Source organism: Musca autumnalis, unplaced genomic scaffold (assembly GCF_047663935.1).
Source record: "Musca autumnalis isolate F117 unplaced genomic scaffold, ASM4766393v1 scaffold_3, whole genome shotgun sequence".
NCBI classification, from domain to species: domain Eukaryota; kingdom Metazoa; phylum Arthropoda; class Insecta; order Diptera; family Muscidae; genus Musca; species Musca autumnalis.
The window spans coordinates 232,207,991-232,784,706 of record NW_027411866.1 but is presented as its reverse complement, the minus strand read 5'-3'; the positions used below and the strand labels follow the sequence as shown (position 1 = coordinate 232,784,706).

Below are 576,716 nucleotides of genomic sequence, written 5' to 3'. Positions count from 1 at the left end.
CCGAAGCGTAAAAAACTAAAATGTGCAATGGAGTACGAAGTATTCTAGAGACAATTGCAAATATTAGACCCGAAAAATATGATTTTTAGAAAAATGTTCACACAAAATTTTCGCATTTGGATGCAGATTTCTATGAAGCTGTGCAGACTACATTCACAATATACGTATCAAATAACTCAGAATCGCAAGTTCTACAATCCTATATATAGTTTTTATAAAAACCTGTTTGCGGAATGACATTAGAAGGAAATTTCAAAAAACACTGTAAATCTGGCTTCAAAATGTCAGCATCATTTAATGGTAGAAGCAGTTCAAATTTTGAAAAGTAATACATTGGTGAGATGATCCTTATTTAGTTTGCTTCTGCTTTTACTTTGACAGGAAACTCGAGAGAAGTGTGGTTTGCTCACAATTCGAGATATAACAAAAAAAGACATGGTGGCTTCAACCCATTTTCACCAATTTTTTAACATAAATGTAGCCACAGCTTCCACGCAAATTATCTTTTAAGGCCAATATTTTTTGCCACGACCAAAAACATTTCATTTTATCCAAAAGTATTTAATTTGTATAATATACAATCACGAGTCGCGTTTTCTAAAAGGGAAAACCTTGGCTTCAGCTATGTTAAATTTTCAAAAATATTGGTGATATATACTTTAATAAAAATACAATGTAAATTGATATAAAACAAAAGAAAAATATATTTTGTGTTTGGAAACCTGTTTTGTTTTGTAGATATTAAAAAAAGTATGAAAAATAGCCGGTCTATAAACCACGAGCTCCACAAGCCAACCAACACCGATATGGTAAAACATATCGAGCTGCAATTATTGGGTTGGTTGGGCCATATAAACAGGATGGATAAAGATGCCACCGGCATATGAATACGAGCCATTTGACGTTATGCGACCCGAGGGAAGAACAAAACTCCAATGGAAAGATCAAGTTCGATATGATATCACAAAACATGGCATCCAAAGTTAGGGAAGCAAAGTAGAAGATCGGTAAAATAAGTATAAAAGGGACCATAAAATGGTAACTATTACAAGATAAGTTTTTTCTTTTGAAATAACATAACAGAATTAAAATTTATACTAGATTTCCCAAATAATGAGCTTGGTTCAGAGATTGACATATAATTTATCGAATATTAGAAAAACGGAACCCCCCAAGTTGAAAGAAATATCTTGCAGCCATCGGAAGAGATAAATATGATATTGCAGATTAATATAATATATAATTTTGAAAATTACATCAAAAATAAAGAAAAATAACATCTGGCGATACAAATCATCTGTGCATTGTATTCTTATTAATTCAACAAATTACATAATTGTATTGTAAATTTTATTTTTGATTGGCGAAATTCCGGATCCAAAGCATTGGTGCAAGAAGCCATGACAATGAACTGGTGCAAGAAGCCATGTCAATGAAATGGTGCAAGAAGCCATGGCAATGAACTGGTGCAAGATGCTATGACAATGAATTGGTGAATGTGTGTGTCACTCCCTAGTAAATGTCATTGGTGATTCACCTAAATTTTCACCATTTCCTTAAATTAACACCACTTCCCAACCCTGATTTCTATATCAAATTTCAATATTCTAGCTATATTCTTTCAAAATATACAATTGGTACCAAACTGTAAGTACTTTTCGTACACTTATAGATCGAATTTCCAAAAGCCCCTCTTTTTTGACTCTCCATCAGTGACCCTCATTCCAAATTTCATAATTCTAGCTCTTCTGGCCAAATATGGTTGCTGAAGACTAAAGAAATTCGCTAATAAGTGAGCAGGAACATATAGTCTAATATCAAGCAAATTTTCACGATAATAAATAACAAGTTAATTCAATAAAAATATCATCAGTTTATAAGTTCACATAAAATACCAAGTTTGCAAAACATTTCCACTTTCGTTTTCCTCTGTTTTCCTTTTCAACATGTAATAATAACCTTGTTAAATCAAAGTTTACTACAAAACAATCTTCAACAACCGACAGACATTGACGTAAAGCAACCTTAACAAGAGTATCAGGATTCGATGTTTAGTCACCCTGTAGGAAGCATGAGGTTATGTGTCGACATGTCACCACTATGTCTACCATTGCACCGTCCGACAATTTTCAAAAAATTTTGTTACACTTGAACCGGACTATATACGTTTGAAAGTATAGGCAAAATGGAGTATAATGGTATTTTTAATTTTTCTTTTTTTCATCGTTTTGACCTTTTAGATGTCAAACAAATTTCAAAGGTCAACATTTTTCAAAAAAATATTTTAAATACTTGTAATCGTCGTACGATGCTGGTATTGGTGTCATATTTAAGAGGAGAGTATAGGCTTTATATAATAATTATAAATTATTGCATTCCAGGATAAAAAGGACATCAAAAATATCCTTGAAAAATTAAGTCAAAAGTGAGCATTTTGGCAGGCGCATACCTCTTAAACCGCGAAGAATTTTAATTTGCTCATGGAGGCATAGGTATAGCTCTTGCCATGAGTACTCCTTTTTTTACCTCCTTTTTGGACCAAAATGTAGCAGGAGGTTTGTATATATTAGTGGTATGCAGAACTTGAATTCGTCTTGTGATTAGGGATATATCACCTTCGTCTATACATTGGATAACATCGGCGCCGCTAACATTGTTATGGATGTACTTCGCGATACCTATTTTGGGTGGTTGATAGCTGCTAATAGTTTATAACCGGGGATGTGACCTCTGTTATCTAATATTTGCTGGGATGATGTGTGGGTTTCCTGTATTAGGACAACGTCAATTTTTTTCATCTGTCAGTATGCGAGACAGATAGTCTGACTTATGTTTGGTTTACATTCGGCGTCTTTTCGTGATTCCGAAGGCGTTTCGAGATTTCGCGCGGAATCAAGCTAAATTTATCATGATTTCGCATACAAAAATTAAATCATCTCATTTCGTGATTTCGGCGAACTCAACATCGAAATCACAGTACACATGATATACAACCCTGTTTTTGCCTAAAAAAGTACCAAAAGTTGCAACACTTTTCACGTATCACAATAAACAAGGTAGATGGTCAATTGCTTCAACAAAAAAATTTACTATCAAAATTTGTAAACAATGTAGAAATAAATATTAAATAACTTTGTTACAATGCTATTTTTCATTGTGTTCTCGTACATTTTTAATGATAATGTTAGAAAAAAAAGCGAATTGTCAAAAATTACTTCCCCATACAAATTTCTTAAAAAATACGGGTACGAGCAAATGACGGAAATTGTAAAAACTGCAGCAGAAATGTAAAAATCAACGTATCAGCTATCTTATTTAGATCATACTGAACATGTTGCTAGTTTCTAATATGCCAAAATTGTATGACAGCAAACAGGAGAATAGGGTGTTAATCGGCGCGATTTTTGTTTAAAGAGAAGTGCAAGTCTTGCTAGATTTCGGAGTACGGGAACGCATTTTTAGCACTAAACGGGAAAACTGCTGCAAGTTCTGAACACAACTTTTATCTATCAAAATTTATTTTTATGATGTCTCAACTATAAAATCATTTTTTATATTTTCATTTGTTGGTACTATACACAATTAATACTATATATAGAAATTTTCGAAATAAAGTTGTAAAGTTCTATAGTGTCGTATATTTTTGATGACTAATTCAATTTACAACAACTTGTTTTGAAAATTCATGTTCGATCAGCAGCGCATATGCATCTACCTTGATGATTGTGATATGTTTGAAATCAACAAAAAAATAAGTGTAAACACCGGGTATTTCAGGATTTCGTGAAATTCAGTGGATTTTAGGGCGCAAGTGTAAACTTGGCATTAGCATTGCTGATGCCTTCAATGTTTAATTGGCATACTCGGACTGCTTTGTTTGATTTTACCATTTGTTCCATTGTGTGTGCTTAGGCAGTGGTTTCTTTTAATCTTCTTTATTGTTGCTTATGTATATATAATTTTCTTGGCTAGATATTAATACGGATATCAGACATATGTTCAACTGGGAATCGGACAGTTTTTTATTTTTATTTATCAATTTGTTGGGTTTTATTCGACATTTCTTATAAACTATGTGTATTTTTCTTCATAAGCCAGGAGGTTCTCTTCGGTTGATCTTGAATAAAACTTCATTCTTCGGCTTCCGATTCGCTGTAGTTCATTTACCGTTACCCAGAAAGCACCACGAGGTGGCGAACTACGTTTAGATTTCAAAATGTTTAGCCAGCCTTGAAAACATTGGCTTTATTTACTAATTTTGTGCCAAAAATCTGGTACCAATGTCTCTATTTGACTCTTTTTGAACTATTGAATCACTACCTCCAATACCTCTATTTACTCACTACTTCCAATGTCTATACTGACTCACTACCTCCAATGTCAACACAGGGTCCCTCAACAACTACTGAATTACTACTGACGTACTCAATCCCACGGCAGCGGGTTCTTTCGTACCAGATTGACCCGGAACATCATATTGTTTCCGCCAGCGGCTGCCAACCCAGCATCAAACCTTTACTTCTTCGTAGGTTTCTATGCTGCTACTACAACAACTGACGTCCTAGTTCCAATGTCACTACTGACTTCCGAATAACACGTTCTTACAAAATGTATGTAGGAAATTACATGAGTTGTCTACAGTTTGTCAGTAGTACTGTTGACAATTTCAATAGTAAGTCAGTTGAGATTCACTATTGATATTTCCTACAGGGCATCTATCCATGAACTTGATTGGAAACTTAACTGTGTGTATCTTTTTTGTAATACTATTTTATAGACAATTTTATACCTTAACATCTTACTTATTGTTTATTGCAAATTCCATTATATTCCATTATATACTGACATGATTACATTACATACAATGGAGAAACAATATGTAATTTTATAAGCTAAGGGAAAAAGATTAGAACGATAAGAAAAAAGTAGAAGAGTCAAATGTTTAACTGGTTATAATGCTGCTTTGAGAAAATATTGTTACTGGCATTGGCAGATGACATCGGCACAATACACAGTGGTTCCGCCCGTCGACAAAAATCGAAAAATTTAAGGCAACAAATTTGATTGCGATTGAAATAAATATTCTCTAAAATTTAAATATTGAAATTGTTAATATCCAGTAAAATTTTTGCCAATGTACAACAAGTTAAGTCGAAAAATTAGAAATTTGGATGTGGTGCCTTAAAAACGTAAAATACATTCGCAAAGTATTCGCAGCTTATGGGTGAAATTGTAAAAATTTAGGAGGTAAATGTACAATTTCCAGAATGAAACTTTTAGTGGAAGGCATTGACAATGTTTTTACGAAAAGTTTTCTAAATTCCTTAAAAATAAATTCTTTATAAATGAGTTTTTCTGGTATTTTTTATATCAGTACAATAAATTTATGTTGAGTTTTACTTATGTTGGGAGTATGTACATATGTATTTAGGAGACTCCATGTTTTTATACCCTGCACCACACGGTGGTAAGAGGTATTATGTCTTTGTGCATTTGTATGTAACATGCATAAGGAAACAAAGTAGACTCATACTTCCTTATGGGGATATACCTATAATAACTTTCTGATTCGATTTATTCATGTCCGTCCGTCTGTCCGTCTGTCCATGTATTTTTTTTCGCAACATACAGGTCGCATTTATTGTCCGATTCAGCTAAAAATTGGGAAATATCATTTTGTTAGCCATAGGAAAAACGCTATTGATTTTGGTGACAATCGTTTCAGATTTGGATATAGCTCCCATATATAACACGCTATATATGTCCGATTTCGATGAAATTTGGAATGTGTCACTGAATTCGGTCAAGAAATAAAGGTGCCAAATTATATCGAAATCGGTTTAGATTTATATGGAGCTCCCATACATATTTTCGCCCGGTTTTACATATTTGCTGCTCAAAAACACACTATATATCACAGATTTCAATGAAATTTGGAATGTGTGACGGAATTTGGTCCAGAAAATACCGATTATTTTGCAAACGGTTCAGATTTCAGTATAGCTCCCAATATATATTTTACATATTCATAGTTGTGTAAGGTATCATATAGTCGGCGCCGACCGACTTTAATCCTTACTGGATTTTCTTTAAATACAGGAAAAGGTCTCCAGTTTATGATTTAAAAAAATCCAGCTGCCCCCATCTGCCCCCCGGTAAGTTATTCGTCTTATACCACGTCCGTAAAATCGTCAAAATTCTGAAAATCGGGAGGTACGTTTATATGGGAGCTATACCTAAAATTGGACCTATATTCAACATTATTTGCAAGGTGGTATTTGATGTATTGAAAACTCAAAATCCAAAATTGGTGCCAAATCGGCTGAAAAAATAGTTCAAAATTGCGAAAATCGGGAGGTATGCTTGTCTATACCTAAACGTAGACCTATATTGAATTTTTTTTTTTTTTTTTTGGAAGGAGTTATTTTGTTTACTCAGAACTCAAAATGGAAAATTTCAACCAAATTGGTTGGAAAGTATGTCTAAATTCGTCAAAATACTAAAAATCGGCCGGTACATTTATATGGGGTTATACGTAAATGTGGACCTAGATCCACAAAAATTTTTTTCTATCTTTTTGCCTCGTTATAAACATATAATTAACATTTCGAGGCGGTATCTCAATTAGAACTGTTTTTGGCACTCCTTTCCATACAAGTGAGACAGACCACTGTGCAATAGGTCAATCAAAGGCACATTTGGAAAATCTTAAAAAATAGTCTCCCAAAATGGCACTGGTGATAAATGGCAAGACGCCCAGTAGAATCGGGTCAACTGTGAACATTGATGCAATTGCAAGATAACCTAATAAACCCAGCTGATGCCTTCTCCTGCTGTCAAATTATATTTTTGTATCAATAGAATATTTAACATATATTTCAGTTCAACCAAAAGTATTCTTGTACAATTTCTTAGTTTGAATTTTATGTTGTTTTGTTCTTTTGTGCATTCCTCGCTCCAAAAAACTTTTGACATCAAAAGAAGACTAAGGCCTCATCTGAACCTTACAAAACGAACATTGGCTTACCCTTTTCATTTATTATAAACTCATTAAAGTCTACAAACATATCAAGTAAACAGCAAGACACTATTTCTGCTTAAATTTATTGCGGTAATGAAACAACACGTTTAAGTTTTATTGCCCAAAACTAGGCTTTTTTTCATCACACCATGTCTCACCGAAAACCTAAAATGTTTCTGAACGAATTACATTTGTGGCACAGAACTAGTATAAATGTCAACCGAGAACAAATTATGGTTGTTGCACACTTTGCTATAGCAACGGTGAATTCACTTAAGGCGAATACACAAATGAAGGTAAACGTTGGGCAATTACAGTCTGACATATTTTCTGCTGATTAAAGTGGGAACACAAGCAGTTGTTTTGGTCTAGAAAAATAAAATTTTTGCTGCTATAATGAATGCTTTAATATTAAATAAATGTATTAAGAAGGAAGCAAATGTAATATGAATTCATTAAACATTAAATGGAAAATTTCTGTAATGTTAAAAAATATCCCAATGACTTCAAGATTAGGCTTTTTTTACAAGAAATGTAAAGACGGAAAATAATGCTGAAAATTAACAAGTAAGAGAGGGCTATAGGTTGACGGGCCCGACCATGTGATACCCTACACAACTGCCTCTACGCACTAATTTTCACGGAATTTCTTTTATATGATTGCTACATACATACATTGCCGCTCATCTGAATAGGTTTGACAATTTTTCTTTTTATATGTTAAGGGGTTATACCTACTTATCAGTTTCAAAAAATCGAAAAAATTTGTATTGGATAGACCGACCTTCGTATATTTTGGTGTGCTTATTAAAAGCTGTCTTTAAGCGAGACTGATTTTTTTTAAATTTTTTGGCCGATTTTTTGAAAAAATCTGTCCATTTTATTCGTTAAAATCTAAATTTTAAATTGTACATGTCACTATTTTTGTTAAAATAGATTTTTTAATTCTGTCTATCTTAAAGACAAGATTATAAGGTTGCTAAAACGTGCACCAAAACATATGAAGATCGGCCGATTTCGTTTTTGAGCTATTGTTCGCGCCACATAATGCTTTTACAAAAAATGGGTTTCGCAGATAGCCATTTACCCCAAAACTGTGCAACATTTTTTAAGGAAAAAGGTACTACCATTGCAAATTTTGGCCAGTTGTTTTGCTTTAATTCAGTAAAATGGAATATTCCGGTAGGCTAGGTTAGGTTAAAGGACGCTCGGCTGTCATAATAGACAGTCGTAGTGGACAGACAGAGTATATAAAGGTTAGAAATTAGGGTAGATTTAGTAAGGTATGTAGGTTTACGAAGAGTGGGTATTTGCCATGTTTCCTTTCCGTTGGAGCTATCCCAGGCCTTTGGCAAGGAAGAACAGACTTGTCGACTCGGTTTTGCTGAAGGCTGTTAGATATTGGATCATATGTTCACCCCTGGTTGGCAATCTTCTAGACATAAGCATTAGACAGGGACAAAATATGTGTTCGATTGTCTCTATCTCTTCTTCATCTTCACACAGCCTGCAATATATACGAGTATGTACATGAGTTGATATACAAGATAATATAAAAGATAATATTTCCAAGTCTATTCATTCTATTTCGAAAAGCGAATAACTCTGAGGAAAATTAAACTTCGAGACATTTTTGAATCCATTTAAATGAAGAGCATGGCTTCATTTCGCTCCTAAATACGTGCATATTTGTGTCATTTCCATGAAAAGAGTTTTCGTAACTTAACGGTATGTATTAGATTTTTAGTTTGCGATGCTGTCACAGGGTTCCGCCTTTTTTTTTTGCGGTCCATCATGGTATCGCGACATTATTTTCGTCTCCACAGAAAAAAGTCATGTATTAATAGTTTCTCTATTTTTTGTTTTGTACACGTATTCATGTAGCGTTCTTCTTTTATTTAGTGGGGTTTTTTCGGGTGACCTTTTTAGATTGGAAGTTATATCACCGCACTTAAAAAGTATCTACAAAATTCTTTTCGCAAAGATACTATAACCACCATAACTGCACTATGTGTCCTCATAAAAAGCAATAAACAACAATACTTTTATGTTTAATAAAAAAATGTTTCAGTCATGTTTACATACTATCCATGCCCAATGGCATTTTAAATAACTGCGGTTAGATTTTCAAATAGTTTCACTTTTATACTCTCTTGCATTTTATGAGGTTATTTTATGTGATCTTATTTTCTTGTCAAGAAGAAATGTCTAGACTTTAGTATTCAAAATGAATGCTGCACACAGAAGCAAATGAGTTGGAAATTCTTTTGTAAACTAATGCAAGGGAAGCACATAAAAAAGTAATATATTTTTTGAAAGCTATATTATTCTATGCTTATTTTGTGCAATAAACAGATTTTAAGCAGAATATGACTCAAACCAAAGTAAATTATAGCAATTATTATATCAAAAATTTGTTATTGCTTTCAGCGTAAATATAGAAGATTATTACATATGTTTCAAACATATAAATAACTGAAATGTGAATAATTGGATGCCATCGTTGTGGGTTTGATTCCAATGCCAAACAGCCTCACATTTTTAACGGTGGTTCGGATTTAAGGAAGGTATGGGAACCCGAGAAGCACTTTTTCCAATACAAATATTGGTCCACAAATGTGAAGACGCACAAAAATACGTATTTCTATACTTCATAGATTACGAAAAAGCTTTTGGAACAGTGTTGCACGATAAGTTGATTCACATTCTCATATCCATTGGCCTAGACCAGAAAGAAGTACAATGTATTCAAAGTTTATATTGACATCAAAATGCACAAATAGAAGTGAACGGGGAAATGACAGATAGTATTGATATATCTAAGGGAGTAAGACAAGGGTGCATATTGTCACCTTTCAGAACAAATTTTTCAAAAATCTATAAAAAAATTCCAATCGGCCTTCATATAAACGGAACATTCCTGAACATTCTGGGGCTCAATTCTGTTTCTATGCAAATATAAAATGATAACTTCTACAAAAGGAAAAAAACTCTCAAATGAAAAAAAAATATATATATATAAAGAGTAATATTTTTCATTTTAAATTTTCATAGAACAAGAATCCAGCCCCTGGTGACTAAGCTCACAACACACCGTGAAAAATGCGGTCTGAAAATTAACTGTTTCTATTTGAGATACGTCTTCCTATTATAATTTTCTCAGACTGTAATCAGAAGTACCAAATTTGATGTTTGGGTTCTTTTAATTGACTCTGGCTAAGGTTGACCAAGTGATACCCTACACCACTACCACTGTGCATAAGCTTTTGACTGGTAAAATTCAAAATATTAAAAATGGGATAGCTTAGCGCCTTTGCTCTGAATGTATTCATTAATACAGGCCAATTTTATTGAATCGCATTTAAGTACATCGTCAGTACAACTTAAATAATAAATGCAAAAGTAGGATGTACGCCAACCATCAATAGGCTTCTTTCTCTGTGAGACCCCCATCAACCCCAAAAATTGCTCGAGGATCCGATCAAAATTCCGTCCTGTATTGTGATTGCACAAAAAATTAAAAAAGGGATGCATTACCGACTATTGCGATATATCTGTTGTTTGACCACCTATGACAACCCACTTCACATCGTTGTAAAGGTGATATTTTCTAATTTGCTTGCCAGGTTTTGCTTTTGATGTACCTCTTACAGAAGAGAGATATTCGCTTTGAAATAAAACGTTGGCATTTTCTCCAAATAAGTTTTTTTTTTCAAATTCCCAACCCTGAATAATATCCTACCATTACCAAAATCAATAGGTTTTTTCCTCTGTGAGACCCCCAATAACACCCAAAATTTCGTGACGATCCAACCAAAATTGCGACGTGTAGCGTGATTACAAAACAAATAAAAAATGGGATTTATTACCAACCTGCTTTACATCATTGTAAAGGTGGGATTTTATACTTTCATAGTCAGACTTTGCTTTTGGAAGGTCCTCAACCAAAGCTGTGATATTCGTCATTATTATTAAAATCGCAAAAATGAAAAGTTGTGTTCTATTAGCGGCTATTGCGATATCTTCGTTATTTGACCACCTACGACAACATACGTTACATCGTTGCAAATGTGATATTTCTACTTTCGTCAGCAGGTTTTGTTTTTGATATACCCCTCATAGAAGCAGAGATATTCGCTTTGAAATAAAACGTTGACTTTTTCTCCAAATAACTTTTTTGCCCATTCCGACCCCTAAATATTATCCGGCCATCACCAAAATCAAAATAGACTTCTTCCTCTGTAGGACCCCCAATAACCACTAAAATTTCGTGACGATTCGATCAAAATTGCTACCTGTAGCGTGATTACAAAAAAATGGAAAAATGGGATGTATTACCGACTATTGCGATATATCCGTTATTTGCCACCTACGCCAACCTACTTTGCATCATTGTAAAGATTGTATTTTCTACTTTCATAGCCATGCTTTGCTTGTAGAAGGTCCCCAACCAAAGGTGTGATATCCGTCATTATTATTAAAATCGCAAAAATGAAAAGTTGGGTTCTATTAGCGACTATTACGATATCTTCGTTGTGTGACCACCTACGACAACCTACGTTACATCGTTTCAAAGGTGATATTTTCTACTTTCATTGCCAAGTTTTGCTTTTTGTATACCCCTTATAGACGCTGAGATATTTGTTTTGAAATAAAATGTTGACTTTTTTTCCGAATAAATTTTTTGCTCATTTCGACCCCTAAATATTATCCGACCATCACCCAAATCAATATCCCTCGATGCGTGACGATCCGATCAAAATTGCGACCTGTAACGTGATTTCCAAAAAAAATGGAAAAATGGGATGTATTACCGACTATTGCGATATCTGCGTTAGTTGGTCACCTACGCCGACATAGTTTGCATCATTGTAAAGATGGATCTTCTACATTCATAGTCAGGCTTTGCTTTTGGAAAGTCTCGAACCAAAGCTGTGTTATTTGTCATTTTATTTAAAATCGCAAAAATTAGAAGTTGGTGTTTATTTGCGACTATTGTGATATCTTCGTTGTTTGATCCCCTAAGAGAACCTACTTTACATCATTATAAAGGTGATATTTTCTACCTTCATTAACAGGTTTTGCTTTTGGTTTACCCCATATAGAAGCTGAGATTTTCGCATTGGAAACAAGTAAAAAAGTATCAGTCGGCTTGGCCGACAGAGATATACCCTCAGCCTGTGTATATTGAAACAATTTTTTCCCAAAAAAACGCATGTATTTAGGGAATTTTTGGCGTTTGAACTGACAAAAATGTTGATTAGGATTAGAGATCAAGAGTTTTGCGGAGGAGATACTAAAAAGAATGGATCTCCAGCCACTACAACTTCAGGGATGTTTGCTCAAGAAGTATGGACTTGCCCCTGAAAAAACTTTTACCGTCGCAATTTAGGCAGCGAATGCAAGTTGCTTCTACAAAAAATAAAATGATTCGAGAGCAGGTCTTAAAGTGAACTTATCCGAAATTTTGTGTGGGAGGTACCGGATGGAGTAGACAAATATAGTCCATATTTGAACCTGATCTATATCAGGAAAATATATTAGGATGTGTAAAGTATGGACCAATTCGGCCACTCCCTTCAAGAGTTATTGTACCAACAATTTTTCCGAACATTTTTGAACTTTTGTGGGGGAGGTACCTGAAGGAGTGGACCGATATGGCTTATCTTCGAACTTAAACCATGTTTGGACAAAATATTACTAAGCCTAAATGTTGGACCGAATCGGCAGATCCGTTCTAGAGTTATCTTGCGTTCCAAGCACCTCACACGGTTACATAGGGGTTTTTTGCAACTTTTATTCTATTTTCTCAGGAAGTATGGACTTGCCCCTAATGAAACTTGTACCGTCGTATTGGCGGCAGTGAATACAAGTTGCTAAAACAAAAATCAAAGCGATTCGAGAGATGGCCCTAAACTGAACTTTTCCGAAATTATGTGTGGGAGGTACCCGAAGGAGTGAACCGATTGAGTCCATATTGAAACCTTATCTAAGTCTGGTACACATTTCAGGATGTGCAAAGTATGGACCAAATCGGTTACTCCTATCAAGAGTTATCGTGCGCACAAATTTTCCGAACATTTTCGAACTTTTGTGTGGGAGGTACCGGAAGGAGTGGACCGATATAACCCGTAATTTGCATAAATTTAAAAAGAAAGTACGAATTCCCCTATCATGATTTTAATACTTTTCTATCATGTTTGCGAAATTTTGTAGCATGGAAGGTAAACGTAGTTTTTTATAAACGAACCAAAACCAAAATAAAGGAAAACACACATATATGTCACGGTGCGCCTGTTCATGGTCACATTTGTTGGAATCATTTAATTATAGAAAATTGTAATGTTAATCTAGGAATTTTTGCAATTAAAGCTGTACCAGACACATTTACCGAATTAAAATTCGAGAAATAATTACAATTCAGCCCAAAGATTGTAATTATTTCTATGTGATTTCATAGATGACCATGTCTGATGACCATTATCTGACGTAGAATGTAATAGAGAAAACAATGTCTGTTCAGTTTTTAGAATATTCTGTTGTGAACAGTTCAGTTGTTGTATACCAGGGATGGCCACCTACAACAACTTTCCTATGCCCGCGGGCATACGAAACACACGTACACTATAAACACATTCGTTTGGTTGATGCATTGTTTATGTTTTCACTCACACTAGCGCAAGTTAAAATCTGCAAATGTGTGTTTTTGGCCATCCCTGTTATATACAAAGAAGCAAACTTCTTCAAGGACAAATACATATTTTTTCATGTAAAAGCAACACCCACAATCATGTGACACTATAGATAGATGCTCATTTAGTCTGTATTGTAGTTTGTACTATTCATTACGTCTGGCTTTACAAATAATCTTTCGTTGTTCTTGAGATATAAATAATAATAACAAAGAAAATCAATACAAAAGTCACACAACAATCGAGCATTATCTATTAAAAATTTAAAGTACATTTAAATTAGTAAAGATAAATGTTGTTCTTTGACTTGAAATGTCATACACAATGAAAAATGATAACCTGATCTTTAAATTTTACTACCGAAACTATTTTCCCCATTAGAATCCGAAAAATGTCGTAGGTGTGAGCACCTACCATTTCATGTTGGTTCAAGCGCACCGTGACATATAAGGATGTTTCTTTATAGTTTTGGTTTGTTTATAAAGAACTAAGTTTACCTTCCATGCTGCAAAATTTCGCAACCATGATAGAAAGTTATTAAAATCATTATAGAGGAATCCCAAGTTTTTTTTAATAGATACAATATACGAGCCTGTACGGGGTTTTGAAGTTTTTATGGTACTTTTGATTGTAATAATCAAAATATTGATCTTTTCCATTGGTCGAATCGGATAAAGTCACCAAAAGCTATTTGTAAATACTTACTTACTTAGTTGGCCCATTACAGAACATTTGTTCCATAGACCGAACTAAGAATAGATCTCCATTCCTCTCTGTTTTTCGCATGACTTTTTGGAAATACGCGCCTTTTCATTTCTTCATCCACTTGTATGCTCCATCGAAGCTTAGGCCTGCCGATTCTGCATGCACCGCCATGTGGCATGTATTCATACGCCTTTTTAGCGGGTTCATCATCGCTCATTCTCATGATATGGCCTAGCCAACGCAATCGTTGCATCTCGATACGTTTAACTATATTCATGTCTTTGTATAGCTTATATAGCTCGTGGTTCATACGACGTCGATATTCACCGTCATCGCAAATCGGCCCGTAGATCTTTCGAAGAATTTTCCTCTCACACACAACAAGCACTGCTTTATCTGCTTGCGCAAGTACCCATGCTTCGGAGCCATACATTAGCACGGGTAGTATCAGCGTTTTGTATAGTGTTTTTTTTTTTTTTTTTTGTTTGACGAGATGTGGCTTTGTTTTTAAATTGCTTACTTAGACCATAGTAGCATCTGTTGGCCAATACAATTCTTCTTATTATTTCACAACTGATGTTTTTTGTTGTGTTTATGGCAGTGCCGAGGTAGGCGAAGTCTTTAACTACCTCAGAATTGTAGGTACCAACTTCCACAGTTGGTCCGAGCTCTATGGACGCTTTGCGCGTCGACACCATCAATTTGGTCTTTTCGCCGTTTACCGCCAGACCCACTTTCGCAGATTCTGATACTGATCGTCCCATGATGTCTATGTTATCAGCATAGGCAATTAACGTGTGGCTATTGGTGTAAATTGTGCCATTTCTTTTGACATTTGCATCTCGTATTACCTTTTCCAGCAAAATGTTGAATAGGTCACACGAAAGGCTGTCTCCCCTCTTTTGGTACAAAATTCTTCGGAGAGGTTCTTTCCAATTTTAACTGAGGACCTAGTATCAGTTAAAGTCATCTTACAAAGCCGGATGAGCTTTGCGGGGATACCAAATTCAGACATTGCGTGAAATACCTTTGATCGGAGGGGACTATCGAATGCTGCTTTATAATCGACAAAAAGGTGAAATGTGTCGATCTGCATCTCTTGGGTCTTCTCTAGGATTTGCCGCAGGGTAAATATCTGGTCAATGGTGGACTTGCCAGGTTCAAAGCCACATTGGTATGGACCAATTATTTCGTTGACCATTGGCTTTAATCGTTCGCATAATATCCCTGACACTATCTTATAGGCAATAGGGAGAAGACTTATGCCCCTATAGTTGGAGCATACAGTCTTATCTCCTTTCTTGTGGACGGGACAAAGGATGCTCAGGTTCCAATCGTCGGGTATGCGTTCTTCCTGCCAGATGGTGCTAACTAGCTGATGCATACACCTTATCAGCGCGTCGCCTCCGGTTTTAAACAGCTCGGCTGGTAAGCCATCGGCTCCTGCTGTTTTATTATTCTTCAGCCGGTTGATTGCTGTTTTACCTCATCTTGGCCTGGCGGTATACATTCTATACCATCTTCTGGGATTGGCTTTGTGGTATCATCGTTCTCGCTACTATTGGATACCAGCAGATTGGAGAAATGTTCCTTCCATATTCTGAGCACGCTATCTGTATCTGTTACCAGATTACCTTGCTGGTCTCTACAGGAGGATGTGCCTGTACCAAAGCCATCTTTTGATGTTTTACTCTTTTGTAGAATTTTCGGACTTCATTCTGGCTTCTGTACATCTCGATTTTGTCACACTCCCGCTTTTCCATTTCTCTCTTTTTCTTGCGGAAAGACGTTTCTCTTCTCTCCTTTTCTCCGGATATCTCTGTCGTGTGCTACGCGTTGCTACTGATTGTAAAGTAGCTCTATATGCCGCATTTTTTTCTTCAGTAGCAGCACGACACTGCTGGTCACACCACGAATTCCTTTGTGGTGGTCTCTGGACTCCAACAATGGATTTTGCGGCTGTTTGCATGGAGTGGACAATATGTTGCCATTGTGTTGTTATGTTATCGGGAGAAGGAGTGCTCGCGTTAAGCAATTGGGCTAGTTGAGTGGAATATGCTGTGGCTATCTGTTGTGTTTGCAGCCTATCGATGTCCGACTTCCGCGTTGTGTCTGTTCGTGCTTTATTTGCAACGTTTAGACGGGTACGTACCTTTGCAGCATCAAGGTAGTGGTCCGAATCAATGTTTGCGCCTCAGAACGATCGTACATCCAACACGCTGGATTAATGTCTTCCATCTATTACAACATGATCAATTTGATTACTTGTTCTTTGATCTGGAGACAGCCAGGTGCCCTTATGAATATCGAGATGATTAAATCTGGTACTGCTAACTACCATGTTTTTTGCAGCTGCAAAGTCTATCAGCCTCATACCATTGTCTGATGTTTTACTGTGGAGACTGAATTTCCCGACTGTTGGACCAAAGATATTCTCCTTTCCAATTTTGGCATTAAAATCGCCTAGAATGATTTTAATGGCATGGGCAGGGAAACGGTCATATATTTCTTCTAAGCGCTCGTAAAATATATCTTTGGTCTGTTCGTCCTTTTCTTCAGTGGGAGCATGAGCGCAAATAAAGCTGATGTTGAATAATTTAGCTTTTATTCGAATTGCAGCCTGTCTTTGATTCACTGGGGTGAAGCTGGATACCAGATGTTTTAGTCTCCGACTAACTACGAATCCGCTACCAAACTCATGCTTTACGTCATGGCAGCTATAATACAGTGCGTCACCTTTAGGTATTGTTGTGACGCCGTTCCCAATCCAGTATTTCCTGTATAGCAGTAATATCGGCCTTGTAGTTTTCAAGTACGTCTGCCAATGCGAAGACTGCACCTTCTCTATAAAGAGTGCGAACATTCCAGGTGCAGATTCGCAGATCATGGTCCTTAAAACGTTTGCGGGGTTCGTCAATTTTAGAGGGGTTTGTTTTTCTTTTCTTTCGTTTTTTCATAGTAGGATGTTTTTTTTTCTAGGGGAGGGTTACTAACCCGACGCCCAAACCCAAGTTTTTAACGTTCTTATGGGTGAACGCGCGGCACATGTTAGCTCACTACCTTCAACGGGTGTTAAAGGCAGTTCCCCAGGTGACACCACGGGGAGGTCAGTGTCCACTTGAGATGAAAGAGGGACCAAGATAAATCCTGGGCTTTGCCATGTTAAAGCCGGTCAAGACCGTTGCTTGGTATCATTCATCCCCTATGTCACCCATTTGTAAATATATTTGGTATTTTTTTCTTTCTTAATATGCTTAATGTTTAATTATTTTTTTAAAAATATGTATGTATATGTATCCAAAATGGTTCATCTGTTCATTACAAAATAATGAAAATAATATATAACGTGTCGCAATCATACATACATATATTCCCATAACATCCCTGAAGGAACAAGGGAGACTTCGCAATCATATAAATAAATTCCGCCGAAAACTAGTACCCAGGAGAAGTGGTATAGGGTATCACGTGGTCGGCCCAGTCCGACTATAGCCCTTTTACTTGTTGTAATTATAGCTGTATCAGACATGATGACCGAATTAAAGCAAGATCGAGAAATAATGACAATTTGTGATTTCAGATCATAGATTGCAATTATTTCTACGGGCATCAATCGATGACCATGCCGTCATTTTGTGACGTAGAGAATTATATAGAAGACAGTTTTTTTCAGTTTTAAGAAAATTCCGTTGTGAACAGTTACAAGCTTTGTTATTGTTGTATACAAAGAAGCAAACGTCTTCAAGGACAACTGCATATTTTCCTTGTAAACGCAACACCCACAATCATGTGACTCTTTTAGAATGTATTGTTGTTTGTACTGGCTTTACAAATAATCTTCTGCTGTTCTTGTGATATAAATTGAAATAATAACAAAGAAAATCAATACAAAAGCTGCGTAACAATCGAGTATTGTCTTTTACAAATTTAATGCACGTTTAAATGCCATAAACAATAAATAATGATAACGTACTCTTTACATTTTACTACCGAAACTATTTTCCCAATTAGATTTTATTTGTGGCACAGAGCTAATAACATAAATGACAGGCCAAGAACAAAATACGCTTGTTATACAATTTGCTGTTACAACAAGTATATTATTAACGGGAGGCCACTTAAGACGAATACACAATATTAAGGCTAACGTGTGACAATTGCTATCTGTTGTGTAATAATATTCCGGGAACATACATATGTACATATTTATGAATGTGAAATTTCCTATATAGAAAAGTGTTATTAACGTCGGAGGTCACGTTTTCACTTTCTTTTCCAAAACTACTAAATATTAAAACAGTTATTTAAGTTTAAGCCTTTAACGATCTCCAATGATTTGTATTAAATGAGTTCTATTCTATGCAGCGAATATGACATGCAAAACTCTCAAGGTTTCATTATACGTGCTGATGCATAATTTGACATAATAGATAATTAGTTAATTTTCTCATTTCACCATGAACAATATAAGAAAACGTCAAGGACACGATGATAATAGCATAACTAGTTTCCTTAACGTTTATTAACAAAAACAAGAAAGCAATAGAAATATACACCACAGCTTTAATTTTCCTCAAAGAAAAAAAACTTTTTGGGGAATTCAGAATTCAATAATTTATGGTATAACCTTTTCATAATTGATCACATGTTTCAATAAGAGACACAAATTAACTAGTTTGCATGCAACAGTATATCTTATTGTTATATAAAAGAGTTTAGTGATATGTGAGTGAGTGATTGACTGACAGATCATCGCCGAGTTCATAGTGAGTTAGAAAGATGTACCAAAGGGTTTTTGGAAATTCGAACTAGAGTGTTTGAGAAGTACTAAAAATTACTAAATCTGGTACCAATTGTATATTTTGAACGGATATAGCTAGAATCTTGGAATTTGGTATGGGAATCATGGTTTGAAAGTGATGTTGTTATAAGGATATGGTTTTGGAAATTTTTATCTATGTGTACAAAAAATACTAACTGGTACAAAATTTAGTACTGAAGCTGAAAAGTTGAAATTTCGACCGTGGGTTGCTGTTGGTGTGTAGGGATGAGAAAAGGCTTAGTTTTTGAAAATTCGTCCTACGAAAAGTACTAAAAGGTACTAAATATGGTACCTATTGCGTTAGGCAAACGGGAAAAGCTAGAATTCTGAAATTTGGAACGAAGGTCACTGGTGGAGATTTAGAGTGATATATCAAAGGGTGGAAATTCGAACATTTTATTTAGAGTGTTTTTAGGCCCTGAAATTTTGAATTAAGACTACTGTTGGATTGTAGGATTGAGGAAGTTTTGGAAATTCGTACTCATGAGTACAAAATTTACGAAATTTGGTACAATTTGGATTTGGTTGAACGGATGTAGCTGGACTCCTGCAATTTGAAATTAAGATTACTTTTGGAGTGTAGGATTAAGGAACTTTTAGTAATTTGTACTTATAGGCACGGAAAGTACTAAATGGTAATAAATTTAATACAATTTAAATTTAATAAAATTCTGCAATTCAGAATTAAGATAATAATTGGACTAGAGGATCTTTGACGTTTTGGGAACGGAAAGTACAAATGGTACTATATTTGTTACAATTCAGATTACTTTCGGAGTGTAGGATTGAGAAAGTTTTGGAAATTAGTACTTATGAATACGAAAAGTACAAAATGGTACTACATTTGGTACAATTTGGATTTGGGTGAACTAATAGAACGGGAATCCTAAAATTTGGAATAAAGATTACCGTCGGAGTGTAGGAGTGAGGTAGTTTTGGAAAATAGTACTTATGATCCCATACAATAATTAATGTATACTGCTAGACTTCATCAAGAAATATGGTTTACCATCGCGAAAGCTTAGTTACTTAATCTAATGACTTATAAGGATAGGAAATTCACCGCCTGTTCATGTATGTTGCACGGAAACCTGTACGAAAGGAAAGCAGTCACTCACTTCCGTCTAAAAATGTGTTCATGTATTTCGCAAACTATCGTGCGACTGCCGTTACGTATCCTATGCGAAATACTACTAATTACACCCTACACCACTATGTGGAGAGGGTATTATAAGTTGGTTTTGGCCAAAAAGTTTGTACACATCGAAATAATGGTCGCAGACCCATACTTATATATACCAAAATGAATGTCTCGACGAGCTGAGTCGATCTGGCTATGTGTGTCCGTCCGTCCGTCCGTCTGTCCGTCTGTCCATCTAAACCTTGTAATCACGCTACAGGTCGCAATTTTGATCGGATCGTCACGAAATTTTGCATGTTGATAGGGGTCCCGGAGGGGAAGAAGCCTATTGATTTTGGTGATGGTCGGATAATATTTAGGGGTCGGAAAGGGCAAAAAACTTAGGTGGATAAAATGACAACGTTTTTTTCCAAAGCGAATATCTCAGCTTCTATATGGGGCATACCAAAAGCAAAACCCGACAATGAAAGTAGAAAATATCACCTTTCTAATGATGTAAAGCAGGTGCTCGTAGGTGGTCAAACAACGAAGATATTACAATAGTAGGAAATAAAACCCCAATTTTCATTTTTGCGATTTTAATTATATTGACGAATATCACAGCTTTGGTTGGGGACTTTCCAAAAGCAAAGTCTGACTCTGAAAGTAGAAGATCCCGTCTTTACAATGATGTAAACTAGGTCGGCGTATGTAACCAAATAACGGAGATATCGCAATAGTCGGTAATACATCCCATTTTTCTATTTTTTTGGAAATCACGCTACAGGTCGCAATTTTGATCGGATCGTCACGAAAATTTGAGGGTTAATGGAGGTCTCATAGATGAAGAAGCCTATTGATTTTGATGATGGTCGGATAATTATTAGGGGTCGGACTGGGCAAACACTTATTTGGAGAAAAGTCAACATTTTATTTTAAAGCCAATATCTCTGTTTCTTTAAGAGGTACATCAAAAGCAAGGAAAGTAGAAAATATCACCTTTACAACGATGTAAAGTAGGTTGTCGTAGGTGGTCAAATAGCAGAGATATGGCAATAGTCGATAATGCATCCCATTTTCCGATTTTTTTGTAATCACGCTACAGGTCGCAATTTTGATCCGATCGTCACGAAGTTTTGGGGGTTAATGGGAGTCCCAAAGAGATAGAAGCCTATTGATTTTGATGATGGTCGGATAATATTCAGGGGTCTGAATGGGCAAACACTTATTTGGGGAAAGGTCAACGTTTTATTTCACAGCCAATATTTAATCGGATGGTCACGAAATGTTGGTTGCTTATGTGGGTCCCAGAGAGAAAGAGACATATTATTTTTGGTGGTAGTCGGATTATATTCCCTAAAAGAAATGTTTACCAGTGACAAGTTTATGCACAGGGGTAGTGGTGTAGGGTATCACATGGTCGGCCCCGTCCCGACTATAGCCTTTTCTCACTTGTTTGAATGTACATTTGTACAACTATGTTCCATAAATGAGAGCCAAATTAGAAATGAAAACAAAATCCACATATACATACAAACATTGGAATATGTGTGATCCCAGCCAGCATTTTTTGAAAATTTTAATCAAATTCGAGTCTTTTTTTGTTCCGACTGCACGATTAAAAAGCTGGAATATGAGCTCATTTTCTGATCATAAATGACTCCTTTGCCGGGAGGAAAACGTAACCTCATGCGACTCTTCTAAACAAATCACAAATGAGTCTTCCTCTGCATTAGTTTCGAGTCATTTTCTAATGGTATATAAAGTCTTTTTCGAGTCGTATTTCAATCATTTATTGGTGATTTGTTGATTAATTTGGGACTCTTTTTCGAGTCTTTTTAGAGTCATGTTTATAATCGTTTATGAGTCTTTTAGGGAGCCATTTATGAGTCTTTTTATTAGATGAAATAAATTAAAAGAATTTTCTTTTTATTCTTTTTGTTTTTTTGTTTCTTGTTTCTTTCCTTTGTTTTGTTGTCTTTTCAGCTTTGTTATTTCTTTTAGTTATCCTTTATGTCACTTGGCAAAACCTGAACATGTGTTGTGTTTGTCTATACTCTTAATATTATACGCTACATTTATATCAAAGTTTTGTAGAAAGTGTATATGAGCATTATTTACAACCAAACAAAAGTAAAACAAAACAATCAGTTTTAAGTCAAATAACTGTTCAAAATATGATCAGAAGATACATAATTATAATCACTTTTCAAACACCTGCATGCCTCTTTTTTGATTAAACATTTTCAATCTTCATGAAGATCAAAATGTGACAAAAAATAACGAAAAAGTAGTCACATTTTAAACGCCTCAATGATTTATTTGTGATTGCTACGCATTTGTTGTTGTATTTTAAATTGAACCCTTTTTAATCATTACAGTGAGTCACTTTCGAGTCCCTTTCTGATCATACAAGCGACTTAATCAGTTTTTGATCACCAAAAGGACTCTAAAAAGACTCCGCAATGTGATTTTTGAAAAAGCAATCTTCCAAATGCTAGCTGGGGATTTGTTTTGTTTGAAAAATAAAATGTGTCGGTATTTTGAATTATTTTCTTTAATTGATTTCTTAAAAATAATGAATGAAACCGCTATTAAAACGTGTCTGTAATTTTTATTTTGTTTTAAGAATGTGTTCCATAAATTTGTTTTAAGATTTTCGGTGTTATTCGCGAGTTTACGTTCTACTCGGCAGCTACAAAGCAATTGAGTGATTTTGACATTCTCTTTCTATAAAAGAAAAAGAAAAATGTCCTTTCGAAATACCCAAACCCAAATTTAATGGAAAAGTGTATGTTTACGTGTTATTTCGTATGGCTTGTCGGTCGCATAGATTTTCGTTTCGAAGGCGTTTACATGAACAGAAAATTATTTTTTTCCACTTCCGAAGCGCAAAAAACCTTTCGGTCGACATACCTGAACAGGCTGTAAGTATAATATTGAAATTACAATCACTCAAAAGTTGTGAAGATTAAAAGGCCTGTTATTCACGAGTAAAATCAGTTGACGCGTATACGCTTTTGGATACAGGGAATCAATATCTTTCAGTATTTATGAATATTTCAATGTTTCGCTCAGCGACCAAAGTGTGCCGTCAGTTGCATCACACAATGCAAAAACCTTAAAGTGGGTAAGTGATGCACATCCGATTTCAGTAGAACCCATTAAAATACGTCAATATACACTTATTTCAAATACTCGTAGATTCTTCAAGAACAACGGATGTGCCTCCACATTCTATTTTTGGTAAAACACATGTATTACACTGTGTGTAATTTTTGTGTCATGATTTCTTAACCATATTCTGACACGGCAGCGTCATAGAAGATTAAAAATAAGAAGATACGTGTCCCGGCGTTTTCCCCCATCACTTCAACTTTCGCGGTTATGGGCCCCCAAAGACCTGAGGCCTTGATGTCAAAAGGGATCATTTTGTCAAACACATATCTTCTAAACCGCTAAGAATATGGGTTTACTAGTAGAGGAAAAGTTGTAGCTCTCCTCTTAAAAAATAATAGTTGTGAACTCATAAAATCCGTTCAACCTCACCTTCAAGGTCAAAAACGTCAAGGTCAAATTTCCCTCTTAATTTTTTCTCGGATTTCAGTCTAGAGATATCAAACCGATCAAAATAGAATTTCAGCTTAAAGGACCGTTCCAAGAATCTTTGTATGTTCTAGAAAGTTGTTTATTGAAAGCTTAGGTACATTTTTGTAGGTGGCTGTATTCCTAATTTTTGGGCGGTTCGTTATCTGTGAACCGGAATTGGAGAAAAAAGTATAAAAATCGAATAATTTCAAAAGGTTTTGGCTATTTTCACATTTAAGAACCGGTCATAGACATTTCGTATGTTCCAGAAAGTTGTTTGCTGATATCTTCGCTAAATTATTGTGGTCCATTGTTTTCTTGAATTTTGAACGGGTTTGTATCTATGGAGCAGGAACTGAGAAAAGAGGATAAAAATCTCATTTGATTTGCTATTTTGACCATTAAGTACCGTTTCTACAGAGTTCGTATGTTCTAGAAAGTTGTTTACTAAGATCTAAGGTACATTTTTTAGTTGGTTGTTTGCTTCAATTTTGATCGGTTTAATATCTGTAGACTAAAATCCGAGAAAAAATTAAAAGTGAAATTTAACCTTGACGATTTTGACCTTGAAGGTGAGGTTAAATGGATTTTATGTGTTCACAATTATAAATCTTTAAGACGAGAGCTAAAACTTTTCCTCTACGAGTAAACACAAATTCTTATCGGTTTAGAAGATATGTGCCTGACAAAGTGATCCCTTTTGACATCAAGGCCTCAGGTCTTTGTGGGCTCATAACCGCGAAAGTTAAAGTAATAGGGAACAACGCCGGGACACCTATCTTCTTATTTTTGGTCTTCTATCCCGCTGCGGTGTCAGAATATCGTTAATAATTTTAGTGTCGCACAGTGTTATAATCGAGTATAAAGGATTCAATTTTTATAAAAATATTCAAGGATAATAGCAGTATAGAACTCGAATTTATAAAAATATGTTTTTGCTCAGTTTTGTATTTTTAAAGTATTCATATCCGCGGGTTTAGTGGTGAATATAGAAAATGTTAACAGTTAGCTTATATTGAAAGTGTCAAATTCGGATTCATCGATTGTAAAACTATTTTGCTGTTTACTCTACATTCTTCATCAGAATAAAATGTTGTGTTGATCTAGACATGTACGTATGTTGTACTCACCGTAGCGCCCACAATAATTGAGATAGAACTCTTCATCGAAGATTACCCAGCAAAATGTTCGATGCCAAAGATGCCATTCAATCATGGGTGCAAGTGAGCTGGCATGTCATCTTTTTAGCATCTTCATCGATGAATTTTATATGAGCGTGGACCCCAAAAGATGCTATTCATTTTTGGATCCAAGGCGTGTCATTTACACCAATGCTTTGACATGTCATTTTCACCAATGCTTTGGCATGTAATTTCCACCAATGCTCTGGCATGTCATATTCACCAATCCTTTGCAATGACGACGAGGGTTTTCACAACTTTGGTTGTGATTTCGAGCCTCCGACAACATCAAGCCTATTGTAAATAAATAATCTTATATTTAGAAAAATGTGTATAAATAAAAACACAAAATTCATCTCTATTGGATCGATGGAATGGGTTCAAATGCTGATGAAAAGATCGGATCTTTCACGACTTCCTTTGCATTGGTTCAAATGCTAATGAAAATATCAGATCTTTCACGACTTCGTTTGAACCAATGCAAAAGATGCCATGAAATCACGTCATCGCATGAAACCCCTTCCTTCAAATTTTGCTGGGTAACAATATCGTACAACGTTTTGTATAGTCTCCACATAACGGTACCTCAAGATGTTCGGTATTTTGAGAATTTAGCTATATTTTTTTATAGGTTGTTAATTTAATATTTGAGATTTCCAGTGAACACAACACTATTCCACCAAAATTTTTTAACATAGGTCCATGCTTTGTTATAGCTCTACCTTCCGATTTTCGGTATTTTAAAGATTTTAGTTAAAATATTTAACCTCTCGATTTTAGGTGTTTGAGGAGTTTAACTACATTTGTTGTCCGTACTACATATATGCAATTTGACATTTGAGGTTCCTAGTTGTCACAAAACTTCTCCACAAAAATTGTCAGCATAGATCCACACCTTGATGTAGGCCCCACATAAAGGTGATCAAAAAATATCTCCGATTGGTCGTAAAAAACCTTCTTCTAAAATTGGGAAAAAAATAATAATATTTTATGGTGGGGTAATTATATCCTCATCATCATGGCATTATGTGTAGTGGTTGGAGCGCACGATAATGCTCGAACGATTAGGTTTCCCAAATTCTTTGATCAAGTTTGTCCAAATTTTTTTTAATAGGAAATTCTGCGCGATGCATAACAATGAATTGTCCTTTGTGGCATTCCACAAGGTACAATACTTTCCCCTCATTTGTCTAATATTTTTATATCTGATTTTCCTCACAAATTTGGTGATTCGAAGGGAATATTATATGCTGATGATTCGTTACTTTATGCGCACCACGAATCTCCCATCGAAGTTCTCCGTCAGGTATCATTGGGAATTAAAGTCAATGTGGCGAAAAGTAAAGCATTATGCTCAGAAACGCATCCGGAAAATGCAAACGGTTTGTGGTTCCACAAAGCAAGAATTTGAAACTATTTCTTCAGGGGAATGAAATTCACTTTGAAAACTCATTTAAATATCTTGGAGTTAACTTAAATAAATTGTTAAAATTTAATAATCAGTATTATTCGGAAATGCATTGGGAAGACAATAATTAGGAAACAGGAGATTTTCAAATAAATATATTTATGAAAAGTTATCAGTCTTGCGCATTGCAGATTACGCCCAAAATTACACTGTACAACACAAAAAATAATTACAAGATAATTCGCTCAGATAATGAAAGAGGACCGAAAAAAAGAAGTCACATGTATCTGCGTTTAGAAAGTTTACGTCGTGAAGTATCCTAAATATGCTGGGCAATTTCCGCCCATTTCTACAGGTTTCGAAATATTCGAAATCAGATTCGTTGGAATCTTTGCATTTTAGGTATAAAGTGTCTTTGGCAATATTACTGACAATAATGCGGGTTATCTTTTTATTTAAAAAGTTAACCCTCATGCGAGTCACTTTTTGGTCCCTTTTTCAGAAACTTTTAAAAACTCCTTAAAAATGTGATCGTATCAAATTAAAATATTCTACAAAATTATTTGCCATAAAATTTTACTGTAGGTCCCCGAATACACCATAACTCTAAATCGTACCTAAACGCCAGGAATCTGCCAAAAGTAAAATCGCGTTTTAGGGTTAATGTTGTACTTTATCTGACAAAACTAAATTCTAGATAGAAGACGTCAAAGACAAAAATATTCTCATCAAATTTCAATATAAGTCGTCGAATAAATTAATACGTATTTACAATACATATCAAGAAAATATATACATCAAATTTGCCAACAAAACACCCAAATATTTATACCCTATACCACAATGTGGAAAAGGGTATTATAAGTTTGTTTTGGTAAAAATTCATGTAACACCGCGAAATATTCGTCGACGAGATAAAGCGATTTTGAGATGTGTGTCCGTCCGTCCGTCCGTCTGTCCATTATAAATTGTAAACACGCTCCAGGCCGCAATTATGGACCGATCGTCACGAAATTTTGTATGGAGGTCGGGTTCAGATCAGAATAGATCCCTATTCTTATTGGTGATGATACTGAAATATTTAGCGGGTGAAATGGACCAAAAACATAATATTTTTCCAATTTTCTAGCGGCTCTGTAGGTCTCAATAATAGTCCGATCAACGCGTAATTTTAAATGAGGTAAGAGTATATCACAGGGTGCCAGCGTGGTGCAATGGTATGCACAGCCGCCTTACACGCTGAAGGTCGTGGGTTCGATTCCCCGGCCAGTCAATATCAAACACTTTTCAACGGTGGCAAAATACCCCTCAGTAATGTTGGCGGCATTTTCTGAGTATTTCAGCCTTGTACAACTTCTCTACAAGTGGTGTCTCTTAGACACGCCGTTCGGACTCGGCGATAAACAGTAGGTCCCATATCATTGAGCTAATATGAATCGGGGTGCACTCATTGATATGAGAGAAGTCTCCCCTGTCCGCCTGGGATGTTTGTGGAACAATTACAATTACAAGAGTATATCACAAAGGAGAAGCTTGGCGATCGGATAATATTTAGAGGGTTAAATGGACCAAAACTTTTGTGTGAAAATTGTGAAAATGTTTAATGTACAGCTCATATCTTAATTCCTGGAAGTGACATTCCGGACAAGTGAGATATACTTGAAAGTAGAACGCTTGACCTATCAATTGTTGGTGTGCATGATCAGATAACAGAGTTACAGCCTAATATATTCCGTTATTTGTTTGTAGTGTAATAATAAACTCGCTAGAAGTCGCAATTATACATCAATAGTCACGAAATTTTGCACCGGGTAAGAGTATAGGTCGAAAAAGATGCCTACAATTTTGAATGATGATCTAATATTTTTAGCGGGTGAAATGGACCATTACTTTTGTATGAAAAATATAAAAATTTTGTTTTTGGTCGATATTTTAATTCCTTGAGGACATATATATTTCGCAAAGTAGCCTACATATGGAAGAAACTACTGACCTGATGTAAATTGCAATAAAGTGTTTGCTAGATAACGGGCCTACTGCCTAATATATAATGGGTTCTGTGTAGAGAACAACATTTTTATCCCATGCTACATATTGTCTCTCCAAAAGTTTATGTAACACCACGAAATATTCGTCCTAGACCCCTTGTTTGGTATGCCAAAATTCATATCTCGACGAGATAAAGCGATTTAGCTATGTGTGTCCGTCCATTAAAAATTGTAAACAAGCTTAAGGCCGCAATTATGGACCGATTGTAACGAATTTTTTAAGGAGGTTGGGTTCGGGCCAGAGTAGAAATGATTAGTTTTGGTGATGATCGTGAAATGTTCAGGGGATGAAATGGACCAAAAACAATATTTTAACCAATTTTGTAGCGGCTCTGTAGGTCAAAATAATAACCCGCAAAATTTTAAACAAACTTTGAGTTTATGATGATGAAGAAGCGTACAAACCAAAGTGAAATCAGATAATACTTAGCGGGTTAAATGGACTGAAACTTTGGTGTGAAATTGGTAAAAATTTCAATAACGTAGCGTTTAAACTACGAAAGTAGTAGTACTACATAAGTGGGTTTCATTACATATTAGATTGTGTGAACTAAATTTTCCTTTCATGCTACAAAAATGTCTTTGTCATGCTAGATAACTTTTTGGTTTTGATCATAAGTATTATACATTACATCTCTGATTTTTGATAATTGAATTTCCACAATAATTGAAGTTCCGTGGAGAGCGATTGTCCAGGGATAGTGGTATAGGGTATCCCATGGTCGGCTCCGTTCGACTATAGACTTTTCTTACTTGTTTTTGAATAAATTAGTTTTTTTTTTCTTTTTTCGAGTTGATGCATGAAAGTAACATGAAATAGTTTTAGACTAAAGGTGTTAAAAAAAGAAATATTCTACACAAAATTTCACTGTAAGTCCCAGAACAAACTTAATATCTAAGTAAAATACTTTGTTTAGAAAATGACGCTACAAAATTAGATATTATAGGAAGAAATTATTTGTTAAACTTTTAGATTCTTAATTAAAATTGATTCCATACTGTGTCAAAATCTCCTAAAATACTTCACTTTTTGGGGATTCTGTCAAAAGAAGAAATGTTTCAAATCAAGTTTCATTATGAGTGTCTGAACAAAAGACATTTGTAGCTATTATATTTAACATCTCCAGAAGCTTTCGTTTTTAATATATGATTTAGGACAATATTCTTCCGTTTTTATTCACATTTTCGTTATTTGCTGTCACAACATATATTTTATGGATATTTTTCCATATATGGATATTTTGTAAAATTACGTATTTTAGTACTATAAACATAAATAACGTCATCGGGATAAGTCATAGGTTTCTGATATTTTATGTGAAAATGAGGGGATAGTCTTTGGCTATTGTCCAGGGAATATGTCTGACATACGAGTAGCTACCATCATCATTGTATTTAGTGTAACGGGGTTTTGTCGTAGGCTGGGGTAGACTCAGTCGTGTCCAGGGTCGCCATAAGGACCCACTAAACCTTATGGAATGAAAGACGAACAATCTCCCTTTCCTGGGGGTAAGAATAGGAAATTTTATTTATGTAAAACTAATTTACAATCTACTGATGGTGTATTCGGTAAGAAGGGTTTAATTAGCATAAGTAGGACAGATCGTTGGCGCTGGGGGAATCGGCAACTTGGATTGGGTGTTGGGAGTTGAAAGCTTCGTACTTGAGAAGTGGCTGGCGATGAGATGATCGGTGCTCAACGTCCGTTGTTCGATTCGGATGTAGGCGCTTTGTCGACGGCCGGCAGCTCGACGACTTGGTAGATGCTCTGGAACTGGATGATTCGTTGTTCAACGGTAGCCGATTTAAGAATGATCGGCGCTACGGGTAGCAGCTGGATAGTAGATGATTTCACGATGATCGGGAACTGGGTTATTCGTTGTTTCGTAGAAGACGATTTGAAGATAATCGGGAACTCAAGGATTCGTGTTGTAGGTGTTCGGCCACTCGGGGATTCGGTGTTCGGCCACTCGGGGATTCGTATTGTAAGTGTTCGGCCACTCGGTGATTCGTGTTGTAGCTGTTCGGCCACTCGGGGATTCGGTGATCGGCTACTCGGGGATTCGTATTGTAAGTGTTCGGCCACTCGGTGATTCGTGTTGTAGCTGTTCGGCCACTCGGGGATTCGGTGTTCGGCTACTCGGGGATTCGTGTTGTAGGTGTTCGGCCACTCGGGGATTCGGTGTTCGGCTACTCGGGGATTCGTATTGTAAGTGTTCGGCCACTCGGTGATTCTGCACTCGGCTCGGCTGTTCGGGTTGTTGTTCGTTAGTATTAGTTCTAAGTTAGTCTCTACGGTATTCTACGAGTACTGACTAGTGGAACAACACCCGAAGGTGGAGTGGAACAACACCCGAAGGTGGAGTGGAACAACACCCGAAGGTGGAGTGGAACAACACCCGAAGGTGGAGTGGAACAACACCCGAAGGTGGAGTGGAACAACACCCGAGGGTGGAGTGGAACAACACCCGAAGGTGGAGTGGAACAACACCCGAGGGTGGAGTGGAACAACACCCGAAGGTGGAGTGGAACAACACCCGAAGGTGGAGTGGAACAACACCCGAAGGTGGAGTGGAACAACACCCGAAGGTGGAGTGGAACAACACCCGAAGGTGGAGTAGAACAACACCCGAAGGTGGAGTGGAACAACACCCGAAGGTGGAGTGGAACAACACCCGAAGGTGGAGTGGAACAACACCCGAAGGTGGAGTGGAACAACACCCGAAGGTGGAGTGAATGTATTAGCCACCGCGCAAAGGGGTAGCTCTCAAAATTTCTTCCCAACCTCTTAACACTCTTGTGTCGGTTGGCGGACTACGAACACAACAACTGTACTCAAGCCCGTATGGCTGGCTCCCTGCAGTAGCAAGCCTGTCTTTCCCCAACGAAACTGGAGTATTAGTGTGTACAGTCGCACAGAGCAATTGAGAATTACTCTGCGGTTGTTATGCTGTCGCTTGCCTGAAACTGCACTGTAACACACATATCCCACAAAAATGCAAGTGACCCCACTAGTGTATGGATTGACAGGTTGTGACGCTGTTGTTATAGTGGGCCTTGCTGTTCTTTATTGGCCGGTTGTATTGATGTTGTGGTAATGGGCGTCGCTGTTGTTGGTTTTATGTACGTGATCAATTCGTCACGTTACATTAGGACCATGCCAAAATAATGGATGTTGGGACTCGTATGTCAGACATATTCACTGGACAATAGCCGTAGACTATCCCCTCATTTTCAACAACATTAACCCTAAAACGTGATTTTACTTTTGGCAGATTTCTGGCGTACATGTACGATTTAGAGTTTTGGTGTATTCGGGGACCTACAGTACAATTTTATGGCAAATAATTTTGTAGAATATTTTGATCTGATACTTGTACTGTGTACTGTTGTACTGTGTTATACTATTAAATTTGTACAGAGTCTCCAAAATTTTGAAGGGAACGTTATACAAAATATTTTAAGTGCAGAAGAAAATTTAAGTTGGACAGGTACAAATCCATCCACTACTCCTGGTAAACAAAGAGGTTAGAAACAGAAACAACATCTGTTCTTTTAGTTTGTAGTTTGTAAGGTAAAATTTTAAATGTAGTTTTTAAAGAACACATCTGTAGACAAAACGCTCTACAAAACATGGTGGATGCCGGGAGCAAGCATAATTTAGCAAGTGTTATGATAATTAGTAATTAAAATATAACTTTTACCATAATTTCAATTTGTTAATACACCCAAATTACTAAAATTTTTTTTTTTTTTTTAATATTTTGTCCAACGGTTCACAGCTTTCATAATCACACCACCAGTGTAGTTAAGGGTTACTCCCTGTGGCCCTGTTTATAGCAATACTATATTTTTCGTGGCAAGTCCATTCTTTCTGACATAGCGGTCCAAAATCTCTCGTTTTATCGAACAGAAATGACTCTTAAAATAATGGACAATGCCGAAGCAAAATGGACTATGCCGAAGCAAAATGGACTATGCCGAAGCATTCGGTACTTCCTACGCAAAACTTTTGAGATTTTGAATGAAAGTTTCAATTCATACAGGCTGAGAGTATATCTCTGTCGTCAAAGCCGACTAGTACTTTTTTACATGTTGATACATATGTATATTGTAGCATGGGGTCGCTTCAAGCCACGTTTTTGTACAAAATATACTCATAGCGACATCATTTAAATTTCTTGAAATATTAATTTTGGTAAAGGCAAAAGACAACCCAGCAAAATGTTCGATGCCAAAGATGCTATTCAAGAATGGGTGCAAGTGAAATGGAATGTCATTTTTTCAGCATCTTCACTCATTCTTTTTACAAGAGCATGACCCCCAAAAGATGCAATTCATTTTCAGATCCTAAGCATGTCATCTTTACCAACTCGATGGAATGGCATCTTCAACAATTCTTTGGCATGGCATCTATACCAATCCTTTGGCATGCCATCTTAACCAATTCCCAAGAATAGCATTTTCACTAATCTTTGGCATGTCATTTTCACTAACCCTTTGGCATGTAATTTACACGTCTTGTTCGGAAAATGGAAAATGCTGTATTGAAAAATGATTTTCATTTTTTTTATTTTATTAATTCAAAGGAATTAATGAAATAGCTATAATTTATTTATCATCATAAAGTTTACATCTATAATTGCAGTTTGTTCTCGTTGTTGTAACAGTAGTTAATATGTTTGTATTGTCATTTTTGTGCATAATCTGACTCTGGGTCTATCAGTCGTAAGAATGTGGCTATTTCGCTATTTATATGGTTTGTAACCACAAAGCTGCAAACATAAGATTCTTAGCAGGATTGGTAGGGCAATTGAAAAGGGACAGTGTGTCGTGGGGGCCTGTGCTGTATGCTGGGCAGATGTTTTCCACGGTGTCATCAGTACTTGCCCTATACGAATTTTGACGGCTGCACCATCCCGATCGTATTGACCCAAAACTACTCTGGTTTGTCCTGACAGCTGGCGCTTCTCAGCTGCGATAGATGGTGGATGTTCTCCAAGGACCGCATTCACACGATAACTGTTTACTGCATCTGCGACTGCATTCGTGTGAATGCTATTTAAACCTGGTTGAAAGGCTTGTTGATCTAGAGGTTCTCTCTTGTAACGTTAAACTTCTCTTTCTAGATTATGAGCACGGCTTGCTCTGAGTGAGTCCTCTGCTAATATGGAGATGGCCTTCAGAGCAGTTGTTGTGCTGCTTACGGATCCTTTGCTATTGATCGGCAACTGGAAAGTTATTTCTGATGCTGGAAGAACTATAGCCACAAGGGTCCTTGCTACGGGCGACAGCTGGCCTATTTTCCAGACTTCGGGAACGATGTGTTTGGCAAGCGACAGGTTGTAAATTTAAGTAAGAAACTTAACTTCCGGCCGCCCCAGCTGCTGCAGTTTAAACACCGCCTCCGCAACAGGTTTTGATTCATCTTACAAAAGGATTTTACTTCCCATCAGTGCAGTGCAGATTTCGACATTGGCTCCAACTGCAGATTACTATTTCGTGAATTTTATTTTACAACGTTTTGGAAATGTTTGTTGTTTTGTAGGGATCTACAAATCGACTTGTTGAGCAGGGTTCTCTAGAGCAGGCAAGGAAACTTTTGTAATTGGTCTGTTCCTTTACTTTTAAAAATGGTAATTGTTGCAAAAATGGTAAAAGTAGTGAACTGCTCTCATATAAATTGTATGCTTTTAAAAGTAAGGAAACACTTTGCGGGTAAAAACTGGTAACCTCAGGCACGTAAAGGAACACGACAAATACCACAGAGTGCAGTCCGACTCTACTTTTAGCTCAATGATTGGGCCTTCCTACCATAATAAATCTTACATTGCTTTAAACGTACATATTTAGATAAATAAAAGAATATATACATGTGTAAAAATAAAAACACAAAATTCATATCTTTTGGATCGATGGAATGGGTTCAAATGCTAAGGAAAAGATCGGATCTATCACGACTTCCTTTGAATTGGTTAAAATGCTGATAAAACGATCGGATCTTTCACGATTTCCTTCGAATGGGTTCGAATGCTGATGAAGAGATCGGATCTTTCACGACTTCATTTGAACCAATGCAAAAGATCCAGTGAAATCATGGCATCTCATGGAACCACTTCCATAAAATTTTGCTGGGAAGTCATCTATTTTCCATGGTACTAAAAACAATAAATTTATATCTAGTGACGATCCTGTGACCTTATGTACATCGACGTGGTAAAAACTGGTACTTAAAAGTACCATGTTGTTTTGGTACCGTAGAGTCTATCAACATAATTCCATTGCCGGATGTTTCATTATGGAGGTTTGATTTTACGTTCAGTAAGATTTAATACATTTTCCTTTCCATTTATTAAATTTTTAGAAGGGAGACTAGTTATATGTTTGTTTTAAAAGGTTTTATGTTCGCTCATATCTGTCGGTCGGTCTTTAAATTGTTTGTATTTTACTAATATATTAAAACTTTTTTTCTTTAAGTAACACCTTGAAGTTATTACAACACAGCCACAACAACTAATAAAAAGTTTTGTTTTGTTGCAGTTGCTTAGAACTTAACCATTGTTCTATCAACAGCTTTTAACAGGAAGCATACAAGTGTTTCGAAACTTATTTAGTTTACGAAAAGAGTTCATGCTTAATGTCAACCGTGACGAAATTAAGTTTATTATATTATGTTGTTATGGCTTTAGCAACACGTGTCGAAAAACAAGTTAAACTCAGAATATCAAGGTAACCGTTAGACAATTACAATTGTCACATTAATTCTGGCACACTTAAATGTGAATAGAGGCAGGTGTTGTAAGCTTAAGAAACAAGTAGTTGGAGGAAATAATATGATGGTACATACATACATATATAGGGAAGTATACACGAACATAGAAAAAATAACATAAATTTATTAGAGGCTAATAAAATAGGATGCGACATATGTACATATGTATTTATTAAATATTAATTAAGATAAGCATGTGTCCTTGACATCTGGAATAGCTAAAATTATTCTGGTAAGCAGGTGGATTTATGTATACAAACATTTTAAGTCTTTATTAAATGTCCTTATGGTATGCTACATTGAGTTTTAGGAACATTATTACTACATATTATTCCTGTATTTTATAACTTTTTGCATTACATCATTAATATCCCTGTGAACAATTTTAATTTCTAATAAATTCACCTAAAATATGTTAAGTTTTTATTTAATTAAAAGTTAAATAATTAAATTAACGCTCACATGCATATTTTGACCCATGTAATTAGATAATTGAATTCTATGTCAAACCATCAGCATCTGCTACATAATTTCGTGGAACTTCACAGTTTAAAAAAAAATTGTGGTTTTCAAACGAACATTAAATTGCGAGTTGATTAGAACAGACGTTAAGTTGTTAATGAAAACAATTTAGAGAACTATTTTATACACAAACCACTTAAGGGGGTGTATATACAGTGTCGGCCAAAACTAAAGGACCCCTCATTGCTTTAAAATGATAATTATTTGAAGAAAACGAAGTTATAAATTTATTTTCTATTTTTCTTTTTATTTATTTATATCTTTGTTATTGGAAAATACAAACATAAGGAATTCAGAATTTAATAAAGAAAAGTTAAAATTACAAAACATTTTAGGTCGCAAATATAAGCGGACATTAGTTTTGTCCAATTGCATACCCAATTTGAGGTAAAACAAAAGCTATTGAAATCAATATTTTGTACTCGTAGGGTATCCCCTAATCTGGATGACACAAGTAAATCTTTTAGCCATCTTCTTCTTCTTCTTTATTTGCGGATCCGATATTCGGATGTAAAGCGATCATACAATATTATTGTTTACATGTTTCAACATGAATTTCAAATATAGATATCATATCATATTTTTCGGGTCTAATACTTGCAATTGCCAATGGAGTATTACTCCATTGTACATTTTAGTTTTCTATGAAGATTTCTATGGAACGTAAAAAATGGTTTTTAGAAAAATGTTAGCACAACATATCTGCATTTGGATGCAGATTTCTATGAAGCTGTGCAGACTATATTCACGATATACGTATCAAAGAACTCAGAATAGCAAGCACTACAATGTACATTATTTTCTGAAAAACCTGTTTGCGGAACGCAGCTAGACGAGTTTAGAGACATAAAAATAGCTTTCTTAACCTTTGGAAATGACATCGTTTTGACGCTCTTAATACGCGGTATTAATATTTCATACTCAAATTTTCGAAAACTATGTTTTGGAGACATTCCGCCTGAAAATCCATCTACAAAAACGCGTGTAACGAGAAATCACTTAAAATTGTTTCTGAAAATATCGCGCACAGCAATGAAAAAAACTGATACAGCATTTTCGCATTTTTTGCGGAAACAGACATTTAAAAACTTCACTGATAAAGGAGCTATATTAATGTTATTCCAAAAATAGTGTTTGATGCTATATCCACGGTTCTTGATTGATCTTCTTGAAATAGTGATCTCATTTGACTCCCCGTGAAGTTTAAATTTAAAACAAATTATTTGTAAATTTTGACGGGTAAATAGACCTATATTTTGAAAAGAAAACCGGATTACATTAAAAATTTTGTATATTTTTTTCAAAATTACGCGAATACTGAGTAACTTTTTGCAAATTTTATGCTATCTACTATCTGACTTCCTTTCGTGATAACTTTTTAGTGGCAATTGTGCTCATTAAAATAATTAGAGTTTTTATAATATTGTTTTCTTAAACGCTGAAGTAAAACCGCGATAACTTTTGTCCGCAACATCCAAAAATGTGCTCGCGAGCGGATTTGCACTGTAGGAATTTTTGCTTCACCTATGTACCAAAAATCGTTGATGTAAGGCGAAAAGAAAACCTTAAACTTTTCGGAAATGCAATATGAAAAAATTTCCAACATTTCCCATATACCGCAACCAACAAGTATACAACAACAAGTATATGGTATGTTTGCTGATTTATATTTCCTCTATATTACCATCACAAAATTCAGTTGTTAATTGAAAAGCATTGGCTTCGAAATAACTGATATTCCAGGATAGAGTAAAGCTACAGAAATGAAACACTTGTTCTCGGTGGCAAAACCACAAACTGCCCACTTCACAAAACATTAAAAATACATGCATACGAGTGCATATTCATACCAGTATGTGAATTATATTCACATTGAGCCATTATGCAGCACTTCATTTTAAGTCCTGCCAGAATACTAATAGAACAGAAGTGCAAATAACAGAATTGAATAATTTGCATTGACATACATTTTCTAATTGTCAATTTTAGAAATTTTTGCTGCATTGGGATTTTTAAAATTTATGTTAGAAAACAATTTGCATTTTATCGTATAATTGTTATCTTCTTGGAAATATTGTGGAAAATTGCCAGTCGAAGAGAAATATACCTAATTCAAACCGAATTAATCCGTCCTTATTTCAAAAAATTATAATAAATTAGTTTTGTCGACTTTATAATTTTCAAAATCAAAAGGCAAGATTTTGATAGTCTTTTTAATTGCATGTACATATGCTACGTAAAAATCAAAAATCAGATATTTTGTCTACGTGCAAATCACGAAAATATATGTTTATGTTTTAAACTCCGACAGAAAATCAACAAATGGACAAACGCATACCACAATGACGTAGTTGGGTGGGTTTTAATCATCATCGCACAGAAGGCCGCAATTTTTTTAGTATTTATATATTTTATCGAAAAAATATACATTGCAAAATTTAGATAAATGATAAATGTTAAATGTTGTTTTTAAATTTGAAAACAACAAACATGAGATTAAGCTTGACTACATACAAATAGTAAGTAAAACACACATCTCAACAAAACTGCCAAAGTGAATCTAAAAATAGACACAGAACACCGGGGACGATTGGTTGTTGTTATTTTTCGGCAACTATCAAAATAGTTATGTGCATTCTCTGCAATGTGGAGACACATGACAGTGGGAGTAGTTAATTTGGTTTACATATGCGGCTACGAGAGTTTTTAGGTGTTTTCGGTTGAATTCGCATTAAAACGAATTTATCAGTCACACTTATTCTTGAGCTCGAGTCGTCATAAAATTGGGGAAGGGTTCTTTGTTTCAATACAAAGAACTAAGAGAACTGATGAGTCCAAGTGGCGTTGGACGAAACTAGTATTCTCTGTCATCCCCAAAAGTAATCAATTTTAACTACATCCCACTTTAAACTTGTTGTTTTTAAATTTAAATGATAAATGTTTACGATGAGACAATTTAAAATGATTTTAATATCTAGTCGTAGCATTCAATTATAATAGAAACTGCTTCCAATGAAAGGTTTACGTATCATATCGTTCATTTACTCAAAGAGTGACCCATCTCAAAAATCCAGTTTCGAGAGAAACGAGTTTTAATTTCGCGATTGAAATTTGACATCCCAACTTAAAAATAAAATAAAATAACTACCATGGCCATATTTTGCAAACTGCTTGCCAGATATCAGTGCTAAATTTTGGTGCAAATTCAAGCATGATTTGAAGTGTTTTAGTGCTTGATAAAACTTTTTTGTTGAATTTTGCCATACCCGCAGTAAATGAGCTGTAACTCGATTAGTTTTAGAGATATGAGCACGAACATTTATAGCAGAAAATTTTGTTGAGCTATGTCACTCTTTGAGTAAATGGACGATATGTAATACAACGAGCTTTTAAGTCGTTTCCTACACACAACTAACTACATACATCTTATCAAACCAGCCAACCAACCGTATCAAGTATATCACCTACATACATATGAGACGCTCAGCGCCAAACGGCCTAACCCCCATGTTCAAAACAAAATCAAATTGTCTATAAAGATCTAACCGTAGTCTTACAAAATAAATACGAAAAAAACTCTATTTTACATTGTATATGACTAGGTTATCCAATTGCCAAAACAATGCAATATGGAGTTTTTTGGTATTTATTTCAAAAGGTTCCAGTTAGATCTTTACGGTCAGTTGGTTGTTTTTTGAACACGTGGGTTAGGCCGTTTTGGCGATGAGCGCCTCATATATCAAAAGAATATAATAATGATCTCATATACAAAGTACGTTTCAAAAAATCGTCTATGGAGATATGCATTTATGTATACAATACAACTAAATCCCACGTGATTTCTTCCGTGTGACCACGAGTCAATGACAGTGTGCAAAACAAGTGGTATGAATAAAATTCAAGTATGAAATGCATATGTACAGTGTACATTAGGGTTATGACAATTTTACAACCTCGTATCCTTGTTTTATATTTAGAGGAGTTTTTACTTAAGATTAGACAAAATCTTAGTTATAAGGTGATTCGATAAAAAAAGCTCACGCACAAAGTCAGTTGACCATTTTTTTCTATATAAGCTTTTTTGACAAACCTTTGAAGACACTATAAACAGATATATGTATAAATAGAAATATGCTTTGGAGCCACCCCATATAACAAAAATAACATAACCTTTTGTTTCTCACTAAATTTATCATAAAATTACATGTATCGTTTTATATCATATATAATTTTATTTTATATATCATATCACTTAAAATAATTTGTGCGCGACCTTCTTCAATATTTAAATGGAATAAAAGATATTATACTCAATAATAGGCAGAAGGTCGTTGATTTGTGCAACAGGATATATTTTTTTTTTCAAAAACCAAACAAATTAATTTCATAGTATTTTTTGATTTTTTTAATACCATAATAGAATAAACATTATTTTAGCATTTATAGGCACAGTTTCATTCATTACGGCTACAGAAAATCATTTTTAATTGCTTGAGTTGGAGTATTCCCCAAATAGCTCAACTTCATATTGGTAAAATTTTGCAACACTGTCAGTTCGTTTTGAAAAACATTACTCTCTGTAATAGAAGGTAATAAATGAAATTGAGCCATTGGGGGAATACTCCAACTCAAGCAATGAAATGAGATTGAATCTTCGACAATAAACAAAACAAACAAAAACCAGCTGAAGCACGCGCAAGGGAACTTTGTTAAAAACAAAATTCCAACAAGAACCTCACAGGCAACTTTGTTGATGTTCTTTTCAACTCACAGAATTCGATGAATTCTTAGTTGATACGTGCTGACATGCTGCAGAATATTTTGATTTTGGTGTTTCTTTGAAAAAGGCGAAACGTGAGTGTGATTCTCATTCATATGGGAATACTAGGTAGCGATCAGTAAAATTTTGCAACACTGTCAGTTCGTTTTGAAAAAAATACTCTCTGTAATAGAGGGTAATAAATGAAGTTGAGCCATTGGGGGAATAGTCCAACTCAAGCAATCAAATGAGATTGCATCTTCAACAATAAACAAAACAAACTAAAGAAAATGATTTTTGAGAAAAAAGTCAACAACTCATAACCCTAATGTACATACTCTAATTTTAGCTTTCACTTCTTTTTGTAACTTACACTACCCTTTGGTAAGGACTGTTATGTATTGTAATCAGGGTTTCGGAGTCCCAGTCGAACAATTTTGCTGGATTCGGAGTCTGAGTCGAACAAAATAACTTAACTGTGACTACGGGTAATTTTTTTCTACATTATAGAAATCTAACATTAAATTCCGGACACCAAACATTTTTCAAAAATCATTTATAATTACCAAAATGAAACAATGGAAGAGTTTCCTTGGCTTAACGAGAGCCAATTGTGTCTTTATTGTTGGTTGTATAATCAGTGATAGATAATTGGGAATCCCATCCAATTTATACATAATTTCTAGTTAGTCAGCAAGTGTCGAGGAATTCCCACTTAACATATGGTTGACATTCATTCTTACTCTATTTGACGTACATAATAGTCCTTACATACTGAGGGCCATTATTATATGTGTTCTTTTAATATCTGATGAATTTTAAAACCAAAAATAAACCAATTTGGAGGCATTACAATTATGATTTTTGCATTGAAAGTTTATGACAAGAAGCTCCTCCTTGAAATTCAATCATCACTTTTAACTTTAAGTTAACCGGAACGCTATAAATCTGTTCGGTAAATCCGAACTACAACAAAAGGAGACTTATAATAATGGGGGTGAGTCTTACAAACTAAAGAGAAGAAGAAAAGGGGAGAGTTATTCATCGCAACAGTCAAAATAAAACAGTACAATGGCACGAGAACAACAACAACAACAACGATAGCACGCTTACATTATAGACGATACGGCGTTCATATGCAGTCTCAACATAATTCATCGTTGGTGGTTTGTTATGAAAATATTCTTTTACTTATCAAATATTCCCGTTGGCATGTGTGACATTGTATTTATACTACACAGTGCTCTTGAACCAACTTTAAATGGAAGGTGCTTACACCTGGAAAGTTTTTGCGGATTCTGAACTTAAAAAAATTGTTTTTGAACTGAGAATTGGACTGTCGGATTTTTCGGCCATTGATGCTGTAGGATTCTACAGCGATCTATTTATAAAAATTAAAAAAGTGGTTTAGTCGAATTCGACCGTTATTGAGACTTACATGTTTTAGTTTTTCATGGCTGATGGACCGTTAAACCTCACCATTTAAGGAAATTTGTAAATATATCGTTTTTCTTGATCGGGAGCGCAACCACCGTTGTCTCGAAAATTAATTTGCAAGCCTGATAAGTAGCACTGATGAGTTTAGCAAATATAGCGATTACAAAATTGAGTCATTTCGGTGGGATATTGACGTTAAAAAGCACACTGGTCCCAACCTGCGACAAACATCGAAAAATCGATATCAGCAAATCTCTGCGACAATTCGGCAAATGTCTCTAAACATATCATATTTTAATACTCCAGCACTGTTTTTGTAATTTATAACGGTATTTAATAGAACAAAACAGAAGAAGTTGACATTTACGTATGATCTCTTAAATACTTTAAAAACATCAGTAAGTTTGTGACTATTTACAAGGCAAATAACGCAAAATTGAAAGGATAAATTTATTTTTTTGGTATGGAAGATTTAGTACAAGGTTTTTTAATTACATTTACATAAAAATTTTTACACATTATTCGCATAAAATGTGCTGGAAATAAAATTTTTTATAATACTTTTTTGTGGATTTTTTTTTCCAAGTCTTAAAAATTGAAGTTGAGTTTTACTAACTTCGCCATCCTTCGCCACTTCCAAATTTTTTGAAGAATGTTTGAAATAGTCTCACGCTTACAAAGAAATTGCTTTCAGCTGCATATATTTGCATTTCCGTGTGTGACATTAAAGATACTGACGATGCCTCTGGTCGTTTCAGTGAATATGCCGTATAACTGTATTCTCAGTATCTTCTTTGTTTTTTGTTTTAATTGTTTGTTTTGGGCTTTTTCTTTAACGATTTTGACATTTTTGTTTTGGGATCTACTTATGAGAGTATTTTTTAACATTTGTCTTGTGTATTTTTTATATTTGTATATTTTTAATGTATGTATTATGCTACATGTTATATGAAAAACAAGTAAAAATATCAAGTTCGGTCGCACCGAACTTTATTATATCCCCTACCATGAAATATTGTGACCCCAAATGGAATAATTTGTTTCCTTTCCTGTCCACGATACCAGTCGGAGACGTCTTTTGACCACTAAGAGCTCCAAATAGCAAATTACAACTAATTCGAACCTAAAATGTAGATAAAAGCTTCAAAATACCTGAAATCGGGTGGTACCGCTACATGGGGCCATAGGAAAAAGTAGACCCATATTGAAGATTTTTTGGCTAAAGTATGTTTTACTTATTTTAGCATATACTGAAAAAATCAGATTAATCCGACGATTATAAATATTTTTGTCGCACCTTCCCATACAAGTGGGAGCACTGTGCAACGTTTAGAATTACGAACCTATACCGGTTACGTATATTAACAATTCGGTATATTAACGCAACAACCTTCAAAATACGGAAAATCAGGAGGTACCGTTCAAGGCGTGGACCTGTATGAAGGCTTGGAGCTTTAACAACAACATTTGAGGGGAAGTTGAATACCCCAACGAACACTAAATACCAAATTTCAGCCACATCGATGGATTACTTTGGCCATAATATTCAAGATACCGAAATTCGGGAGGTACAGTTCTATGGGGGAAGTTTTATACCAATATGAAGGCCACAACCCTCAAAACACCGAAAATCGGGAGTTACTCGCCTATGGAGGCTATACACGGTGCTCTTGAATCAAATTTAAATGGAAGGTGCTTACACCTGGAACGTTTTTGCGGATTCTGAAACTACAATGTTCATAGATGAGAAAAATCAAAAAACAAAAAAAAAAATCGCCGGAGCGTTTTTAAATAAATCACGATTCAAGTTGACATTTTTAGGGGTTGTTTAGATTTTTGCGATTTTGCTTGGAAACCGTAAGTCCTATCAAAATGGCAATAAAGAAAATGTTGTAGCTAAAAAGATTCTCTACAAGATTGGCCTTAACGATATTTTCATAGGTTTTACAACTTTTGAGATATAAAAGTTGAAATTGGGACAATTCAAATTCAATTCATTCAATGTCATGACTGCAATTTCCCAACTTAAACTTTTATATCTAAAAAAATGGTACAACCTAGGAAAAATTACATAAGCCAGTCTTGTAGAGAATTTTCACAGCTATAAGATTTTCTCAGGTCCCATGCCGATAAGACTTGCCGTATTCAAGCAAAACCGCGAAACCCTGAGCTTCTCTATCTCAAAAATGGTACAGCATGAGAACAAATCATAAAGATCAGTCCTGTAGAGAATTTTCACAGCTACAACATTTTCTTTAGCTCCATTACGATTGGACTTGCGGTTTCCAAGCAAAATCGTGAAAATCTAAAAAACTCCTAAAAATGTGAATTTTATTTAAAAATACCTACAGCGATTTTTTCTTGTTTTTGGACTTTTCTCATCTATGAACATTGCTGTTTAAGAATTCACAAAAACTTCCTCTGTGTAAGCGGTTTTCATGAAAAGTAAGGCGCACCCTTTATAACATTGCTTTATAAGGGGGCGATACAGTCAGTGCATTGTCCCAATTTGAACTTCAATATCTCAAAAATGGTAAACCCTACGAAAATACCGTAACGGTCAATCTTGTAGAGAATTTTCAAAGCTACAACATTTTATTCAGTCTCATTTTAATGGCTTGCGGTTTCTAAGCAAAATCGTGAAAACCTAAACAACCCCTAAAAATGTCAACTTGAATCGCGATTTATTTAAAAAGCGCTCCGGCGATTTTTTTTGTTTTTTGATTTTTTTTTCATCTATGAACATTGTAGTTTCAGAATCCGCAAAAGCTTCACAGGTGTAAGCACCTTTCATTTAAATTAGATTCAAGACCACCGTATATATAAAGGCGTGGACCTATACCGACAAATTTCTATAGGAAGTTTTATACCACAAATGATGACCAAACACCAATTTTTCAGCCAATTCGAAGGAATACTGAGACAACAACCTTCAAAATACCGCAAATCGGGTTGTACCGTTCAATAGGGGCTATATGAAGGCGTGGACCTATACCGACAAATTTAATATGGAAAGTTTTATAACCCAAATGAAGACTAAATATCAAATATCCGCCATTTCTGTGGAAAATTGACGCCACAACCTTCAAGATACCGAAAATCGATAGGTACCGTTAAATGGAGACTATATGAAGGCGTGGATATGTACCAACAACATTTTGGGGGAAAGTTGTATACCCCAAATGAAGACTAAATACTAAATTTCAGCCATTTCCGAATATTGGAATATTGAAGCCACAACCATCAAAATACCGAAAATCGTAAGATACCGTTCTATGGGGGCTATATAAAGGTGTGGACCTATACGGACAAAATTCTGAAGGAAAGTTTTATACCTCTAGCGAAAACTTAATACTTTAACTATTTCGGAGTAATATTGAGGTCACAACCTTCAAAATAACGAAAATCGGGAGGGGTCGAACATCTTTAAAAATTGATTTTAAATATTAAATCGCGAAAATAACATAACACTTGCTATTTTTTATTTAATAGCTGATAAAACAACAAAACATACAAAAAAGATTTTTTTTTAAATTGGACCAATATTAAAGAAGTTATGAGTATTTCTTTTCATGTAGTTTTTACAGAATTTGACTTTTTCAAGGCGCGATATCTCTGGAACCGTTAGTCAATAAAATCTGAAAATATACTAAAATGTTAATGCTAATGGGCAGCATCACCACAGCAGAAAATAAAGGAAATCAAAAACTTCATCTTGAAAAAGTGTCCGATTTCACTCAGAAATCCCCATATACTTTATATGCTCTCCGATGAATATTTCGATGTGTTACAAACGGAATGACAAATTAAATTATACCCTTCATGGTATCGTGGAGGATTTAAATATATTATTTGACGATTTTTATCGATATACGTCGGTATATGCTTAAGATTTCTACAATCGGTAACATAACGTTACAGAATAGCACCCTCGTTAACTCAACCAATGTCGGTTCGTTATTAAAACAAGTAAAAAGTCGTTAAGTTCGGCCGGGCCGAACTTTTTATACCCTCCACCATAAAATAGTCTTAATTAAAGTGGAATAATTATGGTCCTTTCACAATTTTATGTAGGTGTAACAACTTTTCGACAATGGATAGACTCCTACTGCCTCCCACTATTGCTTAAATTACACTGTGAACACAAATATTGGGGCAGAGATAATTCCTTTTGGAGATGAAAGCCCTTGGTGTGTGTATATTAAAAACCCCGAAGGACATATGCGCCGTGAGTCGAACTTCCGCGTTATGACGTGATGAAGTTTTTGCAAGAGACCATGTAAGCCATTATGAATTAGCATTATATCTTTGTTTGTTGTTTTTGTAGATCACTTAAGCAACAGTGAACAAAGATATAACGCTAATTCCTGATGGCCCACAGGGTCTCTAACAAAAATTTCATCACGTCATAGCGCGGAAGTTCGACTCACGGCGGATCTGTCATTCGGGGTTCATAATATACTCACCAAGACAATTTTTCCCCAAGAGGAATTTTCCGTGCCCCAGACTTTCACCTCCATTTTGTTGCACAGTGTTATCTAATCTTATCTAAAAAAAATGTGTTCAGCTAGGTGAAAGGTACCACCTACGGGGCTATATCAAAGAGTCAACCTATCTTTAAATTTTTTGGCGGAAAAGTTTTATAGCTGCAGGGAACTTCAAGAGTCAAATTGAGGGTAGTTTCATCAACCCTCAACCCTCATAGACCCTCAATAATGGACACATGTTGACGAATTTTAGTGAAGAAATTTCGTAACCACTGAAAATTCCCGAAAATCGGGAGGTACAGTTATATGGGGGGATATACCAAAACATGGACCTATGTTGACGATGTTTCGTGGAGATGTTTCATGACCACTGAGAACCTCAAATGTCAAATTGCAGGTAGTTCGGTTAAAAATTGTGGCTAAAATTCTCAAAATACCGAAAATCGGGAAGTACCGATATATGTGGGCTATACCAAAACACGGACCTATGTTGACGATGTTTCGTGGAGATGTTTCATGACCACTGAGAACCTCAAATGGCAAATTACAGCTAGTTCGGTTAAAAATTGTAGCTAAAATTCTCAAAATACCGAAAATCCGGAGGTACCGATATATGAGGGCTATACCAAAACATGGACCATGTCCATATCCTTTGGGATATAAGTTTGTTTATCACTTGAAACCCTATGTGCCAAATTATAGCTAATTCGGTCTGCAAATGTGGCGAAGATCGTCAAAATACCTCAAATCCGGAGGTACCGTTATATGGGGGCTATACCAAAGAGTGGACCGATATAGCCCATCTTCGAACTTGACTTGCCTATGGAAAAAAAGCCCTCAGGTCAGCACTCTATCTCAATTATTGCGGACGCTAGAGTGATTACAACAGACGGACAGACGGAGAGACGGACGGACAGATGGACATGGCTAGATCGTCTTAGAATTTTATCTTGATCAAGAATATATATACTTTATAGGGTCGCAAATGATTAGTTCGATGTGTTACAAACGGAATGACAAACTTAATATACCCTCCATACTATGGTGGAGGGTATAAAAAAATACAGAATCGCACTACTGACCAGGTAATAGCTCTGGAATGCACAAAAATTGAGATATGACGCTGAAATTTAGGATAAATGTATCTTTTGTTTGCAGGCAGTTCTAGTTCGAAGATGGGATATTTCGCTCTACGTTTTGGTATAGCCCCCATATAACGGTATCTCCCGAGTTCCTGTCTTTCAGGATATTACCTAATTTTTTTCCAAACTACTTGTAATTTAATATTTGAAATTTTCAGAGGTCACAAAACTTCTACACGAAAAATTTTCCACATAGGTTCTGGTTTTGGTATAGAACCCACATAACGATTTTCTGTATTTTGAGGATTTTAGCTACCATTTTTTGAACGAACTACCTATAATTTGACATTTGAGGTTCCCAGTGGTCACAAAACATCTCCACCAAAAAATTGTCTACAATGGTCCATGTTTTGGTATGTGTCTCCTGATTTTCTCTTTTATACAATTTTTGCTCATCTGAACTTAACACTATTGCAGGTGTTTGATCTAGTAAAGCCCACATGCCCTAATTAATTTCGAGATGCTCAATTCTGTTTGTATATGTACATGACGCAGCATATCTTTATCTTTATAAATCCCGCATTTTAATTCTACGTATACAATAGAATTACTGCAGGAATCTATTCCTATCAATTTCTCACGAACTAGTGAATTTTGGTAAGTGTGTAATTTCCTCATTGAGAAATGTGAATATGTCTTCTTGTACACTATACTGTATTTCGAGTTCAAAGTAAACAACATCGAATTGTGAAACACATTAGCGGTATTGCTTTTGCACTAAAACGCTCATCTGTTGGTGTGTTTGCATTTCGTCTTCAATGCTTGCAAAGATTTTTATTCCTAGAATCAACTAAAATTTTAGTTAAGAAATTGTTAAGTATATTTTTGTTTATGAATGGATATAAAGCCCAGCCTGAATTGGTATATTCATTAGAAATATAAACAATCTTAAAGTGCTAAAATATAACGTCTTTTAATTTTGAGGAGAGTATGGATGGTTTTATAGATCAGAAGTGAGATAAAATGTGGCACCAACAGCCTTATCCACCGTACCAATACATGTCGAAGTATGTACTTGAACGCGAATTTACGTAATTTGTGGAATGAACTAAAGTTCTCATTATTTTACTTTGAAACAGGGAAGAGTGAAGCTTTCCGATCATAATATTTAATAATGGAAACTACTGTTCACATTAGTTTCCCTTTCTCTATTGCTATTTATAATGCAATTAAGTATTTGTAAATAACTACCTAAAGTTCAAGTTATAAGTAAACAATAATAAATCTTGTTTCTTTTTCCGTTTTACTACGATGTTAGCCATTTATTATACAACTATAACACATAGCAATGAATTCCTTTTAATAAATTCCACCTTAACATTCTAAAAGATTCATGATTTAAATAAAAATTAATGTCAATATTTCATTTATTCAGTGTCATATTCGCACATCGTATAAGTGATAAGTTAAGTGTTAATGGAAGCGCATTAATAATGTCACCCTCTCGATATACATATTAACGACAAGTAATAATTACCCTGCCTAAGCTAAGTGAAGCAATCAAAATCAGAATGTTGAAGTACTTTGAATGCTATTGACATTGAAACCTCATGTAACAATTGAAACAAGTTCAGCAGCCGAATAGTCCTGTCAGAAACTGTGACGTGACACTGTTGTTTAAGTAATAAAGATTAATTTACTAATAACTATTAAAACATATAAGAGAAATGCTGCTGTTGTTTTCAAACATGAATTGAGTACAAACAAGTAAACCCATTAAACTCCAAGACAATTTAATATGAGAAATTTAGAAATTCATTTATTTATTTATATTTAAGTGCAGTTAAGAAATATAGAAAAAACAAGTAAGAAAAGACTATAGTCGGACGGGGCCGACTATTTGATACCCTACGCCACTACTTTTGCATGATCTTTTGGCGGATAAGAATAAATGTTTTAAACAAGGATACTTTTTCAAGAGACTTGAAATTATATTGGAAAAACAGTGGATCCTCATAAAGGTTAAGATACATGCAACATATAAATAATTGCGTGTACTTTAAATTAAATTTCAGATGGTATGTGATTAATATATTAGTGGTAATTATGATCAATATAGGAAAATGTTGATTCTATACAATATTGACCACATTATTGACAACATTTGTATACAAGACCGACCACATACTTTACCATGTGATACCCTATACCAATATATGTGGGAACTACATCTCCGCGGAATTTATTTTTTAAGATTGCGACTTGTTGCAGCCGTCCGGTCATATTGATATACATAGCATTTTGTATGTTGTCATTACTAGAAGGTGCAATAGCTAACTTGTGCTTGTGTCTAGAACCAATTTTTCGAGGTTTGGTAAAACAAACATAATGCCCTCAACACATTGTGGTGTAGGACATGATACCTTATAAGTAGACAGCGGAATCCTATTCATATAGCCCCCATAGAACCATACCTCCCGATTTGCGATATTTTGAAAGTTGTGGCTTCAACATCACACTTAAATGGTTGACATTTTGTATAAAGTCTTCTTTGGGAGTATAAGACTTTCCACCTGAAATTTGAAATTATAAGTCCATGTCTTCATATAAACCCCGTAGAACGGTACCTCCGGATTTCTGGTATTTTGAAGGTTGTGGCCTCAATATTTATCCGAAATTGCTGAAATTTGGTATTTAGTCTTCCTTGAGGCTATAAAACTTTCCACCTGAAACGTCTTCAAATAGCCATAGAACGGTACCTCCGGATTTCTGGTATTTTGAAGGTAGTGGCCTCAATATCCCTCCGAAATGTGTGAAATTTGGTATAAATGTCTTCCTTGCAGATATAATACTTTCCACCTGAAATTTGTCGGTATAGGTCCACGTCTTTTTTTTGAAGGTGGTGGCCTCAATATCCCGACAAAATGGCTTAAATTTGGTATTAAGTCTTCCTTGTGGTAAACAACTTTCCACCTAAATTTTGTCGGTTCAGGCCTTCGTATAGCCCCCATAGAACGATACCTCCCGATTTTCGGTTTTTGAATGTTGAGGCTGTGGTTATACTTTTCTCTATTTTATTGACTTTTCTGAAAAGAATTTGGAACAAATCTAGTTTAGTAAAAACTCTCCGATTTTTTTGAAATTTTTTCCAGAGGTAGGTATTTTTACGCTGATTACGGGAATATAAAATTTTCTTGGGGGACGGACCCGGTTACCCGGTTATTCGACCCGAAAGTCCGGGTACCCGGTACCCGATAGACCCGGTTCTACTGAACCGATTCTTACAAAATGGGTATCGTTGGAAAGCTTATGAAACTACCTATCCAACAAGTGGTCATATGATGGGGTTATCTCCAGGGGTTCAGAAGTTATAACCAAAATACCTCTTTTTGGACCTGGGTTTTTCCATAAAACCCTCAAAAAGTCGAAAAAGGGCCCATTATGGGTGCTCAATTAATTCACGTAATTTTATAGCTCATACTTCAACCTTTCCAAAATGGTGCCATTTGTTATAATACCTTCACTGGTCCAGAGTTTTTCTAAATTCATCACTTTTTTTAAGTAAATTTTTTTCTAAGTAGCCGGCCTTCGGCCGGGGTTTTAAGACTTTCTCCTATGGACAGGTTCAAATCTAGGGAATGGGAACAACATTTTCTTTTAAATTATAAATTTTCTCTAAGTAGCCGGCCTTCGGCCGGGGATTTAAGACTTTCTCCTATGGACAGGTTCAAATCTAGGGAATGGGAACAACATTTTCTTTTAAAGTATAAATTTTCTCTAAGTAGCCGGCCTTCGGCCGGGGATTTAAGATTTTCACCTATGGACAGGTTCAAATCTAGGGAATGGGAACAACATTTTCTTTTAAAGTATAAATTTTCTCTAAGTAGCCGGCCTTCGGCCGGGGATTTAAGACTTTCTCCTATGGACAGGTTCAAATCTAGGGAATGGGAACAACATTTTCTTTTAAAGTATAAATTTTCTCTAAGTAGCCGGCCTTCGGCCGGGGATTTAAGACTTTCTCCTATGGACAGGTTCAAATCTAGGGAATGGGAACAACATTTTCTTCTAAATTTTAAATTTTTCTCTCATTCTAAGGTCAATATCTCGGGACCCAGTGAAGGTATTATAACAAATGGCACCATTTTGGAAAGGTTGAAGTATGAGCTATAAAATTACGTGAATTAATTGAGCACCCATAATGGGCCCTTTTTCGACTTTTTGAGGGTTTTATGGAAAAACCCGGGTCCAAAAAGAGGTATTTTGGTTATAACTTCTGAACCCCTGGAGATAACCCCATCATATGACCACTTGTTGGATAGGTATTTTCATAAGCTTTCCAACGATACCCATTTTGTAAGAATCGGTTCAGTAGAACCGGGTCTATCGGGTACCGGGTACCCGGATTTCGGGTCGAATAACCGGGTAACCGGGTCCGTCCCCCAAGAAAATTTTACATTCCCGTAATCAGCCTAAAAATATCTACCTATGGAAAAAATTTCGAAAAAATCGGAGAGTTTTTACTAAACTAGATTTAAGCCAAGAATTTTAAACAGGAAAATTATACATACAAACATTTTTGTACCTATTATTGAAATAATTGTTGCATAATTTTGCATATGTCATATGTTTCGATGGCAATTTAATCAGAAGTCAAAAATATGTCCAGTCCCAAAATTTGACATGAATCGGACCAAAAATTGGAGTTGCATAAAATTCCGCTGTCTAATAATAAAAAATGAAATTAACTTGTTTGCCAAATTCAGGACTAAGAATTTATTTTCAATTGTTTTATCCATGTGTGACAGTCGTAATCATTATAGCTTATATATCTAAATATATTTTATATACTCGAAATATTAGGATCGCTATTCTTAAGGCACCAAAATGTCGGGGTACAATATTATGTTTGAATAAAATCAAAAATTATACAGAAATTTAAATACCCTCAGCATCACCTAGATTATTCCGATCTCCTTCAATGTAAAAGCGTGGAATTTCTCTGTCGTGGATTCTCTACCATGATACCGACAATTTCTTTATAATGATATCTATATTTTGTAGCATGAAAAAAAAAAAAACAACAACAAAACTAAGGAACCCACCTATATATTGGGGAGCAGTTACGTTATTAAACCGCTGCATTATTACAAAGAGCAGAAAGTGAAATGTCAATAGTTAATGTTGTCTATATATGTAAGCTAGTTGGCAGATTTATACCTGCAGAAATTGAAATATGGACTAAAACTTAAATTTAAACATTTTTCACACAAAAATTATGACGCGCTAATCACCATTCGATCATCATCCAATGTTATTGGTATTGTCATCGACCCAAAATCTTACCGCGTGCAAAATGTTGGAAACATTGAACTATAACTATGACGATTTTGTGATTATAGTACACTTCGCACTGTGAGGTCCCTTTATACATTAGGCTATAGCTCTGTCATCTGACCATCTACGTCAACATAAAAGACATCAATGGAAAGGTCAAGAGTTCTTCTTCCAACCAAATGAACCTTCAGAGAAGAAAGATACAGGCTCTACATTAAAAATATTTACAATTTTCATACAAAAGTTTCGGTCCATTTAACCTGCTAAATATTATCTGATCATCTTCTGAGATAGCAAGCTTCTTCTTTATCATGAACTCAAACCTAATTTAAAATTTCCCGACGATTCGACTATCACAGTGTGCCTTAACCAAATTTAAATGGAAGGTGCTTACACCTGGGAAGTTTTTGCAGATTCTGAAACTACAATGCTCATAGATGAGAAATATCAAGAAACAAAAAATCGCCGGAGGGATTTTCAAATAAATCGATATTTAAGTTCACACGTTTTCACGATTTTGCTTGGAAACCGCGAGTCCTATGTAAATGGGCCTAAAGGCTAATTTTGTAGCTGTGAAAATTCGCAACAAGATTGCCCTTTATAATACTTTCGTAGGTTTTACCGTTTTTGAGATATAGAAGTTCAAATTGAGACAATGCACTGACTGTATCGCCTCCTTACAAAACAATATCATGCTCAGTGCGCCTTTACTAACTCTTGATGAAAACCGCTTACACATGGGAAGATTTCGCGGATTCTGAAACAGCAATGTTCATAGATAAGAAAAATAAAGAACACAGAAAAAATCGCCGGAGGGATTTTTAAATAAAACGCGATCAAAATTCACAATTTTAGGGTTTTTTTTAGGTTTTCACGATTTAGCTTGGAAACCGCAAGTTGTATCGAAATGAGTCTAAAGAAAATGTTGTAGCTGTGAAAATTCTCGACAAGACTAACCTTTAGGTTGTTTCGTAGGTTTTACCATTTTTGTTAAAATTTTTTTTTTCTTAAGTCTTCAAGATTTTGCTAGGAAACCGCAAGTCATATCAAAATGGGACTGACGAAAATGTTGAAGCTGTGAAAATTCGGATGATTTATTTTTTTCCTAGGTTGTACCATTTTCGAAATATACATATAAGTTTAATTTGGCAAATTGCGGTAATGACATTGTTTTATAAGGAGGCGATACAGTCAGTGCATTGTCTCAATTTGAACTTCAATAACTCAAAACCGGTGAAACCTACGACAGTATTATAAAGGACAATCTTGTGAAGAAATTTTCACAGCTATAACATTTTCTTTAGACCCATTCACATAGGACTCGCAGTTACCTAGCAAAATCGTGAAAACCTAAAGAACACCTAAAAATGTAAACTTAAATCGCGATTTAATTGAAAATCCCTCCGGCGATTTTTTTTTTGTTTCTTGATATTTCTCATCAATGAGCATTGTAGTTTCAGAATCTGCAAAAACTTCCCAGGTGTAAGCAGCTTCCATTTAAAATTAGTTAAGGCGCACCGTGCTATTATTGCAACCTACAGAACAGCTACAAAATCGGGTAACAATTTAGTTTTTGGTCCATTTCACCCGCTAAATGTTTCAAGATCATCGCCAATTAAAATAGCGATCTATCTGATGTGAAATCGACCTGCATACCAAATTTCGTGACAATCGGTCCATAATTGCGGCCTAGACGGACACACACCGTTGTATCGCTTAATCTCGTCGAGATATGAACAAGTAAAAAGTCGTTAAGTTCGGCCGGGCCGAATTTTTATACCCTCCACCATAAAATAGTCTTAATTAAAATGGAATAATTAGGGTCCTTTTAAAATTTTAGGTGGAACAACTTTTCGATAATGGTTAGACTTCTACTGCCTCCCGCTATTGCTTAAATTACACTGTGAACACAAATGTTGCGACAGAGATAATTCCTTTTGGAGATGAAAGCCCTTGGTGTGTGTATATTAAAAACGCCGAAGGACAGATGCGCCGTGATTCGAACTTCCGCGTTATGGCATGATGAAGTTTTTGCAAGAGACCCTGTAAGCCATCATGAATTAGCATTATATCTTTGTTTGTTGTTTTTGTAGAGCACTTAAGCAACAGTAAACAAAGATATAACGCTAATTCCTGATGGCCCACAGGGTCTCTAACAAAAATTTCATCACGCCATAAGGCGGAAGTTCGACTCACGGCGGATCTGTCCTTCGGGGTTCATAATATACTCACCAAGCCCTTTCTTCCCCAACAGGAATTTTCCGTGCCCCAGGCTTTCACCTCCATTTTGTTGCACAGTGTTATCTGATCTAATCTAAAAAAATGTGTTCAGCTAGGTGAAAGGTACCACCTACGGAGCTATATCAAAGAGTCAACTTATCATTAAATTTTTTGGCGGAAAAGTTTTATAGCTGCAGGGAACATCAAGAGTCAAATTGAGGGTACTTTCATCAAAACAATGTAGACCCTCAAAAATGGACCCATGTTGACGAATTTTAGTGAAGAAATTTCGTGACCACTGAAAATTCCCGAAAATCGGGAGGTACAGTTATATGGAGGGATATACCAAAACATGGACCTATATTGACGATTATTTTTGAATAGACAAAATTGTAGCTAAAATTCTCAAAATACCGATCATTACAGCTAGTTCGGTTAAAAATTGCAGCTAAAATTCTCAAAATACCGAAAATCGGGAGATACCGTTATATGGGGGCTATATCAAAACATGGACCTATGTTGACGATGTTTGGTGGAGATATTTCATGACCACTGAGAACCTTAAATGGCAAATTACAGCTAGTTCGGTTAAACATTTTAGCTAAAATTCTCAAAATACTGAAAATCGGGAGGTACCGTTATATGGGGGCTATACCAAAACATGGACCTATGTTGATGATGTTTCGTGGAGATGTTTCATGACCACTGAGTACCTCAAATGTCAAATTGCAGATAGTTCGGTTAAAAATTGTGGCTAAAATTCTCAAAATACCGAAAATCGGGAGGTACCGTTATATGGGGACTATACCAAAACATGGACCTATGCCCATATCCTTTGGGATATAAGTTTGATGATCGCTAGGAACCCTAAGTGCAAAATTATAGCTAATTCGGTCTGCAAATGTGGCGAAGAACGTCAAAATACCTCAAATCCGGAGGTACCGTTATATGGGGGCTATACCAAAAAGTGGACCGATATAGCCCATCTTCGAACTTGACCTGCCTATGGAAAAAAGACTCTCGGGTGCAAAATTTCAGCACTCTATCTCAATTATTGCGGACGCTAGAGTGATTACAACAGACGGACAGGCGGACAGACAGACGGACAGACGGACATGGCTAGATCGTCTTAGAATTTTATCCTGATCAAGAATATACATACTTTATAGGGTCGCAAATGATTAGTTCGATGTGTTACAAACAGAATGACAAACTTAATATACCCTCCATATTATGGTGGAGGGTATAAAAATGGTATACCGCATTGGGGGTCTACGACGAATATTTAGCGGTGTTATATGATTTTTAGCAAAACTAACTTATAATACGCTTCCCACATTGTGGAGTAAGTTATAAATATGGAGTCTCCCAAATACTCCCAACATTAGTAAAACTCAACATATATTTATATCAGAAAATGTCATCTACAAAGAATACATTTTTACAGTGTTTTTTGGGAAGTTAGAAAACTATTTATGAATATGCTTTTTCGTACAAAAATTATCCACGCCATCAATAATAAGTTTCATTCTGGAAATTGTTGTAAGTAATGTTTTTATATGGGTGCCACCGTGGTGCAATGATATGCACACCCGCCTTGCACACATAAGGTCGTGGGTTCGATTCCCCGGCCAGGCAACATCAAAACACTTTTCAACGGTGGCAAAATACCCCTCAGAAAAGTTGGCGACATTTCCTGAGTATTTCAGCCATGAAAAACTTCTCTACAAAAGTGGTGTCTTAGACACGCCGTTCGGACTCGGCGATAAACCGTAGGTCCCATATCATTGAGCTAATATGAATCGGGGTGCACTCATTGATATGAGAGAAGTCTCCCTTGTCCCTTATGGGATGTTTGTGGAACAATTTTTATTATAATGTTTTTATAATGTTACTCATAAGCTGTGAATGCTTTGCAGATGTATTTAACTTTTTTAAGGCACCAAATACAAATTTCAAACTATTCGACTAAACTTGACATTATACCGCTGTAAATTGGTAAAAATTGTACTGGATATTTAGAATTTGATATGTTTAGAGAATATTTATTTCAATCGCAATCAAATTTGTTGTCATATATTTTTCGATTTTTGTCCACGGCCGAAACCACAGTGATACGAGCCGAGAAGATGATTTTTTAAATACAAAAGAGGAGTTTTATTTGAGATATAAACTAGCTAAGCCTATCGCGGGCACACAAAACTTCGTTCAGTAATACCCACTTATTATGGCAGGTACAATAATTGCTAATTAATTTTCAAAATCGAAAAATTAAGCAGTTTTTAAGATGTTTAAGATAAAGACCTAAATAAAACAACAAAACAAATGTTAAAAAATATTTATTTTTTTTTTTTTGTTAACATAACAAATGATTTATACTGATATAAAGGAGAGATTGTATTGACAAATTCTAAAAAAATAAGAAAATAATAGTAATTATTCAAATTCCACTACCAAATACGACTTAAAAATTTTGTAAATAATCGAATTTTAATACAAACAAGTAAAAAGTCGTTAAGTTCGGCCGGGCCGAACTTTTTATACCCTCCACCATAAAATAGTCTTAATTAATAAAATGGAATTTTTAGGGTCCTTTCACAATTTTAGGTGTAACAACTTTTCGACAATGATAGACTCCTACTGCCTCCCACTATTGCTTAAATTACACTGTGAACACAAATGTTGGGGCAGAGATAATTCCTTTTGGAGATGAAAGCCCTTGGTGTGTGTATATTAAAAACTCCGAAGGACAGATGCGCCGTGAGTCGAACTTCCGCGTTATGGCGTGCAAGAGACCCTGTAAGCCATCATAATGAGCATTATATCTTTGTTTGTTGTTTTTGTAGAGCACTTAAGCAACAGTGAACCAAGATATAACGCTAATTCCTGATGGCCCACAGGGTCTCTAACAAAAATTTCATCACGCCATAACGCGGAAGTTCGACTCACGGATCTGTCCTTCGGGGTTCATAATATACTCACCAAGGCCTGTCTTCCCCAAGAGGAATTTTCCGTGCCCCAGACTTTCACCTCCATTTTGTTGCACAGTGTTATCTAATCTAATCTAAAAAATGTGTTCAGCTAGGTGAAAGGTACCACCTACGGTGCTATATCAAAGAGTCCACCCATCTTTAAATTTTTTGGTGGAAAAGTTTTATAGCTGCAGGGAACTTTAAGAGTCAAATTGAGGGTAGTTTCATCAAAACAATGTAGACCCTCAAAAATGGACCCATGTTGACGAATTTTAGTGAAGAAATTTCGTGACCAATGAAAATTCCCGAAATTCGGGAGGTACAGTTATATGGGGGGATATACCAAAACATGGACCTATATTGACGATTATTTTTGAATAGACAAAATTGTAGCTAAAATTCGAAAATCGGGAGATACCGTTATATGGGGGCTATACCAAAACAGGGACCTCTGTTGACGATGTTTCGTTGGAGATGTTTTATGACCACTGAGAACTTCAAATGTCAATTTACAGCTAGTTCGGTTAAAAACTGTAGCTAAAATTCTCAAAATACCGAAAATCGAGAGGTACCGTTATATGGGGGATATACCAAAACATGGACCTATGTTGACGATGTTTAGTGGAGATGTTTCATGACCACTGAAAACCTCAAATGGAAAATTACAGCTAGTTCGGTTAAAATTGTAGCTAAAATTCTCAAAATACCGAAAATCGGGAGGTACCGATATATGGGGGCTATACCAAAACATGGACCTATGTTGACGATGTTTCGTGGAGATGATTCATGACCACTGAGAACCTCAAATGTCAAATTACAGCTAGTTCGGTTAAAAATTGTAACTAAAATGCTCAAAATACCGAAAATCGGAAGGTACGGTCATAAGGGGGCCATACCAAAACATAGACCTATGTTGACGATGTTTGGTGGAGATGTTTCATGAGCACTGAGAACCTCAAATGTCAAATTGCAGATAGTTCGGTTACAAATTGTGGCTAAAATTCTCAAAATACCGAAAATCGGGAGGTACCGTTATATGGGGGCTATACCAAAACATGGACCTATGCTGACGATGTGTGGTGGAGATATTTCATGACCACTGAGAACCTCAAATGTGAAGTTGCATGTAGTTCGGTTAAAAATTGTGGCTAAAATTCTCAAAATACCGAAAATCGGGAGGTACCGTTATATGGGGACTATACCAAAACATGGACCTATGCCCATATCCTTTGGGATATAAGTTTGTTGATCACTAGAAACCGTGAGTGCCAAATTATAGCTAATTCGGTCTGCAAATATGGCGAAGAACGTCAAAATACCTCATTTCCGGAGGTACCGTTATATGGGGGCTATACCAAAGAGTGGACCGATATAGCCCATCTTCGAACTGGACCTGCCTATGGAAAAAAGACCCTCGGGTGCAAAATTTCAGCACTCTATCTCAATTATTGCGGACGCTAGAGTGATTACAACAGACGGACAGACGGACAGACGGACATGGCTAGATCGTCTTAGAATTTTATCCTGATCAAGAATATATATATTTTATAGGGTCGCAAATGATTAGTTCGATGTGTCACAAACGGAATGACAAAGTTAATATACCCTCCATACTATGGTGGAGGGTATAAAAAATGTCAAGAAAATCGAAGAATATTATCATTGATAAAAAATGATGTTAAATATTAAATCTATTTGGACAAACATTGAAGAAGCATATAGCTTTTTCAATATAGTGAAATGTTTTGCTGAGGAGCAGCATCAACACTGCAAACATGAAGAAAATCAAAAATCACTTTTTGCAAAACTGTCCGATGAAATGACTAAAACACGAATCGAAAACTGGCTCGGATTTTAATACTACGCACATTATAGGGCCTAAATACTTTAATTGACCTTATCAAAATCAAAATCTGGCCCGATGTTAATAAAATTTTGTAATATTCGTTTTTCAATTTCAATTTTTCATCGATTGAAAAATAGTTGTGTATCATCATACATTTTTGTAGAAATCGCTTTTTTTAGCCACAACAATGAACTGTTAAAGGTTTTTTACATCGATTGGATCTTAAATGCCGCCCTTAGAGCATTTTCGTGAAACCTGTGGCCCAATACAAATTACTATTGAAAGGTCGCTAAGATCGCACGGTTTAATGTTAAAAAAACAGGTGATAGGCGTTTAAAAAAATGTAATTTTTTTTGGCCGCCCTAATGTATGTGTCTGTGTTAAAAGTATGTACTAACTTTCTTATTTCCTATTCACATTACAATTGGATTTTATTATCTTCAGCATTTCTATTATGCATGGTGTTATAACAGTGAATAAACCGACAGTAATATATTTTTAGGGCCATAAAGAAGTGTTTTATGGCATCTTAGTTAAATCAAATAAGCGACTGTACATACGATGATATGGCAGTTTTATTAAAGCGATTTGACGTCATTTTTGCATTGATGCGAATTACGCATGTAAATTGCACATGAGCAAAAATAAGAATGAGTGCGTACGCTAAACCAACGATAATGTGGCATCCTGCGATGAAATCACATTTATCACTTTGGCAGATTGATGTGATTATTCAAATGTGAATAAAAACATTAAAGATTCCCTCATTCGTCTGTACACAAAAATAGACATTTATTTCAGAAAATAAAAATCAAATATCCCTGGCTGTTATGTTATACATTTTAAATGTATATTCAAAAAATTTTAATGCAAAATTATGTGCGAAGTGCAGATGTAAAACAGAGTATGCTCACGATATGTATCAAGAAATTTTGTGTGTGAGAAAATGGATATGTACAGGAGTCAACGAGAAGAGCTAGTCAACTACTGGTCATGATTGATAATTCATCATTGTGGGTGCAGCGGTAGTCATTCAATTTAAGGAACAATAATTTTAAAACCTTCCCAGGCTTTCCAGTCGATAATAATTTCGTCTTTCCAATTTCGTTACATAATTTCTTTACTGCGTTGCGGAGACTAGTACGAGTAACTTAATTAAGATAAATAGAGAGTTTTGTAACGAGGCATCTCATAGAATTATTATACCCTACACCACTATGTGGAAAGGGTATTATAAGTTTGTTTTGGGAAAAATTCATGTAACACCGCGAAATATTCGTCGGAGACCCCCAATGTGGTATACCAATCTTCATATCTCGGCGAGATAAAGCGATTTTGAGATGTGTGTCCGTCCGTTCTTCCGTCCGTCTGTCCATTATAAATTGTAATCAAACCCCAGGCAGCAATTATGGACGGATCGTCACGAAATTTTGCATGGAGGTCGGGTTCAGACCAGAATAGACACCTATTCTTATTGGTGATGATCGTGAAATATTTAGCGGTGAAATGGACCAACAACTTAATTTTTATCCGATTTTGTAGCTGCTCTGTTGGTCGCCATTATAGCCCGACCGCCTCGAAAATTCTAACAAGGTAACGGTATATGACAAAGAAGATATGACCACAACTTTTGTGTGAAAATTTTTAATATACCGGTTATATCTTTATTCCTGGAAGACGCATTCCGCCCACGTAAATAATATTTGGAAAGCCAACTCTTGCTCTTTCCATAGATGCCAATTATGTTGATTTACGCGGTCAGATAACAGCGTTACAGCCTAATATATCCAGTTTTTTGCTTGTAGTGTAATTATAAGCACACTACAGGTCGCAATTAAAGCTCAATAGTCACAAAATTTTGCATGAGGTAAGGGTTTAGGTCGAAGAATATGCCTAAAATTTTGGATGATGATCTGATAGTATTTAGCGGGTGAAATGGACCATTACTTTTGTATGAAAAATAAAAACATTATATTTTTGGTCCATATTCAAATTCCTGGAGGGCATAAACCGGCAAAGTCGGTTATATGTGGAAAAATAACTACTGACCTTTCCTCTGATGAAAATTGCAATAATATGCGTGCATGATAACGGGCCTATTGCCTAATATATAATGAGTTTTGTGACGAGAACCACATTTTCCTCGCATGCTGCAAATTGTCTCTATCATGACAGAGAAATTCCCAGTTTTTGCAAATTGCGTGGAGACCTAGCGTATTACTTGTCCAATTGTCCAAAATTTAAAGATGTAACAGAAGGGGTAAACAACGTCAAATTTCTAATTTAAGAATATTTATTAGAAATGTATAATATAATTGTTCCACAAACATCCCAGTAGGGGCAAGGGAGCCTTCTCTCATATCAATGAGTGCACCCCGATTAATATTTGCTCAATGACATGTAGACACGGAATTTTATGCAACCCCTATTCTTGTCAACCTGAACTCTTACAAACAAACACTCAAGCATCGGCAGAAATACTAGTGCCGCATATACAAAAAGCATGGTTATTAGAACAACTACCAGAAGCGTGGACAAAAGGGACCATAGTAAAACTCCCAAAGAAAAATGACCTCACGGACTGCAATAACTGGAGAGGTATAACACTTCTAAACACAATATACAAAATACTGGCTATAATAATCAATAATAGGTTGCAGTGTATTGAGCAATCACTTCAAGAAGAGCAAGCAGGCTTCAGACCACATAGAAGCTGTTTAGACCAGACCAACACTATCCGCATTGTAATCGAACAATCCATTGAATGGCGATCATCACTTTACCTCGTCTTTATTGACTTTAAAAAAGCTTTTGATTCCATAAAAAGAGGCGCTATATGGAAAGCTTTGAAAAACAAAGGAACGCCAATGAAGCTTATCCGCTTAATAAAAGCAATGTACGACAACACCGCCCTACACGTACTACATAACGGTACCATAAGTGACCCCTTTTACACCAATGTTGGGGTAAAACAGGGTTGCCCTCTTCCACCACTACTCTTCGCCGTAGTACTAGATGATATCATGTTGAAGCTGTCCCACAGGAAAAGGGGAATAATATGGGGCATACATAAACACCTAGAATACCTAGCATATGTAGATGACATTTGCTTATTATCTCACAAATTTTCTGATATGCAACAAAAATTAAACGACTTAGCTGTAATGGCAAAACAAGCAGGGCTGGATATTAATATTGGTACAACTTTTGGGTGACGTAGGGGATGGAAGATACCAAGGAACGGTCCTGACCGGTTTTAACATGGCAAAGCCCAGGATTTATCTTGGTCCCTCTTTCATCCCAAGTGGACACTGACCTCCCCGTGGTGTCACCTGGGGAACTGCCTTTAACACCCGTTAAAGGTAGTGAGCTAACATGTGCGCGCGTTCACCCATAAGAACGTTAAAAACTTGGGTTTGGGCGTCGGGTTAGTAACCCTCCCCTAGAAAAAACAGCCTACTATGAAAAAACGAAAGAAAAGAAAAACAAACCCCTCTAAAGTTGACGAACCCCGCAAACGTTTTAAGGACCATGATCTGCGAATCTGCACCTGGAATGTTCGCACTCTTTATAGAGAAGGTGCAGTCTTCGCATTGGCAGACGTACTTGAAAAGTACAAGACTGATATTACTGCCATACAGGAAATACGATGGATTGGGAAAGGCGTCACAACAACACCTAAAGGTGACGCACTGTATTATAGCTGCCATGACGTAAAGCATGAGTTTGGTTGTGGATTCGTAGTTAGTCGGAGACTAAAACATCTTGTATCCAGCTTCACTCCAGTGAATGAAAGACTTGCTGCAATTCGAATAAAAGCTAAATTCTTCAACATCAGCTTTATTTGCGCTCATGCTCCCACCGAAGAAAAGGACGAACAGACCAAAGATATATTTTACGAGCGCTTAGAAGAAACATATGACCGGTGCCCTGCCCATGACATTAAAATCATTCTAGGCGATTTTAATGCCAAAATTGGAAAGGAGAATATCTTTGGCCCAACAGTCGGGAAATTCAGTCTCCACAGTGATACATCTGACAATGGTATGAGACTGATAGACTTTGCAGCTGCAAAAAACATGGTAGTTAGCAGTACTAGATTTAATCATCTCGATATTCATAAGGGCACCTGGCTGTCTCCAGATCAGAAAACAAGAAACCAAATTGATCATGTTGTGATAGATGGAAGACATTCATCGAGCGTGTTGGATGTACGATCGTTCCGAGGCGCAAACATTGATTCGGACCACTACCTTGTTGCAGCAAAGGTACGCAACCGCTTAAACGTAGCAAACAAAGTACGAACAGACACAACACGAAAGTTAGACATCGGTAAGCTGCAATCACAACAGATAGCCACAGCATATTCCACTCAACTAGCCCAATTGCTTAATCAACGCCCTCCTCATCCCGATAACATATCAGCGCAATGGCAAAGCATTGCCCACTCCATGCAAACAGCCGCAAAATCCATACTTGGATACCAGAGACCTCCACCAAGGAATCCATGGTATGATGAGGAGTGTCGTGCTGCCACCGAAGAGAAAAATGCGGCATATAAGGCTACTTTACAATCCGTAGCAACGCGTAGCGCACGAGAGAGATACAGGGAGAAAAGGAGAGAGGAGAAACGTCTTTTCCGCAGGAAAAAGAGAGAGATGGAAAAGCGGGAGTGTGAAAAAATCGAGATGTACAGGAGCCAGAATGAAGTCCGAAAATTCTACCAAAGAGTCAAGCATCAAACTGATGGCTTTGGTACAGGCACATCCTCCTGTAGAGACCAGCAAGGTAATTTGGTAACTGATACAGATAGTGTACTCAGGATATGGAAAGAACATTTTTCAAATCTGTTGGTATCCAATAGCAGCGAAGACGACGAAGATACCACAGTCCCAATCCCAGAAGATGGTATTGAATGTATACCGCCCAGCCAAGATGAGGTAAAGACAGCAATAAATCGGCTGAAGAATAATAAGGCAGCAGGGGCCGATGGCTTACCAGCCGAGCTGTTCAAAACCGGAGGCGACACGCTGATAAGGTGTATTCATCAGCTAGTTAGCACCATCTGGCAGGAAGAACGAGTACCCGACGATTGGAACCTGAGTATCCTCTGCCCCGTCCACAAGAAGGGAGATAAGACTGTATGCTCTAACTATAGGGGCATACGTCTACTCCCTATTGCCTACAAGATCGTGTCAGGGATATTGTGCGAACGACTAAAGCCAATGGTCAACGAGATTATTGGACCATACCAATTTGGCTTTAGACCTGGCAAGTCCACCATTGACCAGATATTTACCCTTCGGCAAATCCTTTCCACCTTTTTGTCGATTATAAAGCAGACTTCGACAGTCCGCTGCGCTCAAAGGTATTCCAAGCCATGTCTGAATTTGGTATTCCCGCAAAGCTCATCCGGCTTTGTAAAATGACTTTAACTGACACGAGGTCCTCAGTTAAAGTAGGAAAGAACCTCTCCGAAGAGTTTGGTACCAAAAGAGGTTTCAGACAAGGAGACAGCCTTTCGTGTGATCTCTTCAACATCCTGCTAGAAAAGGTTATACGAGAGGCAAACGTCAAAAGAAGTGGCACAATCTACACCAATAGTCACATGTTACTTGCTTATGCTGATGATATAGACATCATGGGTCGATCAGTAAAAGAAGTAACTGATACCTTTATAAAGGTCGAAGGAGAATCTGCTAAAGTGGGTCTGGCGGTAAACGGTGAGAAGACCAAGTTGATGGTGTCGACGCGCAATGCGTCCATTGAGCTCGGACCGACTGTGGAAGTTGGTTCCTATAATATTGAGGTAGTAAAAGACTTCGTCTACCTCGGCACCTCCGTCAACACAACAAACGACATCAATTGTGAAATAAAAAGAAGAATTGTATTGGCCAACAGATGCTACTTTGGATTAAGTAAGCAGTTTAAAAACAAAGCCACATCTCGTCAAACAAAAATAACGCTCTACAAAACACTGATACTACCCGTGCTGATGTATGGCTCCGAAGCCTGGGTACTTGCGCAAGCAGACATGGCAGTGCTTGGTGTGTTTGAGAGAAAAATTCTTCGAAAGATCTACGGACCAATCTGCGTTGACGGTGAATATCGACGTCGCATGAACCACGAGCTGTATCTGCTATACAACGACATCAATATTGTTAAACGTATCGAGATGCAGCGATTGCGTTGGCTAGGCCATATCATAAGAATGAGCGATGATGAACCCGCTAAAAAGGCGTATGAATACATGCCACATGGCGGTGCACGCAGAATTGGCAGGCCAAGGAATAGATGGCGCAAAAAAGTGGATGATGAGATGAAAAGGCGCGGTATTCCAGAGTGCAAAGCAACAAATAGAGAGGAATGGAGATCTCTTCTTAGTTCGGCCTATAGAACAAATGTTCTGTAATGGGCCAGCTAAGTAAGTAAGTAAGTAAAACTTTTGCAATGCGAATAAACAACTCGTCCGACTGCAGCTTCACCATCTCCAACCATCCTATCGAGTTTGTCAAAAGTTTTTGTTATCTGGGTAGCATGATGTCGATTGACAACGGTGTTGACGACGATATTGACAACCGGCTGAAAAAAGCCAGGTCAGCATTTGGCCGTTTAAACAAAATCTGGAGAGCAACGCAAATATCCCAGAATACCAAATTAAAAATCTTCAGCTCATGCGTGAAGTCAACTCTTCTTTATGGCAGTGAAACATGGCTCATGTCAAAAACGTTAGCCCAAAAACTGCAAACATTCATAAACAAATGTCTTCGAATAATCTGTGGCATATTTTGGCCAAACACTATTTCAAATATAGATTTACATACCAGGATGAGAGAAGAATCTATTACAAAGCAAATCGCTAGACGGAAGTGGAGATGGATTGGGCACACTTTAAGAAAGCCGGTCACCAGTATTTCTCGTGCGGCTCTTGAATGGAACCCTCAAGGATCTCGACGTTCAGGACGTCCAAAAAACACATGGCGCAGAACAATCCAAAATGAATTATCACGAATTAATAAATCAATCAATGATTTAAAAACAATATGTATCGATAAAATAAGATATAATTTTCTTGTAGAAGCCCTATGCTCCCAAGAGGAACAATAAAGGAAAAAAAATTCTTGTCAAATTTTGGGACTGGGCATATTTTTGTTTCTGATTAAATTCCAATCGAAATATATCACATAAGCATTACGCATATGCAAATTTTTTTATTTAAAATATTTTCGTATGCAATAAATATTTCAAGAATATCTTCTAAAATGTTAATGTGTACATTTTTTCTGTTTAAAATTCTCTTCAGACAAATGTCGAAAATGAGGAGCTATCTGACGGCCTAAACCTATTCCGATAAATTTCTGGTGGAAAGTTAAATACCCCCAACTAAGACTTAATACCAAATTTCAGCCCTTTGGGAGGGATATGGAGACCATAACCTTAAAAATACAGAAAATCGGAAGGTACTGTTCTATGGGAGCTATATTAAGACGTGGACGTATACCGAAAAAATTCAGGTGGAAAGTTTTATACCCCCAATGAATACTTAATACAAAATGTCAGCCATTTCAGTGGGATATTGAGGCCACAACCTTCAAAATACCGGATATCGGGAGGTACTGTTCTATGGGAGCTATATGAAGACGTGGACCTATACCGATAAATTTCAGATCGAAAGTTTTATACCCCCAACGAATACTTAATACAAAATTTCAGCTAATTCGGTGGGATATTTAGACCACAAGTCTTTGCATATGGTTTTTCATTTTATGCAAATATGTGAAAATAATCAAAAAAATAGGTCCAGACTAATTCGTTCTATTATGTTATAAAACAAGTTTCTGTCTAATCACATTACCTCTACGACATTCCTAACCATATATGCATTTGCATAGGATTCCGCTGTCTAATGATATGGGACCTACTGTTTATCGCCGAGTCCGAACGGCGCACAGTGTCACGACCGTGGCCAAAACTGGTAAAAACTAAATACTTCGTTGAACAAATTTATTGATGGGGAGTGATAGAAAACATATTAATTAAGAAGAATCTGAATTTTGGTACTGATACGTGAAGTAGTTTTTGCTATATGAGGATTTAAATCCGACTATTTTAGTTAATACGTATTTTTGTGTGTTTTTTTTATTCTAAAATTAATAAATTATATTATGCGTTAATATTTAAAATTTAAAAGTAACGGTCGCTGCAAATTTGGATCCTAAGTTCTCTTGGGATGTAATAAACTTGGCTACACTTTTGTTTGCATGTAAATATTAATCATATGGTGTTTACATTTACCCAAACATGTATTACTAAGTTTATGAATTTTCTGAAGCAAATTTTAAATTGAGTGGAGTGGGAAAAATGGTATAAAAAGATATATCGATATTTTTTGCTGTATGAGTAGTAAAAAGTGAGTACATCAAATATATAAAGGTCCCAGCTGCAGAGGTTTGCAGGCGAATGTGTCATTTCTCTTTTTCAGCTACCACCTCACTGAGAGGATACCCCATTTTTTAACAAATCTTTTTGTGGTGTTGGCTATAGCGCGAAAACGAATGAACCGATCATCATATATTTTTGTGGGCATATTAAGTACCTAATAATTTTGCTTTAAAACGAGAGAATTTTAAAAATATCAATTTTTAAAAAAATTGTGAACAGCAAAAATCAAAATTCGATTTTTTACAAAAAATTGACCGTTATTGACCACTAATCGGTCAAAACAAAATTTTTAAAGGAAATTTCTCATATATAAAGACAAGAGTTTGATATATTCAATATGCTCACAAACAAATTGAAGACTGAACACCAAATTTCATTCATATCGGGTGGATATTAGGGCCACAACACTCAAAATACCGAAAATGAGGGGGCACGGTTCTATGGGGGCTATAGGAAGATGAGGACCTATACCGACATATTTCTGGTGGAAGGTTAAAAGCCCCCCAACGGAGATTTAATACCAATTTTCAGCCATTTCGGTGTGATAATCAGGCTAAAACCTCGAAAATACCGAAAATCGGGAGTTACCGTCCTATGGGGGCTATATGAAGGCGTGGACCTATGCAGACAAATTTCAAGGTGAAGGTATAATGCCCCCTACGAAAACTAAATACCAAATTTCAGCAATTTCTATGTAATAATGAGACTAAAATCTTCAAAATACCGAAAATCGGGAGGTACGGTTCTATGGGGGCTATATCAAAACGTGGACCGACCAACCCAATTTTTTGTCCTGAAGATTGTAAGTCAATAATAGGTACGTGTACCAAAATTGATGCACCTACGACAACTCCTTCTATTTTTTTCCACAGTTAATATAACATTGTGCGGCGTGTCCTAAGACACCACTTGTAGGGAAGTTTTTCATGACTGAGATGCTCAGGAAACTTCGCCAACATTACTGATAGTATTTTGCCATCGTTGAAAACTTGATACCATTGAACCACGCTGGCACCCTATTAGAAATGTAATAACCTGGAAATTTTACATATTGGGGGTTATTATGAGTGAGTTTTGTTTTTCCGCCGTTGCAACTTAAGGGAAAAAGTGAAAAAATTCACGGGGAATTGCCGAATTGCCAATTGTGATTTTTAAAGAATAGACGTCCTATACATTTAATATGATCAATACCAAATAAAAAAATCATAAAGTATCTTCGTTTCTAATATTATGCCTTAGAGTGGAGCTTTATTTCAACTTCCTCAAATTTCCATGGTGAAATTATTTATTGGTGCCACCGTGGTACAATTGTATGCACCCCCGCCTTGTACGCTGAAGGTAGGGGGTTCTATTCCAGGCCAGCCAACAAAACATCAAATTTCCAACGATGGCAAAATACCCCTCAGTAAAGTTGGCCACATTTTATGAGTAGTTCAGCCATGTAAAACTTCTCTACAGGTAGTGTCTTAAGACACGCCTTTCGGACCCGGCGATGAACTGTAGGCCCCATATCATTGATTTAATATGAATCGTGGTGCACTCCCTGTCCCTTCTGGGATGTTTGTGGAACACTTATTATATTGTTGTTTAAACTTGATGTGATAAGGTGGCAGACTCCACCGAGTTAGTTCTCACAATAATTTCATTTGTCCAAAAGGAATTTTGATTTGCTGAAGGCTAGTTCGCAGGGTAGTGTTGTAGGGTATCGTATGGTCGGCCGTGTGCGACTGTAGCCTTTGCTTACTTGTTATTTGTTATGTTTGTTTCATTATTTCACATTTATGTTATGACTAATTATTTTGCTTTTTCATTTATTAAATCATGCTTGTTTGACATTTACTTAATTGCGACAGTGTAATTGAAGATCATGTTTTATTAATTTTACTCAATAATTGGAACTGGAATAATTGGAAATTTATGTTCACTCATTACAAGAATTGTTATCAGTTAACCTTTTACCTAATTTTGTATGCTCATAAAATCTAATATAAGCATTGACACTTCTTGTAATTTGGCGATTCTATGACTTTTTGTCGAACAATAAAGATCACTTAAAATTAATAGTAACCAATGCGGTTTTATATTTGACAGCCCACGCAGCAAAATAATTAAACAAACTCTTATAAATCATATTAATCCTGTGCGTAGGCGAACTTGTGCTTTGACATTGTTCTTGCCTCGAACAAACATAAAAAATATTATATTTAGTGGACAGCTTGGACATTAAGTCTGGCTTTGACCCTAAATATTAATAATAAAACAATATTACAAGGAGTCTCATCCCTTTCAGTTTCATCCGTCATGCTTCACATTTTCATTAGTCTTACGGTTTCATTTTGTACAAAATAGCTTTCGTGTTTTACTTACGGTGACCAACCGCGCTCTATTATAAAGTACAGTACTCTATTTTAGACGTCCACACTCTTGTTTTTAACGTACTCTATTTGTTGGACGTGCTCTATGTCAACTATTTTTCACTTGTTTTACGAATATATGTGAATACATACATACGTAATCCAATGAAATCGGAGAACTTTAGGACGAAATTAAACAAAATACTGGCTTCGTTCAAATGAAATCGCTGATTTTTCTGCTGGTTTTAAAACGTTGGAAGGTAAGTTTTTATAATAGAAGCATTATTGAGCACCAAAAAGCAATTTTTCATGATTTTTGTTAAAAGAAATCTACCAAACTTTTTTAGAAGATCTTCTTTTCATCTAAAAGGTCATACGTTGAGCAACTTTCGGAATTTGGTTTTTATTGAAAAATATTACCGCCTACGAAACACTGTGTTTACCGAAGCAGTTTGCGGCGTCCATTGTAGTTCAAAAACGAATAAACCTATCAGCATAATTTTTGTGGGGTCATGAGAACCTAAAATCCTGTCTTTAAATGGTGAAGTTTCAAAACCAAAATTTCGATTTTATCAAAAATTGGATAGTGTGTCGCTATAAATCCGCCAAAAAATGAAAAAATATGTATATAATTATCCGACAAAAACATATGAAGATCGGTCATCTGCATTCGTTCTCGGATAATCAGTGAGCACTGCTTTTAAAAATGTATTTAAAAATGTTTCAGTCATAGGTAATTGGTGAAGTAAGCTGGCACTGGACTATTTTAAAGGCTAAGGAAATTCGAATGAATATTACAATACAAGACCCATAAAGAATACCAAGGATTTTCCCATCAGTTAACCACTCCTACGTATAATGAAACAGATAACCTGCAGATTTTTACCTTGGATCACTCATATATCGAACAATTTTTGTCCTATAGACTCGGAATTTTTGCAACATACCTACCTATACTTTAAAACGAGTCAACATTTTTTCGGTTTTTCATCGTTTGCAGGCTATAACCCCGTCCGCATTTTTGGCCTGCAACTTTCCAGCAATGTGCAAATGTAATCTATTTTCATCCAAAAATATTGATCACCGTAGTTATACCCTATGACTTAATGTCGATGATGCTAAGTTTGTATTACACCATTTCCATTGAATGTGTTACAGGAATATACTACTTACCTGCTTCTACATCTTATTGTTTTTACTAAAGTTGAATTACCTCCGTCTTTTGCGGCAACGTCGCGACAAATATTTCACAAACAATCAGATCAAATAACTTTCAATCAAAACTTTTAGATTACTGTCACATTGCTTTTTTTGACAAATTCCAAGCGGATAATTCAACGAACTTTCGCACAGCACTTAGTCATTTAGACAACTGAACTTTGGTCTGCAAAAATAAGAAAATGATTCTTTTTGTAAATTAATCCCTTAGGTATTTTATCAAACTAAATGAAATTCACGGTTTTATGTGAAAAATGTATTTCTCATATTTTGTAGATTGATTGCATTACACAACACTTATTTCCTTTGGAATTGAGTTTTGTTGTAAATGGCAAACGACAGTTTAAAACAAGAAAAAAAGTATCAGTCGGATTTCCTGACAGAGATATGCCCTCAGCCTATGTGAATTGAAACTTTCATATACGCACAGTTCGAATTTAGTTAGGGTCTTTTCAGAATTTTGTGGCTCTTTTTGGACATTTGAACTTGCCGACAAAAATGTGGAATACGATTATAGTTCAAAACTGTTGCGGAAGTGGTACTTGAAGAAATGGACGTTGTCCATTATGGAAGTGGATCTTATTTTGGGAGTCATATCTTTTCGATAGATATCGCGCCCACTATATATTTCAGTGGGTCATCGTTTAACTTTTCGACCAGTTGCCAGGAAGCATGGACTTGTACACGGAAAATATAATATTGCTGTGTACAGCATGGGTATGCAATTCTAAAGGACTTTCAAACTGACCCTAAACTGCACTTAGACATAAATGTTGAGCTTTTATGTGGGAGGTACTCTAAGGAATGGACCGATATGGGCCATTTTAGAATTTAAACTAAATATTAGGAGATCCAAAGTTTGGACCAAATTGGTTACCCCGTTCAAGAGATATCGTGCATACTATTCTAGTGATATTTTTTAAACACTGGGGGGAAGTACCAGAAGTTGTGGATCGGTATTGCCTATCTTCGAACTCCAGCCACTACATGTGGTGTCACAGGGGGTTTTTACACCTTTCGGGCTGTTTTCTCAAGAAGTATGGATTTGTCCCTGAAAAATATTTTACCGTCGTAATGGACGGTACCCTCGTCAGCATAAATGCTGAGGGTATAAAAATGAATAATGAGAATGTCATTTTGAGGCCATGATTGTTAATTCTACATTTGTGGATGTTGGAGTAGTTATTCAATAAAGGAACTATAATTTAAAAACCTTCGGAAACTTTCCAGTCGATAATGTGTGTTCACGTTACCGACTTCGCTATATAGTTTCTTTGCTGCCTTGCGGAGACTAATCCGAGTAACTTAATTAAGATACAAAGAGAGTTTTATCCGTCATGATTCACGCACTACGGTTTCATTTCGTAGCAAAAATGTTTTGTTATTATACCCTGTGACTTGTTATCGATGATGCCAAATTTGGACTGTACCATTTTCATTGCTTGTGATGAAGAAATATCCTACTTTTCAACATGTTATTAGAGTCGCATTACCTTCAACTTTTGCGGCAACATCGAGACAAATATTTCACAAACAATCAGATCAAATAACTTTCAATCAAAAGTTTTTAGATTACTGTCGCATTGCTTGTTTTGACAAATTCCAAAAGGAGAATTCAATGAACTTTCGCACAGTACACAGTCCCTTAGACAACTGAAATTTGTTCAACTTTTTGATTTTTTTCTACAAAAATGTGAAAATTATTCTTTTTGTAAATTAATCCCTTAGGTATTTTATCAAAGCAAATTCACGATTTTATCTGACAAATGTGTTTCTCATCTTTTGCAGATTGATTGCACTTCACATCACTTTTTTTCATTTGGAATCAAGTTTTGTTGTAATTGGCAGTATACGACTTTAAAACTGTGCAAAAATATTCCTTTTTTGTAAATGAAAAAAAAACAAAAGCTGAACAGATTATGAAAGTAAAGCGAAAAATATGAGACACGTGTATTGGAGTTTTTAAAACTTACACCGAGTTGATGCATTTCAAGAACATGTTACTGATGAAAAATGTCAAAAGCAGAAAAATTCTACACATCATTTCAGAATAATCCGTATATCTAGGTATATTATTTTTTAAGAAAATTACATTTTTAATGTATGTTGTAAAAAAATTGTTTTGCAATTTCATTGAAAAAAAAAAAATTAAAAAGATGTTTGCCAGCACATCTAGGATTTTTGGTATAGAGGTTGGTTTTGGTTTCAAATCCGTTTGCGTCCATAAAATTGGCTTATGCGCTCAAAAGTTATAACGGTTTTATCATACAAAGAAAAAAAATTCAAAAATGTTTTATTTGTTTTTTATGAGAAAAGCTATGCATAAATCTATATTACATCATGCGTGTTTATTTCAGCTGAAACCTATATTTTGTTATATTCAAATACATATTTGAATAACAACATGTTTTACAGTGGATATAAAATTGATTAGTTGTGGGCGAAGGTAAGGAAGACTATAGTTTCAGTTGTCACCAATGAACTTTATCAGTTTAAATTTACTAAAGTTATTTTTATTTTCGCGAAAAATCAAAAAGTAATAAAAAATCTTGAAGTAAATCCAAATTATACTGCCCCAGAGACCGTACAAACCTCTAAAAAATAAATTTAAAATATTTACAGAATCTACACAATGCAAAGTAAAATATGAAACCAAATTTATAGAGATTGGGTATATAAATTGCATATTATAGCAACAAAAAGGAGAAAAAAACAAGTAAGAGAGGGTTATGGTATGACAGGGCCGACCATGGCATATCCTACTCCACTACACATGGGCACTATTTTCAAAGGAATTTTTTTTATATACATACATAAGTTGATATACATGGTAACATACCAGAGATATAGAACATATATACATATATATGCCGTCATTACTGGAAACGTAATGTATTGTTTTCCGTATTTTATAATGACCAATCGGAGATTTTTCGCTACATATTATTAAAACATGTCAGCCTCGAACACAAAGTAAGTAAGTCCATGTGATACCCTACACCACAATCTCTAGGAATTAGCTATGCGCAACCACTTTGCACGCTGAATGTCCGCGTTCGATTCCCAAGCCTGGCCATATCAAATTTTCAATGGTGGCATAATACCCCTAATGAATCCATTGATAAGCCTCACTTGTCCCTACTGGTATAGTTGTGGAAAAATTATATAAATTATACATTTCCAATATGCCAAAATTGTGAATTTTCACATTGATTAGCATCTCCTGCTACATCTTTAAATTGACTTTAAATATCAGGTTCCTTTTTGAAATGCACCTAATATAAATAAATATATACACAATGCAATTTGCCATATCTCTGATATTTGTCAGTAAGAGAGACAGATGAACGGACATGACTAAATCGACTCCAGATTGTCTGAAACTAATTTCGTCCAACCATACTTGGGGTCTAAAACCATTATTTCGATGAGGTACTTCTTTGGTCGTATTTTGCATATATTCCCTTTATCCCAAAGGCTGAGGTTATAAAAGAGGTGGCGAAGCTACCCCATGCTGCAACATTTGTATAAAAATTCATTTGGACAACTGAACTGAAAATTTCTCTGTCATGATAGAGGCAATTTGTAGTATGGGAGGAAATAGTGGTTCTCTACACAAAAGCCATTATATATTAGGCAGTAGGCCCGTTATCTAGCAGACACATTATTGCAATTTGCATCAGGGGAAATGTCAGCAGTTATTTTTTCATATGTAGGCTGCTTTGCCGGTATATGCCATCAAGGAATTAAAATATGGACCAAAAATAAAATGTTTATATTTTTCATACAAAGCATCATTCAACATTTTAGGCATGTTCTTCGACCTAAACTTTTACATCGTGCAAAATTACGTGACTATTGAGCTATAATTGCGACCTCTAGCGTGCTTCCGATTATACTAAAAACAAATAACTGGATATATAAGGCTGTAACTCTGTTATCTGAGCACGTAAATCAACATAATTGTTTTGGTCCCTTTAACCCTCTAAATATTATCCGATCGCCATATTGCAAGCTGCTTCTTTGTCATATACACTTACCTTATTTAAAATTTCGCGTTGAATAGACTATTATTGCGACCTACAGATTCGCTACAAAATTGGAGAAAAAGAATGTTTGTGGTCCATTTCATTCGCTAAATATTTCACTATCATCACCAATAACAATAGGTGTCGATTCTGGTCTAAGCCCGACCTCCGTGCAAAATTTCGTGACGATCGGACCATAATTAATTAAAATTTATAATGGACAGGCGTACGGACACACATCTCAAAATCGCTTTATCTCGTCGAGATATGAAGATTGGTACACTATATTGGGGGTCCCCGATGAGTATTTCGCGGTGTTACATGATTTTTTTCCATAACAAACTTATAATACCCTTTCCACATAGTTGTGTAGGGTAATAAGTAAAGTCAATACTTATAATGTCTCTATTTATTTAAATTTTGGGCTAATTTCTCAATAAGAATGCACCTTGACCCCCAAAATGTTGTACCGTCGTAACAAAGTCCACAATGACAAAAAATGCAAAAAAAAAAAATTGAAACAATCCGAGACGAGTCCTTAAACGGCACTCTTTCAAAAATTTGTGTGGGAGCCAACCGAATATGTGTTCCGATGTAGTCCATATTTAGACGCAATCCAAATCTCTAAGAAATAATACGATGTACAAAACTAAGACCAGGAAGTATGGGCTTGCTCCAAAAAAATTGCACCGTCGTAAAAGGGCCAGCAAGGCGAACATGTTTCAAACTAATTCAGAAAGGTTCGAGAAGAGCTGTTAAACTATATGTTTCCCAAAGGAGTGGGACGATATAGTCCATATTCGAACGTGATATATGCATGGAAGTAATATTTCCACATCCTTTCTGGAACTATCGTGCGAAAAATCTTAGCCAAAAATTTTGAACTTTTGGGGAGTAATTAACGGAAAGGGTCGACCTATATGGTCCATCTTTGAACTTAAACTAACTTTGGACAAAATTTACGATACCTAAAATTTGAACCAAATAGGTTGATTCTTCGAGAGTTATCGTCCGCACGAGCCAGCAGGACAAACGGACGGACATGGATAAATCGACTCCAAATTGTCTGAAATGGATTTCGTCCAAACATACTTGGGGTATAAAACCATTACTTCGATAATCTCGTTGGCCTAAATTTTGAGGGTATAAACAAATATTAAAAAAATTTTAGAAATCTTCCTTGACCAAAATTCTTACCTCGTATAAAAATTTGTCAGTATTAAACTATAACTGCGAACTCTAGCGTGGTTATTGTTACTATACACACAATTAAAACTGTGGAATTTCTGTATATATACTAGAATGTAACTCTGTTATCTGAGCACGTACATCAACATAACTGGCATCTATGGAAAGGTCGAGAGATCGTCTTTCAAAAATAAATCACGTCGGCGGAATGTGTCTACCAGGATTAAAGATATAAGATATATATTAATTTTTTCCAATTTTCAGACAAAAGTTTTGGTCCATTTCACCCTCTAAAAACTACCTGATCATGATGTAAAATTGCAAGCTTCTTTTCTCCCATAAGCTCACACTTTATTTAAAATTTCGCGATGATCGGAATATAATTGCGACCTACACAGCAGATACAAATTCGGATAAAAATTATGTTTTTGGTCCATTTCACCCGCTAAATATTTCACGATCATCACCAATTAAAATAGCGATCTATTCTGATGTGAAACCGACCTCCATACCAAATTTCGTGACGATCGGTTCATAATTGGCATGGAGTTTGATTACAATGTATTATGGACAGACGGACACACATCGCTATATCGCTTTATCTCGTCGAGATATGAAAAATGTTATATAACATTGGGGGTCCACGACGAATATTTCGCGGTGCTACATGATTTTTTAGCAAAACAAACTTATAATACCCTTACCACATTGTGGAGTAGGGTATAAAAAAACAAATCGCCGGACAGACGGACGGACATTGCTCAATCGACTCCAAATTGTCTGAAACACATTTCGTCCAAACATACTTGAGGTGTAAAACCATTATTACGGTGAGGCACATGTTGCCCGTATGAAAGTGTATATACCCTCGTTAGCATAAATGCTGAAGGTATAAAAATCAATATATTTTATATACGGCATAATTATTGTGTTAGGTTTGGTTTTGTTGTTTCTTTCTTGTTCAGTGGCTGAGGGTATTTCTCCGTCAGCACAGCTGACTGATACGTCCTTACTTGTTTTAATTAATTTCTCTAATTTAGAAAATTTTATGACAATTTGCTTTTCTGCTATTTTTAAGATTTAATTTAAACAAGTAAAGTTTCTAAGTAATATATATACAATAACTGTTGAGGAAAAAATAATAATTTTTTTATTCAAATTTCAATACCTCATCTATTATAAACAGTGCACTTTCTGCATGTGTCATGTGAACAAACAAACTCCGGACTGGATGTCACATATTTTTTATCAGAACAAGTTTTCAAAATATATACTTCTCGTATATGTATTTATATGAAATGTAAAAGTTCCAATCACCTTCTTCAAATACTACGAAAAGAGTCAACGGCACCTAACTGTGAATGCAGTACAAAATTGTGTACAATATTAATGGAAAACGTGTAATATAAAATCTCAAAGCTATATAACAACATACAAAAAACTTCAAATTTTTTACTCAATGACTTATGATACATGCCCCCAATAAAATACATCAGCTTATTATTAATAGAGAAAATTAAAACAAAAAGGAAGCACGTGTAAATAAATGAAAATTTTTTCTATTGCAATTTAAACATTTTAATTGCTAATTAGTTTATTATTAAAAACAATCGAGGGTAACGCACAATATGACGTATGTATGTGTATTACATTACGCAACACTGAAAATGCGAACAACTTTTAGTATGAATTTTTTGAAAGTACACATTAAGACTACAAAAACCCTAGTAGAGTTTTGTCCTGTCAGACCCAGTTCGGATTTTATGGCCTCATCTAAACCGGACTAAAACTACAGTATTTGGCATTTATCGGGCCTTTATCTCTGAAACGATTAGGAATTTAGCCTTGCTGCCTTTGGCAATATTGTAGCCATATACTAGTAGAACTTATCTTTTGAACAGACCACATGAGAAAAACTTCATCTAGGACATGAAAATCGATAAAATATAGAAAATTGCACATAATTGCTGAAATTCTGGTCAGTATCGGCTAAACTATTGGGAGTTGAACCAAGTGACCTTTTGCAAAAATCTTCCAAATAAAGTTTTCAACAATTCTTCAGAACATTCCGAAACTCTAAAATGCTTACTTCATGTTGTTTCAGCGGTATTTTTCATCATATCTTTTACAACACGTATTTCAAACACAGTTCACACTAACAGTTTATTCTCGCATTTCGGATTTCGTTGAGAAATTTACTGAAAACAACGTGCTAGAGGCATTTTACAATAATGGCATGTTCTGAAGAGTTGTGTATTACATTCCAGCGAATATTTTGCGGTCTTCTTTTTTTACGTGCCGCAAAGTTTGTTGACATTCGCTCAAAAAACACAACATCAAGTACAAAGTGGTATCACAATAGATTCATTTGTGGTTGTTGCATCCACACTGATGATAGTTAATGGAGAGCTGCTCGCAATAGAAATATATCTTTAAATCTTTTTCAAAAATTTTGGCAAAATTTTTTTTTTTTTTCACTGGAAAGCTGATTTGGACTAACACAAGGAAAGAAAAAAGTAAACAACATCTGTGCTGTTCTTTCAAACAAGTCCTACAACACCTGTTAATCGATATTTTGGTTTATTATCGTAATCGAAAAAACATATGGTTCGAAGCATTCACTGATGAGTACTAAGCGAACGCTATTATCGACATCGCCCGACCAAGTAAACAGTACGCCGAAGAAGAATTCTCCTTATCAAAATATGAACTCCGATAAAACTAACGATGTATTTTCCTGGAGTAAATTGGGAGATCTGTTGGATGATAAGTTGAAGGATGTTGCAAAAAAAGAAGATGTTGCCGCAATCAAGCAGGAAGTGGAAGATTTAAGGGCAGAAAACCAAAAACTTAAAACTGAAGTTGAGAAGCTAACGACCCGTATTGAAGCTATTGACAGGCGAAGTAGGTCCTCAAATGTTGTGGTGAGTGGGCTAATCTGTAAAAATAATGTGGCTGCCAAGTTGAATTTTATCAACTTATGTCGAGAAGTCTTAAATGTGGAGATAATAGTAATATATACAAGAATGTTACCATCTGGAAAGTCCTATGTTTTTACCCTAGATACACCAGGTCAAGCTCAATCTGTTATTGATGCAAGGCGAAAACTTGTGGGTAAAAATATTTACATACAGAAGGATTACACTGCATTGGAACAGGCTCAACGATACAATTTAAGAAAAGTATCTAAAATTTTAGCGAATAGCAAAACCAAAATCAAAGTTCGGTTAGGAGAGTTTTGTCTATATGTAAATGATGTTAAATATGTATGGCATAATGATAAAATATTATCCAAATCTCAGAGGGACACAGACTTTCTTTCCAAATTTTAATTGAAGTTGGAAGCTCAATTGTAGTAAATTGTAAAAACTCAGTCAACACAAATATTATCAATACGAAACCTAATTCACAATAGCAGATCCATTCGTGCCATATAATATCTTATAATGTGTCAAACCTTCAAAGTTCCATGAATGTTGGCAACTTTGTTTCTTTTTTAAACGGTTTCGATATTTTCTTATTGTTTGAAACACATGTTATTGCCAATAAACAGTCAAATTTTTCATCGTATTTTCAAAATTATTATTTGCATTGGGTAGATGCCATAAAAGTAAATAGATTCGGCAGAGCTAGTGGTGGCTGTTTATATGGCTATAAAAAAGAAATAAAATCCATTTTTAAAATTGAATTTAAAACAATAAATAATTATCCTTTACTGTCAGCTAATTTTCATGGAAATATCTATTACCTAATACCAGCTTATCTAAACTGCTCCAAATGGAGGCATGATTGTGAACTTTTTAAATCTTTTTTATTGGATCTTAGCCCAGCAAACTTTTGTATAATGGGTGACCTAAATGCTAGAATGGGTAATGACCAAATTCTAGATTGTAACATACTTGGTGATTTACCTCATATATACACCCGCAGACATTCTAAGGATACAACCATAAATCCTAGAGGAAAACAATTCTTGGATCTCATAGAAAACATAGGTGGTATCATTGTCAATGGTAGAATAGATGGTGACATTGATGGTGAATATAGTTTTTGTGGTATAATGGGTAACTCTATAATAGATTATTGTATTTGTTCGACGTCTCTTTTGCATCATGTAGAGAAACTTTGTATTCCATCTAAACCATACTCCGATCATATGCCAATCTGCCTCCAACTAAAAATAATTAATCCTTCAAGAATAATTCCACGAAATAGTCTGTTTTTTAAACTGTCTGCCCTTGGTCTTTCAACAAAAATTGTGAATATACTAAAACTGTTGTATAATACAAAAACCAAAGTATGGGATGACAGTATTTTTTCGGATTATTTTACCGTAGACTCAGGAGTGAAACAAGGATGCATTCTTAGTCCAGTCCTCTTTTCCTTGTATGTAAATGATCTGCCAAATATACTTTCGGGTGGTATAAATGTTGCAAACGTTAACATCAAAGTCCTTCTGTATGCTGATGACATTGTGCTGTTGTCTGATACCCTTAATGGATTACAAGATATGATAAATATTTTACATGATTATTGCAAAAAAGTTAAAAGTTAATTTATCCAAATCAAAGGTAATGGTATTCAGGAAAAGTCCGAGAGTGTCTGCTCATTTAAATTTCCGTTACAATAACCAAGAAATTGAAATTGTCAATAGCTACAAGTATCTAGGTGTTGAGATTTCATATAATCTCTCTTTTAAAAATCACTTGAAACATAAACTTTCTGTTGCTAAACATGCGATCAATTCTAATTGGTCGAAGTACTTAACCAATCCAAAAATATCCCAAAATAACAAATTAAAGATTTTTGAGTCCTGTTCTAAATCAATAATGTTCTATGCTGCTCAAGTCTGTGGATATCAAAAATATGATGATGTTGAAAAGCTATTCCATTTTTTCATCAAAAAAATCTTATATCTGCCTAACAACACACCAAATTATATTTTACAACTAGATACTGGTCTGAACACCCTTTTCTCTTCTACCCTTAAATTACATTTTTGTTATATCAACAAAGTTCTACATCTCAATGCTAACCGTCTACCGCGAATTCTAGCAGAGAGAATATTAGAGCTTAACATATCATGGGCAAGTGAATGGTCAAAATTATGCCGAAAGTTGGATTTTCAAGCTCCCGATAATAGTCTACCTCTGTCTACATATTATCATGAAATTATTGATGTTTTAAAAACAAAAGAAAGATTAGAATTTGAATCGAGTGCCAGAAGTTCTCAGTTCCATGATCTTTATTGTCAACTAGACTATAGCATGGTTCCTGAACTTACTGCCAACTTTTCTGCACGGGCAAAAAGCCTGATTATAAAAGCTAGAGGTGGTCTCCTTAATTTGAATTAAAGGTCATTTACGAATCTTAGTGATGGTATCTGCACAATTTGCAATAGAAATGAACCTGAAAATACGTTTCATTTTATTGGTGTCTGTCCAATTTTTAAGGAATTCAGAAAAAAATAATTTCAAGAAAATTACTCTTGATTTAAATGAAGTATTAAGCATAATAAATGGCACGAATTTTTCAGCTCTATATTCATACCTAAAATGTTGTATTAATTATAGAACATTAATATTAAATGAATTTAACTTGTAATAAATGTATGTAAACAATATAAGTAATGGCAAACAGCTTTTTCGCTATGCCAGAAATAGATTGGAATTATCATTATATACACATGTATGTATATTTATATGAAACTGTACAAATTGTAAAACTATCAAACTATTAATAAATAATAATAATAATAATAATAGTTCGAAATGTATACAAATTATGGAAATCTTCTATATTTTACCAAATTTGAAGCAATAAATGTAATTTTTCGAGTTCATTATTTCTCCAAATATTTTATTCTTGTCCTTATCTACAAATTTGCTTCAGAGGTTAGATGAAGATTTACATAGGTTTCAGATATATAGCCCAGAATTTCTGTAAAAAGTCAATATTTAACCATTTTTAGTGGGGCCATAAAATCCAAGCTAGATCTGACACAACAAAACCCAACTGGGGTTTTCGTCGTTTAGGTCTGTACTTTTAACAAAACCTCAGCTCAAATTGTTTGCACAAGATTAGCTTAAAAATGTTGCACAGTGTTACTAGAGTTATTGGTCAATAAATAATATTTATACGCTCGAGAGACCGTTCATTGGCAACCCAACTGAAAGTTGACATGGTGTGATGTCAGTATGATGTTGGAAATTTTCTATTTCTCTATTGTTATTTATGTAACTTAATTGCGTTTGGATATATACATATGTAATTCATGGATTGAGCTTTTCACTTTAAGTTTCAAAACAAATTTATATTCGCGCAAATCCAATCATGGTTATTGATTTTATTAATTCTTATTTCGTATGAAATATAAAAAAAAAACAATAACAAATTAAGTTTACAAACAATCACAATTTGCATGGACTTGATGGTCAAGAGTTCATTTAACTTTTTACTTAAAATAATTTTTGTTTTTATTCAATAACAAAATTACATTATGCTTGCACTCCCAACTTATGTGAGTAGGAAAAGAAAACAAAACTATAAACAATAAAAATAGTTAAAAAAACTTTTTAAGTTAAACGGTTTTATGTTAAACATACATTGCAATGTTTAAGATAAATGTACTAAAAACCAAAAAATAATAAAATAGATACAGTCGTGGGAATTATAAACATATGCATAGACTAGACTAAAATAAAACCGTCGTAATTGAGGCAGCGAATGCAAGTTGCTTCAACAAAAATCAAAGTGATTCGAGATTGGAACCTCCTCTAAGTCTGGTAGAAATTTCACTATTAGCAAATATGGGTAAAATCGGTTACTCTCTTCAAGAGTTATCGTGCACACAAATTTTCCGAACATTGTGGAGGAGGTATTGGAAGGAGTGGACCGATATAACCCATCTTCGAACTTAAACTAAGTTTTGACAAAATATTATTTACTTACTTAGCTGGCCCATTACAGAACATTTGTTCTATAGACCGAACTAAGAAAAGATCTCCATTCCTCTCTATTTGTTGCTTCGCACTCTGGAATACCGCGCCTTTTCATCTCATCATCCACTTGTTTGCGCCCTCTATTCCTTGGCCTGCCAATTCTGCGTGCACCGCCAAGCGGGTTCATCATCGCTCATTCTTATGATATGGTCTAGCCAACGCAATCGCTGCATCTCGATACGTTTAACAATATTGATGTCGTTGTATAGCAGATACAGCTCGTGGTTCATACGACGTCGATATTCACCGTCAACGCAGATTGGTCCGTAGATCTTTCGAAGAATTTTTCTCTCAAACACACCAAGCACAGCCTTATCTGCTTGCGCAAGTCCCCAGGCTTCGGAACCACACATCAGCACGGGTACTATCAGTGTTTTGTAAAGCGTTGTTTTTGTTTGACGAGATGTGGCTTTGTTTTTAAACTGCTTACTTAAGCCAAAGTAGCATCCGTTAGCCAATACAATTCTTCTTTTTATTTCAAAACTGATGTCGTTAGTTGCGTTTACGGCGGTGCCGAGGTAGACGAAGTCTTTTACTACCTCAAAATTGTAGAAACCAACCTCAACAGTTGACCCGATCTCTATGGACGCGTCGACTTAGTCTTCCCACCGTTTACCGCCAGACCCACTTTAGCAGATTCTTCTTCGACCTTCATAAAGGTATCTGTTACTTCTTTTACTGATCGTCCCATGATGTCTATATCATCAGCATAAGCAAGTAACATGTAGCCACTTCTTTTGACGTTTGCCTCTCGAATAACCAGCCTGAAACCTCTTTTGGTACAAAATTCTTCGGAGAGGTTCTTTCCTATTTTAACTGAGGATCTCGTGTCAGTTAAAGTCATTTTACAAAGCCGAATGAGGGACACCAAATTCAGACATGGCCTGGAATACCTTTGAACGTAGTGGGCTGTCGAAGGCTGCTTTATAATCGACAAAAAGGTGGTAGGTGTCGATCTGCATCTCTTGGGTCTTCCCCAGGATTTGCCGAAGGGAAATATCTGGTCAATGGTGGACTTGCCATGTCTAAAGCCGCATTGGTATAGCCCAATTATCTCGTTGACCAATGGCTTTATTCGTTCGCACAATATCCCTGACACGATCTTGTAGGCAATCGTGAGTAGACTTATGCCCCTATAGTTAGAGCATACAGTCTTATCTCCTTTCTTATGGACGGGGCACAGGATACTCAGGTTCCAATCGTCGGGTACTCGTTCTTCCTGCCAGATGAGGCACGATGAGGCACATTTTGCCCGTACGAAAGTGTATATATACACCATATATACCCTTGTTAGCATAATTTTTGAGGGTATAAAAACAAAGAAATCGACGGATTGCTTTGCATTCTTATGTAATAATTTGTTTTTTATTTTTTGATGCTACAAATATGAAACTAATATAGAACTACCTTAATATTATCTTTTCGTAGTAACATGCGTTCATTGAAATATATATTTTAAACACATTAGCACCAAAAATCCACTGTAATGAAATTTAAGCGAATAAAATAAAACTTATAAAAAATAAAAAATTAATCGCGATCAAATTTGACATTTATAGGGTTTTTAAGTTTTCACAATTTTGCTTGGAAACCGCAAGTCATATTTAATTAGGATTAGAGCAAATGTTGTAGCTGTAAAAATTGTCTATAAGATTGACCTTTATGACTTTTTTCTAGGTTTTACCATTTTTGAGATTTAGAATTTTAAACTGGGACAATGAACTGACTGTATCACCTTCTTTCAAAACAGTGTCATGCAAAATGCGCGTTAACTAACTTTAGTGGAAGGTGCTTACACCTGGGAATTTTTTGCAAATTCTGAATCTGCAATGTTCATTGATGAGAAAAATAAAAAAGGGATTGTTTAAATAAATCGCGGTCAAAGTTGGTTCGCTCGCCCCTGATGCTAGAGAGTAACTACTTTCTATAATTGCAACATTGACATAATTTGAATCAAGTGAGAGGTCAAGAGTTGGTTTTCAAGTTTAGGTTTCGTAAGTTGTCCGAATATGCTAGCAGGATTTATACTACTGATTAAAAATTAAATTTGGATATTTTTCCCACAAAAGTTATGGTCAATTTTGCACTCTAATACTATCCGATCATTATCAACAATTATCGGTACTATCCGTAACCAGAACTATTATATCGTGCTAACATTTGTTAGTAGTGAACGATAACTGCGACCTTTAGCGTGATTAAGGTTACACTATCCAAAATTAAAACTGAGGGTTACCTGTAAATATAGGATGTGATTCTGTTTTCTGACCACATACATCAACATAATTAGCATCAATGGAAAGTCAAGCGTCCCTCTTCTAAATATATCTCAAATTGTTTTAACATAGCTTCCAGGAATAAAGATATAGTCACTTCACTAACATCTTTACCAATTTTCACACAAAAGTTCTGGTCAATTTAACCCGCTAAATATTATCTGATCATTACGTTAAATTGCATGCATGCTCTCTCGCAAAAACCTTACATAAAATTTTCGCCGATCAGACTACCATTCCAACCTACAGAGCCGCTACAAAATTGGATAAAAATTTTGTTTTTGGTCCTTTTCATCCCCCACATTTTTCACGGTCATACAAAAACTATAGGGGTCTATTCTGGTCTGAACCTGACCTCCATACAAAATTTCGCGAAGTTTGGTAGATCATTTCGGCCCGTAGCCTGCTTACAATTTTTAATTGAAGGACAGACGGACGGACATACATCTCAAAATCGCTTTATCTCGTCGGTATATGAATTTTGGTGTACCACATGGGGGGTCTATGAAGAATATTTCGCGCAGTTATATGAATTTTTCGAAAAATAAATTTAGGGTATTTCCATATAATGGTGTAGGGTACAAAAAGAACTCAAAAAGAATCCCAGAACCCAAAGATAGCTATAATGTTTATTCACAAATACATAGCTTTATGTGTATATTTGCTACAATAACATCACGTAGTGTTAACCTTTTAATTTAAAACAACCAAAAATCAGTATTCGTTTCATGTTTCTTTTAATAAAAAATAAAGGTTTCATTTCATTTAGAAAAAGTTTCATTGTAATTGGAAACGGTTTCATATCAATTGGAAAAGTTTTCATTTAATTTGGAAAAGGTTTCATTTCCGCTGGAAAAGGTTTCATTTAATTTGGACAATTTTTCATTTAATCTGGAAATGCTATATTCAGCAAAGAAACATTGTTTTCATCACCTAAAATCATGAATTCTGACTGGCAGACATATGCAAACATATGTATATACGGATTAACAAATTGTTATTCTACTGCCCTACAGCTGTATCTCAGAGTTTTAGAGTTGTTGAAGATATGGTGGTCTTATGGGGCAACGATAATGCGAGAGAACAGAAAACATAAAAAAGTCTCTTGGACAATTCGTAGTCAGGATGGATGCCATTCAACCAATGAATATACATACATATGTATGTACTTACTGTGAATGTACGTACACGTGTACGTTTTCCAACTGTACATTAAACAATAATAATGTCACTACAACAAGATTTTCAACATAAGGTTAATGATATTTGAATAAAAATATTTATTAACTTTATGTAAAATATAATAATAATCATGTCACCCACTTTCCCTCAAATATTTAGGTAAGCGGGATACCAATGACAGTCAATTAGGGTGTCCAAAAACGGGTTTTCCATTCAAACGAAAGACTAAATACCAAGTTTCAGTCAAGTTAATGGATTATAGTGGCCATAACCTTCAAAATAACGAAAATCGGGAGGTACCGTTCAATGGGGACTATATGAAGGCGTGGACCGACAAATTTCCGGGGGAAAGTTTCGTACACCCAACGAAGACTAAATACCAAATTTACCGAAAATCGGGAGGTACAGTTCTATGGGGGCTATATCAGAACGTGGACCGATATAGCCCATTTGCAATACCAAACATCCTAGGAGTAATAACAACTTCTGTACCAAATTACAAAGCTCTATCTTAAAAATTGCGAGCTGTATTTTGATTTCAACAGATGGACGGAAGGGCAGACGGACATGGTTATATCGACTTAGAATTGTACCCTGATCAAGAATATATATTCTTTATAGGGTCTACGATGTATATTTCGATGTGTTACAAACGGAATGACAAATTTAATTATACCCTCTATATTATGGTGGAGAGTATAAAAATAATGGTCTAGGAAACAATGCACGTGTAACGAAAGCTAATGAAAACAAACATAAAACTTAAAGCAAACACGCGTAGAAATAAATGAGGATTTCTTCTCTGGAAATTCAAGAATTTTAATTGATTATTTGTTTTATTTTAATTTTCTGTTAAAAAAAAAAAAAAAAAAAAAAAACAGACGACTGTAGGCGTATAGGCATTGCTCCTATAATTAAGCAGAAATAATAATTATACGCACAGGTGGTCTTTCATTTCAATATGAAAGATAAGACTGTCAGTTGGTATATTTCTTCCAAAGAGTACAACGGCATAATTAACTTGAACAAGAAATCATTGAAATTACACTTGATCGTGGTTTAATTTGTTAATGTTATTTTTTTTTTATAATAAACTAGAGGACCTCGCTGATGCTTTGGTTATTTCAGTTCAAATATATGTTCTTTGAGATTACTATCACTTAAAATGGTCCAATGCACAGCGAAAGTGTTATTTCGAGTATTTCTCAAGTCATAGTAGCCATTGTGAGTAGCAATTATATTCGGAAACTCGTTGACCGGGTACTATTTCGTTGAAATTAAGTTATGAAAACATTTCGGGAATGAAATTTATACATTTATTGTGTCAAAAGAAAAAGAATTTTATTTAAAAACATTTACCATAAGATGGAAGGTATAAACAATTTGCCACACTGGAAATATTCGTTGGAGAACATATATGTATGACATACAAAATGTCTGTTTCGGAATTGCAAGAATCTACTAACTTTTACTTTTTTTCTGTATTATGAAAGAAAATTGTTATGATAGTAAAAATGTGTAAATTCTTGCAGGTTCTGGAACCGACATATGTATATCCTTATTCAAAACAAGTAAGCAAAGGCTGTAGTCGGACGGGGCCCACCATGTGATACCCTACACCACAACCTGTAGGCATTAGCTATGTGCAACCGCCTTGCACGATGAATGTCCGGATTCGATTCCCAACAAATTGTCTACGATGGCAAAGTATCCCTTAGTAATGTTGGCGATATTTTCTGAGTATTTCAGCCATGAAAAACGTCTCTAAAATTGCCAACTTAGGACACGCCGTTCGGACTCGGCGATAAAAACTAGGTCACATATCCATAACATAATATGAATCCATAGATATAAGAGAAGCCTCCCTTGACTTTACTGGGATGTTTGTGGAAAAATATATAAATTATACATTTCTAAATAATATTCGAAAATTGGAAAATTCGCATTGATTAGCCCCTCCTGCTACATCTTTAAATTGTCTTTGAAAATCAGGTTACTTTTTAGAATACACCTAAAATAAATAAATATATATACCATGTGCACTTGTATCTCACATATGCTTCGAAAATAGTTTATTGTGGGCATATATTGTGATATCTAAAATATATTTTATACCGGTAGAAATACCTAACAATGAATAGAAATTCAAAAATTTTGCATGCAAACAAATTTATAAATCCCAAAATTATTCATATTCAATTACACTGTGCAAAATATTCAAGGTAATTGCAAACAACTCCAAATGTGGATTTTATGATAGTTCAGACCCAATCGACAAAACCCGTATTTTGGTTTTATGTTGTTAGATCGGGTTTAGATTTTATGGCCTCGTCTAAACATAGCTAAATATAGACTTTTAGAACAAATCAAGGCAATATCTCTGAAACACTTCGTTTAAACCTCTGAAGCAAACTTGTACATAACAGCGCGAAAAAAATATTTGGATAAAAATTCACCTCGAAAAACTGCATTTGTTGCCTCAAAATGGATAATATATCGAAAAAATCCTTTATTTCGTATATTTTGCAACATCTCCATCCTGTTACATTTTTCGCCAACTTTTCTTTGAAAGTTGTAAAATGCCTCTATCACGCTATTTCTAGCACATTTTTCAAAGGAAATTTGATAAATATATTGAAATTACAAATATGAAAATAAACAGCCTGTGTGAACATTGCTTGAAATATGTCTTGTAGAAGGTATGATATGAAATACAGTCTAAACAACGTGAAATAAGTATTTTAGAGTTTGAGAATGTTCTGAAGAATTGCTGAGCACATTGTTTGGAAAACTTTTGCGAAAGGTTACTTGGTTCAACTCCTAATAGTTTAGTTGCTACTGAACATAATTCCAGAAATTATGTAAACTTCGTTATATTTTATCGATTTTGATGCGCTAGATGCAGTTTTTCCTAGTTCTTCTGTCTGATACGTAAGTTCTTCTACTTTAGGGCTATAATGTTGCTGAAGACCGCGAAGTAAAATCGTTTTTAGTTTCTGAGATAAAGCTCCGATAAATGGAAAAAGTGTAGTTTTAACCAGTTTTGGATGCGGCTATAAAATCCAAACCCGATCTAACAACACAAAAGCCAATTAGGGTTTTTGTAACCTCAGTATGTACTTTCAGAAAATGTTCATTAGAAGTTGTTTGCATTTTCAGTGTTGCACAGTTTTATACAGCAAAGAAGATAGTATAAGTCAGCTGCGCTATCGGTGATATTGCTTCAGCATCTAAAAATATATTTTTTTGTAACACTAGTTTGCTTCAAAATACATCGAATCTGTAGGTATTGTAATATGGGGCTATACCAAATCAATTTTAGTAAGCTAAATTCTGAGTTTTGGAAATATTTGAGAATTATGTTTTCAGATTTGTAATTTTAGTTGGAGCCAGCAGGGTTTTTTGAACTTCTGGACTATTATCTCAGGAAGTATGACTTACCCCGGGAAAGGGGCCAGAATAGGGACCGTAAAAAGAACCTTCTTCAAAAAAAGGAAAAGAAAATAATAATCAAAGAGATCCGCTACGGGTCCTCAAACTGCACTTTTCCCAAATTTTGTTTGGGAGGTACTCGAACGACGGACCGATATAGTCCACATTACGACCTGACATATGACTGGATGAAATAAGACGATGTGTAAAGTTTCGACCAATGAGAAAATCCTCTTTAGAGTTAACTTGCGGATTTGCGTTCGAGAGTTAACGTGCGCACCAGCCAGTTAGACATTAAGAGAACCGACAGCGCTAAATAGACTCCAAATTGTCTGAAACGAATTTCGTCCAAATATACCAATATTTCGATTAGACACATCTTTGGTCGTATTTTGTTTGTATCCCCTGTTGCAATATTTGTATAAAAATCCAATATGACAACTTAACTGAAAATTTCTCTGTCATGATGAAGACAATTTGTAGCATGGGAGGAAATTGTGGTTCTCTACACAAAACACATTATATATCAGGCAGTAGGTGCGTTATCTAGCAGACACATTATTGCAATTTGCATCAGGAGAAAGGTCAGTAGTTATTAATCCATATGTAGGCTACTTTGCCTGTATATGCCCTCGCCCTCCAGGAATGAAAATATGGACCAAAAATAAAATTTGTATATTTTTCAGACAAAAGTAATGGTGTATGTCAACTGCTAAATAATATCAGATCATCATGCAAATTTTTAGGCATTTTCTTCAACCCAAACTCTTACCTCGTGCAAAATTTCGTGACTATTAAGCTATAATTGCGACCTCTAGCTTGTTTATGATTACACTACAAACAAAAGACTGGATATATTAGGCTGTAATCTAATCACGAACATCAACATAATTGACATCAATTGAAAGGTCAAGAGATCGTCTTCCAAATATAACTCACGAGTGGGGAATGTGTCTTTCAGGAACAAAGATATAAGCTGTTTATTAAAAATTTTCAAAATTTTCACACAAAAGTTGTGGTCCATTTAACCCTCTAAATATTATCTGATCGCCATCTTAAATTGCAAACTTCTTCTTTGTCATATACTCTTACATTATTTAAAATGTCGAGGCGATCGGACTATTATTGCGACCTACAGAGCAGCTGCAAAATCGGATAAAAATTATGTTTTTAGTCCATTTCACCTGCTAAATATTTCACGATCATCACCTCCATACCAAATTTCGTGACGATCGGTCCATAATTGCGGCCTGGAGTTTGATTAAAATGGACAGACGGACACACGGACGGACACACATCTCAAAATCGCTTTATCTCGCCGAGATATAAAGATTGGTATACCACATTGGGGATCCGACGAATATTTCGCGGCTTTACATGAATTTTTCCCCAAAACAAACTTATAATACCCTTTCCACATAGTAGTGTGGGGTATAATCAAACAAGTAAGCCATGGCTATAAATAAATACTCTGTCATCTTATTATATACACCAACACAATTTACATCAATAGAAAGTCAAGCGTTCCTCTTCCAAGTATAGATTACTTGCCGAAATGTCTCTTCCAGGAAAAAAAATTAGAGGTGTATTAACGGTGTATGACGTAGGGGATGGAAGATACCAAGGAACGGTCCTGACCGGTTTTAACATGGCAAAGCCCAGGATTTATCTTGGTCCCTCTTTCATCTCATGTGGACACTGACCTCCCCGTGGTGTCACCTGGGGAACTGCCTTTAACACCCGTTAAAGGTAGTGAGCTAACATGTGCCGCGCGTTCACCCATTAGAACGTTAAAAACTTGGGTTTGGGCGTCGGGTTAGTAACCCTCCCCTAGAAAAAAACAGCCTACTATGAAAAAACGAAAGAAAAGAAAAACAAACCCCTCTAAAGTTGACGAACCCAGCAAACGTTTTAAGGACCATGATCTGCGAATCTGCACCTGGAATGTTCGCACTCTTTATAGAGAAGGTGCAGTCTTCGCATTGGCAGACGTACTTGGAAAGTACAAAGCCGATATTACTGCCATACAGGAAATACGATGGACTGGGAAAGATGTCACAACAACACCTAAAGGTGACGCACTGTATTATAGCTGCCATGACACAAACCATGAGTTTGGTTGCGGTTTTATAGTTGGTCGGAGGTTAAAACATCTGGTCTCCAGCTTCACCCCAGTGAATGAAAGACTTGCTACAATTCGATTTAAAGCAAAATTCTTCAACATCAGCTTTATCTGCGCTCATGCCCCAACCGAAGACAAGGACGAACAGACCAAAGATATATTCTACGATAGCTTAGAAGAAACATATGACCGCTGTCCTGCCCATGACATTAAAATTGTTCTAGGCGATTTTAATGCCAAAATTGGAAAGGAGAATATCTTTGGACAAACAGTTGGGAAATTCAGTCTACATAGTGAAACATCAGACAATGGAATGAGGCTGATAGACTTCGCAGCGGCAAAAAACATGGTAGTTAGCAGTACCAGATTTAAGCATCTCGATATTCATAAGGGCACTTGGCTGTCTCCAGACCAAAGAACAATAAATCAAATTGATCACGTTGTGATAGATGGAAGACATTCATCGAGCGTGTTGGATGTACGATCGTTCCGAGGAGCAAACATAGATTCGGACCATTACCTCGTTGCAGCAAAGGTACGTACCCGTCTAAACGTTGCAAATAAAGCACGGACAGACACAACACGAAAGTTGGACATCGCCAAGCTGCAAACACAACAGATAGCCACAGCATATTCCACTCAACTAGCCCAATTGCTTAATCAAAGCACTCCTCATCCCGATAACATATCAGCGCAATGGCAAAGCATTGCCCACTCCATACAAACAGCCGCAAAATCCATACTTGGATACCAGAGACCTCCACCAAGGAATATATGATATGATCAGGAGTGTCGTACTGCTACCGAAGAGAAAAATTCGGCATATAGGGCTACTTTACAATCAGTAGCTACGCGTTGCGTACGACAGAGGTATCGGAAGAAAAGGAGCGAGGAGAAACGTCTTTTCCCACAGGAAAAAGAGAGAGATGGAAAAGCGGGAGTGTAAAAAATCGAGATGTACAGGAACCAGAATGAAGTCCGATAATTCTACCAAAGGGTGAAGCATCAAACTGATGGCTTTGGTACAGGCATCTCCTCCTGTAGAGACCAGCAAGGCAATTTGGTAACTGATACAGATAGTGTGCTCAGGATATGGTAAGAACATTTTTCAAACCTGTTGGTATCAAATATGAGCGAAGAAGACGAATATACCACAGATCCAATCCCAGATGATGGTATTGAATGTATACCTCCCAGCCAAGATGAGGTAAGGACATCAATAAACCGGCTGAAGAATAATAAGGCGGCAGGAGCAGATGGCCTACCAGCCGAGCTGTTCAAAACCGGAGGCGACACGCTGATAAGGTGTCTGCATCAGCTAGTCAGCACCATCTGGCAGGAAGAACGCGTACCCGACGATTGGAACGTGAGCATCCTATGTCCAGTCCACAAGAAGGGAGATAAGACTGTGTGCTCCAATTATAGGGGCATAAGTCTGCTCGCTATTGCATATAAGATAGTATCTGGCATATTGTGTGAGAGACTAAAGCCTATGGTCAATGAAATTATTGGACCATATCAGTGCGGCTTTAGACCTGGCAAATCCACCATTGACCAGATATTTACCTTGAGACAAATCCTGGAAAAGACCCAAGAAATGCAGATCGACACCTTCCATCTTTTCGTCGATTATAAAGCAGCATTCGACAGCCCTATACGTTCAAAGGTGTTCCAAGCCATGTCTGATTTTGGTATTCCTGCAAAGCTCATTCGACTTTGTAGAATGACATTAACTGAGACGAGATCCTCAGTTAAAATTGGAAAGAACCTCTCCGAAGAGTTTACTACCAAAAGAGGTTTCAGACAACGAGACGGCCTGTCGTGTGATCTATTCAACATCCTGCTGGAAAAGGTCATACGAGACGCGAAGGTCAAAAGAAATGGAACGATATACACGAACAGCCACATGTTACTGGCTTATGCCGACGACATTGACATCATGGGTCGATCGGTAAAGGAAGTAACTGACACCTTTGCAAAAGTCGAAAGAGAATCTGCTAAAGTTGGTCTGGCAGTAAACGGCGTAAAAACCAAGTTGATGGTATCGACGCGTAATATGTCCATAAACACCGCACCATCTGTGAATGTTGGTACCTATAATTTTGAGGTAGTAAAGGACTTCGTCTACCTCGGCACCGCCATAAACACAACAAATAACATCAGTTGTGAAATACGAAGAAGAATAGTGTTGGCCAACAGAGGAATAAAGCCACCTCTCGTCAAACAAAAATAACACAGTACAAAACACTGATACTACCCGTGCTAATGTATGGTTCCGAAGCATGGGTACTTGCTCAAGCAGATAAGGCAGTGCTTTGTGTGTTTGAGAGAAAAATTCTTCGAAAGATCTACGGGCCAATCTGTGTTGACGGCGAATATCGGCGTCGTATGAACATCGAGCTGTATCAACTATACAATGACATCAATATAGTTGAACGAATCGAGATACAACGATTGCGATGGCTAGGCCATGTTATAAGAATGAGTGATGATGAACCCGCTAAAAAGGCGTATAAATACGGGCCGCATGGAGGTTCTCGCAGATCTGGAAGGCCAAAGCTTCTTGGAGCGAACAAGTGAAACGAGATATCACAAAGCTACATATCCCAGATTGGGAAAATACAGCAGCAAACAGAGAGGATTGGAGATTTTTTCTTAGTTCGGCTTATGGAACAAATGTTCTGTAAAAGGCCAGCTAAGTAAGTTAGTAAGTAGGTGTATTAAAAATTTTCACAATTTTAACACAAAAGTTGTGGTCTATTTAACACTCTAAATATTATCTGATCGCTATCTCAAATTGCAAGTTTTTTATTTAAAATTTCGCGTTGATCGGACAATTATTTCGACCTACAGAGCCGCTACAAAATTGGAAAAATATTATGTATTTGGTTCATTTCACCCGCTAAATATTTCACTATCATCACCAATAAAAATAGGGATCTATTCTGGTCTAAACCCGACCTTCATACAAAAATTCGTGACGATCAGTCCATAATTGCGGCGTGGAGTTTGATTAATAATGGACAGGCGGACACACATCTCAAAATCGCTTTATCTCGTCGAGATTAGAAGGTTGGGGGTCTCTGACGAATATTTCGCGGTGTTACATGAATTTTTACCAAACAAACTTATAATAACCTTTGCACATAGTGGTGTAGGGTATAAATACAGAATACATAAAAATATTCCGATTTATGGTTTTTTTTTTCAATTTAAATAATTAATATACCCTATATACGAAATGTCTTCGTCGAATACGGTAGTTTGGTAAAATTTCTCCGAACTGCTAATGAAAATTCAGATATAATTTAATTTTTAAATACTTTTATGAAATCTGCAAGTTTTTGTGGAGACTTCGGTATTGTTTGGCACTTAAGCCTTCCCAAATGTACAAATTGGCCCCATTAGCTGAATGAAAAAAGGTCCCAAAAATGTTGTTGTTGTTTTCATATACCTGTTTGGGGCCTATTTTCATTTTCAATTCGGGGTGTTATTTCATAGGGACTTATTTCTGTATGCCCTTTACAACAACTTGTTCCATACGCCAGGCTTTTTGGATATGGAACAAAAAGGCAAGATTTTGTGGGAAACAAAGATGAAGTTTTCAAAACATATGAAATAATTGTAAAAATTCCAATCACCTACTTTAAAGAGTCAACGGCATCCAACTGTGAATGTAGAGCAAAATTGCATACAATATTCTTGGAAAACGTGAAACATAAAATCTCAAATATATTAGAACAACGTACTTCAAACAACCAATTGACAAAAAACTTCACATTTTCCAATTAAATGAATTTTAATTTCTTACATCCCCCCAATCAAAGCATGAAGGGAACACGTGTAAATAAATGAGGATTTTTCTTTTGCAATTTTTCTTGCTAATTAGTTTATTTTTCATGTCAGACACAATCGAGGGTAACGCATAATATGGCCTATGAGTATCATTTCTGTAATTAAACAACAAAAAATAATAATAGCACTATGCAACACTGAAAATGCAAACAATTTCTAGTATGAATTTTTTGAAAGTACATATTTAGACTACAAAAACCGTAGTAGGGTTTTTTGTCCTGTCAGATCCAGTTCGGATTTTATGGCCTCATCTAAACCGGGCTAAATCTACCCTTTTTTGCATTTATCAGGCCCTTATCTCAGAAACGAATAGGAATTTGGCCTTGCTGTCTTTAGCAATATTGTAGCCCTAAACTAGTAGAACTTATCTTTTGAAAAAACCACATAAGAAAACTCCATCTAGGGCATCAAAATCTATAAAATATAGAAAATTTTACATAATGGCTGAAATTCTGGTCAGTATCTGCTAATCTTTTGGAAGTTGAACCAAGTAAGCTTTTACAAAACTCTTCCAAATAAAGTTCTCAACAATTCTTTAGAACATTCTGAAACTATAAAATGCTCACTTCATGTTGTTTCAGCGGTATTTTGCATCATATCTTTTACAACACGTATTTCAAACACAGTTCACACCAACAGTTTATTCTCGCATTTCGGATTTCACTACGTTATTGACATTTTTATCAAATCGTCGTTGAAAATGTACTGAAAACAACGGCATAGAGGCATTTTACAACAATGACATGTTCTGAAGAGTTGTGTATTATATTCCAGGGAATATTTTTCTAAAAGAAAATATTCAGAAAAAATTAACGGTTTTGGAGATACGGTGCGAAATGTATAAAAATTGTGGAATTTTTGCATATATTTTCAAATGTGAGGCAATAAGTGTAGTTTTTCGAGTTCATTATTTCTCCAAATATTTTATTCTTGTCCTTTTCTACTAGTTTGCTTCAGAGGTCAGAAGAAGATTCGCATTGGTATCAGAGATATAGCCCCGAATTTCTTTAAAAACTCAATATTTAACCATGTTTAGATGGGGCCCATAAAATCCGAGCTGGATCTGACACAACAAAACCCAACTAGGGTTTCTTGTCGTTTGGGTCTGTACTTTCAAAAAATTCTCAGTTGGAATTGTTTGCACAAGATCACCTTAAAAATGTTGCACAGTGTAATACACTCAAGGGGGCGTTCACGTGCATCCCAATTGATAGTTGTCGTGGTGTTATGTAAAATGTTGAAATTCGTCTTTGTATTTCTTTACTATTTATCAACAAGTTATTCAACTTGAAATTATATTGGCATACAAGTTTTACACATTTGTGTAGCTTAATTTTGACTTTAGATATGTATGTAAGTAGTACAAAAGAAAACTTTTCACCATGGTGTAATAATATAGTGTAAGTGACAATCATACGGTTTTGAACTTTTTTTATAAACTGAATTGTCAGAATATATTATGATCTACCGCGAATATTCCAATATTTAATAAATAGACTTCCAATCTGTTATATTCAGTGCCGCATAATAAATATATGAAGTGTAGAATGTATTACTTTATGTATAGAGTAATTTCGATGCCAATTAAAATTAAATTTTAAATCTTTTCATTTATTTCCTGTAAATTTTTCTGAACTATTTTGGAAAGACCCTAGTATTCAAATGTTGCCATTGACATTTAATTCTCATAAAACCATGTTGTTATTGTAATATTGTTAGTTGTTGTAATTCATGCAAATGCCTTACTTCTTACACCATGCTTTTCACATTACGTTATAGCACGAATTTATATTCGTTCAAATCCAATTATGGTTATTGATTTTATTAATTCTTAATTCTTATGAAATATCAAAAAAAAAACAATAAATGCAAAAAAGGTTACAAACAATCACAAATCCCATGAAATTGATGGTCAAGAGTTCATTTAACTTTAAACTGAAAATAATTTTTATTTTTGATTAACAACAAAATTTCATTATGTCAATAAAAAGAAATAAATCGAATATTTGTTTGTGTTACAACAAAAACCTGTTTTAAACTTGTTATACCCTACACCACTATGTGGAAAGGGTATTATAATTTTGTTTTGGTAAAAATTCATGTGACACCGCGAAATATTCGTCGGAGACCCCCAACGTGGTATACCAATCTTCATATCTCGGCGAGGTATGGAGGTCGGTTTCACATCAGAATAGATCGCTTTTTTAATTGGTGATGATCGTGAAATATTTAGCGGGTGAAATGGACCAAAAACATAATTTTTATCCGATTTTGTAGCTGCTTTGTAGGTCGCAATAATAGTCCGATCACCTCAAAATTTTAAATGAGGTAATAGTATCCCAGCAAAAATTCGGATCCGTCATTACGTAACCCATTACAAAGTAATGTAAACAAACTTCTTTTCCCATTACAAGTAATCTGAAAAGTAATGGGATACTTCTTAAAAAAATTACAAGGCAAACCTACTTACTTTGCTCCTCACTAAGTAATGAGGACGGTGGCACAGTGAGTGTGTGTCCGACTATAAATCCTAGGGTTGTGTGTTCAACGCTCACTGTCAGCACGCGAGTTTTTTTAATTAAAAAATAACAGTTCGTGGTGCACATGTGCACTGTTCATTTAAGTTCTTAAGCAACCCTTAATGTTTGTGTGCGTGGCATAGTATGTAGTGTCTTTGGCTAGAAATCAGAGGGTTCGTGTGTTCAACTCACACAGCAAGCGAAATAAAATAAAGTAAAATAAAAGTAAGTGTAAAAAAATCTCTACATCAAATGTTCTAAAAATAGATTTTTTTCAACTTACTTTTCAACTTCTAGTGGCCACAGAATAACTAGTTATTCTAGTGGTCATAAAATAACTACAAACTGAGTGCGACATGCCCTTGTAAAAATAATGGGGAAGAAAGGGGGTTTGCGAGTAGTTACGGCTGCCAAAAATCCCTTACAAAACCCATGATTTTGGGAGGACTTTTTTTGCTGGGTATATGACAAAGAGGAAGCTTGCAATTTGAGATGGCGATCTGATAATATTTAGAGGGTTAAATGGACAACAACTTTTGTGTGAAAATTTTTAATATACAGCTTATATATTTTTTTCTGGAAGAAACATTCTTCCCTCGTGAGTTATATTTGCAAGACGATCTCTTGACCTTTGCACTGATGTCGATTACGTTGATGTACGTGATAAGATTACAGAGTTGCAGCCTAATATACCCAGTTATTTGTTTGTAGTGTCATCATTAACATGCTAGAGTTCGCAATTATAGCCCAATAATCACGAAATTTTGCACGAGGTAAAAGTTTAGGTAGAAAAAGGTCTTTACAATTTTGGATGATCATCTGATATTATTTATCGGGTGAAATGGACCATTACTTTTGTATGAAAAATACAAAAAAAAATATTTTTGGTCTATATTTTATTTCCTGGAGGGCATGTGCCGGCAGAGTAGACTACATATGGAAATAGATCTACTGATCTTCCCCTGATGCAAATTGCAGTCACGTGTCTGCTAGATAACGGGCCTACTGCTTAATATATAATGTGTTTTGTGTAGAGAACCACATTTGCCCATTCCCAGTTTTTATACCCTACACCACTATGTGGAAAGGGTATTATAAGTTTGTTTTGGTAAAAATGCATGTAACACCGCGAAATATTCATCGGAGACCCCCAATGTGGTATACCAATCTTCATATCTCGACGAGATAAAGCGATTTTGAGATGTGTGTCCGTCCGTCCGTCCGTCCGTGTGTCCGTCTGTCCATTATAAATTGTAATCAAACTCCAGGCCGCAATTATGGACCGATCGTCACGAAATTTGGTATGGAGGTCGGTTTCACATCAGAATATATCGCTATTTCAATTGGTGATGATAGTGAAATATTTAGCGGGTGAAATGGACCAAAAACATAATTTTTATCCGATTTTGTAACAGCTCTGTAGGTCGCAATAATAGTCCGATCGCCTCGAAATTTTAAATAAGGTAAGAGTATATGACAAAGACGAAGCTTACAATTTGAGGTGGTGATCAAATAATATTTAGAGGGTTAAATGGACCACAACTTTTGTGTGAAAATTGTTAATAAACAGCTTATATCTTTGTTCCTGAAAGACACATTCCCCACTCGTGAGTTATATTTGGAAGACGATCTCTTGACCTTTCAATTGATGCCAATTATGTTGATGTACGTGATCAGATAACAGAGTTATAGCCTAATATATCCAGTTTTTTGTTTGTAGTGTAATCATAAACCCGCTAGAGGTCGCAGTTATAGCTCAATAGTCACGAAATTTTGCACGGGGTAAGAGTTTAGGGTTAGGAAAATGCCGATAATTTTGCATGATGATCTGATATTATTTAGCGGTTGATATACACCATTACTTTTGTATGAAAAATATACAAATTTTATTTTTGGTCCTTATTTTCATTCCTGGAGGGCATATACCGGTAAAGTAGCCTACATATGGAATAATAACTACTGACCTTTCCCCTGATGCAAATTGCAATAATGTGTCTGCTAGATTACGCACCAACTGCCTGATATATAGTGTGTTTTTTGTAGAGAACCACAATTTCCTCCCATGCTACAAATTGTCTCTATCATGATAGATACATTTTCAGTTCAGTTATCAAATTGGATTTTTATACAAATATTGCAACATGGGGTCGCCTCGCCACCTATTTTATACCTGAGGATTTATGGTAAAGGAGATACAAACAAAATACTACCAAAGATGTGTCTCATCGAAATATTGGTTTTAGACCCCAAGTATATTTGGACGAAATTCGTTTCAGACAATTTGGAGTGTATTTAGCGCTGTCCGTTCATCTGTTTCTCTTAATGTCTAACTGGCTGGTGCGCACGATAACTCTCGAACAGATCTACCGATTAGAACCAAATTTTATATAACGTAATATTTTGCCAAAACTTTGTTAAGTTCGAATGTAGGCTACGTCGGTCCACACCTCCCCCAAAAAAGTTCAAAATTGTTTTCGAAAAATTGTGTGAACGATAACTGGCGAAGTGAGCAATCGATTTGCTCCAAACTTTCCATACATTATTATTCTTCCAGATAAAGATCGGATAAGGTCCTTAGGGTACCTCCCACACAAAATTCGGAAAAGGGAATCTCGAATCGTTTTGATTTTTTTCAGCAGATTGTACTTGCGCCGCAAATCCGCAAGTTAACTCTCAAGGGGATTTTCTGATTAGTCGAAACTTTACACATCGTATTATTTCATCCAGTCATGTGTCAGGTCGGAATATGGACTATATCGGTCCGCCCTTCGAGTACCTCCCACACAAATTTTGGGAAAAGTGCAGTTTGAGGACCCGTATCGGATCTATTTTATTATTATTATTAGTTTTTTTTGGTTGGTTCTTTTTACTGTCCCTATTCTGGTCCCTTTCCCGAGGTAAGTCATACTTCCTAAAATAATGGGCCAGAAGTTCCAAAAACCCCTGCCGGCTCCAACTAAAATTACAAATCTGAAAAAATAATTCTCAAATATTTCCAAAACTCAGAATCTAGCTTACTAAAATTGATTTGGTATAGCCCCATATTACGATACCTACAGATTCCACGTATTTTGAAGCAAACTCGTGTTACAAAATAAACATATTTATAGGGGCTGAAGGTATATCACCGTTAGCTCAGCTGACTTATACTATCTTCTTTGCTGTATAATTGAATATGATTAATTTTGGGATTTATAAATTGGTTTGCATGCAAAATGTTTGAGTTTCTATTCATTGTTAGTTATTTCTACCGGTATAAAATATATTTTTGATATCACAAGGTACATATGCCCACAATGCACTATTTTCGAAGCATATGTGAGGTACAAGTGCATAATTTTTAGATGATAGATCTTCAATAAACTCGCAATTTTCCCAATTATCAAATATACCAAATTGCATGGTATATATATTTATTTATTTTAGGTGTATTCCAAAAAGGAACCTGATATTCAAAGACAATTTGAAGATGTAGCAGGAGGGGCTAATCAATGTGAATTTTCCAATTTTCGAATATTATTTAGAAATGTATAATTTATATATTTTTCCACAAATATCCCAGTAAAGACAAGGGAGGCTTCTCTTATATCAATGGATTCATATTAAGTTATTGATATGTGACCTAGTTTTTATCGCCGAGTCCGAACGGCGTGTCCTAAGTTGCCACTTGTAGAGACGTTTTTCATGGCTGAAATACTCAGGAAATATCGCCAACATTACTAAGGGGTATTTTGCCACCGTAGACAATTTGATGGGAAGCGAACCCGGGCATTCAGCGTGCAAGGCGGTTGCACATAGCTAATTCCTACAGGTTGTGGTGTAGGGTATCACATGGTCGGCCCGTCCGACTAAAGCCTTTGCTTACTTGTTAATAGTTGTTATGGTGTGAGGTAAAATGTTGAAATTCGTTTTTGTATTTCTTTACTATTTATCAACAAGTTATTCAACTTGAAATTATATTGACATACATGTTTTATACATTTATGTAGCTTAATTTTGACCTTAGATATGTACGTATGTAGTACAAAAGAAAACGTTTCACCATGGTGTAATAATATAAGATGGACGTGACAATCAAACTTATTTTATAAACTGAATTATCAGAATATATTAGGATCTACCCCGAATATTCCAATATTTAATAAATAGACTTCCAATCTGTTATATTCAGTGCCGCATAATAACTATATGAAGTGTAGTATGTATCACTTTATGTATAGAGAAATTTCGATGCCAATTAAAATTAAATTTAAAATCTTTTCATTTATTTATTTATCATTTATTTCCTGTAAATTTTTCTGAACTTATTTGGAAAGACCCTAGTATTCAAATGTTGCCATTGACATTTAATTCCCATAACACCATGTTGTTACTGTAATATTGTTAGCTGTTGTTGCTTTTCATGCTTTTCACATTACGTTATAGCACGAATTTATATTCGTTCAAATCCAATTATGGTTATTGATTTTATTAATTCTTAATTCTTATGAAATATCAAAAAAAAACAATAAATGCAAAAAATTTTACAAACAATCACAAATCCCATGAAATTGATGGTCAAGAGTTCGTTTAACTTTAAACTGAAAATAATTTTTATTTTTGATTAACAACAAAATTTCATTATGTCAATAAAAAGAAATAAATCGAATATTTGTTTGTGTTTACAACAAAAACCTGTTTTAAACTTGTTATATCCTACACCACTATGTGGAAAGGGTATTATAATTTTGTTTTGGTAAAAATTCATGTGACACCGCGAAATATTCGTCGGAGACCCCCAATGTGGTATACCAATCTTCATATCTCGGCGAAATAAAGCGATTTTGAGATGTGTGTCCGTCTGTGCATTATAAATTGTAATCAAACTCCAGGCCGCAATTATGGACCGATCGTCACGAAATTTGGTATGGAGGTCGGTTTCACATCAGAATAGATCGCTATTTTAATTGGTAATGATCGTGAAATATTTAGCGGGTGAAATGGACCAAAAACATAATTTTTATCCGATTTTGTAGCTGCTTTGTAGGTCGCAATAATAGTCCGATCACCTCAAAATTTTTAAACAAGGTAATAGTATATGACAAAGAGGAAGCTTGCAATTTGAGATGGCGATCTGATAATATTTAGAGGTTTAAATGGACCACAACTTTTGTGTGAAAATTTTGACAATTTTTAATATACAGCTTATATATTTTTTCCTGGAAGAAACATTCTCCCTCGTGAGTTATATTTGGAAGACCATCTCTTGACCTTTGCACTGATGTCGATTACGTTGATGTACGTGATAAGATTACAGAGTTACAGCCTAATATACCCAGTTATTTGTTTGTAGTGTCATCATTAACATGCTAGAGTTCGCAATTGTAGCCCAATAATCACGAAATTTTGCACGAGGTAAAAGTTTAGGTAGAAGAAGGTCTTTACAATTTTGGATGATCATCTGATATTATTTATCGTCTGAAATGGACCATTACTTTTGTATGAAAAATACAAAAAAATATTTTTGGTCTATATTTTATTTCCTGGAGGGCATGTGCCGGCAAAGTAGACTACATATGTAAATAGATCTACTGATATTCCCCTGATGCAAATTGCAGTCACGTGTCTACTAGATAATGGGCCTACTGCTTAATATATAATGTGGTTTGTGTAGAGAATTACATTTTTCTATTCCCAGTTTTTGCACTATTACAAATTACATGGTGCCGTAACGTTTTATTTGTGCAATTGTGCATTGCTTTTTATACATACATTGCAACATGTGTCGCTTTGCCACCTTTTTGCAAAACAATTCCTTAGCCAGGCAAAATCAAATTTTCAACTGTGGCAAAATATCCTTCAGTATGGTTTGCGACATTTTCTGGTGCCTAAGGGCACGCCGTTCGAACTCGGAGATAAGCTGTGGCTCCCATATCATTGAGCGATTATGAATCGAGGTACACGCACTCATTGATATGAGAGAAGTCGCCCTTGTCCCTTCTAAAATTTTTGTGAAACAAATATTATATTATTATTTAAGCTTGGTGTGATACGGTACCAGAATCCACAATGTTATTTCTTACAATAAGTTTATTTTTTCCATAAAGAAATTTTGATTTGTGAAAAGCTAATTCCCAGTGCTAAAGGTGGTCGGCCCCGTCCGACTATAGCCTTGGCTTACTTGTTAATATTATATTCTAGTTTCTAGAAACATGTCTATGAATATATTTATAGACTGTATCATTGATCGCGACATTTCGTACGAAAACGTATACCGAAACAGAAATATTTATGGATGAATCGGCCAAAAATTTAAAAAATGACTGAAATAATAATAATTTGTATACCCTCCGCATTTATGCTAACGAGGGCATATACACTTTCATGCGGGCAAAATGTACCTCATCGATATAATGGTTTTAGACCCCAAGTATGTTTGGAAGAAATCCGTTTCAGACAATTTGGAGATGAGTTAGCCATGTCCGTCCGTCCGTCTGTCTGTCTGGTTGGAGCGCACGATAACTCTCGAACGGACCAACCGATTCGATCCAAACTGTTTATCGCCGAGTCCGAACGGCGTGCCCTAAAACACCACTTGTAGAGAAGTTTTACATGGCTGAAATACTCAGGAAATGTCGCCAACATTACTGAAGGGAATTTTGCCACCGTTGAATTTTTTTTGATGTTACCTGGCCGGGTAATCGAACCCACGACCTTCAGCGTGCAAGGCGGGTGTGCATACCACTGCACCACGAGAGATTCCTATATGGACCAAATCGGTCCACTTCTTCGGGTGCCTCCCACACAAAATTTCGGAATAGTTCAGTTTTGGGACCAGCTCTCGAAGCGCTTTGATTTGTTGTTGTAGCAACTTGTATGCACTGCCCACCATACGACGGCACAAGTCATCAGAAACAAGTCCATACTTAATGAGAAAATAGCCTGAAAGTTGCAAAAAACCCCTATGGTTTGGACCATACTTTACACATCCTAATGCTGTTCGTTGTGGTCATCTTTACACGGATTTGCATTGGTTCAAACGAAGTCGTGAAAAATCCGATCTTTTCATCAGCATTTAAACCCATTCCATCGATCCATTAGAGATGAATTTTGTCTTTCTACTTATACACATTTTACAGAGGCTTGATGTTGTCGGAGACAAAATCGATTAGTTAGAGCCGTAACTAAAATTATCTGAGCGACATTTTTGCGGAACATTTCGAAGCTAAAAAACACCATATTGTGGTACTTTTATAGCAGTTCTTAAAATAAGGGACGAAAATGACATCGAAGGAAGCGAGTTAGAAGGTCGAAATGCTCTACGAAAATAATCCTCATTCGATTTGACTCATGTCGTCTCGAACATAAGCTAAAACAACAGTGAACAAAGATATAACGCTAATTCCAGATGGCTTACAGGGTCTCTAGCAAAAACTTGATCATGCCATAACGCGGAATCTGTCCTTCGGGGTTCTTAATATACTCACCAAGGCCTTTCTTTCCCAAGAGGAATTTTCCGTGCCCCAGACTTTCACCTCCATTTTGTTGCACAGTGTAATTAAAAAAACAAGCATACAACTTAAAGTAAACACGTGTAGAAGAAAATGAAGATATCTTCTCTGGAAATTAAAAAATTTTAATTGCAAACTTTTTTATTTTAATTTTCTGTTAAAATAAGTAAAAAAGTGTCAGTCGGCTTTGCCGACAGATATATACCCTCAGCCAATGTGAAGTGAAACTTTCACCTACGGACAGATCGAATGTATTTAAGGTCTCTTCAGGATTTTGTGGCCCTTTTAGGACATTTGAACTTGCCGGTGAGGTACCCTTAGGGAGGACCGATATGGGCCATTTTAGAAGTTAAACTAAACTTTGACAGAATATAAGAAGATCCAAAATTTGGACAAAATTTGTTGCCCCATTCAAGTGATATCGTCATAGCATTTTAGTGGCATGTTTTAAATATTGAGGAGAAGTACCGGAAGTTGTGGACCGGTATTGCCCCATGAAACTAAGTTTGGATATAATACGACAAGGACCCAATGTTGGACCAAACCGGTTGAACAGTTCGAGAGTCATCGTGCTCTCCGGCCTCCACATATAGTGACATAGGGGTTTTTTAAAACCTTTCGGGCTGTATTGTCTTGCCTCTGAAAAAACTTTTAGCGTCGTAATGGAGGTAGCGAATGCAAATCGCTTCAACAAAAATCAAAGTGATTCGAGAACAGGTCTTAAAGTGAATTTATCCGAAATTTTGTGTGAGAGGTACCAGAGGGACTAGACAAATATAGTCCATATTCGAATCTGATATATTAAGATGTGCAAAGTATGGATTACATCAGTCACTCCCTTCAAGAGTTATCGTGCGAACAATTGTTCCGAACATTTTTGAACTTTTGTGGGGGACGTACCTGAAGGAGTGGACCGATATTGCTTATCTTCGAATTTAATCTAAGTTTGGACAAAATATTACGAAGGCCAAATTTTGGACCGAATCGGCAGATCCCTTCGAGAGTTATATTGCGCTCCAACCACTACACACGGTGTCATAGGGTCTTTTTGCACCTTTCAGGCTATTTTCTCAGGAAGTATGGTTTTGCCACTGATGAAACTTGTACCGCCGTATGGGGGGCCGTGAATACAAGTTGTTACAGCAAACATCAAAACGATTCGAGAGCAGGTCCTAAACTGAACTTTTCCGAAATTTTGTGTGGGAGGTACCCGAAGGCGTGGACCGATTGAGTCCATATTGAATCCTCATCTAAGTTTTGTAGAACTTTTACGATATGCAAAATATGGAACAAATCAGTTTCTCCCTTCAAGAGCTATCGTGCGCACAAATTTTCCGAACATGTTCGAACTTTTGTGGGGGAGGTACCGGAAGGAGTGGACCGATATAACCCATCTTCGAAATTAAACAAAGTTTGGACAAAATAGTGCGAAAGCCAAATTTTGGACCAAATCGGTTCATCCGTTCGAGAGTTATCGTGCGCACCAGCCAGCCAGACAGACGGACATTGCTAAATCGACTCCAAATTGTCTCAAACACATTTCTTCCAAACATACTTGGGGTCTAAAACCATTATTTCGATGAGGCACATTTTGTCCGTATGAAAGTGTATATACCCTCGTTAGCATAAATGCTGAGGGCATAAAAACAGATGATTATAGATAGGACAGCATCATGCTCTGATAATTAGAAAACAATAATAATTATACGCACGAGTGGACAGCTAATTTCAAAATGAAATATAAGACAGGCAGTTGGAATATTTCTTCCGAAAACCCTAAAGGTTCAGCGGTGTAATTCATTTGAAGAAGAAAGAATTGAACTTAGACTTAATCGTAGTTGTTGTAGCAACGTAGAAACATAGGTTTGATGCTGGGTTGGCAACCGCTGGCCGAAGACCATGGTTTCGGATCAATCTGGTACGAAAGAACCCGCTGCATTTAATGGTTCAATTTGTTTCAGTTATTTTTATAAGGTACGTACAAGGAACTCTTGATCTTTCTATTGATGCCAATTGTGTTGGTTTACATGATTAGAAAACAGAGTTACAATGTAATATATCCAGTTATTTGTTTGTAGTATATATATATATATATATATATATATATATATATATATATATATATATATATATATATATAGTTCAATAGTCACGAAATTTTGCACGAGGTAAGAGTTTATGTCGAGCAAGATGCCTGCAATTTTGTATAATGATCTGATTTTATTAAGCGAGTGAAATGGACCATTACTTTAGTATGAAAAAATATCAAAATTTTATTTTTGGTCCATATTTTAATTCCTGTAAGGCATATACCGGCAAAGTAGCCTACATATGGAAAAAGAAGTACTGACCTTTCGCCTGATGCTAATTGCAAATAATGTATCTGCTATATAACGGGCCTACTGCCTATTATATAATGGGTTTTGATGCTACAAGATTGCAATAATAATCTGATCGGCGCGAAATTTTAAGTATGGTTTGGGTTTACAACGAAGAAGAAGCTTGTTTGATGATTAGATAATATTTAGCGGGTTTAATGGACCAAATCTTTTGTGTAAAATTTGTATTAGATCTTGAACTTTAAAGTGAGTTGTATTTGGAAGACGATCTTTTATCCTTTCATTGATGTCAATTATGTTGATGTACGTGATCAGATAACAGAGTTACACCCTAGTATATATAAGTATCCCACAGTTTTAATTGTGTGTAGTGTAATTACATTCACGCTAAAGGTCGCAGTTATAGTTCAATAGTGACAAATTTATGCACGAGATAAGGGGTTTTGTCAAGGAAAATGTCAATATTTTTGGACAATGATAGGATAATATTTAGCGGGTAAAATTAACCAAAACTTTTGTGGGAAAGATATAAAAATTTAATTTTGGCTCCGAATTTTAATTTCCGGGGGACATATTCAGACAAATTACGAAAACGAAACTAGAAAACAAACTCGCGACCTCTATTTTAATGCAAATTATATCAATGTTGCGGTTAGATAACGGAAGCACTGTCTAACATGTAAATGGGTTTCTTTATAGTTTTAGTTAGCTTGTGACGAACTTCATTTAATTGCTATGCTACAAAATGTCTAGCGAAATTCTCACAATTTGAATTGATGCAAATTACAATGATATACTAGTTTTGACATTTTTGTGCTAAAGTCTTTTTATATATCTTTCTTTATACAAATGTAAATTTTGGGGAAAAACAAGTACTCAGTAAAAAGTGTCTTCAAGACAACATTGATGACTCGTGCACGACTCATGCAATTCGTTGAGGACTCTATGCAGACAGCCCTTTGAGATCGTTGACGACTTTTTCACACAAGTGTCCCAGTATTCATGCACGACAACATGGGCGACAAGGTAAGCGAAGCTGTCATCGATGACGGCTTGCAAGACAAAAATCCCCCTATTTCGTTAACGACTGTTTCACAGACACTGTCTTGCTATTTGTCATTGACGACCCAACTAAAGACAATTTCGTTTATGTTGTCGTGTGTAAATTTTTTATTAAATATATTATGTCTACAAATTTTATCTTAAAGTAATTACACCTAACCTATAGCCGTATGTTCTGCAAGCAACCACTTTCTTCCAGCTTTACTACGCCTCACTTCTTTCCCCAGCCGACTGAGGGGGCGATCTCCTTCTCATTGTGGATTCTGCAAAGATAAAGATGATAAATGACTGTTGTAACTAGCCACTAATATATTCTAAAATCTTACCATATACCGCGAGCTTCATATTGGGATTTTCAAAGTTCACCATGCCTTCAACCTAAATACACGTACATATTTAAAGAATAACTACAATTATTTTTAACGTAATTTAATCTACTTATTCTTACTTACCGTTTTTAGTTAGTGCACTTTGTATGAATAATAAATAATTGTATACATTGTGACGCGGTTTCCGACGTTTATGATTTTATAATATTAAATAGAAAACAAATGTTCATAAATATGTGTACAATTATGTCAAAGCTTACTTTTTTACCATTTTTTTTGGGTTTGCTGACAAGACACAATGCAAGACATGGTCATGCAAGTTGTCGTACATGAAAATTTCACAGATTTCATTAACGAATCGTCGACGAAAATGTCATCAACGATTCGATTTTCTATTGGCTATGTATGTATGTATGTATGTATAGATAGCCAAAACGTTATATGTTTCCATTATAAAAGAAAGAAAACAACATCTAACGTTTCCAGTAATGACTGTGTATGTATGTGCTATATCTCAGGCATGTTATCGTGTATATCAACTTATGTATGTATGTCTGGACGGCAACAATATGTCGCAATCACATAAAATTAAGTTATTATTGTCATTAGGTATTCTTTTGTGTCTTTTTCCGTGATAATTTGTAATAGTCATTACTAATATTACAAATTTTGACAGTTGTATAATGGAAAAGTAACTGAAAATATGTTTCAGCAACATTTAGTAAGTAAAAAATACACAGATATGTTTTACTCAATATTGCTGAAACACTTTTTAGCAACTTTTCCATTATACAGACAGGAATATAAAGGAGTACACAGGCATATTAATTATACCCTCAGGATTTATGCTAACGAGGGTATATACACTTTCATACGGGCAAAGTGTGCCTCATCGAAATAATGGCTTTAGACCCCAAGTACGTTTTGACGAAATGTGTTTCAGACAATTTGGAGTAGATTGAGCAATGTCCGTCCGTCTGTCTGTCTGGCTGGTGCGCACGATAACTCTCGAACGGATGAACCGATTCAGTTCAAATTTTGGCTTTCGTAATATTTTGCCCAAACTTAGTTTAAATTCGAAGATGGGCTATATCGGTCCACCCCTTCCGGTACCTCCCCCACTAAAGTCCGAAAATGTTCGGAAAATTTGTGCGCACGATAACTCTTGAAGGGAGCAACCGATTTGATCCATACTTTGCCCATCGTAAAATGTGTACCAGATATAGATAATGCTTCAGTATAGACTCAATCGGCCTAATCCTTCGGGTACCTCCCACGCAAAATTTCAGAAAAGTTCAGTTTAGGGCCATCTCTCGAATTGCTCTGATTTTTATTTTAGCAACGTGTACTCACTGCCCTCCATACGACGGTACAAGTTTCATCAGGGGCAAGTCCATACTTCCTGGGAAAATATCCTGAAAGTTGCAAAAAGCCCCTATAGCACAGTGTGTAGTGGATGGAGCGCAAGATAACTCTCGAACGGATCTGCCGATTCGGTACAAAATTTGGCCTTCGTAATATTTTGTCCAAACATAGTTTAAATTCGAAGATAAGCCATATCGTTCCACTCCTTCAGGTACCTCCCCCACATAAGTTCAAAAATGTTCGGAAAAATTGTGCGCACGATAACTCTTGAAGGGAGTGACCGATGTTATCCATACTTTGCACATCCTTATATATCTACCAGATAAAGATCAGGTTCGAATATGGACTATATTTGTCTACTCCTTCTATATTTGTCTCTCACCCACAATTTCGGATATGTTCACTTTAAGACCTGCTCTCGAATCACTTTGATTTTTGTTGATGCGATTTGCATTCGCTACCTCCATTACGACGGTCAAGGTTTTTTCTTAGGATAGCAGCCCGAAAGGTGTTAAAAATCCCTATGTCACCATATGTGGCTGTCGGAGAGCACGATAACTCTCGAACTGTTCAACCGATTTGTTCCAACAGTTGGTCTTCGTCATATTATATCCAAACTTAGTTTCATGGGGCAATACCTGTCCACAACTTCCGGTACTTCTCCCCAATATTTAAAAAATGTCACTAATATGCTAGGACGATATCACATGAATGGGGCAACCAATTTGGTCCAAACTTTGGATCTCCTAATATTTTATCAAAATTTAGTTTAACTTCTAAAATCGCCCATATCGATCTTCCCTAAGGGTACCTCCCCCCACAAAGGATCAACATTTGTGTCTTAGTGCAGTTAATTAATTAATTGTGGCCAAAAGGGCCACAGAATTCTGAAGACACCTTAAATACATTCGATCTGTCCGTAGGTGAAAGTTTCACTTCACATTGACTGAGGGTATATATCTGTCGTAAAAGCCCACTGACACTTTTTAACTTTTTTTTATCAAAAATGACTTCCTGTAGCACGAATGAACAATTTTAATATTGTAAACGGCCAGCGACAAACACTTTTAATTGATATGATATATGAAATAAAATTATATATCATATAAAATGATATATATGTCTAACAATATGATGATAAAATTAGTCAGATACTAAAGGTTATCTTATTTTTCTTATGTCGGGCCACACGAGCCCGTTTCAGTTGTATATCTACGTGCAGTGACTGCACAAAATTGTCCAAAGTGCTGATATCTGCTATAAGTAGCATAGACATCTGAATATTTTCCTATCAGTAACAAATTTGTACCTGAAAACAATCCTAACGATAAAGATGTACCTCATCGAAATAATGGTCATAGACTAATCAAATGATACGAACAAAAAACAATTTGCAGCCGATTAAGCCCAGATTCCGTCTGTCTGGCTCGAGCGCATGAAAACTCTTGAACAGATCAACAGATTTGGTCCAAGTTTTGGATTTCGTAATATTTTGTCCAAAATAATAATCATATCGGTCCACTTCTTCGGACACTTCCCCCACAAGAATTCAAAATAGTTCCCTAAAATGGTGCGCACAATAACACTCGAAGGTCCAAATAGATTTTTTCGAGACATAGATTAGGTTCGAATATGGATTATATCGGTTCACTCCTTCAAGAACCTCCCACACAAAATTTCAATCCGATTTGACCGAAACTTTGAACATCCTACAATTACCTCCAGACGTACATATATCAAGTAGCACGAGGACCTATATGGGACAAAATCTTCGGGACCTCCCTCAAAAAGGTTCAATATAAAAGCAGTTTAAGGGCTGTTCGAGGATCCATTGCACATATTGACCTATGGTACTCATTGCGGTCTTGTTTACATCGATATTGTATTTTTCTTTGGTAAGTTCCATGGTTATGTCAGGGATAGTGTAAAAGCTCTTTATCTCACAGTGACCAACTAAAATGACGCAACGCAAACAATCGTGAAGTTATATATCCCGAATATTTCTATATTCTGAAACTCCCAGACTACACAATTTTTAGGAAAACTATTTTGGTTATGTAGCCAGTATACGATCTTTATATAGATAAAAGTTTCAACTCACAAAACAAAAGTTATGAATTTTCATAAGTTTGACTTCGATGTGACGAAAGAAGTGATTAGCCTTTGGGCATAGTCCTTGAAATGTTTTTAATGTCATCGAGTCCATAAACAGTTAAGATAGAACAACAACTATTCAGGTATCAATGGTTTAAACATTTTCAGAGCTTTTTTAGAAATAATTTTCCGATCATATTTTTGCGTAGTCTCAAACAGTACTGCGGATAGGATTCGGAGTCTATGAGTCGTAGTTTGTATCGCCCGACTCCTGATAAAGGTGTTCTCTTAATGTACTTTTCTGAATTTTTAGTTGGCTTTCACGGACTGTATAACTTCTGGTAAAATAGTAAAGTTTTAGTGATTATTATTTTCTTTCAACCAATGTTGAAAAAGGAAGCCATACACATTTTTGATTGAAAATATGCGATACAAGTCTAATATGTACCCGCGGATTTGAGTTATTCTTCTTTTTGGAGGTATTTATTTCCAATTACACTGTACAACAAACTCGAACTTTTTTTTAAATTACAAGAAAACCCGCACAGACTATGAAAGAGGACCGAAAAAAAGAAGACACGTGTATCGGCGATTTGAAAGTTTACGTCGGGAAGTAACGTTATTAGGCGTGGCAAGTTCCGCCCATTTCTACAGGTTTTGAAATATTCGACATCAGATTCCTTGGAATCCTTGCATTTTAGGTATAAAGTGTCTTTGGCAATATTACTGGCAACCATGCGGGGTATCTTTTTATGAAAAAAATTAACCCTCATGCGAGTCACTAAAGGGGTCTGTTTGGTCTTTTTTTCAAAAACTTTTAAAAACTCCTTTAAAATGTGATCGAATCAGATCAAAATAACCCTCATGCGAGTCACTAAAGGGGTCTCTTTGGTCCTTTTTTCAAAAACTTTTAAAAACTCCTTTAAAATGTGATCGTATCAGATCAAAATATCCTACAAAATTATTTGTCGTAAAATTTTACTATAGGTCCCCGAAGACACCAAAACTCTAAATCGTACCTAAACGCCAGGATTCTGCAAAAAGTAAAATTACGTTTTAGAGTTAATGTTGTACTTTATCTGAGTTTATTAAGTTTTGTCCCACAAAACTTCATTCCAGATACTTCGTTCTAAATACTCTAATGAATTAACCCTAGGAACTGACATACATGTGTGTATCATGAATGATCATAACAAATTTAGTTAGAATATGGCTAGTTACTTCGATTTCAAGGGCTAATTCAGTCAATTTTATCAGAGCAGGTGTAGCTGCCATCATTATAGTATTTAGGACCATGCCAAAAACATGGATGTTAGGACTCGTATGTCAGATATATATTCACTGAGCAATAGCCGTAGACGATCCACGCATTTTCACAAACTATATCAGAAACCTATGACTTATCCTGATTACATTATTTTATTTTAAAATACGCAATTTTTCAAAGTCCGATCTGGATTATCAAAATTTACCCTATATATATTCACCATAGATATTTCAAAAACAATTTGGATTGAGCACACATAATCTTCTGAAAGAATTTATTATCAAAAAACTTCAATACAGTATATTTTGTGACCGCAGATAACGAACATGTGAATAAAAACGGTAGAATATGGTCCTAAATCATATATAAAAAGCGAAAGCTTCTGGAGATGTTAAATATTATAGCTACAAATTTCTTTTGTTTAGAGTCTCATAATGCAATTTGATTTGGAAGATTTCTTCTTTTGGCACAACCCCCAAAAAGTGAGGTATTTTAGGAGATTTTGACTCAGTATGGAATAAATTTTAATTGAGAGTCTAAAAGTTTAACAAATAATTTCTACCTATAATATCTAATTTTGTAACGTCATTTTCTTATCAAAGTATTTTACTCAGATATCTAGTTTGTTCTAGGACTTACAACGAAATTTTGTGTAGAATATTTCTTCTTTTCACACCTTTCGTCTAAAACTAAATTTCATGTTACTTTCATGCATCAACTCGAAAAAAGAACAAAAAATTTGGGTGTTTTGTTGGCAAACATAATGTATATATTTTCTTGATATATATTGCAAATACATATTTCATTTATTCGGCGACTTATATTGAAATTTGATGGAGATTATTCTTGTCTTTGACGTCTTCTATCTAGAATGAAGTTTTGTAGGACAAAACTTAATAAACTCAGATAAAGTACAACATTAACCCTAAAACGTGATTTTACTTTTTGCAGAATTCTGGGGTTTGGTACGATTTAGAGTTTTGGTGTATTCGGGGACCTATAGTAAAATTTTATGACAAATAAATTTGTAGAATAATTTGATCTGATACGATCACATTTTAAAGGAGTTTTTAAAAGTTTTTGAAAAAAAGGACCAAAAAGACCACTTTAGTGACTCAAATGAGGGTTAATTTTTTCATAGAAAGATACCTTACATTGTTGTCAACAATATGGCCAAAGACACTTTATACCTAAAATGCAAGGATTCCAAGGAATCTGATGTCGAATATTTCAACACCTGTAGAAATGGGCGGAACTTGCCACGCCTAATTAGGTTACTTCCCGACGTAAACTTTCAAAACGGCGATACACGTGTCTTCTTTTTTCGGTCCTCTTTCATAATCCTCTTTCATAATTGATTGATGTGTGATATCTGAATATATACTTTAAAAAAGAAAACGTGGATCTATTTTCACTACTTTCTGTATGGAGGTTCTTCCACCAAAAGGATTTCCAAAATCCATTTCCAACCCTTTCCAGACAATATTTTTAAAAATTATGTTAATAGCTTCGAATTACAGAAAATCTTTCTAAAGCAAAAACGTGGACGTATGTATATAAGAAATTCTCTGCTGGATTTAGAGCAAAAATGCCAAATGAGAGCTAATGTGGTTGAAAATTCTGGGATACACCAACACGTAAATCTATATGGGTAATTTTCATTTGACGGATCAATTCTGTTGGATAATTTGGTTAAAAACTTTTGGATGGGGACAATACCGAACGTGGTCTGATATCGGTCATTTTCAATTCTAAACATCCACGGACTAATAGGACTCTGTTCAAAACTCCAAACTTATGTCTGCAATATTGTGATCTCTATCAGTTTCATTTGTATAATTGGTGGCAATATTGCATATGAAATCAACAAAAAAACCTTTAGTTGAAATTAAATTTTGCGTATGTGCATTTGGGCAAAAATTTTCCAATCAAATATTTGCGACATATACAACATATCACAAACTCCATTTTCAAAAAAACATTTTTAAAGGTAAATATACATAAATACAAAACGCTTTTGAAAACAGTGCACGTGCAACGAACACTAATGGCGCAATTTCAATAAATTTCTTTACAATTGTTGGCTTTGTATTGTTGGACTGCAAAATAATACTTGTTGTGTATTTATTTCAGCTAAAGTCCATACTTTGTTGCTTCAAAATTTGAAGAAACAAAATGTTTAACAGTGGGTATTGAAATTGATTACTACGAGCGGAGGCAGAGAATACTATAGTTTCGGAAGCAGCCAAACTTCCTCATCAGTTCTCTTAACCGCTGACTCTGTATCAATAAACAGGTCAATAAGAGTGACCAGAAAATTAAACAAAACGAGAAATTTTCTGTATCCTCCTAAATCTGTTTACCGCACAATTGAGTCAGAATAATCAAAATCATATACCCACTACTGTTTTTATGCTGTCTTTGCATCGCAATTTACAATTATTATTCAAAGTTCAGTGCCTTAACCCAAAGGGCGCATTTGCTGCATTTGTTTGAAGTCAAAGCAACAGACACATTTGCGGCGGGTTATCATACATTCAATATCAAACAATTTTTAGATGATATACTACACACATATACAGTCATAGGCATTAGACCGGGGCGATTTGTGTGGAAGGAAAAAAACCTTAATAGGCCCTTCGCGTTTCTGATTCTTGGGATTGAACTGAGCAAAAAAGTCTACTGGACCATATGTCCACGATGAAAATCGAGCCTCCCGATTTTGACTTTAAGTTTTTTATCTACGTTTTTTTGACATCTTGGCATATAACAGCCAAACCATTGAGATCAAAAGAAATCCGTTGTGGAAAAAATAAGATATGCCCGTTTAAATTTGAAAATATAAGACACCCAGATTTACAATACTTTTGCCGTTATAAAAAAATAAAACGAAGTGACCCAAACAAACTAAAGGCATTTTCGTTCTCCATGGATCCCAACACGATGGAATTTTGCAACAGAACGCTTGAATATTTTTCTGGTCAACTCTTGTAGCATAGTGTCATTTATCGACATTTTTTGAAAAGTTTGCACCTTCTCAAGACTAAAACTGCCTGAAAACGCGTTCCAATGCTTTTGCGACGTATTAGAGAGTTCTTAATTGCTGTCTTGGCTACAATTTTTGTCTTTCTGTTGGCTCGAAAATCTCAATGGTTTGGCTGTTATATGCCAAATGTCAAAAAAACGTAGATAAAAAAATTAAAGTCAAAATCGGGAGGCTCGATTTTCATCGTGTACATTAGGGATATAACTTTTTGCACTTTTTTCAGATATCGAAAATACCACCACATAACCGTGTAGAGCATGAAAAACTATTATGAAATAAGGTGTAATTTTTTCTTTATCGCGAAAAAAGTTTCCGCACCAAATGCACTGATGTTCAGTAATGCATTTTTTAATTTTATCTGTTATAACAACATGTTTGCTTTTCATTAAAATTTTTATTCTTTTGTAATCTAATTTAAAATCATTATCAAAGCGTTCTGGACCAATTTGTTCTCAAATCGCGCCATTTCGGACCATATTAGGATTTTTTGACACTATTGCAGTTTTTGGTTTTTCTTTATAAACTCGCGAATTTTATGTTTATATTTTTTGTACCTATCGGACAAGAGAATACGGTGTCATTTGCAACAAATTCGCGAAAGTTACTGACCGTTTTTAATGACTTTGCCTGTGAAAAATGTATTTTTGTCTATAAATATTTATTCAAACAAAGCAAATTTAAAATTATAAGTAGACAAAATATCAAAAGGGTTTTAGTAATTGCGGTCGGTGCTGAAACTTTTTTCATCGAATCGATCTTAGAAACGCGTTTTCATTATTAGGACAAAGTTCCCCACATGGTACTGGTGTTGTATTTTTGTAGAAAACAAATACAATTCTCACAGGCAATGTCAACAAAAACAGCCTGTAACTTTCGCGAATTCGTTGCAAATGACCCCAAATTCTCTTGTCCGATAGGTACAAATAATATAAACATAAAATTCGCGAGTTTATAAAGAAAAACCAAAAATTGCAATAGTGTCAAAAAATCCTAATATGGTCCGAAATGGCGCAATTAGAGAACAAATTGGTCCAGAACGCTTTGATAATGATTTTAAATTCGATTACAAAAAAACAAAAATTTTAATGAAAAGCAAATATGTTGTTATAACAGAAAAAATTAAAAAATGCATTTCTGAACTTCCATGCATTTGGTGCGGAAACTTTTTTCGCGATATAGAAAAATTAATACCGTATTTCATAATAATTTTCCATGCTCTACACGGCTATGTGGTGGTATTTTTTTTGGTTATAGCCCTAGTGTACATATGGTCTAGTAGACTTTTTTGCTCAGTTCAATCCCAGGAATCTGAAACGCGAAGGGCCCATTAAGGTTTTCAAATCACCCCGGCCTAATGGACATAGTACCGGGTCAATGACACCCACATATGAATAGAAAACAAAAGCGTTTTCAATATTCTTGGAAAACGTGTGACTTCAAATTTCATAACAATTAGATGAACGTATTTCAAAGTCACAATTAAAAAGCTGACAAAGGAAAATGTTGTATGACTTATGATTCCTCCCATTAAACCAATAAAATACGCATGCTAATAATTAACAAAAACAAACATAAAACTTAAAGCAAACACGTGTAGAAACAAATGAAGATATCTTCTCTGGAAATTCAAGAATTGTAATTGCTAATTTGTTTTATTTTAATTTTCTGTTAAAAAACAGATGACAGTAGATAGGACAGCATCATGGCGTATAAGCATTACTCTTGCAATTAGAAAACAATAATAATTATACGCACGAGTGGACAGCTCATTCCACAATGAAAGATAAGACAGGCAGTTGGAATATTTCTTCCGAAAACCCTAAAGGTACAGCGGTGTAATTCATTTGAAGAAGAAATAATTGAACTTGGACTTAATCGTTGTTGTTGTTGTAGGAGCGTGGAAACATAGGTTTGAGTTTTTCAGACTTAAACAACTATAACCCAGTCATTTGTTAACCGATTTAAAAAGATAATAACTTGTTCGAAAGATATAATTTACCACTTTAAAAGGAAGAAGAATCAATAGAAATCCGCTGTGAAAAAAGAAGATATGCCCGTTTAAATTTGAAAATGAAAGAATCACAGATTTTCACTGCTTTTACCGTTATAAAAAAATAAAACGAAGTGACCCAAACGAACTAAAGGCATTCTCGTTCTCCGCGAATCCCAACACGATAGAACTTTGTATTAGAATGCTTGAATTTTTTTCTGGTCGACTTTTGTAGCACAGTGCCATTTATCGACATTTTCAGAAAAGTTTGCACCTTTTCAAGGCCAAAACCGTCTGAAGGAGCATTCCAATGCTTTTGCGATGTATTAGAAAGTTCTTAATTACTGTCTTGGCTACAATTGTTGTCTTTGTGTTGCACAGTGGATCCACCCATTGGCCAAAAATAAAAAAATGAATGTCAAAATTTTGGTACAACATCTGGCAACTCCGACAGCTATGACATGGACCTTTTTAAAAGTATATTAATTTTTGTTTCATTCGTACGCGATCTTCTTAAGAATAGCTTCAAAAGTCGGAACATTTGACTAATATTTTTTGTTGTGAGTACAATCTATATTTTAAGTGCATGTAAATATATTCAAAATATCGCGAAACTAATACATATAGCAAAATATTATATTGGATTTTGAAGGAGGAGGTAATAGCTTAATTTTCGATAAAAAGTAGTGTTTAGCGTGTTGTGGAATTCTAGTTAGCTGCATATTTTCTTAGAGTATTTTGTAATGCCAATTCGATCATATACTTAAATTTGACCTAAGGTTTTAGTCATGATGCCCACCAGTGCTCACCTCGGGAATAATTTTCTAAAGTAGTTCATGGGTTTAAGATTATTCAGTATTAAAATCAGCTGCCATCTAGTGCCAGACTATAAATGGTGGGCCGCAGACTAAAGCTGCCCCATAATAGGGTTTCTATGGATATGTTAGCGTGTAACTCTGTTATCTGACCACGTACATTAACATAATTGGTATCAGTGGCAAGAGGATGAAATCTTCTTGCACGTTTGTCTTAGGTTGGCGGTACGTGCCTTCCAGGAAGAACGCTATAAGACCTATATTAAAAATTTTACCAATGAAAATGTTGATTTTTTTAAACCGCTAAATTGGTTGGATTTTATGTTGTTTTGGAGATTGTTTTGTTTCTTCAAGCCTATTTTTGCATAATAAGATAATCTGGTCCTTTGTTCATGCCATTTTGTATTAACAGCATAAAACAATTCTTACCGTATACCCCCTCCAGAGGGGAAGGGGGGAGAATGTTACGCTCGTGGTTTCTTAAAATACTCTTCGCAGCAGCACAAAGCTGTAACTGGCGTATTGGCTTGATTTTTACACTCTAAATATTTTTGGCCACTTTCTCCATACAAGTGGATCCACTGTGTGTTGGTTCGAAAATCGTGTGACTTCAAATTTCATAGCAATTAGAAAAGTTTACAAAGAAAAATTTTATATGACTTGTGATTTTTTCCATTAACAATTAACAGAAAACAAACATAAAACTTAAAGCAAACACGTGTAGATATAAATGAGGATTTCATCTCTGAAAATTCGAAAATTTTAATTGCTAATTTTGTTTATTTTAATTTTCTGCTAAAAACTAACAACTGTAGATAGCATTTTGGCGTATAGGCTTTACTCCTATAATTAAACAGACATAATAATTACACTATGCAACACTGAAAATGCAAACAACTTCCAGTATGCATTTTTTGGAAGTACATATTTAGACTACAAAAATCCTAGTAGGGTTTTGTCCTGTCAGATCCAGTTCGGATTTTATGGCCTCATCTAAATCGGGCTAAATCTACACTTTTTTGCATTTATCAGGCCTTTATCTCAGAAATGAATAGGAATTTGGCCTTACTGTCTTTAGCAATATTGTGGCTCTAAACTAGTAGAACTCCGAAAAACTCCATCTAGGACATCAAAATCTATAAAATATATTAAATTTTACATAATTGCTGGAATTCTGGTCGGTATTGGCTAAACTATTGGGAGTTGAACCAAGTAACCTTTTGCAAAAATCTTCCAAATAAAGTTCTCAACAATTCTTTAGAACATTCTAAAACTCTAAAATGCCTACTTCATGTTGTTTCAGTGGTATTTTGCATCATATATTTTACAACACGTATTTCAAACACAGTTCACACCAACAGTTTATTCTCGCTTTTCGGATTTCACTACATTATTGACATTTTTATTAAATCGTCGTTGAAAAATGAAGATTTGTGTATTACATTCCAGTGAATATTTGTCCAAAAGAAAATATTCAGAAAAAGTTAACGGTTTTGGAGAATTGAATTGAATTGTTGAATTTTTGCATATATCTTGAAATTTGAGGCAATAAATGTAGTTTTTCGAGTTCATTATTTCTCCAAATATTTTTTTCTTGTCCTTATCTACAAATTTGCTTCAGAGATCAGAAGAAGATTCGCATTGGTTTCAGAGATATAGCCCCGAATTTCTTTAAAAAACTCAATATTTAACCATGTTTAGATGGGGTCATAAAACGCGAGCTGGAGCTGACACAACAAAACCCAACTAGGGTTTCTTGTCGTTTGGGTATGTACTTTCAAAAAATCCTCGGTTCGAATTGTTTGCACAAGATCACCTTAAAAATGTTGCACAGTGTTATACGCACGGGTGGACTTTCATTTCAGTGTGTCAGTCAGTTGGTAATTTCTTCCGGAAACCCCGGCATAATTAAGTTGAACAAGAAATCATTGAAATTGCACTTAATCATGGTTTAATTTATTAATGTTAATGTTATTTTGTTTGTAAATGAATAACTTCATTGAGAATGTAATATTTATTTTGTTTAAACGAACTATTTGTATTGATTTTGAAACCTATACCAAGAAACCAGAAGTTTCGTCCTACTACCACAAATCTCATTCGACTTTGTGATGAGATGACACTAATTGATATCAGGTCCATGGCAATATAGGCGAGTACTTGATACTTGGAACTGCCGATGACATTGAAATCATGTATCGCATCTGAAAAAAATCTATAGCTAACTTTCAAAAGGAAGAAAATGGATCCGCTTGGGCTTTAAGACCAAGTTAACGGTGTCCTCGCGTTAGAGGTCTAATGAATTCGGACTAACAAGCCAAATCACGTCAAACAAAAATCTCACTTTACAAAACACTGATACTATCCCTGCTAATGTATGGTTCCGAAGCATGTGTATTCACGTAGGCAAATAAGAGAGTATTGAAAGAGATACATCAGCATCAGTCAATAGAGGCAGTTCAATTACTACCAAACCACAACAAAAGGTACTATACATTAGTCCTGATTTTGTATCTGTTCATATATGTAAGTATGTACACACCGACACATTCATCTCATATATGTATGAACATACATATACATATTGGCAAACATAGCAATTTAAAACCTTGTCATTGTAAATAAATCACATTTAATTTATTTGTTTTTTTCTTCCGCACAAACAAATTGTTTCTTAAATCTATCGATAAATCATAGCATAATATATTCAATTATGTATTTGTATTGAATCAATAGATATCATAATGGATTTATTGAAAAAGTTGTTTAAGTACTTAACAAACAATTCAGGTTGAGTATGTTTCATTTTATCAGGTTGAAAAATCATATTCATTAAATAAGTAATTATTATCTTTCACACAGTTTGGAAAATTAGCTTTAGTTCGGCAATCATAACCTGTGACAATAAAATATAATGTACTAAAAATTCAGTCATTGCGGAGTCTTCTGGGTTCTTACTTAGCTGGCCCATTACAGAATATTTGTTCCATAGACCGAACTAAGAAAAGATCTCAAATTCTCTACAACCACTTGTTTGCGCCATCCATTCTTTGGCCTGCCAATTCTGCGTGCACCGCCATGCGGCCGAATTTATACGCCTTTTTAGCGGGTTCATCATCGCTCATTCTCATGATATGGTACGTTTATCTACACTGATGTCGTTGTATAGCTGATACAGTTCGTGGTTCATGCGACGTCAATATTCACCGTTAACGCAGATTGGTCCCCAGATCTTTCGAAGAATTTTTCTCTCACACACGCCAAGTACTGTTTTATCTGCTTGCGCAAGTACCCAGGCTTCGGAACCATACATCAGCAAGGGTAGTATCTGTGTTTTGTAAAGCGTTATTTTTGTTTGACGAGTTGTGGCTTTGTTTTTAAAGTGCTTACTTAAGCTAAAGTAACTTATTTTGGCCAACACAATTTTTCTTTTTATGTCACAACTGATGTCGTTTGTTGTGTTTACGGCGGTGCCGAGGTATACGAAGTCTTTTACTACCTCAAAATTATAGGAACCAACTTCAACAGTTGGTCCGATCTCAATGGAGGCATTGCGCGTCGACACCATCAACTTGGTTTTCTCTCTGTTTACCGCCAGACCTACTTTAGCAGATTCTCCTTCGACCTTCACAAAGGTATCGGTTACTTATTTTACTGATCGTCCAATGATGTCTATATCATCAGCATAAGCAATTAACATGTGGCTATTGGTGTAGATTGTGTCACTTCTTTTGACGTTTGCTTCTGGTATCACCTTTTCTAGCAGGATGTAGAAAAGATCACACAAAAGGCTGTCTCCTTGCCTGAAACCTCTTTTGGTACAAAACTCTTCGGAGAGGTTCTTTCGTATTTTAACTGAATATCTTGTGTCAGTTAGAGTCATTTTACAAAGCCGAATGAGCTTTGCGGGGATACCAGATTCAGACATGGGTTGAACGTAGTGGGCTGTCGAAGTCTGCTTTATAATCGACAAAAAGGTGGTAGGTGTCGATCTGCATCTCTTGGGTCTTCTACAGGATTTGCCGCAGGGTAAATATATGGTCGATGGTGGACTTGCCAGGTCTAAAGCCGCATTGGTAGGGTCCAATTATTTCGTTGACCATGGGCTTTAGTCGTTCGCACAATATCCCTGACACTATATTGTAGGCGATAGGGAGAAGACGTATGCCCCTATAATTGGAGCATAAAGTCTTATCTCATTTCTTATGGACGGGACACAGGATGCTCAGTTTCCAATCGTCGGGTACGCGTTCTTCCTGCAAGATGGAGCTAACTAGCTGATGCGTACACCTTATTAGCGTGTCGCCTCCGGTTGTAAACAGCTCGGCTGGTAGGCCATCAGCTCCTGCTGCCTTATTATTCTTCAGCCGGTTTATTGCTGTCTTTACCTCATCTTGGCCGGGGGGTATACATTCAATACCATTTTCTGGGATTGAATCTGTGGCATCTTCGTCGACTTCGCTACTATTGGATAACAACAGTTTGGAAAAATGCACTTGCCATATCCTTAGCACACTATCCGTATCAGTTACCGATTACCTTGCTGGTCTCTATAGGAGGATGTGCCAGTTCCAAAGCCATCAGTTTGATTTTTCACTCGTTGGTAAAATTTTCGGATTTCATTCTGTCTCCTGTACATCTCGATTTGTTCACACTCCCGCTTTTGCATCTCTCTCTTTTTCCTGCGGGAAAGACAATTCCCCTCTCTCCTTTTCTCCCGATACCTCTCTCGTGCGCTACGCGTTGCTACTGATTGTAAAGTAGCCCTATATGCCACATTTTCCTCTTCGGCAGCAGCACGACACTCCTGGTCATACCATGGATTCCTTGGTGGAGGTCTATGGTATCCAAGTACTGTTTTTGCGGCTGTTTGCATGGAATGGTCAATGTTTTGCCATTGTTCTGATATGTTATCGGGACGAGGAGTGATTTGATTAAGCAATTGGGCCAGTTGAGTAGAATATGTTGTGGTTATCTGTTGTGATTGCAGTTTACCGATGTCCATCATCCGTGTTGTGTCTGTTCGCACTTTGTTTGCAACGTTTAATATGGTACGTACCTTTGCTGCAACAAGGTAGTGGTCCGAGTCTATGTTAGCACCTCGGAACGATCGTACATCCAACACGCTTGATGCATGTCTTCCATCTATCACAACGTGATCAATTTGATTTCTTGTTCTTTGATCTGGCGACAGTCAGGTGCCCTTATGTATATCGAGATGCTTAAATCTGGTAATGCAAAATACCATGTTTTTTGCAGCTGCAAAGTCTATCAGCCTCATACCATTGTCAGATGTTTCACTGTGGAGACTGAATTTCCCGACTGTTGGGGCAAAGTTATTCCCCTTTCAAATGTTGGCATTAAAATCGCCTAGTATAATTTTAATGTCATGGGCAGGGCAACGGTCATAAATTTCTTCTAAGCGCTCGTAAAATATACCTTTAGTCTGATCGGGTCTTTCATTCACTGGGGTGAAGCTGGAGACCAGATCTTTTAACCTCCGACCAAATACAAATCCGCAACCAAACTCATGCTTTGTGTCATGGCAGCTGCAATACAGTGCGTCACCTTTAGGTGTTGTTGTGACGCCTTTCCCTTTCCATCGTATTTCCTGTATGGCAGTAATGTCGGCCTTGTACTTTTCAATTATATCTGTCAATGCGTAAACTGCACATTAGCTATAAAGAGTGCGAACATTCCAGGTGCAGATTCGCAGATCATGGTCCTTAAAACGTTTGCGGGGTTCGTCTTTTCTTTTGTTTTTTTCATAGTAGACTGTTGTTTTTAGGGGAGGGTTAATAACCCGCCTCCCAAACCCAAGTGTTTTTCTTCTGGGTGAACGCGCGGCACATGTTAGCTCACTACCTTTAACGAGTGTTGAAAGATGAAAGAGGGACCAAGATAAATCCTGGGCTTTGCCATGTTAAAGCCGGTCATGACCGTTCCTTGGTATCCTCCATCCCCTCACGTCATCCATGGTCAAAAAATTCTTCCACCTAAAATTGTGAAAGGAAACTAATTGTTCCATTTTAATTAAGACCTTTTTTTATGGTGGCGTGTATAAAAAGTTCGCCCCGGCCGAACTTAATGACTTTTTACTTGTTTTATTTATAAAAGTGTTGCGATTTTCATCATTTGTTTGATAGTTATTTCGTGTTTTCTCTTGTTTCATTTAAATTTTGAGATCTGGATCATGTTTGGTCATTTTTATTTATTCCCCTTTTAATTAAGCATAAAAATCAAAAGAATTTTCATTGAAAACATATAAACGCATTTCATTCATTCCCATACAAGAAGAGAAACATTAATGGTAACAAGAATTAATTTAATTGCCACAATATAAATTGTCCCGTACTTGAATTCTTTGAATATGTAAAATAAGTTGTATGTGACAACATTGCCAATCGAGGCACTGGGTATGTGCCATTGTTTCCATTGTAATTAATTTTGTCCCATTGTTGTCATCCATTTGTAGCACATGAACAATAGTTAAGAGCAATTTGGTCTTTGTACCTCTTACTCCATTGTTACACACACAAACAAATGTAAAGCATTCAAACATAATGTTAAACATTTTGTGTAAAAGTAATTGTTTAATGCCGAGGGACAAATTATTTAAATTAAAAATGAATGATTTTACAATGTGACTGTCAATTCGTATAATAGACATGCTAGTTTAGGAACATTTGAATATTTAATTTTCACTTTTAATGAATGGCAATTAAATGCATTGTTCCAGAGTCTTTAGAAGTGTTCATCCGAATTACAAACACCCAGGGACAATAACTAAGAGTTGGGCATAAATTAATATTCTGTCAATGTTTGAAGTTGAATACATAATTGAAATGATTCAAACACATAAAATATGTTAGGCAATATTTTGCATTACAAATTATAAAACAACAATAAATGCAAACGCTACTCGATGGTCTGTGACAGTAAATCATGTCAAAATCTACAAAATGTTTTCCACTGAGGTGTCATTCTAAAATTTTATGAGATATATTGTATATAAAAGCACTGTTCCTTTACGTTAAAGAGTCTTCAAGTTTTACTACGTTTTACTCGAAAAGCGTTCATTTACTTCAGACACAATACAATTCATATTGCTAAATTCTAAAAATGCCGAAAAACGGGAAATTTTTCTTCCGCAAATTTCCTCAAATGTCAAATTTCAGCTACCTCGATTAAAAATTGTAGCTAAAATCCTCAAAATACAGATAATGGGATGTACTGTTATATAGTTCGGTAAAAATTGTGTCGAAAATCCTGAAAATATTGAAAATCGGGAGGATATACATAAACATAGACCTACGTATGTTGACAATTTTTGGTGGAGAAGTTTCGTTCCTGCTGGGAACTTATTGCAGCACATGTGTATGGGTTTTTTAGGTTTTCAGGATTTGGCATTGAAACCACGGATTCTATCGAAATGAGATTAGGAAAAATGTTGTTGCTGTGAAAATTCTCTACAAGATTAAACTTTATGACTTTTTCCTAGGTTTTACAATGTTTGAGATATAGAAGATACATTTGGGAGAATTCACTTGTGACGACGTGTTTTCACTTTGAAGCTGGGGTCGTTCAGTGGGGCCAGGGTCGTCACAAGCATTTATTTTTGGGAATTTTAGAAAGAGAAAACACCAGTTTAAGTTTTTTTCATAAAGGTTATATTTAATTCTAAAAACACTTCACACTACATTTCATTAAACACTTCATCGAAATCTTGTTATTCAGTTTCGCTTAGACACAGTTCCAGAGGCTGCGGCAGCGCAGTTGATCAATCGCAGTTTTTAATAATAGGAAAGCTGAACATCCGACTAGTTCGCGGGTACGGGAGTGATTCTTGTTTTTCGAAGGCAGCACGGGGTAGTAACTGCTTGGCGAATCATTATCTCTGTTAACTGGCATATGCTGGTGACTTAATAACCATTCGGTAGGGCGATGACGTCGATATCACAATTTGTCGAAGGATGTTAAGAGATCGGTACGTTGATTGATCTCAGTACCCCAATTAACTCATACACAACATCAAAGAGTTAAGAGATTGGTAATTCGATTGCTCTCAAAACCCCAATTAACTCACACACAACACCAAATAGTTAATAGATTGGTACGTCGATTGTTCTCAGTACCTCAATTAACTCACTACAGAGTTAAAAGATTGGTACTTATCATACCCCAGTTAACTCCCTACTACCCCACAGAGTTAAAAGATTGTTACTGATCATACCCCAGTTAACTTACCAGCGCACAATGGGTTCAGAATGATTTTTCGTGGCCAAAAGTATTTTGTATGAAAAAAGTACATATTATTGTATGGACATATATTTGTTTTTGTGTTTTATTTTTGGATTAGATAGTTAAAAAATATATACCTTCATTCTATTCGTAGAATAGCAATATAAAACGATTTTTTATGTCATGTTATATACACTCTGCCCATCTGAATAGGTTCGACATTTTTTCGTTTTATATGTTATAGTCTCTTCAGTTGTGTTTTGATTATGGATCCATATTATATATAGTTTTTAGCGTCCTATAGTAAGTCAAAATTCACAAGAAAATATATACACTATAGTCTCGAAATCCGGGCACCACATGTTTCGGCGATGCCCGGATTATCGAATAGATAGTCACAAAAACACATAAGTTTCTAAGTAAAAATCATTAATATCGAAGGTTTACTTGATAATAACCTGACATCTAAGGTAACCGAATTCATATTAAGCAAATATCGCGGGTTGCGACCATTTTAAGCAGCTTTCCTGGCTTCCAAATTTACTTCTTAATTTTAGCGTAATTTAGGTGACATTTCCTGTGTATTTTTCAAGGATATACAATTCGTAGCGCATGTACACTTGGGTTATAACTTTTTGCACTTTTTTGCAAATATCAAAAATACCACCACATAGCCGTGTAGACCATGAAAAACTATTATGAAATAAGGTGTAGTTTTTTCTCTATCGCGAAAAAAGTTTCCGCACCAAATGCATTGAAGTTCAGTAATGCATTTTTTAATTTTATTTGTTATAATGACATATAGGCGTGTTATTAAAATTTGTATTTTTTAAACATCTAATTTAAAATCAATATCAAACCATTCTGGACCAATTTTTTATCAAATCGCGGCATTTCAGAGCATATTAGTAGACAGCGGAATTTTATGCAAGCCCTATTTTTGATCCGATTTATTTAAAACTTTAGGACTCATTTTGTGCAGATATTTAAAATATGTCAAAATATGCACGATATGCAAAATATGCAAACATTTCTGGGCCTAATTCGTTTTATTTTGTAATGAAACGAGTTTCTGTCTAATCAGATTTTGTAAACTCGTTTTTTATAAACTCGCGAATTTTATGTTTATATTTATTGTACCTATCGGACCAGAAAATATGGTGTCATTTGCAAAAAGTTCGCGAAAGTTACAGACCGTTTCTAATGACTTTGTCTGTGAGAATTGTATTTATTTTCTATAAATATTTATTCAAACAAAGCAAATTTAAAATTTTAAGTAGAAAAAATATCAAAAGGGTTTTAGTAATCGCAGTCGGTGCAGAAACTTTTTTCACCGAATCGATCTTAGAAACGCGTTTTGGTTATCAGGACTGGTGTGATATTTTTTTGGTTATAGCACTAATGTACACATATTGATTTTCAGTGTCCAGTGGATATGAGTCTCTTACGACCTGAGATATAACTTCAGAATTCAAATGCACTCATCTCATTGTGGTTAAGTGCGATTATCCAACTCATTTTTTTGTTTTATCCAAAAAATCGGTCAAATTAAATTGTTTATAATTTCGGTAATTAACGATATTTTTCAATAAGTTAGTGGTCAGAAAAGTAGTCGTTAAATTCTGCCTATAGCAAGAGTGCTGTTAACTTTTATTTAAACTTTTTATTCATAATTTTGCGTTTTAATTTTACCGATTTTTACTTTTGTTTGTATATTTTTATACCGGGCTAAATCGGTCAGGTGTGTTAATGAAGTAAATAAAACTAATTTATTTCATTTCGTACTCAACGTTTCGTTGGGTTCATTCCAACTTCATCAGGAGTCTTTATTGAAAATCCTAAGACAATAACATGTATTTTATTTCCAAATCATTTTTTGAGTTTAGTTAAGGTTATTACTTACAATTAGTTTTTGTTACATATTTCATGTAAATTCGTACTTATTATAAAAAAAAACTGGACATCACAACACAGAATTTTGTATAAATAAAAAATAATCACGAAAAATGTAAAAAATATTGCAAAAAATAAACCTTAATACTAAATCACAGAACCGTACTTTTCAAATTATTGCAACAGAATATTGATGTTTTGTATTATCTTTATCTTCTTTTGTATTTATGGATTTTTGCATCCTCTCTTGTATCCGCAAACTTTCGAGAGTGTATCTTTTGTTCTCTTTCTTCTCTTTGTCAAGTATTTTGACGTTTTTAAAATCGGCAACATGTCCCCACTGTTTTATGTGTTGGGATAAGGCTGTGTTTTCTTTGCCTTTCTTTATATCTGCTTTATGCTCATTGAGTCTAACACTCAGCATTCTCTTTGTAGTGCCAACATAAACTCTATTACACTCTTCTCCTTCTTTCCCATTGCATTTTACTTCGTACACAACATTGCACTGTTTTAATTTCTCCAACTTTTTTCTTCGAGAGAATATGTTGTTTAATGTGTTGTTGGTCTTATAGGCAATTGACGTGTTGTTGTCATTTATCACTGTTGCCAAAATGTAGCTGTCAGTCAGTTTTGGAATGTACGGTAAACTGATAAAACTTTGTTGTTTGTCCAATATTATTTCTTTAGGGTTGTTTTCCAAATCATTAGTATTTTGTTTAAGTAGTTTATTAATAATGTTTATGGGGTAGTTGTTTTTTATAAGGATTTTCTTAATTTTTCTTATATTTTGTGGAATGTATGTTGGATCGCTTATGTATAAAACTTTATTGATTAAGTTATTTGCAGTGTTTATTTTCATGTTTTTGGGCTGTGTGGAATAATAATTTAACATGCGTCCGGATGCTGTTGGTTTTGTATACCAATCGGTTTTTATCCCTTTGTTTTCTTTTATTATTTTCATGTCTAGGTAAGGAATTTGATTATTATCTTCCATTTCGACAGTGAATTTAATTTTGTTGTGATACGAATTTAATAAGTGCATTGTTATATCAACACGTTTTTTGTCCAGAATTGCAAATATCAGGAAAAATGTCTAAAATTGTCTTTTTCATTTCAAAAAAATCAAAAAAAAAATTTGATACTACATCAATGACTTTTGGTACATAGATTAAGAAAAAAATCAGCATTCCAAATCTGTTTTCGTTACTAACTTCGATCGTTGCGCGCAAAAGATATGACTGTTTTAATTATGATAATTAGAAAAAATTCTAAAAAAATCGCGGCTTAATATTGTTAGCTGTTATATCCTATTATCGTGAACTGAATTCGTAACCTTTGCGATGATGCAAAAAAATAATCGCAAAGTCTCAATGAATTCGCGAAAAATCAAATTTGTTAAATAATTTCACGTATTTACAAACATATTTTTGAAACAATAGCGTTCATATTTACGAAAAAAATATAAAAAAAATTATAACAGCATCCAGACATTTTGAGGAGTAAAATGAAACCTAAGTTGTGAAGGTTGGAGCTATAGTATTCAAGTTATTTGCAAAAATACGAAGAAAATATTACGAAAAAATTAAAATCATATTATTCTACTTTTATTTTTTTATGGTTTTCTAGGAAAAGTTGGAGAAAAAATTTTTGAGTTCTTCGGCATTTTCGTCAAAATTTCACGCAATAATGATGATATTTCGTTGTAACAAATTTTTCGCTTATAGTTTTCCTATTGGATAATATTATTAGAACCTTATATCAAATCACAAGGAATTCCAATGGTGGCATAACGTTAAAATAATGTTATATTGAATATTACAACATTTGAGATGCATATAAACCGCGCAATTATGAAAATGACATGATGCGCATCCGATTTTCCAACACAGCGAATCAATCCCTTTTATTTGATGTACAGTTTGTCAAATTCTATTTAGCGACCACGATGTAGCATCTGCTGCATATTAGGGTGCAAAATACTGTAAAATGGTCATAATTTCCGCGAAGTTCATTTACATTTTATGCGCATCCGATTTCAATAATCACCATTAAAAAATACATCATTCTATGCCGTTTCAATGCGATCCATCAAGAACCGTGGATGTAGCATCGCACTCAATTTTTAGAAAAAATCTATTATATCTCTGGATTTACGAGAGTTTTTAAATATCTGTTTTCGTGCAGTTTAAACACGCGTATCGATCTATTTATTTGAGTAGAACTGACACATCCAAAACGCGTTTTATTATGCGATATTTTCAAAATAGTTTTTTGCAAATTTTCGAAATTTGAGGGGTATCATATCCGCCGATCTAGTGGGCGGATTTTTACGCGTCGTGGCTTGTTAGATTCAGAACGCAAAAAAACTAAATTTACGCGGGTTTCCACGGAAATCGATTGACGTTTGTAAATTTTAAACCAAAAAAATAGGTTTTTGAGAAAAATTTACGCACAAAAATTTCGTGTTTGGGCGCAGATTACTGTGATCCTGTGAGGGCTACACCCTCATGTTATACATTAAAAAATGCGAAATCGCGAGTACTACAATCAAGTAATAAGCTTTTAGGGAAATCCAGCTGCGCGTCCCGATTACAGCAAAAATTCAAAAAACCCCATTTTTCTCGTTTCAAAATGTCAGCATCTGTTTGAGGTAGATACAGTGGATATATTAAAAAATCATACATTAGAAACATCAACTCTGAAGTGTACTCTTTAACTTCTCCTTTGAGCATTAAGCTCTACATTGTGTTGTAAAACCACTAATTGGAAAATAACATAATAAAACTCGTTTTTTTCAACGATTTTTTCCGATTTTTTTACATTAGTACGACCACAGCTTCCGCTCAAATTATTATTTTAAGAAACCCCTCGGTGAATCGGGCTAAAACAGTTTATTTTACCGAAATGCGGTCAAAAGTTATGGTATAGTAAAACTGATCGCGAGTTACAATGCCCCATACCTCAGTTTCAACATAAGTTAATTTTCTACAAAAAGCACATATTTGCACATAAATCTAATTTGAATTCCTTTGTTTTTGAGTTCTGCGCTTACATTGTCTAACAATGTGTCCAATACAATATCGTCGATTGTTGGCGATAGGGGATTCCCCATCGGCATACCATACGTTTGATGGTATATTTTCCCGTCAAATTTGAAGTAGTTATTGTCTATGAGACAAAATTGTAATAGTTCAAGGAATCTTCGTTTCGGAATCGTCGTCTGTTGTTTTAATGTTTCCCATTTGTCAAGAATGTTCTTAATTGCTAAATGAATAGGTATATTGGTAAACAATGATACCACGTCAAAAGAAACGAGAATGTCATCTTCATCTAAACTTATTTCATGTAGTCTTTCTTTCAATTGCATTGAATTTTTTATGTTGAAATGCGGCGAAATTATATTTCTTAATATTTTCCCAATAAATCGGGCTAAGTTGTAGCAGGGTACCTGCGTTGAAGAGGAAATTGGTCGAAGTGGTAAGTCTTTTTTGTGAGTCTTCGGTAGGCCATATAGTTCTGGTGCTTCTGCTGCGTTGCTCATTAATCTAAATTTCTCGGATTTTGAAATGTGACCGTCTTTTGATAAATTAGTTAGTATATTGTTATTCATTTTTTGAAGTTTTTCCGTTGGATCTATTCTAGTCATTTTGTAGGTTGCTTTGTCATCTAGTAATGCATTCATTTTGTTGATGTATTCATTTCTGTATAATACTACTGTTTTGCTGCCTTTGTCTGCTGTAGTTATTATTATATTTTCCCTATGCGTTTTGAGAAATTTTTTGGTTTCCTCATAGATTGCAACAATGTATTTTTCTCTTTCGCTATTGTTTATGTTTCTCTTGTAATTTGAAATTCTTCCTGCTATTTTCGATCGTATTTCGTCTTTTTCTCTGTCATCTCTTATACTTTGTATCCATTGTTCCAAATCTGCAATTAGGGGTATTGGGTCGAAGTTTTTCCTTGTTATTGGAATAGCGAATTTTCTTCCCATGGATAGGATCCATTTGCTTTCCATATTGAAAGTTATATTTGTATAATTTACGAACCAGTCATCATTGTATTGCAGTCCTAGTTTTTCAAATTTTTCCTTTCTTAACTGGCTTAGTTTAGATGAATGTGTCAATTTAGTTCTCTGTTTTATATGTTTGTACCTTTTCCATTGTTCTTTTTTGAAAACTCGTAGTTCCGTTTCGTCCAGTGTATTGCTTATTGATTTATCTATTTTTTTAATGGTTTGTTTTGCTGTATTGATATTGCTGTGAGTTTCGCTAATCTCTATGTTTATCAACTTACATTGTAATGTGTACTCTACGTTCTTTGCTGTTTCTATGGCTTTTGTTGTTGTAAAAAGTTTTAATATGTGTTGCGTTGAATGTTTGATATGTGATGGTGTGATTCCTAACCTTCTGCATTCTTGTAGAAAAGTTGAGCGCATTTTATGTTTTGCTAATTTTTCGATTGTTCGGCAATATGTCTTAAGTTGTTTTTTGGTTTCGATTTTTGTCGGTATCTCGAAATATGAGTTTGAGAATATAAAAACTAAAAAACTGCTGACGCTTTAAATGTTTTAAACACTTCTAGATAGAATATCATGGGAATACATTACACAGTTCCAAGGGACTTTCTCACTAATCGGAGGCCTAAAGAACTAATTCCTTTAGAGGAAAGGAGCACCCAACATGGATTTTGAAGGGAACTAGACTACTCAACACTAGGTTGAAAATACCGTTGCTTATCATAGTTAGACATCGATGGTTAAAGGATAGAAAAATCATTCGACAGATTCAAATAGTTAATTTCATATTGGCTGCATAACTGTGTCAACAGTGGCTAGCCAGAAAGACGAGATGTGGACCGAAAACTTCGAAAAACATAATTTTTCTTATTTATACACCAGTTGCTATTGCTAAGGACGAAAACGTCAATGAAATAAATTAGAATATAATGCTCAAGATAGGAAAAAATATTGATGTCCGGATTACCGAGTCTACAATGTAAAAAATTGTAGTGCCCGGATTACCGCGTTGTCCGGATTAACGAGTATCCGGATTATCGAGACTGTACTGTACCGACGTTTCTATATTTGCAGACAATATCCCTATTGTAATAAAAATTTTCAAAAAACTGAACCTGTTAAAGGTGTACAAGAACTTTCATATAAAAAAATAATTTTTTAATACTGCGTTAAATGACTTCTTGATATCGTAAGACCCATTATGAGCTAAAATTATCTGAGAACAAATATCAAGTCTTAGAATAATATTAAGATGAAAAACTACAAAAGTTATCGGTATTTTAGCTCAATTTTTATTATTTAACTATACTTGCAGTATACATTTGAATATGTATTACTATTTTCATAAATCCACCATAGTTGACCACTTGTATCATAAATGCTCAAAATTGTTCTGGAAAATGCCTTTTCGACGACAAATAACTAAGAAAATTGTAATTCAAATTTAACACAAAGGGGTATGATGTCACCGACTTTTTTACTGCTTAAGCCCAATAAGGTCTTGAGATTGCTTCCTTAAGCACTACTGGCTAATCAACCTGAAAATTCAAAAATCCTTTGAATTAAATTTATTTTTATAACATCAATTTCAATTCTGTAACCAAAAACGAGAGATTCGAGATCACGACTTTTGGGCGTTACACACGTCACCTGCTTATAAAACAATGTCAAGCACGGTGCGCCTGAACTATTTTTAAATGAAAATAGCTTACACCTGGAAAGTTTGTGCAGACTCTGAAAATACAATGTTCATATATGAGAAAAATCAAACAAAATGTTGAAAGGATTTTTAAATAAAACGCGGTAAAGGGTCACACTTTTTGGATTTTTAGATTTTCAGGATTTTGCATGGAAACCGCAAGCCCTATCGAAATTGGACTGAAGACAATTTTGTAAAGAATTTTCAATCCTTGCAAAATCTTGAAAACCTAAAAATCCTAAAAATGTAAAAATCCTAAACAGTAGTGAGTGCATTGTCCCAATTTCAATTTCTATATCATAAAAATGGTAAAACCTAGGAAAAAGTCATAAAAGTCAATCTTATAGACAATTTTTACGGCTACAACATTTTCCCTAATCCCATTTCGACAGGACAAGCTAAATTGTGAAAATCTATAACAACTCTAAAAATATTAAATTTTATCGCGATTTATTTAAAAATCGTTCCGGCGATTTTGTTTTGTTTTTTTGATTTGTCTCATCTATGAACATTGTAGATTGAGTATCCGCAAAACCTTCCCAAGTGCAAGCACCTTCCATTTAGAGCTGGTTCAGGCGCATCGTGAACTTCAAATGTTAAATTAATTGATAATGGTTCGGTTGAAAATTGTACCTAAAATCCACAAAATACCGAAAATCGAGACCTACCGTTATAAGGGGCCTATACCAAAACATGAGTAGATATTGCCCATTTTCGAACTTGGCCTGCCTATGAAACAAGTAAAAAAGTATCGGTCGGCTTGGCCGACAGAGATATACCCTCAGCCTGTGTATATTAAAACAATTTTTTCCCAAAAAACGTATGTATTTAGGGGGTTTTAACAAATTTGGGCGTATGAAACGACAAAAATGTTGATTAGGATTAAAGAACAAAAGTGTTGCGGAGGAAATACTTAAAGGAATGGATCGACATTGACCATTATGGAAGTGGATCTCCAGCCACTTCATATGGTCCATAGGGGGTTTTTACACCCTTCGGACTGTTTGCTCAAGAAGTTTGGATTTGCCCCTGAAAAAAAACTTTTACCTTCGTAATTGAGGCAGCGAATGCAAGTTGCTTCAATATAAATCAATGTGATTCGATAGCAGGTCTTAAAGTGAATTTATCCGAAATTTTGTTTGGGAGGTACTGGATGAAGTGGACAAATATAGTCCATATTTGAACCTGATCTATATCTGGTAGATATATAAGGATGTGTAAAGTATGGACCAATACAGCCACGCCCTTCAAAAGTTACCGTACGAACAATTTTTCCGAACATTTTTGAAATTTTGTGGGGGAGGTACCTGAAGGAGTGGACCGATATGGCTTATCTTCGAACTTAAACTATGTTTGGACAAAAGATTACTGAGACCAACTTTTGGACCCAATCGGCAAACCACCTCACACGGTGTCATAGGGGTTTTGTGCAACTTTCTGGCTATTTTCTCAGGAAATATGGACTTGATGAAACTTGTACCGTCGTATGGGGGGCAGTGAATAAAAGTTGCTTAAACAAAAATCAAAGCGATTCGAGAGCAGGTCCTAAACTGAACTTATCCGAAATTTTGTGTGGGAGGTACCCGAAGGAGTGGACCAATTGAGTCCATATTGGAACCTGATCTATGTCTGGTAGACATTTCACGAGTTGCAAATTATGGTTGCTTCCTTCAGGAGTTATCGTACGTACAAATTTTCCGAACATTTCCAAACTTTTGTGGGGGAGGTACCGGAAGGAGTGGACCGATATAATCCATCTTCGAACTTAAACTAAGTTTGGGCAAAATATTACGAAAGCCGTTCGAGAGTTATCGTGAGCTCCAGCCAGACAGACAGACGGACGGAGATTGCTCAATCGACTCCAAATTGTCTGAAACACATTTCGATCAAACATACCATTATTTCGATGAGGCACATTTTGCCCGTATGAAAGTGTATATACCCTCGTTAGCATAAATGCTGGGGGTATAAAAATATACTCGGCTGCAAAAATATAGTGCTCTATCTCATATTTTGTATACACTACAGTGATTACAACAGACGAGCGTTTCTAGTTCGACTCAAAATTTTATCCTGATCCTGAATAGTTATACTTTACAAGGTCGAAAATGATTATTTCAATGTATTACAAACGAAAAAAATTAACTTAATATACCCTCCATACTATGGTGGAGGAGCCCATTGTCTGTTCAAGTTCAAAAGTTCCATTTCAATGGTGAACCGCTAGATCTGATAATAAGTCACCATCAAAATTTCCCTGTCCTAATTTAGTACCACTTGCAAACTGTTTCAAGCATTTCTCACAGTAAATCTACGGCTATCATTCGAATTTAATACACGCTTCGTTACTACGTTAAAATGCTATTAAAATTTCAAGTATTTGTGTATTCATATTTGTTTGTTCTTCGCTTAGTCCAACATTTATGTATCATAACTAGCAAGCCATTAAATTGCCCTAGCTAATTATTATGTTGCGTTAAAGCGTGCCGCATTTTTGCTACGCATCCAACACGAATACCAAAAATAATGTGTTTCCTTGAGCTCAGTAACAGCCGCTATTCTACTCGCCATCCCAAAAGAATATTGTAGACAAATATGATTAAATTCCTTGGTGCCACCATTGTCATCACTCTCTCTCAAGGATAAAACAAAATCCTTGCTACTTTTGTTACTACTGGGGTCCTTGTTTTCTGTGTTGCTTTATTCGCTTGGGATTTGGTCAAGTGAAGTGAAAGCAAAGAGAGAAAAAATAATAAAAGAAAATTTAAAATATTCTTATGCACAAAGTTTATTTTCGTTGTAAATTATAACGTCCACTTACCATATATTTTATTGCATACTAATGGCAGGATATTTTCTTTATGGTCTCACCAATACAAAGTAGATGTGATAAATGTTGGCTCGTTACTGTACAAACTTAATGCGTTTAATAGAAATATGATAGCATCTTTGCTATTAAATAAGCATATTTTAATATTAATGTTAAGAAGTTAAGTTCATTAGTTTGCCAGACCATAGCTGTAATATAGCTTGAGACTTTAATAACATAAGCATTTGTTGTTCATGTTTAATACTATTAACTTATGTACTAAATGAACTATCATAAAGGTGTCTCAGATACTGGCAGAGTTTGTGGTATACATATACTCCGGTTCATCTGAATAGAACCAACCAATTTTTGCCTACAAATGGCGTTATATCTAACGATATGAGACGAATTGAAAAATTATATTTTTGTGCACATGTAAAGTATATAGTAGCCGATATTTTCAATATCTAACATGTTTCACATATGATTTATAACGGTACTTTTTACTCGCTTTATGAAAAAATGTCAAAATATTGACATGTTTAATGGTTCACCAGGATAGAACCACCATAAGAATTTGCACAAATCCTTTGTCAGGTGTGCAAAACTTTCACAAAAAACTACTTTTAATTAAAAAGAAAGGATGTGTGTGTATATTGCCAACAATTATTGGACAAAAAAATTTTATTTGGGTCTTGGAATATGATGAAAATCGATGTTTAGAGCTCCAAAAAATATTCTTATCAAGAAATCGATAGAAATAATTTACAAAGCCAAAATTGTATACTGAATTGGGTTCAAAATTTTCAAGACTACAACAAAAGTACAGAGTCACATTTGATAGCTTTATAAGTCCGAAACAGAAGAAATATGGTGTAGATAAGTCAAACTTCTGCCTTCCAATCCAATGATTGATATTTTATCAGAGGAAAATGAATGGAAACGTGAAACCCGTTGGCTGTGGACATCTACAAGTCCATCAAGTACAAACAGCTTAGTGATAGGGGTATCCAGAGGTTAATTTTATCGCAAGAAAAATATTTAATTTGGTGGTTTTGATGTTTACACCTCTTTTACAAATGTTTTATGTACCGAAAAACTATTTCTGATGCATTATTACACAAGTAAGAGCACCTTTGTTTCTGTGCATTTCACGTTACGCAATATCTTCTCAATCAAGACCCTTGATGTTGACATAAAGGGTTCAGCGGTGGGAGCTTTGTTTTTTTTCGGAGCTGTAGATGTCCATAGCCAACGAAACTGCGTGGCAATCGTCGATTTTCATTCATTTTCCTTAGATAAAATATCAATCATTAAATTGGAAAGGCAGAAATTTGGATTATATTTACCATATTTCTCCTGGTTCGGACTTATAAAACGATCAAATGTGACTTCTTTGTACTTCTGTTGTAGTCTTGAAAATATTGAACCCAATTCAGTATACAATTTTGACTTTGTAAATTGTTTCTATCGATTTCTTGATAAGGATATTTTTTGTAGCTTTAAGCATTGATTTGCATCATATTCCAAGACCCCTGTAACGACAAGTTCCCTCTCTATAGCTTGGGTAGCTTGCGGGGGACCAGATTCTGTCACAGAAATTTATCTTATAGTGACTGAGAGAGTAACAACACACGATTATTTGGGCTTTAATCAAACAGTTCGAGTTTATTAGGGGGTTGTTTCTAGTTTGTTTCTGACAGGGATCTGAACTTAAATGGTTACTCGGTGTCGGGCACGCTCCTTGGCCTAAAGGCGGTGTTCCAATCGGGAGATCCGGCTGGTTTGCCTCCTTTAAGATCTGATGTTGGATCCCAGTGAAATTCGAGAGAGGCCTGGCTAAGCACTCCCTATTGTCCGGTTGTTGGCAGGCGGCTGAGATAGTGCTCCGACCGAAGCTCGGAGGTGATCTGGCTAGTACTCCTTATTGTCCTGCTGCTCGTGGAGACCTGGATAAGTACTCCACTGAGTTGTGTGTATGGTGGTCAGGTACCAGGGATAATGGAAGACGTTGAACCCAAGGGACTTAATGGGGGTAGCTTCTAAGAGGGGTTAATCGTGTAGGGCTGCGAACAACTCATAGGGAAAGGCGCGGGGCCGAGATCTAGATTGGGGACCCAAGGGTTACGAACACCACAGAGGGTTAAACACTAACCGCAATACTAAACCGAGGAATCAAGGGTTACGGATACCTCAGAGGGTTATACGCGATACACAATTCTAGGCCGAGGACCCAAGGCTTACGGACACCACAGAGGGTTAGGCGAGGGTCCGAGATCTAGATTTGGGACCCAAGGGTTACGAACACCATAGAGGGTTAAACACTAACCGCAATACTAAACCGAGAACCCAAGGGTTACGGACACCTCAGAGGGTTATACGCGAGACACAATTCTAGGCGGAGGATCCCAGGGTTACGGACACCTCAGAGGGTTAGGCGCGGGACCGAGATTTAGATTGGGGACCCAAGGGTTACGAACACCATAGAGGGTTAAACACTAACCGCAATACTAAACCGAGGACCCAAGGGTTACGGACACCTCAGAGGGTTATAGGCGAGACACAATTCTAGGCCGAGGACCCAAGGGTTATGGACACCTCAGAGGGTTAGGCGCGGGACGCCATTCTGAGCTGAGGACCCAAGGGGTACGGACACTTCAGAGGGTTAGCCACGGGACGTGATTCTAAGCCGAGGATCAAGGGGTTACGGACACCTCAAAGGGTTACACGGAACGCGATTCAAAATCGAGCACCCAAGGGTTACGGACACCACAGAGGGTTAGGCGCGAGGGCAGAGTTCTAGGTGGGGAACCCAAGGGCTACGGACGCCACAGAGGGTAAGACGCTTGGGAAGAGTTCTAGGTGGGGGACCCAAGGGCTACGGACGCCACAGAGGGTTAGGCGCGAGAGCAGAGTTCTAGGTGGGAGACCCAAGGGCTACGGACGCCACAGAGGGTTAGGCGCGAGGGCAGAGTTCTACGTGGGAGACCCAAGGGCTACGGACTCCGCATAGAGTTAAGCGCGTGGGCAGAGTTCTAGGTGAGGGACCCAAGGGCTACGGACGCCACAGAGGGTAAGGCGGTAGGGCAGAGTTCTAGGTGGGGAACCCAAGGGCTACGGACGCCACAGAGGGTTAGGCGCGAGGGCAGAGTTCTAGGTGGGAGACCCAAGGGCTACGGACGCCACAGAGGGTAAGACGCGGGGGCAGAGTTCTAGGTGGGAGACCCAAGGGCTACGGACGCCACAGAGGGTAAGGCGCGAGGGCAGAGTTCTAGGTGGGGAACCCAAGGGCTACGGACGCCACAGAGGGTAAGACGCGAGGGCAGAGTTCTAGGTGGGGGACCCAAGGGCTACGGACGCCACAGAGGGTAAGGCGCGAGGGCAGAGTTCTAGGTGGGGAACCCAAGGGCTACGGACGCCACAGAGGGTAAGACGCGAGGGCAGAGTTCTAGGTGGGGGACCCAAGGGCTACGGACGCCACAGAGGGTAAGACGCGAAGGGATACTAAAGTCTAAGAGAAAACATCACTCTAAATCACCTGGGGTACTTTGTTCGCGCACTTGTTTCCGTCACTGGTTCACTTCACGACTCATCCCTCTTCAAATTCCTGCCGTCCTTTTATAGGAAAATTTGGTGATACCTATTACTCCTTAAATACTTTAATTAAATTTGTGTTCTGGTTCTTAGGGAACCTATTACCTTCTGGTGATAGGTACCACCTATTACTCCCTCGTGACCTTGGTTTTTGTCGGCCAGTGACCCCAACGTACGACAGGGGTAGACAATTACATCATGTAATCCATCTTTATTTAAGAAATGCAATCATTCGATATTAATTATGTAATAACAATTCAATGGTATAACAATAGAATGTGTGGGCGAAAACGAATGCATTGACTTTCGTCATCACACCCTAATACAACATTTTTGCCCAATATTTTTTGGCAATGGACCCCCACGGCCTTTATTATAAATTATAAGTAGTTTTTTGTAAGTTTTGCACATCTGACAAAGGATCTTTGCAAAATTCTTATGGTGGTTCTATCCTGGCGAACCATTAAAACATGCCAATATTTTGAATTTTTTTTTTTTCATAAACCGAGTAAAAAGTACCGTTATAACGCATATGTCAAACATGTTAGGTATTGAAAATATCATCTACTATATATTCTACATGTCCACAAAAATATAACTTCCAATTCCTCTCCTATCGTTAGATATAACGTAGGCAAATTTGGTAGGTTCTATTCAAATGAACCGGAGTGTATAGTATTTAAGTTGGGAAAGTTCAATATATTGTATATTAAATATGTATTTCAAAATAGCCATATTGCGGTCAACTTACTTAATGGAATTCAATTTTTAGGATGTTGAACTTTTACACACACACACAAATTGTTATCAAAAATCACTAACATTTTGCATTACAACATAATTCCAAGAAAATAAGGCCATTTTGGTAGTGAAAATACTCCAGAATGAGGGAAGTGCAAATTCCTTCAAATTCTGGCCGAAGAGAAAGATAAACACGAGCCACTGGCCACTGCCCTGGCCATAACATTTAGACTGTTGTAAGATATGTTAATGCTAAAATTTCGGGAGAAAACGTTTTTGGCCTCACAGACAAGTTCAGCCTTCATGAGTTAACATCCGAGAACGGAATGAGGCTGATGGATTTCGCAGTGTCAAAAACATAGCGGTGAGCAGTACTACGTTGCAACACCTCTATATAAACAAGGCCACGAAGACGTCCCCAGATGAAAACAAAACTGACAACAAATCGATCAAGTTATGATCGTGTTTAGATATCCGCACGATTCGAGGAACGAACATCCTTGTAGCAGCCATGGTACGCATTCGTCTGTACGTTACGATCTGACACAGGACGGGAACTGGATGTCGTAACGATGTAAACATAAATCTACTCAACGTACCCAATTACAGTTAGTCAACTAAATTATTTCAAACAATGCATTTTTAAAAATTTCCATTTTGAATTAGGATTTACTACGAGAAATTCTTTCAATAATGTTGGGTTTTTTGGTACATATCTGTTGATTTACCTGTTAATGACAAGATAAAGCCAATAAATTCAGAAATCCGTCGGAAATAACAAAAACAACGGGAAAAAGGATAGGTACCTGGTTTTTGTGGTGTCAACTAAATAATTACAAACTTAATGGATGGGCAAGAAAATCGTGGAAGACATTCATCGAGCGTGTTGGATGTACGATCGTTCCGAAGCGCAAACATTGATTCGGACCACTACCTTGTTGCAGCAAAGGTACGTACCCGTCTAAACGTTGCAAATAAAGCACGAACAGACACAACGCGGAAGTTGGACATCCATAAGCTGCAAACACAACAGATAGCCACAGCATATTCCACTCAACTAGCCCAATTGCTTAATGAGAGCACTTGTCCCGATAACATAACAACACAATGGCAAAATATTGCCCACTCCAGGCAAACAGCCGCATAATCCATACTTGGACACCAGAGACCTCCACAAAGGAATTCGTGGTATGACCAGGAGTGTCGTGCTGCTACCAAAGAAAAAATGCGGCATATAGAGTTACTTTAAAATAAGTAGCAACGCGTAGCGCACGAGAGAGATATCAGGAGGAAAGGAGAGAATAGAAACGTCTTTTCCGCAAGAAAAAGAGAGAAATGGAAAAGCGGGAGTATGAAAAAATCGAGATGTACAGGGACCAGAATGAAGTCCGAAAATTCTACCAAAGATGGCTTGGTACAGGCACATCCTCCTGTAGAGACCAGCAAGGTAATCTGGTAACAGATACATATATCGTGCTCAGGATATGGAAGGAACATTTCTCTAATCTGCTGGTATCCAATAGTAGCGATGACGATGATACCATAGATCCAATCCCAGAAGATGGGATTGTAGATGAGGTAAAAACAGCAATCAACCGGCTGAAGGATAATAAAGCAGCAGGAGCCGATGGCTTACCAGCCGAGCTGTTTAAAACCGGAGGCGACGCGCTGATATGGTGTACGCATCAGCTACTTAGCACCATCTGGCAGGAAGGCGTAACAGACGATTGGAACCTGAGAGACAAGACTGTATGCTCCAACTATAGGGGCATAAGTCTTCTCCCTATTGCCTATAAGATAGTGTCAGGGATATTGTGCGAACGACTAAAGCCAATGGTCAACGAAATAATTGGACCATACCAATGTGGCCTTAGACCCGGCAAGTCCACCATTGACCAGATATTTACCCTGCGGCAAATCCTGGAGAAGTCCCAAGAGATGCAGATCGACACATATCACATTTTTGTCGATTATATAGCAGCATTCGACAGTCCCCTCCGATCAAAGGTATTCCATGCAATGTCTGATTTTGGTATCCCCGCAAAGCTCATTCGGCTCGGAGCGTCCATAGAGCTCGGACCAACTGTGGAAGTTGGTACCTATAATTTTGAGGTAGTTAAAGACTTCGTCTACCTCGGCACTGCCATAAACACAACACCACCATTTTTAATTTAAATGCAAGCGTTATATTAGAGGGATTCCATCATGGGGAAGAATATACTTATTGAGGTTAAGCGACAAATTACTTTCTAGTTTTAAGTGCATTTATAAATAAAACACTGAAATTGAAACTATGTTAACGACAGCTGATTCATATACCGGTGATCGCCAGGATCACCAACTTAGGGCTATTATCAATGACTGGCAACGTCATTGTTGCCATAAATAAATGAATGACAGGCTGTTAATAGTGAAACTATTTTCGTTATTTCATTTTGTTAAATATTAGCAAATTATATTTGCAAATATTAAACAATAAACAATCTGCCGAAAAATATATCTTTGAACTCCAAAATACCAAAAATCAGGGGTACCGTTTTATGAGAGTTCTATCATAAAGTGGACCTATGCCCACATATTGTGTGTGCAAGTTTATTGACCACTAGGGACCTTAAATGCCAAATTGTAGCAACTTCGTTCCGAAAAATGCCTATAAAAACCCTAAAATACCTGAAATCGGGCGGTACCTTTATATAGGGGCTATATCAAAACGTGGACCTTTATATAGAAGAAAACGTTATATTTAAATTTTTAGCTAGATCGGTTGATTATTGTAGGTAAAATCCTCAAAACACATTAGATCGGGTGGTATCGTTATAAAGGGCCTATTTTCCGGCGTCGCACGTGGTCGCAATTTCTCTATTGAAGAATTGATAGTTCGAGAGCTCATCTATATTTGGGTACCATTACAACAGTGGAACCCCGTGGAACTTTTTAGTTATATCCTATTAAAAAAGAACTTATTAAAAATATACACGTAAAAATGTTCATAACAAATCAGGTTATTATACAGAACAGGAACGCAAATACATTTACTTCTAAGCACAGTATAATACGTCAGGTTTTGTATTATGGATAGCAAAAAGAACCATTAAAGAATTCCAATAACTCGTGATAATATGGTCCTCACAAAATCGGCGAATATCCTTGCTATTTTTAGTATTTGTTTTAACGAAAATAAGGTCATGTTATAGGTACCGTTACTTCAATTATAACGGGACAACCAACGAAATTTTTGTTTTTCTATCCTAGAGATGTTCCACATTCTCAATGTACCAACAACAAAATGGGTGAATTTTAAAAGTGACGTAGACAACAGCGCCCTTTGCTACAGAGCACAGTGTGTCCAAATTCAATATTTTGTGCCAAAAATGCAAAAAACAAATTGTCGAAAATTCCCAAAAATTGTATATGAAGGGATAGAAAACATGCTAGTTTCTATCCCTTCATATACAATTTTTGGGAATTTTCGACAATTTGGCACAAAATATTGAATTTGGACACACTGTACTCTGTAGCAAAGGGCGCTGTTGTCTTCTTCTTCTTTATTGCATATTCGGTATTCGAATGTTAGCGACCATATTACATTTCATGTATAATATTTTATATATCATTGACAAAATAAGAAAATAATTCTCTATTTCTTGCGACACTTATTAAATTTTCTGCATTTCGGAATTCTGTCCATTGTTGAATATTTTGGAGCCAGGACATGTCTTGCCTTCCTCTGCTACGTTTTCATTCTATACTGGCTTGTAGAATTGATTGTAGAATGCGGTATTTTGAGTTTCGCATTATATGCAGTTTTTCTCCTTTTTATATGATTGAAGAGTTCTCTTGTTCTGTTTAATCTGCGTAGAACCTCGTCATTTGACACGTGAGCTATCCATGGGATTTTAAGAATTCTCCGATATATCCACATTTCGAATGCTTCTAATCGCTTGACATCTACTGCTTTTAGAGTCCATACTTCCGTTGCGTATAACAGTACTGGCCATATGTAGGCTTTTATGAACCTTGTCTTTGTTGTGATGTTAATATCATGACTTGTCAAAACTTTTCTATATTTGTGAAAGGCGTCTCTTGACATTTCTATCCGGCATTTAATTTCTTTGGAGTTATCCCACTGATCATTTATTGAGAACCCGAGATATTTGAAGCTCGACACTCTCTCGAGTGGAGTGTTGTGAATTATTATATTCATGTTTTCGTAATTGTTTTTTCTGCTTATTATCATATATTTAGTTTTCTTGATGTTTAATTTTAATCCATACCTTTCACTACACGCAGTTAGTCTGGTGACAAGATTTTGTAAACCTGATAGGCTGTCTGCTATTAGTGTAGTATCGTCAGCGTATCTGATATTGTTTATATAAGCATTATTTATAAGGATTCCTTCTTTAGCGTTATTTATTGCTTCTTTGAATATTTTTTCCGAATAGATATTAAACAGTAGTGGGGACAGAGTGCAACCCTGTCTTACTCCTTTGGATATAGATATTTCTTCCGTCATTTCTCCGTTGATATTAACATGTGCGGTTTGGTGCCAATACAGACTTTTAATGCATCTAATTTCTTTTTCCCCTATTCCAATTGACGCCAAAATATCAATGAGCTTGTCATGTTGTACGGTATCAAATGCCTTCTCGTAGTCGATGAAGCACATAAAAACGTCTTTATGGACACTTCTACATTTTTGGACCAACACTTGCACGCAGAATAGTGCTTCTCTGGTTCCTTTTGCTTCTTTAAAACCAAATTGTGTTTCGTCCATTTCTTTTTCGCATTTTTCGTATATCCGTCTATGTATAATTTTCAGAAAAATGTTTAAGGCGTGGCTCATCAAGCTAATAAGTCGGTAGTCGTTGCATCTTTTGGGGTGAGATTTCTTTGGAATGGTTATAAATGTGGACTTCAGCCAATCCTCGGGGTATTTACCGGTGTCATAAATATCACTGTGTGTAATTTTTTGAGTCATGTTTTATTAACCATATTCTGACACCACAGTGTGATAGAACACCAAAAATGAGAAGACACGTGTCTCGCCGTTTTTCCATATCTCATCAACTTTCGCGGTTATAGGCTTCCAAAGGTTTGATGCTTTGATGTACAAAGGGTCATTTAGTCAGGAATATAACTTCCAAACCGTTGGGAAATTTGAATTTATCTCGGAGGCAAAGTAGTAGCTCTTGTCTTAAAGAACAAAAATTGTGAACACATATAATCCATCAAGCTTCATCTTCACGGTCAAAATCGACATGTTCAAATTTCTTTTAAAAAATTTCTCAAGTTTTGTTATACAGCTTTCAAACCGATCAAAATTGGAGCAAACAACCAATTAGAAAAATGTACCTTAGATCTTAGTAAACAACTTTCTAGAACATACGAACTCTGTAGAAACGGATCTTAATGGTCAAAATAGCAAAACAATTGCGATTTTTATCCTCTTTTCTAGGATTCCGCTCCATAGATATTAAACCGTTCAAAATTCAAGAAAACCATCAACCACAATAGCGTAGCAAAGGCATCAATAAACAACTTTCTGGAACATGCGAAATGTCTATGAACGGTTCTTAATGGTAAAAATAGCAAAAATCTTTTGAAAATATCCAATTTTTATACTTTTTTCTCCGACTCTGGTCCAAATATACGCAACCGCCCAAAAATTAAGGATACCGTCAACTACAAAAATGTACCTTAGATTTCAACAAACAAGTTTCTAGAACAACTGAAGATTCTAGGAACGATTCTTCAAGTTCAAAATTAAATTATTTTAGATCATTCTTTCCTGTACAGGTCTGTAAATAACAAACGTTTCAAATTTCCTTGAGTTTTTAATAGTTTGTTATTTCCAAACCTGAGCAGGGGGAATGTTAAAAAAATTTAATTGTTCGTGAATTTCAGCCCTAAGAATCATTCCTAGAATCTTCATATGTTCTAAAAAGTTGTTTATGGAAATCATAGGTACATTTTTGTGGTTGATGGTATCCTTAATTTTTGGGCGGTTGCGTATCTTTGGACCAGAGTCCGAGAAAAAATTATAAAAATTGGATATTTTCAAAAGATTTTTGCTATTTTTACCATTAAGAACCGTTCCTAGACATTTCGCATGTTCCAGAAAGTTGTTTATTGATGCCTTTGCTACGCTATTGTGGTTGATGGTTTTCTTGAATTTTGAACGGTTTAATATCTATGGAGCGGAATCCTAGAAAAGAGGATAAAAATCGCAATTGTTTTGCTATTTTGACCATTTAGATCCGTTTCTACAGAGTTCGTATGTTTTAGAAAGTTGTTTACTAAGATCTAAGGTACATTTTTCTAATTGGTTGTTTGCTCCAATTTTGATCGGTTTGAAAGCTGTATAACAAAACTTGAGAACATTTTTAAAAGAAATTTGAACATGTCGATTTTGACCGTGAAGATGAAGCTTGATGGATTATATGTGTTCACAATTTTTGTTCTTTAAGACAAGAGCTACAACTTTGCCTCCGAGATAAATTCAAATTTTCTAACGGTTTGGAAGATATAGTCCTGACTAAATGAGCCTTTATACATCAAAGCCTCAAACCTTTGGAGGCCTATAACCGCGAAAGTTGATGAGATAGGGAAAAACGGCGAGACACGTGTCTTCTCATTTTTGGTAATCTATCACACTGCGGTGTCAGAATATGGTTAATAATTTTCGTGTTGCACAGTGTATAGTTAAATGGTTTCGTTAACAGATCAAGATTGTTATCATTTATCATTTTTAGTATTTCGGCAGGTATTTCATCAGGACCCGTGGCTTTTCGTTCTCGGAGGGATTTTATTGCATCTTCAACTTCGTTGTTTGTGATTGCCTCGCCTGTCATTTGCTGTGATATCCGGTAGTCATAATCCGATCTAGTAGGATCTTTGAATAAGTTTTGAATATATTCTTTCCAGATGTTTTTCTTCTCAGCGGTTTCAAAAACTGGTTCATTATTGTTATTGTAAAGGACTGATGAATTATTATTTCTGTATATGCCGGCTGCTTCTTTCATTTTCTTGTGTAACTGAAAGTCGTCGTGCAGTGTCATCAGTCGTTCAATTTCTTGGCATTGATTGTTAAGATGGTTGTTTTTGGCTATACGCACTTCCCTTTGAATTTCCCTGTTTATTTCCCAATACATCTCGTAGTTACTATTTTTGTATTTTCTACGCTCATCCATCAGTTGAAGTATCTCTTCAGTCATCCAGCTTTTACTTTTTGGTTTTGTGTAGTTTCCAAGCGTGTTACGTGCAATTGAATTGATTGTGGTCTTCACACTGTTCCATATATTTTCAACGTCATTCCTGTCGATATTGATTACTTCTGTGTTGACTTGAGAAGAAACGTCAGACCTTATTGTAGAATTTCCGAGTTTTCCGATGTCAATTTTTCGATTTCGTGCTTTATTTGATTGACGTGCTAGTTTTATGTGGATTTTTGCCATCAGAAGATTGTGATCAGATGGTACATCTGCGCTAGGGTATGTTGTAACCTTTCTTACAGATGAGCAGTGTCGCCTGTTTATAAGTATGAAATCTATTTGATTTCTTACCACATTGCCGACTCTATCTTGGGGGGATTTCCAAGTATATAACCTTCTTGGCGGTAGGGTGAACAGGGTATTGGTAATTTTCATTTTAAATTCCTGACAGAATTCGATGAGTCTGTCACCTCTTTCATTTCTGTCTCCTAGACCATATCTTCCTTTTACTCCTGCAACTATATCGCTTCCTACCTTTGCATTGAAATCGCCTTGGATTATGGTTATTTCGTGCGGTTTTGTTATTTTAATTAGTTCTTCGACTTCAGTGTAGAAGGTTTCAATCTCGTCATTACTTTTGTCTGCTGTAGGTGCATAGACTTGAATTATATTAAAGTTGACTGGATTTGCTGATATTTTTATTATCATAGTTCTGTCAGATTTTGGAATGAATCCGATGACACTTTTAGCTATATGTTCTTTCACTATAATGCCAACTCCATTCCGATGATTTCTATCCGAGTTACCTGAAAAGTATATTTTCGCATTTTGAGATACAAAATCTCCAGAGTTTGGCCACCAAGTTTCACTCACTCCCAGTATGTCCACATTGAGTCTGTCCATTTCAGCTATAGTACTGTTTAGTTTACCTGCTTCATATAAACTTCGGATATTCCATGTACCAATATTAAGTGTCTTTTTGGTTTTACCTCCGGGGATTCTTAGCACCCTCGAGTTACCGGAGATTGAGGGCCGTGTGTTTTGTTCTGCATTCATTGTTATATGGTTTTCAAGGGATAAATACATCAGTGATTTCCCCTTATCTTCTGATGGGTTTAAAGTTTACCGTCTTCGTTTCAGCCGCTCTTCTTAGAGTACAGACGCTGTTTGCAGCCGCCCACTGTGGAAACAGACACCGCTACCTGTTGGTCCGCGAGAGGTATTTGATTTCCCCCCTACCACCCATATCTGGGAAGCATTCCCCTATCCGCCACCTGGGGACGCGTCCTCTAGAGGTTACAGGCTCCCCCGAGGACGCTGTTGTCTACGTCACTCTTAAAATTCATCCTTTTTGTTGTTGGCACATTGAGAATGTGGAGCATCTCCATGGTATACCGACCGTTTGTTATAGTGAGATTCATTCTCTAACACTGTGGTTCTCTCAAAGTCTGGGTAGTGAGTGTAGTTCGCACAGTGGCTCACAAGTGCCGTTTTTGGTTTGTCGTGTTGGCGTCGTAATTTTAAATCTGACTTACTACCAGAAATTCCCATTTTTAATTTATTTTTTGTTGTTCCTACATATAGCTGTTGGCAAGTTTCTTTGTTGTTGCCTCCATAAGGGATTTGATAGACCACATTATTTCTTTTCGTATTGTCTATTTTGCTTTTGGTGTTGGTGAACAGTTTGTTTAGTGTGTTTTTACATCGGTGTGCTATTGTAATATTATCGTTGTTATAGATGTTGGATTTTACAATTCTCTCTGATATAGATTGCACGTATACCATAGATTTGTATGTTTTATCCGTCTTTTCGCTTACGGTACTTCGTGTTTGTTTTCTTAGTATGTAATCTTTGATGAGTGTACGAGTATTTGTTATGTTTCTAGGAAAACTATTTTTATGTAAAATTATCTTGATTTGTTCTATGTTAGCTTGAAATTGACCTGGAGCTTGATTAAATCAATAATTTCTAAAATAAGTATAAAGGTCGAATAAAACCAAAAAATCATAAAACACTGAAACTTAATTTTTTAATTATCTTTTATTAGTACATAAACTTTAAAACTAAATTTCATTTAAAATCTCAAAAAAAATTATATTTACAAAAATGTAATAATTTGTTATAGTAGCTCAGCAAATTTTGTTCGACCAAACCTGCGTACGTCCCTACATTGAAGTACTAGTTATTTTTTTATACAGCCACAATTCTTTGTGTGAATACATCAGATGTTATAACTACACCAGATGCTATCCAGGGATATACGTACATATCAATTCATAACTTTTACAATCTTCATATTCATGCTTTTATTTCTTTTTCGTAAAGAATGCCTGAAAGCAATCGTATCTTTTTTTTTTGAAAATCAGCGAAGAAATTTCTTTATGAAATCTTGGCATTGATATGACTTTTATGAATCAATTCATGTGGGAATGGGGTGGATTTTTTTCTGCTTCGTGTTTTTATGTCAGACGTGAAGAAGACAAGAAGAGAAAAAAGGAATATTTCCAATCGTTTACATTCCAGTATACTTGAGATATTGGATTTTATGTATGTTTTTTGACACTTGAGGAATGCTGAGATTCTTAAATATTTTGTCAAGATTGGAATAAAAATGTGTAACACACTCCACACAATTATTAGACTAGACCATATCGCTCATTTACTCAAAGAGTGACACATTTCAAAAAATCCACTTTCAAGAAAAACACCTTTTAAGTTTGCGATTGGAATTTGACTTCCCAATTTAAAAAGATTATTACACAAAAACTAAAATTAGTAGTTGGACCATATTTTGCAAACAGCTAGCCAGATATTAGTGCTAAATTTCTGTGCAAGATCAAGCATGATTTGAATTGTTTTAGTGCTTCATAAACTCAATAAACTGTAGTGCTGAATTATGCGAAGCTCGTAGTAAATGAGCTGTAAGTCGTTTTAGAGATATCAGCATGAAAATTTGACACTGAATAAAGTAGACGTTGTAGACAAAATAAAAATTGCTAACTCAGAAAATGTATTTTGAGTTATGCCACTCTTTGAGTAAATGAGCGATATGTTTTTATTGCAAGTTTATTATCTGAAAATACGCTGAAAATTTTTCTAAATGAATCATCATAATAAAATTATAGTATTTTTTCAACATGGAAAGGAATTATTTATTACTAGCAGACGGGGTTCGCGTTTTTTGGGCCGTCCACAACATTTCATAAAAAACGGTTCGTTAGCTTTCGAGATATAACATACTTAAAAAGTGGCCATGGTCGGGACTTCGGGCACCAAGAAAGAAAAATTTGATCAGGGGGGCAACCACAGTTATCTCGAAAATTAATTTGCAAGCCGATCTTTCATAAGTTTAGCAAATATAGCGATTATAAAACAATAGACCCCCGAAACTCATCAATAAATATATAGCAATTTGGACCACGGGACATTCCTGAATATTTTCTGAAAATTTAATGAAATTAGGTTCAGTAGTTTTGTCCAGCTGTTCTCAACTGATGAAATTACCAACGAACGATTTTTCTCTTTTATTTATAAAGATATAGCATTTTAAAAAATAGGGTATAGGGAAAGTGAATCGACCCCTCCGAAATTCAATAAAATAAGTAGCCTAGTTTCACCGTTGCCATTCCTGTACATTCCTTAGGAAAATCGGTTCAGTATTTTTAAAAAACTTGAAATTGAAAAAAGTGGTAGTGGTAAAATAAAAACTTAAGTTGGGTTATGACGAACATTTCAAAAAAAGAATTATCCAAATCGGTCCAGCCGTTCTCAACTGCTACAATTACCAATTAAAGATTTTGTTATACCCTCAGCATTTATACTAACGAGGGTATATGTGCCTCATCGATGTAATGATTTTAGACCCCAAGTATATGGACGAAATCCGTTTCAGACAATTTGGAGTCGATTTAGGAATGTCCGTCTGTCTGTCTGGCTGGCTGGAGAGCACGATAGCTCTCGAACAGATTTGGTTCAAAATTTGGCTTTCGTAATATTTTGTCCAAACTTAGTTTAAGTTTGAAGATGAGCCATACCGGTGCACTCAAAAATTTTCGCAAAAATTATACGCACGATAACTCTTGAAGGGACTAAGCGATTTGTTCCACATATCCAGTTCCAATGTGGCACCATGTGTAGTGGATGGAGCGAACGATAACTCTCGACCGGATGAACTGATTCTGTCCAAAATTTGGCAGTCGTAATATTTTGCGCAAGCTTATATCAAAATCTAAGATGAGCCATCTCGGTCCACTCCTTTGGGTACCTCCCCCAAAAAGTTCAAAACTTTTCGTTTAAATATTGCGCACGATGACTCACGAAGGCAGTAATCGATTTGGTCCATACTTTGCACATCGTAATATGGAATATATACGTCAAGCTCTTCGGATACATCCAACACAAAAGTTCGGAAAAGTACAGTTTAGGACTTTTCTCGAATTGTTTGGATTTTTTTTGCAACGGGTTGCACCCAAGACCCTTTTACGATGGTACAAGTTTTTTATAGTGGCTAGTCCACTTTTCATGTTTAGTGGTTGCAGCTGCCAACGCACCCACGACAAATCTCGAACCGAATACTGCGTCGGCCCACACTTTGCATATCGTAATATTTCTTCGAATGTTAGATAAAATTCGAAGGTGATGTTTATAGGTCCACTCCTTCCGCTACCCACCCCACAAAAGTTCGAAAATATTGGCTAAAATGGTACGCCCGTTATCTTATAAGCGAAGCAACCGGTTGTCCAAACTTAGTTTGTGTTCAAAAGGGGTACCACCAACACAGATGTTCAACATTTTTTGGATCCTTCAACATTTTTTACCGAAAGTACTCCTAGTTTACATTATATGGTGACCAACTGAAATGACTGGTGGCCGCGATATCTATCGAAAGGAATGACTCCCAAAATAATACCTCCTTGAAAAACGGTAAATTCCTTCAGTTATCTCCCCGCAATACTTTTGAGCTTTAATCCAAATCCATTTTTTTTTTGTTAAGTTCATACGCCTACAAATCTGAAGACCATACATCTTTTCGGAAAAGTGTTTCAATTCACACAGGCTGAGGGTATATTTAGTTATTATCATCCAAGTTCCTAAGTGGAACATAGGGCCACTTGTGGTTTTTGTAATCATGAGGTTTAAGGTGATCAGAAATTTACCCTGCTGCACCCGGTTATGGAATGGGGCAGTCAAGAATTCTACCTGACTAGCAATGATAAATGAGCAGCTATGGAGGTCAGACGCTTGGTATACTTGCTGCCGTTTATGTGGTTCAATTAACCTTCGCCTTCCAACGATACTAAAGCATACTCCAAGGCTAATTATACCCTCCACCATATTATGTAGGGTATAAATAAATTTGCCATTCCGTTTGTAACACATGGAAATATTCATCTGTTAAAGTATATATATTCTTGATCAGGGTAAAATTCTAAGTCGATATAACCATGTACGTCTGTCCGTCCGTCTGTTGAAATCAAGATACGGCTCCCAATTTTGAAAATAGAGCTTTGTTATTTGTTATAGAAGTTTCCATTACTCCTAGGATGTTATCGAACAACGTTTTAATATAGCCCCCATAGAACGGTTCCACTGTATCCGTACGGATTTTCGGTATTTTGAATGTTTTAGTTTCATTATCACACCGAAATGTCTAAAATTTCTTACTTGGGCTTCCTTGGGGGTATAAATCTTTTCCCCTTAATTTTGTCGGTATAGGCCCACGCCTTCATACAGCCCCATAGAACGCTACCTCCAATTTACGGTATTTTGAAGGTTGTGGCTTCAGCCCAGCAAAAATTCGAATCCGTTAGCCATTATGTAACCCAAACCAAAGTAATGTAAAAAAATAACTACTTATATTACACCTTACTAAGTTATGAGTACGGTGGCACAGATCTAGTGTGTCCGACTACAAACCAGAGGGTTGTGTGTTCAACGCTCACCGCCGGCAGGGTACTTTTTGTTAAACAAAACATCGAATATTTGGTGGTTTTAACAACCCTTAATGTTCGTGTGCGTGGCCTAGTATGTAGTGTGTTCGGCTACAAAGCAGAAGTTCGTGTGTTCAAATCCAGCAAATAGCGAACTAAAATAAAAATATGAAGTGTGTTGAAATAGTGAAGTGTGTTGAAATAAATAAATAAAATATTTTTTCGCTTATAGCTTATTTTTATACCCTCAGCATTTATGCTAACGAGGGTATATGAAGAAAAGACAAAATTTTTTAGTTTTCCATAAAAAAAAAAAAATTAAAAAAATTTTTAAGCTACATAAATGATTTTTGGTGCATAGATTGGGGACAAAATCCCATTCTTAAATCTGTTCGAGATACTAATTTGGTTGTTGCGCGCAAAAGTTATGGCGGGTTCAATTCTGATAAAAAGAAAAAAATCTTTAAAAGACTCTAATCATTATATTGAGAAACTCTCTTAATTAGGGGCTCCCTACAAACTATATGGTTACTGAGGTCCCATAACTTTAGTGAAAAAGTTGTAAATTTTCGCGGAAATTAGGAAAGCATTCAAAACAATTGGTAGTTTACAACTTGTTCTAATAAAATTCAAGCTGTTTATGCATCTGAAAAATATATAAAAAATATGTACGTAATCTAAACATCGCGAAGATTCAAATGAAACCAAAACTATACAAATACCTTTAGCGGTTTGCATATTATAGCAAAAAACAAAAAATATATTGAGGAAATTTATAAAATGTTTGTAAGAGAAAATATTTATTAAAATTTATTTTGTGAGTTAGTTGAACAAAATGTAAGAAAAATAGGTCGGAGTTTTTCTTCTATTTTAGTGAAATTTCACGCAATAAATCACATTTTTTATTCTAATCACTTCTCGAAGACACGCTAACATCTAGCAGGAGATATGGATATCTTTCAAATAAATGTTGGGTTCCTTTAAATGGGGTATAATCTTGAAATAAAATTGTATCGGGTAATGTTCATTTTGAAATGCGTGTAAATCGCGAAATCCTCAAAATCACTTCATGCGCATGCGGTTTACCAATACAGCGAATTCTTCTCTTTTAATTTGTACACATTTGCCAGGATTTACTTTGGCCGCTAAGATGTAGCATCGTCCGCAGTTTAGAGTGCAACAAACTGTATAACGCTTATATTTTGCACAAAGTGCATACACTTTTTATGCGCATCCGATTTCACTATCAACCGTGAAAAAATACATCGATCGAATCCTATTTCGATCAAATCCATCAAGAACCGTGGATGTAGCATCACACACTATTTTTGGGATAAATCGGATACAGCTCACATGCCACTAAATTTTTTAAACCGCGAGTGATGTATCAGTTTTTTCATTGACAAGAAAAAGATCCACAGAAAATGCGACTAAATCCGCGATATTTTCAAAAACATTTTTCGCACATTTTTCGGTTTTTGCAGTTGCTGTTTTCGCCGTTCTAGGGGATGGATTTTCACGATCAATGATTTATATGATCCGGACCGCCGAAAAACAAAAATATCGCGGAGTACCAGCACACTCAAAAGGATATTGTAAATACTGTACCCAAAAAATAGGTTTTTTAGAAAAAATATCGCACTAAATTTTGGCCTTTGGCAGTAGATTACTCTGCTGCTGTGTGGGCTACATACTTAATATACATATCAGATTATGCGAAATCGCGAGTTCTTTAGTCCTATAATTGGTTTTTCGAAATATCCGAATGCGCGTCCCAGTTACATAAAAAATACAAAAAACGCCTGAAATCCGGCTTCAAAATGTCAGCATCCATAAAAGGTAGATGCAGTGGAAATTTTGGAAAGTGATACATTAGAAGTGTAGTCTTCATTTTGTGTTCTCCAACTTTTACTTTGGACAGATGTCCGTCATTTGATTGGTTTAATCAGAAATCGAATAGCAATCTAAAAAACCTGTTTAGATTCAACGTGTTTTTACCTATGGTTTTTCCTTTACGCGGTCGTAACTACCACGTAAATTAATTATTTTTGCTAAATTTTTGAACTTTGTACAAAAACATCTAAATTAATCCAGCAATAGTCATAGTTACTGGCAAACTACTATAGTTCGCGTATTATAATAGTGCAAACCTTGGCTTCATGGAAACTAAAAAATTTTGACTTTTCCTCATATACACTTTCATACGGGCAAAATGTGCCTCATCGAAATAATGGTTTTAGACCCCAAGTATGTTTGGACGAAATGTGTTTCAGACAATTTGGAGTTGATTTAGCCATGTCCGTCCGTCTGTCTGTCTGCCTGTCTGGCTGGCTGGAGCGCACGATAACTCTCGAACGGATCAACCGATTCGGTCAAAAATTTGGCTTTCGTAATATTTTGTCCAAACTTAGTTTAAGTTCGAAGATGGGTTATATCGGTCCACTCCTTCCGGTACCTCTCCCACAAAAGTTCGGAAATGTTCGGAAAATTTGTGCGCACGATAACTCTTAAAGGAAGTAACCGATTTGGTCCAAACATTGCACATCATGGAATTTCTACCAGACTTAGATGAGGTTCCAATATGGACTGAATTGGTCCATTACTTCGGGTACCTCCCACACAAAATTTCGGAAAAGTTCAGTTTAGGACCTGCTCTCCAATCGCTTTGATTTTTGTTTTTGAGAAAACAGTCCGAAAGTTGTAAAAAACCCCTATGACACCATATGTAAGCTCGAACCGAATACTGCATTCGTCCACACTTTGGATATTGTAATATTTCTTCGAATATTAGATTAAATTCGAAGGTGGCGCTTATAGGTCCACTCCTTCCGGTTCGAAAAAGTTCGAAAATATTCGCTTAAATGATACGCGCGATTTTTCATAGACGTAGCAACTGATTTGGTCCAAACGTTGGATCTCTAAATATTGTCGAAACTTAGTTTATGTTCAAATATGGGCCCTAGCCCTTGTTAAAATAATGGGTTAGTAGGGTTTTTTAAGTAGTTTCGGCTGCCAAAAATACCTTACAAAACCCATTATTTTGGGAGGATTTTTTTGCTGGGCAATATTTCAACCAAATATCTGAAATTTTGTCGTTTGGGGTATAAAACTTTCAATATGACATTTGTCGGTATAGTTCCATGCCTTGATATAGCCCCATTGAACGGAACCTTCCGATTTTAGGTATTTTCAAGGCCTTAGCCCCAATATTCCACCAAAATGGCTGAATTTATTTAGTCTTCGTTGTGGGTATAAATCGTTCCCACAGAAGTTTGTCGGTACAGGTCCACGCCACAAGTCCATGCTTCCCCCACTAAAGTGACTAGTGGGCGCTATATGAATCAAATATATATGACCCCCAAAATAAGATCAACTTCCATAATGGACTATGTCGGTCCATTCCTTCAAGTACCTCCTCCACAATATTTTGAACTTTAATCCTAATCCACATTTTTGTCATCAAGTTCAAATTTCCAAAAAGAGCCACAAAAAGCTTTACTTAGATGAAAGTTTTGATTTATATAGGCCGACTGATACTTTTTTACTTGTTTTCTGACATTTTAATTGTCTTACATGCATTTAATTAAGCGCGACGCGTTAAACCTAAGCAAACATAAATTATAGTTTTATATAACAATACAACATTTTAAAATATTTTGATTTAAAAACCATTATTCAACAGATTTTAAACCAAAACAGTTTGTTTCATACGCCAAATTGTTTGTAACTTGACAAAATTGGGCAATTGTTTTGTTCCAAAAGCCATCATTTTTCGTGAAGAACAATTCGTTTTTTTTGTTCCAAACGCCAAACAGTATGGATATGGAACAAAAAATCAGATTTTTTTACGTCCGAAGTGAATATGGAACATAGTGACATTTGAAAACTATAAGAGATAGAAGAAAACCGACTAGAAATTCAGAAAAAGCAGGGTAGAAACCTTGAAAGTTACCTTTAACTTAAAATATCAAAAATGGCGTATGGAACACTTAAGCATGACACCGACGAAATGAAGAATACCACCTGAATTCGCCTTTTGGATCACCTTCTTAAATTCGCCTTGGTGTCTTGTCCATCTTCAGAATTACATATAAATACATATAAATGTCTACATTATATTTATTCGTATGTTTTACGGGATTAACTACATTTTCCAATCACTTTGTCAGTATTTTAGCTTATCCTCTGTTCAGGATAGATGATAACATCATCATTTGTGGTACTACGTAGTTACATAACATTACAAAACTGAAAATGAGGATTCTTTTTTCCTCTATCAATTAAGGCTGTCCATTCCCTCCACAATGATTAATTTTCTGATTAATTGCATGTTGTTTAGCAACTAGTCAGACAAAGAAGAATTAATAGTGTTGCTGACTGGTTTTTATACGTAAATACCTTATACAATTTCTTTCTGCTTACTTAATTATTAAATAACTTGCCAACTAATGAACGTTGTTAGTATCGCCTGGCAAATTCGTATGTTTAATAAAATACCTATAATTAATTTTTAATTGTCTAACAACAGTCGAAATTTTTTGCTTGATCCACCTCCACAATTTACTAGTATTATCATCATTCGTTCAGTTCTAGTATTATCATCAGTAGCCGGAAAGTCGGTAAGTGAAACAAATAAAATGAATGAGTGGCCATTAATTTATTCCCGTTTTACTGAAATGCCCCACTCCCTCTGTTATATCCTTTACTAAAGCTACAAAAAATGGCAAATTTTGTTATTTGATTTGGTCATAGAACATTGATTACTGTTTGAATTTTCTTATACATAGAAATAATATGTGTGTTCAAACAAAATGTTGTTCACAATATTAAAGTCGAAATCAATACCACTTTGATTTCGAAGTTAGTGTTGTGAACAAAACTTTGTTTGGACACACTTACTACAAATCCGCAACCAAACTCATGCTTTATGTCTTAGCAGCTACCCAGAAATTTTTTTTCAAGAATTTTTACATATTTTCGTTCGTTCGTGATGTATACTGTACAGGTACCTCACATAAGATACACTAGCGATCATCTGAATAGGTTTGATTTTTTTCTTTTTATATGTTAAGGTATCTTCTGATGTGTTCGTATTACAGATCCATACTATTTATTTTTTGAGAGTCCTATACTATGCTAACGTTCCCAAGAAAAAACTTGACGGTGTTGCCACATTTTCGGAAAAATATCTAAATAAAAAATGTACAAACAAGTGTCCAATTTTGCGATCATCAGAATAGGTTTGAATCAAATAAAATTGAAAAATTGTTCTACCCATGCAAATATTGCGCAATTTTTTGATATAGTTTAGTAAAATGGAACATTCTGATAAATCCTACAACAAATTTGACCCGCTTTATCAATTCTCAACATGGAAAAGTTACCAAGAACTTTCAGATAAAATCAAGAAATATTCCAACAAAAACGTTTTATAAACCTGCTTTAAATTACTTTTTTTAATTCGTTAGATCTCTTCTGAGCTTCGAAAATTGTCTGAAAGCAAATACCAAGTGTTTGCCATATTATTAGGATGGATAAATTAGGAAGGTCATTGAAAATAGTTGGTATTTTAGCTCAGGTTTAATTTTTAACTATCCTTGCAGTACAAATTTAAGTATTATCATGCTCACAAATTCACCATAGTTGACCACATGTATCATTAATGTTCGAAAATTGGTCTGGATGAATGTCTCTTCGACGACAATGAAGTAGAAAATTGTAAATCAAATTTAAGTCAAAGGGACATGAAAAGTCATTTAAAGCAAGTTTATAAAACGTTTTTGTTTGAATATTTCTTGATTTTATCTGAAAGTTCTTGGTAGCTTTTCCATGTTGAGAATTGAAACCACGTTCCAAATAAAGCGGAATTTGTTGTAGGATTTATCAGAATATTCTATTTTACTAAACTAAACCAACAAATTGCGCAATATTTGCATGGGTAGTACAATTTTTCAATTTTATTTGATTCAAACCTATTTTGATGATCGCAAAAATTGGACACTTTTTTGTACATTTTTTATTATAATTGGGATATTTTCGGAAAATATGGCAACACCGTCAAGTTTTTTCTTGGGAATGTTGGCATAGTATAGGACTCTCAAAAACTAAATAGTATGGATCTACAATACGAACACATCAGAAGATACATTAACATATAAAAAGAAAAAAATTCAAACCTATTCAGATGATCGCTAGTGTACATGTGAAGTGTTTAATGTTCATCGACATTAAACCACATCATAAAATATAGTATTTTGTATTAAATAGTATAAAAATTATTAACTATTTGTAAACCATTTTATATGCATATGGAATGACATATATGCATAATTTCTTCATTCTATTTACTCAAAATTCTCATTGCCATTATCATGTGTTCGTTGACCTATTTCTTCTTTAAAATATTTTCGTCAAATTTTCCCACTGGAATAAACAACAACAAACAAACAGACCTCGCTCATAGTTATGAGAGTTAACTAACGGACCTGCTGTGATGTTGTTATTGTTAATTCTTTTTTGTCTCGATGACTTCTCCATGTCATCTGCAATGCATTGATTGAGTTAGATAACAAACAACCATCAAAGTGATCGACGCAACTAAGGCCTAGACCTAGCAACAACAAATATACCTACAGAAAATTAGAAATAAAACGACATTGAAACTTGGAGCGGAAATACAACATAAAATAAATAAAATCTTGTAAAACTAAATTTGTAAATAAAATTAAACAACAATTCATAAACTTAGAACAAAACTAGATATATGTGAATAATTAAAATAAATATGAAACAAAAACAAAAACACAATCAAAAGAAAACAAAAATCTTTTGTTTTAACTAAAAGGAAAACAAAGGGTAACAAAATAAGACATAAAAATAAAATCGAACATAATTAAAAAACTCACATCCCTAAACATTCAGTTTTTCACAACCATCCGAAAGTCCCTATTTTTTAAAAAATATATAAGATTTGCATGGTATACAAAATCACTTTCCTATTTTTCCCAACATTCCCATTATTTGCTGTCATATCTCCTTTTTTGTTGGGTATATGCTCTCAACTTTGTTTTCTTTTGTCTCATCGTCTCACCATCACATTGGCAATGAATCAACAAACCACAACACAACAACCTGACTGAAATACAACTAAACGAAAACGCTTTACGCTAAACTACCACCGTCGTAACAACTAACAAACCAAACAAATACAGTGCGGTTGGTATTATAAAGCAGCGTCAGGCGAGAGAGCGCCCACGTGCGTTCATTTAATGTTGCTCTCTCCACACACACAATTCAACCCATCGAAAAAGCATGCACTCACACAATGATACCCTGTAAAGTATGCAATAGAAAAGTATGGTGCCTGACGCTGTTATAAAGCATTATAAAAAGCAGCAACATTTGTCTCTGGTTTGGTTGGTGGTGGTTGTTAGTCAATAAAAACAAAACCACTCGCCTAAATTGTTTTTTTTAAATCTCTCAGAAGATACCAGTATTTTTTACTTACCACCTTTTCGTCGACTATAGAGCAGCCTTCGACAATCCTATACGGCAAAAGGTATTTCTTGCCATGTCTGAATTTGGTATTCCCGCATAGCTCATTCGGCTTTGTATGATGACTTTAAATGATCCTCACTTAAAATAGGAATGGAGATCTCCAAACAGTTTAGCACCAAAAGAGGTTTCATACATTTCGGTATTTTGAGGATTTTCACTAAAATATTTTAACGAACTACCGGTTACGTGAAATTTGAGGTTTCCTGTGGTCACGAAACTTCTCTATCACAATTGTTAATATAGATCCATGTTTTGGTATAGCTCCCATCTAAAGGTACTGTAACGTGACAAGTGTCACATACATACAACAACACCTCCGGTCTTCCCATACCACCATTGTAGCAATGAGTCGATTTGCACCAGAGGTCTGCAAAATGCATATAAAAGGCACACTCTATTGCCTTTTCCCAAAAGCGAATAGTGCAGTGCCTTGCACATAAAAAATATGAATGTGCAAAAAGCAGATTCACCCCAAAAAATGATTCACTGCTTTAGTGCATGCTTGCTTGCTTTTACATTTGTATTCACACGATTCGCAAATGCAGTATGCACAATACTGCATACCACCCCACAGTATCGTACCATCTTCTGTTTGAATAAATGAATACATTTGCCAAATTTAGCTTTTTCTTTGAGTTTCTTTAATAATAGGATAAACACCATTACTAGTAATTGTTTTTATTGTCTGAACATTCATTTTTTATGTTTATTAACATATAAATTTGACCGGAAATATCCACTGTTTTTTGTAATGCAACGTGCTATTTCGAAGGCAGCGTGCAAAAAAAGGCAACGAGCTCTTTTAGTGTGTTGTGTGTGTGCAATTGGCACACACTCATGAAAGTAAAGGCAAAGCAAGCAATAGCATTAAACAGAAATGGCAATAGCAAGCAATGAAAAAGGCACGAAATCGCGAATATGCATTAAAAGCGAGTGGCATTTTGCGGACCTCTGATTTGCACTCAACAGCACCTCTACGCCAGTCATGCATTGAAGTCATTTGCTTGCTGTACTAAACACACAATAATTCGCATTCACTTCATTCCAGTTTATACTTTAGTATTCCAGTTTTCGCCGTTGAAGTCAGCTTGCTACTGCTGGGGGCTTGCTATCCACCAAGGCATTCCTGGGTGGCTTGTTGCGTTGGCAAATTTTGGAAGGGACTACCATTGCGGCTGTCCCATTAATAAATTGCACACAGTGAATTGTGTTTACTGTCCCCCACAGAGACTTCGGTTTTCTGTCCCACACGAAAGCTTCGGTTTCCCGTCACACACGGAGACTTCGGTTTCCCGTCCCACACGGAGACTTCGGTTTCCCGTCCCACACAGGGACTTTGGTTCTTTGTTCCTAGATATATGCAGTAGTTTGTATGAGTTCGTAGCTGTAATTAGCGTTGTATAGTAGCCATTCCGAACAGAACAACAGATCGTCGTCAACCCGCCCGACATTAATCAACACGTTCCCGATCACTACTGAAACGGAGCAGCAACCAGCATCGTCCCTACCGATCATCGACAACTATCGTTATCAGCCAGCATCGTCATCACCGATCCCCGTCAACCATCGGCATTCCCGAACACCCCCGAAACGTCATCACCGAGCGCCGTCACCCGTCGCCGTTCCCGAACAGCTTCAGACGAGTTAACGAACATCATCGAATCGTCGTCACCGAACTTCGTCAACCGTCGTCGTTGCCGAACAACTTTAGCCGAGTTGCCGAATCGTCGTCACCGATCTTCGTCAACCATTGCACAGTGGATGCATTCCTTTAGGACAGTGCGACAAAAATATTAAATATTGGTATATCATCTTAAAACTTTAGGGACTGTGTATTTACCGCTACGCAAGAATCATCACAAGTTTTGATCATGATCGGGCATGCTTAAGTATCATTTCGATGCTAAAACCATATAAATACATATCAATTAATAGAACCACTTAATGTTGTATTAAAAACTCAATGTAAAACAAGATATACCCTTAGTCTGTGTGATTTGAAAATCTGTTTTTCACAGAAAACTATGTATTTAGATGTATTTACATGGTTTGCCGACAAAAATATGTATTTTGATTAAAGTTCACAAGGTTTCGGAGGAGGTACCCGAAGGAATGAACGGATTTACTCCATTTTGTAAGTGGGTCTTATTGTGGGAGTTATTACTGTCGATAGATTTTGCACCCTCCACTCATTTCAGTCGATCACTGTTTAATTTAGAGCCATTATACCAGGAAGCATGGACTTGCCCACGAAAAACATGATATCGCTGTAAACAGGATAACAAGGACTACCTTCGGTAAAAATTTCCAAAGGATCCTCGGACAGACATTAAACTGCACTTATACAAAAATGTTAAACTTTTGTGAGGTAGGTACCCTAAGAAGTGGATCGATATGGCCTAGTTTCGAGTTTAAACTAAGTTTGGACAAAATATTACAAGATCCAAAGTTTGGACCAAATCGGTTGCTCTGTTTATGGGATATAGCGCGTTACATTTGATTGAATATTTTTGAACTTTAAAGGGGGAGGTACCGGAGGGAGTGGACCGATATGTACCATCATTACTCTATCTAAGATTCGGAGAAATATTACGATATGCAATGTTTGGACCAAAGCAGTACCGAAAATTGTAGGGTTAGGGGTTTTTTTTACAGAATTTGATCTCTTCCAAATTCTTCATTTAGAGGTTATGTCAAAAATTGGTTACACCATGTTCATCCGCAAATTTCCGCAGCTAACTTATACATTTTTTAAATCTTGACACCTAAAACTAGAGAAAAATGCTAATGAGGCGGCGGAGATCGGTAGCGATACTAGTTAAAAGCTTATGTGAAGTTTGTAAAAAAACCAAAATAGTACATATTTTAACATATTTTGTTGGCTGTTATTATTAATACACAAGGATCACTATGCACAGATGAAATGATATAGAAAATAAGCTCATATCTTGAATAACAACTTTCACTTTAGAAATCGTTATATATATTTGGTGTTATTTATATTTTTGTTTTATTTGTAAAGCACTTTATTTTTTCCGTTTTCAACGCACTATTTTTAAGAATGAACACATATGTTTACGGTGCTCCCATCAGAATATACCGTTATAAATTGTCAAAACATTGTTAGTACAGTGAATTTTGGTATGTTTATAACACTTTAACGCTCATAAAAGTGTTATACGCAGACATAACATTTTTCATTTTTGTCCTATGGGCGCATCCACTGTGCATTGTCGTTCTCGAACATCGCCGAGGTGCCGAACACCAACACATAGAGTTGATAAAGTTCCCGATCACCTATAAATCGTCATGAAGGACTTAAGGCAGTCAGCATCCTCCCCTCTGAAGAAGGGGCGAAGTAATAATATCGCATTTAATTAAAGTAGAACTTACTAGTTTATCTTAAATCAATAAACTACTGATTTAGCCCCAAAAGGGAAAACACTAGTCTTTTTAATTCATAAGTTTTAGTGGGTCCTTATGGAGCCGACTGAAGCTACCCCTGCCGTCGAGAAAACCACGTTACAGTACCTCCCGGTTTTAGGTATGTTGAGGATTTTAGCTAACAACCAATTTGTTATTGGAAGTTCCGAGTGGTAACAAAACCTTTCCACCAAACATTTTCAGCGTATGCAGGTGCCTGTTTTGATGTAGCCCCCATGTAACTGTACCGCCAGATTTCAAATATGAACATTGTAGTTTCAGAATCAGTAAAAACTTCCCAGGTGCAAGCACCTTCCATTTAAATTTGTTTTAAAAGCACCGTGGGTACACTTATTACTAGAACAAATTCTGTCAGACATTCCCAATTTCATCGCAATTGACAGATATAGGGTGTTAGGTGCAGGAAATACGTGATATCGGGCGCAAATATATTTGGGAGCTATATCCAGATCTGAACAGATTTCGATATAATTTGGCTTAGCACCTTCCATTTAAATTTGATTCAAGAGCTCCGTGTAACATATTATATGGAAATCAGATCAGATCTATATAGATCTATATAGAGCTTTTTAAATAAATCGCGATTTAAGTTGGCAGTTATAAGGGTTTTTCGGGTTTTCAAGATTTTGCTTAGAAACCGCAAGTCCTATAAAAATGGGACTAAAGGAAATGTTGTAGCTACGAAAATTTTCTATAATATTGGCTTTTATGGTTTTACCGTTTTTGAGATATAGAAGTTCAAATTGGGACAATTAAAATTTAATTAAATTCTGTATCGCTGCAAATTCCCAACTTAAACGTATATATCTAAAAAATGGTACAACCTAGGAAAAGCTACATAAGCCAGTCTTGTAGAGAATTTTCACAGCTTTAAGATTTTCTGAGGTCCCATATCATATCGATAAGACTTTAAGAACAATCGAGAAAAACTAACAAAAAAAACCTTAAAATGTAACCTGAGTTTCTTTATCTCAAAAATGGAACAACCTGGGAACAAATCATAAAGGTAATTCCTCTAGAGAATTTTCACAGCAACAACATTTTCCTTAGCACCATATCGATAGGACTTGCGGTTTCCAAGCAAAATCGTGAAAACCTAAAAAACATCTGAAAATGTGAATTTTGACATCGATTTATTTAAAAATCCCTACAGCAATTTTTTCTTTTCTCATCTATGAACATTGCTGTTTCAGAATTCACAAAAACTTTCCCTTTGTTAGCGGTTTTCATTAAAAGTTAGTTAAGGCGCACCCTTCGTGACATTGTTTTATAAGGGGGCGATACAGTCAGTGCATTGTCCCAATTTGAACTTCTATATCTCAAAAATGGTAAAACCTACGAAAATACCATAGAGGTCATTTAGTTCCATTCTGATAGGACTTGCGGTTTCCAAGCAAAATTGTGAAAACATTAACAACCCCTAAAAATGTCAACTTGAATCGCGATTTTTTTGTTTTTTGATTTTTCTCATCTATGAACATTGTAGTTTCAGAATCTGCAAAAACTTTCCAGGTGCAAGCACCTTCCATTTAAATTTGTTTTAAAAGCACCGTGGGTACACTAATTACTAAAACATATTCTGTCACACATTCCCAATTTCATCACAATTGGACAGATATACGGTGTTTGGTGCAGCAGATACGTGATATCGGGCGAAAATGTATATGGTAGCTATATCCAAATCTGAACAGATTTCGATATAATTTGGCTTACTTATACACCCAATTCAGTCGCACATTCCAAATTTCATCGAAATCGGACATATATATATATATAGCAGAAAATACCTGAAATCGGCCGAAAAGAACCGATTTTTATATAATTTGCCAATTTAATTTTCAGACCGAATTCAGCCACATATTCCATATTTCATTGAAATCAAACATATAAAGCGTGTTTGGTGCAGCAAATACGTGAGATCGGCCGAAAATATGTATGGGAGCTATATCCAAATGTGAATCGATTTTCGTTGTTACATACAAATGCACAAAGACATAACACCCCTTACCACTGTGTGATGTAGAGTATAATTAATTATTCCATATTAGTTCCGAAAAATTCATGGTCGAGGTTTTTTTTCCTCAAAAAATTCTTGTGTATTTTCTTTTTTTTAAGATGAGGGCATTAGTTGAATTTCATACATTAGTGAAATTAAGTTTTTACTTTTATTATCAATCCCATTATCTATTAAAAGTGTCAATGTTTATTCACTGATTCACTGATTATTTACAGTCAGTGGGACAACTCATAAGACATCGACGATTATGTGTCAATTATTAAAATTGTTGAATGAATTGTGTTTTATACAGACATCATCAATATAATTTCATTAGAAATATTTAATTATTAAAAAACTTGTCGACTTATGCATGTCTTATAAATCTTCTTGTAGTTAACATTTACAACAAAAACCGAAAATTTGTTTGTAAAATTTATACAAACAAGTTCCCACTACTTTCATTTCTATCACCATCATCATTGGTCTGCTTTTGTAATTGAAAAATAAAGGTAAATAATGCGCATCGATTAACTTAATCCCATTTTACTTAAATACCTCGTCTCTAACCCTCATTAACATAACCAACAAAATAATGCGAACTTTTGTTACATGACTTGGTGATAGAACACACAGTTTCGTATTGTTTATTGTTTGAGTTTCTCAAAGTTAGAAAAGAAATTTTGTTTACAAACAAAATTCAATTCACTACCTTAAGGTCAAAAACCAAAGTCGAAAGAAAGGGAAAGATAAAATAGCAAATCTAGAAAAGTTTTGGCAGCAACTTAAGGAAAACTTTATTAGTTTAAGGAAGGTTAAGGTAAAAATTTAAAAGATATAAGGTGGGTATAGGACTTTTCAACATACAGATTGTCTAGAAAATGTTTTCAAATTAAGTAAATGAACACAATCCTTGTATTAATTTGTGACACTTGTGGTAAAAATTTAGGTTTTTTTGCAAATTTAATTAAGTCCATTTGTCGTAGATAAAATTGGATCTTTATATGAAAAATTAATCAATCTAGTAAAACAATACTAACCAAAACCAATAATTACATGCAATGCAAGGTGCCAAACAAGTTCTTTCAAAATGTAATGGAGGTCCCTCGGTGTTTTCGATAGTTATTTGAAAATCATGACTTTTTAATAGTTTTGTTGTTAATGTGAATCAATTACCAGTAAATGTGAACAAGATTAGGTATAGAATAGTCCCACCATGAGTGTTACCATTTGCCATTAAAAGACAACAAGGCCCTATATGTAGGGATCAAACCGAGACAAATGAGAATTACAAATTGATATGCATTTCTTAGTTCTCAAATGGACTACCATCTATAATTGTTCCACAAACATCCTAGATGGAACAAGGGACACTTCTCTTTTATCAATGAGTGCACCCCGATTTACATTAGCTCAATTAAATGGGACCTACTGTTTATCGCCGAGTCCGAACGGCTTGTCTTAAGACACCACTTGTAGAGAAGTTTTACATGGCTGAAATACTCAGGAAATGTCGCCAACATTACCGATGAGTATTTTGCCATCGTTGAAAATTTTTGATGTTGCCTGGCCGGGGAATCGAACCCACGAACTTCAGTGTGCAAGGCGGGTGTGCATACCATTGCATCACAGTGGCACCCGGGACTACCATCTACTATAATTATATCCATATTAAATACAAAACAACTCAGTAAGGAGGGTTTCCAGATTAACTAAAAATGTGCCACTTCATATAAACGATACACAATGCTTACCTTAGGTCCTTAGCAAAAATACCTTAGAGGCTCGATTGTCGCTGTCAAATGCGTAACCTTCGAAGGTGACACGGCCATACTTATTTCCAAAACGGTCTATGATCAGAATATAACCTTTGTTTCTGATACAATTTTGAAGCACTTTCACTGACTGATTTCTAATTAACACAGTCTACAAGAATGAAACCCTTATCCTTCACTTTCTAGAACCTTCGGGCCAATTTTGAGGAATGCCAATTGAAGAGGTTTTATGCGGAACCTCTACAAAGAAGTATACCTAAATATTGTTACATTTCGAAACCCATATCTTAAGCAATATTGGCTTTTCCTAGAAAAGAAATTAGCTCTATGCTCATGACCACAATTACTGCATGCTTTCAAAATATCAACACGCTCCGAACAGTGAAAATATATTGGATTCAAAAGTGTCGAACTTTTAGAAGGAAGTAATGGCTCGACATATTCTTGCCACTTAATTAAAATTTGACAGTTACTTCTTTCGATAGTTAGTAGGATTTTTACAACTCTCATGTCCAATTTTAGAAAGAATCAACTTTCCCACTATCATTCTAAACAGGACCAGAGGAGCTAACTTTGGTAAAAATTTAAAAATAGTCCTTGAAACGGACTAAAATTGCACTTGAGCTTTAGTGGGCTAAGGCATATATTGGGTATCGTGCTATCAATTCGGGCTCAATGTAAATTTAGCCAGCGCACAGTGGTTCAGAATCGTTTTTCCTGGCCAAAATTCAGTAAATTTTGAACCTATATATAATTCTATTTATGTTCGACAGAAAATACAATCAGCTTTCCGTTAAATAAAGAACGGTCAAATTCGGTCTAGTAGGTGCAGAGGAATTCAAGGTCAAAGATAAACTTTTGAGTCCTTTTACTATTTTTCATCGAAACATGAGTGTTTTTGTGTTTTTATACAGTCCTTTTTATACCCTCCACCATAGTATGGAGGGTATATTAAGTTTGTCATTCCGTTTGTAACACATCGAACTAATCATTTGCGACCCTATAAATATATATTCTTGATGAGGATAAAATTCTAAGACGATCTGGCCATGCCCGTCCGTCCGTCTGTCCGTTCGTCCGTCTGTCCGTCTGTTGTAATCACTCTAGCGTCCGCAATAATTCAGATAGAGTGCTGAAATTTTGCACCCGAGGGTCTTTTTTCCACAGGCAGGTCAAGTTCGAAGATGGGCTATATCGGTCCACTCTTTGGTATAGCCCCCATATAACGGAACCTACGGAGTTGAGGTATTTTGACGTTCTTCGCCACATTTGCAGACCGAATTAGCTATAATTTTGCACATAGAGTTTCTAGTGATCAACAAACTTATATCCCAAAGGATATGGACATAGGTCCATGTTTTGGTATAGTCCCCATATAACGGTACCTCCCGATTTTCGGTATTTTGGAATTTTAGCCACAATTTTTAACCGAACTAGCTGTAATTTGCCATTTGAGGTTCTCAGTGGTCATGAAACATCTCCACGAAACATCGTCAACATAGGTCCATGTTTTGGTATAGCCCCATATATCGGTACCTCCCGATTTTCGGTATTTTGAGAATTTTAGCTACAATTTTTAACCGAACTAGCTGTAATTTGCCATTTGAGGTTCTCAGTGGTCATGAAACATCTCCACGAAACATCGTCAACATATGTCCATGTTTTGGTATAGCCCTCATATATCGGTTCTTCCCGATTTTCGGTATTTTGAGAATTTTAGCCACAATTTTTAACCGAACTACCTGCAATTTGACATTTGAGGTTCTCAGTGGTCATGAAACATCTCCACGAAACATCGTCAACATAGGTCCATGTTTTGGTATAGCCCTCATATATCGGTACCTCCCGATTTTCGGTATTTTGAGAATTTTAGCTACAATTTTTAACCGAACTAGCTGCAATTTGACATTTGAGGTTCTCAGTGGTCATGAAACATCTCCACGAAACATCGTCAACATAGGCGCATGTTTTGGTATATCCCCCATATAACGGTACCTCCCGATTTTCGGCATTTTGAGAATTTTAGCCACAATTTGTAACCGAATTATCTGCAATTTGACATTTGAGGTTCTTAGTCGTCATGAAACATCTCCACCAACATCGTCAGCATAGGTCCATGTTTTGGTATGGCCTCCTTATAACCGTACCTCCCGATTTTCTGTATTTTGATCATTTTAGTTAAATTTTTTAACCGAACTTGCTGTAATTTGACATTTGAGGTTCTCAGTGGTCGTGAAACATCTCCACCAAACATCGTCAACATAGGTCCATGTTTTGGTATAGCCCCCATATATCGGTACCTCCCGATTTTCGGTATTTTGAGAATTTTAGCTACAATTTTTAACCGAACTAGCTGTAATGATCGGTTTTTTTTCGAATTTTAGTTTCAATTTTGTCTATTCAAAAATAATCGTCAATATAGGTCCATGTTTTGGTATATCCCCCCATATAACTGTACCTCCCGATTTTCGGGAATTTTCAGTGGTCACGAAATTTCTTCACTAAAATTCGTCAACATGGGTCCATTTTTGAGGGTCTACATTGTTTTGATGAAACTAGCCTCAATTTAACTCTTGAAGTTCCCTGCAGCTATAAAACTTTTCCGCCAAAAAATTTAAAGATAGGTCGACTCTTTGATATGGCCCCGTAGGTGGTACCTTTCACCTAGCTGAACACATTTTTTTAGATAAGATTAGATAACACTGTGCAACAAAATGGAGGTGAAAGTATGGGGCACGGAATATTCCTCTGGGGGAAAAATTGCCTTGGTGAGTATATTATGAACCCCGAATGACAGATGCGCCGTGAGTCGAACTTCCGCGTTATGGCGTGATGAAATTTTTGTTAGAAACCCTGTGGGCCATCAGGAATGAGCGTTATATCTTTGTTCACTGTTGCTTAAGTGCTCTACAAAAACAACAAACAAAGATATAATGCTAATTCATGATGGCTTACATAACGCGGAAGTTCGACTCACGGCGCATCTGTCCTTCGGGGTTTTTAATATACACACAGGGCTTTCATCTCCAAAAGGAATTATCTCTGCCCCAACATTTGTGTTCACAGTGTAACTTAAGCAATAGTGGGAGGCAGTAGTAGTCTATCCATTGTCGAAAAATTGTTACACCTAAAATTGTGAAAGGACCCTAATTATTCCATTTTAATTAAGACTATTTTATTGTGGCCGAACTTAACGACTTTTTACTTGTTATATAATAAAAATGGTCAACATTAAAATAAAAATATTGGATGTTTATACCCTACACCACAATGTGGAAAGGGTATTATAAGTTTGTTTTTCGAAAAATTCATGTAACACCGCGAAATATTCGTCGTAGACCCCCTGTGGTATACCAAAATTCATATCTCGACGAGATAAAGCGATTTTGAAATGGTTTAGAAGAGGAACGCTTGATCTTTCTATTGATACTAATTATGTTGATGTACGTGATCAGATAACAGAGTTACTGCCTAATATATACAGCGATCCCTCAGTTTTAATTGTGGGTAGTGTAACCTTAATCACGTCGCAGTTATAGTTCAATACTGACAAATGTTTGCACGAGGTAATAGTTTTGGTCAAGAATAATACCAATTTTGTTTTTTCAAAATAGTCTGGCTTAATCCCATTGTTGTTGTTTTAATATTTTAAAACAACTATTTTATTAGTGGAAAAGATTTGGCATTGTTCGCCTAGGGGTAAGGCAGGGAATACTATAGTTTCGATCCACGCCACTGGATCTCATCAGTTCCCTTGTTTCTTGTTTGTGGATATTCTCCACCGAAGTTTTTTTTTGAATAACTTCTTCAACAAGAAACTTTTTATACCCAAACATCAATCGTCAGCTCGAAGTATAAAGGTAAGCAAAGAAAAAAGTTCAATGAGAAGTTTTTCCTTGGCAACCTCATACAACTCCGACGAAAGTGTCTGCGAAAACAATTCAAACCTCTTCCACTTGTATGTGTCGTCGAATTACGACAAATGCACACACCAAAATTTGGTTGGTCTGCTTTACAGCAAAAACAACACACGTCGTGCCAGTGTCTTCAATTTGAAGCATTGTGGCGTTTTTTTTATTGGGATAGCGTTTGCAATTTTGTTTTTTCAAAATAGTCTGGCTTAATCCCATTGTTGTTATTTTAATATTTTAAAACACCTATTTTATTATGAAATGAAAAAAAAAAATAAAACAAAAAAATGACTAAGGGATTTTAAATAAATCGCGATAAAAGTTCACGTATTTAGGATTTTTGTGGGTTTTCACGATTTTGCTTGGAATCTGCAAGTCGTATTGAATTGGAATGGGAACACATTTTGTAGCTGTGAAAATTATCTGCAGGATTGACCTTTATGATATTTTTATAGGTTTTACCATTTTTGAGATATAGAAGTTCAAATTGGGAAAAATCACTGACTGCATCACCTCCTTATAATGCAATGTCATGTACGGTTCGCCCTTACGTTAAATGAAATCCGCATACACCTCGGAAGTTTTTGCACAATCTGAAACAGCAATGTCCATTGGTTAGAAAAATCAAAAAACAAGGTTTTTTTTAATTAAACCGCGGTAAAATTCACAATTTTTAGGGTTTTTAGGTTTTCAAGATAACCAAGCCTATTAAAATAGGACTAAAGAAATGTTGTATAGAATTTTCACTGCTACAACATTTTCTTTAGTCCCCTCGATAGGACTTGAGGTTTCCCAGCAAAATCGTGAAAACCTAAAAAATACCCTAAACATGTAAACTTTAATAGCGATTAATTTAAAAAGTGCCTGGTGCGATTTTTTGCTTTTTCGATTTTTATACCCTCAGCCGTTAGGCTAAGGAGGGTATATGAAGAAAAGACAAAATTTTTTAGTTTTCCATAAAAAAAAAATTAAAAATTTTTTTTTAAGCTACATGAAAGATTTTTGGTACATAGATTGGGAAAAAATGCCATTCTTAAATCTGTTCGTGATACTAATTTTGGTTGTTGCGCGCAAAAGTTATGGCGGTTTCAATTCTGATAAAAAGAAAAAAATCTTTAAAAGACTCTAATCATTATATTGAGAAACTATCTTAATTAGGGGCTCCCTACATACTATATGTTTACTGAGGTCCCATAACTTTAGTGAAAAAGTTGTGCATTTTCGCGGAAATTAGGAAAGAATTCCAAACAATTGGTAGTTTGCAACTTGTTTTAATAAAATTCAACCTGCCTATGCCTCTGAAAAATATATAAAAAATATGTACGCAATCTATACATCGCGAAGATTCAAATGAAACCAAAACTATACAAATCCGTTTAGTGGTTTTCATATTATAGCGAAAACAAAAAAAATATATTGAGGAAATTTATAAAATTTTTGTAAGAGAAAATATTTATTAAAATTTATTTTGTGAGTTAGTTGAACAAAATGTAAGAAAAATAGGTCGGAGTTTTTCTTCTATTTTAGTTAAATTTCACGCAATAAATCACATTTTTTATTCTAATCACTTCTTGAAAACACGCTAACATCTAGCAGAAGATATGGATATCTTTCAAATAAATGCTGGGTTCCTTTAAATGGGGTATAATCGTGAAATAAAATTGTATCGGGTAATGTTCATTTTGAAATGCGTGTAAATCGCGAAATCCTCAAAATCACTTGATGCGCATGCGGTTTACCAATACAGCGAATTCTTCTCTTTTAATTTGTACACATTTGTCAGGAGTTACTTTGGCCGCTAAGATGTAGCATCGTCTGCAGTTTAGAGTGCAACAAACTGTATAACGCTTATATTTTGCACAAAGTGCATACACTTTTTATGCGCATCCGATTTCACTATCAACCGTGAAAAAATACATCGATCTAAACATATTTCAATAAAATCCATCAAGAACCGTGGATGTAGCATCTCACAGCATTTTTTGGATAAATCGGATACAGCTCCCACGCCACTAAATTTTTCAAACCGCTGTTTTCGCACAAACGCGAGTGATGATTCACTTTCTTCATTGAAATGGAAACGATCCACATAAAACGCGAATTAGTCAGCGATATTTTGAAAAACATTTTTCGCAAATTTTTCAATTTTTGCAGTAGCCATTTCCGCCGTTCTAGTAGATGGATTTTTATGATCTGTGATTCATATGATCCGGATCGTCGAAAAACTAAAATATCGCGGGGTACCACCACACTCAAAACGATATTGTAAATACTGTACCCAAAAGATAGGTTTTTTAGAAAAAATATCACACTAAATTTTAGCCTTTGGCAGTAGATTACTCTGCTGCTGTGTGGGCTACATACTCAATATAGATATCAGAATTTGCGAAATCGCGAGTTCTTTAATCCTATAATTGGTTTTTCGAAATATCCGAATGCGCGTCCCAGTTACATAAAAAATACAAAAAACACCTGAAATCCGGCTTCAAAATGTCAGCATCCATAGAAGGTGGATGCAGTGGAAATTTTGGAAAGTGATACATTAGAAGTTAAATCTTCATTTTGTATTCTCCTATTTTTACTTTGGACAGATGTCCGTCATTTGAATGGTTTAATCAGAAATCGAATAGCAATGTAAAAAACCTTTTTAGCTTCAACGTGTTTTTACCTATGTTTTTTCCTTTACGCGGTCGTAACTACCACGTAAATTAAATTTTTTTGCTAGATTTTTGAGCTTTATACAAAAACATCTAAAATAGTCCAGCAATAGTCATAGTTACTGGTAAACTACAATAGTTCGCGTATTATAATAGTGCAAACCTTGGCTTCATGGAAACTAAAAAATTTTGACTTTTCCTCATATACACTTTGATACGATGAAAATGTGCCTCATCGAAATAATGGTTTTAGACCCCAAGTATGTTTGGACGAAATGTGTTTCAAACAATTTGGAGTCGATCTAGCCATGTCCGTCCGTCTGTCTGTCTGTCTGTCCCGCTGGCTGGAGCGCACGATAACTCTCGAACGGATGAACCGATTCGGTTCAAATTTTGGCTTTCGTAATATTTTGCCCAAACTTAGTTTAAGTTCGAAGATGAGCTACATCGGTCCACTCCTTCCGGTACCTCCCCCACAAAAGTTCGAAAATGTTCGGAAGGTTTGTGCGCACGATAACTCTTGAAGGGAGTGACCGATTTGGTCCATACTTTGTATAGCGTAAACTTTCTACCAGAGTAATATGAGGTTCAAATATGGTCTCAATAGGTCCACAACTTCGGGTACCTCCCACACAAAATTTCGGAAAAGTTCAGTTTAGGGCCATCTCTCGAATCGCTTTGATTTTTGTTTTAGCAACTTGTATTCACTGCCCTCCATACGACGGCACAAGTTTCATCAAGGGCAAGTACATACTTCTTGAGAAAATAGCCTGAAAGTTGCAAAAAACCCCTATGACACCGTGTGAGGTGGTTGGACCGAAAGATAACTCTAGAACGGATCTACCGATTCTGTCCAAAATTTGGCCTTAGTAATATTTTGACCAAACATAGTTTAAGATCGAAGATAAGCCATATCGGTCTACTCCTTCAGGTACCTCCCCCACAAAAGTTCAAAAAATGTTCGGAAATATTGTTCGTACGGTAACTGTTGAAGGGAGTGGCCGAATTGGTCCATACTTTACACATCCTAATATATCTACCAGATATAGATCAGGTTCAAATATGGACTATATTTGTCCACTCCATCTGATACCTCCCACACAAAATTTCGGATAAGTTCACTTTAAGACCTGCTTTCGAATCATTTTGATTTTTGTTGAAGCAACTTGCATTCGCTGCCTCAATTACGATGGTAAAAGTTTTTTTAGGGGCAAGTCCATACTACTTGAGCAAACAACCCGAAGAGTGTAAAAACCCCCTATGGCACCATATGTTGTGGCTGGAGATCCACTTCCATAACGGTCAAAGTCGATCCATTCCTTTTAGGATCTCCTCCACAAAACTTTTGGTCTTTAATCCTAATCAACATTTTTGTCGGTTCAAACGCCCAAAATTTTTAAAACCCCCTAAATACATACGTATTTTGGGAAAAAAAATGTTTCAATATATACAGGCTGAGGGTATATCTCTGTCGGCAAAGCCGACTGATACTATTTTACTTGTTTGTTCATCTATGAGTATTGTAGTTTCAGAGTCCGCAAAAACTTCCTAGGCGCACCGTGACATATACGTTTGTTTTCCTTTATAGTTTTGGTTTGTTTATAAGGAACTACGTTTATCTTGCATGCTACAAAATTTTGCAACCATGATAGAAAGGTATTGAAATCATGATAGAGAAATTCCAAGTTTTTTTTTAATTGGATGCTGTACGGCGTTTTGAAATTTTTATGCTACCTTTGATTAGAAGTAATGTAATACCTCGAAATACCTCTTTTATTGATCGAATCTGATAAAGTCACCAAAAACTATTTCTAAATATGTGTGTCCGTCCGTCAGGCCGTCCGTGTGTCCGTCTGTCCATTATAAATTGTAATCAAACTCCAGGCCGCAATTATGGACCGATCGTCACGAACTTTTGTATGGAGGTCAGTTTCATATCAGAATAGATCGCTATTTTAATTGGTGATGATCTTGAAATATTTAGCGGGTGAAATGTACCAAAAACACAATTTTTACCCGATTTTGTAGCTGCTCTGTAGGTCGCAATAATAGTCCGATCGCCGCGAAATATTAAATAATGTAAGCGTATATTACAAAGAAGAAGCTTGCATTTTGAGATGGTTATCAGATAATATTTAGATGGTTAAATGGACCACAACTTTTGTGTGAAAAATGTGAAAAATTTTTAATATACAGTTTATATCCTTATTCTCTTAAGACATATTCCGCCTTTGTAAATAATATTTGCAAGGCCAACTCTTGACTTTACCATTGATGCCAATTATGTTGATTTACGTGGTCAGATAAGAGAGTTACATCCTAATAAATCCAGTTTTTATACACTACACCACTATGTGGAAAGGGTATTATAAGTTTGTTTTGGGAAAAATTCATGTAACACGGGGAAATATTCGTCGGAGACCCCCAATGTGGTATACCGATCTTCATATCTCGACGAGATAAAGCGATTTTGAGATGTGTGTCCGTCCGTCCGTCTGTCCATTATAAATTCTAAACACGCTCCAGGCCGCAATTATGGACCGATCGTCACAAAATTTTGTAATTGTAATTTAATGTCAATTATGTTGATTTATGTGGTCAGATAACAGAGTTACAGCCTAATATATCCAGTTTTTTTCTTGTAGTGTAATCATAAGCACTCTAGAGGTCGCAATTAAAGCTCAATAGTCACGAAATTTTGCACGAGGTAAGGGTTTAGGTCGAAGAAGATGCCTACAATTGTTGATGATGATCTGATATTATTTAGCGTGTGCAATGGACCATTACTTTTGTATGCTAAATAAAAACAATTTATGTTTGGTCCATATTTGAATCCCTGGGGGGCATATACCGACAAAGTCGCCTATATATGAAAAATAAACTACCGATCTTTCCTCTGATAAAAATTGCAATAATATGTGTGCTTGATAACGGACCTACTACCTAAGATATAATGAGTTTTGTGAAGAGAACCACATCTTCCTCCCATGCAACAAATTGTCTCTATCATGACAGACAAATCCACAGTTCTTCCTACCTGTCCAATTGTCCAAAATTTAAAGATGTAGCAGAAATTGCTAAACAACGCCAATTTTCAAATTTAAGAATATTTCTTAAAATGTACAGTATATAATTGTTCCATCCCTGTTCGGACAAGGGAGCCTCCTCTCATATCAATGAGAGCACCCCGATTAATATCAGCTCAATGATATGTAGACAGCGGAATTTTATGCAACACCTATTTTTGTAAAATTTGCATATTTTTGGCTTCTAATTAAATTCCAATCGAAATATATCACATATGCAAACATTTGCGAAATGTATAAATTATGCATATGCAAATATTATTTTTGCGTTTGGAAAATTTCTATATTTCACATATTTTCGTATGCTACATATATTTCAATAATATCTTCTGCGTAAATTTTTCTGTTTGAAATTCACATCAGACAAGTCAATAAAATAGAGAAATCTGTAACCAGAGCCACAATCTTCAAAATGTCGAAAATGGGGAGCTTTCGTTGTATGGGAGCTATGTGAACGCCTAGACCTATACCGACAAATTTTTAGATGGAAAGTTTAATACCCCCAATGAAGACTTAGTATCAAATTTTAGCCAATTCGGAGGTATATTGAGACCATAACCTTCAAAGTACAGAAAATCGGTAGGTTCTGGCTATGGGAGCTATATGAAGACGTGGACATATAACGACAAATTTCAGGTGGAAAGTTTTTTTACCTCCAACGAAGACTGAATACAAAATGTCAGCCATTTCAGTTTGATATTGAGGGCACAACCTTCAAAAAACCGGATATCGGGAGGTACGGTTCTATGGGAGCTATATGAAGACCTGGACCTATACCGATAAATTTGAGGTCAACAAATATGATGATTGTGAGATTGTGACAAAATCTTCCATATGGTTTACCAAATATGTCAAAATACGCAAAAAAAAAATAGATCCAAACTAAATGTATGTTTATCGGCGATAAACAGTAGGCCCCATACTATTGCTGTAATATGAATCGTGGTGCACGTCCTGTCCCTTCTGTGATGTTTGTGGAACAATTATTATATTTTGTATTTAAACTTAATGTGATAAGGTTGCAGACTCCAAAAAGTTATTTCTTACAATAAGCTTATTTGTCCAAGAGAAACTTTGATTTGCTGAAAGCTAACTCGCAGGGTAGTGGTGTAGGGTATCGTATGGTCGGCCCTATCCGACTATAGCCTTTGCTTACTTGCTATTTTTTAGTGTTGTCATTTGCACGCTAAAGGTCGCAATTATAGCTCAATAGTCACGGCATTTTATGCGAGGTAAGAGTTTAGGTCGAAGAAGATGCCTACAATTTTTTATGATGATCTGATATTAGTAAGTGGGTAAAATGGACCATTACTTTTGTATGAAAAATAAAAAAAAATTATTTTGGTCCATATTTTAAATCCTGGAGGGCATATGCCGACAAAGTAGCCTACATATGGAATGGATTTTGTGTAGAGAACAAACATTCCCTCCCCTGATACAAATTGACTCTATCATGACAGAGAAATACTAATTTTTATACCCTTCACCATATTGAGAGTATAATTAAATTTGTCATTCCGTTTGTAACACATCGAAACATTCATCGAAGACCCTGTAAAGTATATATATTCTTGATCAGGGTAAAATTCTAAGTCAATATAACCATGTCCGTATGTCCGTCCGTCCGTTGATATCAAGATACAGCTCGCAATTTTTAAGATAGAGCTTTGAAATTTGGTATAGAAGTTTCTTTTACTCCTAGGATGTTTGGTATTACAAATGGGCTACATCGGTCCACGTTTTGATATAGCCCCCGTAGAACGGTACCACCCGATTTTCGGTATTTTGAAGGTTTTAGCTTGATTATAACACCGAAATGGCTGAAATTTGGTATTAAGTGTTCGTTGGTGGTACACAACTTTCCCCCACTTCATTGGTATGGGTCCACGCCTTCATATAGCCCACATAGAACGGTACCTCACGATTTTCGGTATTTTGAAGGTAATGGCCACAATAATACATTGAAATGGCTGAAATATGGTATTTAGTATTCGTTAGAGGTATTCAGCTTTCCACTCTAAATTTGCCGGTATAGGTCCATATAGCCCCAAATAACGGTACCTCCCGGATTCCGGTATTTTGAAGGTTGTGGACTCAATATTCATCCAAAGTGGTTGAAATTTGGAATTTAGTCTACGTTTGGTTAATAAAACTTTCCCACAGAAATTTTTGGTTCAGGCCCACGCCTTAAAATAGCCCCCATAGAACGGTACTTCCCGATTTTCGGTATTTTGACGGTTTTAGCTTCGTTATGGCTGAAATTTGGTACTTAGCTTTTGTTGGGAATATACAATTTTTCCTCAGAATTTTGTTGGTATGGGTCCACGCCTTCATATAGCCCCTATAGAACGGTACCTCCCGATTTTCCTTTTTATGAGGGTTGTGGCCACAACAACAAACAGAAATGGCTGAGATTTGGTATTTACTCTACGTTGGAAATAAAATCCTTAGAACGGTACCACCCGATTTTCATCATTGTGAAGGATGTGACGAAATGACTGAAGTTTTTTATTTAGTCTTTCATGGGGTTATAAAATGTTCCAGAAAAGAATTATCAGTATAGGTGCACGTCTTCCTATATCCACCATGTCTTCCTATATCCACTACTGAAATATCGTAAATTTGGTATTTAGTCTTCTTTGAGTCTAAAAGCTTTACGTCAGAAATTTGTCGGTATAGTTCGACGTTTTGATATAGCCCCCTTAGAACGGTACCTCCCGAATTTCAGTAATTTTAAGGTTAGCGATATTGTTTTAGGGTGCCACTGTGGTGTATTGGTGTGCACGCCCGCCTTGCACGCAGAAGGTCGTGGGTTCGATTCCCCGGCCAGGCAACATCAATCATTTTCAACGGTGGCAAAATACCCCTCAGTAATGTTGGCGACATTTCCTGAGTATTTCAGCCTTGAAAAACTCGGCGATAAACAGTAGGTCCCATATCATTGAGCTAAATATGAATCGGGGTGCACTCATTGATATGAGAGAAGTCTCCCTTGTCCCGTATGGGATGTTGTGGAACAATGTTTTTTTTTTTTTGTTATTTTGATATTGTTTTACCGAAATTGCTGACATTTGGTATTAAATCTTTTTCATAAACGAAAGGAAAGTAAATGTTCCATTTTACTTTAATACCACAATTTGTTATCTAATTTTTTGTTTCCTTACTTTCAATATGTTTACTATCGAATTCCATATTGAAACTAACAATCAGTGACGACAAAAAATTGGGGCTTCGGCCAGGAAAATCGGTTTCTGAACCACTGTGCGCCGTATTTACGATGAGTTGTCAGATGTAATGCCTTGGCAGCAGGATGTTGATGTGAAGTTCACATCAACAACCTACCAACAACAAGGAGAATAAACTTTAAGAGCGACACTGCTTACTGCTATCGCCATCTCACACAGAAAAACAAATAGATTGTGCAGTATGTAAAGCAACACAGTGCAATATTTACAGTCGACGATGATAGTGAAGTTCTATCGTAGTTTTAAGCAACACTTGACACTTATTTTTTAGTTTTACATGTAAGCGAAATATTTATATATATTTTTTATTGTTGATGTCTTTAATTATGGATAAATTTATACATATGATGTACTAATAAATTAAAAACATGTATTTTTGTAATGTAATCCATTGCGAAATATCGGAAAACAATAAAAACATTTATTTTATCATATATTATTTCTGTATAATAATTTCATATAATTATTTCATCTAATATATCAATTAAAAGTAGTTTGTGCGGGACCCTTTTCAATATTTAAATGGAATAATATTTATTATTATAGGCAAAAGTTCATTTATTGGTGCAACAGGAAATATTTTTTGAGAAAATTTAATTCATTCATTCTTGCTACAGGAAGACATATTTTAGAGAAAAAATTCAAAAGCCATCACGATATTGTGCACACATCGTCCAAATGAAATGATTGTAACATGGTGTTCTGGATTTTGAGTGGGTAGAAAATATTGATTATAAGTTTATAAAAGGGGGTTTTCTTTATTTTTTGCTTTGCTTTCCTTTTCGTAGTGCCATCGAGAAGCTGGCTTTTGAACTTCGCAAACAAAAATTAAATTTTTGGTTGTGGGTATGTTTATTTTACTCGTATGTATATTCCCCAAAAAGGCCCAAGATAATTAAATTCAATCTTAAAATATTAATAATGTTAGCGGTAGTTTCAGCGTTCGCCTCTTCTTTTCGTCACTTATTTTATGGGAGGTCACGTTTCGATGCACTCATCAATGAACTTGTTGTGCCAAACCCCTTGAATACCAAATTGTGAAAGCAATAATGTACATCACTCTACATCCTTTACAGTTTCGGTTATCTCAATGGGGTTCTTTCGTTGTTAGCTGGCATTGTGTGTGTTCTGCTGATGTTCAGAACGCAAGGAAAATTTAATACTTTCACGAATCCCTATCAACGAACGTGGTAGGTACGTTTGAACGTTCAGATAATTTTCATGGGAATTCTTATTTCATTGCAACAATCCTTTGTTGCGGCATGCTTACGCCTGAACTACCAGCTGATATCGATTTTTTTTTTTTAATTCTATGTTAACATCATAACATAGCTTTGATTCAGTGTACAATCACCGGCAAAACGTTTGGCAAACAAAAAAAAAACAAATCTTAATTTTTGTTGCAAAATATAAAAGTAAATATTTGACAGTAACAAAAAAAGAAAATAAAGCAAGCTATAGAGCCGTTGGAAACGCACAGGCATCTCCCTAACTTGTACAATGCAAAATATAAGAAGGCAACAAATGTATTTGCAAAAATAACTGTCGAACACATACGCCAGAATAAGCAAAGCCACAGATGTTCGTCAAACTGTAGAAGGGCAATAGGCTGACAGAAGCTTTGGCATACCGTTATTGTGCTACCATGGCTCTGCCCATCAATGCAATGTGAGAAACGTGTCCATTGTTATTCTTAGTTCAATACCTTGACTTAGACTTGAATTTAAAAAGCTGATGATTTTTAAAATGTGCGAAGGCATTTGAGCATATCGGAAATAATACATGGATATTAAAAAAAACAAAAAAAACAGGGCCGACCATGTGATACCCTACACCAATACTCCTGGGCAATAGTTTTCCGCGGAATTTATTTATATGATTGCGAAGGCTCCCTAGTTTCTTCGGGGATGTAGTGGGTATATACATATGATTTCGACACGTTATATATTATTTTCATTATTTTGTAATGGACAGATGTACCATTTTGGCTTCATATACATACACATTTCTTCAAAAAATTATAAATTTGTATTAAGTAAGAAAATACAGACCTAACGCATTTAGAAATACTTTTGGTGACTTTATCCGATTCGATCAATGAAAGAGATCAATATTTCGAGATATTCCACTGCTTCTAATCAAAGGTAGGATAAAAACTTCAAAACCCCGTACAGTATCGTATAATGCATCAATTAAAAAAACTTGGAATTCCGTTATCATGATTTTAATACCTTTCTATCATGGTTGCGAAATTTTGTAGCATGGAAGGTAAACGTAGTTTTTTATAAACAAACCAAAACTATAAACTATAAAGGAGAACACACTTATATGTCACGGTGCGCCCGAATCAACTATAAATGGAAGGTGCTTACACCTAGGAAGTTTTTGGGGATTCTGAAACTACAATGTTCATAGATGAGAAAAAAGAAAAAAACAAAAAATCGCTGGATTTTTTAAATTTTTAAATTAATCGCGATCAAAATTCACATTTATAGGGTTTTTTGAGTTTTCACGATTTTGCTTTAAGTGGAAGGTGCTTACATCTAGGAAGTTTTCGCAGATTCCGAATCTACAATAGTCATAGATGAGAAAATAAAAAAAAAAATCGACGAAGGAATTTAAAAATAAATGCGGTCAAAAGTCACATTTTTGGGTTTTTTTGGTTTTCAGGATTTTGCTTGGAAACCGCAAGTCCTATCGAAATGGGACTAAAGAAACTGCTGTAGCAGGGAAAATTCTCTACAACATCGTTATGCGCAGTTCAATAGGGCCTAAAAATGCCTAAAAATCCCTAAACGTGTGAACTTTTATCGCGATTTATTTAAAAATCCCTCCAGCGATTGTTTTTTGTTTTTGGATTTTCTCAACAGTAATGAAACTACAATGTTCATAGATGAGAAAAAAGAAAAAAAAAATCGCCGGACGCTTTTTAAATTAATCGCGATCAAAATTCACATTTATAGGGTCTTTTAGGTTTTCACGATTTTGCTTTAAGTGGAAGGTGCTACACCTGGGAAGTTTTTACAGATTTCGAATCTACAATGGTCAAAGATGAGAAAAAAAAAACAAAAATCGACGAAGGAATTTAAAAATAAACGCGGTCAAAAGTCACATTTTTTTTGGTTTTTTAGATTTTCAGGATTTTGCTTGGAAACCGCAAGTCCTATCGAAATAGGACTAAAGAAACTGCTGTAGCAGGGAAAATTCTCTACAACATTTTTTATTCACATTTCAATAGGGCTTGCAGTTTCCAAGAAAAATCCAGAATACCTAAAAATCCATAAACGTGTGAACATTTACCGTGATTTATTTAAAAATCCCTCCAGCGATTTTTTTTTTGGTTTTGGATTTTCTCAACAGCAATGTTCATAGATTGCTGTTTCGGAATCTGCAAACATTTCAAAGGCGTAAGCGGTTTTCATTTAAATTTAGTTAGCGCACCGTACATGAGATTATTTTAAGGAGGTGATACAGTCACTGTATTTTCCCAATTTGAATTTTTATACCTTAAAAATAGTAAAACCTACGAAAATATCATAAAGGTCAATCTTGGGGAGAATTTTTACATGTACAACATTTGCTCTAATCTCATTTCAATAGGACTTGTATTATAGCTGCCATGACACAAAGCGTGAGTTTGGTTGCGGTTTTGTAGTTGGTCAGAGGTTAAAACATCTGGACTCCAGCTTCACCCCAGTGAAGGAAAGACTTGCTACAATTCGATTAAAAGCAAAATTTTTCAACATCAGCTTTATCTGCACTCATGCTACAACCGAAGACAAGGACGAACAGACCAAATATATATTCTACGAGCGCCTAGAAGAAACATATGACCATTGTCCTGCCCATGACATTAAAATTGTTCTAGGCGATTTTAATGCCAAAATTGGAAAGGAGAATATCTTTGGACAAACAGTCGGGAAATTCAGTCCACATAGTGAAACATCAGACAATGGAATGAGGCTGATATACTTCGCAGCGCAAAAAACATGGTAGTTAGCAGTACCAGATTTAAGCATCTCGATATTCATAAGGGCACTTGCCTGTCTCCAGACCAAAGAACAATAAATCAAATTGATCACGTTGTGATAGATGGAAGACATTCATCGAGCGTGTTGGATGTACGATCGTTCCGAGGAGCAAACATAGATTCGGACCATTACCTCGTTGCAGCAAAGGTACGTACCCGTCTAAACGTTGCAAATAAAGCACGGACAGACACAACACGAAAGTTGGACATCGCTAAGCTGCAAACACAACAGATAGCCACAGCATATTCCACTCAACTGACCCAATTGCTTAATGAAAGCGCTTCTCGTCCCGATAACATATCAGCACAATGGCAAAATATTGCCCACTCCATGCAAACAGCCGCAAAATCAGTACTTGGATACCAGAGACCTCCACCAAAGAATCCATGGTATGACCAGGAGTGCCATGCTGCTACAGAAGAAAAAATCCGGCATATAGGGCTACTTTACAATCAGTAGCAACGCGTAGCGCTCGTGAGAGGTATCGGGAGAAAAGGAGAGAGGAGAAACGTCTTTTCCGCAGGAAAAAGAGAGAGATGGAAAAGAGGGAGTGTGAACAAATAGAGATGTACAGGAGACAGAACGAAGTCCGAAAATTCTACCAAAGAGTGAAGCATCAAACTGAGGGCTTTGGTACAGACATATCCTCCAGTAGAGACCAACAAGGTAATTTGGTAACTGATACAGATAGTGTGCTCAGGATATGGAAAGAACATTTTTCCAAACTGTTGGTACCCGATAGCAGTGAAGACGGCGAAGATACCACAGACCCAATCCCAGAAGATGGTATTGAATGTATACCGCCCAGCCAAGATGAGGTAATGCCAGCAATAAACCGGCTAAAGAACCGGCAGGAGCAGATGGCCTACCAGCCGAGCTGTTCAAAACCGGAGGCGACACGCTGATAAGGTGTATGCATCAGCTAGTTAGCACCATCTGGCAGGAAGAACGCGTACCCGACGATTGGAACGTGAGCATCCTATATCCAGTCCACAAGAAGGGTGATAAGACTGTGTGCTCCAATTACAGGGGCATAAGTCTGCTCCCTATTGCATATAAGATAGTATGGCATATTGTGTGAGAGACTAAAGCCTATGGTCAATGAAATTATTGGACCCTATCAGTGCGGCTTTAGACCTGGCAAATCCACCATTAACCAGATATTTACTTTGAGACAAATCCTGGAAAAGACCCAAGAAATGCAGATCAACACCTTCCATCTTTTCGTCGATTACAAAGCAGCATTCGACAGCCCTATACGTTCAAAGGTGTTCCAAGCCATGTCTGATTTTGGTATTCTTGCAAAGCTCATTCGGCTTTGTAGAATGACATTAACTGAGACGAGATCCTCAGTTAGAATAGGAAAGAACCTCTCCGAAGAGTTTATTACCAAAAGAGGTTTCAGACAAGGAGGCGGCCTGTTGTGTGATCTATTCAACATCCTACTGGCAAAGGTCATACGAGACGCGAAGGTTAAAAGAAATGGAACGATATACACGAACAGCCATATGTTACTGGCTTATGCCGACGACATTGACAGCATGGGTCGATCGCTAAAGGAAGTAACTGACACCTTTGCAAAAGTCGAAAGAGAATCTACTAAAGTTGGTCTGGCAGTAAACGGCGAAAAAACCAAACCCCACACCATCTGTGAATGTTGGTACCTACAATTTTTGAGGTAGTAAAGGACTTCGTCTACCTCGGCACCGCCATAAACACAACAAATAACATCAGTTGTGAAATACGAAGAAGAATAGTGTTGGCTAACAGATGCTACTTTGGGCTGAGTAAGCAGTTTAGGAATAAAGCCACCTCTCGTCAAACAAAAGTAAGACTTTACAAAACACTGATACTACCCGTGCTAATGTATGGTTCAGAAGCATGGGTACTTGCTCAAGCAGATAAGGCAGTGCTTGGTGTGTTCGAGAGAAAAATTCTTCGAAAAATCTACGGGCCGATTTGCGTTGACGGTGAATATCGACGTCGTATGAACTACGAGCTATATCAGTTATACAACGACATCAATATAGTTAAACGTATCGAGATGCAACGATTGCGATGGCTAGGCCATGTTATAAGAATGAGTAATGATGAACCCGCTAAAAAGGCGTATAAATACGGGTCGTATGGAGGTTCTCGCAGATCTGGAAGGCCAAAGCTTCGTTGGAGCGAACAAGTTAAACGAGATATCATAAAGCTACATATCCCAGATTGGGAAAATACAGCAGGAAACGGAGAGGATTGGAGATTTTTCTTAGTTCGGCTTATGGAACAAATGTTCTGTAAAAGCCAGCTAAGTAAAGTAAGTAAGATTAAAAATTAAATTAGGATAGTTTTCCGACAAAAGTTATGGTCATTTTTAAATGCTAAACACTATCCGATCATTATCAACAATTATTGGCATTATCCTTGACCAAAACTATTACCTTGTGAAAATATTTGTCAATATTGAACTATAACTGCGACCTCTAGCGTGATTAAGTTTACACTACCCACAATTAAAAATGAGGGATCCCCGTATATACTAGGCTGTAACTCTGTTATCTGACCACGAACATCAACGTAATCAGCATCAATGGAAAATTCAAGCGTTCTTCTTCTAAATATAACTTACACAAACCTTACATAACCTTACATAAAATTTTGCGCCGATCAGACTACCATTGCAACCTACAGAGCCGCTGCAAAATTGGATAAAAATTTTGTTTTTGGTCCATTTCACCTTCTAAATGTTTCATGTTCATTGCAAAAAACTATAGGGGTCTATTCTGGTCTGATCCTTCTCCATTGGTCCATAATTGCGGCTTGTAGCCTGATTAAATTTTTTAATGGACGGACAGACGGACGGACACACATCTCAAAATCGCTTTATCTCGTCGAGATAGGAATTTTGGTATACCACTTTCCACCTTAAATTTGTCGGTATGGGTCACGACTTTATATAGCCCCATAGAACTGTAACTTCCAAATTTTATGGTTGTGACCACATTATCCCACCGAAATGGTTAAAATTTCGTATTTAGTCTTCGTTGTAGATATACAACTTTGTGCCACAAATTTGTTGGGAACCGCCCAAGTTTTCATATAGTCCCCATAGAAGGGATCCTCCCGACTTCGTTGGTGGGTATAAAATTTTACATCTGAAATTTGCCGGTATAGTTCCACGTTTTTATATAGCCCCCATTGAACAGTACCTCCCGATTTTCAATATTTTAATGGTTGTGGTCTCAATATCCCACCGAAATGGCTGAAATAAGGTATTTAGTCTTCGTTCGTGATATAACATTTTCCCCCAGAAACTTGTCGGTATAAGTCCAAGTAAGTAGTCTTCGTTAAGCGTGTAGAACTTTGCACCACAAATTTGTAGATAAAGGTCAACATTTTCATATAGCCCCCATAATATGGTACCTATCGATGTTCGGTATTTTGAAGGTTGTGGCCTCAATATCTCATATAAAATTTTCCACCAACAATTTGTTGGTATAGGCCCACGTCTTCGTATGGGACGATACCTTCTGATTTTCTGTAATTTGTTAGTTTTAGAAATATTATTCAACCAAAATTTCTGACATTTGAAATTATAAAACTTTCCTCCAAAAAATTCTCGATAAAGGTCGGCATTTTGATAGAGCCCCCACAGAAAGGTACTACCGATTTTTTTGTATTTTAATGTTTTTGCATCATTAGCGGAATAACTGAAATTTCGTATTTAGTCTTCGCTAGGGGTACAAAACATCAACGATCCAAGTTTTGGCATATCCGCCCATATGAGAGTACCACCCGATTTATGATTTTTTTAAGATTTTAGTCACATTTTTCTACCGAATTGAATGTAAATTTAAATTTTGTGTTCCTGCCCCAATTTGAACTTCTATGTCTCAAAAATAAATATTATAAAAGTCAATCTTGTAGATAGTTTTCACTGCTACAAAATTTTCTTTACTTCTATTTTCATAAGGCTTGCGGTTTAGTAGCGGTTTTTCTCATCTATGAACACAGTAGTTTCAGAATGCGCAAAAACTTCCCAGGTGTAAGCTCCCTTCATTGAAAGTTGGTTCAAGAGCACCGTGATGCATTATATTCGTGTTTTAGTCTAGCCCTCATGAACCAGATTTCGCCAATTCCACGTATTTCAAGGCTTCTTTGTCTAATTATCTAACCGAGTTTGCTGTAATTTGGTATTGTGTATTGTGAGTGGATACAAATAAAAGCTGGAAAGTTCGAAAAATTATAAATATTGATCTATTTTTTGGAAAGAACAATGATGACGCCCCATGTGAACTCTATTAAAGGATTTTGCTAAATTTTCTTTCTGAAGTAATGTAGATTGGTATATAGGAATCATAATGCGTCGAAAATTTCATTGAAGAAATTTATCAATATAAATTGATTATCATCAGTTAAGATATTCTTCTTGTCGTAGAGGAACCGAATAAAAAGTTCGGTTAGGCCCGGAACGTGACGCCGTTCTTACATGTTCAATTTAAATTCAATACAATGCGTGGTGGAAGGTAAAAAAATCTTGGCCGGGCCGAAAATAATGAAATTCTTACTTGTTTTACATCTTATGTACATATCGCTAATTTATTCAAAGAGTAGCATAACTCAAAAAATGCGATTTCTGAGTTAGCAATTTCTATTTTTTCTACAACTTCTACTTTATCTTGTGTCAAATTTTCATGCTGATATCTCTAAAACTGAACGCGTTACAGCTCATTTATTTTTTCACATTATTCAACACAACAGTTTTTTGAGTTTATGAAGCACTAAAACAATTCAAATTATGCTTGATCTTGCACAGAAATTTAGCACTGACATCTGGCTAGCTGTATACAAAATATGGTCCAAGTAGTTATTTTAGTTTTTGTGTAATAATCTTTTTAATTTGGGAAGTCAAATTCCAATCGCGAACTTAAAACGCGTTTTTTGGAAACTGGATTTTTTGAAATGTGTCACTCTTTGAGTAAATAAGCGATATGCATGTGTACAAACAAATTCTTCGACATCTGAATATTAAGCCATATTCGGTAACAATTTAACATGAAATTTTCTCCCACGCAGTGTAAACGATAGAATATGTTACTACACGTCTCTCACAAAAAACCAACACATTTTTGCCTTTATAAGATTTAAGGACAAAGTCACATTCTCAAAAATCCCCCCTACACATCTCATAGCTTTTCATACATGTTAACGTTTATTGTAACACATATTTCCCTATTCACAGTACACACCACAAAGTAATCATTTCACTGTGTGGAATGTTCAAAAGAAGTCCTTTGGGAAATTTAGTCATTGATTCGACAGTTAATACCCGCAGCTAAGCATAAATCCGTATGTGAATGAAAAACAGTGCCAGAAGTTTTTGCCGCTGGAATTATTATTTCTTTTTTACTGTTTTTATGACGAACGTGACGAATCCAAAGGAAATTACGAAATATTTCAAAGCTATTGCATTCCCGCCTAGTTATGAAATTGGACTTTTAGGGAATGTTGTGGTTGTGAACATTTTCGTTGATTAGCATAGATTTCCATCGAAATGTGCTTCACATTTCTTACAAATATTACGACAGACAAAATGCTGTTTATTATCGGCTAATATACTGACAATGTGTAGGAACGAAATTCCATAATGAAGAAGGGCTTCTTGCTATAATACCATGTCCCCACTGAAGACAAAAAAAAAAACAAGTAAAAAAGCGTTAAGTTCGGCCGGGCCGAACTTTTCATACCCTCCACCATTAAATATTCTGAACTAAAATGGAATAATTAGTTTTCATTCCTGGCCCCAACTTTAAGTGGGTACGTTAAAATGTCAGATCATTTACATAAAATGCTTCATTCGGGAGGCCCTTTTTTATGGTGCCTATATCTAACTATGTATGTTGATAATTTTTGGTGGGCTAGAAATTGGGAGGTACCGTCATATAGGGGTTATAATAAAACATGGACCTATGTTGACAGTTTTTGATGGGAGTCTTTAATGTCAAATAACTCCTAATTCGGTTAAAAATTGTAGCTAGAATCCTCAAAATACCAAAAATCGGTACATAACGTGGGAGCTTCAAATGTCATTAACAGCTAGGTCGGAGGTATGTGGCCTATACGAAAATATGATCGTAAATGAACAATTTTTGTTGCAGAATTTTTGTTGGCTTTTAAATTTCAAATTACAGAAAGTTCGTCCAAAAATAAAGCTAAGGTACGGAAAATCGTGAGGTTTGTTTTGGGGCTATACCAAAATATGGACCTACGTTCGGTTAAACATTTTAAGTAAAATCCTCAAAATACCGAAAATCGGGAAGTATCGTTATATTGGGGCAATGTTGAAAATTGTTGATGCAGATGTGTGGTGACCACTACAACCTTCAAATGTCAAATTACAGTTAGTTCGGTTAAAAATTGTAGCTAAAATTGCCAATTACTGAAAATTGGAAGGTACCGTTATATGGGAGCTATATCCGAACATGGACCTATGTTGACAATTTTTTATGGAGAGGTGTTGTGACCACTAAGAACTTCAAATGTCCAATTACTGCTAGTTCGGTTTAATATTGTAGCTAAAATCATCAAATTACTGAAAATCGGGAGGTACTTTTATATGAGAGCTTTATAAATACATCGACCTTTCTTGACAATTTTTGGTGGAGAGGTGTGGTGACCACTAAGAATTTCAAATGTCAAATGTTCAAATTACAGATAATTCGGTTAAAACTTGCAGGTAAAATTCTCAAAATCCGTTATATGGGGATACCGAAATCCGTTATACCGAGGTACCGTTACATGGGGCTATACCGAAACATGGACCTACGTTCATAATTATTTCGAATATAAGTTTTTTGGTCACTAAGAACCCTAAATATCAAATTATAGCTAATTCGGTCTAGAAATGTGAATTTAAACGTCAAAATACCTGAAATTTGGCGGTAACATTATATGGGGGCTATTCCAAAACATGGACCTATGTCCACTAGTTATACAAGTTAATTGACATTTAAGAACCCTAAACGTCAATTTATAGCTAAATCGGTCTGAAAATATAACTAAAAACGTCAAAATGCCATAAATCGGGGGTACCGTTATATGGGGGCTATACCAAAACGTGGACCGATGTCCACAACTTTTGTTATATAAATTTATTGACACTTAAGAACCCTAAATGTCAAATTATAGCTAAATCGGTCTGAAAATGTAGCTAAAAACGGCAAAATACCGTAAATCGTGGGGTACCGTTATATGGGGGCTATACCAAAACGTGGACCTATGTCCACAACTTTTGTTATATAAGTTTATTGATACTTAAGAACTCTAAATGTCAAATTATAGCTAAATCAGTCTGAAAATGTAGCTAAAAACAGCAAAATACCGTAAATCGGGGGGTACCGTTATATGGGGGCTATATCAAAACGTGGACCGATGTCCACAACTTTTGTTATATAAGTTTATTGACACTTAGGAACCCTAAATGTCAAATTATAGCTAAATCGGTCTGAAAATGTAGCTAAAAACGGCAAAATACCGTAAATCGGGGGGTACCGTTATATGGGGGCTATACCAAAACGTGGACCGATATAGCCCATCATCGAACTTGACCTGCCTGCAAACAAAAGACGTATTTTCCCAAAATTTCAGCGTTCTATCTCCATTTTTGTGGATGCTAGAGTGATTACCACAGACGGACGGACGGACGGATTTCAATGCGTTACAAACGGAAAAACAAACTTAATATACCCTCCATACTATGGTGGAGGGTATAAAAACAGAAATTAAATTGATTACATTGTGATGGATAGAAGACATTCATGGAGCGTGCTGGATGTAGAGACGTTCCTAGGAACAAATATCGGCTCGGATTACTACATTGTTGCAGAAACTGTACTTGCCGGATTATATGTAGAAAATAACGAGCTAACATACATTACACGAAAGTTGGACATCGTTAAGCTACAATCACAACAGAATTTCATTTATTAACTTGAATACTAACGACCTAATAACATTTAACACAGGGAATACACCCACCTTTGTTAACAAGATTAGGGAAGATGTATTAGATGTAACAATATGTTCTGAAAATCTTATAAAAGATGTGCAGAATTGGAGGGTCTCGGAAGAGCACTCCTTCTCAGGTCATCGGTATAGAAGATTTGAACTAACTCGGCCACCGCCGAAACCTATAAGTTTCCGAAATAAATCCAATACCAACTGGATAAAATTTGGAAAACTAATAAAAGAAAGGCTAGGGTACGATAGCTATGAATGCTTGAGCACGGAAGATATGGACAAAAATGTCAAAATTATAACGGAAGTCTTTCGAAGAAAGTTGTCACCTTCGAGAGAGGGAATCTTCCTATGAAAAACCCTGGATGAGAGGAGAAATTTGTAACAAAGCAAAGAGGTCCGAAGGCATTACAACAGAGCTCGACGTAAAAAATTTGCTGTATTCTGGGATAACTATCACACAAAACTTAAAGAAACCCATACACACACCGAGATTATGGTGAATGATATGGGAAATAAGATGGAAACAATCGAGGACACGCTGGGGTTTTTGATGAATACACATTTCCCGTCGAGCACTACGGCAAATGTAGGGATATAGGCAGATGGGGAAAATGCTACGGACGAAGAATTAAACATTGATGAAACAATGGTCAAAGATGCCATCAACAGTTTCAAACCTTTTAAAGCAGCGGGACCAGACCAGGTCTTTTCAGCCTTACTCCAAAAGGAGGTGGATTGTATTTCGTCCAAATTAGCTGGTATCATCAACGCATGCTTAAAATTTGCGTATACCCCTAAAGCCTGGCAGGAGGCGAGGGTAGTGTTTATCCCCAAACATGGAAAGGCTAGCTACGCAATTCCTAAGTCTTATCGTCCGATAAGTCTAACTTCTTTCTTACTTAAATCCATGGAACCATGATTAAGAGCAGTGGAAACCGCTTTACATGAGGTAGTACACCACATCGAAAACACCTTCGACAAGAAGATGTATACACTGGCAGTATGCATTGACATCGAGGGTGCTTTCAATAACGTCAGCACTGAATCCAACCATTAGATAATTTTTATGTGGACCGGACCCTTAGGAACTGGGTAAGCAATATGCTATGGAATAGGTGGATAAGTTGCGGGCTACACGACGTAACGAAACGGGATAAAGTTGGTCAGGGAACGCCACAACGGGGGATTTTGTCACGTCTCCTGTGGGTTACTACCATAAATAGCCTACTGAGGACTTTAAGCAAAGAGGGATTTGAACCAGTCTGTTATGCAGACGACGTTATAATACTTCTGAGGGAAAAGAACCCAAATTTGTTATGCAGAAGGGCCCAATCGGCCCATAAAGCTTGCGTATAACTGGGCTAGACCAAGAATTCTAAACATAAACTCGGAAAAAACAGAAATATGTCTTTTCACTAGGAAAACAAAACTGGCTCACATCGAGGAACCTGTTTTCCTTAACAAGACTATTAAGATTTCCAATAAGGTCAAATATCTGGGAGTAATCCTGGATAGGAAACTTAAATGGAAGGATCATATCCAAGAACGAGCCAACATAGCATACAGATGTTGGTCAACCTGTAGAAGGGCCATAGGCTCTAAATGGGGTCTCAATCCAAAGATGACACACTGGCTATACGAAAGCGTAGTTAGACCCATCCTGGTGGACAGCGATCGATAAAAAATGTAATATAAAAATTTCACAAAAAGTCCAAAGAATGTGCTGCTCAGGCGTAAGTGGTGCTATGAGGACAACCCCAACGAGGGCACTAGAAACTATTCTATACATACACCTAATAGAAATTCAGATAAGGTATGAAGCTGCAGTCGCAGCCATAAGGCTGAAGGCGACAGACGAGTGGATCGAAAAGGACCACGTAACATACCATAAAAAAATTCTACAGGTAACAACGGGGGAATCAATGGATAACGTTAATTCGGACCGTATACCTGAAACAATTGTAGTTGCCTCGTGTGAAACATTAATACCTGACAGAGACTCGTGGATCGGCGGGACCCTAGCTGAAAAGCCTCCTGGAAACTGCTGTTATACAGACCCAAACGGAGATAAAAATAAAAACTTACTATTATTAGGTATGGCAGACACTAGTAGGCTATTAGGTATCCTTACTGGTCACTTGGACCTACAAGCTCATCTGCATAAAATTAAATGCGCAGATAACAGCTTATGCAGGGCCCAGTCTTTAGGGACCGACACTATACCGGGACTTAATCAGATAACGGTAAATTGTGTTAAACAGTTAAGGGATTTTGTTAAGGGTACAGAATTCCTAAAATAATAAAGAGACCAAATACGACCCTTTCTTCAATTAGTCCAGAGCGCACAACAGGCCTATTCTGGCTTAAGTGTATGTCCATTGGACATGTGGCGACTTACGTCCCTCTTTTCAACCTAACCTAACCTGTAACCTTTCTTTCTTTTCTCTTACGGACTTTGTCTGATTTTTTCGCTCATTGATGCCGTTTAGGATTTATTATCATCCAAGTCCTCCGTCTTTATCCTAAAGCGATCTAATTATAAAAGTTAAAAAATGGTTATGTTGAATTCTCTCGCTTATTGAGACTTATATGTTTTAGTTTTTCATAGCTGATGGACCGTTGAACCTCACGATTTAAGAACATTTGTAAATATATCGTTTTGCTTGATCGGATTTTCAAGCCGATGCACTCATAATTGTAGCAAATAAAGCGATTATAATATAATAAACCACCGAAATTCGTTTACAAATAGAGAGCATTTTCGACCACGGGACATTCCTGAACATTTTCTGAAAATTGCATGAAATTAGGTTCACTAGTTTTCAAAAAATAATGTATTGAAAAGAGTGGGCGTTGTCATTAGTTTTCAGGATGTAAGATTTTTAAAAATTGGGCTTGAAGAATATAAGCATCCTATTTTCACCGGGGCCCATATCTGTACAATCCCTGCAAATTTCAGGAAAATAAGTTCAGTAGTTTTGTAGATGTAACATATTTTAAAAGTGGGCGTGCTCATGTTTTTGGGTCCAAATAAGTAGAAAAGGTCGGAGACACAACCACAATTGTTATTGATAATGATCATGAAATATTTAGCCGGTAAAATGGACCAAAAATATAATATTTATCCAATTTTGTAGCTGTTCTGTAGGTCGCAATAATAGTCCGATCGCCTTGAAATGTTAAATAAGGTAAGGGTATATGACGAAGAAGAAGCTTGTAATTTGAGATGGTGATCAGTTAATATTTTGAGAATTAAATGGACTACAAGTTTTGTGTTTAACCTCTAAGGTGCGCGTCCCCAGGTGACGGATAGGGGAATGCTTCCTTGATATGGGTGGTAGGACGGAAATCACATACGTCCCGCGGACCAACAGGTAACTGCGTCTGTCTTAAAGTAAGCGGCAGCAAACAGCGTCTGTACTCCAGTGGAGCGGCTGAATACGTAGAAGGAAAACAGTTAACCCTTCAGAAAGCAACGGGAAACCACTGAAGTATATCTCCCTCGAAAACCATACAATCATGAGTGATGAAACAAATACACGGCCCTAAGTCTCCGGCATATACATAGCAACATGGAATGTAAGGAGTCTCTATGAAGCAGGAAAACTAGCCAACACCATAGCGGAAATGAATAGATTAAGCATTGATATGCTCGGAATAAGGGAGACCTGGTGGCCACAAAACGGTGAATTTAGCTCCAAAAACGCGAAAATATACTTCTCTGGCAATTCTACCGAACATCACAGAAACGGTGTGGGATTTATAGTAAAAAGTGACATAGCGCAAAGTGTAACGGGTTTTATTTTTAGATCGGATCGGACTATGCTGCTTGAAATTCAATGTAAACCAATTGATATAAACATAATCCAAGAATATGCACCTACTGCGGACAAAAGTAATCATGAAATTGAAGCGTTTTACGAGGAAACCGACGATTTATTAAGAATGACAAAAAGCCACAAAATTACAATAATTCAAGGCGACTTCAACGCTAAAATAGGAGCACAAAAGTGCCAAGATATAAGAGGAAAATCCGGCTTGGCGAAAGAAATGAAAGGGGTGATAGACTAATTCAGTTTTGTCAGGAACATAAAATGGTAGTAACAAATACAATGTTCTGTCTTCCCCCAAGAAGACTATACACGTGGAAATCACCGCAGAATAGAAGGGACACTATTGTGAGAAATCAAATAGATTTTATATTAATTAATACCAGATACGGATCTTCGGTTATGAAATGCTCAACGTATCCAGGTGCTGATGTTCCTTCAGACCACAATCTTCTGATGATGAAGTTGCGTATAAAAATTGCCACGAGCAAAAAACGGAAGATTCGTCGTAAACTCGATGTGGCAAAGCTTGAAAATACCACATTCAAAACAAATTTCCGAGTTAAAATAAATCAAGAACTGAGAAACATAGATACTGAAAATGTTGACTACTTGTGGAACGCACTAAGGACTACGCTCAAGCCCCTAGCGGATAATACCCTTCTCCAGAAAATATTTAAACAGAAAGAGTGGCTGACACAGGATATTCTCGACTTGATTGAAGACAGACGAAAACATAAAAACATACATTTTGAACTATATTGGGAACTAAATAGGGAAATCCAGGAGAAGGTAAAGGCACCCACTGACCTCCTCATGGCGTATAATTTTGGGATTTATTCATACAACAATTTACCGCCGGGTCCGAACGGGTCGCCAACATTACTAACGGGTACTTTGCCACCGTTGATGGATGGCCAGCTAACTTCCAATTTTCAATGGTAGGAAAATACCCCTCAGTAATGTTGGCGACATTTTCTGAGTATTTCAGTCATGTAAAACTTCTCTACAAGTGGTGTGTTAAGGCTCGTCTTTCGGACTCGGCGGTAAACTGTAGGTCCCCATATCACGAAATATGAATCGGGGTGCACTCATTGATATGGAAGAAGTCTCATTTGTCCTTTATGGGATATTTGTGGTACAATTATTATATTATTATTTAAGCTTGTGTAACGTGACAATATGATCACGTACATAACACAACAACTACTACCAAGAAACCCCTTACAGTCATGGGTAAACAGCGCTTTGACAACACTCCACCATACATTGTCTCTACCTGAAACTAGTGGTATAACAGGCCACACACTGGTAAATTTAACTCCAGTGTATTTTTGCAACCATCATAGCCAGTGCTTAGGGTGAATAATAAGCATTCACTTAATGCCTCGAGTCACTCATATATTTCAGAGTTGGTTGCTGATGGCGGGCTGGCTACTGCAGGGAGTTAGCTACTAGGGTTGGAAGTAAAGACTGTTATAAATCCGCCAACGTACGCCTTGGTGTTACCGAGTTGGGAATACTTTGTGGTAGCTAATAAATTGTTCTGTACCTTCGGGTTTTTCAGTTCTACAGGGCCTTCGGGTCATCTGTTCCAATCGGCACTGGACCTTCGGGGTTTTCAGTTCTACGGGGCCTTCGTGTCATCTGTTCCATTCGGCACTGGACCTTCGGGTTTTTCAGTTCTACACCGCCTTTGGGTCATTTGTTCCATTCGGCACTGGACCTTCGGGTTTTTCAGTTCTACAGGGCTTCCGAGTCATCTGTTCCCTTCGGCACTGGACCTTCGTGTTTTTCAGTTCTACAGGGCCTTCGGGTCATCTGTTCCACTGTTTGAGTAATAGTAGTACACTGTAGAAACCAGACCGTTGTCCTAGACTAACACCCGAGCGACGAATTTATCGCGTCAATATCCGAACGCCGTACATATCGTCTCCCCGAACACCGATACCCGAGCATCAACACCAGAAGCCGTGTTCCGGAACATCAACAGCCGAACGCCGAACCCATCGTGTTCCCGAACATCAACAGCCGAACATATCTTCTTCCCGATCATCTGCAGCCGAACACCGAATACATCGTCTTCCCGATCATCTGCAGCCGATCGCCGAATTCATCGTCTCCCGGTCATCTGCAGCCGAAAACCGAATACATCGTCTTCCCGATCATCTGCAGCCGAACACCGAATACATCGTCTTCCCGATCATCTGCAGCCGAATACCGAATTCATCGTCTTCCCGATCATCTGCAGCCTAACACCGTATTCATCGTCTTCCCGACCATCTGTAGCCGAACGCCGAATACATCGTCTTCCCGATCATCTACAGCCGAACACCGAATACATCATTCACACCCGAACACAAACAACACCGTTTTCCCCGAAGAATAACCCGCTAATTCAACACGAGCTACTCAGCTGTCAAACCCCAGCGAGTCTGCATAATACTTACGCAAACTATTAATCCAAATATATACCCATTGAATTCATTTTTATCGCATTTAAACACAAGTAGATTGTAAATTAGTATTTAACCAATAAATCCCCGACTTAGCCCCAGGAAAGGGAGAAGACTAGTCTTTTCATTTCGTAAGGTTTAGTGGGTCCTTATAGAGACCCTGGACGCGACTGAAGTTACCTCAGCCGACGAGAAAACCACGTTACACTTGATGTGATAAAATGGCAGAATTCACAAAGTTATTTCTTACAATAAGTTTCTTTGTTTCAAAAAGGAATTTTGATTTGCTGAAATCATCGCATGTTCTGCCCTGTTCGACTATAACCTTTGCTTACTTGTTAATTAGTAAAATAGTTCTCTGAATTTTTGGTAGGCAGACATCTCTCATACAATACCTTTTTTGCTAATTAAATATTAAATACCATTTTTGATTAATGACTGTGATAAGTGTTTCCTATAGATATCCATTGAATATCGGCGTCATTAATCATTTTACGAAAACCATAGTCTATCCAATTAATCAATTAATTTTGTATCAAAAGATGGATTTTTTCATGAAATCACAAAACTTGTTCTTAATATTTCATCCCCTGTCTATCCTTAAATTCTTACCTCACTTTAATGATTTCTGATGTTCTTATGAATGTTCTGCTTAACTGTTATGGCAACCCACAGCAGTCGGTTTTAACATCAGATTTTGTCTGTTGTTTTTGTATGTGAATAAATAAACAAATATCTACCCATTCAGGCATTCCGAATTATATTTAACCCAGATAAAGCCACTGGTCGTTTAAACGCCACAAAAAATGGTTGCAAAAATTGACGTAAAACTATGGGTTTTTCGAATAGTTTTGTGGGGTTTTTCGCATTTTGTTATAGTACTGTCTGTTATTTGTAAGTTCACGCTGATAACGCTTCATTTGACCTACGCATTTCCACGCAATTGGCCAAAAACCCAAGCTATTCAAAAAAATCGACTTTTTTGTAATTTTCGACTTTTGATGAAAAATTTAAATATGCGATAAAAATTTAATCAAAAATGTTTGAATCATATAAAGTCAGGGATTTGTTAGGAATATAGTAAGAGTATTTTCTCAATCAAAAACCAAGGGATTGGCATGTAAGGACACACCTATATTGCGCTCCAAAGTTTTTGGAACTTTTAAAAGAAGGCCAGATTGCAGGAAAATTATAAGTTTTAGAGAAAAAAGTTATTTTTTAAAAAATGCTTTAAAAGTCTCAAAAATATAAATTTCATTAAAAATTTTAAGTTTTCTCGCAAAAAAAATTCTCGGCGCTAAGTGGGTTAAATATGTATGTACTTCGACGTTAGTTCTGCTAACTAAACCAGCAAAAGAAGTCAGCGTTTGTTATTCTTTATATTTGTTAGTTACTGGTTAAATGGTTATTTTAAGCATGAAATAGAAAGCTGGTAAAGAATTTTTGGTAAGTTCCCAACATCAAACTCAAACGCCGAGTAGAAAGGAGAGAGAAGAACAAATTAACAAATGTAAACAACTTTTTGCTTCTTCTCAACAATTTAACGGACCATAATGTTAGTTATGATAACGAAGGTTAAGGAAAAATTTTCAAAGATTTATTTTCAGGAATGTTTTTAAACTTGTTTTAATGATGATGATAAGAATAGTTTTGGCCTTTTGGATTTTATCAATTAAGACTTTCAGGGAAATGGGCCCTTATCCTGATAATTGACATACGTTTTTGGAAATAATCCATCTGGAATTACGATTAATTTTAAATTGAACATAAACAAATTACATCGAATGTTGTCGAGGAGCACTGCTTTTCAAGCTGAATTCCTGGATTTTATTCCTAGGCTAGACAAATTCATGAAATGTTTAACGGTGTGCATTTTCAGTCATGTAAGACTTCTCCACGAATCCGAACGGCACTCGGTCTTGAAAAGGAGGTAAAATATAATTGAGCTAAATATAAAATAGAGCTGCACTCGCTTATATGACAGTAGCTTCTCAATGCCTTAGAATTGAAAAGGAAATGAAAAATAGTTTAATATTCTGGTGGATTTAACCACATTACGAAATTTAACTGGAAGTGTATCAATGAATGAGTGGAATTTTTCGGGTTTATATTTCGGAAAGTATTGATTTTCCTTAACAAAAATATACTGCTGTAGTTACTATTAAAATTGCAATAACTTTGGATAATGATCTAAATGTGTTGGAGGTAGTACCGGAAGCAATGGATCGACATATTCCATCTTAGGAGTATTCCACTGTAGAGTTGTTGGTATATCACTAGGGTTTTGGGTAGGGAAATCCCGCACCGGGATTTCCTGGGAATTGTCGGTTTTTTGATTACGGGATTTTCCCGGGAACAAAATCATATTTCCCGGGAAATCGGGAAATATCTTTTTACATTTATCACAACTAATATTAAATTAATGAATAAACTCTGGCTGTCACTTTTATACCATAGAATCAGAATTCTATTAGATTTTAGATAATCAATAAATTACAAAATATTTGGAACTATCTTTAATCTACAAAAGTGTTTTCAGGGAAAAGGTTATAAGAGCCGCATCAAAAACATGGACTATAACGACGGATTTTTATTCTGTTTTATTTAAGTGCGAAAGAATATTTTCTATTTTAAAGTCCCTCAGCCATTGGGCTAAAGAGGGTCCGGCTTGCTGGCTGATGCGCACGATAACTTTCGAACGAAGCCACCGATCAGGTAAAAATTTGGCAATCGAGATTTTTTTTAAACTTAGTTTAAGTTCGAAGATGAACCATATGGGTGGTCCACTACTTCCGGTGCCTTCCCCACAAAAGTTCAACAATTATCGCTAAAATGGTGCGCACAATAACTCTCGAAAGGAATAACCGAATCAATCATAATTTTGCATATGGTAATATTAGTTCCAGGCATAGAACGGGTTCCACACAAAATTCGGGAAAAGTGTAGTTTTAGGCTCCAAGATAACCGTCGAAGGGTGAAATCTCCCGCACTCTCTCTTTTATATGTTTGGCAACATGTTTTGTGCCCTAGTTAAAACGGTAATTTTTTTCGGGTCAAATCCACACTTCCTTAGGATTTGGCTTAAAAACTCATAAAGTCCCTAAAAACGTCAGAAGTATTGTGTTTGCTTCTTTTCTTTAGCTCAGTCGGCACAGCTGACTGATACTTTCCAACTTGTTTCAAGCAGTCTTAAGCATAAGAATAAATCATACGATTTTCGAGGTCCATAAAATTGGAATTTCTAATCAATAACTTAATTGTTTGAGCCAAATCACATTCCATAGAGCGATTTCATTAGATTTGAATAAAGGAAATGTTCAGTGTGGGCAAAATTGTTTTTAATCGATAGAGCGAAAATGTGTCATCCATTTTTGAGCCCGCAACTCTTTGAAACTATTGTATTCACGGAAATATTTATCCACTCTTGTATTTTAAAATTTCCCGGGAATGGCGATTTTTTGATTCCTGTTTCCCGGGAATGATAAAAACCGGGAAAACATAAAACCCTATATATCACGTCAGGAAGTATGGCAGTGCCCACGAAAATCAGCACATTATTGTGGACAGGTCCACACAACTTACTTCGTTAAAATTTTTAAACCACACACAGGGTCACTTTGGCATGTTTTTTAGGGAAAGATGAGTGTTTATCAAAATCGAAAATTTAATATGTAAATAACAAGTAAACCAGGGCTATAGTCGAGCGGGGCCGACCATGTGACACCCTACACCACTTCCCCTTTGCACTAGTTTTACGCCGAATTTATTTATGTGATTGCGAAGTCTCCCTTGTTCCATCGTAGATGTTGTGGGAACATATGTATGATAGCGACACGTTTTATATTATTTTCATTATTTAATAATGGACAGATGTACCGTTTTGACTTCATATAGTGTAGGGCGGCCTAAAAAATTGGAATTTTTTTATTTCTGAAACACCTACCCCCTTCATGTTTTTCCATTTTATCTAAAAACCTTATACATATATGAAGTATTATGGCGATCGATTAGATGATGTGAATGCTATAGAATTCACATGCAAAACCATTTTTAATTCATTTTAATTTTTGGCGATTAATATTTATTGTACGATTTATTTCATAAGTATCCATAATATAATATATTGAACATTTTCTTAATAATAACTAGCCTACGAGGTCTGCGTTGCTGACCCCTGAAACAATTTTATGTTACGTTTTCTTGCATCGCTAATTATTCGGGATCTGCAAGTGACTATAAATAAAACAAGTAAGAAAAGGCTATAGTAGGACGGGGCCGACCATGTGATACCCTCACCACAACCTCTAGGAATTAGCTATGTCCAACCGCCTTACATGCTGAATGTCCGGGTTCGATTCCCAGGCCTGGCCACATCACATTTTCAACGGTGGCAAAATACCCCTTAGTAATGTTGGCGAAATTTCCTGAGTATTTCAGCCATGAAAAACGTCTCTACAAATGGCATCTAAGGACACGTCGCACATTGGGGAAAGATACCAAAAAACGGAGATTAATTCAGGGAAGCATTTCAGTGAACTAATGTTAATATTTTTCGAATGTTTACACTTCAAACAATATAACGGAACACAGTTTTGGTGCAAATTGAGGGATTGGGTAGGTATATTCGAAGCCCTCTTAAATGGGTATCATAAAAACTATGAAGTGTTTATACGGTTTTGCCTTCATTTCTTATTAGATGAATCCAAAATCTTCTAATATGATAAATTATTGGTTAAGCTAACATTTGGCAAAAAATTATAAAGTTAGGTCAATATTTTAGTGTAGCTCCCATACAACGGTATCTCCCGATTTTATGTATTTCGAGGGTCTTGACGAAATTTTTTAGTACATTTATCTGTAAATTAGAATTTATAGTTCTGAATGCCTAAGAATTCATGGTGTGAAAATTTGTCAATTTAGGTCAATGTTTTGGTATAGGCCCCATGTAGAGGTGCAGTCAAATTTGGGAGTTTGCGAATATTATATGCATATATTGCAACTAAACTGGTTCAAATTGTGAATTGTACATTTTGAAGGGATTGCAAATATTTCTATCAAACATCATATCTGTATATTCTCGTTTTGGAATAAGCTCCATATAAAATATTCCGCAACTTTTTTAACTCTAAATATTTTTCAAAAATAGGGAAAATGGCTAAATTTTAAATTAATTTTTAATATGCTTCTAAACTTCTTTTGCGTAAAAAATATTACTCTTTATATACCAAAATTTAATTTAATTTTTTATGCTGCTCTTTAAATTATTAAAAATTCTTTAGCTTTATGACAGTGTAACTGTAGAAGTAAACAATATATGATGTTGACATTTTGGTTAAAGACTTACAATTTTGTACCATATTACTAGACAGCGGAATCCTATGCAAATGCATATATGGTTAGGATGGTCGTAGAGAAAATCTGATTAGACAGAAACCCGTTTTATTACAAAATAAAACGAATTAGGCCCAGAAATTTTTGCATATTTTGCATATTCTGCATATCGTGCATATTTTGACATATTTGTACATATCTGCATAAAATGAGCATATGCAAAACCACATGCAAAAATATATTCAAGAATTTGTGGTCTAAATGTCCCACCGAAATGGCTGAAATTTGGTATTAAGTCTTCGTTAGGGGTATGCAACTTTACAACTGAAATCTGTCCGCATAGGTCCACGTCTTCATATAGCCCCCATAGAACGGTACCTCCGGATTTCTGGTATTTTGAAGGTTGTGCCCTCAATATCCCTCCCAAATAGCTGAAATTTGGTATTAAGTCTTCGTTGGGGGTATAAAACTTTCCACCTGAAATTTCTCGTTATAGGTCCACGTCTTCATATAGGCCCCATAGAATGGTACCTCCCGATTTTCGGTATTTTGAAGGTTGTGGCCTCAATATCCCGCCGAAATGACTGAAATTTGGCATTTTATTTTCGCTGTGGGTATAAAACTTTCCACCTGAAATTTGTCGGTATAGGTCCACGTCTTCATATAGCCCCCATAGAACGGTACCTCCGGATTTCAGGTATTTTGAAGGTTGTGCCCTCAATATCCCTCCCAAATAGCTGAAATTTGGTATTAAGTCTTCGTTGGGGGTATAAAACTTTCCACCTGAAATTTATCGGTATAGGTCCACGCCTTAATATAGCCCCCATAGAACGGTACCTCCCGATTTTCTGTATTTTGAAGGTTGTGGCCTCAATATCCCTCCGAAATGGCTGAAATTTGGTATTAAGTCCTTCTTGGGGGTAAAAAACTTTCCACCTAAAATTTTTCGGTTTAGGTTCAGGCCTTCATATAGCCCTCATAGAGCGATACCTCCCGATTTTCGATATTTTGAAGGTTGTGGCTGTGGTTATACATTTCTCTATTTTATTGACTTGTCTGAAGAGAATTTTAAGCAGAAAAATTGTACACACAAACATTTTTTGTACCTATTATTGAAATATTTGTTGCATAAGAAAATATGTAAAATGCATAAATTTTGCATATGCAAAAATTTATGCATTTTGCATAATTTTGCATATGTCATATGTTTCGATTGCAATGTAATCAGAAGCCAAAAATATGCCTAGTCTCAAAATTTGACATGAATCGGACCAAAAATAGGGGTTGCATAAAATTCCGCTGTCTACATATTACCATGTAACGACTGTTATACCAAAAACCGAATTTAATTTATTTTAATTAATCTCCATTTTTTGCAATTTCACCCCTTGTGCATCGCCATCGTTTTATATAAATCATTATATAAAGTAACTATTGTGTTAAGTAGGGTGACCACAGACATTAAACCAAAACACGACATACTGTACAACAGTAACAGGGAAAATGAAGACAAAAACCCCAAAATGCAAACATTTGACCCACAGCTATTTCCACCATTTTTGACATATCTCAAAATGAGCAAGCAGGGAGCAAGTTTTGTTTGCGCAATATCAAAGAAAACAATCAATTCATTTCAAAATTATGCAAAATCTGGACACATTTTGAGGAATTTTTTAAACACATTTCTATAAGACTTTTTCAGTAAAATTTTTTCCTAAAATATTAAGAATTGCCGTTGTTGGCGTTTTTTATTGTTGGACTGCAGAATTTTACATCTTTGTGTTTATTTCAGCTTGAGTCCATATTTTGTTGTAATTCAATTGTTTGAATAACAAAAAAATATTTTAAAGTGGATATGAAATTGATTAGTTGCGGGCGAAGGGTAGGGAATACTATAGTTTCAGTTGTCACCAAACAACTTCATCAGTTTCCTTTTTCGCCGACTCTGTATCGATAAACAGGTCAATAAAGCCATCTAGCAAATTAAATAAAATGAGAAATTTGCTGTATGGCCCTAAAGCTGTTTACCCTACAATTTGAGTCGAACTAAAGAATTTCATATCCACCACTGTTTTTATGTCGTCTTTGCTTCGCAAAGAATACGAACATAGGAATGCTGCTTCAACAAAGATGTAAAATTCTGCAGTCCAACAATAAAAAACGCCAACAACAACAATAGGCATCAGCACGGCCTTGTTGACCAATGCGTAATGCAAAAACAACTTTCTTGTTGTTTTTACCCCCGCTTATTGAAGCAACATTCCTATGTTCGTATTCTTTGCGAAGCAAAGACGACATAAAAACAGTGGTGGATATGAAATTCTTTAGTTCGACTCAAATTGTAGGGTAAACAGCTTTAGGGCCATACAGCAAATTTCTCATTTTATTTAATTTAATTCTATTTAATTTCAATTTTTCAATTAAGACCCGTTTTTTTCAATCTTGCCCCAACGTGCGCCGTCCGGACTCGTCGATAAAAACTAGGTCACATATCAATAACTCGATAGGACGGGACCGATATAATCCATATTCCAACCTGATGCATGACTAGATGAAATAATACGATGTGCAAAGTTTGGACCAATCAGGAAATCCGCTTGTGAGTTATCTTGCAGATTTGCCATTTTTGGCCATAATCTCAGGATGTATGGACTTGTGAGTGGCCGCAAGTACAATCTGCTAAAAAATTCAAAACTATTCGAGAGGACTCCTACATTTCACTTTTCCGAATTTTATGTGGGAGGTACCCAAAGGTGTGGAAAGATTAAGTCTTACCCGATCTATATCTGAAGGAATAATAATATATGGAAAGTGTGGACCAAATCTATTGCTCACTTTGCCAGCTATTGTTCACACAATTTTTCACACAAAATGTTGAATTTTGTGTGGGATTTGTGGACCTTTATAGCCTATATTCGAGCTTAAACTAAGTTTGAGCAAAATGTTACGAAATATTTTACGAAGGTACATCCGTTCGAAAGATATCATTCGCACCAGCTAGCTAGACAGTAAGAGAGACAGATGGACGGACAGGGCTAAATCGACTCCAAATTGTCTGAAACGAATTTCCTACAACCATACTTGAGGTATAAAAAAGGAGACGAGGCGACCCATTTGGACAACTGAACTGAAAATGTCTCTGTCATGATAGAGACAATTTGTAGCATGGGAGGAAATTGTGGTTCTCCAGACAAAACCCATTATATATCAGGAAGTAGGCCCATAATCTAGCAGACACATTATTACAATTTGCATCAGCGAAAATTTCAGTAGTTATTTTGCCATACATAGGCTACTTTGCCGGTATATGCCCTCCAGGAACTAAAATATGGACCAAAAATAAAATTTCTATATTTTTCGTTTTGGTCTATGCCACCCGCTAAATAATATCAGATCATCATGTAAAATTATAAGCATTTTCTTCGACCTAAACTCTTATTTCGTGAAAAATTTCGTGATTATTGAGCTATAATTGCGACCAATTGAGCTATAATAGCGTGTTAATGATTGCACAAACTAACTCTGTTATCTGATGACGTACATCAACATATTTGACATCAATGGAAAGTTGAAGACATCGTCTTCTAAATATAAATCACGAGGGAGGAATTTTTCTTTGTCAGGAACAAAGATATAAGCTTTATATTAAATTTTTTCACAATTTTCACACAAAAGTTGTGGTCCATTTAACCCTCTAAATATTATCATCTCAAATTGCACGATTCTTCTTTGTCATTTACATAATTGCGACCGACCTATAGAGCCGCTACAAAACTGGATAAATATTATGTTTTTGGTCCGTTTCACCTGCTAAATATTTCACGATCATCACCAATAAAAATATTATAAATACATTCTGGTCTGAACCCGACCTCCATACAAAATTTCGTGGTGATCGGTCCATAATTGCGGCCTGGAGTTTGATTACAATTTATAATGGAAAGAAGGGCGGGTGGACGGACGGACACACATCTCAAAATCGCTTTATCTCGTCGAGATATCAAGATTGGTATACCACATTGGGGGTCTCCGACGAATATTTCGCGGTGTTACATGAATTTTTCCCAAAACAAACTTATAATACCCTTTCCACATAGTGGTGTACTTACTTACTTACTTAGCTGCCCCATTACAGAACATTTGTTCTATAGGCCGAACAAAGAAAAGATCTCCAATTCTCTCTATTTGTTGCCTCGCTTTCTGGAATACCGCGCTTTTTCATCTCATCATCCACTTGTTTGCGCCATCTATTCCTTGGCCTGCAAATTCTGCGTGCACCGCCAAGCGGTCCGTGTTTATACACCTTTTTAGCGGGGTCATCATCGCTCATTCTTATGATATGGCCTAGCCAACGCAATCGCTGCGTCTCGATACGTTTAACAATATTGCTGTCGTTGCACAGCAGATACAGCTCGTGGTTCATGCGACGTCGATATTCACCGTCAACGCAGATTGGTCCGTAGATCTTTCGAAGAATTTTTCTCTCAAACACACCAAGCACTGCCATGTCTGCTTGCGCAAGTACCCAGGCTTCGGAGCCATACATCAGCACGGGTAGTATCAGTGTTTTGTAGAGCGTTATTTTTGTTTGACGAGATGTGGCTTTGTTTTTGAACTGCTTACTTAAACCAAAGACAATATAATTCTTCTTTTTATTTCACAACTGACGTCGTTTGTTGTGTTTACGGAGGTGCCGAGGTAGACGAAGTCTTTTACTACCTCAATATTATAGGAACCAACTTTCACAGTCGGTCCGAGCTCAATGGACGCATTGCGCGTCGACACCATCAATTTGGTCTTCTCACCGTTTACCGCCAGACCCACTTTAGCATATTCTTTTTCGACCTTCATAAATGTATCAGTTACTTCTTTTACTGATCGACCTATGATGTCTATATCATCAGCATAAGCAAGTAACATGTGCTTATGCCACCTCTTTTGACGTTTGCCTCTCGTATAACCTTTTCCAGCAGGATGTTAAAGATATCACACGAAAGGCTGTCTCCTTGTCTGAAACCTCTTTTGGTACCAAACTCTTCGCAGAGATTCTTTCCTATTTTAACTGTGGACCTCGTGTCAGTTAAAGTCATTTTGCAAAGACGGATGAGCTTTGCGGGGATACCAAATTCAGACATGGCTTGGAATACCTTTGAACGCTGTCGGCTGTCGAAGGCTGCTTTATAATCCACAAAAAGGTGGTAGGTGTCGATCTGGATCTCTTGGGTCTTCTCCAGGATTTGCCGCAGGGTAAATATCTGGTCAATGGTGGACTTGCCAGGTCTAAAGCCGCATTGGTATGGTCCAATTATCTCGTTGACAATAGGCTTTAGTCGTTCGCACAATATCCCCGACACGATCTTGTAGGCAATAGGGAGTAGACTTATGCCCCTATAGTTAGAGCATACAGTCTTATCTCCCTTCTTGTGGACGGGGCACAGGATACTCAGGTTCCAATCGTCGGGTACTCGTTCTTCCTGCCAGATGGTGCTAACTAGCTGATGAATACACCTTATCAGCGTGTCGCCTCCGGTTTTGAACAGCTCGGCTGGTAAGCCATCGGCTCCTGCTGCCTTATTATTCTTCAGCTGATTTATTGCTGTTTTTACCTCATCTTGGCTGGGCGGTATACATTCAATACCATCTTCTGGGATTGGGACTGTGGTATCTTCGTCGTCTTCGCTGCTATTAGATACCAACAGTTTTGAAACATGTTCTTTCCATTTCCTTAGCACACTATCTGTATCTGTTACCAAATTACCTTGCTGGTCTCTACAGGAGGATGTGCCTGTACCATTATGGCTCCTGTACATCTCGATTTTTTCACACTCCCGCTTTTCCATTTCTCTCTTTTTCCTGCGGACAAGACGTTTCTCCTCTCTCCTTTTCTCCCTGTATCTCTCTCGTGCGCCACATAGTGGTGTAGGGTATACAAATCTTGAGAAATGTTGGCGTCGATATGCAATTTTAACATACCGTCAAGGAACTGATGACTTAAGGCATTCATTTATTTTATCTGCTGGAATAATATAACTGAAAGTGATAGACTGAAATCTAAACGTGAATTGCTTCTTAAATCCTTTAAGAATTGCTGTAAAGCTTCTAGGGAATTGCCATCGTACATTCGTTCCAAATGATAACTTATATTTAATATTGCATGTGTGCCCTTTATTAAAATGAATGTCCTATGGCAACTTAAGGGCCAACTGTGTCGTCCTTCTTACAATGTATCTTATATACCTGATGAAGCTATTCTTATTTAAACACTTGGTTTGCATATTTACAAAAAGTGGGCATGGTCGGGTCTTAAGGCCACAGATAAGTGTCTCGGGTCGAAGACACATCCACCATTGTCTACCGAATTAATTTTCAAACCCCGCTCCGCGAAATTCCACAAAATGTATAGTTTATTTTCACCAGAGGACATATATGCTATTTTCCCACAAGAGTTAATGTCAATTTTAAACGCAAAATACTATCCGATCATTGTCAAAAAATATTGGCACTATCCTTGACCAAAACTCTTACCAAGTGCGAGAATTTGTCAGTATTGAACTATAACTACGACATCTAACGTAATTATTATTAGACTATACACAATTAAAACTAAAGGACACCGGTATATACTAGGCTGTAACTCCGTTATTTGACCACATACATCAACATCAATCAAAGGTCAAGAGTTCCTCTTCTAAATACAACATACGTGGACCTATACCGACAAATTTCAGGTGGAAAAATGTATACTCCCAACGAAGACAAAATGCCAAAGTTCAGTCATTTCGGTGGGATATTGAGGCCACAACCTTCAAAATACCGAAAATCGAGAGGTACCGTTCTATGGGGGCTATATGAAGTCGTGGACCTATACCGACAAATTTCAGCTGGAAAGTTTTGTACCCCCAACGAAGACTTAATACAAAATTTCAGCCAATTTAGTGTAATGTTCGGGCCACAACCTTCAAAATATCGGAAATCGGGAGGTGCAGTTCTATGGGGGTTATATGAAGACGTCGACCTATGGGGACAAATTTCAGTTGTAAAGTTTCATACCCCTAACGAAGACTTAAAACAAAATATCAGCCGTTTCGGTGGGATATTTAGACCACAAATCCTTGAATATATTTTTGCATATGCTCATTTTATGCAAATATGTAAAAATATGTTTTGATTTGTAATAAAACTAGTTTCTGTCATTGTGCAGCATAAAATTCTAAGTCCATATACGTACGTCCTTCCGTCTGTTGCCATCAAGATTCAGCTCGCAATATTTAAGATAGAACTTTATAATTCAGTACAGAGGTTTCTACTGCTCCTAGAATGTTTAGCATTGAAAATGGGTTATATCGGTCCACGTTTTGATGTAGCCCGATTTTCGGTTGTGGCCTCAATACAACACCGAAATGGCTGAAACTTTGTATTTAGACTTCGATATGGACAAAAATAACTTTGTTGTCCTGGTCTAATATTATAGTACGGGGGCCACCGTGGTGCAATGGTTAGCACGTCCGCCTTGCACTCAGAAGGTCTGCGGTTCGAATCCCAGGCCAAGCAACATCAAATTTTCAACGGTGGCAAAATTCCCCCTCAGTAATGCTGGCGACATTTTCTGAGTATTTAAGCCATGAAAAACTTTTCTACAAGTGGTGTCGTAAGACACGCCGTTCGGACTCGGCAATAAAAAGTAGGTCCCATATCATTGAGCCAATATGAATCGGCGTGCACTCATTGATATGAGAGAAGTCTCCCTTGTCCCATCTGGGATGTTTGTGGAACAATTATTATATGTGTCTTATTATTTAAGATCTGTTTATATGTCTTAATCCAGAGATATGGTTCTGAACATTCCAAAGTTCCTGAATGAACCCAATAGGCGTATCACAAATATCAATCGATCAATTTGTCTCCAGTACGAGAACTTTTTGGTAGTGGCAGATATTGTCTTCATAGCTACGACCTACAACTATTAGCATGGAGATAAAACATTCTGCTGTCCCTTTTGGATTCCTTATCTACATGGAATTCCCACATATATGTATACTAGGGCGTGGCGATTTGTATGGAAGGAAAAAAACCTTAATGGGCACGTCGCATTTCTGCTTCCTGGGATTGTGCTGAGCAAAAAAGTCTACTAGAGCATATGTGTACGGTAAAAATCGAGCCTACCGATTTTTACTTAAAGTTTTTAAACCACGTTTTTTGGCCAAACCAATTGAGATTATGGATCCAACAGTAAGACAAAAAATGTGGCCAATACAATAATTAATAACTCTTTCCCCTCTGGAGGGGGTATATGCTAAGAATTGATTAATGATGTTAATACAAAATGACATGTACAAAGGTCCCGATTATCTTATGATGCAAAAATAGGCTTGGGGAAACAGAACAATCTCCAAAACAACATAAAATCCAAACAATTTAGCGGATTAAAAAAATCAAAATTTTTGTCTGAAAATTGGTAAAATTTTTAATATGGATCTTATAACGCTCTCCCTGGAAGGCATGTACCGCCAACGTAAGACAAATTTGGAAGAAGATTTCTTCATCTTGCCACTGATACCAATTATGTTAATGTACGTGGTCAGATAACAGAGTTATACGCTAACATATCCATATAAACCCGCTTCTAGGGCAGCTTTAGTCAGCGAGCCACCATTTATAGTCTGGCACTAGATGGCAGCTGATTTTAATACTGAATAATCTTAAACCCATGACCTACTTTGCAAAATTATTCCAGTGGTGGGCACTGGTGGGCATCATGACTAAAACCTTAGGTCAAATTTAAGTATATGATCGAATTGGCATTACAAAATATACTAAGAAAGGATGCAGCTAACCAGAATTCCACAACACGCTAAACACTATTTTTTAATGAAAAGTAAGCTATTACCTCCTCCTTCAAAATCCACTATAATATTTTGCTATACGTATTAGTTTCGCCATATTTTGAATATATTTACTTGCACTTAAAATATAGGTTGTATCCACAACAAAAAATATTAGTCAAATGTTCCGACTTTTGAAGCTATTCTTAAGAAGATCGCGTTCGAATGAAACAACAACTAATATATTTTTAAAAAGGTCAATGTCATACCTATCAGAGTTGCCAGATGTTGTACCAAAATTTTGACATTCATTTTTTTTATTTTTGGTCAATGGGTGGATCCACTGTGCAGTGGTTGAAGTGTGAATATCTCAAATATATCCAAAGGTACAAAGTCATTGCTCAGTACAAACCCAGGAATCAAAAACGCCACTACAACTTTACCATTTGTTTGTTTTTGCTTATTCGAAAGATTTTATTCGCCACTTCAAAAGGAAAAGGGAACAATAGAAATCCGCTTTGAAAAAAGTTATGCTACTACTTTTACCGTTATAAAACAAAAATGCGAAGTGACCCAAACGAACCGAAGTATTGCCGTTGTCCATGGACCCCAACATCATAGATTTGTTGTATCAGAACGCTTGAAAATTTTCTGGTCAACTTTTGTAGCACAGTGTCATTTATTGATATTTTTCGAAAAATGTGCACTGTTTAAAGACCAAAACTGCCCGCAGGAGCATTCCAATGCTTTTGCGGTGTACTAGAAAGTTATTAATTATTGTCTTGGTTACAATTTTTGTCTTAGTATTAGATCGAAAATCTCAATCGTTTGGCTGTTATATGTTAAAATATCAGAAAAACTTGGATAAAAAATTTAAAGTAAAAATCGGGAGGCTCGATTTTCATCGTAGACATATGGTAATATTCAAAAATGTTTTACAATCGTTGAAGTTGAGATTCACCATTTAATAAGTCGCGAACTGTCAATATATTTTATACAATATAAATGTATTTATATTAATTGAAGTGTTTTAGCCGGGGTCGCATAAAATGAACCATAAAAAATAATTTATGTGGATACTGTGTTGGTGGTAATATTAAAACATGGGTAAAAATGTGTTGAAGTTTACAAGTTTTTTGTGTTCTTTCTTGGTTTCTGGTCAAACCATGGAAAATTTAGACCTTAGCTCAAAGAAAGAATTGAAGAATACCCCTTGGACAACACGGCTCTAATGTATAACTTTTCGATATATACACTGCATCCCCCTAAAATCGATGCTGACATTTTGAAGTTTTGAAATCTGGGTTTTTTGAATTTTTCTTATAACACTGTGAACCGAAATTTTGGGGGGTGGAAAATTCCTATTGGAGATGAAAGCCCTTGGTGAGTATATACAGAACCCCGAAGGACATATTCGCCGTGAGTCGATCTTTCGCGATATGGCGTGATGAAGTTTTTGCTAGAGACCCTGTAAGCCATCAGGAATTAGCGTTATATCTTTGTCCACTGTTGCTTTAGCTTATTTTTGATATGTCATGTCTTCAGTCAAATCGAATGAGGATTATTTTCGTAGAGCACTTCGACCTTCTAACTCGCTTCCTTCAATGTCCTTTTCGTCCTTTATTTTAAGAGCCGCTATAAAAGTACCACAAGATGATGTCTTTCAGCTTCGAAATGTTCTGCAAAAATGTCGGCCAGAAAATTTTAGGTACGGCTCTCATTGACAACAAATCGGTGTTGTCGCGTTTTCGTGGTCGTTTTGTGCATTTCGAGATTTGTGACGTGTGCAGTCCAAGGTATTTTTAATACTCTTCGATAAATCCACATTTCGAAAGCTTCTAGTCTTTTTATGTCAGCAGCTTTAATGGTCCAGACTTCTGCAGCGTATAATAAGACTGACCATACATAACATTTAATAAATCTTACTTTTGTCTCAATGTTTATATCATGGTTGGTCAAAACTTTTTTATATTTAAAGAATGCATCTCTTGCCATTTCTATACGACATCTTATTTCCTTTGAGGGATCCCATTGGTCATTAATTAGAACCCCGAGGTATTTAAAACTTTTTACTCTCTCGACGTGTACGTTGTTGATTTTTAACATAGTTTCATTGTGCGAATTTTTCTTACTAACAATCATCAGTTTTGTTTTGTGTGTGTTAATTTTAAGACCATATGATTCGCTGCGTGAAGTGAGTTCATTTACTAGTTTTTGAAGACCGGATATACTATCGGCTAATACTGTGGTGTCATCTGCATATCGGATGTTGTTAATATAAGCACCGTTTAGTTTTATTCCTTCTTTTATATTTTTGACGGATTCTTGGAAAATTCTCTCTGAGTATATGTTAAACAGCAACGGAGATAAGATACAGCCTTGCCTGACCCCTCTTGATATCGGTATATCGTCGGTAAGATTGCCGTTGACATCAATCTGTGCAGTTTGATGCCAGTACAGACTCCGAATGCACCTGAGTTCTTTGTCATCTTTCCCAATTGACGAAAGTATTAGATACCTTGAAAGTAGGAAATTCTGCAAAATTATATTTTGATGATTCCGCGCATTGAACCGCGATTTTCTTTGGTTATTTTTACATAAATGGAATCCTTTATACGCGATGATATTATTTTCCAAAACCGTGTGGCATAAATTACCGAGATTCTGGAGTAATATTCGTATTTCATATAAAATAGAATTTGGTAGCACATCCGCGGTTCTTGACTAATTTGTTTAAAATTTGTTATAGTGACGTATTTTTTATAGGCGGTCACTGAAATCGGATGCGCCTTATAATCTTATGTACATCGCGCAATTTTTACTCACATAAAGCTTTTTTGAACAGTAAGATGCAGCTGACTGCACACTTTGGCCGCTGAATGAAAAGTTGAAAAATCGCTACATATTGATAGAGATGCACTCGCTGTATCTGAAAAGCGCATGCGCCTTAACTGATTTTAACGAATTCGCGAGTTATACGTTTTTTAACTCTTAAGTTTTTTCTTTGGTTGTAATTTCAATATTACTTTCTATTTCATAATCCTATTGTTTATCAAAGTAAGCAAATACACTTTCGGGTTTGTCATCGCATTTTCCCTGAAGAAGTTTCAGCAATGTCCGTCAGTCCTTGCATCGAAATTTAGCGAAGTAGTAGAATAACTATAAATAAATGAATAAATGTCTTTTCTATTTTTCGCATTGAACAAAAAAATATGTCTTTGAAATAATATTCCACAATAAGTTTTCGTCTTTTGTTGTTGCTGCAATATGGCAGTTATAAATCCTATCTTAAAAATTTTGGTCTCATATTTTTCTACGCGTTGTCTAGAATCTGTACGTATTTTTAATTTATTTTTTCGAGTTTTATTTGGACTCTAAATTAGAATAAATTAAGTTTACTCTAAGATTTTTTCAGTATTTCTTGATTTTCCGCGAAAATAGAAATACATTTAGTAAATATTTAGGCATCTACGGATAGATATTAAATGCTGTTAACGCTTTACATATACATTTTCTTATTACAGCAAAATTGAATTTTTAAATATTTTTTCTTTATAAGGGAATAAAACCCCCCTATCTTTGGAGCGCAGCATCCAATTGTGTGAACGCGAACAGATTTGAAACCACGACTTTTTTCTTAATCTATGTTCCAAAAATTGGGGATGTGCTCGCAAAAATTTTTTTTAACATTTCTTCCAATGGAATTGCAAAAGAAATTTGAAATTTACCATATGCTCTAGTATACTTCTTTGATCAGTGCAAACCCAGAAATCAAAAAGGCGACGCACCTGTTAAGGGTTTCAAATCGCTCCAGCCCAATATATACACATGTATGTATGCTTATCTGTCCAACTGACAAGTACTTCCTTAGTTGTAGTTGTTTGCTTAATTATACCCTCAGCCTTTAGGCTACATTGATACGATGAAAATGTGCCTCATCGAAATAATGGTTTTAGACCACAAGTATGTTTGGACGAAATGTGTTTCAGACAATTTGGAGTCGATCTAGCCATGTCCGTCCGTCTATCTGTCTCTCTGTCTGTCCTGCTGGATGGAGCGCTCGATAATTCGATTCGGTTCACATTTTGGCTTTCGTAATATTTTGCCCACATTTAGTTTAAGTTCGAAGATGAGCTACATCGGTCCACTCCACAAAAGTTCGAAAATGTTCGGAAAGATTGTGCGCACGATAACTCTTGAAGGGAGTGACCGATTTAGTCCATACTTTGTATAGTGTAAACTTTCTACCAGAGTAATATGAGGTTCAAATATGAATTAAATCGGTCCACCCTTTCGGGTACCTCTCACACAAAATTTTGGAAAAGTTCAGTTTAGGACATGCTCTCGAATCGCTTTGATTTTTGTTGTAGAAACTTGTATTCACTGTCCCCCATACGACGATACAAGTTTCATCAGGGGCAAGTCAACACTTCCTGAGAAATTAGCCTTAAAGGTGCGAAAAAAAACACTATGACACCGTGTGTAGTGGTTGGAGCGCAAGATAACTCTCGAACGAATCTACTGAGTCGGTCCAAAATGTGCCCTTCGTAACATTTTGTGCAAACTTAGTTTAAGTTCGAAGATAAGACATATCGGCCCACACCTTCAGGTACCTCCCCCAAAAACGTTCAAAATTGTGCGCACGATAACTCTGGATGGGAGTGAGCGATTTGGTCCATACTTTACACATCCTAATATATTTATCAGTTATAGATCAGGTTCAGGTGGTACCTCCCACACAAAATTTTGGATAAATTCACTTTAAGACCTGTTCTCGAATTACTTTGATTTTTGTTGACACATCTCGCATTCTCAGTCTCAATTACGACAGGAGCAAGTCCATACTTCTTGAGAAAACAGCCGGAAAGTTGTAAAAAACCCCTATGGCACCATATGTAGTGGCTGTAGAGCTCGAACCGAATACTGCGTTCGTCAACACTTTGGATATCGTAATATTTCTTCGAATGCTTTCGGTCTCGAAATTTTTTGTCCAAGCTTTGGGCCCTATCGCACCAATACTTGGGGTACCACTCATACAATTGTTCAACACATTTTTGTAGTTGAGGGTCTGTTCGAGGATCTTTTGGACATTTTACTGAAGGTTTCCCCAGTGGCCTGATATTATGCTTTTCGTAGGCTAGTATGGTACAAAAGCCCTATATATCGATATCCCCCGCAAATTTTTGAACTTTAATCCAATCATACGCCCATAATTTTTATACCCTACACCACTATGTGGTAAGGGGTATTATGTGTTAGTGCATTTGTATGTAACATACAAAAGGAAGCGAGATAGACCCATAGTTTCTTCTAGGGATATACATAGAATCACTTTCTGAGTCGATTTATGCATGTCCGTCCGTCCGTCCGTTCGCAACATACAGGTCGCATTTGTTGACCGATTTCGCTGAAAATTGGGGAATACCATTTTTTTAGCCGTCGGAAGATCAAGTTCGAAGATGGGATATATCGGTCCACGTTTTGGTATAGCCCCCATATAACGGTACCCTCCGATTTACTGTATTTTGACGTTTTCAGCTACATTTTCAGACTGATTTAGCTATAACTTGACATTTAGGGTTCTTAAGTATCAATAAACTTATATAACAGAAGTTGTGAACATAGGTCCACGTTTCGGTATAGCCCCCATATAACGGTACCCCCCGATTTACGGTATTTTGACAGTTTTAGCTACATTTTCAGACCGATTTAGCTATATTTTGACACTTAGGGTTAAGTGTCAATAAACTTATATAACAAAACTTGTAGACATAGGTCCACGTTTTGGTATAGCCCCCATATAACGGTACCCCCGATTTGCGGTGTTTTGACGTTTGTAGCTACATTTTCAGACCGATGTAGCTATAATTTGACATTTAAAGTTCTTAAATGTCAATAAACTTATATGACAAAACTTGTGGACATAGGTCCACGTTTTGGTATAGCCCCCATATAACGGTTCATTTAAGTTAATATTTTCGTATAGCCCAGATACCTCCGAACTAGCTGTTAATGACATTTGAAGTTCCCACGTTATGTACCGAGTTTCGATATTTTGAAGATTCTAGCTAAATTTTTTAACCGAATTAGGAGTTATTTGACAGTAAAGGCTCCCATCAAAAACTGTCAACATAGGCCCATGTTTTATTATAACCCCTATATAACAGTACCTCCCAATTTCTAGCCCACCAAAAATTGTCAACATACACAGTTAGATATAGGTACCATAAAAAAGGGCCTCCCGAATGAAGCGTAAATGTACATAAACATTATCTGACATTTTAACGTACCCACTTAAAGTTGGGGACAGGAATGAAAAGTAATTATTCCATTTTAGTTCAGAATATTTTATGGTGTAGGGTATGAAAAGTTCGGCCCGGCCGAACTTAATGCTTTTTTACTTGTTTTTTTTTTTTTTTTTTTTTTTGTTAAAAAAGTATTTAAATCCACACAGGCTGAGGATATATCTCTGTCGGCAACGCTGACCGATACTTTTTTACTTGTTTTACTTATTTATGGTTTTGTTCATTTCCACAACTGGAGCCATAACTTTGATATTTCTTTGTGCATATAAATTTCGTATACAGTGTCAAGAAACACACAGGAGAAATAAATAAAAAAAAACATCTGAATAATGTCGACAGTGCTTTCAGTATTTACCTTGACGTCTCTCATGAAACTTCATGCATGCAATGGTGCATGCGTTAAATTGAATCCTTTCAAGATTCATATCCCAATGGATTTGTTTTAGTTGTTTTTCTTTGGAAATTTATGTACATCCATTTACTTAAGGATGCTTGCGGGGAACGTAAAACATTTGATAATTTCACAGAACCATCCAAAAATGAAAGAGCAGATAATTTACAGACAAATTCGTGTTTCGGTAGCAAATACTTTTGATGTAGTTTAACACAACAGTACTCATGCAATTTGGGGATTGATGATGAAATGAACAACTTGAATGATATAGTTGAAATTCATGCATGTTATATGCAATAGTATGTTTGCTTATTTTAGGGACCGCCGATTAAGTTGCTCAAAAAACTTCATAATTTTATTGGCATTGCAAATTGTGCTGCCTTTAATAAAACCCAATATATTAGTGTTCTCTTTTATTCAAAACTTTCTAAAGCATAGACTAACTTCTCCCCATTCCACAAGAATTCCGTTGTTTTAAGCGTGCCAAACTTTGTCTAACGTACCTGATGTTCAGCTTGGTGATATGTTCTTTAAAGTTTTCCACGTTTCCACTCAGCCACATGGCGACAACACCAACACAAGCATTGTGTCCTTGTTAAAATGTTTCCACCTGACAGCAAGTTGTCGGAATTCAAACAATTGCAATTTGCATCAACACGTTTTACAACAATAGTCTTAATGAATATGCATACCTCTGCGTGTTTGTGGAAAGGAATGCAAACGGGTGTGTATTGTGGTCTAATGGAATTTGTGTTACAGTTTACAATAAAAGTTTACATCTTCGTAATGACTGATAAATGGGTGGAATGTTGTCACATTAATTTAACCGATGACATTTTATGCCAAAGAGTACATGGTAATGAAATGTAATAACAGAAGGTAGGACAAGTTCGTGGTTGAGATGATTTATTTATTCATATCGATCCATGACAATTTAAAGTACGAATCAAGTTTAAATATTTAAGTTGCTTGCTACTTATTCGATTTTATACCATTTTTGGTTAATTTGGTCGATTTCAAGTTGAATATCACCATACTTTTATTGTTCATATTTTTCATTGATTCAAACATTTACTTTTAAATTTATTCAAGTTTAAAGTTAAGCGGAAAGACTAGCTATACATCGTATAACATCAAAATTCTTATAAGCGCTAATCCTAAAATTATTTCAGCAATAAAAAAATAATTGTAGTTAGGTGCACCACCTTTAAGTATCTCGTCAAAGCCAAAAAAAAAACAACAAATTGTGCGGAACTTTTTATACCCCCCACAATAAAATATTCTGACCTAAAATGGAATAATTATTTTCCTTTCCAGTCCACTATTTTATACTTACTTACTTACTTACTTAGCTGGCCCATTACAGAACATTTGTTCTATAGGCCGAACTAAGAAGAGATCTCCATTCCTCTCTATTTGTTGCTTTGCTCTCTGGAATACCGCGCCTTTTCATCTCAACATCCACTTGTTTGCGCCATCTATTCCTTGGCCTGCCAATTCTGCGTGCACCGCCATGTGGCATGTATTCATACGCCTTTTTAGCGGGTTCATCATCGCTCATTCTTATGATATGGCCTAGCCAACGCAATCGCTGCATCTCGATACGTTTAACAATATTCATGTCGTTGTATAGCAGATACAGCTCGTGGTTCATGCGACGTCGATATTCACCGTCAACGCAGATTGGTCCGTAGATCTTTCGAAGAATTTTCCTCTCAAACACACCAAGCACTGCCATGTCTGCTTGCGCAAGTACCCAGGCTTCGGAGCCATACATCAGCACGGGTAGTATCAGTGTTTTGTAGAGCGTTATTTTTGTTTGACGAGATGTGGCTTTGTTTTTAAACTGCTTACTTAATCCAAAGTAGCATCTGTTGGCCAATACAATTCTTCTTTTTATTTCACAACTGATGTCGTTTGTTGTGTTGACGGAGGTGCCGAGGTAGACGAAGTCTTTTACTACCTCAATATTATAGGAACCAACTTCCACAGTCGGTCCGAGCTCAATGGACGCATTGCGCGTCGACACCATCAACTTGGTCTTCTCACCGTTTACCGCCAGACCCACTTTAGCAGATTCTCCTTCGACCTTTATAAAGGTATCAGTTACTTCTTTTACTGATCGACCCATGATGTCTATATCATCAGCATAAGCAAGTAACATGTGACTATTGGTGTAGATTGTGCCACTTCTTTTGACGTTTGCCTCTCGTATAACCTTTTCTAGCAGGATGTTGAAGAGGTCACACGAAAGGCTGTCTCCTTGTCTGAAACCTCTTTTGGTACCAAACTCTTCGGAGAGGTTCTTTCCTATTTTAACTGAGGACCTCGTGTCAGTTAAAGTCATTTTACAAAGCCGGATGAGCTTTGCGGGAATACCAAATTCAGACATGGCTTGGAATACCTTTGAGCGCAGCGGACTGTCGAAGGCTGCTTTATAATCGACAAAAAGGTGGTAGGTGTCGATCTGCATCTCTTGGGTCTTCTCCAGGATTTGCCGCAGGGTAAATATCTGGTCAATGGTGGACTTGCCAGGTCTAAAGCCGCATTGGTATGGTCCAATAATCTCGTTGACCATTGGCTTTAGTCGTTCGCACAATATCCCTGACACGATCTTGTAGGCAATAGGGAGTAGACTTATGCCCCTATAGTTAGAGCATACAGTCTTATCTCCCTTCTTGTGGACGGGGCACAGGATACTCAGGTTCCAATCGTCGGGTACTCGTTCTTCCTGCCAGATGGTGCTAACTAGCTGATGAATACACCTTATCAGCGTGTCGCCTCCGGTTTTGAACAGCTCGGCTGGTAAGCCATCGGCCCCTGCTGCCTTATTATTCTTCAGCCGATTTATTGCTGTCTTTACCTCATCTTGGCTGGGCAGTATACATTCAATACCATCTTCTGGGATTGGGACTGTGGTATCTTCGTCTTCTTCGCTGCTATTGGATACCAACAGATTTGAAAAATGTTCTTTCCATATCCTGAGTATACTATCTGTATCAGTTACCAAATTACCTTGCTGGTCTCTACAGGAGGATGTGCCTGTACCAAAGCCATCAGTTTGATGCTTGACTCTTTGGTAGAATTTTCGGACTTCATTCTGGCTCCTGTACATCTCGATTTTTTCACACTCCCGCTTTTCCATCTCTCTCTTTTTCCTGCGGAAAAGACGTTTCTCCTCTCTCCTTTTCTCCCTGTATCTCTCTCGTGCGCTACGCGTTGCTACGGATTGTAAAGTAGCCTTATATGCCGCATTTTTCTCTTCGGTGGCAGCACGACACTCCTCATCATACCATGGATTCCTTGGTGGAGGTCTCTGGTATCCAAGTATGGATTTTGCGGCTGTTTGCATGGAGTGGGCAATGCTTTGCCATTGCGCTGATATGTTATCGGGATGAGGAGGGCTTTGATTAAGCAATTGGGCTAGTTGAGTGGAATATGCTGTGGCTATCTGTTGTGATTGCAGCTTACCGATGTCTAACTTTCGTGTTGTGTCTGCTCGTACTTTGTTTGCTACGTTTAAGCGGGTGCGTACCTTTGCTGCAACAAGGTAGTGGTCCGAATCAATGTTTGCGCCTCGGAACGATCGTACATCCAACACGCTCGATGAATGTCTTCCATCTATCACAACATGATCAATTTGGTTTCTTGTTTTCTGATCTGGAGACAGCCAGGTGCCCTTATGAATATCGAGATGATTAAATCTGGTACTGCTAACTACCATGTTTTTTGCAGCTGCAAAGTCTATCAGTCTCATACCATTGTCAGATGTTTCACTGTGGAGACTGAATTTCCCGACTGTTGGGCCAAAGATATTCTCCTTTCCAATTTTGGCATTAAAATCGCCTAGAATGATTTTAATGTCATGGGCAGGGCAACGGTCATATGTTTCTTCTAAGCACTCGTAAAATATATCTTTGGTCTGTTCGTCCTTTTCTTCAGTGGGAGCATGAGCGCAAATAAAGCTGATGTTGAAGAATTTAGCTTTTATTCGAATTGCAGCAAGTCTTTCATTCACTGGAGTGAAGCTGGATACAAGATGTTTTAGTCTCCGACTAACTACGAATCCACAACCAAACTCATGCTTTACGTCATGGCAGCTATAATACAGTGCGTCACCTTTAGGTGTTGTTGTGACGCCTTTCCCAATCCATCGTATTTCCTGTATGGCAGTAATATCGGTCTTGTACTTTTCAAGTACGTCTGCCAATGCGAAGACTGCACCTTCTCTATAAAGAGTGCGAACATTCCAGGTGCAGATTCGCAGATCATGGTCCTTAAAACGTTTGCGGGGTTCGTCAACTTTAGAGGGGTTTGTTTTTCTTTTCTTTCGTTTTTTCATAGTAGGCTGTTTTTTCTAGGGGAGGGTTACTAACCCGACGCCCAAACCCAAGTTTTTAACGTTCTTATGGGTGAACGCGCGGCACATGTTAGCTCACTACCTTTAACGGGTGTTAAAGGCAGTTCCCCAGGTGACACCACGGGGAGGTCAGTGTCCACTTGGGATGAAAGAGGGACCAAGATAAATCCTGGGCTTTGCCATGTTAAAACCGGTCAGGACCGTTCCTTGGTATCTTCCATCCCCTACGTCACCCCACTACTATTTTATGCGAAGAAGATTTCCTACACGAATACCCGAATTTCCATACTTGGTCAGCAAATTTTTGTTGAAACAGTTTTGTGACCACTCGGAATCTGAAACATTAATTAAGAGGTAGTTCGGTCAAAAAATTTAAATTCTCAAAATACCGAAGTCAGGAAGTACCGTTTATATAAGGGCTATACAAAAGCATGCATGAATGATGACAATTTTTGGTGGATAACTTTCTGACTGCAGGGAACACCAAATTTCAAAATACGGATTTGTCAATCAAAAAAATACCGAACATCGGGAGGAACCGTTATATGAGCGCTATATAAAAACACGAATCTATGTTGACAATATTTGGTGAAGAAGTGCTGTGACCCCTAAGAACCTCAAATGTCAAATGTCAAAATTTTGTCTTCACAGATTCTTAATTTCTATATGGGATTAGATAGTTAACATATTGAAACTAAGGAAACCAAAAAATGGGTCAAAATATTGGAAGGTGTGGGCGTGCCGTACTCCTATTTGTGGTGCAAAATCGGCCTGATGTGGACTATATAGGGTCAATGTTTGCTTTATATCGGTTGACCATAATGGGCAAGATCAGTCCATACACGCTTTCTATTTGGAATGTGTGACTGAAATCGGTCTAGAAATAAATGTGCCAAATTATATCGAAATCGGTTAAGATTTAGATAAAGCTCCCATATATATTGTCGGGCGATTTCACGTATTCGCTGCCAAAAAAAATCAACATACGTCCGATTTCGAAATTTGAAATGTGTGACTGCATTCGGTCTAGAAATAAATGTTCCTAATTATATCGAAAAAGGCTCAGATTTGGATGTAGCTATAAACATGCTGTTTATAAATGTACCAAATGATATCAAAATCGGTTAAGATTTGCTTATAGCTCCCATTCGAATATAGCTTCGACCGATTTGAGGTATTTTTTACACCAAACACCCCATATCTGTCCCAATTTGATGAAATTTGCAATGTGTGACGGAATTTGGTCTAAATATAAGTGCGCCATATTATATCGAAATCGGTTCAGATTTGGATGTAGCTCCCATATATATTTTACATATTGACAGTGACAGTTGACATAAAGTCGGCCCTATCCGACTTTGATGTTTCTTTACTGGTTTGTTTTTAGTTGGCCTGTAAAATTACCTTCCATTCAACGAAATGTTGCAATAATGATAAAGAATTTTCCAAATCATGATAGAGAAATTCACAGTTTTTAAATTTATGCAAATTACAATAACGTACGGGTTGAAGCTTTTGAACAACCTTTGGTAAAAAGTAATGTAATACCTTGAAATATTGATCATTTTTCCAAATACCAAAAATTAAAAATTGGGTTCGATTACACTGTGCAACAAAATGGAGCTCCAGGTCTGGGGGTGGAAAATTCCTTTTGGGGGTGAAAGCCCTTGATGAGTATATACAGAACCCCAAAGGGCAGATCCGCCGTGAGTCGAACTTCTGAGTTATGGCGTGATGAATTTTTCACTGGAGACCCTATAAGGCATCAGAAATTAGCGTTATATCTTTGTTCTCTGTTGTTTTGGCTTATTTTTGATATGACATATCTTCAGTCAAATCTAATGAGGATCGTTTTCGTTGAACATTTCGACCTTCTAACTCGCTTCCTTCCATGTCCTTTTGTTCCTTTATTTCAAGAACTGCAATAAAAGTACCACAAGATGACATTTTTCAGCTTCGACATGTTCTGCAAAAATGTCTCTCAGAAAATTTTAGGTACGGCTCTCATTGACAACTAATCGATTTTGTCGCGTTTTCATAGTCATTTTTTACATTTACCCCTATTTGCTCAGAAAAAAACTGTGTTTTGTGATTTTGTATGTTCTGTAACGAATATACAAAAAACAAAATATAATCTTTTTCTGAAAAAAAACAGGGTAAATGCACAAAACGACCACGAAAACGCGAAAAATCGCAAAAATGTCAATGAGAGCCGTACCTAAAATTTTCTGAGCGACATTTTTGCAGAACATTTCGAAGCTGAAAATCGTCATCTTGTGGTACTTTTATTGCGGTTCTTGAAATAAAGGACGAAAAGGATATTGAAGAAGGCGAGTTAGAAGGTCGAAGTGTTCTACGAAAATAATCCTCATTCGATTTGACAGAAGACATGTAATCTCAAAATAAGCCAAAACAACAGAGAACAAAGATATAACGCTAATTGCTGATGCCTTATAGGGTCTCCAGTGAAAAATTCATCACGCCATAACTCAGAAGTTCGACTCACGGCGGATCTGCCCTTTGGCGTTCTGTATATACTCATCAAGGGCTTTCACCCCCAAAAGGAATTTTCCACCCCCCAAAATTTCGGTTCACAGTGTTAGCAACTATTGCGATATCTCCGTTATTTGATCGTGCGCACCAGCCAGACAGAGGGACATACATGGCTAAATCGATTACAAATTGTCTGAAACGAAATTCTTCCAAACATACTTGAGGTCTAAAACGTTATTTCGATGAGGCAGATTTTTTGGTCGTATCAAAGTGTTTATGGGGATTATATAAAGGCAGAGGGTATAAGTATATAATTTTATTTAATATATCATATCAATTAAAAGTGGTTTGTGCGGGACCTTTTTCAATATTTAAATGGAATAAAGGTTGTTATAATAAAGGACATTCATTCGTACTTCAGGAAATAATTTGTTATGATTTTTTTTTTCATGCGTGACGTAGGGGATGGAAGATACCAAGGAACGGTCCTGACCGGCTTTAACATGGCAAAGCCCAGGATTTATCTTGGTCCCACTTTCATCTCAAGTGGACACTGACCTCCCCGTGGTGTCACCTGAGGAACTGCCTTTAATACCCGGTTAAGGTAGTGAGATAATATGTGCCGCGCGTTCACCCATAAGAACGTTAAAAACTTGAGTTTGGGCGTCGGGTTAGTAACCCTCCCCTAGAAAAAACAACCTACTAACCAAAGAAAAAAAAACAAAAAAACAAGTTGACGAACCCCGCATACGTTTTAAGGACCACGATCTGCGAATCCGCACCTGAAATGTGCCATGACGCAGATCATGAGTTTGGTTGCGGATTTTTAGTTGGTCGGAGGATAAAACATCTGATCTCCAGCTTCACCCAAGTGAATAAAAGACTCGCTGCAATTCGATTAAAAGCAAAATTCTTCAACATCAGTTTTATTTGCGCTCATGCTCCCACTGAAGACAAGGACGAACAGACCAAAGATTTATTTTACGAGCGCTTGGGAGAAACTTATGACCGTTGCTCTGCCCATGACATTAAAATTATACTAGGCGATTTTAATGCCAATTGGAAAGGAGAATATCTTTGGCCCAACAGTCGGGAAATTCAGTCTCCACAGTGAAACATCTGACAATGGTATGAGGCTGATAGACTTTGCAGCTGCAAGAAGCATGGTAGTTAGCAGTTCCAGATTTAAACATCTTCATGTTCGCACCTGGCTGTCGCCAGATCAAAGAAAAAGAAATCAAATTGATCATTTTGTGATAGATGGAAGACATGCATCAAGCGTGTTGGATATACGATCGTTCCGAGGTGCAAACATTGATTCGGACCACTACCTTGTTGCAGCAAAGGTACGCACCCGCTTAAACATAGCAAACAAAGTACGAACAGACACAACACGAAAGTTAGACATCAGTAAGCTGCAATCACAACAGATAGCCACAGCATATTCCACTCAACTAGCCCAACTGCTTAATCAAAGCACTCCTCGTCCCGATAACATATCAGGACAATGGCAAAACATTGCCCACTCCATGAAAACAGCCGCAAAATCAGTACTTGGATACCAGAGACCTCCACCAAGGAATCCATCGTATGACCAAAAGTGCTGCTAGCGAAGAGAAAAATGCGGCATATAGGGCTACTTTACAATCAGTAGCATCGCGTAGTGCACGAGAGAGTTATCGGGAGAAAAGGAGAGAAGAGAAACGTCTTTTCTGCAGGAAAAAGAGAGAGATGAAAAAGCGGGATAGTGAACAAATCGAGATGTGCAGGAGACAGAATAAAAGTCCGAAAATTCTACCAAAGAGTGAAACATCAAACTGTTGGCTTTGGAACTGGAACATCCTCCTGTAGAGACCAGCAAGGTAATCTGGTAACAGATACATATAGTGTGCTAAGGATATGGAAAGAGCATTTTTCCAAACTGTTGGTATCCAATAGTAGCGAAGTCGACGAAGATGCCACATATCCAATCCCAGAAGATGGTATTGAATATATACTACCAGGCCAAGATGAGGTAAAGACATCAATAAACCGGCTGAACAATAAAAATAGATGTTTAAACCCGAGGCGACACACTGATAATGTGTATGCATCCATCCATCTGGGAGGAAGAACGCGTACCCGACGATTGGAACCTGAGCATCCTGTATCCCTTCACAAGAAAGGAGATAACACTTTATGCTCCAACTATAGGGGCATAAGTCTTCTCCCTATCGCCTGCAAGATAGTGTCAGGGATATTGTGCGAACGACTAAAGCCCATGGTCAACGAAATAATTGGACCATACCAATGCGGCTTTAGACCTGGCAAGTCCCCCATTGACCAGATATTTACCCAGAGGCAAATCCTGGAGAAGACCCAAGAGATGCAGATCGACACCTACCACCTTTTTGTCGATTATAAAACAGCCTTCAACAGCCCGCAACGTTCAAAGGTATTTCAAGCCATGTCTGAATTTGGTATCCCCGCAAAGCTCACTCGGCTTTGTAAAATGACTCTAACTGACACAAGATCTTCAGTTAAAATATGAAAGAACCTCTCCGAAGAGTTTTATACCAAAAGAAGTTTCTGGCAAGGATACAGCCTTTCGTGTGATCTTTTCAACATCCTGCTAGAAAAGGTTATACAAGAGGCAAACGTCAAAAGAAGTGGTACAATCTACACCAATAGCCACATGTTACTTGCTGATGATATAGACATCATTGGGCGATCAGTAAAAGAAGTAACCGATACCTTTATGAAAGTCGAAGAAGAATCTGCTAACGTGGGTCTGGCGGTAAACGCGTCCATTTTGATCGGACCAACTGTTGAAGTTGTTTCCTATAACTTTGAGTACTCTTAGGCAAAAGACTATAACTCAGCATCGCCGTAAACACAACAATCGACATCAGTTGTGAAATAACAAATAAAAAAGTATCAGTCGGCTTTGCCGACAGAGATATACCCTCAGCCAATGTGAATTGGATTTAACGTCTTTTCAGAATTTTGTGGCAATTTTTGGACATTTGACATGTGGATTAGGATTAAAGTTCAAAAGTTTTGCGGAGGATGGAATGGACCGTCTTAGTGCATTACGGATGTGGATCTTATTTTGAGAGTCATATCTTTTCAATAGATATTGCGCCCAGTAGTCATTTCAGTGGGTTGTCGTACACCTGTTGGACCAGTATGCCAGGAAGCATGGACTTGTCCACGAAAAATATAATATGGCTGTAAACAGGACCACAAAGAACATCATCAGTAAAACGTTCCAAAGGATCAACACAAATGTTGAACTTTTGTGGGGGAGGTATCCTAAGAAGAGGACCGATATGGGCCATTTTAGAAGTTAAACTAAGTTTGGACAAAATATGACGAAGGCCAAATTTTGGATCAAATCGGTTTATCAGTTCGAGAGTTATTGTGCTCTCCAGCTACTACATATGGTGCCAAAAGAGTTTTTTACAACTTTCGGGCCGTTTTCGCAAGAAGTATGGTCTTGCCACTGAAAAAAACTTTTGCCGTCGTAATTAAAACACCGATTGAAAGTTGCTTCAACAGAAATCAACATAGCCAAGAGCAGGCCTTAAAGTGAACTTATCCGAAATGTAGTGTGGGAGGTACCCGAAGGAATGCGCAATTATATTCCACATTCAAACCTGATCTATATCTGGTAGACATATTAGGATGCGTAAAGTATGGACCAAATCGGTCCTTCCCTTCAAGAGTTATCATGCGCACAATTTCTCCGAACATTTTTGTACTTTTGTGGTGGAACTTAAACTAAGTTTGGACAAAATATTGCAAAAGCCAAATTTTGGATCGAATCGGCAGATCCGTTCGAGAGTTATCTTGCGCTCCAACCAGCACACACGGTGTCATAGGGGGTTTTTGAAACTTTCAGGCTATTTTCTCAGGAAGTATGGTTTTGCACCTGATGAAACTTGTACCGCCGATTCGATAGCAGGTCCTAAACTGCACTTTTCCGAAATTTTGTGTGAGAGGTACCCGCAGGAGTGGACCGATTGAGTCCATATAGGAACCTCATCTATGTCTGGTAGAAATTTCACGACGTGCAAAGTATGTACCAAATCGGTTACTCCCTTCAATAATTGAAAAATGTTCGGAAAATTTGTGCGCACGATAATTATTGAAGGGAGTATAATATAAACATTTGACATTGTTTTTGGAAACATTGATAGTTTTTAGCCTAAGCGTACTCAGGACAGTTTCACATACGACCATGTATTGAGTTGTTTACACTGACTTAACAAAATCACTTTACAAAAAAATGGAATTTACTTGTGAACATTTTCGTCCGATAATTTTTAACAACTTCCGACGTGAATAATGACGGCAATTGTGTATCGTTCACATTAAATCTTTGTATGTCGATAAAAGGACCATCTTATAGCACTATGAAAAACTGGTCTAATGAATTCAATCGTGGCCGACAATCGCCAAAAAACGAAGTTCGTGAGGGTCGTCCAAAAACGTCCATTGTGCCAGAAAAAAATTAAGTCGTGTGGGAACGGATAAGCCAAGAACGCAGTGCTATATACCGTGAGATAGAGGCATCGTTGGGCATTTATTTCACCAAATAACATTCGATATTGCATAAACACTTGGCGGCAAAAATGGGGTTTTTCTCGTTGGACCCCCTGTCGATCGGTGCACGCAATTTCGAAACATTTCGATTGTGTCGCTTTTAAAGGCGTGTATAAGATGGATCCAGTTGACGAACCATGGAACTATGCGTATGAACCCGAAAAATAGCAGCAATCGCTAGAATGCTGTAAAAACGTTCAACACCATGTTTTGGAGGTGCCTCAATTAAGCCACTGAAACCAACCCAACACTGTCCTGAGTACTCTTAGGCAAAAAACTGTCAAACTTTCCAAAAATGTCAAATGACGCCAGAAGTTTTTTTTTAGTGGCCCTCGTAGTATTAGTTTGTGCGAAACTAAGAAATTGAGATATCATCACGCAAAATATGAACATGCATGTACATATGTATGTATATACATACATACGAAGTATTTGCTAATGGCCGTAACGCATTAACAGCTACCCGAGTATTTATCAAGATCATAATGCTTGTGACGAAAAAAGTTTGTTTTAGTAAATCTATAAATTACTTATCGTCTTACACTTACAAACATTTGAAAGAAAAAAGTTCTATTAACAACTAAAATGTCGCTAGAAACTGCGTGACACAAAACTTTTCTCATTCCAAAAAAATATTTATGTTTACCCAAACCCCCCAAAAAAAAGTGTAGACACAAAGTGGTTAATTGAAAAATTCTACAAAGTTCAATGGTACGAGAAAGAAAATAATAATTCTTGTTGACGAAGGCAAAGTCAAAAGCTACGAGTAAAAAAATTCTTTGCTTTATTAAATACAAATATTTTGCATTTTAAATAAACATTTACTTGGTGAATATTTAACGTGGCCATGAGGTCAGACAAAATTCTTGTATATTGACAATTTTTGTTTGAAAATTTTTTAAAACGAAATTTCTATTAAATTTATGAATATTTATAGATTTCATAATTAAATTTAATAAATATATTCAATTTTTGGAATATAAAAAAATTTAAATGTTTTGTTTTTAGTGCTAAATTTGGTAATGAACAAACAACCAACAGTCTTCTGGGCAATTCGAAATTTTATAATTGTTTACATTAAAATTTTGTACTAAATTTATAAAAACTTTAAAGTGAATGACAAGAAAAGTTTTAATTGAATTCAAGTTCTTGGAATAATAAAAAGGTTTTATGTTTGTATGCCTTTGCATCGGAAAATTGGTATCGAATATGACCATAAAAATTCTAACCGTCTCCATTAAGAGATTTATTGGTTAAATGTTCATAAATCAAAAGTGTATTTGTTAAAATCGATGTAAGCTTTAAATTTCGAAATGAGAAAATCTGTTAATGCATAGAATTCCATTATTTTGTTAACAACTGAAGTTTCACTTAAAAAGGCCTTGGATAAACTTTTCCCATTCAAAATGGGGAAAATAGAAAACAAATCGATAATCAAAGTTCAAAATAAGGAAACATTTTAATATAAAGATTGTCATTATTTTTTTTAACGACTAAAGTGCCGCCTAAAAATGCCTTGCCCAAACTTTTCCCATTCAATTACTGAGAAAATAAGAAAACAAAGCGAAATCTCCACCATGTAAAAATGTATTCTTACCCCACACCCTAACCCCTCAAAGTGTTTACAAAAATTGTTCAATTGAAAGATTTTTCCATTCTTTAAAATTGGTGGGAGGGCAATTATTCCTGTTGACGAAGGCAAAGCCAAAAGCTAAGGGGAAAAATAAACTTGCCTTTTTTTAAATCAAATATTCTAAATAAACAATGGCATTCAAAATATTTATTGGGAAACCGGGGGCAGACGGAATTTTATGTAGCTGATTTGTTGTCCTAAAATATTTTAAAACATTGTTTGTAGAATATGAATATTTATATGATTCGTAATTCACTCCAAATAAAGACAATTTATTAATGGATTCTTTTGCTGTTAAGAAAAAGTTGAGCCGACATCTAAAGGAGGACTAAATATAAAGTAAAATTTTTGAACTAAAAAGGAAAGGTCCTGTTGTGTGTAATGATAGGTTCACAACAGCGTTCCTTTTTGTATTCAAATGACCAGAGCAGCCAGCTCTGGTTTTCATATTAAGGCTTTACTGTAAAAGATTTTAATGAAAAAACAAGTAAAAATTCGTTAAGTTCGGCCGACACGAAAAAGTCATTTCGCCATTTCAAAAATTTAAAGATGCAAATCGTTTTAAACGTTTCAAATTTTTCGAAACTCAACTTTTTACACCCTCAGCATTTATGCTAAAGAGGGTATATTCACTTTCATAATGTGCCTCATCGAAATAATGGTTTTAGACGCCAAGTATGTTTGGACGAAATGTGTGTTCAGAAAATTTTGAGTTTATTTACCCATGTCCGTCCGTCTGTCTGTCTGGCTGGAGCGCACGATTACTCTCGAACGAATCAACCGATTCGGTCCAAAATTTGGCTTTCGTAATATTTTGTCTAAATATAGTTTAAGTTCGAAGATGAGTTATATCAGTCCACTCCTTTCGGTACCTCCCCCACGAAACTTCGAAATTGTTCGGAAAATTTGTGCGTACGATAACTCTTGAAGGAAGTAACCGATTTGCACATCGATAAACTTCTACCAGACTTAAATGAGGTTCCAATATGGACTCAATCGGTCCACTCCTTCGGGTGCCTCCCACACAAAGTTTCGGAAAAGTTAAATTTAGGGCCTACTCTCGAATCGCTTTTATTTTGTTGTAAAAACTTGTATTCACTGTCTCCTATACGACGGTACATGTTTCATTTGGGACAAATCCGTACTTCCTGAGAAATCGGTCCACTCCTTCTGGTACCTCCCTCACAAAAGTTCTAAGCTTTTCGCTAAAATGGTGTGTACGGTAACTTTCGAAGGTAGTAACCGAGTACCTCCCACACAAAATTTCCGAAAAGTGCAGTTTAATAGCTGCTCTCGAATCCCTTTGATTTCTGTTGTAGCAATTTGTATTCGTTGTCAAGTCTATAGTTCCTGAGAAAATGACCCGAAACCTGTAAAACCCCTACGACATCAGTAGCTGGAGCGGACGGTAATCCGATCCGATCTGGTCCAAAGTTTGGCCTTCGTAATATTTTGTCCACACTTGCTTTAAGTTCCAAGGTGAGCCATATCGATCCACTTCTTCAGGTACCTCCCCCACAAAAGTTTAAAAAATGACACTAACATGGTACGCACTATATCTTTAAAACGGGCGTGCCGATTTGGTCCAAGGGAATCCAAAGATCTCCTAATATTTGATCCAAATGTAGTTTAACTTCCAAAATGGTCCATATTGATTTTCTCTTTAGGGTACCTTCACACAGGCTGAGGGTATATCTCTGTTGGCAAAGCCGACTGATACTTAAGAAGAAAGAACTCAAGTTAAGTTGAATGATTTAGTAAATCTCCTACGCTTCGTTTTCCTACTTATAACAATTTATCTAATTTGCAAGGGTTGCCAACTATTTTAGTTATAATATTGGACAAAATTAAAATATTTAATATAGATGTATGGACGTCCTTACAGTTTTAGTTACTTTCCAAGCATATGCAAGAATCGCCACTGTAGATTTTAAAATTGTTCAGACTTTTTGCGGAAATTTGTGGTTTTAGCAGTTATGACCAATAGCGTAGCTTCATGGGCTGAATTTATATTTTTTTGGAAAATTTTTAGTAATTTTATTATCCTTCCAGTTATGACCAATAGCTCAGCTTCATGGGTTGAATTTATATTTTGTGCATTATTTTTAAGTCATTATATTATCCTTTATTATATTTATGACAAATCTAATGTTTTACTATTAGTGTTTTATTTTTGGGGATATACAATTTAAAAATTATTCTTCTTGGTTGAGACATCCTAATGGTGCAACACGCCAAAACACCGAAAATCGGGAAGTACCGCTATATACCAAAACATGGACCAATGTTGACGATTTTTTGGTGGACTAGTTTCGTGACCATTGAGAACCTCAAATGTCAAATTACAGCTAGTTCGGTTGAAAATTGTAGCTAAAATCTCAAAATACAGCAAATCAAGTGGTGTCGTTATATGGGGGCTATACCAAAACAAGGACCTATATTGACGCTTTTTGGTGGAGAATTTTTGCAACCACTGAGAATTTTAAATGTCAAATTACAGCTAGTTTGGTTATAAATTGTAGCTAAAATCTTCAAAATACCGAATATTCGGAGGTGCCGTAATATAAGAGCTATACCAAAACATGGACCTACGTTGATGATCTTTGATGGAGAAGTTTCATGACCATTGACAACCTCAAATGTCGAAGTACAGCTAGTTCGTTTAAAAATTGTTACTAAAATCCTCAAAATACCGAAAATCGGGGGATTACGTTACATGGAGGCTATACCAAGACATGACCACTGAGAATGTCAAATTCTAGCTATAATTTGTTAAAAATTGTAGCTAAAATCCCAAAAATACTGAAAATTGGGAGATGCCATTGTATGGGGGCTATACGAAAATATGGACGTATGTTGACGCTTTTTGTGGATTAGTTTCTTTCCACTGAGAACCTCAAATGTCAAATTGCAGCTAGTTCGGTTAAAAATTGTAGCTAAAATCCTCAAAATACGGCAAATCGGAGGTCCGTTATATGGGCGATATACCAAAATATGGACCTATCTATGTTGACGATTTTTGGTGGAGAAGTTTCGTGACCACTGAGAACTTCAAATGATAAACTACAGCTACGAGTAGTTAGGTTAAAAAATGTAGCTAAAATTCTCAATACCAAAACATTTGTTGATCACTAGAAATTCTTAATGTCAAATTATAGCTAATTCGAGCCTCAAATGTCAAATTATACTAGTTCGCTTAAAAAATGTAGCTAAAATTCGCAAATCGGGAGTTGCCGTAATTTGGGGGCTACACCAAAACATGGACCTATGCCCATAAATTTTGGAGAATAAGTTTGTTGATCACTAGGAACCCTAAATGTCAAATTATAACTAATTCGGTTTGAAAATTTGACTAAAAACGTATGTATGGGGGCTATATTTAGAGACGGTGGGTAAATACCCATTTGTGGGTATTTATTTGGGCATTTAATATATTGAATCGCCGATACAACATCTTACACCCGATTCTTGGGTATATGTATCGTTTCAAAGTGGACAGTTTTACAACACTTTAAACAAGTGGGTAAATACTTGGGTAAATACACGAGTATTTATCCAAATGTTGGGTAAAAACCACTTGACATAGGCTGACAAAATTTGGCTCCAAACTTTCTTGTATCAATAGTATTAAAGGTATTGAAAATGGAGTCTCTGGGTCCATGTTTTGATATAGCCCCATATAGCCGTACCTCCCGATTTAAGGTATTTTTCACCTATTAGCCATATTTTACAACCAAATTGGCTGTAATTTGGCACAGCGAGTCCTCACTGAGTATTAAATAATAATTATATATATAATAATAGTTGTTCCACAAACATCCAAGGCAGGACAAGGGAGACTTCTCCCATATCAATGAGTGCACCCCGATTCATATTAGCTCAATTATATGGGACCTACTGTTTATCGACTAGTCCGAACGGTTGTCTACAACACCAATTGTAGAGAAGTTGTACAAGGCTGAAATACTCAGAAAATGTCACCAACATTATTGAGTATAAAATATCCTTGCAAAACTTTGTCAACGTAATTCCACGTTTTCTAATAGCCCCTCATATGGGGGTACCCGATTAAAACTCTTTAACTGTCGAATCACTTGACGTAGGCCAACAAAATTTGGCTCAAATCTTTCTTATATCAATAGAACGCTAGGTATTGAAAATGGAGTCCTTGGGTCCATGTTTTGTTATATCCACCACCAACCATATTGACTGTACTTTGACACAGTGAGTCCTAAAGGAGTGTAATATATAATTGCACAAATTTGTCAACGTAGTTCCACGTTTTCTTATAGCCCCATACAAGGGTGCCCCGATTTGGAGTATTTACCCAAATATTGGGTAAAAACTCTTTATCTGCCGAACCACTTGATGTAGGCTGACAAAATTTGGCTCAAAACTTTTTTATATCAATAGCATTAAAGGTATTGAAAATGGAGTCCCTGGACCTACGTTTACAATTTGTTGCATGGATATTTTATACTCATTGAGGACTCACTGTGCCAAAATACAGCCAATATTGTTATCGGTAGATAAAGAGTTTTTACCCAATATTTGGGTAAATACTCGAAATAGGGGAACCCTTATATGGGGGCTATAAGAAAACGTGGACCTACGTTGACAAATTTGTGCAGGGATATATTATACTCCTTAAGGACACTGTGCCAAACTACAGCCAATATGGTTGTAAAATATGACTAATAGTTGAAGAATACCTTAAATCGGGAGATACGGCTATATGGGGGCTATATCAGAACATGGACCCAAGGACTCTATTTCAATACCTTTAATACTATTGATATAACAAGTTTTGAGCCAAATTTTGTCAGCCTTCGTCAAGTGGTTCGATAGTAAAAGATTTTTTACCCCACATTTGGGTAAATACTCGGGTATTTTCCCACTTGTTTAAAGTATTATAAAACTATCCATTTTGAAACGATTTCACAACTTTTACCCAGGAATAGAGTGTTGGAAGTTGTATTGGCGATACAATATAATAAATACCCAAATAAATACCCACAAATGGGCTATTTACCTACTGTCCATCTCTAGCTATACCAAAACGTGGACCGATATAGCCCATCATCGAATTTGACCTGCCTGCAAACAAAAGATGCATCTTCTCAAACTTTCAGCGCCATATCTCCATTTTTTGGATACTAGAGTAATTACCACATACGGACAGACGGACATTCATAGATCGACTCAGAATTTTACCCTGATCAAGAATATATATACTTTACTTTATAGGCGCAAATGATTATTTCAATGCGTTACAAACGGAAAAACAAACTTAATATACCTGTATACTATGGTGGAGGGTGAAAAACGAAAGGAGAATATGGTCTTTGTTGTTTGCAACAGTGTTTATACCCTACACCACTATGTGGGGAAAGTTTGTAACGCATCGAAATAATGGTCGTAGACCCATACTTATATATACCAAAATGAATGTCTCGAGCTGAGTCGATTTGGCTATGTGTGTCCGTCCGTCTGTCCATCTAAACTGTGTAATCGCGCTATAGGATGCTATTTTAATCCTATCGTCACCAAATTTTGGGTGTTGATGAAGGTCCCGGAGGAGAAGAATCCTTTTTATTTTGGTGATGGTAGGATAATATTTAGGGGTCGGAATGGTCAAAAACGTATTTAGAGAAAAAGCCAACGTTTTACTTCAAAGCAAATATCTCCATTTCTATAAGAGGTATATCAAAAGCAAAACCAGCTAATGAAAGTAGAAAATATCGCCTTTGCAACGATGTAGGTTGTCGTAGGTGTTCACGAACGAAGATATCGCAATAGTCGCTAATACAACCCAACTTTTCATTTTTGCTATTTTCATTATAATGACGAATATCACAGCTTTGGCTGGGGAGCTTCCAAAAGCTAGGCCTGACTATGAAAGTAGAATATCTCACCTTTACAATGATGCAAAGTATGTTGGCGTAGGTGGCCAAATAACGGAGATAGAGCAATAGTCGGTAATACATCCCATTTTCCGATTTTTTTGTAATCACGCTATAGGTCGGATTGTCACTATTTTTTTGGGAGTTGATGCGGGTCCCACAGAGAAAGAAGCCTATTAGGTTTGATGATGGTCAGATAATATTCAGGAGTCGGAATAAGAAAAAAGCTTATGTGGAGAAAAGTCAAAGTTTTTTCTTATGCGAATATCTCCGCTTCTGGTAGTTGTATTCCAAAAGAAAAGCCCTTCAATGGAAGATGAAAAGATCTCCTTTATACTGATGAAAAGTATGTTGGCAAGCAACCGAGATATCGCAAAAGTCAAGAATATATCCAATTTTTCCATTTTTTGTTATCACGCTACAAGTTGGAATTTTGATCGGATAGTCAGAAGAAGAAGCCTATTGATTTTGGTGATAGTTGGATAATATTTAGGGGTCGGAATGGGGAAAAACTCATGTGGAGACAAATTCAATGTTTTGTTCTTTGCCAATATATGGTAATATTCAAAAATGTTTTACAATCGTTGAAGTTGAGGTTCACCATTTAATAAGTCGCGAACTGTTAATATATTATATAAAATATGAATATATTTACATGAACTGAAGTGTTTTAGCCACGATCTTATAATATGTACCATAACAAATAATTTTCGTGGAAGCTGCGTTGGTGGTAATATAAAAAAATGGGTAAAATGTGTTGAAGTTAGCAAGCTTTTTTGTGTTTTTTTCTTGATTTCTGGTCGAACGAGGGAAAATTCAGACCTGAGCTCAAAGAAAGGATTGAAGAATACCCCTTGGGCAACATGATGCTAATGTGTGACTTCTCGATATATACAGTGCATCCCTCTTAAATCGATGCTGACATTTTGAAGTTTTGAAATCGGGGTTTTTTGAATTTTTCTTATAATTGGAGGGCGCAACCAGATAATGACCTAATCTATTTATTGGATTTTAGAACTCGTGATTCCACGTCGTTTGATGTATATCTCATGAGTGTGCTCCCCACAGCTCCCTAGTAATAGGAGTCCAAAGTCGAATTTTTGGTGCGTAATTTTTCTTTAAAAACCTATTTTTTGGCTTCAAAATTTACAACTATGACTCAGGTACCCTTGAACCCCGCGTGATTTTAGTTTTTTTCCGCGCCGGATTCACTGAGCCCTACCGCGATCGAATCCATCCACTAAAACCGCTGATATAGATACCCTGAAAATAGGAAAATAAGCAAAATTTTATTTTGACTAATCCGCATACTTAACCGCGATTGCCCTTAAATTTTTTTACATAAATGGAATCCTTTATACACGATTATAATATTTGTCAAAAAGGTGTGTCATGAATTTCAGAGATTCGGGAGTAGTATTCGTATTTAACCAAAAATAGAATCAGGTAGCACATCCGCGGTTCTTGACGAATCTGTATAAAATTTGTCTTATTGACGTATTTTTAACAGGGGGTCACTGAAATCGGATGCGCCTTATAATCATATGAACATCGCGTTATTTTGGTGTAGTAAGATGTAACTGATGGCACACTTTTGCGGTTAAATGAAACATGGAAAAATGCAAACATATTGACAGAGATGCACTCGCTCTATGCGAAAAGCACATGCGCCTCAACTGATTTTAACTATTTCGCGCGTTATACGGTTTTTAACTTTTATGGTTTTTCTTTGATTGTAATATCAATATCACTCTTTATTTCTTAGTTCTATTGCTTATCACACTATGCAAATATACTTTCACGATGATAAACTATTTTCCTTGAAGAGGTTTTAGCAAAATAATTCAGGTTTTGTTAGGAAATTTAACGAAATAGTAGAATAACTCCAAAAAAATTTTCTCAAATTTTTCGTATTAAACCAAAAAATATATTCTTGAAATAATGTTCCAACAATAAACTTTTGTCTTTTGTTGTAGCTGCAATATGCAATTTAAAATCCTAATCAATAAAATTTTGGTCTCACATTTTTCTGGACATTGTCAAGATTCTGTACGTATTTTTAGTTTATTTTTTAGAGATTTTTATGGACTCTGAGTAAGAATAAATAAAATTTACTCCAAGATTCCTTCATTATTTTTTGATTTTCCGCGAAAATGAAAATAAATTTAGCTAATATTTAGGCGTCTACGGATAGATATTAAATGTTGTTACCGATTTATATACATTTTGGTATTGCAACACAAAGGGAATTTTTAAATATTTTTTCTTTATAAGGGAATAAAACCCCCCATAACTTTTGGGCGCAGCATCCAATTTTGTGAACGCGAACATATTTGAAACCACAATTTTTTTCTTAACCCATGTAACAAAAATCGTGAATGTGCTTGTCAAAATTTTTTTTAATTTTTTTCTCGATGGAATTGTAAAGGAAATTTGAATTTTACCATATCGACTTCTAGTAGGGGTATTCCAACGGCAAAGCCTGTCAATGTTGGTTGGCGAAGGTGGTCAAACAAGGGAGATACCACAATAGTTGGTAATGCATCCAATTTTTCCATTTTTTACAATCACGCTACAGATCGCAATTTTGAACGGATGGTCAAGAAATTTTGCTTATGGGGGTCCCAGAGAGAAAGAGGCATTTTAAGTTTGGTGGTAGTTGGATTATATTCCTTAAAATAAATGTCAAAAATATTTTCGACTGCGTCGCTTCTTGGTTTTATACAAGTTTTTGCAATTTTTACAAAATCTTTGAATTTAGTAGAACTGTGCTAATATTTTTGAAAAAAATTGTGAAAATACTTTTGTAAAAAATCGCGGGATTTTTGTGAAATTTATTTCCGCATGTGGCGCTTTTTAGTTTTATAAAAGTATTTGCAATTTTTTAGAAAAACTTTGTATTTAGTAAAACAGTGAAAATATTTTGTAAAAGAATCGCGCGATTTTTTGATAAATATTTTCGCCTACGGCGCTTTTCGGTTTTAAAAAATTTATTTCTTTTTATTTATTTTCTAAAATTGTGAAAATATTTTAGTACAAAATCGCTCGGTTTTTCAAAAATATTTGCGCCTGCGGTGCACAGTGGTTCAGGAATCGATTTTCCTGGCCAAAAATCAAAATGTTGTTTTGTCAAAGATATTTAATTTCTATATAAGATTCGATAGTAAACATATTGAAACTAAGGAAACCAAAAATTAGGCCCAAATATTGGAAGGCGTGGGCGTGGCGTGCCCCTAAAGACAAGCATTTTCCGCATTCTTGGGAAATACGTCATTTTTGCAAATTTCTGGAGAAAGACGAAGCTATTTCTCTGAAACTATAACAGTTATTGTGTTCAGTGTTTTTTTGTAAGGTAGGTAGGATTGTGGCCTTTAAAATCGTTTTAGTAAATTGCCGTAGCGTTTACACAACATGAGCTATTTTATTTTTCCTCGGGTACTAAATTTTATGAAATTCCAAATTTAGTAGACTAGAACTTTTGTGGAACAACATGGAACAAAGTTCTGTTTTCACAGAAAGATGCCCGAAAGTCTCCTCTTTCAGCCCATATATACTTTTGTACCCGTCCCGTTCCGTTCGTTTAACACTTTTTTCAATTTATTGAAATTACATGGGTAAAAATGTGTGGTTTCCAATACTGTTTCCATATGAATTACAGTTTTTTTGCACAAATTAAAAATTTTTTGAGTATATCAGGAAAAATGCCTAAAATTGTCTTTTCCATTTCAAAAAAATCAAAAAATTTTTTTGATACTACATCAATGATTTTTGGTACATAGATTAAGAAAAAAATCAGCATTCCAAATCTGTTTTCGTTACTAACTTTGATCGTTGCGCGCAAAAGATATGACCGTTTTAATTATGATAATAAGAAAAAATTCTAAAAAAATCGCGGCTTAATATAGTTAGCTGTTGTATCCTATTATCGTTAACTGAATTCGTACCCTTCGCGATGATGCAAAAAATAATCGCAAAGTCTCAATGGATTCGCGAAAAATCAAATTTGTTAAAAAAATTCACGTATTTACAAACATATTTTTGAAAAAATAGCGCTCATAGTTACGAAAAATATATAAAAAAAATTATAACAGCATCCAGACATTTTGAGGAAAAAAATGAAACCTAAGTTGTGAAAGTTGGAGCTATAGTATTGATATTATTTGCAAAAATACGAAGAAAATATTACGAAAAAATTAAAATTATATTATTCTAATTTTATTTTTTTATGGTTTTATAGGAAAAGTTGGAGAAAAAATGTTTGAGTTCTTCGGCATTTTCGTCAAAATTTCACGCAATAATGATGATATTCCGTTGTTAAAAATTTTTCGCTTATAGTTTTCCTATTGGATAATATTATTAGAACCTTATATTAAATCACAAGGAATTCCAATTGTGGCATAACATTAAAATAATGTTATATTGAATATTACAACATTTGAAACGCATAGAAACCGCGTAATTATGAAAATGACATGATGCGCATCCGATTTTCCAACACAGGGAATCAATCCCTTTTATTTGATGTACAGTTTGTCAAATTCTATTTGGCGGCCACGATGTAGCATCTGCTGCATTTAAGGGTGCAAAATACAGTAAAATGGTCATAATTTCCGCGAAGATCATTTACATTTTATGCGCATCCGATTTCAATAATCGCCATTAAAAAATACATCCTTCTATACCGTTTCAATGCGATCCATCAAGAACCGTGGATGTAGCATCGCACTTAAATTTTAGAAAAAATCTATTATATCTCTGGATCAGCGATAGTTTTGAAATATCTGTTTTCGCGCAGTTTAAACACGCGTATCGATCTATTTATTTAAGTAGAACTGACACATCCAAAACGCGTTTTAATATGCGATATTTTCAAAATAATTTTTTGCACATTTTCGAAATTTGAGGGGTATCATATCCGCCGATCTAGTGGGTGGATTTTTACGCGTCGTGGCTTGTTAGATTCAGAACGTAAAAAAACTAAATTTACGCGGGTTTCCACGGAAATCCAATGACGTTTGTAAATTTTAAACCAAAAAAATAGGTTTTTGAGAAAAATTTACGCACAAAAATTTCGTGTTTAGGCGCAGATTACTGTGATCCTGTGAGGGCTACACCCTCATGTTATACATTAAAAAATGCGAAATCGCGAGTACTACAATCCAATAATACGATTTTAGGGAAAACCTGCTGCGCGTCCCGATTAGAGCAAAAATTCAAAAAACCCCATTTTTCAGGTTTCAAAATGTCAGCATCCGTTTGAGGTAGATACAGTGGATATATTAAAAAATCATACATTAGAAACTTCAACTCTGAAGTGTGCTCTTTAACTTCTCCTTTGAGCATTAAACTCTACATTGTGTTGTAAAACCACTAATTGGAAAATAACATAATGAAACTCGTTTATTTCAACGATTTTTTCCGATTTTTTTGCATTAGTACGACCACAGCTTCCACTCAAATTATTATTTTAAGAAACCCCTCGGTGAATCGGGCTAAAACAGTTTATTTTGCCGAAATGCGGTCAAAAGTTATGGTATAGTAAAACTGATCGCGAGTTACAATACCCCATACCTCAGTTTCAACATAAGTTAATTTTCTACAAAAAGCTTGATATGCGTTTTTATACGAGTTATATAAGTTTTATTAAAACCCAAGGAGATTTTTTTTAATTGTTGAAAAAAAAAAATTTTACAAATTTTTGAAAAAAAATTTTCGAAATTTTTTCGATTTTTTTTGGTAATTATTTTGTTTATTTGTTGGTGTTTGACCAACATTAATACATTGGAAGATATAAAAACCACAAAAACACTCATATTTTGATGAAAAATAGTTAAAAAACTCAAAATTTTAACTTTGACCTTGAATTTCTCTGCAACTACCAGACCGAATTTGACCGCTCATAATTCGTCTAAAAGCTGATTGTGTTATCTGTCTAACAAAAAAAGGAATATGAATATATCTCTATCCGATCAAAAGTTACAGAATTTTGAGCAGGAAAAACGATCCTGAACCACTGTGCGGTGCTTTCTGTTTAAAAAAATATTTGCATACCTTTACAAAAACTTTGAACTAAAATTTGTTAATATATTGTTCCTCTGCTACTCTCCAAATCAATTCTAACACAATTAGAAAGGAGAGTGGAAGTGGTTTCAATACGTTAAAATTATAAAAAAAAGAATAGCCATCAATTAGTTAGTTATTACAAACTATTGTATGAATATCTTTAAAAATCATTTTTGCAAATACACCCCAAATTTGTTGCTTCATTTAAACCCCAAATTTAAGCGAATAAAAATTTTGGGGCGTGAATTGATAGTTTGGGGCCTAATTGTATTTTCGGTGTTTGGGGTGATATTGCGTTTGCCACATGGACCCCAATTTCAAAAATGCTTTTTGATCCCAATTAAATTATGGGACCTACTAAATGTAATATTTTTTGGGGCCGAATTTCCTATTTTGGAGCGTTTTTGTATTGGGGCCATATTTCAAATAGAACAAGTAGGAAAAGCGATAAGTTCGGTCGGGCCGAACTTTTTATATCCTCCACCAGACATTTCAGCCATTTCGGTGGATTAATGTGGCCACAACCTTCAAAATACCGAAAATTGGAAGCTACCGTTCTATGGGGGCTATATCAAAACGTGGACTTATATAAACATTTTATGGTAGAAATGTTGCTTAGCCTCTGGAAACACAAAATACAAAGTTACAACGGATTCTGTTGGCAAATGGGACTAATACATTCAAAATATATTAAAATGTGGCGTACACGCAGAGAAAAATATTTTTCGCTTTTGTTGGAACAAAAATATCTGTTTTGGTTCCAAAAATGTATTTGTTTTGTTCAAACATTGTAATCCAAATCCAAAAATACCAAAATACAATCTGTTGGCAAATGGGACTAATACATTCAAAATATATTAAAATGAGGCGTACACGCAGAGAAAAATATTTTTCGCTTTTGTTGGAACAAAAATATCTGTTTTGGTTCCAAAAATGTATTTGTTTTGTTCAAACATTGTAATCCAAATCCAAAAATACCAAAATACAAAGTTACAACGGATTCTGTTGGCAAATGGGACTAATACATTCAAAATATATTAAAATGAGGCGTACACGCAGAGAATAATATTTTTCGCTTTTGTTGGAACAAAAATATCTGTTTTGGTTCCAAAAATGTATTTGTTTTGTTCAAACATTGTAATCCAAATCCAAAAATACCATCTTTTGTTCCAAACATAGAAAACAAAAACAACTTTCGAATTTCCGCAATATTGTAAAAATCGTTAACAATACCGATTGTAGGAACTATCATAATCTAATTTTGTTTACAAAAAGTATTGTCAACCCAGAAAACCAGCCCAGAAATTTTTGATTTGAGTGTATGGTAACATGGGGCGCCTTCGCCACGTTTTTGTTTAAAATGTTCTCATACCGACACCGTTAAAGTTTTTTCGAATATTATTTTTGGTACAAATAGTAGCGTATCTTGACTATAAGTTTTGATATATAAGTGGTTATAATTTTGTTTTTAAAATATTATTTTTGATAATTTACAAAATGTCTAAAAAGTGGCGAAGCCTCCCCACCCATGGGGTAGCTTCGCCACCGATATTGAACATTCTCCAACGGACTCTAAAACTGTAATTTACCATACTTCTTCCTTAAATATCAACATTATGCAAAAAAGGAACATGTTTTCTATTGAATAATCAAAAATGATTCTAAAATTCACAAATAGTAACCGATTCTAGCGGTTAATTGAAATAGGTTCCTTGAATTTAGGTACAAAAATCATAATATTACCAAAACAAGATACTTCTATGATACTTGATACTGCACTATGATACTGCACATTATAGTGTGGTATGGCATAAAGAATTGAAGTTAAACATGACAAATTTCTGACATTAACCCACCACACCCCTATCATGGCGTAGGCGCCCCACCCCCAACATATCTCATAATATGAATATATTGACATTTGTTATTGTTTTTTACATGCAAATTATTGGGATTTCTATTCTTCAATAGTTGTCTTCTAACGGTATAAAATATGTTTTTGATATCACCAAAGGTAAAGAAGATATCACCAAAAACATCTACCATAATTATTTTTCCCAATACACTCAAAACACAAAACCACGTGCGTCCGCTATTATACTTATGACACAACTGCCAACTTTTGGGAGATGATAGATCTTCATTAAACTCACAATTTTGCCTTTAACGGATTTTTCCTAGCACTTGTATTTTGCGAGAAAATCGGCGATGGCGTACCCGCCCCAGTGGCAAAGGCGCCCCATGTTACCATATATACTTCTCATATACACTTTTCGCATAACTTGGATATAAATGTCGCGTATAATATTGCAATCATTGATGAACACAATACATGGTTTGCTGCATTGGTTGACAACAAAGACAAACAAAAAGCCACAAGCACCCACCACAACATAAGGAATAATTAAACACCATAACAAACTCCGGTATAACACCAAACCTCAAAGCACAATGAAGATAGAAGAATGAAACAAAACAGAAACAAATAAAAACAAGAGTCTCCTTGTTGGTATACATACACACAAAAACAAAGATAAAGGCATCATGTCATACAAACAAAACTCACCATAATTGTTTTTTTCAACACGGCATCGAATAGCGAGAGAAGAAAAAAATTGTCGAAGAAAAGAGAGAACTATTGTCCAGTTGACAAAAACAATTTTTGGATTTAACAAAACGCAATTGTTGGAATCACAATACTACATTTGGAATTTAACAATATCTTTACAATACATATTTTGCTCTTCGAATATTGTTGGATCAATCATATTTTTTTCTCTGCGTGTACTTTATATGGGGCGTTATATGGGCGCTACACCAAAACGTGGACCTATATAAACCAACTTTGGTAGGAATGTTTTTTGGCCTCTGGAGACACAAAATACCAAATTGCAACCAATTCGGTGGTAAAATGGCACAAATATCTTAAAAATTCCTTAAAACGACAACGCGTCAAGCGGCATTTTGTATGGGGGCTATACGAAAGTGTGGACCTACATAGCCCGCTTTCAATACAAATAATAGATTTTCCCAAAGTTTCATCCACCTACGTCAATCCGTTCGGACGCTAGAGTGATTTCCACAGACGGACAGACGGACGGACATGGCTATATCGATGTAGAATTGCACGCTGATTAAGAATATATCACAAATGTTGTCAAATATTTCACATTCCATTTCAAAAAAATGGTGAATTTTTTTTCGCGCTACAACAAAGAATTCCAAGTACGAATCCGCTCGCGAGCCAGTTTTTGGTTGATGCGGACCAAAGTTATGGCGGTTTTATTTTCGCTTTAAAGAAAAAATTATTATAAAAACGCTAATTATTTTACCGCGAGCAATTCTTAGTAAAAAGTTATCTGAAAGTGGCTTGAGTTAGTAGGTTGCATAATATTTCTTAAATTTTACTCAGTACTCGCGAAATGTATAATAAATTGATAAATTATTGAATGTAAGTCAACTTTTTTCAAAATTAAGGTCCATTTACCCGCTATAAAATTACGAAAAAATTCGTATGGAAGCAAAACTTCACTGCGAATCAAATGAGACTAAAATCATACAGATTGGTGTTATAGTTTCGATGTCACAGCCAAAATAAATACATATTTTGGTTAAAAAATTGTTTTTTGATTGAAAAAATATTTTTTTACATTCATTATGTAGTATAAAATTTTTGAAAAATCTATAGGAATACTTCCTTTATTTTGCTTAAATCTCCCATTAAAATATACGGATTTTGCTTTATAGACATTCATAAAAAAGATTTCCTATTGAGGAAGATAATTGGATTGCTGAGGATATATCTCAAGGCTTCTGAAATGGAAATAGAGGTCACATAACCCATTTTAATTTATATGCATTTTAAAATAGGTGTAAATCGCGTAATTATCGAAATCATTTTGTCCGCATGTGATTTCCATGTACAGCAAGACCATATCTTTTAATTTGTAAATATCTTTCGAAATTTAATTTGGAGGGTAAGATGTAGCATCGGCTGCATCTTAGCACTAAAAAACTTATAAAATATCGCTAAGTTGCGCAAAGTGAATACAATTTTTGTCCGCATCCGATTTCAATGTCCACCATGAAAATCTACATCGATATATATCTTTTTCAAGGCGATCAATCAAGAACCGTGGATGTAGCATCCCACACTATTTTTTGGGATAAAATGAATGTATCTCTCTTATCATTGAAGTTTTCAAATCTCTGTTTTCGCTAAAACGAAGATGCTGTACTAGTTGTTTCATTGCAGTGGACACGAACCGCAAAAAACGCGATAAAATACGCGATATTTTCAAAAACATTTTTAGGTGATTTTTCAACTTTGGAATGGATTTTCACGGGGAATGATTTATTGGATCCGGAACGTAAAAAACTAAAATGTGCAATCAAGTACGAGGAATTCGAATGACAATTGTAAAAATTAGGTCCGAAAAATATGATTTTTAGAAAAATGTTCGCACAAAATCTTCGTATTTGGATGCAGATTTCTATGAAGCTGTGTAGACTACATTCACGACACATGTATCAAATAACTCAGAATCGCGAGTTCTACAATCCTATATATAATTTCTTTAAAAACCTGTTTGCGGAATTAAATTAGAAGAAAATGTCAAAAAACACTGTAAATCTGGCTTCAAAATGTCAGCATAATTTAATGGTAGAAGCAGATCAAATTTTGAAAAGTAATACATTAGTGAAATGATCCTTATTTTTTTTGCTCCTACTTTTACTTTGACTGGAAACTCGTGGAAAGTGTGGTTTAATCACAAATCGAGAGAAAACAAAAAAAGACACGTTGGCTTTAACCCATTTTTACCTATTTTTATACCCTCCACCATAGTATGGAGGGTATATTAAGTTTGTTTTTCCGTTTGTAACGCATTGAAATACTCATTTGCGACCCTATAAAGTATATATATTCTTGATCAGGGTAAAATTCTGAGTCGATCTGTGCACGTCCGTCCGTCCGTCCGTCCGTCCGTCTGTGGTAATCACTCTAGTTTTGATTTTTCAAAATAGTCTGGCTTAATCCCTTTTGTTGTTTTAAAATTTAAAACAACAAGTTTATTAGTGGAGAAGGTTTGGCATTGTTCGCCAAGGGGTAAGGCAAGGAAGACTAGTTTCGATCCACGCCACTGGATCTCATCAGTTCCCTTTGTTTCTTGTTTGTGGATATTCTCCACCGAAGTTATTTTTCAATAACTTCTTCAACAAGGAACTTTTTATACCCAAACATCAATCGTCAGCTCGAAGTATAAACGTAAACAAAGAAAACCCTTCAATGAGAAGTTTTTCTTTGGTAACCTGACACAACTCCGACGAAAGTGTTTACGAAACAAAGCAAACCTTCTTCCACTCGTATGTGTCGTTGATTTTTCAACAAATGCACATACCCAAATGCTGTTTGGTAGCTTATATACCAACAACACACAAAACCGTGCCAGTGTTTCTCAAATAGAACATTGGTGGCGTTTATTTAATTGGGATAGCTGTTACAATTTTGATTTTTCAAAATAGTCTGGCTTAATCCCTTTTGTTGTTTTAAAATTTAAAACAACAAGTTTATTAGTGGAGAAGGTTTGGCATTGTTCGCCAAGGGGTAAGGCAAGGAAGACTAGTTTCGATCCACGCCACTGGATCTCATCAGTTCCCTTTGTTTCTTGTTTGTGGATATTCTCCACCGAAGTTATTTTTCAATAACTTCTTCAACAAGGAACTTTTTATACCCAAACATCAATCGTCAGCTCGAAGTATAAACGTAAACAAAGAAAACCCTTCAATGAGAAGTTTTTCTTTGGTAACCTGACACAACTCCGACGAAAGTGTTTACGAAACAAAGCAAACCTTCTTCCACTCGTATGTGTCGTTGATTTTTCAACAAATGCACATACCCAAATGCTGTTTGGTAGCTTATATACCAACAACACACAAAACCGTGCCAGTGTTTCTCAAATAGAACATTGGTGGCGTTTATTTAATTGGGATAGCTGTTACAATTTTGATTTTTCAAAATAGTCTGGCTTAATCCCTTTTGTTGTTTTAAAATTTAAAACAACAAGTTTATTAGTGGAGAAGGTTTGGCATTGTTCGCCAAGGGGTAAGGCAAGGAAGACTAGTTTCGATCCACGCCACTGGATCTCATCAGTTCCCTTTGTTTCTTGTTTGTGGATATTCTCCACCGAAGTTATTTTTCAATAACTTCTTCAACAAGGAACTTTTTATACCCAAACATCAATCGTCAGCTCGAAGTATAAACGTAAACAAAGAAAACCCTTCAATGAGAAGTTTTTCTTTGGTAACCTGACACAACTCCGACGAAAGTGTTTACGAAACAAAGCAAACCTTCTTCCACTCGTATGTGTCGTTGATTTTTCAACAAATGCACATACCCAAATGCTGTTTGGTAGCTTATATACCAACAACACACAAAACCGTGCCAGTGTTTCTCAAATAGAACATTGGTGGCGTTTATTTAATTGGGATAGCTGTTACAATTTTGATTTTTCAAAATAGTCTGGCTTAATCCCTTTTGTTGTTTTAAAATTTAAAACAACAAGTTTATTAGTGGAGAAGGTTTGGCATTGTTCGCCAAGGGGTAAGGCAAGGAAGACTAGTTTCGATCCACGCCACTGGATCTCATCAGTTCCCTTTGTTTCTTGTTTGTGGATATTCTCCACCGAAGTTATTTTTCAATAACTTCTTCAACAAGGAACTTTTTATACCCAAACATCAATCGTCAGCTCGAAGTATATCGAAACTAGTCTTCCTTGCCTTACCCCTTGGCGAACAATGCCAAACCTTCTCCACTAATAAACTTGTTGTTTTAAATTTTAAAACAACAAAAGGGATTAAGCCAGACTATTTTGAAAAATCAAAATTGTAACAGCTATCCCAATTAAATAAACGCCACCAATGTTCTATTTGAGAAACACTGGCACGGTTTTGTGTGTTGTTGGTATATAAGCTACCAAACAGCATTTGGGTATGTGCATTTGTTGAAAAATCAACGACACATACGAGTGGAAGAAGGTTTGCTTTGTTTCGTAAACACTTTCGTCGGAGTTGTGTCAGGTTACCAAAGAAAAACTTCTCATTGAAGGGTTTTCTTTGTTTACGTTTATACTTCGAGCTGACGATTGATGTTTGGGTATAAAAAGTTCCTTGTTGAAGAAGTTATTGAAAAATAACTTCGGTGGAGAATATCCACAAACAAGAAACAAAGGGAACTGATGAGATCCAGTGGCGTGGATCGAAACTAGTCTTCCTTGCCTTACCCCTTGGCGAACAATGCCAAACCTTCTCCACTAATAAACTTGTTGTTTTAAATTTTAAAACAACAAAAGGGATTAAGCCAGACTATTTTGAAAAATCAAAATTGTAACAGCTATCCCAATTAAATAAACGCCACCAATGTTCTATTTGAGAAACACTGGCACGGTTTTGTGTGTTGTTGGTATATAAGCTACCAAACAGCATTTGGGTATGTGCATTTGTTGAAAAATCAACGACACATACGAGTGGAAGAAGGTTTGCTTTGTTTCGTAAACACTTTCGTCGGAGTTGTGTCAGGTTACCAAAGAAAAACTTCTCATTGAAGGGTTTTCTTTGTTTACGTTTATACTTCGAGCTGACGATTGATGTTTGGGTATAAAAAGTTCCTTGTTGAAGAAGTTATTGAAAAATAACTTCGGTGGAGAATATCCACAAACAAGAAACAAAGGGAACTGATGAGATCCAGTGGCGTGGATCGAAACTAGTCTTCCTTGCCTTACCCCTTGGCGAACAATGCCAAACCTTCTCCACTAATAAACTTGTTGTTTTAAATTTTAAAACAACAAAAGGGATTAAGCCAGACTATTTTGAAAAATCAAAATTGTAACAGCTATCCCAATTAAATAAACGCCACCAATGTAATCACTCTAGCATCCACAAAAATGGAGATAGAACGCTGAAATTTTGGGAAAATGCGTCTTTTGTTTGCAGGCAGGTCAAGTTCGATGATGGGCTATATCGGTCCACGTTTTGGTATAGCCCCCATATAACGGTACCCCCCGATTTACGGTATTTTACCGTTTTTAGCTACATTTTCAGACCGATTTAGCTATAATTTGACACTTAGGGTTCTTCAGTGCCAATAAACTTATATAACAAAAGTTGTGGACATAGGTCCACGTTTTGGTATAGCCCCCATATAAAGGTACCCCCCAATTTACGGTATTCTGACGTTTTTAGCTACATTTTCAGACCGATGTAGCTATAATTTGACATTTAGGGTTCTTAAGTGTCAATAAACTTATATAACAAAAGTTGTGAACATAGGTCCACGTTTTGGTATAGCCCCCATATAACGGTACCCCCCGATTTACGGTATTTTGCCGTTTTTAGCTACATATTCAGACCGATTTAGCTATAATTTGACACTTAGGGTTCTTAAGTGTCAATAAACTTATATAACAAAAGTTGTGGACATAGGTCCACGGTTTGGTATAGCCCCCATATAACGGTACCCCCCGATTTACGGTATTTTGCCGTTTTTAGCTACATTTTTAGACCGATTTAGCTATAATTTGACATTTAGGGCTCCAAAGCGTCACTAAACTTATATAACAAAACTTGTGGACATAGGTCCACGGTTTGGTATAGCCCCCATATAACGGTACCCCCGATTTACGGTATTTTGACATTTTTAGCTAAATTTTCCGACCGATTTATCTATAATGTGACAGTTAGGGTTATTAAGTGTCAATAAACTTATGTAACAAAATTTGTGGACATAGGTCCACGTTTTGGTATAGCTCCCATATAACGGTACCCCCGATTTACGGTATTTTTACGTTTTTAGCTACATTTTCAGACCTATGTAGCTATAATTTGACATTTAGGGTTCTTAAATGTCAATAAACTTATATAACAAAAGTTGTGGACATAGGTCCACGTTTTGGTATAGCCCCCATATAACGGTACCCCCGATTTATGACGTGTTAGTTACATTTTCAGACCGATTTAGCAAAAACTGACATTTAGGGTTCTTAAATGTCAATAAACTTATATAACTAGTGGACATAGGTCCATGTTTTGGAGTAGCCCCCATATAACGTTACCGCCCGATTTCAGGTATTTTGACGTTTAAATTCACATTTCAAGACCGAATTAGCTATAATTTGATATTTAGGGATTCTAGTGACCAAAAAACTTATATTCGAAATAATTATGAACGTAGGTCCATGTTTTGGTATAACCCCAAAACAAACCTCCCGATTTTCCGTACCTTAACTTTATTTTTTGGATGAACTTTCTGTAATTTGAAATTTAAAAGCCAACAAAAACTCTGCAACAAAAATTGTTCATTTAAGTTCATATTTTCGTATAGCCCACATACCTCCGAACTAGCTGTTAATGACATTTGAAGTTCCCACGTTATGTACCGATTTTCGGAATTTTGAGGATTCTAGCTACAATTTTTAACCGAATTAGGAGTTATTTGACATTAAAGGCTCCCATCGAAAACTGCCAACATAGGTCCATGTTTTATTATAAGCCCTATATAAGGGAACCTGCCAATTTCTAGCCCACCAAACATTGTCAACATACATAGTTAGATATAGGCACCATAAAAAGGGCCTCCCGAATGAAGCATTTTATGTACATTATCTGACATTTTAACGTACCCACTTAAAGTTGGGGACAGAATATTTTATGGTGGAGGGTATGAAAAGTTCGGCCCGGCCGAACTTAACGCTTTTTTACTTGTTTGACATAAATATAGCCACAGCTTCCAGACAAATTAACTTTTGATGCCAATATTTTTTGCCACATCCAAAAACATCTCATTTTAGCCAAAAACATTTAGTTTGTATAATATACAATCACAAGTCGCGTGTTCTAAAAGGGTAAACCTTGGCTTCAATTATGTTAAATTTTCAAAAATATTGGTGATATATAGTTTGTGGGGTCTACAATGATTATTTGGAGTAGTTACAAACGGAATGACAAACTTAATATATCCCCATCCTATGGTGGAGGGTATAAAAAGCATCCCAAAAATTGGGGTCCATCTTCATTTCCGTTTATTTCGTGGGGCCTTATTTCTGTAAATACCAATACTTACCAATTGCGCTTAATCTTTCCATAAAAAAACATATTTTTAATATTTAAATTTAAAGCCAAATATTTTCTCTTTCATGTTTATTATTATTTTCTTATAATTAATATTCATAAAAGAAACACTATTGAAATACATTGATTTTTTAAGAATGATGTCTAATCTTTAAATTGTTCTTATATCCTAACTTATTAAACATAAAAATATGTGATTTTTTTTTTAATTTAAAGTGAACAGAATATATCCATTAAATGGTATTGTAGAAAATTAATTGAAATTTAATTTTTTGCAGAATTCTGATAACCTAAGACATGGGGCAGAAATGTATAATTTCTGTAGGAATTGTAGCTCAGTTACGTTCACTCCCGCCGCAGAGGAGAATAAACCTAATTGTGCTGATCTACCTTGCCGAATCATGCGAATCCTACTACATTCTCCAATCACTTTGTAGAAAAAAAATTAAAATGAATTTCATTCATTTTTAAAGTTTCTTTTGCTGATTGAATATAAACTACAACTAAAATATACATATATACATGTTTCGTTAATAAATACACAAACAAATCTACATAAGTAAAATAAGTCATTTTGTTGAAATCCATATGGTTAGACACTTTTATCGTTTAACTTGGTTTTATTATCATAATTGTGATTTATTGTTTTGTTATTTTATTAATTTCAATTTTAGTGAATTATTTTTCTTTGATACATTTACATTCATATTTTTTTTTTAATTTTTACATATTTTTTTTAAACACATACATGCACACACATAAGTTATTAATATGTTATAGGGCTAAAAGGTAAAACTGAAAGGCATTTAAGACCAATATTTATGCATCTTTTTTATCTTTGTAATTTATTTACAATAATTATTTCACATATGCATATTTAATTAGTAATTATTTTTTTGTATGTGTGTCTGTATGATTATGCAAATATGCTGGTGTTGTTATTGATTTAAGATTATTATATACTAAATAATTATATCTTTTTGAAATCACAACATGTTTGCGGTTTCCTTTGTCTGTGTGTGTTTTTCCATTATTTACTTGTTTCACAAAGCTATATTGAAGTTTAACTTCCTTCTATCGCATATTTTTGTGCTATCTCACTACTCTACCTACTGATTTTTAAGAATTAAAATACTAATTAATTAAAAATAATGCTAATAAATGGGATAAATACAAAGCAATAGTCGGCCTAGCCGACAACAGAATACTCTACATCACCACAAGTATTTTCATATATCGATTTAATTACATTTTTTCTCATAAGCATTAGAAAATCGTGTAACGACGCAAACTTTATACAAGAGGTAATTTCACAAAAGGGAATTTCACAAACCATCCGACCCTTTCCTTACGAAGATTAATGGAACTTTATTCAAACTTTGGATTCATCAGCGTATGAATAAAGTCGGCACTCCAATTAATAGCACTCCATACTCAAGTATTTACCTTCGAATAGGTATGACATAAGCTCGTGTTTACAATTTAGACTGGTCAAAGGTTTTACAACCTATTTAACATAGTGACAAATAAAAACCTTCCCGTTAAACACCTTCCGTCATGTAGTGATGTAGAATATATCAATTGTGTACATGATTGTGCGTCAATCTTATTTTAAATAAATTACCATAAATTATTTGAAACCATATTCATTATTATATAACACAATTTACAATAAAAATCATTGGCTGTAATTTAAAAATGTGCGTTTAAAATATTCAATATAACTTTTCACTCCTTTCCCAAAAGTACCCATTCTAACACCCAGTTGTTACCACCTTCTCATCCTCACACCGTCTCACTAAAGCTCTTGTTCGATTTTTGTTTGACAGCCATTTAAACTTTGGCGAGTTTCAAAGCCTTGGACTATCTAGGACAGTGTTTGCCGTCACAACGGTACAACTGTTACCCATTGCAATGGAATTACCAGCCATTGAAAGATTCGTTGCTGCTGATGCTTTGGAATTTTTATGCCAAAATGTTCCTCCATTCAAATGTATGCCACGAAAAGTGTCGACAAATGCTCGTCGAAAACTGGCATTCATGAAACAATACGTAATTGGATTACAACAACTCGATGAATAGGCAAGCAATTGTAGGAAACTTATTGTTGTATAGTCGACATATTCGTATGTAGCCGGTCCTATGAACATGGCCAGAGTATTGATGACATAGAGTGGTGTCCAACAGATGAAAAATTCCAGCACCAGAACGAACAGCATTTTCACAACACGTTTTTTGCTTTCCAAAGTTTTCTCAATGTTGGATCTGAAATTATGGCAAGAGAGAATATTTTTTAATTGTTGGTGACTACAATAAATTAAATTAATAAGCGTAAAAAATCATGGGGTTTCTAAAAATAGTTTTAAATAATGGTGGATTTTTTAAATAATCGTGAATTTTTTAAAAATATTTTTTAAATAATCGTGGATTTTTTTAAAAATATTTTTTTAATTATTGTGGATTTTTTATAAAATATTTTTTTAAATAATCGTGGATTTTTTAAAATTATTTTTTAAATAATCGTGGATTTTTTAAAAATAATTTTAAATAATCGTGGATTTTCAAAAATACTTTTTAAATAATCGTGGATTTTTTAAAAATATTTTTTAAATAATCGTGGATTTTTTAAAAATATTTTTTAAATAATCGTGGATTTTTTAAAAATATTTTTCAAATATTCGTGGATTTTAAAAAATATTTTTCAAATAATCGTGGATTTAAAAAAAAAAATTTAAATAATCGTGGATTTTTTTATTAATATTTTTTTAATAATCGTGGATTTTTTAAAAATATTTTTTAAATAATCGTGGATTTTTTAAAAATATTTTTTAAATAATCGTGGATTTTTTAAAAATATTTTTTAAATAATCGTGGATTTTTTAAAAATATTTTTTAAATAATCGTGGATTTTTTAAAAATATTTTTTGAATAATCGTGGATTTTTTAAAAATATTTTTAAATAATCGTGGATTTTTTAAAAATATTTTTTAAATAATCGTGGATTTTTTAAAAATATTTTTTAAATAATCGTGGATTTTTTAAAAATATTTTTTAAATAATCGTGGATTTTTTAAAAATATATTTGGATAATTGGATAATGAAATTGATTACTACGAGCGGAGGCAGAGAATACTATAGTTTCGGAAGCAGCCAAACTTCCTCATCAGTTCTCTTAACCGCTGACTCGGTGTCGATAAACAGGTCAATAAGAGTGACCAGAAAATTAAACAGAACGAGAAATTTTCTGTATCCTCCTAAATCTGTTGACCGCAGAATTCTCTGCCTCCGCTCGTAGTAATCAATTTCATTATCCACTGTTAAACATTTTGTTTCTTCAAATTTTGAAGCAACAAAATATGGACTATAGCTGAAATAAATACACAACAAGTATTATTTTGCAGTCCAACAATACAAAGCCAACAACAATAACAGGCAATCAGCACGGCCTTACTTGTTGACTACGCATAGAGCAAAAACAACATTTTGTTGTGATCTCTGCTTACTGCAAACAACACTACTTATGCTTGTCTTCTTTGCGATGCAAAGACAGCATAAAAAACAGTAGTGGGTATATGATTTTGATTATTCTGACTCAATTGTGCGGTCAACAGATTTAGGAGGATACAGAAAATTTCTCGTTCTGTTTAATTTTCTGGTCACTCTTATCACTGATGGGCAGAAATGCTCTGCCTCACACACAAAAGTGTAAAAAATACATGAGTCTCTCGCAATTTGCCCACCATTGCTCTTATTGACCTGTTTATCGACACCGAGTCAGCGGTTAAGATAACTGATGAGGAAGTTTGGCTGCTTCCGAAACTATAGTATTCTCTGCCTCCGCTCGTAGTAATCAATTTCATTATCCACTGTTAAACATTTTGTTTCTTCAAAATTTGAAGCAACAAAATATGGACTATAGCTGAAATAAATACACAAGATAGTAATTTTTTTTAAAAATATTTTTTAAATAATCGGCAACTTTTAAAAAATATTTTCTTTATTAAGCGTGAATTTTTTAAAAACATTTTCTAAATAACCGTGAATTTTTTAAAAATATTTTTTTAAATAATCGTGAGTTTTTTATTTTTTTTAATAATCTTGACTTTTTTTAAAAAATATTGGTGAATTTTTTAAAAATATTTTTTAAAAAATCTTTGATTTTTTTAAAAATATTTTTTAAATAATCTATGATTTTTTAAAAATATTTGTTTAATAATTGTGGATTTTTTAAAAATATTTCTTAAATAATCGTTGATTTTTTAAAAATATTTTTTTAATTATCGTGGATTTTTTAAAAAATATTTTAAAAATAATAAAATTAAAAATTTAATATTTTAAAATAATAGTGGATTTTTTTAAAATATTTTTTTAAGTAATCGTGCCCAGCAAAAATCCTCATTACAAACCGCCTTTCCCACCCATTATTTTAAAAAGGGCATGTCGCGCGAAATATCTGGTTATTTTGTAACCACTGAACAAAGTAGGTTGTGACCACTGAAATAAGTAGATACTGAGTAGAATTTGACTACTTATTTCAGTGGTTACAAAATAACCAGATATTTCGCGCGACATGCCCTTGTTAAAATAATGGGTGGGAAAGAAGGTTTGTAATGAGGATTTTTGCTGGGTGGATATTCTTTTAAATAATCGTGGATATTTTTTATTTTTGCCTTATTAAGGCGAAGGCCATTTATAGTCATATTTAATTAATTCTCTTTCGAGTTGAGCTGTAAGGCCTTTAGAGATACATTGAAAAATTAGGAGTCTACCGAAGTCCCACGCATCCAACCATTACACTACGTTTCACGGGTGGTAAAGCCGATCTTCAGGTGTACTAGGATGTTGTTGTTGTGGCAGATGAAGGCAAAGCTTGGAAACTAGTATATATATCGCACTTCATTAGATAAATGTATATGCGAAATTATGTCAGTTAATTGAAACTCCAAACTTTTCCTATAGTCTTGCTTGGTAATCCCATTTTTCAATGTTCACAAATACTACGTTAAGTTTTATTCCTACATCATTAGTAATTGCTCTTCTATATCAGAAGATTTTATTTTTGGATTTGATTATAAATTATTGTCTACTAAAGTTTTGACAAGTTGATGGTGGCTTAGAACGCTAAGACGCCGGCAACCTTGACACTCAGTTGTCGGAGACCCAGGTTCGAATCCCAGCCTGGCTCATGCTGAAATTATTTTTTATTTTTGCCTTATTAAGGCGAAGACCATTTATAGTGATATTTAATTAACTCTCTTTCGAGTTGAGCTGTATTTTAAACATATTTTTTTAAATAAATGTATCCTGGATTTTAAATAATCCTGGATTTTTTTAAAAATGTTTTTGTTTGTTTTGGTCGAAGTTTCAATCTCATTTGATTATTTTGAAGTCTGGGGTATTACCCCAGTGGCTTAAACTTCATCATTAATTTCTGTTGCAGACAGTAATGGTTTTCAAAACGAACTGACCGTGTTGCAAAATTTTACTAATCGCTAAATAACTGTGGATTTTTTTAATTTTTTTTAATGATCGTGGATTTTTAAAAATGTTTTCTTTTTTAAATAATCGTGGATTTTTTAACAAATATTTATTATAAATCTTTATTTAAATAATCGTGGGTTTTTACAAATATTTATTTAAATAATCGTGATTTTTTTAAAAATCTTTATTTAAATAACCCTGCATTTTTTAACAAATATTTATTTAAATAATTGTGGATTTTTTAACAAATATTTATTTAAATAATCGTGTATTTTTAACAAATATGTATTTAAATAATCGTGGAATTAATAGCAATTATTTATTTTAAAAATCGTGGATTTTTTAACAAATATTTATTTAAATAATCGCGGATTTTTTAGCAAATATTTATTTAAATAACCGTGGCTTTTTTAACAAATATTTATTTAAATAGTGGTGGATTTTTTAGCAAATAGTTATTCAAATAACCGTGTATTTTTTAACAAATATTTATTTAAATAATCGTAGATTTTTTAAAAATATTTTTCTAATAATTGTGGATAATTAAGATATTTTTTAAATTGTTGTGGATTTTTTTAAAATATGTTTAAATAGTCATGGCTTTTTATACCCTACACCACTATGTGGAAAGGGTATTATAAGTTTGTTTTGGGAAAAATTCATGTAACAACGCGAAATATTCGTCGGAGACCCCCAATGTGGTACACCAATCTTCATATCTCGACGAGATAAAGCGATTTTGAGATGTGTGTCCGTCCGTCCGTCTGTCCATTATAAATTATAATCAAACTCCAGGCCGCAATTATGGACCGATCGTCACGAAATTTGGTATGGAGGTCGGTTTCACATCAGAATAGATCGCTATTTTAATTGGTGATGATCGTGAAATATTTAGCGGGTGAAATGGACCAAAAACATAATTATTATCCAATTTTGTAGCGGCTCTGTAGGTCGCAATAATAGTCCGATCAACGCGAAATTTAAAATAAGGTAAGAGTATATGACAAAGAAGATGCCTGCAATTTGAGATGGCGATCAGATAATATTTAGAGGGTTGTTGTTGTGGTCCATTTACAACTTTTGTGTGAAAATTGTGAAAAATTTTAATATACAGCTTGTATCTTTGTTCCTGAGGGACACATTCCTCCCTCGTGAGTTATATTTGGAAGCCGATCCCTTGACATTTCCATTGATGTCAAGTATGTTCATGTACGTGATCAGATAACAGAGTTACAGCCTAATATATCCAACTTTTTGTTTGTAGTGTAATCATAAACACACTAGAGGTCGCAATTATAGCTCAATAGTCACGAAATTTTGCACGAGGTAAGAGTTTCGGTAAAAGGAAATGCCTGTAATTTTGCATAATGATCTGATAATATTTAGCGGGTGACATAGACCATTACTTTCGTATGAAAAATATACACATTTTATTTTTGGTCCATATTTTAATTCCTGGAAGGCATATACCGGCAAAGTAGCCTACATATGGAAAAATAACTACTGACCTTTCCCCTGATTCAAATTGCAATAATGTGTCTGCTAGATAACGGGCAAACTGCCTAATATATAATGGGTTTTGTGTAGAGAACCACAATTTCCTCCCATGCTACAAATTATCTCTATCATGACAGAGAAATTTTAAGTCCAGTTGTCCAACTGGATGTTTTACGACCAAAGATGTGTTTTATCGAAACAATCGTTTTAGAACCTAAGTATGTTTGGACGAAATTCGTTTCAGACAATTTGGTGTAGATTTAGCCCTATCCGTTCATTTGCCACTCTTACTGTCTAGCTGGCTGGTGCACTCGATAACTCTCGAACGGATCTACCGATTCGAACCAAGTTTTGTACTTCGTAATATGTTGTCCAAACTTAGTTTAAGTTCAAATATAGGCTATATAGGTCCACAAATCCCCCACAAAAGTTCAAACATTTTTTTCGAAAAATTTTGTGAACGATGACTGGCGAAGTGAGCAATCGATTGATCGATCGTGTAAGACTATATCGGTCCACACCTTCGGGTACATCCCTTGCGGTCCCCTTTACATTGGTACAATTGCAATAGCAAATCCATACTTCCTGAGATTATGGCCAAAAAGCTCCAATAAACCCTGAAAAAGAAACAAGAAACCTAAAAAGATGGAAATCCGCAAGATAACTCTCAAGGGGATTTTCTGATTTTTTCAAACTTTGCACGCCGTATTATTTCATCCAGTCATGTTTCAGGTTGGGATATGGACTATACCAGTCTCGTCCTTCGAGTACCTCCCACACAAAAATTTGGAAAATTGCAGTTTGAGCATCTACTTGAATTTTTTGAAGGAGGTTGTTTTCACTGTCCCTATTGCAACGCTACAATTTTTCCGGGGTAAGTCCATACTTCCTGAGATATTGGTAAAAGGGAGGGACAAAGGAGGCTTCTCTCATATCAATGGATTCATATTAAGTTATTGATATGTGACCTAGTTTTTATCGCCGATTCCGAACGGTGTGTTCTAAGTTGCCACTTGTAGAGACGTTTTTCATGGCTGAAATACTCAGGTAATATCGCCAACATTACAAAGGGGTATTTTGCCACCGTTTTACATTTGATGTGGCTAGGTCTGGGAATCGAACCCGGATTTTTAGCGTCCAAGGCGGTTGCACATAGCTATTTCCTAGAGGTTGTGGTGTAGGGTATCACATGGTCGGCCCGTCCGACTATAGCCTTTGCTTACTTGTTTTAAAATATTTTTGTAATAAACGTGGATTTTTTTTCAAATATTTGTTTAATAATCTTGAATTTTTTAATAGTTTTTAAATAATAGTGGACTTTATAAAGATATTTGTACAAATTATCAAAGTAAAATGTTTAACTTTAATACCTTTACCACATTAACCACCTTCTCACTTACTTAAATAACCATTATTACGAAACTTACCTTCTCAATGCCGATTCAGTTATGCGTAAACTTGGTGAGCTATTCAGCTTACGTTTCTCGGTACCTCCACCACCGCAACTATCACTCGCTGACATGCATGCTGGTTGCTGTTGGTGATATTGTCGCTGTGTAGCAGAAGATGTCGCCACCGACTGATGTGTCGGTTTAAGTTGTCTCTGGAACTTTGTGGACAATGCATTCAGTGAGTGACATGAGGACGATGTTGTTTCCTCACTGTCAGCACTTGTTCTACTGTTACGATTGAATGACTTGAAGGAAGCAGAACGCATGCAATAGAGCTGTTGGCGGCGACCATCTGTGGTCTTGGCCACAATTGCGCGTTTACTGTTTAATGGATTAATAGAGCTTGTGGTTTGTTCCGCTATTGTTGGAGTCGCACTCAGTTGTGTTATGTCATCTGAAAATGAGGGGAAGAGGAAAGAAATAGAAAGCAATTAAGACATTCATTATGTACATTTACCTGTCGAGGTATTTATTTAAACGTTACGTGTCGAGATATTTATTTAAACGGTGTCTCGAAGAATTTATACAGAATACAATTGGAGTATAGTTTTTAATTACGCTACGAATATTTTTGTTAGCTTAGAGAAATAAGAATTGTGACAATTTATATGTGGATTTTTCAATAAAATTTTAATGGTCGATCTTAAAATTTAAAAATTGAATACTAACTTAGGCCTTTCTCCTGCCTTACCCCTTGGCGAACGATGCCAAATTTCTTTACTAATAAATAAGTTGTTTAAAAACATTAAATCAACAACAATGGGATTTAGCCAGATTATTAAAACAAAACAACAACATTGAAAAACTTAGATTTTACTTGTGTTGTTGTCTTAGCAAAGTGGTGTTGGTAAAACTAGTCGATAGTCTGCCTATCGTTTTGATTGCTGTCGTAAAACAAATGTTACGTCGGCCACCAAAACAAGTTATTTGGGTTATCGGTCGCAATTTATTTAAAACATAATTATCAGCCTACGTGTCGTGAACATTCATTGTGCCGTAGTTGTGACGAAACCTACGACTCCAACCTACGTATCTTCCACGTTTATCGGGTCGCTACTGTACTACGTTGCCGCCAGCCGACCTACTCTAACCATTCTCCGAGTATCCGATCTCTGCCAACTGCACTGTTATCCGTTAGTCCGGCTGCAGCTGTAAAAAAGCCCCTGCCAATATGATGCCATGCGAGGACTTCAAGTGTAGCAGTTTTAATTTCTACACCTGATACATAATTTGTATACCCTCCACATGGAGGGTATATTTAGTTTATGTTTCTGTTTGTAACACATCGAACTAATCATAGATTCACGATTTAGCCGTCTGTTGTAATAACTCTAGCGTCCGCAATAATTGAAATAGAACGTAAAAATTTTGCACCCAAGTGTCCTTTTTTTCATAGGTAGGTCAAGTTGGAAGATGGACGATATAAGTTCACGTTGTAGTATAGCCCCCATATAACAGCACCAACCGATTTAAGATATTTTGCGGATTTTAGCTACATTTGACTTTTGAGGTTTCCAATGGCCAAGAAATTTCTCCACTAAAAATTTTCAATATAGGTCCGCGTTTTGGTATAGGCCCCATATAACGGTAGCATCCGATATAAATTATCTTGAGACTTTCAGCTCCATTTTTGACCGAATTAGCTGAAATTTTACATTTGAGGTCTTAATTACAAAAAAATCCTCCACTAAAAATTGCCAAGATAGGTCCACGTTTTGGTATGTCTCCAAAAAAAGGTTCCTTCTGATTTAAAGTATTTTGCGATTTCTATCTACATTTTCAGATCGAATAAGCTGAAATTTGATGTTTTATGGTCCCAATTACCAACAAACTTCTCCACTAAATATTACCAAGATAGGCCAACGCTTTGGTATAGCCCCCTGATTTAAGGTATTTTGATAATTTTTTTAGCTTCATTTTCACTCCAAATTGGCTACAATCTGGTTCTAAAAAAAAAAACCTCTGCACCAAAAATAGTGGAGATAGGCCAACGTTTTGGTATAGGTCCCATATAACGGTACCTTTCGATTTAAATTATTTTGAGACTTTTAGCTACATTTTTTGACTGAATAAGCTGAAATTTTACATTTCAGGTTCTTAATGACAAAAAAAAATTCTTCACTAAAATGCAAAGATAATTCCACGTTTAGGTATAGCCCCCACATATTGATACCTCTCGATTTATGGTATTTTGAGGCGTTTAGCTACCTTTAAGCTGAAATTTTACATTTGATGTTCCCAATTACCAACAAACTTCTCTACTAAATATTATCAAGATAAGTCCACGTTTTAGTGTAGCCGCTCTATAACGGTATTTTGAGGCTTTTGGCTACATTTTCTGGCCGAACTATCTTACATTTTACATTTGAGTTCCTCAGTGGTGAGACTTGTGGCTTTCTTACTTACTTAGCTGGCCCATTACAGAACATTTGTTCCATAGATCTGTTTCGTGCTTCAATTTTTGGAATATCGCGCCTTGTCATATCGACACCTCCAAATAATAGTATGCTAAGTCTAAAAAGTGAGTTTTGCAGGAGAAGCTCTCAAAGTTTGGAAATTTTTTTGAACATCAGTACTATGCTAAGTCAATATTTGTTTATAACTTCTGTTCGGCTTGACCGATCATTACCAAAATTAGACAGAATTTAAGTTAAAGGACGTTCGACACCTCCAAATAATAGTTTGCTAATTCTGAAAAGCGAGTTTTGCAGGACAAGCTCAAAAAGTTTGGAAATTTCTTTGACCTTCAGTACTATGCTAAGTAAATATTTGTTTATAACTTCTGTTCGGATTGTCCGATCATTACCAAAATTTGACAGAATTTAAGTTAAAGGACGTTAAATATAAAAATGTAAAGAACTTGAAAACATGCTAAGTCGACTTAGCATACTATTATTTGGAGGCGTCGATATATTCATCCACTTGTTTGCGCCATCTATTTTTTGGCCTGCCAATTCTGCGTGCACCGCCATGCGGCTTGAATTTATACCCCTTTGTAGCGGGTTCATCATCGCTCATTCTTATTGTATGGCCTAGCCAATGCAATCGCTGCATCTCGATACGTTTAACTATATTGATGTCGTTGTATAGCAGATACAGCTCGTGGTTCATACGACGTCGATATTCACCGTCAACGCAGATCGGTCCGTAGATCTTTCGAAGAATTTTTCTCTCAAACACGCGGAACCATACATCAGCACGGGTAGTATCAGTGTTTTGTAAAGCGTTATTGTTGTTTGACGAGTTGTGGCTTTGTTTTTGAAGTGCTTACTTAAGCCAAAGTAGCATCTGTTGGCCAATACAATTCTTCTTTTTATTTCACAACTGATGTCGTTTGTTGTGTTTACGGAGGTGCCGTGGTAGACGAAGTCTTTTACTACCTCAAAATTATAGGAACCAACTTCAACAGTTGGTCCGATCTCGACACCGCCAACTTGGTCTTCTCGCCGTTTACCGCCAGACCCACTTTAGCAGATTCTCCTTCGACCTTCATAAAGGTATCGGTTACTTCTTTTACTGATCGTCCCATGATGTCTATATCATCAGCATAAGCAAGTAACATGTGGCTATTGGTGTAGATTGTTCCACTTCTTTTGTCGTTTGCCTCTCGTATAACCTTTTCTAGCAGGATGTTGAAAAGATCACACGAAAGGCTGACTCATTGCCTGAAACCTCTTTTGGTACATAAACTCTTCGGAGAGGTTCTTTCCTATTTTAACTGAAGATTTTGGTCAGTTAGAGTCATTTTACAAAGCCGAATGAGCTTTGCGGGGATACCAAATTCAGACATGGCTTGGAATACCTATGATCGTAGCGGGCTGTCGAAGGCTGCTTTATAATCTACAAAATGGTGGTAGGTGTCGATCTGCATTTCGTGGCACTATCTTTTAGGCGATAGGGAGAAGACTTATGCCCCTATAGTTGGAGCATAAAGTCTTATCTCCTTTCTTATGGACGGGACACAGGATGTTCAGGTTACAATCGTCGTCTACGCGTTCTTCCTGCCAGATTGAGCTAACTAGCTCCGGTTTATTGCTGTCTTTACCTCATCTTGGCCGGGTGGTATACATTCAATACCATTTTCTGGGATTGGATCTGTGGTATCTTCGTCGACTTCGCTACTATTGGATACCAAAAGTTTGGAAAAATGCTCTTTTCATATCCTTAGCGCACTATCTGTATCAGTTACCAGATTATCTTGCTGGTCTCTACAGGAGGATGTGCATGTTCCAAAGCCATCAGTTTGATGTGTCATTCTTTGGTAGAATTTTCGGACTTCATTTTGTCTCCTGTACATCTCGATTTGTTCACACTCCCGCTTTTCCACCTCTTGCTTTTTCCTGCGGAAAGGACGTTTCTCCTCTCTCCTTTTCTCCCTGTTTCTCTCGTGCGATACGCGTTGCTACTGATTGTAAAGTGGCCCTATTTGCGCATTTTTCTCTTCGGTAGCAGCACGGCACTCTTGGTTATACCATGGATTCATTGGTGGAGGTCTCTGGTATTCAAGTACTGATTTTGCGGCTGTTTGCATGGAGTGGGCAATGTTTTGCCATTGTCCTGATATGTTATCGGGACGAGGAGTGTTTTGATTAGGCAATTGGACCAGTTGAGTGGAATATGCTGTGGTTATCTGTTGATTGCAGTTTACCGATGTCCAACTTCCGTGTTGTGTCTGTTCGCACTTTGTTTGCTACGTTTAATCTGGTACGTACCTTTGCTGCAACAAGGTAGTGGTCCCAGTCTATGTTGGCACCTCGGAACGATCCAACACGATTGATGCATGTCTTCCATCTATCACAACGTGATCAGTTTGATTTCTTGTTCTTTGATCTGGCGACAGCCAGGTACCCTTATGAATATCGAGATGCGTAAATCTGGTACTGCTAAATACCATGTTTCTTGCAGCTGCAAAGTCTATCAGCCTCGTACCATTGTCAGATGTTTCACTGTGGAGACTGAATTTCCCGAAAGTTGGGCCAAAGATATTCTCCTTTCCAATTTGGCATTAAAATCGCCTAGTATAATTTTATGTCATGGGCAGGGCAACGGTCATACGTTTCTTCTAAGCGCTCGAAAAATATATCTTTGGTCTGTTCATCCTTGTCTTCAGTGGGAGCATGAGCGCAAGTAAAGCTGATGTTGAAGAATTTTGCTTTTAATAGAATTGCAGCGAGTCTTTCATTCACTGGGGTGAAGCTGAATACCAGATGTTTTAACCTCCGACAAACTACAAATCCGCAACCAAATTCATGCTTTGTGTCATGGCAGTGCGTCACCTTTAGGTGTTGTTGTGACGCCTTTCCCGTTCCATCGTACTTCCTGTATGGCAGTAATGTCGGCCTTGTACTTTTCAAGTACATCTGCCAATTCGTAAACTGCACCTTCCCTATAAAGAGTGCGAACATTCCAGGTGCAGATTCGCAGATCATGATCCTTAGAACGTTTTGCGGAGTTAGTCAACTTTAGAGGGGTTTGCTTTCCTTTTCTTTCGTTTTTTCATAGTAGGCTGTTTTTTCTATGGGAGGGCTACAAACCCGACGCCCACACCCAAGTTTTTAACGTTGTATGGGTGAACGCGCGGCACATGTTAGCTCACTACCTTTAACGGGTGTTAAAGGCAGTTCTCCAGGTGACAACACGGGGAGGTCAGTGTCCACTTGAGATGAAAGAAGGACCAAGATAAATCCTGGGCTTTGCCATGTTAAGGCCGGTCAGGACCGTTCCTTGGTATCTTCCATCCCCTATGTCACCCACTTGATGTTTTCAGTGGTCCATAAACATCTCCACCAAAAATCGTTAACATAGGTCCATGTTTTGATATAGCCCCAAAACCCCATGATTTTCGGTATTTTGAGGATTTTAGCTATAATTCTAAGCCGAACTAGCTGTAATTTGACACTTGAGGTTTTCAGCGGTCACAAAACTTCTCCACTAAAATTGTCAACGTTGGTCCATGTTTTGGTGTAGCCCCCATATAATGGTACCCCCTCCCCCAACTTTCGTTATTGTGAGAATTTTAGCTATAATTTTGACCAACCTAGCTTAAATTTTAGATTTGAGGTTCTCAGTAGTGCCGAATCTTATCCACCACAAATCGCCCACATCGGTCCTTTTTTTGATAATTTTTGGACAATTTTTAACCGACGTAGCTGTAATTAGACATTTGAAGTTCTCAGAGGTCCCTAAACGCCTCCACCAAAAATCGTCCACATAGGTCCCCAAATAAAGGTACCAGCAGATTGAATAAATTTTTTACCAAATTTAGGCATTTGGGGTATCCGTGGTCGAAAAATTTTTGCAACTAACCGTAAACTATTTATTCCATTTTAGTTCAGAATATTTGATGGTGGAGGTTATAAAAAAAGTTCGGCCCGATCTTACTTGTTTTTCTCTGAACTGCAAAAAATTAACTAAATGTTATTGTGTTTTAAAGTTTAAGGGGTGTTTACACTAGCCATCAATGCCATATGACCAGAAATTTTCGATCGTTATACAGTCGCTAATGTGTGCAATATTGGGGATTTTTCCTTACGCCATTCACTTTGTGCGTCCACACCAGCAAAAATGCAGTGTAATTACGTCTCTACTAGAGTTGTATAGTTCATGAACGAACTAGTTCAATTGAACGATTCATTGAATAGAGCGTATGAACTAGATCAGTCGATATAGTTCATTATAGTTCAATAGTTCACTGAACTATAATCAGTCGGCGACCGTACGATCAACGAACGAACGATTCACAATCTAGTTCAACATGTCGTTCACATATGCATAAAGTTACGCCGTCGTCAGTGTTAAGTGATGCCTTCGTAATGTGATGAGTTTGTTTACGTTTTTGGATCAAGGTACAATGAATAGCTGTTCGAAAGTGAAGATTTCTTCAAAAACACAACAAATTCCACATATTCCCATATTGAATGTGCCTTGTTCTGGAAAGAAAAAAAATAAAAAGAAACACACACGCACAAAGCTTTTTCGCATTGACAGTTTCTACACACACCACATAAGACTTTTGCTATTATTTGTTTCTATTTGGTGTATGTATGCGTTTGATTGAACGATTATGATCCGAATGAATGAACTGGATAGTGAACTATGAACTAGATTACTGAACTAGTTCAGTTAAAAGAGCTGAACTATTGAACTAGATCTTTCAAATGAACTAGATTGTACAACTCTAGTCTCTACATTGTCTGTGTGGACAGATATGGAATGTAAACACTCCTTTAAGGCCTAGCAAAAAAAAAACATCCAGCGTATTTTTCTGTGGCGTATACATATGGATACAAACTTTGGGTAAAGTATACGCACCAATTTACATCTACTTTACTTTAATGAATTGAATCATACATTTATCATCCAACCATGATATTTAAATATTGTTTTAATTCAAATTCCAAGAAAACTGAATCATCGTAATGTGGCATTTCACTGTTGGTTGACCACATTTCACCTTGAATGTCATTTTGGAATATAACAAATTATTCAGAAAAGTTTTAGCAGTATTCACATTGTCATAAAGTCATCATAGTGACAGAATAATTTTTCACACAAGACATTTCAATGGAAGCAGCCCCCGACTAACAGTCAAGGCTAACTCTTGCTGCTGAAGAATTTATTCATTGAATAAATAAGCTTTTTGTTAGCAAAATTCTTAGGAGATTTATGGCAATCAACAAAAGAACAAACTCAACTGAAGGGGGACAACAACAATCCATAATCTCCCAACCATATAATTGGTGACAACAGTGCAAAGTATATTCTAACTAATGACCCTCTTATTATGTTTCAACATTGGATTATGTGTGAAATACGACCCGAAAAATTTCCAAGATTATCTCGATTAGAAGCTAAGTTTATTAGTCTCTTTAATGCTGGTGTCATTGCCACAATGGCTATTGTTTTGGGGAAAATGACATGAAAATGCGATGGTGCCTTGTCCCATAGAAAATTAGATTTATGCAAATGCAGAGAATATTTTGCTTTGTTCCAGTAGCACAACATCATAAATAACTTTTAATTGCCAAGCCAAGTTATATCACATTGGTTTTGCTTTTGTTTTAATGCTCGTATATAAAAATTGTTTACAGTTGTTAATATATTCCGTTGTACAAAATGCTTAAATTCAACTATTCATAAAAACAAGCAAATAAATCCAAAAACATAGAACACAAAAAAAATAATAAATGCAAATTGTTTGAAGCCACTTCCTAGAAAAACAACAACTTCCAGGCTGCGCTAAAAGGCATTTGTCGTGGAAGCCATGCAGATTGAACGCACAAATATCCATCGCTGTAAAACAACATTGCATTTGAGAAATCAAAGCTCGATAACAGAGAAGCCACTCCCACAGCCGATATGTCTGATGAGCTGCGTAACTAACAGCGAAACCGGTCACATAATTTGGTGGTTGTGTGGGTTCGAATGTTCAGCTTTACTTTTTCAATTGCAAAAAATCTTCGATCAATCAGCTCAGCTCCTTGAAAAAAAAATAAAAATAAACATTGCTATTTTTTATTACGAATATGAATAGCGACACATTTTATGGAAAAATTAAGTCAAAAGGGAAGGCCTTAAGTGTATGGTTTATAACATATTTAACAAGGACAAAGGCCCTAAAAAATATGGGGTTTCTTCAACAAATTACCGTTGTATCTAACAGAACAACTTGAAACTCGATCAAGTAGCCCTTTATATGGCATTGGAATATTCAAACAGAACAAAATTTTGCCCCTGCCTTTTTAGATGACCAATTATTCTGGGTTTTACGCTTTATAGGTACTATAACTGTTAATAAAATAACGAATGATGTTTAACACAGATTTTGAAATACGTTGTTCAAAAATATCACGATTTTTTTACAGTTCCACAATGGTTCTGCAGTGCATACTTACTTCTGCAATAAAAATTTTGGGACTTTTCGGATTTGAACCGTATTTTTTATACCCTCAGCCTTTAGGTAGAAAAGGTATATACACTTTGATATGACCAAAAATGTGCCTCATTGAAATAACGGTTTAGTACCCCAAGTATGTTTGGACGAAATTCGTTTCAGACAACTTGGTGTCGATTTAGCCATGTCCGTCCGTCTGTCTGGCTGGTGCGCACGATAACTGTCGAAAGGATCAACTGATTCGAACCAAATTTTGGGTATCGTAATATTCCACTCCTTTGGGTACCTCCCCCACAAAAGTTCAAAATTTTCCTGTAAAATGGTGTGAACGATAACTCTCGAAGGGAGCAACCGATTTGATCCAAACTTTGCACAACGTGTTATTCCTTTCAGATATAGATTGGGTTCGAGTATGCACTATGTTGGTTCACTCCTTCGGATACGTCCCACACAAAATTCGGATAAAGTGAAGTTTAAGAGCTCTTCTCGGACCGTTTTTAAATTTGTTTCAGTAAGTTGTCCCTGCGGTTCCCTTTGTGACGGTACAATTTTTCAATAAGTCGTAGTGATTTTCATCCCTCTTAAATGTTGGTTTTCCCAGTGCATACTAACTTGTACGACATACTGTATGCTACACTTAGATACCATCAAAATATTTCATTTTGAACTTCGGCCCGTTGGAACCAAATTTCAGCCGAAAATCGAGTGGTACCGTTCTATTGGGGCTATACTAAAAGGTTTACATATACCGATAATTCTATGAAGACATAGGTAATAGCTCTGACGGAGACTAAATGATGTGTGTGAGAATAATATGGATAGAGCTTTCAAATGCCGAAAATCTAGAGGTACCATACTATGGGGTGTATATCATAGCGTAGCGACCATTTTCTACGAGAATGTTTTAATTCCCCAAAGAAGACCTTTTGCCAAACTTCAGTTATTTCGGTTTGATAATGTTTTTACCACCGATATGGCCTATACCCAAACAAGGACCTATATAGACAGATTTTTGTGAAAATGTTGTCTAAAATCTGTGTATATACATATTTGTTATTTTCTTTTTTTGCAAACTAAACTCCACTTCACTTGCCACTTCTGTCCCTCTTGGTTGGCAACTATTTTAATTAACACAATCCAATAAAGAATCAATATCTTTTATTTTCCATTCAATTTAAGTTTGAGCTGTCTTTTATTTATCTTGCTTTCCATTTCATTTGAAGTATTTGGTTTCTTTTTTCCTCCATTTTTTTCTTTTTTATCCAAAACCCACAATTGGCATTCGCACCACTGAAACGGATTTTATACATATGCAAATGTGCGAAAAAGAGAACTCTGAACGTTATACACAATAATCTTACTCCCATTTTTGTTTGTTTGCGCCATTCTTCTGTGTAAGGATAAATATATTTAGAAGTCTTGCTTTGTGCCACAAAAAGGAAATATAAATCCTGATATAGACAGAACACAACAAATCTTTGAAAGAGTACATGTTGGTCGACTATAAATATTAAATTAAGCCAATAACTTATGAGCATTGACATACATTTATTTTTTATTATTCGAATTCACTTGTAGTTTTTTTTCGAGAACGTTGTTTTTCGATATTTTTTCAAATTGTTGGTCATAATTCACTTCTATTAGCAATTTATCTGCTCAGTTGGATAACTGTATTGCAATTTTTTTATTTCGTTTTATTGACCATAAATTTATAAACTTTTTTCCTGTTTGATAATAATGTATTCATAGCGTTTGTTTATCTTCTTACAAAAAAAATGTTAAGGGCAATAGTGTGGTAAAATATTATGCAGTGTTAAAATCGACGAGGAAAAAATTATGCGATTTTAATGCTATAGGAACCTATCAAAATCGGAGTGGTAAAGAACTGGGATGGAGTCGGAGTTTACATAAAATACAGACATTTTCTTATAAATGTTGGTAGTAACTTTTTAACTTGGTATGTTGTGTGACTTGAAAAAAATCACTTTGCAAAACAAAATGGAATATATTTATTTATGAAGACGTAGACCGACATCGAAAAATTTCTGGGGGAAGTTTAATACCCCCAACGAAGACTAAATACCAAATTTCAGACATTTCGGTGAAAAATATAAATAAAACCTTAATATTATCGAAAATCGGGAGTACCGTTCTATGAGGGCTATATAGAAACGTGGACCGATGTAGCCCATTTTCAATACGAAACATACTAGGAACAGTGGAAACGTATATAAAAAAGCTGTATGCGACATTGTTATATCGACTTAGAATTTTATGCGGATCAATACTTTGGCATGTCATTTTCACCAACCCTTTGCAATGACATTATCATTACGACGAGAGTTTTAACAACTTTGGTTGTGAGTTCGAGTCTCCGACAACATCAAGCCTATTGTAAATAATTAATTTTATATATTTAGAAAAATGTGTATAAATAAAAACACAAAATTCATCTCTATTGGATCCATGGAATGGCTTCAAATGCTGATGAAAAGATCGGATCATTCACGACTTCCTTTGCATGGGTTCAAATGCTTTGTTGGGTATGTACCCAGCAAAATTTGAAGGAAGGGGTTCTATGCGATGACGTGATTTCATGGCATATTTTGCATTGGTTCAAAGCAAGTCGTGAAAGATCCGATCTTTTCATTAGCATTTCAACCCATGCAAAGGAAGTCGTGAAAGATCCGATCTTTTCATCAGCATTTGAATCATTTGTACATATCACTATACAAACAAACAAGTCGATTTGTACATCCCTACAAGTAGCGACATCAAAACAAAAAAGTTTACATTTCCAAAATTTTTGTTATAAAATTACAAATTAAATGTAGGTTCTCGAACTAGAAATTCTTAAAGGAGTGCCGTTGGAGTCCATGTCGATATCTGAACTGGTGATGAGAAGATAATAGAAAAGCTTTTGTAAGATGAAACAAAATCAGTGGCTGAGAGTGGACGAAGTAAACTATGTTGCGGTGCAGCGGCCGTGATTAAATTGAAATTTTCGGTGTAAACTTGTTGCTGATAAATTAGTTCTAGTTACTTCATGAATTAGTTTGAATTAATAAAGAGTTTGGTTTATCATGGAAATCATATTTCAATACAGAATTTTCAATTTTCCAAAAAAGACATGAAAATGTCATGCCAAAGGGTTGGTCAAAATTACATGTCAAAGCATTGGTCAAAATGACATGCTTAGGATCCGACAATGAATGTCATCTTAAGATACGAAAATTAATGTCATCTTATGGTGGTCACGCTCATATAAAATTCATGAGTGAAAATGCTAAAAAGATGACATGCCAGATCACTTAAACCCATGATTCAATAGCATCCTTGGCATCGAACATTTTGCTGGGTACCAATGAGTGCACTTGTAGAGAAATTCTTCATGGCTGAAATACTCAGGAAATGCCGCTTAGGTGCGATTTAGAGTTTTGGTGTATTCGGGGACCTATAATAAAATTGTATGGCAAATAATTTTGTAGAATAGTTTGATCTGATACGATCTTATTTTAAAGGAATTTTTAAAAGTTTTTAAAAAATGGCCCAAAAAGTTCCTTTGGTGACTCGCATGAGGGTTAATTTTTTCATAAAAAGATACACCAAATTGTTGTCAGTAATATTGCCAAATACACTTTATACCTAAAATGCAAGGATTCCAAGGAATCTGATGTCGAATATTTCAAAACCTGTAGAAACGGGCGGAACTTGCCACGCCTATACAGATTATTTCCCGACGTAAACTTTCAAAACGACGATACACGTGTCTTCTTTTTTCGGTCCTCTTTGATAATCTGTGCGGTTGTTTGTTGTAATTTAAAAAAAAGTTCAATTTTGTTCTACAGTGTAATTTTAGCGTCTCAAATGGGGAGGGTATTATAAGTTGGTTTTGACCAAAAAGTTTGTAACGCATCGAAATAATGGTCGTATACCCATACATATATATACAAAATCAATGCCTCGATGAGCTGAGTCGATCTGACTATGTGTGTCCGTCCGTCTGTCCATCTAAACCTTGTAATCACGCTACAGGTCGCAATTTTAATCCGATCGTCACTAAATTTTGGGTGTCTATGAAGGTCTAGGAGGGTAAGAAACCTATTGATTTTGGTGATGGTCGGATAATATACAGGGATCAGAATGGGCAAAAAACTTATTTGGAGAAAAAGTCGAAACTTTATTTCAAAGCTAATATCTCCGCTTCTGTAAGAGGTATATCAAAAGGAAAACCTGCTAATGAAAAAAGAAAATATCAACTTTGCAGCGATGTTATGTAGGTTGTCGTAGGTGATCAAACTACGAAGATATCGCAATAGCCGCTAATATAACACAACTTGTCATTTTTGCGATTTTAAAAATAATGACGAATATCACAGCTTCGGTTGGGGACCTTCCAAAAGCAAAGTCTGACTATGAAAGTAGAAAATCCCATCTTTACAATGATTTAAAGCAGGTTGACGTAGGTGGCCAAATAACGGAGATATCGCAATAATCGGTAATACATCCCATTTTTTAATTTTTTTGTAATCACGCTACTCGTCGCAATTTTGATTGGGTGTTAATATGGGTCCCACAGAAGAAAGAACCTATTGATTTTGGTAATGGTCAGATATTATTCAGGGGTCGGAATGTGAAAATACGTATTTGCAGAAAAGGCCAATGTTTTATTTCAAAGCGAATATCTCTCTTCTGTAAGAGGTACATCGAAAGCAAAACTTGGAAAGGAAAGTAGAAAATATCACCTTTACAACGATTTTAAGTAGGTTGTCATAGGTCAAACATTAACGACAGAGATATCGCGATAGTCGGTAATGCATCCCTTTTTCCATTTTTTGTGCAATCACACTACAGGTCGGAATTTTGATCGGATACTCACGAAATTCTGTGGGTTGATGGGGGTGTCACAGAGAAATAATCCTATTGATGGTTGGCGTACATCCCAATTTTCAATTTTTATACCCTACACCACTATGTGGGGAGGGTTTTATAAGTTGGTTTTGGACAAAAAGTTTGTAACGCATCGAAATAGTGGTCGTAGACCCATACTTATATATACCAAAATGAATATCTCGACGAGCTGAGTCGATCTGGCTATGTGTGTCCGTCCGTCTGTCCATCTAAACCTTGTAATCACGCTACAGGTCGCAATTTTGATCGGATCGTCATGAAATTTTGGATGTTGAGGAAGAAGCCTATTTAGTTTGGTGATGGTCGGATAATATTTAGGGGTCGGAAAGGGCAAACAACTTAGGTGGTTATACGACAATGGGGTATACCAAAACCAAAACATGGCAATGAAAGTAGAAAATATCACCTTTCTAATGATGTAAAGTAGGTGCTCGTAGGTGATCAAACAATGAAGATATCACAATAGTAGCAAATAAAACCCTAATTTTCATTTTTGCGATTTTCATTATATTGTCGAATATCACAGCTTTGGTTGAAATTTTTCCAAAAGCAAAGCCTGACTATGAAAGTAGAAGATCCCATCTTTACAATGATGCAAACTAGGTCTGCGTAGGTAACCAAATAACGGAGATATCGCAATAGTAGGTAATACATGCCATTTTTCTATTTTTTTGGAAATCACGCTACAGGTCGCAATTTTGATCGAATCGAATGGGTGGTCTCACAGATTAAGAAACCTATTGATTTTGGTGATGGTCGGATAATATTTAGGGGTCGGAATGGGCAAACACTTATTTGGAGAAAAGTCAACATTTCATTTCAAAGCCAATATCTCTATTTCTTTAAGAGGTATATCAAAAGCAAAGGAAAGTAGAAAATATCACCTTTACAACGATGTAAAGTAGGTTGTCGTAGGTGATCAAATAGCAGAGATATTACAATAGTCGATAACGCATCCCATTTCTGATTTTTTTGTAATCACGCCACAGGTCGCAATTTTGATCGGATCGTCACGAATTTTTTGGGAGTTGATGCGGGTCCCACAGAGGAAGAAGCCTATTTAGTTTGGTGATGGTCGGATAATATTCAGGAGTCGGAATCAACGTTTTTTTCTTATGCGAATATCTCCGCTTCTGGTTGGAGTATTACAAAAGGAATACCCATCAATGGAAGAAGAAAAGATCTCGTTTATATTGATGCAAAGTATTTTGGCGTAAGTGAGCAAACCGAGATATTGCAAAATTCAGTAATATACCCAATTTTTCCATTTTTTGTAATCACGCCACAAGTTGGAATTTTGACCGGATAGTGACGAAATTTTGAGGGTTGATGGGGGCATCACAGAGGAAGAAGCCTATTGATTTTGGTGATAGTCGAGATTCTCCATTTAGTTTTCGAACTGAATAGACGTATTTTTTTGTGTCTTGAAAAATAAAAAATATATATTTTAATATTGGAAAATTTGAAAAAAATATCATATTCCTGAGAAGATAAATATCTTTTTATGGACGATTTGGATTCTGCGGATGAAGATATCTCATCTGAAAATGTTCCCCCAGATAAATGCGGGGATAACAGAAAATCGAAGAGAATCAATACGAAATTGCCATCAAACGTTTGCTCTGAAGAATCAATGAACACTTCCGAAAATTCCATCAACAACTTGAAGGCCAAACATGTAGCCGCTAAATCAAGATCCAAATCCAAAGCTATTTATGAAAGAAGATTTCGTAGCGATGGTTGTCAAAATAAAGTTTTCCCGGAATGCTCACAAGAAAAGGTTAGTAATATAGATTCTGAATCAAATGTTGCGAATGAAAATGGCCAATCTCAAAACAAACGTCCGAGGGTTTGTGAATCTACTGAAATGTCTCTAAATATAGATCACACTTCCCAGAATCGTTTTGCACTATTAGGTGATATTGACATCCTTCTTGAACCATCTGTCCCCTCAGCTCAAGCTTCTCAATCTCTTACTGAAGTCAACGCCAATGAGCAAAATATCCCAAATAGTAGACACGATATCCCTTCGAAGTCCCTAAATAGCCTTAAAGGTTTCTGTCCACCAATTTTTCTTTTTAATGTAAATATAACAGAACTTATACACTCATTGAAATCCAAAAACATAGTTTTCAAAATTGTAAACAAAAGCCAAAGGAAAAGTAAATTATACATTCAAGATCCATTAGTTCATTCCGAAATGATTGAACTCCTGAAAACCAAAGAAATCCCAGCATACACTTATACCCCAAAACAACTTAAACGTACCAGATTGATTTTGAGGGGACTTCATTACAAAACAACCTTAACTGATATAAAGAGTGACATTGAGTTTCTAGTTCCAAATACAGTAGATGATGTTAAAAAATTTTCAACTGAATATTCTAAAAAAAATAATATTGATACTGGACTTTATTTAATTACACTTTTACCTGGAAAACCTGTAGATGAGCTGAGAGCTCAACGATATATTTGTACCCAAAAAGTTACATGGGAAACCCCAAAGTCAAATCTGAGGGTTGTCCAATGTTGGCGTTGCCAACAATGGGGTCACATCTCAAAAAATTGTAGCAGATCATATGTCTGTGTTAAATGTGATCAAAAACATGCACCAAAAGATTGCAAATTCGTTTCAAATGATGAAAATAAACCTTTTTGTGCAAACTGCAAGCAATTTGGGCATCCCTCAAATTATCGAGGTTGTAATGCGTACAAGGAGTACTTGAAGAAAAAAGAGCAAATTAGAACCGCAGCTAAAGAAAAAAAGACAGTAGCTTTCAAAAATGTGTCTAATGTTTTAAGTGGTTTCAATGTTATTAACCCAAATAGAACGTTCGCCAACAGTTTTGAAGATTCTCAGCAAATTCGATCTAAACCTACAATCATAGAGGAGTTTATGAAAATTGCTAGGGATATTTGCCAGGGTGAAACCATGTCCTTAGAGTATAGAATAGAAACTTTTCTTAGGTCTTATAGAACACTTTCCAAGGAACAAGCAAAAGGTCAATGTTTAGAACTTTTAGAGGAAATCAAGCGTCAATATGGTCCATAATTCGCTAAATTTTCTATCTTTTAATGTACGATCACTCATTGAGTGGAGTCGGCGAATAGAACTATCCAAGATTTTATATGCAAATAAAATTGATTTCGCATTTATACAAGAGACTCACTTACGAGATGCTCATAGAGTTTCTTTAGAAAATTACACTTTCATTAGGGACAATAGCTCTCAGGGTGTAGCAGTTGTCTTAAAAAAATCCTATAAATTCCGAAGAATTTTCATAAATGATTTTGTTTTTCCAAACCTCTTTTTAAGTATAAGTATCGTTTTAAATGGTATTGAACAAAACATTTTAATTGGTTCAATCTACATACCATGCAATGCTGATCGCACTCAGTATATTGCTAGTTTGTCATCTTTAAACAATGCTTCCCGAAATTACTACGGTTTAATAATTGGTGGTGATTTTAATTCCAGACATTTATCTTGGGGCGATTCAATGAACAATGCGAATGGCAACATCTTAAGCGCGTGGCTTCAACAATCGTCTATAGAATTTTTGAGATTGTCAGATTCTGTCCCGACTTTCCCGAATGGAGCGTCATTCCTTGACCACTTTACAGTAAGCACAAAATTAGTAGATCCCATTTCTCAAAATTTTCAAATTAGTACCTTACCAACCTTTTCTGATCATTTCCCCCTAAAATTAAACATACATTTTTCATCTTTATCTATAATCGTAAATCCTCCCAACTGTTACACCTCTTATAAAAATACAAACTGGGATATGTTTAGAGCAGATGTTCAAAATGATTTGCTGAATACCTTTCCTGATCCAAAAAGGAATCTTTCAAACTCTGAGATTGATTTTCACATAGACAATATGTCGGAGGCGATAAATAATGCGCATTCCAGACACTCAGAGATTAAAAATATGGGTAAAAAAATTATAGTTTCTGATTTAATAAAGAACCTTTTTAAGTTGAAGTATACTTGGCAGAGGGATTTAAAAAGGCTTTTTAACAGGACTAGAGGTAGATCAGATTCAAATTATCGCTTGTTATCAAAGCAGATACAACTTTTAGGAATTATTATTAAAAGACAAGTTGAAATTGAACAATCTATGTTTTTTTCGGATAGGCTTAAGAAAATAAAACCGGGTCCAAGGGCACATAAACAGGTCTATAACATTATTGGTTACAAAAGGAAGGCTGGTATAAATAAATTATCAGAAAATGGAGTTTTAATTGAGAATAACGCAGTTGCATGTGATAAACTCAAACAATATTTTGGTAACATTTACAATCATTTAAATGTAAATGAATCTCTTCAAAACATGGAACATTTAGTTCTTAATGCAGTTTCAAATAATGCCAACATACTTTCATTTAACGAAATGGAATCGTCTTTAAACGTAATGGAAAATCCTAGACTGACAACTATGGATGAAGTAATCAGCCATTGCAAAGAGATTAACAACAAAAAATCGTTTGGGTTGGATAACATATCTAACTTTATAATAAAAAAACTTCCTGCTAAAGCATTTGAGTACCTAACAATATTATTTAATAACTGTTTGAATAACGCATATTTCCCTGATAGATGGAAAATTTCTAAAATCATTCCAGTTATAAAAAAGCCGAACAATTCAGACATTAATAACACAGTGCTACAGTGAAAATTTGCAGGGGTTCTAATGCATAAATTCGGTTTTGTGGGAGTCCACAGAATACGAAAATACCTTTGGTTGCTTTGGGTCACTTCGGTTTTTCATTTTATAAGGGTAAATGTAGTGAAAAATGGGCTTTCTTGAATTTCCAACTTTAAACGGGCATTACTTCTTTCTTCCATTTTTTGTGTTGCAACTTTTTGGTTTTGTCTCATATTTTCCTTTATAAAACATTGATACCTTGTGCGTAATTGTTAAGCAGGATAATCACAACTAGAATCATACATGCTAAGATACCCATATTTTATAAAGGAAAATATGAAAAAAACCAAAAAGTTGAAACACAAAAAAATGCCATAACGCATTCATTTTTCAACCGATTTCGTTGGTTTTTCCCATTTTGGAAAGCCAACTAAATTTCCTACTTGCTAACAGTAAATAATTGTACCGTTAGGTGTCGTTTACGCAGCCTAGAGCACAAGGAAAATCGTTTTACTGTTTTTTAATGCGGTTTTGTCACACTTAAACCACTATTACTTAGCCATTTGTTAACCGATTTTAAAAATCTATGGCTTGTTCGAAAGGCATTACTTTCCCCTTTATAATGGAAAAAAGTGTGTGCAAATCGGTTGTGGAAAAAAGAAGTAATGTCCGTTTAAATTTGAAAATCCAAGAAAGCCCATTTTTCACTACATTTACCGTTATAAAATCAAAACCCGAAGTGACCCAAAGAAACCAAAGGTATTTTCGTCTTCTATGGACTCCCACAAAACCGAATTTGTGCATCAGAAATCCTGCAAAAAAATTTTGTCCACTTTTGTATCACAGTGTAATTTAAGACCAATTTCTTTGTTGTCCAATTTTGGAAAATTATTTGAAAGAATAATTCGTGTTAAGATGGACTACGGCTTAAATACATCTTATATACCAGAACTTCAGTTCGGTTTTAAAAGAGGTCACTCTACGACAGATGCACTACTTAAATTTCAAAATGATATAGTATGTAATTTGCGTGAAAGGAAATGCACTGTAGCTCTTTCACTTGATGTAGAAAAGGCATTTGATCATGCATCGCACTTAGGAATATTATATAAAATGGTTCAACTTAATTTTGATCCAATTATTATAAAATTGTTCCATAGCTTTTTCTCAAATAGAAAATTTTGCGTACAATTTCAACACGAAATTTCCGAGCTCGGAGACGTTAGATGTGGAGTCCCTCAAGGATCAATTTTATCACCCCACCTATATAGTATATTTATGTACGATTTTCCACATACTGATATTGATTCGTGTGGTCTTCTTTATGCAGACGATTCATTGTTGTATGCACACGATGAATCGCCACATACGGCACTTTGCAAAGTAAAAAATCATTTGGAAACTGTAACACAATTTTACAGTGAGTGGGGTATTAAAATTAATGCATCCAAAACCGAAGCTGTGTGTATAAGAAATGCATCGGGAAAATGCAAAAAGTTTGTGGTCCCAGAAAGCAAAAATTTAAAATTAACTTTTAATAATGTTGACATCCCTATAGGTGTCTCTATAAAATATTTAGGGGTTTATTTCAATAATTTATTAAAATTTAATAAGCATGCCAGATATGTGTTGGGGAAAGCATATAGAATTCTAGGGTCTTTTTCCAAAATTTTAATCAATAAAGATCTACCTAAGAGTACTAAATTACTCTTGTACAAAACCACCATAAGACCTGTATTTCTTTATGCTTTTCCCATATGGTTCAATGTATCACCTATAATAATCAGTGAAATGGAAATTTTAGAAAGAAAAATTTTTAGACACTGTATTGGGAAATACTATGAATCCAATTGCAAACGTTTTTCCAATAGAGTTATTTATACCGAGTCCAAAATAACCCCTATTGGCTTATACGTCTGTGACTTGATGTCAAAATTTATTCAGCGTGTAAATAATCATGAAAATAGTTATGTGTCGTGTATTTTTGACAGTCAACGTCCTTTCAGCTGGACCAACACAAATTATCTATCTCCAATTGGTTATATAAATGAAGTCCCACCTAATTTTGATATCAATGCCAATACACGGCACCCTTTTTATGAAAAAGTCATGTCTGGTACGAACAGAGGCTGATACGTATGCTGATTTATTAGATCAATTTACTTTTCCTTTTTTATTTTTTAGTTTTTTATTTTTTAGTTTTTTTTTCTTTAGTTTGTAAGTTTATACGAGTTTTTAACACTCACAAAATTGTATTCCCGGGAGCAAGGAATTATATTCCACATTATTATTATAACTCTATTATTTTTCAAACTTACATATATTAAAGCATGGTGCTGTATGCATATCCACACTTATTGTAAATTTTGATAACACGTTATAATCTTAAGTATTACTTTTACTATTGCGCTCTGTAAAATTGTAACGTTTCCAAAAAGGCTCAATAAATTAAACCTTAAACCTTAAACCTTGGTGATAGTCGGATAATATTTAGGGGTCGGAATGGGGAAAAACTCATTTGGAGACAAATTCAAAGTTTTATTCTTTGTGAATATATCGGCTTCTACACCTTTTTCAGATGTAATTCGAATTATTTTAATTGTAATTCGAGAATTCTATTTGTAATTCGTAACATTTCATTTGCAATTCGAGAATTCCATTTGTAATTCGAATTATTCCATTTGTAATTCGAAATATTCCATTTGTAATTCGAATTATTCCATTTGAAATTTGAATTATTCCATATGTAATTCGAATTATTCCATTTGTAATTCGAATTATTCCATTTGTAATTCGAATTATTCCATTTGAAATTCGAAATATTTCATTTGTAATTCGAATTATTCCATTTGTAATTCGATTGATTTCCTTTGTAATATCAAATAAAATAATTCGAATTACAAATGGAATAATTCGAATTACAAATGAAATAATTCGAATTACAAATGGAATAATTCGAATTACAAATGGAATAATTCGAATTACATATGGAATAATTCAAATTTCAAATGGAATAATTCGAATTACAAATGGAATATTTCGAATTACAAATGGAACAATTCGAATTACAAATGCAATAATTCGAATTACAAATGGAATAATTCGAATTACAAATGGAATGTTACGAATTACAAATAAAATTCTCGAATTACATCTGAAAAAGGTGTAGTAGGGGTATTCCAACGGCAAAGCCTGTCAATGGAAGAAGAGCATATTACCTTTACATTGGTGTAAAGCAGGTTGGCGAATGTGGTCAAACAAGGGAGATACCACAATAGTCGGTAATGCATCCAATTCTTCCATTTTTTGCAATAAAGCTACAGGTCGTAATTTTGATCGAATGGTGACGATTTTGATTGTTTATGGGGGTCCCAGAGAGAAAGAGGCATATTCTTTTCGGTGGTAGTCGGATTTTATTCCCTAAACACGGTGCTCTTGAAACAATTTTAAATGGAAGGTGCTTACACCTTAAAAGTTTTTGCGGATTCTGAAACTACAATGTTCATAGATGAGAAAAATCAAAAAACAAAAAAAATCGCCGTAGCGCTTTTTAAATAAATCGCGATTTAAGTTGACATATTTAGGGGTTGTTTAGGTTTTCATGATTTTGCTTAGAAACCGCAAGTCCTATCAAAATGGGACTAAAGAAAATGTTGTAGCTATGAAAATTCTCTACAAGATCGACTTTTATGATATTTTCGTAGGTTTTACCATTTTTCAGATATTGAAGTTCAAATTGGGACAATGCATTGACTGTATCGCCCCCTTATAAAACAATGTCATGAAGGGTGCGCCTTAACTAACTTTTGATGAAACCCGCTTATACAGGGGAAGTTTTTGTGAATTCTGAAACAGCAATGTTCATAGATGAGAAAAATTCAAAAACAAGAAAAAAATCGCTGTAGGGATTTTTAAATAAATCGTGGTCAAAATTCACATTTTTAGGTGTTTTTTAGGTTTTCACGATTTTGCTTGGAAACCGCAAGTCCAATCGAAATGGAGCTAAAGAAAATGTTGTAGCTGTGAAAATTCTCTAGAGGATTGACCTTTATCAATTGTTTCCAGCCTGTACCATTTTTGAGATAAAGAAGCTCAGTTTACATTTTTAGGTTTTTTTGTTAGGGTTTCCCGATTTTGCTTGAAACCGGTAAGTCTTATCGATGTGGGACCTGAGAAAATCTTAAAGCTGTGAAAATTCTCTACAATCTACTGGCTTAAGTAACTTATCCTAAGTTGTACCATTTTTTTTAGATATATAAGTTTAAGTTGGGAATTTGCAGTCATGACATTTTGTTATAAGGGGGCGATACAGAATTGAATTGAATTTGAATTGTCCCAATTTGAACTTCTATATCTCAAAAACGGTAAAACCGACGAGAATACCATAAATGTCAATCTTGTAGAGAATTTTCATGGCTACAACATTTTCTTTAGTCCCATTTTGATAGGACTTGCGGTTTCTAAGCAAAATCGTGAAAACCTAAACAACCCCTAAAAATGTCAACTTAAATCGCGTTTTATTTAAAAAGCGCTCCGGCGATTGTTTTGTTTTTTGATTTTTCTCATCTATGAACATTGTAGTTTCAGAATCCGCAAAAACTTCCAAGGTGTAAGCACCTTCCATTTAAAATTGTTTCAAGAGCACCGTGTAAAAGAAATGTTTATCGGTGAAACGCTTATGCACAGGGGTAGTCGTGTAGGGTATCACATGGTCGGTCCCGTCCCGGCTATAGCCTTTGCTCACTTGTTTTATTTGAGTTGTACTGACGATGCACTTTAATGGGTTTCAACAAAATTGACCTGTATTAATGGAGATTATTGAAGACATTCAGAGCAAAGGCGCTAACCTATCCCATTTTTAATATTTTGAATTTTACCAGTCAAAAGCTTATGCACAGGGGTAGTGATGTAGGGCATCACATAGTCTGCCCCGACCCGACTATAGCCTTGCCTCACTTGCTATTTTAATGCATTACAAGGGAATAACAAACTTAATATAACCTCCATATCATGGTGGAGAGTATTAAAGCAAATTCAATTTTCTTCTGTTCGAATAAATACAAATAATAAATCAAACGTATGATATATGAAAACCGTTATCATTAGTTATCTGTTCTTCATATAGTCTTAATTTACAACATCCTTCACAGCCAATAAACCACAATCCAACGAAGTATGTATGTTAGTATATACTTATGTAACTTACCATAGCAATGTTGTTGAATCGATGATGATGACGAGGCCTTCGATTGTTGCAGCTGTTGTTGTTGGTGTTGTGGTAATTCGTTATTGGATTCATTTATTTTCATACAAATAACTTCTGGTTCCGGACGAGTTTTGCCGGTATTATGGCTTACAGCCTCTTTTACCGACGGGGTGTTGGTGGTGGTGCTGGTGTTAGTAATTTGTGTACTACTATCCACAGATTTCGATGTCAAATATTTACAACGATCAGAGTTGCTGTTGTTAGGAAACCTAATTTCTCGGCCATTATTTGTGGTAGAATCATTAGATTTGTTGGTGCTAATGCTGCCACCACGCAACAATGATCCGCCTCCTTTACGTGTCGGATAACGTAGTGAAAAGTTCAATTTGAAGATATTTGTTGGCTTTGTATTTGCCGTCGCCGACATTGATGTCGTTACTTGTGTATAAATTTTACCATCGGGGGCCATTGGTGTTGTGTGGGTGTTGCTAACAACAACGCCCGCCGTAGACACATTGACCACATTATTATTTTTACTGCCAAAGATGAGAGCCTTTTCGTCTTTAATGCCCAAATATAATGTGCGTGTTATGAGTATGTAGGCAATACACAATATGCCCAGTGGCAAGACGAGCAGCACCAAATCCAAGAAAATGTTATAGGAACGCTCATAGCCGACCGCATGCTGTGGCCATTGTTCGCGACACTTACGAAGGCCTGTTTAAAGAAAAAGAAAGAGAGCATAAATGTTTGTGCTTTTTTAATAAATTTGTTAAATTAAAAATTTTCACATAATGATGTCCCCCTCATAATGAAAGAAAATTGACATTTTGGCATCCTATGAGGTTTCTCTTATGGTCCTGTCTAATGACATTGATTATTTCAATAAAAGCCAGCCAGCGTTCTTGGAATGATTGTTAATAACGTTTTCCTGGTATGAAATCGCTTTTGATGCCACTTCAATGAAACTCATAAATGCCTTTGAGATAAATTAAAAAGAACTTAGTTATGAAAGAAATTTAAAACCTTCAAGGAAATATTTAACAAAATATTTTTCTCCGAAAGAGCAAGAAATAGACCCATGATATTGGAAAAAATACACAGCACCTTTTAGAAAAAATACCTTTTAGGGAGCATTTAAAAATGAAACTGAAGATGATCCTAAATTAAAAAAAAAAAAATCGTGCATCAAATGTTTGTTCCCCAAATCAAATCATTTTGTCCTTCTTCTTTGGAATACATTGTGTTTTCTTCCCATTCAATTCAACTGAATCAATGCAAATATTTAAAGCTAACAAAGTTTCCATGTATTCGCATTTCCCACATTTGCTTCTACTCAAATGCTTCCTTTCAGCAATATATGTATGCCATTTAAATATCAAATAACCATTTTGTTGGCCATCAACCCAATATAATTGAAAATAAACTCTTTTTGAAGTTGCACATGGGTCAGTTGTAACTTTATATCCTAAATAAATAATTGAGTTTTAAATTTATGCTCAAGCAAAAAAAGGACAAGAACGTAAAATTTTGCCCAATCAAATTTAATTTATCTTTGATCCACATAACAGATTACACGAACATAAAGACAAAGGATATCCTTTTCCAGCTGTAGATGTTGATATGGTAATCTTAATTCAATTTTCCCTTATTTTATAAACAATTAATGGGGGAAGAAATGGTCATCATAGAAATAAGGAAGTATCTAATATCCAACTAAAAAAATCGTTTACAAACGAAAGGGTTGGGCAGCGTAAAATTCGATTTCCAGTGTGTAAGGGTTGATGTTGCATTCTTGAATTCTAGCCTAAAAAATTTTACACAGTTAAGAAAAGCCCCAAAGTTGGTCGGGCAACATTATTCTTAATTTGATTTTTCTCGCCAAACCCCCCACCTTCTTATACCAGCGATTTTTTATACTGAACATATCAAAATAATATAGAACTCAAGGCATCTCAACAACACATCTAAAAGGGACCCTCAGTCTATTACTGTGGACCCAAAAACAGATCCCTAATTTTGAAGACATAATAGTTTAATAGGTGACAAAGGAATATTCCTGTTTAACTGTTTTGGGTTTTTTTGGACTGACAAACCAAAATAGTCTACTCGAATGAATTCTGGAATCTTTCCCAGCAAAAATTGGAATCATTTAGCCATTATGTAACCCATTACAAAGTTATGTAAACAAAAACAAATAAAAGAGTGCTATAGACGGACGGGCCCTTCTCTGTGATACCCTACACCACTTCCCGTGGACACTAGAAACAAATACCAAGCGTATTTGGAAATACCTTTTGGCGACTTTATCCGATTCGATCAATTAAAGAGATCAATATTTCGAGTTACCACATTACTTCTAATAAAAACTTCAAAACCCCGTACATAATATTGGAATTGGAGTTCCTCTATCATGATTTTAATACCTTTCTATCATGGTTGCGAAATTTTGCATCAAGTGAGAGGTCAAGAGTTGGTTTTCAAATTTAGTTTTCGTAAGTTGGCCCAATATGCCCCCAGAATTTAAATTTTTTTTTTATAATTATTTGTTTTTATTTCAATAAGATTCTTTACATTTCATTATATAGATGCCCCAGCGCCTCATGGACATTATTGGGGCAAACTGTTTTAAATTGTCTTAGATTTAGAAACAAATTTATAACATAATAGAGTAAATGTGAAAATTATAATATCAGGAAATTACTTAATCACATTAGAAGCATTTCGATGTTATCTAAAAGGAATAATTTTAGTTGGTTTTTAAAATTTGAGATTTTTGCATTGTTTTTAATATTATTATATATATTATTATATTATTTATTGTTATTATATTATTATTACTGATTAAAAATTTAGTTTGCATATTTTTCCCACACATTTATGGTCAATTTTACACGCTAAATACTATCCGATCATTATCAACAATTATTGGCAGTATCCTTTACCAAAACTATTGCCTCGTGCATACATTTGTCAGTATTGAACTATAACTGCGACCTCTAGCGTGATTAAGGTTACACTACCCTGAATTATCAAAATACTACAGGGGTCTATTCTGGTCTGAACCCGACCTCCATACAACATTTCGTGTAGATTGGTCCATAATTGCAGTCTGTAGCGTACGTACAATTTTTAATGGACGGACGGACACACACTCAAAATCGACGAATATTTCGCGGCGTTACATGAAGTTTTCGAAAAACAAACTTCCTATACCCTTTCCACATTGTGTTGTAGGGTGTAATAACTACTAATATTAATCTTTAGGAAGTTATAAGTTCAGTGGCAGGGAACTTATATGTTCGACTACTAATCCTAAGGTTGTGTGTTCCACTATCACCGTCGGCATGCGAGTTTTTTGTTCATAAAACAAGTAAAAAAGCATCGGTCGACATTGCCGACAGAGATATACACTCAGCTAGTGTGGATTGAAATACTTTTTTCAAAAAACTTACGTATTAAGGGGGTTTTCAAAACAATACGGATAGGAATAAACGCAAAAAATTGCGGGGATATCGATAGGTAGGTCTTTTTTTAAACTGAGTTTCGACAATATTTAGAGTACCATTTTAGCGAATATTTTCGAACTTTTGCGGGGTAGGTATCGGAAGGTCCACTCCTTCCACATAGGGGGTTTTTACAACTTTCGGGCTTTTTCTCAAGAAGTATGGACTTGCCCTTGAAAAACTTTTACTGTCGTAATAGAGGCAGCGAATGCAAGTTGCTTCAACAAAAATCAAAGTGATCCGAGAGCAGGTCTTAAAGTGAATTTATTCAAAAATGTGTGTGGGAGGTACTTGACAGAGTGGACAGATAAAGTCTATATTCGAACCTGACCTATACCTGGTAGATATATTAGGATGTGTGGACCAAATCTGTCACTCTCATCAAGAGAAATCGTACGTAAAATTTTTCCGAACATTTTTGTGGGGGAGGTACCTGAAGGAGTGGACCGATATGGCTTATCTTCGAACTTAACTAAGTTTGTACAAAATATTATGAAGGCCAAATTTAAGACCGAATCGGCAGATCCGTTAGAGAGTTAACTTGCGCTCCAACCACTACGCACGGCTTTTTTGCAACTTTTAGGCTATTTTCTCAGGAAGTATGGACTTGCCCCTGATGAAACTTATACCGTCGTATGGAGGGGGCGTTAAAAACAAGTTGCTACAACAAAAATCAAAGCGATTCGAGAGCTGGCCCTAAACTTTTCCGAAATTTTGTGTGGGAGGTACCCGAAGGAGTGGGCCGCTTGAGTCCATATTGGAACCTCATCTAAATCTGGTAGAAATCTCACGAAGTGCAAAGTATGGACGAAATCGGTTACTCCCTTCAAGAGTTATCGTAAACACAAACACGTAAAACACGAACATTTTCGAACTTTTGTGGGGGAGGTACCGAAAGGAGTGGACCGATATAACGCATCTTCGAACTTAAACTAAGTTTGGACAAAATATTACGAAAGCCAAATTTTGGATCGAAACGGTTGATCCGTTCGAGAGTTATCATGCGCTCCAGCCAGCCAGACAGACAGACGGACGGACATGGCTAAATCAACTCCAAATTGTCTGAAACACATTTCGTCCAAACATACTTTTATACCCGTATGAAAGTGTACATACCCTGAAGGTATAAATATATATTAAAATGGTCTCAAAACTGGATTTTAGCATTGACGATTTTGAGAAGAGGCTCCAGGAACTGGAGTTGGAAGAACAAAGTTGGCGATTTGCTCGAAAAGCCGAGGAGCTCATCGCAACATGTTCTCATTTATTGAAAAGATTGTCCGACTATAAAATAACCCATCTTGAAGATTGGTTGGACATTACAGAAGATATGGATATACTTAACCAGTTCGAGAACAAGATTAGTACTGAATATTTTAAATCGAATATGGAAAAGGCAAAAGAAGTTTGCGACCCTCTAATGGAGAAAATTTATAAAATTTTAGCGCGTTCCCTTAGATTCGACTACCCCTACTTCAATATCTCTAAAACTTGGGTGTTTGCTGAACCCGTAGAAGGAAAAAAGACGAATCTTGAAAAGTTTTTTCGGAAAGCTGACACTTGCTAGACAATTGCACTATGTGTCAAATAAATTGGAAATTAAAGGAAATATATATGGAGCTAAATTACTTATTTCCAAAGGTGACTGAAATTGAGCATTTAACAGATTTGTTTTTCAAGAAGAATCGGGTTGAGCATATCTACAACATGACAATGATGGAGTTAGATTGTATTGTGACATCATCCAAGAAAGTTTTGTTGGCCCCGGCAAGCCCTCACCTCAGAGGGAATTTCTTAATGGACAGTCCACTTGTAAATTATGGAATTGGCGAAGAAAACAAGGTCATCGAAGAAGAAAAAGAACTCGAAGTTGAACAAGAAGTTCAGTCAGAGCAACGTTTGAAAGAGGAGCAATTGACTGAGCGACTAAAGGAAGAATCAACGTCGGTGACAAATATAAATGAACATTATGTTTATCCCATGGTTGGGGAAGTAGAAGTTAAATCGCAGCCTTTGGAAAATAAATGCTTGGCCGGGCAACTAGCAAATAATGCGGAATGCCTGCAGAAGCCTGAAGTACTTAAACCTATGAATCATGAGGCAAGAGCTATAATAGTTAATGAGGTAATCGAAAGGACTTTGGAGGAAGAACGAAAAGCTGAACAAATAGCTGTGCTAGAACAAAAGTTATTGGAGAAATCTAAATTGGAATTAAGTAAAACATACAGTCCACTGATGAAAAGCGAATATACAAACGAAGAAGTGCAGGAAACTTCCCAGGAAAGTGAAAAAACATCAATAAAATATATTTTGTGACCGCAGATAACAAAAATGTAAATAAAAACGGTAGAATATGGTCCTAAATCATATATAAAAAGCGAAAGCTTCTGGAGATGTTAAATATTATAGCTACAAATTTCTTTTGTTCAGAGACTCATAATGAAATTTGATTTGGAATATTTCTTCTTTTGACACAATCTCCAAAAAGTGAAGTATTTTAGGAGATTTTGGCTCAGTATGGAATAAATTTTAATTAGGAGTCTATAAGTTTAACAAATAGTTTCTACTTATAATAGGTATCTAATTTTGAAACGTCATTTTCTTAACAAAGTATTTTATTTAGATACCATGTTTGTTCTAGGACTCACAGTGAAATTTTGTGTAGAATATTTCAACTCCTTGGTCTAAAACTAAATTTCATGTTACTTTCATGCATCAACTCGAAAGAAGATCAAAACAAATTTATTCTAAACATATTTGGGTGTTTTGTTGGCAAATTTGATGTATATATTTTCTTGATATATATTGTAAATACATATTTAATTTATTCGGCGAAATTTGATGGAGAATATTTTTGTCTTTGACGTCTTCTATCTAGAATGAAGTTTTGTGGGACAACACTTAATACACTCAGATAAAGTACAACATTAACCCTAAACCATGATTTTACTTTTGACAGATTCCTGGCGTTTAGGTGCAATTTAGAATTTTGGTGTATTCAGGGACCCATAGTAAAAGGTAATGACAAATAATTTTGTAGAATATTTTGATCTGATAGGATAACATTTTAAAGAAGTTTTTAAACGTTTTTGAAAAAATGGACCAAAAAGAACCGTTTAGTGACTCGCATGAGGGTTCATTTTTTCTCATAAAAAGATACCCCGCATTGTTGTCAGTAATATTGCCAAAGAAACTTTATACCTAAAATGCAAGGATTCCAAGGAATCTGATGTCGAATATTTCAAAATCTGTAGAAATGGGCGGAACTTGCCACGCCTATTTAGGTTACTTCCCGACGTAAACTTTCAAAACGCCGATGCACGTGCCTCTTTTTTCGGTCCTCTTTCATAATCTGGCCGAATTATCTTTTAATAATTTTTTGTGTTGTACAGTGTTATTACCTTATATAGTCTATTCGGGATCGTTACTTCGGGAGGGTTATTTACCAGGATAGATCGATCCCAATATATGGTGTAATTTTCTGTATCTATCACTGGTTTTGGATGATATTTATAGTAATATGTGGTACTTTCATTGATTTGCAGTGCTTTGATTATATTAATGTACTAGCTGAACCCGGTGCGCTTCGCTACCCCGACCAAGATAAAATATAATGGAATGCTATATTTATATTGAAATTGTTCTTTAAAATACTTTAATGCATAAATATAGCAGATATGAAGGCTTTCTCTACACATTCAGTGCCATGTATTGAGCTTATGTTATGGTATTTTTATATGGTGCAGGTAGTAAGACTTCTGCTAAATCCTTTCCTACTATAACTACACCTAAGTGGGTGGCATTTGCAAATGTCATATCGTCACCATAAATGTCCCCATTAAAAAAAGAATTAAATTAGGAATAACGTTAAGATTGAGAACGTTTTTCCTAAGGCATATATCAAGCTTTTGTGACACCTTAAATTACTATTACGGTAACTCCCACTTGCATTGACAATTTTTAATCCAATAATAATAATGAGGATAAGGACATGTCTTAAGTAAATATAGGTAACTGTTTCCCCTTCGCCCATCCCACCTAAGAAGTCTCTCAGATATATGATATTTATCAATTTTAGCCTTGATTTTCTCCAACACGCATACTATAATGATGACTTCTACTGACTTCAAAGACACTTCCTTAAATAATGAATCAGAGGTTCAATATTTTATTATTATTCCCTATCTGTACTCATATGATACTTTTTAACAAAACAAAAACATTTTTTTTGTCCAAATTCTGCACACAATTTACAAATCTCGACCAATTTCAATATAATTAATATATAGTCCCAATTCCTTCACACTTAAAAACTTCATTGAAATTGGACATTAATATCGTGTTGGTGCATCAGATACCTTAAATCAGCCAAAATTTTTGTATGGGACTACATCCAAATTTGGACCGGTTTCGATATATTTTGGCACATTTATTTGTTGGCACAATTCCGTAACAAATTCCAAAATTTATTGCACTCGAGCATATATTGCAAGTTTGGTGCGTCAAATAGATTAAAAGACTTATACTCAATAAAGTATAGCTTTTTTAAGAACGACTTTTTGCCGTAATGGCGAAATGAAAGAAACAACTACTTTTTTACACCGCTATGTGTTATTTTCGATATTTGCAAAATATACAAAAAATGTTTGACCCTAGTTCACATATTTTTAATCTGCGTAAAATGCCAATTCGATGTCCCTCAGTCTGCCCGTCTGTAGAAAAGTAGACAAAGCTCTCAACATTGTTGATGGAGTTTTTTAATGAAAACTATACAGTTCCTAAGACTTTGGACGGGTCTGCAAGAGGAACGAAGTTTTTTGAAAGCCGTCAGAAACCGAAGGCTTTAGATAAGTGAATAAAAATGCATTTAAATAATTTTAACAATTAGGTAAGTTAATTATAGTCACACTAAATTGAAATTGAATAATCGGGAACATCCCCAGCAAAATTTATTTGAAGTTGTTCCTTGTGAAGTAGTGATTGAATAGCTTTTTTTGAAGCAGTCCACGCAGAGTCATGAAAAATGCAGTCCGTTCTTCACATTTTGACAATGTCCGATTTGAATCCATTTCATAAAATTTTCACATTTTAAAAATTTCAAAATTTTGCAAAAAAAACTTAAAAAGACAAAGAACATAATTTGTTTCTTGTTAATTCTAATAACAGCAATATGTTTGCATCCATAAAAAATAATTTGTATACTAAAAATAATAAAAGTGATTTCGAACTACATCTTTGTTTGTAGCCAAAGAAGTAGTTGAATCATATGTTGTTGTGATTTATTCACTACAAAGAACTAATGCAAAATGTGTGCTTAAGAAGTAAATTAGACAGTATCCTCACTGCACCATGCCCTTGTAAAAATCATGACTTCTTTCACATAAAAAGATGTAGTCCGGAATCACTTGCACTCATGATTTAACTACTTCTTTGGCTACAAACATTTTGCTGGGTCCGAATACATATTGGCAGATGAAGAAGAAGAGGTGATGATGAAGATGATTTTATCGGTCGTTGTTTTAAAATAGACTCCATAGAACAATACCATATTTTCGGTATTTTGAAGGTTCGGATATTAGATGTACACCAATATGTTGTAGAAAATTGTTGGTATAGGCACATAGCGTCCGTAAAACAATACCTCCATATTTTCGATATTTTGTTGGTGTTAGGCACATTGTACCATAAGAATGTGTGCAATTTTTATCTTTGTCTTCGGTCAAGGTACAAACATTTCTTGCCGAAAATGTTCCTCGAAGCTCCACGTTTAGAACGACACCGCATGATAGCGGTAGATTTGGAGTTCAGCCTCCAGCACTGTGAGTGTACATGATCATCTATATACCGTTGATTGCGGTAATTTCGAATTTTCAGACTCGTGGTACTGGAATATGAACACAACCGCATAAAAGACATTTTGTCGTTACTTACGGTTAGAAAATGAACACCGGAAAGTATTTTCTTTCCCAAATATTGAACCAAAAAAATGCATCACTCGAAACCACTAAAAATCGTTAACAATTTGGATCTTTTTAATTTCTTTTAAATATTTTATTCTTTATTTCTTTTAATATTTTACTTTTAAATATTGATAAAACTAAATCATAAAGTGTCGCTTACGTTTTCGCTAAAAATTAAAAAAAAGGAAATAAATAAGTCGACAACAAACGCCTCCAACGAAATGTGAGGAAGCAATTGATCTTCTTCAAAACATATTTTTGCAAATTTTAGCTGATTTTTCGCGATATCTAAAAAACTAAAATATGTCAAAATTTTCCTTGGATAAATATAAACATTTAGAACAATCGCAAAACAAAACAGTTGTAAATTCGTCGAATTTTTTATTCACGTACGAACGTCATTTGAGTTTTATATAATAGAAGTCGCGGCATTGAAATATGATAAAACATGTAGCAACCACATAAAAAGCTTTTTGTCGTTAATTACGGTCACAAAATTAACACCGAAATGTATTTACTTTCGGAAATGTATGTATTTACTTACTAAACCAATAATAATAATAATAACCAATAATAATAATAATCGTTGACAATTTGTACTGATTGTCCAAAAAAAAAAAAAAAAAAACATTTTTTAGAACTTTCAAATATTGATAAAACTAAAACATAAAATGTCGCAATTTGTGCATATACACTTTTCGCTAAAAAATTGAAAAATATATAAAAATATGTACGTAATCTAAACATCGCGAAAATTCAAATGAAAATGAAAACTATACAACAAAAAAATATATTGAGGAAATTTATAAAATTTTTGTAAAAGAAAATATTTATTAAAATTTATTTTGTGAGTGAGTTGAAGAAAATTTAGTAAAAATTGGTCGGAGTTATTCTTCCATTTTAGTAAAATTTCACGCAAAAATCACGTTTTTTCAATATATTCACTTCTTGAATACACGTTAACATCTAACGGAAGATCAAGTTCAAATTTATTTTGGGTTCCTTTAAATGGGGTATAATCTTGAAATAAAACTATATCGGGTAATGTTCATTTTGAAATGCGTATGAATCGCGAAATCTTCAAAATAGCTTGATGCGCATGTGGTTTACCAATACACCGAATTCTTCTCTTTTAATTTGTACACATTTGCCAGGATTAACTCTGGCCGCTAAGATGTAACACCGTCTACAGTTTAGTGTGCAAAAAACTGTATAACGCTTATAATTTGCACAAAGTGCATACACTTTTTGTGCGCAATTTTGTGCAAATACATCGATCTAAACCTATTTCGATAAAATCCATCAATAACCGTGGATGTAGCATCATACACTATTTTTGGGATAAATCGGATACAGCTCTCATTTCACTAAATTTTTTAAACCGCCGTTTTCGCAAAAACGCGAGTGATGTGTCAGTTTCTTCATTCAAAAGGAAACGATCCACAGAAAACGTGACTATATCCGCGATATTTCCAAAAACATTTTACGCACATTTTTCGGTTTTTGCAGGGCCTGTTTTCGCCGTTATAGTGGATGGATTTTCACGATTTATGATTTATATGATCCGGACCATCAAAAAACTAAAATATCTTGGGGTCCCAGCACAATAAGACGGATATTGTAAATACTGTACTTCAAAAATAGGGTTTTTCGAAAAAATATCGCACTTAATTTTTGCCTTTGGCAGTGGATTACTCTGATGCTGTCTGGGCTACATGGTCAATATACATATCAAATTATGCGTAAGGGAGATCCAATGCGTAAGAGAGATCCAATTGTAAATTGGTCGAGTTTTTGATTCACGTACGAACGTCATTTGAGATATTATTTTCTCCATGATGTTGTGTCTTCTTGTGTAATGGCTATGTATTAATGATTTACAACTGTTTAGTAGGTGTGCTGTTGCTTCCTGGGCTTCTCCGCATCTTCTGCACTTGTCGTCTGTTATGTTGCTGTCATGCAGAATGTATTTTCGATAATTGTTAGTGGGTATTACACCATCTTGTATGGCTATCATGAATCCATCTGTTTTGGAGAATATATTGCTGTATTTTAGCCAGTTTATTGTATTGTCTTTTGATACAGACAATACAACAAACTGTTATAATTGGTTTGGGTATTTACCATGAAGTAGTTTGGATTTCCAACTCTCTATTGTTGATGGTGCACGTATTATGCTTGTAGGGATGTTGCTTTTAAGATTTAAAGGTGTAAGATTATCATGCGCGCTTACAATGGCAATCTAAAGTGTTAATGTCGCTGCCTTCGCATGAAAGTAGTTAATAAGGCTTTGGATTTGCTTATTGTATAAGGACTGGATGTGCAGTAGTCCCCTGCCTCCCAGTTTTCTTGGTGTTGTTAACCTTTCCATACAAGCTTTGGGGTGGTGGTGCTTAAATTTTGTTAGGGTTTTCCTGACTGTTCTGTCCAGGTCAGACCAGGATATAGTACCGAACGTGTATGTTAGTAGTGGTATGGTGTATGTGTTTATTGCTTTTACCACGTTCTTGGCATTATGTTTGGTTTTGCAGATTTTGTCTAGCCGGTTTGTGAACTCTTTCTTTATCGTGTTTTTGGGGGCTTTGTGATCTTTTGTTACGTTTTGTTTGATACCTAAGTATTTATAGTGTTCATTTCTTAGAAGCGGGATTATTTGTTCTCCTTCAGACGTACTGAAAACATCTCCTGAATTATATTTCCCCTTTGTAATGTTTGCTTAAGGAGTGTGGAGAGTGGGTTCAGTGATATACAGAATAGGAGTGGGCTTAGGGAGTCGCCCTAGTATGTACCTCTTAATATTTTGATTTCATTTGACGTTATGATTTCACTTCCATTGCATATATGGAGGCTGGTTTTCCAGTTTTTCATTAGTTGGCGTATACATTCTTTTTTTACTGGGTTTATTTTGTAAATGGTAAAAGTTTCGGTTGTTAGTTACTGGTAGTCCGTCTAGAGAGTTGAAAAATCGTTTCTGATTTGTTTGAAATTGTTTATTTTGTGTTGTTCTTTGGTGACTTTTCATGTATGTTCTCAGTCTATTTGTGTATTTTGCAAGTTTTTTGCTTTATAGTGTCCCGAATTTGTTCTAGAGAATTATTTTGTGGTTCAAATTGGGCATGATTTCTGCGTTTTCGTTTAAAATTATTAATTTTATTCTTACATCTTCTTCCTGTCCTTCCTTTTATGTAGCTCGTAATGATGCCTTTATACCGCCGGTACTCGTCCATTTTCTTTTGTAATCTTATCTGCCACTGAGGTACCTGAGGATATTTTCGTTTGGATATTCGATTTTTGGTTCTATTTCCGGTTGATTCTGTTGAGTGTTCTCTGTTCTGGGTGTTGGTTGGTTTATCTTTTGTTAGACTTGAGATGGTGTGAGCACTACGGTAGATTAAATCGTTTAGAAGGTTGTAGTTTATTTCGTGTGGTATATCTTGTGGTTGGATTAGATTGTTTATTATTGATGTAACTTTATGTAGGGTTTTAGTTGGTTTTGGTTTCGGGATGAACGATATATATTCGTAATTGGTATCAGCAAACTTCATTTTTGCTTTATTGAAAAGTTATATTGGTTTTGTGGTTATGTTACTGATTGGTTCACTTGCTGTTGGTTCGGAGGTTATTCCTTCAGTTGCAGATACATTTTCTTCGATTGTTTCTAAGGGACCTGTTATATTGTGTGGGGATTGTGGTGGGTTTATACTTGTGATTTGCTGTTCTGTTTGTGTTATGATGTTTTCTTGTCCCTCGAGCGCCATGCTTTGCTGTATTTGCTCTTGTAGGGTAGTTGGAATGAGATTGTTTATAATAATTGCGGCTTGCCTATCCGCTAAGTTTTGTTGCGTGAGATGAGATAGTTGTGGGTACTCCGATAGGAAAATATCATGCATTTGCTGCCTATAACCTGTAAAGTTTCCATCGCGAATGGCTTTAAAATAAGCCCTTAGGACTGACGCGTTCATGTCTTGTGTCCGTTTAATTTTGCGTCGCGGCAGCCCTGTAACAGCGGTCGTCTGTTCGTGTGAGACAGAGGAAGCGCGTATCAGCTGGGAAATAAATTCGTTTACAAACAGTTTATAAGTAGTTTAAAAATAACCACATGTGGTTATTTTCGATTATTTTCCATTAAGCCAACTAACTATTTTATCATGGGGATGAGCTAGGCAATGAACAATTGTCCATCTCTGCATTACTTTTAACTAGTTATAAACCAACTATTTTTAACTAATTTATATCCAATTATTTTTTGACTTTTTATAGTCAGTTTAAAAATGTTGTTTTTGTTTTAAAGAGAGCGAAAAAGAGTATTTTTTATTTCTTTTAATTCTCTCTTTAGCTTTTTTGGACTTTTGAGTTTTTATCTTTGACTTTTTAGTTTGACACCAGTTGTTTCTCAGTTATGTTCCCTTGTTGTTCCTCTGTTGGTATGTCGAGTCTTTCAAAACTAGCTTATATAATTGTATGTTGCATTTATATCGAAATCATTACGAAAGAGTATATGAGAATTATTTGCGTCGAAAACACAATACACTCATACCTCTTAAAACGGCCCCTCTTTTTTCGGCATTTCACTATAACGGCCTGTTTAAATTATGGAACACCTTCGCTTTACGGCGCTTTGTGTCTCGTTATACGGCCAGAAGAAATCGTTAATTTACCGTTTTGCTATGAATTGTAAACAAAAAAAAAAGCATACATACACTCACCAAAAAATTATCCAAACGTTTTGAAAGAGATTATACGTAATGGAGGATATTGTCCCGAACTGGTTTTTAATGTTGACGAGACAGTGTTGTACTGGAAGCGAATTCCGGAACGAACTTTTATTTCAAGAGATGAAAAATCTGCATCTGGTTACAAGGTGTCCAAGGAAAGACTCACATCGTTGCTCTGTGGTAATGCTTCTGGAGACTTCAAACTTAAACCATTGTTGTTTTATATGTCCGAAAACCCCAGAGCTTTTAAAGGATTGGACAAAAAGCAGTTACATGTTATTTGGGGATTGGTTCAAAAATAATTTTTGTCCAGAAGTGAAAGCCTATTTGCAGAAAAAAATTTAAGTCACAAGGCATTACTCCTAATGGAGAATGCTCCAGGACATCCTGCTAACTTCCGAAATCCGAATCCGAAATATTCGTTTCTCTTATTCAACCTATGGATCAAGGAGTCATTGCAAATTTTAAAGCATATTACTTACGAAGAACTTTACAGAAAGTTATAAACAAAAGTGATGACAAATCTTCAATGAAAGAGGTGTGGAAAAATTATTTAATCAAGGATACCTTATTTTTACAATAAAACGGAACCGATCTCTTACTGTTAATATGGATTTGTATGACCGACATTTTGGGAACGTATCTATGCCGTATAAAGAGGTATGAGTGTATTGAACTCTCAACGTTTTCAACTGGTTGATCTCAGATGACTTTTCAACTAATTTATAGTTGGTTGCAGAAAAATTGCTTTGTAACCGGCTATTTTCCAACTGGTTAATAACTAGTTGAAAAGTAATGCAGAGATAGTCAGTTCTCTATTTTTTTTAGTTTTCAATCTGGTTGATGTATAGATGACTTTTCAACCAATTTATAGTTAGTTGTAGAATAATGAATTCTTAACTAACCATTTTGTAAACCGGTTGAGAAAAGTCCCTCAGGGTGTTACAGGTGGACTTGAGGAAGTGGTTGTCCATTGTTCATTTGACTGTGTTGTTGATTTCTTGTGTTTGTGTTGTTTAACGTTGTTTTGTGACTCCATAATTGTTTTTTGGGGGGTTTGGGTATCTTTGTTGACGTCTACCTACCCGAAAGACGTATGTTATTCAGCCGCCCTAACACTGGGAACAGTCGCTGACCCGAGAGCTGCTCGATCCGAAACAGATGCTCACAGGATTCAATTGGGGTCCGCGGGATCGTTAGGCCCGTCAATCCTTGTGAGGGGAATGCCACATGCGGGGTTATTATTATTTATTTATTTTTTGTTTGACGCTGCATTTTTGAGATCCCGCAGTTCTAAAGTTTCCTGATATTCATACTTTCTAATTTTTGGACTTCACCCAATGTTAATTTGGCAGCTTGGTGATAGATCGATGTCATTATTTTATTGGTAACTTTTCGGATATTGTCGTGGCTAGAGATCTTCAAGGCTTATGATGTTTCTTTTTGGATATTTCAACTTCATTTCGTTTTGGATAAACACGAGGCCACTCTCAACATCAGCACCTATTTGTTTCTGACGTCCAACAGTAAACTTCTTCATCATCTGCTTACCCAAATGTGTTCAGAAACTTAAAAATCGTTTATATCGTCCATATATTTGTATGTGGATCATACCAAAATGTAAACTTGAATCTTAAATTTTTTGTGGTCTATGGTCAAAACGCAGGTTATAAACGACTCCATCTTTTAGTTATTTTTGAACGGCTTTGATAAATATTCGTCATTTATAAATTAACAAAGATATTGAAACCAAAATGTGTCATAGTTTTTGCAATTTTGTTGAATGTCACTCTTTCTTCAAATGCAACGCGCACATTTAATTTATTTTCAATAATATTTCTTTTTTCCTTTTCCCCCATTTCATTTGCACAAGAAGTTCATTTATAAAATGTCAAAACTAACAAGCCGATTTCAGCAGCACTTTTTTCCATTGATTGGCTTTCAAAGTAAATTAATATCAATTTTGTTGGTTTTACTTTTCGGTGCAATAACATGAAGCCGTTTGGCTTTAAACAAACATTAATCAAAATTAAAAGCTTTGCGTTAACACAAACAGATAACAACAACAGCGACAACAACAACCAAATGACTTGCAATGTCGCCATGAAATTTGTCCATTTCTACTTACCCTGCCGGCTGGTCGGTATTAATTGGCTGAATATTGCAATTGGTGCCATACAGAGGATACTGCCAATCCATATACAACCAATTATTTTATAGGCATGATTTATGGTCTGCCATGTTCTCGAACGTAATGGATGACAAATGGCATAGTAGCGTTCACAGGATATGGCGACGAGGGTCCAGGATGAGACGGCCACAGATGCAGCTGCAATGGCAAAAAAGGAAATAAAGTGTTTTTATAAATAAAAATTGGTATTTAAATTGTGTGCATGAATGTTAAATTTAAGGAACATGAGGAAGTTGAATTTTCCACACCATAATTTTACAAAGGAATTTAAATAACACATTTTTGTTTAACAAATATTTTCATTAAAGTACTTGAATTTTGTCTACTTTGAGTTTGGTTAAAGCTTCCTCCTATCAAAGTTTCTATTAAAGAAAAGTAAACATACACTTTGCAACATTACCATAATCCACCCTGTGTTAAATATTTATGATCTGAAAATGTGGGCACTTTCAGCATATGTATATTCATTCCTACATAAGAAGCAAATAGTGTCTGGACGGCATGATAATACAACTGAACATTATGAATTTATTGGAAAAATTACATTTATGTTACACCGGTAGTAACATTAATGTCCAGCAATATAAGATCCAACATACTGATATGTGTACATATGTATTACGTAAATAAAAGTACAACAGCAAAGTACAGCAAATGCATGGTATGCTTATTCACAGCTAACGAGAAAAATTATGTGGATTTACTTAGTTTGTTTTCTCTTAACCGTAAAATGTTATGCACAAAGTACAGACACATAAACAGATAAAACTTACAGAGGATATAAACAAATGTAAATAGAGCAAATTGTAAGTTCACATGAAACATTGAGAATCATACTGACCTAAATTAGTAAATAGCAAGAAAACAAGTAAAAAATATCCGTCAGCTTTGCCGACTGAAATATACCCTCTGGACCGAAAGAAAGAAGCAAACATAATATTTTTTGAGTTTTTGGGTCAATTTCACAGGAAGTATGAACTTATTCTCGAAAAAAATTCTACCGTCGCCCTATATGTAATTTGGTCTCTTGGCCAAAAATTTTAATAACTGTGGCAAAAATAATTAACTGTGGACTTTTTATATATTTTTAATGATGTATATCACAAATGTTGTCAAATATTTCATATTCCATTTCAAAAAAAAATGTTAATTTTTTTTCGCGCTACATCAAAGATTTTTGTACATAGGTTAAGAAAAGAATTCCCAGCACGAATCCGCTCGCGAGCCAGTTTTTTTTGTTGATGCGGACAAAAGTTATGGCGGTTTTATTTTCGTTTTAATGAAACAATTTTTATAAAAACTAATTATTTTACCGCGAGCAATTGCTACTAAAAGTTATATGGAAGTGGCTTGAGTTAGTAGATTGCATAATATTTGTTAAATGTTACTCAGTACTCGCGAAATGTATAATAAATTGATATATTATTGAATGTAAGTCAACTTTTTTCAAAATAAAATTCCATTTACCCGCTGTAAAATTACGAAAAAATTCGTATGGAAGCAAAACTTCACGGCGAATCAAATGAGACTAAAATCATACAGATTGGTATTATAGTTTCGACGTCACAGCCAAAATAAACACATATTTTGGTTAAAAAAATAATTTTTTCTTTGAAACAATATTTTTTCATATTCATTCAGTAGTATAAAATTTTGGAAAAATCTATTGGAATACTTCCTTCATTTTGCTTAAATCTCCCACTAAAATATACGGATTTTGCTTTATAGACATTCATATAAAAGCCTTCCTATTGAGGAAGATAATTGGGTTACTGAGGATATATCTCAAGGCTTCTGAAATGGAAATAGAGGTCACATAACCCATTTTAATTTATATGCATTTTAAAATACGTGTAAATCGCGTAATTATCAAAATCATTTTGTCCGCATGTGATTTTCATGTACAGCAAGACCATATCTTTTAATTTGTATATACATATTTTTCGAAATTTAATTTGGAGGCTAAGATGTAGGCATCTTAGCACTAAAAACCCTATAAAATATCGCTAACTTGCGCAAATTGAATACAATTTTTGTCCGCATCCGATTTCAATATCCACCATGAAAATTTACATCGATATATATCTACTTCAAGGCGATCAATCAAGAACCGTGGATGTAGCATCCCACACTATTTTTTGGGATAAAATGAAGGTAGCTCCTTTATCATTGAAGTTTTCAAATCTCTGTTTCCGCTAAAACGAAGATGCTGTACTAGTTGTTTCATTGCAGTGGAAACGAACCGCAGAAAACGCGATAAAATACGCGATATTTTCAAAAACATTTTTAGGTGATTTTTCTACTTTGGAATTTCTCGTAACTCGCGTTTTAGTGGATGGATTTTCACGGGGAATGATTTATTGGATCCGGAACGTAAAAAACTAAAATGTGCAATCAAGTACGAGGAATTCGAATGACAATTGTAAAAATTAGGCCCGAATAATATGATTTTTAGAAAACTGTTCGCACAAAATTTCCGTATTTGGATGCAGATTTCTATTAAGCTGTATAGACTACATTCACGACACATATGTATATCAAATAACTCAGAATCGCGAGTTCTACAATCCTATATATGATTTTTTGAAAAAACTGTTTGTGGAATGAAATTAGAAAAACATGTCAAAAAACACTGTAAATCTGGCTTCAAAATGTCAGCATCATTTAGTGGTAGAAGCAGATCAAATTTTGAAAAGTAATACATTACTGAGATGATCCTTCTACTTTAACTTTGACAGGAAAATCGGGAAAAGTTTGGTTTATTCCCAAATCATCAAGACATGTTGACTTCAACCCATTTTAACATATTTTTTTAACATAAATAAAGCCACAGCTTCCACGCAAATTAACTTTTGATGCCAATATTTTTTGCCACGTCCAAAAACATCTCATTTTAGCCAGAAACATTTAATTTGTATAATATAAAATCACAAGTCGCGTGTTTTAAAATGGTAAACCTTGGCTTCAACTATGTTAAATTTTCAAAAATATTGGTGATATACACTTTCGTATGGGCAAAAGTGCCCCATCGAAATAATGGTTTTAGACCCCAAGTATGTTTGGACGAAATGTGTTTCAGACAATTTGGAGTCGATTGAGCAATGTCCCTCCGTCTGTCTGGCTGGTGCGCACGATAACTCTCGAACGGATGAACCGATTCGGTTCAAATTTTGGCTTTCGTAATATTTTGCCCAAACTTAGTTTAAGTTCGAAGATGGGCTATATCGGTCCACTTCTTCCAGTACATCCCCCACAAAAGTTTGAAAATGTTCGGAAAATTTGTGCGCACGATAACTCTTGAAGGGAGTAACCGATTTGGTCCATACTTTGTCTATCGTGAAATGTGTACCAGGCTTAGATAAGGTTTCAATCGGTCCACTCCTTGGGGTACCTCCCACACAAAATTTCGGAAAAGTTCAGCTTAGGGTCGTTTTTAGAATCGCTTTGATTATTGTTTTAGCAACTTGTATTCACTGCCCCCATACGACGGTACAAGCTTCATCAGGGGCAAGCCCATACTTCCTGAGAAAATAGTCTGAAAGTTGCAAAAAAAAACCCCTATGAAACCGTGTGAGGTGGTTGGAGCGCAATTTAGCTCTCGAACGGATCTGCCAATTCGATCCAAAATTTGGCCTTAATAATATTTTGTCCAAACATAGTTTGAGTTTGAAGATAAGCCATATCGGTCCACTCCTTTAGGTACCTCTCCCACAAAAGTTCAAAAATGTTCAGAAAAATTGTTCGTACGGTAACTCTTGAAGGGAGTGGCCGAATTGGTTCATACTTTACACATCCTAATATATCTACCAGATATAGATCAGGTTCAAATATGGACTATATTTGTCCACTCCATCCAGTACCTCCCACACAAAATTTCGGATAAGTCGCTTTAAGACCTGATATGGAATCACATTGATTTTTGTTGAAGCAACTTGCTTTCGCTGCCTCAATTACGATAGTACATGTTTTTTCAGGGGCAAGTCCATACTTTTTGAGCAAACAGCCCAAAGGGTGTAAAAACACCCCTATGGCAACATATGTAGTGGCTGGAGATCCATTCTTTTTAGTATCTCCTCCGCAAAACTTTTGATCTTTAAACCTAATCAACATTTTTGTCGGTTCCAACGCCCAACATTTAAAAAGCCCCCTAAATACATACGTTTTTTGGTAACAAATTGTTTCAATATACACAGGCTCAGGGTATATATCTGTCGGCAAAGCCGACTGATACTTCTTTACTTGTTGCAACTAAAATTCTTAAGAACACAAGAAACAATTTATTTTATAATATTTTAATTACTAAGCAAAATGTTTGTATCCAAAAAGATAATCATGGGTGCAAGAAATGTCAGACTGCATCTTTTTTTGCAGCCAAAAAAGTAGTTGAATCATGAGTGCAAGTGACTATGTCTTTTTACGTGAAAGAAGTCATGATTTTTACAAGGACATGGTGCAGCTAGAATGCAATCAATTTTAGATGACTTTATGCAAGAAGCATTTTAAGATGTTTTTGGGTATTTTTGAGTTATAAAAGCTACCTTTCTAGAGTAAAAGTATTTGATTTTATTTTTATAATGATTTATTTGAGATATTCCATTGTTTTACATTAGTTATGTTTCAATGTCATTAGGACGATCGAACTATTACACTGTGCAACAAAATGGAGCTCGAGGTCTGGGGGGTGGAAAATTCCTTTTTTGGTGAAAGCCCTTGATGAGTATATTCAGAACCCCAAAGGGCACATCCGCCGTGAGTCGAACTTTTGAGTTATGGCGTGATGAATTTTTCACTGGAGACCCTATAAGCCATTAGAAATTAGCGTTATATCTTTGTTCGGTGTTGTTTTGGCTTATTTTTGATATGACATGTCTTCAGTCAAATCTAATGAGGATATTTTTCGTAGAACATTTCGACCTTCTAACTCGCTTCCTTCCATGTCCTTTTCGTCCTTTATTTCAAGAACCGCAATAAAAGTACAACCAGATGACATTTTTAAGCTTCGACATGTTCTGCAAAAATGTCGCTGAGAAAATTTTAGGTACGGCTCTCATTGACAACTAATCGATATTGTCGCGTTTTCATCGTCTTTTTTGCATTTACCCAGTTTTTGTTCAAACAAACTATATTTTGTATATTCTGTATATTCCAACAACCAACAAAAAACGAATATACAGAAAAACAGAATATAGTTTTTTTGAACAAAAACTGGGTAAATGCAAAAAAGACGATGAAAACGCGACAATATCGATTAGTTGTCAATGAGAGCCGTACCTAAAATTTTCTCAGCGACATTTTTGCAGAACATGTCGAAGCTTAAAAATGTCATCTGGTTGTACTTTTATTGCGGTTCTTGAAATAAAGGACGAAAAGGACATGGAAGCAAGCGAGTTAGAAGGTCGAAATGTTCTACGAAAAATATCCTCATTAGATTTGACTGAAGACATGTCATATCAAAAATAAGCCAAAACAACATCGAACAAAGATATAACGCTAATTTCTAATGGTTTATAGGGTCTCCAGTGAATAATTCATCACGCCATAACTCAAAAGTTCGACTCACGGCGGTTCTGTCCTTTGGGGTTCTGAATATACTCATCAAGGGCTTTCACCCCCAAAAGGAATTTTCCACCCCCCAAAATTTCGGTTCACAGTGTTATCAAACTACTGTTTTTTAAAACAATAACGTTCTACAAAAACATGAGTTTGAGTAGTAATTTGACCGAATTTTAATTTGAATCGTCCTAGAGAAACAGACCATAAATATTAATTAGAAGGTACCACATCTCTTTTAAATAATTTTTCCAAATGGCACTGAGGTCTCAAATCAGTGAAAAATCGTCGCTTAATTGATGTTAACTTCTCCCATATTCTCGCTTGCAAACCAATTTTTAAATGAATCGAAAAGTCAATTCAAAATACTTTCCATGGAATGTATATTTATTCACTACAAAGAACTAATGCAAAATGTGTGCTTAAGAAGCAAATTAGACAGTATCCTCATTGCACCATGCCCTTGTAAAAATCATGACTTCTTTCACGTAAAAAGATGTAGTCCGAAATCACTTGCACTCATGATTCAATTACTTCTTTGGCTACAAACATTTTGCTGGGGAATTATAGAACTCGTGATTTTACATCGTTTAATGTGTATCTCATGAGCGTGCTACGTGCAGCATCCTGGTAATTAGAGACTAAATGCCATAATTTTATGCGTGAATTTTTTTTAAAAAGCCTAGCTTTTGCGTGTTAAATTTACAAGTGCCATTCATTTTCCTTTGAAACCCGCTTGAATTTATTTTGGTGGAGGTACAACCGCGTTTATTACAGAATCTGTTTGAAATAGGCGTATATTCACGTATTTTTGATGGATACTACTGAAATCGGATGCGCTTCAAACTCGTATGCACATTGCGCGACTTTTACCCACTTTAAGGTTTTTTTGCATTGTGTGATGCAAAAGACGGCACACTTTGGCCGCTGAGTGAAACATCGAAATATACATAGATTTTGAAAAAAATTAATTTGCTTTATCCAGAATCGGATGCGCAACAACTAACTTAATTAATTCACGAATGGCAGGCTTTTTAATTTTCATATTTTTGAATGATTGTAAATTCAATATTGCTCTTAATTTCCTATCCTTTTAAGGTATCACTGTAAGCAACTAAGACTTCGTGATTGTAAACCATATTTCTAGATGAAGTTTTAGAATACATTCATTATTGTATGGGAGTTTAGTTGGAGAACACCCATATGTTTTTTTTTCAATTTTTTTTTTTAATTAATCGAAAAAATGTTTTTGCAGCAATATTCCTACAATAATTTTCTCTCTTTTGTTTCAATTTATATACCTAATCTCTATAAATTTTTTTTTTCATATTTTTCTACGCATTGTTCAGATTCTTTAGATATTTTTAATTTATTTTTTAAACTTTGTACGGATTCTGGGGCAGGATAATTTGGATTTACTTTAAGATTTTTTTAATTGTTTAATAATTTTCCGCGAAAATAAAAATACATTTAGTAAATATTTAAACATCTACGAATAGATATGGAATGCTGTTAACGATTAATGCATACATTTTCTCATAAAAAGCGAATAACACTTTTTGAAGTATTTTTTTATATCAGAATAACGAGAGCTACAAAAATATCGTAGATTTGGTCGCAAAAAAATTGTTTAATTTTTTTAAAAGGAATTGTTTTTGGCATATGAATGTATGTATGTACATTACTTCCCTGTTTGTACCTAAGAACCCATAAGACCTTTAAAATTAGTTCTCTGGACTGTAATCAAAGATTACCAAATATATCTTCATTAACCCTTTGGGCAAAAATACAGCATTAAAGATTTTCAAGATATAAGTAAATTTTTTAATAAAAGTTTGTCCTTTTAATTTCGTAAAATTGGCCAAAACATTTGTTAGGGTTTGCCCTCTTTTTTCAACTTTGCATATATTTTATTTTAGTTCACTACTATTCTCGACATTTCGTACCTGCTAACATACATTTTTTTCCTCTTCTAAAGTAGCTGGTCATTTTTTACATGCTACGACTCATTTATTTAACACACCAATTTCGTCCCAATTGTCAGTCGTTAAGATGACTGTGAATAGGACGAACGGACAACTACTAAGCACAATACACTACTAGCAGGTTCATTCGTTGCAAACAACAACAAAAAAACTATGTTTATATCCTTTGGCTGAACATTTGATAATAAAAGAGTAGAAGTTTTTTGTGGTAATGCGGTTAAAGGAAAAAAATTCAATATATTTTTCAATGTTGTTGATGTCTAATGAAAGTGGAATGGAAGAGAGTAGTGGCAGGAGAAAGAGCATATTAAACTAACACCAGATGTGGTTAAAAGTTTTAGATTTTAATATTGGGACCACTTGAGGAAACTTGTGGAAACTTTGTTTTTAGATTTAAGAGAAAATGTCATAAAAAGCTAGTTTTATTTCAAAGTCTAAGGAACATTCTTTATTCAAAGAAAATGGAGAGCATGATTAAATAGTTTTACAAGAAGAAGACTTTGCTTTATTTTTATATAATTACAAAAAAGACAAACCAAGAAAAAAAAATTAAAATTGTGAAAGAAAAATATCTGATGGATTTTCTAATGGATGCATCTTCTGAGGCTGACACAACACATACAAGCTGGGTTATGTTTGGTGTAATGAAATTTTACCCTGCACCATGGAAGATATTGAAAAAAATTGTAGGCAATTCAATTTGATAATGGTTCTGAAACCTTCAAATGCTAGAAACACGCTCTTTGTAAAAATTTGCTTTACGAAAACCTGAACCTATGTACACTTTAAATGTTCTCTTGGTAAGGTTTCTCTGCACTATGAAGTCATTCGGAAAGGATTTTTTATATTTCAGACAATACACTATGACACAAAATTTAAAAAAAAATGTAGAGCAAAAACGCGGATTTCTTAGATTTCGTGTTATAATACCAACTATACCCATAACCACTCCTATTTTAGGTTACTGAATTAAAAAAAGAAATGCTACACGTTAAAGTTTTCCAATATATAAATAAATTTTCATGCCAAATTTTTACTGCACAATGCTAGTCGTTGCACAAGAAAAATATTCCCATTATTCGTATGCACAAAAAATTAAAAGACAAAAGAAAAACTACGAGTGAATGATAAATCGCCTACAGACAAATTTTACACTTGAGTAAACATTTTCTATTGTTTTTCGTTTTATGTAAATGCACCAAACAACATTCAAGGAAAAACAAAATGACAAAAAATGCAGGCGATAAACAAACATACATCAACATATATGTATGTATGTCTGCACCATGCTGAATAAAGGAAATTGCATTTTTATGTCTAAAGGAAACCAGAGAGAGCTCTGAGTGCCCTAGGAAATACATATATGGTAAAAACCAAATTTACTTTACAATTCCATTTGAAAAAAAAAAAAAAATTTTGCGAGCAGATATACGGTTTTGGTATAGAGATTAAGGAAATAATTCTGGTTTCAAATCTGTTCGCGTTCACAAAAATTGGAAGATGCGCTCAAAATTTATAGCGGTTTTATTCTCTTATAAAGAAACAAGTATAAACGGCATTAAGTTCAGCCGGGCCGAACTTGTTATACCCTCCACCACGAGTTGTATTGAAGTAAAATGGAACAATTCGTTTCCTTTCGTTTATGAAGATGACTTAATACCAAATTTCATCAAGTTCGGTAAAACAATGTGGCTACCTTTCAAAATACCGAAATTCGGAAGATACCGTCCCATGGAGGGCTATATCAAATCATCGATCTATACCTACAAATTTCTGGCGGAAATTTTTAGACTCAAAAAAGACTAAATACCAATTTTCGATATTTCGGTAGAACCTTCAAAATACCGAAAATCAAGGGGTACGCTTCTATGGGAGATATAGGAACCCGCGGACCTATATTGATAATTCTCTTCTGGGATATTTTTCAACCCCATGGAAGCCTAAATAACTAATTTCAGTCTTTCGGTGGGGTTCTTACGTCACAACATTCACAATTACGAAAATCGGGAGGTATCGTTCCACGGGGGCTATATCGAAATGTGGACCTATACCGACTACTTTCAGTCAGAAAAGCAAATACCTACAATAAAGACTAAATACCAAATTTCAGCCATTTTGGTGGATTATTGTGGCCACAACCTTCAAACTACCAAAAATCGGCAGGTACCGTTCTATGGGGGCTATATGAAGGCGTGGACCTATACCGACAAATTTCCCCCAACAAAGACTAAGTACCAAATTTCAGCCATTTCGTTGCTAAACTCTTCAAAATATGTTATATTTTAAAGTTAGTATGGAACGTTTAATACCCCAAATGAAAACCAAATGCCAAATGTCAGCCATTTCGGTGGATTATTGTGGCCACAAACTTAAAAATACCGAACATCGGGAGGTACCGTTCTATGGGGGCTATATGAAGGCGTGGAACTATGCCGACAAATTTCTAGGAAAAAGTTTTGAACCCACAACGAAGTTCCAAATTTCAGCAATTTCGAGGCTAAAATCTTCAAAATACCTCAAATCAGGTGGTACCGTTCTATGGGCGCTGTATGAAGACGTACACCTATAGCTCGGAGATTGTTTTATACACGCAACGAAGACTAATTACAAAATTTCAGCCATTTCGGTGGATTATGGTGGCCACAACCTTCATAATACCGAAAATCGGGAGGTACCGTTCTATGGGGGCTATATGAAGCCGTGGACCTATGAGAACAAATTTCTGGGAGAAAATTTTGAACCCCCAACTAAGATTGAGTACCAAATTTCAAACACTTCGGTGTGATGATGAGGCTTAAATCTTCAAAATACCTAAAATCGGATGGTACCGTTCTATGGGGGCTGCATCAAAACATGGACCTGTACCGACAAATTTCATATGGAAAGTTTAATTACCCCAAATGAAGACCAAATGCAACATTTCAACCATTCCGGTGGATTATTGTGGTCACAACCTTCAAAATACCGAAAATCGGGTGGTACCGTTCTATGGGGGCTATATGAAGACGTGGACCTATGATTTTCTGTTTTTTGGGAGAAAATATTGAACCCCCAACGAAGACTAAATACCAAATTTCACCCATTTGGGAGGTATATTAGGGTCACAACCTTAAAAATACCGAAAATCGGGTGGTATCGTTCTATGGGGGCTATATGAAGGCGTGGTCCTATACCGAAAAATTTCATATGGAAAGTTTAACACCCCAAATAAAGACCAAATTTCAGCCATTTCGGTGGATTATTGTTTTCACAACCTTCAAAATACCGAAAATCGGGTGGTACCGTTCTATGGTGGCTATATGAAGACGTGGACCTATGATTTTCTGTTTTTTGGGAGAAAATATTGAACCCCCAACGAAGACTAAATACCAAATTTCACCCATTTGGGAGGTATATTAGGGTCACAACCTTAAAAATACCGAAAATCGGGGGTACCGTTCTATGGAGGCTATATGAAGGCATGGACCTATGCCTACAAATTTTCAGGAAAAAATTTGGAACCCCCAACAAAGACCAAGTACCAAATTTCAGCTATTTCGGTGTGATAATGAGGCCAAAACCTTCAAAATACCGAAAATTGGGAGGTACCGTTCTACGGGGGCTATATCAAAACGTGGACCGATATAGCCCATTTACAATACCAACAAGTAAGAAATTATTAGTCAGCCGTGCTGTCGTAGATATATCCTCAGCCACTGACCAAAAAGAACACAATAAATATGCCTTATATAAAATATATTGATAAAAGCAAGTAAAAAAGTATCAGTCGGCTTTGTCGACAGAGATATACCCTCAGCCTGTGTGAAGGTACCCTAAAGAGAATATCGATATGGACCATTTTGGAAGTTAAACTACATTTGGATAAATTATAAGAAATCTATGGATCCCCTTGGACCAAATCGGTATGCCCGTTTTAGAGATATAGTGCGTACCATTTTAGAGACATTTTTTAATTTTTGTAGTGGACAGATATGGCTCACCTTCGAACTTAAACCAAGTTTGGACAAAATTGTACATTCGAAACTTACCGTCCGCTCCAGCTACTGATGTTGTAGGGGTTTTACAGCTGTCGGGTCATTTTATCAGGAACTATGGACTTGCCCCTGAAAAAAATTGTTCTGTCGTAATGGGGACAACGAATACAAATTGCTACAACAGAAATCAAAGGGATTCGAGAGCAGCTCTTAAACAAAACTTTTTGTGGAAGGTACCCGAAAGAGTTAACATATATAGTCCATATTTGAACCTAATCTATGTCTCGTAGAAATATTACGATGTGCACAGTATGGACCACCTCTGATGATGTGGACTTACCTCTGATGAAACATATACCGTCGTTATTTAAGTCAGGTAGAGGTTTCACGATGTGCAAAGTATGAACCAAATCGCTTACTTCCTTCAAGAGTTATTGTTCGCACAAATTTTTCGAACAATTTCGAACTTTTGTGGGGGAGGCACCGGAAGGAGTAGACTGATATAACCCATCTTCGAACTTAAACTAAGTTTGGACAAAATATTATGAAAGCCTAATTTTGGACCGAATCGGTTGATCCGTTCGAGAGTTATCGTGCGCTCCAGCCAGCCAGACAGACGAACGAACATGGCTCAATCAACTCCAAATTGTCTGAAACATATTTCGTCCAAACATACTTGGGGTCTAAAACCATTATTTCGATGAGGCACATTTTGCCCGTATGAAAGTGTATATACCCTCGTTAGCATAAATGCTGAGGGTATAAAAATAGATTTTTTAAGAAAATTCATGCATCAAATTTTGGCATTTAGACTCCAATAACTAGGATGCCATAAGGAGCACACTCAAGAGATATGCATTAAACGACGTTAAATCACGAGTTCTATAATCCTATTATGAGTTTGGAATATGATGTTGTTACGCGTCCGGATTATTTAAAAAATTCAAGAAACCCCGAAATTCCGGCTTCAAAATGTCAGCATCAATTTTAGATGGATGCAGTAGATATATCAAAAAATCATACACCAGTATCATGTTGTTCGTGGTGTATTCTGTCATTCTTTCTCTGAGCATTGGTCTATAAAATGTAAGGTTAAGCCAGAAATCGGAAGGGAATATAAAAACACTTGTTGGTCTCAACCCATTTTACTACATTGATGCCAACACAGCTTTCACGAAAATTAAATGGTCCACATAACGGGATCCCTGCTAAAACACTTAATTTTAAAGAATTTCAGTCATACTATATACAATATGTTAACAGTTCGCGAATTCTTAATGGGTGAAACTCGGATTCATCATTTGTAAAACATTTTTGTTTTTTACCATAAACAGTTAAATGGTTTTAACCCTTGCACTGTGTTAAGAAGCAACATATTATACAAAAACGTTTTAATTTTACCATGAAATAAAAACTTTTCAACATAAACTCATGAAACATCGTGACATTTATTTTCTTGATACAAATTAAGTTGCAAGCACGTTATGTTATTAAAATAATTAATTGATATTTCTGCATCATTTATTATTGATATAAATTGCATCATTGGAGAGGTCTAGAGTTGGTTTTTAAATTTAGTGTTCGTAATTTGTCCGACCATTTTTCAAAATTATTGACATTTTCTTGACCAAACCGTTTACTTGGTCTAGCATAATTTTGATTACACTACACACAATTAGAACAGTGTAATCTATAGATATACTAGGCTGTAGCGTTATAGCTCTATTATCTGAACACGTACATAAACATAATTGCCATTAATGGAAAGGTGAAGCGTTCCTCTTCTAAATATAACTTACGGGGGTGAACATATCTTTCAGAAATAATGAGAAAATCATTATACTAAAAATTTTACCAATTTTCACATACTAGTTTTGGTCCATTTCACCTGCTAAATATAATCTGGTCATCATCGATAAAAATCACCAAAAGCTATTTCTAAAATTCTTTTAAAATTTGCTTTAATAGTATGTAGCCAAAAAGTTCTATTGTCCAGTATATAATGAGAAAAATAACACTACACATTCCCAGTGATGGTGTCGTGCTATGTCTCCGGTATGTTGTCATGTTATGTATCACCGGACGGCTAAAATATTTCGCAATCATATAAAAGGAATTCCATGGAAAACTATTGCCCAGGGGTAGAGGAGTAGGGTTTTCAATGCATAAAACTTAGAGAACTACTGATGGGAATTTTTGGAACTATCAGATTTTCATAAATTGTCACTTGGTTATAAAAAGAAATTAAAAAAAAAGTTTTTTGGTGAAGGAAAAAGTAAACATGTAAAAACTCTTTAAGTTCGGGCCGAAAATTATATACCCACCACCATAAAATATTTTTAACTAATATGGAACAACTAGTTTCCTTTCCTGTCAACAAGTTTAGGTGCAAACATTTTATTACCACCGATACCCAAAATGCCTAAATTAACTAATTTAATCTAAACAAGTAAAAAAGCGTTAAGTTCGGCCGAACTTTTCATACCCTCCACCATAAAATATTCTGCACTAAAATGGAATAATTAGTTTTCATTCCTGTCCCCAACTTTAAGTGTGTACGTTAAAATGTCTGATAATGTACATAAAATGTTTCATTCGGTAGGCCCTTTTTTATGGTGCCTATATCTAACTATGTATGTTGACAATTTTTGGTGGGCTAGAAATTGGGAAGTACCGTTATATAGGGGTTATAATAAAAAATGGACCTATGTTGACAGTTTATGATGGGAGCCTTTAATGTCAAATAACTCCTAATTCGGTTAAAAGTTGTAGCTAGAATCCTCAAAATACCGAAAATCGGTACATAACGTGGGAACTTCAAATGTCATTAACAGCTAGTTCGGAGGTATGTGGGCTATACGAAAATATGAACTAAAATGAACAATTTTTGTTGGCTTTTAAATTTCAAATTACAGAAAGTTCGTCCAAAAAATAAAGCTAAGGTACGGAAAATCGGGAGGTTTGTTTTGGGGCTATACCAAAACATGGACCTTCGTTCGGTTAAACATTTTAAGTAAAATCCTGAAAGTACCGAAAATCGGGAAGTATCGTTATATTGGGGCTATGTGGAAAATTGTTGATGCAGATGTGTGGTGACTACTACAACCTTCAAATGTCAAATTACAGTTAGTTCGGTTAAAAATTTTAGTTAAAATTGCCAATTACTGAAAATTGGGAGGTACCGTTATATGGGAGCTATATCCGATCATGTACCTATGTTGACAATTTTTTATGGAGAAGTGTTGTGACCATTAAGAACTTTAAATGTCAAATTACTGCTAGTTCGGTTTAATATTGTAGTTAAAATCACTAAATTACTGAAAATCGGGAGGTACTTTTATATGGGAGCTTTATCAATACATCGACCTTTCTTGACAATTTTTGGTGGAGAGGTGTGTTGAACACTAAGAATTTCACATGTCAAATGTTCAAATTACAGATAATTCGGTTAAAACTTGTAGGTAAAACTCTCAAAATACCGAAAATCCGTTATATGGGGATACCGAAATCCGTTATACCGAGGTACCGTTATATGGGGCTATACCAAAACATGAACTTACGTTCATAATTATTTCGAATATAAGTTTTTTGGCCACTAAGAACCCTAAATATCAAATTATAGCTAATTCGGTCTAGAAATGTGAATTTAAAAATACCTAAAATCGGGCGGTAACGTTATATGGGGGCTATTCGAAAACATAGACTTATGTCCACTAGTTATATAAGTTTATTTACACTTAAGAATCCTAAATGTTAAATTATAGCTTAATCGACCTAAAAATGTAGCTAAAAACGTCAAAATACCGTAAATCGGGGGGCACCGTTATATGGGGGCTATACCAAAACGTGGAGCTGTGTCCACAAATTTTGTTATATAAGTTTATTGACATTTAAGAACCCTAAATGTCAAATTATAGCTACATCGTTCTGAAAATGTAGCTAAAAACGTCAAAATACCGTAAATCGATATAGCCCATTATCGAACTTGACCTGCCTGCAAACAAAAGATGCATTTTCCCAAAATTTCAGACAATTTTGGTGGAGAGGTGTGGTGACCACTAAGAACTTCAAATGTCAAATGTTCAAATTACAGCTAATTCGGTTAAAACTTGTAGGTAAAAATCTAACAATACCGAAAATCAGGAGGTACCGTTATATGGGGCTATACCAAAAAATGTACCTATGTTCATAATTTTTTCGAATATAAGTTTTTTGGTCACTAAGAACACTAAATATCAAATTATAGCTAATTCGGTCTAGAAATGCGACTTAAATCGTCAAAATACCTGAAATCGGGCGGTAACGTTATATGGGGGCTATTCCAAAACACTGATCTATGTCCACTAGTTTTGTTATATACGTTTATTGACACTTAAGAACCCTAAATGTCAAATTATAGCTAAATCGGTCTGAAAATTTAGCTAAAAACGTCAAAATACCGTAAATCGGGGGGTACCGTTATATGGGGGCTATACCAAAACGTGGAGCGATATAGCCCATCATCGAACTTGACCTGCCTGCAAACAAAAGACGCATTTTCCCAAATTGTCAGTGTCCTATCTCCATTTTTGTGGATGCTAGAGTGATTACCACAGCCGGACGGACGTGCACAGATCGACTCAGAATTTTACCCTGATCAAGAATATATATACTTTATAGGGTCGCAAATGAGTACTTCAATGCGTTACAAACGGAAAAACAAACTTAATATACCCTCCATACTATGGTGGAAGGTATAAAAATGTGCTCAGGCAGGTGTTACCTTTATATGGGTGCTATATCAAGGTGTGAACATATGTTTTTATGGAAAGAAAATTTCACCACGCCCACTTTTGCACCTACTTTTTTAATTTTCAACGTTAATCTTTTCTACAAAAACAACTATCCCGATTTTCCTAAAATTGTCATGTGCAGGGATGTCCCCCGGTGAAAATAGGTTACAAATTTAGTTGAATTTCGAAAGGGTCACTGATCTAGCGACGTGAAATTTATAACTTCTAAACTAATGGAGATATGTCTCTGAAATTTTGCACAAACACAGTCTGAGTCCGTGGGTAATAACGAACAAAATATGAACAACATCGGTTAATATTTTGGTATAGCCCCCATAGAACGATACTTTCCGATTTTCGGTATTTTGAAGATTTATGCCACAATTTTCTTCCAAATTATTTGTAGATGCAAGCATTCTCCACCAAAAATTGTGAACACAGGTCAACGTTCTGATATAGCCCCCATATAACTGTACCGCCCGATTTTTGGTATTTTGAGGATTTAAGCCAAATTTTTCATGCATTTCATGCAAGAGTTGCGACTTGTGGCAGGAAGTCGAATTTAATTTGTCGAAAAAGAATTGGACTTAAGAGAACATTTGTAGTTACGCTCCATTTAACAAAAGTATATTACACTGAAAACACAAGAAAAATAATACTTGAAAATTTATTGCTAAATAACTAAGTACCTCCAGACCCCAAATTTTTTTTACATTTAATGTACACCCTCCGCTATTAATTAAAAAAATAAAATACTGTAAATTAACTTTGGTTAGCTTTATTAAGAATTTATTTAACAATTAAGCAAATATGAATCTAGATAATCGATACAATGGAAAACATTTCCCAATTTTATAGATTGATTTTTTACTTTCGCTCCGTTAATTCAGTGATTTCGACCAGTGTGGGGCGGAATGCTTTCTCCCCAGCAAACCAATCGTACCGACATCGTAACGAAATCGGAACAAAATTCGTAGCGTCCGATGTCGGATCCGAAATCGTAACGATGTCTTAACGAAAGTTGTATGAAGTGGTTGACATAATTTCGATCGATCGATTCGGATCGATTTCGGTCAGAATTCGGAACGAAATCGGAAGAAAATACTTGTGAAATTCGGAAGGAGAATTTTTTCTTCCGAATTTTCGTACAGATTTCTGAACGATTTCGGAATAATGTTTTATGAAAATCGGAGGCACCTTCCGAATCTTCGTAAAGACTTCTGAATGATTTTGGAATAATGTCGTATGAATATCGAAGAAACAAAAATTTTCTCTGACGCCTCTTTTTTATTGATAAATTTTTCTTTGTTTTGTTTTTTATTGGAAGGTTGAAATTTCAAACGTTTCTAATGATTTTCACTGTTCTTATTATTTTGTAGTTACAGTAGAACAATGTAAACTTTTTTTAAGAATACGTTGAGTCTATCAGCACTTGTTTGAATTATTACATGTTGCATTTATATTTAAAAATTGTATATGCGAATTTAATAACCAACCATGTTGTTTTTCGACAACAAACTAAAATGAAACCAACCCCTTGCTGTTAGATATATACACAAGTGTTGGTTGTTGTGCAAAGGTTAATTTGTTTCCGACATATCGATCAGAATTCGTACCGAAATCGGAAGAAAAGCTTTGGTATATTCGAAGGGAAATTTACTTTCGAAATTCTCCCCGAAATCGGAACGAAATCTGAACGAATTCCCCTACGAAAAATAGTATAGAAATCGGAACGAAATCTGAACGATTTTGCTTCCGAAATTATTCAGATGTTTTTAGAAATGCTATTTCTTTAGAAATAAAAATCAAATCTCGTTCGTTTGTAAAGGCATCAGCTGAGAACGGCTGGATCGATTTGAATAATTCTTTTTTTGAAATGTTCATAAGTACCCAACTTATTTTTATGCAAATAAATTTTGACCATGTCCACTTTTTCCAATTTTAAATTTTATTCTGTTCTACAAAAACTACTGAAGCAAGTTTCCTTAAATTGTCAGGGAATGTACAGGGATGGCCCCCGGTGGAAAAAGGATACATTTTTTGTTGAATTTCGGAGGGGTGGAAAACTTCTCCTATACCCTATTTTTTAAAAAAAGTATTATATCTTTATAAATAAAAATCAAATGTCGTTCGTTGGTATTTGCATCATTTGAAAACGCCTGGACCTAATAGGATATTTTTTTTAATGTTCGTCATAGCCCAACATAGGTTTTTATGGAAAGAAAAAAATTACCACTTTAAATGTAACGTTATGGAGAGGTTTATAAATGTACAACATTGTGCAAAATATTTATAAAACTATTGGATAAAGTTAGATTATTGTATAGTTAACACCAAGAAGATATACTTTTAACATTTTTGCTGTTTAGTATAACTAACTCAAATCTTTTGCTCCATGTTTAAGTTTTCAGTGGATTGAATATTTAACTAATCTCTTATAAGTCTATGTTATAAAATTAAAGCGTTTACTGCAATTTCAAATATTTTGATTATTCTGAAAATTACCCTTGACAGTGAATGGCCTTGGTGAATATATTAAAAACTCAAAAGAACATAAGGACAAATTCCACAGGAATTAATTTTTTATGTTAGGGTGTGACAAACATTTTTTGCTTATGAACATAAGATGTAAAATAGGAGTATTTTGACTTTGATACTCCTACACAAAGACAATTTTTGTATGCTTCAGGGAATTTAAATTTCTGGCATTTTTATATGGGATTTACGGTCATCAAAGGGGATAACAACCTCGAATTTAAATCTTATTGCCGTTAAACGTTGTAACAGATTGCCAAGGAGTTTGGTCCACGAAATGTTTGCCGTTTTGAGTTCTTTTTGTGCTTAACAAAGAATTTCATCCCTCAAAGGCATAAGCCATCACCACAAATGTTTATTGAGCCGTGAAATAAATTACTAGAGTTGTTTTATTTCGAAGAAACTTAATGCTGTAAACAAGTCATGCAATACTCTAGATTTCATGTTTAATTTAACAATCTACCTCATTGACTTTCAGTGGCATGCCAAGAGGTAATTTTAATGGAATTCTGAATGCACAAATTCAGAGTGGCAGGAATTATAACGAAAAAAAACTTAATTGCCAACAAGTATGTTAAAAAATGTGAATTAACCCCTCTGCGTTGGCAACGAAATACACTTTTTAAGGAGTATGCACCTGAAATGTCCATCTTGGCCGACGTTACCTACACGCACAGAAAAAAGATTTTTCGCTTTTGTTGGAACAAAAATATATGTTTTGGTTCCAAAAATGAATTTGTTTTGTTCAAACATTGTAATCCAAATCCAAAAATACCATCTTTTGTTCCAAACATAGAAAACAAAAACAACTTTCGAATTTCCGCAATATTGTTAAAATCGTTAACAACACCGATTGTAGGAACTATCATAATCTAATTTTGTTTACAAAAAGTATTGTCAATACAGAAAACCAGCCCAGAAATTTTTGATTTGAGTGCATATACTTCTCATATACACTTTTCGCATAACTTGGATATAAATGTCGCGTATACTATTGCAATCATTGATGAACACAATACATGGTTTGCTGCATTGGCTGACAACAAAGACAAACAAAAAGCCACAAGAACCCACCACCACAACATAAGGAATAATTAAACACCATAACAAACATGAAAATGAAAGAAGAATGAAACAAAACAGAAACAAATAAAAACAAGAGTCTCACAAGTACATACGCACAAAAACAAAGGTAAAGACAGCATGTCATACAAACACACCACAACTCACCAAAATTGTTTTTTCAACACGGCATCGAATAGCGAGAGAAGAGAAACAAATTTTCGAAGAAAAGAGAGAAATATTGTTCAGTTGACACAAACTATTTTTGGATTTACAATACTACATGAGGAATCCAACAATATGTTAACAATACATATTTTGCTCTTGGAATATTGTTGGATCAAACATATTTTTTTCTCTGCGTGTACCTACAAAAAGTACGATGAAGTGCCACAGAAGTCACAGCAACAGCATAAGATGAATCAGTGTATTATAGCTGCGATGGTTTTGGCTGTGGAATTGAAGTGAACAGGAGGTCATACAACCTTAACATTATTTTCATGACAAACTTGGAATGGATGATATATTTAGCTCAACTGCTGGAAAACGTAGCTTTCGGCAACCGATCGAGACTAAAAGAGACTTTCAGGCTACAAAAATCATGGTGGTAACCACATGCCTGTCACCAAATCAGGTAACAAGACATACAATCGGCACGAAAAATGTCTTTTCCGCTGAAAAATTAGATAAATGAGAAATGAAGCAGTATCTGTAGCAATAATCCCTATACTTCAGCCTTCGCTAAAGCCCACTGAACGCAGGGCAAAGTGAGGGCTGAAGCAATATTCCCCATACTTCGGGCAGAGCCCGCGCATAAGACCTGTACCTAAATGGTGTCAAAAGTATCGTCATCACGACTCATTGTTATAATCAAGTGTCGTTTTGACATATGCAGGTCAAGTTCGAAGATGCGATATAGCCCCCATATAACGGTAGCTTCCAAATTTCGGTATTGTAAGAATTGTATCTACAATTTTTAAGGGAGCTAGCTGTAATATGACGTTTGACGTTCTTAGTTCTCCACCAATAATTTTCAATATAGGTCCATGTTTTGGTATAACCCCCATATAACGGTATCTCCCGGTTTTATGTATTTTGAAGATTTTAGCTACATTTTTTGATGGCAAATTTACAAAAACGACATTGTTGTTATTGAAAATTAGACGTCAAAGAAAATATTGAATAATAGGGTCCTTCAATTTTGTTTTCAGGAAAACATAAATACATTTTGAAAATCCTCTAAAATAGAAGAAATTTGAATCAAAATGTAAATATAACCCATTCAGAACTCTCGTAGGTAATTTTTATTACACGTTTACGAAGAAAAGCAGTATTTTATGGTAAAAAATTTCGAAGTTTCAAATTTCTTGAGTAGACCCTATTACATTTAGAAAACTAAATTTACAAAAAATAAGAATACAGCTGATTGTCACTTCTACCTTATATAAATATGCCTTGGTTTGAACTAGAAGTTTTTTTGACATATGAAGTTCTCAATGGTGACAAAACTTTTCCATCCAAAATTGTCGACATAGGTTAATGTTTTGTTATAGCCCCCATATAATGGTACCTCCCGGTTTTCCGTATTGCGAAACTTTTAGATACATTAGATAACTACCAGTAATTCGACATTCGAGGTTCCCAGCAGTCACGAAACTTTTTCACCAAAAATTGTCAACATAGGTCCTTGTTTTGGTGTAGGCCCCATATAAATACATTTTGAAAATCCAAACGGAACCAATTTGATCAAAATGTAAATATAAAGCATACAGAACTGTCGTAGGTCGTTGTTAGTACACGCTTGCGGTGAAAAGAAGAATTGTATGGTAGCAAATTTCGAAGTTTAAAATTTCATTGGTAGACCCTATTATATTTTGAAAACTAAATTTATAAAAAAAAAGTAAGAATACGGCTGATTGTCACTTCTACCTTGTATAAATATGCCTTGATACAAACTTTCTGATGAATCAGCTCGTCTCGAAAGAGAAAAAATAACAAAATTAAATCATATGATCATCATCGCCTTAACAGGTAAACATAAAATAAAGCAAGCTGAGTCTGGCTTAACAAACGTCAACATGAAAATAGCAACGAAATGGTTGTTGTTGTTGTTGGGTTCTAAAACTAAAAATATCCCAAAACTAGTACAGTTAATTGCGACTACGTGTGGGAGACAATTGCAGCTGTGTGGAAATAAAGTCCGCCCTGCAAAAAATCGTAAATGAATAAGATTGTTAGAGTTGGCAATGCCATCTGCCTTTACAAATCCGTTGTATAGAATTCCTAATTGCAATTATGCAATAAATTCAGTATATATTGAACGAAAGATTTAGGGTAGAGGCATAGTCAGATTGGCGCATAAGATACACCTGATGAGCACTCCTCACCAAAGTGCCATACATTTAGTGTAGTGGTTTGTGATGACAATTTCTCTGAATTTTTTTTTTTTCATTTACAAACCTTCTGATGAATCAGCTCGTCTCGAAAGAGAAAAATAACAAAATTAATATAACGTTTATTCCATCCAAATATGTAGTGGTAGAACAATATTAGGTAACAGCAATACCCAGCTGACTGAACTGGGCTCTAACGTTAGTGTCAAATTCCATACGACATTTAAAATATTTACTTCTGTTTCGAAACAAAAACAAATTCCAGTAAAGACTTCTTCATATCAATGACATGTAACCTCCTCCAATTCCGAACGACGTTCCTCACACTAAAACACGGCTTATAGAGGCGGTACAACATTTGCTAATATGTGTGGTATTTTGTTAAATTTGAAAAAAATAAAGCCCTAATAAACATGTGTTTTTTGATTTCAAAAACAAAAGTTTGAAAGAGCTTCTCCTTTTTCAATGAATTTTTAGCGACCCGAAACATTTTTGCAACTATTCTACTTTCTGCGAGAAATTGTCCATTTAGTGGAATGATATGGAAACTTACAAATTGAAAATGATGATGATTGGAGATTCCAATCGAAATATTGGAAATAAAGCAGATTATTAAAAATCATAACATCGATTTTTATTTGTGAAAATCCTATAGCCAAACAATACGTCAAGCAATGTAACGAATTTTCATTCATGTTTTCAAAATATTTAATCAAATGTGAAAAACTATTAGCTTTTTTATTTCCAATAATTTATAGACATTTCCTTGTTTTGTTTACATATACCGGTAATACTAACATTACAGACAAATACAAATTCCTATGTGGTTGTTAAGTTGTATTTGTTGTAGTACTTACTTTACCTTATTTGTTATATATAATTGTTCCACAAACATCCCAGGCGGGACAGGGGAGACTTCTCTCATTTCTCTCATATTTGTTCTACCATGCAAAAATGTATTGAAAAATGTCATGCACAAACCACTTTCAACAAATTTAGATTTTTTTTTATAAAAAATTATGTTTTTAAAAAAAGCGTTTACGACATTTTTATGATTCTCAGAATTAAAGAAAATTAGTAAAAAACAAATGTTATGTCCGTTTGGTTATCTCATGTACCTCTAAACTTTATTTTCAATTGTGACTTCATAAAATTGCCAACAATTCTGATAAATTAAATTTTTAAAATAATGTTGTGCGTGAGGTTTTTTCATCGAATCACCTTAGACCGAATTCAGTCACACATTCCAAATTTCATCAAAATCGGACGTATGTAGCGTGTTTGGTGCAGCAAATACGTCAAATCGGCCGAAAAAATATATATTCAAATTTTCAGCTGAATCGGACAAAAATACATGGACAGATGGACGAACGGTCATGCATAAATCGACTCAGAAAGGGATTAGTGTATATCTATATCCCCAAAAGGAACTATGGGTCTATTTCGATTCCTTTTGTATATACCCTCAGTCTATTTGAATTGAAACACTTTTTTAGGGGTTTTCAAAATTTTGGGAGTATGAACCGACAAAAATATGGATTTGGATTAAAGAAAAAAAGTTCTGCGGGGGACGTACCTAAAAGAATGGACCGATATAGTCCATTTTGAAAGGAGTCATTCCTCATTTCTGTCATTTTAATTGGTCACCATATAATTTAGAACTTCTGGAAAATTATATCAGGAAAAATGTGATTGGCTACAAAAACATAATATTGCTGTAAACAGGGCCACTAGGAGTATCTTCGTTAATAATTTCCAAAGGATCCTCGAAGAGATCCTTTACCGCACTTAAACAAAAATGTCTAATATGTCTGAAGAGTCTCTGCACAAAGGCGAAACATCCATTTCACATAGTGGTTGTTGAGTGGGTTCGAATCGTCGGCTTTCCTTTTTCACTTGCATCATTGATCATTAAACTCGATTCCAAAGAGGAATTAATTAAAAATTAATATTAAAAATGATCTTCGCCTTAAAAGGACAAAATTTTCAAAAAAAAAAAATGTGAACATTTGTTTGGGTGATACCCTAAGGAATGGACCGATAGGGCCCACTTTTGAACAACATATTTCGAGATCCTAAGTTTGGACCAAATCGCTTGCTCCGTTTATGAGATATCGCGCGTACCATTTTATCGAATATGTTCGAACTTTTGTAGGGAAGGTACCGGAAGGAATGAACCTATAAGCACCACCTTTGAATTTCATATAATATCCGAAGAAACATTACGATATACAAAGTGTGGACCAACGAGGAGGAAGAGGAGTTACCCGAGGGAGTCGACCGATAAATTTGCCTTCTTTTTATAGTATTGTTCACTCAGTTTTTCATTTAAAAATAATACACTATAGTCTCCAAAATCCGGACACCATACGTTTCGGCGATATTCGAATTATCGAATTGGCCGGATTACCGAGTAGTTACAAAAACATATAATTTTGTAAGTTAAAATCATTAATAACGGGCGTTGACTAGATAATATCCTGACATTTAAGGTAAACGAATTTATATTAAGCAAATATCACGGGTTCTGACCATTTGTAGACTGGGAGCAACTATCCTGGCTACCAAATTTACTTCTTAGTTTTACTCCTCTTAGTTTTGCTCCTCTAGCGTAATTTAGGTGACATTTCCGGTGCATTTTTGTGGTCTAAATCTTCTCTACTATTGGTGTATATTTTTGTTGTTCTTTTTTCTAGGATATAAACTTCGTAGTCCATGGGACATGTGCCTCTTACGACTTCAGACTTCTAATTCACACATATATGTATTTTAGCCATTTCTATAAACATCAGCAACAAACTTTATCTCGCCGTCCAAACCAGAAAAAGTAATGTTTTATATAAATGTTATAGCCTTCGAATAAGTCAATATGGAATTTAAATCATTGGTTGGATTTTGTAAATCAAAGAATGAAAATATTTTTTTAATAATTTATTGAAATTTATGTACAAGTAGTGCAATTCTCTAACTCATTTTTTGCGCTACCGACAAAACATCTCTAAACTTCAAATGCTTATAATTTCGGAAATTAACGATATTTTTCAGTAAGGAGGCGACTACAATAGTAATCGTTAAGTTCTACATATTGAACGACCGCTGTCAACTTTTATTTAAACATTTCAGACATAACTTTTTATTTTACCGATTTAAGTCAGTAACTCAAAAAATCTAAATCTAAAAACTAAGGTATTAATCCCAACGCTTTAAATGTTTTAAACATGTCTAAGTAAAATATCCTTGGAATACATTAAATGCTCTCAAGCGACTTTCTCACTAATCAGAAGGCTAATGAACTAATTCCTTTAGAGAGAAGGAACACGCAACATATATTTTTAAGAGATCTGAGCTACCCAACACAGCACTATAGGTATTTTGGCCTGTTTTTGAGACAAAAATTAATAACAGCGGAATTAAAGGATTTTTAAACTTTTTAAATTACTTATTTTTAAAAGTAAGATATAATATAATAATAATAATAATAATTATTCCACAAACATCCCAGGAGACTTCTCTCCCCTCTCTCTCTCTTTTTACAGATAAATTCGGATAAAAAGCAACAACGGTTATAAGCAACTACTTATATAACGAACAAAGCTATTTTTTCAATGCCATTTTCATTAGTTTTCTTATACACAACAAACTGATGAAAACGGTCACGGTAGTAAGTAACACAAATTTTGTCCCAGCGAGTAGATTTTCCAACGAATTGTTACTACAGTTTTGTATATTTATTGAATATACGTTAATAAAGACGAGTTTAGTACTCCTTTAAACCGTATCAATGATTAATATGTAATAGAGAGATAAAATAAAGCTTACTACTGCCGCACCGTTTATACAAAACCACGGATATAACGAACAATTTGTCGCCATTACTTATTATACCCTCAAAGAGGGTATATACACTTTGATACGATGAAAATGTGCCTCATCGAAATAATGGCTTTAGACCCAAGTATGTTTGGACGAAACGTGTTTCAGACAATTTGGAGTCGATCCAGCCATGTCCGTCCGTCTGTCTGTCTGTCCTGCTGGCTGGAGGGCACGATAACTCTCGAACGGATGAACCGATTCGGTTCAAATTTTGGCTTTCGTAATATTTTGCCCAAACATAGTTTAAGTTCGAAGATGAGATACATCGGTCCACTTCTTCCGGAACCTCCCCCACAAAAGTTCAAAAATGTTCGAAAAGTTTGTGCGCACGATAACTCTGGAAGGGATGACCGATTTGGTCTGTACTTCGTATAGCGTAAACTTTCTACCAGAGCAATATGAGGTTCATATATGGACTCAATCGGTCCACCCCTTCGGGTACCTCCCACACAAAATTTCGGAAAAGTCCAGTTTAGGACCTGCTCTCGAAGCGCTTTGATTTTTGTTGTAGCAACTTGTATTCACTGCCCCCCATACGATGCACAGTGGATGCGCCCAACGACAAAAATCAAAAAATTCATGTCGTCGTTTCAAAAATTTAAAAAAGGAAATAGATTCAAAACATTCCAAATTTTTCGAAACTCAACTTATTTTTTCCATTTTTCGCGGTTCTTAAGGAGAAAACGCCTCATGAACATGACTAATTTTGAAGAAAAATATGTATTTAAAAATGAGAAAAAATAGTTATATTCTAAGCGAATTTATGAAACAAAGGACTATTTTTAATGCTTTAACTTAAGATAACTCATTCAGAAAATTGCCTAAGCTTCATTTTTCTAGTTATGAAAATTCTTCTAAATCGCAAGGGTTGCCAAATATTTTGGTTATAATATTGGTAAAAATGAAATTATTTAATATAGGTGTATGGATTTCCTTAAACTTTTAGTCACTTTCAACAAATTCGAACAAATGGCCACTAGCGCCAAATTGTAGCCTAGCGCCTGTTGATTTCAAAACTGTATAGACTTCTTGCGGAAATTTGCGGTTTTGGCAGTTATGACCAAAAGTTTAACACCCTTTTATAGTTGCTGAATTTATATTTTTTGGAATACTTTTAAGTAATTTTATTATCCTTTCATAAATTTGGTTTCAATATAACGTTTTTGATGCTATTAGCGATTTCTATGGTCATGGTAACATAGACCTGTAATGAAAACTCGCGAAAAAAAGATTTGGGGGTAATCACTTTAACAAATAATTTATTTTATTTTTGGGACACCGTAATGTTGGACCACGCTAAAAAGTGGAGATTTTTCCCCTCATTGAGTAAAAAAATGCATTATTACAAGTAATTCTGCAGACAAATGTGGTTAAATCTTATAAAGTACAAAAAAAGATGGTAAAAAAGTGGACCGATACGACATTTCTTTATAAGATAATGTTCTGAAGTATGAGATCATTATAAGAATATAGTCGCTTAGAATATTTGGTTGACATCTGCCCAAATAAATCGATATATAAATCATTGGGGAGTGAACCAAATCATGGACCAATACTGAAAATTTTTCGTGAGGATGCTTACAATACAATAATAACTCCTGGTACCGGATTACAGCAAATTTGGTAGAACAATGTCTTGGTAACAGTAAAATACTTAAATTCAAGATGATTCGTTTCATGGGAAACACGCGAAATTTTAGACCGAGGACCCCAATATTTTACGTAGAGTGTTTTTAGGCCACTATGACCCATTGATAACAATTTCAGTTCGATATAGCATTTAGAAGTATTTTTGTCACACCTTCCCATGTAAGTGCCACCACTGTGCGATGGTACAATTTTCATCAAGGGCAAGTCCACACTTCCTGAGAAATTAGCCTTAAAGGTGAAAAAAACCCTATGACGCCGTGTGTAGTGGTTGGAACGCAAGGTAACTATCGAACGTATCTACTGAGTCGGTCCAAAATGTGGCCTTCGTAATATTTTGTGTAAACTTAGTTAAAAGTTCGAAGATAAGCCATATCGGTCCACACCTTCAGGTACCTCCCCCAAAAAAGTTCAAAAATGTTCGGGAAAAAATGTGCGCACGATAACTGGGAGTAACTCTGGATGGGAGTGAGCGATTTGGTCCATACTTTACATATCCTAATATATTCACCAGATATAGATCATGTTCGAATATGGACTGTATTTGTTTTGTTCAGTCCTTCGGGTACCTCCCACACAAAATGTTGGATAAATTCACGTTAAGGCCTGTTCTCGAATCACTTTGATTTTTGTTGACGCATCTTGCATTCTCTGTCTCAATTACGACAGTAAACGTTTCTTCAGAGGCAAGTCCATACTTCTTGAGAAAACAGCCCGAAAGTTGTAAAAAAACCCCTATGGCACAATATGTAGTGGCTGTAGAGCTCGAACCGAATACTGCGTTCGTCCACACTTTGGTTATCGTAATATTTCTTTGAATATTAAATGAAATTCGATGGTAGTGCTTATAGGTCCACTGCTTCCGGTACCTCTCCCACAAAAGTTTGAAAATATTTGCTAAAATGATAAGCGCAATATCTCACAAACGTAGCAACCGATTTGGTCCAAATTTTCGATATCAATATCCCCACAAATTTTTGAGCTTTAATTCAATCCATATTTCTGTCGGTTCATACGCCCATAAATGTCTTTTTTTTTTTGGAAATAAATTATTTCAATCCGCACAGGCTGAGGGTATATCTCTGTCGGCAAAGCCGACCGATACTTTTTTACTTGTTTTACTTGCTGTGAAATTGTAAACAACAATATTTTTTACATTTATTATTTATTTTCACAAACCAAACTTCCACAATTTTAAGACTTTTTATTGAGAAGTAACGTAGTAAAATCTCATAAATATCAAAAAACGGGCAAAATCGGGTTTTGAAACCTAGTAATACTAATGCAGAAGACTTTCAGTAATGTGTTCTAGGTGGCAAAATCACGGCCAAACACGGCCAGTTTAGTTTAAGTCTATATGAAGTGAGTTTAAGAAAAATATTTCTGACTTTTTGTGTCTTTTGGTCGTTACCCAAAATGTTTAAGCTATATTATATATTAAATAAATTCCTCTCGTAATTGCCAATCTATTCCATTTTACATATATTTATATTTGGTTTATTTTTCCGCGGTTCTAAATACATTGAAATATGTCTTACAATATATATTTTTTAGTTTTTCTTCGAAATTCTCACTTTGACTGCAATTTAAACCGCGATAATGACGCTATTTTGAACAATATCATTCATATTAATAAATTTTGACATGTTCTTTTTTCAATGCCAACTAAAAAATTATTATTATTAAAAGTTGCAAAATTGACTTTTTGCCTCAAAAACAGGGCAAATTATCTATAGTGCACAGGTTCAAAATACTATTGTTTATCATAGTATGCCATCAATGGTTGAACGGTAGAAAAATCATTCGACAGATTCAGATAGTTTATTCCATATTGACTGTATATCTGAGTTAACAGTGGCCAGCCAGAAAGACGAAATGTGGACCGAAAACTTTGAAAAAATATTTTTTTGATTTATATACCAAATGCTATTGCTATGAACTAAAACGTCAATGGAATAAATAAGAATTCAATGCTCAAGATAGGAAAAAATATTTATGTCCAGATTATCGAGGTACGAAAATGTGAGATATCCGGATTATAGAGTCTACAATGTAAACAATTTTAGTGTCCGGATTACCGCGTTGTCCGGATTATCGAGAATAGACTGTATTTTCAAAAACAACATTTTTCCAAGAAATTTAATAAAAATAGTACCTATTTGAAGCTAAGTCCCAATTTACATTAGGCGAGTTTACTTGCGGCAATTGTCAGTTTGTAGGTGAGAGAGGGTGCTGAGAAGCAAAGGGTTACCATATGCCTCACCTCTCTCTCCTACAAAATGACAATTGCCGCAAGTAAACTCGCCCAATGTAGATTGGGACTAAAATTATGTATATTGTTATAAATATTTATGAAATTAATTTCCATTAAATTGTTTAAATCAGGGGCTGGATTCTTGTTCTATGAAAATTTGAAATGAAAAATAATTGCTTTGTATATTTTTCATTTGACATTTATTTCCTTTATAAAATGTTTCATTTCACATTTTAATAGAAACAGAATTGAGGCCCAGATATTTATATTTAAGTGTATTCAATGAAAAATGTTCGATTTTTATTGAATTGAGTTCAATGTCAATACCAATGAACTTTTTTTACATTTCAATAATTCAAAAAGACAGCCTTTCATTAGTTTGAGCTTTAAAAAAATCCTTTGACTTTTTATGTTTGCCAAGCTCTTTAACTTCCACATCCATTTTACCAGGATTTTCTTTCCTACGTCTTCTTGATTACCTCTATCAGAAAATCTACCGCCTTGATTCGATTACTTTTGTTTTCGTGTTTTTTTTTTCTTCGATTATTGCTGTGATTGAGAGCAGACTTGTCTTGCCAACAACAACTGTTCGCGTCATAAATAATCATCATCATCGTCAGCCCACATCTAAACTTTAACCGAAATCTTGATTTCTTTTTCATTAGCCATAAAACTTGTTGTTGTTTTCGTTTTTTCTTCAAATTGTGCGGGAGTCGCTGTTCCATGAAAAGCAAAACAAAATACACACACACTTAAACAAAAAGTATCTTTTGATTTCCGTTAAGGAAGTCACAACATATTCTCTGAAAGTACAATCAAAGGAAGCCAAACGAAAGGGGAAATTAAGAGAAAATGTCAACAAAGCAGTTTTTTGTTATCAGGAATGTACATACATACATATGTATGTAGCTAATCTACTTCCGTAGCCAAAGTCGGGTTGTTCCAACAGCCACTAAAGCTATGTTTATAACCACTTTACGATACATGGTAAAGTTTTTTTCATCAAAAAAAAATTTAATCCACAATTAAAAACTGAAAAGGAAAATATTTTATTTATCAAAAAATTCAGATTTCAGACAAAAGTATATAATCAAGGGCATCCCAAACATATTTGTTCTGCAAATATCCTATTCCGACATTTATGTAGAGCTTTTTTACTTCCATTTTGAAGTATCGTATTTAAACTTTAATATAATTTTTGGAGCTAAAGCACTTAAATTTGCAAGAATAAAATTTTTGTTGGTAAAACTAGAAATAGTATGGTCTAAACTGAAGTGATAAAAACTGTCAAGGTGGTGTCCTAAGGCATTAAATACTACATAAAAGAGAAATTGGAAAATGTTAAGGATTGAATACTGATGAGCAGGGAAACTACTGAAAATTGCTTTCTTCTCACAAAATGTATAGCTATTATTTTTAATTCCAAAAAATGAAAAAAAGTAGATGGAATTTTCTACAGTATACTGTAAAATAAATATTCTCATAAGAAAAAAATCCTAATATTTCTCAGTAGCAGAAAAGCATTATTAATATATTATTAATATATATTTGCATAAAATGAGCATATGCAAAACCATATGCAAAAATATATACAAGGATTTGTGGCCTAAAAATCCCACCGAAATTGCTTAAATATGGTATTAAGTGTTCCTTAGGGGTATGAAACCTTACACCTGCAATTTGTCCGCATGGGTCACGTCTTCATATAGCCCCCATAGAACGGTACCTCCCGATTTCCGATATTTAGAAGGTTGTGGCCTCAAGATCACACATAAATGGCTGACATTTTGTATAAAGTCTACGTTGTCTTTATATAGCCCCCATAGAACGGTACCTCCGGATTTCTGGTATTTTGATAGTTTTGGCCCCAATATCCCTCTGAAATGCCTGAAATTTGGTATTAAGTTTTCGTTGGGGGTATAACACTTTCCACCTGTAGGTATTTGTGGCCCCAGTATCCCTCCGAAATGGCTAAAATTTAGTATTAATTCTTCCGTAGGTGTATAAAACTTTCCACCTGAAATTTGTCGGTATAGGTCTACGTCTTCATATAGCCCCCATACAACAGTACCTCCGGATTTCTGGTATTTAGAAGGTTGTGGCCTCAATATCCCTCCGAAATGGGTGCAATTTGTATTAAGTCTTCCCTGGGGGTATAAAACTTTCCACCTGAAATTTGTTGGTATAGGTCTACGTCTTCATATAGCCCCCATAGTACGGTACCTCCTGATTTCCGGAATTTTGAAGGTTGTGGCCTCAATAACCCGCCAAAGTGGCTGAAATTTGGTATTAAGTCTTCCTTGGGGGTAAACAACTTTCCACCTAAAATTTGTCGGTTTAGGTTCAGGCCTTTATATAGCCCCCATAGAACGATACCTCCCGATTTTCGGTATTTTGAAGGTTGAGGCTGTGGCTATACATTTCTCTATTTTATTGACTTGTCTGAAAAGAATTTTAAACAGAAAAATTGTACATACAAACATTTTTGTACCTTTTATTGAAATTTTTGTTGCATAAGAAAATATGTATGTACACATTTTGCATAATTTTGCATATGTCATATGTTTCGATTGCAATTTAGTCAGAAGCCAAAAATATGCCCAGTCCCAAAATTTGACATGAATCGGACCAAAAAGAGGCGTTGCATAAAATTCCGCTGTCATTTAAGTTGGTGCCTACAGGGTTATTTAGAGCTTTGGGACACTATGTCGACTTGTTTCCAAAAAAATGTACCGTATTAGAATGGGTACCCTAAGGAATGGACCGATATTGTCAATATTCGAACCTGATCTTTGTCTAAAGGAAATGTTACGAAGAACAAATTACGTGCCAAATCAGTTGATTCGTTTGACAGTGTAAGGAAATTCGGCGGTAATATCTCAACAATTCCCAAAAATAACATGACTGTTCTATTCCAACTTAGTTTAAGTTCGAAGATGGACCATATTTTTCTAAAAAATGATGTTAACGACAACTTTGGAAGGGAGCAATCGATATGGTCCAAACTTTGCACATGATAATATTGGTTCCAGATATAGATCGTGTTTGAATATGTACTGTAGCGATCCACTCCTTCCGGTACTTCCCACACACAATTTGGAAAATGTGAAGTTAAAGAGCTTTTCTCGGATCGTTTAATTTTTTTAACAGGCTGTCATTGCGGATCCCTTTATGACGGTACAAGTTTTTCGACCGCAAGTTTATACTTCCTGGGATAATAGCTACATTTTTCAGTACTTCCCGATTTAAGGCATTTTGGAATTTTCTTACCCAATTAGCTGAATTTTCTCAGTGGTCACAAAACTCTCCACCAAAAATTTTAAACATAGGTCTCTGTTTTGGAATAGTCCCCATATAACGATACCCCCGATTTTCGGTGTTTTGAGGATTTTAGCTTCAACTTTAAGAAACTATTAGAATAAGTCTATGTTTTGGTATAGCCCTCTTATAACGGTACCCCCGATTTTCGGTGCTTTGAGGATTTTACCTACAATTTTTGACCGAACTACCTGACATTTGACAATTGAGGTTTTCAGTGGTCACGAAACTTCTCCACCAAAAAACGTTAACATATGTCTATGTTTTGGAACAGCCCCCATATAACGGTGCCGCCGATTTTCGGAATTTTGAGGATTTCAGCTACAATTTTTGACCGAAGTAGCTGAAATTTAACATTTGAGGTTATCGATGGCTCCGAATCTTCTCCACCAAAAATTGTCCACATAGGTCAATTATTTGTTATAGCACCTATAGTGTCACATTTTCGGTATTTGAGGATGACAGCTATAATTTGCTACATTTTTAGATAAATTTTGATATCTCCCACCATAATATGGAGGGTATAATAAAATTTGTCATTCCGGTTGTAACACATCCAAATATTCATCAGAGACCCTACAAAGTATATATATTTTTGATCAGGGTAAAATTCTAAGTTGACATAATGTTTTAAGATAGAGCTTTGTAATTTGGTAAACAAGTTTATATTACCCCTAGGATGTTTGGTATTGCAAATGGACTGTATCGGTTCACGTTTTGATATAGCCCCATAGAACGGTACCTCCCGATATTCGCTAATTTGAAGTTTTTAGCCTCAATATCACAACGAAATGGCTGACATTTAATATTAAGTCTTCGTTGGGGGTATAAAACTTTCCCCCAGAAAGTTGTCGGTATAAGTCGACGCTTTCTTATAGCCCCCATAGAACGCTACCTCCCAATTTTTGACATTTTGAAGGTTGTGTAAACAATAACCCACCGAAATCGCTGAAATTTGGTCTTCATTTGGGGTATTTAGCGGTCCATATGAAATTTGTGGGTATAGGTCAACGCCTTCATATAGCCCCCATTGAACGTACCTCCCAATTTTCGATGTTTTGAAGGTTGTGGCCTCAATATTCCTCAGAAATAGCTGAACTTCGGTATTTAGTCTTCGAAGGTCCACGCCTTCGTGTAGCCCCCATAGAACGGTACCTCCCTATTTCCGGTATTTTGAAGGTTGTGGCCTCAATATTCCACCGAAATGGCTGAAATTAGGTTTTTGTTCTTCATTTAGGGTATGAAACGTTTCATATGAAATTCTTCGGTATAGGTCCCCACCTTAGCATAGCCCCATATATTCCGGTTTTTTGAAGGTTGTGGCCTCAATATTCAACCGAATTGGCTGAAATTTGGTATTTGGTCTTCATTTGGGGTATTTAACGTTCCATATGCAATTTGTCGGTATATGTCCATGCCTTCGTGTAACGGTACCACCGGATTTTCCGTATTTTGAAGGTTCAAGCCTCATTATCACACCGAAGTGGCTGAAATTTGGTACTTAGTCTTCGTTGGGGTTATAAAACTTTCTCCCAGAAATTGGTATAGGTCCACGCCTTGATATAGCTTTTATAGAACGGTACCTCCCGATTTTTGGTATTGTGGCCACAGCAACCCACCAAAATTGCTGAAATTTTGTATTTAGTCTTTTTTTAGGTAAAACCCTTCTGAATGAAATTCGTCGGTATAGGTTCACGTTTCGATATAGACTGCATGGAACGGTACCTCACGATTTTCGTTATTCTGAAGGTTGTGACGTCAATAGCCGACCGAAATGACTGACATGGTGTTATAAAATATTCCAGAAGAGAATTATCAGTATAGGTCCGCGGGTTCCTATATCCCCCATAGAAGAGTACCACTTGATATTCGGTATTTTGAATGTATTACCGAAATATCGGAAATTTGGTATTTAGTCTTCTTTGAGTATAAGAACTGTCTGTCAGGAATTTGTATAGGTATAGATCGACGTTTTGATACAGCCTCCATGAAACGGTACTTTCCGAATTTCGGTATTTTGAAGGTTAGTCACATTGTTATACCAAACTTGCTGAAACTTGGTATTTAGTTTTCTTCATCAACGAAAGGAAACTATTTCTTCCATTTTACTTCAATGCAATTCATGGTGGAGGGTATAACAAGGGCTTGGCCGAACTTAACGCTGCTTTTAGTTGTTTGAACTTATTGAAGCATTTCGGGTCGAACAATTTTTGCACCTAACAGGAAACTAATTATTCCATTTTAGTTTAGAATATTTTATGGTGGAGGGTATAAAACGTTCGTGTCGGCCGATTTTAATGGTCCAATTTTTTTTTTTTGGTCAGTGTCTGAGCGTATAATACATTTACTTTCGTACTTTCTTTCATTATTCCGTTGTTATTTTTTTAAATTATAATATATAGTATAACAATGCTTTTAACCATTTTTAGCTTTCGATTTATTAACATATTTTTAAATAATTTTATTTTCAATACATTGTGTACAACCATTTCATGTTATTTTTATGCCTACAAAGACCCTTTCGGCAGGAAAAATATATCTATAGCTTCATACATACCGTGCTAATTTTTGAATTTTCGCTGAATGTGCCATCTTGATCTTCTAGATACATATATTCGATGAAGCACCTAGCTTTTGTACGTTTTTACATAGCTACATACCAAAAAATTTTAAGATCAAAATAAGCTTTACAACAAATTGTAATCGGTTACAAAATAAAATCAAAAATTAAAATAGAAAATTCTATGTCCGTAATTTTCTAGGTACGGGTAAGACTATGACCTTATCCTAAGAAAGCTATTATTTTTCTACTGTCTAAGTACTTATGAAACCATTGGAGCTTAATAAGTAGTGAATGGCACATGATATTTACTTATTAATCATAATCAATCTTACTTTAGTAGCTCTCTTCATGAATGTCCTTCCATTAATGTTAATAGTGACTTAAAAGAGACAAAACTGAGTTCCATAATCATTTTTATCGAACGTGATGTAAATAATCTGACTTTTTTGTTCTACATCGTCTCATTTATCACATTCACCATGAACGGATTTATATGAAAGTTACGTGATGATATTTCAAATAAAATAATAGGTTAGAAATAATACAACCAAATAGATAAGGACAACAAATATAAGCAATATTCATTGCAAATGTTTTTATCGTACTACATAATTTATTCCATGAGCGATATAATGAAAAAAAAAATTGCATTAGATATTTCCTATATTACAAATGCACAAATTCTCAATATTTTCAACTATAGAAATGTATATTTTGTTGCCCAATTAATTTGAATGTTGAATAAAATATTAATTTTTAATGTTAAGTGATTAAATGTCATTATCTCATATTATTGCCTCCTATTACATTAATTAATCAAATAAAAACATATCTGGATAACATATGACATTCCTTCCACGTGTGTCCTCAATTAACACGATTATCAAATTACCCTCACACATACATATGTATGTATTTGTTGTTTGCAATGACACATGGGAGCGTGTAATTAATATTATACCGTATACGTGACAGAGTTCATTCAACTTAGTGCATGTTACACAAGTGGAGTTATTTTTTCATGTGTATAAGAAAAATATTAATTTTTCAGAAGAAGTAGAAGAATGGATAAAAAACAAAAGATGGGTGGTTCGGAGGTTGGAAGTTCGGAATGGGGTTGTTCGTAGGGCGGAAGTTCGGAAGGGTGTGGTTCGCAGGGTGGAAGTTTTGAAGGCGATGGTTCTGAGGGTGGAAGTTGAGAGAGGGAAGTTCAGAGGGGGTCGATTCTTATAATTTCTTGTCACGGTAATGAATTAAAATATTTCCAAACATAAACTCCCTTCGTAACGTTTTAAAAACTTTACTTATTTTAACAATGTACAGCTGTGTTCAAAATAATAGGAGTGCTCATTCACACCAAGGGAATGGTCGAATAAACATAGTTAAACTTACCCATTTTGGTTTATTTTGAATTTGTTTAACATTGTTGACATCCCAACAGTTAATTGATCAGCAGAAATGTGGCAATCTGTTTTAAATTATTTACAGTTTACACCAACATTATAAATCTCCTTTAAATTCGTTGTTCAAAAAATAGGAGTGCGGAAAGAAAAGGACAATAAAAATATTTTTAGTTGAGTTTAAGATCAAAATTGTCTATATTTTAGTTGACAGTAGTGAATCCAATATATTTTATGAGATTTGATGGCTGTTTGAAAACGAAAGTCCTTTGGAGGTAGCCTAAAAACAGGTGATTGTCCTTGCAGCGATGTCTTCCATAAATTGAGCACTTATTGGGTAACTTAATTGATTTTGTAGACAGAACTTTAGTGATTAGAGTTTTTTGATGCTCTGGCTATTATCTCGAACAATATATAATGAGCGATATCACGGTAATTCGTGTATTTTGATCCTTGAGCCGAGTTAAAGCCGGTTTCCATTAACTCTTTACGTAAGGATTGGTTAAAAAAAGCGATCCATAAGGCATTAATTTCTCGATCAAGAGATGTTTTAAGGTCCTTAGCATGTTAACTACACGCAGAATTCATTATATGGTTCATTTTTGAATAATTAGATGATTGGCACATATGAGACATTTTTCAAAACGCTTTGTTCAGAAGGAAACTTTAAAGACAAACTTTTGAAGTTGGCCTAAGATTATTTTTATTGGGTTTTGCATCGTATAATAAACAGTTTTCTAATGAAACTAACCTAAATGAAGTATTTTTGAGTGAAAAACGTAAGTTTATATTGAAAAATATATTACGGCGTATACCAACCATAGTGCAATCCCAGCCTGCCTATCACAAAATGGTGCAAAAGTACATTTCAACCGTTCACGCTTTAAACATTTTTTGAATAGAGACCAAATTGGTTGTATACACAAGGTTAGCATCCTAAGGACTTCCAAATATTATTTGGTTGGGGAACAAATTCCTTATAGATACGCTTTTTTGGCCGATTCTTACCTTAAGGGCTAATGTAAACTGTCTTAAACTTGGATCAAGGATCAAAATACACAAATTTATTGGATACCAATCATTATATACTGTTAGAGATGACATCAATAGCATCAAACAAATCTAATCGTTAAACCTTTTGTCTACAAAATCCATTGGGTTGCATAATATGTGCTCAATTTATGGAAAAATTTTCTGCAAGGACAATAGCCTGTTTTTTGGCTAACTCCAAAGGACTTTTGTTTTCAAACAGCAATCAAATCTCATAAAATCTATTGGATTTACCACTGTTAACTAAAATATTGCCAATTTTGATCCCAAACTCAATTAAAACAATTTTTATCGTCCTTTTTCTTCCACACTCCTATTTTTTTGAACAAAAACTTTAAACACGATTTATAATGTTGGTATAAACAGTAAATAATTTAAAACAGATTGCCACATTTCTGCTGATGAATTAACTGCTGGGATGTCAACAATGTTAAACAAATTCAAAATAAACCAAAATGGGGAAGTTTAACCATATTTTTTGACAATTGTCTTTTTTTGTATGGGCGCTCCTATTAAAGGCAAAGAGAACGTTTACCCGCCAAATTTTAGGCAAATTTATCAAAATTTGATTTGCAAAAACAAAATGCAAAGTTTTCTGTGGAACGAAAGAGCACAAAGTCTTAGCAAAATACACTTTGCAGTTACAACTTTTCACTTAGCAGAAGAGGACGTTTGTGGAACAGAAATAAAAAATAGAGCAAGCATTTTTTGAAAATTTAGCAAACACAACTTATCATTTATCAAAAATAAGGGTTCTGTGGAACAGAAACATTTGTGAATTGTCAAGTTGTTTCGTGGAAAAGGGCCCAGGTCTTAAACTGAATCCAATCCAAATGTTTGTAGTACTTAACATAAGCCCACATAGTTTTAACTCCAGCAAATAGGCAGACCATTAGGTGTTTTCATAGAAATTGTTCTGATCTATTCATTGAAGTCCCATGTTTTCCCCTAGAAGATCTTAGGACTTATGTTGGTCTTCATATTGATGTTGAGTAAGATTTCTCATAGAAGACCACATGGTCGTTCATAGTAGTCCAATAGGCCCTCTCATAGAAGATGAGATGAAAAGACCATTAGGACTTCTAGCAGAAGACTTGCAGGACTTCTATAAAAAACAAATAAGTTAAAACAAGTGAGAGCAATAGTAGGAAGGGATATCCTAGATATCCTACACCACTACTCCTTGGCACTAGCTTTCTACGAAATGTTTTGCATTTAAATTATATTAAAAATTATATTTGATGAAAATACATAACGAAATCAAAATGAACCGCTTTAATAATATCTAATCTCAAATTTGGTACCATTAATCGTTCCAGAGAAATACTTTTGGTTAGATAGTTTGTGTATTATTCATTAGACATCGATTCCAAGAGATCTGTTGCATGTTTAAGGGTGACTGCGTTTCATACAACACATGTTACAAACCCTTATTGAGAGAAAATATATTGTAGGCTTAATTTTTGGAACTTCAATAAGGTACCTGAAAATTTTACATAATATTTTAAGCACATGCCTTCTTAGCATTGCTGACAGGTACATTCAACTATTTACGAAGGATTGGGTCGTATACTTTTATATAACGTTGCGATCCATATCCTGGCGGCAAAAAAACTTTAATTTTCCTTTCATATGAAAATATTGTTTTAAATATCGTAATTATAATACATACCCGTGAGTTTTTTCACATTCTCCAGTAAGTTGAAACGACGGGGAATTTCCCTTCAAAATAACCCCCAATATTTCGACGTTATTCCAGGAGAGGTGTACAAATTTGCCGCTAAGTTTTCATAATACCATAGAAGACGATTTTATTACATCGGTATTTTATATTGGAACTGATACCTTAAGACTAGATCTCTGACTTTTTCAGTTTCCTGATATAATTCCGTTTCGGTCAATATGAGTTACATTCGCAATGAAAAACCACAACATATATATTTATACCCTACACCACTATGTGGTAAGGGGTATTATGTGTTAGTGCATTTGTATGTAACATACAAAAGGAAGCGAGATAGACCCATAGTTCCTTCTAGGGATATACATAGAATCACTTTCTGAGTCGATTTATGCATGTCCGTCCGTCCGTCCGTTCGCAACATACAGGTCGCATTTGTTGACCGATTTCGCTGAAAATTGGGGAATACCATTTTTTTAGCCGTCGGAAGATCAAGTTCGAAGATGGGCTATATCGGTCCAAGTTTTGGTATAGCCCCCATATATATTTTCGGCCGATTTCACGTATTTTCTGTAACACACACGCTATATATGTCCGATTTCGATGAAATTTGGAATGTGTGACTGAATTTGGTCTAAAAATAAATGTGCCAAAATATATCGAAATCGGTTCAGATTTGGATATAGCTCCCATATATATGTTCGCCCGATTTCACGTATGCGATGTACCAATCACGCTATATACGTCCGATTTTAATGAAATTTGGAATGTTTGACTGAATTTGGTATAGAAATAAGTGTGCCAAATTATATAGAAATCGGTTCAGATTTGGACATAGCTCCCATATATATTTTCGGCCGATTTCACGTATTTTCTGTACCAAACACGCTATATATTTCCGATTTCGATGAAATTTGGAATGTGTGACTGAATTCAGTCTAGAAATAAATGTGCCAAATTATATCGAAATCGGTTCAGATTTGGATATAGCACCCATATATATTTTCGGCCGATTTCGCGTATTTGCTGCTCCAAACACGCTATATAAGTCGGATTTCAATGATATTTGGAATGTGTGACTGAATTCGGTCTGCAAATAAATGTGCCAAATTATATCAAAATCGGTTTAGATCTGGATATAGCTCCGATTTATATTTTACATATTCACAGTGGTGTAGGGTATCATATAGTCGGCCCCGCCCGACTTTGATCCTTTCCTTAATGGTTTAGAAGGGTGTTAATTTGTATACTATCTATATCCTCCGAACTGATCCTTAGACCACATATAATAAATAAAATACGTATTACGGTAATGACTGGATATGTATATGTAAAAAAATTATTACAAAATCCCTCTTAAAGTGGTTCACTTTGACTCTGACATCTGTGAAATGTGTCCTTTAATGACAATGATAATACGAGGGTAATATATTTGGATCGAATTGTAGTGCTTACCGATCAAACTTAGAAATATTAAGCATTTAAAATATTATCTTTAATATATTTTAAATGCAAAACCTTTTTGGTAATGAAGGTGGTTCAGTTTCAGTGTGAGTTACTGCATTTGTTTGTATTCTTATTGCAACCTGACCTCCATACAAAATTTCCTGGCGGTCGGTCTTTAATTTTGCCTGGAGTTTGATTAAAATATTAATGGACAGATGGGAGGTACGGATGAGGCGGACACGCATAGCTTGATCGTTTCATTATACCCTCAGCCTTTAGGCTAAAGAGGGTATTTACACTTTGATACGACCAAAAATGTGCCTCATCGAAATAATGGTTTTAGACCCCAAGAATGTTTGTACGATATCCGTTTCAGACAATTTTGAGTAGATCTAGCAATGTCCGTCCGTCTGTCTGTCTGTCTGTCTGTCCGTCTGTCTGGCTGGCTGGTGCGCACGATAACTCTCGAACGGATCAATCGATTCGGTTCAAATTTTGGGTATCGAAATATTTTGTCCAGATTCGATTTAAGTTCGAAGATGGGCCATATAGGTCCACTCCTTCAGGTACCTCCCCCACAAATGTTCAAAAATTGTCGCAAAACTTGTGCGCACGATAACTCTTGTAGGGAATAACCGATTTGGTCCATACTTTACACATCGTGTAATTTCTACCAAACTTAGATGAGGTTCCAATATGGACTCAATCGGTCCACTTCTTCGGGTACCTCCCACACACAATTTCGGAAAAGTTCAGTTTAGGACCTGGTCTCGAATCGCTTTGATTTTTGTATACGTAAGTTGTATTCGCTGTCCTCTATACGACGCTGTAAGTTTCATTAGGGGCAAGTCCATACTTCCTGAGAAAATAGCCTGAAAGTTACAAAAAACCCTATAACACCGTGTGTAGAGGTTGGAGCGCAAGATAACTCTCGAACGGATATGCCGATTCGGTCCAAAATTTGTCTTTCGTAATATTTTGCCCAAACTAAGTTCAAGTTCAAAGATGGATTATATCGGTCCACTCCTTCCGGTACCTCCCCCACAAAAGTTCGAAAATGTTCGGAAATTTTGTGAGTACGATAACTCTTGAAGGAAGTAACCGATTTGGTCCATATTTTGCACATTATGAAATTTCTACCAGACTTAGATGAGGTTACAATATGGTACGGTACGGTAACTCCTTCGAGTACCTCCCACACAAAATTTCGGAAATGTTCAGTTTAGGACCTGCTCTCGAATCGCCTTGGTTTTTGTTGTAACATCTTGTATTCACTGTCCCCTATACGAAGGTACAAGTTTTCTCAGGGGCAAGTCCATACTTCCCGAAAAAATAGCACAAAGGGTGTAAGACCCCCCTATTGCACCCCCATTGTCTATGTCGGTCCATTCCTTTAAGTACCTTTTCCGCAAAATTTTTGAATTTTAATCCTAATCAACATTTTTGTGGGTTCATACGACCAAAATTTTGAAACCCCCTAAATACATAGGTTTTTTGTGAAAAAAGTGTTTCAATTTGCACAGGCTGAGGGTATATCTCTGTCGGCAAAGCCGACTGATACTTTTTTACTTGTTTTACTAAGGATTTGGTAGTAATCTTTTATATAACATTGCGATTTTCCTTTCATATGACAAGATTTTTTCCCGTTAAAAGTCACAATTATAATATTTAGACGTTATTCCAGGAGAGGATTACAAATTTGCGGTTACGTTCTCGTACATACGAGGGCGGTTCGGAAACTTGTTAGCCTATCAATGAAAGAGAATAGTTAGTTTTTCAAAAATATTTTTAGTTTTCAATATAATCTCCTGAAACTTCAATACACTTAGTCCAACGCTTTCCTAGCAATTCTATCCCTTGATTAAAATAGTTTTCCTCAAGGTCTTCAAAATAGTGGTTTACAACTGTAATTGCATCTTCATTTGAGGTAAAACGCTTGCCAGCAAGGAATTTTTTTAGATTTGAGAACAAGTAAAAGTCACTGGGAGCTAAATCAGGAGAATAAGGTGGGTGGTCAAGCAACTCGTACTTTAATTCGTTGATTTTAGCTATTGTTAAAACACTCTTGTGCGCTGGTGCGTTGTCTTGATGAAAAATTATCTTTTTGTGTTGTAAGCCAGGACGTTTTTCTCGAATTTGTACATTGAATTGATCCAAAAGGTTGCAATAGTACTCTGAATTTATTGTTTTACACTTTTGCAGATAGTCAATCAATAAAATACCTTTGAAGTCCCAAAAAGCCGTTGCCATAACCTTACCAGCCGATTCAACTGTTTTTGCCTTCTTTGGGTCACTTCCTCCAGCTTCAGTCCATTTTTTGGATTGTTCTTTTGTCTCTGGAGTATAGTGGTGCATCCATGTCTCATCAACAGTTATAAACGACGCTTAAAATCCATTTTATTTCGCTTAAAACGATCCAAACAAGCTTGAGAAATGTTCATTCTTATGCGTTTTTGATCGACTGTTAACAAATGCGGCACCCATCTTGCAGAAAGCTTTTTCATCTGTAGTTCTTCATGCAAAATTAAATGGACTCGATCATTTGAGATGCCCATGATATTAGCAATTTCACGCACTTTTATTCGTCGATCCTTTAATACAACATCATGCACTTTGGCTACAATTTCTGTTGTTGCTGCTGTTTTTGGACGTCCACTACGTGGTTCATCTTCAATGCTTGTACGACCACGTTTAAATTCAGCAACCCAATTTTTTACTGTTGCATATGAAGGAGCACTTTCACCTAACACATTCACCATATCAGTATGAATTTCTTGTCCCGATAAACCTTTTTTATGCAAATATTTAATGACAGCACGCATTTCTAATTTTTTCATTGTAAAAAAATTGCGGATGCGTCTGTTTTGAACACCTGTTTCTATATGAAGGAGTTGCCAGATCGAAACAAAATGTAACATGTGTTCATAACAGAGATGCAAGTTTCCAAAACACTTAACTTTTTTTTGTTTATACCGCGCTTTTTGTGCTAGGCTAAGAAGTTTCCGAACTGCCCTCGTAAAGCCATAGAAGACGATATTATCACTGCGGTATTTCATATTGGACCTGAGCCTGAGTTTCAGTTAGTTCCCTCAAAATATAATAAAGTTTTGGTCAATATGAGTTAAATTCGCAATTTAAAGCCACATACATATATAAATTTTCATACGGACAAAATGTGCCTCATTGAAATAATGGTTTTAGACCCCAAGTATGTTTGGACGAAATCCGTTTCAGACAATTTGGAGTTGATTTAGCCATGTCCGTCAGTCTGTCTGTCTGTTTGTCTATCCGAATGGCTGGAGCGCACGATTACTCTCGAACGGAACTACCGATTCGGTCCAAAATTTGGCTTTCGTAATATTTTGTTCAAACTTAGTTTAAGTTCGAAAATGGATTATATCGACCCACTCCTTCCGGTACCTCCCCCACAAAAGTTCGGAAATTTTGTGCGCACCATAACTTTTGAAGGGAGTAAACGATTTGCCCCATACTTTGCATATCGTAAAATTTCTACCAGACTTAGATTAGGTTCCAATAGGGACTCAATCGTTCCACTCCTTTGGGAACCTCCCACACAAAATTTCGGAAAAGTTCGTTGTAGGACCTGCTCTCGAATCGCTTTGATTTTTGTTGTAGCAACTTGCATTCATAGCAACCTATACGACGGTAAAAGTTTTATGTGGAGCAAGTTCATACTTCCTGAGAAAATAGCTTGATAGTTGCAAAAAAAACCTATGACACCGTCTGTAGTGGTCAGAGCCCAAGCGAACGGATCTACCGATTCTGTCCAATATTTGGCTTTCGTAATATTTTAACCAAACTAAGTTTAAGTTCGAATATAATCCATATAGGTCCACTTCTTCAGGTACCTCCCCACAAAAAAAAAAAAAAAACATTGTTCCACAACATCCCATACGGGACAAGGGAGACTTGTCTCACATCAATGAGTGCACCCCGATTAATATTTACTGTTTATCGCCGAGTCTTAAGACACCACTTGTGGAGAAGTTTTCCAAGGCAGAAATGCTCAGGAAATGTCGCCAACATTACCGAGGGGTATTTTGCCAATGTTGAAAAATGTTTGTTGTTGCCAGGCGGGGAATCGAACCCCCGACCTTCTACGTGCAAGGCGGGCGTGCATATCATTGCAACACGGCGGTACCCACAAATGCTCAAAAATGTTCGGAACAATTGTGCGCACCATAACTCTTGAATGGAGTGACCGATTTGGTCCATACTTTACACACCGTAATATATTTACCAGGTATAGATCAGGTTTGAATATGGACTATTTTTGGGCACACCTTCGGTTATATCCCACAAAAATTTTCAGATAAGTTCACTTTAGGACCTGCTCCGAATCACTTTGATTTCTGTTAAAGCAACTTGCATTAGCTGCCTCAATTACGACTGTAAATATTTTTTCAGGGGCAAGTCCATACTTCTTGAGAAAATAGCCCGAAAGGTGTAAAAAAAACCCTATGGCACCATATGTAGTCGCCGAAGAGCACGAAAACTCTCGAACTGATCAACCGATTTGGCCCAAAATTTGGCCTTCGTCATATTTTGTCCAAACTTAGTTTCAGTTCGAAGATGGGCAACAACTTCCGGTACTTCCCCCCAATATTTAAAAAATATCACTAAAATGGTATACACGATATCTCTTGAACGGAATAACCAATTCGGTCCAAACATTGGATCTCCTAATATTTTGTCCAAATTTAGTTTCATTTCTAAAATGGCCGATATTGATCTTCTCCTTAGGGCACCTCTCTCACAAAAGTTCAACATTTGTGTCTAAGTGCAGTTTAGGGTCTGTTCGAAGATCCTTTGTAAATGTATACCAAAGCTGTTCGTTGTAGCCCTGTTTAAAGCGATATTATGTTTTCCGTGGACAAGTCCATGCTTCCTGAAATGAGTGAGCCCAATACATATCAAAAAGAAATGACTCTCAAAATAAGATCCACTTCCAGAATATACTATGTCGGTCCATTGCGTTAAGCACCTCATCCGCAACATCGGCAAGTTCAAATTCCAAAAATGGCCACAAAATTCTGAAAAGACCCTAAAAAAATTCGATCTGTCCGTAGATTAAAGTTTCAATTCACGTAGGCAGAGGGTATACCCTCTTGTCGGCAAATCCTACTGATACTTTTTTTCTTTTTTCTTACAAAATTCTTTTGATACATTTAGAAAAAAGAATTTTGCCCGGAGTCGATCTTGTTTTCACGACTCCGACTCCAGCCAAATGTGTTAGACTCCGAATCCAGACTCCGACTCCGACTTCGAAACACTGGAGATTTTAAGAAAATTGTGGCAAAATTACTCAATGTTAATTATTTAATATTTAAAAAGTTTTCAATAAAATTTTAAATTTTTTTATCAATTTGCTTCAGAGGATATGAATGAAATAAATCTGGTACAATAAGAAGTGGAAGGCCAAACTGTTATGACGGGAATCACCTAACACCACAAAATTAGGCGTAATTGGTATAAATTTTACTTTGAGCTTTAAAAAAACAGACATTAAATATGGTCATCTATATATTTAAGTAATATACCTTAAATGCAAGAAAAATTAGGTCGAAGATAACCAGACGTAGATTAGCAAAGCACTCATAAAATTGTTAACTATTTTTAGCTATTATATCATAAACTTTGTTTGTTGTTATAGATATTTATACCCTACACCACCCTGTGGTAAGGGTATTATGTGTTAGTGCATTTGTATGTAACATGCCTAAGGAAAAAATAATACACCCAGGTTCCTTCTAGGGATATGCATAGAATCACTTTCCGTTCGCAACGTACAGGTCGCATCTATTGTTCGATTTGGCTGAAAATTGGGGAAGATCATTTTTTTAACCTAATGAAGAACGCTATTGCTTTTGGTGAAAATCGCTTCAGATTTGGATATAGCTCCCATATATATTTTCGACCGATCTGAGGTATTTGATGCACCAAACACGCCATATCTGTCCAATTTTGATGAAATGAATGAGTGATAGCATTAGGTCTATAGATAACTGTGCCAAATTATATCGAAATCGGTTCAGATTTGGTTATAGCTCCCATATATTTTATATATATTTTCGGCCGATTTGATGCACCAAACACGCTGTATCTGTCCAATTTTGATGAAATTTGGAATGTGTTACGGAATTAGGTCTATAGATAAATATGGCAAATTATATCAAAATCGGTTCAGATTTGGATATAGCTCTCATATAAATTTTCGGCCGATTTTATGTATTTGGTGCACAAAACACATTATATATATCCGATCTCAATGAAATATTGAATGTGTGACGGAATTTGATCTAGAAATAAGTGTGCCAAATTATATCGAAATCGGTTCGGATTTGGATAAAGCTCCCATATATATTTTCGTCCGATTTAAGGTATTTGATGCACCAAAGACGCTATGTATGTCGAATTTTGATGAAATTTGGAATTTGTGACGGTGTTTGGTCTAGAAATGTATGTGCCAAATTATATCGTAATCTGTTCACATTTGGATTTAGCTCCCATATATATTTTACCTATTCACAGTGGTGTAGGGCATCATATAGTCGGCCCCGCCCGACTTTGATCCTTTCCTTACTGGTTTTCCTATTTTATACCACAATACATCAATCATTACTGTTTATGGAATGTAACAACCCTCAGATTAATGTTATGAGTTGAATATTTTTCGCATAAAACCCCCTTATTATTGTCTATGTCTGTTGTAACTGTAGAAAAAGAAACATCAAAAATATATTAAATTTAATGAAAAACATGAAGTGTCTGACGAACTTTTTATAATGCTACTACAAAAGGTTCTGCAAAATAGTATTTCTATGTTCTCAAGGCACGTGCTATTGAAACTAAAATGTCAATGTTGTGTTGGGTCTTGACGTCCCCAACATAACAATTTTTAAAGTTTAGGGGAACTTGTATTAAAATGCTAATCTTTGTATTTCTAGCATTTAGAAACTGGGGTATGTTTTGTCAGCATTTCACAGACTTTAGTGAAATGAAAAACAACAGATGTGTGTTTTAACCATATGTATGTACATACATACATGCGAGTATATAGGGTATGTATAATGTTGTTATGCTGTCATACATGTTCTCTAGGATTAAAAAATGTGTTTGTGTTTTTCTCATCTTTATTGTGAAAATGGTAATGAATTCTATTCTCTTGTTGAATATGTGAGTACATATGTACTAACGACTGTATATATGTTCTTGAAATGAAATGTTAGATGCATTCGAAAAACAAAACTTATATGTACATGTTTTCCCTTTCCCCAACAATTTGAAATTTTTAGAAGAAATCTGTATAAAAATGTTGATGTTGGTTCTTCTACATCCTTAAAAATTGACCTAACCTAAGTTATATATACTCATATCAGCGAAAAAGTCAGTCATTTACCTATACATAGCTATACACACAGATACCAAATTAATGTTATCACACATGTTGCTGAGACATACATATTTTCCCCATATTCTATTATATAAAAGATTCATACTGTTGTGTTGTATAATAGGCGACTGCATTTGGTCACATAAGGAAGATATCGATGTGTCTGAACTGCAAAAAAAAAACGTAGAAACATATTGTGTTGAACATTTATGCAAATGACAAAGAATTCTTCTTTTGAAGGACATTGTTTGTGATCACATGTCATATGTCGCAAGTGTCATTTGAAGTATTTTCCTCTGTTCAATACTCCTAATTTGCCATCCCACATCATTTGCAGGCGTACATATTTCCGTTTAATACATTAGTATCATCTGCATAGCTGAAGTGAAGAAAATGAACGCTACAAAAACAGTTCACATTATCTTTTTGTGAACACAATTTCACCGTACCATGTTGTCTCTTTATTGATGACATAAATGGGAAAATTGTTGCTGCTTATGAATGAATTCTTCCTGAACGGAAACAAGGATAAATGACATAATCAGTATTCTGAACTATAAACATAGTTTTGGATATGCATTTACCAAAAGAATTTGTTAATTTTCATCGCTCTTCTCTTTCCAACTAAGTAGAGGTAAATACTTTTCTAAAGCAGCTGGCAAAAAATGTATATTCAGTTTTAGTAAAGAAACCGCAGCAAATAAACAGCGGAATTCCGTTACTGGTTTTTGTCCAGCAAGAGAAGTCGTTAATTAACATTATGTTCCTGCCAGATTTTTTTTTTTTAATTTTCTATACCCTCCGCCATGGTATGGAGGGTATATTAAGTTTATTTTTCCTTTTGTAACGCATTTAAATAATAATTGTCGATATATCAGATATGGGATTTCTGAGTGAAATCGGTCATTATTTCAAAATGAGGTTTTTGATTTCTGAAATAATACGAGTTTTTCTGAGCTCGAGGTCTTGACCGTGTAATATTTTAAAAATATAAAAGAAAAGGTTGAACAAAATCCACACGTTTTTGATTTCCTTTATTTTTGCTTTGTTGATGTTGCTCATCAGCCAAACATTTTTTTGACAAAAGGTTCCAAAGATATTGTGCCTTGAAAAAGTCGAATTCTGCAAAAACTAAATGCAAAGAAATACAGTATATTCTCGATAATCCGGACACTTGTTAATCCGGACAACGCGGTAATCCGGACTAGAAAAAGTTTTGAGTTAAATAACTGATATTAAAAAAAAATAAATAATTCGAATATATAACTTTCGAACGATTTGTGGTACAAATGCTAGTTTCCAAGTTTAGCCTTCGTCCACCCACTAAAATAACATTCTAATATGCCTGATGATCGGGCTTAAACACCCGTGAAATGTGGCATAATGGTTGAATTTGTGGGACTTCGGTGGATTCCTAATTTTTCAATGTACCACTTGGGTCATAACAGCTCAACTCGAAAGAGAATTAATGCAAATATCACTATAAAACAAGTAAAAAAGTATCAGTCGGCTTCAGCCCGTGTGGATTGAAATACATTTTCCCAAAAAAACTTATGTATTTAGGGGGTTTTCAAAATGCTGGGCGTTTGAACCGATAAAAACATGTATAGGATTAAAGCTCAAACATTTGCGGTGATACCAATAGATAGGGAGGTACCGGAAGGGGTGGACATATAAGCACCACCTTCGAATTTCATCTAATATTCGAAGAAATATTACGATGTCCAAAGTGTAAACGAACGCAGTATTTGGTTCGAGCTCTCTGGCCACTACATATGGTAGCATAGGGTTCTTTTACAACTTTCGGGATGTTTTCTCAAGAAGTATAGACATGCGCCTGAAAAAACTTTTACCGTCGTAATTGAGGTAGCGAATGCAAATCGCTTCAACAAAAATCAAAGTGATTCGAGAGCAGGTCTTAAAGTGAACTTATCCGAAATTTTGTGTGAGAGGTACAAGAAGAAGTAGACAAATATAGTCCATATTCGAACCTGGTCTATATCTGGTAGATATATTAGGATGTGCAAAGTATTGATTACATCGCGATGCAATTTTGCCGCCCCATCAGATTTCGGTATGTGAAAGAAACTACAGATGTAACCAAGGAGGAAATAAGTTATGTGCAAAATGAAATTAAGAACCTCACTCCTACAAAAGTAAATATTGATGGAAAAAATTTTAAAAATGACCATGGTTGATGGCAAAGTTTGCAATGCTGTAACCAACACGACCTCAACTAGCCGATGCTATATATGTGGCGCCACTTCCAAAGATTTCAAGAATTTAAGCAAAAAGAACGAAATAAGTCAAGATGCTCTTGAGTTTGGAATTTCGGTATTGCACGCAAAAATACGTATTTTTGAAAGCATTCTGCATTTGGCATATAAATTGCCCGTGAAGAAATATGGAAAGAAAAGGACCCAGGAAGGGAAAACATTAGAAGAAGAAAGGAAAAAAGAAATCCAAGAAAGATTCCGCTTAGAAACTGGGCTGTTGGTGGACATGCCTAAAGCCAATTTTGGTAATACCAATGATGGCAATACGAGTAGGAGATTTTTTTGAAAACACAGAATTAGCGGCGGACATAACAGGCATTAACCACGAATTAATACATAGATTTAAAATCTTACACAAAATAAATACAACAAAATTCGAAGAATATGCCTTCAACACCGCGCAAATGTATGTGGAATTATACGACTGGCATCCCATGACTCCAACAATGCATAAATTACTATTACATGGGGCGACCGACCATCATAGATAATGCACTGCTGTCAATCGGTCAATTGTCGGAGGAGGCTGCAGAAGCTCGAAATAAACATTTTCGGTCATACAGACAGAATTTTTCAAGTAAATTTTGAAGGGAAGAATGCAACCGTGATATTTATCAAAGGTTGCTTCTTACTTCAGATCCACTCATAAGTAGTGAAAGATCGTTAAAGAAAACTTCACACAAGATGTTTTCCAGTGAAGTTATAGAACTATTAGAACCTGCCGAACTCCACACACAATCATGCATTGAACACGAAGAAGTCGAGATAGAAACATCTTTTAATAAGACAATTTAATTTATTTATAATTTATATTTATTTTTGATTTATTAAAATAAAATGTGTTTTAATTATAAAATATATGTTTTTCTTATTTATTTTGTTAAAAATACTGTCTTTCGAAGCCATTAACGTCCAAAAATATTTTTGGCCGCCTAAATATTTCAAATCGACCACTGTGCATCGTTCACTCCCTTCAAGAGTTATCGTGCCCACAATTTTTCAGAACATTTTTGAACTTTTGTGGGGGAGGTACCTGAAGGAGTGGACCGATATGGCTTCGAATTTAAACTATGTTTGGACAAAATATTACGAAGGCCAAATTTTGGACCGAATCGGCAGATCAGTTCGAGAGTTATCTTGCCCTCCATCCACTACACACGGTGTTATAGGGGCTTTTTGCATCTTTTATGCTTTTTTCTCAGGAAGTATGGACTTGCCCTGATGTATGGGGGGCAACGAATACAAGTTGCTGCAACAAAAATCAAAGCGATTCGAGAGCAGGTCCTAACCTGAACTTATCCGAAATTTTGTGTGGGAGGTACCCGAAGGAGTGGACCGATTGAGTCTATATTGGAACCTCATCTAAGTCTGGTAGAAATTTAACGACGTGCAAAGTATAGACCAAATCGGTTACTTCTTTCAAGAGTTATCGTACGCACAAATTTTCCGAACATTTTCGAACTTTTGTGGGGGTGGTACCGGAAGGAGTGGACCAATATAACCCATCTTCGATCTTAAACCAAGTTCGGACAAAATATTACGAAAGACAAATTTTGGACCGAATTGGTTGATCCATTCGAGAGCTATCGTGCGAACCCGCCAGCCAGACAGACAGACAGACAGACGGACGGACATGGCTAAATCAATTCCAAATTGTCTGAAACACATTTCGTCCAAACATACTTGGGGTCTAAAACCATTATTTCGATGAGGCACATTTTGCCCATATGAAAGTGTATATACCCTAGTTAGCATAAATGCTGAGGGTATAAATAGTGTGTTAGGGTGTTGTGGAACTCTAGTCAGCTGCATATTTTCTTAGTGTGTTTTGGAATGCCAATTCGATCATATACTTAAATTTGACCTAAGGTTTTAGTCATAATGCCCACCAGTGACCACCTCGGGAATAATTTTCCAAAGTAGGTCATGGGTTTAAGATTATTCAGTATTAAAATCAACTGCCATGTTGTGCCAGACTATAAATGGTGGGCCGCTGAGTAAAGCTGCCCTAGAATAGGGTTTCTATGGATACTTACTTACTTACTTAGTTGGCCCATTACAGAACATTGGAACAAACATTGGAAATAGACCGAACTAAGAAAAGATCTCCATTCCTCTCTGTTTTTCGCTTGACTTTTTGGAATACCGCGCCTTTCCATTTCTTCATCCACTTGTGTGCTCCATCGAAGCTTAGGCCTGCCGATTCTGGGTGCACCGCCATGTGGAATGTATTCATACGCCTTTTTAGCGGGTTCGTCATCGCTCATTCTCATGATATGGCCTAGCCAACGCAATCGTTGCATCTCGATACGTTTAACTATATGCATGTCTTTGTAAAGCTTATATAGCTCGTGGTTCATACGACGTCGATATTCACCGTCAACGCAAATCGGCCCGTAGATCTTTCGAAGAATTTTCCTCTCAAACACACCAAGCACTGCCTTATCTGCTTGCGCAAGTACCCATGCTTCGGAGCCATACATTAACACGGGTAGTATCAGCGTTTTGTATAGTGTTATTTTTGTTTGACGAGATTTGGCTTTGTTTTTAAATTGCTTACTTAATCCATAGTAGCATCTGTTGGCCAATACAATTCTTCTTCTTATTTCACAACTGATGTTGTTTGTTGTGTTTATGGCAGTGCCGAGGTAGACGAAGTCTTTAACTACCTCAAAATTATAGGTACCAACTTCTACGGTTGGTCCGAGCTCTATGGACGCTTTGCGCGTCGACACCATCAATTTGGTCTTTTCGCCGTTTACCGCCAGACCCACTTTCGCAGATTCTGCTTCGACCTTCCTAAAGGTATCAGTTACTTCCTTTACTGATCGTCCCATGATGTCTATGTCATCAGCATAGGCAAGTAACATGTGGCTATTGGTGTAAATTGTGCCATTTCTTTTGACATTTGCATCTCGTATTACCTTTTCCAGCAAAATGTTGAACAGGTCACACGAAAGGCTGTCTCCTTGTCTGAAACCTCTTTTGGTACAAAATTCTTCGGAGAGGTTCTTTCCAATTTTAACTGAGGACCTAGTATCAGTTAGAGTCATCTTACAAAGCCGGATGAGCTTTGCGGGAATACCAAATTCAGACATTGCATGGAATACCTTTGATCGGAGGGGACTGTCGAATGCTGCTTTATAATCGACAAAAAGGTGAAATGTGTCGATCTGCATCTCTTGGGTCTTCTCTAGGATTTGCCGCAGGGTAAATATCTGGTCAATGGTGGACTTGCCAGGTCTAAAGCCACATTGGTATGGTCCAATTATCTCGTTGACCATAGGCTTTATTCGTTCGCACAGTATCCCTGACACTATCTTATAGGCAATAGGGAGTAGACTTATGCCCCTATAGTTTGAGCATAAAGTCTTATCTCCTTTCTTGTGGACGGGACATAGGATGCTCAGGTTCCAATCGTCGGGTACGCGTTCTTCCTGCCAGATGGTGCTAACTAGCTGATGCATACACCTTATCAGCGCGTCGCCTCCGGTTTTAAACAGCTCGGCTGGTAAGCCATCGGCTCCTGCTGCTTTATTATTCTTCAGCCGGTTGATTGCTGTTTTTACCTCATCTTGGCCGGGTGGTATACATTCTATACCATCTTCTGGGATTGGATCTGCGGTATCATCGTCTTCGCCACTATTGGATACCAGCAGATTGGAGAAATGTTCCTTCCATATCCTGAGCACGCTATCTGTATCTGTTACCAGATTACCTTGCTGGTCTCTACAGGAGGATGTGCCTGTACCAAAGCCATCTGTTTGATGTTTCACTCTTTGGTAGAATTTTCGGACTTCATTCTGGCTCCTGTACATCTCGATTTTTTCACACTCCCGCTTTTCCATTTCTCTCTTTTTCGTGCGGAAAAGACGTTTCTGTTCTCTCCTTTTCTCCCGATATCTCTCTCGTGCGTTAAGCGTTGCTACTGATTGTAAAGTAGCTCTACATGCCGCATTTTTAACTTCCTTTGTGGAGGTCTCTGGAATCCAAGTACTGATTTTGCGGCTGTTTGCATGGAGTGGGCAATATTTTGCCATTGTGTTGTTATGTTATCGGGACAAGGAGTGCTCGCGTTAAGCAATTGGGCTAGTTGAGTGGAATATGCTGTGGCTATCTGTTGTGTTTGCAGCCTATCGATGTCCAACTTCCGCGTTGTGTCTGTTCGTGCTTTATTTGCAACGTTTAGACGGGTACGTACCTTTGCTGCAACAAGATAGTGGTCCGAATCAATGTTTGCGCCTCGGAACGATCGTACATCCAACACGCTGGATGAATGTCTTCCATCTATCACAACATGATCAATTTGATTACTTGTTCTTTGATCTGGGGACAGCCAGGTGCCCTTATGAATATCGAGATGATTAAATCTGGTACTGCTAACTACCATGTTTTTGCAGCTGCAAAGTCTATCAGCCTCATACCATTGTCAGATGTTTCACTGTGGAGACTGAATTTCCCGACTGTTGGGCCAAAGATATTCTCCTTTCCAATTTTGGCATTAAAATCGCCTAGAATGATTTTAATGTCATGGGCAGGGCAACGGTCATATGTTTCTTCTAAGCGCTCGTAAAATATATCTTTGGTCTGTTCGTCCTTTTCTTCAGTGGGAGCATGAGCGCAAATAAAGCTGATGTTGAAGAATTTATCTTTTATTCGAATTGCAGCAAGTCTTTCATTCACTGGGGTGAAGCTGGATACCAGATGTTTTAGTCTCCGACTAACTACGAATCCGCAACCAAACTCATGCTTTACGTCATGGCAGCTATAATACAGTGCGTCACCTTTAGGTGTTGTTGTGACGCCTTTCCCAATCCATCGTATTTCCTGTATGGCAGTAATATCGGCCTTGTACTTTTCAAGTACGTCTGCCAATGCGAAGACTGCACCTTCTCTATAAAGAGTGCGAACATTCCAGGTGCATATTCGCAGATCATGGTCCTTAAAACGTTTGCGGGGTTCGTCAACTTTAGAGGGGTTTGTTTTTCTTTTCTTTCGTTTTTTCATAGTAGGCAGTTTTTTTCTTGGGGAGGGTTACTAACCCGACGCCCAAACCCAAGTTTTTAACGTTCTTATGGGTGAACACAATTCTTACCGTGTACCCCCTCCAGAGGGGAAAGGGGGGAGAATGTTACGCTCGTGGTTTCTTAAAACACTCTTCGCAGCAGCACAAAGATGTAACCAGCGCATTAGCTTGATATTTACACGAGAAATATTTTTGGCCACTTTCTCTATACAAGTGGATCCACTGTGCAGCGGTCAGAAAACTTCCTATTTATTTCATTTTAGTTCATAATATTTCATGGTGGAGAGTATGCAAATTTCGGCCCGTCCGAACTTAACATTGTTTTTACTTATTATTGAAATTGAAATGTCAATGCAGCATTTTCCTATTCTAACAAATTTAAATGTTCATGGGAATTGTGTCCAAAAGTGCTGATGGTAGTTTTGATGCCTACTTAGAATTGGCATTTTTAAACATATGTAGTTATGTCTACCCATTCAATGGAACATCTGTATTTTAACTATACACACATATAACGTTATAATGCTCTATGTATTGTATAAGATATCCGTAATATTCTGTTGTATAATAGATGACTGCATTTGGTCTTATTAGGAAGATGTGCATCAATGTTTGGAAAATTTATGCAAATGATAAAAAAGTCCTTTTGATTGACATTATTTGTGATCATATGATTACACGTGAGACGTATGCCGTTGAAGGCATTGTATCTTGTTCAATATTCCTACTTTGCCATACCATATCATTTGCAGGCGTACATAGTTCTGTTTTGCATTCAAGTAGTTTGAATAGCTAAATTACCTATAATTGAACATTCCAGAAAAAATGAAGGCTGTGCATCCATTATGAATTTCTCGTCAACATAAATAATGATAAACGACGAAATGAAGATAATCTTTCTGAGCTACGAACAAAGTTATGGATATGGATTTTCTGACAGACGCCAACTAATAATCCAAGTGGTGCTTCAATTTCTATAGATGGTGGAAAAAGATACCCAAGAAAATGTACATGTATTTTTAGCGAACCGGAAATCAGAATACAAAAGCTTTTGATTTTCCTCATACTTTTGGTTTTCATAACAAAAGGATAAAGATTAGGTGATTCGCTACATAATGACGGTAGATACGAAAATTATTTGTCATTCTAACTTATAATTCTAAATGACTGAAGGTATTTTTTATAACTACATACATATGTATATTAAACCGAATACAAATACAAACACATGTTAACGACCATTGCTCCAAACGATGGTAGTTTTGCCATCTCTAGATAATCACGCGCTTACGGTATCAAATTGCCTGTGTATTACCCAGCAAAAAGTTTGCCTCCAAAGGTGCAGTTAAATCATATGTACAAATGATTTGGAGTGTAGAGTTGTGCCAAGGGAAATATATGGAACTATCTCGTTTACTTCGCAGTTCCAATGGCCCATATTTTTCTTTGAACAGACTGCGTATACTTAATATCACACGTTACATTTCATGATGTTGCTCATACGCTTTGGAACTAGTACAAGGAACTAGTAACTAGATTACCCAATTCTATTGGAATGACATCAAATTATGCATTTTCACTCATGATTTTTACAAGAACGTGACTACCGAAAGAGGCACTCCATTAGCACTGCATTGTAACTAACACTTTAGAGTAGACCAATTTCAATCCAAAGCACGTGTTTCGATACAGTTGTTTGGATTTAAAGGCACTCTTCGGAATGTGTTTTTAATAAGTTTAAATATGAAATAAAACAAGTAAGAGAGGGCTATTGTCGGACGGGGCCGACCTGGGCACTATTTTTCCACTGAATTAATTTTATATGATTGCGACATATTTTTGCCGTCCGGTCATACATACATATGTTGATATACACCATACAATACCAGAGATATAGCACATACATACACCGTCATTTATAATGGACACATATACCGTTTTGGCTATATATAAATGTTTTTTTTTCAAAAATTTATTTTTTAGTTATTACATTACTTTTGGCCAAAGGTAGCACAACAAGACTAGTATATCATTGCAATTTGAATCCATTTAAATTGTGGGAATAATTTTACCCGCTTAATATTATCCGATCATTATCCAAAATTATTGGCATCTTCCTTGACCAAAACTCTTACCTAGTGCATACATTTTTCAGGACTGTAGTATTATTGACCTTTAGGGTGTATGTAATTACACTGCACACAATTAAAACTGTGGGATTATTGTATATAATAGGGTATAACCTGTTATCTGGATGCCACCGTAGTGCAATGGGTGCACTCATTGATATGAGAGAAGTCTCCTTGTCCCGTATGGGATGTTTGTGGAACAATTATAACTCTGTTATCTGACCACGTACATCAACATAATTGACATCAATGGAAAGTTTTGGTCCATTTAACCAGCTAAATATTATCTGATCATCATAGACTATTTGCATCAGGGGAAAGGTCAGTAGTTATTTTTCCATATGTAGGATACTTTGCCGGTATATGCCCTCCAGGTATTAAAATATGAACAAAAAATTAAATTTTGATATTTGATACCAAAGTGATGCTCACTTTCACCTACTAAGAAATATCAGATCATTCATTATCCAAAATTGCAGGCATCTTCTTCGACCTAAACTCAACATGTCGTGACTATTGAGCTATAATTGCGACCTCTAGCGTGATTACGATTATACTACAAACAAATAACTGGATATATTAGGCTGTAACTCTGTTATCTAATCATGTACACCAACACAATTAGCAACAATAGAAAAGTCAAGAGTTTCCTTTCCAAACATAGTTTACTTGCCCGGAATGTGTAAACATTGTGAAAATGTTCACACAAAAGTTTTGGTCAATTTAACACTATTAATCTTATCTGAGCACTTTATTTTAAATTTCTAGGCTATCGGACTACTATTACAAACTACAGAGCAGCTACAAAATCGGTTAAAATTTTGTTTTTGATCCATTTCACCCGCTAAATATTTCACAACAAACTTATAATACCCTTTCTACATAGTGGTTTATAGGGAGGTGATGTTTTATAAGGACGTGATACATTCAGTGCATTGTCCCAATTTGAACTTCTATATCTCAAAAATAATAAAACCAACTAAAACATTATAAGGGTCAATCTTGTAGAGAATTTTCACAGCTACAACACTTGCTCTAATCCCACTTCAATAGGACTTGCGGTTTCCAAGCAAAATCGTGAAAACCTGACAAACCCTAGAAATGTGATCTTTAACCGATTTTGTTTGTTTGGGCTGTTTTTTTTTATACCCTCCACCATAGTATGGAGGGTATATTAAGTTTGTTTATCCGTTTGTAACGCATTGAAATACTTATTTGCGACCCTATAAAGTATATGGGGAATTCCAAGTGAAATCGGACAGTTCGGAGAAAAGTAATTTTTGATTTCAATTGTTTTTGGTTCAATTTATGCTCCTAGCCAACAGAACATTTTAGTATATTTTAAAATTATTTTTTGACCAACGGTACAGAGATATCGCCTATTGAAATTATCGAATTTTTAAAGAACTATGTTCAAATAAATACTCATAACTTCTTTAATATTGGTCCAAATGGGACCATCTTTTTTTTGATTTGTTTGTTTTTTTATCAGCTATCGAAAGAAATATTTTAAATAAGAGTGCACAGTGGGCTTCAATGTAATTTTCGGGATTTAATATTTAAAATCAATTTTTAAACATGATTGCACCCTTCGATTTTTTCAAAAAAAAATTATGTTAAACTACGTTCAATTACAAAAATTTTAAGCCCTATTTGGTAATGGGATTCGGACAATTACTATTTTTTCTGAATTTTTTAAAATTTGTCAATACAATTTTTCCTTAATACCTTTGTCCAAAATTTGTATTTCCTGTATTTTTGAAGCTAAGAGTACATATTTATCATTATATATTATATATTTATCATAAAATATAGAAAAAAAATCCACAGTGGACTTTAATGGAATTTTCGCTGATGCATTTTCAAAATCGAAAAATGACGCAGTTTTTAAGATGTTTGAGATAAATTCATAAATATAAAATCAAAACAAATATTTATAAATGAAATTTTTAATTTTTTTAATAAAATAATAAATTTTGGACAAAGGTATAAAGGAAAAATTGTATTGACAAATTTTAAAAAATTCAGAAAAGATAGTAATCGTCCGAATCCCATTACCACATAGGGCTTAAAATTTTTGTAATTGATTGTAGTTTAACATAATTTTTTTTTGAAAAAATCGAAGGGTGCAATCATGTTTAAAAATTGATTTTAAATATTAAATCCCGAAAATTGCATTGAAGCCCACTGTGCATTTTTCTTTTAAATATTTCTTTCGATAGCTGATAAAAAACAAACAAATCAAAAAAAAAGATGGTCCAATTTGGACCAATATTAAAGAAGTTATGAGTATTTCTTTGCATGTAGTTTTTACAGAATTTGATTTTTTCAAGGTGCGATATCTCTGGAACCGTTAGTCAAAAAAAATTTGAAAATATACTAAAATGTTTTGTTAATCAGCAGCATCGCCACAGCTAAATATAAAGGAAATCAAAAACCTCATCTTGAAAAAGTGTCCGATTTCACTCAGAAATCCCCATATATATTCTTGATCAGGGTAAAATTCGGAGTCGATCTGTGCACGTCTGTCCGTCTGTGGTAATCACTATAGCATCCACAAAAATGGAGATAGGACGCTGAAACTTTGTTTGCAGACAGGTCAAGTTCGATGATGGGCTATATCGGTAAACGTTTTGGTATAGCCCCCATATAACGGTACCCCCCGATTTACGGTATTTTGACGTTTTTAGCTACATTTTCAGACCGATTTAGCTATAATTTGACATTTAGGGTTCTTAAGTGTCAATAAACTTATATAACAAAACTTGTGGACATAGGTCCACGTTTTGGTATAGCCCCCATATAACGGTACCCCCAATTTACGGTATTTTGACGTTTTTAGCTATATTTTCAGGTCGATTAAGCTATAAATTGACATTTAGGGTTCTTAAGTGTCAATAAACTTATATAACATAAGTTGTGGATATAGGTCCACGTTTTGGTATAGCCCCCATATAACGGTACCCCTGATTTATGGCATTTTGACGTTTTTAGTTACATTTACAGACCGATTTAGCTATAAATTGACTTTTGGGTTCTTAAATGTCAATAAACTTATATAAATAGTGGACATAGGTCCATGTTTTGGAATAGCCCCCATATAACGTTACCGCCCGATTTCAGGTATTTTGACGTTTAAATTCACATTCCTAGACCGAATTATCTATAATTTGAAATTTGGGGTTCTTAGTGACCAAAAACACTTACATATATTCGAAATAATTATGAACGTAGGTCCATGTTTTGGTATAGCCCCACATAATGGTACCTCGGTATAACGGATTTCGGTATCCCCATATAACGGATTTTCGTAATTTTGAGAATTTTACCTACAAGTTTTAACCGAATTATCTGTAATTTGAACATTTGACATTTGAAATTCTTAGTGGTCACCACACCTCTCCACCAAAAATTGTCAAGAAAGGTCGATGTACTGATAAAGCTCCCATATAAAAGTACCTCCCGATTTTCAGTAATTTAGTGATTTTAACTACAATATTAAACCGAACTAGCAGTAATTTGACATTTGAAGTTCTTAGTGGTCACAACACCTCTCCATAAAAAATTGTCAACATAGGTCCATGTTCGGATATAGCTCCCATATAACGGTACCTCCCAATTTTCAGTAATTGGCAATTTTAGCTAAAATTTTTAACCGAACTAACTGTAATTTGACATTTGAAGGTTGTAGTGATCTCCACACATCTGCATCAACAATTTTCAACATAGCCCCAATATAACGATACTTCCCGATTTTCGGTACCTTGAGGATTTTACTTAAAATATTTAACGAAACGTAAGTCCATGTTTTGGTATAGCCCCAAAACAAACCTCCCGATTTTCCATACCTTAGCTTTATTTTTTGGACGAACGATACTTCCCGATTTTCGGTACCTTGAGGATTTTGCTTAAAATATTTAACGGAACGTAAGTCCATGTTTTGGTATAGCCCCAAAAAAACCTCCCGATTTTCCGTACCTTAGCTTTATTTTTGGACGAACTTTCTGTAATTTGAAATTTAAAAGCCAACAAAAATTGTTAATTTATGTTCATATTTTCGTATAGCCCACATTCCTCCGAACTAGCTGTTAATGACACTTGAAGTTCCCACGTTATGTACCAATTTTCGGTATTTTGAGGATTCTAGCTACAATTTTTAACCGAGTTAGGAGTTATTTGACATAAAAGGCTCCCATCAAAAACTGTCAACATAGGTCCATGTTTTATTATAACCCCTATATAACGGTACCTCCCAATTTCTAGCCCACCAAAAATTGTCAACATACATAGTTATATATAGGCACCATAAAAAAGAGCCTCCCGAATGAAGCGTTTTATGTACATTATCTGACATTTTAACGTACCCACTTAAAGTTGGGGACGGGAATGAAAACTATTTATTCCATTTTAGTTCAGAATATTTTATGGTGGAGGGTATGAAAAGTTTGGCCCGGCCGAACTTTACGCTTTTTTACTTGTTATACTATGGATTGGATTACTGAAAAAATTTCACTTATCCGAAGTTCGGCTTACTGGAAAAAATTCTGTTATCCGAATTCCGTTTAAGCGCAAACTTCGGATAACTGAAACGAACATGCTGATTTTTTGTCGTTTCAGTAAAGCGGAGTCGACTGTATGTTTTCTTAGTGTATTTTGAAATGCCAATTCGATCATCTACTTAAATTTGACCTTAGGTTTTAGTCATGATGACCACTAGTGCCCACCTCGGGAAAAATTTTCTAATGTAGGTCATTGGTTTAAGATTATGTAGTATTAATATGAGTTGCCATCTAGTGCCAGACTTTTAATTGTGGGTCGCAGAATAATGTACCCTAGAATAAGGTTTATATGGATATATTAGGGTATTACTATGTTATCTGAACACGTACATTAACATAATTGGCATCAATGGAAAGGTCAAGAGTTCTTCTTCCAAATATGACTTACGTGGGCGGTACGTGTCTTTCAGGATATATATTAAAAATTTTACCAATTTTCAGACAAAAATGTTGGTCTATTTTAACTGCTAAATTGGTTCGTTTTTATGTTGTTTTTGAGATTGTTTTGTTTTTCCATGCCTATTTTTGCATCATAGGAAAATCGGTACCTGTGTTTATTACGTTTTGTGTTAACAGCAAATAATAATTTGTATCATATACCCCCTCCAGAGGGGAAAGAGGGGAGAATCCTGCGCTCATGGTTTCTTAAAGTAATCTTCGCAGCAGCATAAAGCTGTAACCAGCGTTTTAGAATATTTAAAATATTTAAATTTCGAGCCAGCCGAACTTAACGCTTTTTTTATGTGTTAATATATATAAAATATTGGTCTGCCATTTACATATATTAAACAGAAGACAAATTCATAGACATATTAACGCCCATTGCACCAAACGATGGTAGTTTTGCAATCTCTTAATTACACGCTTACAGTATCACATTGCCTGTGTATTACCCAGCAAAAAGTTTGCCTTCGAAGATGCAGTTAAATCATATATACAAATGATTTGGAATAACATCAAATTATGCATTTTCACGCATGATTTTTGCAAGAACGTGACTACCGAAAGAGGAACTACATTTGCACTACATTTTAAGTAACCTTTTTGCATTGCATTTTAACTAATTCTAGAGAGTAGACGAGGATGCAGTCTAATTTGCTTCCAAAGCACGTGTTTTGATGCAGTGCCTTGGATTGAATTTAAAGGCACTCTTCGGAATGTGTTTAAACAAGGCCACTAGGAATACCTTCGGTAAAAATATCCAAAGGATCCTCGAACCACACAAAATTGTTGAACATTTGTGTGGGTGGTACCACATGGTTTGTACAGATAGGGCCCAAATTTGAACATGAACTAAGTTTCGACAATATTTAGAAATCCAAAGTTTGGACTTAATCGGTTGCTACGTCTATGAGAAATCGCGCGTACCATTTTAGCGAATATTTTCGAACTTTTGTGAGGGAGGTACCAGAAGCAGTGGACCTATAAGCACCATATTCGAATTTCGTCTAATATTCGAAGTATTCGGTTCGAGCTCACCAGCCATTACATATCGCTCATTTACTCAAAGAGTGACATAACTCAAAAAATGCGTTTTCTAAGGTAGCAATTTCTATTTTTTCTACGACTTCTCCTTTATCTTGTTTCAAGTTTTCATGCTGATATCTCTAAAACTCATCGAGTTTCAGCTCATTTACAACGACTTTGGCATAATTCAACAAAAAAAAATTTTCAGTTTATGAAGCACTAAAACACTTCAAATCATGCTTGATCATACACAGAAATTTAGCACTGATATCTGGCAAGCTGTTTGCAAAATATGGTCCACGTGGTTATTCTATTTTTTGTGTAATAATATTTATCAAATTTGAAATTGAAACGTCACCTTAAAAGGCGTTTTTCTCGAAACTGGATTTTTTTGACATGTGCCACTCTTTGAGTTAATGAGCGATATGGTGCCATAGGGGTTTTTTAAAACTTTCGGAACGTTTTCTAAAGAAGTGTGGACTTGCCCATAAAAAACTTTTACGGCCGTAAGTGAGGCATCGAATACAAGTTACTTCAAAAAAATTAAAGTGATTCGAGAGCTGGTCGTAATCTGAACTTATCCGAAATTTTGTGAGGGAGGTACCCGAAGGAGTTGACCGGTTGAGTCCATATTCGAACCTCATCTACGTCTGGTATTCATTTCACGATTTGCAAAGTATGGACCAAATCGGTTGCTTCCTTCAAGAGTTATCGTGCGCACAAATTTTCCGAACATTTCCGAACTTTTGTGGGGGAGGTACCGGGAGGAGTGGACCGATAGAACCCATCTTCGAACTTAAACTAAGTTTGGACAAAATATTACGAAAGCCAAATTTTGGACCGGATCGGTTGATCCGTTCGAGAGTTATCGTGCGCTCCAGCCAGCCAGACAGACAGACGGACGGACATTGCTAAATCAACTCCAAATTGTCTGAAACACATTTCGTCCAAATATACTTGGGGTCTAAAACCATTATTTGATGGGGCACATTATGCCCGTATGAAAGTGCTTATACCCTCGTTAGCATGAATGCTGAGGGTATAAGAATATAACGGAAATTTGACCTTGACGCTTTGGACCTTGAAGATGAGGTTGAATGGATTTTATGTGCAATTATTATTCTTTAAGACGAGATCTACAACTTTGCATCATCATGTGAATCCAAATTCTTAGCGGTTTAGAAGATAAGAGCCTGACAAAATGATCTCTTTTTTGACATCAAGGCTTCAGGTCTTTGAGGGCTCATAACGGCGAAAGTTGAAGTGATAGGGAAAAACGCCGGGACACGTGTGTTCTTATTTTTCGTCTTCTATCACGCTGCGGTGTCAGAATATGGTTAAAAATTTTCGTGTTGCATACTGTTTTCAGGAATGATGTGTTGCAGTTTGCAGGTATCTACAAACTGGCTTCATTGTAGGGATCTTTAAGCAACTGCTTGTAAAATGTATCGAACGGAGTGCCTTTTTCGCGACTCCCTGGAACTGCATCCGGATGCAATTTAAATGTGAGAAATGGATGTCAATTGGTGGATCGCATCCTAATGCGGCTCAAATGTAAAGAGTTGGAGTGCCTTTTTCACAATTCCAATTGAACTGCATTCAGATGCTCTTAAAATGTGAGAAAAGAATGTCATTCGTTGGATCGCATCCGAATGCGGTTAAAATGCTGAAAATGGAGTGCTGTGAAAAAACTAGTCTACATCGCTACTACTTCCAATTTATTTTGCTGGGTAACTACAACACTTTAACATTTATAGTTGTCTGTTTTACACCAAAAGATTGCTGGCGTCATTAATTTTAGTACGAAGTCATGTTTGCAGAACTTCCGTATACTTAATTAATAAACCTTGAACATCTTCACAGTTTTAATATCTCCTAGCAAGCTGCTTATGATGTCCTTCTATCGCATGAATGCTGTGCGAACATGATTAAAGATGGACACTGTCATCACGTCTATGCAAGACTAGAGTTTAATGAATGATTTTGAATCAGTCACTTGTGGGTGGTAATACGTATGCAGTTGCTCTATTTTTGGGTGCAATTTAAGTCAATGTTAATAGGAGAATTCAATTTTGTTGGGAAAAGGCTATGAAGTTTTGTAATTAAAAAGACAGGGTTAATTAGACATGTATCTGTATCCCCTACGTTGCTCAAGGAAGTGTGATGGAACGTTTAAAGCGTCACAATAACACATTTAGGATTTAAAGTGCGGTTTAGCTTTATTAGCCATATTTTAAAAATCTTGTCTCTATATTCTCTTATTTTTATTAAAATAGGACAAATTCGTATAGAAGCTAAAGTATTCAGCCGCATCAGACTTATCGGAGCATATGTCGTCGTTAAATGTTGTGCTGGCTTACTGAAATCTCTAAATATTATACTACGCTGGTATATATGTTCTGTTAAAGTATCCACACTGCACCATCTCTGTTGCATTCGGTCACGAAAATTCATCCCAATTTGGGGGGTATCATTTGACACAAACAAACTACAGAATGTGTAGTAGTTTGCTATGAACAAACAAACAACAGCACCAACAGCTTTCATGTATCATTAATCTTACTAGGAATTTATGTAAGCTGAATATCCTCAAACGAGAATAATAAACACTGACTAACTTCACAGTCATTCTATCTTCTCTTGCAATCAGCTTATGTTGAGTTTCCTTTATGGATGCTGTCCAAGGATGATACATGATGAACGATGTTAGCTTTTTGTGTGTACCCATAAACGTTAATGAACGATGTGCAGTTTTATGGTGCAATAGCAGAAGTTTGCATAATTTAAATTGCTCTTTTATCTTTGACGTACACAGTAAGTCAGTTATTTGAATAGAACAACACCAACCAGCAAATTAAAGTCAGTCAGTTTTATTAGAACAAAACAAGCAAGAAAATACTGTAGTGGCGGGATCATGTGATACTCTACACTACACCACTATTTTTGGGTATTACTTCCATCAATATTTGTATTTTGAAAGCGGTATATCGTGCAATTCCTGCTACGAATTCTTCTGGTCCGTGGCGGGGTAGTATGTAACCCCGGACCATGGTTTTGCTCCGTTTGTCACTGTCTCATCTACAATAGGTCTTTGTCGATGGAATGCAAAAGATGTGGTTAAGGGGTACATTTCAGGAATTGCTCCGGACTGACTTTCCTGGTGGAATGTAGTGATAGGGATTACGTTGCTATGTGTTGGGAGAACTTGATATCAAGTGAGTCTTCGTCATCATCTTCAGATTACGGTTGATAGCACTGTGCAACGGCAAATTTCGCAAAATTCCAAGTGGAATCCCTTTTATCTATAACTTTAAACAAAGACAATGGGTCCCCAATATTATACGCTGTACTTCGCAAGATTAAAAACAATGCTTTACAAGTAAAAAAGTATAAGTCGGCTTTGCCGACAGAGAAATACCCTCAGCCCATGTGAATTGAAACACTTTTTGGACATTTTAACTTGCCGACAAAAGTGTGGATTAGGATTAAAGTTCAAAACTGTTGCGGAGAAGTTACTTAAAGGAATGGACCGACATAGTCCATTATCGAAGTGGATCTTATTTTGTCAGTCATATATTTTCTATAGATATCGCGCCCACTAGTCATTTCAGTGGGTCATCGTATAAGTTTTGGACCAGTATGCCAGGAAGCATGGACTTGTCCACTTACTTACTTAGCTGACCATTACAGAACATTTGTTCCATAGACCGAACTAAGAAAAGTTCTCCAATTCTCTCTGTTTTTCGCTTCGCTTTCTGGAATACCGCGCCTTTTCATCTCTTCTTCAACTTGTTTGCGCCATCTATTCTTTGGCCTGCCAATTCTGCGTGCACCGCCATGTATTCATACGCCTTTTTAGCAGGTTCATCATCGCTAATTCTTATTATATGGCCTAGCCAACGCAATCGTTGCATCTCGATACGTTTAACTACATTCATGTCTTTGTATAGCTGATATAGCTCGTGGTTCATACGACGTCGATATTCACCGTCAACGCAAATCGGTCCGTAGATCTTTCGAAGAATTTTCCTCTGAAACACACCAAGCACTGCCTTATCTGCTTGCGCAAGTACCCATGCCTCGGAGCCATACATTAGCACGGGTAGTATCAGCGTTTTGTATAGTGTAATTTTTGTTTGACGAGATGTGGATTTGTTTTTAAATTGCTTACTTAAACCATAGTAGCATCTGTTGGCCAATACAATTCTTCTTCTTATTTCACAACTGATGTTGTTTGTTGTGCTTATGGCAGTGCCAAGGTAGACGAAGTATTTAACTACCTCAAAATTTAAGGTACCAACTTCCACAGTTGGTCCGAGCTCTATGGACGCTTTGCGCGTCGACACCATCAATTTGGTCTTTTCGCCGTTTACCGCCAGACCCACTTTTGCAGATTCTGCTTCGACCTTCCTAAAGGTATCAGTAACTTCCTTTACTGATCGTCCCATGATGTCTATGTCATCAGCATAAGCAAGTAACATGTGGCTATTGGTGTAAATTGTGCCATTTCTTTTGACATTTGCATCTCGTATTACCTTTTCCAGCAAAATGTTGAATAGGTCACACGAAAGGCTGTCTCCTTGTCTGAAACCTCTTTTGGTACAAAATTCTTCGGAGAGGTTCTTTCCAATTTTAACTGAGGACCTAGTATCAGTTAAAGTCATCTTACAAAGCCGGATGAGCTTTGCGGGGATACCAAATTCAGACATTGCGTGGAATACCTTTGATAGGAGGGGACTGTCGAATGCTGCTTTATAATCGACAAAAAGGTGAAATATGTCGATCTGCATATCTTGGGTCTTCTCTAGGATTTGCCGCAGGGTAAATATCTGGTCTATGGTGGACTTGCCAGGTCTAAAGCCACATTGGTATGGTTGGTCGTTCGCACCATATCCCTGACACTATCTTATAGGCAATAGGGAGAAGACTTATACCTCTATAGTTAGAGCATACAGTCTTATCTCCCTTCTTGTGGACGGGGCACAGGATACTCAGGTTCCAATCGTTGGGTACTCGTTCTTCCTGCCAGATGGTGCTAACTAGCTGATGAATACACCTTATCAGCGTGTCGCCTCCGGTTTTAAACAGCTCGGCTGGTAGGCCATCAGCTCCTACTGCCTTATTATTCTTCAGCCGATTTATTGCTGTCTTTACCTCATCTTGGCTGGGTGGTATACATTCAATACCATCTTCTGGGATTGGATCTGTGGTATCTTCGTTGTCTTCGTTAGTATTGGATGCCAGCAGTTTGGAAGAATGTTCTTTCCATATCCCGAGCACACTATCTGTATCAGTTACCAAATTACCTTGCTGGTCTCTACAGAAGGATATGCCTGTAGCATCAGTTTGATGCTTCACTCTTTGGTAGAATTTTCGGACTTCATTCTGCCTCCTGTACATCCCGATTTGTTCACACTCCCGCTTTTCCATCTCTCTCTTTTTCCTGCGGAAAAGACGTTTCTCCTCTCTCATTTTCTCCCGATATCTCTCTCGTGCGTTGCTACTGATTGTAAAGTAGAAAATATAAACCATCTATACAAAAAAATATCAATATTGATCCACGATTTGGTATAGCCCTCATATAAAGGCACCCCCGTAATTTTGCTATTTCAAAGGTCTTGGACACAGTTTCCAATAGATTATGGCATGTTTCACTAAGGCGATTCGAATACAAATTCGTTCGAACTACTACCAAACTTCTGTTTTTTGAAAAATATTCGAATTGTTTTTATTTTTAATCAAACAAACATTTCCTACAAAAACAGTAGTTTGGTAGTAATTCGAACGAATTTGAATTCGAATCGTCTTAGAGAAGCAGGTCATTAGACTCTAATTTGGCATCTTCGTTTCTCAAGCGATAGCACACCTTTTTTGTAGACAATGTTCAATATAGGTCCTGTTTTCGGAGTTGCGCCCATTTAAAGGTACCTCCTGATTTTACCTATTTCGAGGGTCTTGGCCACATTTCCCAAACGATTTGGCCGAAAATTTGTATTTTGGTTTCTTTGGGAGTAGAAAAACTTTCAGCAGAAGATTTGGTATAGCCGTCATATAAAGATACCTCCCAAGTACAGGTCTCGAACGGACTTGGTATGTGGTGTGGTAAATTCGAAATGGAGGTGATTGTTTTAGGTCAGAATAGCAAAACCCCAAAACTGTTTTGAATTCTCAATCCAAATTTTCATTTTATGATAAAGTCCCCATATAAAGGTACCTCCCAAATAAAGGTCTCGAACGGACTTGGTATATGTTGTGGTAAATTCCAAATGCAGTTGTCGGTAGACGGAGATCAGAAGAGCCAAACCGCTAAATGGCATAGAATTCTCAGGTATTTTTTTTATTTTATGATAAAGTCCCCATATAAAGCTAACTTCCCCTTGATCAACTTACCGAATACTAACACCCCCACTTAGAATTTCCCACACCCAAGACCATGACCCGAAAATTGTTGCATGTGTAATGTTCTCTTGATCTACTTACAGAATAGTACAACCCCCACTTGGAATTTGCAACCCAGACCATTACCCGAAAATTGTTGATCAGTGCAATGATCGCAACAATTCACGAAAAAAAGCTGCAGGCCTCGGAGCTGTGAGGGAAACAACATACTGCGTTGGAATCGTACTAGAATTGGAGACGGTAGGCCTTTAATGATACTGCATCAATCTGCACAGTACAAACCTATCTAGCTTCAGCTTGATTGCATTGACCCATATTAGGAGTGAATGGGGAAGCCTCTGGTATAGGATCTATGAATGTTTATATCTCGCCGTTTAACACCTGTGCCCTGTATTATTCGTAAGACATCAGCCACTGTTGGCTGGCCAAACCGAATATTGTGGTTTAGCAGATTTTATGAATCGGAGAAGGAAATGGTCGGAGGAATTTAACATATGCAGTTTTCCGAACTGTGATCTGTCGAACAACCACTGCACTATGATCCCAACTAGCATTTTTCTGGCCAAAACTACTTCCATGTAATTTTTGTATTAATATTTATTAGTATTCATAGTAATTGCCACAAAATATTGATTCAGAATTATTTTCAGCCAAAATTTCAAAAAAAAAAAAAAAACATAAAAATACATTAAACAGGGTGATCCCATTGAATGTGGTCTAAACTAAAATTGTGAGCTTTGTTGATAATTTTTGGTGCGAAGTGTTTCTACGTCCATATGTCCATATGTCAAATTTCAGCAGAATCGGCTTAAAAATGTGGCTAAAATCTTCAAAATACCTTAAATTAGGGTTGTCCTTATAAGGGTGCTATATCCAAACCTGGACCTATGTCAACTGGGTTTGCCAGAGAAATTCTCTGGTAAGTCAAATTAAAAATTGCAAGTTATTATGAAAATCGCTTCAAAATTGTACCACCCAAATATCAAATAGTTCTGAATTTTATATACTTAGCCTGAGCAAAAAATTATCCTTCATTTAACGCAACGAATCGCAACATAAAACCATTTTTAACACCGCTCACTTTCGCTCAAAATTATTTCAGTCCAAAACAATTTTTTAAAATTATGGAAAAAATGTAATTTAAGGGGCTTCTAGAAATGTGTTGTTAACTTTTGCTCTGTTCCAGAACCTGCAAGATGCTACTATTTTTTACTACGATAACATTTTTTCCTTTATGTTATCGGAAAAAATTGTTAAAATAAGTAGATTCTTGCAGTACTGGAACAGACCATTTATTGTTGAACCGAATTTTTCTTTGGAACTTTTTGGAATATTATACTACTTACTTTTACCTTTCTTATCCATATTTGACTTTTAATCTTCCTAACTACTCGTGTTTGTATTTACAACAGGCCTTATTCAGCTGAGACGGATACAAACACCAAAGCAGGAACTGCATCGATATCATTTTGTTGTGCTGATGCATGGGTGAAATATCCGTCTCCTCATGAAGATGTTCGAATGGTGTCATGAGGTGTATACCACACTGACGCCACATAGCTTACCACAACAACATGTCAACATGTTTTCTTTGCCAGTGCTGCCGGTCAGCGGTTTGAACACCTTGGTTCTACTTTTGACATTGTCCCAAATAAAGATGGCTTATACGAACAACTTAGATATCGAACTTTACACCTAATATCTTGGGGTAGTTAGTGTTCGGTTCGTTGCTGTCAGGGAGACTGTGATAGTGTACCGTATTCCGACGACGCTGGATCCGACGATGAAGATGGCGACACGATGAGAGATGTTCTAGCACAGCATTGAGCAACATTTGTCCTGTCACAGTTGACCGAAAGGCGGCTTCCACCAGATGGTGAAAAAATTTCTCCAAGTTAATTCTGTGCATAGAACCGGCCGTGGGATTGGATAATTACACTGTGATACAAATGTTGACAAAATTTTTTTGCAGGGGTTCTGATGCATAAATTCGGTTTTATGGGAGTCCATAGAAGACGAAAATACCTTTGGTTTCTTTGGGTCACTTCGGGTTTTGATTTTATAACGGTAAATGTAGTGAAAAATGGGATTTCTTGGATTTTCAACTTTAAACGAACATTACTTCTTTTTTCCACAACCGATTTGCACACCCCATTTTTTATTGGAAACGGGAGAATAATATAGAATAGAATAATATCTTTCGGACAAGCCCTAGATTTTTAAAATCGGTTAACAAATGGCTAAGTAATAGTGGTTTAAGTGTGACAAAAATGCATTAAAAAACAGTAAAATGTTTTTCCTTGTGCTCTAGGCTGCGTAAACGATACCTAACGGTACAATTATTTACTGTTAGCAAGTAGGAAATTTAGTTGGCTTTCCAAAAAGGGAAAAACCAACGAAATCGGTTGAACAATGAATGCGTTATGACATTTTTTGTATTTTAACTTTTTGGTCTTTTTATACCCTCAGCATTTATGCTAACGAGGGTATATGGGCAATATTATTGAAAATTTAACATCGTTGAAGCCAAGGTTTACCCCTTTAGAACTCGCAAATGGTGGTTGTATATTGTACAATTTAAATGCTTTTGGATAAAATGAAATGTTTTTAGACTTGGCAAAAAATATTGGGTTTCAAAGTTGATTTGCGTGGAAGCTGTGGCTATATTTATGTTAAAAAATGGGTAAAAATGGGTTGAAGCCAACGTGTCTTTTTTTGTTTTCTCTCGATTTGTGATTAAACCACACTTTTCACGATTTTCCCGTTAAAATAAAAGTAGAAGGCAACTAAATAAGGATCATCTCACTATTGTATAACTTCTCAAAATTTGATCTGAGTCTACCATTAAATGATGCTGACATTTTGAAGCCAGATTTTAAGTGTTTTTTGAAAATTTCTTATAATTTCGTTCCGCAAACAGGTTTTTCAAAAAATCATATATAGGAATGAAGAACTCACGATTCTGATTTATTTGATATACGTGTCGTGAATGTAGCCTACACAGCTTCAGAGAAATCTGTATCCAAATACGAAAATTTTGTGCGAACAAATTTCTAAAAATCATATTTTTCGGGCTTAATTTTTACAATTGTCATTCGATTTACTCGTACTTGATTGCAAATTTTTTATTTTTACGTTGCGGATCTAATAAATCTTTACTCGTGAAATTCCATCTACTAAAACGCGAGTTACGAGAAATTCCAAATTAGAAAAATTACCTAAAATTGTTTTTAAAAATGTCGCGTATTTTATCTCGTTTTCTGCGGTTCGTTTCCACTGCAATGAAACAACTAGTACAGCATCTTCGTTTTAGCGGAAACACAGATTTGAAAACTTCACTAGTAAGGGAGATACATTAATTTTATCCCAAAAAATAGTGTGTGATGCTACATCCACGGTTCTTGATTGATTGCCTTGAAATAGGTATATATCGATACAGATTTTCATGGTGACACTAAAACCGGATGCGGAACGAAATTGTATGAACTTTGGGAAAATTAGCGATGTTTTATAGGTTTTTTAATGCTAAGATGCAGCCGATGCTACATCTTAGCGTCCAAATTATATTTCGAAAAATATATACAAATTAAAAGATATGGTCTTGCTGTACATGAAAATCACATGCGGACAAAACGATTTTGATAATTACGCGATTTACACATATTTTAATAATGCATATAAGTTAAAGCGGTTTATTTGAACTCTGTTTCCGTTTAAGAAGTCTAATGATTTATTTCAACAACCCGATAACTTTCCTCGATGGGAAACCTTCTATGTGAATGTAGATAAAGCAAAATCCACCCATTTTCTTGGGAGTTTCAAGAAAAATAAAAGAAGTACTCCTATAGAATTTTTCCAATATTTTCAACTCTACAATACATGTGAAAACTATTATTCCAAACCAAAATTTGTTTTTTGTAACACAAATATGTGCTTATTTTGGCTATAATATCCTAACTACTATCCCGATGATTATAAGTTTGGTCTCATTTGATTCCCCGTGAAGTCTTTATTTAAAAATGTTACTTTTTTGTAATTTTTGACGGGTATATAGAGCCATATTTTCAAAAAATTCGGATTACATTTAAAATTTTGTCAATTTTTTGTAAATTCCGCGAATGCTGAGAAACATTTTACAAATATTATGCAATCTTCTTAATGACGTCACTTCGTGATAACTTTTTAGTGACAATTGTGCTCAATAAAATAATTAACGTGTTTAAAAATATTTTTTTCTTAAAAGCAGAAGTAAAACCGCGATAACATTTGTCCGCAACAACCAAAAATTTGCTCGCGAGCGGATTTGTACTGGGGAATTTTTTCTTAACCTATGTACCAAAAATCGTTAATGTAGCGCGAAAAGAAAAAATTCAATTTATTGGAAATGGAATATGAAATAATTGGCAGTTTTGCCCATATACACTTTCATACGGGCAAAATGTGCCTCATCGAAATAATGGTTTTAGACCCCAAGTATGTTTGGACGAAATGTGTTTCAGACAATTTGGATTCGATTGAGCAATGTCCGTCCGTCTGTCTGTCTGTCTGTCGGTCTGTCTGGCTGGCTGGAGCGCACGATAACTCTCGAACGGATGAACCGATTCGGTTCAAATTTTGACTTTCGTAATATTTGCCCAAACTTAGTTTAAGTTTGAAGATAAGCTATATCGGTCCACTCCTTCCGGTACCTCCCCCACAAAAGTTCGAAAATGTTCGGAAAATTTGTGCGCATGATAACTCTTGAAGGGAGTAACCGATTTGGTCCATACTTTGCCCATCGTGGAGCGTGTACCAGACTTAGAGCAGGTTTTAATATGGACTCAATCGGTCCACTCCGTCGGGTACCTCCCACACAAAAATGTGGAAAAGTTCAGTTTAGGACCATCTCTCGAATCGCTTTGATTTTTGCTTTAGCAACTTGTATTCACTGCCCTCCATACGCCGGTATAAGTTTCATCAGGGGCAAGTCCATACTTCCTGAGAAAATAGCCTGAAAGTTGCAAAAAACCCCTATGATACCGTGTGAGGAGGTTGGAGGGCAAAATAACTCTCGAACAGGTCTACCGATTCGGTCCAAAGTTTGGCCTTAGTAATATTTTGTCCAAACATAGTTTAAGTTCGAAGATAAGCCATATCGGTCCACTCCTTCAGGTACCTCCCCCACAAAAGTTCAAAAATGTTCGGAAAATTGTGCGTACGATAACTCTTGAAGAGAGTGGCCGAATTGGACCATAATTTACACATCCTAATATATCTACTAGATATAGATCAGGTTCAAATATGGACTATATTTGTCCACTCCATCCGGTACCTCCCACACAAAATTTCGGATACATGTTCACTTTAAGACCTGCTTTCGAATCGCTTTGATTTTTGTTGAAGCAACTTGCATTCGCTTCCTCAATTGCGATGGTAAAAGTTGTTTCAGGGGCAAGTCCATACTTCTTGAGCAAACATCCCTGAAGTTGTAAAAAACCCCTATGGTACCATATGTAGTGGCTGGAGATCCATTCTTTTTAGTATCTCCTCCGCAAAACTTTTGATCTCTAATCCTAATCAACATTTTTGTCAGTTCAAACGCCCAAAATTTTTAAAACTCCCTAAATACATGCGTTTTTTGGGAAAAAATTGTTTCAATATGAGGGTATATCTCTGTCGGCAAAGCCGACTGATACTTTTTTACTTGTTCATATTTCCCTTAATAAAAGATTGGAACCTTAGCATGTATGATTTTAATTGTGATTATCTTGCTTTACAATTACGCACAAGGTACTAATCTTTTATAAAGGAAAATATGAAAAAAACCAAAAAGTTAAAACACAAAAAATGCCATAACGCATTCATTTTTCAACCGATTTCGTTGGTTTTTCCCTTTTTGGAAAGCCCACTTAATTTCCTACTTGCTAACTGTAAATAATTTTACCGTTAGGTATCGTTTACGCAGCCTAGAGCACAAGGAAAAACATTTTACTGTTTTTTAATGCGTTTTTGTCACACTTAAACCACTATTACTTAGCCATTTGTTAACCGATTTTAAAAATCTAGGGCTTGTCCGAAAGATATTATTCTCCCGTTTCCAATAAAAAATAGGGTGTGCAAATCGGTTTTGGAAAAAAGAAGTAATGTTCGTATAAAGTTGAAAATCCAAGAAATCCCATTTTTCACTACATTTACCGTTATAAAATCAAAACCCGAAGTGACCCAAAGAAACCAAAGGTATTTTCGTCTTCTATGGACTCCCACAAAACCGAATTTATGCATTAGAACCCCTGCAAATTTTCACTGTAGCACAGTGTTATTAGTAATTTTAGTTGTTGCTTGCAAGGTTTTTCAGAAAACGAAAAATAAACTTTTTTATGGTGGAGATATCACAAAGTTTCGGCCGATAATGTCCCTCATCGAACCTAATCTAAGCTTGAATGAAATATTAGGTTGTACTAAGTTTAGACCAAATGTTTTCTCTTTTATATCCCTCACATAAAAGGAACAAAATCCGCTTTCGAAGTCGCAAAATAATGGCATTTCTTCCCACTACCAAAACCAAAGAAACTCAAATAGAAACTTCTTCAATTACGCCTTCCTTAAATAAATATAAACTTGTCTTTTCTCTACAACATCACACATAAATAAATACTGATAAGGAAATAATTAAAACAAAATTCTTCAAGGGAAATTCCTGACAGTTGTGCGTACATTTTGTTTTCTATGAATGTGCACTGTTTACATCACAACATATTGTTTAAAAAGAAAAATTATAAAACTAAACAAAAAAACTAACGGATATGAAAAATACCATATCTTCATGTGGTATTTCTGTTGTTTGTGTGAGCATATGACCTTTGTGCACAGTGAAAACTATTATTTGTGCAACAACACCCACCAATGGATATTGTCCAAATGTAAGGAACTTCTAACAATTAAGTTGTATTGTTCTCTTTGTATATAAACTAACACATGTGGTCACTTTCATGTACTCGTTTTTGTACAACAATGCATGGAATCTCTAGAAGAAACCCCTAATTGGTGTCAGATTATTTGGTTTTACTGTATTCCATTTACGTAACTCTTTGCTCTGTTTGCTGCTATACTTGTACACCACACTTGTTGTCATTGCTGTTTTGTATCATTTCCTTGTTGGTCTTTTCGTTTACAGAGCCAGAGGACAAACATTGAGATTATTCTCCATAATACAAAAAAGACATTACACTTGATGTCATGAACGTTGACTGTCATTTCCTTTTTTTTCTTCTTGTGGAACTTAAGCTTGCCGATACACAAAATTCTACTTTCAGTACCCAGCAGATTGTAGTTTATTTAAAGTGGCACGTACCACCATCAAGCATTGAAATACCGCATGCCAGATAGTTTTTTTTTCTAACACAAGAGAAAACAAGCAAAAATATTTTTATGTCGATGTCAAACATGATGAAATATATCCGGAGATGTATTTACCAGAATAAAATCTAATGAAAAATATTCAAGAAAATAAAATGCAAGTGACATTGTAGTTTTCTCCTTGAAGCAAAAACAAGAAATATTTTTTTATTTTGGATTCTGTTTGTTTGTCGTCTGAGTAGACCGACCCTGTGCAGTATGTTCACCACAGCTTTCGAAAACGCCTATCGCTGTCGAAGGTTTTTCAAATGTTTTTTTTTATATTTTGTTCGTCAGTAGTTTTAAGACGATATAATTTTCAGACATTTAGTAAATGTGTTTTCTTCAGAAGAAAACGTGTTTTGAGGAACCTTTTTATACCCTACTCCACAATGTAGGAAGGGTGTTATAAGTTTTTTTTGCTAAAAATGCATGTAACACCGCGAAATAGTCGTCGTAGACCCCCAACGTTATATACCATTTTTCATATCTCGACGAGATATAGCGATGTATGTCCGTCCGTCCGAGTTTCCGTCTGCCATTATAAATTGTAATCAAACTCCAGCCCGCAATTAATGTAATAGTACCTCGAAGTATTGGTCTTTTTTCATTGATCGATTCGATAAAAATCGCCGAAAATTATTTCTAACATTATTTTAATATATGTATGTTTATAGTCTCAACATTTAGGCCAACGAGATTATCGAAATAATGATTTTAGACCGCAAGTATGTTTGGACAAAATCTATTTCAGACAATTTGGAGTCGATTTACCCATGTCCGCCCGTCTGTCTGGCTGGTTCAAATTTTAGGTCTCGTAAATTTCGTCCAAACTTAGTTTAAGTTCGAAGATGTACCATATAAAATATTTTCGCTAAGATAATTCGCACGATAGTTCCAGAAGGGACTAACCGAACTGTTCCAAACTAGGGATATTGAAATATTACTTCCATGCATATATCAGGTTCGAATATGGACTATATCAGTCCACTCCTTTGGGAAAAGCATAGTTTAACAACTCTTCTCGAACCGTTTTAAATTTGTTGGAAACATGATCGCCTTGTGGCCCCTTTCACGACTGCGCAATTTTTTGTGGCATGTACATACTTCCTGAGACGATGTCACCTAATCTGAATTAATCTTAATTTTTTACATCGTATTATTTCTTAGAGACTTGGATTACGTCCGAATATGGACTACATCGGAACACTCCTTCGGGTGCCTCCCATACAAATTTTGGAAAGAGTGCCGTTTAAGGACTCCTCTCGGATTGTTTCAATTTTTTTGTTTTTTTCCTTTGTGGCCCTTTTTACGACGGTACAAATTTTTGGGGGATAAAGTTCATTCTTCATGGGAAGTTGGACAAAATTAAAAAAAAGTAAGGAAAGGATCAATGTCGGGCGGGGCCGACTATATAATACCCTACACCACTGGGAATATGTATAATATATGTGGGAGCTAAATCGAAATCAGAACAGATATCGATATAATTTTTCACATTTGCTTGTAGACCAAATTCCGTTACATAGTCCAAATTTCATCAAAATTGGACGTATATAGCGCGTTTCGCGCATCAAATATCTAAAATCGGCCGAGAATATATATGGGAGCTTTATCCAAATTAGAGCCGATTTCTATATAATTTGGCACACTTATTTCTAGACTAAATACCGTCGCACATTCCAATTTCATTGAAATCTGACATTTACAGCGTGTTTCGTGCTCCAAATGCCTTAAATCGGGCGAAAATATATATGGGGGCTATATCCAAATCTGAGCCGATTTCTATATAAGTGCCAAATTATTTCTAGACAAAATTCCGTCACATATTCCAAATTTCATTGAAATCGGGTATATATAGCGTGTTTCGTGCACCAAATGCCTTAAATCGGGCGAAGATATATATGGGGGCTATATCCAAATCTGAACCGATTTTTACCAAAATAAATAGCGTTCGTCCTTTGGCCAAAAAAAACTATCTTACCCAATTTTCGTGCGAATCGGGCAATAAATGCGAGCTGTACTTTGTTTACAAAAATACATGGACAGACAGACAGACAGACATGCGTAAATGGACTCAGAAAGTGATTCTATGTACATCCCTATGGGTCTATCTCGTTTCCTTTTGCATGTTACAAACTAATGCACAAAGGCATAATACCCCTTACCAAAACAAAAAAAAAAAACATAGAGACGCTACAAGTATTGAGTTTACTTATTTTCTTTGTGTCCGAGGCTGAGGGTATATCTTCGTCGGCACAGCAGACTCAAACTTTCTAACTTTTGTTAATAATATGTAGCGAACAAGCCCCGATTGTTCATTATAAAATACGGAAAATAATACCTTACGTTTCCAGAATTCACGGCGTATATGTAGGTATGTTTTATATCTCTGGTACGGACGGCTAAAATATGTCGCAATCATATAAAAGAAATTCCTTGGAAAATAGTGCACAGATGTAGTGGAGAAGGGTATCAAATGGTCTGCCCTGTCCGACTATAACCCTCTCTTAATTGTTTTAGTTTAATTTTTTTTTTATAAAACGCAACTTAAGTTTTGTATGCAAAAAAATTGACCACATGAGTTATGTAAATTAAAACACATATTTTTATTAAACAATAACAATGATAACAAGTAAAAAGTCGTTATGTTCGGCCGGGCCGAACTTTTTATACCCTCCACCATAAAATAATCTTAATTAAAATGGAATAATTAGGGTCCTTTTACAATTTTAGGTGGGACAACTTTTCGATAATGGTTAGACTTCTACTGCCTCCCGCTATTGCTTAAATTACACTGTGAACACAAATGTTGGAGATGAAAGCCCTTGGTGTGTGTATATTAAAAACCCCGAAGGACAGATGCGCCGTGATTCGAACTTCCGCGTTATGGCGTGATGAAGTTTTTGCAAGAGACCCTGTAAGCTATCATGAATTAGCATTATATCTTTGTTTGTTGTTTTTGTCGAACACTTAAGCAACAGTAAACAAAGATATAACGCTAATTCCTGATGGCCCACAGGGTCTCTAACAAAAATTTCATCACGCCATAAGGCGGAAGTTCGACTCACGGCGGATCTGTCCTTCGGGGTTCATAATATACTCACCAAGGCCTTTCTTCCCCAAGAGGAAATTTCCGTGCCCCAGGCTTTCACCTCCATTTTGTTGCACAGTGTTATCTGATCTAATCTAAAAAATGTGTTCAGCTAGGTGAAAGGTACCACCTACGGGGCTATGTCAAAGAGTCAACCTATCATTAAATTTTTTGGCGGAAAAGTTTTATAGCTGCAGAGAACATCAAGAGTCAAATTGAGGTTAGTTTTATCAAAACAATGTAGACCCTCAAAAATGGACCCATGTTGACGAATTTTAGTGAAGAAATTTCGTGACCACTGAAAATTCCCGAAAAACGGGAGGTACAGTTATATGGGGGATATACCAAAACATGGACCTATATTGACGATTATTTTTGAATAGACAAAATTGTAGCTAAAATTCTCAAAATACCGATCATTACAGCTAGTTCGGTTAAAAATTGCAGCTAAAATTCTCAAAATACCGAAAATCGGGAGATACCGTTATATGGGGGCTATACCAAAACATGGACCTATGTTGACGATGTTTGGTGGAGATGTTTCACGACCACTGAGAACCTCAAATGTCAAATTGCAGATATTTCGGTTACAAATTGTGGCTAAAATTCTCAAAATACCGAAAATCGGGAGGTACCGTTATATGGGAGCTATACCAAAACATGGACCTATGTTGACGATGCTTGGTGGAGATATTTCATGACTACTGAGAACCTCAAATGGCAAATTACAGCTAGTTCGGTTAAAAATTTTAGCCAAAATTCTCAAAATACCGAAAATCGGGAGATAGCGTTATATGGGGGCTATACCAAAACATGGACCTATGTTGACGATGTTTGGTGGAGATGTTTCATGACCACTGAGAACCTCAAATGTCAAATTGCAGATATTTCGGTTACAAATTGTGGCTACAATTCTCAAAATACCGAAAATCGGGAGGTACCGTTATATGGGAGCTATACCAAAACATGGACCTATGTTGACGATGCTTGGTGGAGATATTTCATGACCACTGAGAACCTCAAGTGGCAAATTACAGCTAGTTCGGTTAAAAATTTTAGCTAAAATTCTCAAAATACCGAAAATCGGAAGGTACCGTTATATGGGGGCTATACCAAAACATGGACCTATGTTGACGATGTTTGGTGGAGATGTTTCATGACCACTGAGAACCTCAAATGTCAAATTGCAGATATTTCGGTTACAAATTTTGGCTAAAATTCTCAAAATACCGAAAATCGGGAGGTACCGTTATATGGGGGCTATACCAAAACATGGACCTATACCCATATCCTTTGGGATATAAGTTTGTTGATCACTAGGAACCCTAAGTGCCAAATTATAGCTAATTCGGTCTGCAAATGTGGCGAAGAACGTCAAAATACCTCAAATCCGGAGGTACCGTTATATGGGGGCTATACCAAAAAGTGGACCGATATAGCCCATCTTCGAACTTGACCTGCCTATGGAAAAAAGACCCTCTGGTGCAAAATTTCAGCACTCTATCTCAATTATTGCGGACGCTAGAGTGATTACAACAGACGGACAGACGGACAGACAGACGGACATGGCTAGATCGTCTTAGAATTTTATCCTGATCAAGAATATATATACTTTATAGGATCGCAAATGATTAATTCGATGTGATACAAACAGAATGACAAACTTAATATACCCTCCATACTATGGTGGAGGGTATAAAAATTACACTAAAGAACAAAAATTGAATTCATGTTTACTTTCTCAATTTTAATCTTTTCTAAAAAAAATACTGAACTGATTTTCCTGAAATTGTCAGGGAATGTACAGAAATGGCCCCGGGTGAAAATAGGATGCATATTTTCATGAATTTCGAAGGGAGCGGAGTACTTCACTTTGCCATATTTAAAAAATAACGCCATATCTTTATGAAAGAAAAAATGCCGCCATAACCCACCTTAGGTTTTTATGGAAAGAAAATTTTACCACGTCCACTTTTTTATACCCTCAGCCTTTAGGCTAAAGAGGGTATTTACACTTTGATACGACCAAAAATGTGCCTCATCGAAATAATGGTTTTAGACCCCAAGTATGTTTGTACGATATCAGTTTCAGACAATTTTGAGTAGATCTAGCAATGTCCGTCTGTCTGTCTGTCCGTCTGTCTGTCTGTCTGTCTGTCTGGCTGGCTGGTGCGCACGATAACTCTCGAACGGATCAATCGATTCGGTTAAAATTTTGGGTATCGAAATATTTTGTCCAGATTCGATTTAAGTTCGAAGATGGGCAATATAGGTCCACTCCTTCAGGTACCTCCCCCACAAATGTTCAAAAATTGTTGCAAAACTTGTGCGCACGATAACTCTTGTAAGGAATAACCGATTTGGTCCATACTTTGCGCAACGTATAATTTCTACCAAACTTAGATGAGGTTCCAATATGGACTCAATCGGTCCACTCCTTCGGGTACCTCCCACACAAAATTTCGGAAAAGTTCGGTTTAGGACCTGGTCTCGAATCTCTTTGATTTTTGTTTACGCAAGTTGTATTCGCTGTCCTCTATACGACGCTGTAAGTTTCATTAAGGGCAAGTCCATACTTCCTGAGAAAATAGCCTGAAAGTTACAAAAAACCCTATGACACCGTGTGTAGTGGTTGGAGCGCAAGATAACTCTCGAACGGATCTGCCCATTCGGTCCAAAATTTGGCTTTCGTAATATTTTGTCCAAACTTAGTTCAAGTTCAAAGATGGATTATATCGGTCCACTCCTTCCGGTACCTCCCCCACAAAAGTTCGAAAATGTTCGGAAAATTTGTGCGAACGATAACTCTTGAAGGAAGTAAACGATTTGGTCCATACTTTGCACATTATGAAATTTCTTCCCGACTTAGATGAGGTTCCAATATGGACTCAATCGGAAAACTCCTTCGAGTACCTCCCACACAAAATTTCGGAAAAGTTCAGTTTAGGACCTGCTCTCGAATCGCCTTGGTTTTTGTTGTAACATCTTGTATTCACTGTCCCCTATACGAAGTTACAAGTTTCCTCAGGAGCAAGACCATACTTCCTAAAAAAATAGCCTGAAAGTTGAAAAACAAACCCTATGACACCATGTTCATGGGTGGAAGCGCAAGATAATTCTCGAACGGAAAATAGCCTGAAAGTTACAAAAAACCCTATGACACCGTGTGTAGTGGTTGGAGCGCAAGATAACTCTCGAACGGATCTGCCGATTCGGTCCAAATTTTGGCTTTCGTAATATTTTGTCCAAACTTAGTTCAAGTTCAAAGATGGATTATATCGGTCCACTCCTTCCGATACCTCCCCCACAGAAGTTCGAAAATGTTCGGAAAATTTGTGCGTACGATAACTCTTGAAGAGAGTAACCGATTTGGTCCACACTTTGCACATTATGAAATTTCTACCAGACTTAGATGAGGTTCCAATATGGACTCAATCGGTAAACTCCTTCGAGTACCTCCCACACAAAATTTCGGAAAAGTTCAGTTTAGGACCTGCTCTCGAATCGCCTTGGTTTTTGTTGTACCATCTTGTATTCACTGTCCCCTATACGAAGGTACAAGTTTCCTCAGGGACAAATCCATACTTCCTGAAAAAATAACCTGAAAGTTGAAAAACAAACCCTATGACACCATGTTTATGGGTGGAAGCGCAAGATAATTCTCGAACGGAAATGCCGGTTCCGGCCAAAATTTGGCCTTCGTAATATTGTTTCCAAACTTAATTTAAGTTCGTAGATAAGCCATATCGGTCCACTCCTTCAGGTACCTACCCCACAAAAGTTCAAAAATATTCGGAAAAATTGTGGGCACGATAAATCTTGATGGGAGTGACCGATTTGGTCCATACTTTACACATTCTCATAATATGTACCAGATATAGATCAGGTTCGAATATGGACTATATTTGTCCACTCCATCCCGTACCTCCCACACAAAATTTTGGATAAGTTCACTTTAAGACCTGCTATTGAATCACTTTGAATTTTGTTGAAGCAACTTACATTCGCTGCCTCAATTACGATGGTAAAATTTGTTTCAGGGGCAAGTCCATACTTCTTGAGAAAACAGCCCGAAGGGTGTAAAAACCCCCTATGGCACCCCATGGTATATGTCGGTCCATTTCTTTAAGTACCTTTTCAGCAAAATTTTTGAACTTTAATCCTAATCAAAATTTTTGTCGGTTCATACTAGACCAAAATTTTTAAACCCCCTAAATACATAAGTTTTTTGTGAAAAAAGTGTTTCAATTTGCACAGGCTGAGGGTATATCTCTGTCGGCAAAGCCGACTGATACTTTTTTACTTGTTCAATTTTCAATTAAATTTTTTTTTTTTTTTGAAAAAAAAACTACTGAACCGTTTTTCATGAAATTGTTAGGGAATGTACAGGGATGGCCCCAGAAAAAGGCTACATATTTTATTGAATTGCAAGGAGAGCGTGGTACCTCCCCTATACGATATTTAAAAAAACGCTATATTTGCAAAAATTTAAAATGTACGGATTAATCTACAATCTATATACTTCTTTCGGGCCTAAACACCCGACCACGCCTGCTTTTTAAATATGTTATAATTTCAATTCTGCGGTACCGATTTCCATCAAATTTGCAGCATATGTATATTTTATAAATTTCGGAGGAGGTGGGGTACCTTCCCTACGGCTTTCTTTAAACCGCTGTATGTATAAGCCAAACTTATGATTATATTGGTTTCAGCAAAAATTTTGGGAGGCAATGGGGTTGTGTGTACCCTAGGTGCATATCTGGAGCCAAATTACCTGATGACCACACCAACTCTTTTCAATAACTTTTTTCAAAACTACTGAACCTAATTTAATGTTTTTTTTTATTTTTGCCTTATTAAGGCGAAGGTCATTTATAGTGATATTTAATTAATTCTCTTTCGAGTTGAGCTTATTAGACCTATTATATACATTGAAAAATTAGGAGTCTACCGAAGCCCCACGCATTCAACCATTACGCTAATTTAATGCAATTTTCAGAAAATGTTTCAGGAATATCTCATGATCCAAAATGCTATTATTTATAGACGAATTTCGGGGGCCTATTGTTTTATAATCGCTATATTTGCTAAAATGATGAGTGCATTGGTTTGCAAATTAATTTTCGAGACAATGGTGGTTGCCCCCAATCAAGAAAAACGATATATGTATTTACAAATTTCTTAAGATGGTGAGGCTTAACAATCCGTCAGCCATGAAAAACAAAAACATATAAGTCTCAATAAGCGGGAGAATTCGACATTTTTGAAAAACTTTTATAATTAGATCGCTTTAGTATAAAGACAGGGGACATAGACGATAATAAATCGTAAAGAGCATCAATAGGCGAAAAAATCCGACAAAGTCCGTAAGAGAAAATGAAGGTTACAGACAAAACCTGTTGATAAATTTAATATCCTCCTCGGTTTGAAAATGAACCGAAGAAGTGACGTAGAAAATACCTATTTTTAAATAGTCAAGCATAAAGTCTATAAAAGTTGTCATTTAAACACATTACGACGGGCCAGCAACGCGGACCGGGTTCTGCTAGTAAATAAATAAATAAATTGTTATTTTAGAGCCTATTAGATGATATTCTGCACTATTGTTGGCCATCGTTTAATTTTTTTTCCTCTTTATAAATCCTCATTCGATGTTGTCTCTCTTTCTGAATATTGTTCAACTCTGACAACAATGTTTTCCTATATACACTCCACGTCAGTAGAATAGAACACCTAAGTTTTTGTTAATGTTAGCTTATTTATCCCAAAACGAATGAATCTGTGTTTTTAATCTTGTGGGGATTTAAAGTCTAAGATGTTCCGTATCAGACACAGAAAAAATTATGTTTCTAGCTTTTCGCGAAATGATTTTCTGATCAATTTTCAGATAGTACTATGAAAAATAGACATTTATTTTTGGTCATCAGGATAGAACAGTCACTTTATTTTCGCGAATTTTTGAGATATTAACGCCGAAATTTCTTTCAGTCGATAAAACAAGGCTTTCTAATCATTTTCAGCCAAAGAAAACCTATAAATTATTCCGCGGACACCGAAATAACAGCATTAAAGTGTTTAAATGGACAGATATTTGAAACATCTCGGAATATCAATAGGAGTCGCGCAGTTATGTCATGTTTCTTCACAATAAGATAGAATATGAAACATACAAGCTCGACGGATACAATCGAGTGCTTCGGATGCTGATAAGATGGAACATTTTCAAAATAATTATGAAAACGTCAAAATTTCTCATAAAAACCATGATGTTTTGATCAATAAAACGGGGTTTCCGCGAACAAGTCTGCCGTTTAAAGGTTTGGAAATATGCTCCACATTTAGAGGAAAATAATCTGATATAAAAACAACCGCTATTCTAATACACTGAGGGAAATTTTAGCTCATTTTCAAATTGAACACACCCTTTGGACTTTGAATTTTATATGTGTTCTTATTTCGGTGTCCGCGACTGTTCTCAACAGTGTTATGCTCCAATTTTACGGATTTTACGAATTAGTAGTTTTTTTAACTGAACTCGCAAATGTAAAAGACCCGTTTTCGCGGAAAAACACAATCATGGAAATTGAGGTTTTAGGTTTCGTATGTTGTTTTAAAAAGTACTAAAATTTCTCTCAATGTATGAAAATAGCGGCTGTTTTCGTATCAGATTATCTTCCTTCAAATCTGGAGCCTATTTCCAAACCGTTGAACGGCAGACTTGTTCGCGGAAAAACCGTTTTATTGAACAAAACGTCATGGTTTTTATGAGAAATTTTGACGCTTTTCATAATTATTTTGAAAATGTTCCATCTTATCAGCATCCGAAGCACTCGATTGTATCCGTCGAGCTTGTATGTTTCATATTCTATCTTATTGTGAAGAAACATGACATAACTGCGCGACTCCTATTGATATTCCGAGATGTTTCAAATATCTGTCCATTTAAACACTTTAACGCTGTTATTTCGGTGTCCGCGGAATAATTTATAGGTTTTCTTTGGCTGAAAATGATTAGAAAGCCTTGTTTTATCGACTGAAAGAAATTTCGGCGTTAATATCTCAAAAATTCGCGAAAATAAAGTGACTGTTCTATCCTGATGACCAAAAATAAATGTCTATTTTTCATAGTACTATCTGAAAATTGATCAGAAAATCATTTCGCGAAAAGCTAGAAACATAATTTTTTCTGTGTCTGATACGGAACATCTTAGACTTTAAATCCCCACAAGATTAAAAACACAGATTCATTCGTTTTGGGATAAATAAGCTAACATTAACAAAAACTTAGGTGTTCTATTCTACTGACGTGGAGTGTATATTTATTTGGTTCTTATTTCATATTCCACACCATGCTTTGAAGGATCTAAATAAAATTACATTTTTATTATTCCATGCTAATACGAGTACATGTTTCAATTTGTGTAACAGGAACTAAGTTGAATGAACTCAGTCACGTATACGTTACAATGTTTATTATACGCTATTATGTACGACACAGATGTTTGTAATTAAACAAATATGTTTGTTAATTAACTTTATTGCGGATGCATGTGGAAGGAATGACATATGGTTTTTAAATGTTTATTTGATTAATTAGTATAATAAAAGGAAGTAAGGACACTTTTGTATTCCATTTGCCAAACACAACGTTTTGAATCATTTCAATATGATGTACATTTAACACTTGGAAATTTTTAGCTATGTAGAATAAGTGTATAAAATGTATTAATTCATAAAATATAATTTTTTCACTAACTTCCCAGAAGAGACATGGGAGACTTTTCTCCTTATAATATAGCTCAATTCGTGGATAAATTAATCATAAAGAATAATCAAGGAAATACTAAACGAATGTATATAAAATTCTTCTTATTATTTGTTTCGCTTCACAAGTTTTTGGTCAAAGGATTCATATGAATTTTTGTAATATTCCTTCCATGTATATCATATATTTTTGCTCTTATTATTATTTTTTTTTTCCATTTGTGTCATATCATTATTTGAAATATCATCACGTAGTTCATATATGTACAAGTTCGTTCTTGGAGAATGAGATGGATGGGATGATGCCGTCCAACAAGTTCTTTTATTTACATCACGTCCGATAAAAAATTTCATTTTGCCATGTCTCTCTGTTTTATATGTCTTTGGTCACTATTAATTTTAATGGTCAACTCATGTATGGGGGAGCCGCACGAACTGCAAGATATGATTAACAATTTTGGTTTTATGTTTTGTTCGATATTCTGAGTCATTAGATAACGAGGAGGACACATAAGTACTTGTAGGATAAACGCCTAATTAGATGTCATATAAAACTAGTTTGTCCACTTTTTTTCTTGATTGAATTATAACAACAATTATTTTAACATTTTATGACCACACAATAGGATTTTATTAATTCAAACTTAAATAACTTAATAAAATATCATAAACATTAAACAACTTACGACAATTCCATAGTAGATAAATATTGACATAACCTAATCAAAAGTTAACAAAATCACACCTTAGCCACCCCCATCGCACTTGATTCAAAGTGTATTACATCAAAGCTGTGATTGTGAAGACAAATAAAACGCAATTACTTGACATCACAGATGAACGCAATCCACACACACACACTTTATGTCAACAACAATGACAAGAAAATGTTTACAAATAAAATCTCAGATTACCGTCCGACCCACTCAGCAGATGGTCTCTAGCTATTCTCCGATGCCATCTTAAGTGACATTGGAATAGACAGAAACTGTTTCAACAAAAATGCCAATGAAATGTGGTGTTGATGATAAAGGTAAAAATCATTTTTGTCACTTCATTGACAGTGGCATTCGACAAAAAATAATTGACATTTTGTATTGCTGAGAAAATGTCAATGTGCGTACATACGCACGTACAGACGTGTGTATGACATTCACACTACTTTGGTTTGATATCTCTCAAGTAAGACCAGCAGATCTCATTTAATAATAAAGCTATCATAAATAAGTAACGACTGTTTCCGTTCCGGCAAAAACATAAGAATACAAATGTAGAATTTGTGACAAATTTAAGTTTTTAAAATTAAAAATATGTTTTTTTAAATCACATGTATGTGAGCTTAAATTTGTTAATTCAAGTCATGGGTAGGACTTTATTTTTTTTTTTTTTTTTTTTTTTTTGTAAAATGGGCAATCCAAAGAAGAGAATGTATGGGAAAAATCTTACCCCCTGTTTTTGACCCTGTATGTCGACCGAAAGGTTTCTTGCGCTTCCGAAATTGAAAAAAAAATCATTTTCCGTTCATGTAAACACCTTCGAAACGAAAATCTTTGCGACCGACAAGCTATACGAAATAACACATAAGCGTACACTTTTCCATGTAAATTTGGGTTTATGTATTTCGAAAGGACTGTCTTTTGTAGAAGGAGAATGTCAAAATCACTCACTTGCTTTGTAGCTGTCGAGTAGAACGTAAACTCGCGAATAGCACCGAAAATCTTAAAACAAATTTATGCAACACATTCTTGAAACAAAATAAACATCAAAGACCTCCTTTTTATGGTTTTTACGATTTTGCTTAGAAACCGCTAGTCCTATTGAAAAAGGATTACAACAAATGTTAGAGCTGTGAAAATTCTCTACAAGATTGACCTTTATTATATTTTCGTAGGTTTTACCAAATTGGGAAAATGCACTGACTGTAATACATCCTTATAAAACAATGTCATGTACGGTGCGCCCTATCTAACTTTAAATGAAAACCGCTTACACCTGAGAAGTTTTTGTAGATTCTGGAACAGCAATGCTCATAGATGAGAAAAAACCAAACACAAGAAAAAAATCGCTGGAGGGGGTTTTAAATAAATTGCGATCAAAGTTAACATTTATAGGGTTTTTAGGTTTTCAGGATTTTGAATGGTATCCGCACGCCCTATCGAAATGGAACCAAAGAAAATGTTGTAGTTCTACAACATTTTCTTTAGTTTTAGTGACAATGAGCAACCTAAATGACTGAAATTTGGTGGTTTGTCTTCGGCAGAGGTATGATATTTTCCAACATAGAATAGTGGCTGTAGGTCCACGTTTTGATATAGCCCCCATAGAACAGTACCTACCGATTTTCGCTATTTTGAAGGTTTTAGCCTCATTATCATACCGAAATGACTGAAAATTGGTATTTAGTCTTCGTTGAGGTGTTACAACTTTTCACCTGAAATCTGTCGTATAGGTCCTCGTCTTCATATAGCCCCCTAAACATTTTCGGTATTTTGAAGGTTGTGACCTCAAAATCCACCCGACATTCTTGAAATTTGGTGAACAGTCATCACATTTTTGTGAGCTTATTGAGTACATCAAACAACTGGCTTTAAATATGAGAATTTTTCTTTAAAAACGTTTTTTGGCCGATTAATGTTCAAAAACGGCGCATTTTTTGTAAAAAAAATCGAAGTTTGACTTTCGCTTTTCACCATTTTTTTAAATTGATATTTTTAAAGTGTCTCCGTTCAAAAGGAAGATTATTACGTACTTAATAAGCCCACAAAAATATATGATGATCGGTCCATTCGTTTTCGAGCTATATGCAACACCGCAAAACGCTTGATAAAAAAGTGTGGTCACTGAAAAAGAGAAATAACATGTTCGTCTGCAAACCTCTGCAGCTGGCACCTAGTATTAGTGAAGTACTCACTTTTCACAACTCAAACTGCAAATAATATCGATATACACTTTTATACATTTTTTCCCACTGCACTAAATTTAAGATTTAGTTCAAAAAATCGATATACTAAGTACCACAGACTTGGGTAGCTGTAAACACCACATGATCACTATTTACTTCCAAACAAAATTAAATCCATGTTTATTTACGATAAATTACTTTAAATATGAAAATATTGGAGCATAATAAAAGTTATTAATTTTAGTAAAATAAGGACAAAAATTCATATTTCCAACATTTATCGGATTTGAACCTTCACATGGACAAAACAACTTGACAAATGAATAGCATAATTCAAATTCCTTCAAATTGACATGTTTACTATCATTTCCCATCAATAAATTTGTATTCCGAAGTACTTGATTTTGACCATTTTTGGCCACAGTCGTGACACTGTGTGGCCCTATTACGAGTGTTTTTTTTTTTTGGGCAAGTCCATACTTCCTAAGACGACGCCACCTAAACTGACTAGTGCCTAAGATAACCCTCAAACGGAGAAACCGGTTTGGTCTTAACTTTGTTCATCGTATTATTTCTTAGATACTTGGATTACGTTCGAATATGGACTACATCGGACCACTCCTTCGGATGCCCACCACACAAATTTACGAAAGAGTGCCGTTTAAGGACTCGTCTCGGATTGTTTGAATTTTTTGAATTTTTTTGTCTTTGTGGTCCCTATAACGGCGGTTGCCTTTTTTTTGGGGTGGGGGGGGGGGTGGTGTCAAAGTCCAATCTAGTAGTGGAGTAGGGCCCTGTCCGACTATAATATTCTCTTACTTGTTTTATTTTTGTTTTTGCTTTCTTTATACCCTCCACCATAGTATGGAGAGTATATTAAGTTTGTTTTTCTATTTGTAACACATCGGACTAATCATTTGCGACCATATAAAGTATATATATTCTTGATCAGTATACAATACTAAAACGATCTAGCTATCTCCGTCTATCTGTCTGTTGTAATCACTCTAGCGTTCGCAATAATTGAGCTAGAGCGCTACCCGAGTGTTTTTTTCCATAGGCAGGTCAAGTTCGAAGATGGACTATATCGGACCACTTCTTGGTATAGGGTATAGGTTTCCCAGTGGTCACAAAAATTCTCCACTAAAAACCGTCAACATAGTTCAATGTTTTGGTATAGCCCCCATATAACGGTACCTCACGATTTTCGGTATTTTGACGATTTTAGCTAATATGTTTGACCGAACTACCTGTAAAATATCTCCACCGAAAACTGTCAACATAGGTCCACGTTTTGGTATAGACCCCATATAACGGTATCTCCCGATTTTCGGTATTTTGTGGATTTTAGCTACATTTTATGACCGAACTACCTGTAATTTCACATTTGGGGTTCCCAGTGGTCACAAAATATCTCCACTAAAAACTGTCAACATTGGTGCATGTTTTGGTATAGCCCCCATATAACAGTACTTCCCTATTTTCGGTATTTTGACGATTTTAGCTACAATTTTTGACCAAACTACCTGTAATTGGGCAGTTGAGGTTCCCAGTGGTCACAAAACATCTCAACCAAAACTTGTCAATATAGGTCCACGTTTTGGTATAGCCCCCATGGAACGGTACCTCCCGATTTTCGGTATTTTGAAGATTTTAGCTGCAAATTTCGACCGAACTATTTGTAAGTCGACATTTGAGGTTCCCAGTAGTCACACAACATCTCCACCAAAAACTGTCAGTATAGGCCCATGTTTTTGTATAGCCACACCTCTTTTTAAATTGTCAACGTAGGTCCATGTTTTGGTATAGCCCCCATATAACGGTGCCTCCCCATTTTCGGTATGTTTGACCCAACTATCTGTAATTCGAAAAACTGTCCACATAGATACATACATGTGTTGGTAGAGCCCCCATATAACAATTTTTGATGCAAGTATCTGCAATTCGACATTTCAGTTTCCCCGTGGTCACAAAACTTCTCCTCCAAAAACATAGGTCCATACTTTGATTTAGCCCCCATATAAGGTTCCCGACCGATTGAATAAATTTTTTATGATTTTTTTACCTTATTTAGTTATAAGTGGTCACGGAATATCTCCTCCTAAATTGTGGACATGAAAGAAAATAATTATTCCGTTTTATTTCAGAATATTTTATGGTGGAGGGTATAAAAAGTTCGGCCCGGCCGAACTTAAGACGTTTTTACTTGTTATTTCTTTCATCTACCAACATTGTAGTTTCAGAATCCGCAAAAACTTCCTAGGTGTTGTGGTAAACGCACAAGATTATCAGATCTTTCTATAAACTCTTTGACAAATGTGCCATTAGGCCAGAAATCCCAAGATATCACAATTTCAAACATATTGACAGGAACTATAATTTTAAAGGAATATATATTTGGAGAGAAAGAAGAACGGAGTTTAAACGATTTTAAATAGAATTCGCCTTCAATTTTAGATTTAATAAAATAATTGATGTCATCGACGGACGTATCCAGCGAAAACCTTGAAACAAATACCATTTTCATGGGAGGTGCCACAGATATTTGTTTTAGGGCAATTTGCAGGATACAGAGACAATCGCCTGAGGAAGTGAAGACTCATTGCTGCTATGAGTGGAAAGTGGAGTCCCTCTTGGAACAACACCTTCAACGCACGGCAGTTTAGTAGTCAACGTTCCATCTGTCGTGTCCATTACATTCCGCGATACTGCAAGTGAAGCTGTGTGGGCAGATGATTGTGCACAATCTACTTCATCAGGTATATTAGCTGAAGCTTACCGTGTCACAATGCTTCCACTAAAAACGCTAGGTTTACGAGCAGGCACAGTTTTTACTGATTCCTTTCTTGCAGACCTTTTGCGTTTCTGGTCCGACGCGATAGATTATGACAAACATTCATCTAAATTTGGATATTTTTCAAATGGTGTTGTAAATTTAGAGAATCGAGACTGTACCAGCAGTAAATCATTGTTTGCCGCAGTTATTTCAGGCAATAACTCCTGTACAAAATTGTAGAATTCCGAGTTAATTTTTCTACAATTACCACAACACCATCTAAGACCAATGCTATCATTGATTAAGACATAACCAACATGTAATTGATATTTCCTCATCAGAGTGGATATTACAAATTTCATAAGAGCAAACCATGTTATTTTTATACCCTCAGCCTTTAGGCTAAGGAGGGTATATACACTTTGATACGATGAAAATGTGCCTCATCGAAATAATGGTTTTAGACCCCAAGTATGTTTGGACGAAATGTGTTTCAGACAATTTGGAGTCGATCTAGCCATGTCTGTCCGTCTGTCTGTCCTGCTGGCTGGAGCGCACGATAACTCTCGAACGGATGAACCGATTCGGTTCAAATTTTGGCTTTCGTAATATTTTGCCCAAACTTAGTTTAAGTTCGAAGATGAGCTACATCGGTCCACTCCTTCCGGTACCTCCCCCACAAAAGTTCGAAAATGTTCGGAAAATTTGTACGTACGATATCTCTCGAAGGGAGTAACCGATTTGGTCCATACTTTGCAAATCGTGAAATGTCTACCAGACTTAGATGAGTTTCCAATATGGACTCAATCGGTCCACTCCTTCGGGTACCTCCCACACAAAATTTGGGATAAGTTCAGTTTAGGACCTGCTCTCGAATCGCTTCGATTTTTATTTTAGCAACTTGTATTCACTGCCCCCTATACGACGGTATAAGTTTCATCAGGGGCAAGTCCACACTTCCTGAGAAAATAGCCCTAAAGTTGCAAAATCACTCTATGACACCGTGTGAGGTGGTTGGAGCGCAAGATAACTCTCCAACGGATCTGCCGATTCGGTCCAAAATTTGGCCTTGGTAATATTTTGTCCAAACATAGTTAAAGTTCGAAGATAAGCCATATCGGTCCACTCCTTCAGGTACCTCCCCCACAAAAGTTCAAAAATGGTCGGAAAATGGTTCATGCGGTAACTCTTGAAGGGCCGAATTGGTCCATACGTTACACATCCTAATATATCTACCAGATATAGATCAGGTTCAAGTAAGGACTATATTTGTCAACTCCATCCGGTACCTCCCACACAAAATATCGGATAAGTCCACTTTAAGACCTGCAATCGAATCACGTTGATTTTTGTTGAAGCAACTTTCATTCGCTGCCTCAATTACGATGGTAAAAGTTTTTTTCAGGGGCACGTCCATACTCCTTGATAAAACAGCCCGAAGGGTGTAAAAACTCCCTATGGCACCATATGTAGTGGCTAGAGATCCACTTCTATAATGGTCAATGTCGATCCATTCCTTTAAGTATCTCCTCCGCAAAACTTTTGATATTTAATCCTAATCAACATTTTTGTCGGTTCATACATCCAAAATGTTTAAAACCCCCTAAATACATACGTTTTTTAAGAAAAAAAATTGTTGCAATATACACAGGCTGAGGGTATATCTCTGTCAGCAAAGCTGACTGATACTTTTTTACTTGTTATTATTAATAATGGAAATAAACTAGAATAAACAAGATTAAATAATTTATATGAATATCGAGGTAGTTTCTTAGCTGGTATTCGAAATCCCAATATAAATTAGAAAAACATGCACCTTCTATTTAAAGTTGGTTCAGGCGCACCGTTACATATAAGTGTATTTTCCTTTATACTTTTTTTTATAAAGAACTACGTTTACCTTCCATGCTACAAAATTTCGCAACCATGATAGAAAAGTATTAAAATCATGGTAGAGGTCCATCTGTCCATTACGAAATAATGAAAATAATATACAACCTGTCGCAATCACACATACATATATTCCCACAACATTCCCGAAGGAACAAGGGAGACTTCGCAATCATATGAATAAATTCGGCGGAAAACTAGTGCCCAGGGACAGTGGTGTAGTATATAACATGTTCGGCCACCCGACTATAACTCTCATTTACTTGTTTATTGATAAAAACTCACGACCACTCTTTGTTGATAATAATATTGTATGTGAAACCAATTAACATAAATTGTCTACGTGTTGCTAAACCACCTTTTGCCATTTGATTGTTCGCACCTTGACCCCCTTTCTCTGTACACACTATTCATTTGGCATTTGAACTTTATGCATTGTTTGACACCTGAAAAATGTGCAGAAGATGAACTAAAGAAGAGAAAGCAGAAAACACTTGTTCACAACAAACAATATCCTTTGTTTTTGCAGATGGAAATTGAACGTGTTGTTGTTCAACTTTTAATTGTTAAAAGGAATCCTATTAACCCCAATGAACTTTGTTGTTTTTATGTTCGCTTGCTGTGTAGCTTATGAGAAAACTATTTTGTAGTGAAAGCACTTCAAGACAAAGTTAAGTGCAACTACAATGGAATTTTATTGACCTTCAGTACGCTTCTCTTTTGTTTATTGCTTCATTTTTTCATCAGAAAAGACTGTAGTTTTGCAAAAAGGATTAAAGTTCAAAACGGATGCTTGTATTTGTATTTCATTTGAAAAGTACAAATTCCGCTGCGGGTTTCCATTGATGAATTGCAAGCCAAAGGTGGAATTAATCGAAAATCATTTGTAGAATGTTTCTTGTTTTAGTGTGAAAAATGGTTTTCAATTAAGAACTCGAAAATCAATCAATTCTTTCGGCATCAAGTAACAGGGAGTACACGAAATATTGTACACTTTCCCTGGCGTATGTAATTGAATTCTCCCCAATACCTCATGGGAAACCAACAAGAGCAACCCGTGAATATTTAATACTACTAAAGAATATGTCAAAACAGAAATAATACAAGTAAAAAGGAAACTAAAAAGTTATGTCAAAATATTGAAATGTGAGGGGGTGGCGTGCCTTCCAAAAATGGCTTCTTTTTCATTTAGGGAAATACGTAATAATTGTTCCACAAACATCCCAGAAGGACAACGTAGACTTCTCGCATCTCAATGATATGGGACTTACTGTTTATCGACAAGTTTCAAAATTCTGTAACTTTCTAACGGATTGATATTTGTTTTCCTTTATTCTATTCCACTTGGGAACATTGTGCTTCTACAAGTTTATTCCAACCTAATCTATCATTACATATCATTTTTATACCCTCAGCCTTTAGGCTTAGGAGGGTATATACACTTTGATACAATGAAAATGTGCCTCATCGAAATAATGGTTTTAGACCCCAAGTATGTTTGGACGACATGTGTTTCAGACAATTTGGAGTCGATCTAGCCATGTCCGTCCGTCTGTCTGTCTGTCCTGCTGGCTGGAGCGCACGATAACTCTCGAACGGATGAACCGATTCGGTTCAAATTTTGGCTTTCGTAATATTTTGCCCAAACTTAGTTTAAGTTCGAAGATGAGCTACATCGGTCCACTCCTTCCGGTACCCCCCCCCCCCCCCCCCCCCCCAAAAGTTCGAAAATGTTCGGAAAGTTTGTGCGCACGATAACCCTTGAAGGGGGTGACCGATTTGGTCCATACTTTGTACAGCATAAACTTTCTACCAGAGTAATATGAGGTTCCAATAAGGTCTCAATAGGTCCACTCCTTCGGGTACCTCCCAAACAAAATTTGGGATATGTTCAGTTTAGGACCTGCTCTCGAATCGCTTTGATTTTTGTTTTATCAACTTATATTCACTGCCCCCTATACGACGGTACAAGTTTTCATCAGGATAAGTTCACTTTAAGACCTGCAATCGAATCACGTTGATTTTTGCTGAAGCAACTTGCATTCGCTGCCTCAATTACGATGGTAACATTTTTTCAGGGGCAAGTCCATACTTATTGAGCAAACAGCACGAAGGGTGTAAAAACCCCCTATGGCACCATATGTAGTGGCTGGAGATCAACTTCCAGATGGGTTAATGTCGATCCATTCCTTTAAGTATCTCCTCCGCAAAACTTTTGATCTGTAATCCTAATGAACATTTTTGTCGGTTCATACATCCAAAATTTTTAAAATACATAGGTTTTTTGGGAAATAATTGTTTCAATATACACATGCTGAGGGTATATCTCTGTCAGCAAAGCTGACTGATACTTTTTTACTTGTTATATCATCGTATGATTTATTTATATTCTTTAGTTCTTTTAAAATAGTTCTTAGCCACGTCATTTTCGGTCGACCTGGCCTCCGGCTTCCTTGGGGATTCCAAGTCTAGTGCCACTCTTGCGATAACCTCCTCGTTCTTTCTGAGGGTGCGGCTAAGCCAATTCGATTTTCGTCTGCATATTTGTCGCGCCATGGGTTCTTGTCCTGTCAACCTCGTTTGAGATTGTGTTTGGCCAAAATATTCTGCATATTATTCGTAGGCATTTGTTCACGAATACTTGTATCCGCTGGGTTATGTTATTGTTTATAAGCCACGTTTCGCTTCCACTTCAGCAATTTCGGTAAAACAATGTGGCTAACTTTCAAAATACCGAAATTCGGGAAGTCCCGTTCTATGGGCGCTATATGAAGGCGTGGACCTGTACAGACAACATTTCGGGGGGAAAGTTTTACAAAACCAACGAAGATTAAATACCAAATTTCAGCCATTTCGGAGGAATCTTGAGGCCACAAACTTCAAAATACCGAAAATCGGGAGGTACCGTTCTATGGGGACTATATAAAACCGTCGACCTATACCGACAAATTTCGAATGGAAAGTTTGATTCCCCAAATAAAGGCTAATACCAAATTTCAGCCATTTCAAAAGAATATTGAGGCCACTACCTTCATGTACCGTTTTATGGGCGCTATATGAAAGGCCCATGCCGATAAAATTTCTTGGGAAAAGTTTTATACCTTCTACGTTGTCTAAGTTCCAAATTTTAGCCATTTCGGTGTGACAATGAAAATCGGGGGGTACCGTTCTATTGGGGCTATATCAAAACATGGACCGATATAGCCCGTTTGCAGTACTAAACATCGTAGGAATAATAGAAACTTTCATACCAAATTACAAAGCTCTATATTAAAAAATGGGCGGACATATTTATATCGACTTAGAATTTTACCCTGATTAAGTTGGTATATACTTTATAGGGTCTTCGATGAATAATTCGATGTGTTACAAACGGAATGACAAATTTAATTATACCCTTAATATTATGATGGAGGGTATAATGAAAAGCTTTCATTACCCAGTGGTTCAATAAATAGCAATTGTCTACTTTTACATAGGCATGTAACTAGTTACTCATTGATCCTAGTTACTTTACACCCAAAAATGGCAAATAAAATAACCTATAGCTTGCTTTTCTCACTGGAAAAGGGCGTCCCTGCCTATCATGTCAATTCACTAGTTACAGGTAATGCGGTGTGTAATATATTGACTATTTTATAGACTACCGATGGATAGTGTAATCGACAATGTTTCTCTCTTGTAATCTCTTTTCAACATTATTTCTCTTTTTGAAAACAAAATAGAATTAAATGTATTGTCATTTTGTATAAAATTTATTTTTTATTCTGAATTAAAAAAAAAGTTTTTTGGTGCGTTTGATGTGCAAAAACTTATTGTTAAATAAAGATGCAACAAACATGTTATTGGGCTAAATTAAAAAAGGATCAATATTTTTAGAAGAATATTTGGTAAGTATAGATACTTTTTGGGACAATACATTGTTAATTATCTCATTAAACATTTATGCATTTTATTTCAGGTACATCTGAATTATCTGAAGCACACTTGAGATGCACATTCCCAGGACCAAACAAACATAAGCAACATAAGTCCCAGTATCAAGGATTCACGCATAAGTTTCAATATCAAGGAATTTAAAGATTAACATTAAATTGTCCTTTATAATATATGTATGTACGGATGTATGTTTATCTACGTCATGTAATTAAAAAAGCGTGGTTAGCGCATATTCGAAATATACTGATTAACTGTTATAATTGTGTTGTTCAAACTGGTATTCTGATTACAACTTACTAGTGATTTGGGCTATCATTTCTGACCACCGAATTGACTGGTTACTGGTAATGTACTGAGGAGACAATTGCCTTTCACATGACTATCGAATTGGGTGGTTACTGGTAATGCAGTGGAGGGACAATAGACCCCTTCCTATGACATCCCCATGTTAAATTCACCAGTCTATAGCATTGCGAGTAGATTGGGTGGTAACTAGGGGTGTTTACCAGTAGCCAGCAAAATTGCTAGTTATTACCTAGTTACCCGAACAACTGGGTAGTTTGTCACACGAATACAAACGTCAATTGCTATGAAAACCAAATTGTGTCTTCGTTCCAATAAACAAATCATAAAAATACAAAAAATGCAAAACAAGTGAATTGTGTGAATTGAAACTTTCATCTACGGAGATATCTAATGTACTAAGGGTCTTTTCAGAATTTTTGGACATTTGTATTTGCCGACAAAAATGTGGATCAAAATTAAATTTCACAAGCGTTGCGGACAAGGTACTTGAATGAACGGACCGACGTAGTCCATTATGGATGTGGATCTTATTTTGGGAGTCATATCTTGTCATTAGATATCGCGCCCATTCATTTCATTTCATCATTTCATTGTATCATCTTATAACTGTTGGGCCAGTATGCCAGGGAGCATGGACTTACCCACGGAAAATATAATATCGCTATAAACATGACCACAGCGAACATCATCGTTACACATTTCCAAAGGATCTTCGAGCAGACCCTAAACTGCACTAAGACACAAATATTGAACTTTTGTGGGAGAGATACCCTAAGGAGAGGAGAGTTATGGGGCCATTTTGGAAGTTAAACTAAATTTAGACAAAATATTAGGAAATGCAAAGTTTGGACCAAATTGGTTGCCCCGTTCAAGATATATCGTGCGTTTAATTTTGTTAAATATTGGGGGAAGTACCCGAAGTTGTGGGCCGGTATTGCCCATCTTCGAACTGAAACTAAATTTGGACAAAATATGAAGAAGGCCAAATTTCGGAACAAATCGGTTGATCAGTTCGAATGTTAACGTGCTCCCCAGCCACTACATGTGGTGCAATAAGGGCTTTTTACTCCTACCGATCTGTTTCTGAAGAAGTATGGACTTGCCTCGGAAAAAACGTTTACCGTCGCAATGGAGACAACGTATGCAAGTTGCTTCAACAAAAACCAAAGTGATTCCAGAGTGGACATATAGGCCATACTCGAACCTGATCTATATCTGGTAGATATATTAAGATGTGTATAGTATAGATCACATCGGTCACTCCCTTCAAGAGTTTCCGTGCACAAAATTTTTCCGAACATTTTTGAACTTTTGTGGGGGAGATACCGGAAGGAGTAGATTGATATGGCTTATCTTTGAACTTAAACTAAGTTTGGACAAAATGCTACGAAGACCAAATTTTGAACCTAATCCGCAAACCCGTTCGAGAGTTATCTTGCGCTCCAACCACTACACACGGTGTCATAGGAGTTTTTTTGCACCTTTCAGGCTATTTGCTCAAGAAGTATGGACTTGCCCCAGAAAAAACTTGTAACGTCGTAAGGGAGGCAGTGAATACAGGTTGTTACAACAAAAATCAAAGCGATTCATGAGCAGGTCCTAAATTGAACTTTCCCGAAATTTCGTGTGGGAGGTACCCGAAGGAGTGGACCGATTGAGTCCATATTGGAACCTCATCTAAGTCTGGTAGAAATTTCACGTTGAGCAAAGTATGGACCAAGTCGCTTACTCCCTTCAAGAGTTATCGTGCGAACAAATTTTCCTCTGTGAACAGGACCATAAGGAGAAGCATAGGTATTGGAATATACCTATGCTTCTCCTTATGGTCCTGTTTACAGCGGTATGCTTCCTGACATAGTGGTTCGAAAGATCGCAATTTCAAATGTCCCAAAATGTCCACACATTTAAACAAAAATGTTGAACTTTTGTAGGGGAGGTACCATAAGGATAAATTAAACTACATTTGGGCAAAGTATTAGGAGATCCAAATTTGGAACAAATCGGTTGCTCCGATCAACAGACATAGCGTGTAGCACTTTAGTGTATTTTTTTAATTTTTTTTCCAGAATTCGTGGACCGATATTGCCCATCTTCGCACTTAAACTAAGTTTGGACAAAATATTACGTACGCCAAATCGGGTTATTTTTTTAGGAAGTATGGACTTGTCCCTGAAAAAACTTGTAACATCGTAAGAGGGGCAGTGAATAAAAGTTGTCTCAACAAAAATCAAAGGGATTCGAGAGAAGGTCTTAAACTGAAGTTTTTCGACATTTTGTGTGGGATGTACCCGAAGGATTGGACCGATTGAATCCATATTGGAACCCCATCCAAGTCTGGTAAAAATTTCACGATGTGCAAAGTATGGACCAACTCGGTCAGTTCCTTCAACAGTTATCGTGCGGAAGGTATGGACCGATATAACTCATCTTCCAACTTAAATTAAGTTTGAACAAAATGTTACGCTCCAGCCAGCCAGACAGACAGACGGACGGACATGGTTAAGTCAACTCAAAATGGTCTGAAACGTATTTCGTCTAAACATACTTGAGTTCTAAAACCATTATTTCGATGAGGCACATTTTGCCTTTATGAAAGTGTATACATATACCCCTGTTAGCATAAATGCTTAGGTTATATCTGAGTGCCAACACGAATAATAGAACAAAATTTGAGCTCTAGCACATCGATTCTAAAGAAACAAAAGGCGTGGTCAACAGTACTCTTCGCTAGAACATTCTGTTGAAGCATTAAAAAACCATGTTTTAGAGGTGTCTCACTCGGGTTGGAAAAAATGCTTCAACAATTGGTTTGAGCGCATGCAAAAGCGTAAAAAGCATGGTGGGGGATGCCTTAGAAAACAGTAAAACAAGTTTTGATGATAAATATTGTAAACATTTCATTATTTTCCATGGCGTTCCTTACGTTCAAGTTGCCTATCATTGTTCGTTAGTATTCTGCTGTTTCGATCTTTTACCGTTTGGCTCTTTGTACATCTTCGATTTGAGACAATCAATTGTCCGATGCAGCTTTCTCGTGTTGCTCTGGTTAGCTGCCTTCTCGACTGTTTTCCCAATTTAAATTATTTTTGTGTAAACTTTAAAATATTGATTGTTATTTTACACCTTTCCTCAAGGGGTTTGAAATAACTTTTTTCTTAAACTTTACAGATTTCTTCAATATATTTTCCATTAAAATTATGTTTACCTTCGAGCAACAAATTAAAAAAATAATAATAAAACACACATTTTTTTGGTCACAATTATGTATACACCCACACAATTGGTATTTTATGAGAATCAATACCCTGTAGTCCAATGAAGTATTTCAAAAGTGCTACAAGTGTTAATAAAAGGTTTCACAAATATATACAAATATTTTTCAATTTATTAAACAAAGATGTTTTTCTTTTGTTCATTTATTTGTTGTATAAATAAAATATACGTTATATTTGTATGATGTACAAATACGTTTGTGTTTTCTGGCCAGTTGGGTCAAATTATATACTATATAAATTATGAACATGCTTCTGAGGTTTTTTGTTGATCATTTTTACTATAAGCTTGTAAGAGTTTTCCAATCATTTGTATGTTTTCCAAAAAAAAATATAAGTTTACATGCCAATAACAATGCTATGTTTGACAACATAGCTGCAGTTAGACCTCTAGCACATCGCTTGTTTTAGTATCTGGCCCTCTAAAAATTCTGGCTCCATATGTATGTAGTGTAGTACCCAGTTCTCCATTGCATGTAACCCCCTAAATGTACCAATGAATACAAAAAGGAAAAAAAACTGCACATTCAAACCAATATTCTATTCTTGAAAAAATTGAAAATTAGAAAACTTTTTATTTGTTTATGATTTGATTGGTTCTTTGGTTGGTCTCTGGTCGGTTACGGTGGTGGCTTCTGTTGTTATTTTCATTTCCACACCTTCCATACATACATACATATGTATGTATTGTTGTTCTTATTTTTTACAGTAAACAACAATTTATATGCAAAAGTTATTGTTGTAATTTATTTTAATTTTCATAGAAATCTGGAAATATTTTTGTTCACCCTTGTCAGAAACACAGCAATCATATGTGAAAAGTGTTTGATAGAGGATACAAAACAACAACAATTCCCCCAAAATGTTCATAGAACAACAAACAAACAAAAAATGTCTTATCAGCATACTGCCATTCAAACCTACTGGCTTTTGATAACCACATACATATGTACATGTGTTAGTATATATATATGGGTCCATATGTATAAATAAATTTATAATGTTAACCGCAACCACGTTACGTTACTATGGTTTTATTGTGGCTCTTTCGAAGGCAAAAACATAATAAACAACAACAAAAAGAGCATTAGACCGTAAACTTCTTTCTTGTGGTGAATACGTTTTTTTGGTTAACTTTTAAAATAAATTTAAAAAAAATTTTTTCTCCCTTTAAATGTATTGTTGTGGTTTGGTGTTGAAAAGTGAAAAAGGTCGACAAATTTAAGACACTTTTCAACAATGATGTTTTGAAGCATTGATTTATTGTTGACATCAGAAAGGATTTATGATATAAGAGGCAGCTGTTTAAGTGAATTTAATGGAGGAGGAAGAAATTCTAGTTAAACCACATACAGTTGTGGTGTACTTAATTATCTCAAGGAATGTTATTAAACGGTAATTTATTTTACCGAGTTGTAGGTAATTACGGCTAAGAGTAGTGCTTTTAATTGTCGAGTTCTCAGAAACCGCAGATACCATAAAATCCTTCATAAAATATATAATTTACAACTACACCAACACCACACATGGGAATGCATCACATCCATATGTCATTAGATTGAAGAGGAAATATTGGGCACAGTCCAAAACTTAGACTAGTTTGAATATCAGGAACCTAATTTCCCAAAAAGCTGAACTTAAGATACACTTGAATTACAACAATATCACATAAAAGCAGTATCAACAACTAGCCACATATGTGAAGGAAGTTGCACAAAGAGACAAGAAAATTTCCTGGAAGTTCTGATAAAAATAGGCACGAAAGCAGCTAAACAGAACAACAAAATCGGACAATATATTGTCGAAGGCTTACCAGGAAACAAGCAGTCAAATATCATAATGATAGATTACTAACGAACACTGAAAAAATACCCCGAATAAATCGGGTAACCGGAAGTATCGATAAATACGGGCGATACCAACACATGCACCTATGTTGACAATATTTCATGTAGAAGTTTTGCGACCGCTGACAACTCCAAATTTCATATTATGGGTAGTTCAGACAAAAAATGTAGCTTATGTTCTCAATATCCCGAAAATCGGGAGGTACCGTGATATAGCAGCTATACCAAAACATGGACTTATGTTGACAATATGTGATGGAGAAGTTTTGTGACCATTGGGAACCTCAAATTTCCATTAAAATATGCAGCTTAAATCCTATACTATACTAAAACATGGTCCCACAGTTGGGGATAAAACATAATATCGCTGTTAAGAGGGCCATTAGGAGTAACTTCGGTAAAAATTTCCAAAGGATCGTCGAACAGACTCTTAACTGCACAAAAATGTTGAACACTTCTGTGGATGGTACACCAAGGAGTGAGCCGATAGGGACAACTTTTGAACATAAACTATGTTTGGACAAATCGGTTGCTCCGTTTTTGAGATATCGCGCGTACCATTTTAGCGAATATTTTCGAACTTTTGTGGGGGAGATAATGGAAGGAGTGAACCTATAAACACCACCTTCAAATTTCATCTAATATTCGAAGAAATATTACGATGCAGAGCGTGGAACAACGTAGTATTCGATTCGAGAATTGTCGTACCCACCAGCCACTACGCATGCTGTCCGCAGGGGATTTTTACAACTTTCGGGTCATTTTCTCAAGAAGTATGGACTTGCCAATCAAAAACCGAGTACGCAAAAGAGGCTTTGAGCGCAACATGCTGCAATAAAAATCAAAATGATTCGAGAGGAGGCCTAAAACTGCCTACTTTTCGAAATTTTGTGTGGGGGGTACCCCACATATATTCCATATTCTAACCGATTCTATGTCTCTTACACTACACATGATGCCATTGAGGTTATTATAGCTTTTGGGCCATTTTCTCAGGAAGTATGGACTTGCCCCTAAAAAAGTTGTACCGTCATAATGAGGGCAGCAAATAAAAGTTGCTACAACAAAAATCAAAGCTATTCGAGAGCACCGTTATATGGGGGATATACCAAAATACCGAACATCGGGAGGTACTGTTAGATGGAGGCTATGCCATAGCATGGAGCGAACTTGACCTGCTTGAAAGAAAAAAACAATTAAGAAAGTATAAGTCAGCCGTGCCGACAAAGATATGCCCTCAGCCTCGAACCTAAAAAAATAAGCAAACACAATACTTCTGACGCCAAGAGAGTTTTTTTTGTGAATTTTTGGGCCAATTTCTCAGGAAGTATGGATACGCTCCGAAAAAATTATACCGTTTTAATTAGGGCCGCATACAAAACATGTTGCCAAAAATTTAAAAACAATACCAGACCAGCCTTAAATTGCACTCTTTCTAAACTTTGTGCGGCAGGTTCGAGAGTAATCTTACATACTACCGAAACAAATTGTACCATCGTAAAAGGAGATCGCAAGTACATTATGCTGAATAAAATCAAAACGATACGAGAAGAGATCGTAAACTTCACTTTTTTCCGATGTTTGGATAGGTCGAACCAGGGTTTCGGAGTCGAGCCATTTTTCCTTCGACTCCGACTCCGACTCCAGGCCAGTTTTTTGTCACGACTCCGACTCCGGAGTCGACTCCGAGGGTAATTTCCTATACCACTAAAAATTAATAAAATTTGCTAAATTTTTCAACTTTTCCTATACTAGGACCCTATATGCTTATGTGTTCTTTTCTCTAAGACAATTTGTAATGCAATGCGATGTAAAATTGATGTTCCGTATTGAATCTGCTGTATCTTATATCAAAAAGAACAACAACAACAGAAAGAATTTAGAAAGTTTCAGTAGATTTTGACGAAATATATGTACGAGTATAACCTCCGATTATCAATTTAAAAAAAAACAAGTAGAACTGACGAGTTTGATTGAATTTTTTTGTACGAACGCACAGAGGGGAAACATAGGCATAAAGTTGCTCAAAACTCAAAATATGAAAATCGTTTTTTTTTATGAAAAAATGTTGATAAACGGCAACCAGACTCTTTTCTACATTTGCTATAACCATCCTCGACTTTATAAGATTAACCAATCCAATGCAGCAGTCGATTGAACTCAGCCTTACTGAAAACAAAAAGTAAATTTTCGAAAACTAACTAAATTAGGTGAACATTAAAATGACATTATTTTCGCGAAAACTAATATTTTTCAAGATTTATTGTTTTTGTACAGTCTCCGAGCAAGATTACGTTTAAAATTTTCAGATTGATTTTACATCTTTGCTCTTTAATAATGGTAATAAATATCCTCTTTATGAAAATTGTTTATGATCATTTTTAAGATTACTACAATTTCAATAGTGAAAAAGTCTATTTCCCAGTCGTTTTCCGACATAGTTTCTTCTTATGTTTTATGCGATTGAGCCTCAAATATCAGATTCAATCATAAAAAATTGCGCATATTTGCGCCATTCCGAAAAAAATCTAATTTTTCTCAACTAAAATATGAAATATTTTTATATGGAATTGAAAGGTTTACTCCCACTAAATTTTGCTCCGCGTTATAACCGGGGCTCTAATTTATCAAACTAAACCAACACCTATCAAATATGTTTGCATTATTCAGAAACATTCACGGCTTTTCTCATGTGAATTGAGAAAAATTTTATTTTTAAATAAAATTCTTTATTGAGCTTGAGGTCAGTGTTGGTTAATTTTATTGTTTCATATTTTTCCCAATATTTCGCAATTTTTAAATTGCATCTTCAGGGGATGATCTACAATGACATTAAAAATTTTGTATAAATATAAATACTTGTATCACAGTAATTTGAAGATAAACACATTTGCAAATATTAAAGCGATTATAATTAACTTACAATACGTAAAAACTATTAACAGTCAAGTATTTCTTAAGAACTAATGTAGTTTCACTACCATTGCGAAATATTGGGAAAAATATGAAACAATAAAATTAACCAACACTGACCTCAAGCTCAATAAAGAATTTTATTTAAAAATATATATTCAAAAGGTCGAATAAACACAAATTTATAAAATTCGAATAAACACAAATTTATAAAATTATAGAAAAATTTTATTTAAGTAAATTTCAAAAAATAAAATTTGGAATGAAATATATGTATATGGGACTATATATACATCTGTACTGATTTGTTTGAAAATTGGCTCAATGTTTTTTAAGGCTAGTTCAGGTTGCATGTGTCAAATTTCAGTGATTTTGGTGCATTTTTATCTCATATCAGATGCGAATATATATGGAAGCTGCATCCAAATCTGGACCGATTTTCATTATTTTCTATAGGATTAATTCTTGTGCAGAAGATATGCTTTGTGCAAAATATTATATCAATCGAAGTATAAATGAGCTTTCTAGGACTTTTGATCAACTTTTAACACAAACTTCCCCTCTGTGGGACGGGTCACATATCTTTTTCGTTTTATTTTGTCGAAATATGAAGATGGGTATGCCAACAGTAATTTGTTACTTACAGATTTTACGAAAGCGAAATTTTGACTTCTACAGTTCCCTTTTTTTTTTAAATGCATATTTTTTAATTCGTTTCGCTTAAATACACGATTATTATGTTCTTAATGATCCCACAAAAACATATGCTGATCGGTTTATTCGTTTTCGAGCTTCAGTGGTCACCGCAAACTGCTTTAGTAAAAACAGTGTTTCGTAGGTGGCCATTTGTCAGAAAACTGTGCAATATTTTTCAACAAAAAAAAAAAAAAATCTGAAAGTAGCTCAAGGTATTATAAATCAGATGAAAACAATATCTTTTGGAAAAAATTGGTAGATTACTTGTAAAAATTCATGAAAATTTTCATTTTTCGTGCACAATAAGTGACCATAACCCCTTTATTGTGGACAAAATAAACTTATAATACTTTTTCCACATTATATTGTGAAGTATAAATATGTGAGATCTAAAACTAGTATTCCAGAGTGTATATAAGTTTTGTCATAAATGTGATGGTATATTAAGAAATCGATTCATGTTGAAAGATGCAATTATAATTCTTTTGTCATGGAACATTACTAAATATAATAAATCCTTTGCTTAAAAGTTTACTCATAGATTTCCTATAAAATGAATAAACGATTTATCAAAATGTTAATAAAGTTAATCTCTCTATCATAAAACAATAAAAACTCTTTTGATAAATGTAGAAAAAAACATTTTGCCCGGAGTCGGAGTCGAGCTTTTTTTCACGACTCCAGACTCCGACTCCGACTCCGCAGCCCTGGGTCGAACCCAATCTACGCCTGAAAATAATATTACCATACGCAAAGTTATGACCAATTCGATTGCTCACATCGAGAGTAATCGTACGCATTATATTAGCGAAAAATTTTTGAACTTTTGCAGGGGAGGTACCGGAGGGAGCGGACCAATATGGTCCACCATCGAACTTAAACTAAATTTGGAACAAATATTATGAATGCCAAATTATGGACACGATCGGTTGCTTCGTTCGAGAGTTATCGTGCACAGTAGCCAGCCAGACAAACCGTTCGACAGACAGATGAAATAGATTTCGTCCTAACACACTTGGGGTCTAATTCTATATAGTATGACTGAAATTCTTTAAAATTAAGTGTTTAGGGATGTCGACGATTAAAATTAATTTTCGTGGAAACTGGTTTGGCATCAACGTAGAAAAATGGGTAAAAATGGGTTGAAGCCAACAAGTTTTTTTATGTTCCCTTCCGATTTCTGGCTTAACCTTACATTTTATAGACCTATGCCCAGAAAAAGAATGACAGAATACTCCATGGGCAACATGATACTAGTGTGTGATTTTTCCACATAAAATTGAGGCTGACATTTTGAGACCGGAATTTCGGGGCTTTTCGATTTTTTTTAAAAATCCGGAAGCGCAACAAGATAATATTTCAAACTCATAATGAGATTATAGAACTAGTGGTTTTACGTCGTTTAATGTATACCTCATTAGTGTGTTCCGTATAGCATCCTAGTAATTGGTGTCTAAAGGCCACAATTTAATGCGTATGTTTTCTTAAAAAGCCTATTTTTTGCGTGTAAAATTTACAAGTGTCATAAAATTTCCTTTGAACCCCACGTGAATTTAGTTTTTTACGTGACGGATCTAACCAGCCCTACTGCGATCGAATCCATCCACTAAAACTGCGGATATATTTACCTTGGGAATAGGAAAATCAGCCAAAAAATATATTTTGACAAATACGCGTACTAAACCGCGAATTTCTTTAAAAAATTTTACATAAATGGAGTCCTTTATACGCGATTATAATATTTGCGAGAACGCGTGTCATAAATTACAGATATAAGCAAGTAATATGGGTCTTTTACGCAAAATAGAATGTGGAGGCACATCCGCAGTTCTTGAAGAATCCAACTGAAATAGGTGTATATTGGCGTATTTTTGATGGGCGCTAATGAAACCGGATGCGCATCAAAATCGTATGCACTACCACCCTGTAAATTTTTTTGGTCAAAATCAGCCCGTCTATTAAAAATTGTAATCAAACTTCAGGCCGCAATTATGCCATCGTGAAATATTTTGGGGGTGAAATGGACCAAAAACAATATTTTTCACTGGATTTGAAGCGGATCTGTGGGTCGCAATTATAGTCTGATCGGCGGGAAATTTTAAGTAGGGTTTGGGTTTATGACTATGAAGAAGCTTGTAACTAACCATGATGGTGAAATAATATTTAGCTGGTTAAATGGGCCTAAACGTTTGTGTGCAATTTTGTAAAATTGTTAGTATACTGAATATACCTCTATTCCAGGAAGATATGTATGTTTCACCCACGTACGTTGTATTTTGAAGAGGAACTCTTGACCTTTTAATTTATGCCAAGTATGCTGTTAACAGAACTACAGCCTAGTATATACAGGTATCCCAGAGTATATTTGTGTGTAGTTTAATCAAAATCAAGCTAGAGGTTACAGCTATACTTCCATATTGAAACATTTGGTAAAAGTTTTGATCAAGGAATATGTCAATAATGGGCGGATAGTATATAGCGGGTAAAATTGACAATAATTTTTGTGGAAAAATATCCAAAGTTAACTTAATTTTTAAAATTCGTTGGCACGTATTCCGACAAATTAGGAAAACAAAACGGAAACACGTACTTTTAACCTCTCCATTGTTGCTAATTATATAAAAAACGGTTATATAACGGCACAACTGCCTAACATATAAGTGGGTTTCCTTTATCCGTGTGGTTAGTTTGTAAAAAAACTATATTTACCGTCCATGTAGAGTTGTGCTAATCTACATAGTTCAATTAAACGACCTATTTCACTATCTAGTTCAATGGACTCCGGTCATTTGTATGAAAAACTGTGTATTCTTAATTTCACACGGCAGTTGGTATGACGTTACTTTTATTTTATTTTTTTCTGAACAAGATTGCTACTTCCATGCTACAATCAGGATAGAACAGATTTAAAATCATGATACAGAAATTCCAAGTTTTAATTGAAGCTAACTGCAATGCTGTACTCTTGCTTAAAAATAAGTGTAATACCTCCAAATCTTAGCAGGAAAGGTTATTTCTAAATGCCCTTGTTATTTTTTCACAATGCAAATTTTAATTTTTTTATAACAACAAATTCCCTGGAAAACTAGTCACTAGGAGAAGTTGTGTAGGGTATCACATGGTCGGCCCTGTACGATTATAGCCCCCTTTTACTTTTTTAAATAGATTTTTTAAAGTTCATTTTCGCTTAAAGACAAAATTATTAGATTCTTAAAATTCCAAGATTGGCCCATTCGTTTTCGAGCTAACGTTAGCACTGCAAAACGCTTTTAAGGGTTTCGCAGGTTTGCCAAAAAACTATGAAATATTTTTCAACGACAAAAATTCTAAAAGTTCTATGATGTGCTTTTTCGGATGAAAGAAAGAATTACTTAAAAATAAAAAAATCGTAAAAAATATTTCTTGGTCTACACAACTGGTAATAACCCCTTAAAGTTGTACCAAAACTCCTTAACCGCTTATTTGGGATCATTGATATCACAGTGAGATTTTCACTAACGTGAACAATATATATGTTTTTTATACTATGTTTAATGAAAAGTTTAATATTTTTGGCATAATACGTTGATCTGCCATTATTTCTTGGTTGGGCTTTGGAATGGGCAAAAAAACTTAAGTGGCGAAAAAGTAAAGGTTTTATTCTTATGTGAAAAAGAAAAGATCAGCTTTACGGTGATGCAAAGTAGGATGGCGTAGGTGGTTAAACATCAGAGATATCGCAATAGCCGGTAATACATCACATTTTTCATTTTTTACTTGAATTGTAATGACAAATTTCCCAGCTTTCATGGAATTCCGATTGCGTTATCAAATGGTTAAATAGAAAAAGTTGCTCAGTAATTCCAATTTGGGGAATTTTTTCCATGGCGGATATATCCGCTGCTTATAGGCGTAGTCAGGAATGCTTTTTGGTCGTTATAGAGGGGGGGAGGGGGGGGGGGGGTGGTGGTGGCAAATGCTTGTTTTTTGTAGGATCTAGGTATATTCCTGGCTACGCCCATGCCGCTGCTGTTGGGCATATTCCATAATTGAAAACCTAATGAATATAACTAGTCTGAGTTTTAAATCAATATCAAATATGTTGAATTTATTTATTATCCCATTTGAATATTTTAAAACTTTTATTTCAATAACAAATATGTATATCGCTCATTTACTCAAAGAGTGACACTTTTCAAAAAATCTAGTTTTGAGAAAAACGCATTTAATTTGGCGTTTGAAATTTGACTTCCCAAATTAAAAAGATTATTACAGAAAAACAAAAATAAATACATGTACCATATTTTTTTAAAATTTCTGTGCAAAATCAAGCATGATTTGGAGTGTTTTAGTGCTTCATAAACTCAAGAAATGTTTGTGTTGAATTATTCGAAACTCGTAGTAAATGAGCTGTACTTCGTTGAGTTTTAGAGATATCAGCATGAAAATTTGACACAAGATAAAGTAGAAAAAATAGAAATTGCTAAATCAGAAAACTGATTTTGTGAGTTATGCCACTCTTTGAGTAAATGAGCGATATCAGCTTCTGTTTTGTGTATTATAAACACGTTTCCCGGTAATCAAGAAGATCAGTAAAGCTTTAAATAAGTAAGAAATGATTGTAGACAGTGGACAAATATGAAATATATTGAACAAGCGTCAAAGTATCCCTAACTTAAATTTTTAGGCTTTTATTGTAATCACCTCTTTTTGAGAACATTTAAAGATTAGACGTTGCTAATTGCAGGGTATATAGTAGAACGGCATTAAATTTGATAGATTTAGCCAAGTACCATTTTTGCAACAAAATATTGTAATTTTTTTTAATCCTGTATATTGTAAAATTTGTACCGGATATGAGCTGGAAAGCACAAATTGTTAAATAAGTATTTATTTTTCTTGCCATGTTCTGAAGTACTTTAAAGATTATATTAAAATTTTCCACTCAATTGGTTGCCGTCTGTCGCAAATTTTTTCCTTATTGGAAACCACTTTGGAAATGGTTATTGCTTCATCTCTAAACGTATATTTTTTTTCAATTTATCACTTCTACCCGAAAATTAAATTTTCAATTGAGTTATTGAATCATCAGTCTTATTTTCTATCCAGACACGTTTCCGAGTATTTTTGTAAAAAAAACAACCTTACCTGTTCTATATCAGATTAGATGCCACTTGTTTTTTTTTCTTTATTCTCCATCCTTCCAACTTTTTTGCCCAACGTTTAGGAAAATATTGCTCCCATAGTCTTGCCGTTTAATGTTAGCAGACGACAATATAAATGACAACCATATTTTTTCTTCCTTTCGCTTTTTTCTTTTGTTTTTGGGTTTTTTTATTATATACAAAATCCGCAGCAATTTATTTTTTTCGGGTTTTTTTGTCTTTTTTTCGAAATGGTGGTTGCTTTTTGTAATGGTGGTTGTCTGCAAAATTAATTAATATCAATTTTCAATATAACAGTTGATTTATTTCTGCTGCTGCTTTTGACAAATTGTGCAGGAAATAATAAGACTGAGTTTCAATAAGAGATTTTCAATCGTGCGTTCTTTTTTGGCATTGCTTTCTTTAGAAGCTTTCATCTAAATTATTTTGTAGCAAATTTCTTTCATATTTGTGCATGCCATCAGGGAAGGCAAGAGAAAATATTGATCCAATGAAAACCAGCAACTTTTTCATTAATTTCAAAACATTTTTCATTATGGTAGTGAACACGCAATGTTGATGATAAAAATATTAAAAAGTAATATAAATTAAAAATAATGATAATGGATAACAAGTAAAAAGATCATTTAGTTCGGTCTGCCTTAACTTTCTATACCCGTACTATAACTATAAAATATTCTGAACTATAATAAAAATAATTAATTGTTTCCTGTCCACAATTTCAGGTGGAGATATTTAAAAATGTCTGGCGGCACCTTCATCCAAGTGTAGATTTGTATATGTTGAAGAAGTTTCGTGACTGCAGGGAACCTCAAATGTCAAATTACAGCTAGTTCGGTCAAAATTTGAATTTAAAATACTTAAAATAACTAAAATCGGGAGGATCCATTATTAGGGCTATATCAAAATATGAACCTATGTTGACAATTTTTGGTGCAGAAGATTTGTGAAAAATATCGGGTTCTAGTCCAATTATTGTGGTCGCTTGAGTGATTGCAACAGACGAACATAGCTAGACCGATTTAGAATTTTATCCTGATCAAGAATACTTATACTTTATACTTATACCCTCAGCATTGATGCTACACTTTCATGTGGGCAAAGGATTCATCATGTTTTGATAGACGTAAGACAATCTTCCAGTGTGTTAAATGTCCGAATGATTCTAGGGGCGAACATCGTTTCGGACCATTTATTTGTAGCAGCCAAGGTACCCACTCATCTTAATGTTGCGGCAAAAATGCGATGTAACACAGGCCGGAAGCTAGATGCCGAGAAGATGCAAATACAAGTACACGTGTACTCCACTCAATTGACCAATATGTGGAGGAGCAATGTCAAAAATAGCCCAAAAAGCACCACCTAAAAATCCATGGTACGATCAGGAGTGTCGTAAGGCTACTGAAGAGAAGGACGCGGCATACAGAGCAACACTGCAGCCAGAAGCAACACGAAGTGCAAGAAACATATCGGGACATAAGCAGAAGCGTATTTCCAGGAGAAAGAAGAACGAGTAAGAAAAAATATGAGTGTGAGAAACTTGAGATGTTCAGGAGTCAGAATGAAGTCCGAAAATTTTACATGTGTGTAAAACACCACACTGAAGGGTATGTCGCAGGCAAATTCTCCTACAAAGGTGATTAGGGGAACCTGGCACTTGATATAGATTTGGTACAAGGGATCTGGAAGGAGTATTTCATCAAGCATTTAGTATCTTATATGCGCGGCGATACCCCAAAACCAATTCCAAACGACGACATTGAGTGTCTGCCAACTAGCAAAAGTGAGCTCAAGACAACAATTAATCGGCTGAATAACAATAAGGCAGCAGGAGCTGATGTGCTGCCTGCCGAACCGTTCAAGAACGGTGGCGACATACTGATAAGGAGCATGCATCTGTTAACTAGCAAAATTTGACTGGATCGCAATAAATGCGATTTTAGACCTGGCGAAATCCGTTTCAGACAGTTTGGAATCGATTTAGCGATTTAGCGTTTGTCTGGCTGGCTCGAGCGTCGAATTGTTCAAAAATAAAGATGTGAAAATTTATTTCCATGCATAGATCAGGTTCGAATATGGACTATATCGGTCCACTCCTTTGGGTACCTCCCACACATAATTTGGGAAAGTATAGTTAAGTAGCTCTTCTTGAATAATTTTTATTTGTTATGAAACATGTTGGTCTTGGGACCTCTGTTTAGACGGTGCATTCTTTTCGACGGCAAGTCCATACTTCATGAGATAATGGCCCAAAAGCTTCAGAAAGATCTGCCGACACCAACAAAACTGAGTAGTGGGTAAGACAGTCCTCGAAGGACGAAATCCCTTTGGAACAAGCTTTGTATACCATATTATTTCTTACAGGCGGACGTAATCCAGTCCGAATAGTCCAGGACAACATCGAAGGAGTGGTCCTTCGGGTGCATCCCACACACATGTTGGAAAGAGTGCGGTTTAAGGACTCGTCTCGAATCGTTTTGACTTTTTGCAACATGTTTCCTTTATGGCCTTTGTTACGACGGTATTATTTTTTCGATGGCACAAAAGCTCAGAGGTGATGGCCCAAAGCTTAGAGACGTTAGAAGTATGCTCCCTTATCTTTATTATGTCCGAGGCTGAGGGTATATCTCTTTCGGCACAGCTGACTGATAATTTCTTACTTGTTATACCCTCCACCATAACATGAAGGGAATAACTAGATTTGTCATTGTATTTGTAACACATCGAAGTATTCGTCGGAGACCCTTAAAGTATATATATTTTTGATCAAGGTAAAATTCTACGTCCGTCTATCGGTCTGTTGAGATCAGGATACAGCTCGCAGTTTTTAAGATATAGCTTTGTAATTTGGTAGAGAAATTTCCATTATTCTTAGGATGTTTGGTATTAAAAATGTTTGCTATATCGGTCCACGTTTTGATGTAGCTCCCATATAACCGTACCTCCCGATATTCGGTATTTTGATGGTTTTAGACTCATTATCACACCGAAATGGCTGAAATTTGGTATTTAGTCTTCGTTGGGGTTATACAACTTTGCACCTTAAATTTGTAGGTATAGGTCCACGTCTTCGTATAGACCCATAGAACGGTACCTACCGATTTTCGGTATTTTGAAGTTTTTACCCTCATTAGCACACCTAGATGGGTGAAAATTGATACATACTTAGTCTTCGTTGGGGGTATAAAACTTTTCACTTGCAATTTGTTGCATTCATATAGCCCCAATAGAACTGTCCTCCCGATTTTCTGTATTTTGACGGCTGGGGCCTCAATATCCCACCGAAATGACTGAAATTTGGTATTTAGTCTTCGTTGGGGTATTAAACTTTCCACCTGAAAAAACCCTCAAAATACAAAGAATTGGCCAAAACATCCTACATCCTTCAAAATACCGCTATATAAATACGTGGACCTATACCGACACATTTGTGGTGCAAAGTTTTATACCTTCAAAGAAGACTATATGCCTAAATGCGTGGATCTTTACCACGCCTTCATATAACCCCCATAGAGAGGTACTTCCCGATTTTCGGTTTTCCGTTTTCCGTTTCAGACAATTTATAGTTGGTTTAGCCATGTCCGTTTTATCTGTCTGTCTGGCTGGAGCTCACGATAATATTTAATATTTTGTCCAAACTTAGTTTAAGTTCGAAGATGGGTTATATCGGCCCACTCCTTCAGGTACCTCCCCAACAAAAGTTCGAAAATGTTCGGAAAATGTGTGCGCACGATAACTCTTGAAGGGAGTAACCGATGTGGTCCATACTTTGCATATCGTGAAATTTTTACCAGGCTTAGATGAGGTTCCAATAAGGACTCAATCGGTCCTCTCCTTCGGGTACCTCCCAGCAAAATTTCGGAAATGTTCAGTTTAGGACCTGCTCTCGAATTGATTTGATTTTTGTTGTAACAACTTGCCCACCATAGTACGGGAAAGTTTCATCAGGGGCAAGTTCATACTTCCTGGGAAAATGGCCTGAAAGTTGCAAAAAATCTGTATGACACAGTGTGTAGTGGTTGGAGCGCAAGATAATTCTCGAACGCATCTGCCGATTCGGTCCAAAATTTCGGCTTCGTATTATTTTGCCCAAATAAAGTTTAAGTACGAAGATAAGCCATATCGGTCATCTCCTTCAAGTACCTCCCCCATAAAAGTTCAAAAATGTTTGGAAAAATTGAGCGCATTCTAGAAGGGAGTGACCGATTTGATCCATACTTTATATATCCTAATATATCTACCAGATATAGATCAGTTTCGAATATGGACTATATGTATTTGTTTTATCCTTCGGGTACCTCCCACACAAAATTTCGGATAAGTTCACTTTAAGACCTGCTCTGAATCACTTTGATTTTTGTTACGATGGTAAAAGTTTTTTCAGGGGCAAGTCCATACTTTTTGAGAAAACAGCCTGAAAGATGCAAAAATCCCCCTATGGCAAAATATGTGGTGGCTGCAGAGCACGATAACTGATCAACCGAATTGGTGTAACATTTGCTCTTCTTCATATTTTGTCCAAACTTAGTATCAGTTCGAAGAAGAGCATTAGCAGTCCACAACTTCCGGTACTTCCCCAATATTTAAAAAATGTCACTGCAACGGTATGCACGATATCTCTTGAACGGGGCAACCAATTTGATCCAAACTTTGGATCTCTTAATATTTTGTCCAAATTTTGTTTATGGCCCATATCATTCCACTTCATAGGGTACCTTCCTACAAAAATTCAAAGTTCCAGTTCACACAGGCTGAGGGTATATCTCTGTCGGCAAAGCCGACTGATACTTTCTTACTTGTTTGAAGGTATAAAACTACTGCTTTAATTTGGTTTGTGTGTTGTCATAGGATACAAAACGTCAATTCGAAAATTTTAAATATTTGTCCATGTTTTGGAAAGAACAACGTGTACATTAGGGCTATAACCAAAAAAATACCGCCACATACCCGTGCAGAGCATGGAAACTATGATGAAATACGGTGTAAATTTTTCTCTATCGCAAAAAAAGTTTCCGCACCAAATGCATTGAAGTTCAGTAATGCATTTTTTAATTTTATCTGTTATAACAACATATTTGCTTTTCATTAAAATTTTTATTTTTTTGTAATCTGATTTGAAATCATAATCAAACCGTTCTGGACCAATTTGTTCTCAAATCGCGCCATTTCGGAGCATATTAGGAACTTTTGACACTATCGCAATTTTTGGTTTTTCTTTATAAACTCGTGAATTTTATGTTTATATTTTTTAACCTATCGGACAAGAGAATATGAGATCATTTGCAACGAATTCGCGAAAGTTACAGGCTATTTTTGTTGACTTGGCCTGTGAGAGTCGTATTTGTTTTCTACAAAAATACAACACAAGTACCATGCGGGGAATTTTGTCCTAATAATGAAAACGCGTTTCTAAAATCGATTCGGTGAAAAAAGTTCCCGCACCGACCGTGATTACTAAAACCCTTTTGATATTTTTTCTACTTAAAATTTTAAAATTGCTATGTTTGAATAAATATTTACAGAAAATAAATACAATTCTCACAACAAAGTCAGTTAAACGGTCGGTAACTTTCACGAATTTGTTGCAAATGACACCATATTATCTTGTCCGATAGGTGTAATAAATATAAACATAAATTTCACGAGTTTATAAAGAAAAACCAAAAATTGCGATAGTGTCGAAAATTCCTAATATGCTCCGAAATGGCGCGATTTGAGAACAAATTGGTCCAGAACGGTTTGATTCTGATTTCAAATTAGATTACAAAAAAATAAAAATTTTAATGAAAAGCAAATATGTTGTTATAACAGATACAATTAAAAAATGCATTCCTGAACTTCAATGCATTTGGTGCGGAAACTTTTTCACGATAGAGAAAAAAATTACACCTTATTTCATAATAGTTTTTCATGCTCTTCACGGCTATGTGGTGGTATTTTTGATATTTGCAAAAAAAAATGCAAAAAGTTATATCCCTAGTGTACATCTCATATGAGCTAATTAAGTGGTTTTTCTACATTTTCCTTTTGAAGTGTATGTACACAGTCTTACATAAGTATACGTACGCCCCATAAATCTCGGGTTTTAGAAAAAGTAATGATTTTTATGAAATTCCAAGTACACAGGTTTATTTCGTCTCACTAATAAACAATATTTAATACAACAAAAGTATATTCCATAATGTAAATAACGGTAAATTTTATAAAAACCAAAAAATGATACTTACAAAAGTATACATACGCCCCAAGGAAATATGAGTATTATCGTACAATTTATGGAATTAACAGCAAAATTTATTCATTTTATTGTTTTGGCGAATGTGTCTGGGTGTCCGAGATATATTTTAGAAAAAAAAGTTAATTTTGGGGTGTTAAATGCCGTTATTTAATGCCAAACTTCTTGTATAGCTCGTTAAAGCGGACCCTTGCCGATTTCTTTCCGTTTTAGGTATTTGAGTACACAAAATCCACAATATTAGTGTCAGATTATTGATTTTGATATCCTAGAAAGCTTTTTAGTTGACCTTGTGCATAACACACCTTCCTGGGTGTCGATAAATTCACATTTTTCCTGGGATATCTCAGGAAGGTAATAGATTCCTCGGAATTTTTGGCTCAAATTACATACAGAAGACCTTGAATTGTGTTTTAATATGGCGTTATATAATCCTTGGACACCAATTGTATTAGAAATGTACAATTATCCGATACTCTCCGACCCTATATTGACGGTAATGGTCATAATACGAAAACTACGTTGTTCACAGTGTAAATTTCATGCTTTTTGGTAGTGATTATATTTTGATGCTTTGGGATCAGGTTTTTAAAAGAATATTTCACATTTCCGATTCAATTGGTGTCCAAGGATTATATAACAACATATTAAAACACAATTCAAGGTCTTCTGTATGTAATTTGAGCCAAGAATTCCGAGGAATCTATTAACTTCCTGAGATATCCCAGGAAAAATGTGAATTTATCGACTCCCAGGAAGGTGTGTTATGCACAAGGTCAACTAAAAAGCTTTCTAGGATATCAAAATATATAATCTGACACTAATATTGTGGATTTTGTGTACTCAAATACCTAAAGCGGAAAGAAATCGGCAAGGGTCCGCTTTAACGAGCTATACAAGAAGTTTGGCATTAAATAACGGCATTTAACCCCAAAAATTATTTTTTTTCTCTAAAATATATCTCGGACACCCAGACACATTAGCCAAAACAATAAAATGTATAAATTTTGCTGTTAATTCCATAAATTGTACGATAATACTAATATTTCCTTGGGGCGTATGTATACTTTTGTAAGTATCATTTTTTGGTTTTTGTAAAATTTACCGTTATTTTTATTATGGAATATACTTTTGTTGTATTAAATATTGTTTATTAGTGAGACGAAATAAACCTGTGTACTTGGAATTTCATAAATATCATTACTTTTTCTAAAACCCGAGATTTATGGGGCGTACGTATACTTATGTAAGACTGTGTAGCTTAGTATTTTGGAATCTTAATAGGTAGAACACCTTAACCCAGAAACTTATCAATATTAATTAATTATCATCAGCTAAGATATACTGTTCCTCGAAAGAATAAACCTTAACGTAGGGGAAGAGCTTGGAATTATCATTAAAAAAGGAAACTAATTGTTCTCAGCAAAATAAATTGGAAGTAGTGCAATGTGGACTAGTTCTTTCACGGCATGTTTCGATGCAGTTCAAACGGAGTCGTGAAAAAGGCACTCCATTCCTCACATTTTAACCGCATTTGAATGCAATCCAAAGAATCACATCCACTTGTCACATTTTAACAACATTCGGATGCAGTTCAACGGAGTCGTGAAAAAGGCACTCCAATTCCTCACAATTTAAGAGCATCCGGATGCAGTCCAAACGGATTCGTGAAAAAGGCACTCCGTTCGCTACATTTTATTAGCAGTTGTAAAAGATCCCTACAAGTACATAAATCAGTTTGTACATCTCTACAGGCAGCGGCATACATTTTCCAAAAAGAGATAAGCGTGTTAACTTTTTCGGTAACTCACGAGAAGAAAATTTCACAATGGAGTGCTGTTGCAGTACATGTCAAAATCTTAACTGGTGATGGGAAGACAATATAAAACCCATTTAGCAGATGAAGCAAGAACAGTTCAGCTTGGTTTAAGTTGAGAGCGGAGGAAACACGCATGGTTGCGATTGAATTCAATGGAGAATTTTCATAATTTGTGTTAATTTAATAAAGTTCTTAATATTTTTGCTTACAGAAATACTAAATGCATTTTATTTGTTCTGTGATATTTTGCAATGGCTTGAACACATTCTGCAGAATGCCTGTATCAAAACACGTGCTTTGGACTGCATCCTATTCTACCCCAAAGGGTTAGTTAAAATGCAATGCCAAAGGTTCAGTTAAAATGCAGTGCAATGGAGTGACTCTTTCCGGGGTCACGCTCTTGTAAAAAGAATGAGTGAAAATGCATAATTTGATGCACTTCCAAATCACTTGTACATATGATTTAACTGCCTCTTTGGAGGCAAACTTTTTGCTGGGTTCCCATTTACTTCAATACAGTTCGTGTTGGAGAGTATAAAAAGTTCGCTACGGCTAAACTTAACGACGTTTTTGCTTGTTTCCTTATATGTCTACTAGGCAGGGGCGGCTTGTATGGAAGGAAAAAAACCTTAATGGCCCTTTCACTTTTCTGTTTCCTGGGATTGAACTGAGCAAAAAAGTCCACTAGAGCATAGGTCTACGGTGAAAATCGAGCCTCCCGATTTCGACTTTCAGTTTTTTATCGACGTTTTTTGGACATTTTGGCATATAACAGCCAAGCCATTAAGATTTTCGATCCAACACAAGGACAAAAATTGTAGCCAAGACATTAATTAGGAATTATCTAATACATTGCAAAAGCATTGGAACGCTCCTTCAGGCAGTTTTCGCCTTGAGAAGGTGCAAACTTTTCGAAAAATTTCGATAAATTGCACTGTGCTACAAAAGTTGACCAGAAGCGTTCTGATGCAAAATTATATCGTGTTGGGATAATGGACAACGACAATGCCTTTAGTTCGTTTGTATCACTTCGTTTTATTTTTTTATAACGGTAAAAGTAGTGAAAATCTGGGTTTCTTACATCTTCAAATTTAAACGGACAAATTTTCTTTTATTCACAACGGATTTCTATTGATTCTTCTTCCTTTTAAAGGGGTGAATAATATCTTTCGAACAAGTTATTATTATTTTTAAATCGGTTAGCAAATGGCTGAGTTATAGTGGTTTAAGTCTGAAAAACCCCACAAAAACTATAACTGAATTTCTCATAATTTTCAAAAATATAATATTATAATATTTTTTGTTTTGTTCAATATTTATTTTGAAAATTGTGAGAAATTCAGTTATAGTTTATAGTTGTGGGGGTTTTCAGACTTAAACCACTATAACTCAGCCATTTGTTAACCGATTTAAAAAATAATAACTTGTTCGAAAGATATTATTCACCCCTTTAAAAGAAAGAAGGATCAATATAAATCCCTTGTGAGAAAAAGAAGATATGTCCGTTCAAATTTGAAAATGTAAGAAATCCAGATTTTTACTACTTTTACCGTTATAAAAAAAACGAAGTGATACAAACGAACTAAAGGCATTGTCGTTGTCCATGGATCCCAACACGATATAATTTTGCATCAGAACGCTTGAATATTTTTCTGGTCAACTCTTGTAGCACAGTGCCATTTATCGAAATTTTTCGGAAAGTTTGCACCATCTTAATTCCAAAACTGCCTGAAGGAGCGTTCCAATGCTTTCGCAACGTATCGAAAATTTCAATGGTTTGGCTGTTATATGCCAAAATGTCTAAAAAAACGTGGATAAAAAAACTTTAAGTCAAAATCGGGAGGCTCGATTTTCACCGTAGACCAATGGTCTAGTGGACATTTTTGCTCAGTTAAATCCCAGGAATAAGAAACGCGAAGGGCCCAAGGTTTTCAAATCGCCCCGGCCAAATGTCTACATGTAATGTTCGTCTAAGTTTGAAATAATTTAATTCAGTACTTTCCATCTATTAGCAATGTAAATGCCACAAAATTCTCCACAACATTTCAGACAGAGACTCGAAATATGTACCTTTTCTCCCTTGCCATACTCTAAACTGTCAAACAAGTAACTGCTTTGCACCTCCTTTGAGAAAATAATGTATTCCGAAAAAAAATATTTTATTTTTATTCCATTCCGCAGATTTAAGCGCAATATGTTCAACAACTTTTTGTCGCCTCTAGTTGTGTCATAAGTTTTCCCCCATGCACCAGATATTTTCTACATTATTCACTCGCCGCTGATTCAATTATAAACATTTTAGAGAAATTGACTGTGTGATAAAAAAAGAATAAAAAAAAATTATGGAGAAAATTTGCTCTTAACAAATGGTAACAAATTTGAAATTTTCTAAACAATTTGCTAAAAAAAAAGAAATGGCGAAAGCTAAATTCCTCTTTAGTTCTTCTTCTTCTCTTCTATCTTAGTTGACAAAACAAATGGCCCGTAGCAGTAAATTTGCACAATTTCTTCGAAATCGCAATGACTCAGTTGCTCAGTTGAGAAAACATAAGGCGGAACACAACGATGACATTTATTTCGAACCCCCTCAAAATGATGAAGTGAAGTGTATGAATGCAATATCAAATTACATTATCTGCAGGAGGAACTGTGGTTGCAATAAGGATACGGATGAATTGTAGGAAGGATGATATAAAGTAGGTATATTGGAAAATTTAACTCCGCCATTGCCGGTCCAAAGCCCGGTTGAGAAATGACGAGGGTTTAGGCGAAGGATTGGTAACCATCCCGTGTAAAAAAGCCTTCTACTATTATGAAAAGAGAAACAAACCCCCGAATTGTTGACGACCCCCGCAAACGTTTTAAGGACCATGATTTGCGAATCTGCACACGGAGTGTTCGAACATTAAATTCAGATGGTGCAGTTCGCGCCTTGGCGCATGTACTTCATGAGTACAATGCCGATATTATTGCCATACAAGAAATACGGTGGACAAAAGAGAAAGCCACACCACCATGTGACGACGTGTTTTCACCTTGAAGCTGGGGTAGTTCATTAGGGCCAGGGTCGCCACAAGAATTTATTTGTTGGGAACATTAGAGAGAGTAAACACCAGTTTAAGTTTTTTTCATAAACGTTATAATATTTAATTCTAAAAACACTTAAAAAACACTTTATCGAAATCTTGTTATTCAGTTTCGTTTAGACGCATTTCCAGAGGCTTCGGCAGCGTAGTTGATCAATCGTAGTTCTTAATAACAGGAGAGCTGAACATCCGACTATCCCTTAATTGTTCGTGGGTACGGGAGTGATTCTTGTTTTCCGACGGCAGCACGTGGTTTGTCATATACTGGTGTCTGTATGGTGTATAATCATTCGTTAGTGCGATGACGTCAATATCACAATTTGTCGAAGGATGTTAAGAGATGGGTACGTCGATTGCTCTCGGTACCCCAATTAACTCACACACAACACCAAAGAGTTAAGAGATCGGTACGTTGATTGCTCTCAGTATCCCAATTAACTCACACACAACACCATAGAGTTAAGAGATTGGTGCGCCGATTGCTCCCAGTACCCCAATTAACTCTCACACAACACCAACGAGTTAAGAGATTGGTACGTCGATTGCTGTCAGTACCCCAGTTAACTCACACACAACACCAAAAAGTTAAGAGATTGGTAAGTCGATTGCTCTCAGTACCCCAATTAACTCACACACAACACCAAAGAGTTAAAAGATTGGTACTTATCATACCCCAGTTAACTTACCAGCGGTCAACAGACAACTGTCCCGAGTGACGGTCAGGCATCTCCTTTTATAGCGTGGCGTCTGCGCCAACCAACTGCAGCCAACTTCAGTTGATGTGCTGTTATTTATTTACTTTACCGCTATGGGTGGCGCTGATGTGGTAGTACCATCTGCATTAGAGGTCGTCGCTTGGCCGTTAATTTAAAATTTAATTCAAAAGTCATTTGAATTAAGTTTATTTTTTTATAACATAATCAATTTCCTGTAACCAAAAACGAGAGATCCGAGATCACGACTTTTGGGGCGTTACAACCAATACCAATACCCAAATGTGGCGTATTATACCATAGCTGCCACGAGACCAGACGAGCATTTGACTGTCGATTTGTAATTAGCCGGAGGCTTAAAGATCTCGTATCCAGCTTCACCCCGGTGGATGAAAAGCTAGGGACAATTCGTATAAAAGCTACATTTTTCAACATCAGTTTTATCAGTGCCCATGCTCGAACCGAAGATAAGAACGAGCAAACCAAAGAAATTTTTTACGAACGACTGGAGTAAAAACATATGATCGATGCCCTGCCCATGACATTAAAATCATTCTAGGCGACTTTAATGCAAAAATTTGAAAGGAGAACATCTTCGGCCCCACCGTCAGTAAATTCAGCATCCACAGTAAAACATTCGATAACGGAATGAGGTTGATAGACTTCGCAGCGACAAGGAACATGGTAATTAGCAGCACCAGATGTAAGCATCCCGATATACAAAAGGCTACGTGGAAGTCACCAGATCATAAAACAAGAAACCAAATTGATCATGTTGTAATAGATGGAAGGCATGCGTCGTGCGTGTCGGATGTGCGATCATTCCGAGAGCAAACTTCCACTCGGATCACTATCTTGTTGCAGCTAAAGTACGCACCCGACTGAACGTAGCGAATAAAAACATCGAAAAACTGCAATCTCTGGAGACGGCCGCAGCATACTCCACTCAACTAACAGTTGTTAAACATTAGCACCCCTGCCTTAGATAACATACCAGCACAGTGGAAAATGATTGTACATGTCATGCAAACAGCCGCAAAAACAGTTCTTGGCATATGCAAAATTATGCAAAATGCATAAATAATAAAATAGCAAAATCTATAACCACAACCTCAACCTTCAAAATACCGAAAATCGGGAGGTATCGTTCTATGGGGGCTATATGAAGGCCTGAACCTAAACCGACAAATTTTAGGTGGAAAGTTGTTTGCCCCCAAGAAATACTTAATACCAAATTTCACCCTTTTCGGAGGGATATTGAGACCACAACCTTCTAAATACCAGAAATCCGGAGGTACCGTTCTATGGGGGCTATATGAAGACGTGGACCCATATCGAGAAATTTCAGGTGGAATGTTTTATACTCCCAAGGAAGACTTATTAACAAATTTCAGCCATTTCGGAGGGATATGCAGGCCACGCAAACACCAGAAATCCGGAGGTACCGTTAGGGGGGGGGGGCTATATGAAGACGTGAACCTATACCGAGACATTTCAGGTGGAAGGTTTTATACCCCCAACGGAGACTAAATACCAAATTTTAGTCATTTCGGTGGGATATTAACGACGACTGGAATTTGAGCATCCTGTGCCCCGTACATAAGAAGGGAGATAAAACAGTGTGTGCTACTTACGGAGGCATAAATCTGCTCCCCATCACTTACAAGGTAATAGCCAGAGTATTGTGCGAACGATTAAAGCCAAACGTCAATGAGATAGTAGGACCATATCAATGCGATTTTAGACTTGGCAAGTCCACCATTGGGAAGGTCTTCACTTTACGGCAGGTTCTGGAGAAAACTCAAGAAAAGCAAATCGACACATATCATCTTTTTGTCGATTACAAGGCTGCTTTTGCTAATGTATGGCTTCGAAGCATGGGTACTTGCGCAAGCAGATAGGGCAATACTTGTTGTGTTCGAGAGAAAAATTCTCCACAAGATATACGGATCAGTCTTTGTCGGCGGTGAATATCGTCGTCGATTGAACCACGAGCTATACCAAATATGGGACAAATGTTCTGTACGCAAATAAAGCCACCTAACTAAGTAAGTAATATTGGAAAATAGTTAATTCCGGGAACCTCCCTCTAACTATTTAATTATTGACTAATTTATTTTGAGAGATTTTATTTCAAATTTTTTCAGTTTATATTTTGATCACTGTGCTTTTAAAGTAGTAGTAGAAGTAGCCAAGTAGAAGTAGAAGAAGCCACGAAATATATCGCCGGCATTCCTGAGAGTATTTGCATGAATGTTACGCCGTTGCTCAGTTATTCTGTTATCCCCCACTTTACGCTTAGTGCTAAATGTACCATGAAAATGCAAATTTGTTTTGTTCATCCTTGCTTCCTCTTTCATTTTTTACTAGGGTTAATACTCATGCAAACGTAGCATCATAAGTATGTCTGAGAATTTCATTTTATAGCCATAACACATTTTGCATACCGTCACATTGTGTGCAAGGACCCAACAGTGCTGCAATGCACATTCAAATAGAACTTTTTTATTTGTATTGTGGACTTGAAATAAGGAATTGTTGAAAATGGGTTATTATTAATTCTTGTGTCATTTTTTTCAAAGATAAGAGTGTGATGTCACTTCGTATATATTTGGAATTTATGTAAAACCACAAATCTGCCTTAAGTGTAGGTTATCTTTAGAATAGTTTTAGAAGATTGTATATGTATATATTTTTTTAAATTTATTATATGATATAACAATCACAAAAATATATATTTATATACCCTCGACCATAGCATGAAGGACATATTACATTTGTTTTTCTGTTCGCAAATGGTTATTTTCATCGAAATAACCATTTGCGAACCAATACATTAAAATATATGGGGATATTTGTGTGAAAAATCGAATTCTGTAAAAACGCCAACCCTCCTAATTGTGAGACCGGGCACCGTCAAAATGTTGTTTATTGCTGTAGTGTGCAATACCAACAAATTAGTTATGTGCTTTTTCGTCGAGAATCGACGAACGCATAGCAGTGGGAAAATTTGGTTTTGTTTGCAAGTGAAGTTGCTAGAGTTTAGGTAGTGCCAAAGAAATTCTCGATCAGAGTGTTTCTTTGCGCACGTATCTATTTGAGCTGGCAATTGACACTTGGGTATACAAAGTTTCTTGTTGAAAAACAAGAAATAATTGAACTGATGAAGATCTGTGGCGAGATCTGAAACTATAGTATTCCCTGCCTTACCCCTTGGTAAACATCGCCAATTTTCCAACTAATAAATTAAAGTTGTTTTAATAAAATATTAAAACAACGACTATGGGATTAAGCCTGACTATTTTGAAAAACAAAATAGAAGTCGTCATCCCAAACAAAAAACGCCAACCCTCCTAATTCTGTAAAAACAATATTCAAAGAAATACTCATAACTTCTTTAATATTTTGTATTTTTATACCCTCAGCCTTTAGGCTAAAGAGGGTATATACACTTTGATACGATGAAAATGTGCCTCATCAAAATAATGGTTTTAGACCCCAAGTATGTTTGGACGAAATGTGATTCAGACAATTTGGAGTCGATCTAGCCATGTCCGTCCATCTGTCCTGCTGACTGGAGCGCACGATAACTCTCGAACCGATGAACCGATTCGGTTCAAATTTTGGCTTTCGTAATATTTTGTCCACACTTAGTTTAAGTTCGAAGATGAGCTACATCGGTCCACTCCTTCCGGTACTTCCCCCGCAAAAGTTCGAAAATGTTCGGAAAGTTTTTGCGCACGATAACTCTTGAAGGGAGTGACCGATTTGGTCCATACTTTGTATAGCGTAAACTTCCTACCAGAGTAATATGATATGGACTCAATCGGCCTACCCCTTCGGGTACCTCCCACACAAAATTTCGGAAAATTTCAGTTTAGGGCCTGCTCTCGAATCGCTTTGATTTTTGTTGTTGCAACTTGTTTTCACTGCCCCCATACGACGGTACAAGATTCATCAGGGGCAAGTCCACACTTCCTGAAAAACTAACCTTAAAGTTGCAAAAAAAACCCTATGACACCGTGTGTAGTGGTTGGAGCGCAAGATAACTCTCGAACGGATCTACTGAGTCGGTCCAAAATGTGGCCTTCGTAATATTTTTTTGCAAACTTAGGTTAAGTTCGATGATAAGCCATATCGGTCCACACCTTCAGGTACCTCCCCCAAAAAAGGTAAAAAATGTTCGGAAAAATTGTGCGCAAGATAACTCTGGATGGGAGTTAACGATTTGGTCTATAGTTTACACATCCTATTATATTTACCAGAAATAGATCAGGTTCGAATATGGACTATATTTGTTTTGTTCAGTCCTTCGGGTACCTCCCACACAAAATTTTTGATAAATTCACTTTAAGACCTGTTCTCGAATCACTTTGATTTTTGTTGACGCATGTTGTTGCATTCCCTGTCTCATTTACGACAGTAAACGTTTTTTCAGGCGCAAGTCCATACTTCTTGAGAAAACAGCCCGAAAGTTGTAAAAAAACCCTATGGCTCCATATGGCTGTATAGCTCGAACCGAATACTGCATTCGTCCACACTTTGGATATCGTAATATTTCTTCGAATATTAGATGAAATTCGAACAAATGTTTGAAAATATTTGCTAAATAGTCCTGTCAAAATAGACATTCAAATAGCAAAAATTCCCACAGAGTTGAATTTTGGTGAATAGCTAGCGTTAGAAGCAACGTCCTAAAAGTCCCCATCGATCCCATGTGTGCAAAAAAAAATATTCCGCGTCAAAGGTCAAAATTTAAGGGTTTTTAGGTTTTCGGATTTATTTTTTTAAAACGGTTGATCTAATCAAACAGTGACTAAAGTAAATATTGTAGACAGAATATTGTTATCTACAAGTTTGACCCTTATAATTTTTTCTTAGAAGGAACCATTCTTGAGAAATAGCGGTTCTAAAAAACACATGATTTTTATGCACTTATAAGGGAAATATGCACATATTTATACGAACCGGCTAAAATAAGCGAAGTAATCGGGTCTGTCCCCCAAAAAATATATATTTTCTTGAAGAGAGAATTTATAGCTATCTTTTAAAAAAATTCGAACAAAATCGGAGCGTGTTTAGTAGAGTTATTCAATTCTAGAGTCATTTTATGGAAAAATATCCCATTTAACCCACATGTATAATCGGGAACTACCCCAACGAAAACTCTCCGATTTTTTTCAAGGTTTGTCCGAAGATAGGGTTTGTTGCGCTGATTACGGAAATGTATAATTTTCAACGGTTGCGGATCCGGTTCGCCGGTTATTAGACCCGAAAGGCCAAATTTAAAAAACCGGGTTAGACCCGGTTCTACTGAACCGATTACTGCAAAGTGGATATCGTTTGAAAGCTTACGGAAGTATCTAACACATAGTGTCGTTACTTTAACCGGTTCGCCTCATAATGTACTTACGCGGCTAATTTTTTATTTGACCTTTAGATCGAGATATCTCGAAAATGGTAAGTCTTTTGTAAGAATCATAAAGTACAATCTTGTACATAATTATAGAATCTGCAACTTTTACTTTAGCGGGCTTTTGCTAAGTATTACCGTTTTTGAGAAAAATAAAAAAAAACTGAATAATGCCTTCAAAAATGACCTTTGACCCCGAATAACTTGTTTTGCACACATGGGATCGATGGGGACTTTTAGGGCGTTGCTTCTAATGGCCAACCCTAGCTCTCCACCAAAATTCAGCTTTGTGGGAATTTTTGCTATTTCCCCCTTATACGCATGTCTATTTTGACCGGACTATAAAGTAATAAGCGCGATATCTCACAAACGTAGCAACCGATTTGGTCCAAATTTTCGACTTCGAAATTTGTTGTCCAAGCTTAGTTTATGTTTAATACTTGGGGTACCACTCATACAAATGTTCAACACATTTTTGTAGTTGAGGGTCTGTTCGAGGATCCTTTGGACATTTTTACTGAAGGTTTCCCTAGTGGCCCGATATTATGATTTTCGTAGGCTAGTATGGTACAAAAGCCTTATCTATCGATATCCCCCTCAAATTTTTGAGCTTTAACCCAGTCCATATTTCTGTCGGTTCATACGCCCATACATTTCTTTTTTTTTTTGTAAAAAAAAAGTATTTCAATCCGCACAGGCTGAGGGTATATCTCTTTCGGCAAAGCCGACCGATACTTTTTTACTTGTTTATTTTTTATCAGCTATCTAGTAAAAAAATATAAATAAAATTGCACAGTGAACTTGGATGCAATTTTCGCGATTTAATATTTAATTTTTATGAATTAATTTTTATGAATGATTGTAACCTTTGTTTTACTTATAAAAGAGGAAAAACGTTAGCTAATGCTTCAAAAAGCTCAAGTGCGGTATCGCTGTGAATGACCTATACCAATGTCCTTAACATTATCTTTCGTTGGCCTTAATGCGGAATTGAGCCCAAAACGTGTATAGTATTCCTATAACCTACTTTGTTCTGTGGCAATCTCATAGATTTAAACTCAGCATCACTAACAATCAGAATGATACAAATTTTAAGAATTTCCTGATCTGTGCATGCATAACAATACAATTCTCTGCAATAGATAATTTTCATAGCTACAACACTTTCTTTAGTCCCATTTCGATAGGAGTTGCGGTTTTCAAGCAAAATCGTGAAAACCCCTAAAAATGTCAACTTGAATCGCGATTTATTTAAAAAGCTTTCTTTTTTTTTTTTTGACTTTTCTCATCATTGTAGTTTCCGAATCCACAAAAACGTCCCAGCTGCAAGCACCTTCTATTTAAAGTTGCTTCAAGAGCACCGTGTGACACCTTTGCAAAAGTCAAAAGGGAATCTGCTAAAGTCGGTCTGGCAGTAAACGGCGATAAAACCAAGTTGATGGTATCGACGCGTAATCTGTGAATGTTGGTACCTAAAATTTTGAGGTAGTAAAGGACTTCGTCTACCTCGGCACCACCTAAAAATCAACAAACAACATCAGTTGTGAAATAGTGTTGGCCAACAGATGCTACTTTGGGTTAAGTAAACAGTTTAAGAATAAAGCTACATCTCGTCAAACAAAAGTAACACTTGACAAAACACTGATACTGCCCGTGCTAATGTATGGTTCCGAAGCATGGGTACGTGCGCAAGCAGCCGACAATGCAGATTGGCCCGTAGATCTATCGAAGAATTTTTCTCTTCGAGAGATCTACGGACCAATCTGCGTTGACTGCCAATATCGACGTCGTATGTATTACGAGCTATATCAACTATACAACGACATCAATATAGTTGAACGAATCGAGATACAACGATTGCGATGGCTAGGCCAGGTCATAAGAATGAGTGATGATGAACCCGCTTAGAAGGCGTATAAATACGGGCCGTATGGAGGTTCACGCAGTTCTGGAAGGCGAACAAGTGAAACGAGACATCAGAAAGCTACATATCCCAGATTGGAACAAGTAAAAAAGTATCAGTCGGCTTTGCCGACAGTGATATACCCTCAGCCTGTATATATTGAAAAAATTTTTCCCCAAAAAACGTATGTATTTAGGGGTTTTTAAAATTTGTGTGTATTTGAACCGACAAAAATGTTCATTAGGATTAGAGATCAAAAGTTTTGCGGAGGAGATACTAAAAGGAATGGATCTACATTGACCATTGTGGAAGTGGATCTTCAGCCACTACATATGGTGCCATAGGGCGTTTTTACACCCTTCCGGATGTTTGCTCAAGAAGTATGGACTTGCCCCTGAAAAAGCGTTTACCATCGTAATTGAGGCAGCGAATACAAGTTGCTGCAACAAAAATCAAAGTGATTCGATAGCAGGTCTTAAAGTGAACTTATCCGAAATTTTGTGTGGGAGGTACCGGATGGATTGGACAAATATAGTCCATATTTGAACCTGATCTATATCTAGTAGATATATTGGGATGTGTAAAGTATGGACCAATTCGGTCACTCCCTTCAAGAGTTTCCGTATGAACAAATTTTCCGAACATTTTTGAACTTTTGTGGGGAAGGTACCTGAAGGAGTGGACCGATATGGCTTATCTTCAAACTTAAACTATGTTTGGACAAAATATTACTAAGGCCAAATTTTGGACCGAATCGGCGAATCCGTTCTAGAGATATCTTGCGCTCCAACCACCTCACACGGTGTCATAGGGGGTTTTTGCAACTTTCAGGCTATTTTCTCAGGAAGTATGGACTTGCCACTAATGAAACTTGTACCGTCGTATGGAGGACAGTGAATACAAGTTGCTAAAATAAAAATCAGAGCGATTCGAGGGATGGGCCTAAACTGAACTTTTCCGAAATTTTGTGTGGGAGGTACCCGAAGGAGTGGGACGATTGAGTCTATATTGAAACCTTATCTAAGTCTGGTACACGCTCCACGATGGGCAAAGTATGGACCAAATCGGTTACTCCCTTCAAGAGTTATCGTGCGCACAAATTTTCCGAACATTTTCGAACTTTTGTGGGGGAGGTACCGGAAGGAGTGGACCGATATAGCCCATCTTCGAACTTAAACTAAGTTTGGGTAAAATATTACGAAAGCCAAAATTTGAACCGGTTTATCCGTTCGAGAGTTATCGTGCGCTCCAGCCAGCCAGACAGACAGACAGACAGACGGACGGACATTGCTCAATCGACTCCAAATTGTCTGAAACACATTTCGTCCAAACATACTTGGGGTCTAAAACCATTATTTCGATGAGGCACATTTTGCCCGTATGAAAGTGTATATACCCTTCATAGCCTAAAGGCTGAGGGTATAAAAATACAGCGGCAAACAGAGGGGATTGAAGATGATTTCTTAGTTCGGCTTATGGAACAAATGTTCTGTAAAAAACCAGCTAAGTAAGTAAGTAAGTGTATCACACACCTCATAATTGAAATGCATCACTTCACATCTCATTCCTCTTGTATATATTTCGCTTATTTGTTGCCTTATGCAACATGTTGTAAAAACATTTAAAGCACTTTCACATGCTTTGCCATATGACTAAGTATTTTATGTACGGGCGCAGATATATCCGCCCACACAGTCAGAGTAAATGTTTACTACCCGTACATATTTAGCTATTCACCATGTTAATAATAGGCTACGTACATATATATAAGACTAAAGTATCTAAAAGTATTTTTTTATTTATATAATATTATATACTAGCAAAGTGCCCGCTACTTCGTATGCGGAAATTATATAAAAAACAGGTAGTGCGTTTTGTAAACATTATTCTCTGCAAAGAGGATAGTAATGAAGTTAACCCAATGGAGGAATACTCCAGACTTAAGCAATCATATGATTGAATCTTCAACCAAAACAGAACAAACAAAAAACAAATGAATAATATATAATATGGAAATGGCGAACGCAGAAAATTTTGTTGCACTAATACCAATTTTAATCAATATTTTTTTTTATTTTAGTACTATTTGAGCCCTTTAGTTCGATTTTCAATAAGATCACCCTTATCTCACCATTACACATTACCAGCAAGGCCAAAGTTGCACCCCAATACTCACCCTAAATCCAAAAAACATAAATTCCAGCACTGTCCCTACACTCAACAACAAATTGAGTACCATTAGGCACTTTTCGTATATTTTTGGTACGTATTTCGACGACATATCTCAATCCTACACTGAAATTAATACAAAATAATAACAGTAATCGTAATTCCAAATCTCAAGATTCCAGCCGTATCCGTTCGTCCAATTCCAAATTGTACCAAACTTAGTACCATTTCGTACTCGTCATAACTATAAGTAAGATTTTCGAAAGCTACCTCAATCCTTCGCTTTAAGAGTAATCTTAATTCCGAATTTCTGGACTACAGCTCTAACCGTTAGCCCAAATCCAAATTGTACCAAATTTAGAACAATTTAGAACTTTCGCACCCATAAGTACGAATTTTCCTTCCTCAATCCAACAGGCCTACAATAATCATAATTTCAAATTGCAGGATTCCACCGCTATCCGTTCATCTAAATCCAAATTTTACCGAATTTAGTACCACGTAGTACTTTTCGTACCCATAAGTACGATTTTTCAAAGCTACCTTAATCCTACTCTTCAACTGTAATAGTAATTCCAAATTTCAGGATTCCAGCTCAATTAATACACCCAAATCCAAGTTGTACCAAATCTAGTACCATTTAGAACTTTGCGTACCCATAAGTACGACTTTCCAAAACTTCCTGAATCCTACATTTTTACAGTAATATTAATTCCAAATATCGGGATTCCAGCTTTATTCGTTCATCCAATTCCATATTGTACAATATTAGTACCATTTAGTCTTCTCGTACTCATAAGTACGAATTTTTAAAACTTCCTTAATCCTACACTCCAACAGTAATCTTAATTCCAAATTCCAACTCTATCCGTTAGCTAAAATCCACATTGTACCAAATTTAGTACTTTCCGTAACCATAAGTATGAATTTCCACAACTCATTCAGTCGTACACTTCAACAGTAACCTTAATTTCAAATTTCAGGGGTTCAGCTCTATCTGTTCACTCAAATCCAAATTGTACCAAATTTAGTACTGTTAGTACCCACAAGTACGAATTTCCAAAACTTCCGCAATCCCACACTCTTAACAGTAACCTTAATTCAAAAATTCGGGATTCCAGCGTTATTCGTTCACCCAAATCCAAGTTGCACTAAATTTAGTACCATTTCCAGCCCTATCTGTTCAACCAAATCCATATTGTACAAAATGTAGTACCATTCAGTGCTTTCCGTACCCATAAGTACGAATTTCTAAAACTTCCTCAATCATCCAGCCCAACAGTAATCTTAATTCCAAATTTCAAGTTTCCAGCTCTATCCATTCACTCAAATCCTAAAAGTAACAAATTTAGTAACATTTAGTTCTTGTCGTACACTACATTCGTCCAAAATATACAATTAGTACCAAATTTAGTAACTTTTAGTACTTTTCGTACACTTATAGGTCGAATTTCCAAAAACCCTTTTGTACATCTCTATAACTCTCCATCAGTGACCCTAGTTCAAATTTTGATTCTAGCTCTTCGCGTTTGCCTAATACAAGGTATACCATATTTAGTACCCTTTTTTAGTATTTTTCGTACCTTTCTAGGACAGCTTTCCAAAAACCCCTTTACCCCTTTACACAAAAACAAATTATACCAAATCCTATACCATTTAGTACTTTTCATAATATGTATTTCCAAAGTCATCTATCTGCTTATCTTACCACACACACAAACAGTGACTTTAAGAACAAATTTTTGAATTCCAGCTCTGTTCCTACACTCGATAGGAAATTTCGAAAGATTTAGTATTTTTCGTATATTTATGGTATGTACGTATTTCTTAAACCACCTGCATATACCAACGCTACACACCAACCCTCAAACTGACCCCAATAACAAATTGAGTGTCATATCGTAATTTTCGTATACATTAGTACCAAATAATAACAGTAATATTAATTCCAAATTTTTAGGATTTCACCTCTATCTGTTCGTCCAATAACAGATTGTACCAAACTTAATACCATTTTGGAAAAATCGTACTTATGGGTACGAAGAATACTCGTACCCATAAGTGCGATTTTTCCAAAACTATTTTAATCCTTCGCTTGAACAGTAACCATAATTCCAAATAACAGGATTCTAGCGCTATCCGTGTACTCAAATCCAAATTGTACCATTTAGTACCATTTGTTACATTTCGTGCCCATAAGTACGAGTTTCAAAAACTACCACCAGGTCTCAATCGTACACTCCAACAATAGCCTTACCAAATTCCAGGATTCCAGCTCTATCCGTCCCCCAAATCCCCATTGTACCAAATTTAGTACCATTTTCAACTTTTCGTTCCCATAAGTACGAATTTCCAAAACTACCCCAATCCTACTTTCCAATAGAAATCTTAATTCCACATTTCAGGATTCCAGCTCTATCTGTTCACCCAAATCCCCCTTGTAGCAAATTTAGTACCATTTAGTACTTTTTGCATTCTAAGTACTAATTTCCAAAACTACCTTATTCCTACCCATAACAGTAATATCAATTCCAAATTTCAGGATTCCAGCTCTATCGGTTCACCCAAGTCCAAATTGTATTAAATTTAGTACCATTTAGTACTTTTAGTACAATCATAGTTTCCAAAAACTCTTTAATACATCTTCTTTATTCTTCATCAGTGACCGTCAGTCCAATTTTGGGGAATCAAGCTCTATCCTTTCACCCAAATCCAAATTGTACTAAATTTTGTACCATTTAGTACTGTTCTTACACATAAGAACGAATTTCCAAAACTTCGTCAATCATACACTTCAACAGTAATCTCAGTTACGAATACAGGATCCCGGCTCTATCAGTTCACGCAAATCCCCATCGTACCAAATTTTGTACCATTTAGTACTTTTCGTACACATAAGAACGAATTTCCAAAACTATCTTAATCCTACACTCCAACAGTAATCTTAATTCCAAATTTCAGGTCTCCAGTTTTATCGGTTCACCCAAATCCAAATTGTACGAAATTTAGTACCATTTAATAATTTTCGTACACATAAGTACGAATTTCAAAAACTATCTCAATCCTACACACCAACAGTAAACTTAGTTCCAAATTTTAGGATTCCATCTCTAACCGTTCAGCTAATTTGTACCATATTTAATACCATTTAGCACTTTTCGTACACATAAGTACGAATTTGCAAAACTACCTCAATCATACACGCGAACAGCAATTTAAATTCCAAGTTCCAGGATTCTAGCTCTATCTGTTCTAAACTACTTCCATTCCACACTCCAAAAATTACCTTAATTCTAAATTACGGGATTCCAGCTCAATCCGTTCACCCAAATCCAAGTTGTACCAAATTTAGTACCATTTAGTACTATTCGTACCCATAAGTACGAATTTTCAAAACTACTTCCATTCTACACTCCAAATTTATCTTAACTCCAAATTTGAGGATTCTAGCTCGATTCGTTCACCCAAATCCAAATTGTACCAAATTTAGTACCATTTAGTACTTTTCGTACACATAAGTACGAGTTTCCAAAACATACTCATGTCTCAATTCTACACTTCAACAGTAATCTTAATTCCACATTTCAGGTTTCCAAAATTGTACTAAATCCAAATTGTACTAAATTTAGTACTATTTCGTACTTTTCGTACACATATATACGAATTTCCAAAACCATTTCCTTATATCAGCACCACTTCCCAATTTCGATTTCCATGCCAAATTTCAAGACTCTAGCTGTATCCGTTCAAAATATGCAATTGGTACCAAATTTAGTAACTTTTAGTACTTTTCGTACACTTATGGGTCGAATTTCCAAAAACCCTTTGGTACATTTTTCTTACTCTCCAGCAGTGACCCTTATTCCAAATTTCAGAATTCTAGCTCTACCGGTTCGCCATATACAAATGGTACCATATTTAGTACCTTTTAGTACTTTTCGTACCGTTCTAGGTCGAACTTCCAAAAACCCAGCCTTATCTGACACCTTCGGACCAAGAGTGACCCTCACCCAAAATTTCAAGATTCTAGCTCCAGCCGTTTAGCCTGGGCGTTGATTATGAATCAGTCAGTCAGTGAGTCAGTGAGTCATCATTACTCAACTCTTTTATAAGTATAGACTAGCAAATGCCCGCTACTTCGTATGCGGAAAGGAAACGAAATATATATAAACAATATTTAATACCGGAATGGTGAATACTGCAGATTATGTTGTACTAAGACCTATTTTTATTACCAATATTTTTTTTCGATTGTAGTCAGAATTTACAAAAAAAAAAAATCTGCCGTATCGCATCCCTACACAACTTTTTATTTCGAATTTCCAAAACTACGTATCATATTGCAAATTTCAGATTTGACTCCTGGTTTTAACCCTTCATTAACACAGCATTCCTTTCCAGTACGAATTTCCAAACACTAAACTTTATCTCACCCTTTCGCCCAGAACCCGAATAGGTCCGTTAAATTTTCGGCATTCAAAATGGTCATAAAAATCCACGTTTTCGTATATCCCCGTATAACGGCACCTCTCGACTTAGTGTATTTTAAAAGAAGAACAAATCTATATTGTCCATTTTTTCTTTAAATTTGGACCTTGAATACTCAGAGGATATAAAAGTTTAATTTAAAAAATCTCCACTTCAATCCGCGTTTATAAGAAGAGATATTTTGAAGATTTAGAGTATTTTGAAGATCTTCTGCACATTTTCCAACCGAAATTCGGAATTTGTGGCATGAAAGGTTAGAAAACTTCTTTACAAAAAATTGTAGTTAATGTGCACGGGTAAGTCAACCGTATATAACGGAAAAATTTTTGGAGGCATTTCAATTTACGATTTTTTAATATCAGGGGGTAAATACCTTCTAGTTAACAAAATTGTCGCATTGGACCACGTTTTCAAATTTACATACCAAAGCGGTCAGAAAAAAAAACATTTTTTGAAAAGATACTTCACGTTTGACTGCTTAATCTCAGTACATTATTTGGAATCTCCTTGGCGTTAACATCAAATCAATGGAACAATATTCAGTACAATTTTTCAAACTCAGAACTTTGTCTCAAATTTTAGAGTGACCTTCATAACAAATATTTTTCCATTTCTTTTTTTTTGTACAAATAGCGTATTTCCAAATTATATAATCCCAGCTTTATTCCTACACCCAACACCAAACTTAGTACCTAAACTATTTAAAATGGTTTTGGTACCAACATGTTACCCAACGTACACATAGGTAAACGTTTCAAAAATTACTTCCTTATATTCAACATATATCCTAACCCTAATTCACTTTTCCAGTCTTACCAGTTCCCCTGAAACCCATTTGAGGACTATTTAGTAGTTTTTGTATAAATAAGTACGAATTTTCAAAACGTCCTTCCTACCTCTACTCTAAACACCAATTGCTACCCTAATACCGAATTTCAAAATTCCAGTTCTACCCTTTACAAAATCACAAATTGTACAAAATTCTATACCATATAGCAAATACCAAAAGGTTCCAAATGTTGTACCATTTAGCACTTTTCGTACACTTTCATATCTCAGCTCTATCCGTTCACCTAAACCCAAATTATAGCCAATGTAGTTCCATTTAGCACTTTTCCATAAGTACGAATTTCCAAAACTAAGTCAATCCTACACTCCAACAATAATCTGTTCACGCAAATACAAATTATAACGAGTTTCGTACCATTTAGTACTACTTCGTGCACATTAGTACGATTTTCCAAAGCTACCTCTATATATTTATATATTTCAACAGTAATCTTAATTCCAAATTTCAGGATTTCAGCTCTTCAAATCCATACTACTCTTCATCTGTCACCCCCATTCCAAATTTCAGGATTCCTGCGCTATTCGTTAACCCATATCCAAATTGTACTATATTTAGTACCATTTAGTATTTTTCGTATACTTTTAATTCGAATTTCCAAAAAAAAAACCTTTCTTTTTTACTCTCCATCAGTGACCTTCATTCGAAATGTGATTTCAGTATTCCAGCTCTATTCGTTCACCCAAACCCAAATTGTTCTAAATTTAGTACCATTTAGTACTTTTCGTGCACTTATAGTTCGACTTTCCAAAAACTTTTCGTTGTTACTCTCCACCAGTGATCCTAATTTCAAGTTTCAGGATTCTAGCTCCATCCGTTCACCCAAATCAAAATTATACTAAATTTAGTACCATTTAGTACTTTTCGTACCCTTGTAATTCGATTTTCCAAAAACCTTTCTTTTTTACTCTCCATCAGTGACCTTCATTCCAAATTTCAGGATTCCAGCTCTGTTCGTTCACCCAAACCCAAATTGTACTAAATTTAGTACCATTTATTACTTTTCGTAACTTATAGTTCGAATTCCAAAAACCTTTCATTTTTACTCTTCATCAGTGATCCTCATTCCAAATTTCAGGATTCCAGCTCTATCCGTTCACCCAAATCCAAATTGTACTAGATTTAGTACCATTTAGTACTTTTCGTGCATTTATAGTTCGAATTTCTAAAAACCTTTCTTTGTTACTCTCCATCAGTGACCCTCATTACAAATTTCAGGATTCAAGCTCAATCCGTTCACCCAAATCAAAATTGTACTAAATTTAGTACCATTTAGAACCTTTCGGGCAGTTTTAGTTAGAAATTCCAAAAACCTTTCTTTGTTACTCTTTACCAGTGACCCTAATTGCAAATTTCAGGATTCCAGCTCTATCCGTTCACGCAAATCCAAATTGTACCAAATTTAGTACTGTTCGTACCCTTATAGCTCGAATTTCCAAAAACTTTTCATAGTTACTCTTCATCAGAGACCATAATTCCAAATGTTTGTATTCCAGCTCTATTTGTTCACCCAAATCCAAACTGTACTAAATTTAGTACCATTTAGTACTTTTCGTTCACTTATAGTTCGAATTTCTTAAAACCTTTCTTTTTTACTCTCCATCAGTGACCCTCATTCCAAATTTCAGGATTCCAGCTCTATCCGTTCACACAAATCCAAATTGTACTAAAATTAGTACCATTTAGTACTTTTCGTACCCTTGTAGTTCGAATTTCCAAAAACCCTTTGGTACATCTTTCTAACTCTCCATCAGTGACCCTCATTCCAAATTTCAGAATTGTAGCTCTTACCGTTTGCCTAATACAAAGGGTACCATATTTAGTACCTTTTAGTACTTTTCGTACACTTCTAGGTCGAATTTCAAAAAACCCAGCCTTATCTCACCCCTACACACCAACAGCAACCTATACCTAAAATTTCAACATTCTAGCTTCAGCGGTTTCGTCTGGGCGTTGATGAATCAGTCAGTCAGTCAGTCAGTCAGTCACTCACCTCACTACTCTTTTATATATATAGATAATAATATATTTAATTATTTAGTGTACACACATAACTACAACGCACATACATATATGCACATGTATTCTAAGAATAGCCTTGGTCGTTAAAGTAAATTGCTCTTCGTGTGGATGGATAAAATTTTATAAAACAGAACACCCATTTTTTTGGCTATTTTACCATAAGATAAAATATACATATGTATGTTAATAACTAATTCTTGCTTTTACCTAAGAGAAAATCTTAAATTAACATAAAATTATATTTCTCCACATTAAGCTAAACTAATTTTGCTGGAGTCTCCCTAATGAAGAGTGTATTTTTTTTGCAAATTTGTCTTTAATCATTTTGAAGGCATTCGACTTTTTGCTCCGTTTTGTGCAACGTTCGATAAGAATACATACGATAACTTTATGATATATTCATTTATCAATGTCTTGTGACATAAAATGAATATCACATAAAATTTACTATTAAAGGAGGGAAGGCATTGTGGTTTTTCCCACCTATATTCTTAATGATAATAGGTTTTGTAAAAATGATGATTAATAGTGGAAATGATTACAAAGAGATGAACACATTATACAAGATATAGGAGGATAACTGAAGAAAATTTTTAATGAAATAGGAAAATATGTATAATCTTCTTATCCTTCGGGGATGTTTGTTAAAAAGATTCAGTTAGTCAACCAAATTATTGCAAACGATGAATTCTTAACAATTTATATATTCAATTAGGAATTACAACAAGAAATTCTTTGAATAATGTTGGGGTTTTTGTACATATGAGTTGATTTACCTGTTCATGACAACAACAAGGCAATAAACACAGAATCGGACCGAAATAACAAAAACAACAGGCAAAAAGGAGAGGTGCCAGGTTTTTTGGTGTCAACTAAATAAATGCAAAATGAATGAATGCGCATTAAAAATCGGGTAGTTTCCCGGAATTTTTTGCAATTAAGATTTTTTATGAGAATTTCTATATAGAGATGTAATCTCTTTACGCGTCAGAACAAACAAACAACAGACAAACAGGAGAGGTACCAGTTTTTTGGTGTCAACTAAATAAATGCAAAATTAATGAACGTGCAATGAAATCGCGTAGTTTCCTGAAATTTTTAGCAATTAAGATTTTTTATGAGAATTTTTATATAGAGATGTAATCTTTTTACGTGTCATAGCTTGTTGTCATTATTTGATTGTCGTGAGTGAAACAAAAACTGAATATTCGGAAAAAGACAATGGATGGCAAACACGCTCCGGATGATATGATACATTTGGTGTATAAAAATGGTAAACCCACCGGAGTAATCGCTGAAATCACCTTTCTTAAGTTGAAAATGGTGCACAACATCATATACCACGTTGAGAGAGTAGGAAGGCTCAAGCTGAAGGCGTCACCAGTCAGACCAAAAACAGTGACCCAGACAAATTGAAAGCAGAATAATTAAAGAAATCAACGATAGATACCAAACCAGCATCAGAAAAATGGCTCTTCTAATTGAAAACCGATTTTGGAGTAAGTATGTTACATGAAAAAGTCTGAAAAGTGCAACACAATAACTAGTATTTATCACAAGTGGCTAGGAAAAAAGCCATTGATCTCCCAGCAAAATATAGAGAAGAGATTCAGATTTGCTACATAGAACATTTCACGCTCACTGAAGTACTGGGATGACGTTATATTTGTACGACGTTACAAGTTTCATCAGGGGCAAGTCTATACTACCTGAGAAAATAGTCTGAAAGGTGCAGAAAACGCCTATGACACCGTGTGTAGTGGTTGCAGCGCAAGATAATTCTCGAAGGGATCTGCCGATTCGGTCCAAAATTTGGACCAAAGTTAGTTCACGTTCGAAGATAAGCCATATCGGTCCACTCCTTCAAGTACCTCCCCCACAAAACTTCAAGAGTGTTCGGAAAACTTGTGCGCACGATAACTCTTGAAAAGAGTGACCGATTTGGTCCATACTATACACATCCAAATATAGATATATATAACAGATATAGATCAGGTTTGAATATGGACTTTATTTGTCCACTCCTTCGGGTACCTATCACACAAAATTTCAGATAAGTTCACTTTAAGACCTGCTTACGAATCACTTTGATTTTGCTGCCTCAATTACGAAGGTAAAAGTTTTTTAGAGGCAAGTCCATACTTTGTGAGAAAACATCCCGAAATGTGTAAAAACACCTATGGCACCATATGTAGTGGCTGAAGAGCACGATAACTCTCGAACTGATCAACCGGTTTGGTCCAAAATGTGGCCTTCGTCATATTTTGTCCAAAAGTCACTTTCAGTTCGAAGATGGGCATTACATGTCCCCAGCTTTCGGTACTTCCCTCAATATTTAAAAATGTCACTAAAATAGTATGCACGAGGTCTCTTGAACGGGTCAACTAATTTGGTCCAAAATTTGGTTAAACTTCTAAAATGTCCCATTTCGGTCACCTCCTTAGGATACCTCCCCCACAAAAGTTCAGCAATTGTATCTAAGTGCATTTTAGGGTCTGTTCGAAAATCCTTTGGAAATGTATACCGATGCTGTTCGATGTGATCCGGTTTACAACGATATTATGCTTTCCGTGGACAAGTCCATGCTTTCTGGCATAGTGGTCCAAATGTTATACGATGACCTACTGAAATGACTATTGGGCGCAATATCTATCGAAAAGTTATGACTCCCAAAATAAGATCCACTTCGATAATGTCCATTCCTTTAAGTACGGTCCATTATTTTAGTACCTCCTCCCCAACACTTTTGAATCCTAATTCACATTTTTGTCGGCAAGTTCAAATGTCCAAAAAAGGTTTCAATTCACATGGGCTGAGGGTATATCTCTGTCGGAAAAGCCGACTGATACTTTTTTACTTGTTTTTTTTATATTTGTGGTCACAAAACTTCTCCATAAAAAATATAGGTCCATATTTTGCAACTTAGAGATTTTTAGCTAATTTTAATATGAAACAAGTAAAAAAGTATCAGTCGGCTTTGCCTACAGAGATATACCCTCAGCCTGTGTATATTGAAACAATTTTTTACCAAAAAACGCATGTATTTAGGGAGTTTTAAAAATTTTGGGCGTTTGATCTGACAAAAATGTTGATTAGGATTAAAGATCAAAAGTTTTACGGAGGAGATACTAAAAATCTCCAGCTACAACTTCAGGGATGTTTGCTCAAGAAGTATGGACTTGCCCCTGAAACAACTTTTACCATCGCAATTGAGGCAGCGAATGCAAGTTGCTTCAACAGAAATCAAAGTGTCTCGAGAGCAGGTCTTAAAGTGAACCTATCCGAAATTTTGTGTGGGAGGTACCCAAGGGAGTGGATAAATATAGTCCATATCTAAGCCTGATCTATATCTGGTAGATGTATTAAGGTGTGTAAAGCATGGACCAAATCGTTCACTCCCTTCAAGAGTTATCGTGCGCACAATTTTTCCGAACATTTTTGACCTTTTGTGGGGGAGGGAGGTACCTGAAGGAATGGACCGATTTAGATTATCTTCAAACATAAACTATGTTTGGACAAAATATTACGAAAGCTAAATTTTGGACTGAATCGGCTGATCCGTTCGAGAGTTATTTGCGCTCAAACCATTACATACGGCGTCATAGGGGTTTTTTGCACCTTTCAGGCTATTTTCTCAGGAAATATGGGCTTCCTCCAGATGAAACTTGCACGGTCGTATAGAGGGCACTGATTTTAAGTTGCTACAACCAAAATCAAAGCGATTCGAGACCAGGCACTAAACCGAACTTTTCCGAAATTTTGTGTGGCGGGTACCCGAAAAAGTGAACCTATTGAGACCATATTGGAACCTCATATTACTCTGGTAGAAAGTTTACGCTATACAAAGTATGGACCAAATCGGTCTCTCCCTTAAAGACATATCGTGCGTACAAACTTTCTGAACATTTTCGAACTTTTGTGGGGGAGGTACCGGAAGGAGTGGGCCGATGTAGCTCATCTTCGAAATTAAACTAAGTTTGGGCAAAATATTACGAAAGCCAAAATTTGAACCGAATCGGTTCATCCGTTTGAGAGTTATCGTGCGCTCCAGCCAGCAGGACAGACAGACGGATGGACATGGCTAGATCGACTCCAAATTGTCTGAAACACATTTCGTCCAAACATACTTGGGGTCTAAAACCATTATTTCGATGAGGCACATTTTCATCGTATCAGAGTGTATATACCCTCCTTAGCCTAAAGGCTGAGGGTATAAAAAGAAGGCTGCTTTAGCCGGAGTCGGACAATACAGTCTATGAAATCCCAATCCTACTCGTAGTAAGTACTCTTTGAGAGTACGAAACACATGATTGGGCTTTGCCAAAACATGGTCGAATAAATATTTGAGAAAACAAGCAAGTCGTCCTTGTCGCCTGTGTGGGTTAATACCTTTACTATCGACAGATCCAAAATCGGCTTCACAGACAATATATTTATCCCCAAAATTTGTATTCTTGGAGTTTACAAAATTTTGTGGCCTTTTTTTGGACTTATGAACTTACCGGCAAAAATATCAAAACTTTAAGGGTACCTATCTTAGCGATTGTGGACGTTTCGAATTATTGCTCATAGCGCAAAAGGAGAGTGTTTCTGAATGTGCCGAATTAGTCCATTAAGCAAGTGTATCTCATTATGAGAGTCATTCCTTTCGATAGTTATCGCGCCCACCAGCCATTTTAGTTGGTCACCGTACATTATGTCAGAATGAATGGCCAAATAGGATATATGCGATTTTAGGAAACAATTCAAACTTTTGTGGGGGAGGAACTCGAAGTGGTGGACCAATGTGATTTTAACTAAGTTTGGAAAATATTACGTCATCTAAAATTTGGACCAAGTCTGCAGCCATAAAGGTGGACTGGGCTAAATGCTTCTCTGACCCGGCTTTCATCCAATTAGACAGAATTAGAAAAGATAAGTAATTTTAAGGAAGTTCGTTGCAAAAATATATTAATCTGGTTTTTGAAAGTCTGCTGAGAAACCGGAAACGTTTTAATATTAGGAGGCAACAAGTTCCACAATCGAACAATTCGGTTAAAAAAGGATTTTTATTAAATATTTATTTGTATCTGAGAGCTTCTAGAAGACGATAAAAATATATAATCAAATTAAAAAAGGAATAGAGGTATCAGATTTCAACAAACCGATCAAATGAAAACCCTACAAGCTGAAGGAAAAACTGTGAACAATTATTTCTGCAAACATTTACCATACGCAAATTTTAATATTTGACGGAAGCTGGACATAAAGTTGTTTATATTATTGCCGTGGTACCCAGTATTACCTCAATACCATAAAGAATGTGAACAACAAATTTGTCGAAATAAATATATAATTGGTTTTCTATATATAGTCCACGAAAACCCCATTTCATGCACTTCCCTTCCCACAATATTGAACTCGTATTTTTTGATACAGGATACTATAAACCTCAAAAATGACCAAGCAAAGATGGAGTGTAATCATTACCGAACTCCGAGTTCATTTTTTTTTTTTTTTTTTTGATACTGGAGCGATATAGCATAAAGCCGTAATATCACTGTGCAACACTGGAAATGCAAACAACTTCTAATGGGCATTTTGTGAAAGTACATATTGAGACTACAAAAACCTTAATTGGGTTTTGTGTTCTTAGATCGAGTGTAGATGTTATGGCCTCATCTAAACCGATGAGCCTTTATCCAGTGATCGGACCTTTATTTCCGAAACTAATAAGAATTTTGCTTTGCAGTCTTCAGCAATATTGTAGCCCTAAAGTAGTAGAACTGTAGATGTCAAAACAAGATTCGTATTGCTTTCAGAGATACAGCTCCGATTTGTTTTAAAAATTCGATCTGTAACCATGTTTAGATGAAGCCATAAAAAACGAACCCGATCTAAGAAAACAAAAGCCAAATATAGTTTTTGCCTATTGGTCTTCTACTTTCATAAAATTCTGGACAGAAGTTGTTTGCACGCGATTGGCTCAAAAATGTTACACAGTGATACAGAAAAATTTGAATATTTCAAGCAAAAAGTTAAAAATTTTCGAACAGAAAAATCGAAATTATTTCTTACAAAATTTGTTAACGAAGTACATTTTCTGTACTGAAACTTCAGAAAATGTATGTTTTCATTTGAATATCCAAACATAAAATTATTTTATGAGAAAGAAAAAGCTAATGATCTCTTACAGTAGCTAAAGACATTTTTGGTCTACCAAACCATTTCGGGGGGGGCCCGGGCCCCCTGTGCCCCCCCCCCCCCTGCGTACGTCCCTGAAATGTTGCGCATCGCATTTTCTTCCAAACGTTTATCAAGTTTAAAATCTAGAGGCCAAAAAACATTCCTACCAAAGTTGATTTATATAGGTCCACGTTTTGGTATAGCCCCCATATAACGCCCCATATAACGCCCCATATAAAGTACGCGTCATTTTAATATATTTTGAATGTATTAGTCCCATTTGACAACAGAATCGGTTGCAACTTTGTATTTTGTGTTTCCAGAGGCTAAGAAATATTCCCGATTTTCGGTATTTTGAAGGTTTTGGCCTCATTATCACACCGAGATGGTTGAAATTTGGTATTTAGTCTTCGTTGGGGGTATAGCCATAGAACGGTGTCCCCATAGAACGGCGTCTTCCGATTTTCGGTATTTTGAAGGTTTTGGCCACATTAATCCAACGAAATGGCTGAAATTTGTGGTGGAGGGTTTAAAAAGTTCGGTCCGACCGAACTTAACGCTTTTCCTACTTGTTTTGTTTTAAAATGTTTATCGAATATAGTCCATGTGAGTTTAAGTGTAACGATATTACTTTTGTTCGCACGTAGGTTCATGCTGCCCGGTATAATGTCCCCAAATCTCGAAAATCGTACAACTAAATAGCACGTTGCCATAAAAGCTATCGAAAGGAATGACATCCAAAATTAGATCCAGTTCCAAGATTGACTATGCATTCTTTCAGTATCTCCTCCGCAAAAGTACTACACTTTTGCGCTTTATTCCAGTTTAAGACCATTTCTAGGATCGTGTGGCGGATGATATATCCCTGTCGGCAAAGCTGACTACTACTTTTTTAAATGTTGCATTAATAAATCATGGTAGGCGCATCAATCATATCATTGCAATGCATTGGTTTGCTCATCTTCGCCTTCAGTAGGGATATAAGCGAAGGTAAAACTGACGTTAAAGAATTTAGATTAAAAACGAATTGTCGTTAAATGTTCAGCTGATTGTTCCATTTCCATCATTTCCTGTATGACAGAAATATTGGTTTTTAATGTTTCAAGAACATCCACTAATGCGTAAAATACTTCAACTGCATTGAAAATTTGACAATTTAGTAGCAGCTTCGAAGATAATTGCCCTCATAACGCTTGCGGAATTCTTAAACATTTGGGGGCTTGTTTTTTTCTCTTTCGTTGTTTTATAATAGTTCTAATTTTTACTGTGGTAGATTACTATTCCATCGCCTAAACAAATACTCCTTATCAATTCGGATTTAAGATCGATAATGGAAAAGTCTATAGACAATAATTTAAGTAAGAAATATGAACTCTGTAAATATTTTATTTCTTAATAGATTTTTGTCTCAAGATGCGACATTATCTCAATTATCAACTTTAAATAAACTTGACATTTAAGCTTTTATTCTTTGTTTTTATTTTTTCTACCTTATATATTATAACATATTTTACCGTCACTACCTAATCTCAAAATTGTCCATTGTGTAAGTGCAAACAAGAAATTAAGAAACTGACAGCAATGTTTTTATGTTCTTATTGTGATACTACTGAAATGCTACACCCTCACAAATATTTGATGCCAAAAAATAGCCCAGACAACAAGACAGATATGCAAGCTAATATTTGTGTTTGTCCTTTGTCTATCCTTGTGGGAGAAACAATTATTCAACTTAAAGAAATTTAATGTTCCATTTTTGGTATTTCCCTAATATTTAAGAAATATTTAGGATCTCCTTTAAGAAATATTTAGGATCTCATTATTTTTTGGCCATTAAATAATAAGAGACAGTTATGACAATGACTCAAATGGGATTTCCTTCCCTTTCAGAAGGTTATGAATAGTGCTTATAAAATGTACAGTGGAAACTTTTATGTTTCAGTGCAGGAGAAATATATGAATTCCTTGGCTTAATAACAATTGTTTATTTTGCAAACCCTCTTCAACAAGGATGATTATGGTATTTTATGTTTTTTGTTTACGTTTGTTCGTATTCTACATCTATTCAAGAAGTCTCAGTACGTCGATGTGTTGTCAATGTTTAGTTCAGGTTGTACAGTTTCAGTGGCCACACTGCCATCAAAACTTACAGATTTCAATAGAAATGCAGATATCCTGGAGGGACCACCATATTCTACAGTGGTAAATATTCTCTAAACTGTATGGGAATGACTTATGCGTACGGAGACAGTACGCTTCCAAAAATAAACTTGTTGACAGAAAAAAGCAAGCTTTGTTAGGCATGACACCTGACTATTTAAAGAATCCTTGCCAAAGCAGGATATACGGGTGTATCCTTAATCAGGGCGGATATACTTTTACTGAATAGCACTGAAAGTACTTCGTTTTCAATATAGAGTGAATATGCATCGATATTCTAATACAATCATTCTATATTCGCAAGTTTTAAAGGGGGGTTCTATTCAAATGAGCCAAATTTTTTACTTTTTTTTGTGTTTCTTGTATAATTCTTATATAAATTCGATTTAAATGCAGTTTACTCCAAATACATGAAGCGAAATATAATAAATGTTAAAAACTTCATATCTTGTATCATTCGGAAAAAAATTTAGGTTCTATAAAATTTTGCAGGGGGTTCTATTCAAGTGAGCGGCAGTGTATATTCCACTGTATATCACATAGCTTCTATTCCTATTTTAAGTGTTCTATTTCTATATCACCTCAGTGTTTCACCTAGTTGTTTCGCTTATTTGTTGTCTTATGCAATATGTTGTAGAAATATTTAAAGCACTCTCACATGCTTCGGCATATGGCTAAGTATTTTATGTACGGTAGCAAATCTGCCCACACAATTAGAGCAAAAGTTTACTACACGCACATACTCGTACACATTTACATATTCACCATGTTAATAATTGGCTACGTACATACAGGACTAAAGTATTTCAGAGCAATTTTGTTTATATGTATTCTTAATTAGTGTACACACATACATACATACATATATGTATGCATGTATTTTACGAATAACCTCGGTCATTGAAGTAAATTGCTCTTCATACGGATGGATACAATTTAAGAAGCAAAACGCCCATCTTTCTGGCAATGTTAGCATTAGATAAAATATGTGTTAATAACTATGTGTTGCTTTTACCTAAGAGCTAATCTTAAATTAACATAAATTTATACTTCTCCACATTAAGCAACTTATTTTGCTGGTGTCTCTATAATCAATTTATTAATAAATTATTTTATTACCGATTTGCCATTTAATCATTATGATGACATTCGTTTTTGCTCAGTTTTGTGCAATGATTGATAAGCAGACATACCATGTTAATATATGACGTAATAAAATATTAATCTGTCAATGTCCCGCGGCATAAAATTAATATCTCATAAAGAGGCATTGTGGTTTTCCCTGCAAATTATATTTAAGATTGTGTATGAATTTTATGCGAATACAAGTAAAAAAGTATCAGCCGGCTTTGCCGACAGAGATATACCCTCAGCATATGTGAATTGAAACTTTCATCTACTTTCATCATCATCGAATGTATTTATGGTCTTTTTATTATTTTGTGGCCTTTTTTTGGACACTTGAACTTGCCGACGAAAATATGGATTAGGATTAAAATTCAGAAGTCATGCAGAGCAGGTACTTAAAGAAATGGACCGACATAGTCCATTATGGAAGTGGATCTTATTTTGGGCATCATATATTTTCGAGAGATATCGCGCCCACTAGTCATTTCAGTGGGTCATCCTATAACTTATGGACCTGAATGCCAGGAAACATGGACTTGCCCACGGAAAACATTAAGCAGGACAACAACGAACAGCATCGGGATACATTTCCAAAGGATTTTTAAACAGACCTTAAACTGCACTAAGTCACAAATGTTGAAATTTTGTGGAAGTTAAACTAAATTTGGACAATATATTAAGAGATCCAAAGTTTGGACCAAATTTGTTCAAGAGAAATCGTGCATACCATTTAAGTGACATTTTTTAAATATTCGGGGCAAGTACCGGAAGTTGTGGACCGGTATTGCCTATCTTCGAACTGAAAATATGACAAAATATGAGGAGAAGGACAAAGCAGTATGGACTTGCCCCTGAAAAAACTTTTTCCGTCGTAATTGAGGCAGCGAATGCAAGTTGCTTCAAAAAAAATCAAAGTGATTCGAGAGCAGGTCTTAAAGTGAACTTATCCGTAATTTTATGTGATAGATACCCGAAGCAGTGAACAAACATAGTCCATATTCGAACCTGGTCTATATTTTGTAGATATATTAAGAAGTGTAAAATATGGACCAAATCGGTCACTCCCTTCAAGAGTTATCGTGCGCACTATTTTTCCGATTTTTTTTTTTTGAACTTTTGTGGGGGAGGTACCTGAAAGAGAGCACCGATACGACGTATGTTCGAACTTAAGCTATGTTTGGACAAAATATTACGAAGGCCAAATTTTGGACCAAATCGGTTCATCCGTTCGAGAGGTATCTTGCGCTCCAACCAATACACACGGTGTCATAGGGGCTTTTTGCATCTTTCAGGCTATTTTCTCAGGAAGTATGGACTTACCCCTAATGAGATATGTACCGTCGTAAGCGGGGCAGTGAATACAAGTTGCTATACAATACAAATACAAAATACAAACACAAAATTTTAAGTGGGAGATACCAGAAGGAGTAGACTGATTGAGTCCATACTAAAACCTCATCTAAGTCTGGTAGATGTACAAAGTATGGACCACATCGGTTTCTCCCTTTAAGAGTTATAGTGCGCAAAAGTTTTCAGAACATTTCCGAACTTTTGTGGGGGAGGTACCGGAAAGAGTGGACCGATATAACCCATCTTCGAACTTAAACTAAGTTTGGACAAAATATTACGAAAGTCAAATTTTGGACCGAATCAGTTGATCCGTTCGAGGGTTATTGTGCGCTCCAGCCAGCCAGACAGACAGACGGACATGACTAAATCAACTCCAAATTGTCTGAAAAACATTTCGTCCAAACATACTTGGGGTCTAAAACCATTATTTCTATGAGGCACATTTTGCCCGTATGAAAGTGTATATACCCTCGTTAGCACCCATTAAAATGGGTGTTTATTATTCTGATGAATAATAGTGGATTACAAAGTAATGAACACATTATACGAGATATGAGTGTTCGTATGTGCTTCCATTAAACATGTATTCAAATTCTCGACCGCAATAGTCAAGTCAAAATAGATATTGAAATACCAAAAATTCCCATAAAATCGAATTTTTTTGGGAGAGCTAGGGTTTGCCTTTAGAAGAAATGTCCTAAAAGTCCTCATCAGTCTCATATGTACCAAAACAGTTATTCGGGGTCAAAGGTCAGAATTTATGGATTTTTTTAAGTTATCTTTCAAAAAGTGTTAAACGGACAGAAATGGACTCCCAGCAAACCAATCGTACCGACATCGTAACGAAATCGGAACAAAATTCGGACGATACATCCGAAATCTGATCCGAAATCGTAACGATATCTTAACGAAAGTTGTATGAAGTGGTTGACATAATTTCGGAACGAAATGTCGGAGCGACATCGGATCGATTTCGGTCCGATTTCGTAACGAAATCTGAAGAAAATCCTTGGGAAATTCGGAAAGGAAATTTCATTCCGACATTCGTTCCGAAATCGGAACGAAATCTGTACAAAATCTGAACTATTTCCTGTCCGAAAAATCGTTTAGAAATCGTAACGAAATCTGAACGACTTTGCTTTCGAAATTGTTCAGACTTGTCGGACATCAGACATTTGGTTTGCTGGGCTGTTACACAAGTATATATGGACTGAAAGAAGACACTCACCGAAATCATTATGTGAAAACGAAACTTAGTTCCAAGCTGTTCCCTAAAAGTTCTAGTCCAATAATTTTGGAGCTTGACTAAATTTTAGTACCTGAGGAAAAATTATGAACAGAATATATGGTAAATTTCAAATTTCCTTTTCAATACCATTGAAAAAAAATAATTTTTTTTTTCCGAGCCATCCGCGATTTTTGGCACTTAGGTTACGAAAAAAATTGTATGTTCGCGTTCACAAAATTGGATGCTGCACCCAAAAGTTATTGGGGGTTTTGTTCCCTTATAAAGAAAAATATTTTAAAATTAATGTATAAATCGTTGACAGAATGTTATATCTATCCGCTGATGTTAAAATATTTCTAAATTTGTTTTTATTTTCGAGGAAAATCAACAAATAATGAAAAAATCTTAGAGTAAATTTAATTTATTCTAACTCAGAGTCCATATAAATCTCAAAAAAATAAATTTAAAATCTCTACAGAATCTAGACAATGCCCAGAAAAATGTGTGAAAGTATATTTGCTTAGTGTGATTAGCAATACAGTTAAGAAGTACAGAGTAATATTGAAATTACAATCAAAGAAAACACATAGAAGTTAAAAACCGTATAATTCTCGAATCCGTTTAAATCAGTTGAGGTTCACGTGCATTTCGGATACAGGGAGTCCATGTCTATCAATATACATGGATTTTCCCATGTTTCATTCAGCGGCCAAAGTGTGCCATCAGCTGCATATTACTATTCAAAAAACCTTCAAGTGGGTAAAAATTACGCGATTTGCATATGGTGCATCCGACTTCAATGGCCGGCTATTAGAAATATTTCAATATAAATTATTTTAGACAGATTCGCCAAGAACTGCGGATGCGCCACCACATTCTATTTTGGGATAAATAGGGATATTACTCCCGAATCTTTGTAATTTGTGACACGCCTTTTTGGCAAATATAAAGGATTACCTTTATTTAAAAATAATCAAAGAAAACCGCGGTTCAATTCGCGGAATTGTCAAAATATATTTTTGCAGAATTTCATACTTTCAAGGTATCTATATCCGGCGTTTTAGTGGATGGATTCGAACGCGAAAGGACTTATTAGATCCGACACGTAAAAAAACTAAAATCACGCGGGGTTCAGAGGTACCTGTACGACAGTTGTAAATTTTACAGGCAAAAGAATAGGTTTTTTTCAGAAAATTTACGGAGCACACTCATGAGATATGCATCGAACGACGTGGAATCGCGAGTTATACAATCCTATAACTAGTTTGGATTATTATCTAGTTGCACCCTCTAATTATAACAAAAATTCGAAAAAGACTGAAATCAAAACTTCAAAATGTCAGTATCGATTTTAGGGGGATGCAGTGTATATATCGAAAAGTCATACACTAGAACCATGTTGCCCAAGGGGTATTATTTAGTTCTTTCTTTGAACACAGGTTTGAATTTTTAGTGGTTTGGCCAGAAATTAAGAAAGAACACAAAAAAACTTGTTTAACTTCAACACATTTTTCCCATTTTTATACCCTCAGCATTTATGCTAACGAGGGTATATATACACTTTCACACGAGCAAAATGTGCCTCATCGAAATAATGGTTTTAGATCCCAAGTATGTTTGGACGAAATGTGTTTCAGACAATTTGGAGTCGATTGAGCAATGTCCGTCCGTCTGTCTGTCTGTCTGGCTGGTGCGCTCCAGCACGATAACTCTCGAACGGATTAACCGATTCGGTCCAAAATTTGGCTTTTTTAATATTTTGTCCAAGCTTAGTTTAAGTTCCGGTACCTCCCTCACAAAAGTTCGAAAATGTTCGGAAAATTTGTGCGCAACATAACTCTTGAAGGGAGTAACCGATTTGGTCCAACGTTTTCACATCGTGAAATTTCTACCAAACGAAGATAAGGTTCCAATATGAACTCAATCGGTCCACGCCTTCGGGTACCTCCCACACAAAATTTCGGAAAAGTTCCGTTTAGGACCTGCTCTCATTGTATTCGCCGCCCCCAATACGATGTTACAAGTTTTATCTTCTTTAGAAAATATTCTTTATATTCTTTAGAAAATACCCTGAAAGATGCGAAAAGCCCCTATGACACCGTGTGTATTGATTGAAGCGCGATATAACTCTCGAAATCATCTGCCGATTCGGTCCAACATTTGGCCATCGTAATATTTTGTCCAAACATAGTTTTAATTCAAATATAAGCCATATCGGTCCACTTCTTCAGATACCTCACCCACAAAATTTCGGAACATTTGTGCCCACGATAACTCTTGAAGGGAGTGACCGATGTAATCCATACTTTGCACATCCTAATATATGAACCAGAAATAGATCAGGTTCGCATATGGACTATATTTGTCTACTTCTTCTGGTACTTCTCACACAAAATTTCGGATAAGTTCACTTTAAGACCTGCTCTCGAATCACTTTGATATTTTTTGAAGCGATTTGCATTCGCTACCTTCATTACGACGGTAAAAGTTTTTCAGGGGCAAGTCCATATTTCTTGGGAAAACAGCCCGAAAGGTGTAAAAAACCCCTATGTCACCATATATGGCGGTGGGAGAGCACGATAACTCTAGAATTGTTCAACCGATTTGGTCCAACATTTGGTCTTCGTCAAATTATATCCAAACTTAGTTTCATGGGCAATACCGGTACACAACTTCCGGTACTTCTCCCCAATATTTAAAAAATTTCACTAAAATGCGATATCACCTGAATGAGGCAACCAATTTGGTCCAAATTTTGGATCTCCTAATATTTTGTCAAAATTTAGTTTAACTTCTAAAATGGCCCACATCGGTCCTCTCCAAGGGTACCTCCCCCTGCAGTTAATTCCTAATCCACATTTTTGTCGGCAAGTTCAACTGTCCAAAAAGGTGAATGTTTCACTTCACATTGGCTGAGGGTATGTATCTGTCGGCAAAGCCGACTGACACTTTTTTACTTGTTTATATTACCACCAACGCAGCTTCCACGAAAATTATTTGTTATGGTCCATATTATGAGATCGTGGCTAAAACACTTCAATTGATATAAATATATTCATATTTTATAAAATATATTAACAGTTCGCGACTTATTAAATGGTGAACCTCAACTTCAACGATTTTAAAACTTTTTTGAATATTACCATATGTTAAATTTTCCGAGAAATAGATATTTCTTTCAGGGGAAATTTGAAAAAAATACTTATTTTCCAAAATGAGGCAACAAATTCGTCTTTAGGAGCACGCCACGCCCTTTTTATACCCTGTGGTAAGGGTATTATGTGTTAGTGCATTTGTATGTAACATTCCTACGGAAAAGATATAGACCTATAGTTCCTTCTGTGGATATAGATAGAATCACTTTCTGAATCGATTTATGCATGTCCGTCCGTTCGCAACGCACAGGTCGCATTTATTGTTCGATTTCGCTGAAAACTGGGAAAGATCAGTTTTTTAGATTAATGAAGAACGCTATTGCTTTTGGTGAAAATCGGCTCAGATTTGAATATATATAATGATGCACCAAACACGCTGCATCTGTCCAATTTTGATCAAATTATATCAAAATCGGTTCAGATTTGGATATAGCTCCCATATAAATTTTCGGACGATTTTTGGTATTTGGTGCACGAAAGACGTTATATATATCCGATCTCAATGAAATTTGGAATGTGTGACTGAATTTGGTCAAGAAATAAGTTTGCCAAATTTTATCGAAATTGGTTCGGATTTGGATAAAGCTCCCATATATATTTTCGCCCGATTTAAGGTATTTGATGCACCAAAGACGCTATGTATGTCTAATTTTGATGAAATTTGGAATGTGTGACGATGTTTGGTCTAGAAATATATGTGCCAAATTATAACGTAATTTGTTCACATTTGGATTTAGCTCCCATATATATTTTACCTATTCACAGTGGTGTAGGGTATCATATAGTCGGCATCGCCGGACTTTGATCCTTTCCTTAATGGTTTCAATATGGTTAGTATCGAATCCCATATAGAAATTAACAATCGGTGATAACACAATAATGGGTTTTGACCAGGAAAATCGATTCCTGTACCATTGTGCTGCGTGTCTAACGACATACTTGTATAGAAAATTTACATTGCTAAAAAATACTCAGGGAATTATATGCAAGATTGCACTGAGGGGCTTTTATAATCGTTGAACTTTTTCTGTTATATATCCTGATACTCGAACCTAGACATTAAGCGTTCAAGTTCGGTATGATGACTATTACACCACGGTGCCGCCCAGTGAAAAATCCCACTTTTATTTACTAGGCAAATGTATTCGCATGCCGCATACCTCCTTACACAATTATGGTAAAATATATGAGCTAACATACTTAAGCGTTTTATGGTCTACCTTCCTGACTGCAGCCCATTGTAATTGCCTACATCTGTGTTATTCTCTTTACAGCCAAGAAGTCGTTATATGTATGTACACATAGCTTTATCCTGTGTCAATTTATACAATGGACTGACTATCCCATTGAGGTAAGTGTTTATTGTTATTGTTTACATACTACAATCATCTAACGAGCATATGTATGTGAATAGATACATAGATACATATGTATGTAGGTTGGAAACAATGTGGTTTTGCGTTGTTTTATACTCCACTAAGCTTATCTTTCTGTTTTCCCAGACCGCATATCCTTTGTATTTTTTTTTTGTGATTGCACAGAGTCTAGTTAAGTACTTATTATGTTCGGTATATAAAAGGTCATATTTACAGAGGAGTGTTGTAGCTGGAGATGGCGTTTTGCAGATTAAATTGTGGTGGGATTTTTTGTTCTGAAAATTGTTTAAACTATTTTGTTCTTATTTTATTCAAAGTCTAGAATTTATTATGTTCTAAGGATACACTTTTCCATCCCCAAAAAGGGCACATATTGTCAAACATTGAACATTTGTTTCACCTTCAATACCCAAGCGCTGTTTTCAATCTTGATACTGTGGAAATTGTATAGAAAATTACATACATAAATACAACACTCTTTGTACCATTGGAGGCATTTTTCAAAATGTCAACGTTTATTGAGGACTCAGTCTATTGTTTGTATTTCTTTATTGTTCATTTACTGGTTGGGAGAAAATTGCTTCGACATCCATAGCACACTTAGTTCAGTGATAATATACAAGTGTCATTAAATGACAACAATATACGAATATGTCTGTGAGCATTCAATTCAAAGCAAAACTACAGGTTTCTTCTATGATTGAAATTTACTTTTACATTTCAAAAACACCTAAGAAGAATCTCCTCTTTTGAATCAATATTTGAACACAAAACAATAATGTTTTTGTCTGCCTTACATATCATGTCAATTCTCGGCAAGGATGGGAATCATTGTTATCCTCTTGGTAGCGATAACATCTGTTTCCCTAACAATTGCATAGATTTCATTGTACATATCCGTACAAGCGTTAAATGCCTCTGCAGAGCCCTGCGGTAAACAATGATTGGAATGTTCTTGCTGTTCGACATTTCTGACCACAATGTAAATACGAAGGATATTCATACATGTTTATGAACATATGTATGTGGGCACAAATGTCCTTGTTGGAATGTTCGTTACATATATGCATACATACGAATACATATATATGGCAAAAAACCAAAAATGTTTTACAATCGATGAATCCGAGTTTCCCCCATTCAGAATTCGCGAACTGTTAACATATTCTATATAGTATGACTGAAATTCTTTAAAATTAAGTGTTTTAAAATTAATTTTCATGGAAGCTGTGCTGGCTTCAATGTAGAAAAATGGGTTGAAGCCTACAAGTTTTTTTATGTCCCCTTCCAATTTCTGATTTAACCTTACATTTTATAGACCTATACCCAAAGAAAGAATCACAGAATACTCCATGGGCATCATAATACTAATGCATCATTTTTCGATATGTCCACTGCATTCATCTAAAATTGATGCTGACATTTTGAAGCAGGAATTTCGGGGTTTTTTGCATTTTTTTAATAATCCGGGCTTTGGTGTCCATTTAGTTTAAATCTGGTAACTTATTTTTAACACAGTCGCAGTTGACCAATCGAACTGAAACTGTGCACACTTTTCAGATTTGGATGACAATACATGAATGGTGACGTAGGGGATGAGAGATACCAAGGAACGGTACTGGCCAGCTGTAACAAAGTCCAGGATTTATCTTGGTCCCTCTCTCAAATCACGTGGACACTGACCTCCCCGCGGTGTCACCTGGGGAACTGCCCTTAACACCCGTTGAAGGTAGTGAGCTAACATGTGCCGCGCGTTCACCCGTAAGAACTTTAAAAACTTGGGTTTGGGCGCAGGGTTTGTAACCCTCCCCTAGAAAAAAGCAGCCTACTATGAAAAAAGAAAAGAAAAACAAATCCATCTAAAGTTGACGACCCCCGCAAACGTTTTAAGGACCATGATCTGCGAATCTGCACCTGGAATGTTCGCACACTTTATAGAGAAGGTGCAGTTTACGCATTGGCAGATGTACTTGAAAAGTACAAGGCCGACATTACTGCCATACAGGAAATACAATGGAATGGGAAATGAGTCACAACAACACCTAAAGGTGACGCACTGTATTATAGCTGCCATGACATATGTTTCTTCTAAGCGCTCATAAAATATATCTTTGGTCTGTTCGTCCTTGTCTTCATGCTTTAGAGTTTGATTGCGGATTTGTAGTTGGTCGGAGGTTAAACCACCTGGTCTCCAGCTTCACACCTGTGAATGAAAGACTTGCTACAATTAGAATAAAAGCAAAATTCTTCAACGTCAGCTTTATTTGCGCTCTTGCTCCCACTGAAGACAAGGACGAACAGACCAAAGATATATTTTATGAGCGCTTAGAAAAAACATATGACCGTTGTCCTGCCCATGACATTAAAATGTTAATGCCAAAATTGGAAAGGAGAATATCTTTGGCCCAACAGTCGGAAAATCCAGTCTACACAATGAAACATCTGACAATGGCATGAGGCTGATAGACTTCGCAGCGGCAAAAAACATGGTAGTTAGCAGCACCAGATTTAAACATTTCGACATTCATAAGGGCACCTGGCTGTCTCCAGATCAGAAAACAAGAAATCAAATTGATCACGTTGTGATAGATGGAAGACACTCATCGAGCGTGTTAAATGTGCGCTCGTTCCGAGGAGCAGACATAGACTTGGACCACTACCTTGTAGCAGCAAAGGTACGTACCCATCTAAACGTTGCAAATAAAGCACGAACAGATACAACGCGGAAGTTTGACATCGGTAAGCTGCAATCACAACAGATAGCCACAGCATATTCCACTCAACTGGCCCAACTGCTTAATCAAAGCAATCCTCGTCCCGATAACATATCAGGACAATGGCAAAACATTGCCCACTCCATGCAAACAGCCGCAAAATCAGTACTTGGATACCAGAGACCTTCACCAAGGAATCCATGGTATGACCAGGAGTGTCGTGCTGCTACCGAAGAGAAAAATGCGGCATATAGGGCTACTTGACAATCAGTAGCAACGCGTAGCGCACGAGAGAGTATTCGGGAGAAAAGGAGAGAGGAGAAACGTCTTTTCCGCAGGAAAACGAAAGAAATGGAAAATCGAAAGTGTTAAAAAATCGGGATGTACAGTAGCCAGAATGAAGTCCAAAAGTTCTACCAAAGAGTAAAACATCAAACTGATGGTTTTGGTACAGGCACATCCCCTAGTAGTGACCAGCAAAGTAATTTGGTAACTGATACAGATAGTGTACTCAGGATATGGAAAGAGCGAAGACGCCAAAGATACCACAGATCCAATCCCAGAAGATGGTATTGAATGTATACCGCCCAGCCAGGATGAGGTAATGACAGCAATAAACCGGCTGAAGAATAATAAGGCAGCAGGAGCCGATGGCTTGCCGAGCTGTTCAAAACAGGAGGCGACACGCTGATAAGGTGTATTCATCAGCTAGTTAGCACCATCTGGCAGGAAGAACTAGTACCCGGCGACTGGAACCTGAGTATCCTGTGTCCATAAGAAAGGAGATAAGACTGTATGCTCTAACTATAGGGGCATAAGTCTACTCCCGATTGCCTAAAAGAGCGTGTCAGGGATATTGTGCGAACGACTAAAGCATATGGTCAACGAGATAATTGGACCATACCAATGCGGCTTTAGACCTGGCAAGTGTGCCATTAACCAGATATTTACCTTGCGGCAAATCCTGGAGAAGTCCCAATAGGTGCAGATCGGCACCTACCACATTTTTGTCGATTATAAAGGAGCCTTCGACAGCCTACTACGTTCAAAGGTATTCCAGGCCATGTCTGAATTTGGTATCCCCGCAAAGCTCATCCGGCTTTGCAATATGACTTTAACTGACACGAGGTCCTCAGTTAAAATAGGAAAGAACCTCTCCGAATAGTTTGGTACCAAAAGAGGTTTCAGACAAGGAAACAGCCTTTCGTGTGATCTCTTTAACATCTTGCTAGATAAGGTTATACGAGAGGCAAACGTCAAAAGAAGTGGCACAATCTACACCAATAGCCACTTGTTACTTGCTTATGCTGATGATGTAGACATCATGGGACGAACAGTAAAAGAAGTAACTGATACCTTTATGAAAGTCGAAGGAGAATCTACTAAAGTGGGTTTGGCGGTAAACGGCGGGAAGACTAAGTTGATGGTGTCGACGAGCAATGCGTCCATAGAGATCGGGTCAACTGTTGACTTTGGTTTCTAGACTTCGTCTACCTCGGCCTGCCGTAAACACAACTAACAACTAAAAAGAAGAATTGTATTGGCTAACAGATGCTACTTTGGCTTAAGTAAGCAGTTTAAAAACAAAGCCACAACTCGTCAAACAAAAAAACGCTTTACAAAACACTGATACTACCCGTGCTGATGTATGGTTCCGCAGCCTGGGTACTTGCGCAGGCAGATAAGGCAGTGCTTGGCGTGTTTGAGAGAAAAATTCTTCGAAAGATCTACGGACCGTTCTGCGTTTACGGTGAATATCGACGTCGTATAAACCACGAGCTGTATCTGCTATACAACGACATCAATATAGTTAAACGTATCGAGATGCATAAGCGATGATGAACCCGCTAAAAATTCGAACCACATGGCGGTGCACCCAGAATTGGTAGGCCAAAGAATATATGGCGGAAACAAGTGGATGAAGAGAGACATGGCGCGGTATTCCAAAAAGCGAAGCACGAAACAGAGAGAATTGGAGATCTTTTCTTAGTTCGGTCTATGGAACAAATGTTATGTAATGGGCCAAGTAAGTAAGTAAGTAAGAAGTACATTTTCGGTACAGAAACTTCAGAACAATATAAGATTTTAATTGAAATTGTAACGTGACCGCTACATTGCAAAACCGCCCCTCTCATATTGCATCCAGTATCAATACAAAACTACATTATCAGTGCATGCATAATCCCAACTTCACGCATAATTACAACTCCATTCATACATTATTTAAACTTCAGTGTATTTCCAGGTTGTCTCGCCTTACAAATAATTCTCATTCACTCCGTAAACCCAGATGGATAAGATGTTTAGTTTTCGTCGCTGAATTTGTCGAGTGCTGGCGTTAAACGAAGTACAAGATAAGACGTGTGGCATTGTCCGCAGTCACTTGAACCGAACCTAGCAACAGCCGTCGGCCTGCGATTCGTTCGCTTCTGTCGATTTTTTCACTCTGGCGATTCGTTCGCACCTTGCGATTTGTTCGCTCCTGCCGTGTCGATTCGTTCGTTCCTGTCGATTCGTTCGCTCCTGCCGATTCGTTCGCTCCTGTCGATTCGTTCGCTCCTGTCGACTCGTTTGCTCCTGGCGATTCGTTCGCTCCTGTCGATTTGTTCGCTCCTGGCGATTCGTTCGCTCCTGCCGATTCGTTCGCTCCTGTCGATTCGTTCGCTCCTGTCGACTCGTTCGTCGACTTGTTTGCTCCTGGCGATTCGTTCGCTCCTTGCGATTTGTTCGCTCCTGTCGATTCGTTCGCTCCTGGCGATTCGTTCGCTTTTGTCGATTCGTTCGCTCCTGTCGATTCGTTCGCTCCTGTCGACTCGTTCGCTCCTGGCGATTCGTTCGCTACTGACGATTTGTTCGCTCCTGGCGATTCGTTCGCTCGGTTACCTAACCATTTCCGACTCTTCGCTTTGCAGAGTAGCAGAACCGACCGTCAACAGCCGAGTACGATCAATCACCCGAAATCCGCCCAGCCGATTGTCGATCCAATACCGAGCCGAGTACTGCCGAGAAGAATATCGCCGACAACTACCAACAAGCCGACAGCATCCGAGCACCCCCGAACCGAGCAAACACACCCGACGACTACCAACGAGCCGATCGTTTCCGACGGCATCCGATTACCCAGAGCCGAGCAACACATCCGACGATTGCCGACGAACAACCAACAACCGAATATCACCGAGCCGATCCACATATCCGACGACTGTCGAGCCGACATCCAACCGACTATAACTAATCCCGTCCCCACACCCGATCATCATCGGGCCGACAAGCATCCATCCGAGATTGTTCGTAGCATCAACCAATCAATATACACTACATCTCCGATTAATCCCAAAACCATTGAATATTCATACATACGTAATTGTATCAATAAAGCATTGAAGCACAATTAACTGTTGTTCTTACTTAAGGTTCGTGGGTCCTTAAGTCGACCCTGGAAACGGCTGAGCTAACCTCAGCCTTCGGTAAAACCACTCGATATAAAATTTAAAAATAAATAAAAACAAGTAAAAAAGTCTCAGTCGGCTTTGCCGACAGATAGATACCCTCAGCCAATGTGAAGCGAAACTTTCACCTCCGGACAGATCGAATGTATTTAAGGTCTCTTTAGAATTTTGTGGCCCTTTTTGTACATTTGAACTTGCCGACAAAAATGTGGATTAGAAATTAACTGCACTAAGGCACAAATGTTGAACTTTTGTAGGGCAGGTACCCTTAGGGAGGACCGATATGGGCCATTGTAGAAGTTAAACTAAAATATTAGGAGATCCAAAGTTTGGACTAAATTGGTGCACCCATTCAAGCGATATCGTCCTAGCATTCTAGTGACATTTTTGGCCCACGAAACTAAGTTTGGATATAATATGACGAAGACCAAATGTTGGACCAAATCGGTTGAACAGGTCTTAAAGTCAACTTATCCGAAATTTTGTGTGAGAGGTACCAGAAGGAGCAGACAAATATAGACCATAGGATGTGCAATGTATGGATTTCATCGGTCACTCCCTTCAAGAGTTATCGTGCGCAAAATTTTTCCGAACATTTTTGAAGTTTTGTGGGGGAGGTACCTGAAGGAGTGGTCCGATATAGCACATCTTCGAATTTAAACTATGTTTTGATAAAATATTACGATGGCCAAATTTTGGACCGAATCGACAGATCCGTTGGAGGGTTATCTTGCGCTCCAACCACTACACAAGGTGTCATAGGGGCTTTTTGCACCTTTCCGGCCATTTTCTCAGGAAGTATGGATTTGCGCCTGATGAAACTTGTACCCTCGTATGGGAGGTAGTGAATACAAGTTGTTGCAACAAAAACCAAAGCGATTCGAGAGCAGGTCTTAAACTGAACTTATCCGAAATTTTGTGTGGGAGGTAACCGAAGCAGTAGGCCGATTAGGTCCATATTGGAAAATCATCTAAGTTTGGTAGAAATTTCTCGACGTGCAAAGTCTGGACGAAATCGGTTACTTGCTTCAAGAGTTATCGTGCCCACAAATTTTCCGAATATTTTGTAACTTTTGTGGGGGAGGTACCTGAAGGAGTGGACCGATATGGCCCATCTTCGAACTTAAATCAAATCTGGACAAAATATTTCGATACCCATAATTTGAACCGAATCGATTGATCCGTTCGAGAGTTATCGTGCGCACCAGCCAGACAGACAGACGGACAAACAGACAGACGGACGGACATTGCTAGATCTACTCAAAATTGTCTGAAACGGATATCGTACAAACATACTTGGGGTCTAAAACCATTATTTCAATGAGGCACATTTTTGGTCGTATCAAAGTGTAAATACCCTCTTTAGCCTAAAGGCTGAGGGTATAAAAATATCAGAAAGAGAGAAAAAAGGTAAGAATTAGTTACGCTTACGTCCCTGGTTATAATAACAATTACGCGGTATTGCGTAAAATACAATTTTGTATGATGATTGGATAGTATTTAACAGTTCAATTTGACCATAATTTTTTGTGCAAAAAAATCCAAATTTAATATTTGGTCAATTTTTTTCTTGCGTAAATATTCTGGCAACGTACACATAGGTTAGATAACGGTACTATTGACTTATATATAACTGGTTTATACAATTTTTGCGGTAGGTATGAATGTGATATCTACACCAGCGTATGTATGGATGACCGAACGGCAATCATGAAAAAAAAAAATCGCTTAAATCTATTGCCCCCTCCAACTATAGCCCTCTCTAACTTGTGCGAGTATTTCTGGGATGGATTAATAACACAATGGGGATTAATATCTTCGCCAATTATCCTCTTAGTAATATACACATTTATATAAAAGTCAGTACGAGTAAACATAATTATCAACTATTTTTGCTTTTAATACAAAATATTGCAGCAATTATCATAAATATTCCTTTTCCTGCCACCCTAGAAAATATGTCATTTTTAATTGCCTACACATCCACTCACACCCCGTCAAAAAATTTTCCGAAAATATAACCTCTTAAATTCCACAACAATTAGTTTAACAACAAATGGTCCCCAATGAGATATGCCAGTGTTATGATTTTAACATGCCGCCAGAAATAATCAAAGGACATCCGTCGACAATGCTTTCATCTGTGTGTGTGTCCACAATTTAATAGCCAACGACAAACCTATTATTTTTTGTTGAAGGCAAAACGATTATCTCTGAATGTTGTATTGGTCAACCATTCTATTGAGGGCGATTGGGTGTTAAGTGTTATAGTTGTCAAGGGAATAACTGGAATAACTATTGTTCCATGTATAACAAACCTATTTATGTAGGCCACCTAGTGGTAGGTGGGCCATTGTGAATGAGCTGTGTAGCTAGCTGACTTCCGTTTATGGCCCATTTGAAAAAAGTAACAGTGACATGAACTATTTAGGTTAACTGTAGTATAGTAAGAAATATAAATAAATGGGTTGGTTGGGAGGGAACTTGTTGTGTGTACGCAGGAAGCAGCTAGGAAAAGCATGTATTTTGAATAGTTTTTTTATTTTATTTCAAATAAAGTGCAACTTTTTAAAAACGTATACAATTTTTTTTTTACCAGGACCTTCTCAATATTTCTTGTTCAATTGTTTACTTAAATTTTAAAATGATTGATAAGCACAATAAATTACAAATAAAGTATCCAATGTTGTCGAAATTTTACCCATAGTAAAATTGATTCCAAACGTACATAAAATTCTTTTTTTTTTCTGCCACAAAATTCCGGATTTCCTAGGTTCTATTTTTTGCGGATAATGATTTCGATTTTGTAGCCGGTATTCAATCTGTTCATAGATGAAAGTCTTAATTCACGCAGGCTAAGGTGTTCCTCCTTTAATATTTATTTAAAGAAAATAAATAGCCTGCTAAAAAGACCTTTAAACTAATTATATGTGCTGTTATGTTGAACGATTGGCTCAGAAACAAAAATATGACACGTTGTATGTAAACACACACAAGGTGAGCGTGAAGTTCTAGATGTGTGTGGAAATTCTCACTACATGATGTCTGTCACATACCTTAACACCTGTTCCGTATCGATTAGAATGTGTATGTGTTCAAGGACAAAATTGAATTCAGTATCATAGTGTGACACTATGAAAAATAAATAAGAAGAAAAACAAGTAAGAACGGCGTTAAGTTCGGCCGGGCCGAACTTGTTATACCCTCCACCACAAGTTGTATTGAAGTAAAATTGAATAATTAGTTCCCTTTCGTGTATGAAGAAGATTTAATACTAAATTTCAGCAATTTCGTTATAACAATGTGAGGCACCATTCTATGGGGGCTATTTCAAAACGTCGATCTATTCCGGCAAATTTCTGACGAAAAGTTTTTAGGCTCAAAGAAGACTAAATATCAAATTTCCTATATTTCGGTAAGATAATGTGGATAAAACTAAAAAAATACCGAAAATTAAGAAGTAAGATGATATGGGGATAGAGGAAGATGTGTACCTATACTGATAATGGTCTTCTGGAGTATTTTATAACTCTTGGAAGACGAAATAACGTATTTCAGTCATTTCGGTTGGATATTGACGTCACAATCTTCAGTATTAAGAATATCGGGAGGTACCGTTCTATGGGGGCTATATCGAAACGTGGACCTATACCGACGAATTTTAGTCAGAAATGGAGCAATATGAAAACGTGGACCGGTACAGACATATTTCTGGCGAACAGTTTTATATCACATTGAAGACTAAATACCAAATTTCAGCCATTTTGGTGGAATATTGAAGACACAACCTTCAAAATACGACAACTCGGGAGGTACCTTTCCATTGGGGCTATACGAAGGCGTGGACCTATAACGACAAATGTAAAGGGGAAGTTTGAGTACCACCCACCGAAGTCTAGATACCAAATTTCAGCCATTTCGGTGGAATATTGAGGCCACAACATTCAAAATACCGAAAATAGGGAGGTACCGTTCTATGGGGGCTATATGAAGGAATGGGCAGATACCGACAAAGTGCTGGGGGAAAGTTTTATACCACCAACGTAGACTAAGTACCAAATTTCAGCCATTTCGGTTTGATAATGAAGCTAAAACCTTCAAAATACCGAAAATCGGGTGGTACCGTTCTATGGGGGCTATATGAAGGTGTGGACCGATACCGACACAATTCTGTGGGAAAGTTTTATACCCCTAAAGAAGACTACGTACCAAATTTCAGCCATTTTGGTAAAATAATGAAGCTATAACCTTCAAAATACCGAAAATCGGGAGGTACCGCTCTATGGGGGCTATATGAAGGTGTGGATCGATACCGACAAAATTCTGGGGGAGAGTTTTATACCCCTAAAGAGAACTACGTACCAAATTTCAGCCATTTTGGTAGGATAATTAAGCTAAATCCTTAAAAATACCGAAAATCGGGAGGTACCGTTCTATGGGGGGCTATATGAAGGTGTGGACCGATACCGACAAAATTCTGGGGGAAAATTATATACCCCTAAAGAAGACTAGGTACCAAATTTCAGCCATTTTGGTAGGATAATGAAGCTAAAACCTTAAAAATACCCAAAATCGGGAGGTACCGTTCTATGGGGGCTATATCAAAACGTGGACCGATATATCCCATTTTCAATACCAACCATCCTGCAAGTAATAAAAACTTCTGTACCAAACTTTGCCACAACATTCAAAATACCGAAAATAGGGAGGTACCGTTCTATGAGCGCTATATGAAGGCATGGGCAGATACCGACAAAGTGCTGGGGGAAAGTTTTATACCACCAACGTAGACTAAGTACCAAATTTCAGCCATTTTGGTTTGATAATGAAGCTAAACCCCTCAAAATACCGAAAATCGGGAGGAACCGTTCTATGGGGGCTATATGAAGGTGTTGACCGATACCGACAAAATTCTGACGGAAAGTTTTATACCGCTAAAGAAGACTACGTACCAAATTTTAGCCATTTTGGTAGGATAATGAAGCTAAAACCTTAAAAATACCGAAAATCGGGAGGTACCGCTCTATGGGGGCTATATGAAGGTGTGGATCGATACCGACAAAATTCTGGGGGAGAGTTTTATACCGCTAAAGAGGACTACGTACCAAATTTCAGCCATTTTGGTAGGATAATGAAGCTAAATCCTTAAAAATACCGAAAATCGGGAGGTACAGTTCTATGGGGGGCTATATGAAGTTGTGGACCGATAACGACAAAATTCTGGGGGAAAATTTTATACCCATAAAGAAGGTGTGGAAAGATACCGACAAAATTCTGGGGGAGAGTTTTATACCCCTAAAGAGGACTAGGTACCAAATTTCAGCCATTTTGGTAGGATAATGAAGCTAAATCCTTAAAAATACCGAAAATCGGGAGGTACCGTTCTATGGGGGCTATATCAAAACGTGGACCGATATATCCCATTTTCAATACCAACCATCCTGCAAGTAATAAAAACTTCTATACCAAATTTTGAATCTCTATCTTTAAAATTGCGAGCTGTATCTTGATTTCAACAGACAGACGGACAGACGGACATGGTCAAATCGACATAGAATTTTATGCAGATCAATAATATATATACTTTATAGGGTCTCCGACGAATATTTCGATATGTTACAAACGGAATGACAAATTTAATAATACCCTCCATATGGTGGAGGGTATAAAAATACCTGGAAATATCGAAATACATTTAAAGAAGTCTAAACTGTATAACACAAAGACTTGTTAAAGCATGCCATAATATATTCAAACCACATATACATATGAAAATGTATGTATGTACATAAAGTGCTCAAGAGCTAGGCGTATAATGATAATGAAAGAAAAATAAAGCTATAGAATGCTTTAAGTGTGCGTAGGCTGATTTTAAATGGAAAAAGAAGTAATGAAAAAATGAAATAAAAACGTGGGGGAAAAATGAATTTGAAGGTTACATATTGTGGTTGTGTTGGGGTTTTCAAAAGCTCTTCCAGTAAATGAAAACCCAATTCTAAGCACTTGCCTATAAGGACGATTAAACAGTCGTGCATAATGTCAGGTATGGTGACCAAAAAGCCTATGATACCGGTGGGTGAACAGAACTAGAGGATGACAGATGGTCTTCTAGTACCATTTGCATGCAGAGGCCGAGGAATGAGTTTCTTTGGATAGCAAACAGTGTGGCAGAGCTTCTTACATGGTACAACGAAAGCGGATGTAGATCTTGAATCAAGAGGTTTGCTGTAGTCATATTACATAGACAGAATGGTCCCAATACAATCCTATACACGGTGCTCCTGAAGCAAATTTAAATGGAAGGTGCTTACACCAGGGAAAAAATCAAAAAATAAATACAAGATTGACTTTTATGATATCTTCGTAGTTTTTACCGTTATTTAGATATAGAAGTTCAAATTAGGACAATGGATTGACTGTACCGCCTCCTTATAAAACAATGTCATGACTGCAATGTCCCAACATAAACGTATATATCACAAAAATGGTTTAACCTAGGAAAAAATTACGAAAGCCAATCTTGTAGAGACTACAACATATTCTTTAGGCCCATTTCGAGATGATTTGCAGTTTTCAAGCTAAATCCTGAAGACCTAAATATATGAATTTTTAATCTAATTTTCTTTAAAAATAGTATACATACATAGATATATGGCTTATTCTGAAACTCATAGTGAAATTTTTTGGATATTTCTTCTTTTTTTTGACTCTTTTCACCTAGGACAATGTTTGATATTACTTTAATGTATCAACTCGAAAAAAGATGGAAAAAATTGATATCCCAGCAAAATAAATTGGAAGTAGTGCAACATGGACTAGTTCTTTCACGGCATGTTTTGATGGAGTTCAAACGGAGTCGTAAAAAGGCACTCCATTCCTCACATTTTAACCACATTTGGATGCAATCCAAAGAATCACATCCATTTGTCACATTTTAACAACATCCACATGCAGTTCAACAGAGTCATGAAAAATTCACAATTTAACAACATCCGGATGCAGTCCAAACGGAGTCGTGAAAAAAAACTCACGATAAGAAAGTTTCCCAATGGAGTGTTCTTGGAGTACATGTCGAAATCTTAGCTGGTGATAGGAAGACAATATCAAACCCATTTGGGAGATGAATCAAAAACAGTTCATCTAGGATTAAATGGAGAGCGGAGGAAACATGCATGGTTGCGATTGAATTCCATGGAGAATTTTAATAATTTGTGTTAATGTTGTAAAGAGCTTGGTGTGTTTGAGAGGAAAATTCTTCGAAAGATCTACGGGCCGATTTGCGTTGACGGTGAATATCGACGTCGTATGAACCACGAGCTATATAAGCTATACAAAGACATGAATATAGTTAAACGTATCGAGATGCAACGATTGCGTTGGATAGGCCATATCATGAGAATGAGCGATGATGAACCCGCTAAAAAGGCGTATGAATACATGCCACATGGCGGTGCACGCAGAATCGGCAGGCCTAAGCTTCGATGGAGCATACAAATGGATGAAGAAATGAAAAGGCGCGGTATTCCAAAAAGTCAAGCGAAAAACAGAGAGGAATGGAGATCTTTTCTTAGTTCGGTCTATGGAACACATGTTTTGAAAGATTTTCAAAAAAGGGCGAAAAAGACCATTTCATTAACCGCATGAGGGTTAAAGTTTTTAAAAAAAATATCCCCCCTCCTCTGTAAAGTTGCCAAAGACATTATATACCTAAAATACAAGGATTCCAAGATATCTTAACTCGAATATTCCGAAAAAAAAATCAGAAAAGGGCGGAAGTTGCCCCGCCTACTTTGGTTACTTTCCGATGTAAACGTTTAAAACGCCGATACATGTGTCTCATACCACTGTGCAACATATTCAAGATAAGTTAGTGCAAAAAAATTCAAATATGGATTTTATGAAAGTACAGACCCAATCGACAAAAACCGTATTTTGGGTTTGTGTTGTTAGATCGGGTTTAGATTTTATAGCCTCATCTAAACATGGCTAAATATTGACTTTTTAGAGCAAATCGAGGCAATATCTCTGAAACCAATTCGAATCATGTTTAAACCTCTGAAGCAATCTTGTACATAAGAACATGAAGAAAATGTTTGGAGAGTAATTCACCTCGAAAATCTGCATTTGTTACCTCAAAATGGTTAATATATAGAAATATTCCTTTATTTCGTATATTTCGCACCGTATCTTCAAAACTGTTACATTTTTGGCTAACTTTTCTTCTGAAAGAAATATCCGCTGGAATGTAGTTCGCAACTCTTCAGAACATTCCATTCTTGTAAAATGCCTCTATCACGCTATTTCTAGTACATTTTTCAAAGGAAATTTGATAAATATATTGAAACTCAAATATTAAAATAAACAGCCTTTGTGAACATTGCTCGAAATATGTCTTGTAGAAAGTATGATATGAAATACAGCATAAAAACATCGTGAAATAAGTGTTTTAGAGTTTCAGAATATTTGAAGAATTGCTGAGCACATTGTTCGGAAAATTTTTGCGAAAGGTTACTTGGTTCAACTCCCAATAGTTTAGCTGGTACTGACCATAATTCCAGAAATTATGTAAACTTCGATATATTTGATCGATTTTGATGCGTAGATGTAGTTTTTCTGGTTCTTCCGTTTGACACGTAGGTTCACAACTTGGTACAGCCTGCAGTTTTGTCTGACGATCGGATAATTTATAGCGGCTGGGATACATTCGAATAAATAATGTTAAAATTTTTACTTTAATGTCTCTGTAATTATTCGTGGGGGACATATTCCGGCTGAGAAACTTTTATATGAAAGAGTATTTCTTAGCCCTTCTTATGATGCCGATTATGTTGATCTACGTTGTTAGGATGTTATTAATGGAATTTGTTAGCGTGTACCATATTCACACAAGAGGTCGAAATTATAGTTTAATTTCAACGATATTTAATTTTGCTGCAATGTTTTATATATGTTTTTTATATGAAAAAAACACTTACACATGTGTATGCATGAACGTATATTTATATAAACAATATTTGTGATTATTATTTTTATTATTTTTTTTTTTGGAAACGACCACATAATTATATTTCACAAATCACGTTCAAGAATATACATGTATGTGTATATACATTTTTTTACATTTAATTTTTCGCTTGAATAAACTTACAAATATTTTTCTACAGTATATTTTTAAAGTATGTTTCATTTAAAATATTAAAACAAAACTTCTTTTATTTTAACACATTTAATTGAATTTAATTTTGTAAATAAAGTGAAAATTTCAATTATGATAAATTACATTAATTCATATACCCATGCAGCGTGTTAAGTGACATGAATTCATTGCTTTTGTTAACTGACATTTGCTGAGCTGGGAATATGGAGCAAGGACATGTTTTAAAATATATAAAACAATGGCTACGGTCCACACATACAAATGTGTGCAAATATATAATAACAATTGCATTGTTGTTCCATTGCAAACAATCAACAATATAAAAGTGTGAAAATTTCCAGTTTGTCATTAAAATTATAATTATACAAATAATATTAGTGAAATCTTTTCATGGAAGTCAGAGTACTGCAATGGTTTGCATGACTAGCTGGCGAACAGAACACTTTTTGTTGTAAGGGTGAGAAACATACATTAGTCGTACACATACATACATATGCCCAACTGTCGGAAAATTCAGCCGCCATAATGAAACATCTGAAAACGAAATGAGACTGATGGGTGTTGGAAATGGCTAATTGAATACGGCAATGGCTAATACTGAAAAATTTGTTGTATTAATACCAATTTTAATCGATATTTATATTTTATTTAAGTACTGTTCGTACCACTTTAGTTCGATTTAAAAAAATCAGCCGTATCTCACATTAACATCGAGCCACATTTTTTGATTTTAATTGAGGGCTTTCTTTCCTGGGAAGGTAAAACATTATCGTAAAAAATAAACCATTTAGTACTTTTCCTGGCCTTATATCAGGTATTTCCAATATTACCCATTACACCAAATGCCAGTATTTGTACGCATTAAAAAAAAAACCTATATTATCGTTCATGTAAAAAAAATGGTACCAAATAGTACACTAAGCAACAAAATTAAATTTTTTTCAAAATGATGGGAAAAACCCTTTAGATTATGAAAATAAAGCTAAAAATATGTGACACGTGTATCGGCGTTTTTAAAGCTTACATCGGAAAGTAACCAAAATAGGAGGGGAAAGTTCCACCCATTTCTAGTTTTTTTTCGAAATATTCGAGTTAAGATATTATGAAATCCTTGCATTTTAGGTGTATCGCGTCTTTGACAAGTTTACAAAGGAGGATGTGGGCAATATTCTTGTTAAAAATGTTAACCCTCATCTGGTTCATCAAAGGGGTCTTTTTGGTTCTTTTTTCGAAAATCTTTAAAAAACTCTTTTAAAATGTGATCATATCAAATCCAAATATTCTACAAAATTGTTCGTCATAAAATTTTATTAAAGGCCTCTGAATACACCAAATCTGTAAATCTTATCTAATCCCCGTTTTAGGATTAAAGTCTGACTTCATCTGAGTTTATTCAAAATTGACCCATAAAACAACATTTTAGAGGGATGACGTCAAAAACAAAAATATTCTTCGCCAAATTTTACATTGGGTCACCAAAGAAATGAAATGTCTATTTACATTTTATATCATAAAAATAGGCGTATCAATTTTGCTGAAGAATCATGAATTTATTTTTATGAAATTGTTGGATACATGAAAGTAATATGATACATGTAATATGAAACTTGGTTTTAGGTGAAAAGTGCCAAAAGATGAAAATTTCTACACAAAATTTCACAATGAGTTTCAGAATAAACCATAAATCTGGGTATACTATTTCCGTACGAAAATAAGATAACAAATGTATATCACCAATATTTTTGAAAATTTAACATAGCTGAAGCCAAGGTTTACCCTTTCAGAACACGCGAGTTGTGATTGTATGATATACAAATTAAATATTTTTGGATAAAATTAAATGTTTTTGGACATGGCAAAAAATATCGGCCTTAAAAGATAATTTGCGTGGAAGCTGTGGCTATATTTATACCCTCAGCCTTTAGGCTAAAGAGGGTATTTACACTTTGATACGACCAAAAATGTGCCTCATCGAAATAATGGTTTTAGACCCCAAGTATGTTTGTACGATATCCGTTTCAGACAATTTTGAGTAGATCTAGCAATGTCCGTCCGTCTGTCTGTCTGTCCGTCTGTCTGGCTGGCTGGTGCGCACGATAACTCTCGAATGGATCAATCGATCCGGTTAAAATTTTGGGTATCGAAATATTTTGTCCATATTTGGTTTAAGTTCGAAGATGGGCCATATAGGTCCAGTCCTTCAGGTACCTCCCCCACAAAAGTTCCAAAATGTTCGGAAAAATTGTGGGCACGATAACTTTTGAAGGAAGCAACCGATTTGGTCCATACTTTGCACATCGTAAAATTTCTACCAGACTTAGATGAGGTTCCAATATGGACTTAATCGGCCCACTGCTTCGGGTACCTTCCACACAAAATTTCGGATAAGTTCAGTTTAGGACTTGCTCTCGAATCGCTTTGATTTTTGTTGGAACAACTTGTATTCACTTCCCCCATACGAGGGTACAAGTTTCATCAGGTGCAAGTCTATACTTCCTGAGAAAATGGACGGAAAGGTGCAAAAAGCACCTATGACACCCTGTGTAGTGGTTGGAGCGCAAGATTATCCTCCAACGGATCTGTCGATTAGGTCAAAAATTTGGCCTTCGTAATATTTTATCAAAACATAGTTTAAATTCGAAGATGGGCTATATCGGTCCATTCCTTCAGGTACCTCCCCCACAAAACTTCAAAAATGGTCGGAAAAATTTTGTGCACGATAACTCTTGAAAGGAGTGACCGATGTAATCTATACTTTGCACATCCTAATATATCTACCAGATTAGATCAGGTTCGAATATGGACTATATTTGTCTACTCCTTCTGGTACCTCTCACACAAAATTTCGGATAAGTTCACTTTAAGACCTGCTCTCGAATCACTTTGATTTTTGTTGAAGCGATTTGCATTCGCTACCTCCATTACGACGGTAAAAGTTTCTTCAGGGGCAAGTCCATATTTCTTGCGAAAACAGCCCGAAAGGTGTAATAACCCCTATGTCACCATATGTGGCGGTCGGAGAGCACGATAACTCTCGAACTGTTCTACCGATTTGGTTCAAAATTTGGTCTTCGTCATATTATATCCAAACTTAGTTTCATGGGCAATACCGGTCCACAACTTTCGATTCATCTCCCCCATATTTAAAAATGTCACTAAAATGCTAGGACGATATCAATTGACTGGGGCAACCAGTTTGGTCCAAACTTTGGATCTCCTAATATTTTATCAAAATTTAGTTTAACTTCTAAAATGGCCCATATCGGTCCTCCCTAAGGGTACATGCACTACAAAAGTTCAACATTTGTGTCTTAGTGCAGTTAATTCCTAATCCACATTTTTGTCGGCAAGTTCAAATATCCAAAAAAGGCCACCAAATTCTGAAGAGACCTTAAATACATTTCATATGTCCGGTGGTGAAAGATTCGATTCACATTGGCTGAGGGTATATATCTGTCGGCAAAGCCGACTGACACTTTTTTACTTGCGTTGAAAGATATCGCGTCCACCAGCCATTTCTGTGGGACACCGTATAATTTTGTGTTTTAGGACCATTATGTCAAGAAGCATTGACTTGCCTGCGAAAAACCCAATATCGCTGTTAACAACACCACATAGAGTAACTTCAGTAAAAATGTTGGAATATACCTTCACTGCAGAAAGGCACTAAGGATTGCGCCCATGTGACCCATTTTGGGCAAAGTATTACGTGATCGAAAGTTTCGACCAAACCAGATGTTCCGTTCCATTTTAATGCAAAGTTTGAGGTTTTGTGGTGAAGTAAGCGGAACGTGTGGACCACTAAATTTGAAAGTTGTCGTGCTCACCAGCCGCTACACATGGTGATCGTAGAGGTTTTTTAGAGTTATCAGGCCATTCTCTCAGGAAGTATGGACATGTTCTTTATACCCTCAGCATTTATGCTAACGAGGGCATATACAATTTCATGCGGGCAAAACGTGCCTAATCGAAATAATGGTTTTAGACCCCAAGTATGTTTTGACGAAATGTGTTTCAGACAATTTGGAGTCGAGTAAGCAATGTCCGCCCATCTGTCTGGCTGGAGCGCACGATAACTCTCGAACGTTTATCGGTTCAAATTTTGGCTTTCGTAATATTTTACCCAAACTTAGTATAAGTTCGAAGATGGGCTATATCAGTCCACTCCTTCCGGTATCTCCCCCACAAAAGTTCGAAAATGTTCGGAAAATTTGTGCGCATGATAACTGCTGAAGGGAGTAACCGATTTGGTCCATACTTTGCCCATCGTGAAACGTGTGCCACACTTAAATAAGGGTACATCCCACACAAAGTTTCGGAAAAGAGCCATCTCTCGAACCGCTTTGATTTTTGTTTTGACAACTTGTATTCATTGCCCTTCATACGACAGTACAAGTTTCATCAGGGTCAAGTCCATACCTTCTGAGAAATAGCCTGAAAATTTCAAAAAAAAAAACCCTATGACACCGTGTGTAGTGCTTGGAGCGCAAGATAACTCTCGAACGGATCTGCCGATTCGGTCCACAATTTGGCCTTAGTAATATTTTGTCCACCTCTTCAGGTACCTCCCCCACAAAAGTTCAAATTGTTCGTACGGTAACTCTTGAAGGGAGTAACCGAATTGTTCTACACTTTACACATCCTACTATATCTATCAGATATAGATCAGGTTCAAATATGGACTATATTTGTCCACTTCATCCGGTACCTCCCACACAAAATTTCGGATAAGTTCACTTTAAGACCTGATATCGAATCACTTTGATTTTTGTTGTTTTGTTTTACCCCATATAAAAAATATGTTGATTTTATTTCACGAGTTTGCTTCAAAATAAGCGGAATTTGTAGGTATTGTTATGCCAAATCGAAAATATTAAATTACGTTTAACTAAATTTGGAAGAAATGCTTGAAGAATATTAAGAGTTATTTTGTATAATAGCAATTTTAATATGTGACGCCAGGTTTTTAAAGCTTTTGGGAGATTGTCTAAGGAAATATGGGCTTAGTCTGGAAAAAATTATACCGTTGTAACAGGGACCGTGACGTGAGGATCAGAGACAAGTCCTAAAACTGCACTTTCCCTAATTTTGAGTGAAAGGTACTCGACGGATGGGACCAATATACTCCATATTTCAACCTGATATTTGACTGGATGAAATAATACGATGTGCAAAGTTTGGACCAGTCAGAATATTCCTGTAAGAGTCAACTTGCGGATTTGTCATTTCAGTAGGTGCCGTCAAGATTCCTTGGAGATTTTGGAAGTGTGGGCTTGGCCCGAAAAAATTGTACCATCGTAAAGGGGACCGCAAGGACAACCCTCTCAAACAAAATTCAAGACTATCCGAGAAGAGGTCCTAAACTTCACTTTTTTCTAATTTTGTGTGGAAAATACCCAAAGGAGTGGAACGATAAAGTCCATACCATGTGCACGATGTTTGGACCAAATCGATTGCTCCCTTCGAGAGTTATCGTTCACACCATTTTACAAAAAATGTTGAACTTTTGTGAGGGAGGTACCCGAAGGGGTTGACCGATATCCGACCGACCGGCCCATCTTCCAACTTAAACTAAGTTTAGACAAAATATTGTGCAAAATTTTGTTCGAATCGGTTGATCCGTTTGAAGGTTATCGTGCCCAACTGCCAGAAAGATGAATGCACATGGCTAAATCAACTCCAAATTGTCTGAAATGGATTTCGTCCAAAATATTTTGGTTCTAAAATTATTTTTTCGATGAGGCACATTTTTGGACGTATCAAAGTGTATATACTAAGGTATTGACTTCTTTACAACGTCATAACCCATACCATTACACTTTCACATAAAATTTCATAAAATCCTTATTAAAAGTTGATTCGGTGAAAAAAACCTCACGCACAAAAAATTTTAAAAATTTGAATTTTTCAGAATTATGGGCAACTTTGTAAAGTCAATGTAATCAGATATATAGAATTGAAAATAAACTTTAGAGCCACATGGGATAACCAAACTGACATAACATTTGTTTTTCACTAATTTTCTCTAATTCTGAGAATCACAAAAAATTTCGTAAACGCTTTGTTAAAAGATATAATTTTTAACAAAAAAACAGACATTTAAAAATTTTGTGGTTGGTGCATGGCCTTTTTCAATATTTAAATGGAATAAACCTTATTTTAGTTATTAGTATTCTTAGGTTTATGCATTCGTGCAACAGGAAATAATTTATGAAAATAATTCTCATTTCATAAATGTTTCAAAAAATATTTCCTTAAAATCGATTTGTGTGTGAATAAATAAATGAATAAACGTTAGGTAAAGCAAAAGTTCATTCATCCGTACTACAGGAAATCATTTTGGAATAAAAATATCGAAAAGTCATAACCCTAACATACAAATTTGCGTTAAAGCTCAAAAGTGTTGCGAAAGAGGTACCTGAAGGAATGGATCGAGCGACTTAGTCCGTTTTGGAAGTGGATCTTATTTTCGGCGTCATTTCTTTCGGATTGGTATTGTGCCCACCAGTTAGTCATTGTATAAGTTAGAATTTTTGGACCACTATGTAAGGAAGCATTGGCTTGCCCGTGAAAAACATAATATCCCTGTAAACAAGACCATAAGGAGAAGCACCGGTATAAATACCCATGAGATCTTTGAACAGATCCTAATGTTGAACTGTTGTGGATGAGGTACCATAAAAATAAGACCGATTGAGACGATTCATATTGGCTCAATGATATGGGACCTACTTTTTATTACCGGTTCCTAATGGCGTGTCTTAAGACACAATTTTTAGAAATGTTTTTCATAGCTGAAATATTCCCGAAATGTCGCCAATATTACACTGAGAGGTATTTTGCCCCCGTTGAAAATTAGAAGTTATGTGGCCTGGTAATCAAATCCCGATGGTTATCGTGCAAAGCAGGTGTCCAAACCATTGCACCAGGATTTTTGTTTTTTTTTTAACGGGTAAATTTTGCCCTATTTATTTGTCAAAGATAAAAAGAGCAGAAAGAAGGAAGAAACTTCAGTTAGAAAATTTTTAATAGCGTGAATTTTGATGTTAGCATCAACCAAAAAACAAGTAAAAAAGTATCAGTCGGCTTTGCCGACAGAGATATACCCTCAGCCTGTATATATTGAAACATTTTTTTTCCAAAACCGTATGTATTTAGGTGTTTTTATAAATTTTGGGAATTTGAATCGACAAAAATGTTCATTAGGATTAGGAATCAAAAGTTTTGCGGAGGAGATACTAAAAGGAATGTATCTACATTGACCATTATGGAAGTGGATCTACATACACTACATATGGTGTCATATGGTGTTTTTACACACTTCGGGATGTTTACTCAAAAAGTATGGAATTGCCCCTGAAAAAACGTTTACCATCGTAATTGAGGCAGCGAATGCAAGTTGCTTCAACAAAAATCAAAGTGATTCGATATCCGAAATTTTGTGTGGGAGGTACCGGACGGATTGGACAAATGTAGTCCATATTTGAACCTGATCTATATCTAGTAGATATATTAGGATGTGTAAAGTATGGACCAATTCGGCCACTCCCTTTAAGAGTTACCGTAGGAACAAATTTTCCGAACATTTTTGAACTTTTGTGGGGGATGTACATGAGGAGTGGACCGATATGGCTCATCTTCAAACATAGACTATGTTTGGACAAAATATTACTAAGGTCAAATTTTGGATCGAATCGGCAGATCCGTTCTAGAGTTATCTTGCGCTCCAACCACTTCACACGGTGTCATAGGGGTTTTTACAACTTTCATGCTATTTTCTCAGGAAGTATGGACTTGCCCCTAATAAAACTTGTACCGTCGTATGGAGGGCAGTGAATACAAGTTGCTAAAACAAAAATCACAGTGATTCGAGAGATGGCCCTAAACTGAACTTTTCCGAAATTTTGTGTGGGAGGTACTCGAACTAGTGGGCCGATTGAGACCATATTGGAACCTCATCTCCATATTGGAACCACCTCAGAATGTTTACGATATGCAAAGTATAGACCAAATCGGTTACTCCCTTCAAGAGTTATCGTGCGGAAAAATTTTCCGAGCATTTTTGAACCTTTGTGGGGGAGGTACCTGAAGGAGAGGACCAATATGGCCCATCTTCGAACTTAAATCAAATCTGGACAGAATATTTCGATACCCAAAATTTGAACCGAATCGATTGATCCGTTCGAGAGTTATCATGCGCACCAGCCAGCCAGACAGACAGACGGACGGACATTGCTAGATCGACTCAAAATTGTCTGAAACGGATATCGTACAAACATACTTGGGGTCTAAAACCATTATTTCGATGAAGCACATTTTTGGTCGTATCAAAGTGTAACTACCCTCTTTAGCCTAAAGGCTGAGGGTATAATTAAACTTTATGAGATTAAAATAATTTTACCATCGGGGAGATGCTTGAAAGAATGAACCGATATTCATCTATCTTCAAACTTCGACTTTGATGCAACACAAAATAAATATATAGTTTTAATCAAGACCACAAGCACTAATTTCGGTAAAAAATCCAAAACGATTCCAGAACTTTCTCTCAGACCACTTCAGCTCCTACAGGAGCCCACACAGGTCGACAGTTCGTAACATGGTAAGGCGAGGAGTCTACTGGCTCAAATCAAGCGAGTGGAAGATCGGAGCACTCTTCGCAGCTTTCTTGCGTGAAGATCTCCTAAGCATCTGCTGCCTAATTCCAAGAGTTGGGTGGAGCATTAGTAGGATTATCACCCAGCTTCATACGCAAAGTTGGCCGCTCGCCAGGCAGAGCGGCTCAGCCTGGGAAGGGATGCAAAGGCCGCCTAAGTTAAAATCACCCATAGCCATTCAAGCCTCCAGGGGTGATCATTGTTAAGATTGATCCTGAAGGCAGAATCCTTAGTTGCTAGTAAGAAGTCGTCTGACGACTGTCTTAACTTTCGATGATGTGGACGGCAGAGCGACCGGCTTTCGCAGAGTAGCTGTTTATAAGGCTGTCAACGTCATCAATTATCTGGACTAGAAATCGAGAGATTTGGCGCACTTTCTGCTGTCAAGATCCCATCCAAAGTTGCTGCTACGTCACGGCTACTACCTCCTGACTTAGATGTAGCTGACCCGGAAACTAAACAGGTGCTTCCAAAACGACAGCTAGAAAGTGGTCAACGGCTTCAAGGATGGCGGTGGAACGGTAATGAAGTTCATAATGAACTGTGAGTGTGCAAACTACATCAAGGCATGTAAGGCAGTGCTGTACTTCGGTCTACAGTGGGTTCAGTTCCGCATCCCTCAGTCACAGTTAGGGTTGTAAGCACCATTGTCTTTGTAAATAAACCTTCACCATTGGTTGCCCTGTCCGCCACGTTGTCTTCTCTAATATACATACATATGCTTAATAAGTATGTTTAATAAATAGTTACTACAAACGAAATTTCTCTTCTCTTATAGTTTTAATTTCACTGTAATACCCAACCCTGAAGTAATAATTTACTAAACATTCTTTGTCACAACACAGCGACTGACTAATGACTTTGATGAAATGTGACCCAACTGCATCATCATTGCTCTTTGACCATCCAACCGCTCGGGGAATATGAAATGCTCCGAAATATTTGTTATGAAGGACAAGGCGAAATTTATATAAATGATGCCTGACTGTATGCTGTGTTGACATTAACACGACAAACACATTTGATACCGTTCCTAAGGGTATCCCTTGGTGAAGTTATGTTTCACATTTTAGATAAATGGACTTGTGTCGGAATAATTTCCTCTATGTATGCAAATAAGAGGACAATATTTGAATAATATATGAAACAACGCAAAGAAAGGAAGAGAGAAAAAAGTGTCAAAGTGAAATTAGTTAAATGTTAACCTTTTTTAGGCGGCTATTATAGCTTAAGGTAGGTATCCCCAATATATAGCATTTTCGTTGCTGACAAAAGAAGTTTCGAAAATTTCTGTAGGGACTATAAGTTGTATGCAGGTTTTTTATTGTGGAAGTATTAGTAACATTCCACATAATTATTTCACTGCCATATTCAATCAACACTGTTGTGATAAAGGCTATAACTTAGCACAGCATGACCTTCCCATTAAAAAACACTTTTCATTATGGCAATATTCATTAAAAATTATTTTCGCTCATTTGCCTGTCCATTTTTATGTAATTTAGGTCACCATTAACCTATTGTTCAGTGTTTTCATAATTACCACAAACTCAATAAACAAAAACAATCCTTTCACTTGGAGCTTCCAACATGGCTATCCCATTAGCCTTATTCCACATTTTGTTTTACTTACTCTACATTATTTTCCACAAAAGCACTATCATTCCTCTTTGTTCTTTCTTCTTTACAATGACAAAGGAGAAACTGCTGTCATAATTTCATATCCTTTTGAGTTTCAGGTGTTTCCTTGTCAAGATGAGTGTCAATCTTCACGTCTCTTTTTATGATTCGCCAAGTATGTTCTTGAGCTATCTTGGGTTGTTGTAGAAGAGAATTATGAAATTATGTCACTGCCTTACATTCAGTTTTTTCTTATTTTTCTAGAAATTACTTTGGACTGTCAACTTGAAAATTCATCTGCAGTTTTTATACTATAGAATTAAATAATTTAAATAGGTAGTTGCAAACAATAATTGTTATTTATTTTAAAGCAAAAAATAAGGAAGATAAATAAAAGTACCCTTTTGTATGCCTTATGGAAAGTTACAACAGAAAGCTAACGAAAGCTTGGTTCGAGTTATTTCCACAAGTTATTAAATTACACCTTAAATTATGACTATTAAGGTGTAAAATTGCGAAGTTTTCGGGATAGTAGATTTAGCTGTCATCTAACATTTATGTTACCTATTAGTGACTTAAAACAATAACAGTTTCTTCTGAGACACCTTTATGTCTTCTAATTTTGCATTTTTCAATTGCTTATAGTTTTATGAAAAAATCGTTCGCATTCTTTCCATGTCTATTATTTGTTTTACCATTTTCAATAAAATTGAAATATTTGTATAATGTCGTTATTGGATGCATAAACTATTATTTCAATTACAAAGCTGCACCTTTGGCCCCATACTACAGAAACAAAAATCGCCCGGATGGCACGGGCGAACCTTAACCGATCGTCATAAAATTTCATATATAAGGTTTTTGAGAAAAATGGAAAAAAATTAGGGAGTAGGAGTTCCAATAAAAAAAATTGTTTTTTGGGTCCGTCTAATGTATGTACATAGGAGCGTATGAAATATGAACAAAAATATGTCATACGTCGTTGGGTTGAACACTTGAGAAAAATTACATGTCGATGTAAGTCGAGTTGTGCCAATTTAGTATTTAGTAGAGTTCTATCTGGTTCACTATGCAGTCCCACATCATTTGTATGAACAAACTGCGTATACGTAATATGTAGTACACTTTTGATTTTATGATATTACTCATACGTTTTGGAACTAGTTCAGTGAACTACGAACTAAAGTATAATGTAGTTACTTTGATAATATTTTGAAAACCGCTAGGCAGATATCAGTGCTAAATTTCTGTGCAAGATCAAGCATGATTTTTTGTTGAATTATGCCAAATCTGTAGTATATATGCTGTAACTCGTTGAGTTTTAGAGATATGGGCATGACAATTTGACACAAGATCAAGAAGAAGTCGTTGAAAAATAGACATTACCAACTCAGAAAAATCATTTGTTGAGTTATGTCACCCTTTGTGTAAATGAGCGATAAATACTTTTGCACTCATCCCATTCCGTGTAAAACTTTTTTTAAATTAATTGAAATTACATGGGTAAAAATGCAATAATTGTTGGTTCAAACTTAGTTTATGTTCAAAAGTCGGCCCTATCGGTCCATTCCTTAGGGTACCACCCACTCAAATGATCAACATTTTTGTTTAAGTGCGGTTAAGGGTTTGTGCCAGAATCCTATGGAAATGATACTCCGAGTGGCCTTGTTTACAGCGATAAGTTTGGTAGAAATTTCACGATGTGCAAAGTATGGACCAAATCGGTTTCTCCCTTAAAGAGTTATCGTGTGCACAAATTTTCCGAAAATTTTCGAACTTTTGTGGGGGAGGTACCGGAAGGAGTGAACCGACATAACCCATCTTCAAACTTAAACTAAGTTTGGACAAAATATTGCAAAAGCCAAATTTTGAACAAAATCGGTTGATCCGTTCGAGAGTTATCGTGCGCTCCAGCCAGACAGACAGACGGACGGACATTGCTTAATCGACTCAAATTGTCTGAAACACATTTCGTCCAAACATACTTGGGGTCTAAAACCATTATTTCGATGAGGCACATTTTGTCGGTATGAAAGTGTATATCACCAATATTTTTGAAAATTTAACATAACTGAAGCCAAGGTTTACCCTTTTAGAGCACGCGACTTGTGATTGTATATTATACAAATTAAATATTTTTGGATAAAATGAAATGTTTTTGGACGTGGCAAAAAATATTGGCCTTAAAAGATAATTTGCGTGGAAGCTGTGGCTATATTTATGTTAAACAAGTAAAAAAGCATTAAGTTCGGCCGGGCCGAACTTTTCATACCCTCCACCATAAAATATTCTGAACTAAAATGGAATAATTACTTTTCATTCCTGTCCCCAACTTTAAGTGGGTACGTTAAAATGTCAGATAATGTTTATGTACATTTATGCTTCATTCGGGAGGCCCTTTTTTATGGTGCCTATATCTAACTATGTATGTGGACAATTTTTGGTGGGCTAGAAATTGGGAGGTACTGTTATATAGGGGTTATAATAAAACATGGGCCTATGTTGACAGTTTTTGATGGGAGCCTTTAATGTCAAATAACTCCTAATTCAAAATATCGAAAATCGGTACATAACGTGGAAACTTTAAATGTCATTAACAGCTAGTTCGGAGGCATCTGGGCTATACGAAAATATGAACTTAAATGAACCGTTATATGGGGGCTATACCAAAACGTGGACCTATGTCCACAAGTTTTGTCATATAAGTTTATTGATATTTAAGAACTTTAAATGTCAAATTATAGCTACATCGGTCTGAAAATGTAGCTACAAACGTCAAAACACCGCAAATCGGGGGTACCGTTATATGGGGGCTATACCAAAACGTGGACCTATGTCCACAAGTTTTGTTATATAGGTTTATTGACACTTAAGAACCCTAAGTGTCAAAATATAGCTAAATCGGTCTGATAATGTAGCTAAAACTGTCAAAATTCCGTAAATCGGGGGTACCGTTATATGGGGGCTATACCGAAACGTGGACCTATGTCAACAACTTTTGTTATATAAGTTTATTGACATTTAAGAACCCTAAATGTCAAATTGTAGCTACATCGGTCTGAAAATGTAGTTAAAAACGTCAAAATACCGCAAATCGGAGGGTACCGTTATATGGGGGCTATACCAAAACGTGGACCTATGTCCACAACTTTTGTTATATAAGTTTATTGACATTTAAGAACTTCAAATATCAAATTATAGCTAAATCGGTCTGAAAATGTAGCTAAAACCGTCAAAATACCGTAAATCGGGGGTACCGTTATATGGGGGCTAAACCAAAACGTGGACCTATGTCCACAACTTTCGTTATATAAGTTTATTGACATTTAAGAACCCTAAATGTCAAATTATAGCTACATCGGTCTGAAAATGTAGCTAAAACGTCAAAATACCGTAAATCGGGGGGTACTGTTATATGGGGGCTATACCAAAACGTGGACCTATGTCTACAACTTTTTTTATATATATTTATTGATACTTAAGAACCCTAAATGTCAAATTATAGCTAAATCGGTCTAAAAATGTAGCTAAAAACGTCAAAATACCGCAAATCGGGGGTACCGTTATATGGCGGCTATACCAAAACGTAGACCTATGTCCAAAAGTTTTGTTATATATGTTTAATAACACTTAAGAACCCTAAATGTCAAATTATAGCCAAATCGGTCTGAAAATGTAGCTAAAAGCGTCAAAATACCGTAAATCGGGGGTACCGTTATATGGGGGCTATACCAAAACGTGGACCTATGTCCACAACTTTTATTATATATGTTTATTAACACTTAAGAACCCTAAATGTTAAATTATAGCTACATCGGTCTGAAAATGTAGCTAAAAACTTCAAAATACCGTAAATTTTTCGTCAAAATACCGCAAATCGGGGGGTACCGTTATATGGGGGCTATACCAAAACGTGGACCGATATATCCCATCTTCGAACTTGATCTTCCGACGGTTAAAAAATGGTATTCCCCAATTTTCAGCAAAATCGGTCAACAAATGCGACCTGTATGTTGCGAACGGACGGTCGGACGGACATGCATAAATCGACTCAGAAAGTGATTCTATGTATATCCCTAGAAGGAACTATGGGTCTATCTCGCTTCCTTTTGTATGTTACATACAAACACATAATACCCCTTACCACATAGTGGTGTAGGGTATAAAAATGGGTAAAAATGGGTTGAAGCCACCATGTCTTTTTTTGTTGTCTCTCGATTTGTAAGTAAACCACACTTCTCTCGATTTTCCTTTCACAGTAAAAGTAGAAGCAAACTAAATAAAGATCATCTCACTAATGTATTACTTTTCAATATTTTAACTGCTTCTACCATTAAATGATGCTGACATTTTGAAGCCAGATTTACAGTGTTTTTTTGAAATTTTCTTCTAATTTCATTCCGCAAACAGGTTTTTCAAAAAAACATATATAGGATTGTAGTACTTGCGATTCTGAGTTATTTGATACGTATATTGTGAATGTAGTCTGCACAGCTTCATAGAAATCTGCATCCAAATGCGGAAATTTTGTGCGAACATTTTTCTAAAAATCATATTTGTCGGGTCTAATATTTTCAATTGTCTCTAAAATACCTCGTACTCCATTGCACATTTTAGTTTTTTACGTTCCGGATCCAATAAATCATTCCTCGTGAAAATCCATTTACTAAAACGCGAGTTACGAGAAATTCCAAAGTAGAAAAATCACCTAAAATTGTTTTTGAAAATATCGTATTTTATCGCTTTTTCTGCGGATTGCTTCCACTGCAATGAAAAAACTAGTGCAACATCTTCGTTTTAGGGGAAGCAGAGATTTGAAACTTCACTGAAAAGGGGGCTACATTCATTTTATCCCAAAAAATAGTGTGTGATGCTACATACACGGTTCTTGATTGATCGCCGTGAAATAGATATACATATATGGATATAGATGTTCATGGTGAACACTGAAATCGGATGCGGACAAAAATTTTATGAACTTTGCACAAATTAGCGATATTTTATAGGGTTTTTAATGCTAAAATGTAGCCGATGCTACACCTTAGGCTTCAAACTAAATTTCGAAAAATATATACAACTCAAAAGATATGGTCTTGCTGTACATAAAAAATCACATGCGGACAAAATGATTTTGATAATTACGCGATTTACACGTATATTAAAATGCATATAAATTAAAATGGGTTATTTGACCTCTATTTCCATTTCAGAAGCCTTGAATTTTATAAAATTGTTTCTTAAAAGGTGAAATAAAAAGTAAAAAAGTATCAGTCGGCTTTGCCGACAGAGGTATGCCCTCAGCATGGGTATATTGAAACAATTTTTTCCCAAAATACGTATGTATTTAGGGGGTTTTAAAAAATTTGGGCTTTTGAACCGACAAAAATGTTGATTAGGATTAAAGATCGAAAGTTTTGCGGAGGAGATACTAAAAGGAATGGATCGACATTGACCGTTATGGAAGTGGATCTCCAGCCACAACATATGGTGTCATACATAGGGGGTTTTTACACTCTTCGGGCTGTTTGCTCAAGAAGTATGGACTTGCCCCTAAAAAAACTTTTAATTGAGGCAGCGAATGCAAGTTGCTTCAACAAAAATCAAAGTTAGTCGATATTAGGTCTTAAAGTGAATTTATCCGAAATTTTGTGTGGGAGGTACCGGATGGAGTGGACAAGCATAGTCCATATTTGAACCTGATCTATATGTGCTAGATAAATTAGGATGTGTAAAGTATAGACCAATTCGGCCACTCCCTTCAAGAGTTACCGTACGAACAATTTTCCCGAACATTTTTGAACTTTTGTGGGGGAGGTACCTGAAGGAGTGGACCGATATTGCTTATCTTCAAACTTAGACTATTTTTGAACAAAATATTACTAAGACCATATTTTGGACCGAATCGGCAGATCCGTACGAGATATCTTTCGCTCCAACCACCTCACAGGGTGTCATAGGGGTTTTTTGCAACGTTCATGCTATTTTCTCATGAAGTATGGACTTGCCCCTGATAAAACTTGTACCGTCGTATGGAGGGCAGTGAATACAAGTTGCTAAAACAAAAATCAAAGCGATTCGAGAGATGGCCCTAAACTGAACTTTTCCGAAATTTTGTGTGGGAGGTACCCGAAGGAGTGGACCTGTTGAGACCATATTGGAACCTCATATTACTCTGGTAGAAAGTTTACGCTAGACTAAGTATGGACCAAATCGGTAACTCCCCTCAAGAGTTATCGTGCGCACAAACTTTCCGAACATTTTCGAACTTTTGTGGGGGAGGTACAGGAAGGGGTGGACCAATGTACCTCATCTTCGAACTTAAACTAAGTTTGGGCAAAATATTACTAAAGCCAAAATTTGAACCGACCGAATTTGAACCGGTTCATCAGTTCGAGAGTTATCGTGCGCTCCAGCCAGCAGAACATACTTGGGGTCTAAAACCATTATTTCGATCATGCACATTTTCATCGTATCAAAGTGTATATACCCTCCTTAGCCTAAAGGCTGAGGGTATAAAAACGCCGTAACTTTTGTCCGCAACAGATTCGTACTGGAGAATTTTTTCTTAACCTATGTACCAAAAATCTTTTTTTTGAAGAGGAATATGAAATAATTGACAATATTCGTGATATACACTTTCATACGGGCAAAATGTGCTTCATCGAAATAATGGTTTTAGACCCCAAGTATGTTTGGACGAAATCCGTTTCAGACAATTTGGAGTCGATTTGGCAATGTCCGTCCGTCTGTCTGTCTGGATGGTGCGCACGATAACTCTCGAACGAACCGATTTGGTCCAAAATTCGGATTTCGTAATATTTTGTCCAAACTTAGTTTAAGTTCTAAGATAGGTTATGTCGGTCCACTCCTTCCTGTACCTCCCCCACAAAAGTTCGAAAAGTTCGGAAAAATTGTGCGCACGATAACTCTTGAAGGGTACTTTGTGTTGGCAAACCAGACTGATTTTTCATTTCATTTGTAAACTGGTTTTTATACCCTCCACCATAATAAAGAGGGTATAATTAAATTTGTCATTCCGTTTGTAACACATCGAAATATTCATCGAAGACCCTATCAAGTCCCAGTTGTTCAATAAATAGCAATTGTCTACTTTGACATAGGCATGTAACTAGTTACTCATTGATCCTAGTTACTTTACACCCAAAAATGGCACACAAAATAGCCTATAACCCGCTTTTGTCACTGGAAATGGGCTTCCTTGCCTATCATGTCAATTCACTAGTTACAGGTAATGCGGCGTGTAATATATTGACTATTTTATAGACTACCGATGGATAGTGTACTAGACAATGTTTCTGTCTTGTAATCCATTTTCAACATTATTTCTTTTTTTAACAAAATAGAAAAAAATGTTCTGTCATTTTGTTCGTTTATTCATAATTTAAAAACTTATTGATGCGTTTGTTGTGAAAAAATTTAAGATGCAAAAAAAACGTGTTACCAGCTAAATCATAAGAAGGATGAATAATTTAAGACGAATATTTATAATATATATGTGGTAAGTATTGATACATATCTTGACACAATTCATTATCGCGTCATTTCATTAAACTTCTATACATTTTATTTCAGGAACTTTTGAATGATCTGAAGGACCCACGAGAAAAACATTCCACGGACCAAATAAACATAAGTCGCTGTATCAAGTAGTCATACACTAGTTCCAGTATCAAGGATCATGTATACAATATTATATTGTCCTTTGTAAAATATTTGCACTCCATTTATTAAAATAAAGTGTGGCTAATGCATATATGCATTAACCCATTTATCTGACTTCAAGTTACTAGTATTTTTGGTTATCATTTCTGACTACCGAATTGACTGGTTACTCGTTATGCACTGAGGAGACAATTGCCTCTCACACGACTATCGAATTGGGTGGTTACTGGTAATGCAGTGAGGGGACAATTGCCTTTCACATGACTATCGAATTGGGTGGTTACTGGTAATGCAGTGAGGGGACAATAGACCTCTTCCTATGACATCCCCATGTTAAATTCACCAGTCTATAACATTGCGAGTAGATTGGGTGGTAACTAGGGGTGTTTACCAGTAGCCAGCAAAATTGCTAGTTATTCCCTAGTTACCCGAACAACTGGGGTATATATGTTATTGATCGGGGTAAAATTCTAAGTCGATATAACAAGGTCCGTCTGTCTGTCCGTCTGTTGAAATCAAGATACAGCTCGCAATTTTTAAGATAGAGCTTTGTAATTTTGTATAGAAGTTTCTATTACTCCTACCTAGAATTTTTGGAATTGCAAATTGGTAATATTTGTCCACGCCTTCATATAGCCCCTATAAAACGTACCTCCCGATTTTCGGTGTTTTGAAGGTTGTGGCCTCAAAATTCCACAGAAGTGGTATTTATTTATTTAGTCTTCGCTTGGGTTATAAAACTTTTCCTCAAAAACTTGTCGGTACAGACCCGCGCCTTAATATAGCCCCCATAGAACGGTACTTCCCTATTTCCGGTATTTTGTAGGTTGTGGCCTCAATATTCCACGGAAATGGCAGAAATTTGGTATTTGTTCTTCATTTAGGTTATTAAACGTTCTATATGAAATTTCTCGGTATAGGTCCCCGCCTTAGTATAGCCCCCATACCTCCCTATTTTCGTTATTTTCAAGGTTGTGGCCTCAATATTCCAGCGAAATGGCTGAAATTTGGTATTTGGTCTTCATTTGGGGTATTACAAGTTTCATATTTCATATGTCGGTATAATTCCACGACATCATATGGCCCCCATAGAACTGTACCTCTCTATATCGGGTATTTTGAAGATTGCGGTCTCAATATTCCATCAATATTCCACTTTGTATTTAGTCTTCGTTGGTGGAATAAAACTTTCCCCCAAAACTTTGTCAGTAAAAGCCTACGCCTTTATATAGCCCCCATAGAAAGGTACCTCTCGAATTTCGTGATTCTGAAGGTTGTGACGTCAATATCCCACCGAAAGACTGACATTTTTATTTAATCTTCCATGTGGTTATAAAATATTCTGGAGAGAATACCGCGGGATCCTACCTACCTCTTGATTTCTGATATTTTGATGGTTTTACCGAAATATCGGAAATTTGGTATTTAGTCTTCTTTAAGTCTAAAAACTTTCCGTCAGAAATTTGTAGGTATAGATCGACGTTTTGGTATAGCCCCGAATTTCGGTAATTTGAAGGTTAGCCACATTGTTTTACCGAACTTTCTGAAATTTGGTATTTAGTCTCCTTCATAAACGAAAGTAAACTAATTGTTCCATTTTACTTCAATACAACTCGTGTTTTGTTTTTAAATTATATTCATACCCAAACAGCCTACCGTAGTTTCTATTTTCATCTGCCGGATCTTTAATTTTTAGTTAAGAAGTAATCCTATCCGGTTCCACTTCTTATCTGCACTGTTATTAAAGGTTATCCTAATATACCCACTTTTTTATAGTTATCTTTAGGCCATCTACTATGAAAAGCTGACCATAGAATTTTCAGCATTCTATTTGTATTTCTGTTTTTTTTTTTTAATGTGGCCAAAAGCATTGTCGTTTGTCACAATGCAATATTGTTAAGTGTTCAGGTGTTTTTTTGTACAAGTGATAACAATCTACTGGCCTTGTAATTTCAAATGAAGGACTAGTTTTTATGTCCGTCCGAGTTCCCTAATGCTTCCTTTTTATTGTTGTTATTTAATCTCAACCAAAAGATACAAGTTTGAAACTAAACTGTAGTGAATGAATTAAAGTGAAGAGTTAAAGGAAACAGAGAATAAAAAGTGTGATTGGATTACCCTCTCTTAGCTAATGAAGAATGGAATTAAACGGAAATTAAAAAAAAACCAACTGTGAGTTTAGCTGAGCGTAAATAAAAAATGTGTTGTGCTTTTCTACCTGGTAACAACTGAGTCGAGTTTAATTAACTAAGCCACTAAGTGTACAAACTCTCTTCGACGAATGAAACAAGAAGTGCCAAGGAAACTAATGCTGGTAATTATATCAGTGCTGGAACAAATGTTATTTTTGTTTCTTATTCGGTTGATCCTTAGCTACTTATCAGCAGTCCCTTAACCATTTATAGAAGGCAATTGCATTAAATAACTTTATTTAAACATTTTATCCATTAACAGATTTAATAAAAAAATCTTTCCCTACCATTTTGCCCAAAAATATAATCCGAAACCCGTGTTCTTTGTTCAAACAACACGAGTGGGCCGCAACCAAAAAAGGTCGCAGACTAATTTATTAGAACGTAACAATAGAAATCTTTGTTATTGACCAAATTTTATGGGAATAATGTCTAAACATTGCTCAGTTATTTAGCTTTAGCTACGACAATGAAATCGAAAACATTTTTTGCTGGAAATCCCGCTTATTCGATGGTGTCCTTTTAACTAATTTTGTTGTTCTTTTTTCGGTTGGCGGGCGAATCACTGAAGTGTAATTTTTTGTGCTTGTTGTCGGGTTCCCAAGGATATTCGCAAGAAACCCTCAATTGCTTATTTAGTTTTTTTTTTGTTTTTCCACTCCAATGATTTATTCCACGGACCGTAATTGAAATGGTCATTTTGGAAAGGTTTTCATCATCATCGTCATCATAACAAGGGATAGTTAAATGGGAAACATTTCTACTAAGTTGTTGTTTTTCCATTACCTCAGTTGAGTAGTTTTTTTTTTATTTAGATTTTAGACGTTGAATGGAAAATGTAATCATTTATTATTTTTTCTTGGGTTTTGCGTGGGTGCAAAAAGTGGTTAAGTCATTAATGAAATACGTTGTTTTAAGCATATTAATCTACAGAGTTTCCTAAAATATGTTGAATTCTGCTGATTTTTAATTAATTCTCTTTCGAGTTGAGCTGTACATTGACAAATTAGGAGTCTACCGAAGTCCCACGCATCCAACCATTATGCTACATTTCACAAGTAATTAGGCCGATCTTCAGGCATATTAGAATGTTGTTTTTGTGGCAGACGAAGGCAAAGCTTTTTAACTAGTATTTATACCCAATTCATTAGATAAATGTATATGCGAAATTATGTCAGTTGATTGAAACATCAAACTTTTCCTAAAGTCCTGCTTGGTAATCCCATTTTTCAATGTTCACAAATACTATGTTAAGTTTTTATATTGATTTTTGTTGAATTTTGGTGGAGAGTTCGGGTTTGACATTAGAAGCAAAGTCCTAAAATTCCCCATCGATTTTAGGGGGTTTCTAGGTTTCCAGATTTATTTTTTGGAAACGGTTGATCTAATCAGGAAGTGACTAAAGTAAAAATTGTAGACAGAAAAATTATCTACAAGCTTGGTGTTAATAATTTGTTTCCTAGAAGGAATCATTTTTGAGATATATATGTTCTAAGAAACACATAATTTTTATGCACATATTCAGACGAACCGGATAAAATAACTGAAGTAACCGGGTCTGTCCCCCTAAAAATGTATGTTTCCTTGAAGAGCGAAATGATACCTATCTTTTAAAAAAAGATCCAACAAAATCGGAGCGTGTTTAGTAGAGTTATACAATGCTAGAGTCATTTTATTCAAAAATAGCCCATATAAGCCACATGTGTAATCGAAAGCCCAACGGAAACGACCCTAACGAACACTCTCCGATTTTTATACCCTACACCACTATGTGGGGAGGGTATTATAAGTTTGTTTTGGCCAAAAAGTTTGTAACGCATCGAACTAATGGTCGTAGACCCATACTTATATATACCAAAATGAATGTCTCGACGAGCTGAGTCGATCTGGCTATGTGTGTCCGTCCGTCAGTCCGTCTGTCCATCTAAACCTTGTAATCACGCTACAGGTCGCAATTTTGATCGGATCGTCACGAAATTTTGAAAGTGGATAGGGGTCCCGGAGGGGAAGAAGCCTATTGATTTTAGTGATGGTCGGATAATATTTAGGGGTCGGAATGGGCAAAAACCTTATGTGGATAAAAAGACAACGTTTACAGCGTATACCAAAAGCAAAACCTGACAGTAAAAGTAGAAAATATCACCTTTCTAATGATGTAAAGTAGGTTCTCGTAGGTGATCAAACAACGAAGATATCACAATAGTCGCAAATAAAATCCAAATTTTCATTTTTGCGATTTTAAAAATAATGACGAATATCACAGCTTTGGTTGAGGACTTTCCTAAAGCAAAGCCTGGCTATGAAAGTAGAAGATCCCATCTTTACAATGATGTAAACTAGGTCGGCGTAGGTGACCAAATAACGGAGATATCGCAATAGTCGGTAATACATCCCATTTTTCCACTTTTTTGGAAATCACGCTACAGGTCGCAATTTTAATTGGATCGTCACGAAATTTTGGGTGTTATTGGGGGTCGCACAGAGGAAAAAACCTTTTGATTTTGGCGATGGTCGGATAATATTTTGGGGTCGTAATGGACAAACAACTTATTTGGATAAAAAGACAATGTTTTCTTCCGAAGCGAATATCTCAGCTTCTATGTGGGGCATACCAAAAGCAGAACCATGAAAGTAGAAAATATAGCCTTTCTAATGATGTAAAGTAGGTTCTCGTAGGTGATCAAACAACGAATATATCGCAATAACCGCTAATAGAACACAACTTTTTATTTTTGCGATTTTAATAATAATGACGAATATCACAGCTTTGGTTGGGGATCTTCCAAAAACAAAGTCTGACTATGAAAGTAGAAAATCCCATCTTTACAGTGATGTAAAGTAGGTGGGCGTAGCTGGTCACATAACGGAGATATCACAATAGTCGGCACTACATCCCATTTTTCAACTTTTTTGGAAATCACGCTACAGGTCGCAATTTTAATTGGATCGTCACGAAATTTTGGGTGTTATTGGGGGTCGCACAGAGGAAAAACCTTTTGATTCTTGATTATGGTCGGATATTATTCAGGGGTCGGAATGTATATTTATTACGAATTTATTAAGCAATTAAACAAATATGAAATCAGGCTTTTAGCAACAATTTTGTTAAAATCTGATGCATCAACATTTCTTGCACTTGACAGTTAATAACTGAGTGAATATTTACAACAACAACAAAAGTGAAAACAAAATTTTTGTCAGCAGAGTGTCTGTAATCGATACAATGGAAAACATTTCTCAATTTTATACTTTGATTTTTTGATTTTCGCGCCGCTAGATCAATGGTTTCGACCAGTGTGCGACATAGATATAGCCTAAACCACGTACCCGAAGAAAAAAGTTAACACAATACTTCTGTAGGTTTTATAGCTGTTGGCACCGACGTAGCCAGAAGTTGGCACCGACGTGATCAGAAGTGTTGCGGAGAAGGTACCTGAAGAAATGGACCGGACCAACATAGTTTTTTATGGAAGTAGATATTATTTTGGGGGTCATTCCTTTTAAAAGATATTGCGCCCACCAGTCATTTCAGTCTTTCACCAATGTGGTTCATTTTCGAGCTTAAACTAAGTTTGGACAAAATAAAGTTTGGTCCAAATCTGTTGTTCCATTCACCGCTTTAGCTAAAAAAAGGAAAGGTCCTCAACATTCCATGTAAACAACAAAAATGGTTGGATGCGTGAACTTCGGTAGACTCCTAATTTTTCAATGTATATCTAAGGTCTAACAACTCAACTCAAAAGAGAATTAATTAAATAATACTATAAATGACCTTCGCCTTCATAAGGCAAAAATAAGATTTTCCGATTGTATACCCTTTCTTCTGGTTTTACCGAAGTGATATCACTGAATTACATAACATTCACTGTAGTTGTGAGTTATTAATATATCCATTGTTTTGAAAATATATTAACTCTGATATATTATCAAAAAAACAAGGGACATTGGCCAAGAAGTATTAAGTCATTTTAATTAAAATATAGTAATGAACATTATTTCATCAGTAATATAAGTCTAAAATAAGGTTTAGGTCTTTGCTAAATAAGAAATTTTCACTAACATGAACTTTCAAAATTTTGGTCAGGTGGTTACTCCCTTCAAGAGTTATCGCGCGGACAATTTGTCCGAACATTTTTGAACTTTTGTGGGGGAGGTACCCGAAGGAGTGGACCGATATGGCCCATCTTCGAACGTAAATCAAATGTGGACAAAATATTTCGATACCCAAAATTTGAACCGAATCTATTGATCCGTTCGAGAGTTATCGTGCGCACCAGCCAGCCAGAGAGGCAGACAGACAGACAGACGGACATTGCTAGATCGACTCAAAATTGTGTGAAACGGATATCGTACAAATATAATTGGGGTCTAAAACCATTATTTCGATGAGGCACATTTTTGGTCGTATCAAAGTGTAAATACCCTCTTTATCCTAAAGGCTGAGGGTATAAAAATAACTCAGCATTGTCCGATTTTAATGTAAACACACGCCATTGTCTGCTGTTCATTAAAACATAATCTTTTACACCTTTGCCTTTTTCAGCCGTTACCTCTTCAGAGGTACACATTTGTTACAAAAGAAAACAGACTGTACTCAATACTTCGTAATTCTAGTACCATTCTATTTATATTTGAAGACGACACCGTGCTGGTATATATTAATAGCATTAAGTACGACAATTTGACGCCAGATTAATTCAACAATGCGTGGAGGGCTTCCTCCAATTATAGAATTAAGCAATTCATGGATGGAGGAAAGAACATCGTGGATATTTTCAAAAAGCGGCCGCAATATAAAGTACCAACTGGCTGTCAATTGGTAAGTACATTTTGTAAATTCTTTCTAAAAGATAGGGCCTAGGGGAGGTACCCCGTCCCCTCCGAAATTGAACCAAATATTTAACATATTTTCCCTATACATTCTCTGAAATTTTCAACACTTTCGCTAAAATAGCGTTTTCAAAAAATAGGTCCAAGGGGAGGTACCCCGCCCGACCGAAATTCAACAAAATCTGTAGTGGTCATCCATGTACATTATCAGAAATTTTCAATTATAAGAGCGATACAGACAATGCAGCCTACTGTTATAGATATTTGACAAAAAAGAGATCGTGCAATACGTAGTCATTCCAGTGCAATATTTACAAGGAACAGGCGATGGTAGTGAATCTACGATAGTTCTTAAGAAATACTTGACTGTTAATATTTTTACGTATTGTAAGTAAATAATAATCTCTTTTTGTATGTTTGGAAAATATTTTAAAAATACTGTGATACTCAATAATATACATACAATTATAATGTCGTTGTAGATCATCCCCTGAAGATGCAATTTCAAAAATTGCGAAATATTGGGAAACATAAAATGAAACAATAAACAAACAAGCTCAAAGAAGATTTTCATTTCTAAAATAAATTTAAAAGGTCGAATAAACTAAAACTCAAACATATATGATATATTTGTTTACTTTATTTTCCAGATCGACATTGATTTTAACATCTTCTTGGTCATCTTTACTGGATTGGGATGATAAATTAAATAAAATATTAAATTGCATCAAGGACAACATTAAATTTCGTGATCCATATATGAAAGATGTTTTGGACTGTGCGATCGCGGATGGATGTGAAAAAATACTATAAATGCAGACAAATTTGTTATATACTTAGATGGACATGTAATGCCCATAAATAATTTTAAAAGAGCTTTTGAATATCTTTCAAATCGTTCCATATATGTATTTAATGTTGAGTATCCAGTGCCTTGTTTACTGTTTTGGCAGTTTATAGAAATGTTTATGTATGAAATGAAACAGAAAAGCAAAAAAAAAACTAAATTTTGTATATTAGTAGAGACGCTACCTAAAATGTAAAAATTATTTGTATTATTAATAAGAATTATTAGTAATAATATGAATGAAAATCATAAAATTACTTTTCATTAACATTATTTCATTGCTAAATTTATTTAATTTTTAAATCAACTTATTTCATTTGTACATTCATTCAATTTTGTCAGAGCAGGAATAGCTGCCATCATTATAGTATTTAGGGCCATGTCAAAATCATGGATGTTAGGACCTGTATGTAAAATATACATTCACTGGACAATACCCGTAGACTATCCAGCATTTTCACATACAATATCAGGAACCTATGACTTATCCTGATGACGTTATTTTAGTTTATAGTACTAAAATACGTAATTTTTCAAAGTGCGATCTGGGTTATCAATATGTTCCCTATATATATTCACCATAGATATTTCAAAAACAGTTTGGATCGAGCTCGCATAATCTTCTGAAAGAATTTATTATGAAAAAACATCAATAAAATATATTTTGTGACCGCAGATAACGAAAATGTTAATAAAAGCCGTAGAAAATGGTCCTAAATCATGTATGAAAAGCGAAAGCTTCTGGAGATGTTAAATATTATAGCTACTAATTTCTTTTGTTCAGAGACTCATAATGAAATTTGATTTGGAAAATTTCTTCTTTTGACATAATCCCCAAAAAGTGAAGTACTTTAGGAGATTTTGACTCAGGATGGAATAAATTTCAATTAAGATTCTTAAAGGTTAGCAAATAATTTCTGTCTTTGGGTGTTTTGTTGGCAAATTTGATATATATATTTTCTTGATATATATTGTAAAATTATATTTCATTTATTTGGCGACTTATACTGAAATTTGATGGAGAACATTTTCGTCTTTGACGCCTTCTATCTGGAATGAAGTTTTGTGGGACAAAATGTAATAAACTCAGATAAAGTACAACATTAACCCTAAAACGTGATTTTACTTTTGGCAGATTCCTGGGGACCTATAGTAAAATTTTATGACAAATAATTTTGTAGAATATTTTGATTTGATACGATCTCATTTTAAAGGAGTTTTTAAACTTTTTTGAAAAAAAAAATGGACCAAAAAGACCCATTTAGTGACTCGCATGAGGGTTAATTTTTTACATAAAAAGATACCCCGTATTGTTGTCAGTAATATTGCCAAAGACACTTTATACCTAAAATGCAAGGATTCCAAGGAATCTGATGTCGAATATTTCAAAACCTGTAGAAATGGGCGGAACTTGCCACGCCTATTTAGGTTACTTCCCGACGTAAACTTTCAAAACGCCGATACACGTGTCTTCTTTTTTTCGGTCCTCTTTCATAATCTGGCCTAATTATCTTGTAATTATTTTTTGTGTTGTACAGTGTTATATATAATATAAAAAATTGGTTTCAATTACAAATGTAATAATTTTAATTACAAGTGGGATGTATTGAATTTTAAAATGCCCAATAGGAATTTAATTTTAAAATCAATTTATTTCATTTGTATTATTTTAATATTACACACGAAAGAAATAATTCAAATCAAATAAATTGATTTTAAAATTAATTTCCTATTGGGCATTTTAAAATTCAATACATCCCACTTGTAATTAAAATTATTACATTTGTAATTATAAACATAATTTTTTATAATATAAAACTTTGAAATTTATTAACAAAGGTCCGTTGAACACACCCTAAAGTGCACTTAGACACAAATTTTTAACTTTTGTAGGGGAGGTAGAAGTTAAACTAAATTTGGATAAAATAGTAGGAGATCAAAATATGTTGACCAAATTTGTTGCCCCGTTCAAGATATATCGTGCATACCATGTTAGGGGGGAAGCACCGGATGTTGTAGACCGGTATTGCCTATCTTCGAACTGAAACTAAGTTTGAACAAAATACGACAAAGGCCAGTTGGAGAGTTATCGAGTTATCAACCACTACATATGTTGGAATATGGGTTTTTTACACCGCTCGGGATGTTTAGGAGGATATTAGAAGTTCGAAAATTTTGACCAAATTGTTTGCCCTATTCAGTATATATCGTGCATACTATGTTAGTGACATTTTATATTGAGGGGCCAGTATTGCACATATTCGAACTGGAACTTAGTTCGGACAAAATACGACGAAGGCCAAATTTTGGACAAAATCGGTTGTCCATTTCGAGAGTTATCGTGCTATTCAACCACTACATAGGAGTTTTTTACACTTTTCAGGCTGTTTTCTCAAGAAGTACGGACTTGCCCCAGAAAAAAACTTTTACCGCCGTAATTAAAGCACCGAATGCAAGTAGGTTCAACAAAAATCAAGCTGTTTCGAGATCAGGTCTTAATGTAAAATTATCCAAAATTTTGTGTTGGAGGTACCCGAAGAAGTGGACAAATATAGTCCATATTCGAAACTGATCTATATCAGGTAGGAATACAAGGATGATTAAAGCATGGTCTAAATCGGTCACTCCTATCAAGAGTTATCGTGCGCACAATTTGTCCGAAAATTTTTGAACTTTTGTGGGGGAGGTACCTCAAGGAGTGTACCGATATGGCTTATCTTTGAACTTAAACTAAGTTTGGACAAAATATTACGAAGGCCAAATTTCTGCACCGAATCGGCAGATCCGTGAGAGAGTTATCATGCGCTCCATCCAGACAGACAGACGGACGGACATGGCTAAATCAACTCCAAATTGTCTGAAATGGATTTCGTCCAAACATATTTGGGGTCCAAATCCATTATTTCGATGAGGCACATTTTGCTCGTATGAAAGTGTATAAACCCACGTTATTATAAATGCTGAGGGTATAAAAACGGTCCATCTCCAAACTTGATTTAAGTGAGGATGACACATTACGATTTAAATCGGTAACTCCCTTCGAGAGTTATCGCCAGACGGACGGAAATGTATTCTGTGAGTCATATTCTGATGATCTGAAATTGCAATTAGATTAGAATTATATATTTGTATCACAAATTCATATATTTACAAAAGTATTTCTAAAGATTGATATTTTAAAATTCAATCGTCATTGAAAACTAATTGCAAATACAACAGCAACATTCATTTAAACCAAAAAATAATTATAATTATATTTTTTAGAATATATAAACATTAAATTTCATAAATCACATTCGCATATACTACTCTTAGTATTTTAATGACCATAATAATAATAAAAATTTGTCACTCAATTGTATATTTATCCAGCAATGGAAATTATTGCCAACCCAATGCCAAAAGTATACATACATATATCGAATGAAATCCGATTACAATCTCAATGTAAATCATATTGACAAAACATTTAAGTTGTGTTCGCCATTTATCTCAGTTGTACCTCCTCATCCCCCTCGAAACGAAACGTTTTATTTATTTTCTGTTTTATTTGTTAATCTACTTAAATAGACTGTCAGTTTGGCAATTGTTTTGCCAAAAAAGCGCACATGCACACAAAATACTATTTACTCACACAGCTTTAGTTTTATGGCTATCTACTCATTGTCGATGAATGATGAAAATATGCTGATCTTGTTTTATGACAGCTATAAATCGTCACCCAAAAAATAAACACAATAGTTTTTTTGTTTTTTGCCAAATCCTATTTGTATTAATGTGTGTGTGCCAATATAGACAGACGATCCAAAAAAGCACAAACAAACACTGAAAACGTGAATACACATTCAACAGCATGCTATCCTTTTGTGCTAAATTGAATAGTTAAATATCTAAAAAAATGTTGACACATAGATTTTTTCGATTTAACATGAAAATGCAATAAAATTTATTTCACTGAATAACTAGACAGTTTGTTGAACAAACATAGTAATCCCTCATGTTGAATTTGTATAGTTTGAATGGGAATAAAGATTAGGTCTTAGTTTGCGTAAATCTTGTACATTTAAGATAATGGTTATTTTATAATAATGGTATATAGTTTAAATAAGTTAAAATTTGATATTTGGAATGATGTTTTTAAGTGTTTGTGGGTGAAGATGAGGATGACGGATACCAAACAAAGGTTTATGAGTACATGGCAAAGCGTAAGACTTATGGCAGATATTTTGCAAATGAAAAAAGCAAGTCGGTTGCGAAATGGCTCTTTTGTAATTCTTCCAATCGTATACCGAAGTTACACTATGCAACACTGAAAATGCAAACAACTTCTCGTATGCATTTTATGGCCTCATCTATACCGGGCTAAAACTACAGTTTAGTTTTGCATTTATTGGGCCTTTATGTCAGAAACGACTAGGAATTTGGCCTTGCTGTCTTTGGTAATATTGTAGCCCTAAAATAAAATAGCTTATCTTTTGAACAGACCACATAAAAAACTCCATCTAAGGCATCAAAGTCGATAAAATATAGAAAATTTTACCTAATTGCTGAAACTCTGGTCAGTATCAGCTAACCTCTTAGGAGTTGAGTCAAGTAACCTTCTGCAAAAATCTTCCAAATAAAGTTCAGAACATTTTGAAACTTTAAAATGCTTAATTCATGTTGTTTCAGTGGTATTTTGCACAGTTTATTAAATAAAAAACAAACGTCGTTCGTTGTTAATGGCATCAGTTGAGAACGGCTGGACCGATTTGAACAATTATTTTTGTGAAATGTTCGCCTTAACCCGACTTTGGTTTTTATGCACAAAAAAGACCACGACCACTATTACGCCCACTTTTTTAAATTTAAAATTTTTATCTTTTCTAAAAAACTACTGAACCTATTTTTATGAAATTGTCAAGGAATGTACAGGGATGCCCTCCCGGTTAAAATGGGCTAAATTTTGTTGAATTTCGGAGAAGGCGGGGTATATCTTCTATACCCAATTTCTTTAAAAATTTCTATATTTAAAATAAATACGAATGTATCGGTTTGGAAATTAAATTGCTAGAGAATTGTCGTTTTGTCTCCGACACTACCTAATTTTTTAGGATCGAAAGACTTGACCACGCTTACTTTTGAAAATGTGTTACATCAACAAATCTATTGCACCGATTTTCCAGAAATTTTCAGAGAATGTACAGGGATGGCCACCAGGATGTATATTTTCTTGAATTTCGAGGGGCGGGGTACTTCCCTTTGCCATATTTAAACAAGTGAGCCAAGGCTCACATAAGCTTTTGATCAGGAACGTACGCAGGGGGGTTTGGTCCGACAATTTTTTTTTTTTGAGCTACTTTAAACAATTTTTACGATTTTTTTTCACTAAAATAATTTTTGTTTTTGAAATTTCAAATTAAAATTGATATTATTCTGAAGGTTATGTACTGAAAATGTACTTTATCAACAAGTTGTCTGAAGAAATATTTATTATACCCTACACCACTATGTGGTAAGGGGTATTATGTGTTAGTGCATTTGTATGTAACATACAAAAGGAAGCGAGATAGACCCATAGTTCCTTCTAGGGATATACATAGAATCACTTTCTGAGTCGATTTATGCATGTCCGTCCGTCCGTTCGCAACATACAGGTCGCATTTGTTGACCGATTTCGCTGAAAATTGGGCAATACCATTTTTTTAGCCGTCGGAAGAACGCTATTGCTTTTGGTGAAAATCGGTTCAGATTTGGATATAGCTCCCATATATATTTTCGCCCGATTTCACGTATTTGCTGCACCAAACACGCTATATACGTCCAATTTTGATGAAATTTTGAATGTGAGACTGAATTTTGTCTATAAATAAGTGTGCAAAATTATATTGAAATCGGTCCGGATTTGGATATCGCTCCCTGTACCAAAACGCTATATATGTCCGATTTCGATGAAATTTGGAATGTGTGACTGAATTCAGTCAAGAAATAAATGAGCCAAAATATATCGAAATCGGTTCAGATTTGGATATAGCCCCCATATATATTTTCGGTCGATTTCACGTATTTTCTGTACCAAACACGCTTTATATTTCCGATTTCTATGAAATTTGGAATGTGTGACTGAATTCAGTCTAGAAATAAATGTGCCAAATTATATCAAAATCGGTTGAGATCTGGATATAGCTCCGATTTATATTTTACATATTCACAGTGGTGTAGGATATCATATAGTCGGCCCCGCCCGACTTTGATCATTTCCTCACTGGTTTTTTTGTTGGAATAACCAGTAAAACTGAATTCCTTCTTTAAAACGATTACAAATTCATTATTGTGCGGATTAAAAGTACATAACATGAAGTGTTTATTGGACAATATGTACGACATATCAAGGGTTTTCCGGGGAGTATATCTCGAATACCAATTAGAAAACTGATTTACTGCCTTAATCAAAATTTTGTATTCCCATTTTATATTAACTTATTGCTAAATAGCGGAAAAAAATAATGTAGAAAAAATTATTGTTGTGCATCATAAAATGATAAATAAATAGTATGCCCATCTGCATTTTTTTCTATCAGTAACCTACAGTAATTAATGCTCAAACTTTGGTTATGCACTGCTGGTATTTGTACTGTATACTACGGTGCTCTTGAACCAACTTTAAACGAATAAAGCTTACACCTGGGTTCATAGATGAAAAAATAAAAAAAACGCATTTTTAGGGTTTTTTCAGGTTTTGACCGTTTTGCTGGAAAACCACAAGCTCTACCAAAAAGAACTAAAGAAATAAAGTAGTGAAAATTCTTGTTCTTTTATGATATTTTCCTATGTCTTACTCTTTTTGAGATATAGAAACTCAAATTGGGACAATTCACTGACTGTATCGTCTCCTTATAAGACAATGTCATGACTGCAATTTCCCAACTTAAACTTATATATATCAAAAATGGTACAACCGAGGAAAAAATTACGAATCCCAATCTTGTAAAGAATTTTCACAGCTATAATATTTTCTGTCATCCCATTTCGATAAGACTTACTGTTTTCAGCAAATCGTGAAACCCTAGACCGGAACTTCTATATCTCAAAAATGATAAATCCTAGGAACAAATTTTCAAAGCTACAACATTTTCCTTAGCCCCATTTTGATAAGACTGCCGGTTTCCAAGCAAAATCACGAAAACCTAAAAATGTGAACTTTGACCGCGATTTATTTAAAAATCCTTCCAGCGATTTTTTTTTTTTGTTTTTGGATTTTTCTCATCTATGAACATTGCTGTTTTAGAATCCGCAAGAACTTCCCAGTTTAACGTTGGTTCAAGAGCACCGTGATATTGTACCCTCAACCGTTAGGCTAATGATAAAAATTTAACCCGCGTTACAATTTGAAGTCGATTTATCCCAGTTCGTCTGTCCGTCATTCTGTATGGCTTGAGCCCATTATAACTCTTGAACAGATCAACAGATTTTGTCCAAAATATGGATCCCGCAATATTTGATTCAAACTTCCTTTGGACACTTCCCCAGCCAGACTTCAAAATGTTTTCCTAAAATCTTGAGCAAAGTCCAATTCGAGACCTTGAGTAGGTTCGAATATGGATCGATTCACTCCTTCAGGTACCTCCATTCTCAAGTTACTTCCAAACGTACATATATCAAGTACCAAGAGGGTCTATTTGCGACAACATCTTCGGATACATCCGTCGATTTAGTCGAAGTCGATTTATCCCAGTTCGTCTGTCCGTCATTCTGTATGGCTTGAGCCCATTATAACTCTTGAACAGATCAACAGATTTTGTCCAAAATATGGATACCGCAATATTTGATTCAAACTTCCTTTGGACACTTCCCCAGCCAGACTTCAAAATGTTTTCCTAAAATCTTGAGCAAAGTCCAATTCGAGACCTTGAGTAGGTTCGAATATGGATCGATTCACTCCTTCAGGTACCTCCATTCTCAAGTTACTTCCAAGTATATCAAGTACCAAGAGGGTCTATTTGCGACAACATCTTCGGATACATCCCTCACAAAAGTTCAACATCAGTGTAGTATAAGGGCTGTTCGAGGAGCCATTGCATATTTTGGGCGATGATATTTCTTGAGGTCTTGTTTACAGCGATATTGTATTTTTCGTGGGTGAGTCAATGGTTATAACAGGATTGGTCCAAAAGCTTTAAATCTTACGCCGACCAATTAATTTGAATTCAAAAATTAGGTCCATTTCCAAAATTGACTATATCAGTCGATTCTTTCAGGTATCGTCTGTTTTGCTGTGCCTACAGAAGTGATTGGTTGTTGGAAACCATTGATGTATCAGATGGAGTTTTTCGACTCAACCTATTTTTTCAGGATTTAGCTAAAATGTTGCCGAGCTTGTTTTAGAGATAATTTTTCCATCAAGTTTTTGCGAAGTCTCAAACATTACTACGAGTTGGACTAGGAGTCTATGAGTCGTAGATTGCATCGCCTAGATCCTGATAATTTTTCTAATTTAATTTTCTGAATGTTTAGTTGGTTTTCATTGACTCTATCACTTCTGGTGAAATAGTAAAGTTTTTTTGTTTTAAAGAATATTATTTTCTTACATTAATACAAAACTTTTTAATGGTATTGAATTTACTGTGTAATATATGTACTTTAGGGAAGAAACGGCGTTATGTTCTGGTCGAACTGTTTATATCCTCCAAACGCTGTATATATCTATTCGACATATTCACACTTTTAGCATGGAAGTTCTTCCACCAAAAGGATTTCCAAAATCCATATTACTGACGATATTTTTAAAAATTATGCTTATAGCCTCAACAGCACAACACATGGTCGTATGAAAAACTGTCCTGAGTATGCTTAGGCTAAAAACTGACAAACTTTCCAAAAAAATTTCAAATGACGTTTGGCGACACTGGGTGTTTCCTATGCCAGAAGGTTTTTAGTGCCCCTCGTACATAAAATCATCGATAAAAACCTTTAAAATAGATATACGTAACGATACACAACATTTTTAATTTTCATGATTTTTGGTCAAGTTGGCCCCCCCGAAAAGTCTCTGCTTTTGACTGGTAAAATTCAAAATATTAAAATTGGGATAGCTTAGCTTCTTTGCTCTGAATGTCTTCATTCATACAGGTCAATTTTGTTGAAATGTATTTAAGCGCATTGTCAGTACAGCTCAAATAATAAATGGAAAAGTGGGATGTACTGCTTCTTTCTCTGTGAGACACCAATCAACCCCCAAAATTTCGTGAGGGTGCGTTCAAAATTCCGACCTGCATTGTGATTGCACAAAAAATGGAAAAATTGATGCATTACCGACTATTGCGATATCTCTGTTGTTTGACCACCTGGGACAACCTATTTTACATCGTTGTAAAGGTGATACTTTCTACTTTTCCTTGCCAGGTTTTGCTTTTGAAATACTTCTTGCAGAAGAGAGATATTCGCTCTGAAATAAAACGTTTGCCTTTTCTCCAAATAAGTTTTTTTCACATACCAACCCCTGAAGAATATCCGACCATTACCAAAATCAATAGGTTTTTTCCTCTGTGGGACCCCCATTAACACCCAAAATTTCGTGACGATCCAATCAAAATTGCGACGTGTAGCGTGATTATAATACAATTAAAAAGTGAGATGTATTAACGACTATTGCGATATCTCCGTTATTTGGCCACCTACGCCGACCTGCTTTACATCATTGTAAAGATAGGATTTTCTACTTTCATAGTCAGCTTTTTTTTTGGAAGGTCCCCAACCAAAGCTATGATATTCGTCATTATTATTAAAATCGCAAAAATAAAATGTTGGGTTCTATTAGCGGCTATTGTGATATCTTCGTTGTTTGACCACCTACGACAACCTACGTTACACCGTTGCAAAGGTTTCGCTTTGAAATAAAACGTTGATTTTTTTTCTTCTTAGGCTTCTTCCTCTGTAGGACTCCCATTAACCCCCAAAATTTCGATACGATCCGATCAAAATTGCGACTTGTAGCGTGATAATAAGGTCTCACTCAGCTTGTCGAGACATTTATTTTGGTATACATATGTATGGGTCTACGACCATTATTTCGATGCGTTACAAACTTTTTGGACAAAACCAACTCGAACAAGACAAAAGTTATTAGATTTCGACCTCGGTGTCCGCAAATTGATTAAATATTCAGCATAAAAGTTGGAGAGTCGCAGATCTTTGAGTGCCAAATGTTAAAATATCTTGGTATATACATATGGACGAGCTGAGAAAAAAAGTAGCACCTGCCATTGGTATCCTACATAAATTCAGGAACACATTCAATGTAAAAACAAAACTATTATTATATAATTCTTTTATACAAAGTCATATTAACTACTTGGCGATCATATATGCCCACAAAAATAACACAAATTTAAAGTCACTACAAAGAACCCAAAATAAGGCACTTAAAATAGTATTCAATTTGCCGAGATTATACCCAACAATTGACCTATATAAGAAGTTTGCTATTAACATTCTTCCCATACATGGAAGCTATAAACTTCAACTCCTGATATATGTCTATAAAGCCATTAATGAGATTGGACCTCAGTCAGTACAATTTCTTGTTAATCAAACTACGGTCAATACGAGGAACAATTCAAATTTAAGAGTTGCAAAATGTCGCATGGAGTTAACGAAACAAAGAATTGAGCACAATGGAAGTGTATGTTTTAACCACGTTCCCAATTTTATAAAAAATAAAACGACAGTTGCATTATTTAAAAGAGAATTAAAGTCTCAATTACTCACTAATATTGAAATGCTTCTTATGTAAATTAACGTAAAAAAAATAAACACGTTCATTTGAATATTGTAAACTAAATCGCCTCAATAAAGCCTTCAAGGCGCTGAGGCAACATAAATTTATTGTAATGAATTACTTTGAAATAAATAAAAACAAAAAAAAAAAAACAACTTATAACACCCTCCCATCTTAAAAACTGCGTCATTTTTCGTAAAGTGTACCAGCCGGACAATACACTAAATACATATGTATATTGATAACACTGGTCAACACGACTTTTGTTTCAACCGAAGTTGCAGTTGTTTCTATATGAAATCGGCGAGTTATTTTCAAATCCGGTCCCAGATTTTCTCCATCAGCTCTTGTTTTTGAGATATAGCTCAAAATCGGTTTTTACGAGTTTAACCCAGACTTTCGTTATTTTCGGATACAAACAAATATTTTTTGTGGGTTTTTTCGACATTAATATATTAAGGAGATGTTGTACGCTCGATACAAATCGTTTATGAAATAGTTATGGTGAGTATATATCAAAAAATATAGGAAATATACGACGGACCTTGTAAAAATTGCATATTTTGAGTACTTTAAGCTGTAATTACGCCATCGGGAGAAGTCATAGGATCTTCATATGGCAATGCGGATATGCTTAGGGTGTCTACTATATAGTCCAGTATTCAAATATATAATATAAAGTTCATAGCGCCCATGATTCGGCCATAACCTAAAAATCGCCGTGAAGACTGCTAAAGGGAAATCATTTACCAGTGATATCATGACCACATAAGCCATTTACTTTTCAATGGCAGTCTTCATGATGGTTTTTAGGTTATGGCGGAATCATGGGCGCTATGAACTTTATATTATATATTTGAATACTGGACTATATAGTAGACACCCTAAGCATATCCGCATTGCCATATGAAGATCCTATGACTTCCCCCGATGACGTAATTACAGCTTAAAGTACTCAAAATATGCAATTTTTACAAGGTCCGTCGTATATTTTCTATATTTTTTGATATATACTCACCATAAATATTTCATAAACGATTTGTATCGAGCGTACAACATCTCCTTAATATATTAATGTCGAAAAACCCACAAAAAATATTTGTTTGTATCCGAAAATAACGAAAGTCTGGGTTAAACTCGTAAAAACCGATTTTGAGCTATATCTCAAAAACAACAGCTGATAAAGAAACCCCGGGACCGGATTTAAAAATAACTCGCCGATTTCATATAGAAACAACTGCAACTTCGGTTGAAACAAAAGTCGTGTTGACCAGTGTTATCAATATATGTATTTAGTGTATTGTCCGGCTGGTACACTTTACGAAAAATGACGCAGTTTTTAAGATGTTTAAAATAAATTCCTAAATAAAACTATAAAACAAAATTTAAAAAAAATAATTTTGTAAAGAAAAATTGTTATTGACAAATATTAAAAAATTAGAAAAAATAGTATAATAGGACTTACAAATTTTGTAAAGGATCGCAGTTTAATACCAAAATGACTCAAGAAAATCGAAGGGTCAATTGTTAAAAATTGATTCTAAATATTAAATCGAGAAACTTGCATCCAAGCCCACTGTGCAAATTTGTTTCTATTTCTTATTAAATAGTTGATAAAACAACAAAACATGAAAAAAATATTTTTTTCAAATTGGACCAATATAAAAGAAGTTATGAGTATTTATCTACATATAGTTTTAATCTTTGGAACTATTGGTCAAAAAATCTGAAAATACTCGTATACTGAAATGTTTTGCCAATGAGCAGCCTCACCACAGCAAAAAATAAAGGAAATCAAAAACCTAATTTTGAAAAAGTGTCCGATTTCACTCCGAAATCCCCATATATATTCTTGATCAGGATAAATTTCTTAATCTAGCCCTGAAACTTTGTCCATCTGTTGCAATTGATCGATATATGTTTGCACCCAAGTGCCTTTTTCCATAGGTTAAGTTTGACGATGGGCTTTATCGGCCCACGTATTGGTATAGCCCCCATATAACGGTACTTCCCAATTACATTTGACGTTCTTACGTTCAACAATGCTCCACCAAAAAGCCCCAGATAATGGTACCTCCCAATTTTCGGTATTCTGAGATTATTAGCTAATTATTTTTACCAAAATACCTGTTATTTGACGTTTTAGATTCCCAGGGTCCACAACACTTTTTTTGATTTTCCTAGTGGTCGTGCTATGTTTTGGTATAGCCCCCAATATACCGGTATCTCCCTATTTGAGGATTTTCGCTACATTTACCTAAATTTTTTTAACGAACTATCTATAATTTGACGTTTGAGGTTCACAATGGTTACAAAACGTCTCTATCAAAAATTTTTAACATACACTCTTAGTGGTCACAAAATTTTCACCATAGATTCATGCTTTGCTATAGCCCCCACATAACGGTGCCTCCCATTTTTTGACCGAACTACCTCTTATGTGACATTTAAAGTTTCCAGTGGTCACACAACTTCCCCATTAAAAATTGTCAACATATATCCATATTGGGCTATAGCATCCATATAACTGTACCTCCCAATTCCAAGAATTTCACCTAATTGTTTATACCCTCAGCATTTATACAGGCAAAATGTGCCTCATCGAAATAATGGTTTTAGACCCCAAGTATGTTTGTACGATATCCGTTTCAAACAATTTTGAGCAGATCTAGCAATGTCCGTCCGTCTGTCTGTCTGTCTGGCTGGCTGGTGCGCACAATAACTCTCGAACGGATCATTCGATTTGGTTAAAATTTTGGGTATCGAAATATTTTGTCCAGTTTCGATTTAAGTTCGAAGATGGGCCATACAGGTCCACTCCTTCAGGTACCTCCCCCACAAATGTTCAAAAATTGTCGCAAAACTTGTGCGCACGATAACTCTTGTAGGGAATAACCGATTTGGTCCATACTTTGCACATCGTGTAATTTCTACCAAACTTAGATTAGGTTCCAATATGGACTCAATCGGTCCACTCCTTCGGGTACCTCCCACACAAAATTTCGGAAAAGTTCAGTTTAGGACCTGCTCTCGAATCGCTTTGATTTTTGTTTACGCAAGTTGTATTCGTTGTCCTCTATATGACGTTGTAAGTTTCATTAGGGGCAAGTCCATACTTCCTGAGAAAATAGCCTGAAAGTTACAAAAAACCCTATGACACCGTGTGTAGTGGTTGGAGCGCAAGATAACTCTCGAACGGATCTGCCGATTCGGTCCAAAATTTGGCTTTCGTAATATTTTGTCCAAACTTAGTTCAAGTTCAAAGATGGATTATATCGGTGCACTCCTTCCGGTACCTCCCCCACAGAAGTTCGAAAATGTTCGGAAAATTTGTGCGTACTATAACTCTTGAAGGGAGTAACCGATTTGGTCCATACTTTGCACATTATTAATTTTCTACCAGACTTAGATGAGGTTGTAATATGGACTCAATCGGTAAACTCCTTCGAGTACCTCCCACACAAAACTTCGGAAAAGTTCAGTTTAGGACCTGGTCTCGAATCGCATTGGTTTTTGTTGTACCATCTTGTATTCACTGTCCCCTATACGAAGGTACAAGTTTTCTCAGGGGCATGTCCATACTTCCTGAAAAAATAGCCTGAAAGTTGAAAAACAAACCCTATGACACCATGTTTATGGGTGGAAGAGCAAGATAATTCTCGAACGGAAATGCCGGTTTCGGCCAAAATTTGGCCTTCGTAATATTGTTTCCAAACTTAGTTTAAGTTCGTAGATACGCCATATCGGTCCACTCCTTCAGGTACCTACCCCATAAAAGTTCAAAAATATTCGGAAAAATTGTGCGCACGATAACTCTTGATGGGAGTGACCGATTTGGTCCATACTTTACACATTCTCATAATATCTACCAGATATAGATCAGGTTCGAATATGGACTATATTTGTCCACTCCATCCCGTACCTCCCACACAAAATTTTGGATAAGTTCACTTTAAGACCTGCTATTGAATCACTTTGACTTTTGTTGAAGCAACTTAAATTCGCTGCATCAATTACGATGGCAAAAGTTGTTTCAGGGCAAGTCCATACTTCTTGAGAAAACAGCTCGAAGGGTGTAAAAACACCCTTTGGCACCCCCATGGTCTATGTCGGTCCATTCCTTTAAGTACCTTTTCAGTAAAATTTTTGAACTTTAATCCTAATTAACATTTTTGTCGGTTCATACGAGACCAAAATTTTTAAACCCCCTAAATACATAAGTTTTTTGTGAAAAAAAGTGTTTCAATTTGCACAGGCTGAGGGTATATCTCTGTCGGCAAAGCCGACTGATACTTTTTTACTTGTTTTATTTGTTTTTAATCAAATTACCTGTAAAATTATAGACATTGGATACAGCCCACGTATAACCATACCCCCAATTTCAGGTATTTTAAAGCTGTAATATACGTTTGCGGTCCAAACTGGCTTCCTAATTATTCCACTTTAGTTCGAAATATTTTATGGTGGAGAGTATAAAAAGTTTAACCCGACCCAACTTAAAATTTTTTACTTGTTCTTCTTTATTTTTATTTTAACGAGCTTAAACACTTTTGTCTGTCAACACAACAGTTTTTGCCTAGAAGAACAATTTTTGCTTGTTTTACAAACTATCATTCCAGACCCCATGGCTCCCGACATTATTGTAAATATTTGCACTATTATAACAAAAAAAATCAGCGGAAAATGGTTCATCCCAGATGGTGATAATGCTATTATTTAAGCAGATTATTATTAAAGTAAACAGGATTAGTAAACTTTACCATAACAAAAACAAACAATGGGATATTCTTTTGTTGTTGTTGTCTTCATTGCTTATATGTCATAAATTTATGTTTATCATGATTTATGAACTTCTTTTGAGTCTGTTGTTATTTTTCTATTTTTCTGCTGGTTCGTTCAGTTTTATGTTGGCGATTGTGTACTGTTGCTGTAGTTGTTTTGACTTTGTAGCTGATTCTTCCAGGCCAAAAGTTCATATCCACAATAACCTTTTTTTCTTTTGTTTATCAAAGACTTTGTAAGATTTTTTTTGTTATTTTCCCATACCATAAACAAATAAATACTTATATGTAAGCTTCATATAATATAAACCATAAAGAAAATGGCAGAAAGAAAAAGAAGAAAAATATTTTCTATACTCACCCTGAGCAAATTGTATAAATTTACACACCAATTCACCGAAGATGAAATGCCTCAAATAGGTACCCACCAGCGTTATTGGCATACACAGAACACCCAACAGCATATCGGATATGGCCAAATTGGCTAGAAACACATTGGTTATGGTACGCATTCGTCGATTCTGAAAGAGTGTTGAGGCGACCAGGAGATTTCCAACAATGGCAAAGATGAATATAATGCTATAGCAGGGTATTAACCAAATGGGTATTTCCGTAGTGCTGCTACGTGTACGTTTTTCCAACAGTCGAGTAGTTCGATTGGTTAGCATAAGGGTGGTGGTAGTATCGTTGCTGGCAAATTGTAATAATGTAGCATTATCGCCATGAGAGTGCATAAAAGGAATTGTCGATGATGACGATGCTGTGGAGCCGTATGTTGCTGAGGGTTGAGGCATGTAGGACGTAGGCAAGGACGAAGATGCCATAAATGTTGAATTACTGTTATTTAAGCCATCCATTATATCCCATGATTGTTCCAGGCTTATGCCAGTTGCTATCGAATCTCTGGCACCGGCCGCTATCGTTTCATTGACCGTTGTTAAAGCCAATGAAATGATGTGATTTGTAACATTGTGAACGGTAAAGTAATTGATTAAATCACTATATTCTTGATTGGTTATGGTCATATTGGTAATATTTGTTTGTGTTGTATGCTGTTATTTTTTTCTGCTTCTTGATTTCACTTTTTTCTTTCCTTCTCTTCTTTCGTTTTGCTTTAGACACTTGCACGTCTTACCTTATCACCATATCAATTTCACTGACGAGCATAGCTTGCTGTGTGCCGATTTCATTGCTTTGATTTCTTATTCTTTCGAAACGTGCTTGGATTTCACTATAATTTTCTTTTGATTTTTCTTTCATTGCATTGCAATTTCCTTGCCTTAAAGTTTTCTTGACTTTTTTATTCTCTCTGTGTGAGGATTATTTTGCAGTATTTTTTATTGTTGGTGTTTAAAGTTTAAATTGTGTTTGGTGTACACTGAGATAATAAGACATCACATACTAATTGGATTGTAATTGTAGTTTTGACATTTTCACAGGCATATACCTACATACATATTATATACGTATGTATGTCGTATACCCTAGACCACTAATTCAGCAATAATATATAAATGGGATTTAAATGTAAACAAATAAGAGAGAGTTATCGTCGGGTAGGGCCGACCATGTGGTACCCTACTCCACTACACCTGGGCACTTTACTTTCCAATGAATTTCTTTTATATGATTGCGACATATTTTAGCCGTCCGGTCATACATACATAAGTTGATATACATGGTAAAATACGAGAGATATAGAACAGAGAGACATACATACGCCGTCATTGGAAACGTAAGGTATTATTTTCCGTATTTTATAATGACTAATCGTGGTTTTTTTCGATACATATTTATAAAACAAGTTAAAAAGTATCAGTTAGCTGCACTGACGGAGATATACTCTCAGCCTCGAGCACAAAGAAAATAAGTAAACTCAATACTTTTAACGTCTTCGTGGTCTTTTTTTCAATTTTGGGCGTATTTCCCAAGCAGAATGGACTTTGACCCCTTAAAAATTTTACCGTCGTACCAAGGGCCACAAAAAATGCAAAGAAAAAACCTGAGATGAGTCCTTAAACGGCGCTCTTTCAAAAATTTGTGTGGAAGACACCCGAAGGAGTGTTCCGATGTAGTCCATATTCGGACGTAATCCAAGTTTCTAAGAAATAATACAATGTTCAAAATTAAGACCAAACCGGTTTCTACCTTCGATGGTTACCTTAGGCACTAATCAGTTTAGTTGACGTCGTCACAGGAAGTGTGGACTTGCCGCAAAAAAATTCCACTATCGTAAAAGGGACGCAAGGCGAACATGTTTCAAACAAATTCAAAACGGTTCGAGAAGAGCTGTTAAACAATACTTTTCCCAAACGAGTGGGCCGATATAATCCATATTCGAACCTGATATATGCATGGAAGAAATATTTCCACATCGCTAGATTGGAACAATTCGGTTAGTCCCTTCTGGAACTATTGTGCGCATAAACCTAGCGAACAATTTTGAACTTTTGTGGGGGTACTTAACGGAAGGGGTAGTCCCATATGGTCCATCTTCAAACTTAAACTATATTTGGACAACATTTACGAGACCTAAAATTTGAACCAAATAGGTAGATTCTTCGATAGTTATCGTGCGCACCAGCCCCCCAGACAGACGGACGGACATGGGTAAGTCGACTCCAAATTGTCTGAAGTGGATTTCGTCCAAACATACTTGGGGTATAAAATCATTATTTCGATAATCTCGTTGGCCTAAATGTTGAGTGTATAAACAAATATTAAACGAATTTTAAAAATGTTTTTGGTGATTTTTGTCGAATCGATCAATGAAAACAGAATTTCAAGACTCCATACATCATTGTAATTTGTAACAATTTAGAAACCTGGGAACACTTCTTTCATGATTTGCGACATATTTAAACGTGGTATGTAAATGTAGTTCTATGCAAGAAAATCACAACAATAAAAAACCACTTATATGTAAGGCAGTAGTTCAGTTATCTAACCGCTATATTAATGTTGGGTTTCAGGTTTATTTTCGTAGATTGCCGAAATATGTCTCCTAGGAATAAAATATAGACCAAAAATTTAATTTGGATATTTTTCCCACAAATTTTTCGCGCTAAGAACTATCCGCTCATTATCCAAAATTGTTGGCATCTTCCTTGACCAAAATTTTTACCTCGTGTAAAAATTTTTCAGTATAAAACTATAACTGCGCACTCTAGCGTCGTTATTGTTACTATACACAGAATTAAAACTGTATATACTAGGCTGTAACTCTGTTATCGGAGCACGTCTCCACACCAGCTAAAAACCATCTGATCATCATGTAAAATTGCAAGCTTCTTTACTGTCATAAGATCACACTTTATTTAAACTTTCGCGCAGATCGGACTATGATTGCGAACTACAGAGCAGATAAACATTTTGTTTTTGGTCCAATTCACCGCCTAAATATTTCATTATCATCAACAATAACAATAGCTATATATTCTGATGTGAAACCGGCCTTCATACCAAATTTCGTGACTATCGGTCCATAATTGCGGCCTGGAGTTTGATTACAATTTATAATGGACAGACGGAAACACGGACGGACGGACACACATTGCTATATCGCTTTATCTCGTCTAGATATGAAAAATGGTATATAAAATTGGGTGTCTACGACAAATATTTTACGGTGTTATATCAATTTTTAGCAAAAAAAACTTACACTACCCTTTCCACATTGTGAAGTAGGGCATAAAAACCAATACATATTATACGTTCTGTCAAAGTTGAATTTATTCAACTTTAAATTGAATACTTTAGACGTATTTCGGTAGTATCATAAGTCCCGGTCCACACTAGCGTGAATTTCATTAAAAAATTGAAAAAAAAAATGCGAAATAGAGTTTTCTAATCTCTATGCTGGAAAATCCTATTAATATTCGATTTTAGAGCACTATATTTTGTTTTGAGCTGTTATTCAGAATGAAGAGGGTCTATTTTATACCTACAGCTTATAGCAGTGCAATAAAGACTATATAAAGAGGTAAATGAAGGCATATATCCTAAGGTATATCTTCTAAATCATATGGAAAACCCTATATTTACCCAATCCGCCCCACAAAAAGAGAAGAAGAAGTTATACATACAGCTGTGTGAAATAAAAGTGTAACCCTATTAGTAAGGGATATTCTTAGGTTGCTGTAGCTTCACTGATTTCACACCCGTCTCAAGTGCAATTTTGAACACATGATAGAGTGAAATGCAACATATTTCATAAAGGGGTATTAATTTTGTCAAATAATGTAGGAACAAATCTAATTTTAGGAAAAATTTCCAAATTATTCAGTAACAAATGGATGGGGTCTGGCCAGACACATGTGTTATGTATGTCAAAAAAATCCTTGCAGATCCTTTTCTGTTGATCCTTTGGACTTCCTTTTTTCATTGGAAAGATAAGAAAAGGTCCACAGCTTTATCGTAACCCAATTTAAAATGCAAAATAAAATGAAAAAGGCCTGGCCAGACTCAAGTGTTCAACAAAAGGTTAAATCGAACTCCACACTACTCTAATGGTATGCCTCTTAAAAGTCGGCTTTCGTTTTTTCCGCTGAAGAGTCGATTTGTCTATTTCTCCCATAATCAAAAGTCGACTATACCATTGATCGTAATAAAATAATCAATATAAATAAAAATCAAATGACTTTCGTTGGAAATGGCATCAGTTGAGAACGGCTGGACCGATTTCAATAATGCAAATAAAATTTGATCTCGCCCACTTTTTTTTCTTTTCTACAAAAACTACTGAACTGATTTTCCTGAAATTGTCATGAAATATACAGGGATGCCCCCGTTGAAAATATGCTACAAATTTAGTTTCGGAAGGGGCAGGGTAATTCCTCTATACCCTATTTTTTAAAAATGCTATATTTAAAATAATAATGAATATATCGGTTTGGAAATTAATTTGCGAGGTAATTGTGGATGTGTATCCGACCTTACATATTTTTTTTAGAGTTGGGCAATATCGTTCATGTCCTCGTTCAAAACGAATGAGTAACATCATAAAATCAACGTGTGAAATTAAGTATACGCAGTTTTTTCAAAGAAATTACCGGTGTCCATTGAACGAGATAGTGATCCGGACGATGTTGCCCAACTCGAATTTTTTGTAGGACTCAAAGACTTTACCACGCCCACTTTTTAAAATATGTTACATCTACAAAACTACTGAACCGATTTGCAGGGAATGTACAAGGTTGGCTTCCGGTGGAAACTTTTTCATATTTTCTTGAATGTCGAAGGCACACTCATTGGCCAAAAATAAAAAAATTAATGTCAAAATTTTGGTACAACATCTGGCAACTATGACAGCTATGATATTGACCTTTTCAAAAATATATTAGTTTTTGTTTCATTCGAAAGCGAGCTTCAAAAGACGGAACATTTGACTAATGTTTTTGTTGTGAGTACAACCTATATTTTAAGTGCAAGTAAATATATTCAAAATATCGCGAAACTAATACTAATACTTGTACTTAAATTTGACCTAAGGTTTTAGTCATGATACCCACCAGTGCCCACCTCCGGAATAATTTTCCAAAGTAGGTAATGGTTTAAGATTATTCAGTAATAAAATCAGCTGCCATCTAGTGCCAGATTATAAATGGTGGGTCGTTTCTATGGATATATTAGCGTATAACTCTGTTATCTGATCACGTACATTAACATAATTGTTATCAGTGGCAAGATGAAGAAATCTTCTTCCATATTTGCTTTACGGTTTTTTTTTTAAATCCGCTAACTTGGTTGGATTTTATGTTGTTTTGGAGATTGTTTTGCTTCCGAAGCCTATTTTTGTATCTTAAGATAATCGGGAACTTTGTTCATGTCGTTTTGTATTAACACCATAAAACAATTCTTACTGTATACCCCTTCCAAAGGGGAAAGGGTGGAGAAAGTTACGCTCGTGGTTTCTTAAAACACTCTTCGCAGCAGCACAAAACTGTAACCGGCGCATTGGCTTAATTTTTACACTCTAAATATTTTTGGCCACTTTCTCCATACAAGTGGATCCACTGTGGAAGGGGGCGAGGTATTTGCCATATTTAAAAAAAGCCATATCTTTATGAAAAAAAGACAGGAATGTGCAGGGATGGGCCCCGATAACCGGCTACAAATTTTATTGAATTCCAAAGGGGGCGGGATTCCTCTCCTATGTGATATTTAAAAAAACCCCTATATTTGCAAAAAATACGCATGTATCGATTTAAAAATGTACGGATTAATCTACAATGTAAAACTTCTGTTGGGCCTAAAGACCCGACCACGCCTGTTTTTTTAATGCTATATCTCCAATACTACTGAACCGATTTCCATCAAATTTGCAGCAAAATCTCAATGTTTGCCGTTGTTATGTATATTTTATGAACTTCGGAGGAGGTGGTGTACCTTCCCCATGCTGTTCTTTTAAACGCTATATATTTAAGCCAAACTTATAATTATATCGGTTTCAGCATAAATTTTGGGAGGCAGTTGGGTTGTGTGTGCCCTAGGTACATATTTGGAGGCAAAATACCGGACCACGCCCTCTTTTTTTCTGAATATGTTAAATCTTGAAAACTGATGACAACGCCCACTCTTTTCAATACATTATTTTGCCAAAACAATTGAACCTAATTTCAAGTAATTTTTCAGAAAATGTTCAGGAATATCCCGTCGTACAAAATGCTTTATATTTGCAGACGAATTTCGGAAGCATATTGTTTTATAATCTCTATATTTGCTAAACTTATGAGTGCATCGCCTTGCAAGTTAATTTTCGAGTTATGTGTTCTTTCGTCGAGAATCGACGAAAGCATAGCAGTGGGAAAGATTTGGTTTTGTTTGCAAGTGAAGTTGCTAGAGTTTAGGTAGTGCCAAAGAAATTCTCGATCAGAGTGTTTCTTTGCGCACGTATCTATTTGAGCTAGCAATTGACACTTGGGTATAAAAAGTTTCTTGTTGAAAAACAAGAAATAAGGGAACTGATGAAGATCTGTGGCGAGATCTGAAACTATAGTATTCCCTGCCTTACCTCTTGGTAAACATCGCCAATTTTTTCCCACTAATAAATTAAAGTTGTTTTAATAAAATATTAAAACAACGACTATGGGATTAAGCCTGACTATTTTGAAAAACAAAACATTTTTCTAACTTTTATAATTAGATCGCTTTAGGATGGGATGGGACGGGATTAAGCCTGACAACATCAATGGGCGAAAAACCCCGACAGTCCGTAAGAGAAAAGAAAGGTTACAAGGACAAAATCTGTTGGTAAATTTCAAATCCTCTTCGATTTGATAATGGGCAGCAGAAGTGAAGTAGAAAATACATAATATGTAATCATTAAAACTCCTTACGGGTTAGCAACGCGGATCATGGTCTGCTTTTGATAGAATAAAATAAAGGAGGTACATATAATAGAGACTTCATATAACCGAAACAACCGGGACTTTGCTGTACTTTTGTGTGGAAGTGGTCCTAAAAATTGGGACATTTTCGGGCTCATATCTCATTAAGTGTTGACTTCCTCTAGAAAAATGTAATGCACGAAAATTTTCTGGCCTAAGCCAGTTTTCGGAAAGTTTGACCGTTTTTAGCCTTAACGTACTCAGAATCAGATTTACTAGAGAGTGAACATTTGGGGGGTAAGTTAGTAAGTAAGTAGTAAGTTTTTTTGTGTGCAATTTTTGGTCATATACCGTGAAATAGGGACTTGGCATTTATTCCACAAACTAACATTTGATATTGCATGAACACCTGGCCGAAAAATGGGGTTTCTCGTTAGATCCAGCACAAAGGAGGCTCTTGTGGATACGATCGCGGTGCTTCAAACAACGTTTATAAGATCGTCACAGAGAAATCTCGGATCTATGCGTATGAGCCCGAAACAAAACAGCAATCTACAATGTGGGTCTTCGAAATAACAATTGGTGTCTATTCTGGTCTGAATATGACATCCATTCAAAATTTCGTGACGATTGGTCTATAATTGCGGCCTGGAGTTTGATCACAATTTATAATGGACCGAGGTTCGGACACTTCATTAAATCGCTTTATCTCGTCGAGATATGTAAAATGGTATACCACATTGTGGGTCTAATACGAATATTTCTCGGTGTTACATGGATTTTTAGCAAAAATAATATACCAATAATACCCTCTCCACAATGCGCAGTAGTGTATAACAAGTAAGATAGTATCAGTCAGATGTGACCGATATACTGCATATACCAACCTGTTACATGACTGGATGAAATAATAAGATGAGCAAAGTTTGGAAAGATCAGGGTTCCTTGGAGCTTTTAGGACACTATCTAAGGAAGCAAAATATCACCTTTTTTATGATGCAAAATAGGTTAGCGCACATCTCACCTTCCACTTTTTATTTGAATTGTACTGACGAGTATCTCAGCTTTGACATTCTGAGCTTTAAAATGTTCCCAATTGCGTTACCAACATTGGTGAAATGCTTGTGATGCTGAAAAAGATTATCCCAATTTCCAATTTATGGAATTTTTTACTTCCATGTCAGATGTTTTTGCACCTGTTGGACATATACCAAGGAGAGAAACTAAAACATCTAGTAAAATATCAGTGGTATTGCAAAAGTACCTAAATTATCACAATTTAATATTTTGAAGTTTTTACTCTTTTTACGTCTTTTTTTTTTTAAATACATATAATATACTAATCAAGAAGACCAGCAAAGCGTTGATTCAGTACCAAATAGATGTCGACAGTAGTCAAATATAAAATTAAATATTAATTATTTTGGTTCAGTTCGTCTTAAGTCATTTAATATAAAATCCAGATAGGTGAAAATTGTAGAATCTCCCTAAAAGAAATGTTTACGAGTGAAAAGCTTATGCACTGGGGTTGTGGTGTAGGGTATCGCATTGTCGGTCCCGTCCCGACTATAGCCTTTGCTCACTTGTGTCATTATCTTTTGTTACTGTCATACGTTAATTCACACAATACCGACATGGTGGTCTATGGTATTAAATATTTATTTCGATTAACTATTGTATGTATACAATGCTGTGCGCCATTTGTAGTAATCCTTTATATACTGCAGGTAAAGAAATCTACTTTCTATATGTGCTGCCATATTCCATGATCACATCCTTGAATTGAATTATCATATTGTTTACAATTTAAAAACTTTACAATATTAACACTAAAAATTGATTTCTGTATTATTTGTTGTTTTTGTTTGTGTTATGTATTTTAACACTTAAAATCTCTTTTGTTTTTAATTAATTCTTTTGCTAACTTTTATCAGGACTTTTTCAATTTCACTGTTTAAATTCCAATTATTTATATTTTGCTTTATTGCTTTATTTATTTAAATTAATATCATTGTTATTATAATTTATTTCACATGAATTATATCCCACAAATATAACGGCTTGTTTAGTTTGAAAATGTATTTATTCCCTAAATTTATTTGTTTTACAATTATTTATAATTTTCGTTGTCTTATTTTTGATTAATTTTTAAGATTATTATTTTTTAAAAAAATTTACATTTGTAACACGTTAAAACATTTTTAAATCATTTGTTTATTATTTTCAATTTAATTGTTATTTTATTTTTTCACTATTATTTTTATTTACATTATTTTCTTATTATTATTTTTTATTTATTTTTTTTTTTAAATAAAATATCACATCCTCGATATTCACAATCTCCAAAATTTTGGTTCCACACACACATACACATAAGTACTTCTCTTTTTATTTATTTCTTAATTTTTTTTAAATTTTGTGGCTCATTAATATCTATTTCTTCTTCTTCCTCTTGATTGATGTGTTGCTCATTTGTTTTGATGTGCTGTGTTTTTGTTTTTTTTTTTCTTATCTTAGGCCACTGCACTGCACACAGATTTGTGTTTTGTTATTACAGCACCGTTGAACGCTTGTTAACAATACGACGCACTGCCTGAAACTACCATCGTCCTTTGTTGGCGAATATCACAACATAATGTCTTCCTACCAACCGAGAACAAAATGGGCAAATGCATTGCTATTTCACCTTTCAACACATGCGCCGCATGCCGGCTTTTCGGAGTTATTTTCATTTGAAATTCATTCACAATTTCCATGGATTTCACCACACTGCGTTGGCAGAGTTATGAGAGAAATTGTACAAGTCTCAATGTTCTCTCTTGTGTTAGGTCAGAAACATGTGGCACAGTATAAAGTTTATTTAACATCCTGCCCTACTAACATTGTGGGTCATGTGAAAGTGAATAAAAATAAAAGTGAAACTGTGCAATGTTTCCAACATATTCATGAATTTAACATTGTCCTTGAAACTGGTTACAATGTTAAGTTTATTTTTACATCCTACTGTAATTTAACATCAATTCTCATAGTAAATAAATGTATGCATATACACTCCACGTCAGTAGAATAGAACACCTACATTTTTGTTAATGTTAGCTTATTTATCCCAAAACGAATGAATCTGCGTTTTTAATCTTGTGGGGATTAAAGTCTATGATGTTACGTATCAAACACAGAAAAAATTATGTTTCTAGCTCTTCGCGAAATGATTTTCTGATCAATTTTCCGATAGTACTATGAAAAATAGGGATTTATTTTTGGTCATCAGGATAGAACAGTCACTTTATTTTCGCGAATTTTTGATATATTAACGCCGAATTTTCTTTCAGTCGATAAAGCAAGGCTTTCTAATAATTTTTCACCAAAGAAAACCTATAAATTATTCCGCGGACAGCGAAATAACAGCGTTAAAAGGTTTAAATTGACAGATATTTGAAACATCTCGGAATATCAATAGGAGTCGCGCAGTTGTGTCATATTTCTTCACAATAAGATAGAATATGACACAGACAACCTCGACGGAAACAATCGAGTGCTTCGGATGCTGATAAGATGGAACATTTTGAAAATAATTATGAAAAACGTCAACATTTCTTATAAAAACCTTGATGTTTTGTTCAATAAAATGGTTTTTCCGCGAACAAGTCCGCCGTTTAAAGGTTTGGAAATATGCTCCAGATTTGGAGGAAGATAATCTGATACGAAAACAACCGTTATTTTAATGCACTGAGCGAAATTTTAGCACATTTTTTAAATTGAACACACCCTTTGGACTTCGAATTTTATATGTGTTCTTTTTTCGGTGTCCGCGACTGTTCTCAACAGTGTTACGCTCCAATATAAATGGACCTGATTATGCTCTCTATGCCGGATTTTACGAATTAGTAGTTTTTTTTAACTGAGCTCGCAAATGTAAAAGCCCCGTATTCGCGGGAAAACACAGTCATGGAAATTAAGGTTTTAGGTTTCGTATGTTGTTTTACAAAGTACTAAAATTTCGCTCAGTGCATTAAAATAACGGTTGTTTTCGTATCAGATTATCTTCCTCCAAATCTGGAGCATATTTCCAAACCTTTGAACGGCAGACTTGTTCGCGGAAAAAAAAAACATTTTATTGAACAAAACATCATGGTTTTATTAGAAATTTTGACGTTTTTCATAATTATTTTCAAAATGTTCCTTCTTATCAGCATCCGAAGCACTCGATTGTTTCCGTCGAGGTTGTCTGTGTCATATTCTATCTTACTGTGAAGAAATATGACACAACTGCGCGTCTCCTATTGATATTCCGAGATGTTTCAAATATCTGTCAATTTAAACCTTTTAACGCTGTTATTTCGCTGTCCGCGGAATAATTTATAGGTTTTCTTTGGTGAAAAATTATTAGAAAGCCTTGCTTTATCGACTGAAAGAAAATTCGGCGTTAATATATCAACAATTCGCGAAAATAAAGTGACTGTTCTATCCTGATGACCAAAAATAAATCCCTATTTTTCATAGTACTATCGGAAAATTGATCAGAAAAACATTTCGCGAAGAGCTAGAAACTTATTTTTTTCTGTGTTTGATACGGAACATCATAGACTTTAAATCCCCAGAAGATTAATAACGCAGAATCATTCGTTTTGGGATAAGTAAGCTAACATTAACAAAAATGTAGGTGTTCTATTCTACTGACGTGGAGTGTATGTATGTAGCAGTTATGAAGGAGACATAGAAGGGACAATTTCGTACAGTGATTCACTCACAGTTCGATTTTACAGGTTAATACGCCAGTTTTTGTGTCATTACAGATTTCTTATTTATTTATTCAATTTAATAAATATACTAAAACTAAGTAAACCGTTAAATATTTAAAGGTGAGGACGTGGTATACATATTTCTTAAAAAAGCAAGTAAAAAAGAATCAGTCGGCTTTGCCGACAGAGATATACCCTCAGCCTGCGTGGCATTTGAACTTGCCGAACATAGTCCATTATGGAAGTGAATCTTATTTTGGAAGCCATATCTTTTCAATATATGTCGCGCCCACTACTCATTTCAGTGGGTCTAAGGGTATATCTTTTGTACCAGTATACCAGGAAGCATGGACATGTCCACGGAAAACATAATATCGCTTTAAACAGGACTGCAACGAACGACATTGGAATACATTTCCGAAGCATCTTCGAACAGAGGAGAGGACCGATAGGGGCCACTTTAGAAATTAAACTAAATTTGGATAAAATATCAAAAGATCCAAAGAGATCCAAATATCAAGAGATATTTTAAATATTGAGGGGAAGTACCGGAAGTTGTGGCCCGTTATTGCAAATCTTAGAACTGAAACTAAGTTTCGACAAAATATGACGAAGGCCACTACATATAGTGCCATAGTGGGTTTTACACCTTTCGGGCTGTTTTATCAAGAAGTATGAAAACACTTTTACCGTCGCAATTGAGGTAGCGAGTGCAAGTTGCTTCAACAAAAATCAAAGTGATTCGAGAGCAGGTCTTAAAGTGAACTTATCCGAAATTTTGTGTGGGAGGTATCAGAAGAAGTGGACAAATATAGTCCATATTCGAACCTGATCTTATATCTGGTAGATATATTGGGATGTGTAAATTATGGACCAAATCGGTCACTCCCGTCAAGCACCGACGTAACCAGGGGGGGGGAGGGGGCCGAGTGCCCGGGCCCCCCGAAATGATTTTAGTTCCCATAGGATATTAGCTTATGTTACACATTTTTTTTAAATTTTGAGTAAAATTTTAACCTATTTTAAATTGTTCAAGAAATATGTAAAGTAGTTGGAAGTATTACAGAGAATTATTTAACTACATTGGTATACTTATTATCCAACATATTTGAAAATATAAAAATATTGAACAAGTTAGGCTTTTTGAGCAATTTTATGCATAGTTCTTGTTAGGTTTTAAGGTGTTGTTTAAGCATTTAATCTGAATTTTAGGCTGACTGTAAGTGTTACTGAGTTAAGAACAAAACGTTTATTTGTATTTATTGAACGTACAATACTTTGACTTATAAACAACATCCAGAAAAAACATTTTTGCGATATTTTGTTTTCAAAAAAATTTATAAGAGCAATTCAACAATAAAATATAAAACCGTTGCTTAATCTTTGTGGTTTTAAGTGTTTGTATAGTTTCTCTAACACGTTTTTATAATGAACTATTTTGAAATTCATAACAATTACAAATTCTTTATTATGTTTTAAATTTGCAATAGAAAAACTATATCAACCATTTGTTATGATAAAATTTCTGTTCCACCGCAGTGTCGTAAATGTCTATTGGACAAAAGGAGTTTTCTGTCGAATTTTTATGTTTTGTTCGACCTTTCGAATGTTAACAAAATCAAGATTATTGAGCTTGGGGTCAATGTTTATATTTTACTAGCTGAACCCGGTGCGCTTCGCTACCCCGAATAAGGTAATATATATTTTGACAAATTTATTTGTAGGCCAATTTTCATCACTTATTCCAACTTTCATTAAAATCGGGTATATAAAATGTGTTTGGTGCATCAAATACATGAAATCGAACGAAAAAATATATGGGCGATATACCCAAATCTGAACCGATGTCAATATAATTTGGCACATTTATTTCTAGACCAAATTCCTGCACACATCCAAAGTTTGGAGACATTATCTGTTACCATTCTATAGATATTTGCATAAAAATCTAAATTTTTGGAGCTACCTCCGATTCTGATACTATTTTTCCGGATCAACGCGGAATTTCTAAAATTGTATAGCCTATGTTACTTTCAGGCAATGTAGTGATATACTCTGAAAATTTCAGGAAGATCAGTTCAGCAGTTTTTGAGTCCATAAACTTCAAACAAACAAACCTACAAACATGTTTCTACTTTATATATATTGATTTATTACATATTATTTCCAATATTTCAAAATTACAATGCATTTCATCTTTAATGTTTTCTGTCGATTACTCTTTGAATAAAACCAGAAGAAAACGTCATAGAAACCCACAGCAATTGTATTTTGGACTTTGCGGACAGGAATATACCCCGAGCCTGAGTGAATTGAAACTTTCATCTATAGAAAGATCGAATAGCAGCTACACAGCCAAAATCCTTAAACCCAAAAACTATGTTTTAGGAGACTTTCAGAAATCTGTAGCCATTTTGGACGTATGAACTTGCAAACAAAATATGGATTTGTATCATTGATCACACGTGTTGCGGAGGAGGTATGGAGGTATGGAGAAATGAACAGACCGACATAGTTCATTTAGATCTTATTTTGGGAGTCATTTCAGTTCGCCACAGTACAATTTTCACCTTTTGATCCTTATGTCAGGAAATATGGACTTGGACGAAAAATATAATCCGCTCTAAACACAAGAATACTTTCAATAAAAATTTCTAAAGATCCTCAAATGGACCTTAAACTTCATTTAAACAACTATTTTGTAGGTTTGTGAGGTAAAAATATTACTAAATCCGAAAAGCACCATCTTCGAATTTTGTAAGGTTCGCTGAAATATTGCCATAAAAAAGTTTGGTTCGACAGTTGTCGTGCGCACTAGCCACTACACATTGCCTTAGGTGTTCTTTAGAGCTTTCGGGCCATTTTCTGTGGAAGTATAGACTTGCCTCTGAAAAACTTTACTGTAATAATAGGGGCCCCGAGAACACTTGTTGCAAAAAAGCAAAGCGTTTCCAGAGTGTTCTTTTTATTTATTTCATATTTTTACTTATAACTATTGTTAGCATAAAGGAAGTGAAGCCATGACCATTGAGGTCTTAAGCTTACACAGCTTATCCATGGAGGTCTTAAACTGCACTTCGCTAAAATTTTTTGATATACTTAGCGGAAGTTTGCCGGCCCATCTTCGAAGTTGATCAAAATATCACGAAGGCCAAATTTTGGACCGAATCGGTTGATATGTTTGAGAATTATCGTAATCTCCAGGCAGCTACACAGACGAACGGAAATAGCTAAGTCGACTCCAAGTTTTCTGAAACAGATTTCTTCCAAACATACTTTTGCCCTAAGGCCATTATTTCGATGAGGTACATTTTGGCTAAAGTCTGAGAGTATAAAAAATGTAGATTGGGAAAATTTGTGTTTATGGATTTTTGCTAAGAGAATGTATACAGGTATATACCTTGGATTGGGCGACATAATTTGATTTAAAAGAATTTAAGACTGGATTCCAGAGTTTCCCTTTGTTACTGACCAATTTATGAGAAGATCCAGGATAAGAAACCAGAATTTCTATTAGTGAAGTCCGACGATTAGACGTCAAAATTAGTCTATTGACAGATGCACGATTTGGCGACAGAATTTGTCATTTACATAACCGCGATTAGATGCTAGAATTTCTTGATGGATAGATTAACTATTGCTCAGCATTGGTTCTCGGCCATCAGAAATTCTTTGTGATATGTAGACATCGAATTTTTGGATATATTTGAAAATTATAATGTTAAGATATTTGAAAATTAAATGTTCTGAAATTTGAAAATTAAATGTTATGATATTGTATTCGCTTTCTTTTGGTCTTACCGAACTGATATCACTGAATTTCATAACATTCACTGTAGTTGTGAATTATTTGATAAATGGTACGCCTAAAAATATATGGTTATATTAATAATTATTCATTGCTTTGGCCATATATTAACTGTGATATATTGTCAAAAAAGTTCTAAAAACAAGATAAAATTGGTCAAGAAGTCTTACGCTATTTGAATTAAAAAAGAGCAATGAACATTATTTCATCAGTAAAATAAGGTTTACATCTTTGCTAAATAAGACATTTTCGCTAACATGAACTTGCAACATTTTGATCAGGTGGCTTATCTTCGAACTTAAACTAAGTTTGCACAAAATATTACAAAGACCAAATTGTGTACCGAATCGGCAGCTCCGTTTTTCTTGCGCTCCAACTTTTACACCTTCCAGGCTATTTTCTCATGAAGTATGGACATACCCCTGATGAAACTTGTACCGTCGCATTAGGGGCAGTGACTACAACTTGCTACAACAAAAATCAAAGCGATTCGAGAGAAGGTCCTAAACTGAACCTTTCCGAAATTTTGTGTGGAAGGTACCCGAAGGAGTGGGCCGATTGAGTCCATATTAGAACCTCGTCTAAGTCTGCTAGAAATTTCAGGATATGCAAAGTATGGACCAAATCGGTTACTCCCTTCAAGAGTTATCGTGCGCACACATTTTCCGAACATTTTCGAACTTTTGTGGGGGAGGTATCGGAAGAAGTGGACCGATATAATCAACTGAAAATGCACCATTTCGGTGCGATCTTTATGGTACCTCCCTCAAAAATGTTCAGCATTTTTGTGTAACTTAAAATTTTTCATCACCGGAATTGCTGGAGTTACGCATGCAAGTTCACTTGCGGCAGGGTTTGCAGTCGATGTAGCTGGTACGAAGCCAAGGTTTTCGCTTCCTGCGGTTTGTTCGCTTTCTGTGATTCCATTTCGGTGCGCTCCTTATGGTACCTCTCTTACAAAAGTTCCGCTTTGTTGTTAACCTTAAGAGTTTTCAACACCGGAATTGGTCGTATGCTTGAGTTACGTAGAGTTGTAAGTAAGTTCACTTGCGGCAGTGTTACCAGTCGATGTAGCTGGAACGTAGCCAAGGTTTTCGTTTACTTCCTGTGATTCCTTCTCTTCAAGCTTTATTCTGTCGCATCTCTTCGTTTCAGGCGAAGTTAACTAAAGGGCCCTAACTAGACGACTACTACACCCGTGTCTCACTTACCCAACAACAACAAACGAAGAATCTAATACCACAATTTGTTGTTAATCAGTCCGGAAATGCAACATTCCTGCCATTCAATTGCAACGGTCTTCGCAATAAGGTTAGCGAAACTGTGGACTTTATAGATTGCCGCGATCCAGGAAACAAAGCTCACCACCACAAGAACCGGAGGAGGAAGACTTTGTATATGCAAGAAATCGCTACAAAGGCATCACTTTCATATACGTCGTCTACCCTTTGTTGATTACTGACAGGATAATTTGTCTTGGCCAGCTGTTTACATTCTTTTGTTATTATACCCTATACCACAATGTGTGTTTGTAAAAATTCATGTAACACCGCGAAATATTCGTCGGAGACCCCCAATGTGGTATACCATTCTTCATATCTCGACGAGATAAAGCGATTTTGGGATGTGTGTCCGTCCGTCAGTCCGTCCGTCTGTCCATTATAAATTGTAAACACGCTCCAGGCCGCAATTATGGACCGATCGTCACGAATTTTTTATGGAGGTTGGGTTCAGATCAGAATAGATCCCTATTCTTATTGGTGATGATCGTGAAATATTTAGCAGGTGAAATGGACCAAAAACATAATATTTATCTAATTTTGTAGCGGCTCTGTAGGTCTCAATAATAGTCCGATCAACGCGTAATTTTAAATAAGGTAAGAGTATATCACAAAGGAGAAGCTTGCAATTTGAGATGGCGATCGGATAATATTTAGAGGGTTAAATGGACCAAAACTTTTGTGTGAAAAGTGTGAAAAATTACATACAGCTTATATCTTAATTCCTAAAAGTGACATTCCGGATAAGTGAGATATACTTGAAAGTGGAACGCTTGACCTTTCAATTGATGCCAATTATGTTGGTGTGCATGATCAGATACCAGAGTTACAGCCTAATATATTCCGTTATTTGTTTGTAGTGTAATAATAAACTCGCTAGAAGTCGCAGTTATACATCAATAGTCACGAAATTTTGCACCGGGTAAGAGTATAGGTCGAAAAGATGCCTACAATTTTGAATGATGATCTGATATTCTTTAGCGGGTGAAATGGACCATTACTTTTGAATGAAAAATATAAAAATTTTATTTTTGGTCGATATTTAAATTCCTTGAGGACATACATATTTCGCAAAGTAGCCTACATATGGAAAAAACTACAGACCTTTCATCTGATGTAAATTGCAATAAAGTGTTTGCTAGATAACGGGCCTACTGCTTAATATATAATGGGTTCTGTGTAGAGAACCACATTTTTATCCCATGATACATATTGTCTCTCCAAAAGTTTATGTAACACCACGAAATATTCGTCCTAGACCCCTTATTTGGTATGCCAAAATTCATATCTTGACGAGATAAAGCGATTTAGCGATGTGTGTCCGTCCACTAAAAATTGTAAACAAGCTTAAGGCCGCAAATATGGACCGATTGTAACGAATTTTTTAAGGAGGTTGGGTTCGGGCCAGTATAGAAATGATTAGTTTTTGGTGGTAATCGTGCAATGTTCAGGGGATGAAATGGACCAAAAATAAAACTTTAACCAATTTTGTAGCGGCTCTGTAGGTCAAAATAATAACCCGCAAAATTTTAAACAAAGTTTGAGGTTATGATGAAGAAGAAACGTACAAACCAACGTGAAGATCAGATAATACTTATCGGGTTAAATGGACTGAAACTTTCTTATGAAATTAGTAAAAATTTGAATAACGTAGCGGTTTAACAACGAAAGTAGTAGTACTACATAAGTGTATTTCATTACATTTTAGTTTGTGTGAACTAAATTTTCCATTCCTGCTACAAAAATATCTTTTTCATGCTAAATAACTTTTTGGATTTGGTCATAAGTATTGTACATTACATCTCGGATATTTGATAGTTAAATTTTCACAATCATTGAAAAGAAGTTCCGTGGAGAGCGATTGTCCAGGGATAGTGGTATAGGGTATCCCATGGTCGGCTCCGTCCGATTATAGACTTTTCTTACTTGTTTTTATCTATTTTTTATTTTTGTTTACCAGTGTTCCTCTAAAATGCCAAAAGTGACACTTTCTCAGTGGGAACAATCATTAACAAATAAAACTGAAATGCCTCAATGGGAGGATTTAAACAAATTCCTCACGGAGAGGTTTCCATCTTTGGAGAGTGTCGCGGATATTATTGGCTCAAGTGGTAATCATTCGAATCAGGGGTCTAGGCCGAAGTTCAGTCAATATAATAGATCGAATCAATTTAGAGTGCACCACACGAAAGTAAGTGACCACAATTGCAATTAATGTACGGGAAATCATCCATTGAAATCATGCCCCAAGATTCTCAGTATGCCATTCAGAGGGAGATTGAATGTGGTAAAGAGCGGAAACAAGTGCATAAATTGTTTGGCTCAAGACCATAGGGCAGAAGAGTGTAAAGCCCAGACTTCTTCAAGGTGTAAAAGAAAACGTCACCTGCTCTTACACAAGGAAAAGGATCAACAAAATAATGACTCGAATAGGGGTGGAGCTCCAAATCTTTCTCAGGCCGCGACTTCGGTTGCCAATGTGTCCTCTGGTCCCATGGCCCCCTCAAATGGTCGTAATTTTCACACATATGTCTCAAATAGGACAATGCTGGCCACAGCTTGGGTGAATATTTTGAAAAATGGCGTTTTATACAAATTCCCCGCATTAATAGATCCTTGCTCGGACGATAAATTTATTTCGTCGCGTATTCCGAGAATCTTGAGGCTTCCAAACAACGGCCATATCGGCAGAGATTTCGGGATTAGGAGGGGGATATTTAACCAAGTGTTCCAAGATTGCTTGCTTAAGAACACGTACATATTTTTTCTCTTGATCTGGAAGACTTTGTGGTCCCACAGATTTCGTGGGATATTCCTACACAGCCTCTGGATAAAATTTCTATTGAAGATCTTCCGGATGTGGACTTTGTTGATCCTAATTTTTTCCAAAGTGGCCTAGTGGGCGTCTTACTCGGTGGGAACATCTACCCCATTATTTTACTCAATGGATTCAAGAAGAATATCCTATGTTCTCTCTTGGCTCAAGATACGGTGTTTGGCTGGATACTGACTGGCCCAGCTACAAAGTTAGTCAATACCCAGGTAACCAGCGTGTCCCATTGCACAAAAGTAGAAGTGCAGGATCAATTGTCCAGGTTTTGGGAGATCGAGGAGGTTCCCAAAGTGCCTGTGGTATCTTTTGAGGATCAGCGGTGGGAGGAAACTTTTCTTGTCAACGACGACTCGTGGTCCTGATAGAAGGTGCGTGGTGGACTTTCCCTTTCGGTCAGATTTCCCCTTTTCGTCCAAATCAAGTCGATATGTGGCCTTTTCTCAGTTTTTGAGCAACGAGATGTCGGTGGTGCGCAAGCCAGAACGTAAAGTCGATTATGAAGGTGCAATTTTAGAATATTTGTCTCTGGGGCATATGGAGAGGGTTGAAGGGTGTGTACGTTAACAAGATTGCTAGTACTTGCCTCATCACGGCGTATTTAGACCCGATAGTGTCACGACGAAGTTGCGGTTTGTATTTAATGCCTCATGTCCTTCCGCTGACGGGAAGAATTTGAGTGATGCGCTTTACGTTGGACCAACACTGCAAAAAGATATTGTCTCGTTGGTTTTGAATTGGCGCATATATAAATACGTTCTGAACGCTGATATTACCAAAATGTATCGCCAGATATGGGTTAATCCTAGGCATACAAAATATCAGCGAATTTTATTCAGACCTTCCGCGGAGGAGGAAATCGCGGATTACCATTTGAAAATAGTTATATTTTGCGTCAACTGCGCCCCCTATTTGGCTCTTTGGACGCTTTTGAAGCTGACCAATGACGAAGAGTATCGTTTTCCTATTGGCTCAAAGATTTAGTGTAACAATATGTATGTCGATGACGCTTTGGTTGGCGTTCATACTGTCTCGGATGAGGTAAATGCTCGCTAGTCACTTAAGGTATTCTACGGTCGGCTGATTTTAAGTTAAGGAACTGGACTTCCAACTCTAGGGAGATTTTGAAGGGACTGCCTCGTAAACATCTTTTGAATAAAGAATTTCTCGAGCTAGGGGACAAGAGTTCAGCGAAGACGTTGGGTATCCGCTGGAACGCTTCCTCAGACAGATTCCACTTTGTGATGGAAAAAATCGAAGAGAGAAGTTCTTACTCTAAAAGGCAAGTACTTTCGATAATCGCCAACATTTTTGACCCTCTGGGATGGCTGTCTCCACTCGTTGTGACATCCAAGATTTTTATGCTACAGTTGTGGCTCGACGATATCGAATGGGATGATTCTTTAAAACCACTGGCCCTGTTAAATTGGAAATTTTTTTTCTCAAATTCGAAAGGAATTGAAGAAATAAGTATTCGTTGCTGGGTGGAATATTCCCCAAATTCTAGCATTGAGATGCATGGCTTTTGTGACTCATCTGAGTCAGCATATGCGGCCGTATTATATCTAAGATTAGAAGTCTGAAGTTGTATTGTCTCGAATTTGCTTGTGGCAAAGTCTAAGGTGGCTCCTTTAAAGAAGAGTCCGTTGCCTCGCTTGGAGCTCTGCGGTGCTCTTCTGCTGGCTGAGTTGGTTGATTCTGTGGTTCCACGGTTATATCTTCCCAAGGCTCCGTTGAGGCCTTGGTTTGACTCAACTATAGTTCTATCTTGACTCAGGAAACCACCTTTGTGGCAAACAGGGTGTCCACTATTCAGGAAAAAGTAAGGAGTAATTGGCATAATGTGCCTACAACTGATAATCCGGCAGATCTGGCAACCCGGGGCGGACTCCTTTAGAGCTAAAGGAGTGTCATATGTGTTGGCACGGACCAAGCTGACTCACGAGGGATAAAAAGGAATGGCCCTGTGATATCCTTATACCCGAAACAACCCTTGAATCGAAACCAATGAGGGTACATCTTGCTCGATCTGCCGCCGATGACGATGTTCTCGAGAGGTTTTTTCGTCTCTCCTCAGCGGTCCACGCTGTTGCCTACGCTTTTCGCTTTGTTCGCCGAACTCTCCCTGACTCGAAAAAAGTGACTCAGCCGAAGAAATCCGCTTCACTCGATACCGGTTGATGTCTATGTCCCAAAGGATGTACTTTCCCGTGGAATACGATTGCCTCAAGGATGGTCGACGGTTAGATACCGCCAGCCGGGTCCTTTCTCTGAATCCCTTTTTGGATAAGGACCAGCTCATTCGTCCAAATGGGCGCTTAGGCAACACGCTTACCTTACCATATGATGAGAAGCATCCGATCGTGTTGGCATACCGTAGCAAGTTCGTGGACCTAAATGCTGACCATGTTCATAGGAAAACGAACCATGGTGGAATTCAGCTCACTCTGGCTACGACCGGCTCGAATGCTGGATAGTCAGAGGCAGAAACCTGGTTAAGGCCCGCTATAGAAGGTGCGTCAAGAAGAAGAGAAGAGGCGTCAAATACAGCTGATGGCCGCCCTAACTCCGGACAGGACGACGTTTGGCATACCGTTTTCTACTTCGGGCGTTGACTTCGCCGGCCCTTTAAAGCTGGAGACGTTCAACGTTTGGGGTTGCCGTATCTCGAAAGGCTATATATGCCTGTTCGTATGTTTTGCCACAGAGGCGATCCATCTGGAGCCGGTGAGCGACCTCTCCACCCCCGCTTCGTGTCTCGCCGTGGGTGTCCACTTCACCTTTACTCAGACAACGGCAAAAACTTTGTTGGTGCAGATCGAGGACTTCGTGCTGCCTTGGCGAAAGTTGTCTCAGAGGTAAAGGATGAAGCCGTAACGAAGTACGGGTTCCAAAAGTTGGAGTGGCAGAAGAACGCCAGCTTCCAAGCCAAATACGAGTGGTATTAATAATTTGTCTCGTTGGAGTTGAACTGGATGATCGATCACATTCGAGGGCATTTTCACGTCATCCGTACATGCCACAGCTATCTGCGTTAAGCTGAGATGTAGAAACAAGGTTGTCAAATCCGTCAAATCAGAGTAGTTTTGAGTCGAGCACGCTCGGGATGGTGCAGCCGTCCTATAAGATCGATGACACCGTGCCTAACATCTGCCCAGCATGCGGCACAGGCCCGCACGACACACTTTACCTTTTAAACTGTCCTGCCAAACCTACTCAACTAACTCTAATAGATCTGTGGTTACATTCCATCGAAGCAGCCACATTCCTAAAACTGGAGATAACCCAGAGCCAGATTAAGTAGAAGAATGATCTTACAAACACACAGTAAAACACTGTTGCAACAGCAATACTCTAATTAATATATTTAAAGACATTGGAGTTAGGGAAAAAGAAATAAGGAGCATGAGTCAAAGAACTCAGATCGAGATAAATGATGACTAGAATATGTTGCAAAAATTTCGAGTTGATCGGACAAAAATGAGATATGAGCATTAGAAAGAGAAAATTCATTGTGATTTGTATGTAACATCAAAGTTTGAAATGCGGGTTTCTCAATTTTGGAAAGCGGTGCCCACTGTAGCTCGAAAATCCGAAAATCTTATCCGATCCGATCTTCATATGTTTTTGTGGGATTATTATACATATAAAAATTTTGAACTTAAGCGAGAGATTTTTTAAAAAAAGTTTTTGACGGATTTATGGTGAAAAAACTATAAATTTTTTGGATTTTGACAATCACATTTTTTAAGATTATTAGGTTCTAAATGATCCCACAAAAACATATGCTGATAGGTTTATACGTTTTCGAGCTACAGTGGTCACCGCAAACTGCTTTAGTGAAAACAGTGTTTCGTAGACGGTCATTTGTCAGAACACTGTGCAATATTTTTCAAGAAAAAAAATTTCTAAATTAGATCAAGGTGTGGTCTATCAGATGCAAATGCAATCTTCTAAAAAAATTGGTCGATTTCTTTAAAAAATTTATGAAAATTTAATTTTTCGTGCTCAATAAGTGGCCATAACCCCTTAAAACCGCTTTTACGAAGATTATCACAAATGTAAAAATTTTTTTTTGGCTAATTTTCACCTCAGAAACCCAGAATTAGGAGGCACATTTGACATGCATGCAAAGAGATACATTTTTTTGTCATCCTATTTTACATCGTTTGGATACTGGAGTGAGTATTTCTAAGTCGCCTAATGATTTATTTATGCTGATGGGATAAAGGGGAAAATATTCTGAATATACCCTTATTCACAAACAAAACCAAACAACAAACGCTGCCAAAAAATAACCCTCATTCGATTTAAGCTACGACATCAAAACATTTTAATATATCTTCCCATAATACCCTCCAGGCTCCTGTTCCCACATAGAATTCTCTACTCCCACGAGTAAAAGTCATGACAACCACCATTTCCTAGCAAAAAGCTATTGACACAGAGCACTTATTAATGGTATTACGTGAATTTGAGTGTAAAATATTTGCCAATACATATTTTCCGCCTAATTATATTATTATCCAATCGGTAATATTCATCGATTATATAGTGGATGGAGCCTACACAAAGTAGGTTCAATTTACACACACACAAATATATCTACTACACACAAAACCAATTTAAATCGTTCAACCAGCAAGCAACACACACAAAATTAATTTCAACCAATATCGCCACCCACATTGTTTCCTTTCACTTCGATTTGTGTTCGTTTCATGCCTGCCTGCATGCTTTGCTTGGTGGCTGCCAGTACTGTCTGTCAGTCATGAGTCCTTGTAGCGACAACTAGATAATGAATTAATTTATGCCACCAACACACACATTCCCGCAATATACACACTACAGCTGACAACATTCCATTGGATTTGCAAACGGATCTAAAGTTGTATGCTGGTATAGCACGTGTCCTCAATAAAATAAATATGACACTGGCAGTAGCAGAGTGTCAGTGGCAAATTTGCGATTCCAGAAAGGTAATAATCACGATTATCGATAAGCTGATGCTTCCACTAGTGCCACTAATATGTACTCCTACTTCTCCAGCTGCTGCTGCTACTGCTTATGTTCACTCATTGAGACCATAAGCCACATCTATTCAGCAATTTTGTTCTCACCATAATCGATAGCTATAAATAAGTATTCCAAATGGCTACTTGTACCGCATTATTTGTTAAAGATATCCTTGACAACAGAATGAAGATGGTTTTCTGCGAGCCAGAGTGAGAATGAGTGAGAAAAGGCAAAACGTTCAAACATTGTCATTGTCACAAATGATTGACATTTTCACTCTTATCCTTTGGTAATTTCCAAGTTGCTGTTGGCAGAATTGCTATTTATGGAAATTGGAATTTCGACGAGTTAAAGTTTTAAATTATGGTCGATAATTTTTGTTTTGATTTTTAAATATTTATTTAAAGATTACGAAATCTCAGATAATGTGTGTTTAAATTAATATTTAATGTCGATTAGATGGGGGAAAAATATAAACAAAATATTTTATGAAGCGATTAAAAAATTTTTATTATACAAAAAAAATATTTGTGTGTGTTTGTAAATTTACGAGGGCAGTTCGGAAACTTCTTAGCCTAGCACAAAAAGCGCGGTATAAACAGAAAAAAGTTAAGTGTTTTGGAAAATTCCATCTCTGTTATGAACACATGTTAAATTTTGTTTCGATCTGGCAGCTCCTTCATATAGAAATAAGTGTTCAAAAAAACGCATCCGCAATTTTTACAATGGAAAAATTAGAAATGTGTGCTGTCATTAAATATTTACATAAAAACATGTTTATCGGGACAAGAAATTCATAATGATATGGATTGCTGAATTTAAACGTGGTCGTACAAGCATTGCAGATGAACCACGTAGTGGACGTCCAACAACAACAGATATTGTAGCCAAAGTGCATGATATGGTATTAAATGATCGACGAATAAAAGTGCTTGAAATTGCTAATATCATGGGCATCTCAAATGATCGAGTCCATTTAATTTTGCATGAAGAACTACAGATGAAAAAGCTTTCTGCAAGATGGGTGCCGCATTTGTTAACAGTCGATCAAAAACGCATAAGAATGAACATTTCTCAAGCTTGTTTGGATCGTTTTAAGCGAAATAAAATGGATTTTAAGCGTCGTTTCATAACTGTTGATGAGACATGGATCCACCACTATACTCCAGAGACAAAAGAACAATCCAAACAATGGACTGAAGCTGGAGGAAGTGTCCCAAAGAAGGCAAAAAATTCAATCGGCTGGTAAAGTTATGGCAACGGTTTTTGGGACTTCAAAGGGATTTTATTGATTGAAAAGCGTTGGACTAAGTGTATTGAAGTTTCAGGAGATTATATTGAATAAAAATAGGTAAAAAACTTTTTAAGTTAAACGGTTTTATGTTAAACATACATTGCAATGTTTAAGATAAATGTACTAAAATCCAAAAAATAATAAAATAGAGACTAAAATAAAACCGTGGGGCACGTCAATTGTCTACAAATTATCGACTTAATGTGCGATAGAAGAATCGTTTAATTCGTCGTTAGGCAGTTGGCCCGCAGACGGTGAGGAAATTACTTACTATTTCTTGCTCATGGAAATTCCAATAGTTATACACTCCATGTAAATGAAAGAGATGTTTCAACTAGAAACGAGGAAGCGTTTCACTGCTTGTAGTTTGTCTTTAATCGACAAAGTACTACTCGCTCACCACTATGAAACCCTAAAACTCGTTTATAATCGAGCTTGCTAGCTTGTTTCCACATTCTAGCCCTACTTATCACACGTCCATAGTTGTCGGTTGAACAACTGCCTAATTATAGTGTAACATTACAAAACAAACATTTTAATAAACAATTGTAGACAATTGACGTGCCCCACTGTTTTATTTTAGTCTAGTCTATGCATATGTTTATAATTCCCACGACTGTATCTATTTTATTATTTTTTGGTTTTTAGTACATTTATCTTAAACATTGCAATGTATGTTTAACATAAAACCGTTTAACTTAAAAAGTTTTTTTTTACCTATTTTTATTTTCTAGTTTTTAGTTTTTATTTCGCATTCTGTTTAATTCGTTTAGTGCTTCATTATTGCAAGGTTTCTTGCCCGTTAGTTTATTGCAGTCCAACTCCTCTATACGTAGTCCCTGCAAAGATCTTACTCTACTAAGAGCCACGTAGGCTTGACCTTCTTCAAACAGTTTCGCACCTAAGTATACGACTGCGTGATCCACAGTGCTGCCCTGCATTTTATGTATAGTAGAAACCCATGATAGTATTAAAGGCAACATTCTTCTTTCATCCGTCCCGTAATTGTACTTAGCTGGAAACTGTATGGCTTTCGGGTGTATAAGATGTACTGTATAGTGCACTGTATTCTTCTTGTCAAGCCCTTTTATTTGATACCCATATTGGTGGAATTGATAAAAAATTGTTGTCAGCCATTTGGTAGCGGCGGCCATCTTAGATTTCAATTTTGCATAGTAAATTGTATTCTACTTGTTGAGACCTTTCATTTGATACCCATTTTGAGGGGATTGATAAAACCTAAGTTATACGCCATTTTGTAGAGGCCGCCATCTTAGATTTTAGCTTTATATAGTACATTGTATTCTACTGGTTGAGCACTTTCATTTGACACCCATATTGATGGGATTGATAAAACCTACGTTATCCGCCATTTTGTAGCGGCCGCCATCTTGAATTTATAATGATAATGAATAAATATAATTGTATTGTCACCAAAATCCAAAGTGTATACAAAATTTCAAATTAATCGGTTGACAGCAAGAGGGTGAAATTTTTTTTTTTTTTTTTTTTTTTTTTTTTTTTTTATTTATTCTTTTTATTTGCAATCTATTTACAAGAAACATTCAGCAAATTTAATAATTACTACAATATAACAGAATTGTTAAACCCCAGTGGATTTAACAATAAATACATACTACAATTTTAATTTCAGATTACATATTTTATGAAACTCATTAAATAAATGGGAGGTCTAAAACATGTCTTCGTTTTAGTCTTCTAATTTCATCTGTGTCATCTAATAGATTAATTGCTAACACATTCGAATGGTTACTTAATCTGTTAAGATACGTAGTACTAATTTTTTTAATTTCATCTGTAATTTTATTTATGTTTAAATCTCTATGAATCGCGTTATTATTAAGAAACCAAGGAGCACCCGTAATCAATCTAAGCGTCTTTGATTGATATCGTTGAAGTATCTCAATATTAGAATTGCTGGCTGTTCCCCATAGTTGTACTCCATATGTCCAAATAGGCTTTAGAATGGTCTTATACAGTAGTAATTTGTTATTCAGGCTCAGTTTTGATTTTGGACCAAGAAGCCAGAACATTCTTTTAGTCTTCAGATCTAGTTGCTGTCTCTTATATGTTATATGATTTTTCCAGTTAAGTTTTCTATCAAGGTGCAGACCGAGATATTTAACACAATCCGCAGAAGGAATTGTAAGTCCATTCAATTTTGGAGAAGGACAGTTTCCTTTCCTTAAGGAAAATGTAACATGCACAGATTTTTCAGTATTGACTCCAATATTCCAGTTATTAAACCATTTCTCGATATCATTCAGATGTGTTTGGAGTAAGTCAGTAGCTGAAGAAGGATCATCTTTAATAGCAAGAACGGCAGTATCATCTGCATAAGTAGCAATCATAGTCTCATTTCTTACGGGCATATCTGCTGTATAAAGCGTATATAAAACAGGACCTAAAACACTACCTTGTGGTACACCAGCTTTAATGACGCCAAAATTAGATTCTTTATCATTGATGTGTACATAAAATGTTCTTCCATTCAGATATGAATTTAAAAGTAAATAAAAAGGAGCAGGTAATAACATTTTTAGTTTATATAACAAGCCTTGATGCCAAACCCTATCAAACGCCTGTTTGATATCCAGAAAGGCTGCAGAACAGAACTGCTTACATTCCAAACAATCTCTTATAACCTTCACCAGTCTATGACACTGCTCAGGTGTTCCGTGATTTTCTCTGAATCCAAACTGATGATCTGGCATAATATTTATATTATTTAAAATCGGAAGAAGTCGCTTTCGAAACAATTTTTCGAACAGTTTAGAAAATATGGACAATAAACTTATAGGCCTATACGATGATAACAGGTTTTCAGGTTTGCCAGGTTTTGGTATCATAATTATTTTAGCACATTTCCATTGCACTGGAAAATGGGACAGCCTCATAATAGAATTATAAATTGTCGTTAGGAACACCAAACCCTTCTTTGGAAGCAATCTTATGACTTTGTGATCAACTAAGTCTGACCCTGGTGTTTTTTTCTTTAGATTTTTAATTTCCTTACAAACTTCACTAAACGTAAAATGTTTAATAGGGCGACTCATTTGGCATGGAACATCCAAAAAATCGGAAATTAATTTATTTTGTTGGGGACTACATAAATCAAAAGGTGTAAAGGAATTCACCAAGTGGTCTTTAAACGCCTCAGCTTTGTCCTTGTTTGATCTACACCAATTTCCATTTGAATGTTTTATAGGCACATTTCTCTTTTGAGGTCTCTTAAGATATTTTGTTGCTCTCCATAAACTGTGCTCGTTACTTTCATCTGGGCTTAAATTACTTAAGAAGCTTCCAATTGATTGGTTTTTGTAGTCACTTAGAAGGGTTTTAAGCCGATTTGAAGCTCTGTTTAAATTTGTTTTGTCCATTGGGTGTCTCGAATTTTGCCAAATTCTGCGCAATCGTCTCTTTTCTCTTATCATTGATCGTATTTCAGCCGTAACATAAAAGTTTGTGGAATTTAGATCAATTTTATCGGGAGTGTATAGATTTGTAGCATTGTGTATGACTTGTGTTAAATGTTCTATAGCATTTTCCAATTCCTTTCCGGATTTAATCGGGATATTTAAATTTAGGTGTTGTTCAATGTGATGTTGTACCATAGGTATGTTGGTTTTTGATGTAATTAATGTTTTATGTTTATGTTTATGAACATTTCTTGTACTAAAGTTAAGAATAATTGGACTGTGATCTGAGTCTAAATCATAACATGCGTTTATACTTAGCATTGACTGGCATATTCCTGAGTAGATGAAAAAATCTATTAGATCGGGAATTTTATTTGGGTCTGCAGGCCAATATGTAGGACTACCAGTTGACAAAACTTCGTAATGGTTTAAAGCGATGCATTTATACAGTTCTCTTCCTTTGGGGTTTGATAGCCGAGATCCCCACCAAGTATGTTTGGCATTGAAATCGCCACCGACGATGAATTTGTTTCCAAGATTTTTGAAGAAATTTTCATATTGTATACATTTTAAATTAAATCGAGGAGGAAGATAAACGGAGTAAATAGATACTTTTGAATTTTCGCATATTATATTAACACCAGCTGCCTGCATAAAAGATTCTAAGATTGGCTCCGCTTCTTCGTATATAATTTTAGATTTAATAATTATAGCTGCACCTCCATGGGCTCGGTTATCTGGATGATTCGCTGTTATAATGTCATAATCTTTAATTCTGAAGTATGATTTGCTTGTAAAATGAGTTTCAGAAATAAGTAGAATATCTATAAAGTTTTTATGAAGGAATAATTCTATTTCATTTCTATGATTTGAAATGCCATTGGCATTCCACTCAGCAATGATCAAATCTACTTGCATAATTTTGACATTAGCAATGTCATCATATTCATTAAAGAATTTGTCATTTCTATTTGTTTCGTTAGCAAAGATTCTATCTTGCTTAACAAATTTATTTCTCCCGTGCTTTGACCTTTTACGGCTTGGGCATATGACACAAAGTTATCTGAAGTCTGGTTGGGCATGGTGTTATCTTCATAAGCAGTTTCGTTACGTTTAGAATACGCGGGAGCAGACTTCTTTTGAACCAGTTTTTGGTAAATCGGGCATCCTTTGTAACTAGCTGTATGGGTGTTCAAGCAGTGCAAACATTTAGGTGCGGTATTTTCTGGTTTATTACATTCTAATGTGGGATGACCTAAACCACATTTAACGCACCTAAAAGGTTTACGGCAGTATGATTTTGTGTGTCCAAATTCTTGACATCTAAAGCATTGCACTAAGTCGTCAAATTTTCTTGGGGGTTCAATAGTAACAATGTTATTGAATATGCCAGTAATATTATAAATCTCTTTATTGTTACTTTTGGGGTCCAAATCAACGAAGAACATGGGTAAAGGCTCCTTGGTTTTTCTGCTAATTATGTTACGTACGCTCCTTACATCGTGACCTTTACTCATTAAAAAGGCTTTTATATCCGATACATCGGTGGTGTAATGTAAATTTTTAATTACTACCCTGTAAGCTCTTTCCGTTTTCAGTTGATAAGTATGATAGCATATATTGTTACTATCAAAGTGCTTAATTACTTTTCTGTACGAATCAACATTTTTTATCATTAGACGAACTTCACCTTTCAGAAGAGATTTAAAATTAAAATCTTCAACTGGAATCATTTTATTTATACTATCCAACATTTTAGTAACATTCTTGACGTCCGGAATAAAAATTGGTGGCGGTTTTGGTACAGCTTGATTTGGTTCTGGTTGATTCGGTTCAGCTTGATCTGCTTCATTTTCCATAGTTGATAACACACTAAATCTGTTGGATGTGGACGGCTGGTTGTCATCAACCACTTGCTTCCTTTTTGGCGAATTACCTAAAGGTGGGGACATAGTTATTTTTCTTTTAGTCGACACTTCCTGCCACTTTTCTTCTTGATGATCCATGCAATCAGTTGCATTACTTTTTGTTGTAACACTCATTGCGGCTATTTTTTTAATTATTGTTATTTTTTGCGTTGTGTTTAATTCAGGTTTTGCAAGCAATGCAATTAATGCACGCATGCAAAAAATTGGAACACTGCAAGACAGTGCACTGTCTCTTTTTTTTAAATTAAAGAACAAAAAAAATAAATAAACCGTTGCAATTTTTTATGAAATTGTTGTTAACGAAATATTGCCGTTTTAAGCAGTAACACGTCTGTCTAGTAGCAAAGTTAAACAACGACTGGGGTGAAATTTGAATTACTAAATTTGACCCAAGAATAAATAATAAATAAAAACAAAACAAACGGGGTGAGCTAAATAAAACCATTTAAAAATAAAAATATTTTTGAAAAACTAACTATTCTCTTTCATATATAGGCTAAGAAGTTTCCGAACCGCCCTCGTACATGTGTATTATGTATTGAAGTATTTACGACATCAAGAGATCCGATATTTCACAAACGCGTTTGTTGACTTTATAGTTAAACTATCATCAATAACAATGTTCCAGAGGAGCCTCAGAGCCTTTACGGAGCCTATCTCATCCATTTGGATTGATTCTGTGGTATCTTATGATGCACTTTCAAGAAAAAAAGTGTAACGTTGCCCTCACAATAATTTCAGAAATTTCCGTAAAAATTTCGAGTTTACTTTAGTGCGGATTAACGAATTGCGACTTGTCCTTTTCTCTGTGGCTAGACTTTTCTCCTCTTTGATTTTATCCCGATGGTTTCTTTATTTTTTTCCTGTTGCGCTACATTTTGCTACGGAAAGAAGCCCTATATGCCCTACTACTCTACCATCTGTTCTTAAGTGGAGGCCTATAATTTGAACAATTAGTATAATTTCCTGTCCACAATTTTTTGGCGGATAAATTTTTCGACCACTGGGTCGGTATAGTTATACGGGGGCTATATCAAAACAAACACCTATGTATTTTCGACGCCTCCAAACAATAGTATGCTAAGTCGACTTAGCATGTTTTCAAGTTCTTTACATTTTTATATTTAACGTCCTTTAACTTAAACTCTGTCAAATTTTGGTAATGATCGGACAATCCGAACAGAAGTTATAAACAAATATTTACTTAGCATAGTACTGGAGGTCAAAAAAATTTCCAAACTTTTAGAGATTGTCCTGCAAAACTCGCTTTTCAGAATTAGCAAACTATTATTTGGAGGTGTCGAACGTCCTTTAACTTAAAGTCTGTCTAATTTTGGTAATGATCGGCCAATCCGAACAGAAGTTATAAACAAATATTGACTTAGCATAGTACTGAAGTTCAAAAAAATTTCCAAACTTTGAGAGCTTCTCCTGCAAAACTCACTTTTTAGACTTAGCATACTATTATTTGGAGGTGTCGTTTTGTCAATATTTGGTGAAGAATTGTTGTGACGACTAGGAACCTCAAACCCATCTAAGGTTGCCAACCCCCGCAAACGTTTTAAGAACCATGATCCGCGAATCTGCAACTTGAATGTTCGCACTCTTTATAGAGCAGTTGCAGTTTACGCATTGGCAGATGTACTTGAAAAGTACAAGGCCGACATTTCTGCCATACAGGAAATATGCACGATGGATTGGGAAAGGCGTCACAACAACACCTAAGCATGAGTTTGGTTGCGGATTTGTAGTAAATGAAAGACTTGCTACAATACAGATAAAAGCAAAATTCTTCAACATTAGTTTTCTCTGCGCTCATGCTCCAACCGAAGACAAGGACAAACAGAACAATGGTATATTCTACGAGCGCTTAGAAGAAGCATATGACCGTTATCCTGGCCATGACGTTAAAATTATTCTAGGCGATGTTAATGCCAAAATTGGAAAGGAGAATATCTTTGGTCCAACAATCGGGAAATTCAGTCTCCACAGTGAAACATCTGATAATGGAATGAGGCTGATAGATTTAGCAGCGGCAAGAAACATGGTAGTTAGCAGTACCAGATTTAAGCATCTCAATATTCATAAGGGCACCTGGCTCTCTCCAGATCAAAGAACAATTAATCAAATTGTTCACGTTGTGATAGATGGAAGCCATTCATCGAGCGTGTCGGATGTACGATCGTTCCCTTCCACCAAGTTGTAGAATAGGTACGTACCAGATTAAACGTAGTAAATAAGGTACGAACAGACACAACTCGGAAATTGGACATCGGCAAGCTGCAATTACAACAGATAGCCACAGCATATTCCACTTCTCGTCCCGATAACATATCAGCATAATGGCAAATAATTGCCCACTCCATGCAAACCGCCGCAAAATCAGTACTTGAATACCATATACCTCCCCCAATGATTTAATGGTATGACCAGGAGTGTTGTGCTGCTACCGAAGAAAAAACGCGGCATATAGTGCTACTTTACAATCAGTAGCAATGCGTAGCGCACGAGAGAGTTATCAGCGGAAAAGGAGAGAGGAGAAACGTCTTTTCCGCAAGAAAAAGAGTGAAATGGAAAAGCGGGAGTGTGAAAAAATCGAAATGTTCCTGAATGATGTCAGAAAATTCAACCAAGAGTAAAACATCACACTGACGACTTTGGTACAGGCACATCCACCTGTAGAGACCAGCAAGGTAATCTGGTAACTGATACAGATAGTGTGCTAAGGATATGGAAAGACCACTTTTCCAAACTGTTGGTATCCAATAGTAGCGATGACGACGAAGATACCACAGATCTAATCCCACAAGATGGTAGTAAATGTATACCACCCGGCTAGGATGAGGTAAAGATAGCAATAAACCGCTAGAAGAATAATAAGACAGCAGGAGCCCATGGCCTACCAGCCGAGCTGTTCAAAACCGGAGGCAATACGCTGATAAGGTGTACACAACAGCTAGTCAGCACCATCTTGCAGAAAGAACGGGTACCGGACGATTGGAACCTGATCATCATGTGTCCCTTCCACAAGAAAGGAGATAAAACTATATGCTCTAACTATGGGGGCATAAGTCTTCTCCCTATCGCCAACAAGATAGTGACAGGGATAGTGCGCGAACGACGGCAAATCATGAAGAAGACACAAGAGATGTAGATCGACTCCTACCACCTTTTTGACGATTATAAAGCAGCATTCGACACCCCCCTACGTTCAAAGGTATTCCAAGGCATGTCTGAATTTGGTATTCCGGCAAAGCTTATTCGGCGTTGTAAAATGACTTTAGCTGACACTTGATCATCAAATAAAATAGTAAAGAATCTCTTCAAAAAGTTTTGTACCAAAAGAGGTTTCATACAAGGAAACAGGCTTTCGTGTGATCTCTTCGGTTTACAAGAGGCAAACGTTAAAAGAAATGGCACAATCTACACCGATAGCCACATCCTAATTGCTTATGCTGACGAAATTGGCATCATGGGTCGCTCAGTAAAATAAGTAACTGATACCTTTATGAAGGTCGAAGGAGAATCTCCAAAAGTGGGTCTGGCGGTAAACGGCGAGAATACTAAGTCGATCGCATCGCAATGCGTCCATAGAGCTCGGATCAACTGTTGAAGTTGGTTCCTATAATTTTGGGGTAGTAAAAGACTTCGCCTTCAGTCGTGATAAGAAAAAGAATTGTATTGGCCAGCAGTAGTTTTAATAAAGCAACATCTCCTCAAATAAAAAATAACGCATTAAAAACTACCGATACCCGTGCTGATGTATGGTTCCGAAGCATGGGTACTTGCGCAAGCAGACAAGGCAGTGCTTGGTGTGTTTGAGAGAAAAATGCTTCAAAAGATCTACGGACCAATCTGCGTTGAAAGTGAATATCGATGTTGTATGAAGTACGAGCTGTATCTGCTATGCGACGACGTCAGTATAGATAAACATATCGAGATGCAATGACTGCATACGAATAATCCAAGCCGCTAAAAATGCGTATAAATACGGATCACCTGGCGGTACAAGCAGAACTGGCAGGCCAAGGCTTCTGAGATCGAAAAATGCTGTATTCCAAAATGCGAAGCAACAAACAGACATAAATGCTGATCTTTTCTAAGTTCGGCTTATGGAACAAATGTCATGTAATGGGCCAGCTAAGTAAGTAAGTAAGTAAGTATTAGGAACCTCAAATGTCAAATTACAGCTAGTTCGGTTAAAATTGTATCTAAAAACCACAGAATACCGAAAATGGGGAGGTACCGTTATATGGGGAATACACCAAAACACGGACCTACATACTCGTATGCTACAATTTATAGTGGTGAAGGTTGGCGAACACATGGAACTTTACATGTCATATAACAACTAGTTGGGTTAAAAATTGAGGCAAGAATCCTCACTATACCGATACATGGACCTATGTCGACAATTTTGGTAGAGAAGTTTCGTGATTGCAGGGAACCTTTACTGGTAGTTCAGTCCAAAACTTTAGCTAAAACCATTAAAATACCGAAAATCGGAAGGTACCGTTATAGGAGGGCCATACCTAAACATGGACCTATGTTGACAATTTGTACAGAAGCTTAGTGACTGTGACCTCAAATGTCTAATTACGGGTAGTTCAGTCAAAAAATTTAGCCAAAACCCTCAAAATACCGAATATCGGTAGGCACCGTTATATGGGAGCTATACCAAAACATGGACCTTTGTTTATTATTTTGTGATGGAGAAGTTTCGTGGCTGCGCGGATCCACAAATGCCAAATTACAGGTAGTTCAGAGAAAAAATTAGCTTAAATCCTAAAAATACCGAAAATCGGGAGGTACCGTTGTATAGTGGGCTATATCCGAGCATGGACCTATGTTGACAATTTTTGGTGGAGAGGTGTGGTGACCACTAAGAACTATAAATGTAAAATTACAGCTAGTTTGGCTAAAAAGTTTAGATACAAATCATAAAAATACCGAAAATCGGGAGGTGCCGTTATATGGGGGCTATATTCAAACAAGGACACATGTTGACAGTTTTTGGTGGATAGAAGTGTGTGGAGTTCGGTTAAAAATTGTATCTAAAATCCTCAAAATACCAAAAATCGGGAGATACCGAAACATTAACATATATGGAAAATCGGGAGATTCGGCTACATGGGAATATACCAAGATATAGAACTATGTTGAAAATTTTTGGTGGAAAAGCTTTCTGAACACTTGGCATCCCAAAAAGCAGGATCGGTCAAAAAACAAAAATGCTAAAATCGTAAAAATACCGAAAAATCGGGAGGAACATTATACTGGCGCTATGGCAAAACATGGATCTATATGAAAAATTTTTGGTAGACCAACTTTCTGAATATTTTGGATCTCAAATGTCTACATGTACAGCTAGTTCATTTAAAAATTTTAGCTTAAAAATTTTAGTTTAAATTGACAATTTTTGGTGGAGAATTGTTATGACCACTATGAACTTCATGTGTCAAATTAAAGGTTGTTCGGTTAAAAATTGTAGCGACACCGAAAATTGGGAAGTACGGTTTTATCGGGATAAACCAAAATACGAGGGCGGTTCGGAAACTTCTTAGCCTATCAATGAAAGAGAATAGTTAGTTTTTCAAAAATATTTTTATTTTTCAATATAATCTCCTGAAACTTTAATACACTTACTTTAACGCTTTTCTAGCAATTCTATCCCTTGATTAAAATAATTTTCTTCAAGGTCTTCAAAATAGTGGTTTACAACTGTAATTGCATCTTAATTTGAGGTAAAACGCTTGCCAGCAAGGAATTTTTTTAGATTTGAAAACAAGTAAAAGTCATTGGGAGCTAAATCAGGAGAATAAGGTGGGTGGTCAAGCAACTCGTACTTTAATTCGTTGATTTTAGCCATTGTTAAAACACTCTTGTGCGCTGGTGCGTTTTCTTGATGAAAAATTATTTTTTTGTGTTGTAAGCCAGGACGTTTTTCTCGAATTTGTACATTTAATCGATCCAAAAGGTTGCAATCGTACTCTGAATTTATTGTTTTACCCTTTTGTAGTCTGTAGTTCTTAATGCAAAATTAAATGGACTCGATCATTTGAGATGCCCATGATATTAGGAATTTCACGCACTTTTATTCGTCGATCATTTAATAACATATCATGCACTTTGGCTACAATTTCTGTTGTTGTTGCTGTTTTTGGACGTCCAGTACGTGGTTCATCTTCAATGCTTGTACGACCACGTTTAAATTCAGCAACCCAATTTTTTACTGTTGCATATGAAGGAGCACTTTCACCTAACACATTCACCATATCATTATGAATTTCTTGTCCCGATAAACCTTTTTTAAATGGTTTTATTTAGCTCACCCCGTTTGTTTTATTATTTATTCTTGGGTCAAATTTAGTAATTCAAATTTCACCCTCTTCCTGTCAACCGATTAATCTGAAAATTTGTATACACTTTGGATTTTGGTGGCAATACAATTATGTTTATTTATTATCATTATAAATTCAAGATGGCGGCCGCTACAAAATGACGGATAACGTAGGTTTTATCAATCCCATCAATATGGGTATCAAATGAAAGTGCTCAACCAGTAGAATACAATGTACTATATAAAATTAAAATCCAAGATGGCGGCCTCTACAAACTGGCGGATAACTTAGGTTTTATCAATCCCACCAATATGGGTATCAAATAAAATGGCTTGACAAGAAGAAAACAGTGCAATATACAGTACATCTTATACACCCGAAAGCCAAACACTTTCCAGCTAAGTACAATTACGGGACGGCTGAAAGAAGAATGTTGCCTTTAATACTATTATGGGCTTCTACAATACATAAAATGCAGGGCAGCACTGTGGATCACGCAGTCGTATACTTAGGTGCAAAACTGTTTGAAGAAGGTCAAGCCTACGTAGCTCTTAGTGGAGTAAGATCTTTGCAGGGACTACGTATAGAGGAGTTGGACTGCAATAAACTAACGGGCAAGAAACCTTGCAATAATGAAGCACTAAATGAATTAAACAGAATGCGAAATAAAAACTAAAAACTAGAAAATAAAAACAGGTAAAAAACTGTTTAAGTTAAACGGTTTTATGTTAAACATACATTGCAATGTTTAAGATAAATATACTAAAAACCAAAAAATAATAAAATAGATACAGTCGTGGGAATTATAAACATATGCATAGACTAGACTAAAATAAAACCGTGGGGCACGTCAATTGTCTACAAATTATCGACTTAATGTGCGATAGAAGAATCGTTTAATTCGTCGTTAGGCAGTTGGCCCGCAGACGGTGAGGAAATTACTTACTATTTCTTGCTCATGGAAATTCCAATAGTTATACACCCCATGTAAATAAAAGAGATGTTTCAACTAGTTTATCGTTGGACATTCACACTTCTGGTTGGCGAGGAATCGTATCACTGTTCGTAGTTTGTCTTTGATCGATAAAGTACTACTCGCTCACCACTATGAAACCCTAAAACTCGCTTATAATCGAGCTTGCTAGCTTGTTTGCACATTCTAGCCCTACTTATCACACGTCCATCGCTGTCGGTTGAACAACTGCCTAATTATAGTGTAACATTACAAAGCGAACATTTTAATCAACGATTGTAGACAATTGACGCGCCCCACGGTTTTATTTTAGTCTAGTCTATGCATATGTTTATAATTCCCACGACTGTATCTATTTTATTATTTTTTGGTTTTTAGTACATTTATCTTAAACATTGCAATGTATGTTTAACATAAAACCGTTTAACCTAAAAAGTTTTTTATCTATTTTTATTATGTAAATATTTAATGACAGTAAGCATTTTTAATTTTTCCATTGTAAAAAAATTGCGGATGCGTCTTTTTTGAACACCTGTTTTGATATGAAGGAGTTGCCAGATCGATACAAAATTGAACATGTGTTCATAACAGAGATGGAAGTTTCCAAAACACTTAACTTTTTTCTGTTTATACCGCGCTTTTTGTGCTAGGCTAAGAAGTTTCTGAACTACCGTCGTATGCGTTCTATCTCAATTTGTCCGGATGCTAGAGTGATTACCACAAACGGACATACATAGGTCTACTCAGAATTTCTCCCTGAACTATGCGACCATACTTATACGGTCGCAAGTAATTATTTCAATGCGTTATAAACTTAATATACCCTCCATGCTATTATGGCGAGTGTACAAAATTTCGCACAAGTGTAGTACAAGGACAAGTCTTGCATCGTTTTGAATTTTTTTGCAAAAATTTTTCTGGCTGCTGCTGATAATTCCATTATTCCTGGCAAAAACTACCAAAATGCCCTATTAAAGCCTTCCGTCACCAACTAATTTGGTTACTGAGCAAGTTAACTTACGATTTGACTGTCAGGTTTGACCTAAACTTTACACATCGCACCTGTTCAACAGAAGGGTATAACTCAAAACTTTATATTTTTCAGTATTGAAAAAAAAACTCTTGATGTATTAGTAGTAACTCTGAAGGCATGCAAAGTGACATAACGATTTATTTTGATAAAAGAGTAGACAAAATAATGGGGGATTTTTACATTGGGATGGGTTGATCATTAAGTATCATTTTTAATAAAAAGTGAAAATCTAAAAATTTTAAGTTACCTTTTGTTGAACAATCGTACATATTATTACTTTTTCTAGGAGAAGTCAATATTTGTTTAAATGAGCCCCGAAATGTTTCAATATTAAGGACCACTCCTTCTATGGTCTTTGTTACAACGCTATAATTGTATTCTCATTATGCATATATCTGGCTCTGGCTTATGTTTTTATGTAGACTCTGTTAATTGCAACTATCAGTAGAATAATTCAGTACACGCCAACGCCAAAAATTCTCATCGATTCAGATAACCGCATATATGATAAGATAAATCACTTCAGCACGAAATACATACAATTATTTTTATCTCTTTTCCATATACAATTACGCCGGCGACATCTATTAAAGCTTTTTTAAATTCACCACTGTAATAAAACGGTTCGTGTTCATAAAATGAGCTGTTGTGTTGAATATAAGCACAAATTTGTACAAGAAACCTCTTGGGATAAACTTTCAACGCTTTACACATGGAACAACGGTAGCTTTCATTTTCCTAACCTCACAGATGTCGCACATAATGTTTTTGCGCCTTCAGCTGGTTTACATTTTGTGTTTGCATGGTGAAGTCATTCAACTTCGAAAACAAATAATGTAGTTTTCTAACAGCATGGTGCGCCTGAACAGACATTAAGTGGAAGGTGCTTACACCTGGGACGTTTTTGCGGATTCTGAAACTACAATATTCATAGATGAGAAAAACAAAAAATTGACGAAGGGGTTTTAAAATAAATCTTGATCAAAGTCCACTTAAAAATGTGAACATTGGCAGCAATTTACTTAAAACTGCCTCAAGAGATTTTTTCTTGTGTTTGTATTTTTCTCATCTATGAACATTTGTGTTGTAGCATATAACCTTTCATGATTGTTCAGATGTCAACAGTGAAGTGAGCACACGTCTGAGGGGCAGGTTCTTTGCTTTAGCTCACTAGAATTTTGCTACAAGAAATTACTTTAAATTTATATGTTGGTCTATCTCGTCCGCCCAACCTGGTCAGAGGTATTTCAAATTCCATTAAAATGCATAATCGACTGACACCCATAGTTACTGTGCAATAATAAACAGTATAAGTGTGCAAAAATGCATGCATATATATAAATATTTAAATTTTTGTAGAAATTAAGAAAAATATGTTATAATTGATATTTTATATAACAACAAGCTGGTTGTTTTGCTTTGCGAAAAGATTCTTGAGCACCAATAAAGAAAAAGATACAAAAGAGATAGAGTCTGATCGGATTTTTTTAAGGTTTGGGTTTACGACAGAGAAGTAGCTTGCACTTTAACGTGATGAACATTTGTGTGAAAATTGGTAAAGGACGAAGGAATTTTTAAATAAATCGCGATCAAAATTCTATTTTTTAGGGTTTTTTAGGTTTTACGATTTCGCTTGGAAACCGCAAGTTCTATTGAAATGGGATTAAAGCAAATTTTGTAGATAAGAAAATTCTCTACAAGATTGACCTTTATGATAATTTTCTAGGTATTACAATTTTTGATATATAAAAGTTGAAATTGGAACAATGAACTGACTGTATCGGCTCCTCATAAAAGAATGTCATGTACGGTGCGCCCTAACAAACTTTAAATTAAAACCGCTTATACCTGGGAAGTATCGTGAAAACCTTAAAACCTATAAATGTGAACTTTGATCGCGAATAATTTAAAAACGCTACGGCATTTTTTGGATTTTTCTCATCTATGAACATTGTAGTTTCAGAATCCGCAAAAACTTCCTAGGTGTAAGTACCCAGCAAAATGTTCGATGCCAAGGATGCTATTGAATCATGGGTGAAAGTGATCTGGCATGTCATCTTTTTAGCATTTTCACTAATGAATTTTATATGAGCGTGACCACCATAAGATGACATTCATTTTCGGATCTTAAGATGGCATTCATTGTCGGATCCTAAGCATGTCATTTTGACCAATGCTTTTACATGTCATTTTCACCCATGGTTCAATTATTAGAAGGTTGGGCAGGTTCATGAATTTATAAAAAAACAACTCTGATGCCAGTTTGCTTATAACTTCAAATGGATAATAACAAATTCAACAGGTTTTGTTTATTTGAAATATTGTCAAATATTTAAATTAAAATATTTTATATATGTGTATGTCAACGTTTTGGTATAGCCCCGAATTTTCGCTTTTAGGAACGCGAATTTTCGCTTTTAGGAATTTTAAATGTATTAGCCCAAGTTGCCCTTGTAATTAGGATTTTGTATTTGTATTTTTAAAAGCATTTCTAATACGGTACCTGAAGATTTTAGTTCAGAAAACTTGACGGTGGTGGATATAAAACGTTCGGCCCGGCCCTATGGAGACTGAGCTCACCGTGGTTCTACCTTGGGAACTGCCTTTAACACCTGTTACAGGTAGTGAGCTAACTCGTTTACCCATGAGAACGTTAAAAATCCCTCCAAAACATCGTATTATGAAGAAACTGAAAATAACCCATATATGGTTGAAGACTCCCCCAAACGTTTTATGTATCATAAACTGCGAATATGCACCTGGAATGTTCCGACTGTTTATAGAAGTGCAATTTACGCACTGGCAGATGCGCTTGAAAAATACATGTCAGATACAGGAAATAAGATGGATTTGGAAAGGAGTAACAACAACACACCGCATTACAGCTTCCCAGTGATTGAAAGACTTGCTACAATTCGTACAGAAGCTAAGTTTCTCAGCATCAGTTTATTTTGTGCTCATTCATCCACAGAGACAAGGACGAAAATACCAAATACACATTTTATGAGCTCGTAGAACATAGACTTCGCAGCTGAAAAGCATGGTAGCTGAAAATCTGGCAGTTCCAGATTTAAGCACCTCGACATTCATCGTTCTGAGGAGCAACCATGGACTCGGATCACAATCTTGTTGCAGCAAAGGTACGAAAGACGCATTAGGTACGAACAGACACAAAGTTGGACATCGGCATGATGCAATCACAACACATAGCCACGGCATTTCCACTCATCTGGCCAAATTGCTTAACGAAAGTATCCCTCGACAATGTTGAAGTCATTTGAAGTCGTTTGCAAATATGTATGTATGTATGTCTTCTAATTTTATGTACATATGTATGGGAGTATATCAAATTTGATTTTAAATAAATTTATATTGTCGTTTGTCAACTTTGTCAATACGGTTTTGACACAATAGGAGGACCACAAGAAAAAATTGTAATCAGATGTTTGCTGTGTCCTACCTTGTAATGATTGTACCATGATTTTCACCAACCCTTTGGCATGACATTTTCATGTCTTGTTTGGAAAATTCTGTATTGAAATATGATTTTCTTGACAAACCAAACTCAAACTAATTCATAAAATAACAAGAACTAATTTAGCAACATAAAGTTTTCACTCAAAACAAGTTTACTTCGTCCACTCTCAGCCACTGATTTTGTTTCATCTGTACACATGATTCAAATGCTGATGAAAAGATCGGATTTTTCACGACTTCCTCTGTTTGTTTTAAATGCCAATGAAAAGATCGGATCATTCACGACATGCTTTGAACCAATGCAAAAGATGCCATGAAATTCAAATTTTGCTGGATACCTTCTATTTAAAGTTGGTTCAGGCACACCGTGACATATAAGTGTGTTTTCCTTAATAGTTTTGGTTTTTTTTTTAAATTCTACAAAATTTTGCAACCATGATAGAAAGGTATTAAAATCATAATAGAGGAATTCCAATTAATTTGACGCAATATACGATGCTGTACGGGGTTTTGAAGTTTTTATGCTACCTGTGAACCTATTTCTAAATACATTTGGTATTTTTATAACCTCAGCAGTTATGATAACGGGGGTATATGAGGAAAAGTCAGATTTGTTTAATATTGACGCTACATGAACGATTTTTGTACATTGATTGAGAAAAAATTCCCATTCTTAAATCTGTTCGAGATACTAATTTTTGATATTGCGCGCAAAAGTTATGACGTTTTCAATTCTGATTATTAGAACAAATCTTATAAAATCGCTAATCATTATATCGAGAAACATTGTCTTATGCCAGACTATGAACATTTTCATTAACTTGAAAATGAGTTTATAGGTAAGAGGTGTGAAGGGGGTAAAACTCTGTACACAAGGTTTTGTAATATGAAATTATTCTTTGTGTTTAAATTCATAAAGCCAACGCAAAGCAATGAAAACATTAAAATATACACAGAAAAAAATAATTACTGCATTTCAGGAATAGTGTTCATAAAGTCTTGCCAAAGTTCAAGTTCATTTCTGCATTTTATGAACGCTTTTCATAAAGCAAATAAAAATACTGGTTTTTTCTGAGAGATTGGAAAAAATTTTTTGGCGAGTTGTTTTTTTATTGTTGGGCTAACAACAACCGCCACACACCGCCAACCAAACCAGAGACAAATTTTGCTAATTTTATTAAATTCTTTTATTTTGCATTATTGTAACTTACCGTTTCTTCTAATGATTTTCACTTTATTTGTTATCTTGTGAACATAGCAGAACAATATAAACCACATGTACATACATGTTGAGTCTATCAGCAATAGGTTGAAGTATTAGATGTTGGCTTTATATTAAAGAAATTAAAAATCTGTAGTTGCGAACTATAGAGCCCCAAACACTTTTTTCGACACCAAACGCACTGTAGTTGATTGGTTTGCCAGTTAACTAACAACAAAATGGTTGCTACGTAGTTTAGGTATGTTGTTGTGGTGGGTATGTGTGTGGTTTGTTGATATAAGCTTTGTTCCTTTACTTTTTTAGTGGTAAAAGTGGTAAAAGAGAAAAGTGTCAAAATTGCTCTCTCATAAACATTTTTATCGGAAAAGTAAAGGAACGGAAAAATGGTAGATCTGGTAGCAAAAGGTCTGTACGATAACTCAAAAGTTTATACAAATTTGTTCAAACTTTTACAAAATGCAGTTCGATAACAAACTTGTTCTGTAAAACAGAAATGAGAAGTAGTTGCAAGAACTTGCAAATACTTTTTACTTGCGAAGTTATCGAACAGGTATATTGTCAAAAAGAACAATAAAAATTAAATTTTCTTCTTTTATTTCACAGTTTTTAATTTTGTTTTGTCAGCGTTCGACTTTTTCTTCTGTGTTTCTTTCATTTCTTTCTTCATTGTGAAATAATCGTCAAACAAAAGTCGAAAAATCAGTTCTACCATTTTTTGCCTGCAGAAATTTGTCTGATAGCCTGTGGTAGAAGAGAAAGGCATATGCGCACTAGGGTTATGACTTTTTTACAACCTCATATCCCTGTATCATAGCGTGATGAGTTTTGCCATAAGATTACATAAAATCTTAATTATAAGGTGATTCGGTGAAAAAACCTCACGCACAAAATGATTTTAAAATTTGAATTTATCAAAATTATGGACAATTTTTTGAAGTCACTGAAAACAGATATATAATTGAAAATAAAATTTTCAGCCACATGAGATAATTAAAATGACATAAAATTTATTTCTCACTATTTTGCTTTAATTCTGAGAATCGTAAAAATGTCGTAAACGATTTTATTCAAAAATATAATTTTTTAACAAAAAACAAAAAATTTAAAATTTTTTCAAAGTTACATTTTTCGCGACTTTTTTAATATTTGAATGAAATAAACGTTATTATAGTTATTAGTAGGCTTATATTTATTCATTCCTGCAACAAAAAATAATTTTTTGAAAAAAAAATTTTTTTTCATTCCCTATATTTTTTCAAAAAATTATTTTTTTAAAATCGATTTGTGCGTGAACTTTTTTTATATTTCAATGGAATAAACGATAGCATAGTGATTAATAGGCAAAAGTTCATTCATTCCTGCTACAGGAAATCATTTTTAAAGAAAAATGTCAAAAAGTCATAACCCTAATGCGCACTCTCTCCTCTCTCACTCTCTTAAAATTTGCTGCCAGTTTTACCATTTTTTGGAGTTAAGGAACGCTTTGCAGGTAAAAAATGGCAACAAATGGTAACATCAGGTAAGTAAAGGAACACAGCTATAGTCTCAATGTGATGTTGAGACGATGGTGGGGTTGTGTTGTGGTTTGTTGATACATTGTCAATACGATGCACACTGGTCGAAACCACTGAACTATAAAATAGTGAAATATTTTCCATTGTATCGATTACAGACACTTTGCAGACAAAGATTTTGTTTTTTAATTTTTATTGTTGTAAATATTCACTCAGTTATTCTCTATCAAATACAAGAGTTTTTGTTGCATCAGATTTTAAAAAACTGTAGCAAAAAAAAATTAACTTCATAATTGTTTAAATGTTAAATAAAATCGTAATGAAACTGGACAAGATTTATTTTTAATTAATAGCATAGGGTGTGATTTAAATTATAAAAATTAGTTTGGGTTCTGGAGGTACTTAGTTATATAGCAATAAATTTTCAAAAAAATTCAATTTTTTAGTTTTAGTTATGGGTTTTTTATGGGTTTTACGCACTTGTTCCATAGAGTGCATCTTGTAAACTTGGCCGAACTTGGGTTCGATTATTTTTTGTGGAATAAAATTGGAGTCTCTGGATACGGAACAATCACATTAGGGCTGCAAATATTTGCAAATCTTTTGATGACTGCACTTTTAAAATAAGGGATTTTGCATGAAATTCATACAAATTTAGGTGTGAATTTGTATGGGAGCTAAATCAAAATATGGACCTATCTGAGAAATGTTTGCAAGGAGGAGTTCTACCTCCGGAGACACTATAATACCATATTATAGCTAGATATGTTATTAAATATGGGATAACAAGTACAAATTCAACGAATCGGGGGTACCATATCGGGGAAACATAAATCCGTGTTGAAAATGTTTTGCAAGAAGACTTTATACGCTGTGAGAACACGGAATGCAAAATTACAGCCAAGTTGGTTTAAAAATGTGGTCATGATATTCAAAATACCTTAAATTGGGAGGTACGGTTACATGGAGGCTACATGGAAGCTACCGTTATATGGGGCCTATACCAAAACATTAGCCGATATTGTTCATATTTGGCCCATTGTTACCCACAGGTACAAGCTAAGTTTGTGCAAAATTTCAGTAACTTATGTCAATTCGTTTGCAAGTTATTAATTTCGCGCCACTAGATCAGTGCTTTCGACCACCGTGCGATGGTGAGACGACGAGACCATTCAAAAGAAAACGAGAACAAAGTTGAGAGCATTTACAAACCAAGAGAGCAAATACTAGAGAAAATAGTGGAATATAGGGAAAAATAAGAAAATGATTTTGTATCTCATGAAAATCTTACATATTTTTGAAAAAATAGTGGCTTTTGGATGAAAATAAGAAACTGCACATGTATCTTATGTGAGGCAGGGACGTACGCAGGGGGGGGGGGCACGGGGGGCCAGGGCCCCCCCCGAAATGGTTTGGTCGAACAAAATTTTTTAAGCTACTGTTACTAGTTATTATATTTTTTTCTCATAAAAATGTTTGTATATTTGAAGATTTCAAATTAAAACTTATATTTTCTTAAGTTTCTGAACAGAAAATGTACATCATTAACAAGTTTTGTAAGAAAATATTTTAAAAATTTTTGTTTGTAAGCTGTTTTGAGAGAAACTTCCAATAAAATCCGAATTACTTCTTCATGTCATATCATACCACTATCAAATGCTAATTCCTTAATGAATATACCCCATGTCTATTATTTATTCGAACTGTATAGAGCTCCCGAGGCTTAAAACTCATCCGGTTATAACAAAAATAACGAGTTCAGTATTATGGGAGTGGAAATATATAAAAAAAATCTATTGAATAAAATGTATGAAGGGTCGGTCCTTCGTGGACTACATATTGAAAGCCAATTAGAAATTTGTTTTACTGCCATCGCCAAAATTTTGTTATTCTGTTTTAGACAAATTTGCTGCTAAACAGTATGAGAAAATAATGAAGACAAATGAATTTTTGTGCGTCACTTGATTTTTAGTTATCATCACCGAAATATAATTGTAACCTCAGACTTTAGATTACGAGATTATATACACTAGGATTGTATCGTATAGATTTCATCAAAATAATGATTTAAGACTTCACATATGTTTGGACGATATTCGTTTCAGCCAAGATGGAAGTACTTACCACCGTCCGTCCGTCTGTATCTCTGTTTGTTTGGCAGGTTGGAACTCATGATAACTCTCGGTCCAAGTTATGGATCTCGTAATGTTTTGTCCAAATTAAATTTAAGTCATATCGGTACCTCCGCCATAAAAGTTAAAAAATGTTCACTAAAATGGTCGAAGGGACTAACCGATTCAGTCTAAAATCGAACCTAATATGGTTCGCAAGATTACTTCCAAAAGTACATCAAGGTCCAAGAGAATATGTTTGGACAACATCTTCAGGTCTCTTATACAAGTCTAACATAACTGCAGTTTAAAGACTGTTCGATGATTTTTTGGACATTTTGTAGTCTTGTTTACAGCGATATCCTACTTTTCGTGGACAAGTTTATGCTTCCTGACAAAGCTCTAAATACTACGGTTGCCAACTAAAAAGCTTATGGGCGCGGTAACTATCGAGAGGAGTGTCTCTCAAATAATTACACTGCTCAACAAAATTGAAAAAGTTGAATGTTTCAGACGAAGTTGCAGTAGTTTCTAGATGAAATCGGCGAGTTATTTTCAAATCCGGTGCCGGTTTTTCTCCATCAGCTCTTGTTTTTGCGATATAGCTCAAAATCGGTTTTTACGAGTTTAACCCAGACTTTCGTTATTTTCGGATACAAACAAATATTTTTTTGTGGTTTTTTCGACATTAATATATTAAGGAGATGTTGTACGCTCGATACAAATCGTTTTTGAAATAGTTATGGTGAGTATATATCAAAAAAATATAGAAAATATACGACGGACCTTATAAAAATTGCTTATTTTGAGTACTTTAAGCTATAATTACGTCATCGGGGGAAGTCATAGGATCTTCACATGGCAATGCGGATATGCTTAGGGTGTCTACTATATAGACCAGTATTCAAATATATAATATAAAGTTCATACCGCCCATGATTCGACCATAACCTAAAAATCATCATGAAGGCTACCATTAAAAAGTAAATGGCTTATGTGGTAATGATGTCACAGGTAAATTATTTCCCTTTAGCAGTCTTCATGGCGATTTTTAGGTTATGGCCGAATCATGGGGGCTATGAACTTTATATTATACATTTGAATACTGGATTATATAGTAAACACCTTAAGCATATCCGGAGTACCATATGAAGATCCTATGACTTCTCCCGATGACGTAATTACAGCTTAAAGTACTCAAAATATGCAATTTTTACAAGGTCCGTCGTATATTTTCTATATTTTTTTAATATATACTCACCATAACTATTTCAAAAACGATTTGTATCGAGCGTACAACATCTCCTTAATATATTAATGTCGAAAAACCCACAAAAAAATATTTGTTTGTATCCGAAAATAACAAAAGTCTGGGTTAAACTCGTAAAAACCGATTTCGAGCTATATCTCAAAAACAAGAGCTGATGGAGAAAAACCGGGACCGGATTTGAAAATAACTCGCCGATTTCATCTAGAAACAACTGCAACTGCGGTTGAAAGAAAAGTCCTGTTGACCAGTGTTATTAGTGAATAATTATGTTGGGTTCAATAAGGATCGATTGTTATATGTCAATACTATATAGAACTATGTCCATTAGGGATATAACTTTTTGCACTTTTTTGCAGATATCGAAAATACCACCACATAGCCGTGTAAAGCATAAAAAACTATTATGAAATAAGTTGTAATTTTTTCTCTATCGCGAAAAAAGTTTCCGCACCAAATGCATTGAAGTTCAGAAATGCATTTTTTAATTTTATTTGTTATAACAACATGTTTGCTTTTCATTAAAATTTTTAATTTTTTGTAATCTAATTTAAAATCATTATCAAAGCGTTCTGGACCAATTTGTTCTCAAATCGCGCCATTTCGTAGCATATTAGGAACTTTTGACACTATTGCAATTTTTGGTTTTTCTTTATAAACTCGTGAATTTTATGTTTATATTTTTTGTACCTATCGGACAAGAGAATATGGTGTCATTTGCAACAAATTCGCGAAAGTTACAGACCGTTTTTAATGACTTTGACTGTGAGAAATGTATTTTTGTCTATAAATATTTATTCAAACAAAGCAAATTTAAAATTATAAGTAGAAAAAATACCAAAAGGGTTTTGTAATTGCGGTCGGTGCTGAAACTTTTTTCATCGAATCGATCTTAGAAACGCGTTTTCATTATTAGGACAAAATTCCCCACATGGTACTGGTGTTGTATTTTTGTAGAAAATAAATACAATTCTCACAGGCAAGGTCAACAAACACAGCCTGTAACTTTCGCGAATTCGTTGCAAATGACCCCAAATTCTCTTGTCCGATAGGTACAAAAAATATAAACATAAAATTCACGAGTTTATAAAGAAAAACCAAAAATTGCGAAAGTGTCAAAAGTTCCTATTATGCTCCGAAATGGCGCGATTTGAGATCAAATTGGTCCAGAACGCTTTGAGATGATTTTAAATTAGATTACAAAAAAATAAAAATTTTAATGAAAAGCAAATATGTTGTTACAACAGATAAAATTAAAAAATGCATTTCTGAACTTCCATGCATTTGGTGCGGAAACTTTTTTCGCGATAGAGAATAATTGACACCGTATTTCATAATAGTTTTCCATGCTCTACACGACTATGTGGTGGTATTTTTTTGGTTATAGCCCTAATGTCCATCAAAGTGTTTGTCATCGAGTCCAAAAACTTCTAATCGTACAATTAAGAAAACATATTATAACGCATCTTTTGTAGCATAATATTAAAAGTAAAAATAATCCTGGTATCAGAATCTATCTCTTTCGGTAAATAACACTGTGCAACATTTTTATGGTAATCTTGTGCAAATAATTTGAAGTGAGGATTTTTTGAAAGTACAGACCCAAAGTACAAAAGCACTAGTTCCGTTTTGTTGAGTCAGATACAGCTTGGATTTTATGGCCCCATCTAAACATTGTTAAATATCGACTTTTTAAACAACTCGGGGCTATATCTCTGAAACCAATGCAAATCTTCTTCTGACCTTTGCAGCAAATTTGTTAATAAGGGCCAAAATAAAATATTTGGAGAAATTAAAAAAAAAATAAATAAATTTTATAATATATCTAAAAATTCCATAATTTGTATACATTATCTCAAAAACTGTACCATATCTCAAAAATTGTTCAATTTTTCTTAATGTTTTCATTTGGAAACATATCAACAACAGCCGATATTCTTAAAAATTAGGCTAAGATCATCGAAATAGTGAAAATCTTGCTATAGCAAAGACAACGGCAATTCTTTGTGGTTGTAAAATTCTGCGATAAACCATAACGTGGACTTGTATGATTAAAAACTTCAATAAATTTTACATGGCGACATTACCGAACGTGGCCCGATATTGTCTATTTTCAATTCTAAATATCCTACTCTGTAAATATGTATTTAAAATTGTATCCTTAGTTCCAATTTACATTAAACGATTTTTCTTGCTGCAATTTTTCTCGTTCTCTTTAAAACTTGCCTCTTGCGTTTATACAGGCAATTCTGTTTTCAAAACAATGAAAATAATGTCAAAAAAAAATATAAAAGGAATTGCCTGAAAATTGCCGGTACGAGCAATTTTTTCCACTTCCATACCTAAAAACTGAGACTTGTAGCAAGTAAACTCGCCTAATGTAAATTGGGACTAAATATTATGAATTCTTTCTATTGAATTTATATACTTTGTACCATTATTGAAAA

General features: G+C 35.7%; 1 protein-coding gene and 1 long non-coding RNA gene across 16 annotated transcripts; both read right to left on the bottom strand.

Moving 5' to 3' along the window:
* Positions 1-110,694: 110,694 nt before the first annotated feature.
* Positions 110,695-111,085, bottom strand: LOC141399070 (uncharacterized). Its single transcript, XR_012411762.1, has 3 exons — positions 110,977-111,085; positions 110,851-110,902; positions 110,695-110,787 (listed from the first exon to the last, which is right to left on the bottom strand). It is a non-coding gene; the product is annotated as an uncharacterized lncRNA (long non-coding RNA).
* A 148,518-nt stretch (positions 111,086-259,603) lies between these two features.
* On the bottom strand, positions 259,604-534,638 carry LOC141399113 (uncharacterized). Of its 15 annotated transcripts, none has more exons than XM_073977244.1 (6): positions 534,600-534,638; positions 525,030-526,046; positions 307,970-308,170; positions 291,661-292,377; positions 267,975-268,392; positions 259,604-261,834 (listed from the first exon to the last, which is right to left on the bottom strand). In XM_073977244.1, the coding sequence occupies exons 2-6, from the start codon at positions 525,691-525,693 to the stop codon at positions 261,420-261,422; spliced, it is 2,415 nt and encodes an 804-aa protein (XP_073833345.1). In that variant the 5' UTR covers positions 525,694-526,046; positions 534,600-534,638; the 3' UTR covers positions 259,604-261,419. The 15 variants fall into 15 exon arrangements, with proteins under 15 accessions (XP_073833345.1, XP_073833340.1, XP_073833333.1 ...); XM_073977239.1 differs by having other exon boundaries at positions 534,367-534,613; XM_073977232.1 differs by lacking the exon at positions 534,600-534,638 and adding an exon at positions 534,265-534,593.
* Positions 534,639-576,716: the final 42,078 nt, after the last annotated feature.

Excerpts from the sequence above, each read along its gene's own strand:
- LOC141399113 (XM_073977244.1), bottom strand. The coding sequence starts at position 525,693 with ATGACCATAACCAATCAAGAATATAGTGATTTAATCAATTACTTTACC. Across the intron at positions 308,171-525,029 it reads ATTTATACAATTTGCTCAGG|CTGCATCTGTGGCCGTCTCA; the intron begins GTGAGTATAGAA and ends TTGCCATTGCAG. Across the intron at positions 268,393-291,660 it reads GATTCAACAACATTGCTATG|ATGACATAACACAACTGAGT; the intron begins GTAAGTTACATA and ends CCTCATTTTCAG.